We start from the raw sequence: 502936 nt of genomic DNA, 5'->3' as shown, positions 1-502936 counted from the left end.
CCCATTTTTTTTTTACAGTGTTTACTGAAGGGGTTAACTAGTGGGACAGTTTTATGGGGCGGGTCATCACAGACACAGCGACCAAACGTGTAAATTTTTTAACATTAAAATAGAAATGTATCAGTACAATAAATTTATATTTATATTTTTTGTAATTTTTTTCCTATTTTTTTCATATATTTGCAATTTTTTAAAACTTTTTCCTTTGTCCCACTATGGGACTTTCAGCAGCCTGGCTGCGGTTATAATCCAGTGCAATGCACAAGCATTGTTACACATGCTAGTCCTCTTTCGGGCACAGGACTGTCCCTATCCGACTCCTTCGGGCACAGGACATGCACCTCCGGGCACAGGACTGTCCACATCCGAGACCAGTACCATGGACGACTTGCATGACTGTATACGCTGCGGGTGCCAGGCTATTCAGCTTCCCTGGTTGCTGGCTCCGCTGGCATGTGCCTCCATGCACTCAGCCAGTGCTCTGCAGGCCTCTGCTCTGCACACCAGCACTCACCAGACTGACACTGACGGCACCTGACACACCATACTTCTTACTGCAGGGCTTTTCACACACAAACCTGTGGCCTTCAGCAACATGGAAAACCTGGATCGGAAATACGTGACTCTGTGACTCCCATGCACACCTATGGACTTCATCCATCTGCATTCACATTCTGGGGAGCACAGACAGCGCCCCCTAGCTGTAACAGAGGCCACAGCCTCACTATATATATATATATATATATATATATATATATATATATATATAGCGTAGCATAACTTTTTGTATAACTGTCTTGGGCTACTTCCACACATCAGGTTTTTTGCATCAGGCATACAGGTTATTTTCTCATAGTTGTATTAGCGCCGGATTGCGCCTGATGTCCCAACATTTCATCCGTTTTTTTTGCTGCATCCGTCAAATATTAGTTTTCTGGCGGACGGAGAAAACGTCCAGAGCAACGTTTTTTCTGTGCGGCGGAAAACCGCACGACTGATCCAGCCAAAAACGTATGAAATGCTGGTAAAAATAGTTTAACCAAAATCATGCATTTTACATTCTGGAAAATCTCTCTCTCTCTCCACCCCCCCCCCCCCCTCCAGAACAGGAAGTCTTTGTATTCGGGTGAAAATCAACAAAAAAGGATCCAGCTCAAAAACGGATCCGTCGCATCCGTTTTTTTATAAAAATTAGCCGGATTCCGCTGCGGAATATGTTGGCGCTATATAAATAAAAATGATTATTATTATTATTATGATTGTGCCTGAAAGAAAAAACCTCATGTGTGAAAGTAGCCTTACCTTTCCAATTTACCAGCCATATGTGCCACAATACCGCTATCTGTTTAAGGCTCTTCCTTTATATGATTGCACATACCTAGCAACGTAGCTTTTTATTAGTGTTATAGAATTTCTGTCAAGGATTATTGTGAAAACTTAAACAAATAAAAAATCTATACACAAAAAGCAAAAAAAGGTTAACATTTTACATACCTGTATTATTAGTCCAATTTCATAACCATATGCAACACAATAATGCTGCTGGGAACTAGCATATCAGAGTAATTAAAACTAATAAACTTTATTAGATACAATTAAAATGAAGAACAATAATTATAAAGGTGCACGGTCAAAGACAAACAACACACTCAATGTACTACACATTCGGTTGAGAAAATCCAACCAGGACCCCCAGGACCCTCAGTCCTTATACATATTCTGGTACCTGTGCTTTTATTATCAGCTAGGATATATTGACGATATCACTACATACCTCACAATGAAATCACCATTGAAGTGTACTATCGCCTTGAATTATCAGCTTAATGCCTAAAGATGGAAGGTGCAATAATTACGATAAGTGGTTAATCACCACAACCGTTACTGCATGCTCTTTAATGGACCAAGAGAACAGGATGCATATTTTTCAAAATCTTTGCCATGGTTACAGCTCATGTCCTTCTACCATAGCGCAGCACATATATAGAAAGCAATGTTCATATGGCAAAGTGAATAGCAGAGGAATCATAGCTGGTTATCAATTACTTATACAGTATATTAGTACAACCATATTGCTATGTATACTTTTTGCCCTCCTATACTCATAAATGCGAGATAATATTAACCCTCCGTCACATACAATATTCGGACTAACGAGTTCACATACAATGTGCCTGTCAGGCGCCTGCTGGAAAAATACCTATAATATCTAATGTTTGCAATTTCAGTGCTCTAAAAGTGATCAGTGACCTTCATAGGGATGTAATAAAAGAGACTACACATAATCAGTTGCAAATAAAAACATTTACTTAACATAAAACTAATAACTATGAAATACAAACTTTTCAAAACTCCCGCCAAATAGTCCCCAGTTCGACTCTCAAAAAAACGTACAAAGAAAATTTTTGAACACAAACTTAATTTTAAGGTACCTTAAGTACTATTAAAAACATATTCAATCAGAAGTAGATGCTGAGGTTTCCCCAGAAAAGTCACACTTGCAGAGCAAATAGCAAGAATTACACACCATTTTTGCATGTGTCAGGCAAATTGCTTTATGACATTTGAGACATTCATAATTTGAAAGCCTTCTGGTTCCGCTTTCCGTTTGGCAGGTGGTGCATCTCCTTCTTTTGTGAGGTGGTACAGATGGTGACTTTTCACCATCATCTTCTGGGCGGAACCTTTTGAGCTGAACTTGAAGGCGAGAGGGGATACCGATTGTTTTCACGCTTCTCCTGCGTAGCTCTCCAAGTACTAGTTCATGGACCAATTTTTTCAGATACAATCGTCTACGGAGTGGTTCAAGCTTGTTTTCAAGATAAATTACTTGTGAATTTATACCACCCAAATTCAACATAGCAAAAAATATGACCATTGGCCAGCGTTTGATGTTTCTGCTGACGTTGAAAGTGGAGCACATCTGATCTGCTGTATCCACACCCCCTTTGGTGGCATTGTAAAATGTAATTATCTCCGGTTTTTTTCTGCCCCAGTCCCAGGATCGATGGCAGCATCATCATGAAGTGTTGATAGAAGTACGATTTTTTTGGCATGTGGTACATAGGAAACTAAAGCCTTTCCATTATGGAATGCAAACATACTGCTGTACTGTTGTCTCTCTTTCACACTTACAAACTGTGGCGGCAATTCCCTTTTGTTTTTTCTTACAGTTCCCACATATGACAGCTTCTGAATTTTCAGATAATCAATCAGATCACAACTTGTAAACCAATTGTCAGCTGTAATATTGCGACCCGATCCAAATAAGGGTTCAGCCAGTCTTTTTACAACATCAATGGGTTTGTTGCTCACACAGTAATGACCTTCTGGTTGTTTTCCTGCATAAACTTCCAGGTTGTAAGTGTAGGTCTTCCTGGCATCAACAAGGGCATACATTTTTATTCCATATTTGTTTGGCTTTGATGGAATATATTGACGAAAGGCACATCTACCACGAAAACCAGGGAGCATTTCGTCAATAGTGAGATTCTCTCCAGGGTAATAACTTTGTTTACAGTTTACAACAAATCTTTGAAATATATCACGAATTGGAGCAAGTCGGTCATGTGTTTTGCGTTCGGTTCGGGTAGTTCTGTCGTCAAACCGAAGGCAACGAATTAGAATCTTGAATCTGTTTATGGACATAACAAGGCTAAATTTTTCAACTCCATCCCCATCTTTACCCCAAAGTTCCTCCAAACTTTGTCTATTTGCCCTATAAGCTCCTGCAAGGTACAGTAATCCAAAAAAAGCACGCAGTTCTATTTCATCTGTGGGCTTGATGGTTCTGTTGCAGATGTACTTGTCCTTTATAATGTCTATGTATTGGTTGGTATATGTGACAATAGAGTCCAGAATGTCATCTGTAAATATACTGTTCCAGCATTCAACTGCAGTTTTTGCATTACGTGCAGTTCCTATTACTGCAGGAAGGTGAGTAATAATGTTTAAAGGTTCCCTACGTTTTTTTCTGGAATGGCTTCTTGTTCCATTTAGTATTTTTATCTTTTCCAATATAATATGATCCAACTTCTTCATCCTCACCACTGTCACCATCTTGCTCTGTTTCAGAATCCAGGACACATTCTTCCACCTCATCATGAGAATCAATCTCACTTTCCTCTCCTAAATCCTCATTCAGTGTGAGGTCTCTATCATCTAACAGCATGTTTGTTACTTCCTCAACATCAAGTTGTTTGGATAAATTGTACATTTTCCTCTCCATTTCAGCAGATAATCTGAAGCAAGAGAAGGAATATGTTAGGGAACTACTGTATATGCCTGAGCAGCACACTTTCTTTTATAAAATCTCCCTTATTTCTATGAAATATCCTCACATCTTGTGCTATACATTCATAAAACAAGCTAAATAAACTATTGTGATGAATAAAAACATAAAATACCATAAATAAAATACTTACTGAATGTGACGTATTCACATACAATGAGCCTGAGAGATCTGTGCAGCTATATCCTCTCCCCTGAAGCTCTGAAATCCAACTGTGATATCAGGTTTCACAGACCTTCAAGAGACAGGAGACTACCTGGAGGGAGGGGGTTTCCTCACAATCTGGTGAGGAAGGAGAAATGAAAGTAAAAGAGAAGCGCCTGTCAGATCAGTTGTATGTGACGGAGGGTTAAAGGGAACCTGTCACCTGAATTTGGAGGGAACGATTTTCAGCCATGGAGGCGGGGTTTTCGAGTGTTTGATTCACCCTTTCCTTACCCGCTGGCTGCATGCTGGCTGCAATATTGGATTGAAGTTCATTCTCTGTCCTCCGTAGTACACGCCTGCGCAAGGCAAGATTGCTTTGCGCAGGCGTGTACTATGGAGGACAGAGAATGAACTTCAATCCAATATTGCAGCCAGCATGCAGCCAGCGGGTAAGGAAAGGGTGAATCAAACACCTGAAAACTCCGCCCATATGACCCAAAACCAGTCCCGCCAAATTCAGGTGACAGAGTCCCTTTAAGGAACGGTCTCACCTATCTCTTGGGTATAATGAGAAGGTCCCCTCTTAATGCTCGATGACGGATTCCTACCCTTTGTTACCTCCCTTCTCCCGACACGTTTCGTCTCCACTCTTCAGGGGAGTGCATGGGGATACATGTAGTTGAGTTGCTGAATCGAGTTGATAGCATTATTCCGATATGCTAGTTCCCATTTAATCAGATTGGATTAGACCATATGCTAAACAAACAATAATGCTGCTGCCTGTTGTCACATCTTCCTTTCTGTGTGTGTACCTATCGAGCTTTTTGGGGAATTTTAGTACACGGTGGTAGACTTAACCCCTTAGTGACAGCCAATTTTGTGCTTAATGACCAAGCCAATTTTTACAATTCTGACCACTGTCAGTTTATGTGGTTATACAGTCATGGCCAAAAGTATTAACACCCCTGCAATTCTGTCAGATAATACTCAGTTTCTTCCTGAAAATGATTGCAATCACAAATTCTTTGGTATTATTATCTTCATTTAATTTGTCTTAAATGAAAAAACACAAAAAGAATTGTCCTAAAGCCAACTTGGATATAATTCCACACGAAACATAAAAAAGGGGGTGGACAAAAGTATTGGCACTGTTCGAAAAATCATGTGATGCTTCTCTAATTTGTGTAATTAACAGCACCTGTAACTTACCTGTGGCACCTAACAGGTATTGGCAATAACTAAATCACACTTGCAGCCAGTTGACATGGATTAAAGTTGACTCAACCTCTGTCCTGTGTCCTTGTGTGTACCACATTGAGCATGGAGAAAAGAAAGAAGACCAAAGAACTGTCTGAGGTCTTGAGAAACCAAATTGTGAGGAAGCATGAGCAATCTCAAGGCTATAAGTCCATCTCCAAAGACCTGAATATTCCTGTGTCTACCATTCGCAGTGTCATCAAGAAGTTTAAAGCCCATGGCACTGTGGCTAACCTCCCTAGATGTGGATGGAAAAGAAAAATTGACAAGAGATTTCAACGCAAGATTGTGCGGATGTTGGATAAAGAACTTCGACTAACATCCAAACAACATCAAACTGCCCTGCAGTCCGAGGGTACAACAGTGTCAACCCGTACTATCCATCGGCGTCTGAATGAAAGGGACTGTATGGTAGGAGACCCAGGAAGACACCACTTCTTACCCCGAGACATAAAAAAGCCAGGCTGGAGTTTGCCAAAACTTACCTGAAAAAGCCTAAAATGTTTTGGAAGAATGTTCTCTGGTCAGATGAGACAAAAGTAGAGCTTTTTGGGCAAAGGCATCAACATAGAGTTCAAATGAGAAAAAAAGAGGCATTCAAAGAAAAGAACACGGTCCCTACAGTCAAACATGGCGGAGGTTCCATGATGTTTTGGGGTTACTTTGCTGCCTCTGGCACTGAACTGCTTGACCGTCGTGTGTATGGCATTATGAAGTCTGAAGACTACCAACAAATTTTGCAGCATAATGTAGGGCCCAGTGTGAGAAAGCTGGGTCTCCCTCAGAGGTCATGGGTCTTCCAGCAGGATGACCCAAAACACACTTCAAAAGGCACTAGAAAATTGTTTGAGAGAAAGCACTGGAGACTTCTAAGGTGGCCAGCAATGAGTCCAGACCTGAATCCCATAGAACACCTGTGGAGAGATCTAAAAATGGCAGTTTGGAGAAGGCACCCTTCAAATATCAGGGACCTGGAGCAGTTTGCCAAAGAAGAATGGTCTAAAATTCCAGCAGAGCATTGTAAGAAACTCATTGATGGTTACCGGAAGCGGTTGGTCGCAGTTATTTTGGCTAAAGGTTGTGCAACCAAGCATTAGGCTGAGGGTGCCAATACTTTTGTCTGGCCCATTTTTGGAGTTGTGTGTGAAATGATCAATGTTTTGCTTTTTGCTTCATTCTCTTTTGTGTTTTTTGATTTAAGACAACTTAAATGAAGATAATAATACCAAAGAATTTGTGATTGCAATCATTTTCAGGAAGAAACTGAGTATTATCTGACAGAATTGCAGGAGTGTTAAAACTTTTGGCCAGGACTGTAACTCTGGAACGCTTCAATGGATCCCACTGATTCTGAGACTGTTTTTTTTCATGATATTATACTTCATGTTGGTGGTAACATTTCTTCGATATGACTTGCGTTTATTTATGAAAAAAAATGGAAATATGATGAAAATTTAGCAATTTTCAAACTTTGAATTTTTATGCCCTTAAATCAGAGAGTGGTGTCACACAAAATACTTAATAAATGACATTTCCCACAGGTCTACTTTACATCAGCACAATTTTGGAAACAACATTTTTTTTTTGTTAGGAAGGTATTAGGGTTAAAATTTGACCAGCGATTTCTCATTTTTCCAACAAAATTTACAAAACCATTTTCATTAGGGACCACCTTGCATATAAAGTGACTTTGGGGGGGTCAATATAACAGAAAATAGCAAAATGTGACACCATTCTAAAACTGCACCCCTCAAGGTACGCAAAACCATATTCGAGAAGTTTATTCAGGTGCTTCATGAGAACTAGAGCAATGTGGAAGGAAAAAAATGAACATTTTACTTTGTTCACTGAAAATTTATTTTGGAACCAATTTTTTTTATTTTCACAAGAGTATCAGGAGAAAATGGACCACAAAATTTGTTGTGCAATTTCTCCTGAGTACACCGATATCCCATATGTCGGGAAAGCCACTGTTTGGGCGCACGGCAGAGCTCAGAAGGGAGGGAGCACTGCTTGACTTTTTGAACGCAAAATTGTCTGGAATCAATGGTGGCTCCATGTCGCGTTTGGAGACCCCCTGATATACGTAAACAGTGGAAATCCCCCAATTCTAACTCCAATCCTAACCCCAACATACCCTTAACCCTAATCCCAACCCTAACCCAAACCTAACCCCAACACACCCCTAACCCTAATCCCAACCATAACCCTAACCTAAACCTAACCATAACACACCCCTAACCCTAATCTCAACACTAACCGTAATCCCAACCCTAACCCTAGCCTTAACCCTAACTTTAGCCTAACTCACTTTAGCCCAAACCTAACTTTAGCCCAACTCTAGCCCTAATGGAAATAAATGCATTTTTTTATTTTAAGCTAACTAAGGGGGGTGATAAAGGGGGATTTTACTTTTTCTTTATTTTTATCACTGTGATAGACCCTATCACAGTGATCAAAATGAACCAATTGTAAAAATTTCCTATTGTTGCCTGGCGCATGCACTGTGCATGCACCCACCATTTTCTCCCAGAAGACGACGGTGGCCCGGGGGACTTCACAGGGGAAAGCAGGGGCACCAGAAGTAACAGTGGGGGGTGGGGGGGGGAACAGGGGACTATTTCTCTCTCCTCTGTGCGATCACATCAGAGGGAAAACTAAAATGGAAAATTGGACCTTTTTTTGCGGTCACCGTTATATCATTAATAACGGCGATCGCAACACCGGGGTCGGTAAAAACTGGCCCGAATCATGTTCACTGGGGTCTCAGCTACCCCCAGTAGCCGAGACCCCGGAGAAATTCCAACCCTGGGGCGCGCTATACACTTAAACATCAGTGCCGTACCCCAAGTACCTTTAACTGCCGCTGTTAAAAGGCGTATCGGCGGTCGTTATAGGGTTAAACAAAAATATATGTATACAGTCAACTATGATATTGTATTACTATGAATAAAAAGGAATGGAATCATAGAAATCACAGGATGGATAGACATGTTTATGATATGCAAATGATGGATAAATGGAAATATTTTCAAAACGTGGATTTATTCAGAGTTGAGTATGAGTGCTACCTGCAGAAATACACGCACTTATCCACCTTGGCTGCTATATATGTGGTTATTAATGGTTGTCTGAGGAATGTTCTGCCACACTGGATGCACTTGGCATGCAAATCATCAAGCTGGAATCTCTTTGCAACTGCTGACCAATGTTGCCCCAGATTTGGTCAATGAGGAAGAAGTCCAGGGTCAATGCAGGCAATGGTAGCACGTTTAGGTCACACAGGCTGCTCACAGAACGATCAACGTATGGACTGGCGATGTCCTGGGACACTTTGTTGTAATGCCCGTGCCACTGACTTTATGACCAAATCACTAACACCAAACTGTTAGCGTACATGGAATGAAGACTGTACATTATGCAACCCAATACCAAAAATCCGAGAGTTAGGCCTGGTGCGATGTTCCTTCATGAACAACTTTTCATTAACCCCTCTCCACTGGTCTCAAAGGTGATCATGGTACAGAAAAAGATGGCAATGAAGGATGGAATAGAGATATATCCTCTTCAGTAAGTCCTACTTTTCACTTGGATGCAATAACGCCCGAATATTGGCCTGGAGACCATGTGGGTAACCCAACGAAGAGGTCTCAATTAGAGTATGTCTCATCTGTCCTACTCCGGGGATTATGGAGTAGAGTGTCATACTCCTGAGTAGCTGGATCTCCCTATTTTTCATTCCAGTACACTAACAGCTCAGTGATATATTGATTTTATCATGGAACCAGTGGTACAGCCATTTCTCCAGAGTGTTCTAGGCTGTTGATAATGCAAAAGTGAGCAGCCTGCATGGACTAAATGCGCGAGCAAGGCCTGTGACGTCTCTAGACGTCAAGCAAATCTGAGACTTTATTGGTTGTCAATTCCATAGTGAGCTTCCTTTAATGGCAGGGTTAAAAAGTGCATCCTTTATAGTATTCAATTTATTTAAATGTTTGTGAAGCCTTCAGGTGCTGCACATGAACTAGCAAAGTGGAATGAAGAAATGAAAAATTCAATATTTTACATTACAATGCAGTATTAGTCCCCAAATGTTTCATCTTCACATGGAGTACTCAGAGAGTTAAAAACCTCCCACAATTTGTTACCTAATTTCTACCTTTTATCCCACATTCTCCTCTTTTGGCTCCCGGGCCAAGCTCAGAAGAGAAGAAATGTCATTTGGTTTATGGAGTGCAACTTGTGCTGTATTGGTTATTCTTTGCCTATTTGCAGTTTCATAGCCCGTGATGTACAGAAGAAATTGACGCTGAATTGACCCCATTTTGGAATCAAAATCCTTCAAGGAATTTATCTAGGGCGAAGTTAACATTTTTACCCCACAGGTTTTTCACAGATTTCTTTACCATTAACCTGTGAAAATTCAATTTCTTCCATGTTCACCGATACCGTACACATGGTTGTACACAACTGTTTAGGTGCACAGCGAGGCTCTGAAGGGAAGGGCGGCCATTTAGAGAGAAAATTTTGGTAAATTTCTTGTCTGTTGCCAAGCTGCCATCCCATGCCAAGCTGCAGATCCCATGAGATATTAGTACAGGGGAAAGTCTTAAGAACTGACTTTTTTGGAAACTGCATTTTAAAGGGAACCCGTCACCCCGTTTTTTCAGATTGAGCTATAAATACTGTTAAATAGGGCCTGCGCTGTGCGTTACTATAGTGTATGTAGTGTACCCTGATTCCCCATGTATGCTGAGAAATACATTACCAAAGTCGCTGTTTTCGCCTGTCAATCAGGCTGGTCTGGTCAGGTGGGCGTGTTCACAGCGCTCTTTTCTTCTCCAGCTTTCCGTTGGTGGCGTAGTGGTGTGCGCATGTCCAAGGTCCGAATTCCCTGCGCCCACGTGAAGACACAGCGCGCGATCTGCGCTGTAATCCCTTGCATCGGTGGGGGCGGCCATCTTCCTGGGGCCGCGCGTGCGCAGATGGAGTGCTCTGCTGCACGGGGCTTCAGGAAAATGGCCGCGGGATGCCGCGCGTGCGCATTAGAGATCGCGGCGGCCATTTTCCCAAAGCCGAGTTTGCATCTCGGCTTTGGAAAAATGGCCGCCGCGATCTCTAATGCGCACGCGCGGCATCCCGCGGCCATTTTCCTGAAGCCCCGTGCAGCAGAGCACTCCATCTGCGCACGCGCGGCCCCAGGAAGATGGCCGCCCCCACCGATGCAAGGGATTACAGCGCAGATCGCGCGCTGTGTCTTCACGTGGGCGCAGGGAATTCGGACCTTGGACATGCGCACACCACTACGCCACCAACGGAAAGCTGGAGAAGAAAAGAGCGCTGTGAACACGCCCACCTGACCAGACCAGCCTGATTGACAGGCGAAAACGGCGACTTTGGTAATGTATTTCTCAGCATACATGGGGAATCAGGGTACACTACATACACTATAGTAACGCACAGCGCAGGCCCTATTTAACAGTATTTATAGCTCAATCTGAAAAAACGGGGTGACAGGTTCCCTTTAAGGCTTGTAAGTTACCACTTTGACACCAAAAGAGTCTTCAACAATTTTCGCACTGCGGATGGCAAAAAGTGAACATTTCAAACACTTTTCCTCTATTAGGTTTTTTCCACATAATGCTACATTCCCACAATGAGATTTTGGTTAGTTTTTGATGTTGCAGATTTTCTGTACATATTAAGTAAATTAGGTATTTGATTTTTATTGAGCGTGTTTTTAAACCATGCATCTTTATCGCATTTTTAACTGGTTTTTTTGTCTTTTCGGTGTGTCATGCTTTAAAACTACATTGTTTTTGATACTTCCTGGTATTTGGCTTTGTCAAAACTTTACTGATATCGTCATGTGCGGAAACGCTGCAGCTACATACAAAACATGCACTTTTTTTTTTGTTGTTTTTTTTTTACCTGTGGATTTTTCGCATCTAATTGCAAGTCTATAGGAAAAATCTGCACATAAATCTCGCAAGAGGAATTCACATGCTGCAGATTGGACACATGCACCGCAGGTCTGTTTACGATGAGTAAAGAAAAAAAAAAATAGCGCAATGCACGAGTTTTCTATAAATGCCATCCACTTTGCTGGAACTGTAAGAAGCTGCGTATTTGACACAGCCTAAATAAGCAACATCAAAAACTCATTGGGGGCACACAGCCTAAGTGATAAATTAACTTTTAATCTGTGGATCGGTATGATTAATCGGATATCAAATTTATATCACTATTTTACTATGCTAGCACAATATACTTTGTAAAAAAAAAATAATAAATTTAAATAATGTGTGTTTTATTCTAGGTGATAATCGTTAGTGATGAGAGGACGTGCTCGGATAAAGTGTTATCAGAGCATGCCAGTGTGCTAACCGAGTGACTTCGGCATGCCCGCGTCCCCGCGGCTGCACGTCTCGCGGCTGTTAAACAGCCATAACACATGCAGGGTTCCTGTTTTTTAGGCAATCCCTGCATGTGCTGTGGCTATCGAACAGCTGCGAGACAAGCAGCACGCTGAGCAAGTTCAGATCATGCCTCATCCGAGCACGTTTGCTCAACACTAATAACGGTTTTATTTTTTTCGGGTGATCAATTAGCATGAGGACTTCTTTGAAGGACAAGTTGTAGTTTTAATTGGTAATTTGGGGCATGTGTCACAACTTCAGAACATGTTATTCCAACCTTTGTGAGACAGCAGGACATAAAAACAGCAATTATGACTTTTTTTGGGGTGTTCACCGAGTGGTTAATAAACAAGGTTCTAATTTTACAATTAGGGTCTTTATGAACACAATTATTCCAAAGATGTATTGTTTACTTATATTTTACAATAAAATCCCCAAAAACTCCAAGTAAAGAAAAGTTTTTGTATGTCTCCATATTGAAAAAGCTGTAACTTTGTCGACGAAGCTCTATGAGGGCTTATATTTGTTCAGTGTTTTATTGGTTTCTCTCTATATCTATAGATAAGCTGTGGTACCGGCTCAATATCTAGATTCACCTTATAATGGCTGCTGCATTCCCTGCTTTGACTTTTACACTATGTTATGTGATAGTTGTACAGCATTATCAAGTCTTCTCAGGATGATGTAATCTTCTGGAATGTACAAAAAGGTGGCAATCGTTCAAGACCATTTGTTTGAAGCAAATCACAAATTGCTCGAATTGTTAAAAATTCAAGACAAATTTTCTCATCTCTACTTTCAGTATAGATGTTAGCCACTAGTTAGCCACATAGTGACCGCTAATTGCTTGCAGTTTACAGAGGTGAAGGCAGGTTTCATTATGTGTCCTCTATGCAGAAACAAATGTATGTACCATATGTGATAACCGACCAGTCTGTTCAATGACATAACGGGTATATGACCCTTTTGTTAAAGGGGTTGTATGACTTCCTAAACAGGTGGACCAGAAAGAATGGTATGAAACAACAAAAGAACTTGTATCTTATAGTTATCAACAAGACAAGAAAGCTTGCTGTCAGCTTGGCGCTGGCTAAACCCTTTCATCCATATCTAGGGATCTAACATTCATTGCATGTACTCCCCTAAGTCACAAATCCCAGAAGAGCTTATGAACAAGATGCAGTTAAAGATGGATACAGATTAGGCAGGTAGTTGAGGTCAGGAACAAGCATAAATCATCATACAGCAACAGTATATATCTATTTAGCCTGCCATTCTGGGAAGTTAAACAGTCCTAAACTCGGCAATACGAATCCAGGCAGAGATGGGGAGAATTAGAAATCAAGGTGATTTAAGTTGGGTCACAACGGAGAAACAGTTGTGCCAAATTTACGCAATTATTGACAACAGTGACATTAGAACTGGATAACCCTCAAAAATGGATAAAGACAAGAAAATTGGTCAAGGAGGCAGCTAAGAAACTTAACAGCAACATTAAAGGAGCTGCAGGAGTTTCTGACAAATAATGGTTGTGTATTGCATGTGACAACAATCTCCTGTATTCTTCAAGTCTGGCCTTTGGTGTAGGGTGCGAGGATGGAAGCTTTTTCACACAAAGAAAGACATCCAAGCCAGACATAAAATCTGCCAAAAGAATGTCAGATAACGTATTACGGTCTGATGTTATATTGCCCGTCAGCTTTTGCTTACTTTGCTGCAATTTTTCAATTTGGTTGCTTTTCAAATGCAATAAGTGATTGTGGTTTTTTTTTTGTTTTTAAGTTTAATCACTTAAAGGGGTATTCCCATCTCCAAGATTTCTTCCCAGTATGAAGCAGTTGTAATAATATTAGCAAATACCTCCATTTAGAAAAGTAGTATAGTTCTTCTGATTTGCTATATTGCTTATTCCATGTGCAGAATATGGCAGTAGCTCAGATATCCATGGTTAAAAATCACTAACAACTGTCATTATAGGAGTGGTTGTAACCATGGACACCTAAGCTACTGCAATGCCGTGAGCATGGGGGAAGTGACATAGTGAATCAGAGGAACTACACTTTTAATTGGATGCTAGTGCTGCATATTGGGATAGGATCTTGGAGATGGGAATACTCCATTAAATTAAACAATCTGATCCTTCAACAGGTTATCCAGTCCAAACAAGATCCAGAAACACAGCAATAGTAGGTGAGGTCAAAGTGTAGTTCAATGGGCACAGTAATAGAGTGGATCGGAAGCCCCTTCCTCAGTTGCATGCATTCACTTTATTAGTATTTTATTAGAGAGGCTGTCAGCACTAAAATCACTGTTGAAACCTTCTCACCTACTTGATTTCCATCTATTGTATCTGCACTTCTAAGCACAGTTGTGAATTTACAGGAGGTGGAGGAGTGCAGAAATAGATGTATATTGAGATGGGAAGGTGCACTGAGCTGCCTGACCACGCCAAGGATGCATCAAGCTCCTGTTCTTCACCTGAACATTCATTTGGTGTCGACACTTATGCATAAATAGCTTTAAACACAAGAAAAAAAATATAATTAGTTTTTTTAAGGAATTTATATTAATGGTCTACTTTTAGGGGAGGACCACGGAGCATAAGAGACTACTGTTTTGAAGCGCTGTGTGTCTGACATGTGGTTATGCCTGGCACAGAGGACGTGCTGCTCTGTTGAATATTGGTCAGTGACCGCTTGGTGCCAGCAGAAAATTGCGCCAAGCACAACAGGCAGGTAGGTCGCAACTACCTACCTGTTAGCGCTTAGGCACTAGGCCACGATATCCTTTTTTTAATCTGTGGGGGGGGGTCTGACAATCACACACAGTAGCAACACAGACAGCGCCTTTCCAAACACAGCCCTCTAAAATGAAATGAAACCAGCGATCTAGATGCTGCTGGTAACAGCAATATGTGTCCCGAAACCTCCAAGGCTGACCTGGTTTGCATAGAAATAAGAAGATTTACCGTATCTGTAATGCAATTACCGTATATACTCGAGTATAAGCCGACCCGAGTATAAGCCGACCCCCCTAATTTTGCCACAAAAAACTGGGAAAACTTATTGACTCAAGTATAAGCCTAGGGTAGGAAATGCAGCAGCTACCGGTGAATTTGAAAAATAAAAATAGATACTCCACACCGTTCATTATTGCCTCATAGATGCTCCATATAAAGCTGTGCCATATATAATGCTCTGCACCGTTCATTATGGCCCCATAGATGCTCCATATAAAGCTGTGCCATATAGAATGCTCTGCACCGTTCAGTATGGCCCCATAGATGCTCCACATAAAGCTGTGCCATATAAAATGCTCTGCACCGTTCATTATGGCCCCATAGATGCTCCACATAAAGCTGTGCCACATATAATGCTCTGCACCGTTCATTATGACCCCATAGATGCTCCATATAAAGCTGTGCCCCACATATAATGCTCTGCACCGTTCATTATGGCCCCATATAAAGCTGTGCCCCATATAGAATGCTCTGCACCGTTGATTATGGCCCCATAGATGCTCCACATAAAGCTGTGCCCCATATAGAATGCTCTGCACCGTTGATTATTGCCCCATAGATGCTCCATATAAAGCTGTGCCATATAGAATGCTGCTGCTGCAATAAAAAAAAAAAAATTCACATACTCACCTCTCTTGCTCAAGACGCCGGCGCTTTCAATATTTACCTGCTCCTCGTACGGCTCTGTCTCCAGCACTGACGCTCAGCAGAGGGCGCGCACTGACTACGTCACCGTGCCCTCTAACCTGAGCGTCACTGCCAGAGGACGCTAGAGACGGAGCAGCACCGGAGCGAGGAGCAGGTAAATATCGCGCAGCGCTCCCCTCCCGTATACTTACCTGCTCCGGCGCAGTCCCTGCTTCTCCCAGCGCTGCATCTTCTTGCTGTATTGAGCGGTCACAGTTACCGCTCATTTTCAGTCATGAATATGCGGCTCCACCTCTACGGGAGGTAGAGCCGCATATTCATTTCTGTAATGAGCGGTACCATGTGACTGCTCAATACAGGAAGAAGATGCAGCACTGGGAGAAGCAGGGACTGCAGGGACTGCGCCGGGAGTAGGTAAGTATAACTAGACAGCAACCGCCCCCCCCTCCCCTGCCGACCCCTGGGTATGACTCGAGTATAAGCCGAGAGGGGCACTTGAAAATCTCGGCTTATACTCGAGTATTTATACGGTAAGTGTTTGACAATAGCAGCAAAATGAAAGATTCCTAAACGATCAATCACACAATGCGTTTTTTTTACATTTTTTTCTGTTGAAACCTTTCTATAGAACAAAGCCTCACCCACTAGTAATGCTACTGATATAATGGCCACAAAGCAACCCGCATCACTGTAGGCTACTTTGTACTTCTCCATTTTCTAAAAAAAATTAACTCCTCATTCGGCATAGTCAGCGCATCACACAATTAATCAAACCTAAATTATAAGTATATAAAATGTTCCAATCAATCATTTATTTTGCCCTTGCTAAAATACGACAAGTGTCTCAGTGGTAAGATTTGAAGAAAGCTTTATAGTGGCACTTTCAGGTTGTAGCACCTTAAATTACAGAAAGTTTTAATACATGAATAGAAACTAAAGTGTTCTGAAAATAAGATACTTAGTGAATTAAAGTAAAAGAAGAAAAAAAAAAAGAAATCAAACAATACATTTTAAAGTGTGTACAAAGCAAAATACATATAGAATGATAAAACGTTTTAAAGGACAGAAACAAAAAAGAAAATGGTTAAATAGCAAGTCCAAAGGCACTGACTATACAATACATAGTCTTGTTCTCCCATCGAACAGTACAGCTTCCTGCAAAGACACAAAAAGGAGAATAACTATTGTATAATGCACTCAATGAGCACAGGTACGTACAGGAACAGTCACTGATCACAAGGACAACTAGGAAACGGCTAAGTGCTTGCTACCAATGTATAAATGCTACGTCCAGCAATAGTGTAAGCCATTCTCCTGATCCTTACAGCACATTATCCCTCTCCTGGGCCACCGTGCATGTAAAGGGTTATTGGAAAGTAGTCTCTTAAGCAACTCAAAGCTAGGTAGACTCTCTCACTTCTTTGTTTCTGGCATGGTGGGCTCTCCTCCTTGAGCACCAGCTCTGGTAAATAGTAGAACTATAAAGTCCAGCACAAGTTCTGCTGTAACACGTTCAGCTATCAGTGGCTGCTAATTCTGGAGCGCATTTTTATGTCCTTAAATCAGATACTTCTACCAAACAAAATAATTCATAAATAACTTTTCCCAGAAGTCAACTTTACATCAGCACAATTTTTGAAACATAATTTTTTCTGTTGGAAAATGCAACTCTTACAACTTCCTAACAATATTTTTATAAGCATTTATTCTATTTTTTTCTCAGGTCCACATCACATTTGACAGAAAATACCCAAAAGTGACACCATTCTAAAAACTGCAACCCTCAAGGTGCTCAAACACATTCAAGAAGTTTATCAACCCTCCAGGTGCGTTCATAAGGATAACAGGAGAAAATGGACCAAAAAAAAAAAAAAAAGTGTTGTGTTAAATTTCTCCTGAGTACGCCGACACCAGATACGTGGGGGAAAACTACTGTTTGGACGCACGGCAGGGCTCAGAAGAGAAGGAGCACAGTTTGACTTTTGAACGCAAAAATGGCTGGAATCGATAACCGATGCCATGTCGTATTTAGAGAACCACCGATGTGCCTAAATAGTGTAAACCCCCGTTTTAAAGTGCATAGGCGATCGTTAAAGGGTTAGAAAAATGTTATCACAGCAGTTTGTCAGGAGCTGAGCAGTTAACTGCTGTATATAAATCAATGGCTGGAGAGAGGTGACTGCGAGTTAGGCGTTCACAGATTTCCTGGAAGGTAACTGCTCAGCACATTTGGCCAGCATCTGGGAAAGCAATAGTGGCAGAGCTCCATGGAAATCAGCTGTACTCCAATGAAAGATACAAGGTCTCATTGCAGGAAAATTACAGCAGAAAGAAAAAGCAAGTTCATTGCAAACTTGCTTATTTTCATGCCATCTAATTAAAGCAATTTAATAACTTGAGATTATCCTTTTAAAGTTAATTCCATTTTCACAGATGAGTTTTGTTGGATAGCGCTTGTTAAAACAATCACTTTTGCAATTCAATGTTTAAAAAAAATTATTTTGTTTTCAGTTTGTTGTTTAGAAAATCAACCACCACACTGGAGCTGGCTGGGATTAGGAGACAGTAAAGCTCTCCAGCGATCCAACCAACTTTAAAGCAGTGCTTACGAGTTCAATAGCAAAGAGCTTGTAAGCACCGATAAAAGTATACAAATGAAAAAAGTTCTCAAGAATGTCTAAAAAAATTTCACTATGAAACCATAACTCTTTGGAAACAACCCTTTAAAATGGGCTTTGGGCTCTTATTTTGATAACCTATCATTAGAATAGTCCTCACATTAGTGAGTACTCATTGCTCGGGTTTTCCCGAGCACACTTGGGTGACCTCCGAGTATTTGTTAGTGTTCGGAAATTTAGTTTTCATCGTGGCAGCTGAATGATTTACAGCTATTAGCCAGGCCGAGTACATGTGGGGGTTGCCTGGTTGCTAGGGAATCCCCACATGTAATCAAGCTGGCTAGTAGCTGTAAATCATTCAGCTGCCGCGCTGAAAACTTAATCTCCGAGCAGTCATGAATACTCGGAGCATGCTCGGGAAAACCCGATCAACAAGTATACTCACTCATCACTAGTCCTCATACATAAGATCAGTAGAGGCTGAACGCTCAGTCAGCTCCCTGACAACCACCTGATTGAAGGGGCAGCTATGCGCATTCTGAAAACCCCTTTGTACATTTAGTCACTGGATCGTACAGGAGATATTGGAGTTGCCTGGAGCAGGTTTTTAAGAACTGATGACTACGTAGAGTTACTGCAAAATGTCTGAGTAAGCTTTCCACAGATGCTGCACATACTACTGGGAAATACAAGCTGAGCACTGCAGGACTGTTGAATTACAATCTAAACTCACTAAAAACTCAAATTAGTTTACAATGACGACAAGAAAGGAAACTTGAGTATCAGCAGACAATAATAAAAGCGACTGGTGAAACAGGCAGGTATAATGTAAGTAACATCCAGGCCCCTAATCATCTATAATATAACGCTGGGAGCGTCACTCTGTCCGAAGCCTTTATAGACTGCGCAGGCGCGACGCTCCTAGCGTTACATTACAGAGTGTCAGGAAAAAAAAAAAATGGCGCCGGAAGGCGCGGACTGCCGGGAGCAGGGGGACACCGTGCACATATTTGCGCCCTGATTATGCTGTGGCACTTCATGCCACAGCAATTTGTTACTTACGCCATTCCTTTCCGCCCATTTTCTTCGTCCTCCTGCTGCCGGAATCGGCGCCTGCGCAGTCCGCGCTTTCCGGCGCAATTTTCTTGAAGACACACAGTCACACAGTGTGTCTTCAAGAAAATGGCGCCAGAAAGCGCGGACTGCGCAGGCGCCGATTCCGGCAGCAGGAGCACGAAGAAAATGGGCGGAAAGGAATGGCGTAAGTAACAAATTGCTGTGGCATGAAGCTGTGGCACTTCATGCCACAGCAATTTGTTACTTACGCCACCTGATTCCTTTGTCCTGCTGCCGGAATCGGCGCCTGCGCACTGCAGTGTGTCTTCAAGAAAATGCCTGCGCAGTCCGCGCTTTCCGGAGCCGCCGATTCCGCCAGCAGGAGGACCAAGAAAATGGCGGCGGAAAGGAATCAGGTGGCGCAAGTAACAAATTGCTGTGGCATGAGGCTGTGGCACTTCATGCCACAGCTATTTGTTACTTACGCCACCTGATACGGGGCATATACTATGGAGCAGCGTATGGGGCATATGGATGGGAGCAGCAAATTAAAGAATGGTGGCGCAGGATGGGAGCAGCAAATTAAAGAACGGTGGCGCAGGATGGGAGCAGCACATGACAGAATAGGGCAGCACATGACAGAACGGGGGCGCAGGATGGCAGCAGCACATGACAGAAGGGGGGCGCAGGATCGCAGCAGCACATGACAGGATGGGGGCGCAGGATGGGAGCAGCACATGACAGGATGGGGGCGCAGGATGGGAGCAGCACATGACAGGATGGGGGCGCAGGATGGGAGCAGCACATGACAGGATGGGGCGCAGGATGGGAGCAGCACATGACAGGATGGGGGCGCAGGATGGGAGCAGCACATGACAGGATGGGGGCGCAGGATGGGAGCAGCACATGACAGGATGGGGGCGCAAGATGGGAGCAGCACATGACAGGATGGGGGCGCAGGATGGGAGCAGCACATGACAGGATGGGGACGCAGGATGGGAGCAGCACATGACAGGATGGGGACGCAGGATGGGAGCAGCACATGACAGGATGGGGGCACAGGATGGAGCAGCACATGACAGGATGGGGATGCAGGATGGAGCAGCACATGACAGGATGGGGACGCAGGATGGGAGCAGCACATACCAGGATGGAGACCATATACCAATATAAATGCTCGCCACCCGGGCGTAGAACGGGTTCAATAGCTAGTTTTTTATAATGAACTCTACCCTTGAGAACCCTACAAAAGGTGGACAAGCAATTGTAGAAGGGTTCAATTACACTTACCATCGGTCGAATTATCCCAAAAGCAGGAACTCGCTGTATGAAGACCTGCACCATTCTTTTGCATAATCACACAGGTAACTGGGGGAAAAAAATAAAACATTATAGGCTTTTCAGACCTGAAATGTTCTATGGACACAAGTCAAGTTCAGTACCCTATGCTGTGAGAAGTTTCACACAACAGGCAAAATTTGGGGGAGCTAGGGGTGGAACTGAGTAATTAAAGGTGGTCTTGGACCCTACCTCAACTTTAGCTACCTGGGTGTTGGGATGTTACATCATACCTATGTATTTAAATGGCTTTCCCAGCTTTGTAAGTTGGCTCAGAGTCTGCTCCACGACGTTAGTGGTCCACTGATTGACTTTGTTGTGTTGGTATGCATTCCCACCGATGGCACTTTCTATTGACTAAACACAAAGAACATTCTAGTATTGCGAGACAGTATAAAATAAGTAATTCTAACAGAACACAAGCATCTCTTCTGAACATTTTATACAATATATAGAGCTACACTGTATTACTCAACGATGTGAACTGACCTCTTTAATGATGTTGCTCACTTCATCTACAACAAATGAGGACTGAAAAACAGACACAAAAAGAACAGTTAAAACGAAGCTTTACATGAGAACGTGTACAACAAGTGGCCAATCCAATCCAGTTTAATAACCACCATCATTTCCAAGGCTCCACCCAATAAAGAGAAAATAATTGATATAGGGTATGCATATCCCCATTACGCTCAGCTTTTTCCTAAGATCATCCAGACTTTCGCCCACAGTCAAATCAAGACTTGTTTGCTTTCTAACTTCTATGAAGTTGACTTGACCTCGTGCCTAGTAAACCTGGGAGACTCTTTAGGTGCTCATACAGGAAAGATATATATCTTGGTACCGTGCTAGCCAGTAGATAGAAAAATATTTAGAATTGAGAGTCCTCAGCGGTTGATACCTTTTAATGGCTAACTGAAAAGATGGTAAATTGCAAGCTTTCGAGACTACACAGGCTTTGCCTGATGAAGAGACCTGAGTAGTCTCGAAAGCTTGCAATTTGTTACCATCTTTTCAGTTAGCCATTAAAAGGTATCAACCACTGAGGACTCTCAATTCTAAATATTTTTCTAGGTGCTCATACACATTACAGTAAAGTAGGCTAAATTTGCAGATCTTCGCTGGACCAGGGACCAACAAATGATGGCAGGGCAGAGAAGGGCACGTGGATTAGGAATACCTGATCCGGTTCTCAGGAAATAAGCTGCAGTCAGAGGCGTCCGGCACTCTTGTCCTTATTAAGACCTGATGCCAGCTTGGCTACATGCACGTGTGTATGGGATATCAGGAGAAATAGGGGTCAGCCAAATGAAAGCTTGGCAAACAGCTCTTGGAGATGGAGATTAGCTCAGCCTAATGATATACTTATAAGCAGAAGATTGTTGTCGAGCCTTAGTTTTCTGGTCTGCAGTCACATTCTGAATCCTCACAGTCCGCAGTATGAACGCTGTCAGGATTCTCTGATGTCAGCACTGGGTGGGCGCATGACCGCAAGTATGTGATCTGCATACATGCAGTCATGTGCATGCTAGACCTCCACAGCCTCGTTCAATACAAGTGAGTTGAGCAATGTCTGACAAGTCTAGTCAGAATGTGGCAGTCAACCACCCACCTGAGGTCAGAGAATCCTGATAGTGAGTGGTATGTGCATACTGTGAGGATTCACAAATCTACAGTCATACAGAGTGACTGCAGACTTGAACCCCCAAGCCTGGACAACCTCTTTAAAAACATTCATTCTGTTGTACAGATAGATGTAGGTCTAGATGGTGGCATGGGATGTGATGGCACATAGCAACGGCAATTCTGTCAGAATTATACACTACATATTACAAAATCACAGGTACAGATATGGACTTATAAAGTTCTCATTCAAGTCAAATACGGTAAATATTTGATGCCAACAATACATATTACCTTACAGAAAAACATCAAGATACCCCTTTACAAGGAGGCGCATCCTGTATAACTTAGTATGCAGTCTTTAGATACTGCAGACATCTGATCGATACTACAAATGTACATATACATACACGATGCAGCAGCACACTGCGACTAATGAATACATGATCAATATTGCTTTACATGTTAACATAAGGTACTTAGGACTCACCGAAAAACTAATACCACTAAAAATTATATTTTATTAAGAATGAATAAAAACCATCAAACCAAGTGAAACATAACCAAGCTGCTGACCTACAACCAGGCGCTATACACATCTCTGATGTCTTGAATGAACACAAATTACCACGTGCCTCCTGACGAACTTTTATCATGGGAGGGAAACGCGTCGAGGCTGAATTTATACATTTAAGCCAAGTCTAGCAATATTATCTTGGTTTCAAAGTTTATTTGACGATTTACTCTGGGCACGGTGCATTTAGTGTTAAGTCTATGAATACGGCCTCTTGTAGGTTTTGTATTATGACATCCCCTTGTGGTTAATGACATGATAGTGTGCGGTGGAACTAAATCCTAGGTTTGTCTGTGTCTGTTGGAAAGTGATGACAGTGTGAACTGGTGCTGAGCCTTTTAGGGTATATCTCGTATATATCTCTCTGCACTCGGTCTAATCAGTCTGCACTTTGCCCCTTTAACTGAATAAAATAAGGCTGGTTACAGAACTTTGGGCAGGTTGCAGTAGCGGATTACTGGGTATCTCGGAGCATTTTGGAGGGCAACTGGTAGTTTATACCCTTAAATACCTCTCCCTCTCCGATAATTAACTAAATGTATAACGTAACTTATTTTTTAGTTGTCTATTGTATTTATAATGCTGTGATTATTGTTGCTGTTGGTATCCTACTCGGACTGCTGGCAATTTTTTGAGCGTTGGTTGCCCCAATCTAATCTCCTATCCCTCTCCCAGGTATGTTGGACTGCTCATTCGGTTTCAGTCTGATGAATCTGGTTTGGAAATAGGAGCCTTTTCCATTTGAGCAATTCGGTGCCCAACTTGGGGTGGTTTTCTTCTCTGTGACCTGTCGAGTAGGGACATCCAGGGACATCAGGGTGCGCCGACGTGGAGCTTTTGCATTCAAGATAGTGTGCCAACCTCCGCTGATAGGCACGGTTCTAGCAGGGGTTAATGGCGTGAACTAGGTACACCCAGCACCCCTGATTTGTGATATTCAATGTTTGTAGGTCAGCAATTTAGTTGCTTGGTTATGTTTCACTTGGTTTCATGGTTTTTAATCATTCTTCTAAAAATATAATTTTTAGTGGTATTAGGCTAGCTTCACACCAGCGTTTAGCCGGCTGCGGAGGGATGCGGACTTTCTCCGTGAAGCTCCACCCACTGCCACGCCTCTTCATTCAGCTCCGCCTACGGCTGCATGCGCACCCTATCTTTAACATTGGGTACGCAGGCCATGCCGCTGTATGCGGATGCCGCCGCATGCGAATGCCGCCGCATGCGAATGCCGCCGCATGCGAATGCCGCCGCATGCGTCATTTTGATGGTGCGACGCGGCATGGCCTGCGGACCCAATGTTAAAGATAGGGTGCGCACGCCACATGAAGACGTAGGCAGAGCTGAATGAAGAGGCGCGGCAGTGGGCGGGGCTTCATGGAGAAAGTCCGCATCCCTCCGCAGCCGGCTAAACGCTAGTGTGAAACTAGCCTTAGTTTTTCAGTGAGCACTTTCTACAACCAATTTCGTGAATCAAATTTGTAATTTTCTGTAACATAAGGAAGCCAGCATTTTTTGATCAAACAGCATAAAAGCCATCCAAACATGTCAAGGTGACCTTTTAAATATGAATGCTCCCTAACCACTATATGCCCTACCTTACCATGTGCCAAACAGGGCCTCATCCTAATGGATGGTTTTATTTGTGAGCTATGCCTGGTTTCCTTTTCACTCCTCATTCAGACCGGGCACTGTTTGGCACATGGAGAGGAACGACCATCCATATTAAAAAGGTCACCTTGACGTGGTTGGAAGGTTTTTGCGCTTTGACCAAAAAACGCTAACTTAGTACCTTATGTTATTAACGATTATAGCAATATTGGAGTTCATGTATTCATTAGTCACAATCTGCTGACAAATAGTGTAGGTATATGTTTGTATATTGGCCACAGTGTATTTGTGAACCTGTGAATTAATTTAATAATAAAAGTGTGTGAGCCCTAGGTTTTATTTTTTTATAGTACAAATATGGGGGAGTGTGGCCATCGCCTCATAACGTTACAATTGTGAGCTATACCTGATTTCCTTTTCACTCCTCATTCAGATGAGGCTGGTTTGGAACATGGAGAGGTAGGACATATAGTGATTAAGGACCAGCCATATTAAATTGCACACTTTGATGTGGTTGGATGGCTTTTGCAAGCTTTATATAAAAAAAAAAAAAAGCTAACAAAGTACGGCACCTTACATTATTAACGTTTATTATATTAGACTTCATGTACTCAGTCGCACTGTGACGACGCATCATGTATGTACAGTGAAGGAAATAAGTATTTGATCCTTTGCTGATTTTGTAAGTTTGCCCACTGACAAAGACATGAACAGTTTATAATTTTAAGTATAGGTTAATTTTAACATTGAGAGATCGCTGAAAAGGAGGATTTGTGGATTTTGATCCGCGCTACCAGCACATCCAAAAACAGGCCAATTGTATAGTTGAACAGTTGTTTATTCTATGCGTTTCGGAGTACACATGACTCCTTCCTCAGGAAATACCACAAGTCTTGTGGTATTTTCAGCGATCTAACTATAGCAGCACGCCGACCAGTGGATCTGCAGCAGCCGGCAATATATGCTTGTGAATATTCTACATCAGGTGAGAAGTTAATTTTACAGATATATCTGCTATAATTTGTGAGATAAGACACTATTTGCACTTCTTCCCTGCAAGTTATTTTATTAAACATCGAGAGATAGAATGTCAAAAATAAAATCCAGAAAATCACATTGTATAAATTACATAATTTGCATTTTGCAGTGAGAAATAAGTATGGGATTCCTCTGGAAAACAAGACTTAATACTTGATGGCAAAACCCTTGTTGGCAAGCACAGCAGTCAGATGTATTTTGTAGTTGATGATGAGGTCTGTGCACATGTCAGGAGGAATTTTGGTCCACTCCTCTTTGCAGATTTTCTGTAAATCATTAACGTTTTGAGGCTATCGCTTGGCAACTTGGATCTTCAACTCCCACCATTCGTTTTCTATGGGATTAAGGTCTGGAGAGTGGCTAGGCCGCTCCATGACCTTAATGTGCTTTTTTTTTAGCCACTCCTTTGTTGCCTTGTATGTATGTTTTGGGTCATTGTCCTGTAGTAAGACCCAGCCACGACCCATTTTTAATGTCCTGGCGGAGTGAAGGAGGTTGTCACTCAGGATTACGGTACATGGCTCCATCCATTCTCCCATTGATGTGGTGAAGTAGTCCTGTGCTCTTAGCAGAGAAACACCCCCAACACAATGTTTCCACCTCCATGCTTGACAGTGGGGACGGTATTCTTTGGGTCATAGGCAACATTTCTCTTCCTCCAAACACAGCGAGTTGAGTTAATGCCAAAGACCTCAAGTTTGTCTCATTTGACCACAGCACCTTCTCCCAATCACTCACAGAATCATCCCAACTGCCTTGAGATCATTAACAAGTTTTCCCCGTGTAGTTTTAGGCTGATCTCTCACCTTCCTCATGATCAAGGATACCCCACGAGGTGAGATTTTGCATGATGCCCCAAATCGTTGTCGATTGACAGTCATTTTGTATTTCTTCCATTTTCTTACTATTTCACCAACTGTTGTCTCCTTCTCACCCAGCATCTTACTTATGGTTTTGTAGCCCATTCCAGCTTTGTGCAGGTCTATGATCTTGTCCCTGACATCCTTAGAAAGCTCTTTGATCTTGCCCATGTTGTAGAGGTTATAGTCTGACTGATTAACCCCTTCATGACCCAGCCTATTTTGACCTTAATGCCCTGGCCATTTTTGGCAATTCTGACCAGTGTCCATTTATGAGGTAATAACTCAGGAACACTTCAACGGATCCTAGCGATTCTGAGAATGTTTTTTCGTGACATATTGGGCTTCATGTTAGTAGTAAATTTAGGTCGATAATTTTTGCGTTTATTTGTGAAAAAAAATCGGAAATTTGGTGAAAATTTTGAAAATTTCGCAATTTCCAAATTTTGAATTTTTATTCTATTAAACCAGAGAGTTATGTGACACAAAATAGTTAATAAATAACATTACCCACATGTCTACTTTACATCAGCACAATTTTGGAAACAAAATTTTTTTTGGCTAGGAAGTTATAAGGGTTAAAATTTGACCCACGATTTCTCATTTTTACAACAAAATTTACAAAACCATTTTTTTTAGGGACCACCTCACATTTGAAGTTAGTTTGAGGGGTCTATATGGCTGAAAATACCCAAAAGTGACAATTCTAAAAACTGCACCCCACAAGGTGCTCAAAACCACATTCAAGAAGTTTAATAACCCTTCAGATGCGTCACAGCTGCAGAAGCAACATAGAAGGAAAAAATGAACATTTCACTTTTTAGTCACAAAAATTATCTTTTAGCAACAATTTTTTTTATTTTCCCAAGGGTAAAAGGAGAAACTGGACCCCGAAAGTTATTGTACAATTTGTTCCGAGCACAACGATACCCATATGTGGGGGTAGACTACTGTTTGGGCGCACGGCAGGGCTCGGAAGGGAAGGAGCGCCATTTAACTTTTTGAATTAAAAATTGGCTCCAATCTTTAAGGCCGGTTTCACACGTCAGTGGCTCCGGTACGTGAGGTGACAGTTTCCTCACGTACCGGAGACACTGACTCACGTAGACACATTGAAAGCAATGTGTCACTGCACATGTCAGCGTGTTTTCACGGGCCGTGTATCCGTGTGCAAAACACGGAGACATGTCAGTGTTCATGGGAGCGCACGGATTACACGGACCCATTAAAGTCAATGGGTCCGTGTAAAACATGTACCGCACACGGACGCTGTCCGTGTGCAGTCCGTGTGCCGTGCAGGAGACAGCACTACTGTAAGCGCTGTCTCCCCCACGTGGTGCTGAAGTGGCCATTCATATCTTCTTTCCAGCAGCGTTCGCTGGAAAGAAGGTATGAAAAATCCTTTTTTTTTTTGTCCTCGTGTTTAAAATAAAGATCCCTGTCGCCACCCCCCCTCCCACCCCCTGTGCGCCCCCCGCTATTACTAAAATACTCACCCGCTCCCTCGCAGCGTCCTCTCCTGGCCGCACCTTCTGCTGTATGAGCGGTCACGTGGGGCCGCAGATTACAGTCATGAATATGCGGCTCCACCTCCCATAGGGGTGGAGCCGCATGTTCATTACTGTAATAAGCGGCCCCACGTGACCGCTCATACAGGAGAAGGTGCGGCGAGGACAGGACGCTGCGAGGGAGCAGGTGAGTATTTTAGTAATAGCGGGGGGCGCACAGGGGGTGGGAGGGGGGGTGGCGACAGGGATCTTTATTTTAAACACGAGGACAAAAAAAAAAAGGATTTTTCATACCTTCTTTCCAGCGAACGCTGCTGGAAAGAAGATATGAATGGCGGCTTCAGCAGCAGATGCAGGGGACAGTGCTTATCTCTAGCGCTGTCTCCTGCACGCTCCGTGTGGTACCCAGTCGGCACACGTGTGCTGCACGTGTTCCACACTGATGTACTACGGGAGCTCACGGAGACACGGATAATTCCGGTACCAGAATTATCTGGACGTGTGAGACTGGCCTAACGGACACCATGTCGCATTTGGAGAGCCCCTGTGTGCCCAAGTATTGGAGCTCCCCCACAAATGACCCCATTTTGGAAACTAGACCCCCCCAATGAACTTATCTAGATGCACAGTGAGCACTTTGAACCTCCAGGTCCTTCACAAATTGATCCGTAAAAATGAAAAAGTACTTTTTTTTCACCAAAAATTTCTTTTAGGTTATGTGCACACGTCAGGATTTCTTGCAGAAATTTTCCTGACAAAAAAACAGACATTTCTGGCAGAAATCCGCAGACGTTTTTTCATGCGTTTTTTTCCAAATGCATAGAATAGCGGGAAAAACGCAGAAAATCCACAAAATTAATGAACTTGCTGCTTTTTTACAGCAATGCTTTTTTTCATGTGCACAAAACATGCAGAATGCAGTCTAAATGATAGGATGCATAATGTATGCCTTTTTAATGAGTTTTTATAGCGAAAAAACGCAAAAAAAACTGAACGTGTGCACATACCCTAAAAGCCTTAATTTTTTCATTTTCACATGGGCAACAAGATAAAATGGATCCTAAAATTTGTTGGGCAATTTCTCCTGAGTACACCGATACCTCACATGTGGGGGTAAACCACTGTTTGGGTACAGGGCAAGGAGCGCCATTTGACTTTTGAATGAAAAATTAGCTCCAATCGTTAGCGGACACCATGTCGCGTTTGGAGAGTCCCCGTGTGCCTAAACATTGGAGCTCCCCAACATGTGACCCAATTTTGGAAACTAGACCTCCCAAGGAACTAATCTAGATGTGCGGTGACCACTTTAAACCCCCAAGTGCTTCACAGAAGTTTATAACGCAGAGCCGTGAAAAAAAAAAAATTTTTCCCCCAAAAAATAAGTTTTTAGCCCCCATTTTGTTATTTTTCCAAGGGTAACAGGAGAAATTAGACCCCCAAAGTTGTTGTGCAATTTTTCCTGAGTACGCTTATGCCCCATATGTTTGGGTACACCACTGTTTGGGCTCGGAAGGGAGGGAGCACCATTTGACTTTTGGAACGCAAGAATGGCTGGAATCAATGGTGGCGCCATGTCGCGTTTGGAGTCCCCTGATGTGCCTAAACAGTGGAAACCCCTCAATTATAACTCCAACACACCCCTACCCTAATCCCAACTCTAGCCATAACCCTAATCACATCCTTAACCCCAACACAACCCGAACCCTAATTCCAACCCTAACACTAACCCCAACACACCCCTAACCCTAATCTTAACCCTATTTCCAACCCTAACCCTATGTGCCCACGTTGCGGATTCCTGTGAGGATTTTTCCGCACAGTTTTTGAAAAATCCGCAGGTAAAACACACTGTGTTTTACCTGCGGATTTACAGTGTTTTTTATGCAGATTTCACCTGCAGATTCCTATTGAGGAACAGGTGTAAAACGCTGCGGAATCCGCACAAAGAATTGACATGCTGCGGAAAATACAACGCAGCGTTTCCGCGCTGTATTTTCCGCACCATGGGCACAGCGGATTTGGTTTTCCATAGGTTTACATGGTACTGTAAACCTGATGGAGCACTGCTGCGAATCCGCAGCAGCCAATCCGCTACGGATCTGCAGCTAAATCCGCACCGTGTGCACATAGCCTAATTCTGACTCTAACCCCTAACCTAGTGGAAAAATAAAAGTAAATATATTTTCTTTATTTTAACATTGTCCCTACCAATGGGGGTGATAAAGGGGAGGGTTTGTTTACTATTTTTTTTATTTTGATCGCTGTGATAGAACCTATCACAGCGATCAAGATGTACCTGGAGCGAATCTGCCGGCCATTTTGGAAGATGGCGGTGCCAATCCAGAAGACGTATGGACACCGGAGGTCGGTAAGTATGCGGGGGTGGGATTAGACAGTGGGGGGGTGAGATCGGACTGCAGGGGGAGCAGACAGGAGGACGGAGGGGAGCGGAGCACAGGACAGGACGGGGGCGGTGGATCGATGGCAGATCGCGGTCTACAGCCATGGCCGATGATATTGCAGCATCGGCCATGGCTGGATTGTAATATTTCACCAATTTTCATTGGTGAAATATTACGATTGCTCTGATTGAAAGTGAAACGTCACTTTCAACCGCCAATCAGAGCGATCGTAGCCACGCGGGGGCGAAGCCACAACCTCCACCCCCCCCCCCCCCCCAGACTGAAGTACCACTCCCCCTGTCCCTGCAGGTTGGATGAAATTACAGTTAACCCTTTCACCCGGCCTGCAGGGACGCAATCATTCTGTGACACAGCATATGCGTCACAGGTCGGATTGGCACTGACTTTAATGACACGTACGCTGTCACAGGTCGGGAAGGGGTTAATTGAGTCTGTGGACAGGAGTCTTTCATAAAGGTGACTATGTAAGACAGCGGTCTTTAATGCAGGTAACGAATTAGGAGCCTGTAACTGGTCTGTAGTAGCCAGAACTCTTAATGGTTGGTAGGGGATCAAATACTTATTTCTCACTGCAAAATGCAAATAAATTTATACAATGTGGTTTTCTTTTTGATATTCTATCGGTCAATGTTAAAATTAACCTTCCCTTCAAATTATAGACTGTTCATGTCCTTGTCAGTGGGCAAACTTACAAAATCAGAAAGGGATCAAATACTTATTTCCTTCACTGTACATACATGGTGCGCCGGCACAGTGTGACTAATGAGAACATGAAGTCTAATATTGCTATAAACGTTAATAACGTAAGGTACCATACTTAGTTAGCTTTTTTTTTTTTTTTTTTTTATAAAGCTTGCAAAAGCCATCCAACCACATCAAAGTGTGCAATTTATTATGAATGGTCCTTAACCACTATGTGTCCTACCTCTCCATGGCCAGATAAAAATTATAGTTCAGCAATACATCTTCTCATGGCTGAGGAAAAGCTGCCGGTGTGGGAAGAAATAGGTGTAGGAGTTAGACTTAAAATCCCCATTCGTACTCTTACAGCAGCGACGACTTCCAATCTTAGGACACCTTGGAGATGTCTAGCACCAATAACAGGGATCACTGCAGCTCCATAGCAACTGTAAACAAAGCACACTGCACACAAAGGTTGCCATGGTAACACAAATACAGCCAGGGCTAATAAAATCCACGGCGCGTACCTCTCGGGCAGAGCATCTTGTGTGGGATGCCCACAGTGCCAATCTTTGCTGACAAAGACATCAATTAAAAGCAGGAGGATGCGATTAGGAGCAAAGAGGAGGGTCAGACATGGCTGCGAGGACGCCCATAGGACCGGACCACCCTGTATGTAAATACAGTGGGCGATCAGAGCTGACAGACAGCACAGGTGGTGCCATCTGATCATAGGCTCACAAACTGGTGACAGGTTCCCTTTAAAGGGGTTGTCCGGTCTAAATCTACAAGGTCAGCAGTTTCTCAATGACTGCAGACTTGTAAGTCCTCACATTGCAGATACTGCACCTGTGGGATTCTCCGCTGCTGGGGGAGCGATGTGCATACTCGCGGTCATGTGCGCCGGTACCTGGCGTCCTTCAATGCCAATGTATAGAGCGAGGCCGGATACAGTCTAGTTGGAATGTGGCCGGAAGTGTGCAGATCACATGACCACTTGATGGCAGCACCGTGTGCGGAGCCACAAGTCTGCAGTCACAGAGGACTAGACAGTCCCTTTAAGGGGTTTTTGTTCTATATAACCTGACACGTAGGGTGAGTTTCTTACACTACGCTTTTCTCCCTTCCTCAGGTTCAACGCAGAGTATCCACCGCTGCTGACAGTGGCGGTTATCGTCCGTAGTGCTGATGTCACGTGGACAGCGCTGCAGCCAATCACCTGAATGCAATGCGGAGCTCACTGATTGGGTGCAGAAAATAAGGCAGACTGGAAGCAGCACATACTGGGCGCTGGATCCGGGAATACTGCAGAGGGGCGCAGGTATACCCACCGAACATGGAACACCCCTTTAAGGATGATCCATGGCTGGAAACGGCTCACTGCGCCCCCAGAATAAGGAGGAGGTCTCAGCAGGGAAGGAAGCCTGGGACATACTGAGAAGATGGTGAGTGGCACAACGAGGGCCCCTGGCATGTGCCTGCACCACAGCCTCTGCCCCCGCACGCACCGGCTGTCAGGGCCGCCGCCTCACCTCCTCCGCTGTCTGAAACTCGTCCATTCCGGCCGCCCCGCGCTCTCTCACACCGGCAGCTGGAGACACAGCCCACCCCGCCTACCGCCGGTTGCCACAGACGCGCAGGACAACCACGCCCAATGAGACGCTGGATCGTCGTCACGTGGTTCTCCCCTCCCCCTGCTGCGGCAACTTGAGAGTAGTGGGAGGGGCAGTGTGAGACCCGCTGGATAAATAGCATTAAACGGCTGGATTGTGACCAGGTCGCTTCCTCAGAAGTGCGGGAATAGCCGCTCAGCCCATAATACGCGGTCCCGTATTGTTATTCTACCGGGAGCCGGCACCGGAAAACACGGAACATGCTCCCAGAATGCTCTGCGGTGGTGACGCCGTCTGACCAGCACTAGGCCTGTTCTACCGCGCCCCCAATCCCAGTGCGTTCAGGCATACTGTGGTGCCTTGTGCGCAGGCGCGTCCTGCCGCTGTATGAGGATTGCAGCTGAACATAAGCTAAATGCTGATTTATGGCGCCTAATCCTGCAAAGCGTAATCCGGGGAGGGACACAGCAGGTCACAGCTGCAGATTATACTGTATGTGCAGGAAGGTATACGGGGTGACAACTGCAGATTATAATCTACAACCATCAGTCTATAGCAGGGTGGTGTATATAGGATATATCTGCAATATACAATAGGGTGGGATACAGGAGGTCATAGCTGCAGATTATAATCCACCATCAGTCTATAGCAGGGTGGTGTATATAGGATATATTAGCAATATACAATAGGGTGGGATACAGGAGGTCACAGCTGCAGATTATAATCCACAACCATCAGTTTATAGCAGGGTAGGATACAGGAGGTCATAGCTGCAGATTATAATCCACCATCAGTCTATAGCAGGGTGGGATACAGGAGGTCATAGCTGCAGATTATAATCAACCATCAGTCTATAGCAGGGTGGGATACAGGAGGTCATAGCTGCAGATTACAATCCACCATCAGTCTATAGCAGGGTGGGATACAGGAGGTCACAGCTGCAGATTATAATCCACAACCATCAGTCTATAGCAGGGTGGGATACAGGAGGTCACAGCTGCAGATTATAATCCACAACCATCAGTCTATAGCAGGGTGGGATACAGGAGGTCACAGCTGCAGATTATAATCCACCATCAATCTATAGCAGGGTGGTGTATATAGGATATATCTGCAAGATACAATAGGGTGGGATACAGGAGGTCACAGCTGCAGATTATAATCCACCATCAGTCTATAGCAGGGTGGTGTATATAGGATATATCTGCAAGATACAATAGGGTGGGATACAAGAGGTCATAGCTGCAGATTATAATCCACCATCAGTCTATAGCAGGGTGGTGTATATAGGATATATCTGCAAGATACAATAGGGTGGGATACAGGAGGTCATAGCTGCAGATTATAATCCACCATCAGTCTATAGCAGGGTGGTGTATATAGGATATATCTGCAAGACAAAATAGGGTGGGATACAGGGGGTCACAGCTGCAGATTATAATCCACCATCAGTCTATAGCAGGGTGGGATACAGGAGATCATAGCTGCAGATTATAATCCACCATCAGTCTATAGCAGGGTGGGATACAGGGGGTCATAGCTGCAGATTATAATCCACCATCAGTCTATAGCAGGGTGGGATACAGGAGGTCATAGCTGCAGATTATAATGTATCTGCAGGATGGTATTCAGGGGGTCACAGCTGTAGATTATAAACCACCATCATCTGTAAATAGCAGGGTGAGATACGGAAGGTAACAGCTGCAGACTATAATCTACCACATTTAGTTTATTGCAGGGCAGTATACCAGAGGTCATGTATGCAGCCATATCCTCATCGTGTTTCCTAAAGCTCAATGTGGGAAAAACTGTACTCGTCATCCTTCCATCGCGGCCAACTCCATACCTGATCTATCTATCTCAATAAATAATATCACACTTTCCCCTGTAACGCACGTCCACTGCCTTGGAGTCCTTCACTCTGCCCTGTCCTTCCAATTGCTCATCCAAGCTCTTACCACCTCCTGCCTTCTCCAACTAAAAAATATTTCCAGAATCCGTCCTTTCCTCACTGCTAGGCCGGCGTCACACTAGCGAGTTTTACGGACGTATGAGTGCATAAAATACGTCCGTAAAACACGCATTACACACGGCCCAATTATTCTCTATGCCCCAGCTCCTATCTGCCGTATTTTACTGATCCGTATTATACGGCTTTCTACGGCCGTAGAAAATCGCAGCATGCTGCGTTTGTCACCGTATTGCGCAAAAAAATCGCCAATGAAAGTCTATGGAAGCCAGAAAAATACGGATTACACACGGACCAGCAGTGTGACTTGTGAGAAATACGCAGCGGTGTTAGAAAAGCCGGCAATTCAGGGCGGTGTACAGTAACATCACACTGACAGCTTACAATAGAATAGGTAGAATAAATGTGTACACATAGAATCTATAATATAACGCTGGGAGTATCACTCTGTCCGAAGCCTTTATAGACTGCGCAAGCGCCGGTGCAGTCTGGGCCTCACAGAGTGACGCTCCCGGGAGATCGCGGTATGCGTTAACACTGAACGCACACCGCGATCTCCACTGGAGAGTCAGGGACCGCCAGGAGGGTGAGTATCGGCTATATTCACCTGTCCTCCGTTCCACCGCTGCGTGCCGCCATCTTCCCGGTCCTCGGCCTGTGACCTTCAGTTCAGAGGGCGTGATGACGCGCTTAATGTGCGCCGGCGCCGCCCTCTGACTGACCAGTCACAGCCAGAGGACCGGGAAGATGGCGGCGCACAGTGGTGGAACGGAGGACAGGTGAATATAGTAAGTGCTGGGGGGCCTGAGCTGGCACCTGACCCCCACAGCGCGCCGGTGTCCCCGCCTGCTCAGGCCCCCCAGCACTCGGCGCCCAGCGACGATAGGTGAGTATGTTTTTTTTTTTTTATATATTGCAGCAGCATACGGGGGCATATAGAATGGAGCATGTTAAGGGGGCCATCAACCATAATGGAGCAGTGTACGGGGGCATATAGAATGGAGCATGTTAAGGGGGCCATCAACCATAATGGAGCAGTGTACGGGGGCATATAGAATGGAGCATGTTAAGGGGGCCATCAACCATAATGGAGCAGTGTACGGGGGCATATAGAATGGAGCATGTTAAGGGGGCCATCAACCATAATGGAGCAGTGTACGGGGGCATAGAGTATGGAGCATCTTATGGGGGCCATCAACCATAATGGAGCAGTGTACGGGGGCATATAGAATGGAGCATGTTAAGGGGGCCATCAACCATAATGGAGCAGTGTACGGGGGCATATAGAATGGAGCATGTTAAGGGGGCCATCAACCATAATGGAGCAGTTTACGGGGGCATATAGAATGGAGCATGTTAAGGGGGCCATCAACCATAATGGAGCAGTGTACAGGGGCATATAAAATGGAGCATGTTAAGGGGGCCATCAACCATAATGGAGCAGTGTACGGGGGCATATAGGATGGAGCATGTTAAGGGGGCCATCAACCATAATGGAGCAGTGTACGGGGGCATAGAGTATGGAGCATCTTATGAGGCCATAAACCATAATGGAGCAGTGTATGGGGGCATATAGTATGGAGCATCTTATGGGGGCCATAAACCTTTATGGAACAGCGTACGGGGCATACACTATGGAGCATCTTATGGGGGCCATAAACCATAATCGAGCAGTGTACGGGGGCATATACCATGGAGCATCTTATGGGGGCCATAAACCTTTATGGAACAGCGTACGGGGCATACACTATGGAGCATCTTATGGGGGCCATAAACCTTTATGGAGCAGTGCACGGGGGCATATACTATGGAGCATCTTATGGGGGCCATCAACCTTTATGGAGCAGTGTACGGGACATATACTATGGAGCATTTTATGGGGGCCATAAACCTTTATGGAGCAGCGTATGGGGCATATGGATGGGAGCAGCAAATTAAAGAACGGTGGCGCAGGATGGGAGCAGCACATGACAGAACGGGGGCGCAGGATGGGAGCAGCACATGACAGAATGGGGGTGCAGGATGGGAGCAGCACATGACAGAACGGGGGCGCAGGATGGGAGCAGCACATGACAGAACGGGGGCGCAGGATGGGAGCAGCACATGACAGAACGGGGGCGCAGGATGGCAGCAGCACATGACAGAACGGGGGCGCAGGATGGAAGCAGCACATGACAGAATGGGGGCGCAGGATGGGAGCAGCAAATGACAGGATGGGGACGCAGGATGGGTGCAGCACATGACAGGATGGGGACGCAGGATGGGTGCAGCACATGACAGGATGGGGACGCAGGATGGGTGCAGCACATGACAGGATGGGGACGCAGGATGGGTGCAGCACATGACAGGATGGGGATGCAGGATGGGTGCAGCTCATGACAGGATAGGGACGCAGGATGGAGCAGCTCATGACAGGATGGGGGACGCAGGATGCAGCAACACATGACAGGATGGGGACGCAGGATGGGTGCAGCACATGACAGGATGGGGACGCAGGATGGGTGCAGCACATGACAGGATGGGGACGCAGGATGGAGCAGCACATGACAGGATGGGGACGCAGGATGGAGCAGCACATACCAGGATGGAGACCATATACCAATATAAATGCTCGCCACCCGGGTGTAGAATGGGTTCAATAGCTAGTAGGTACAGTGGGGCAAAAAAGTATTTAGTCAGTCAGCAATAGTGCAAGTTCCACCACTTAAAAAGATGAGAGGCGTCTGTAATTTACATCATAGTTAGACCTCAACTATGGGAGACAAACTGAGAAAAAAAAATCCAGAAAATCACATTGTCTGTTTTTTTATAATTTTTTTTGCATATTATGGTGGAAAATAAGTATATGGTCAGAAACAAACAATCAAGATTTCTAGCTCTCACAGACCTGTAACTTCTTCTTTAAGAGTCTCCTCTTTCCTCCACTCATTACCTGTAGTAATGGCACCTGTTTAAACTTGTTATCAGTATAAAAAGACACCTGTGCACACCCTCAAACAGTCTGACTCCAAACACCACTATGGTGAAGACCAAAGAGCTGTCAAAGGACACCAGAAACAAAATTGTAGCCCTGCACCAGGCTGGGAAGACTGAATCTGCAATAGCCAACCATCTTGGAGTGAATAAATCAACAGTGGGAGCAATAATTAGAAAATGGAAGACATACAAGACCACTGATAATCTCCCTTGATCTGGGGCTCCACGCAAAATCCCACCCCGTGGGGTCAGAATGATCACAAGAACGGTGAGCAAAAATCCCAGAACCACGCGGGGGGACCTAGTGAATGAACTGCAGAGAGCTGGGACCAATGTAACAAGGCCTACCATAAGTAACACACTACGCCACCATGGACTCAGATCCTGCAGTGCCAGACGTGTCCCACTGCTTAAGCCAGTACATGTCCGGGCCCGTCTGAAGTTTGCTAGAGAGCATTTGGATAATCCAGAGGAGTTTTGGGAGAATGTCCTATGGTCTGATGAAACCAAACTGGAACTGTTTGGTAGAAACACAACTTGTCGTGTTTGGAGGAAAAAGAATACTGAGTTGCATCCATCAAACACCATACCTACTGTAAAGCATGGTGGTGGAAACATCATGCTTTGGGGCTGTTTCTCTGCAAAGGGGCCAGGACGACTGATCCGGGTACATGAAAGAATTAATGGGGCCATGTATCGTGCGATTTTGAGTGCAAACCTCCTTCCATCAGCAAGGGCATTGAAGATGAAACGTGGCTGGATCTTTCAACATGACAATGATCCAAAGCACACCGCCAGGGCAACGAAGGAGTGGCTTCGTAAGAAGCATTTCAAGGTCCTGGAGTGGCCTAGCCAGTCTCCAGATCTCAACCCTATAGAAAACCTTTGGAGGGAGTTGAAAGTCCGTGTTGCCAAGCGAAAAGCCAAAAACATCACTGCTCTAGAGGAGATCTGCATGGAGGAATGAGCCAACATACCAACAACAGTGTGTGGCAACCTTGTGAAGACTTACAGAAAACGTTTGACCGCTGTCATTGCCAACAAAGGATATATTACAAAGTATTGAGATGAAATTTTGTTTCTGACCAAATACTTATTTTCCACCATAATATGCAAATAAAATGTTAAAAAAACAGACAATGTGATTTTCTGGATTTTTTTTTCTCAGTTTGTCTCCCATAGTTGAGGTCTACCTATGATGTAAATTACAGACGCCTCTTATCTTTTTAAGTGGTGGAACTTGCACTATTGCTGACTGACTAAATACTTTTTTGCCCCACTGTATATATATATGTCAGTGAGACACATATATGTATATATACATATATATATGTATATATATTAATATTTCATACAGCGCTAGATAGCTTAAAAGCCGGTAATTCAATTGCCGGCTTTTGCTATCTCCTTCCTAAACCCGACATGATATGAGACATGGTTTACATACAGTAAACCATGTCATATCCCCATTTTTTTTTGCATATTCCACACTACTAATGTTAGTAGTGTGTATGTGCAAATTTAAATGGGTTAAATGGCGGAAAAAATTGGCGTGGGCTCCCGCGCAATTTTCTCCGCCAGAGTAGTAAAGCCAGTGACTGAGGGCAGATATTAATAGCCTGGAGAGGGTCCACGGTTATTGGCCCCCCCTGGCTATAAACATCTGCCCCCAGCCACCCCAGAAAAGGCACATCTGGAAGATGCGCCTATTCTGGCACTTGGCCACTCTCTTCCCATTCCCGTGTAGCGGTGAGATATGGGGTAATGAAGGGTTAATGTCACCTTGCTATTGTAAGGTGACATTAAGCCAGATTAATAATGGAGAGGCGTCAATTATGACACCTATCCATTATTAATCCAATTGTCTGAAATGGTTAAAAAAACACAAACACATTATTAAAAAGTCTTTTAATGAAATAAAAACACATGTTGTTTTAATATTTTATTATTCTGGTAATCCACCTGAAGACCCTCGCTCTGTGACAAAGAAAAAATAATAAACCAACAAAATCCATACCTTCCGGGGATCTGTCACGTCCCACGATGTAAATCCATCTGAAGGGGTTAATTTTTTTTTACAGCCAGGAGCTCTGCTATAATGCAGCTATGCTCCTGACTGTAAAACCCCAGCGAATGAATGGAAACTAGGTCAATGACCTGTAGTTACCTTCATTCGTGGTGATGTGCCCTCTGCTGGTTGTCCTCATATGAACTCGAGCCTGGGAACTTTTCAGATTTTTTCCCACGCTCGAAGGACATCCAGCAGAGGGCGCCTCACCGCGAATGAAGGTAACTACAGGTCATTGACCTAGTTTCCATTCATTCGCTGGGGTTTTACAGTCAGGAGCATAGCTGCATTATAGCAGAGCTCCTGGCTGTAAAAAAAATAACCCCTTCAGATGGATTTACATTGTGACAGATCCTCGGAAGGTATGGATATTGTTGGTTTATTATTTTTTCTTTGTCACAGAGCGAGGGTCTTCAGGTGGATTACCAGAATAATAAAATATTAAAACAACATGTGTTTTTATTTCATTAAAAGACTTTTTAATAATGTGTTTGTGTTTTTTTTAACCATTTCAGACAATTGGATTAATACTGGATAGGTGTCATAATTGACGCCTCTCCATTATTAATCTGGCTTAATGTCACCTTACAATAGCAAGGTGACATTAACCCTTCATTACCCCATATCCCACCGCTACACGGGAATGGGAAGAGAGTGGCCAAGTGCCAGAATAGGCGCATCTTCCAGATGTGCCTTTTCTGGGGTGGCTGGGGGAAGATGTTTTTAGCCGGGGGGGGCCAATAACCGTGGACCCTCTCCAGGCTATTAATATCTGCCCTCAGTCACTGGCTTTACTACTCTGGCGGAGAAAATTGCGCGGGAGCCCACGTCAATTTTTTCCGCCATTTAACCCTTTAATTTAATAACTAGAACGACCAAATTTTGCACATACACACTACTAATATTAGTAGTGTGGAATATGCAAAAAAAATGGGAATATGACATGGTTTACTGTATATAAACCATGTCTCATATCATGTCGGGTTTAGGAAGAAGATAGCAAAAGCTGGCAATTGAATTACCGGCTTCTAAGCTATCTCGCGCTGGATGAAATATTAATATATATATATATATATATGTCTCACTAACATATATGTATATATATATATATATATATATATATAGACAGTACATATGTTTTTATTATTTTTTGAGCACATGGATCCCTTGTATGTCCGTATGTCGGTTTTGCAAGCCTGCGAGAAAATCTCGCAGTACGGATGCCATACGGATTACATACGGAGGATGCCATGCGCAAAATACGCTGACACACCCTGCCTACGGAGGAGATACGGACCACTATTTTGGGGACTTTTCTGCGTATTACGGCCATAAATTACGGACCGTATTTTTATACACTGAGTGTGACGCCGGCCTTAGCGCATGCCCTCATTATCTCCCTCCTTGACTTAGGCCGGTTTCACACGTCAGTGGCTCCGGTACGTGTGGTGACAGTTTCCTCACGTACCGGAGACACTGACTCACGTAGATACATTAAAATAAATGTGTCCCTGCAGATGTCAGTGTGATTTCACGCACCGTGTGTCCGTTTGCAAAACACGGAGACATGTCAGTGTTCGTGGGAGCGCACGAATCACACGGACCCATTAAAGTCAATGGGTCCGTGTAAACACGTACCACACACGGATGCTGTCCGTGTGCCATCCGTGTGCTGTCCGTGTGTGTTTTTCCTGTCATAGGGTTAAAATTGTAAAAATTGTTGCAATACACAGACACGGACACACGTACAGCAAACGGACAGCACACGTACAGCACACGGAGCCTAAAAACGTTCTCACGGACATCACACGGATCCCACACGGATGGCCTACGTGAGCACACGGACACGGATAACTCCGGTACCGGAATTATCTGGACGTGTGAGACTGGCCTAATGCAATATTCCTCTGTGGCCTCCCTGCTAACGCTCGCACCTTTCCTTAGCTTTGCCTGATTAACCCACCTCTCCACTTTGCAAATTCCTTCATTGGCTCCCAATTTTCCAAAGGATAAAGTTTAACCCTTAATGAACACCGATATGCCTTTTAACAGCAGCAGTTAAGGGTAACACGAATAACACGAATTATGACATATTTAATATAACAAGCTAATGTTAGCAAATTCGGTGTCGTACCTGTGAGTTCAGAATGCTCGCTACACCCCTGGATAAAATCCGTGCGGGGTGTGGTTTCCAAAATGGGGTTTCCACTGTTTAGACATATCGGGCTCTCCAAACACGACGTGGTGTCCGATCTCGATTCCAGCCAATTATTCATTCAAAAAGTCAAACAGTGCTGCTTCCATTCTGAGCCCTGCTGTACGCCCAAACAGTGGTCTTCCCCCACATACGGGGTATCGGCATACTCAGGAGAAATTGAACAACATAATTTCCGGTCCATTTTCTCCTTCTATCCTTGTGAAAATAAAAAAGTTTGGGTCTAAAGTAATTTTTTTGTGAAAAAAGTTAAATGTTCATTTTTTCCTTCCACATTGCTTTAGTTCTCGTGAAACAACTGAAGAGTTAATAAGCTTCTTGAATGTGGTGTTGAGCACCTTGACTGGTGAATATTTTAGAACGGTGTCACTTTTGGGTATCTTCTATCATATTGACCCTCCAAAGTCACTTCAAATGTGATGTGGTCTCTAAAAAATGGTTTTGTAAATGTTGTTAGAAAAATCACTGGTCAACTTTTAACCCTTCTAACTTCTTAACAAAAAAAAAAATTCCAAAATTGTGCTAATGTAAAGAAGACATGTTGAAAATGTTATTTATTAACTATTTTGTGTGACATAGCTCTCAGGTTTAACCCCTTTCCAACATGGGGCGTAATAGTATGCTGATGTCAGGCTCCCTCCCTTTGATGTGGATCCAGAGTATGGTCCCACAGGATAAATACACTACACATTTTCGGTTGCAGATTTGCGTGTGGTAATTCTGCTTCAGATTACAGTGCTATCAAGGTGGATTGCTCTAACTTGAATTAACGATAATACAAAGTTACCATTTGTAATTACTAGTGATGAGTGAGCATACTCAGTAATGCTCGTTACTCGCCCGAGCATCGCTGTACTCGCGGTACTCGGCAAGCACCGAGCATTTCCGGGTTTGCTTGGACGGAAGCTTGGGCCTCCGCCCTGCATGATTGGCATTCTTTACAGAGCCAATCAACATGCAGGGATTGTGTGACACACACTGTAATGCTGCAGCCATCTTTGTTGTGGTATTACAGGGATTGGCTGGCCGCACAACGTCATCAGGTCTTTAACCCCTTCATGACCGGGGGATTTTTCGTTTTTCCGTGTTCGTTTTTCGCTCCCCTCCTTCCCAGAGCCATAACTTTTTTATTTTTCCATCAATTTGGCCATGTGAGGGCTTATTTTTTGCGGGACGAGTTGTACTTTTGAACGACATCATTGGTTTTAGCATGTCGTGTACTAGAAAACGGGAAAAAAATTCCAAGTGCGGTGAAATTGCAAAAAAAGTGCAATCCCACATTGGTTTTTTGTTTGGCTTTTTTGCTAGGTTCACTAAATGCTAAAAATGACCTGCCATTATGATTCTCCAGGTCATTACGAGTTCATAGACACCAAACATGACTAGGTTATTTTTTATCTAAGTGGTGAAAAAAAATTCCAAACTTTGCTAAAAAAAAAAAAAAAAAATTGCGCCATTTTCCGATACTCGTAGCGTCTCCATTTTTCATCATCTGGGGTCGGTTGAGGGCTTATTTTTTGCGTGCCGAGATGACGTTTTTAATGATAGCATTTAGGTGCAGATACGTTCTTTTGATCGCCCGTTATTGCATTTTAATGCAATGTCGCGGCGACCAAAAAAACGTAATTCTGGCGTTTCGAATTCTTTTCCCGCTACGCTGTTTAGCGATCAGGTTAATACTTTTTTTTAATTGATAGATCGGGCGATTCTGAGGGCGGCGATACCAAATATGCGTAGATTTGATATTTTTTTTATTGATTTATTTTGATTGGGGCGAAAGGGGGGTGATTTAAACTTTTATGTTTTTTTTATTTTTTTCACATTTTTTTAAACTTTTTTTTTTAACTTTTGCCATGCTTCAATAGCCTCCATGAGAGGCTAGAAGCAGGCATAGCACGATCGGCTCTGCTACATAGCAGCGATCTGCTGATCGCTGCTATGTAGCAGAATTGCACGTGTGCTGTGAGCGCCGACCACAGGGTGGCGCTCACAGCGACGGGCAATCAGTAACCATAGAGGTCTCAAGGACCTCTATGGTTACCATTCACAAGCATCGCCGACCCCCGATCATGTGACGGGGGTCGGCGATGACGTCATTTCCGGCCGCCCGGCCGGAAGCGGTAGTTAAATGCCGCTGTCTGCGTTTGACAGCGGCATTTAACTAGTTAATAGGTGCGGGCAGATCGCGATTCTGCCCGCGCCTATTACGGGCACATGTCAGCTGTTCAAAACAGCTGACATGTCCCGGCTTTGGTGCGGGCTCACCGCGGAGCCCTGCATCAAAGCAGGGGAGCCGGCATCGGACGGTATAGTACGTCCGATGCCGGTAAGGGGTTAAGAGACCAGGCGCCACCTTGCTCTCCGCATTCTGCTTCGGACTCAGCTAGTGTAGGGAGAGCTGCTGCCGAGATAGGGTCAGATTTGTGCTTTTATTAGTTAGTGTGGGTCTACCATCACAGAATCCACATATCCAGATAAACCAACAGTCCTTCTAAGGCCTCTTTTCCACTTGCGAGATAAACATCCGTGTCTCGCATGTGAAAACCAAGCTGTGGCACTGGCACTCCAGAGCGGAGCGTGCGGCCGCATAGCAACACATTGAGCTGCACGCTCCGCTCTACAGTGCCGGCGCCACAGCTTGGTTTTCACATGCGAGACATGGACGTGTTTCTCGCAAATGGAAAAGAGGCCTAAGGACAAATTACGAGGTATATAGATTGCAGTGCTAGGTAGGCAGGGGAGTGTATGTGCGTATATACACATCAGTGCAAGGCATGCAGGCACTGTATGTGGCTATATAGATATTGCGTACATCAAGAGGGTCCATTACTGTCTGCTGCTGCCTATTACATATATATCTAGCTCCAGGTATCAGTGGCTAGCAATAATTTTTCTTTGCTCCTTAATTCTGATTATTTTATTCCAAAGCAATCCAGACCCCTTTTTTTTCTCCATTTGCTTGTTGACAATGCAGACTACAGCCAGATCATTTCAATGCTACAGTGTGAAAACCAAGCAATTTTAAAGGCCTCATATTGAACAGTCTGTATCTCCGTCAGATGCCTGATCTATCTGTGGGCTACAAGTTGAGGCATTTCAGGGATACATTGCCTTTTTTTTTGCTGTGTCTTACCCTAGCTCAATAGACTACTTTGGGGTAAAAAAATAAAATGTAAAAATACAGGCCACAGATTGAACAGTCTGGTATGTCCGTCAGATGCCTGATCTATCTGTGGGCTACAAATTGTGTCATTTCAGGGCTACATTGCCCTATTTTTCCTGTGACTTACCCTAGTTCAATAAACTACTTTGGGGTAACAAATTTAAAAATATAGGCCACATATTGAACAGTCTGGTATCTCCGTCAGACGCCTGATCTATCTGTGGCCTACATTCTACTTTTTTGCCTGTGTCTTACCGTAAGTCTATACAGTATTTTTTGGTAAAAACAAACAAACATACAGTCCACATATTGAACAGTCTGGTATCTCCGTCAGATGCCTGATCTATCTGTGGGCAACAAATTGTGGAATTCAGGGCTACATTGCCCTTTTTTTTTGCTGTGTCTTATCCTAGCTCAATAGACTACTTTGGGGTAAAAAAAATTAAAAATACAGGCCACATATCGAACAGTCTGGTATCTCCGTAAGACGCTTGAACTATTAGTGGGCTAAAAATAGTGGCATTTGAGTGCTCCTTTGAACTGGTTTTCTTGTGTCTTACCCTAGTTATTAACAACATTTAAAAAAGCTAACCTAAATTCCAGACAATTAAAACTGTGGTTTTTACGCACACTGATCACCTATAAGTTCGCTCTAAATTCAGCCATTTGTAGTGAATCTGGAAAATATTTTAGTAGTCCATTTAAAATGGGCAAGGTGCGTGGCTAGGGACATGGAAGTGGACGTGATGCTGATGGTGCATGCAGAGGCCGAGGCCGTGGGCAAGCTGAAAATGGGCCACAACAAACACCCACATCTTCTCACTTGACCTTCCTATCCCAAATACTAGGGAAGCGCAGCACACCACTATTGAACCCAGAGCTGTGTCAAAAGGTTGTTGGTTGGATTAGCTGATAATGCTTCCTTTCACTTTGCCACCACCACCAAGTCCTCTACACGGTCAAGTCTGAGTAGCCGTAAGTCTGGTCCGCATATTACTCACCCTAATCGTCCTTCCTCCCACAAGGCCGAGTGCCCTGAGACAACTGATCCCACACTTGGACTCTCCGAAGAGCTGTTCACTTTTCCATTTATAGATTTGGCATCTCGGCCGGTCCACTTGAAGCGGGGCAAGATGATATCGCATGTAGTGATGCCCAAATATTTGAGCAGCCAGGGTCACAAGAAGGCGACAGTGGGAAAGTGTCACAAGAGGTGAACGATGATGAGACAATTGCCAGAAAGTCAGCAGGAGGACCAGGGTGTGGATGTGGAATACGAGGTGGTGGATGATATAGTAACTGACCCAACCTGGCAGGAGGACATGCAGAGCAGCAGCACACATGGGGAAGGAGGCATAGCACCCCAACAGGCAGGAAGAAGCAGTATGTTTGCCGCCAACAGAAGGCGTGCATCCGTGCCCCGTAACACCAACATGATGGAAGTTGCCATTCCAATTTTTAGGTCTTCCCAAGTCTGGTTGTTTTTAAAAGACTGATGGTAACCCCAAACACGCCATTTGCTGGAAGCACTGCAGCACTGCCTCAGCCAAGCGGCAACAGGCTGTGCTGAAGCTAATAAGCTTAGTTGACAAACCGCACAATGCTGTAGAGTTGTGGACAGCTCTGAAAGAGCAGTGAGATTTGCGGCTGACACCACTGAACCTACAGGCAGGCATGGTTATGTGTGACAATGGCCGGAACCTGGTGGCAGTTCTGAGGCGAGGTGAGGTCACACACGTACCATGCCTGGTCCACGTGCTTAACCTCATCGTTCAACGGTTTCGCAAATCTACATTTTATAAAGTCAGCTACAGATTCAGCCACCCTTGCTATGCTTCAGCAGCGTTTGCAGCTTCCGGCTCACCGACTGGTGTGTGATGTCCCCTCGCATTGGAACTCTGCACTCCATATGTTGTAAAGGATTTGTAAGCTGAAGAGGGCAGTTGTTGACTACCAGCATCAACAATGCAGTCGTTATTCAGTTGAGACTCCACACATAAGACCTCAGGAGTGGGACATGGATGTCAGACATATGTACCATCCTACAAAACTTTGAGGACTCCACCAAGATGGTTATCAGAGATGGCACCATAATTAGCATCACCATCCCTCTTCTCTGCATTCTGAACAGCTCTCTGCTCACAATGAAAAAGGATGCATTGCAGGCGGAGCACGAGGACATGGAGCAAGGAACCATACAGGGTGATTACACACAGCCCAGCCTCATGTCGTCGCAACGTGGATTGGTAGACAATGACGAGGAAAAACAGCTACTTTCATGCGCTATGGACTGTACTATAAGCACAACTGTCATACTGTCTGTTCAGTGTGGATGGCCTGAGGACAGGGAGGAGGGCAGCATGGTCAGTTGTGTTATGATCTGGTGGTTAGGACAAATAGTGGACCTGGTAGTTAGAGCACCAGAAAAGACCTGATAGCACATTAATACAGGACAAGCTCTGGGAAGTGGAACCTCTGCTGACCGCAATCCCGAATCCTATCACGCACACTAGAAATAGCCGTGGAGCGCTCCTATCATGACTGTTGTGAATTCTGTGGCTGAATTCACTCCTGTGGTCACAAGTGGTACTGCAGCTTCTGAGCTTCCTCCCTCAGGTGTTCTGGTGAGCTCGTTAACTGCTTCATTACTTAACTCCGCCTGATGCTGCTATCCTTGCTCCTTGTCAATGTTTCAGTGTTGGATCTGAGCTTCTCCTGATTGTTCCTGTGACCTGCTGCTCTGTATAGCTAAGTGCTTTTTGCTTTTTTGTTGCTTTTTTTCTGTCCAGCTTGTCTTTTGTTTTGCTGGAAGCTCTGAGACGCAAAGGGTGTACCGCCGTGCCGTTAGTTCGGCACGGTGGGTTTTTTTTGCCCCCTTTGCGTGGTTTTGCTTTAGGGTTTTTTGTAGACTGCAAAGTTCGCTTTACTGTCCTCGCTCTGTCCTAGAATATCGGGCCCCACTTTGCTGAATCTATTTCATCCCTACGTTTTGTCTTTTCATCTTACTCACAGTCATTATATGTGGGGGGCTGCCTTTTCCTTTGGGGAATTTCTCTGGGGCAAGTCAGGCCTATTTTTCTATCTTCAGGCTAGCTAGTTTCTTAGGCTGTGCCGAGTTGCCTAGGTAGTTGTTAGGCGCAATCCACAGCCGCTTTTAGTTGTGTTTAGGATAGGATCAGGTGTGCAGTCTACAGAGTTTCCACGTCTCAGAGCTCGTTCTTGTATTTTTGGGTATTTGTCAGATCACTGTGTGCGCTCTGATCGCTAAGCACACTGTGTTTCTGGATTGCCTTCATAACACCTGTCATTTGCAAACATAACAGTACAAGGAGCCTAACTAATGATTCTCAATAGAGGGAAAGAGAAAGTTCTGACATCATTTTTTTTTTTTTTTTTCTGCTCTGTGTTCACTTTTTTTTTTTCCCCTAGACATTTGGTTGATTCTGGACATAGGTGTGGACATGGATATTCAGGGCCTGTGCTCTTCAATGGATAATCTCGTTATAAATGTACAAAAAATTCAAGATACTATTGATCAGAAATCTATGTTAGAACCAAGAATTCCTATTCCTGATTTGTTTTTTGGAGATAGAACTAAGTTTCTAAGTTTCAAAAATAATTGTAAGCTATTTCTGGCCTTGAAACCTCATTCTTCTGGTAATCCTATTCAACAGGTTTTGATTATTATTTCTTTTTTGCGCGGCGACCCTCAAGACTGGGCATTTTCTCTTGCGCCAGGAGACCCTGCATTGAGTAGTGTCGATGCGTTTTTCCTGGCGCTCGGATTGCTGTACGATGAGCCTAATTCAGTGGATCAGGCTGAGAAAAATTTGCTGGCTTTGTGCCAGGGTCAGGATGATATAGAAGTATATTGTCAGAAATTTAGGAAATGGTCAGTACTCACTCAGTGGAATGAATCTGCGCTGGCAGCTTTGTTCAGAAAGGGTCTCTCTGAGGCTCTTAAGGATGTCATGGTGGGATTTCCTATGCCTGCTGGTTTGAATGAGTCTTTGTCTTTGGCCATTCAGATCGGTCGACGCTTGCGCGAGCGTAAATCTGTGCACCATTTGGCGGTACTGCCTGAGGTTAAACCTGAGCCTATGCAGTGCGATAGGACTATGACTAGAGTTGAACGGCAGGAATACAGACGTCTGAATGGTCTGTGTTTCTACTGTGGTGATTCCACTCATGCTATTTCTGATTGTCCTAAGCGCACTAAGCGGTCCGCTAGGTCTGCCGTCATTGGTACTGTACAGTCCAAATTCCTTCTGTCCATTACCTTGATATGCTCTTTGTCGTCGTTTTCTGTCATGGCGTTTGTGGATTCGGGCGCTGCCCTGAATCTGATGGATTTGGATTATGCTAAACGTTGTGGGTTTTTCTTGGAGCCTTTGCGGTGTCCTATTCCATTGAGAGGAATTGATGCTACACCTTTGGCCAAGAATAAACCTCAATACTGGGCCCAGCTGACCATGTGCATGGCTCCTGCACATCAGGAAGTTATTCGCTTTCTGGTGTTGCATAATCTGCATGATGTGGTCGTGTTGGGGTTGCCATGGCTACAAACCCATAATCCAGTATTGGATTGGAATTCCATGTCGGTATCCAGCTGGGGTTGTCAGGGGGTACATGGTGATGTTCCATTTTTGTCGATTTCGTCATCCACCCCTTCTGAGGTCCCAGAGTTCTTGTCTGATTATCAGGATGTATTTGAAGAGCCCAAGTCCGATGCTCTACCTCCGCATAGGGATTGTGATTGTGCTATCAATTTGATTCCTGGTAGTAAATTCCCTAAAGGTCGATTATTTAATTTATCCGTGCCCGAACACGCCGCTATGCGCAGTTATGTGAAGGAATCCCTGGAGAAGGGACATATTCGCCCATCGTCTTCACCACTGGGAGCAGGGTTCTTCTTTGTAGCCAAGAAGGATGGTTCGCTGAGACCGTGTATTGATTACCGCCTTCTTAATAAGATCACTGTTAAATTTCAGTATCCCTTGCCATTGTTATCTGACTTGTTTGCTCGGATTAAGGGGGCTAGTTGGTTCACTAAGATAGATCTTCGTGGTGCGTATAATCTGGTGAGAATCAGGCAAGGAGATGAATGGAAAACTGCATTCAATACGCCCGAGGGTCATTTTGAGTATCTAGTGATGCCGTTCGGACTTGCCAATGCTCCATCTGTGTTTCAGTCTTTTATGCATGACATCTTCCGTGAGTATCTGGATAAATTCCTGATTGTTTACTTGGATGACATTTTGATCTTCTCAGATGATTGGGAGTCTCATGTGAAGCAGGTCAGAATGGTTTTTCAGGTCCTGCGTGCTAACTCTTTGTTTGTGAAGGGATCAAAGTGTCTCTTCGGTGTGCAGAAAGTTTCATTTTTAGGGTTCATCTTTACCCCTTCTACTATCGAGATGGATCCAGTTAAGGTCCAAGCCATCCAGGATTGGATTCAGCCGACATCTCTGAAAAGTCTGCAAAAGTTCCTGGGCTTTGCTAATTTTTATCGTCGCTTCATCTGTAATTTTTCTAGCATTGCCAAACCATTGACCGATTTGACCAAGAAGGGTGCTGATTTGGTTAATTGGTCTTCTGCTGCTGTGGAAGCTTTTCAGGAGTTGAAGCGTCGTTTTTGTTCTGCCCCTGTGTTGTGTCAGCCAGATGTTTCTCTTCCGTTCCAGGTCGAGGTTGATGCTTCTGAGATTGGAGCAGGGGCGGTTTTGTCACAGAGAGGTTCTGATTGCTCAGTGATGAAACCATGTGCTTTCTTTTCCAGGAAGTTTTCGCCCGCTGAGCGTAATTATGATGTGGGCAATCGAGAGTTGCTGGCCATGAAGTGGGCATTCGAGGAGTGGCGTCATTGGCTTGAAGGAGCTAAGCATCGCGTGGTGGTATTGACTGATCATAAGAACTTGACTTATCTCGAGTCTGCCAAGCGCTTGAATCCTAGACAGGCCCGTTGGTCGTTATTTTTTGCCCGCTTCGACTTTGTGATTTCGTACCTTCCGGGCTCTAAAAATGTGAAGGCGGATGCTCTGTCTAGGAGTTTTGTGCCCGACTCTCCGGGTTTATCTGAGCCAGCGGGTATCCTCAAGGAAGGAGTCATTGTGTCTGCCATCTCCCCTGATTTGCGGCGGGTGCTGCAAAAATTTCAGGCGAATAAACCTGATCGTTGTCCAGCAGAGAAACTGTTCGTCCCTGATAGGTGGACTAATAAACTTATCTCTGAACTTCATTGTTCGCTGTTGGCTGGTCATCCTGGAATCTTTGGTACCAGAGAGTTAGTGGCTAGATCCTTCTGGTGGCCATCTCTGTCACGGGATGTACGTACTTTTGTGCAGTCCTGTGGGATTTGTGCTAGGGCTAAGCCCTGCTGTTCTCGTGCCAGTGGGTTGCTTTTGCCCTTGCCGGTCCCAAAGAGGCCTTGGACACATATTTCGATGGATTTCATTTCTGACCTTCCCGTTTCTCAAAAGATGTCAGTCATTTGGGTGGTCTGTGATCGCTTTTCTAAAATGGTCCATCTGGTGCCCTTGGCTAAATTGCCTTCCTCCTCTGATTTGGTACCTTTGTTCTTTCAGCATGTGGTTCGGTTGCATGGCATTCCTGAGAATATTGTTTCTGAAAGAGGTTCCCAGTTTGTTTCAAGGTTTTGGCGAGCCTTTTGTGGTAGGATGGGCATTGACCTATCCTTTTCCTCGGCTTTCCATCCTCAGACTAATGGCCAGACCGAACGAACCAATCAGACCTTGGAAACATATCTGAGATGTTTTGTTTCTGCAGACCAGGATGATTGGGTGTCCTTTTTGCCGTTGGCTGAGTTCGCCCTTAATAATCGGGCCAGCTCGGCTACCTTGGTTTCTCCATTTTTTTGCAATTCTGGGTTCCATCCTCGTTTCTCTTCAGGACAGGTTGAGTCTTCGGACTGTCCTGGTGTGGATTCTGTGGTGGATAGGTTGCAGCAGATCTGGACTCAGGTAGTGGACAATTTGATCTTGTCCCAGGAGAAAGCTCAACTTTTCGCTAATCGCAGACGCCGTGTGGGTCCCCGACTTCGTGTTGGGGATCTGGTTTGGTTATCTTCTCGTCATATTCCTATGAAGGTTTCCTCTCCTAAATTTAAACCTCGTTTTATTGGTCCGTATAGGATTTCTGAGGTTCTCAATCCTGTGTCTTTTCGTTTGACCCTCCCAGACTCCTTTTCCATACATAATGTATTCCATAGGTCGTTGTTGCGGAGATACGTGGCACCTATGGTTCCATCTGTTGAGCCTCCTGCCCCGGTTTTGGTGGAGGGGGAATTGGAGTATATTGTGGAGAAGATTTTGGATTCTCGTGTTTCTAGACGGAAACTCCAGTATCTGGTTAAATGGAAGGGTTATGCTCAGGAAGATAATTCCTGGGTTTTTGCCTCTGATGTTCATGCTTCCGATCTTGTTCGTGCCTTTCATGCGGCTCATCCTGGTCGGCCTGGGGGCTCTGGTGAGGGTTCGGTGACCCCTCCTCAAGGGGGGGGTACTGTTGTGAATTCTGTGGCTGAATTCACTCCTGTGGTCACAAGTGGTACTGCAGCTTCTGAGCTTCCTCCCTCAGGTGTTCTGGTGAGCTCGTTAACTGCTTCATTACTTAACTCCGCCTGATGCTGCTATCCTTGCTCCTTGTCAATGTTTCAGTGTTGGATCTGAGCTTCTCCTGATTGTTCCTGTGACCTGCTGCTCTGTATAGCTAAGTGCTTTTTGCTTTTTTGTTGCTTTTTTTCTGTCCAGCTTGTCTTTTGTTTTGCTGGAAGCTCTGAGACGCAAAGGGTGTACCGCCGTGCCGTTAGTTCGGCACGGTGGGTTTTTTTTGCCCCCTTTGCGTGGTTTTGCTTTAGGGTTTTTTGTAGACTGCAAAGTTCGCTTTACTGTCCTCGCTCTGTCCTAGAATATCGGGCCCCACTTTGCTGAATCTATTTCATCCCTAAGTTTTGTCTTTTCATCTTACTCACAGTCATTATATGTGGGGGGCTGCCTTTTCCTTTGGGGAATTTCTCTGGGGCAAGTCAGGCCTATTTTTCTATCTTCAGGCTAGCTAGTTTCTTAGGCTGTGCCGAGTTGCCTAGGTAGTTGTTAGGCGCAATCCACAGCCGCTTTTAGTTGTGTTTAGGATAGGATCAGGTGTGCAGTCTACAGAGTTTCCACGTCTCAGAGCTCGTTCTTGTATTTTTGGGTATTTGTCAGATCACTGTGTGCGCTCTGATCGCTAAGCACACTGTGTTTCTGGATTGCCTTCATAACACCTGTCATTTGCAAACATAACACATGACCTAGGCGCCTCGTCACAGCCTCAGAACTAGCTAGCCCTAGAGATAGGAAAAATAAGCCTATCTTGCCTCAGAGAAAATTCCCCAAAGGAAAAGGCAGCCCCCCACATATATTGACTGTGAGTAAGATGAAATCACAAACACAGAGATGAAATAGATTTAGCAAAGAGAGGCCCGACTTACTAAACAGACAGAAGATAGGAAAGGTCACTTTGCAGTCAGAAAAAAACCCTACAAAAGCCACACAGAGAGTGCAGGGAAAAATACCGGAAGGCGCCCCTTGGGTGTCCCAGAGCTTCCAGCAAGCAAGGCAAAATTCACATAAGCATGCTGGACAGAAAAAAATAGCAAACAAGAAAAAAGCAAAGCAAAACTTAGCTTCTGCTGGAGGAAACAGGAAACCAGGAAGATCCAGGAGCGAACTAGACCAATGCTACAACATTGACAGCTGGCATCGGACAAGGATCGAAGTGGAGCTAAATAGAGCAGCCCACTAACGAATTAGCCTCGTCACCTGTAGAAGGAAACTCAGAAACACCCACAGGCATCAGAGAAAGTCCATGGTCAGAACCAGCCGAAGTACCATTCATGACCACAGGAGGGAGCCCGAAAAAAGAATTCACAACAGTACCCCCCCCCCCTTGAGGAGGGGTCACCGAACCCTCACGAGAGCCCCCAGGCCAACCAGGATGAGCCAAATGAAAGGCACGAACCAGATCGGCCGCATGAACATCAGAGGCAAAAACCCAGGAATTATCCTCCTGAGCATAACCCTTCCACTTGACCAAGTACTGGAGCTTCCGTCTCGAAATACGAGAATCCAAAATCTTCACCACATACTCCAACTCCCCCTCAACCAACACCGGAGCAGGAGGGTCAACGGATGGAACCACAGGCGCCACATATCTCCGCAACAACGACCTATGGAACACATTATGGATGGCAAAAGAATCTGGAAGGGCCAAACGAAATGACACAGGATTGATGACCTCAGAAATTTTATACGGACCAATGAAACGAGGCTTAAACTTAGGAGAGGAAACCTTCATAGGAACATAACGAGACGACAACCAAACTAAATCCCCAACACGAAGTCGGGGACCCACACAGCGCCGGCGGTTAGCGAAACGTTGAGCCTTCTCCTGGGACAATGTCAAATTGTCCACCACATGAGTCCAAATCTGCTGCAACCTATTCACCACAGTATCTACACCAGGACAGTCAGAAGACTCAACCTGCTCTGAAGAGAAACGAGGATGAAAACCAGAATTGCAGAAAAACGGCAAAACCAAAGTAGCCGAGCTGGCCCGATTATTAAGGGCAAACTCAGCCAACGGCAAAAAGGACACCCAATCATCCTGATCAGCAGAAACAAAGCATCTCAGATATGTTTCCAACGTCTGATTAGTTCGTTCAGTTTGGCCATTTGTCTGAGGATGGAAAGCCGAGGAAAAAGACAGATCAATGCCCATCCTAGCACAAAAGGATCGCCAAAACCTCGAAACAAACTGAGAACCTCTGTCCGAAACGATGTTCTCCGGAATGCCATGCAAACGAACCACATGCTGGAAAAACAATGGCACCAAATCAGAGGAGGAAGGCAATTTAGATAAGGGTACCAAATGGACCATCTTAGAAAAGCGATCACAAACCACCCAAATGACCGACATCTTTTGAGAGACGGGGAGATCCGAAATAAAATCCATAGAAATATGCGTCCAGGACCTCTTCGGGACCGGCAAGGGCAAAAGCAACCCACTAGCACGAGAACAGCAGGGCTTAGCCCGAGCACAAGTCCCACAGGACTGCACAAAAGAACGCACATCCCGTGACAAAGAAGGCCACCAAAAGGATCTAGCCACCAAATTTCTGGTACCAAAGATTCCAGGATGCCCAGCCAACACCGAACAATGAAGCTCAGAGATAACTCTGCTAGTCCATTTATCAGGGACAAACAGTTTCTCTTCTGGGCAACAGTCAGGTCTATCAGCCTGAAATTTTTGCAGCACCCGCCGCAAATCAGGGGAGATGGCAGACAAAATTATCCCCTCTTTAAGAATACCTGCCGGCTCAGAAACACCCGGAGAGTCAGGCACAAAACTTCTTGACAGGGAATCAGCCTTCACATTCTTAGAGCCCGGAAGGTACGAAACCACAAAATCAAAACGGGAGAAAAATAACGCCCATCGAGCCTGTCTCGGATTCAACCGTTTGGCAGACTCAAGATAAGTCAAATTCTTGTGATCTGTCAAGACCACCACGCGATGCTTGGCTCCTTCCAGCCAATGACGCCACTCCTCGAATGCCCACTTCATGGCCAACAATTCACGATTACCAACATCATAATTGCACTCAGCAGGCGAAAACTTTCTAGAAAAGAAAGCACATGGCTTCATTCCCAAGCCATCAGAACTTCTTTGCGACAAAACAGCCCCTGCTCCAATCTCAGAGACATCAACCTCAACCTGAAACGGGAGCGAAACATCTGGCTGGCACAACACAGGGGCAGAAGAAAAACGACGCTTCAATTCCTGAAACGCATCCACGGCCGCAGAAGACCAATTGACCACATCAGCACCCTTCTTGGTCAAATCGGTCAATGGTTTAGCAACACTAGAAAAATTAGCGATGAAGCGATGATAACAATTAGCAAAGCCCAGGAACTTTTGCAGGCTCTTCACAGATGTCGGCTGAGTCCAATCATGAATGGCCAGGACTTTAACAGGGTCCATCTCGACAGTAGAAGGGGAAAAAATGAACCCCAAAAATGAAACCTTCTGAACTCCAAAGAGACACTTTGACTCCTTCACAAACAAGGAATTAGCACGAAGGACCTGGAACACCATTCTGACCTGCTTCACATGAGACTCCCAATCATCCGAAAAGACCAAAATATCATCCAAATACACAATCAGGAATTTATCCAGGTACTCTTGGAAGATGTCATGCATAAAGGACTGAAATACTGATGGAGCATTGGAAAGCCCGAATGGCATCACCAGGTACTCAAAGTGGCCCTCGGGCGTATTAAATGCTGTTTTCTAGAGTTGAGCGACCTTGACCTTTTTAGAGTCGAGCCGGGTTTCGCGAAACCCGACTATCTCAAAAGTCGGGTCAAGTGAAATCGGCCGATTATGACGTAAAGTCGGGATCGACCGAAACACGAAACCCAATGCAAGTCAATGGGGCAGCATAGTCGGCAGTGAGTGGGGGCCAGGAAAACACCTAGAGTGCCCATTTTAATGTCAAAACCATCCATTCTTCTTAATGAAGCTTGTCAAGCGTAATTTACCTTATAATAATTGGAAGGCATTTGAAATTGGGGGTCATTTGGCTAAAGTTGTGGTGGGTAGGGCTGGTTCAAGTAATTAGTGGGCCCAGGAAATCTGGACCACGTCACGGCAGTGGAGCAGGGAGAGGTAAGTATTTCAACTTTGCAAGTGCTGTGAACCTGAGCAAGCAGGGGGGGCCCACTCGTTGGCATTGGCACTGGCACAGGGCCCCTCAAAGTACAGAGGTGTGTTTGCACGGCGGGGGCGCCTCCCACCGGCAGCAACACTTTTGCGTACCATGAGAGGCCCTGTGCCAGTGACGTCGCCAACTAGTATTCCTCCCCCCACCTGATGAAGGAACCTGCACTTTCATCTGCACCTTCCTGTTTGTCCCCGTGTAAGGTGGTATGGTATGCGGGAAGGGGGACCTGACTTTCAGCAGGGTCACAATCTTGCAGTGTAGCGTGCACGGGAAATGTTGCGTTATGGGTCAATGTACCAGCAGACTCATCTATCACTGGCTGGGCAATGGGCAGGATGAGGAGGAAACACAGATATAGGCCCAAAGAATAAAGTGGGCTAAATGCAGTTCAAAATTGGTAACACAGGACTAATCAGGGGGCATTGCAGTGGAGGACAACTGGAATGAGAGGCTGACACAGAGAGTAGGCCCAAATCAGTAAGTAGTCGAAATGCAGTTCAAAATTGGCAACAGTAGTAAACAGGCGGCACAGCTTTGTTCAGTGGAGGAGAACAGCAAGGAGTGGCAGACACCGATAGTAGGCCCCAACCCAACTAGTAGGCCAAATGCAGTCTAACATTAACAACTACTTAACGAGCGCCTGAAAACGGAATTTCAGGACAGGAAACCAGGAGAACAGCAAGGAGCGGCAGACACCGATAGTAGGCCCCAAACCAACTAGTACGCCAAATGCAGTTGTTCCGTTTAACCACAATTTAATGAGAGCCTGAAGATAGAAGTTCAGGAAAGGCAACCTGGAGAACACCTTGGAGTGGAACACACCATCTCTCTACACCCCATACCCAATTTGTAGGCCTAATGCAGCGTAGTTTCCAACAACTACTAAACGAGAGCATGATGATCGAAGCATTGGCGAGGAAACCTGGGGAACACCTTGGAGTGGAACACACCATCTCTCTACAGTGGAACACACCATCTCTCTACACCCCATACCCAATTTGTAGGCCTAATGCAGCGTAGTTTCCAACAACTACTAAACGAGAGCCGGAAGATCGAAGCAATGGAGAGGAAACCTGGGGAACACCTTGGAGTGTAACACACCATCTCTCTACACCCCATACCCAATTTGTAGGCCTAATGCAGCATAGTTTCCAACAACTACTAAACGAGAGCCAGAAGATCGAAGCTCAGGAAAGGCAACCTGGAGAACACCTTGGAGTGGAACACACCATCTCTCTACACCCCATACCCAATTTGTAGGCCCAATGCAGCGTAGTTTCCAACAACTACTAAACGAGAGCCGGAAGATCGAAGCAATGGAGAGGAAACCTGGGGAACACCTTGGAGTGTAACACACCATCTCTCTACACCCCATACCCAATTTGTAGGCCTAATGCAGCGTAGTTTCCAACAACTACTAAACGAGAGCCGGAAGATCGAAGCAATGGAGAGGAAACCTGGGGAACACCTTGGAGTGTAACACACCATCTCTCTACACCCCATACCCAATTTGTAGGCCTAATGCAGCGTAGTTTCCAACAACTACTAAACGAGAGCCGGAAGATCGAAGCAATGGAGAGGAAACCTGGGGAACACCTTGGAGTGGAACACACCATCTCTCTACAGTGGAACACACCATCTCTCTACACCCCATACCCAATTTGTAGGCCTAATGCAGCGTAGTTTCCAACAACTACTAAACGAGAGCCGGAAGATCGAAGCTCAGGAAAGGCAACCTGGGGAACACCTTGGAGTGGAACACACCATCTCTCTACACCCCATACCCAATTTGTAGGCCCAATGCAGCGTAGTTTCCAACAACTACTAAACGAGAGCCGGAAGATCGAAGCTCAGGAAAGGCAACCTGGGGAACACCTTGGAGTGTAACAAACCCTCTCTCTACACCACGGAAGGGCTGATTCTTAGGAAGGAAGGCTGTCGGAAAGAAGCAGGGCGCGTCCGAGGGTGATTATATTCTTATTAGGTATATACTCACCTTCGGACGCGCCCTGCTTCTTTATTTGTAATGAATGTTTATTTGCAATGTGGTTTTGACTTACTCTATTTTTTTGGTAAATAATAGAATAGAAAATAATGATTTTATTATTTTCATTGTTTTGCATCTTCTTGGCAATAATATAAAGAAGACGCGACAGGACAACACTCGGTGGATGCCATATCTGTGTTTAAAATTGAAAAAACCTTTCAGTTAACTACTTGCAGGAGAAAGTTATTGTAGCTGGTGGCCATTTTTAGTACTGTACCAGATTTTTGTTGTATGTGTTTGTTTTTAATGTTAAAATGTCTGCATTTGATATCTCTCCAGTATTTTCTTTTTTATAAGCAAAATACTTATTTTTATATTTTCTGATGTTGGTTCCAGGGGTACACGGGCAGCAGTGGTGTGGTCAGTGGAGGCCTAGTGGAAGGAGTGACCGCAGACAGGCATCGAAGGCCTAAAATAATAACACATGGCTGTAGGCAATTTTAAATTGGTTCCAGGGGTACACGGGCAGCAGTGGTGTGGTCAGTGGAGGCCTAGTGGAAGGAGTGACCGCAGACAGGCATCGAAGGCCTAAAATAATAACACATGGCTGTAGGCAATTTTAAATTGGTTCCAGGGGTACACGGGCAGCAGTGGTATGGTCAGTGGAGGCCTAGTGGAAGGAGTGACCGCAGACAGGCATCGAAGGCCTAAAATAATAACACATGGCTGTAGGCAATTTTAAATTGGTTCCAGGGGTACACGGGCAGCAGTGGTGTGGTCAGTGGAGGCCTAGTGGAAGGAGTGACCGCAGACAGGCATCGAAGGCCTAAAATAATAACACATGGCTGTAGGCAATTTTAAATTGGTTACAGGGGTACACGGGCAGCAGTGGTGTGGTCAGTGGAGGCCTAGTGGAAGGAGTGACCGCAGACAGGCATCGAAGGCCTAAAATAATAACACATGGCTGTAGGCAATTTTAAATTGGTTACAGGGGTACACGGGCAGCAGTGGTGTGGTCAGTGGAGGCCTAGTGGAAGGAGTGACCGCAGACAGGCATCGAAGGCCTAAAATAATAACACATGGCTGTAGGCAATTTTAAATTGGTTCCAGGGGTACACGGGCAGCAGTGGTGTGGTCAGTGGAGGCCTAGTGGAAGGAGTGACCGCAGACAGGCATCGAAGGCCTAAAATAATAACACATGGCTGTAGGCAATTTTAAATTGGTTCCAGGGGTACACGGGCAGCAGTGGTGTGGTCAGTGGAGGCCTAGTGGAAGGAGTGACCGCAGACAGGCATCGAAGGCCTAAAATAATAACACATGGCTGTAGGCAATTTTAAATTGGTTCCAGGGGTACACGGGCAGCAGTGGTGTGGTCAGTGGAGGCCTAGTGGAAGGAGTGACCGCAGACAGGCATCGAAGACCTAAAATAATAACACATGGCTGTAGGCAATTTTAAATTGGTTCCAGGGGTACACGGGCAGCAGTGGTGTGGTCAGTGGAGGCCTAGTGGAAGGAGTGACCGCAGACAGGCATCGAAGGCCTAAAATAATAACACATGGCTGTAGGCAATTTTAAATTGGTTACAGGGGTACACGGGCAGCAGTGGTGTGGTCAGTGGAGGCCTAGTGGAAGGAGTGACCGCAGACAGGCATCGAAGGCCTAAAATAATAACACATGGCTGTAGGCAATTTTAAATTGGTTACAGGGGTACACGGGCAGCAGTGGTGTGGTCAGTGGAGGCCTAGTGGAAGGAGTGACCGCAGACAGGCATCGAAGGCCTAAAATAATAACACATGGCTGTAGGCAATTTTAAATTGGTTACAGGGGTACACGGGCAGCAGTGGTGTTGTCAGTGGAGGCCTAGTGGAAGGAGTGACCGCAGACAGGCATCGAAGGCCTAAAATAATAACACATGGCTGTAGGCAATTTTAAATTGGTTACAGGGGTACACGGGCAGCAGTGGTGTGGTCAGTGGAGGCCTAGTGGAAGGAGTGACCGCAGACAGGCATCGAAGGCCTAAAATAATAACACATGGCTGTAGGCAATTTTAAATTGGTTCCAGGGGTACACGGGCAGCAGTGGTGTGGTCAGTGGAGGCCTAGTGGAAGGAGTGACCGCAGACAGGCATCGAAGGCCTAAAATAATAACACATGGCTGTAGGCAATTTTAAATTGGTTACAGGGGTACACGGGCAGCAGTGGTGTGGTCAGTGGAGGCCTAGTGGAAGGAGTGACTGCAGACAGGCATCGAAGGCCTAAAATAATAACAAATGGCTGTAGGCAATTTTAAATTGGTTACAGGGGTACACGGGCAGCAGTGGTGTGGTCAGTGGAGGCCTAGTGGAAGGAGTGACCGCAGACAGGCATCGAAGGCCTAAAATAATAACACATGGCTGTAGGCAATTTTAAATTGGTTCCAGGGGTACACGGGCAGCAGTGGTGTGGTCAGTGGAGGCCTAGTGGAAGGAGTCACCGCAGACAGGCATCGAAGGCCTAAAATAATAACACATGGCTGTAGGCAATTTTAAATTGGTTCCAGGGGTACACGGGCAGCAGTGGTGTGGTCAGTGGAGGCCTAGTGGAAGGAGTGACCGCAGACAGGCATCGAAGGCCTAAAATAATAACACATGGCTGTAGGCAATTTTAAATTGGTTACAGGGGTACACGGGCAGCAGTGGTGTGGTCAGTGGAGGCCTAGTGGAAGGAGTGACCGCAGAGAGGCATCGAAGGCCTAAAATAATAACACATGGCTGTAGGCAATTTTAAATTGGTTACAGGGGTACACGGGCAGCAGTGGTGTGGTCAGTGGAGGCCTAGTGGAAGGAGTGACCGCAGACAGGCATCGAAGGCCTAAAATAATAACACATGGATGTAGGCAATTTTAAATTGGTTACAGGGGTACACGGGCAGCAGTGGTGTGGTCAGTGGAGGCCTAGTGGAAGGAGTCACCGCAGACAGGCATCGAAGGCCTAAAATAATAACACATGGCTGTAGGCAATTTTAAATTGGTTCCAGGGGTACACGGGCAGCAGTGGTGTGGTCAGTGGAGGCCTAGTGGAAGGAGTCACCGCAGACAGGCATCGAAGGCCTAAAATAATAACACATGGCTGTAGGCAATTTTAAATTGGTTACAGGGGTACACGGGCAGCAGTGGTGTGGTCAGTGGAGGCCTAGTGGAAGGAGTCACCGCAGACAGGCATCGAAGGCCTAAAATAATAACACATGGCTGTAGGCAATTTTAAATTGGTTACAGGGGTACACGGGCAGCAGTGGTGTGGTCAGTGGAGGCCTAGTGGAAGGAGTGACCACAGACAGGCATCGAAGGCCTAACATAACAAAAATGTCAATACAATGATATTGTCAGTGGCAGGCATTGAAGGATGTCAGCGCATAGACTAAACATTGGTGGAGCTGTGAGATAATTTTGCAAGTGGTAGAGCACTGTTTGAGCTGGGGTGGGGGGAAACTGTCTTGTGGCCGGCGGTACAGGCCCAGGGCCCCTCATATTACAACGGTGTGTCTGACGTTGGGTGCGCACCACCACCGCCAGAGACACTTTATTGTACTAGGAGGGACCCAGTGGCAGTGCCGTCGACCAAAAGCGGGCTCACCCACCTCTTCAGACAAACTGCACTCTCACGGGTGCTGTCGCCAAGTGTCGATACCACGGCCCCGTGTGGGGAGTTTGGCCATTTAGTGAGGTGTAAACATGTCGTATGCTGGACAATCAGGTGCAGAAAATTACGAGATTGGAAAAGGCATTCAGAATAGTCCACAGGCAAGACCTTTTCATAGGAAAGCTAGGTGTCAGCCAGGCAAGGTGGGGCAAAAGATTTCGAAATCCAATTGTGGTTCATTTTAATGAAGGTTAGATCATCTACATTTTGGGTAGCCAGACGAGTCCTTTTTTCTGTTAGTATTGAACCTGCAGCACTGAATACTCTTTCTGATAGGACACTAGCTGCCGGGCAAGCAAGCTCCTGCAATGCATATTCTGCCAATTCTGGCCAGGTGTCTAATTTTGATGCCCAGTAATCAAATGGGAATGACGGTTGAGGGAGAACATCGATAAGGGATGAAAAATAGTTTGTAACCATACTGGACAAATGTTGTCTCCTGTCACTTTGAATTGATGCTGCAGTACCTGTCCTGTCTGCGGTCATAGCAAAATCACTCCACAACCTGGTCAGAAAACCCCTCTGGCCAACGCCACTTCTGATTTCTGCCCCTCTAACTCCTCTGGTCTGCTGGCCCCTGCAGCTCGTGTGAGAACGATCACGGGCGCTGTGTGCAGGGAATGCCAGAAGCAAACGGTCAACAAGAGTTGATTGTTTGGTTGCTAATATTAGTTCCAAGTTCTCATGTGGCATTATATTTTGCAATTTGCCTTTATAGCGAGGATCAAGGAGGCAGGCCAACCAGTAATCGTCATCATTCATCATTTTAGTTATGCGTGTGTCCCTTTTGAGGATACGTAAGGCATAATCCGCCATGTGGGCCAAAGTTCCAGTTCTCAAATCTGCGGTTGTGCTTGGTTGAGGGGCAGTTTCAGGCAAATCCACGTCACTTGTGTCCCTCAAAAAACCAGAACCCGGCCTTGCCGCGCCACCAATTTCCAGTGGCCCCGGAAAAGCTTCCTCATTAAAAATATAATCATCCCCATCATCCTCCTCGTCCTCCTCCTCCTCTTCGCCCGCTACCTCGTCCTGTACACTGCCCTGGCCAGACAATGGCTGACTGTCATCAAGGCTTTCCTCTTCCTCAGCTGCAGACGCCTGATCCTTTATGTGCGTCAAACTTTGCATCAGCAGACGCATTAGGGGGATGCTCATGCTTATTATGGCGTTGTCTGCACTAACCAGCCGTGTGCATTCCTCAAAACACTGAAGGACTTGACACATGTCTTGAATCTTCGACCACTGCACACCTGACAACTCCATGTCTCCCATCCTACTGCCTGCCCGTGTATGTGTATCCTCCCACAAAAACATAACAGCCCGCCTCTGTTCACACAGTCTCTGAAGCATGTGCAGTGTTGAGTTCCACCTTGTTGCAACGTCTATGATTAGGCGATGCTGGGGAAGGTTCAAAGAACGCTGATAGGTCTGCATACGGCTGGAGTGTACGGGCGAACGGCGGATATGTGAGCAAAGTCCACGCACTTTGAGGAGCAGGTCGGATAACCCCGGATAACTTTTCAGGAAGCACTGCACCACCAGGTTTAAGGTGTGAGCCAGGCAAGGAATGTGTTTCAGTTGGGAAAGGGAGATGGCAGCCATGAAATTCCTTCCGTTATCACTCACTACCTTGCCTGCCTCAAGATCTACAGTGCCCAGCCACGACTGCGTTTCTTTCTGCAAGAACTCGGACAGAACTTCCGCGGTGTGTCTGTTGTCGCCCAAACACTTCATAGCCAATACAGCCTGCTGACGTTTGCCAGTAGCTGCCCCATAATGGGAGACCTGGTGTGCAACAGTGGCAGCTGCGGATGGAGTGGTTGTGCGACTGCGGTCTGTGGACGAGCTCTCGCTTCTGCAGGAGGACGAAGAGGAGGAGGAGGGGGTGCGAACGGCTACAGCCAATTGTTTCCTAGACCGTGGGCTAGGCAGAACTGTCCCAAACTTGCTGTCCCCTGTGGACCCTGCATCCACCACATTTACCCAGTGTGCCGTGATGGACACGTAACGTCCCTGGCCATGCCTACTGGTCCATGCATCTGTTGTCAGGTGCACCTTTGTGCTCACAGATTGCCTGAGTGCATGGACGATGCGCTCTTTAACATGCTGGTGGAGGGCTGGGATGGCTTTTCTGGAAAAAAAGTGTCGACTGGGTAGCTCGTAGCGTGGTACAGCGTAGTCCATCAGGGCTTTGAAAGCTTCGCTTTCAACTAACCGGTAGGGCATCATCTCTAACGAGATTAGTCTAGCTATGTGTGCGTTCAAACCCTGTGTACGCGGATGCGAGGCTAAGTACTTCCTTTTTCTAACCATAGTCTCATGTAGGGTGAGCTGGACTGGAGAGCTGGAGATCGTGGAACTAGCGGGGGTGCCGGTGCACATGGCAGACTGAGAGACGGTGGGAGATGGTATTGTTGCCACCGGTGCCCTAGATGCAGTGTTTCCTACTACGAAACTGGTGATTCCCTGACCCTGACTGCTTTGGCCTGGCAAAGAAACCTGCACAGATACTGCAGGTGGTGCGGAAAATGGTGGCCCTACACTGCCGGAAGGGATGTTGCGTTGCTGACTAGCTTCATTGGCCGAGGGTGCTACAACCTTAAGGGACGTTTGGTAGTTAGTCCAGGCTTGCAAATGCATGGTGGTTAAATGTCTATGCATGCAACTTGTATTGAGACTTTTCAGATTCTGTCCTCTGCTTAAGGTAGTTGAACATTTTTGACAGATGACTTTGCGCTGATCAATTGGATGTTGTTTAAAAAAATGCCAGACTGCACTCTTTCTAGCATCGGATACCTTTTCAGGCATTGCAGACTGAGCTTTAACCGGATGGCCACGCTGTCCTCCAACAGGTTTTGGCTTTGCCACGCGTTTTGGGCAAGATACGGGCCCGGCAGATGGAACCTGTTGCGATGTTGATGCCTGCTGCGGCCCCTCCTCCTCCGCTTCAGAACTGCTGCCGCCTGCACCCTGTTCCCCCAATGGCTGCCAATCGGGGTCAAGAACTGGGTCATCTATTACCTCTTCGTGTAGCTCGTGTGCAACTTCGTCTGTGTCACCGTGTCGGTCGGTGGTATAGCGTTCGTGATGGGGCAACATAGTCTCATCAGGGTCTGATTCTTGATCAGCACCCTGCGAGGGCAATGTTGTGGTCTGAGTCAAAGGACCAGCATAGTAGTCTGGCTGTGGCTGTGCATCAGTGCACTCCATGTCAGATTCAACTTGTAATGGGCATGGACTGTTAACTGCTTCACTTTCTAAGCCAGGGACGGTATGTGTAAAGAGCTCCATGGAGTAACCCGTTGTGTCGCCTGCTGCATTCTTCTCTGTTGTTGTTTTTGCTGAAGAGGACAAGGAAGCGACTTGTCCCTGACCGTGAACATCCACTAACGACGCGCTGCTTTGACATTTACCAGTTTCACGAGAGGAGGCAAAAGAGCTAGAGGCTGAGTCAGCAAGATAAGCCAAAACTTGCTCTTGCTGCTCCGGCTTTAAAAGCGGTTTTCCTACTCCCAGAAAAGGGAGCGTTCGAGGCCTTGTGTAGCCAGACGACGAACCTGGCTCCACAGCTCCAGACTTAGGTGCAATATTTTTTTTCCCACGACCAGCTGATGCTCCACCACTACCACTACCCTCATTACCAGCTGACAATGAACGCCCCCGGCCACGACCTCTTCCACCATACTTCCTCATTGTTTTAAAAACGTAAACAAACTAACGGTATTTGTTGCTGTCACACAAATTATACGGTGAGCTATAACTTCAGTATGATTTAGCTACCCCTTTACAGGTGAGTGAGACCACAACGAAAATCAGGCACAATGTTACACACTCTGTTGTTGGTGGCAACAAATGAGAGAGATGCCACACACGCAGGACTGTCACTGAAGCACAAATGTAAATATTAATCTCCCACTGATTTGATTTTTTTTTTTTTTTAAGGGAGACTTTAGGAAAAAAAAATAATAGAATAAAATGATTTTTTCAGGAAGAATTTAGAAACCAAATAAAATAAAATGATTTTTTCAGGGAGAATTTAGAAACCAAATAAAATAAAATGATTTTTTCAGGGAGAATTTAGAAAACAAATAAAACAAAAAAAGGCTTTCTATGGCCCACTGAGTGAGAGATGACGCACACAGGAGTCAGGAGTGGCACACAAGCCCAGAGGCCAATATTTATCTCCCACTGATTGATGTAGTGATTTTTTCAGGTAGATTTTGGAACCCAAATCAAGCTAAAAAAAATAATAGGCTTTCTATGGCCCACAATTGGAGAGAGAGAGAGAGATGGCACACCCAGGAGTTACGACTGGCACACAAGCAGAAAGGGCAATATTAATCTCCCACTGATTTGTTTTTTTTTTTTTTTTTCAGGGAGACTTTAGGAAAAAAAAATAGAATAAAATGATTTTTTCAGGAAGAATTTAGAAACCAAATAAAATAAAATGATTTTTTCAGGGAGAATTTAGAAAACAAATAAAACAAAAAAAGGCTTTCTATGGCCCACTGAGTGAGAGATGACGCACACAGGAGTCAGGAGTGGCACACAAGCCCAGAGGCCAATATTTATCTCCCACTGATTGATGTAGTGATTTTTTCAGGTAGATTTTGGAACCCAAATCAAGCTAAAAAAATAATAGGCTTTCTATGGCCCACAATTGGAGAGAGAGAGAGAGATGGCACACCCAGGAGTCAAGACTGGCACACAAGCAGAAAGGGCAATATTAATCTCCCACTGATTTGTTGTTTTTTGTTTTTTTTTCAGGGAGACTTTAGGAAAAAAAAAAATAGAATAAAATGATTTTTTCAGGAAGAATTTAGAAACCAAAGAAAATAAAATGATTTTTTCAGGGAGAATTTAGAAAACAAATAAAACAAAAAAAGGCTTTCTATGGCCCACTGAGTGAGAGATGACGCACACAGGAGTCAGGAGTGGCACACAAGCCCAGAGGCCAATATTTATCTCCCACTTTTTTTTTTTTGTTCCAGGGAAAATTTATAAACCCAATAAAAAAAATAATAAATAGGCTTTCTATGGCCCACTATCTGAGAGACAGAGAGAGATGGCACGCTTAGGACTGGCACACAAGCCCAAAGGCCAATATTAATCTCCCTTTTTTTTTTAAGAGAGAATTTATAAAACCAAAAAAAAATAAATAAATAGGCTTTTTATGGCCCACTATTTGTGAGAGAGATGGCACGCTCAGGACTGGCACACAAGCCCAGAGGCCAATATTAATCTCCCACTTTTTTTTTTTTTTCCAGGGAAAATTTATAAACCCAATAAAAAAAAATAAAAATAAATAGGCTTTCTATGGCCCACTATCTGAGAGAGAGAGATGGCACGCTTAGGACTGGCACACAAGCCCAAAGGCCAATATTAATCTCCCACTGATTGATTTATTGATTTTTTCAGGTAAAATTTAGAACCCAAATAAAGCAAAAAAAAAAAAAAATGGGCTTTCTATGGCCCACTGAGTGAGTGATGATGCACACAGGAGTCAGGAGTGGCACACAAGCCCTGAGGCCAATATTTTTCTCCCACTGATTGATGTAGTGATTTTTTCAGGTAGATTTTAGAACCAAAATCAAGCAAAAAAATAAATAGGCTTTCTATGACCCACTGAGTGAGTGAAGATGCACACAGGAGTCAAGAGTGGCACACAAGCCCTGAGGCCAATATTTTTCTCCCACTGATTGATGTAGTGATTTTTTCAGGTAGATTTTATAACCCAAATCAAGCAAAAAAATAAATAGGCTTTCTATGGCCCACTGAGTGAGAGATGACACAGACAGGGATGGCACTCTAGCAGAAATGTCAATCTTAATCTCCCACAAAAAAAACAAAAAAAACAGGGAGTGTCCTTCAATTACTATCTCCCTGCAGTAATCTCAGCCAGGTATGGCAGGCAGCAATAAGGAGTGGACTGATGCACAAATTAAATAAAAAGTGTGTACAAACCAAAAAGATAGCTGTGCAGAAAGGAAGGAACAAGAGGATTTGTGCTTTGAAAAAAGCAGTTGGTTTGCACAGCGGCGTACACACAGCAATGCAGCTATCAGGGAGCCTTCTAGGGCAGCCCAATGAGCTACAGCGCTGAGGGGGAAAAAAAAAAAATGTAGCTTCCACTGTCCCTGCACACCGAAGGTGGTGTTGGGCAGTGGAAATCGCTACAGCACAAGCGGTTTGGTGGTTAATGGACCCTGCCTAACGCTATCCCTGCTTCTGACGAAGCGGCAGCAACCTCTCCCTAAGCTCAGATCAGCAGCAGTAACATGGCGGTCGGCGGGAACTCCCCTTTATAGCCCCTGTGACGCCGCAGACAGCAAGCCAATCACTGCAATGCCCTTCTCTAAGATGGTGGGGACCAGGACCTATGTCATCACGCTGCCCACACTCTGCGTTTACCTTCATTGGCTGAGAAATGGCGCTTTTCGCGTCATTGAAACGCGACTTTGGCGCGAAAGTCGCGTACCGCATGGCCGACCCCGCACAGGGGTCGGATCGGGTTTCATGAAACCCGACTTTGCCAAAAGTCAGCGACTTTTGAAAATGAACGACCCGTTTCGCTCAACCCTACTGTTTTCCATTCATCGCCCCGTTTAATACGCACAAGATTATACGCCCCTCGAAGGTCTATCTTGGTAAACCAACTAGCCCCTTTAATACGAGCAAACAAGTCAGACAGCAACGGCAAAGGATACTGAAATTTGACAGTAATTTTATTAAGAAGGCGGTAATCAATACAAGGTCTCAAAGAACCATCCTTCTTGGCCACAAAAAAAGAACCCTGCTCCCAACGGTGATGACGATGGGCGAATATGGCCTTTCTCCAAGGATTCCTTTATATAACTCTGCATAGCGGCGTGCTCTGGCACAGACAAATTGAATAATCGGCCCTTAGGAAACTTACTAGCAGGAATATAATTAATTGCACAATCGCAATCCCATGAGGAGGTAGGGCACTGGCTTTGGGCTCATCAAATACATCCTGATAATCCGACAAAAACTCCGGAACCTCAGAAGGAGTAGAAGACGAAATTGACAAAAATGGAACATCACCATGTACCCCCTGGCAACCCCAGCTGGACACAGACATAGATTTCCAGTCCAATACTGGATTATGGACCTGTAGTCATGGTAACCCTAAAACGACCACATCATGCAGATTATGTAACACCAAAAAACGGATATCCTCCTGATGTGCAGGAGCCATGCACATGGTCAATTGGGTCCAGTACTGAGGCTTATTCTTGGCCAAAGGCGTAGCATCAATTCCTCTCAATGGAATAGGATGCTGCAAGGGCTCCAAGAAAAAACCACAGCGCCTAGCATACTCCAAGTCCATCAAATTAAGGGCAGCGCCTGAATCCACAAATGCCATAACAGAGTAGGAAGACAAAGAACAAATCAGAGTAACGGACAATAGAAATTTTGACTGTACCGTACCAATGGTGGCAGACCTAGCGAACCGCTTAGTGCGCTTAGGACAATCGGAGATAGCATGAGTGGAATCACCACAGTAAAAACACAGCCCATTCCGACGTCTGTGTTCCTGCCGTTCAGCTCTGGTCAAAGTCCTATCACACTGCATAGGCTCAGGCCCATGTTCAGATAGTACCGCCAAATGGTGCACAGTTTTACGCTCACGCAAGCGCCGATCGATCTGAATAGCCAAAGACATAGACTCATTCAGACCAGCAGGCATAGGAAATCCCACCATGACATTTTTAAGGGCTTCAGAGAGACCCTTTCTGAAGATTGCTGCCAGGGCACATTCATTCCACTGAGTGAGCACAGACCACTTTCTAAACTTCTGACAATATATCTCTGCTTCATCCTGACCCTGACACAGAGCCAGCAAGATTTTCTCTGCCTGATCCACTGAATTAGGTTCGTCAAAAAGCAATCCGAGCGCCAGGAAAAACGCATCCACATCACGCAATGCCGGATCTCCTGGCGCAAGGGAAAATGCCCAGTCTTGAGGGTCACTACGTAACAAAGAAATAATGATCCTTACTTGTTGAGCAGGATCACCTGAGGAGCGAGGTTTCAAAGCTAGAAACAATTTACAATTATTTTTAAAATTCAAAAACTTAGATCTATCACCAAAAAATAAATCAGAAATTGGAATCTTAGGCTCTGACATCGGATTCTGAACCACAAAATCTTGGATGTTTTGTACCCTTGTAGTGAGATTATCCATCCAAGAGGACAGACCTTGAATGTCCATGTCCACACCTGTGTTCTGAACCACCCAGAGGTAAAGGGGATAAGTGAGACAGAACACGCTGCAAAGAAAAAAAATGGTCTCAGAGCTTCACTTATCCCTCTATTGAGATGCATCAATACTTTTGGCCAGCTGTACTGTTATGATCTGGTGGTTAGGACAAATAGTGGACCTGGTAGTTAGAGCACCAGAAAAGACCTGATAGCACATTAATACAGGACAAGCTCTAGGAAGTGGAACCTCTGCTGACCGCAATCCCTAATCCTATCACGCACACTAGAAATAGCCGTGGAGCGCTCCTATCATGACCTAGGCCCCTCGTCACAGCCTCAGAACTAGCTAGCCCTAGAGATAGGAAAAATAAGCCTATCTTGCCTCAGAGAAAATTCCCCAAAGGAAAAGGCAGCCCCCCACATATATTGACTGTGAGTAAGATGAAATCACAAACACAGAGATGAAATAGATTTAGCAAAGAGAGGCCCGACTTACTAAACAGACAGAAGATAGGAAAGGTCACTTTGCAGTCAGCAAAAAACCCTACAAAAGCCACACAGAGAGTGCAGGGAAAAATACCTTCCGCACCGACTAACGGAGCGGAAGGCGCCCCTTGGGCGTCCCAGAGCTTCCAGCAAGCAAGGCAAAATTCACATAAGCATGCTGGACAGAAAAAAATAGCAAACAAGAAAAACGCAAAGCAAAACTTAGCTTCTGCTGGAGGAAACAGGAAACCAGGAAGATCCAGGAGCGAACTAGACCAATGCTACAACATTGACAGCTGGCATCGGACAAGGATCCAAGTGGAGTCAATTAGAGCAGCCCACTAACGAATTAGCCTCGTCACCTGTAGAAGGAAACTCAGAAACACCCACAGGCATCAGAGAAAGTCCATGGACAGAACCAGCCGAAGTACCATTCATGACCACAGGAGGGAGCCCGAAAACAGAATTCACAACACAGTTGTCCTGTTGGTGGGGACACAGAAGTCTTTCCTGTTAGCTGTCTGGCATGCATGGCTGAGTTTATGTTGCGCTTACTTTCCCGTGACCCTCGCATTATGAAAATTTTCATTGACGCTCATTATTGGTTGGTGACACTTCTAGACCCACGTTACAAGGAGAACTTTCAATCTCTTCTTCCAGAGGCAGACAGGTCTACTAAAATGGTGCAGTACCAGAGGGCCCTTGTTGCGGAATTACTAAAAAAATTCCCATCTGAGAACGCTGGCAGCAGACGTCATAGTTCTTTGGACAACCAAGGAGTACAGGCGAGAGAGACACAACTCCAATCCAGCAGAGGCAGGGGAACAATGGCAAAGTTCTAGGAGAGTTTTCTCTGACCCTCCCATCGTCCTGGCACAGAGCCAAGGGGTACTGTCACAAGGAGTGCAATGTTTTGGAAGATGCTGAGGGAGTACCTTGCTGACCGTACCAAAGTCCTCCATGATTCCTCTGTGCCTTTTAATTATTAGGTGTCCAAGCTGGACACCTGGCATGAACTGACTCTCTACGCCTTGGAGGTCCTGACCTGCCCTGCTGCTAGCATTTTGTCAGAGCGGGTTTTTAGTGCCGCTGGTGGAATTATAACTGATAAGCACATCCGCCTGTCAACTGAAAATGCTGACAGGCTGACTCTTATAAAAATGAACAAGGGCTTGATTGAGCCAGACTTCTATACACCACCGAATGATAGCAGCGAAAAATAAACTCCAATACAGTGTCTTTTTTTGGGAGGTGTATTCCCATGCACCTATTCACACCCACACATGGGTATATGCTTCCTGATTTTGGCTATTTGGGGTTATCCTCTTCCTTCTCCTCATCCTCATCATCCACCACCAATAGAACACCAGGGTCAATGTGTTCCGTGATGCTACAGCCACTCTTTTTTTGCAAGGGTGTTTATGATGCCTGTAACTAATTAAATAAAAAAAAGTACCTCCAGGGGGAAATGTATGTCAGCCCATACAATTAGTGTATGGGCATTACAAGTATAGGAGATCCGCTCCTTTATAATAGGAACATTTTATTATTAGACCCTCCTCCACATCTCTTTCACAGGACAATGAAGTGCCTCCTAATTTTTTGCAGACCTTGTATTCATTGCATAGGCAAACACTATGGGAGACACACTTCCTAATAATGAGAACATTGTGTCAAGGCTCCCGGGTGTAGCTACTGCCTGGTGGCTACTCGCCGCAGTAAAGGAGCCCACAGCAGAATGGCAGAGAACTCACCGGGTAGCGAGCAGGCCCTGAACCATGTGACAGAGGGGGAGTGGCCAGTGGTGGAGCCAGGCGCTGTGTGCAAAGGAGGCAAATGGCGCCGGAGAGAAGTCAAATGTGCCAAGGTCAATAACAAGAGAACAAGCGAAGTACTGGAGGGTGAGACAGAAGTATAGTCAGGTGGAAGCCAGAGATCAGAAAGCCGAGTGGATGAAACATACCAGATCAAGGACGGAGAGCAAGCAAGCAACAAAGTATCCACACACACTCCAGGGGGCCAGGCACACAGACAAAACAAAAGTGTAACTGACAGAGAATCCTAGTCCAGTGTGAGTATAAATATCCCTCCCAGATCCAAAAGGAGGCCACAACAATTAACCCTGAGAGGACAGGGCATTAACCCTGTCCAAACCATGACATTGTTTTCAGGAGGCCCACCTCAACGTCTGTTCCAAGGCTTATTGGGGTGCGTGTTTCTTTGGTGCAGGGCAGGCCTTGCATTCAATGCATAAGCAAACAGTATGGCAGTACCAAATTCATAATATTGATAACTTTGATTTCATGTGGCCATCCAGGACGTCTGTTCAATGGGTTGTTGGGGTGTGTGTAACTTTGGTGCGGGGCAGGCCTTGCATTCAGTGCATAAGCAAACAGTTTGGAAGTACCAAATTCATAATAATGGGAACTTTGGTTTCATGTGGCCATCCAGTACGTGGGCTCAAAGGCTTACTGGGGTGCGTGTTACTTTGGTGCAGGGCAGGCCTTGCATTCAATGCATAGGCAAACACTATGGGAGACCCACTTTCTTATAATGAGAACATTTTTTCAGGAGGCACTCCTGTACGTCTTGTGAAAGAGGTATTGGGGGGCACCTTAATTTTTGGCAGCCCAGCCACTCAATGCATAGGCAATAACAGTATAGGAGACCCAGTGTATAATAATGGCCCTTTAAGAATATTAATGCCGCCTGATGGCCCTATAAAAATAGGCTGTGACGTTAAGAGTCCCTCCTTCATAAATGAAACAAGATGTGTCTGATGAATGTCACACACCACATGGCCACCTAAGGTTGTTCAATGTTACAATGACATTTCCCAGTGAATGCATTTGTATTGGTTGAAAGCAATGTTAAAGTTGAAAAATGTATCAAAAACGCTACGTGTGAACAAGGCCAAAGTGGTGCAGGAACATTTTTGTTTTTGGTTAATTATTTTGCCTTATATACAGTCATGGCCAAAAGTATTGACACCCCTGCAATTCTGTCAAATAATACTCAGTTTCTTCCTGAAAATGATTGCAATCACAAATTCTTTGGTATTATTATCTTCATTTAATTTGTCTTAAATGAAAAAAACACAAAAGAGAATGAAGCAAAAAGCAAAACATTGATCACTTCACACAAAACTCCAAAAATGGGCCAGCCAAAAGTATTGGCACCCTTAGCCTAATACTTGATTGCACAACCTTTAGCCAAAATAACTGCGACCAACCGCTTACGGTAACCATTAATGAGTTTCTTACAATGCTCTGCTGGAATTTTAGACCATTTTTCTTTGGCAAACTGCTCCAGGTCCCTAATATTTGAAGGGTGCCTTCTCCAAACTGCCATTTTTAGATATCTCCACAAGTGTTCTATGGGATTCAGGTCTGGACTCATTGCTGGCCACCTTAGAAGTCTCCAGTGCATTCTCTCAAACCATTTTCTAGTGCTTTTTGAAGTGTGTTTTGGGTCATTGTCCTGCTGGAAGACCCATGACCTCTGAGGGAGACCCAGCTTTCTCACACTGGGCCCTACATTATGCTGCAAAATTTGTTGGTAGTCTTTAGACTTCATAATGCCATGCACACAGTCAAGCAGTCCAGTGCCAGAGGCAGCAAAGCAACCCCAAAACATCAGGGAACCTCCGCCATGTTTGACTGTAGGGACTGTGTTCTTTTCTTTGAATGCCTCTTTTTTTCTCCTGTAAACTCTATGTTGATGCCTTTGCCCAAAAAGCTCTACTTTTGTCTCATCTGACCAGAGAACATTCTTCCAAAACGGTTTAGGCTTTTTCTGGTAAGTTTTGGCAAACTCCAGCCTGGCTTTTTTATGTCTCGGTGTAAGAAGTGGGGTCTTCCTGGGTCTCCTACCATACAGTCCCTTTTCATTCAGACGCCGACGGATAGTACGGGTTGACACTGTTGTACCCTCGGACTGCAGGGCAGTTTGATCTTGTTTGGATGTTAGTCGAGGTTCTTTATCCAACATCCACACAATCTTGTGTTGAAATCTCTTGTCAATTTTTCTTTTCCGTCCACATCTAGGGAGGTTAGCCACAGTGCCATGGGCTTTAAACTTCTTGATGACACTGCGCACGGTAGACACAGGAACATTTAGGTCTTTGGAGATGGACTTGTAGCCTTGAGATTGCTCATGCTTCCTCACAATTTGGTTTCTCAAGTCCTGAGACAGTTCTTTGGTCTTCTTTCTTTTCTCCATGCTCAATGTGGTACACACAAGGACACAGGACAGAGGTTGAGTCAACTTTAATCCATGTCAACTGGCTGCAAGTGTGATTTAGTTATTGCCAACACCTGTTAGGTGCCACAGGTAAGTTACAGGTGCTGTTAATTACACAAATTAGAGAAGCATCACATGATTTTTCAAACGGTGCCAATACTTTTGTCCACCCCCTTTTTATGTTTGGTGTGGAATTATATCCAATTTGGCTTTAGGACAATTCTTTTTGTATTTTTTCATTTAAGACAAATTAAATGAAGATAATAATACCAAATAATTTGTGTTTGCAATCATTTTCAAGAAGAAAATGAGTATTATCTGACAGAATTGCAGGGGTGTCAATATTTTTGGCCATGACTGTATAATTCATTACCTTGGAAAGGATGTACCTTAACATATTTCCCATGAAAATCCATTTTGGTTTCATTTTTGTATGTTTTTTGGTATGTTTAAAAATGGCGGAAGACTCTGACAACATTGATCAAAGCTGTGACCTGGGAGTCAGAAATGCTTCCAGGGGCGATCCCCATGATGTTCCCATGTCATTAGAGCAGTGTTTCCATTATTTTCAGATGTTTTTAGACCTTAAAAAGGCCCCTAGGGGGGATCGCGGTAAAAATACTTGGGTTTCCCATAGATTTACATTGGGCTCGTTGTTTTGGCCGAGTACCCGAATATTACAAATTGCTGGACCCGAGCAGCGAGCACCCGAGCATTTTAGTGCTCGCTCATCACTAGTAATTACTAACTATACACTGTATTAGCTTTGTGGAAAAATAAGTCCTGGAAAACATACATGTACATATGCATCAAGCGGTTCAGTACTGTAGCTGGAACTTTACATCATAATACGTGTCATTAACAAGAAGAAGTCATGATAATATCAAATAATTTTTTAATTAAGTTATAGGATTTCAACAATACAAATATTTAACCCCTTCCTGACATGCACCGTACTAGTACTGCTCTGCGGGAACTGAGTTCCCGCAAACCGCAGTACTAGTACGGCGGCACGATCGTGCGGCCCCCCTCTGAGTGCCCCGGTGATTGCGTGCAGGTGTTAGCTGTATATGACCCCTCTGATGCCGCTGTCAGTAGTGACAGCGACATAGAGGGGCATCGCGCAGGGACAGGGGCTCCCTGCGCTCTCCCACCGGAACAACGTAAAGCGATCGCGTTGTTCCGGTGTCCTGGAAGGAGTCCCTGGATCCAAGATGGCCGCGGGGCTCCTTCCGGGTCCTGAAGTGAGGTGGCTAGCCGGCGCCTGCTCAGGGCCTCCTGCACTGCCTGTCAGATCCCTGATCTGACACAGTGCTATGCAAAGTGTCAGATCACGATCTGATCTAATATAGTGATGTCCCACCCTGGGACAATGTTAGAAAGTAAAAAAATAAAAATAAAATGTATTAAAAAAAAATTAAAAAAAAAGGTCCCCAAATAAGGAAAAAAAAAATTTCCCAATAAATCCATTTATTTATGTAAATTTAAAAAAAAACAGTAAAAGTACACATATTTGGTATCGCCGCATCCAAAATGACCCGCACTATAAAACTACCCCACTAGTTAACCCCTTCAGTGAACACCACAAAAAAAAAAAAAAAAAAAAAAACGAGTCAAAAAACAACGCTTTATTATTATACCGGCGAACAAAAAGTGGAATAACACGCGATCAAAAATACGGATATAAATAAACATGGTACCACTGAAAACATCATCTTGTACCGCAAAAAAAAGCAGAAAAATAAAAAAGTTATAGCTCTCAGAATAAAGCGATGCAAGAGCAATTATTTTTTATATAAAATAGTTTTTATTGTGTAAAAGCGCCAAAACAGAAAAAAATGATATAAATGAGGTATCGCTGTAATCGTACTGACCTGAAGAATGAAGCTGCTTTATCAATTTTACCACACGTGGAACGGTATAAACGCGCCCCCTAAAAGAAATTCAGGAAATGCTGGTTTTTGTTCATTCTGCCTCCCAAAAATCGGAATAAAAAGCGATCCAAAAATGTCATGTGCCCGAAAATGGTACCAATAAAAAGTTCAACTCGACCCACAAAAAACAAGACCTCACATGACTCTGGGGGCCAAAATATGGATAAATTATAGCTCTCAAAATGTGGTGATGCAAAAACAATTTTTTGCAATAAAAAGCGTCTTTTAGTGTGTGACGGCTGCCAATCATAAAAATCCACCCAAAAAAACGATACAAAAGTAAATCAAACCCCCCTTCATCACCCCCTTAGTTAGGGAAAAATAATAAAATATAAAAAAAATTTATTTATTTCCATTTTCCCATTGGGGTTAGGGCTAGGGTTGGGGTTAGGGTTAGGGCTAGGGTTAGGGTTGGGGCTAAAGTTAGGGTTTGGATTACATTTACGGTTGGGATTAGGGTTAGGAGTGTGGTTAGGGTTGTGGTTGGGATTAGGGTTATGGGTGTGTTTGGGTTAGGGTTTCAGTTAGAATTGGGGGTTTCCACTGCTTAGGCACATCAGGGGCTCTCCAAACGCGACATGGCGTCCGATCTCAATTCCAGCCAATTCTGCTTTGAAAACCTAAAACAGTGCTCCTTCCATTCCGAGCTCTCCCTTGCGCCCAAACAGGGATTTACCCCAACATATTGAGTATCAGCGTACTCAGGACAAATTGGACAACAACTTTTGGGGTCCAATTTGTCCTATTACCCTTGGGAAAATAAAAATTTGGGGGCTAAAATATCATTTTTGTGGAAAAAAAATATTTTTTATTTTCACGGCTCTGCGTTATAAACTTTAGCGAAACACTTGGGGCTTCAAAGTTCTCATAACACATCTAAATAAGTTCCTTGGGGGGTCTAGTTACCAATATGGGGTCACTTGTGGGGGGTTTCTACTGTTTAGGTACATCAGGGGCTCTGCAAATGCAACATGACGCCTGCAGGCCAATTCATCTAAGTCTGCATTCCAAGCGGCGCTCCTTCCCTTCCGAGCTCTGCCGTGCGCCCAAACGGTGGTCCCCCCACATATGGGGTATCAGCATACTCAGGACAAATTGGACAACAACTTTTGGGGTCCAATTTCTCCTGTTACCCTTGGGAAAAAATTGCGGGCTAAAATCATTTTGTGGAAAGAAAAAATGATTAAAAAATTTTCACTGCTCTGCATTCTAAACTTTAGTGAAACAATTGGGGGTTAAAAGTGCTCACCACACATCTAGATAAGTTCCTTAGGGGGTCTTCTTTCCAAAATGGGTCACTTGTGGGGGGTTTCCACTGTTTAGGCACATTAAGGGCTCTCCAAACCCGACATGGGTTCCGATCTCAATTCCAGCCAATTTTGCATGAAAACCAAACGTCGCTCCTTCCCTTCCGAGCTCTGCCATGCGCTCAAACAGTGGTTTACCCCCATATATGGGGTATCAGCGTACTCAGGACAAATTGTACAACAACTTTTGAGGTCTAATTTGTCCTGTTAACCTTGGGAAAATAAAAAATATGGGGCGAAAAGATCATTTTTGTGAAAAAAATGATTTTTTTTTACGGCTCTACATTATAAACTTCTGTGAAGTACTTTGGGGTTCAAAGTGCTCAACACACATCTAGATAAGTTCCCTAGGTGGTCTACTTTCCAAGATAGTGTCACGTGAGGGGGGTTTCCACTGTTTAGGCACATAAGGGGCTCTCCAAACGCAACATGGTGTCCGATCTCAATTCCAGCCAATGTTGCATTGAAATGTCAAACAGCGCTCTTTCTCTTCCGAGCTCTGCCATGCGCCCAAACAGTGGTTTATCCCCACACATGGGGTATCAGAGTACTCAGGACAAATTACACAACAATGTTTGGGATCCAATTTGTCCTGTTACCCTTGGGAAAATAAAAAATTTGGGGCAAAAAGATCATTTTTTGTGAAAAAAATATGATTTTTTTTTATGGCTCCACATTATAAACTTCTGTGAAGCACTTGGAGGTTCAAAGTGCTCACCACACATCTAAATTAGTTCCTTAGGGGGTCTACTTTCCAAAATGGTGTCACTTGTGGGGGGGTTCCACTGTTTAGGCACATCAGAGGCTCTCCAAATGCGACATGGTGTCCGATCTCAATTCCAGCAAATTTTACATTGAAAAGTCAAATGGCGCTCCTTCCCTTCCAAGCTCTGCCATGCGCCCAAACAGTGGTTTACCCCCACATGTGGAGTATCGGCGTACTCAGGATAAATTGTACAACGACTTTTGTGGTCCAATTTCTCCTGTTACCCTTGGTAAAATAAAACAAATTGGATGTTAAGTAAAAATTTTGTGAAAAAAAGTTAAATGTTCAATTTTTTTATGCAAATTGCCTCTTCTGAGAAAAAGAGGACTTAAACTCTATAGCGCCACCTGTTGGAAGTAGCGATCCTACAAGTCACAATCAACCCTTTAACGAGTCGTGCAATATGACTTAGGATAAAAGCCAAATCAGTATCTCAATTCGCAGACACGGTGTTTCGGGCTGTTGGCCCTCGTCAGTGCGAAGCATGAGAACTGATTTGGCTAGGTGAGAGATTCTGGACTGGGGTCTAAGGGGTATTGTTTCTCCTTATGTAGAGTGACATACCATGTCTGGATTGTCTAGGTAAGGAGGCTTATTCGCCGTGCAATGCTCCTCTGGGAAAACATTCCAAAAATTCCTGTGAAGCACCTGCAGGGTTAATAAACTTTTTGAATGTGGTTTTGAGTACCTTGAGGGGTAAAAGAACTGTGCTCCAATCACAGCCAGAACCAAAGCTATCACAGCAGGAGATATTTTAAAATATATATATTTATTTAGTGACAATTAGAAAACCATTAAAATGTACAAGAATTAAAAATAAGAGTTTTTTATATGAATATGTATATACATAATATATTTGGCGAAGAGCGGACGCGTCCGAGTAACGATTAGCCAGATGGGCAACCCTGGCTGCTGCATTAAGGATGGACTGGAAAGTCAAGTGAGGGGGAGGTCAATTAATAGAGCATTGCATTAGTCCAGGCAGCACCGCCTCCAGCGCCTAGAACCCTGGGACCAGGCCACGGGCATGGAGCAATTCCTGAAGACCCCAATTTCGCCCACCACCCTGCCGGGTGAGGTCTATGCAGAGCGGACTGTGTACCGCTGGGTGAATCCCGGACGAGCCTCTCACGTAGCACCTGGTAGCCGCCAGTATCCGGCTGGGCTACCTCGACCATTGCTACCACCAGAACTCGAATAAACCTCGGAAAACCGCAAACTGTATATAGTTCCTTTAAACTGTTCTTTCTCTGCTTTAAACCCGTCCAGGATTAATCCTTAAAGGGATCCCTTAGTTTACCTGGGATCCCTATTTGTTCCAGTTTTGCACAAGTTATCAGGGTTTTAAAGAACTGCGGAATCATGAACTGAGCATGGTTACAAACTGTTCCTGTATATAGTTTGCACCTTCTTAAAGGTGCTCTCTACTGGTTTTACAAGAAGGGAGACTTTGCGAAGAAACTGTTCCTGATGATGACGTGAAAGTTTCTCTTGTCTTACAGTTGATTACTGACTTGTTGATTGTTTGCATTACCTCAGAAAAGACTAGTTTCCCTCTTAAAGGGAATGTTCGGTTGTTGCATCTTAATAATGTTTACATAGCTGATAGTATGTAGCTAGATAGTGATAGAAAACTGATGACGTACTCTAAATAAAAGTGAGGTTTTAGGCAGAAAGATGCTGTAGGCCCGTGGGGTAGACAGATAGTCCTGCATGTGAAGAAGAAGAATAAAGAAAATGTTAAATTGCACATTAAGGGTTAATGATAATATACCCTTAGAGGGTAATTGCACTTAGTAGATAGAATACCTGTATGGGTAATTGTATGCCATAGTAAGTTAGTAATTGTTCTTTTTCTACTTTTGCCTTAAAGGGTAATACGCACAATGTAAATATGTTCATGTTTGCAATGTTCAAGTGCTCTCACCTCCCATAAAGGGAAGCACTGTCAAAATTTATTTGTTTAAAAGCATTTCAAAATTTTGCATGTATTCTGTTTGCTAACCTGTAATTGTTGTGTTCTTTTCCCAGCCCGGGAGTGCTGGATTTAACGGGGGGGGAGAGGGGGGAGGGAAGCAGCGCCCCAGAGTCCTGGTCGTTGCAGTAATGTCGTACTTCCACCAGGGTGAGCGATGTTACGTCTGATGGCACCAAAGGAGTTCACCCTGCCAGGTATCACAGCCACACACACACTTCACACGCTGGCCACCAGGGGGAGCAAAAGGTTCTATCTATTAGGTCACTCCTCACATTTGGGTAAAACTGGGGGTTGGTTAGGAAGTTAGGAGTAAGAGAAAGGAGTAAGAGGAGGAGAGGAGAGCTCCTGGCTGGGGACCGACGAGGAAAGGTTTCCAGGTCGAGCTGGCTGGGGTGATCCCTGGTCAGATCCAGACTGTAGTCTGAGGAGGAAGGAAAGAAGGACACGGAGCTGCGCCTGCAACCCATGCAGCAGCCTCCTAAGAAAGGACACGAAAGGAAGTGTGCCGTAGTGAGTGAGCACAGAAGTCATAGCAACAGGAGTGAAACAATAGCGGGAGACCAGCTAGAAGCAGGCTGCCTCCCTCTGAGCGCAGATCCGGTGGCCGGAACACCGAGGGAGTAATAGACTCTACGCTTTACTTCAGAGACCGGCAGGGCAGTTGATTCCAAGTTGGCTGTCCGACCTAAACACCTAAGCAGACAAGGTGGCAACGCGGAGGAGGGGCGTCTCTGGGGTCCCTATAAAATAGCCTCAGGCCACCACTGTCATACGGGTGATGTCCTATCCATCTGGGGGACAGAGAGAGAGAGAGAAGTAACAAGAGTGAGGACCTTATGGTAGCTAATGCAAGTAGGGACCTACTACGTTACTGTGCATAAGGGGAAGGCTACTGATTTCCACCTGGATAAGGGGACTCTGGAATTGCCATCAGACCGGCCGGACCCTGCTACCCTGTCATCCGGCACTCTGGACTGTGGATGCTGAAGCCTTCAGTAAAGGTAAAGAGACTGCACCCATTGTGTCCTCGTTGTTTGCCGCGTCTTACATCATCCACCATCACCATCTACACTTCTGGGAAGCCCTGGGGACACACTTCACCTGTGGGACGGTACACCATCTAGCTGCCATTCCATCACCCCAGCGGACCCCAAAGCAGCATCGGTCACCCTGACCGAATACCACAGGTGGAGTCACGAACACTACCGTTATCTACAAACTCTACCCTTTTATTGGGCGCCCCTCATAGGGCCACGGTCCGGGTCGGGCCACCGTGACATCCCCGCCGAGGGAACTGAAGGACCCGGTACCGAGTACCCCATTGCCCTTACGTGGGGGCGATCCATTACCCCACCACCAACACAACATAGACTTGAGCCTCATGGAAGTGCCCAACACATGAGCACCTTCTTGCTGTACTATCTTCAACATAATGCCCGTATTCTTAGAGTTAAAAATAGTGCTGACAACTGTGTTACCACTCTGTTAGATCTATGGTACAAGAGTAAATTTAGATGCTTTCCTCCTAAAAAGGGACTAGCTTATGCTGGAATATCAAAACACACTTGTAGAGAATCTTAGGAGTGATTTCCCCAATATAGCAGTTAAGCACACAGTGAGCATCCCAGTTTTAGACATTCAACCTGGGAACGTCAAGGCATCATTGCAAAAACATTAGCAGCAGCAGTGTTGGTGGCATAAGCAATTTCTGTGAGTCGTTTCACACATTTTTTAGACCAACCCATGCACCAGCAGAAAATAGTACAAGTCAGACAAGTTGTGAAAGACTGGAGAGGATGGCGCAGGAGTATCTGGAGCTCAATATCAATGCCATCAGAGGGGGTTTGGAACCTTTTGCATTTTGGTCTTTAAAAATGGAAGAGTGGTGTCACGACTCAGCTGTCGGGTGACCCAGGACCAGGGGCTCCTTCCTTTTTCCTAACACTAGGGGGTGCCCTAGCTAGCCCTATTCCCTGGGATACTTCTGAAGTGAAAATGCCGTGGCCGCCACCCTTGACTTATCTCCTGAATCAGCTCTCTGTAAGTTCTCTTCCTCCACCCAGGGAAGAAGAGCACTGTCGTGCACCGCAGTACACCAACCCGACAAACAAGGCAACACGAATAAGGAGTCACAGAAAATACCAAGCATACAAATAATTACATATAACAGAGGAATGCACTGGGGAGTGGAGGACGGGGCAAAACCAAAGTAAGAAGAGGGACGGGAATTATCACACTTACAAACCCATGCAACAGTCACAGATAACTCCTTCAAACTCCTTCTCACATAAACACCTGTCCTCCAAGCCATGTAGCACAAGCTAGCTCTGACATGTGTTTGAATCATAACCCAAATGATATAGGGGATGAGAGTGGCTAACCAAGCTCAAGAGAGAGCTCAGACTCCTAGAGCTTCCAACATGGCCGATTAACCCATGTTCTGCCAAAAGAAATAAACACCATTTAAAAAGAAGATGAAGTGTTTCTTTTCAGTGCAGGAGTTGGAGCAATCAGACGTTGTGGTCTTTTGGCTCCTCTCTGTTGCGGTGATCCCGTGATAAGTGGCCTGAGCTCACCTGTCACGCCTTGGACGTTTTGTCATGCCCAGCACCCAGCGTTCTCTCAGAATGTGTTTTCAGCGCTGCTGGTAATGTAGACCACCTAACTTTCACCAAAAGAAAAAACAAGTCATGGATCTCTAATGATTTCTGCACCCCAGTTGCAGACTGGGTAGACTAGAGATGGTGTAGCTTTTAGTATCATGCATTGATCTCACATTAGTGTAGTCTGTGCCACCTTTGTGGTGGCTTCTGGGACTGCTGTTGGTACTGCTGCTGATATTACAAAAAAAAGTTTGAAATATGGAGGATCCTAGTTGGGTCTCCATCTGGTGGGTTGCCTACATCAGAAGGTGTGTTTAGGGCCTATTATACTGTTTTTGCTCTGTGTAAATTGATGCCTCTCTAGCGGTGTGCGACAATAATTTTTTAAAATGTGGAGACTCCAAGTTGGGTCTCCATCTGGTGGGTTACCTGTGTAAGTAGGTCTCCCAGACCAGCAGGCCTCCACTGACTTTCAGTCAACTACCTGTGTTACTTTCCTTACATTTATTTTATCAATATTACTGTATGAAACTGATGTTTGTGCCATCTGAGTGTGGCTGGAAAAAAATAAAAAAAATTGGGAGTGTTGCATGAGGTATCAGGACTCCCACTAGGTCCTCATTGAAACTTCAATTCCAAGTTGTAAATGCTGGGCGAGGCCCTGATACCTCATGTATGGCCCATGTATAAGAGTTGCTATGCCATTTGCAGATTTCTACTGTGGGTCAATTGATTCCACTTTTTATGGTGTCTGCCACTAATTTTAGCTGTTTGGGAAGTTTTTTGTCACCCCTTAAGGTGTTGTGTATATGTTTGGTTTGGTCCACCATTGAATCTAATGGGTACGTTCGTCGAACTGTTTGGCGAACATTGAAAGGTTCGCTCATCTCTGATTAAGAGCCCCACATAACCCTTTGAATAGCAAGATGAAAGATCCTCCTACTGTTTTTTGAACATATTGCCATCAATTGTGAAGGAGGAAAAAACCTGATTGCGAAGACCTCTAGGAATGAATCCTTTTGCCACAAAACATTCCAAAAAGGCTTGTTCCACAATAATCGAGTTTTCTTATTCAATACGTTTTTTAATTTATTAACATAGTCCTCAGTATCATTGGAATTTAAAACCACACTTAGGTCCTCACTAAAGACCTCATCGAGTTTAATGAGCCATATTTTTTCACGTGGTTTATGAGCCATTCGTTTTTATGAATGAGCTGTGAAAATACCCAGTAATATAAGTACATTATATTGAAAAGCACCAAAGCTACCATAATCCCAACAGGGAAGGGCAACTCCCAAATAAATGAATCCTACAAAACAATGAAGTGATAATCCCCAGAAATGAGCAGCACTAAGATATCAATCACTGTAGAATTTTTAAAAAGTATACATTTTATTTCTCAAAAACATAAAAAGTATAGATATACCAAGGACAAACAGTACATTACATAAAAAATTAGTAGATCAACGGTGAAGACACAAACATATAGGGTGTCACCATGGACAGAAATATGTGCAAGCAAAATCATGTAGGGATAGCTGACAATACCTCCATACACATTGGTTAGTAGAAAAATTATACATATAGAACAAAACCTGACACAAAGAAAAGCAGTGCTAGGCGATAATACATAATGGCCACTAGATGGCACCAGAGTACAGAAAAAGTGTTCACATAGTATTGCCAAACACCAGAGTCAGGATGTAAGTAACTGCAAGTAAACTGACTATTAAAATGATGAGTGGTCACATAACATGATGTAGTGCAAAGCTTACCCATGTAGTGGAGAACCCAGGTGTACGTCCGTAGTTTCGACGTACACCCTTGGTTTCTCACCCTTTGGAATAAATAACTGCAATCAGTTGCTTCCTATAACCATCAACAAGCTTCTTACACCTCTCAACCGGAGCACTCTTTTTTTGCAAACTGCTTCAAATCTATCACATTTGAAGGGTGCCTTCTCCCAACAGCAATTTTAAGATGTCTCTGCAGTTGTTCAATGGGATTTAGATCTGGACTCGTTGCCGGCCACTTTAGAACCCTCCAGCTTTTTGTTTCCATCCATTTCTGGGTGCTTCTTGAAGTATGCTTGAGGTTATTGTCCTGCTTTCTGACATTGACACTCTACATTGTGATCCAAAATCCATTGGTAATCTTCAGATTTCATCATGCTTTGCACAAAGTCAAGGCACCCAGTGCAAGAGGCAGCAAAACAACTCAATACATCTTTGAACCTCCACCATATCTGACTGTAGGTGCTGCATTCTTTTTTTTGTAGGCCTCATGTCTCTGCGTCAGCAGATGGTGTCTTCTTGGGTCTCCTGTCATAGTGTTTAATTTAATTGAAATATTGATGGATAGTTCGTGCTGACAATAATCCTGTGACCTATTGTCTTCAACTGCCTGCGAATATGTAAGGTGCATATGGTGGTAGTCATGGGCAAGGGGCTGTTGTGTTTCCACACCCTGATAAAGATAAAAGGAGTGACCACCTTACCCTTTGAAAGAGTCAGCCTGACTTGTTACCAGAGATATTGAAGTCCCCAAGTAAAGTCAGTAAGTGTAGACATAGCTAATAGGCAATAGTATTTACCAGCCAGGGGGCACATGCATATTTACCCCTATGTTACCTCCTTTAGTAAGGGCTCTCCTGCACCCTGTTTGTGAATTTACCTTTGTGACATTGGTTGGTAAATATTATTGCCCTTTTGCTATGTCAATAATTGAATTATTTTGTGAATTTTTAAAGTTGCTTTTATTGTTTTGGCTGTGCTTTTTTTGGTTGCACTAAGTGGTTTATGCAGAGATGCCACAATTCTCCACTAGTAGTGAATCCAACATATTCACGTACATGATATAGTTTCATAGTTTTACGGTTGATGGCAGACATAAAGGTGTATTCCTATCTTCAAGATCCTATCCCAATATGTAGGTGTAATAATACTAATATTAGCAAATCCCTCCAATTAGAAATGTAGTATGGTCTTTCTGATTCCTCGGTGCAGGCATTGCAGGACATTAGGTATCCATGGTTACGTCCAATAGCCACTAGCTGTCACTATATCAGTGGTCGTAACCATGGATACCTAAGGTCCTGCAATGCCTGCACATGAGGAAAGAGACATAGCAAAACAGAAAAACTATACTATATTTCTAATTGGAGGGATTTGCTAACATTATTATAACTACACAAACTACATATCGGGGTAGAATGTTGTAGATGGGAGTCCCCCTTTAATTCCATTGAGTTCAGTCTTTAGCCTAACATGTTGATCCAGAGGAAAGCAAAACCCGAATGAGGCAGACACTAATAGCTCCATATTAGGGGAAATTCCTTCCTGACTCCACATGCGCCAATCAGACCAGTTACATAGATCAATGTCCTATCTTCAAATCTATTGCCCATATCCAGTAATATTACATTTTCAAGAAAGGCATCCAGGTTTTTTTTACCTTGCATTATATTGTATTTATCTTTTTCTTTTTTATATGTTTCTATGGCATTGGTAGAGGCAGTATAAAGAGAGCTTAAAATATTTATACACTCGCAATGCAGCTGAAAGATACAACAATTACATGGATGCAAGGGCTTAAAACAGTCGACCGCTAATAAAAAGATGAGATTTATATAGGATAATCGGCTGCCACAATAGAGCATGTATCTGTCAAAATATATTAAAAAAACTTCTGGAAACCAGGGACGCACTTCCACTGCTGAGGCTATGACACTTTCCCATACAAGAACAGATTCAGGCAAACTGTGTGCACAAGGAGCAAAGAGTTGTGTTATGCGACCCCTAGTGGTAAAAGAAAGAAATGACAAACAAAATACACAAGGAACATTGGATTAAATTCACCATCATATCCAAGATGACAAAACGCAGCTATCATGCAACCAGTCACCTGTGCAAAGATCATTTTACTTTGATTGGATCCTTTAGTCTTCTTTCTACAGATTCACTGACCCACTTGTTAGTCTTATTATTCATAAGTTGCAGGGTATTGTGACATATGTACAGTGGGGAAAACAAGTATTTGATATATTGCCGATTTTGCAAGTTTTCCCACCTACAAAGAATGGAGAGGTCTGTAATTTTTATCGCAGGTACACTTCAACTGAGAAACAAAATCTAAAAAGAAAATCACATTGAATGATTTTTACATAATTAAATTGCATTTTATTACATGAAATAAGTATTTTATCACCCACGAACCAGCAAGAATTCTGGCTCTCACAGACCTGTTAGTTTTTTTTAAGAATCCCTCCGAATCTGCACTCATTACCTGTATTAATTGCACCTGTTTGAACTTGTTACCTGTATAAAAGACACCTGTTCACGCATTCAATCAATCACACTCCAACCTCTCCACCATGGCCAAGACCAAAGAGCAGCACCAGGGTCAAAATTGTAGACCTGTACAAGGCTGGGATGGACTACAGGACAATAGGCAAGCAGCTTGGCAAGAAGGCAACAACTGTTGGCCCAATTATTAGAAAATGGAAGAAACACAAGATGACTGTCAATCCTCCTTGATCTGGGGCTCCATGAAAGATACCATCTCTTGGGGTTAGGATGATACTGAGAAAGGAATCAGAACTACATGGTAGGACACTGGTCAACGACCTGAAGAGGGCTGTGACCACAATTTCAAACATTATCATTAGTAACACAATATGCCGTCATGGATTACATTCCTGCAGGGCACGCACATGTCCAGGTCCGTTTGAAGTTCACCAGTGACCATCTGTTTGATCCAGAGGAGGCATGGGAGAATGTCAAGTGGTCAGATTAAACTTTTAGAAAATAGAACTTTTTGATATCAACTCCACTCGCCGTCTTTGGAGTAAGAAGAAGGATGAGTACAACCCCAAAAACACCATCCCAACCTTGAAGCATGGTGGGGGATAACATCTTACTTTGGGGGTGCTTTTCTGCAAATGGGGTCATGTATCACGAGATTTTGGCCAACAACCTCCTTCCCTCAGTAAGAGCATTGTCATGCTGTAAGACCCAGCCATGGCCCATCTTCAATAACCCCAAACACACAGCAAGAGCAACTTAGGAGTGGCTCCATAAGAAGCATTTCAAGGTCCTTAAGTTGCACCAATTGTTTTAATGATGCATATGATTAGTCATAGAGTATGACAAGGCACAACTCGCAATTGTGATTACCCTATATATGATCTTAATATGTTATTATAAATGGCCACATATGGTGAGAGGGAAGTAAAAGAGGACCAAAATATTCACCCATAGTCATAGATAAATGAGCATGCACTTATAATTAGGCCATTAGTGAATATATAGTATACAGTGTAAATGTCCAAATAAATTATGGCCAGAACCTCTTAGGCTACTTTCACACATCAGGTTTTTGCTGTCAGCAGGGCCGGCTCCAGGTTTTTGAGGGCCCCGGGCGAAAGAGTCTCAGTGGGCCCCCCCTTTAACACATACCATGATTCATGATCGCATATAAACACAGCCATGAAGTATATATAACAGCCCACGTAGCATATAACACAGCCCACGTATCCTATAACAGCCCATATAGTATATAACACGGCCCACATAGTTTATACAACAGACATGTAGTATACAGCACTGCCCACACAGTAGTATACAGCACAGCCCACACAGTAGTATACAGCACAGCCCACACAGTAGTATACAGCACAGCCCACACAGTAGTATACAGCACAGCCACACAGTAGTATATAGCAGCCCACATAGTATATAACACAGCCAACGTAGTATATAACACAGCCCACGTAGTATATAACAGCCCACGTAGTATATAGCAGCCCACGTAGTATATAGCAGCCCACGTAGTATATAGCAGCACAGCCCATGTAGTATATAGCAGCGCAGCCCATGTAGTATATAGCAGCGCAGCCCATGTATTATATAGCAGCGCAGCCCGTGTAGTATATAGCAGCGCAGCCCACGTAGTATATAGCAGCCCAGCCCACGTAGTATATAGCAGCCCAGCCCACGTAGTATATAGCAGCCCAGCCCACGTAGTATATAGCAGCCAAGCCCACATAGTATATAGCAGCCCAGCCCACGTAGTATATAGCAGCCCAGCCCACGTAGTATATAGCAGCCCAGCCCACGTAGTATATAGCAGCCCAGCCCACGTAGTATATAGCAGCCCAGCCCCGGTAGTATATAGCAGCCCATGTAGTATATAGCAGCCTAGCCCACGTAGTATATAGCAGCCCAGCTGCCCATGTAGTATATAGCAGTGCCACTCACTCAGGCACTGATAGGAGCTCCTCCGGAATCTGCCTGATAAGTTCAGCAGCACTGCAGCCAGCCAGGGGCGGAGATCAGAGCAGGAGAACGTGCTCTCTCCGCCCACAAACAATGTCACACTGGCTGCCTTCTCTTAACCCCTATGTGTGCCTGCCTGGCTGCACTGACTGAGTGAGAAGATGCTTGTGTCAGAGCTGGCACATAGGGGTTAAGAGAACGCAGCCAGCAGTGACTTTGTGGGCGGAGAGAGCATGTTCTCCTGCTCTGCTCTCCCAGCTGTATCTATGACAGCGTGAGTGGGCCCCCCTCTCTCTCTAGGGCCCCGGCATTTGCCCAGGTGCGCCGGGTGCTGACGCCAGCCCTGGCTGTCAGGCACAATCCGTCGAATGTTGAAAAAACTTGATCCGTCGCAGTTAGTGAAAAACTGATGCGTTTTTTCGACGGATCCGACTAGCATATCCTGATAATTGGTTTAAAAAAAAAAATTGGAGCATGCTCAGTTTAAACAAGCGGAATCCGGGCGCCGGGACCTGTCATTTTCCGGATCCAAAACATTCCGGCTCCCATAGGCTTCCATTCTAGCAAAAAGCCGGAAGCGCCGGAGACTAAAAACATTACTGTGTACGTATTTTCCAGAAGCCGGAATTGAAATTTTAGCCAGATCCGGAAAAAAACGGAAGGAACTGTAGGCCATGCAGCGCAATCCGGTGCTAATACAAGTCAGTGAGATAAAACGGATCCGGCTTTTGATTTCGCAGGTTCCGGTTTTTCAAAAAAGCTGGATTGGGACGGAGGGAAAACACCTGATGTGTGAAAGTAGCCTTAGGGTCAATGGGCCATTTGACAGAATTTTACTTCGGAGACTCAGAGATCCAGTGCGTTTAAATGCATCATAGATTATTACAGCAGCTAAGAGGTTAAGGAGGGCGCATCATGTGGAGGAGGCAGAGGATGTAGAGGAGGATTCAATAGCCTAGATGAAACAGCCAAATTGTAATTGATCATTTAGGCCATCTGGTTTGTTGCTTTTCATGCGGTAAAGCCATCTAGCCTCTTTTTGTAAAATTGTTTGATCCCAATCCCCACCTCTATTGTTTGGTTTGATCACCTCAATTACCGAGAAATTTATACTTTCTAAATTACCTCCATGTTTCTCTCTCACATGGTTGGAGATCGGGGTGTCAATGGCATTCAAAATGTCACCTATATGTTCTTCCACCCTCCTACGCAGTACCCACCTCACCTTCTCCACCTAGTCCTTGGGGCAGGTGCATTGACATTGACGTTGTTCTACAGTTCGCAAAGTGCCTACGCTGGTATATTTTCCAGTAATTGCACTAGAAAAACTCTTTGATTTGCAAATATATTTGCAAAATTAGCATTTCCCACATCTGAAAATGTCATACTTTCTATACTCCAGCCATGTGGGCATTCGTTTTAGCGGGGAATAGTTGCTATGTACCAATTGGTCTCGGATTGATCTGTCCCTTCAGTACATTATAGGTGGAAAATTGGGGGCCAGGTTACAAATGTCCAGATGAGTCTCCAGTACACTCCAATATTTTTGGATAATCTTCCTGATTTCCCTCACCTGATCATCAAAAGTACCAATGATTCTCATTTCGGACTCTGAGTCAGTATCATTTTTCTTTGTAAGCAGAGTAGTTCTCTCTCTAGCACTTGATGTCTTAAAAGGCTCATTGAGAACATTCTGTGGGTATCACCTATCCAAAAATATATTTTTGAGGTCCCGAGTATACTGATGAAATCTGGAGGTTGAAGAACAGTTCCTCCTAATATGAAGGTACTGCCCCTTCTGTATCCCCCTTCTCAAGATCGAGGGTGATGTCTGTCCCAACGTAGTGGATCATTGGTGGCAGTAGGTTTTCGAAAAGTCTCAGTATTAATATGCCCTGTATGCCCTACAGTATCCCTGCCATTCCTAATGTCCAAGAAGTTGATTGAATCATAATTGATTTCATGTGTCTAAGACCCACATTGTTTTTATTAAGAGCACTAACAAAATTTGCAAAGGATGGGGCATCTCCCAACCATAGGTTATTTTATTTTGTACTTTTGGTCGCTCATCTTTTTTCTTTCTCTTTCCCTTCACCTTTCATGGCCTAATAGGGTCAATTAGGGTGGGTCGACGTTTGAACGAGGGCGCCACTACACAGTTGAAGGGTGCCAGCCTCCGCAGTGAGGTAGGGTCACATCAAACCGAAAATAGGGTATATTCTCTTTCTCTCCAATTTAGCTTGTTTTGTATAGGCTCACACACTATGAGGTACTATACAAGGCACATGTGTCAATGTTTTTGCTGCCTGTGTTGGGATTACATCAAAATCTCATTTGGGTCGACTGACCGTATTATTCTTGTCTTTTGATACAGTTAACTATTTTTCTAAGACAATTCTTGTCCTATTTCCTGGAATTAGTCATATAATATTACGTATCAATACTGAGGTGTGCTCTCACTTACACTGGTTCCTTTATAGGGTCAGGGATAGTTGATGTACAAGCAGGGGGCACCATTGTGCAGGTAGAGAGTGCCAATCTCCGCAGCAAGGTAAGGACAAGATAGACCCAACACTAGGGCATATCCCATACATTGCCAGATATAAGTGGCATTTGTTTGGCCATAAATATATATTAAATGTATCTTTTATTGATTTTTCTTTTAATTATATTAAATAAAAGTGATGTTTTAACAAAATATTTGTAATTAGTGGTAAGCAAGCTCTCAATCAGCATGACACCAGTAATATCGCAATGTCAACAGGAAGACAAACTGTCGCTCTGTTGACGTGACATTAGCGGAAGTCTGTGACCGCTCTGTGCTGGCGGAGAACGTCACTGGGCACAACAGGCAGGTAGGTAGGAACTATGCTTAGGCATATTTATTTTTTTGACAGTCCCAAATATCCCCTTTAACTTCCAGCGCTGGCCTGATCATAAGCGAATGTCAGTGTTAATTGACAGTTGACACACTATGGCAATGCCCATGATCGGAGATAGTTCCTATTATGGGCACTTAACCTCTCTAATTCCACTGTCAATAATGACAGCAACATCGATTGACTTGCAGAGCTCCTTCTCTGCTCTGATCGACACGACGTGATTGCAATTGCATTGTGCCGATGGGCTCCATGATGATCCCGTGCCGAAAGATGACCGTGGGTGTCACCAAGGCACGGTGGCCAGTAAGTTCCTGCTGGTAGCAGGAGCTGATACGCCTCTTCCATGTGTGCGATGCACAGATCTAATACCCTGCAATCCAAAAGCATTGCATAGTATTAGATGAGCAACCAGGGCAGGGAAAATTGATGTCACATCCTGGGACACGGTAAAAAAACAAGTTTGACAAATTGTAAAAATATTTAAGAAAAATCACAATATAAATAACAAAAAAAAAGAAAAAAAAATACTAGACCACTAGATGCATATATTTATGTAAAACCAAAAACAAATAAAGCATACATATTTGGTATTGCCACATCCAGAACAATCCAAATGATAAAAACTGTTTCACTAATTAACCCCTTCAGTGAATGCCTTAAAAAAAAAATTGCAAGAAACTATGCTTTTTTATCATACCGCCGAAAACAAAGTGGAATAAAACGCAAGCAAAAAGTTGAATGTGAATAAAAATAGTATGGATAAAAACAAAATATTGCCCCACAAAAAACAATGCTGCTATACAGCTCCATCAGTGTAAAAATAAAATACTATAGCTATGGCTCTCAGAATGTAGCGATGCAAACAATTCTTTTTTTATCAAATAGTTTTTACTATGTAAAAGCAGCAAAACATTAAAAAAATTACATAAATGTCGTTTCACTGTTACTGACCCGAAGAATAAAGCTGCTTTATCACTTTTACCACAAGAGGAGTAGCAACAACAAAACAATCCCTGAATTGCTGCCGCCCAAAAATTGGAATAGAAAGTGATCAAAAAATGTTATGTGACCGAAAATGGTACCAATAAAAACTTCAAATTGGCAGGCAAAAAACAAGCCCTCACATGACACTGAAAAGCGTTTTAAAGTGTGTAATAGCTAAAGATAAAAAACAATAAACCTAGTATCGCTGTAATCGCACCGAGCAAGACAATAAAGTAATCTAATCACTTATACCTCATGGTGAATGGCATAAAAAATAAAAAAGCTAATTCTTCACCTGCTGTTGATTTGTTCATTCTGCCTCCCAATTAACACAGTAAGACTCGGCGCACATTCATCATGCGTTCTACGCCTCTCCCTAGCGGGTTTCATCTGAATCACGTCATTTGGAGATTTAGATGGAAACTCAGATGTAAGTGCTCAACGTAGAGTACTGGATAAATGTAATTCAAAATGTTATGTAAAATGTTCCCAATAACAGCTTATACTCAATCCACTGAAAAGCAAGTTCCTACTCAGGTTCGCCATCCGTTAATGAAAGTAAAGGGGGTTTCCATGATACTGGTAGCACAAAGGCTCTGGAAAAGTGCTATGGCAAAGGATCACAGGGTGGTAGTCATGGGCCAGTGTTGCTTCTTCGCACCCCAGCCTGCTACAGCAATTAGAGGACCTTTAGGCCCATGTGGTTTTACTTTGCGGTTTGTGTTACTATTTTGGACTTCTCCCATTCATGGACATTCAGCTCCCAGAGATTTCACAATAAGGAGACCAGACCAGTTCCATACAACAAAGTCCTTTTTTACTAATAGTTAAACTTGCTCCCAAGAAGTGGCAAGAGAGGACATCATGAAGGATCTTTACATGAAGCAGTGGTGCATTTCTTATGGTTAGGAACAGCATTACAGTTGTCGAAATAGGGACTATTACTGTACTGTAGGTTGAGTACGGGTACCTCCATACTTCAGCCAGCTTCCTGGGAATTGAGTAACAATACGCCTCTTGTTGTAGCTCACTCTATATGTTCTCTGTCTCGCTGACTCTGTCTTCCTGACTTCAGCATTCCAGTCTCGGCCGACACAAGTACGTTTCCCCAGAGTTCCTTAATGATCTCTCAGAGGCCTCCCTGCTTAACACTTGCCTGCCTCGCCTTTCTACAGATGAATGCTGTCTCTATTAAGTTCCCTTCTCTTTTACTTGTTGTTCCTGCTGTCTTCTTCCCACACTACTGGGTAAATAGTACTTCATCAAGAGGGTGTCCTGTCCTCTTACCCTGCCAACACACATCACCTGTTCCTTTCTTCTTTACCCCAACACTAATTGACATGGATACCCTTTTCCCAGATATCGCACAGAACTCCTTCCCCTCTAAGGGCCAGCCTCTAAAGTTAGCCCTGTATTAAGACTAAGTGGTATTTAATTGTCTACAATTACCACTGACATCTAGTGGCCAGTAATCATATCAAAACCTTACACATTAAATTACATTAAAGTACATGTATAAATACATTCAACCCATTGAAGTAGTCAGATGCCTCACACTCCAAATTATAGTCATCCTCGACCATATGCAGGACATTAAAAGAAGGGTTATCACACAATAAAAACATTTTACAATGCTCAGACTGAAGTCTTGACCATGACATCTTTACACTAACGTCGACCTTTCTAAGTTAAGGGCCCAGAAACATGGAACAGTACAGTACATTTATCTCTAGTTGTTAGCTCCTGCAGTCCTTTTAATCAAACTGGAACCAATTTATTTTCCTCCTTCAATCTAATCCAGGCCTTTTCTGAACCTCTATGGTTGCTCCAGTAGTACATGCGGTATTCGCAGACCACACCCACCGCTCCATGACCTCATCCCACAGCACTTCCGTGACCCCTCCTTGACTCCATGGGTTTCAAGGTAGATCATGTCCTCCTGGTCTGCAGTTGTGGCCACACACTCTGGGGCTGCCGGTCTAATTGCCACATATTTTCATTTTTGGCTTGAACTCACAATGACATTTTCAGTCTGCAGTTGCAGAGCCCCATCTCAAACTGAGTCACTTTGCTGAGCTCCTTTCTCCTCACATGCTGCATTGAAAATGGCTCAGTGTCTCGCTCACTACGCATTTCCTGTGGTCTTCATCCTGCCTCTTTCTGGCCCTTCATCTTTCACTTTCGACGACTCTGATCCTGCCACGTCATCTTTAGCTCTCGGCAACTCTGCCTCCTTCCATGCTTCTTCCACTTGTCGTCCCTTCCCAGGTGGGTCGTACTTCATTATGAACTGCTCCCTCCTCCGGACGCAACTCCCTTTCTGGGCCAAACCCTGGATATTCTGCACATTCCTTCTTCTAGGCCGAACCTCCAACTGGCAGAATATTATTGGTTCAAAAAAATTATCAACATTGCAAACACTAAACTGGTTTGTGTCGCCAATTTTTGAGAACCATATCTGCAAGCAGTGATGGACGTCGCACGTTCCACAGAGCTGTTTAGATTTCTATCTATTTACCTTATGAAATCCTTGTTATTTTGATGACGGTCCAAATACCGGACTGTATAAATAAATATCTTCAGTTCATTTCATCAATCTGATTGCAAAATTTTAATCTACATACTGCTACAGATTGGATCCCTACTCTGGCACCTACCAATACTAAAAGAGTGCCATATACTATCAGCTACTAGAAAGTTCACGAAGGCGTTACAGATAGAAAAACTCACACAAAGTATGTATTACAGGCACATTACACTGTAGAATGCTCAGCACCAGGACATTGTCTGCAGTGTCAACCAGTACAGGTCTGGTTTGTCAAGCAGTGTCTGGTTTGAGTTATGTAAGCAATCATAATCACATTTCTTAAATGCCATAAAGCAAGGCACAAGAACCTTAAAAGAGAACTAAACTTTTGAAATGTCTTTTCACATCTCATTACCTTAATAATTACAAGCAGATCGGTGAAGGTCTAGGTCCTGATACCCCTCAATTTGCACCAAAATACCCCCAAGAGGTGTGCAGCTCTGTGCATGAGCATGCAGAGAGCCCAGAGTATGGATTCAGTATGTTTTCCATTGAGTATCTTTTGTATTGAATCCTTACCCAGTCTACAGTATGTGCACATTCAACCAGGAGCGGTGCACTCCTGTCTCCTAAGCTTCGGACCTCTTCAGGACGTAGGGGAAGTTTGGGTGATCAATTGGAGGTCTCAGGACTTGGACCTCAACCAATGCTTGGAATTATTAGGATAATGAAATGTGAATAAAACCATTTTAAAGGTTTAGTTACTCATAAACTTTGTTTATAAATTATCCAAATTATTGCAAGAACGTGGGTAAGTTTTAAAGCCATTTCAAAGATTTAACATTGACCACCATGGTCCTCATTTCTCTTCTATAAGAGCATAAACACTAAATACAAGGGTGATCCGAGGTTTTTATACTGGGGTACTGCTCTGAGCTGTGTACTAGGGAAGTTTTGGAGTCTATATCCTTTTTTACACTCTCTCTTCCATGGACGCCACTGGTGAATCATGGTTACTTAGGACAACCCTATAATCTGCAGCTTCTGCAAGACAGACGTTGCATGATAACCCTGTAAGCATGATGCAGCTACTGCTCAGCAAGGCTGTGGTTTGGTTTTCAGACATAGTACTTTCAGAATCTAAAGAGGGGCTATGAGGAAGAATCAGCTTTATAGGAAAGACTGACATTGACTAATAATGTATCTTGCCGTCCTTGCGGCGTATGCTGACAGGAACACCCTTTCCATGTGATAAGACTTCTCAGTTCTTGCTGAGACTTCATTACCAGAAGAGTTAATGAGGGCTTCCAGGGTCGCACTGACTGAGCAGGAAGGAAAGGCAATGACGTATTTGTTTCCACAGTAAGAAAAAAGTTGTCTTGTTCTTAATATCTTTGCTTTCTCTTAATACTACTGCTGAGAAGGTAAGAACTATCCAAGTCTCCATTCTCTAATGGTTACAGCATTAGAGTAGGGTGGGATACATGAGCATCACTTTAATCTAAGACGTGAATGGGTAGGACGGGCTTGTAAATGCCCTAGTTCTTAGAATGGACTACCAAAGGCAAAAATAATTCTAAAATTCAGATATTGTATATATCAGTGACCAGATGAGTTTTCATATACTGGTAACGGGTTGTTCGTAGCACTTTCCCCAATATCAAAATATACTTTCTATGTTTTCTTCTGCTACAATGGAAAAGTCTTGTGTCATTGATCTTTCTCAGACTTTGGCTGTAATATCAACCTCTCTTGTGCTGTTTTACCCCTTTACTAGTTCTGAATTAAAAGATCTTAGCGCAGAAGAGAAGCTTGGCGCTTTACAAGTTCTATTTGGATTTTCAATTACCGTACATGTTTTATGTGGGATGCTGCTCTGTGCATTGATTCCCAGCCCTGTACTGCTTTATAGATTTATCCTAGTTCGATATTTTATTGTTTCTTTTAGATCAGGCAGAGAAAGAGCTGAAAGGAGAAGCTGATTATAGGTTGTTTTTTTTTCTTGTATCCGATATATGGTACCTACAAATGTCTATTTAGAGTAGTTTAAAGCTTTTGGCTTGCTTTGGTCAAATAAAAAAAAAATTCTTTATTGTACTTAAAGAGGCTGTCCACCACTAGACTACTAGACTAGCCCTTAAAGGTCCAGAGAGTAGTATGAAATAAAACCTCTAGACCTACCTCCCAAATTGACACCATTCCTCCAAATGCTGTGACAACCTCTAGTCAGCTGACATAAACAGCCTTCACCGCACCATAAGAGCTGAACAACCCGGGCACAATAGTGAGCACAACAAATAAGGAACTGCTGATTGGCTGCAGTGGTCACGCGATATTGTCACATTACCGCTGGGAGACACCTGAGATCAGAGGAAGAGCACTGGTCTGGGAGGAAAGTGTAATCTTTTTAATTTTATACCCTAAGGCTATTAACAAGGAATTAGATAAACATACCGGAACCCACAATACGAAAAGACCATATTCATGGGAGATACTCTTCAAAGAGCCATATAGAAATCATATGAAAAAACATAAGAGCCTAAACTCCCGAATGTAACCATATCGTACTCAAATAACCACTATTGCCATGCGATTAGTTTTTAGAAAAATATATATACAACTTTATTGGTAATATAATACAAAACACAGGCAATCAATAGGTGCGAGAATAAAAACAAGATCGCTGGACAGGTTAAACTATAATGATGCATACAGGTAATGACCGGTTATCCATATAGCTCAGGCTATATCATAAATGTAACAAGAAGTCCACACATTAATAATAATGGATAGCCAGAGTAAAGATTTTAGAAGTGGGTAAGATAAGCATAATGTACACCTTCCCAAGGGATGTACCATATCATAGCAAAATAAGTTACCGAATACAGGCTCAATCAGTACATATACCCATAGGGGAAGGGGTTAAAGTAACGAGCATGTGCAACCTGAATATATCTTACCCATAGGATGGCACCGGTCACCACACAGATACACCAATGCGCGTTTTGCTGCTGCTTCTTCCTTTTTGGATGCTGCCCTTCCCGTGGTTGTTCCTTCCTGGTGAAAGACCTGGCTATTTATTGCTTGCGTTGAGAAACACGTAATGGTGTCTCCGCGGCTTTTCTACGAGTCCTTTTACTAGGCACTGCTCCTAATAGCCAGTTTCCTACTCCACACTGATGAGGGGCAAATACCCCGAAACAGCTGTCTGTGGATGGATACCATGTTTTGGCATAGGTGATTTTCCTTTTTGGATGCTGCCCTTCCCGTGGTTGTACCTTCCCGGTGAAAGACCTGGCTATTTATTGCTTGCATTGAGAAACACGTGATGGTGTCTCCGCAACTTTTCTACATGCATTTGCATATTTCCCATAAGGGATGGGGGCAGTGTTCTGGATCACTGTGTTGAGAAACACGTGATGGTGTCTCCGCGGTGTTAGATGTTTTGATCTCCCCGAGGTCATTCATCCTTATGTTTATATTTTTGCGCTTCAGCCTGGAGCGCACGGAAGTGCTCATGACATTTTCCAGCTAGATAGCAGACCCCCATAGCGCATGCCTGATGTGGATCACACGGAAGTATATGGATTTGCCTTCCGGTTCAAGGTATCTCGGGCCGTGGCCAACTGCGCAGGATCAAGGAGCGACACAAAACAGCAGCGCTTGAATGATGGGCGCCGCAGAAAGGGGTCATGAAGAACAGACAGGACATATTCCCAATAAATGGCCAGTTCTCATTTTCCCTATATATTAAAGGGAATCTGTCACCTCATTTTTCGCATATAAGCTGCGGACACTGCCATTAGGGGCTTATCTACAGCATTCTGTAATGCTGTAGATAAGCCCCCAATGTAACCTGAAAGATAAGAAAAACAACTTAGATTATACTCATCCAGGGGCGGTCTGGGTCTGATAGGCGTCACAGGTCTGAGTCCGGTGCCTCCCATTTTCATGCGATCATGTCCTCTTCCTTGCTTCTGTCATGACTCCTACGCAGGCATACTGATTTGACCTGTTGAGGGCAGCGTAAAGTACTGCAGTGCGCAGGCATCGGGCCTTGCTAACCTTTCCCGACACCCGCGCACTGCAGTACTTTGCTCTGCCCTCAACAGGGCTGAGAATTACGCCTGCACAGGAGCCGTGACAGAAGCAAGGAAGAGGACATCATTGCATGAAGATGAGAGGCGCCGGACCCGGACCTGTGATGCCCATCGGACCCGGAACGCAAAGACCGCCCCTGGGTGAGCAAAATCTAACTTGTTTTTCTTATGTTTCAGGTTACATCGGGGGCTTATCTACAGCATTACAGAATGCTGTAGATAAGCCCCTAATGGCGGTGGCCGCAGCTTATATGCGAAAAATGAAGTGACAGATTCCCTTTAAGTCTATTTTCAAATAAAAGTATGATAACCTAAAATCACTGGTAATCTATTCTCATTAAATAAGTTGAAAAAAATTATTGAATAATATAGATAAATCCAATCAATTTAATTCATGTGGATATATTAAAATGACCCTTCGAAAGGCAAACAGGCCATTTATAGAGTAGATCAACAATATAAAAATCACAGAGATCTGTATATCCCTAATACGGAAAGAGTTTTCCGCTAGTCTATTAATAAAACAGTGTGAGTCGCCCGCCAGGGCCTAGGGGTACTCGGTACCGGGTCTGGTCGCAATTAAAGAGGTAGTCAGGGTGGCTGCGACCCGGTCCGTGGCTCTGGGCGCCCAAGTAAAAGGGATAGTTTTAAAAGGGAGTCTGTAAAGCAATAAAAGTTTGTGACACCACCTGTGGTACTCAGTCAGGGGTGACCGACACTGCTAAAAGGGGTCCTCTGGGGGTGATGGTATGGCAGCAAGATGGTATCGCTTCCCACAGGTGAAGCTGGGTCTCCCAGGGCTCACGGTGTGCTGGGCAGGGATGGTGTTGTGGATTCCGGCAAATAAATGGAGGACACAGGGTTGTAATGCCTTTACCTGGTTTACTCATTGAATTAGGCCACAGTCCAGGGTACTAGCAATAGGTGGTCCGACTGGCCTAGAGGCAATGGTGGAAACCTCTCCCAGGTGAGGTCCATAAGCCTTCCTGCTCACGCTCGTATGCGAGATCCTTGCTGCCTGTGGCTCCCTGACAAAGTCCTCTCTCTCCTGTCCTGGAACAGTTACCATTATGTTGGGCAGTGCAAGCCTTTTTATAGGGTCTCTATCACGACCTGGGCTCTTCATGTACTGCTGCACCTTCAGGTGTGGGTGCGGGCAAATTACATAAAGTCCTTTGCCCTCCAGTTCTGATGTGCGACCTAGAGTTCAACACAACCCCGGGTTCCCGATGTCCAGTCTCTGCGCTTCGGCTCAGATGGTGCCCAGTCACAGTTCCCCTCTAAGCCCTTTCCTTCTCCTTTGCTCCTTTCCTCAGATGCTCACTACATACCAACCCTTCAGGTTATGTGCTGTTCCTAGAGCTGCAGCTCACACGTGGCTGCACGGCCCCACTCTCTTCTCTCACTCCTCTCTCTTTCACTGTCTCTGAACAAATGACTAACTCCTCCTCCAGACCAGAATACTTAAAGCTGGGGAAGCTCCCCTGAATCAGGGTTCAGAGCTCCTCCATCTGGCCTGGATTCAGAATGTTTTGCATGTAGGTGCTTACCTGGTAAAGGAAATCCTCCTTGCCTCCAAGCATGACATCACACTCCCCGAAATGAATGCAATATCACTGTAACAATCGGTTACCTGGGGTGTTACAAGTGTCCAACCAAAAAGTCAGGTAGATTTTAAACAAAACAGGTAAGCGACAATTGCTCATTTATTCCTTTGGGTTGAAGGGAATCCAGCCTGAATATCTATTCACACTCCTTTCTTAGAATGGACCTATCATGATCACCTCCTCTGGGACTCAGTTTCACTACCTCATAGTAAAATAGTAACATAGTAACATAGTTAGTAAAGCCGAAAAAAGACATTTGTCCATCCAGTTCAGCCTATATTCCATCATAATAAATCCCCAGATCTACGTCCTTCTACAGAACCTAATTGTATGATACAATATTGTTCTGCTCCAGGAAGACATCCAGGCCTCTCTTGAACCCCTCGACTGAGTTCGCCATCACCACCTCCTCAGGCAAGCAATTCCAGATTCTCACTGCCCTAACAGTAAAGAATCCTCTTCTATGTTGGTGGAAAAACCTTCTCTCCTCCAGACGCAAAGAATGCCCCCTTGTGCCCGTCACCTTCCTTGGTATAAACAGATCCTCAGCGAGATATTTGTATTGTCCCCTTATATACTTATACATGGTTATTAGATCGCCCCTCAGTCGTCTTTTTTCTAGACTAAATAATCCTAATTTCGCTAATCTATCTGGGTATTGTAGTTCTCCCATCCCCTTTATTAATTTTGTTGCCCTCCTTTGTACTCTCTCTAGTTCCATTATATCCTTCCTGAGCACCGGTGCCCAAAACTGGACACAGTACTCCATGTGCGGTCTAACTAGGGATTTGTACAGAGGCAGTATAATGCTCTCATCATGTGTATCCAGACCTCTTTTAATGCACCCCATGATCCTGTTTGCCTTGGCAGCTGCTGCCTGGCACTGGCTGCTCCAGGTAAGTTTATCATTAACTAGGATCCCCAAGTCCTTCTCCCTGTCAGATTTACCCAGTGGTTTCCCATTCAGTGTGTAATGGTGATATTGATTCCTTCTTCCCATGTGTATAACCTTACATTTATCATTGTTAAACCTCATCTGCCACCTTTCAGCCCAAGTTTCCAACTTATCCAGATCCATCTGTAGCAGTATACTATCTTCTCTTGTATTAACTGCTTTACATAGTTTTGTATCATCTGCAAATATCGATATTTTACTGTGTAAACCTTCTACCAGATCATTAATGAATATGTTGAAAAGAACAGGTCCCAATACTGACCCCTGCGGTACCCCACTGGTCACAGCGACCCAGTTAGAGACTATACCATTTATAACCACCCTCTGCTTTCTATCACTAAGCCAGTTACTAACCCATTTACACACATTTTCCCCCAGACCAAGCATTCTCATTTTGTGTACCAACCTCTTGTGCGGCACGGTATCAAACGCTTTGGAAAAATCGAGATATACCTCGTCCAATGACTCACCATGGTCCAGCCTATAGCTTACCTCTTCATAAAAACTGATTAGATTGGTTTGACAGGAGCGATTTCTCATAAACCCATGCTGATATGGAGTTAAACAGTTATTCTCATTGAGATAATCCAGAATAACATTCCTCAGAAACCCTTCAAATATTTTACCAACAATAGAGGTTAGACTTACTGGCCTATAATTTCCAGGTTCACTTTTAGAGCCCTTTTTGAATATTGGCACCACATTTGCTATGCGCCAGTCCTGCGGAACAGACCCTGTCGCTATAGAGTCCCTAAAAATAAGAAATAGTGGTTTATCTATTACATTACTTAGTTCTCTTAGTACTCGTGGGTGTATGCCATCCGGACCCGGAGATTTATCTATTTTAATCTTATTTAGCCGGTTTCGCACCTCTTCTTGGGTTAGATTGGTGACCCTTAATATAGGGTTTTCATTGTTTCTTGGGATTTCACCTAGCATTTCATTTTCCACCGTGAATACCGTGGAAAAGAAGGTGTTTAATATGTTAGCTTTTTCCTCGTCATCTACAACCATTCTTTCCTCACTATTTTTTAAGGGGCCTACATTTTCAGTTTTTATTCTTTTACTATTGATATAGTTGAAGAACAGTTTGGGATTAGTTTTACTCTCCTTAGCAATGTGCTTCTCTGTTTCCTTTTTGGCAGCTTTAATTAGTTTTTTAGATAAAGTATTTTTCTCCCTATAGTTTTTTAGAGCTTCAATGGTGCCATCCTGCTTTAGTAGTGCAAATGCTTTCTTTTTACTGTTAATTGCCTGTCTTACTTCTTTGTTTAGCCACATTGGGTTTGTCCTATTTCTAGTCCTTTTATTCCCACAAGGTATAAACCGCTTACACTGCCTATTTAGGATGTTCTTAAACATTTCCCATTTATTATCTGTATTCTTATTTCTGAGGATATTGTCCCAGTCTACCAGATTAAGGGCATCTCTAAGCTGGTCAAACTTTGCCTTCCTAAAGTTCAGTGTTTTTGTGACTCCCTGACAAGTCCCCTTAGTGAAAGACAGGTGAAACTGTACAATATTGTCAACATCCCCCTGATAAACCAACCTCATGTGTTTGGCTAGGAGTGTATCCCTATCATTTCTTACATCCCCCAGATGTTCACCAACTCTCCAGAATTCCCTTTTTGTTTTTCCTACATAATCTCTCGGGCAGGGACAAGTAGCCATATTTACAACCCCTGAGGTTTTGCAATTTGAAAAATCCCTCGGAAAAAATTACTTTCCCGTTGAGGGACTCCTGAAAGACTTGTTGGGTTTCATCCATTTACAAAACTGCAATTCCCACATTTCAAGAACCCACATGGTTTTCTATCAATCCACGTCTCCCTGTCTGTGGGTTTCTTATAGTGGCTGTGTACCAGCATATCTTTTATAGATTTTTCCTTTCTATAGGTGATAGTTGGATACACATACACCCCGACAATATCATTCAAGTCTGGATCCATTTTCAAGATATCCCAATGTCTACTGGTAACATCACTGACCCTCCAGTACTGTTTATCAAAAGTACCAATGATTCTAGTTATCTCACTTGGGGCATCACCATCTCCCTTTCGTTTTTGCAACAAGGATTGCCTATCCTCCTCCGCACAATCATAAGCCTGGAACAGGATATGATCTGGGCAACCCTTTTCCTTAAATCTCCTAAACATGTACACTGCCTGATTTTGGAACGTCCTAACGTCAGAACAGTTCCTCTGTAGTCTAAAAATTCGCCCTTTAGGATGCCTTTCCTGAGAGGGGCTGGATAATGACTGTTCCAGTGCAAGATGCTATTAGGTCTTGTAGGTTTATGGTAAATATTTGTTGTTAAGCTACCATTGGGATCTTTTTTAATGATGATATCAAGGAATGGTAATTCATTATAATGAAATTCTGATGTAAAAGCATGACCAATGTTATTGATATTGAGTTCCATAACAAAACTATTGAACTGAACTGAATGTGGATCAATTGGAACTAATTCCCTTGCTCAAAGCAGTATAGGGGACTATCATTAGATACCACCTAAATTTTTTGCATTGTCTTATACTGTATTTTTTGTTATTTTTCTTGTTATTTGTGTTACAAATGTTTTAAAAAATAAGATGATGACAACTCGCTGCACGACTTTACTAACTCCGCTCTCCCGCTCTCGGACCACAACCTTCTTTCCTTCTGTCAAGAATTGTCTCCTCACCCGGGACACCCCCACTTACCACACTTATCGGAATACGTGTACCATTAATACCCAGCAGCTTATGGACAATCTCCACACATCTTTAGCCCCCATCTCCTCCCTCTCCTGTCCAAACTTAGCATTGTCACACTTCAATAATACACTGAAGAATGCCCTAGATGAAGCAGCACCTTCTACACGCAGAAACACCAGACACAGACAACGGCAGCCCTGGCACACTATGCAAACACGCTTTCTTCAGCGTTGCTCAAGGTGTGCAGAGTGGCAGTGGAGAAAATCTCTCTTAGCAGAAGACTTCATCCACTATAAGTTCATGCTCAAAACCTATAATTCGACCCTTCATCTGGCAAAACAATCCTACTTCACCACTCTCATCACCTCACTATCCAACAACCCAAAATGACTTTTTGAAACCTTAAACTACCTCCTGAAACCTAAAGTACAGGCCCCCATCACCAACCTCAGTGGTGAGGATCTGGCCACTTATTTCCTAGAAAAAATCAACCACATCCATCAGGATATCTCAGCCCAATCTCCTCAGTTCCTGGATCCCCTTCCCTGCCGCACATCAAGCTCACTAAACATCTTTGAGCCTGTTTCAAAAGAAGAAGTTTCCAAGCTCCTCGCTTCTGCTCGGCCTACCACCTGCAACAGTGACCCCATTCCTTCACATCTCCTGCAGTCTCTCTCACCAGTGGTCACCACTCACCTGACTAAAATATTTAACCTCTCTCTTTCTTCGGGTATCTTTCCCTCCTCATTTAAACACGCAATCATAACCCCTTTACTTAAAAAGCCATCCCTGGACCAGAGCTGCACTGCTTACTACAGCCCCTTTGGTATCTGTTGTGAATTCTGTGGTCAAGCTCCCTCCTGTGGTCATGAGTGGTACTTCGGCTGGTTCTGTCTGTGAGCTTCCTCTGGTGGATGTGAGTGGGGCTGCAGCTTCTGAGTTTCCTTCCTCAGGTGACATGGTTAAGTCGTTAGGTGCTGCTCTATTTAACTCCACCTAGTTCTTTGTTCCTGGCCTCCAGTCAATGTTCCAGTATTGGTCTTGCTTTCTCCTGGATCGTTCTTGTGGCCTGTCTGCCCTGCATAAGCTAAGTTTTGCTTGTGTTACTTTTGTTTGCTATATTTTCTGTCCAGCTTGCTATATTGGTTTTCCTTGCTTGCTGGAAGCTCTGAGACGCAGAGGGAGCACCTCCGTACCGTTAGTCGGTGCGGAGGGTCTTTTTGCCCCTCTGCGTGGTTGTTTGTAGGTTTTTGTGCTGGCCGCAAAGCTATCTTTCCTATCCTCGGTCTGTTCAGTAAGTCGGGCCTCACTTTGCTAAAATCTATTTCATCTCTGTGTTTGTATTTTCATCTTAACTCACAGTCATTATATGTGGGGGGCTGCCTTTTCCTTTGGGGAATTTCTCTGAGGCAAGGTAGGCTTATTTTTCTATCTTCAGGGCTAGCTAGTTTCTCAGGCTGTGCCGAGTTGCATAGGGAGCGTTAGGCGCAATCCACGGCTACCTCTAGTGTGGTATGATAGGATTAGGGATTGCGGTCAGCAGAGTTCCCACGTCTCAGAGCTCGTTCTATGTTAGTAACTATCAGGTCACTTTGTGTGCTCTTAACCACTAGGTCCATTGTGGTTCTGAATCACCTGTTCATAACAGTACTGGAGGCCCAAAGTACTAATGCTTCTCAATAGAGGGAAAAGAGAAGTTCTGAGACCATTTTTTTTTTCTCTGTACTGTGTTTTGCCTTTCTTTTCCCCTAGACATTTGGGTGGTTCAGGACACAGGTGTAGTGATGGACATTAAAGATCTGTCTTCTTGTGTGGATCATCTCACTGCAAGAGTACAAAATATTCAAGACTTTGTGGTTCAGAATTCTATGTTAGAGCCAAGAATTCTTATTCCTGATTTGTTTTCTGGAGATAGAGCTAAGTTTCTGAGTTTTAAGAATAATTGTAAACTGTTTCTGGCTTTGAAACCCCGCTCCTCTGGTGACCCAGTTCAACAAGTTAAGATCATTATTTCTTTATTACGTGGCGACCCTCAAGACTGGGCATTTTCCCTTGCGCCAGGAGATCCTGCATTATGTAATATTGATGCATTTTTTCTGGCGCTCGGATTGCTGTATGATGAACCTAATTCAGTGGATCAGGCAGAGAAAAATTTGCTGGCTCTGTCTCAGGGTCAGGATGAGGTAGAGATATATTGTCAGAAGTTTAGGAAGTGGTCTGTGCTCACTCAATGGAATGAATGTGCGCTGGCAGCAATTTTCAGAAAAGGTCTCTCTGAAGCCCTTAAGGATGTCATGGTGGGATTTCCTATGCCTGCTGGTCTGAATGAGTCTATGTCTTTGGCCATTCAGATCGGTCGACGCTTGCGTGAGCGTAAAACTGTGCACCATTTGGCGGTATTATCTGAGCATGGACCTGAGCCTATGCAGTGCGATAGGACTTTGACCAGAGCTGAACGGCAAGAACACAGACGTCAGAATGGGCTGTGTTTTTACTGTGGTGATTCCACTCATGCTATCTCCGATTGTCCTAAGCGCACTAAGCGGTTCGCTAGGTCTGCCACCATTGGTACGGTACAGTCGAAATTTCTTTTGTCCGTTACTTTGATCTGCTCTTTGTCATCCTATTCTGTCATGGCATTTGTGGATTCAGGCGCTGCCCTGAATTTGATGGACTTGGAGTATGCTAGGCGCTGTGGGTTTTTCTTGGAGCCCTTGCAGTATCCTATTCCATTGAGAGGAATTGATGCTACGCCTTTGGCCAAGAATAAGCCTCAGTACTGGACCCAGCTGACCATGTGCATGGCTCCTGCGCATCAGGAGGATATTCGCTTTTTGGTGTTGCATAATCTGCATGATGTGGTCGTGTTGGGGTTGCCATGGCTACAAGTCCATAACCCAGTATTGGATTGGAAATCAATGTCTGTGTCCAGCTGGGGTTGTCAGGGGGTACATGGTGATGTTCCTTTTCTGTCTATTTCATCATCCACCCCTTCTGAGGTCCCAGAGTTCTTGTCGGATTACCGGGATGTATTTAATGAGCCCAAGTCCAGTGCCCTACCTCCGCATAGGGATTGTGATTGTGCTATCGATTTGATTCCTGGTAGTAAATTTCCTAAAGGTCGACTGTTTAATTTGTCTGTGCCTGAACACGCCGCTATGCGGAGTTACGTAAAGGAATCCTTGGAGAAAGGTCATATTCGCCCGTCGTCGTCGCCATTGGGAGCAGGGTTCTTTTTTGTGGCCAAGAAGGATGGTTCGCTGAGACCTTGTATTGATTAGCGCCTTCTAAATAAAATCACGGTCAAATTTCAGTACCCCTTGCCGCTGCTGTCTGATTTGTTTGCTCGGATTAAGGGGGCTAGTTGGTTCACCAAGATAGATCTTCGTGGTGCGTATAATCTTGTGCGTATTAAACAGGGCGATGAATGGAAAACAGCATTTAATACGCCCGAGGGCCATTTTGAGTACCTGGTTATGCCATTCGGGCTTTCTAATGCTCCATCAGTGTTTCAGTCCTTTATGCATGACATCTTCCGAGAGTACCTGGATAAATTCCTGATTGTATACTTGGATGATATTTTGGTCTTCTCGGATGATTGGGAGTCTCACGTGAAGCAGGTCAGAATGGTGTTCCAGGTTCTGCGTGCAAATTCTTTGTTTGTGAAGGCGTCAAAGTGTCTCTTTGGTGTTCAGAAGGTTTCATTTTTGGGGTTCATTTTTTCCCCTTCTACTATCGAGATGGACCCTGTTAAAGTTCAGGCCATTTATGATTGGACTCAGCCGACATCTCTGAAGAGTCTTCAAAAGTTCCTCGGCATTGCTAATTTTTATCGTCGCTTCATCAATAATTTTTCTAGTATTGCTAAACCGTTGACTGAGTTAACTAAGAAGGGTGCTGATGTGGTCAATTGGTCTTCTGCTGCTGTGGAAGCTTTTCAAGAGTTGAAGCGTCGTTTTTCTTCTGCCCCTGTGTTGTGCCAACCAGATGTTTCGCTCCTGTTCCAGGTCGAGGTTGATCCTTCTGAGATTGGAGCAGGGGCTGTTTTGTCGCAAAGAAGTTCTGATGGCTCGGTGATGAAACCATGCGCCTTCTTTTCCAGGAAGTTTTCGCCTGCTGAGCGTAATTATGATGTTGGCAATCGAGAGTTGCTGGCCATGAAGTGGGCATTCGAGGAGTGGCGTCATTGGCTTGAAGGAGCTAAGCATCGCGTGGTGGTCTTGACTGATCACAAGAACTTGACTTATCTCGAGTCTGCCAAATGGTTGAATCCTAGACAGGCTCGTTGGTCGCTGTTTTTCTCCCGTTTTGACTTTGTGGTTTCGTACCTTCCGGGCTCTAAATATGTGAAGGCAGATGCCCTGTCTAGGAGTTTTGTGCCCGACTCTCCGGGTTTGTCTGAGCCGGCGGGTATTCTCAAAGAGGGAGTCATTTTGTCTGCCATCTCCCCTGATTTGCGGCGGGTGCTGCAAAAATTTCAGGCTAATAGACCTGACCGTTGCCCAGCGGAGAAACTGTTTGTCCCGGATAAATGGACGAGTAGAGTTATCTCTGAGGTTCATTGTTCGGTGTTGGCTGGTCATCCTGGAATCTTTGGTACCAGAGATTTGGTGGCTAGATCCTTTTGGTGGCCATCTCTGTCGCGGGATGTGCGTTCGTTTGTGCAGTCCTGTGGGATTTGTGCTCGGGCTAAGCCCTGCTGTTCTCGTGCCAGTGGGTTGCTTTTGCCCTTGCCAGTCCCGAAGAGGCCCTGGACACATATCTCTATGGATTTTATTTCGGATCTCCCCGTCTCTCAAAAAATGTCGGTCATTTGGGTGGTTTGTGATCGCTTCTCTAAGATGGTCCATTTGGTACCCTTGTCTAAATTGCCTTCCTCCTCTGATTTGGTGCCATTGTTCTTCCAGCATGTGGTCCGTTTACATGTCATTCCGGAGAACATTGTTTCTGACAGAGGTTCCCAGTTTGTTTCGAGGTTTTGGCGAGCCTTTTGTGCTAGGATGGGCATTGATTTGTCTTTTTCCTCGACTTTCCATCCTCAGACAAATGGCCAGACTGAACGAACCAATCAGACCTTGGAAACATATCTGAGATGTTTTGTTTCTGCCGATCAGGATGATTGGGTGTCCTTTTTGCCTTTGGCTGAGTTCGCCCTTAATAATCGGGTTGAGTCTTCTGACTGTCCTGGTATGGATACTGTGGTGGATAGGTTGCAGCAGATTTGGACTCATGTGGTGGACAATTTGACATTGTCTCAGGAGAAGGCTCAACGTTTCGCTAACCGCAGGCGCTGTGTGGGTCCCCGACTTCGTGTTGGGGATTTGGTTTGGTTGTCATCTCGTTATATTCCTATGAAAGTTTCCTCTCCTAAGTTTAAGCCTCATTTCATTGGTCTGTATAGGATTTCTGAGGATCTTAATCCTGTGTCTTTTCGTTTGACCCTTCCAGCTTCTTTTTCCATCCATAACGTATTCCATAGGTCATTGTTGCGGAGATATGTGGCACCTGTGGTTCCATCCGTTGATCCTCCTGCCCCGGTTTTGGTTGAGGGGGAGTTGGAGTATATAGTGGAGAAGATTTTAGATTCTCGTATTTCGAGACGGAAACTCCAGTACCTGGTTAAGTGGAAGGGTTATGGTCAGGAAGATAATTCCTGGGTCTTTGCCTCTGATGTTCATGCTGCCGATCTGGTTCGTGCCTTTCATTTGGCTCATCCTGGTCGGCCTGGGGGCACTGGTGAGGGTTCGGTGACCCCTCCTCAAGGGGGGGGTACTGTTGTGAATTCTGTGGTCAAGCTCCCTCCTGTGGTCATGAGTGGTACTTCGGCTGGTTCTGTCTATGAGCTTCCTCTGGTGGATGTGAGTGGGGCTGCGGCTTCTGAGTTTCCTTCCTCAGGTGACGAGGTTAAGTCGTTAGGTGCTGCTCTATTTAACTCCACCTAGTTCTTTGTTCCTGGCCTCCAGTCAATGTTCCAGTATTGGTCTTGCTTTCTCCTGGATCGTTCTTGTGGCCTGTCTGCCCTGCATAAGCTAAGTTTTGCTTGTGTTACTTTTGTTTGCTATATTTTCTGTCCAGCTTGCTATATTGGTTTTCCTTGCTTGCTGGAAGCTCTGAGACGCAGAGGGAGCACCTCTGTACCGTTAGTCGGTGCGGAGGGTCTTTTTGCCCCTCTGCGTGGTTGTTTGTAGGTTTTTGTGCTGGCCGCAAAGCTATCTTTCCTATCCTCGGTCTGTTCAGTAAGTCGGGCCTCACTTTGCTAAAATCTATTTCATCTCTGTGTTTGTATTTTCATCTTAACTCACAGTCATTATATGTGGGGGGCTGCCTTTTCCTTTGGGGAATTTCTCTGAGGCAAGGTAGGCTTATTTTTCTATCTTCAGGGCTAGCTAGTTTCTCAGGCTGTGCCGAGTTGCATAGGGAGCGTTAGGCGCAATCCACAGCTACCTCTAGTGTGGTATGATAGGATTAGGGATTGCGGTCAGCAGAGTTCCCACGTCTCAGAGCTCGTTCTATGTTAGTAACTATCAGGTCACTTTGTGTGCTCTTAACCACTAGGTCCATTGTGGTTCTGAATCACCTGTTCATAACAGGTATCCTTTGGACGCGTAGATATTTGGCCATAGTGACGGAGTGAAGTTTCAAGTTCAGTGACCTTCTAGTTTCCCTCTCCAGAGCCCTGAATCTCAATTCCTGTGTTGGGACTTGGGAGGAAGTTACTAGAAGTTTGTAATGAAACCTTTCTAGGAAAGATGCTTGGAATAGGGTATATAACGTTTTGTTGTATGTAGCAATAGAGGAAATCTTGTATTCATTAATTGCAGTAGGCTAATGCACAGTGTATGCACATATGTTTGAATATTTGTGCATCTTCTTAATAAATTAATACTAAAAGTATTTGTATTTTGTATTGAGGTCTGTGCAGCCTTATCCATCCATCTTTCTCAAGAAGGTTTCATAACAAGCTAAGCAATTGTCAAGGCAGTAGTAGTAGTATTAAGTCAGCAAAAAAATGGCAGCAGTGTTTACCTGCCCAGGTCTCAGAACAAATGCACTCTCAGGATGCAGCAAACCCATGTAGTAACGATGGCTGCAACACAGGTGCAAAATACTGATTAGGCAACCACTCACAGCCTACTAGCATATGGAGGGGGTGATTGCTTAGCATTAAATTGCACAAAGCGGCTTGTATAGGGTGCTGGTCACACACAGGTAATGCACAGTACCTGGTTTACAGCCTGATAGTTACACCTATACTTTTAGATTACATGGGCTCCCCAGCACTATATAAGCGTACCCAATAGAAAACAGACATCCTGGTTTACAAGGCCAAAATGATGGGCCCGGCTGCACCATGAAAATTAAAGTGCAAAAAATATATACCGTATTTTTGGGATTATAAATTATAAGACGCACTTTTTTTCTCCCAAATTTTTTTTTTGGGGGAAATGGGTGTGTATCTTATAATTCGAATATACCTTACCAGCCGCGGTGGAGCAGGGTCCCAGGGTCGCTGCTGGAGGAGGTAAGAGTGGCGTGTTGCTGCACGCCACAGGCTGGGATGAGGGGATGTTTGGAGGTGCGACACTGTGGGTGTTCAGTGAGCGGGGGCCCCGCCAACATTTTGTGAAAGCCCGGGAGACCCGCACGTCCATGGTTTACATTGCTGTGGACTCTGGAAAAATGGCTGCCGGGGGCAGTGCATGCAGAGATGGAGATCTCGGCACCAAGATCTCAGGAGATGAGATCTCAGAGCCAAGATCTCCATATGCGCATGCGTCCCCGGCAGCCATTTTCCCGGAGTCCATCCCAAAGTAAACCATCAAAGTGCGGGTGCTCCGGGCTTTCACAAAAAGCCCTTTCTCCCAGTCTGGGGTCAGCAGCATCCCCCCACTCCTGCCTCTGCCAGCAGAGACCCTAGGACACCGGTTCACTGAAGCCACCACCCCCGGTAAGCAATAAGACACATGGATTGTAAAAAGCACCACCATTTTCTTAAAAAAACAAGTTTTTTTTTTATTTTTCGCCTCAAAATTTAGGGTGCGTCTTATAATCTGGTGCATCTTATGAACCGCAAACTACGGTATACATAATATATGAGATATTGGTCGATATTATGGCCAAGATATGCAAGTTCGCAACCTGCGACAAGGGTCCTCACACTTGCGAATCCTAACACTAAACTAAATACCAAAGCCACAAAAAGAGGACCAAAAATCCTGCAATAATGCAAGAATTAAGGCCGGCTTCACACTTGCGAGTTTTACGGACATAAGAGCGCAGAAACTACGTCCGTAAAACTCGCAAAAAATACGGCACAATTATTCTCTATGCCCCTGCTCCTATCTGCCGTATTTTACTGATCAGTATTATACGGCTTTCTACGGCCGTACAAAATCGCAGCATGCTGCGTTTGTCACCGTACTGCGCAAGAAATACGCCAATGAAAGTCTATGGAAGCGTGAAAAATACGGATTACACACGGACAAGCAGTGTGACTTGCGAGAAATACGCAGCTCTGTTAGAGAGAAAAGCCGGTAATTCAGTGCGGTGTACAGTAAAATCACACTGACAGCTTACAATCCAATAGGTAGAATAAATGTGTACACATAGAATAGGTATATATATATATATATATGTCAGTAGACACATATATGTATATATATTAATATTTATTCCAGCGCTATACAGCTTGAAAGCCGGTAATTCAATTACCGGCTTTTTCTTTCTCCTTCCTAAACCCGACATGATTTGAGACATAGTTTACATACAGTAAACCATGTCTTCTCTCCATTATTTTTGCAGATTCCACACTACTAATGTCAGTAGTGTGTATCTGCAAAATTTGGCCGTTCTAGCTCTTAAAAGAAAGGGTTAAATGGCGGAAAAAATTGGCGTGGGCTCCCGCGCAATTTTCTCCGCCAGAGTAGTAAAGCCAGTGACTGAGGGCAGATATTAATAGCCTGGAGAGGGTCCACGGTTATTGGCCCCCCCCCTGGCTAAAAACACCTGCCCCCAGCCACCCCAGAAAAGGCACATCTGGAAGATGCGCCTATTCTGGCACTTGGCCACTCTCTTCCCATTCCCGTGTAGCGGTGGGATATGGGGTAATGAAGGGTTAATGCCACCTTGCTATTGTAAGGTGACATTAAGCCTAATTAATAATGGAGAGGCGTCAATTATGACACCTATCCATTATTAATCCAATACTAGTAAAGGGTTAAATAAAACACAAACACATTATTTAAAATTATTTTAATGAAATAAAAACAATGGTTGTTGGAGTATTTTATTCTACGCCCAATCCAGTCACTGAAGACCCTCGTTCTGTAAGTAAAAAAACATAATAAACCAACAATATCCTTACCCTCCGCAGATCTGTAACGTCCAACGATGTAAATCCTTCTGAAGGGGTTAAAACATTTTGCAGCAAGGAGTTCCGCTAATGCAGGCTGCTCCTTGCTGCAAAACCCCGGGGAATGAGGCTAAATATAGATCAATGATCTATATTTAGCTTCATTTGCGGTGAGGCGCCCTCTGCTGGCTGTTCATAGATCGTGGGAACTTACCTAGAAAGCTCCCATGTGAAGACATGTGGGTCTGAATAAACTCTGCACAGATAACCAGGATAATATGGAGTGCTGCCTGCTTTTTACTTGAATATATATAGAGAGAGAGAGAGAGAGAGAGAGAGAGACAGTGTATATATATTTTTTTTTCTTTTTGGGACACATGGATCACTTCTATAGCGGTATGTTGGTTTTGCAAGCCTGCGAGAAAACCACGCAGTACGGATGCCATACGGATTACATACGGAGGATGCCATGCGCAAAAAACGCTGACACACCCTGCCTACGGAGGAGCTACGGACCACTATTTTCGGGACTTTTCAGCGTATTACGGCCGTAATATACGGACCGTATTTTCATACGCTGAGTGTGAAGCCGGCCTAATACAGCAAAAAAGGGGGCAGCAGTATTTACCTTCCCAGGTCTCAAAACTAATGCACTCTCAGGATGCAGCAGACTCATGTAGTTAAGATGGTGGCAACACTGGTGCAAAATACTGAGGAGACAACCACTCACAGTCTACCAATACATGGAGTAGTAACAAATGCAGGACAGACTTGGTCTCCTTTCCTTCTGTCAAGCATGCCAGTGAGGACAAACCGACAGGTATCATGGAATATATGTTACATCATTCGTCACAACATATGTCACGTTTGTGCCATTCACAACAGGATGATGCAGCCTCTGACAATGACAATATCAGCTTGAGTCAGTGGTATGCCCAGTCCACTCCTCCACTGCTACAACACTTAATGTTGTACATAGCAGAATTCCCATTCCTCCAAAGTCACCAAATCACTGAATCCTGAGGGCGAAGGAACAAACAACAATTTCTTTCAGTTGATTTAAGGAAGAGATGAACACTTTGTCTTTGTACTCAAATGACATGGGACAGAAGGAGATGGAGGACACAATTCCGTTGTTGGCAAGCGGTGTTGCCGGCTCTACAAGCCATAGTGGTAGGGTCATTGGCAGTGGTAGTAGCACTCTGAGTCAGGGCAAATCTAGAGGTGCGAATCAGGCAGAGGGGCAAGAAGTTCATACAATTTCCCACACAGGTGGAACTGTGAGCCAAATTAGTGATGAAGATGATGTTTTTGTTAAACAAGACCTGGGGACCAGACAGGTGTCGAAGAAGTGATGTCATCAGAGGAGAAAGGTGTTGGCAATATACAGAACAGGAGATGTGCTGCTAAAAGATAATCTGCAGCAAAATGAGCTTTTCTGCTGTCAGCTCTCAAGCAGGTTATACCACATACAGTCATGGCCAAAAGTATTAACACCCCTGCAATTCTGTCAGATAATACTAAGTTTCTTCCTGAAAATGATTGCAATCACAAATTATTTGGTATTATTATCTTCATTTAATTTGTCTTAAATGAAAAAACACAAAAGAGAATGAAGCAAAAAGCAAAACATTGATCATTTCACACAAAACTCCAAAAATGGGCCAGACAAAAGTATTTGCACCCTCAGCCTAATACTTGGTTGCACAACCTTTAGCCAAAATAAACTGCGACCAACCACTTCCGGTAACCATCAATGAGTTTGTTACAATGCTCTGCTGGAATTTTAGACCATTCTTCATTGGCAAACTGCTCCAGGTCCCTGATATTTGAAGGGTGCCTTCTCCAAACTGCCATTTTTAGATCTCTCCACAGGTGTTCTATGGGATTCAGGTCTGGACTCATTGCTGGCCACCTTAGAAGTCTCCAGTGCTTTCTCTCAAACCATTTTCTAGTGCTTTTTGAAGTGTGTTTTGGGTCATTGTCCTGCTAGGAGACCCATGACCTTTGAGGTAGACCCAGCTTTCTCACACTGGGCCCTACATTATGCTGCAAAATTTGATGGTAGTCTTCAGACTTCATAATACCATGCACATGGTCAAGCAGTCCAGTGCCAGAGGCAGCAAAGCAACCCCAAAACATCAGGGAACCTCCGCCATGTTTGACTGTAGGGACCGTGTTCTTTTCTTTGAATGCCTCTTTTTTTCTCCTGTAAACTCTATGTTGATGCCTTTGCCCAAAAAGCTCTACTTTTGTCTCATCTGACCAGAGAACATTCTTCCAAAACGTTTTAGGCATTTTCAGGTAAGTTTTGGCAAACTCCAGCCTGGCATTTTTATGTCTCGGGGTAAGAAGTGGGGTCTTCCTGGGTCTCCTACCATACAATCCCTTTTCATTCAGACGCCGACGGATAGTACGGGTTGACACTGTTGTACCCTTGGACTGAAGGGCAGCTTGAACTTGTTTGGATGTTAGTCGAGGTTCTTTATCCAACATCCGCACAATCTTGCGTTGAAATCTCTTGTCAATTTTTCTTTTCCGTCCACATCTAGGGAGGTTAGTCACAATGCCATGGGCTTTAAACTTCTTGATGACACTGCGCACGGTAGACGCAGGAACATTCAAGTCTTTGGAGATGGACTTGTAGCCTTGAGATTGCTCATGCTTCCTCACAATTTGGTTTCTCAAGTCCTCAGACAGTTCTTTGGTCTTCTTTCTTTTCTCCATGCTCAATGTGGTACACACAAGGACACAGGACAGAGGTTGAGTCAAATTTAATCCATGTCAACTGGCTGCAAGTGTGATTTAGTTATTGCCAACACCTGTTAGGTGCCACAGGTAAGTTACAGGTGCTGTTAATTACACAAATTAGGGAAGCATCACATGATTTTTCAAACGGTGCCAATACTTTTGTCCACCCCCTTTTTATGTTTGGTGTGGAATTATATCCAATTTGGCTTTATGACAATTCTTTTTGTGTTTTTTTATTTAAGACAAATTAAATGAAGATAATAATACCAAAGAATTTGTGATTGCAATCATTTTCAGGAAGAAACTGAGTATTATCTGACAGAATTGCAGGGGTGTCAATACTTTTGGCCATGACTGTATGCCGTTGGTGGAGTAGACTCAATATCTAAAATCTCTAGTCGTGGTAGGATGAGTCATACTGTGAGCATCTTGTGTGTACGGTTTTTTAATGTAGCCTCTATATGATTTTTTGGCAAGCTCTGCCAGAGAAAAGTAAACTGTGGCTGTCCCCGCTTATGTACACTAGGAACCACTGCTCTCCTTCACAACACGAAGCAACATTACCTGCTCCTTTGCCTGCTAGTAATCTGAGTAAGCATCAATTTGTTCCTTTTCTCCTACTCGTTACGCTCATCTTTCAGCAAGCAAACCCATATCCTCAAGTAGTATCTAGTTAATTTTATTATCTCCATCATCATCCACCACTACTGCTTGTCGTACTCCATGTAATTCTCAGTCGCATCAGAAAATGTCCATACCTGACTGTGTGTAGATTTTTTACAATTTTTAAGTTTCCCTACTTTACCTGATTGATGCCTTCCTTATAGAATGTCTTTGAAAATTATTTGTTCTCTAACAACTAAATATTATAATTATAGAATCAGGTTTATGCTTGCTATAGACACTTTTACCATGTGAGGCTACAGCTCCAAATATGACATAAACAATGGTAAGGACATGCTGATAAGGACAAGTAAAACACAGTCATAGGCTACTTTCACACTTGCGCTTTTAGCAATCCATCACAATCCGTCGTTTTGGGCAAAAAACGGATCCTGCAAATGTGCCCGCAGGATGCGTTTTTTGCCCATAGACTTGTATTAGCGACGGATCGCGACGGATGGCCACACGTCGCAACCGTCGTGCAACAGATCCATCGTGTGTTGCCGGACCGTCGGCACGAAAAAAAGTTCAATGTAACGTTTTTTCATACGTCGGATCCGCTATTGTCTACGTTCAAATGAACTTTTTTTTGTCCGTCGCGTCCGCCATTTTCGACCGCACATGTGCAGCCGAAACTCCACCCCCTCCTCCCCGGACTGCAGAATGGGCAGCGGATGCGTCAAAAAACTGCATCCACTGCCCACGTCGTGCAAAACTTTCACAACGTGCGTCGGTACGTCGGCCCAACGCATTGCGACGGACCTGTACCGACGGAAGAGTGAAAGAGGCCTAACCTGTTTTTCTTATCTTTCAGGTTACATCGGGGGCTTATCTACAGCATTACAGAATGCTGTAGATAAGCCCCTGATGGCGGTGGCCACTGCTTGTAGGGCCAAAATTAGGTGACAGATTCCCTTTAAGCATACCCCCAAATCAGCAAAAGAATGGCTTTGCCAGAAGAAAATCAAAGTTTGGGAATGGCCCAGCCAAAGCCCAGACCAGAATTCAATTGAAATTCTGTGGGTTGACCTAAAGAGGGCGCTGTACACAGGAGATTCCCTCACAAGCTGACAGATTTGGGGCACTACAGTAAGGCAGAGTTGGCAATGATTGCCAATTATAGATGTGCCATTCTGATAGACTCCTTCCCAAAAAGGGTGAATGCTGGCATAAAACTATTATTGTAAAGGTGTGCATATTTATGCAACCACATGGTTTTACATATTTACTTTTCTTTTTCCACTGAAAAAGATTTGTTTATTGTTCAATGGATTTGTACAGATTATAGGTGATTATAGGTGACATTAAGGCTACGTCCACACATTCAGTATTTGGTCAGTATTTTTCATCAAGAAATAACGGGTAAAGTCAGCTTACCGAGCCTTCTGATGATTCTCATATATCACCCAGTGCCTTGCACGGATCTGGAGGAGCAGTCCAATGTAGCAGTAATGAAAAAAGAGGGATAATCCAGCAATAGGGCGTGGGTGAACTAAAAAATATTTGTCATTATTCCATACTTAAAATATCAATCCATATATGAAATATATATATATTTGATCTGTACACAGTGGTTGCGTGCCTGACAATTGACATATATGGATTGATATTTTAAGTATAGAATAATAAAAAATATTTTTTAGTTCACCCACGCCCTATTGCTGGATTATCCCTCTTTTTTCGTGTCTAGTATTTTTCATCAGTATGTGTAAGACAAAACCAGGAGTGGGTGATAAATGCAGAAGATTTAATTATAATTGTAGGGACACACTGTGTTATATTTTATTCTGAGGGTATTTTGTAGTCCTCCAAATATATTATAACTAGATGGCAGCCCGATTCTAAAGAATCGGGAGTCTAGAATCCATATATACTTTATTTTTTCAAATGTAAGAATAATACAATTAATAAATAATAGTAAGAAAGAACAAAAAATGGCTGCACTTACCAGCTCTTGACAATTCTTGTTATTTAAGAAATTGCTGGGCAATAATGGACAATGTCCTTATGTGGCAAATAATAGAGCAATATACCCAATGTGGCAAAGAAGAGGTTAATAAACGGCAGTCTCTCAGTATAACAGTCAGTGAATAATAGGCAGTATATGGAGAAAACACCAAACAAAAGTTCAAAATTGGTGTGAAAATGTCACTGAACCACTTCACAACTAAATATATATAGTTTTGGTAAATGGTATTATCATTTTTTTGACGAAATTCGGCAGGAGCTTGAAGAGCAACGTCACTGGGCCCGCCTCCACGCAGTAGAAACTTGCTGTGAGGTAAAAATTCAAAAATCACACCAAAATGGCGGGCGGAGTGTGTCACAGTACGGCACGTTTCTGATTGGTCGCTCGCAGCAGGCGGCAACCAATCAGACACTGGACACTGTTGACGTCACTTATCTCCGGACATTAGCTCCGGACATTAGCTCCGGACAGGAAGTTGGCACAAATTGCAGGAAGTAGTATTCTAGGCAATTATATATTAGATATGCTGTATCCCCAGAATTTCATTATATTCCACTGTGCCCTAAGAAAAAGTAATATGCTGTGCCCCAAAATAAATTATTTTACATATTTTCTTAATAATTCATGTTCCACATAATTTAATTATAATACACTATGGCCCCAGAGAAAAATTATAATGTATTGTGCCCCCTAAAATGAATGATAATGACCACTGTGGTCTTGGTGCGATACTCACCTGCCCCACATTGGCATCCAGCAATGCAGATCTGTGCCTCCACTGTTCTGGCAGTAGCAGAGCTGAAGCATGGCTGTACGGAAAGTCCTTCTTAAGGACTCATATTGGTTTCTCCTCTCCTCGGTTACATATCACCTTGATATTTTAACTGGTTGGAAAGAACTAGAGCATGGATGTGAAATTCAAATACACAGTGGCCCAAAATTAAAAACTTGGCCAAGGTTGTGGGCCAACTCACGGGCCAACCTTGATATTTATTAAAATAAATGTCTACAAAAAATAAATATACGATAAATTTAAAGAATGAATTCATATAGAAATGTTCATATAGAATGTACCCAAGAGCAAGTAATGGTATATGGATGAGTAATTGAATCCAGAAATATTTTTCAACCTTTGTTTGGAGTGTTAGACACCACTGCAATTTACCCCAGAGCATGTAATGCCCTATGGATGAGTAATTGAATCCAGAAATATTTTTCAACACTCTTTTGTAGTTTTACATACAACCGTAATGTAACAATAACTGTGTTCAACTGCATAGATGACTAGTTGAATCCAGAAAAATGTATTTAACCTAAATATTTTGAAAGTGTAGTTGATGTACTTCTATATTAATAAAGGCTTTCCAGAAAGTAAAAAGCCAGGAAAAAATTGTAAGTTAGGTCATGCATTGACCCATGAAAGGCAACAACTGGCAGACCTCATTCAAATATTTTCAAAGTGTAGTTGATGCACTTTTACACTTATAAAGGCTTTGGATAAAGTACAAATCCAGGAAAAATTTATAACCTGGGTAATACAGTAATCTTATTCAGGTGTCCGCTTCTTCTTCTCCTTCCTTGGGAGGCTGGGGTGACTGCTTCCACCTGCTTCCTTGAGCCTAATTCCCAGGTGCCTGGGCTGTAAGTGACCCGGCTTCTGGAAGTCACTTAAAATGTATTTTAGAGTGTTGTGTATCACAGAAATATACCCCCAACCACGTACTACTATATGGTGAGTAAATGAACACTAAACTCTTATTGGAAGTGTTTTATAACATTGAAATGTAACCCAGACCACTGTATGGTACTCTATGGATGAAGAATTGAAGACAGAAAACATTTTCAAGGCTTTTTTTGTGGTGTTAGATATTACAGAAATGTAACCTACACCATTGAATATTGTAAGGCTGAGTAATTTAACCCAGAACATTTTTTAAATGCTTTTTGGAAGTGTTTTGTAACAATGAAATGTATAACAGACCACGTAATACTGTATGGATGAGAAATTGAAAGCAGAAAAATTTTTAAACACTTTTTGGAAGTGTTTTAGAACACCGAAATGTACAACAGCCCATGTAATACTGTATGGATGAGAATTTTTTAAATTCTTTTTGGAAGTGTTTTATAACACTGAAATATACAACAGGCCATATAATACTATATGGGTGAGTAATTGAATTTTAATTGTAATTGAATGTATAAACTAGAGGGACTCAGACACATCCCATCCCTGTGATTAGTGTTGTTAAGTTGGCAAACGTGGATTTCTACAAGATTTAGATTATTGTTACTGGTGCAGAATTTTTTGTGAATTTGTGTAAAAACAATTGAAAGTAATATTATTGTGTTTACATCAGTAGCATAGCTACCGGGGGGCAGAGGGTGCGGGCGCCCCGGGCCCGGTGCTCAGAGGGGGCCCACCCAGAGCTACGCTACGGTAAGTATACAGTTACCTTCTGCGGCAAAGCAGAGAGAATCGATCTCCCTGCTCTGCCGCCGGCTGCTAAGGGGCCCCTGAGCAGGTGGGGGGGCCCGGTGCCAGCAGTGGCCCCCCGTCTGTCATCGCAGGGTCAGCTGTACCGGCATTTAGCTTATACCGCTGACCGCAATGATGAGGGAAGGAGCGCTGCGCTCCTTCCCCCATCATCCCCCTGTCAGCATCTGACGCCGGCGATGCTGACAGGGGGCGCAATGATGTCACTGCCCGGCGCCCACTGTCAGGAGACAAGCGGGAGCACAGAGCAGCGTAGGAACCAGGAAAAAGAGAGGTGAGTATTTTTTTTTAAGGGGTGCTGCCTTATAATACAGGATCTGCCTATGGGGGGGTCTGCCTAATACTACAGGGTCTGCCTAATAGTACAGGGTCTGCCTATGGGGGGTCTGCCTAATACTACAGGATCTGCCTATGGGGGGTCTGCTTAATGCTGCAGGGTCTGCCTATGGGGGGGAGGTCTGCCTAATACTACAGGGTCTGCCTATGGGGGTCTGCCTAATACTATGGTGTCTGCCTGTAGGGGGGTCTGCCTTATTCTACAGGGTCTGCCTATGGGGGTCTGCCTAATACTACAGGGTCTGCCTATGGGGGGTCCGCCTAATACTGCAGGGTCTGCCTATGGGGGGTCTGCCTAATGCTACAGGGTCTGCCTATGGGGGGTCTGCCTAATGCTACAGGGTCTGCCTATGGGGGGTCTGCCTAATACTACAGGGTCTGCCTTTGGGGGGGTCTGCCTTATACTACTGGGTCTGCCTATGGGGGGGTCTGCCTAATACTACAGGGTCTGCCTAATACTACAGGGTTTGCCTATGGGGGTCTGCCTTATACTACAGGGTCTGCCTATGGGGGTCTACCTAATACTACAGGATCTGCCTATGGGGGTTCGGCCTTATACTACAGGGTCTGCCTATGGGGGGTCTGCCTTATACTGCAGGGTCTGCCTATGGGGGTGCTGTCTTATACTACAGGATCTGCCTATGTGCTGACTTATAGTACCAGGTCTGCCTATGGGGGTGCTGCCTTATAGTACAGGGTTCTGCCTATGGGGGTGCCACCTTATAGTACAGCGTCTGCCATAGGGGTGCTACCTTATACTACAAGGTCTGCCTATAGGGGTGCTGCTTTATACTACAGAGTATGCCTATGGGGAGTGCATTATACTATATTGAGGACTATCTGGTACATTATACTATATTGAGGACTATCTGGTACATTATACAATATTGAGGACTATCTGGTACATTATAATATTTTGAGGACTATCTGGTGCATTATACTATAAAGGGGCTATCTAGAGGGGCATCATACAGTGGGGATTACAGTGTTGGAGCCATCAAACAGTTTGGAGGCTACTAAGGGGTCAGTATACTGTGTATAAGAGAGCATCATACTGTGTATAGGGGAGCTGTACAGAGGGAGACTTGGAACATTATTAAATGTAAAGTGGGCACTTATTGTTATAGGGGAACTCTACTGTGACTGTCAAAGGAGCACACATGGCAATATTACTTTCTATTGGACAAAATATGGGCACGGTTTTCTAGGGCACTTGTGCCCAGCATTACTATATTATAGAGGGGTGCTCTAGAATTTAGAGGGCACACAGAACCACACAGCACGTGCAGTAATAGGGACATATATGGCAGCAGCGGCTCAGTATTGGGGTATCAGGTGCAGTAATAGGGACACACGGCAGCACCGGCCAGTATTGGGGTATCAGGGGCTGTAATAGGGACACATACGGCAGCAGCGGCTCAGTATTGGGGTATCAGGTGCAGTAATAGGGACACATGGTATCAGTGACTCAGTATTGGGGTATCAGGTGCAGTAATAGGGACACATACGGTAGCAGTGGCTCAGTATTGGGGTATCAGGTGCAGTAATAGGGACACATGGCAGCAGCGGCTCAGTATTGGGGTATCAGGGGCAGTAATAGGCAGGAAAAGTGAACGATTCCATCATAAAGAACGTCAGCGGTAAGTCCTTATCTGTAACTGTGCAGTGATCTCTTATATATTCTGTAGGGCTGGCATCTACCACTGACCATATGGCGGTAATATCCATGTTGGTCATTATATAGAGATTATCTTCAGTAATAGCGCGGTCATCTGCTGAGGTTCTCCACTATTAGGGCGCATCACCCAGCTGTAATCAAGGTTACCTGGTTAGGGGCCCACTCAGAAGCTTCGCCCCTCCTGAACCAAAACCCTAGCTACGCCTCTGGTTTACATAGAATGGTTTTCCTGTCTAACTGGCTCACTGTTTTTTGTAACAGATAGTTAAATCTATCACAAGCGCATGAGTACACTGCAATGATGATAATGTAATGACTAGTGTTGAGCGATACTGTCCGATACTTGAAAGTATCGGTATCGGATAGTATCGGCTGATACCCGAAAAATATCGGATATCGCCGATACCGATATCCGATACCAATACAAGTCAATGGGACATCAAGTTTCGGAAGGTATTCTCATGGTTCCCAGGGTCTGAAGGAGAGGAAACTCTCCTTCAGGCCCTGGGATCCATAGTGAGGTGTAAAATAAAGAATTAAAATAAAAAATATTGATATGCTCACCTCTCCGGCGGCCCCTGGACATCACGCTGGTAACCGGCCGGCTTCTTTGTTTAAAATGAGCGCCTTTAGGACCTGCGAATGACGTCGCGGCTTCTGATTGGTCGCGTGCCGCCCATGTGACCGGCACGCGACCAATCAGAAGCCGCGACGTCATTCGCAGGTCCTTAATTCCTAGAATTAGGAGTTTTGTGAATGAGAATGACGTCGCGGCTTCTGATTGGTCGCGTGCCGGTCACATGGGCGGCACGCGACCAATCAGAAGCCGCGACGTCATTCGCAGGTCCTAAAGGCGCTCATTTTAAACAAAGAAGCCGGCCGGTTACCAGCGTGATGTCCAGGGGCCGCCGGAGAGGTGAGCATATCAATATTTTTTATTTTAATTCTTTATTTTACACATTCCTATTGATCCGATACCGATACCCAATACCACAAAAGTATCGGATCTCGGTATCGGAATTCCGATACAGCAAGTATCGGCCGATACCCGATACTTGCGGTATCGGAATGCTCAACACTAGTAATGACTAAAAATGGCTGCACTGTCTAAAAAATGTATATATGTGTAAAACCAACCTTCTTCAACTTGTTTTCAAACTAATTCCAATTTTAAAAAATATATATGTTATCAGCTCACTCTTTTCATCTGGTCTTAAAAAATGAAGGCTGACGTGATCTGTTTTCTTGTGCAGATAGGAAAGCTTGCCAGATTTTTATAGAACATAGCAACATCCTACCACATTCAACTGATTATTATTTATGTATGTGATCCCATCTCACAGGATATCAAACAGCAGAGCCATCATTTACAGCCTCTTATCTCTAGATTACAGAATGCAGATTGCTCTAGATTATGCTGGGCATAGAGCCCATTAACAAGAACTAGTCTGAATAATTAATGTAACTTTTTGCTGCTGTAATCTTATGCCAAGAAACATGTATTAAGTGATTCATCAATGTCTTCTAGTTAAAAGGCAGAAGGTCCTTAAAGTTTGCATGTGGTGTACATCATCTTTATATACAGGTATCAGCATTCAGCATAGGCAGTATTCAGTAAAATTGACTGTTGTGGCTACCACAAGCCATTTGTGCCAATGGAAATATGTTAGACTCGCGAAACGTGTGTTATGAGGTTATCAAGTTCCAGTGAAACAGCTAAACAGCAGATTGGATTGAAAATGACTGTTTTGGTTGTCGATAATTATTTATTTATTCCATAGTAAATTTATTGTGTCTGCTATCAGGTCACACACATTATCTCTTAGGTGGAACAGAAAGTGCTACTGTCATGGCTTATAATGTTCTAGCAATAATAAACAGGCTAATTTTATCAAGTCAGTCGTGTCTTACCCTGGATACTCTGTTGACCAATTTCCGCTATTCGTCTCTGTTTTCCACAACTTCTAGAAAATGCTAGACGTTCATTTCCATGTCATTCCTGATGGTATCCAGCTAAAAGGAATTTGGTCTCCTATTTTTTTTTACCACTTACTTTTACGAGTAGCACTTCCATTTTGTTTTCATGACATATACAAAATAGGTCAGTTTCTGTCGGGTGAACTTGCCTTCCAGGGACAACTCTGGGTTGATATTATTATCAACATCTTTGTTGGTGATCCTATTTCTAACTATCCATGGGATTCGTGCAAGTCTTCTCCAGCACCACAGGTCAAAGACATCAATTTTTCTTCTGTCTGCTTTTGCATGTCCTCATTTCACAGCCATATGTCGCAATTGGGAACACAATCGTAGTGATTAGTCTTTGACAATTGATCTCCTTGACTTTCCATGTTTGGTCCATGCTTATGCGATGCCCACCAGGTCCGTGGGGTACTCGGAACTGGGTCGGAGAGTTCTTTGGGGAAGTCACGGGTGTTAGGTGCACAGGCGGAATCTCGAACCATCTCCGCTGCAGTCTCCCATTCTTCTCCAGCCGCAGCGGAGCCTGCTCAGCGGAGACGTCGGTCCCAGCGTCTAGCTCAGGCTGATACTGGGCGACTGGTTACTACTGTCCTTCCAGGCTCTGCCTTTGTAGCCAGCACTGATCGGCAGCGAGCAGATCTTTCTGGGACTAAGTCCTGCTTTTCCCATACTGAGCATGCCCACGGGATGACCTCCCATTGGAGGTCGAGGGTCACATGCTCAGGTCCTGTTACGGCTCCTATTGGACCATCTGGAAGGTCTTGTAGCACTGCCGCTATAAAAGGTTCGCATGGCCGCTCGGCCATGCACTAGTGTACACTTGTAAACGTGTGTGTTGACGTATGAAAGTCGCTCATTAATTATCCCCTCCCTTGTGTATAACTGCTTGCGTAAGGTGGATGATTGCTATCTAGCGCCCGACTTAGCTATGAGCACGTGACACACAAAGCAGCTTCAAATTGCTGTGAAAGCCAGTGCGGCACCGTGTGCATTCACAGTGCTTTCCTTGCCCAAGCCTGGGTGGTTAGTGGTGTCCGCCAGTGCAGCACCGCACGCACTCTCGTGCATCTAAATATTTTTTATTTCATTCATTCTGACACCCCAATTGCGGTGTCGAGCGCAAGAGGTCTAGATGAACTCTAATCCAGAGTCTTGGGATTGCGTTCTGTGACTCCTTGCTTGCGCTCTTTTGTGCAGAATCGGGGCCCTGTGATGCAACAGGGTTCGCTTTTCCTTCATACAGGGTGAAGTTAACCCACTTGTGAATCCATTTTGTACCGCCATATAATCCGTCATTACTCAGCAGCAGGTTCCATCTCTGCACGGTGGACCCCGGGCTGCGAACGCACCTTATTCTATCTATCTAATTATTTGGTGCATTCCGCTAGCCCTAACACACGGGGCCATGACCCGACTCTGTGGCCCTGGGCGTGCAATAAAAAATGTGCAAGGGGAAAAGTTATATTGGATTGATTTATGACGCCACCTGTGGTGTTCGGCTAGGGATGGACGACGCTGCGGTTCAGGTCCACTTTGGCCGATGGTGACGCAGCAAAGATGGTACAGCTCCCCACCGGTAGAGCGGGGTCCCATGGAAGATATAGGGTGAATTTTACGATGCGTACTGTTGCAGTACTGGGCAGGTGAGGCAGTAAATAATTCTGAGGACCCAGCAGGGTGCAGCCTTCACACTTTACTCACAGTTTCTTAGCTGACAATCACCAGCCACGTGCTGTGTCCTCCGGGTCGGTGCTCCAGCCAGCTCTCGGGTAGTTTGGGGTGCACTTTTCCAGGACCCTCTTCTTGTGTACCTTTCCGGGTTGTCTCTCCCTGCGCTGGCTCATGCTCTCCTGCCCTGCGCCTTACACACAGTGTCCCAAGCCAGCAGCCTCAGGTCCTGTCGGGCGACGTCCTCCTGGTCACCTTGGCCCTATGTGGCTGCCTTTTTTAGCAAATGTGTGTAGATTTGGCTGTGGCACATACAGACACCACAGCCTCCGGTTTGCTAGCTGAGTCCTACAGTCTCCCCACTGCAACCTGGTCCCTCCACCTGACTACAGTCGGCGTGGATTCGGAGGCCATGGGTGGATTCTTCACTTCCCTGGCCCCTACAACCCCTTCTCTCTCGAGCACCTCTCTGTTACTTCTTATCTCCTTCCTCACACTTCTCAGACTCACTAACTCCTCCTCCCTCCTGTTTCCATAACAACACTTCACTCCCAACTGTCAATCTACCTTCCACCCACACCCTCTGCCTAGTTCCCCCTCCAGCCTGAGATGGGTCCCTCCCTAAATAAGGTCCGCCCAGATCCCCTGGCCTGGAGTGGTGTGGTGTTGGATGCTAGTATGCGGGTACCTGGTAGTGCCCCCTCCTTACCAAAGAGTGGGATACCACACTTCTGGCTGACGTGCAGTACCTCTGTGGTGACTGGACCCTCAGGGGCGCCACACTTACCATAACTGCACTGCCTATTATTAATTAATGTGCGATCTCTGCTGTCGAATCACCACTGTAAATTATTAGGACCAAAACAAAACAGGCTACCACTTCTATTTATTCCCTTTTGATCTCTATGTTGACTTCCTCATTGGTAGTAATCGTGATTTTGGTATTGATCGTGATTTTGGTATTGATTAGAGATGAGTGAACCTGTAGATGTTCGGGTTCACCGAACATACAGTATAAAGTTTGCTTCGGGTATGAACTTGACCCTAGATCCGAACCCAATAGAAATTAATAAGCACCCAAATTTTGGTGCTTTAAAATGGCTGTAAAATGTTCATAGTCAGGGCTATGTGGCTACAGAAGGAAGCTAAATGGGGGAAAGAGCATGACATAATGGGTATTCATGATTCAGTTCTTACCCTTTTAACCACCTAATCCCCTCCTAGTCTTTTATAATAAAAGAACCAATAAACACACTATACTTAGATTGGATTAATTGGCCACAGAAGCCTTTAGAATACAAAACAGTTTAAACAACAACCTCCCAGAAGGGATGGTCCTCCAAGCCCCAAAACTATAAATCGCAGGTTTAATAATCTCACTTTGGGCCCAGGTCGAGTCTTACCTCTAGCCGCTATGCACCAGCTCAGAGGCAGCTATTAACCAATCTGGCAAATATCCAAAACCATTAACCGCAGGGTCCTCTTTTAATCCCTTCCACGGGATTATTTAAACACCCGTCCACTTGAATCCACCCAGGGGGAGCCCGGGACCTCTTGAGACCCCTCCTCCAATCCACCATTAACCAATTCCACCAACTTTGAGGACCTCCCCCATGCCATACTGCCATGACATACATTTAGTTATATTAATAATAAAGAACCCGTAATCATTGTAAATCACATTGATCCCAGCACTAAAAAGAACTGAAACAAACTAAAAACACCTCCATAAACCACAGCACCAATTAAGGGAGGGTGGGTGGGAGCTTCTTAAAACTGTCAGGGGGTACCTAAAATTGCTACCACCATGGAGATGGCTGGCCCTTTTATATTGCTGCCTCATAACCTCCCCTCTGACCCCTCCTCCCCCAAGACCTAACGCCAGCTCCACCTCTGTACCAGTCTGTTAAACCCAATCTACCAAATGTCCCTCCAGCTCACTATATTCCCACATCAACACTGTCATGTCGGCCTCCCTTCAAGGCCAGGGGCCCAGTATGGCCTCTCTGGACAATTGCCCTCCAAATAAATATGAATAGGAAAAGGACTAAAATGGGTTTTGTCACCATAGCAATCATGGTAAAATAGGCAATAAATGAATAACATAAAAATTTTAACAGTGCCATCATAGAGTCTAAGGCTATCTACTTCCAGTCCAGTTAAAAATTTAATCCACAGAGCATGGAGCAGAGTACCCCTACATTAGCACCTTACAAATTTCACTCAATGAGCTAAATTTTTTACACTATATTCTGTATACATATAGCGGTTTGCTGCGAGGCTTGCTACCGCTAGTGCCAGCCACTTTGCCTTTCGAACGCCTCTTCAATGCTGTTGCCTTAGGGTCCTGGGGGCCAAAGGTGTTTCCTTTGAAAAATTATTATTCAAAGCAGGCAGCCACAAATAAATACTTCAGCTAGGGATATTGGAATTGTACTCAATTTCTAGTTTTTGTTTGTTGGAACTGGAGCCATGATTGAGAGGGAACCCGGTTGAACACAAAGTGAAGGACCTGGAGGCACTCTGCTATCCAATCTCAAACCACCCGAAGGTGGGGTTGCAGAGTACACACATGTAATCAGGAATCAGATTTCTATTCTGGAGAGGCAACCTGATAAATGTGTACCACATACAAGGAAGGCAGCAGTCAGGCAAATTAACCACTTCTCAAGTGAGTCAGCAGCTGATATTGCAAGACAGAAGAGCCATCCAGTACAATTTAGAGAATCTGTAATTAGAATGATAAGTTTAATCTTTTAATGAGCTTTAGACCCAGCCACAGAGGTAGAGTATAATTATTTTTAGGCACACTATTTGCACAGACAGAGTATACAGAATCTTAGAGGCACAGTACCCCCACAGAAGCTAATAAATTTCACCCACAGAGCATGTGTCCACATTTGTCCTACAAAAGCTGTTAGCAAATTTCACATACCAAGCACGTTTCCACATTTATCCTTTAGAAGATAACAAATTTCACCCTCAGAGCATGGGGAACAGTACCCCCACAGCTCCAAAATGTCTGCTCCAGTGGTGTACGTTCCAAATTCTGCCTATGAAAAGTTTGTAGTATGATCTTGAATTGAGCTTGTAGTCCACAGCGAGGTTTGCTACTGGCAGTCCACTTAAAAATGTAACCCACAGAGCATGTTTCCACATTTCTCCCACAGAAGCTGATAACAAATTTCACACCCAGACAATGGCCCACAGTAGCCCCATAGACAGGGTTGCACAGTACGCACAGTGGCTTAAAGGCAGATTTCTCACACAGATATGGGTTAAATAATACACACAGTGGCTTTTGGCAAAGTACTCCAACAGACATGGGTTAAAGAATACACACAGCAGCTTTTGGCAAAGTACTCCAACAGACATGGGTTAAAGAATACACACAGCAGCTTTTGGCAAAGTACTCCAACAGATATGGGTTAAAGAATACACACAGCAGCTTTTGGCAAAGTACTCCAACAGATATGGGTTAAAGAATACACACAGCAGCTTTTGGCAAAAAAAACTCCTACAGATATGGGTTAAAGAATACAGATAGCGGCTTTTGGCACAGCACTATCACTGACATGGTTGCATGAGAGTAGGAAAATATGTTTGCACACACATCACTCCCAGCAATTCAATTGAAAATTATAAAAACTTTTGATTATGCATGGTACTATCACAGACACGTTGCAATTTACACAGAGTGTTTTTGTAAAACTGCGCACACACAAAACCTAATACTGTCCCTCAGTACAGCTGTGTTCTGTCCCTACGCTAAGCAGAGGAGAAATAAAAAGTAAGAATCTTGAACCAGGAAGAACAGGTCCAAGTGGAGGAGGAGATGAACACATGACAGTATAGGTGAAAGAGGCGCAGGAGGTAGCCAACACAGTTTGTTTTTTTTATTTGGGGAGGAGGCTCCCAAATGAAACGAATGACAAATAGAGTTGAAGACTGGCTAGGAACAGCTGTTATAGTTGTCTAGTCATCCAACGGTCCTGTGGGATCCATGCCTGGTTCATTTTAAGGAATGTTAGCTTCCCCACATTGGATGTTGACAGGCGGATGTGCCTGTCTATGATGACACCCCCTGCCGTTCTAAACACACGTTCTGACAGTACACTTGTCGCAGTTCAGGCTAGCACCTCTAAGGCATAAAGGGCAAGCTCAGGCTATGTGTCCAATTTGGAGACCCAAAAGTTGGGGGAGACCCATTTATTAGTACGTGGAGACGTGTGGACACATACGCTTTCACCATGTTGTTGTATCGCTGCTTCCTTCTAATATAGACCTTATAAGATGGGTGGATGTTGTGAGGTGCTCAGAAAGTTTTGTCACATTTCGACCATGATAACCATGTCTTCCGAGGTGCTGGTAGTGCCCAAGCTATGTTGTCGACTTCCTTCTCCCTTTGCCTCATTGTTCCACTGAGCCCCTGCTGTCAGTTTGGAAAGCCAATAGTGGTTTTTCTACCAAAGTGTGCTTGTATTCACGCATTTTGTGATCCCTCTCCAGTGACCAAAATAATGATGGTACGTTGTCCTTGTAGTGGTGATCCATCAGTATGACAACCGAGTAATATGCACTGGTGACAATACGGGTAACTCGGTGGTCATTCCACAGGCACTGCAGCGTGTATTGACTCATGTGTGCAAGCTGCCCAAACACAACAACAATCTGTCCTTGGTGGGAGGTATATCATCTGGGTACTCTGTATCCCCCCAGCCATGCTCCACTGATGCTCTTGAGCTGATCTGAGTGCCATCCTGTTGTGAACACGGTTGTTTTTCCTTCATCGCCTCATCATCATCATCATCAACCCAAACTGTCCCCTGGCATACAGTTGGGTACCTGGCCGATGTTGGAACAGTAACCCACCCTACGAGCCATGTGTGGGCAACAGGTCTGATAACGATGTGAATTGGTTCTGCTCTTCTTTCCCATGTGTCACCACCTTATCCATCATGGCCTGAACTGTTTTTTCCAGCAGGCATAAAAGTGGTATAGTAACGCTGATGATGCCATCAGCGCTGGCAATATTGGCAGAAAATTCAAAGAAGCGCAACACTGTACACAAGTTCCGCATGCCCAGTCAGGGTGAGGGGATCCTCAGACTTGGGCATGATCTGTGATGAACCTGAGAGGTTGCAGAGGCAAAGATCACGAATCTGACCAAGGGGGGCCACACTGCAGAGGAGTATATTTCTGAGTTCTGGCAATTGTCCTTTGAGGGTCACTGTTGCCTTTGGATACTCTTAATGACTGACAGAAAAATCTAGCTCACAGATGAAGTCCAAAAAAGTGTATTTTATTTTCCAAGTTACATGAAGCAAAGATTAAAATTGTGTGTTCACAAAAAAGAGAGTACAGGCATCTTTTGATGCTTTTCGAGCGACATGCGCTCTTTGCTCCAGAAGTGTGGAATTGCAAGTGGTGAGCTGGATTTTCTTTTGTGGTTGTACTCTTAAGGGCTCTTTGGCTCTGAATACTCCACTTTATTCCCTGGGGGAAGCCATGACTAAAGCCATTCAAATGGATTGCAGAATTCAAGAGAGATGTGATGAACAACCGGGGGTTTCAGTAATGCTTCCTGAGTCTATTCACATGCTAGAGACGGAACAAATGGAGATTGGAGCAGCCCACTCTCAGGTCGTGGAGAGGAGGCATCGGCATGATCTTGGACTATGCCTTTATTGTGGTCATGCTGGCCTTTTTGTCAAAGACTGCTCGATACGTCCTCAAGCCAACAAGATGTTGGGAAACGTATAAGTCTGGGTGATATTCGAGGAGTTCACCCAGACTTCCAGGTACCATTTTACTCCTCAGATAAAGTACTGCTGAACATGGAACTTTGTTTTCAGAGCCTATGGTTATCTGCTCTTGCTTTCATTGACTGTGGGTCTGCCACCACAGTCACATTCTGGACTGGTTCTTAAATTAAGATTAGTGACTGTTAGATTGGATAGACCCATTCAAATTTTTGGAATTGACAGGACACTCTGAGTTCATCTCCTGCTATGTGTTGTAATTTACCTGCTGGGTTGGTGTTGGGATTTCCATGGCTCTGTATCCATAATCCTGTTATTGATTGGGGTTGGAATTATATTGTTAAATGGAGTTCCCACCTTCATAAGAAATATCTTAGTTTTGTACAAATTTGCTCCACTAGTCTGGAGGGTCTGCCGGTGTACCTGAAAGACTTTGGAGATGTGTTCTCGGAGAAAAAGGCAGATATACTGTACTACCTCCCAATCGTCCTTATAATTGTGCTATAAATCTTTTTCCTAATGCCAAATTGCCTAAAACTCGTCTGTATAATTTGTCAGGACCTGAAGAGCACTATGAAAAAAATATGTAAGCAAAAGTTTATGGAAGGGTCATATCCGTCCTTCCTTCTCGCCTGTAGCTGCGGGGGTTTTTTTTGCCTGAATTTTCATGAACTAAGCCAAATTACAGTTAAGAATACTTACCCATTTCCACTCATCCCCGACCAATATAATTAGCTTACTGAGGCTATACAGTATGGTTTTCTAAATTTGAAAGTTGCTTATGATTTGATACACATTTGGGAAAGCGATAAGTGGAAAAGATCATATTTAACATCGGGAAGTTTATTTGAAAAGCTTGTCATGCCTTTTGGATTAACAAATGCACCTGCAGTCTTTCAAAACTTTATGAATGACATTTTGTTTCTGATATTATTGGAAGGTTTATTGTGGCATACCTTGATGATATTCTAATTTTTTCACCTGATCTGAATTCACACTACGATCACGTTCGGTTTGTTTTACAAAAACTCAGGGAAAATTTTTTGTTTGCTAAATTGGAAAAATATTATTTTTCTGTTCAGGAAATATCGTTCATGGGGTTCATTATATCGGCTGAAGGGTTTAAGATGGATCCTGGGAAGGTGCAGGCTATAATTGATTGGGTTCAACCTTGTGAAATGAAAGCATTGCAATGATTTTTAGGATTCGCTAATTGAAACCTGACGGTTGAAGCCACCGTGAGTGGCGACACGCGTCGGGTCTCTACTGCCTAACCTGACTTCATGTACGTTGAGCTTACCGACGCTTTGGTTGCTCCATGATATTTTTCATGGACATCTCATAGGTGAATATCTCTTATGGGCACTTTTCTTTCAACCGCCAGGTTTCAATTACCGAGTTTTTACCCCTTATGATTTTTTCATTCAAGTTTATATTTTTCTCATTGGGTCCGGTAATTTGTGGCATCAACATTTTATATCCACAGCTTACATTTGGTAAAGCTGTTCGGAGTTTATGTATCTGCATATGGTGTAACTGTGGTTGTTTGGGCTAACACTCAAGAGCTCACTATACATATATCTTTGATCAAGTTAGGGATTTGCTTACATAGTATGTGTTGGTATGCTGTTTATTAACTTTTATATATATGTATGTAGACACTGAAAGTCGGGTTTGAAGTGCTAAGCTTTATTGTGAGCTCAAGTTCTGTATTGGTATGTCACATGAGTGACTATTTTAATGTTTTTAATGTTTTCTAAGTGTTCTTTGTGTGTCCAATAAATTTCAATTAAGTGTCCATGTCTCTTGGTGATCCCTTCTATATGACCTATACCTTTTTCTTGGATTAATTGGTTGAGCACAAACTAAAGGTACCGTCACACTGAACGATATCGTTAACGATATTGTTGCTTTTTGTGACGTAGCAACGATATCGTTAACGAAATCGTTATGTGTGACAGTGACCAACGATCAGGCCCCTGCTGGGAGATCGTTGGTCGCTGGGGAAAGTCCAGCACTTTATTTTGTCGCTGGATCTCCCACTGACATCGCTGAATCGGCATGTGTGACGCCGATCCAGCGATGTCTTCACTGGTAACTAGGGTAAATATCGGGTTACTAAGTGCAGGGCCACACTTAGTAACCCGATGTTTACCCTGGTTACCGTTGTAAATGTAAAAAAAAAACACTACATACTTACATTCCGGTGTCTGGTCAGGTCCCCCGCCTTCAGCTTCCCGCACTGACTGGTGAGCGCCGGCCGGCCGTAAAGCACAGCAGTGACGTCACCGCTGTACTTTACGGTCGGCGCTCAGTCAGTGCGGGAAGCTGAAGGCAGGGGACCTGACCAGACACCGGGAATGTAAGTATGTAGTGTTTTTTTACATTTACAACGGTAACCAGGGTAAACATCGGGTTACTAAGCGCGGCGCTGCGCTTAGTAACCCGATATTTACCCTGGTTACCAGTGAAGACATCGCTGGATCGGCGTCACACATGCTGGTTACCCGGGGACTTCGGGATCATTGGTCGCTGGAGAGCTGTCTGTGTGACAGCTCTCCAGCGACCAAACAGCGACACTGCAGCGATCGGCATCGTTGTCGGTATCGCTGCAGCATCGCTTAGTGTGACGGTACCTTTAGGTCGAGGTTGGATCCCAGTAAGGATTTCCTGTGGTGACCCCACAACTCTTGTTACTGTCTATTGCAGGAGTTTCACGATTCCATGTTAAGTGGTCACCCAGGGGTTACTGCTACTTAGAAAGATGTTGGTAAACTCTTTTGGTGGCCATCTATGCTTAACACAGTATTAAGGATTTTATATCTGCTTATGAGATTTGCGCATGTGTTAAGGTGTGTCATAACCAGCCAGCTGGGGAATTGGCTCTATTGCTTATTCGAGAAAGACTGTGAAAGACTCATTTGTCCATGGATTTCATTACTGATTTGCCTTTCTCTAGTGGAAAAACTGTTACTTGATTGGTAATTGACCGATTCAGTAAATAATCTCACTTTGTTCCGTTATCTAGGTCAGAGGTCCCCAACCGCCGGTCCGCGGACCAGGACCGGGCCGTTGAGGTTTTTCAGCCGGTCCGCGGCACCGCTGACAGCTAGCTTCGCGGCCCTGCGCCTGGTCAGAGCATGCTCTGTGACAGCTCGCAGCTCCCGGCAGAGAACATTATGCAGGACGAGGGGGCAGCCCTCCTGCGCAGCATGGTGTGTTCCTGATGGGGTGGGGCGGCTGGCTCTCCTCACTGACACGCCCAGTGGCGTATCTAGGGGGGGGGCAGCCGGGGCATTTGCCCCGGGTGCAGCCGGCAGGGAGGGGCGCAGTCGGGCCGCCTCATTCGGCGGTCCGCAGTGTCTCCCCCCGGCGGCTGCATTCTGCCGTCCCCGGTCAGGGAGTCAGCTGTTCTCTGTGCCGACTGTCAAGCTGACAGCCGGCACAGAGAAGCTGCAGAGCGCCGGATCCCAATGTGTGCAGAGGTGGAGGGGAGCCCCTGCAGGGTGGCTGCGGCAGGCAGGGAGAAATCCGTGCAGCTCCGCTGCCCAGCGATCTGTCTTCCTGCTTCCTCTCACACAGACGCGCCGCTGGATGACTGGATGACGTCATCATTCAGCGGCCGGCTGTGTCAGAGGAAGGCAATGAGATGCTGTGGTAGAGTGCGAGGAGAGGTGAGAGGGGGGTGTGAATGTGTGTGTGTGAATGTGTGTGTGAATGTGTGTGTGTGAGAATGTGTGTGTGTGTGTATGTGAGAATGTGAATGTGTGTGTGTGAATGTGTGTGTGAGAATGTGTGTGTGTGTGTGTGTGTGTGTGAGAATGTGTGTGTGAGAATGTGTGTGTGTGTGTGTGTGAGAATGTGTGTGTGAATGTGTGTGTGAATGTGTGTGTGTGTGAATGTGTGTGTGAGAATGTGTGTGTGTGAATGTGTGAATCACATTCTCATTATAAATGTCATAATTACATGATAAGTATGCACTAAGCTCCACCCCTCCATAACTCCACCCCCATATGACCAGAGCCCCACCCCTGCCCCACCGCCACCCCACCGGGCCATGGAAAACTGGTCTTGCTTAAAGCCGGTCCCTGGGGCAAAAAAGGTTGGGGACCTCTGATCTAGGTTACCTAATGGTGAAACACTTTCCAGTTTATATTTCACTCGTGAGATTGAATGACATTCCTTTGAACAATGCATTTGATACGGGGGTGCAGTTTGTCTCTAAATTCTGGAGGGCTTATTGTTGGAAATTGGGGATTGATTTGTTATTTTAATTTTGCTTACCACCCTGAAATCAATGACAGAGAAGACGAATCAATCATTTGAACAAATTTTAAGATGTTTTGTTGTGGCTCAGCAGGAGGACTGGTCCTCATTTTTGCCTCTTGCTGAGTTCCCCTTTAACAGTCGAGTCAATCAGTCCACTGAAACCTCCCCTTTCTTTTGTAATTTTGGTTTTCATCTTCATTTTGGTGAATTTTCTAGGATAAGTTTGGGTGTCCTGGAGTAGAGGTGACCATTCAGAAACTTGGGGATGTTTGGAGACAGATTCAGGGGAATATTGGTGTTGCTCAGTTTGGTCTAAAACATAAGGCCGATACATTTCCATGTTCCACTGGAAAGTTGATGATAAAGTTTAGTTATTAGCAGAGGCGTAGCTAGGGGTTCAGCTTGGGGGGGGGACGGGGAGAAACATATGTGTTGGCCTCTAACAGGCGGACATATCATTAGTGCAACCTATGTGGCAGCACATGGGCCCAAGAGATAAGGGGGCCCATATGTACCTCTAAATAAGGTGCAATTTTGTATTTTTAGGAGCTCTTGGGCTGCAAAGGGCCCATATATTATTCTTGCACATAGGCCCTTTTTTGTCTGTGTCTGCCTGTGGCCCTTAACCAGGTAACTATGATTATAACTACAGTGGGTATAGGGGAACCTCAGGAGATGACCGCATTGTTATTGAAAATAAATCTCTGTACAATGACCAAACTGATATTACCGCCATACGGTGACATATAGTGCTAGATACCAGTCCTGCATGACATATAGAGATCACAGTACAGTTATAGATGGTGACATACAGAGGATGTTCTTTCTGATGGAGTCATTCACTAATCGCATCTTTTCCATCTGACCCAGACCGACATGTTGACTTTTCCATCCAGGACTCATCTGCAGATATCACAGCAAAGACACATTTAATTTCACACATTTCCAGCACTGTTCACATCTATCTCCAACCTGCACAAACTCCTCATCCTGCTGATTAAAATACTGAGACGCTGCTGCCGTATGTGGCCCTATTACTGCACCTTCTGTGTGGCACAATAATGGCTCCTCTCAGTGCTCTACATAGTAATAATCCCACTTTTGTGCTCTCTAGATGGTAAAATTGCCCCTAGAAAATATTCATTTCCTGTGCATGTACCCTCCACATTTTGCCCCTAGAAAGTAATAATACTCCATATGCAACTTTCATGGTCACATTACTGAGTACCCCTCTTTATAATAATGTTTAAGTGCCCACTTAACATTTAATAATGTTCCCCATGTACAACTCCTCTATACATAGTATGGTGGACCCACAGATCCCCTATGCACCGTATGGTGATCCCACAGTTCCCCTACACACTGTATAATGCTGGCAGAGCTCCACTATACACAGTATGAGACAACTGCTCCCCTATACACAGTATAATGCCCCCACAGCTTTCTTATGCACAGTATGATATGATGGGTCCACAGCTCTCCTATACACAGCATTATAGGCTCACAACTGCCCTATACACAGTATAATGCTCCCACAGCTATCTCATACACAGTATGGTGGGCCCACAGCTCCCCCATGTGCCGTATGATGATCCCACAGCTCCCCTATACATAGTATGATAGGCCCACAGCTTCCCTATACATAGTATGATGGGCCCACAGCTTCCCTATACACAGTATAATCCCCTATACACTGTATGATGATCCCACAGCTCCCCTATACATAGTATGATAGGCTCACAGCTTCCCTATACACAGTATGATGGACCCACAACTCCCCTATACACAGTATGATGGGCCCATAGCTCCCCTATACACAGTATAATGCTGACAGAGCTCCACTTTACACAGTATAATTCCCACACAGCTTCCTTTTACACAGTATGATGGGCCACAGCTCCCCTACATATAGTAAGATGTCCCCCAGAGTTACCCTTTACATTAGAATTATGTCCTTACTGTTGTCCCAAACACAGTAGAATGACTCCCACAGTAGTCCTCACACTTTATATTGTCCCCCACACAGTATATTCGCCCCCCACAGTAGCCTCGACTATGTTTATTGGTCCTCACAGTAGCCCCCATACTGCATAATGTCCCTCACACTTCAAAATAGCTGCCACAGTAGTCTCCACATATTTTGAGGGCCATGCACAGTAATCCACACTGTATAATGGCCCTCTCATTAGCTCCCACTCTGTATAATGGCCCCCACTGTAGTCCGCACACTTTATGGTTGCCCTCTACAGTGGTCCCCACACTGTATATGGGCTCCCACATTGTATGATGGCCACCAAACTGTATAGTGACTCTCGTTAGCTAGCATTCTGACATTTTGTGCATGCACTGGTGACTCAGCCAGTGCATCACTCTGCCGTTCTGTATACGACAGGCTTAAAGTGACCTGTGGTCTACAAAATGGAGAGCAGTAGTGCAGGGAGATCGTTCTTAAAGGGAACCTATCATGTAAATAATGCTATTAACCTGCAGATATAGTGTTATTCTGCAGGTTAATAGCGTTTTGACACCGTATGGCGCCCGCACTGAGAGTCTCGCTGCCTGGAGGAAATCAACTTTATTCCTCCCAGCAGCCTTGCTCTTCCAGTCAAAGGGGCGGCGCCGGCGCTTTTTAAGTCACCGCTCTGTGTATAAACAGCGGCGGCTGTAACAGATGCCCCGGGACAGACTGACAGCCGGTTCAGCACCGTCTGCCACCCAGTAGCTAGGCTTCAATGCTTCGTAAGTGCCTACTTAATATTTACGAGTCCCCCTATGTACAGTAATAATGGCTCCAGCATCGCTAATGAGTAGGGTTGAGCGACTTTTACTTTTATAGGATCGGGTCGGGTTTCACGAAACCCGACTTTTTCAAAAGTCGGGTCGAGTGAAATCGGCCGATCCTATAAAAAAGTCGGGGTCGGCCGAAACACGAAACCCAATGCAGTGCATTGGGTTTCCAATGGTTCCCAGGGTCTGAAGGAGAGGAAACTCTCCTTCAGGCCCTGGGATCCATATTTAAGTGTAAAATAAAGAATTAAAATAAAAAATATTGCTATACTCACCCTCTGACGCGCCCTGGTACTGATCGGCAGCCTTCCTTCCTTAGAGTCAGCGCGTGAAGGGCCTTAGATGACGTCGCGGCTTGTGATTGGTCGCGCGACCGCCCATGTGACCACTCGCGCGACCAATCACAAGCCGCGACGTCACCGAAGGTCCTTCAAGCGCTGATTCTTAGGAAGGAAGGCTGCCGGAAAGAAGCAGGGCGCGTCCGAGGGTGAGTATATTCCTATATTCACCCTCGGACGCGCCCTTCTTCTTTCCGGCAGCCTTCCTTCCTAAGAATCAGCGCTTGAAGGACCTTCGGTGACGTCGCGGCTTGTGATTGGTCGCGCGAGCGGTCACATGGGCGGTCGCGCGACCAATCACAAGCCGCGACGTCATCTAAGGCCCTTCACGCGCTGATTCTAAGGAAGGAAGGCTGCCGGTCAGTACCAGGGCGCGTCAGAGGGTGAGTATAGCAATATTTTTTATTTAAATTTTTTATTTTACACTTAAATATGGATTCCGATACCGATTTCCGATATTGCAAACATATCGGAACTCGGTATCGGAATTCCGATACCAGATTCAAAAGATCGCCGACCTCATGGCCGACCCCACACAGGGGTCGGGCCGGGTTTCATGAATCCCGACTTTGCCAAAAGTCGGCGACTTCTGAAAATGGCCGACCCGTTTCGCTCAACCCTACTAATGAGAGCAGAAGGCCATGTGACGATTTTCTTCTATTGAGAGAAGTCAAACTTGTCTAGTCAACACGTGCAAATAGCAAACGTGGTCGCATGACCGCCTGATCACACCAATTTTCTTGGGGTCTCATGACGGTAGGCGCACCCCATCATGCTCATGACAGGAGTGGTACCAGCCAGTCCGAGGATTGCAATGTGATCCTTGCTTGAGTTATACGGCCGTCTGTCTGCACCCTTATGCTAATACTTATCCTTGTTATACTAATACTGAAATATTAACCTATTAGTAACGTATTAACGCTATTAACCTGCATTGCTATGCTTGTTTACTAATACTTATAAAAGACCCAGCTCGCAAGTATTAAAAGCCCCCAAATTCCCCATCTCCAGCCCCCAAGACAGCAACTATTACATATGATGGAGTGCACATAAACTCCATTAAACAGTATAATAATAATCAGCCCCTCAATGCCCTGTGCCCCCTCACCCACCTCAGCCCTCACAATACTCTGAAACTCCCACATTCACTCCCCTGTACCCTGTCCCCCTACCACAATACCACCATCATATCTCACATTTACCCCACAGTGCCCTGTCCCCCATGCACACCCCAACACCCACAATAACCCCCATCCTCTCACATTTACCACACAGTGCCCTGTCCTCCTCTCCCACTTCAGCTCCCACAATACCCCATCCTCTCACAATTACCCCACAGTGCCCTGTCCCCCTTGCTCACCCCAACACCCACAATAACCCCCATCCTCTCACATTTACACCACAGTGCCCTCTCCCCCTCCCCCACTTCAGCCCCCACAATATCACAATCCTCTCACATTCACCCCACTGTGACCATGATATTCCTAAATTGAATTAATCTAATAAATTCCATTGCCCCTTACTGATGAAGTTTTCAGGCAGTGAGGGAGACCAGGAAGTGTCCAGATAGATGCAAGGAGGGCACTAGGACCCAGCATGCCTCAGCCAATCCAAGCCTGCACAGCCAGAAAGTAACTGCAGCTGCATCCAGCCCAGCCAGGAAGAGACTCCTCGGATGAGACCACATCGCACACTGCACAGACGGATGGAGGCTCTGCAGCCTGCCACTGTGCAGGGTTTATCAGAGAGGGGATCCGGCATTGTGCAGCTCCCTCCGACACCTCAGACGTAGCAGTGGATCTCCCGGTGGGCCCCTTCAGGTGACGGGCCCCGGGGCAATGGCCCCCTCTGCCCCCCAGTAGCTACGCTACTGGTTATTATCCAAATTGCTTCTGCAAAGTTGGGTCCTAAATTTATTGGCGCGTTTGAGATTTTGGAGGTAGTCAATCCAGTTACCTTTAGATTAAAGATTCTGCAATCCCTTCATGTCCCCAATGCTTTCCACAGATCCCTGTTAAAGAAGTTTTTCCCTTCCATGATTTTTGTCTCTTCCCCACCTCCTCCAGTCTCTGTTGATGGAGGTTTGAAGTATGAGGTGCAGAGGATCGTGAATTCTCGGAGGATCTGAAATTCCCTCCAATATCTTGTTCATTGGATGGGATAAGGAGCTGAAGAGAGATCCTAGGTTTTGGCTTGTTTGATGAAGGCTGATCGTTTGGTCGGAGCATTTCTTCGTAGGTTTCCTGGGAAATCTGGTGGCCTCGTGGCCCCAAAGAAGAGGGGAGTACAGTTACAATTTCACCGCTCAGAGTATCTGGGACTGAGTGATAGACAGCTCTGTCGTCCTATCCTGTGCTGGGGAGTGCAGAGCTGTCAATAATTTGATTGACAGCTCAGTTGACCTATCTGAGACTGGGAGGTGCAGAGATTTTTCCATGCGCTCCTTGTTCTAGGTAATAGCCCTGCTATTTAGCTGAGTTGTCTAGTCCAAACCACTGCCAGTCAAAAGCTTATGCTCTCTGGTGTGTGTTTGCCTGATTCCTTTGCTGTGAGTTCTGATTTACTGCTGCCTGACCTTTGAACCGTGTACTGGCTACCCCTTTGTTATTGCCTCTTTGCTTATCATCTACTTCTCTGGTATTCTGACCCTGGACTGTGACTTGACTTACCCCTTCATCTTTTTCCTTAGTTTACCACATGCTCTCTTGGTCCTGACCCCAGAACGTTTGACTTCTGTGCATTATGTCCTGTCCGTGAGTTGTGACTAGTGTCACAACCTGGTAATGTAGTTGGAGGTGTTGTTCGTGGTTGGAGGTGGTGTTTGGAGATTGTTCAGGAGATTGATGCTTGGAGTTTTGTCTGTGTGCACATCCTCATCCTCTCCTACTTCGTTTCTCCTTTTTTAACTGCCATATGTGTTATGAACAGGTAATTCAGAACCACAATGGACCTTGAAGTTCAGAGCACACAAAGTGACCTGACATTTATCAAAAACATCGGACGAGCTCTGAGACGTGGGAACTCTGCTGACTGCAATCCCTAATCCTATCACACCACACTAGAGGTAGCCGTGGATTGCGCCTAACGCTCCCTATGCAACTCAGCACAGCCTGAGAAACTAACTAGCCCTGAAGATAGAAAAATAAGCCTACCTTGCCTCAGAGAAATTCCCCAAAGGAAAAGGCAGCCCCCCACATATAATGACTGTGAGTAAAGATGAAAATACAAACACAGAGATGAAATAGATTTAGCAAAGTGAGGCCCGACTTACTGAATAGACCAAGGATAGGAAAGATAGCTTTGCGGTCAACACAAAACCCTACAAACCACCACGCAGAGGGGCAAAAAGACCCTCCGCGCCGACTAACGGTACGGAGGTGCTCCCTCTACGTCTCAGAGCTTCCAGCAAGCAAGAAAAACCAATATAGCAAGCTGGACAGAAAATATAGCAAACAAAAGTAACACAAGCAGAACTTAGCTTATGCAGGATAGACAGGCCACAGGAACGATCCAGGAGGAAGCAAGACCAATACTAGAACATTGACTGGAGGCCAGGATCAAAGCACCAGGTGGAGTTAAATAGAGCAGCACCTAACGACTTAACCTCATCACCTGAGGAAGGAAACTCAGAAGCCGCAGTACCACTCTCATCCACCAAAGGAAGCTCATAGACAGAACCAGCCGAAGTACCACTCACGACCACAGGAGGGAGCCTGGCTACAGAATTCACAACACATATGTCCCGCTCTTTTGTTTTGTGTGAGTATTTGGTATGGTTGGTATTTTTATTTATGCCTATCCATTCTCCCTTGTTTGTCTGGTTAGTGTAATCCTATACAGTTCAGCTTCCCACTACCCTGGGTGGTGGAGGGGACAAACCAGGGTAGATATAGGAGCCTAGGAAGGCACGGGAATTTGGCATCGCCACATTCAGGAGTAATCCAGGAGAAAGAGCACCCTGGTTCTAAGGACCTGGTTAGCACGCAAAAGTCCCAAGCCTTTTTGTGACATATTGGTTTAATTTGGGCCTACTCCTGGCACTTTTCCATGACTGCATCTTTGGCTCTTCGGCAAGCATTCATTAGCTGCTAAAAATGTGGAGTTGTGAGGCATTTTATAGCCCTTCAAATTGATGACCTGTATGTAGAGGGTTTTAAGAGTATTGGCTATGAAATTTAAAGAGCATAATATTGAATACCTTTTCTTAAGCTAAAATCAGGAAGAGTTAAAGAAAGAAAATTATAAATTTGTTATCTATGGTTCTTTTTTCTTCTCTTTCCAGTCCTGATTACATGTTAGACATAATTCATTCAGATAAGTTTTATCTTTTGTCATATGAAAAAGCATCTGACTGTACAGTGTACGGTGCCTTTTCAGTGATGTTAATCACTACACGTGGACAAGCCATGAGGCAGGGTAGTAAAACATTCCAGGGTCAGATACCAAGAAAGCATATTGTAACTTAAAGGGGAAAGACAAAGGCATAAGTCAAGTCATGGTCCAAGGTTAGAATACCAAGAATAGTGGGGCGTGGTTTGCAAGGGGAAAGGAGCAGACCTGTTTCACAGGATCTCCTGAGAATGCCCTTAAATAAGCAACTAGCTTACTTTAAAGAGGACTTTTATGAGCTTATTGAAGCTGAAGACCTGTGGGAACATACCTGGAACATTAATTAAGAACCAAAACATGGTCTTAACTAAGAAAAAACCCTTCCAGAGCAGAAATCGTTTCCTGCCTTGTCTATAGGGAAGAAGACAACTAAAATGGCCGCCGATGCAGGACCAAAGATGAATGCCCACACAAGACTCATCACCTCAAGCATGACTGGACGTAAGACGCCCGGAGCGATACCGACTGAGCCAGCAGGGAGAGAGAAGAAATCCGACTTACAAGCGGCTCACACATTAGTCACTGAGAAGGTGCCAGACAACCGACAGACGGCAGTGTTTCCCGGGACGATGAGGAGGAGCGACACAACATCGTTGAGGAAAGACACCGGGACCTGCGGAGTGGAAAGAAGAATACTCCGACATCCTCTCTGCCAGTTGCCAGAAAGGAGGACAGACGCAAGGAAATAGCCGGGACGACGAAGCAGGAAATGAAGATGGCACCGCTGCTGAAAAGACAAGGAGAATCACTGCGGTCTCCGACAGAGGCGAATCTCCCCGGATCCTTGCTATACTGCCGGGGGATAAGGACTATCCAGTGCCACCAGAGAGCAGCTTAATGGATGCAAGAGATTTATTTGAAAGCTATAGCAGCTCTAAACTAGAGTCAAATAGCAAAAGGGGTCTATATGATGTCTCAGTAAATGTCACTGCCGAGAAGTATGACAAAAAAAGATTATGTAATGTCTCCATAGATGACACTGCTGAAGAAACACAGCTGATTGACACCATGTGTCCTTCTGCAGAGACCAGTGAGATTGCTGACAAAAATGCGGTATTATCTCTTGATAATTCCCCTTGCCCTAATGGGTCAAACACCAATGATTTCTTAAAGCCTCTATTGGACGCACAGAGAGAATGGCTGGATTCTTTGAACGATCTTAATAAACTTTCTATTATACCATTCCATAACATAAATATAAAATGTACCTCTACTATACATAACAATAGTGACATAGAGGATCATTCAGAACCAGCAGTTTCCCTCCATGTCTCAAATTCTGAATCAGATGCCTTTTTTGGCTCGCATGAGGAACTAAAGAGGGTCCACTCGAAAGACTTTACTGAATCTTCCTCTCTTGGGAGGAGGGACTCTCTCTATGAAGGAGATTCTTCTGATACCTCATCTCTCATCTCTCCATTCCTATTCAGAAGATTCTAGTGATCCCAGTGAGGCCGCTCTCCCAGAACATTTTTCATACCCCTTAAATACAGACGACTCTAATTTGAAGCAAATTCTCATGGAGTCTGAGATATGCCTCTCCAACCTTACCTTAGTGGACAATATTCCCGCCTCTGAAGATTCTCCATCTGAAGGATTTAGAATCAAAATTTGTAAAGCCTTTCTAACATCAGCGGACATTTCAGGAAGGGGATTAGATTCTGATGTTGATTTGACAGTTTTATCTGGGACTAATACAAAGATTTCCGACTCCCAACAAACAGATGAAACAAAGGCCTCTGAATCCTTTATCAAAAGGACTTAGGCTACGTTCACATTAGCGTTTTGCGTGTTTGCGTCGGGAGACGCAGCGGCGACGCATGCGTCATGTGCCCCTACATTTAACATGGGGGACGCATGCGTCGGGCGCAGAAAACGCAACAAGTTGCATTTTTCTTGCGTCCAAATTTCGGCAAAAAAGGACGCATGCGTCGCAAAACGCAGCGTTTTTGCGTGCATTTTGGTGCGTTTTTATTTGCGTTGTGCGTTGCGTCGCCGACGCAGCGGCGCACAACGCAAATGTGAATGTAGCCTTATAGACACTCTATCACATATTCTTAAAATTCTCAAACTGAATTCTATTAAGGCCCCTAACAGTTCGCTACCCTTCTCAAAAACAGAGGATAAGACAATCAAAAATTCAATAGCTACACCTTCAAATGACGTTAAAAATTATTCTCTGATCTCAGATTCCCTGGAAAAGATCAAAAAAGATATTCGCTCTTTTAAGGACTGCTTAGCTAACTACGAAGATTTTAAAAGAATAACCTAAAAATTAGAAGAATTCCGGAATCGGTCCAGCCATCTCAATTAAAAGATTATATCTCTACAATGATATCTAATCTCTTACCTAATACTAAAGTAAAGAATTTGGTTGAGAGGGCTTTTAGAATTCCCAGACCACTCTCTCTCCCTCCAAATATAGCAAGAGATGTTATTGTGTCCTTTTACCATGGGTGGGTGAGGAATGATCTGACTAGAAATTAAAAAATTCTCGCATCTCCATACGACAAAATAACTCTGTTCAAAGACTTGTCCAAGGCCACAATTCAAAAAAGGAAATCATTCCAATACACGGCTCGAGAACTCCTACAAGCAGAAATACCCTATCATTGGACCCAGACTTCCACCATACATATAAAATATGCGATGAAACTAATAGTTATCTCTTCACCAGAGGAAGGAATTGTCTTTTTGGAAAAAATGGAATAATACCTACATCGATCTCGCATAGACTCTCCTCTTCGTCCTCATCAGACTTATATTCTACTTGATAGAACGGGTTGCTAATTTAGTATATTTCTCACGGGGTCTTCTTATTCCAGACTACAAAGTACAGCGGACTTCATTGAAGCAAATAGTAAAATCTTATACCACTTGCTACTGTTTTAATTGAACCGAACTTTCCCTCCACAGAGTCTCAGGGCCACCCGTAGGTGTTCCCGGACGCGACAAGCTCTCATATGTTACATATATTACTTAAAGTATATGTATGATTAATACTTTTGATTTTCTGGTGCTGTAATAATGAGCAACAGTTAGGCTACGTTCACATTAGCGTCATGCGACGCAGCGTCGCCGACGCAACGCACGACGGATCGGAAACGCACGCAAAAACGCACCATTTTTGACGCATGCGTCGAACGGATGCGTCGTAAAACGCAGCGTTTTTTGTGCGTTTTTGTTGCGTTTTCCCAAAAAACGCAGCGTTTTACGACGCATGCGTTGTCAAACAATGATGTTATCTTTCCACACAATTTAGTGTCTAGACACTAGATAACACCACCAATGAATAGAAGAGGGTGGGTCTAGTGTCTAAACACTAGATAATGCCACCAATGGGTAGATGAGGGTGGGTATTAATGTAATAGTGGTATATATACCCCGGCATAGATTATTTCCAACCATACAGCATCAGGATGGAGCGTACCATGGAGAGTATCTACCTCAATATTGAGCTGGAATTAGCACTTGCTATTGCTTATGCTATTGCCTGTCATGAACAGAGGAAAAGAGACAAACTTCGGAGAAGGAGTCGTCAGCGTTTTTGGCTACACCCTATAGTGGAAGTCCGAGAGAGTCGTGGAGCCTACCATTGTCTGTTTGGCGAATTAAATGAGAACCAGGAGAAATACTTTGAATACACCAGGATGTCACAAAACAGCTTCCGATATCTGCTGCGTCTGGTGGAAGGAACCATTTCCAGGCAGGACACGCAGCTCCGTAAATCGATTTCCCCCGAAGAACGTCTGCTGGTGACTCTACGGTACGTAATGCAATGTGAAGGATTTATATGTTCTTGCCATTTTTTAAAGTAACGTGTTTTGGTTTTGTGGGGTGGGGGATTGTAATTAAGAATGAAAAATTCTTTCATAACAATTTAATTAATTACATTTATTTCTTTTTCTTCTTGTCAGTTTCCTTGCTACCGGAGAGACCTTGAGATCACTGCATTTCCAGTTTCGGATTGGAGTCTCCACACTGTCTGGTTTTATTGCCGACACATGCCGCACATTGTGGGACAACCTCCGTGAGGAATTTTTACCCATCCCTACAACAGAATTATGGCAGGCCAAAACCCAAAAATTCGAACAAGTGTGTTCTTTCCCTAACTGTATTGGAGCCGTGGATGGGAAGCACATTAGGATTACCAAGCCTTCCAGAAGTGGATCTCTGTTTTTTAATTATAAAAAATACTTTTCCACCGTGCTCATGGCAATTGCAGCTGCGGACTGCAGGTTTCTCGCTGTGGACATTGGAGCGTTTGGCCGTGCAAATGATTCACGGACATTTAAGGAGTCTGATATGGGCCGAAGATTGTACGATAACAATTTTAATTTCCCCCAGCCACGACCTCTTCCCAACACCGAAGGCCCGGCCCTGCCATTTGTTGTGGTTGGGGATGAGGCTTTTCAAATGAGTGGCAACCTACTTAAACCGTACTCCAGTCGGGGGTTGGACCGCACCAAAAGTATATTTAATTATAGACTGTCCAGGGCCAGAAGAACTGTGGAGTGCGCCTTTGGAATCCTTGTCTCCAAATGGCGTATCTTAGGATCCGCTATAAATTTGAAAATTGAGACAGTGGATGAGGTGGTGAAGGCGTGTGTGGTTCTCCACAATTTTATTATTGATAAAGAGAGAGTCAACGTGGAACTCGATGAACCCATACCAAATCCATTGCCTGATTATCAAGATCATCCTCTGTGGACAACTGTGGAGATTGCTCATATGAGGGACCAATTTGCTGCATACTTTGTTTCAGATGTTGGCCGTGTTTCATGGCAAGATCAAATGGTTTAATTCATCTTGGTATTATGATGTCATGTAAACACTGTGGAGTCCATGTCATTTTACCATCCTATGTAAGGTTATTGTTATAATGTCCCCTGATTGTCTAATGCGTTGTGTTTTGAAATAAAGTTCTTGTGCCTTTCCGTTTTCACAAAACAAATCTCCCATATGTTTTTCCATAATAATCAAATTGTAAAATCCAATGTTATGTAAAGTAATGTGTGTCCCACAAAATTTATGTGAGCACCAGTACCCAAATGGACTGTGACAAAACAAAAAAATATTTCAGCCGTGTTTTCCATAGTTTTGACATAAACATGATCGGCTCCCACCTTGTCAACCATTTTTAATCCTGCAGACTATTTGCATAATGAACCTGGCTTGACAAGGAGGGAGACGATCATGTTTGCAAAACTCTACAGAGTTAACACTATTGGACTCAGGATGCTAGAATTCGTCCAGAGTCAAATAGTGGCGACACTGTGAACATTGCTACCACCTCACCTGACCAATATTCTTAAGGTACCGTAATAAAACTATTATCCAACGATACCGACCAGTGATACGACCGGACCATGATCGTTGTTTAGTCGTCGCGTGGTTGCTGGAGAGCTGTCACACAGACAGCTCTCCAGCGACCAAAAAAGAGCAAGTCCCCGTGTAATATGGGTAATGTTATGAAGCGCATGGACGCACTCACGATGTTTTCCCTGTTAATGTAATTTAAAAAAATTAAAAAAAACCTTACATTCCGGTGCGTGACACGTCCATCGCCGTCATCTTTCCGTACTGTGCCAGCCCTAAAGCACAGCGTTTATTAAGTCAACGGTGTGCTCTGCTTTACGGGCAGGAATCACAGTGTCAGTCACTGCGGAAAGATGACGGCGAGGGACGTTGTTGACACCTTTTTTTTTTGGGGGGGGGTATTGTTCACTTATATTTGAGTGTTAAAAACACTGCGCTAGTAACCCAATATTCCCTTGTGTAAAACAAAGACATCGCTGGATCGGTATCAAACACGCAGATCCAACAATGACAGCGTGTGATCAGCTACCCCAAAAAATTCCTAATCATTCGCTGACACCAATAATCTCACAGCAGGGGTCTAATCGTTGTACGATTTCAGAAAAGATAACGTTGGTTACACACAAAAACCAACTATATCGTTACTGAAATCGTGGTGTGATGGTACATTTTAAACTTGATATATTGAGCAATGCTGTTTGTGTTTGTAACATCTCATAGTACAATGAGCGACAGCCCTTTAAAAAAAAGAAAAAAAAAAATTATAAAATATTGTCAGACATTGCACATCAGGTGTTACAAACACAATATTTGTGTATACGGCGCACGGTGTGATTTGGTGCAAACTTTATTTGAGACAATAAAAACTCAGTATTTTAAAAAAAAATAATAATTTATTAGGGACACAAAATAAAAGAAAAGGGAAATGTTAAGGGGTATCTATGTCAGCAATTAAGGGGGATTGATATACCCCACTTTTGGGGGGTGTTGAGGAGACCGAGGAGGAGGACGAGGGGGAGGAAGCAGCATAGTCTATGACACTAGACGGGATGCCGACATCAATCCAGCCAGTTGACGGTGGCGAGACTGCCAAAACAGGAGGTGAGGGAGGAGGAGGGACGACCAGTGTCCTTGGCTGGCTACTCCGGCTCCGGGTAGACCCAGGCTGTGTACTAGGTGTACTCCTTGTAGACCCAGGCTGGGTACTGGGTGTACTCCGTGTTGACCCAGGCTGGGTACTTGGTGTGCTCCGGGTCAACCCAGGCTGTGTACTTTTGGTTGTTTTGGGAGCAGCCATAGCCAAGGTTGTAGTGCTTGTCGTCGTCTTCTTCTTTTTTTTCCTCCTCTCTCCCTCTGGGTGTGGGTCGGCTTCCCGTCTGTGTGCCCTTGAAGGCCTGGCATGATCAGAACTTTGGGGCTGTGTTCTGTGGTGGCGGTGGCGGTGGCCCTCGGCACGCGGAGCTCTGTGGTGGTGCTCTGCAGCAGGAGTCGGAGTCATGGCAGCCAGCGATGGTACAGCGGGCACTGTAGTTGCTGACTGCATGACCCGAGCCTGCTGCAGAGCAGTGACATATGCGTTGTTGCAGCCCTGCATGACCGAAATCTGGAGTTCCGGCGTAAGATGTTCAACCATGCCCTTGTGAATGGCACTAAAAAAATGTTTGGCCGGCCTCGAGAGCTCCGATTCGATGTTTTCAAGACGCCGGTCGATATTGGACATTTTATCGCACAGCGCCTTGAAACCATTCTGAAATACGGTGCTCAAATGTAAAAATTCGGGCATGACCGCCCTGTCCGAGGCCCGCTGACACTGTCGGGAAGACCCGAAGGAAGGAGCGACAGAGGCCTCGGCCAGGGGAACATCTGATGGACCGGCTGCCGGTTCGCCAGATTGTGGTGGTGCAGACCTGCTCTCGCTGTGGGATGGCTGCGACGGTTCAGATGGCGCTTCACGAAGGACCGCTCCAGAGGGTCGGACAGTCTCGCGGGTGCTGCTGTGTGTTCTGTGAAAACATAAGGAAACCATTAGTATACTAAATATAACATTTCACATGCGTCATTAATTAACTTTACCGGCGGTATCCATTGCCGCCGTTAATATTAACCTATTTTTAATATTGACACTGCATATGCCGCATCAATCTTAAAATAAAAAATGCATTTATTGATTCCAAAATAGTCACCCATGGTTGCGGTTTGTAACGCCCGACAGTTACGCTTACCGTTGGAACTGCCATGACGTCACGGTCATGTGACCGAGACGTCATCACAGGTCCTGCGAGCTGAGCAACCATGGGAACATAACCTGCCTTGCAGTAGAAGGTATGCCGTGTCTATTATATTTTAAGTTTTTGTGTGTAAAAAAACTGGGATACACCTGGATGGGCACTATACTACTCCACTATGAAATATTGCCCGGGCATGGCCAATCTACTATCTTTCTGTGTTCTGTATACTTCTGATTTCAGGGAAAGAAATAGTAAGTCAAGCTCACCATTGTAGTAATCCCAGAAGGCTCAGAGCACGGAGCCGCTGTGTCAAGCGTGAGAAGACCAGAAATGAATAAAAAATACGAGGTCACCGAGGCGTGAAAAGTAAAAACTAAATACTTTATTCACTTCAATCAGAAACAGAGGATGAAACATCAGCACAATACAATAAAAACACTACGCGTTTCAGGTCTGATGTTCCCTGTCACCTGAAACGCGTAGATAGTGTATATTGTATTGTGCTGATGTTTCATCCTCTGCTTATGATTGAAGTGGATAAAAGTATGTATTTTTTACTTTTCACGCCTCTGCGAGCTTGCATTTTTTTCTTCATTTCTATACTTCGTACTTGCCAAAATAAATGGCTGGGCAATAAGCTACGTGGCTGGAATATAGTACGTGAATATGCATGTTGTAAAAACTAGGTGTGTGCGTAGGTACTATACTTACTCTCTGCTTTCAAGGACCGGTCGCAAGAACTGCAATATATGGTTGTATTTGTACACAGAGGTCCTTGACGCTGCAGCAGCACTACGGATTTGTCCCTCCTTTTTCAGGCCCCTCCTGAAACGGTCCTTCATGGAGCGCCATCTGGTCTTCAATTGTTTAACTGTGTATAAAAAAATAAGTTTTAGAGAATATATTGAAAACGATTACGCAACCGTGTGCAATCCCAATAGAAGACATCACAGACGGTTGTGTAATCCTGGCCTGATGGGTCACAGCAGCATTTTGGAAATACTTACGAAATTTAGCTTTGGCCACGGGGGAAGCGCTGTCGAAGCCATCCCACAGCAATTGTGCCACCTCTATCCACAAACGGCGCAATATGCCCTGGTCCGCGTGCCGGGGGTCACGGCTGTCCCACAACGGGCCCCGTTCCTCTATGGCTGCTACCATCATGTCAATATCGAGTTGGTCATCATGGGCCCGTTGTGAAACCTAGAATAAATGTAAAATATTAATGTTTGCAAGATAAACAATGTTGTCCCTATCTCCTCCACCTCCACCTACCACCTCCACCACCACCCCCTCCCACCACCCCCCATACCCGCAAAAACAAAAAAATGTAAGAAAAAAAAGGAATAGGTTTGACATAAAAACTTACTCGCCGTCCTGCAACCACAGCTTGGCCCCGTGGTCTCTGCTCCTGCTCCCTCTGTTCCTCCTGGCTCTCCTCCTCACTTGAAGAAGCCTGCAAAATAGTTTACCAAAAAGTTGAGTGACCCATCTACAAATGACAGCGAATAGTAAGCAATAGTTGATCATGTACTCACCGGACTCCTCAGCGGTGGGGTGTTGCTGGAATCGCTGGCCATAATGCAATTCTGAAATAAAGAACAAAATAACATTTATCCTATGCTCCTTGGCACAATACAGCAATTTAAAAAAAAAAAAAAACATTTACATTTCAACCACAAAGAACATTGCACTCCAACTGAACTAACGCTGTGGAAACAACACTGCCACATTGATTAAAAGAAACAATGGCAGAGACAACCCAATGCCAGAGTAAACAAAAGCCTAAAGATAACAAAACAAATATACAACAGACCCAAGTGGTAATCACAATAGAGAGGTTTTTTTTTTAAAAAAGGACAGTATGCATGGAGCAACCCAAAAAACACAATAGATTTTTGAAAGGAAAAAATTAACAACCCCCAAAAATTAAGGGCAGAAACGTTAATAACACACCATACTTTACAATAAAACCGACAGGGCCGGAGACAATAAAAGGCCATACAACGCCATACATCACAACCAGAAACATACAACAATGTCTTTACACAACCACAGTGCAGAAAAAAAAATACACAACTTGCAATATAAATTATTACATTTAATAAAAGTGCGCAGAATCATTCTATACTACCATACTTTACATTAAAACCGACAGGGCCGGAGACAATAAAAGGCCACACAACGCCATACATCACAACCACAAACATACAACAATGTCTTTACATAACCACAGTGCAGAACATAATACACAACTTGCAATAAAAAATATTACATTTAATAACAGGGCGCAGAATCATTCTATACTACCATACTTTACAATAAAACCAACATGGCCGGAGACAATAAAATTCATATAACGCAAGAATAAAACATCACAACTGAATCCAAAAAACACCACCAAACCAATAAATGGAAAAGAAAAATCTATCCTGGAAAGAACAATAATCAAGGCCGCAGACAATGAAACGCCATCCTATACAACGCCATAAATCAGAACCAGACTAAAAATAAATATATCTTTAAACAACCACAGTGCAGAATATAATACACAACTTGCAAAAACAATTTTAAAAAACATGTAGAAAATGCAGAGAATCATTCTATACTTACATCTCTGGACAGCGGATGAAAAGACAGTCTGGTCAAATGTGTAGCCTGATGTGTAGCCTGCAGCAGAAGTGACAAACAATCCAACATTTTCTTTATATATGGGGGATGTTTTTATCACTGTTTGCACTGTCTAGACACTGTCTAGACACTTTTTTGTTTAATTTTATTTAACGACGCATGCGTTGCACAACGCACGCACGACGCACACACGTGACGCAAGTGCGTTGTCAATAGGTTTCAATGGGAAATTGTAACGCAATGACGACGCACGAGCGACGCAAGTGCGACGCATGCGTTTTTTTGACGCTACAAAAATGCAACATGTAGCGTCTCCGACGCCACCCAGGTGCGGTGAAACGACGCATGCGTCGTGCGTTTTTCCGAAAACGCACGACAACGCAACGCATGCGTCCCCAATGATAAAGATAGGGGCGCATGACGCATGCGTTGTCGTGCGTCGACGACGCTGCGTCGCATGACGCTAATGTGAACGTAGCCTTAACTATGTATATATCTACAGAAATGTATGATTGCTTGTCTCTCCCCTATTTTCATAGGAGTATTTCCTTTTATCCCTCCTTTCCTTCATTCCCTACCCTTCCCTTCCCTGTCTTCCCCCCCCCATTTCCCTCCCTCCCAAGAGTTATTAAAAAAAAACTTTCAATACAAATTATTTGAAAAAGAATACCAAGAATATAGTGGATCAGAGCAAAAGGGATAGGCAAAGTATATTCAGAACAAAGTCAAAGGTTAAGCAGCAATAGATCAACAAATAGAGCACAGAAATACAAGGCAACGTGTACCGAGAAGCTAATGCTATGACTGGCAGAGATCTGGGACTGACAGCTTAGCTAAGTAGCTGGTTAATCACTAAGAACAGGAAACACCTGAAGGAAACTCAGCACCTCGCCGCCTCAGATTGGACGACAGCTACACTTGCCCCTTCACTGGACGGACAACTGAGCTGTCACTCACTGCACCCCACCCAGACACATTGAGCAGAGGAATCGTGACATGCTGTCTTTCCAGTGCTGCCTGCTAGTCTTTGTTGACATAGATGTAGCAGTTACATCATGAATGTACAGCCAATCACTGTGATCAGCAGTCTTGCCAAGATAGATGGTGCAGAATAGCTAAGCCAGTGACTGAAGTCAGTGGTTAAATGCTTTCAACATTTAAGGGAATGTCCAGGCTGCATATTGTTAGGATTGCCCAGTGATGGCGCTGTGAGTGGCACTCCTCAAAATTTGGGGTGCGTTTTATAATCCAAAAAATAAGGTATATAGCTGTCAAAAATATTACAATACATATTCAGATTCCCAAAGATCTATAAAGAACGAGTATTAATTTAGATACAGTTTCTTAGGGCCATAAGAAAATTGGTGTCATAACCACATACAATAATAAGACAATAATCAGACAATAATAAGTAATGCATCAAAATATCCTGTTTTCTGTCCAGTCCTTGAGGAACTTAGTAGCCATTTTAAAAATCCAATACCTAGTGATCTTCTCCTCTAGGATATTGATTGACTCTTTCAGTGCCAATCATAGTAAAACTTGATAGATTGCCTTTGTGTAGTATTGTAAATTGTAATGATATAGCTGATACATTTTGTGCCGATATCGTGGTCCAATAGTGCAACCAATTTCCAGATGGTTCAAACTGAACGATGTTTAACAAAAGAAGTATTGCAATTAATATACTGTTGAATAGAGTATGTATTGTTATTGAAAAAGGATTTGAATGTCTTAGTGTTGCATATGAATATACAACATGTACAGATCTTATGTCTGCATTTAAATGTTGCATTTGTTGAAGCCATGCAGATTTATTTTTAGAATGGTCAGTGAAAAATATAGGGGAAAGGATATTTCCGAAAGCCTAAGGCCGGAGTCACACCGTATGGAAAATCGGTCCGAGTCTCCCAGCCGAGAGTTGCACAAGTGTTCTCCGTATGGTCATCCGTGTGTAATGCATTTGCAAAGGGATGATTGGATTTTCTCGCACCTATGTATCGATATGGCATCTGTATGACATCCGTATGGCTTTACATTTCTTGCTGCTTTTCCCCAATGATTGTAATGGTTCAATGGGCTGAAATGAGGAAAATGTGTGCATATTTCCCGCAAGTCACACGGATGGTCCGTGTAGTGTCCGATTTTTTCTCTCGCATCCATAAACTTGCATTGGCGAAACTCTACCAATATACGCGTACAACCGCAGCATGCTGCGATTTCACTCGCATGCTGAATACGCCCCCCCCCCAAAAAAAACGGTGATGGGAGCTGCACCAAAGATTAACAATGGTCCGAGGGCTATGCGCTGTTTTCTCACATAGCACTCGTCCGTATTCTACGCTAATGTGACCCCGGTCTTACAATGAGAATAGAGCTATGAATGGGTTGTTAATTTAAAAGGCTATAGTCTGTTCAGGAAAGACCGTAAAAATAAGCGAGGGGAAGGGGATTGTTTATATGTAAAATTATCCCTAAAACCCATCCTACGTGATAATATATTTGAGGCTAATGAAAGTATACAGTCACTGTGGATGGAGATAAATGGAGAGAGAAAGAATAATACAATACTGATAGGGGTTTATTATACATTTCCAAATACAATGGAAAAAGCAGAAAATATCCTCATACAACAAATAGATGAGGCAGCAAATCAGTAAGAAGTAATTATTATGGGGGACTTCAACTACATTGACATAAATTAGGGAGCAGAATTCAGCAGGTTTTTGACAACAATGAAAGATATTTACCTTTCACAATTGGTTCAGAACCCAACAAGAAGAGGGGCCCTTCTTGACCTAAAATTGACCGATAGGCCAGATCACAACTCAACTATACCAGTTGGGGGTCACTTGAGTAATAGTGATCACAAAATAATAAGTCTTCATGTATCCTTTAATAAGATGCTTACTACAGGGGCTGCAAGGGCACTAAACTTCAGAAAGGCGAATTTCCAATAACTGAGAGATCATAGAATCATAGAATGTTAGAGTTGGAAGGGACCTCCTGGGTCATCTGGTCCAACCCCCTGCTAAAAGCAGGATTCACTAAATCATCCCAAACAGGTGTCTGTTCAGCCTCTGTTTGAAGACTTCCATTGAAGGAGAACTCACCACCTCTTGTGGCAGCCGGTTCCACTCATTGATCACCCTTACTATCAAAAAGTTTTTTCTAATACCTAATCTGTGTCTCCTCCCATTCAGTTTCATCCCATTGATGAACTTTGTGCCATAATCTGGGTCAATGTTCTGAGGAAAAAAAGTACACAAAGCAAATGGGACACTTTTGTAAGCATCTTGAATATAATCTGTGCACAATATATACCCTATGGAAATAAACAAGCTAGAAATAGGAGGAAGCCACTATGGTTAAATAGAGTTTTAAAAGGTGCAATTAATAACAAAAAAGCATTTCAAGAATTAAAGTTAGACGGCAGTGACGATGCATTAAATAATTATAGAAAAAAAACTATTGTGTAAAAATCAAATCAAGACAGCAAAGATTGAGACAGTGAGACTCATTACCAAAGAAAATAAAAATAATCCCCAAATATTTTTAAACTATATAAACAGTAAGAAACTGCAAAATGTTGCCCCCCGCAAATATAGTCTTTGTGAAATAGTGGAAGAGGATGAGGGAAAAGCCAATCTGTTAAACTCCTTTTTCTCTTCAGAACTTAATACAAGAAAATCCCATGACAGATTACATAATTAAGGATACTAGATATTCTCCACTAAATGACGCCTGTTTAAACAAGCAGCAAGTATGGCATTGCCTCAAAATCACTAAAGTATACAAATCCCCGGGCCCAGATGACATACATCTCCATGTACTGTAGGAATTAAGTTCTGTGATAGACAGACTGTCATTTTTAATAATCACAGATTCAAAAAGGGGACAAAATCTGAGACTGGATATTATAGGTCCATAGGTTTAACCTCTACTGTGGGTAAAATCCTTGAGGTTTTCTCTTGAGATGCTATCCTGGAGTATCTCAATAAGAATAATCTAATGACCCAGCGTCAACATGGTTTTATGGGGGATCAGTCCTGTCAAACTAATCTGATCAACTATAAGGAGGTAAGTTTCAGACTGAGCCAGGTTAACGCAGTGGGTGTTGTCTATATGCACTTTTCAAAAGGCGTTTGATACAGTGCTACAAAGGGGAAAAAAGGGTGGTTATTAATGGAACACACTTGGATGGGATCACAGTTATCAGTGGAGTACCACAGGGGTCAGCACTGGGCCCTCTTCTTTTTAACATTTTTATTAATGACCTTGTTGGAGGCATAAAGAATAGAATTACAATATTTGCAGGTGATACTAAACTCTGCAGAGTATTCAACACAGAGGAGCATAATTAAATATTACAGGATTTATACTAACAAGCGAAAGGCTAACAATGTTTTGAACGTTCCATATGTCACCATTCACTACTGCTCGAAACGTAAGACTACCATCATTTTATAGACAGTCATCTTGGCTAACTCATATAAAAATTGGACTGCCAACTGTTTAGCATATGATTAGTTGTGCAGATTCTTGTCATGTCACTGCATTGATACTGTTTTGCTCCTGGTGGTGGAAAAAAAAATCTTGTATACTACAAATTACAACCTGTTCTCACTTTCCCTAATAACTCAGTATGTTATTAGTTTGATTCCTAAGTCAAAGGTCACTGGTTCACATCAAGGAGCAGCCATGAACAGTTTTCCCAAGAAAAGAGAAACAGCATTATCCAGCTAATGTATAGCGGTCTCTCGGCTAAGAAAATTGCCAAACTGCATCATCTGAATGCCATGACAGTTGGAAGAATATAAAATGAAGTTCATCCATTCAAAGCCAAGAGGTGTCCTTCCATGCAAAATATTGGAATCAACAAGTCAGCTTATCACAAGGTCTATCAGTTCTGGAGCGACAAACACAGCAGTAGAGGTGGCTTGATTTTCTTCATAATAGTGAGATCACAAATGTCCATGCTAGCACTGTGCAATGCATGTTACATAAGTCTGGAATGGTAGCAAGAAAAAAGGTAAAGAAGCCTCGACTGCATTATCGTCATAAGAAACGTTGGCTCGAGTTTGTAGAAAAATATGAAAAGTAGACAATATAAGATTGGAAACTAGTGACTTGGAGCGATGAGATGAAAGTCAATAGACCAGGCTCTGATGGGTGCAAATGTGTGTGGAAGAAACAAGGGAAAAATGACTAACAGATCAATTGAAGAAACTGTCAAGTTTGGTGGAGGAAGCCTGATGATATGGGGTTGTTTCATAGCCAAAGGCATTGGACACTTGACCAAGATCATTGGTGGTCTCAATGCTGATCTATATGTGAGTATCCTACAAGACAAGATACTTTGTACACTCGAGTACTATGGGTATGAAAAGGATGACATAGTGTTCCAGCAGGACCTGAAGCATATGATGAGATTGGTGAAGAAATAATTCAATAACAATGAAGCAGGGGAGCTGGATTGGCCCCCACAGTCCCCAGACCTCAACCCAATCAAACACTTGTGGGTAGAGTTGAAGAAAAAGCTGTATACATTCCGAAGGGAGTCAACCAGTATGCACCAACTTTGGGAAGGTGTTGAAAGACCTGGGAACAGATTTCCTTTGAGACATGCTTGAATCTGACTGAGAGCATGTCCAGAAGGATTCAGGCAGTGTTGAAAATCAAAATACAAAATATTTACAAAATAATAAAATTTTAAATTTTGATTTTTAGGAAAAAAACAGTAACATGACAAGAATCTGCATACCTAATCATGTGTAAAATAGATGCAAGTCAAATTTATGTATAAAATAGCCAAGATGATTGTTTATGTTTAGATGGTAGTCTCAAATTCAAAGCAGATGGGAATGGTGAGATATGGAGCCTGAAAGTCAAAAGTTCAAAACATTGTTACCCTTTTGCTTGTCAGTGTACATAAGCTGGGGGCTTGGGCTGAGAAATGGCAATTGAAATTTAATCAAAAAACATATTCTAATATGGTGGGTGCCATACAAGAAAGAAGTGAATTTAACCCCTTAGTGACAAAGCCAATTTGGTACTTAGTGACCGAGCCAATGTTTGCAATTCTGACCACTGTCACTTTATGAGGTTATAACTCTGGAACACTTCAACGGATCCCACTGATTCTGACATTGTTTTTTCGTGACATATTGTACTTCATGTTAGTGGTAACATTTCTTCGATATTACTTGCGATTATTTATGAAAAAAATGGAAATATGGCGAAAATTTTTAAAATTTTGCAATTTTCAAACTTTGTATTTTTATGCCCTTAAATCAGAGAGATATGTCACGAAAAATAGTTAATAAATAACATTTCCCACATGTCTACTTTACATCAGCACAATTTTGGAAACAAAATTTTTTTGTTAGGGAGTTATAAGGGTTAAAAGTTCACCAGCAATTTCTCATTTTTACAACACTTTTTTTTTTAGGGACCACATCACATTTGAAGTCATTTTGAGGGGTCTATATGATAGAAAATAATGAAGTGTGACACCATTCTAAAAACTACACCCCTCAAGGTGCTCAAAACCACATTCAAGAAGTTTATTAACCCTTTACGTGCTTCACAGGAACTGAAACAATGTGGAAGGAAAAAATGAACATTTAACTTTTTTTTGCAAACATTTTAATTCAGAACCATTTTTTTTATTTTCACAAGTGTAAAAACAGAAATGTAACCATAAATTTTGTTATGCAGTTTCTCCTGAATACGCCAATACCCCATATGTGGGGGTAAACCACTGTTTGGGCGCACCGCAGAACTTGGAAGTGAAGGAGCGCCGCTTGACTTTTTCAATGCAGAATTGGCTGGAATTGAGATCGGACGCCATGTCACGTTTAGAGAGCCCCTGATGTGCCTAAACAGTAGAAACCCCCCACAAGTGACACCATTTTGTAAACTAGACCCCTTAAGGAACTTATCTAGATGTGTGGTGAGCACTTTGAACCCCCAAGAGCTTCACAGAAGTTTATAACGTAGAGCCGTGAAAATAAAAAATCGCATTTGTTTACACAAAAATGATCTTTTCGCCCACAAATTCTTATTTTCACAAGGGTAACAGGAGAAATTAAACCACAAAAGTTGTTGTGAGATTTCTCCTGAATACGCCAATACCCCATATGTGGGGGTAAACCACTGTTTGGGCGCACCGCAGAGCTTGGAAGTGAAGGAGCGCCGTTTGACTTTTTCAATGTAGAATTGGCAGGAATTGAGATTGGACGCCATGTGGCGTTTGGAGAGCCCCTGATGTGCTTAAACAGTGGAAACCCCCCACAAGTGACACCATTTTGGAAACTAGACCCCTTAAGTAACTTATCTAGATGTGTGGTGAGCACTTTGAACCCCCATGTGCTTCACAGAAGTTTATAACGTTGAGCCGTGAAAATAAAAAATCGCATTTTTTCTACAAAAATTATCTTTTTTCCCCCAATTTTTATTTTCACAAGAGTAACAGGAGAAATGAGACCACAAAAGTTGTAGTGCAATTTCTCCTGAGTACGTCGATACCCAATATGTGGGGGTAAACCACTGTTTGGGCGCACCGCAGAGCTTGGAAGAGAAGGAGTGCCGTTTTACTTTTTCAATGTGGAATTGTCTGGAATTGAGATCGGACGCCATGTCGCGTTTGGAGAGCCCCTGATGTGCCTAAACAGTAGAAACCCTCCACAAGTGACCCCATTTTGGAAACTAGACCCCCCAAGGAACTTATCTAGATGTGTGGTGAGAACTTTGAATGCCCAAGTGCTTCACAGAAGTTTAGAATGCAGAGTCGTGAAAATAAAAAATATTTTTTTTTCCACAAAAAAGATATTGTAGCCCCCAAGTTTTTATTTTCACAAGGGTAACAAGAGAAATTGGACCGCAATAGTTGTTGTCAATTTATCCCGAGTACACTGATGTGCCATATGTGGGGGTAAACCACTGTTTGGACACACGGCAGAGCTCGGAAGGGAAGGAGCGCCGTTTTGGAATGCAGACTTTGATAGAATGGTCTGTGGGCGTTATGTTGCGATTGCAGAGCCCCTGATGTACCTAAACAGTAGTAACCCCCCACGAGTGACCCCATTTTGGAAACTAGACACCCCAAGGAACTTATCTAGATGTGTGGTGAGAACTTTGAATGCCCAAGTGCTCCACAGAAGTTTAGAATGCAGAGTCGTGAAAATAAAAAAATATTTTTTTTCCACAAAAAAGATTTTGTAGCCCCCAAGTTTTTATTTTCACAAGGGTAACAAGAGAAATTGGACCCCAGAAGTTGTTGTCCAATTTATCCCGAGTACGCTGATGCCCCATATGTGGGGGTAAACCACTGTTTGGGCGCACGGCAGAGCTCAGAAGGGAGGGAGCACCGTTTGACTTTTTGAGCGCAAAATTGGCTGTCGTGTTTGGAGACCCCCTGATGTACCTAAACAGTGGAAACCCCCCAATTCTAGCTCCAACCCTAACCCCAACACACCCTTAACCCTAATCCCAACCCGATCCATAATCCTAATCACTAACCCTAACGATAATCACAACCCTTACCCCAAAACAACCCTAATGTCAACCCTAACCATAACCCTGATCAAAACCCTAAATCCAACACACCCCTAATCCTAATCTCAACCCTAACCTCAAACCTAACCCTAATCCCAATACACCCCTAATCACAACCCTAACCTTAACCCTAATCCCAAACCTAACCCTAATCCCAAGCGTAACCCTAATGCCAACCCTAACCCTAATACCAACCCTAATCCAAACCCTAACCCTAATCCCAACTCTAACCCTAACTTTAGCCCCAACCGTAGCCCTAACTTTAGCCCCAACCCTAGCCCTAAGGCTACTTTCACACTTGCGTCGTCTAGCATCCGTCGCAATCCATCGTTTTGGACAAAAAACGGATTCTGCAAATGTGCCCGCAGGATGCGTTTTTTGCCCATAGACCTGTATTGCCGACGGATCGTGACGAATGGCCACACGTCGCGTCCGTCGTGCACTGGATCAGTTGTGTTTTGGCGGACCATCGGCACAAAAAACGTTCAATGTAACATTTTTTTCTACGTTGCGTCCGCCGTTTCTGACCGTGCATGCGTGGCCGTAACTCCGCCCCCTCCTCCCCAGGACATAGATTGGGCAGCGGATGCGTTGAAAAACTACATCCGCTGCCCACGTTGTGCACAATTTTCACAACGTGCGTTGGTATGTCGGGCCGACGCATTGCGACGGCCCCGTACCGACATAAGTGTGAAAGAAGCCTAACCCTAAATTTAGCCCCAACCCTAACCCTAAATTTAGCCACAACCCTAACCCTAAATTTAGCCCCAACCCTAACCCTGAATTTAGCCCCAACCCTAACCCTAAATTTAGCCCGAACCCTAACCCTAGCCCTAACCCTACCCCTAACCCTAGCCCTAACCCTAGCCCTAACCCTAGCCCTAACCCTAGCCCTAACCCTAGCCCTAGCCCTAACCTTAGCCCTAACCCTAACCCTAACCCTAGCCCTAACCCTAACCCTAATTTTAGCCCCAACTGCTCTTCTACTGCCGGCCGGCAGATGGCGATAGATGGCGGGCAAATGTGCCCGCAGGATGCGTTTTTTGCCCATAGACCTGTATTGCCGACGGATCGTGACGAATGGCCACACGTCGCGTCCGTCGTGCACTGGATCAGTTGTGTTTTGGCGGACCATCGGCACAAAAAACGTTCAATGTAACATTTTTTTCTACGTTGCGTCCGCCGTTTCTGACCGTGCATGCGTGGCCGTAACTCCGCCCCCTCCTGCCCAGGACATAGATTGGGCAGCGGATGCGTTGAAAAACTACATCCGCTGCCCACGTTGTGCACAATTTTCACAACGTGCGTCGGTATGTCGGGCCGACGCATTGCGACGGCCCCGTACCGACATAAGTGTGAAAGAAGCCTAACCCTAAATTTAGCCCCAACCCTAACCCTAAATTTAGCCACAACCCTAACCCTAAATTTAGCCCCAACCCTAACCCTGAATTTAGCCCCAACCCTAACCCTAAATTTAGCCCGAACCCTAACCCTAGCCCTAACCCTACCCCTAGCCCTAACCCTAGCCCTAACCCTAGCCCTAACCCTAACCCTAGACCTAACCCTAACCCTAGCCCTAGCCCTAACCTTAGCCCTAACCCTAACCCTAACCCTAGCCCTAACCCTAACCCTAATTTTAGCCCCAACTGCTCTTCTACTGCCGGCCGGCAGATGGCGATAGATGGCGGGCGCACTGCGCATGCGCCCACCATTTTCTTTTCCCCGGCAGCCAGGAGGAGCAGCAGGAGGACCCAGGGACACCGGTGAGTATGATAGGGTCCCTGAATCCCCCTATTTCTCTGTCCTCTGATGTGCGATCACATCAGATCGCAAAACAGGGGTCGGTAAAACCGACCCCGATCATGTTCTTTGGGGTCTCGGCTACCCCCGGCAGCCGAGACCCCAAAGATTCTCCTGGGGCCGGCCGGCGGGCGCACTGCGCATGCGCCCGCCATTTTGAAGATGGCGGCGCCCATTGGGAGCCACGAGGAGCACCGGGGGAGATAGGTAAGTATTGGGGGGGCTACCTGGGACCCCATTTCTCTGTCCTCTGATGTGCGATCACATCGGAGGACAGAGAAATTAAAAAGAAATAGAGTTGTTTTTTTTTTTGCGATCGCCGGTAAAAGGTTAATTACCGGCAATCGCAAATGCGGGGTCGGTAAAAACCCCCCCGAATCATGTTCTCTGGGGTCTCGGCTACCCCCGGCAGCCGAGACCCCAGAGAAAATCCGACTCTGGGGGGCGCTATTTACTTTTTCCACAGCGCCGTTAATTAACGGCGCTGCGGTTTAAGTACCCTTAGCGGCCGCCGTTAAAAGGCGTATCGGCGGTCGTTAAGGGGTTAAAATATAATATTTACAAGTACAATTTAAAAATTAATATTTATTTATGAATAATTAGATAAAATATGGATAGATATATGTAGACAATAAACGGGGGAACGGAACCTCCAAATACTGGGGGAGATTTTATACAGCACAAACCAGCAACATGCTGAGACCTAGAAATATGCAGATCTTAATACAGCTATAATTAATGGTTACAGCACGGAAGATTTTAAGTGCACAGTCACAGTATATATAGCAAGGTAATGTGCATATAATATTTAAAATGCTATATTCCCCATATTAGAAAAGGCGGATAGAAGTGTGTCCAGTCAGGCAAAAGTAGTTGCTAATGAAACTGGGAGGCAAAAAATCACGTACACTAACTATATACAACCAAATAAAGAGGGGAGGAAAGGCAACTACCTGCAGTTGTAATTAATAGTGTTGGGAATCTGTGCGCTGTATTAGGAGTGCTGTTGAAAGTTCCCCCGCGCCCAACGAGCGCCATTTCGCAATAGCTTCTTCCAAGGGGCGAGGACAAAATGGAAAGGTATTGAAGGTGTTTATATAGTAACCAATGAGGTGCTGAATGAGGGAAGGAGGTCTGGGAGATTCATATTTGCGCGTGCATACAGGGCCGTCCCACCTTACCAAAGGGACTTCCGGAATAGTGCAACGTGACACGCAGTGGAACGCACTGTGGTCACATGTACCTGCGATTTCGGAAGTCAGAGGGGGTTACGGAACCTGTGCGTGCGCAATGAATTCTCAGGACCCGGTCGAAAAAGGCAGAAGGCGCCGCCGGGTCCTAGGAATTCATTGCGCGCGTGCGAGTGTGTACAAATACTCAGAGACCCCCCCGAGCAACGAGTATACTCGCTCATCACTAGATACAACTACATGTAGCTAGAGAGCTCACTGAAATCTATGCCTGCATTTCTTCAGAGTCTTCTGTGGTTGTGTGCACTTTCAAACTTTTCACCTAGACATTGCCAATCACAGCTCGGCTGTGATTGTGATTTCTTTGTCACTTAGAGAAGACATACTCTACTCATCAAGCACCAAACAAGAATATCACAGCAATGGAGCTATGCAGCGCAAAATGGGAAAAAACAGCAGAATTAGGGGAGCTCAGGGCCTTTTACAAGGAATTTGAGTCAATTTTTGGACAATGTGCCAGGTACTATTTAACAATATATATCATCTAAAAGTTCATGATAGAGTTAAGGTTCAGCATATGATTATGCAGCGCCCCAGAGACCTGGTCGTTACAGTATGACGCTCTGCCACTAAGGGGAGTGATGGTACGTCTGATGGCACTGAAGGAGTTCTCCTGACCAGGTATCACCAGAACACTTTACACTTCACACTCCGGCCACTAGGGGGAGCAAAAGGCTTTATTTATTGGGCCACTTCTCACACTGGTAAAACTAGGGGTCGGGGAGGAAGTTAGTTAGAAGCTGACTGGGTTGGATTCAGGCAACATCCCGTGGCAGGGGGTGTTGCAGGGAGAAGACACAGGGGGTCCCTGTCAGGCGTGGGAACCTGGCAGGTGCCTAGCGAACAGAGCAGAACATAACGGAACCGCGCCTGCACACCCCGCGGCGGTATCCAAGAGAGAGACACGAGAGGAAGGATATTGTGGAACAGTGTAAACGAGATCAAGCATAAAGGAGTACCAGTAGGAGTCGTGCCGTGAGACCGAGGCAACATCCTACTGAGGCGCGTAGCCGGTGGCCAGAACACCGCGGGAGTAACTGACTCTAGGCCTTACTTCGAACTCCGCAGGACAGTTAATTATAGGTTGGCTGTCTCACCTAAACACCTACGAAGACATAGGGGGCAACGCATGGAGAGGGGCGTCTCTAGGGTCCCGGAAGAGCTCCGAGCCTTCCCGTCATACGGGTGCGTCCTAGCCATAACATACCTGGGGGACGTTGAACTAGAAAGATCTGGAACCAAAGCGAGAGAGAGCTGTAGAGAACGAACAAACGAGAACAGCAGTTGTGAGGACTATTCCGAATGCTCAGCAGGGTAGGACTACAACACACAGGCGCTAGTGGTAGGCAACGATTTCCATCTGCGAAGGAAACTCTGGATGTGCCCATCGGACCGGCCGGTCTCAGATAGCCCTGTTAAACGTGCTCTGGATTGTGGATCCTGAAGCCTTCAGTAAAGAGGTAAAGAGACTGCAACCCTGTGTCCTCGTTATTGACTGCACCCTAACACCATTACCATCTACCTTACTGGGAAGCCCTGGGGACATTCTTCACCTGTGGGAAGGTATACCACCCAGCTGCCATTCCATCACCCCAGTGGACCCCACAGCAGCGTCGGTCACCCTGACCGAACACCACAGGTGGCATCACGAACCCCTGACAGACTGCACCACCTTTATTGGACGCCCCTTAGCAGGGTCGCGGACCGGAACTAGCCACCGTGACAGCCTCAGAACCGAACCAGAGAGGCCCAGTACCGAGAACTCATGGCCCTGTGTCTGGGGGCACTCCAATTACATAACCCATTGTACAAAATTGAGCCTTAGTTCTGTATAAAATTTACCACATTTAGGATGGGTAGTCTATCATGGTAGTCACTGTTGATATCATTAAATCGTAGGCAAATGACAGGTCCCCTTTAAGATCAAAAAAGTTCTATGTAAAAAGAATTCTGAAGCGATCCTGATTGTATGAATTGATGAAAACATTATCATTTTGGCATGCGAACAAATATATTGCAGATTGTTTCATATACAATGCAGTGCTACACAACAATATATTTGCTTGTTTTGTATAGTAGAATCAATAACACCAGACGCTGAACAGTCCTGGATCTGCACAGTCAGTAGAGACTGATGAAAGCAAATCCTTTTCAGTTGGTCTGCAAGCTGTGTCTAGTGAATGGCTCCACTTAGCTGCTACACATTATATCATTATATTCTTGGCATATTATCAGGAATAAGTGGTTATGTTTCCCACAGCTCCATTATGTAGCTCAATTTAAGACCAGAAATACATTCAAGTTAACAACATGAAACTACTGAGCTTTCTTCTCTGCTCTGAAAAGCTCATCAACATATTTTTTTTAATTTAACGAGTATGCTTCGTTTTTGGCTGAAAACACCTGCTTCAGCTCATATTATTTAAAGATAAGACTAGTACAAACAAAGATAATTCTGTAGACCACTCCAGTGTCATCCCATGTGACTGAGTTGTTAGAATAATTTATCTTGCCTGTAATGAAGGTGTTTTGTATCTCAGTCTACCCAGCAGATATGCTCCTCTGTCCAAATTCAATGAACCTTTAGACGAGAAGTCAATCCAAGCAAGTCCTGCAGTCCTGGTGATCGGTGGCAGAAGGAGAAAATTCAGGGCTTCTGAGAAGATGGCTGATGATTTCAATCTAAGCTATCTCAAGGAGCTTGAGAGAGAAAGGGTTCTGGAAGTCCTATATCGAGACCAGACTCTTCAGAAAGCAGAGGAAGAAAGAATAAGGTACAGTGAATGCTTCTATTTGCATGTCTAATGTCCATGTGGTGTAGTAGGCAAAGCTCTATAAAGAGTAAAGGAACGTTAGTCATTTTCCTAAACTCGTAAATTATTGATTTTTCAAAAATTGTAAAGAAGCAGTGGCTATTGTCAAGTATTATTAAACAGCTAATTGTGCATCAGCCATCTATTGTCTATTGCAATTTGAAAAAGCAAAGATTCATTTGATAGATTATAATTTTGCAAGAGCTGTAACCACTGGTTAAAGGTGAATGGTCTTGGTGACCACTTAATCAGCAAAGACAGCCACTGGAAATTGTAAAACCTGAACAGATATTCTTTTCTAACAAGTATAAAAGCAGGAGCTACTATATACAGTAAATTCGGACTAAGAATGTATTGACCGATTTAAGGATCGAATGTTGCTAACACAAACTAATTTTGCAATACCGAAAAACCAAACTACAATAAATCGGAATCCTAGAGAAATATATAAACCAAAGAGAAGGAACAAGGATCCCTAAAATATAACTTTTATTAAGGCAGTTAAAAAGACTCTATTTATCAAAATAAAAAAAGAAGTAAGAAAGTATTCAATGTACCTAAACAACCCTATGTCACACTATAATGAGTCCTGCCTGACAGTGGAGGTTGGCACCCTAATTTTCTGCGGTAGGCGCCCCCACTCCTCGACGGCTCACCCTTTATCTCCCTAGAGAATACCTACAATCAAGGAAAAACTGGTGAACCCTAAGGTGCAATACCTATGATACCAACTGCCTGACAGTGGAGGTAGACACCCTAATTTGCTGCGGTAGGCGCCCCCACTCAACGGTGGCTGACCCTAGAGAAAATAGAGTAAAGGACTATACATATGTCCAGATGAACCACTAATACCCGTTTAGAAAAACGAAAAAAAAAGGAAAAAATAGAAAAAATAGAAAAAATCAATAAAACAAAAACAAATAGTGTGAATTTAATTCATCAGTACCCAGAGGGAGTAATGCAAAGCACAATGGCTCAACCCACAGATATATAAACGGGAAAATAGAGTAAAGGACTATACATATGTCTAGATGAACCACTAATACCTGTTTAGAAAAAACGAAAAAAAAGAAAAAAATAAACAGAAAAAATAAATAAAACAAAAACAATTGGTATGAATCTTACTTCTAAGAATTAGTACTCCCTAAGGGTAATGCAAAGTCAAATGACTTGACCCACAAGGATATATGGGTAAACAGAGTGCAAAAATATATGTTTGTCCAAATGAATTTTATATATACATACACAGCACAAGAGTGCCCTTAAAGGTCAAATATAGAACATTGAATATTTTATTTTACATGCACTCCTCTATCTGCTGAAAAAGTCCCATCTTGCCTTGCTATATATATATATGTATATGTATATATATATATATATATATATATATATATATATATCTTAACAGCAGCTTAACAATTGTTGTGGTGGCTTATTTATTGTATGCCGCGTCTGGTTGAGTAATGTCTACTAACCTTTGCACTCTGTTTACCCGTATATCCCTGTGGGTCATGTCATTTGACTTTGCATTACCCTTAGGGGGTACTAATTCTTAGAAATAAGATTCATACTAATTGTTTTTGTTTTATTTATTTTTTCTGTTTATTTTTTTCTTTTTTTTCGTTTTTCTAAACAGGTATTAGTGGTTCATCTAGACATATGTATAGTCCTTTACTCTATTTTCCCGTTTATATATCTGTGGGTTGAGCCATTGTGCTTTGCATTACTCCCTCTGGGTACTGATGAATTAAATTCACACTATTTGTTTTTGTTTTATTGATTTTTTCTGGTTATTTTTCCATTTTTTTTCTTTTTCTTACGGGTATCAGGGGTGTATCTGGGACACTATCTTTTGTCTATCCTGAATTGCAGGGATTGTGAGGGACCCTAGGGTCAGCCATAATTGAGTGGGGGCGCCTACCGCAGCAAATTAGGGTGTCTACCTCCACTGTCAGGCAGTTGGTATCATAGGTATTGCACCTTAGGGTTCACCAGTTTTTCCTTGATTGTAGGTATTCTCTAGGGAGATAAAGGGTGAGCCGTCGAGGAGTGGGGGCGCCTACCGCAGAAAATTAGGGTGCCAACCTCCACTGTCAGGCAGGACTCATTATAGTGTGACATAGGGTTGTTTAGGTACATTGAATACTTTCTTACCTCTTTTTTTATTTTGATAAATAGAGTCTTTTTAACTGCCTTAATAAAAGTTATATTTTAGGGATCCTTGTTCTTTCCCTTTGGTTTATATAATTTTGCAATACACGTGTAAAATGATAATCAGGAGAATGGCACTTTTACATTTTTCATTTTAAATGAAAAATGATATACTGAGAAAACCAGTCTTTTTTTTGTTCCAAAATTCTATAACGTCTACATATTAATGATGCAAAATGTAGGAATTACATCCATCAATTGGAAATTAGGTCATGCTTTTGTTTATTGCTCCCCTCATTATTTGAACCATTAAGTATGAAGAACAGTAAATCTGGGCCAACCTCTAGAATTATTAAACTGCCGGTAGCTTAAATGGAGCAATTTATTGTGTGCTGCAACTATTTTCAATCATAATCTGCTTTTCTAACTTGTGAATATAGCTACGATTTCGGCTGTAGCTAAATTGACTTCTTTGATTGGACATTTTTTATATGTAAACTTTTTTTAAATACTTGAAAAAGTTTAGTTCAATGCAACAAATTATTATTATTGATCTAAAAATTGTTTTCAAGCCTAATCTAAATTTATATAAAATTGACATTAAACTTCAGAACATAACATATAAGTTTTTACAGAGGGCAGTCAGACAGCTAGGACCTCCAGCAATCTTGAAAACGGAGTCCAGCAAAACCCCCATTGGAATAGAGAAGGGGTCTCTCTTTATTCTCTTTGTAACTGCCATAAATAGATTAAGGGTGCAATAAATGTCTTGAGTCCTGGCATTCTATTTAAGTGAATGAGGACCTATCAGTTCTCAGAATAGACTCAAAAAGTATAATTATAAGACTTTTCTCAAATATATGTCTTAGGCTTATACGGAGAGTAATTGGATTTGCTATGTTCACACTTTGTTCTTTTGCAGAATTTTTTTAGGAGCCAAAATCTGCTGTCTTGGCATTATGAATGCTGCCTTCGTAATTCTCATTTTTCAGTGTTATTGCAGTTTTTGTATTGTTTTGTTGCCGCAATTTTCTTATGCGGATTACTTTTGTGTTTTACACCAAAAACGCTGCAAAACGTTTAATGGTATTTTTGCACTTTCTCATTACTTTCTATGGGTGAAAACTGCCGAAAAAAACACTGAAAGAATTGGCATGCTGAAGTTTTAAAGAGCTCTGCAGTTTTACAATTCGGTCAGGAAAAAAAAGAACAAGCGTGTTAATGAGATTTCTGGAGTATCACATAGCTTTTGCTGGTACTGTGAAACTCAGCTTTTAATTTGCATAAACAAGGTGCAAAACAATGCAGAAAAATGCAAACTGTGAACTTAGCCTTAGGGCTTTTATCCACGTGTGAAAAAAAGTTCCAATATCAGGAATGAAAAAACGGACGAGTGTCATGCAAGTGCTGTGCGATTTTCACACCTAGCATCCAATTTACAGCCGAGTGCAGTGCGATTGCTATCTGATTGCAATGCGATTTTAACATGAGCTTTTACATAAAGCAATTCTCTGTCACGATAAATATTATTATTTATTTATATAGCACCATTGATTCCATGGTGCTTTACATGAGAAGGGGTTACATACAAATTACAGATATCACTTACAGTAAACAAACTAACAATGACAGACTGATACAGAGGGGCGAGGACCCTGCCCTTGCGGGCTTAAGGTACCTTTACACTAAACGACTTACCAACGATCACGACCAGCGATACGAGCTGGCCGTGATCGTTGGTAAGTCGTTGTGTGGTCGCTGGGGAGCTGTCACACAGACAGCTCTCTCCAGCGACCAACGATCCGGGGAAAGACTTCGGCATCGTTGAAACGGTCTTCAACGATGCCGAAGTCCCCCTGCAGCACCCAGGTAACCAGGGTAAACATTGGGTTACTAAGTGCAGGGCCGCGCTTAGTAACCCGATATTTACCCTGGTTACCATTGTAAAAGTAAAAAAAAACACTACATACTCACATTCTGATGTCTGATGTGTAGCTTCGGTAGTGATGAGGCGGCAGCGGGGTCAGTGCAGGTTGTAAGCTTTCCTGAAGAGATGGGTTTTCAGGTTCCATCTGAAGGATCCGAATGTGGTTGATAGTCGGACGTGTTGGGGCAAAGAATTCCAGAGGATGGGGGATATTCGGGAAAAGTCTTGGAGGCGGTTGGATGAGGAGCGAATAAGTGTGGAGGAGAGAAGGAGGTCTTGGTAATACCGGAGATCACGTGAGGGAAGATATCGGGAGATTAGTTCAGAGATGTATGGAGGAGATAGTTTGTGGATGGCTCTGTAGGTCAGTATTAGTAATTTGAACTGGATACGCTGAAGGAATGGGAGCCAGTGAAGAGATTTGCAGAGGGGGGAAGCAGAGGGGTAGCGAGGAGAGAGATGAATTAGTTGGGCAGCAGAGTTAAGAATGGACTGGAGAGGTAAAAGGGTGTTAGCAGGGAGGCCGCAGAAAAGGATGTTAGTCAAGGCGGGAGATGATGAGGGCGTGCACAAGCATTTTAGTAGATTGACGGTTGAGGAAAGGACTGATTCTGGAGATATTTTTGAGCTGGAGGCGACAGGAGGTGGAAAGAGCTTGGATGTGCAGTTTGAAGGACAGGGCAGAGTCGAAGGTTACTCCGAGGCAGCGGACTTCCGGTACGGGGGAAAGCATGATGTCATTGATTGCGATAGATAGGTCAGGTAAGGAAGATCTATGGGATGGAGGAAAGATGATGAGTTCAGATTTGTCCATATTGAGTTTGAGGAAGCAAGAGGAGAAGAAGGAGGATATGGCTGATAGGCACTCTGGGATTCTGGACAGCAGAGCGGTGACGTGTGGGCCAGAGAGGTAGATCTGAGTGTCATCAGCATAGAGGTGGTACTGGAATCCATGGGACTTTATGAGTTGTCCCAAGCCAAGTGTATAGATTGAGAAGAGTAGGGGTCCTAGAACAGAGCCTTGGCGGACTCCAACAGAGAGAGGGTGGGATGAGGAGGTAGTGTGGGAGTGGGAGACACTGAATGTGCGGTTGTAAAGGTACGAGGAGATTCAGGATAGGGCAAGGTCTTTCATGCCAAAGGACGCCAACTATATAGCGACATCGCGGGGGGGTCGATAGTGGACCGCACAACAAACTCACAATGGGATGAAAAAGGGGGAAGAAGGCCCTATCAATAGGGAAATTAAGAAATGGTCACCTCCTGCTCAAACCTGAGCCTGTCCCTGCACTCCCCTAATGCACTAAGTGGGTCATTCCCCCCACCACTGTCAGGCACCTCATCCCTAATTGTCACCTCACACTGCCCTGGCCGGCAAGAGCGCTAGCCTCTCCACTGCAGATGGTACCACACACGGGATAGTGACAAACACAAAAGAGATGAGGAAAAAACACCACACTTAGCTTCCAGACTCAGCTGCCCAGCTCCACACCACAGGTGACACTGAAGCCAGACTCCAAACTCCACTCAGCATAGGATACGACACCAAGACCTCAAACAGCTGAAATGTGTTGTTGGCACCAGAGAGCTCCTCACACATTGGCTGGTCTCCAGAGAAACGCTATCACCATCAGTCAGCGGATGCATCAGGTGACCATTTAAAGGATGGTGGGAGTGGTTACCACCCACATCAGCTGACCCAGCAACACTGCAGTTACACCAGATTGACAGCTGAGGAGAAACTGACATTAACCCCCGATGGTCCAGAATGGAAAAAAGCTACTTTTAAAAAAGAGTGGAGCCAGAGCTGCCACAAATCCAAAAATGGATCGTGACATTCTCTATGTCATTTACATATCATTTTCAAAGGAAATATTCATCAAAACACACACATACATATATAGATATATATCTATATATAGATATATATATATATGAATATGATTGATAGATAGAAGAAAAGCCAGCAATTTGTTTGCACTTACAGTAAAATCACACTAACAGATTAGAATACAATAGATAGAATAGATATATACACATACAATACATATATATATACTAGATTGTGGCCCGATTCTAACGCATCGGGTATTCTAGAATATGCATGTCCCCGTAGTATATGGACAATGATGATTCCAGAATTCGCGGCACACTGTGCCCGTCGCTGATTGGTCGAGGCAACCTTTATGACATCATCGTCGCCATGGCAACCATTATGACATCTACGTCGATACTGTGCCCGTTGCTGAATCAGAAACGTGAGATGTCTACGTCCTTTATGACATCATCATCGCTGTGCCCGTTGCTGATTGGTCGAGGCCTGGAGGCCTCGAGCAATCAGACGCGGGATTTCTACGTCCTTTATGACATCATCGTCGCTGTGCCCGTTGCTGATTGGTCGAGGCCGCCAGAGACGCGGGATTTCTACGTCGATGCTGTGCCGGTCTCTGATTGGTCGAGGCCTGGCGGCCTCGACCAATCAGAGAGCCGGGATTTCCAGGACAGACAGACAGACAGAAAGACAGACAGACAGACAGACGGAAAAACCCTTAGACAATTATATATATATAGATATGTCAGGGACACACACATATATACAGTACAGACCAAAAGTTTGGACACACCTAACTATGTTTGGACACACACTAACTATGTTACTATGAACTCAGTCGAGGGGTTCAAGAGAGGCCTGGATGTCTTCCTGGAGCAGAACAATATTGTATCATACAATTATTAGGTTCTGTAGAAGGACGTAGATCTGGGGATTTATTATGATGGAATATAGGCTGAACTGGATGGACAGATGTCTTTTTTCGGCCTTACTAACTATGTTACTATGTTACCTTCTCATTTAAAGATTTTTCTGTGTTTTCATGACTATGAAAATTGTACATTCACACTGAAGGCATCAAAACTATGAATTAACACATGTGGAATTATATAGTAAACAAAAAAGTGTGAAACAACTGAAATTATGTCTCTGGGAAAATGTGGCTACTTTGAAGAACCTAGAATATAAGACATAATTTCAGTTGTTTCCCCGAGGTGCCATCACTCGTTTTATTGTCTAAGGTGCCAACCTCTGCTGGTAGGTAGGCTTTGGATGTAGGATAAATTGGTGCAGTGCAGGATGAAGCACAGTTGCTTGCATGGTGATTTCTAATGTTCTTCCTGACTCTTTTTTAGAGTAATTTAATAAAAGTTAAATTTTATCGGATATATCGTCCAGTTATAGAAGGTTAATTTTGTTAGTTTTTTTTATAGAGGAATGAGCCAAAAACACTGCTGCAGTGTGTGCAAACTTGGTATAGAATTACAGAAAATGTTTGACCTCTGTAATTGCGAACAAAGGTTTCTGTACCAAATATTAATTTCTGTTTTAATTTCTGTTTTTCCATTGTATCAATTACTTATTTCATGCAATAAAATGCTAATTAATTATGTAAAGCTCATACAACGTGATTTTAAGGATTGTTTTAAGATTCTGTCTCTCACATTTGAAGTGTACCTATAATAAAAATTACAGCCCTCTCCATTCTTTGTACGTGGGAAAACGTGCAAAATCAGCAACGTACTGTACTTCACAAAGTGTGGGAAAGACTACCTAGAAGAACAGATGTTGTTTTGAAGGCAAAGAGAGGTCACGCCAAACATTGATCTGATTTAGATTTCTCCTTCGTTCATTCATTTTCCATTTTGTTAACTGATAAAAAATAATCTATCGACACTTCAATTTTTGAAAATATTCTTATTTTGCAACATTTTTGAGAAACCTGCCTAAAAGATTTGCACTGTAGTATACACTGGAGAAAGATTTTCAATTTTTGCATTCTTCTACATCAGGAAGTTTTTCAAATGATAGGTCCTATTTAAATTGAAATAGCATACACAACCCATAGATAGGTGAAATGCTGTTTTTTTGAAGAATCAGTCATGTTTTTAATCCTTTTAATTTTCTACCACATTTAGGCTATGCGCACACCACGTAGGAAAAGAGGTGCAGAATTTTCTGCACAAAATCTGCATCTCCTGGCCGTGGTTTTTATGCGGATTTTGTGCGGTTTTTATGCGGAATTGATGTGGATTTTGTGCGGATTTTCTGCAGTTTTACCACTGCGGATTTTTAAAATGGAGGGGTGCAGAAACGCTGCAGATCCGCACAAAAGAAGTGACATGCACTGCTTTGAAATCCGCAGCAATTCCGCACTGAATTTTCTGCACCATCTGCACAGCTATTTTTTTTATCCCATTGATTTACATTGTACTGTACATCACAGTGCGGATCTGCAGCGTTTCTGCGCGGAAAAATCCGCTGCGGATCCGCAGCAAATCCGCATCGTGTGCACACAGCCTTATAGTGTTTAGTTACATCTTTTTCTGTTATTTAATGCAGAAAGCTGAAAACACACTTGCAGCAGCTTCGATGGAAAGGGGCAAAGAGTGCAAGCAGAGAATACGAAGAGCGATCATGTGCTCGATGCCAAAAAGCTCTCGGAAGATTGCTGAACAGAGGTGCTGTCTGCCATGGCTGCAGTCACAGAGTGTGCGAGGAATGCCAAATTTACCGCTGCAGTATTGTATGGAAGTGCACTGTGTGCAACGCTCATGGGTAACAAACAGAGCAATTCTTGCATTCAGCTATGTAAACATTTTAACATAAAGTTGAAAATTATCTGTAATGAGTTTATTAAATGCATGCAGATTTAGTTGTATCTTTTAGTTTATGTCTGTGACCCAACGTAACTTATGATTTTATGACTCAAATCTTGTTAAAAAAATATATGTTCTGCTAGTGCAGACTTTACTGTGTATTATATATTTCACAATCTAACAAAAGTTTTTGGGTATAGAAGTGGACCCTGTCTTATAACTATGCAGTACTGTACAAGTTACACAGTAAAAAATAGTCCCCATTGTCATGATCTTCAGCCTTTTCCGACTTAGTGCTGCTCCCTAGTAAGAAGCACTCTATCATGTCACTTGAAAAGTGTGTTCCTCTCAAAAACACCGGATCGTTTCAGAGTTAAAAGTACTGTATATGGCTAAAATCCTACAGCAAGTGACTGATATATGCTGCCCGTGTCCTCTGTCAGGTTCCTTTTAATACTAGAATTCTTACCTATAGACCTTTAATTTTGGTTTTCCAATGTGTCTGTAAAATTGTTGGCTGTCTGTAATTTTTAGATAAAGGTACCTTCACACATAACGATTTCGTTAACGATATCGTTGCAACATCACGCTTTTTGTGACGTAGCAACGATCCCGGTAACGATCTCGTTATGTGTGACAGCGACCAACGATCAGGCCCCTGCTGGGAGATCGTTGGTTGCTGGGGAATGATCAGGACCTTTTTTTGGTCGCTGATCACCCGCTGTCATCACTGGATCGGTGTGTGTGTGACGCCAATCCAGCGATGTGTTCACTTGTAACTAGGGTAAACATCGGGTTACTAAGCGCAGGGCCACGCTTAGTAACCCGATATTTACCCTGGTTACCATTGTAAAAGTTAAAAAAAAAAACACTACATACTCACATTCCGATGTCTGTCACGTCCCCCGCCGTCAGCTTCCTTGCACTGACTGTCAGCACCGGCCGTAAAGCAGAGCACAGCGGTGATGTCACCACTGTGCTATGCTTTACGGCCGGCGCTGACACAGTCAGTGCGGGAAGCTGACGGCAGGGGACGTGACAGACATCGGAATGTGAGTATGTACTGTTTTTTTTTTTTAACTTTTACAATGGTAACCAGGGTAAATATCGGGTTACTAAGCGCGGCCCTGCGCTTAGTAATCCGATATTTACCCTGGTTACCCGGGGACTTCGGCATCGTTGAAGACAGTTTCAATGATGCCGAAGTCTTTTCCCTGATCGTTGGTCGCTGGAGAGAGCTGTCTGTGTGACAGCTCCCCAGCGACCACACAACGACTTACCAACGATCACGGCCAGGTCGTATCGCTGGTCGTGATCGTTGGTAAGTCGTTTAGTGTAACGGTACCTTAAGTTCTAAAAAAATAATAAATTAAAAATCAGTTTGGCAATTTTTAATGTTTCACAAAGCAGCCACATTCGATACTTACTAAATCATTCACACTTCAGTATTGTGGACTGGCAGCCACCTTCCCCGGGGCTTTGCAGGAGGAATAGAAGTTCTGGTTTCCATATTCTCCTCCGGTGTATCTGCTCTATAGTGAGCGACACCTATGGATCCCAATAGCAGCGCAGATGAGTGCCAGTTTCACCTAGTTCTTGTACCTCTAATTTGATTGACAGCTTCCTTATATGTTCACATGTGGTAGACTTGTTGAAGAAATTTCAGTGACCGTCCTATTTATCTGAATGGATCTTGCAGAAATCCATGCCGCCATCTACAAGCTGTCGATACAACCCAATTCAGATGTAAGGAGCTGAGAAATTTCTACACAAAAATGTCACATGTTCAAGAGAGGCCTGGATGTCTTCCTGGAGCAGAACAATATTGTATCATACAATTAGGTTCTGTAGAAGGACGTAGATCTGGGGATTTATTATGATGGAATATAGGCTGAACTGGATGGACAAATGTCTTTTTTCGGCCTTACTAACTATGTTACTATGTTACTATGTGTGAACGTGCAATAATTGTGATTGTGTGGTTTTCTGACTTTTTTTGCTATTATTTTCTATGACTATACTTGGAGCAAATTAAAAGTGTTTGATAAAGCACCACAATTAGGCATGTGATAAAGTAAATTTGATGAATTTACAGATACTAACATTGATGTTGTTTCCTCTATGCATAACAGGGAAGTAAAGATAAAGACTGGCGAATGGTTTCATGATGAAAGAGAAAAAAAGTTTCCCTCTGCAGGTAATATTTTTTCTGAAACATAAGTTGCACAACATTGTTACAGGTAACAATACTTGTTATTGTGTAGAAAAATTTGATTTGCTAATAGGTACATCAGACCACTACATTTGCTAGAATTATGACATATGTGGAGCAAGGCAGCCATGCTTAATGGCTCATTAATATTGAGGTTTTCTCTAAATGATCGCTTAGCTTAAATGATGCCACAAGACTGTGAAGACATAACAGCAAAATAACAATTTCACTCCCTTCCCATAATAACCATAAAAGAGACATAGATTATCATGTGGCGTGGGAATAAGTCACAGTTTTTTTAATAAAATGTATATGCTAATCATTATTAAACAACACAACTGGCCATAAGGGATATGCCGACACTGTTCCAGGTGTGGAATTCTGCACTAACTTCGGATTCTCATAATTATGAACGCCAAAGAGCTGCCCGGTCAATTAGACTGGGCTCCTACTTCCCCTCAACAAAAAGAGAGTCTGTTCCAAACAATCTTGGATGCCTGACAAGAATACAGTATGTCCAAACCAATATGCATAAGGTGTACTCCGTCTTGCATCATTAAACGTCTTGTGTCCCCCTCCAATTGGTAGTGTCTGATCGCTACACCACCATGTAAGTAAATATGTCTAGCTGTATGGGCATTTACGGTTCAACGAGTCAACTCTTTCGCATCTGCATCACATGTTCCATCAAAATTCCCAACTGAACCGTTGCCCACAAATTTCTTCCAATGTTCCCATGTCTTACCGTATAATTGCCAAGTGGAAGGGTAAACTGAAGCTCCCAGTAGTGACAATAACTAGTCTCTACTCAGTCCCACATAACCTTTGGGCATTGACAACCCACTGAGTTACCTGTGAGCAAAAGAAACCGGAATTCCTGAAAATGGTAACGAGATTCAATGATGGGATTTTTACCTGTGGAAACATGGCCAGCCTTAAACCAAATGGTATTTTCAAGGCAACAAAGAACTAGGTGGCATAAAACACTTCAGACCTGCGAAGATGACAAGCACAGGTGGTTAATGCAATGGACTACATTTGGGTTATCTGTCCAAAAAAAAGATTTTATTAGAAAATTCCTCTCTCCAGATGTCTATGGCTTCAACAATGGGGGATAGTTTGAGGAAAGTAATATTTTTACAGATTACAAATAACTTCCATGACTGGGGCCATAAACTGTGGCACCATTTGGATCCATATGTTGCACCAAAACCCATAGAACCAGACAAATCAGTAAATAATTAAATATCCTGGCTGAACACCTTGGTGCCCAGGTAACAAGTATGACCATGAAATGTAGATAGGACTTGCCTCCAAATAAGGAAGTCCTCTTGAGGAGGGCGAGTGATTCTAGTTCTTTGATCAGGCTGATTAGCTCTAAAGCTGTAAAAGGTCCTGTCCATGGTGTTAACTCTACAAGCGAAAGATAACAGACCCAGAAGGGATGGCATTTGTCAAAGGGTGACTTTTTAATGGAACAAAAACCATCAATTAGGTATTAGAGATGTTGATTTTTTTCCAGAGGGAGCCTAAAAATAATGCATGTGTCAATTTTGATGCGAAAAAAGGATAATATGCACATGGGACCTTCGGTTTTACCATTAGAAAAGGGGACCCCAAGGTTTTACTTCAATGTTTTCAGTGTGTCTAATAGTTGTTGACATTGCAGCTGAGCCAATGAAAAATAAATCATCCAAGTAGGGTCTAACTCTCCTTGACCGAGCTTCATATTGTACCATCCATTCAAACAATGAACTAAATAGCTCGAAGTAGTGGAATGAGATGGAGCATCCCATGGGATGGTAAGAGTCATAATACTAGTTTCCTTTATAAAAAAAAACAGCCCAACAGATGATAACACTCTGAGTGAACCAGGAGGGGGGTCGAAATGCTAATTCAATGTCGGATTTTGCTCCGGGTCTTGCCTCATGAACAAGTTCAACTGACCTGTCAAAAAAAGAGACGCAAGACACACAGACATCCTCAAATGGTGTATTAGAAAGAATTTTCCAGGCTCATTTTTGGGAACTACTCTGAGAGGTGAAACCCGCAAATTTGGAAAAGGAGGGAAATCAAAGGAACTGATTCTGCCCAGGCAGACCTCCTTGGATATTTTAACTTTTACGGCCTTGGGGGTGAACTCTAGCGGAAAGAAGATTTGGGAAATATGAAGGGAATGAAGAACCCAAAGGAGAAACCAAATATGATCTGTCTGGCCACTTCTTTATTGAGTTAAAGGTCTTACCATGGCTCGATCTCAACCATGTTCAACAGAGTCCTTAGTCTCACCCTGGTGGGAGGTTTTGTATGTAACTTTGAGGTTGGGTGATAACATCTGATGACTGAATCCACACTGCCGCGAGAGGCGCATTCATGTTTATATTTGCAAAGGTCATAGAAATGACAATGGCCTTCATTGAATAATCAACAGGAGCCAAGTCGATGGATGGCCACTGTCCCCTGAATTAGTGGGATTCCTAAGGCAGTGACTGGCCTGAGAAAGGGATTTTGTTTTTTGGAACGCAATAAGTCTTAGCCAAACATCAGTAGCCCTAACACCCCAACCAATGTGAGGTTGTAGGGGACTTCTTCCAGGTTCTGAAGCAGCAAAACAGCCACAGACCATCACACTACCACCACCATATTTTACTCTTGGTATGATATTCCTTTTCTGAAATGCTGTGTTACTATGCAAGATGTAATGGGACATACACCTTCCAAAAAGTTCAAATTTTGTCTAGTCCAGTCCACAAAGTATTCTTGCAAATGATGTTTCCTGACAAAACTGAGATGAGTTTTTATGGTCTTATTGCTCAGTTGTGGTTTACATCTTGGAACTCTGCCATGCAGACATTTTTTGCACAATTTATTCCTTATGGTGGCGTCATGAACACTGACCTTAACCCCTTCATGACCATGGGATTTTTCGTTTTTCCGTGTTCGTTTTTCACTCCCCTCCTTCCCAGAGCCATAACATTTTTATTTTTCCGTCAATTTGGCCATGCGAGGGCTTATTTTTTGAGGGACGAGTTGTACTTTTGAACGACATCATTGGTTTTAGCATGTCGTGTACTAGAAAACGGGAAAAAAATTCCAAGTTTGGCTTTTTTGCTAGGTTCACTAAATGCTAAAACTGACTTGACATTATGATTCTCCAGGTCAGTACGAGTTCATAGACACCTAACATGACTAGGTTATTTTTTATCTAAGTGGTGAAAAAAAATTCCAAACTTTGCTAAAAAATAAATAAAATTGCGCCATTTTCCGATACTCGTAGCGTCTCCATTTTTTGTGATCTGGGGTCGGTTGAGGGCTTATTTTTTGCGTGCCGAGATGACGTTTTTTAATGATAGCATTTCGGTGCAGATACGTTCTTTTGATCGCCCATTATTGCATTTTAATGCAATGTCGCGGCGACCAAAAAAACGTAATTCTGGTGTTTCGAATTTTTTTCCCGCTACGCTGTTTAGCGATCAGGTTAATGCTTTTTTTTAATTGATAGATCGGGCGATTCTGAGCGCGGTGATACCAAATATGTGTAGATTTGATATTTCTTTTATTGATTTATTTTGATTGGGGCGAAAGGGGGGTGATTTAAACTTTTATATTTTTTTTATTTTTTTAACATTTTTTTCAACTTTTTTTTTTAACTTTTGCCATGCTTCAATAGCCTCCATGGGAGGCTAGAAGCAGGCACAACGCGATCGCCTCTGCTACATAGCAGCGATCTGCTGATCGCTGCTATGTAGCAGAAATGCAGGTGTGCTGTGAGCGCCGACCACAGGGTGGCGCTCACAGCCACCGGCGATCAGTAACCATAGAGGTCTCAAGGACCTCTATGGTTACAATGGAGACGCATCGCCGACCCCCGATCATGTGACGGGGGTCGGCGATGCCGTCATTTCCGGCCGCCCGGCCGGAAGCGGTATTTAAATGCCGCTGTCTGCGTTTGACAGCGGCATTTAACTAGTTAATAGGTGCGGGCAGATCGCGATTCTGCCCGCGCCTGTTACGGGCACATGTCAGCTGTTCAAAACAGCTGACATGTCCCGGCTTTGATGCGGGCTCACCGCGGAGCCATGCATCAAAGCAGGGGATCTGACCTTGGACGTACTATCCCGTCCAAGGTCAGATAGGGGTTAACTATAGCAAGTGAGGCCTGAATTTATTTCGATGTTGTTGTGGGGTATTTTGTGACCTCTTGGATGGCTCTCACTATGGTTTGCTGGTGTCTCAAAGCTTTAGTAATGGCTTTATAACCTTTTCCAGACTAATAGATCTCAGTTACTTTGTTTCCCATTTGTTCCAGAATGTCTTTGTATTGCGACATGTTATCTAGCTTTTGAGGATCTTTTGGTCTACTTCACTTTGTGAGGCAGGTCCTATTTAAGTGATTTCTTGATTGAAAACAGGTGTGGCAGTAGTCAGGCCTGGCTGTGGATAGGGATTTGAACGCAGATTTCCAAAGATGTGATAAACCACTTTTTCATACAGGGCACTGTAAGTTTGGATTCTTATTCCCTTAATAATGAAGACTTTCATTTAAAAACTGCATTTTGTGTTTACATGTGTTATCTTTGTTGAATATTTAAATTTGTTTGGTGATCTAAAATATTTAAGTATGACAAAAATGTAAAGGAATAGGAAATCAGGAAGGGGGCAAACACTTTTTCTCACCACTGTACATGCCTATATAGATGGCTTAGAAGGGTTGACCTTACTGACAGATTCCCTTTAAAGGCATCCAAAGGGATAATGGAAAAAATAAGAAACACAAGCAATGTCAGAACAGTAAGAATGAATCTCAATGACACACACCAGGAGAAGAAAACATTGCAATTGCAGGCAAGAGCAGGATGACACCAGGGAATTGAAATAGAGCACCGACCCATCTCTACAATGGTAACAGTGAGCGGCAATAGCCATTAGACAGTCAGTAAACACTTTTTCACACCACTGTTGATCATAGGAAGCCGAATAGTGTGATGCCTTGATATTTGCCATCCAATGTCTTATTTCAGAAAAATCCACATTTTCCTTATATGTAAATGAGCTGTTCAGGACTGTAGGACAGACACTAAATTCCTTTTAAGAACTTGATTTTGGATTGTTTTTTTGTCTGTCTCTAATCTGCCTAATCCCCTAGCAGTCTCGGACTGGCCCATAGGGGAACAAGGGAATTCCCTGGTGGGCCCCTGTGGTGATCTGGGCCTCCAACCCCACTATATGGGCAGTACTTGGCATAATTCACTTGATTCACTCTGTACAGAAAAAGACAGCATCTCATCATTCATTAAGCAAACCACCCAGTTTAGAGATATAGGTAAATTTGTGAAAGAGGGTGGTGTAATATTTGTATGCCTGTGAGAAGTGGGCACCCTAAAATCAATATAACTGGTGGGCCCTTGGCACCCCAGTCCGACACTGCTGCCTAGTCATTCTGACATTTGCTCCGCCTCATTGCTATTTACTGTTTGAGAGAGAGGGAGAGATTTTTTCATATGCCAGAATGGAAAACGCTACTGCGGATCTGCAAGGAGAATTGACATGCTGCGGAAAATAAAGTAATGCGATTCTGCGCGGAATTTTCCACAGCATGTGCACAGCGTTTTTGCATTTCCCATTTATTAACATTGTGTGCACTCTGTATTGCGGATTTGAGGCAATTCCGCACGTCCAAAAACGCTGCGGTAACACATCAAAATCCGCAACGTGTGCACATACCCTTAGGCCGGCTTCACACTTGCGAGTTTTACGGACGTAAGAGCGCAGAAACTACGTCCGTAAAACTCGCAAAAAATACGGCACAATTATTCTCTATGCCCCTGCTCCTATCTGCCGTATTTTACTGATCAGTATTATACGGCTTTCTACGGCCGTACAAAATTGCAGCATGCTGCGTTTGTCACCGTACTGCGCAAGAAATACGCCAATGAAAGTCTATGGAAGCGTGAAAAATACGGATTTCACACGGACAAGCAGTGTGACTTGCGAGAAATACGCAGCGCTGTTAGAGAGAAAAGCCGGTAATTCAGTGCGGTGTACAGTAAAATCACACTGACAGCTTACAGTCCAATAGGTAGAATAAATGTGTACACATAGAATAGGTATATATATATATATATATGTCAGTGAGACACATATATGTATATATATTAATATTTATTCCAGCGCTATACAGCTTGAAAGCCGGTAATTCAATTACCGGCTTTTTCTTTCTCCTTCCTAAAAGCCGACATGATTTGAGACATGGTTTACATACAGTAAACCATGTCTTCTCTCCATTTTTTTTGCAGATTCCACACTACTAATGTCAGTAGAGTGTATCTGCAAAATTTGGCCGTTCTAGCTCTTAAAATAAAGGGTTAAATGGCGGAAAAAATTGGCGTGGGCTCCCGCGCAATTTTCTCCGCCAGAGTAGTAAAGCCAGTGACTGAGGGCAGATATTAATAGCCTGGAGAGGGTCCATGGTTATTGGCCCCCCCCCTGGCTAAAAATATCTGCCCCCAGCCACCCCAGAAAAGGCACATCTGGAAGATGCGCCTATTCTGGCACTTGGCCACTCTCTTCCCATTCCCGTGTAGCGGTGGGATATGGGGTAATGAAGGGTTAATGCCACCTTGCTATTGTAAGGTGACATTAAGCCTAATTAATAATGGAGAGGCGTCAATTATGACACCTATCCATTATTAATCCAATTGAATGAAAGGGTTAAATAAAACACAAACACATTATTTAAAATTATTTTAATGAAATAAAAACAATGGTTGTTGGAGTATTTTATTCTACGCCCAATCCAATCACTGAAGACCCTCGTTCTGTGAAAGAAAAAACATAATAAACCAACAATATACTTACCCTCCGCAGATCTGTAACGTCCAACGATGTAAATCCTTCTGAAGGGGTTAAAACATTTTGCAGCAAGGAGCTTTGCTAATGCAGGCTGCTCCTCACTGCAAAACCCCGGGGAATGAGTCTAAATATAGATCAATGAGCTATATTTAGCTTCATTTGCGGTGAGGCGCCCTCTGCTGGCTGTTTATAGATCGTGGGAACTTGCCTAGAAAGCCTGGGAGCTTTCTAGGAAATTTCCCACGATCTATGAACATCCAGCAGAGGGCGCCTCACCGCAAATGAAGCTAAATATAGCTCATTGATCTATTTTTAGACTCATTCCCCGGGGTTTTGCAGCGAGGAGCAGCCTGCATTAGCAAAGCTCCTTGCTGCAAAATGTTTTAACCCCTTCAGAAGGATTTACATCGTTGGACGTTACAGATCTGCGGAGGGTAAGTATATTGTTGGTTTATTATGTTTTTTCTTTCACAGAACGAGGGTCTTCAGTGATTGGATTGGGCGTAGAATAAAATACTCCAACAACCATTGTTTTTATTTCATTAAAATAATTTTAAATAATGTGTTTGTGTTTTATTTAACCCTTTCATTCAATTGGATTAATAATGGATAGGTGTCATAATTGACGCCTCTCCATTATTAATTAGGCTTAATGTCACCTTACAATAGCAAGGTGGCATTAACCCTTCATTACCCCATATCCCACCGCTACACGGGAATGGGAAGAGAGTGGCCAAGTGCCAGAATAGGCGCATCTTCCAGATGTGCCTTTTCTGGGGTGGCTGGGGGCAGATATTTTTAGCCAGGGGGGGCCAATAACCATGGACCTTCTCCAGGCTATTAATATCTGCCCTCAGTCACTGGCTTTACTACTCTGGCGGAGAAAATTGCGCGGGAGCCCACGCCAATTTTTTCCGCCATTTAACCCTTTATTTTAAGAGCTAGAACGGCCAAATTTTGCAGATACACTCTACTGACATTAGTAGTGTGGAATCTGCAAAAAAAATGGAGAGAAGACATGGTTTACTGTATGTAAACCATGTCTCAAATCATGTCGGCTTTTAGGAAGGAGAAAGAAAAAGCCGGTAATTGAATTACCGGCTTTCAAGCTGTATAGCGCTGGAATAAATATTAATATATATACATATATGTGTCTAATGACATATATATATATATATATATATAGACAGTATATATATATATTTTTTTCTTTTTGGGACACATGGATCATTTCTATAGCGGTATGTTGGTTTTACAAGCCTGCGAGAAAACCACGCAGTACGGATGCCATACGGATTACATACGGAGGATGCCATGCGCAAAAAACGCTGACACACCCTGCCTACGGAGGAGCTACGGACCACTATTTTCGGGACATTTCAGCGTATTACGGCCGTAATATACGACCGTATTTTCATACGCTGAGTGTGAAGCCGGCCTTAGCCAGCAGCTATGGCTGTTTTGGAGACCTGATACTGACTGTCTTCTTATAGTGGGAATAAAATAAAATGTGTGGTAAAATAAATCTGGTAAAAAGAGTTAAAAGGCTTTAAGTATCACTATGAGGCCACATTCACACATTCAGTATTCGGTCAGTATTTTACCTCAGTATCTGTAAGCCAAAACCAGGAGTGGAACAATCAGTGGAAAAGTATAATAGAAACATATGCACCACTTCTGTATTTATCACCCACTACTGGTTTTGGCTTACAAATACTGAGGTAAAATACTGACCAAATTCTGAATAGCATATCATGTGTACATATGCAGGGCTGCCATCATGGCATTACTGCCCTTACTGGCGTATGGGGCCTGAAGAGCAGAGAGGGCCCGCAGCGAGCCCCCTCTGTTCTGCTCATCGGGCCCAAGCGGCAGGATCACTTCAGTAACTGACCATGCGTCCTCCGATGCACGATCAGGTAAAATCTGTTGCCGTACAGGAGATTCCTCCTGCACGGCAACAGTTAACAGCTGCCAGCCAATCATAGGCCAGCAGTTGATGTCAGCTCGTACTTCGCTGACGTATGATGTGACTGTCATATGCCGGAATGATGCTGCACACAGCCTCAGTCGAATCCTAGGTGAGGACATCGCTGGAGCTCGGCCAGGTAAGGAAAAACATTTTTTTTATTAAGGTGCGGTATGGGGCATATTTGTTAGGAGTCGAGTTCCCGCCTCTGCACTGGGGGAATCTCGAACCATCTCCGCCGCGGTCTGCCATTCCTCTCCAGCCGCAATGGAGCCTGGTCAGCGGAGACATCGGTCCCAGCGTCTGGCTCAGCCTGATACTGTGTGGATGGTTTCTGCTGCTTTCCCAGGCTCAGCCAATGTAGCCAGTTGTTAAGGACTGGCGGAACGCACCAAGTACAAGATGAAATGGAACTAGGTGCGTTCGCAGTCCGAGGTCCACCGTGCAGATAAAAACCCTGCTGCTAGTAAGACGGACTATATGGCGGTACTATAAGTATACACGCATGAGTTAACTTCACCCTGCGTGAAGGAAGCGATCCTGTTGCGTCACAGGACCGTGGTTCCGCACATAGAGCGCGAGCAAGAAGTCAGCGAACTCAACCCCAACTAGGATTGAAGTCCGATTAGACACTTGCTGGCACAACACCGCAACTGGGTGTGTAAGGAAACTAAATAATAATATAAAGGCACAAGAGTGCGTGCGGTGCCGCACTGACGGACGCCACTAACCACCCAGGCTTGGGTCAGGAAAGCGCAGAGCAAGCGCACGGCGCCGTACAGGCGGACACAGCAATTTGTAGCTGTAATGTGTGTTACGTGCTGTTGGATAAGTCGGGCGCTAGATAGCAAACATACACCTTCCGCGAACAATCATTCACTAGGGAGGGTTATTTAAAGAGCGACTTTCACTCACAACACACACACATATTTACAAGACAATACTAGCGCATGGCCGTGCGGTCATGCGCAGTTTATATAGCTGCAGCACAGGAAACAGCTACAGAAGTTTTGCCCTTTCAGGACCTGCCAAAAGGACCAATGGGATGTGCTGCAGTACCTGAGCATGTGACCCTCGATCTCCAACGGGAGATCCTGCCCTAGGCATGCTCAGACAGAGAAAAGCAGGACTTAGATCCAGAAACGTCCACTCGCCGCTGCCCAGCACTGGCTTCAATGGCAGAAGCAGGAAAAGCAGCAGTAACTCTTCGCACAGAGTCAGACTGAGCGAGACGCTGGGATCGACGTCCCTGCTGAGCAGACTCCACTGCGGCTGGAGAAGAATGGGAGACCGCAGCGGAGACGGATCGAGATTCCCCCTGTGCAGCAGAGGAAACTCGACTCCTAACATTACCCCCCCTCCTAGGGCCCCCCCTCCTTGGGCCTTGCTACGTTCGAAGGCAGCAATGAGCTGCGGGGCCCGAATGTGCTCAACAGGCTCCCAGGACCTGTCCTCGGGGCCATAACCCTTCCAGTCTACCAAATAAAATTTTTTGCCACGTACCACCTTGAACCCCAAAATAACGTTCACCTCATAATCGTCCGTAGACGAACCCGATGTCCCAGCAGATGACTCGGAAAACCGGGACATATACACGGGTTTCAAGAGGGACACATGAAAGGTGTCGGTGATGCCCAGGCGTGGCGGAAGGGCCAGACGGTAGACCACAAGATTAACCTGTTCGAGGACCTTGAAGGGACCCAAGTAGCGAGGTGCAAACTTAGTGGACTCTACACGCAGCCTGATGTTACGGGCGGAGAGCCACACTAAATCGCCAGGAGCAAAGGTCGGGGCAGGGCGCCGATGTGCATCGGCGGAGGACCTCATTCTCTCCTTCGAGGCCCGAATGGCATCCTGAGTGCGGTCCCAAATGTCCCGTGCCTCCACTGCCCAGTCTGCCACCCTGGAGTCAGCAGAGGACACGGGCATAGGCACAGGAACCCGCGGATGCTGGCCGTAATTAAGGAGGAAAGGAGTCTGACCGGTGGAGTCAGCTACAGCGTTATTAAGGGCGAACTCTGCCCATGGTAATAAAGATGCCCAGTCATCCTGCCTGGCAGAAACAAAATGTCGCAGATATGTGACCAGAGTCTGATTGGCCCTCTCCACCAACCCATTCGTCTCGGGATGATATGCGGAAGAGAGATTTAACTCAATGCTGAGAAGACGACAAAGCTCTCTCCAAAACCGAGACGCAAACTGGGGACCCCGGTCACTGACAATTTTGTCTGGCATGCCGTGTAGGCAGAAGACGTGTCTTATGAACAACGCTGCCAAGGCCCGTGCAGAAGGTAACCGTGGGAGCGGCACCAAATGCACCATTTTCGAGAAATGATCGGTAACGACCCAAATGACGGTACAGCCGCGAGACTTGGGCAAACCCACTACAAAGTCCATCCCGACCATCTCCCAGGGCCTGTCTGCGACCGGCAAGGGATAGAGTAACCCAGACGGCCGTTGTCGAGGAGACTTATTTTTGGCGCATGAGACACACGCCAGAACGTAATCTCTGACATCTCGGAGCATATGCGGCCACCAGTACGTCCTCGCCAGCAGCTCAGATGTCCTTTTTGTCCCAAAGTGTCCACCCACCCTGGAGGAATGAGCCCAAGAGAGAACCTCCGGTCGCAAATTTATGGGCACAAAAGTCTTGCCCGGAGGCACAGACTCAAGCGACATCGGAGCCATGGTTCTCAAGCTCTCAGAAGGAACAATAAGCCGAGGCTCTCCTTCCTCCTCCTCAGATGACACAACAGAGCGAGAAAGAGCATCAGCTCGAATGTTCTTCTCCCCAGCGAGATAATGGAGGGTGAAGTGGAAACGGGAGAAGAATAAGGACCATCTGGCCTGGCGAGAATTTAGCCGCTGGGCTGTTTGCAAATATAGCAAATTTTTGTGGTCAGTAAAAACTTGAAAGGGAAAACGTGCCCCCTCCAAGAGATGTCTCCACTCTGAGAAAGCCAATTTCATCGTTAGCAACTCCCTGTCCCCGATGGAATAATTCCTCTCCGCTGGTGTGAAGGTCTTGGAGAAGAAGAAGCACGGATGCTTCCGACCTTGAGCATCCTTTTGGAAGAGGACTGCTCCAGCACCAACGGAAGAGGCATCCACCTCCATTATAAACGGCTTATTGACATCGGGACAATGTAGGATGGGAGCGCTAGCAAAATGAGACTTAGTAGAAGAAAAGGCCCTGGAGACCTCTTCAGACCACACTTTGGGATTTGCTCCCTTCTTGGTGAGGGCTACCAAGGGAGCTACCAAAGTTGAGAAATGGGGAATGAACTGGCGGTAATAATTAATGAACCCCATAAAGCGCTGCACCGCTTTAAGTGAATGGGGTTCTTGCCAGTCCATCACAGCCTGTAGTTTGGCAGGATCCATAGCCAATCCCTGGGCGGAGATGATATAGCCCAGGAAAGGTAAGGACTCCTGCTCAAACACACACTTCTCCAACTTCGCATAAAGAGAGTTTGCCCGTAGGAGGTCGAAGACTCTGCCAACATCTCTCCGGTGGGAGTCAATATCTGGAGAAAAGATGAGAATATCATCCAGATAGACTACAACCGAGGTGGAAAGCATATCCCGGAAGATGTCGTTGACAAAGTCTTGGAAAACGGCAGGTGCGTTACAGAGCCCGAAGGGCATCACCAGATACTCATAGTGCCCATCTCTGGTGTTAAATGCCGTTTTCCATTCGTCCCCCTCACGGATGCGAATCAGGTTATAAGCACCCCGCAGATCTAGTTTAGTAAACACTCTAGCTCCCCGAAGCCTATTGAAAAGCTCAGATATCAAAGGCAAAGGGTACTTGTTCTTAACTGTGATAGCATTAAGACCCCTGTAGTCTATGCATGGACGTAGTTCTCCATTCTTCTTCTGCACGAAAAAGAACCCTGCCCCAGCAGGTGACACTGACTTCCTGATGAACCCTCTTGCCAGATTCTCTTTAATGTACTGAGACATTGCCTCCGTTTCCGGGAGAGATAATGGATAGACTCGACCCCGGGGAGGCTCAGCACCAGGCAAGAGATCAATAGGACAGTCATAGGGGCGATGGGGCGGAAGGGTCTCCGCTGCCTTTTTGGAGAACACGTCTGCATAAGACCAATATTGCTTGGGGAGAGAGGAAAGATCTGCGGGTACCTCTGTAGTAGCAACCTGAACGCACTCTCGATGACACCTGTTCCCACAAGATTCACCCCATCCCAGAATTCTGCCTGAGGACCACTCGATGTGAGGAGAGTGGTACCGTAACCAAGGTATCCCCAAGAGAACCTCATCAATTCCCTCAGGAATGACGAGTAGAGATATAATCTCCTGATGAGATGGTGACATGGACAGAGTAAAAGGGATAGTTTGATGTGTAATCTGTGTGGGCAGTGTCGACCCATTCACCACTCGTACCGTTACTGGTTGAGATAGCATGACCAGAGGAATTGCGTGACGTTGGGCGAAGGCTGAAGACATAAAATTGCCCTCCGCCCCAGAATCCACGCAGAGTTCTACCGAGTGAGAGGATGAGCCCAATGTTATTGTGCCCTTAAAGGACAATTTGGAGGCAAACGTCGCCGTGTCTAGTGCACCTCCACCAACTACCACTAGACGCTGACGTTTCCTCGACCGCTGGAGACATCTGGAGGCAAGATGTCCTGACTGTTGGCAAAGATGACAAATCTGGAGTGCACGAGCGGTCCGGGACTTAGATCCCGCTCGTGACTCTACCACAGGCTCATGGGGCTCAGGAGCCTGGTCTGGAGATTCCAAAGGTTTGGCGAAGGTGGGAGCCAGCCGAAACCTCTGCCTACACTGGGCTCGCTCTAACCTCCGCTCGTGAAAACGGAGATCAATACAAGTGGATAGAGTTATTAATTCCTCCAGTGTGGCGGGAATCTCCCCAGTGGCCAGGGCGTCCTTAACGTGGTCAGCCAGCCCCCTCCAAAATATTGGAATGAGGGCTTTATCCGACCACTCCAGCTCAGATGCTAAGGTGCGGAAGTGGACGGCAAAATGACTGACCAAGGACGAGCCCTGAGTCAATGCCAACAATTGGAGCGCCGTATCATGGGTGACACGAGGTCCTAAAAAGACCTGTTTCAGAGTGCTCAGAGCACTCTGCACCACATGATCGCTACGCTCCCATAGCGGCGTAGCCCACTGCAACGCCCTGTCCGATAGAAGAGACACTATAAATCCCACCTTAGCCCGCTCTGTAGGGAAACGAGAGGCCAGAAGCTCGAGATGGATAGAGCACTGACTCACGAAACCCCTACAAGACTTACTGTCACCAGAGAATTTCTCTGGAAGCGGGAGGCGAGTTAGAGTCGGGACAGGAGCGGCAGTGGACAAGGTGACTGCAGCAACACTAGCAGCCTGAACAGCGACAGCAGTGACATCCACAGCTGAGGTTGAACGCTCAAGAGCTGCCAACCTTCCCTCCAGCTGCTGGATGTACCGCTGTGAACGCTGATCGTCCATCATTTACTAGCCAGACCTTGGCGCTAGTATTATGTTAAGGACTGGCGGAACGCACCAAGTACAAGATGAAATGGAACTAGGTGCGTTCGCAGTCCGAGGTCCACCGTGCAGGTAGAAACCCTGCTGCTAGTAAGACGGACTATATGGCAGTACTATAAGTATACACGCACGAGTTAACTTCACCCTGCGTGAAGGAAGCGATCCTGTTGCGTCACAGGACCGCGGTACCGCACATAGAGCGCGAGCAAGAAGTCAGCGAACTCAACCCCAACTAGGATTGAAGTCCGATTAGACACTTGCTGGCACAACACCGCAACTGGGTGTGTAAGGAAACTAAATAATAATATAAAGGCACAAGAGTGCGTGCGGTGCCGCACTGACGGACGCCACTAACCACCCAGGCTTGGGTCAGGAAAGCGCAGAGCAAGCGCACGGCACCGTACAGGCGGACACAGCAATTGGTAGCTGTAATGTGTGTTACGTGCTGTTGGATAAGTCGGGCGCTAGATAGCAAACATACACCTTCCGCGAACAATCATTCAATAGGGAGGGTTATTTAAAGAGCGACTTTCACTCACAACACACACACATATTTACAAGACAATACTAGCGCATGGCCGTGCGGTCATGCGCAGTTTATATAGCTGCAGCACAGGAAACAGCTACAGAAGTTTTGCCCTTTCAGGACCTGCCAAAAGGACCAATGGGATGTGCTGCAGTACCTGAGCATGTGACCCTCGATCTCCAACGGGAGATCCTGCCCTGGGCATGCTCAGACAGAGAAAAGCAGGACTTAGATCCAGAAACGTCCACTCGCCGCTGCCCAGCACTGGCTTCAATGGCAGAAGCAGGAAAAGCAGCAGTAATTCTTCGCACAGAGTCAGACTGAGCGAGACGCTGGGATCGACGTCCCTGCTGAGCAGACTCCACTGCGGCTGGAGAAGAATGGGAGACCGCAGCGGAGACGGATCGAGATTCCCCCTGTGCAGCAGAGGAAACTCGACTCCTAACAGCCAGTACTGGTTAGCAGCGAGCAGACGTCTCTTGAACTAAGTCCTGCTTTTTCCCTTCTAAGCATGCCCAAGGTAAGACCTCTCATTGGAGGTCAGGAGTCACATGCTCAGGTACTGCTGCAGCTTCCATTGGTCCTCTAGAAAGGTCCTGAAGTTGCTCTGGTATTGTAGCAGCATCCATTGGTACTCTAGGAAGGTCCTGAAGCTGCTGCAGCTATAAAAGGTTTGCATGGCCGCACGGCCATGCGCTAGTATCACTGCACGTTATGAGCTTTCTATTTGTGGTCGTGCCTGTATGTGGATAGGGTTTGGCTGAAATAAGCCCCTAGAATACCGGCACCTCCGGTGAGGAGTTTGTATGTATGTATTCAGGGCTGGCTAATAGCCACTAGAATTCCAGTTCCACTGGTGAGGAGTTTTTGTGTGCTTCTCTGTGTGCGTGACCACTGACTGCCATCAGCTCCGCAGTTAGCTGTGTTCCTCTGTGATGCTAACAAGGCACAGAGTGTTCTTTTCATTGAGACTCAGTGAAGTAACTGAGTTCACTTATACCGCCGTATAGTGCTGTCATCTTCTAGCAGCAGGTTCTCTCCTGGGCTGCGAACACACCAATTATAATATCTATATTAACTCGATGCGCTCCGCCAGTCCTTACAATATTATTCCGGTATTGGGGAGCATTATACTACTATGAGGGGAAGGGAAAGGGGATGCATTATACTATGGGGCTGCTGAATTATACTATGGATGCATTATACCCCTATGGGTGCATTATACTCCTATGGGTGCATTATATTATGGGGCTGCTGCATTATACTATGGGGCTGCTGCATTATACTATTGGGGTGCATTATAGTACTATAGGGTGCAATATAGTACTATAGGGTATTCAGGTGACAGTGTCCCTTTAAAGTCAAGTCATCGAAACCTTCAAAAAGAATCTGAAGACCCACCTCTTCCGACAAGCCTACAACCTGCAGTAACCACCAATCGACCAAACCGCTACATGACCAGCTCTATCCTCGCCTACTGTATCCTCACCCATCCCTTGTAGATTGTGAGCCTTCGCGGGCAGGGTCCTCACTCCTCCTGTACCAGTTATGACTTGTATTGATTAAGATTATTGTACTTGTTTTTATTATGTATACCCCTCCTCACATGTAAAGCGCCATGGAATAAATGACGCTATAACAATAAATAATAATAAATAATAATAATAATATAGGGTGCATTATACTTCTATGTGGTTGCAGTATACTGCTTTAGGGGGTGCCTTATACTACTATGGGGGTGCATTATACTGCTATATATGACTTTGAGGTACATTATACTATTATGAATGACTATGGGGGGCAATATGGAGAGACATGAGGCAGAATGGGAGGACACGTGGGGTCCAGAATGTGGGATATTATTACTGTAGTGGATAATTAAAGGATATTATTTTTGAGGATACTGTTTTCAGTGTGGAGGAGGAGATGTCCTGCTACTGTGCAGGGCGACACGTTCTCTATTTTCTTCATCTGGCATAGTATAGAGGTTGGGGAAAAATTGGGGAATGTGCTCTAGATAAAGAGATGAGATGAATCCTGGCTGGAAGAAGTGATGGCAGTGTGTGCTGGATGAAGATGAAGGACTTCAACTAGCGACGTCACCGGTGAGTCAGTGTGTTACCGGTACACTGACACTAAACGCTGTATTCTATATACAGAGCTCCTGTGTATAATGTCACCGGTAATCACTGTATAACCTGTACACTGACACTACAGTATATACAGAGCTCCTATGTATAATGTCACCGGTGATCACAGTATATTGCCTGTACACTGACACTGTATACGAAGTACAGATCTCCTATGTATAATGGCACTTATGGTGATATTAGTATTGTGTTTTTTCTTTATTAATGATCAGTATTGTAGTATTCAGTCACTATGTTGTGGTAATATGTGATCTGGTCATGGTGTGGCGGTATTTGTTCCTTGTATGTGCTATTATATGGTCACTGTGGTTGTAATATGTGATCTGGTCATGGTGTGGCGGTATTTGTTCCTTGTATGTGCTATTATTCGGTAACTATGTGGTGTGTTATGATCTGGTGGCCTTGGAGCAGCATGAAAAGACCTTCGCTGGAGCAGTGGTAACTTTACTGACCGCAAACCCTGATCCTATCACCGCACTAGAAGTAGCCGTGGGGTGTGCCTAACCAGACCTAGACACCTCGACACAGCCTAAGGACTAAATATTCCTAAAGATGGAAATAGGAAAACTCTCTTGCCTCAGAGTAGACCCCCAAAGGATAGGTAGCCCCCCACAAATAATGACTGTGAGTAGGAGAGGAAAAGACACGCAGACAGAAAACAGGGATAAGCAAAGGAGGCCACTTCTACCTAGATAGGAAAGGAAAGTTCAGGATACTATGCGGTCAGCATAAAACACTACAAAATATCCACAGCAGAAAAATACAAAAACTCCACCACCTAACTAAAGATGTGGAGAGTATATCTGCGACTCCAGCGAGTCCAACTAGACTGAGAAAAACATCAGGCACAGTCTAGCAGGAACAAAATAGAAACAAGATAAGCACAGAAAATAAACACACAGCAGTGTGTCTAAATAGATGAAGCAAACACTTATCTTAGCTGAATTGGCAGCAAGCAGGAGAGGCCAGGCAGAGGACCAACACTTCCAAAGGAACATTGATTACTGGCAAGGACTAATGAGTCCTGCACAGCTAAATACCCCAGTCAGAATTGCAATTAGCAGAAACACCTGTCCAAGACTGCTGCTCAGGAATAACTGCATTACCATCAACAACCACCGGAGGGAGCCCAAGAGCAGAATTCACAACAGTGGTGGTAATATGTGATCTGGTCATAGTGTAGCGGTTTTTGTTACTTGTATGTGGTATTATTTGATCACTATATGGTGGTAATATGTGGTCTGGGCATGGTAAGGTGACATTTGTTCCTTGTTTGTGTGATATTGTTGGCTATTTTAAAAATTGAATGATAAATAAAAATATACCTAAATTGTATTGGGCATTTCAACAAATGTTTAGTAAGTTACAGTAGAGTATTGCCCGGCCAAAGAAGTCTACCTTGTCATAGTGGCGGAGTTAAAAAATCTTTTGGCCAAAACAAAAGCTGCAGGTTATGTATGTGGTGATGGGAGCTATAAATGTGTGATTGGTGAGGACGTGGTACAGAAGTTGAGTTTTTCCAAGAGAGGGTGTTGGGACTGTGGACGGTTCAAGGGGTGGAGGCGGGGCTGGGATGGAGCCTGGCTGGACTCTCAAGAGGGCCCCCGAAAATTTTGCCAGTATGGGGCCCCACAATTCCTAGTGGCAGCTCTGTAATGTAATATAGCTGTAATAGAGTTGGCACTGTATGTTATGAAGTACTTTCTGTAATTCTGTATACAATTGCAAGAAAACGTACTGCATCATTTGAAGTAAAATGCCCAATACATATTAGAATCAATTAGACCTTTATTTTTCCATTCACATAGCCATATTAGGGAATGTTTTTTACGGAACGAGTTTTACTTTTCAATGACACCATTCATTTTAATGTACTGGAAAGTGGGGAACAATTTCCAAAATTGTAAAAAGTTCCACAATTTTTGGGGAGGTTTTTTATTTACCTTGCTCACTATATGGTAAAATTAACCTGGCAATATGTTTCTTCAGGTCAGTACGATTATGCCAAACATGTATAGTTTTTCTTTTTTTCATTAAAGTGTCAAAAAAATCGTACATTTGAGAACAAAAAAAACAAGTTTGCTTTTGTCGCCATTTCTCCAAACCCATAATGTGTTCAATTTTTGGGATGTGTACGGGCTTATTTTTTGCATCCTGAGCTGGCAGATTAACTAATGCCATTTTGGGGTTAGATATGTTGTTTATATCATCTCTTGTTGCATTTTATTCCATATGTTGCAGCGGCCATTGGGCATACATTTATTTCGTTATCGGAATAGCTGCGGGTAGAATCGCAATCCACCCTTGGTATTAACCTGTTAAATGCTGGTCATACGCTGGCAGCGGCATTTAACAAGCGCTTTCGGCAATGACGCCGGAAATCCGCCCACTGGTGACCCCCTGTCACGTGATCGCGGATCACCGGTGTGTTGGCATGACACCCGGAGGTCTCCTGGAGTGGTCGTCGCTCATAGCAAGTGAGTCATTCTGTTATATAGAGGCTATCTGATCATCGCCTCTATGTAGCAGAGCCGATCGGGTCATGGCACCTTCTAGTCTCCCATGGAGACTATTGAACCATGCCAAAAGTTAAAATAAAAATGTTTGTAAAAATATTAAAAAAGTAATCTCCCTTTCGCCCCTTTCAAAATAAAACAATAAAAACACAAACATACACATATTTGGTATCCCCGCATTCAGAATCGCCAGATCTATCAATAAAAAACGGATTAACCTGATTGCTAAACGGCGTAGAGAGAAAAAAAGTCAAAACGCCAGAATTACTTTTTTTGGTCACCGCGACATTACACTAATGCATTGCATTAAAAACGTTTCATTACTCTAACAGATACTGACTTTTAAAAGAAATACATTTGTGAGTCAGACAACTTTGCAACATTTAGCAGAAAGGAGGAATTATACTTTAATTCTTTTTCCCAGTACAGCATATTATTGTATTGAATAGTTCTATATAGCTTAAATAAAATGTAATATTATGTATATTACAGGAAATCATGACACAGTTGGGGCAAAGCTGTTAAAATCCTATCAAAAAATGAGGTAAGTAATTAGAAAGTTAAAGTGTAACCAACATTTAAGTTCCCAGAGGAACATTGACCCATAAGTCTCCTTATGACGTCTTGGCATTTTCCACAAGGGGAAGACCTCTCCCCTAGTCAAATCAGATCTTCTGCTTTGCACTGAGGAGAGGCAACCCCCAAAACATGTCTGCAATGTAGTGTCTGTTTTTTCTGTGGCAATCCTGAGTAAACGGTGGACATTGACTCTAAAGATACCGTCACATTCAGCGACGCTGCAGCGATATAGACAACGATCCAATCGCTGGAGCGTCGCTGTTTAGGTCGCTGTAGAGACGTCAAACACAGTTACTCCAGAATGATGCAGGAGCGATCCAGTGACGTACTTATCGTTCTCCCTGATTGTTAGCTCCATGTAAAACATTGCAGGCATCGTTGCTTTTGAGGTCAAACATGACGATACATGCCGACCTGACTACCAAATAAAGTGCTGGCCTTCTAGCTCCGACCAGCGATGGCACAGCGGGATCCAAATCGCTGCTGCGTGTCAAACACAACGAGATCGCTATCCAGGACGCTGCAACGTCACGGATCGTTGTCGTTCTCGTTGTAAAGTTGCTAAGTGTGAAGGTACCTTTAGGATTGCTACAGCCATAGGTGGAACTAGACTTCCTGTCCTCTTTTTTTTTTTTTGAAGAGACTATTTGCACATCATTTAAATGTGATAGGTAAACTTTAAGCCTGTATAACATATCACTAGTGTGAGGCTGCCCTTTTTATTCAATAAAACAATGGGCAAATTAAATAAAATGCTGTTGGCTGTCCCTAATGCCTCCCTCAAGGACCCAACTTTCTAGAAAAAGTCAGAACCAAGTTTTTTGGTGGTTTTGATGTTATTTAGTAAAAATATTGACTTGTGGCTCACTGTTTTCTTAATTTAAAAAAGGCAGCCACAGACTGGATAGAGGTACTCTTTTAGCATGCTGCCAATCTGTGTGGGTCTGTGTTCTGAGGCCCCTACGATATGAGTCACTCGAAACACATCTCTGCAAGCAGCTCTTAGCACCTGTATGAGTGAGCCCACACACTCATCAAACAGTTTTCACCAAAACATTGGCATTAAATGCTTTAAAATTTTGCTAATATTTTTTTGCAACTCATACTTGAGTAAAAAAGTTGTGACTTTTTGTCATTTTTATTTCTGTCCCAGCCAGCATCACCTACTTGGGCGAACTTGGGCGCCCAATAAAAGTCGGTGAAGGTTAGCTAGGAAGGGACGTGGCTAAATGTGACCGACAAATTCATCAGAATGGACACCACAAAAATGGCATGAATTATGACAAAAATGTCCAATACTGAAGTTCATTTCTTGCAGTGACACATGGTTACTGAAAGTTGCACCAAATTCGTAAAAAGACATTTGTCCCATCTAAGGACACGATCCTATAAGGTCGGCATACAAATGTCAGTCTTGATGAATCAGGGCCATTTGAGTCCGTGCACCACTTTTTTGCCTACTCATGTCAGGGACTGAACACTGATGCTTGCAGAAGTAAGGACTTCGGTGCAATGCGTTAAGTGTTCAGCAGGGACCTCAAAACCCAGACACCCACCAATCACCAGCACACTTCAGTCTCTAATTTCAAATAATAAGCACAATTTAAGAAATAAACAAAACAAATGCTTCAATAAAATCGAAACAATATACGGTCATTTTGTATAGCTTCAGGTAACTGTCTTTAGCTTTAAAAATAATCTGTGTCTAGCCTCTGATTGACAGCTCTCTCATTATGCTGTGGATATGTGCTGCTAAAGGGATTGTCCAGGCTTGGGGTACAAGTCTGCAGTCACTCTGTGTGGACTTGTGAGTCCTCATAGCATGCTCACTGTGTGCTGTAAGGATTCTCTGCTGCCGGTAGTCATGTGACCTCAAGAATGCAATTCGCATACACCCGGCCACATTCCGACTAGACATGTCCAATCTTGCTCAATACACTTACATTGAGAAGGGCAGTGCACGTCTAGTTGGCATGTTACCACATATATGCATATTGTCTAAATGCTGGCCCATGATCGCCTGCTCATGGTGCCAGAGAATACTCACAGCGTGCACATGCAAGCTCACTCTTTGTAAAGGTAATCATGTAATCATTCAGTGCCTAACTCACAAGTCAACATGACTGTATCTGTGAGAAATCAGTCACCAAGCATGATTTCAATACTGAAGAGTCCACACATTGATCAGTTCTTCGTTACTTTCATCATTTACAGTCATTTCATTGTCTGCTAACGACAATAAAATGTCTAGAAAATTCCTTGGAGAAGGGAATGGCACTAGGATATCAATTGCAGCTTTATATTCCTCGCACTCATTACATGGATCGCTCACACATGCGGTATGCAAAAAGCCACTGAGATGCGGTGCTCAGCTAATGAGGTAATACCAATCTTCATAAACAAAAGTTGAAAAAGTAGCGGCACTCACCAGTCTGCTCAAAATTATGTCTTTAATGTGTCTTCAATCCATAGTACAGATTATGCGGACACAATGCAGGTAGTTACGAGGGTGCCCTCGTAACTACCTGCATTGTGTCCGCATAATCTGTACTATGGATTGAAGACACATTAAAGACATAATTTTGAGCAGACTGGTGAGTGCCGCTACTTTTTCAACTTTTGTTTATAACGACAATAAAAGTAGTAAGCGGAGCCTCTTCAATATAATAATGTACATATGTTTCTTCTGTCATACTATATATCGTAACAATTGTGTTTTGTTTTGCTCCATTAGCCAGTATATCTGTATTTCTAAATTGTTGAATTCTCTGTGTCCTTTCATGTTTTAGCAAGATCTCCGTTGTTCCACCTACTCCTCCTCCTTTCTCTGAAGTAACTCCTGTGTATAACTCGGGGGTAATGTACAAGATTTACTTTATTTTTGTCAGTGATTTAGGATTGTGTATTTACAGCATAAACCACAACCAAAGACAAACATACAGCTCTGGCAAAAATTAAGAGACCACTGCAAAATGTTCATTTTGTCTGATTTTTCTCTTTATAGGTATATTTTGGAGTAAAATGTAAATTATTCTTTTACTCTATAAACTTCTGACAACACGTCTCCGAATTTCCAAGCAATAACTTTTGTATTTCTTTCTGAAAAGGAGAAATGGTCAAAATTAAAAAAACAAACAGTGCTTTCAGACCTCAAATAATGCAAAGAAAACAAGTTCATAATCATTTAGAAACAACAATACTAATGTTTTAACTCGGGAAGAGTTCAGAAATTAATATTTTGTGGAATAACCATAATTTTTAATCACAGTTTTCATGCATCTTGGCATTCTTTCCACCAGTCTTTCACACTGCTTCTGGAGCAAAAATGTAAGCAGTTCTTCTTTGTTTGATGGCTTGTGACTATCCATCATCCTCTTGATTACATTCCAGAGGTTTTCAATGGGGTTCAGGTCTGGAGATTGGACTGCCCATGACAGGGATTTGATGTGGTGGTCTCTTAATTTTTGCCAGAGCTGTATCTCTGCAAATCACTTTAAGGTGGCCATACGCATTCGACCAAATCTCCTGAAACATTTGGGCAAGCTGAAAGTCAACATGGCGGATCCTTTCTTTTTAAGGGAGATAAGCCATTGTCGGACATGTACAGTGTGCTCAGACAAACCCAACTTGCATACACTGGATATAAGGAATTCTTAGGAATAGCAGTGTGCAGAATGAGAATTTGAACGACAACTAATGAAAGTGTATAGCCAATTTTAGAGAAGTGAATAATCTACAAAAATAGTGTTTATTCCATTATTTTTCTTGGTAGAATCAAAATATTTTCAAGCTAAATTACATGAAATCTGAAGAGCTTTTTGATATAACTTCAGTTATCTGTAATGCCAATAAAATGCCAGGCATTATTCTCATTGTATAGTTATATAGCTTGAGTATGGTTTTTCCACTCAACCCCATTCAATGAAGCAGACCTGCAATACTAGACCCAACCTATGAACAGGTGTGGTGCTGTTACTGAGTGACAGCAGGTATATTTTCCTAATACTGTACAGACACTTGAAACCCTTCCTGACGTGTTATTCATGTATACTATGAGTGAAAAAAACCTAATAATCTTGTAGGTATGATTGTTCATGTATGTCATGTCAGGAGTAGTGATGAGGTGTTATCTGAGTACGCTCATATCTTAATTGAGTATTTTCAGCATACTAGAAAAAAATGCTCAAGTCCTTGTGGGTGCATGTGTGGTCGCCTTTTGACAGCCGCAATACATGCAGGGTTTGAATAACAAACAGGCAATCCTTGCATGTGTTGCGGCTGTCGAAAGGCCGTGAGACATGCAGTCATGTAGACTCAAGCATTTTCTCCTAGCACGCCGAAGATGCTCTATTGGGGCATGAACATGCTCAGAAAACACCTTACTAGTCAGGAGCAATGTATAGACATGGCTGTGCTACACAGTGTGCACCTGCTGTGACAGCAGCGATCAGAGCCAGCTTCATTTGCTTCAGTTTAACGTCTCAATTGATGAAGACAATAGTAACTACAGCATTAAAGTGACTATTTAGAAGGCTCCCATGTATGTCATCTTTGTGCTCTTAATAAGGCTTGCTTGTGCAACTTAAGTTCCCATAGGGATGGGTGCTAGGGAAACTAAACAATGTAAAAAAATTATAAAAATGCACTTTACCTTATTGTCATGCAGTGACCCCTGTGGCAGCTAGGGGGCGCTGTGTGTGCCCCTCGGGATATGCATGGAGGCGTATCTGTTGTTATAATGGTAGTGAAACAGTGACTGGCAGAATTGTAAGTGGCCGATATGTGTCGCAGAGGGAGTCTGCGTGTAATGTTGTTGTTCTGGGACCTGTAGTCCCACAAGTGTTTGTATAGTTGTGAAGGGAGACTTACTAGGTTAGTTATGAGAGATGGGCAGGTCAAACTAGCCACACACACACACACTCCCACCTGTGGGAGTGGTTTCAGCTTCATAATGTGACCAGGGTGTGGGTCACATGGTCGCAGAGTGTGGACCTGAATGGTCTATGCTTGAAGGTCCTGGAGAGCCTATGTGTTGGGAGTGTCTTCTCCCTGAAGAGCACATGGTGGGGCTTTGGACCTGGTGGCCTGGGGTGTTGGACAGATGTCCTGAATAGCACCCAGACAGGTCACATGCCTGTGTGTTGGACAGTCCCCAGTAGGGACAGACATCCTGAATAGCGCACTGAGCAACCTGTGTTGGAAGACCTGGGAGTAGGCTTCCTGAAGAGCACAACCTGTGTTGGATGTCCTGGGAGTAGGAATCCTGAAGAGCACATGCCAGTGTGTTGGACGGTCCCAGGTGGGATGGACATCCTGAATAGCGCACTGTGAAACTGTGGTCCTGGATGGTCTGTGTTGGAAGCTCCTGTGAGTGGAGTCTTCCTGGAGCACCTGGGAGACTGTGGACCTCAATGGTCTGTGTTGGGGAAGCTACCGTCCTTCGGTGGCTCTGGACTGACTGATGTGTGCCGGCCAGGCAAGTTGGTGAACCCTGTAAGGCAGTTTCCCCAGGAGAGAGGACTGACGAGGAGTCAGAAGGGGGAGCAGGAGCTCCCATAAGGTACCATTGACTGTTGGTGCTTGTGTTATTCTATGAACTGTACGGACACCCATGGTAACTGGACGAAGTGAGAGGTCCAGCATGTTTAGTGTCTGTGAGATAAAGCTGCAAGTTAATATCACCGGTTGGTGCCTATTGTGTTCTATGAAATGTATATAATGAACTGTGCATAACCCGGTTTATGACATTTTAATAAACCACATAGACTGTGTTTAAGCGAAAAATCGTGCCCGTGTGCCCAACACATGCGGTAAGCACAATCTTACATTATTTTAAGTAAAATAATGTAAAATGTAAAAAAAATAATATGAGTATAACCAGTTTTGCAACAACTATACATGTAATTCCTGTCTGGTAAACACAATATTTTTAAATGCCAGAATTGCTGTTTTTTTTCTTTGTGTCCTCAAAAGAATAGAATGAAAAGCAAATCGGGGGCGAGTCAAAAATGTACCGCAGTCCAGTTATATAAAAACCTCTGATTGCCGCAATGTGTTATTAGCACTTTCCGTAGGAGGTCAATGTTGCCCCAGTCACTGCTGTGCAGGTTTGAACATATTACATCAGCTCTGTTGTGATTGCAGTGTAAGGATTTCTGACTAACCCTCATAAAGTCAAATTCATCCCAGAAAGGTGCCAATAAAAACAACAGCTCTTCATGCAAAAAACAGCTTTCACACAGCTTCATATGAGGGAAAATAAAAAGGTTATAGGTCTCAAAATACAGAAAAACTTTACGTAAAACAAAAGTTATTATTGCTTGCTTGCATTTTATGGTGTGTAGTTTTTTTTTGGTATTTTTATTCACTGAGAGTCAAGAGACTTTTTTTTTCGAATAGGCATCCAAAAATGGTGTGTATATAAAAATACCATAAAATTGCATGAGAATTATATTTTTTCAACGCCAGAAAAAAAGCTACAAACAACCATGTAGGATGGAAGATCTATGGTGTTCATTAGGGTATGTGCACATGATGCGGAAAACGCTGCAGGTCCGCAGCAGTTTCCCATGAATTTACATTACAATGTAAACCTATGGGAAACAAAAAACGCTGTGCAGATGCTGCGGAAAAAAACCGCACGGAAACGCAGCGGTTTACATTCTGCAGCATGTCACTTCTTTCTGCGGATTCCACAGCGGTTTTACAGCTTCTCCTATAGAAAACTGCAGTTGTAAAATCACAGTGAAATCCGCGGTAAATCCACGATAAATCTGCAGCAAAAACACAGCGTTTTTGCCCTGCAGATTTATCAAATCCGCTGCGGAAAAATCCGCAGTGGACCATTATACGTGTGCACATAGCCTAATACCTTCAGTAGTATGACCTACAATGGCATTTATGCATTTATTAGATAATAGAGCATTGTTGGCCAAAATGTAATAACATGAATTTGTGAAAATTGATTAGAAAAGTTGAATGAAAATTTAAGATTCCCTTGTGTGTTCATTCTGTTTTGCAGGAGCTCACTAAAACAAAAGGTTTTAATAAATCTGTGGAAAATATCTTCCTTTCCCTCACAACCCAAGTTAAGAGTAAGTATGGGAATATATTAAAAGTAGTAGGTTTCCCATTATAGAGGTTGTCCAGTTTAGTCATTGGCATTCAGTTAGCAGCAAGGTGACGAGACAGAAATGTGTTGGGTTAACGTTCAGGACACATCCATGGGATGGCTAAGTAGGATGGTGGACTAGGGGTTTTATTGTGGCTTCTTATAAAATCATTACACCCAGACTCACACATTAATGTGTAGATTAAGGTAAGCAATGAATATCTAGGGATCTAGCTGGGAAAGAGAATCAAAAGCATAAAATGGCTATGGATGGTTTAACGTGGCCATGAAATAGGGTCCATGCTCGGGTCAGAATATCCTACACGACTGCCAGGTTCCCTGACCTGAGCTATGTATACACCTATAAGAACGTTTGTCTCAGGTAAGGAATTCCGGAAGTTGTGCCGTATATTCTGATCCAATCAGTGTCTTTGTTTCACAAATATGTGTAATCCAGCTAATGCTAAGTGCACACAGACGTTTTAGCTCATAAAGTACGGTATATATGGGCTGTATTGTACAAAAAAAAATACAATTATTATTGCTAGTTAATGTTATGACCTAACAGGTATGTAACAGCAACGTCATACAAATACACAGTATGTCAGTGTTTTATTGTGTAGGGTGATGCAATAAATTTGCCACCTGTATGAAGGATGCACCATGGTAGAAGGAATCTATCGGTAGGATTAACCCTCCTAAACCATCTAGATGGGCACGCAGGTCATAGGAAGCTGAACAAAGTGATACCTTGATATTTGTGATTCGATGGTTTAGTTCAAAGAAATCCATATTTTTTCTTATATGTAAATGAGCTGTAAGAATCCATGGGCCGGACAGAGATCTGAATGAGAATCTGAATCCAGATGTTATTTTAAGCCAAAAGGGGCATTACCAGTGTGAAACATGTGGATCAGAGGGGCAGACTGTCAGTCACCACATGGTTCACACGAGTAAAGTCTCCTTTCATTTAAAATTAGATCTGGACGCAGATTCTCGGGGACATCTATGCCTGGCTCCTTAACATATAAGACAAGTGAATTTTTTTGGAATAAGACATCAGATTGCAGATATCAATATATAATTTTATTCACCTTGGACATGACCATATAAACGGCGTAGGAGGGTTGAGCGTACTGTGTCCATAATGGTAGTTCCCTTTGCACCACTCCACAGGCTCCGAGCTTCCTTGGGTCAACTTCCCACCAAGCTACCAACAGCAAATTCAGAGACAAATAGTATCCAAGGCACCAGAGAGATGATTCTATTTCCTTTATTTATCCAAAATGTATCATAAAAGCAAAGTTTTGCCAGAAAACGACCTTTTTCAAGCAAAAACATACAGCTATGGCAAAAATTAAGAGACCACCACATCAAAACCCTGTCATGGGCAGCCCAATCTCCAGACCTGAACCCCATTGAAAACCTCTGGAATGTAATCAAGAGAATGATAGTCACAAGCCATCAAACAAAGAAGAACTGCTTACATTTTTGCTCCAGAAGCAGAGAGTGAAAGACTGGTGGAAAGCAGTTAAAGCATTACGGTAGTATTGTTGTTTCTAAATGAATTATGAACTTGTTTTTTTTTTTTTATTTTGACCATGTCTCCTTTTCAGAGAAAAATGCAAAATTTATTGCTTGGAAATTCGGAGATGTTGTCAGAATTTTATAGAATAAAGAACAATTTACATTTTACTAAAAATATACCTATAAAGAGAAAAATGAGCCAAAGTGAACATTTTGCAGTGGTCTCTTAATTTTTGCCAAAGCTGTATAGCTATATTAATACTATGTCTTTCAATTGTATACAGTCTCCATGGTAACATGGGAGGGACCTGTGGGAGGAGTCGGAAGGAGTGGCCCAAATGTTCTCAGATATAAAATGGTTCTGGGTACTGCATGTAGGATGTAATGCAGCCAGCCCCCATAGAATGTAATGCAGCCAACCCCCATAGAATGTAATGCAGCCATGTGTATGTGGGGGGCTGAATATACTTTAAAGGGTTGAGGTTAGGGTTAGGGTTGGGGTTAGGTTAGGGTTTGAGTTGTCTTAGGCTACTTTCACACATCAGGTTTTTTTGTTTCAGGCAGAATCCGGCTAATGCTTGAAAAAATGGATCCGTTGCAAATAGTGAAAAAACTGATGCAACGGATCCGTTTTTCTGCCGGATCCGGTTTTTATTTTAGAGAGAGAGATATGATTTCAATGGAAAATGGTTTGAAAAACGGATCCGGCATAAAAAAAACAAAAAAACGGATCTGTATTTTTCAAAACTTGCCGGATTATGCCTGAAACAAAAAACCTGATGTGTGAAAGTAGCCTTACGGTTAGGATTGTGTTAGGGTTGGAGATAGAATTGGGGGTTTTCAAAAATTAAAAAAATCATGACGATATGACAGCTAGTTTTGAGCTCAAGTGCTTGCTACTCAAGTTTGCATCGGGTGGTCGGGTATGCACGGAGTATCACAGATCCCCACATGTTTAGGGGCATATAACAGCCACGAAACATGCGGAGCGTGGACTCAAGCAAGTCACTCGAGCACCCCCGATATTTTGTGCATACCCGAGCACCTGATGCAAACTGGAGTAGTGAGTAGTGATGAGCGAGTATACTCGTTGCTCGGGTTTTTCTGAGCACGCTCAGGTGGTCTCCGAGTATTTGTTAGTGCTCGAAGATTTCGTTTTTGTCGATGCAGCTGCATAATTTACGGCTGCTAGAAAGCTTGAATACATGTGGGGATTCCCTAGCAACCAGGCATCCCTCACATGTACTCAGGCTGGCTAGCAGCCGTAAATCATGCAGCTGCATCGACAAAAACTAAATCTCCGAGCACTAACAAATACTCGGAGACCACCTGAGCGTGCTCGGGAAAACCGGAGCAACGTGTATACTCGCTCATCACTAGTAGTTAGCACTTGTGCTCAACACTAATGACGACATATTCAATATGACAACCTAATGCTATCAAATTCTGTGTCACAGCTGTACGTTCAAAATGCTCACTATACCACTGGATAAATCCTTGAGGGGTGTGATTTCCAATATTGGATCGCTTATGGGGGGTTTCCACTGTTTAGGCACATCAGGGGCTCTCAAAACATGACATAGCGGCCACTCTCCATTCCAGCCAATTTTGCGTTCAAAAAGTCAAACGGTGCTCCTTCTCTTCCGAGTCCAGTTGTGAGCCAAACAGTAGACTTCCTCCACATATCAGGGGAATCAGGGTACTCAGGACAAATTGCACAACAATTGTTGTGGTCCATTTTCTCTTGTTACCCTTGTGAAAATAAAAAGTTTGGTTCTAAATTAATTTTTGTGGAAAAAACTGAAATGTTAATTTTTCCTTCCACATTGCTTCGGTTCTAATAAAGCAACTGAAGGGTTAAAAAACTTCTTGAATGTGGTTTGAGAACCTTGAGGGTTATAGATTTTATAATGTGTCACTTCTGGGTACTTTCTGTCATACAGGCCCCTTGGAGTCACTTCAAATGTGAGGTTGTCCCTAACAAAAATGGCTTTGTAAATGTTGTTGAAAAAATGAGAATTGGCTGGTCAACTTTTAAACCTTATAACGTCTTACCAAAAAAAAAAAAAAATTTTGTTTTAAAAAGTGTGCTGATATTAAGTAGACATGTGGGAAATGCTATTTATTACGGTAACTATTTTGTGTGACATAACTCTCTGATTTAAATGCACAAAAATTCAAAGTTTGACATTTGCAAAATTTTAAATTTTTTTGCCAAATGTATGTTTTTTTTTAATAAATAAACACAAGTCATATCGAAGAAATTTTACCACTAGCATGAAGTACAATATGTCATGAAAAAATAATGTCAGAATCAATGGGATCCATTGAAGCGTTCCAGAGCTATTACCTCATAAAATGACAGTGGTCAGAATTGTAAAAATTGGCATGGTCATTAAGGTAAAAAATTGGCTTGTTCACTAAGGGGTTAAAGGGCTATAGTCTTTTCAGGTATGACTGTAAAAATAAGGGAGGGGTTTGTTTATATGTAAAACTGTCCCTAAAACCCATCCCATGTAATAATATATGTGAAGCTGATGGAAATGTAGAGTCTCTGTGGGTGGAGATAAGGGGAGGAAGAAAGAATAATAAAATACTGATAGCAGGGGTGCACGGTCCATAGTGGCAGACCACGCTGCTCTGCCAGTGGCTAAGGTCCATAATGGCAGACCATGCTGCGCCATGGGTGTACGGTCCATAGTGGCAGACCATGCTGCTCTGCCAGGGGTGTACAGTCCATAGTGACAGACCACGCTGTGCCAGGGGCGTATGGTGCATAGTGGCAGACCATGCTGCTCTGCCAGGGGCATACGGTCCATAGTGGCAGACCACACTGCTCTGCCAGGGACGTAAGATCCATAGTGACAGACCACGCTGCACCAAGGGCGTACAGTCCATAGTGGCAGACCACGCTACGCCAGGGGTGTATGGTTCATAGTGGCTGACCACGCTGTGCCAGGAGTATACAGTCCAGTCTACAGTGGCAGACCACACTGCGCCAGAGGCGTACAGTCCATAGTGGAAGACCACACTGTGCCAGGGGCATACTGTCCATAGTGGCAAACCACATGCTGCTATGGGTCCCAGGAGTCTAGAGAAGCATCCACCTCTGCAAAAGTTGTGTGTTGTTCCACACAGAGGATGCCTCAATGTCTGCTGTTACATAGGAGCAGGGCTGGCGCTAGGGGCAGGCAGACCAGGCAGCTGCCTAGGGTCCCTACTCCTCCAGGTGCCCCCAGCCAGTGGCATGTACGAGGTCACTATGGGGTCCAGTGCCTCCCCCCAAATCACACCTTTAACTTATCGGCATCAAAGATGCCGATACAGTTGAAAGCAGTGATGAAGGAGAGAGCGCCAGATGATGCTCCTTGTCCAATCACTCCCCCTCTGCTTGTGACTCAGCGGTTGCGCAATAATGTCACTTCATCATGCGCCACACTGTGCCAGCAGTGGAGCCAATGAGATGCACTGCAGAAGCCAGAGAACGAGGAGGAAAGGTGAGTATTGTGTATGTTTATATATGTATGCATTATACTGTTTGTGTGTGTGGACTGCACTATACTGTGTGTGTGGACTGCACTATACTGTGTGTGAGTGGGGGGCTCCATTATACTGTGTGAGTGGGGGAGATGCATTATACTATGTGTGGGGGGCTGCATCATACTGTGTGTGGGGGCTGCAGTATACTATGTGTGTGTGGCTGTATTATACTGTGTGTGGTGGCTACACTATACTGTGTGAGTAGGGGGCTGCATTATAATGTGAGTGGGGGATGCATTATACTGCATGTGGGGCTACATTATACTGTGTGTGGGGTGTTGCACTATACTGTGTGAGTAGGGAGGCTGCATTATACTGTATGTGTGTGGGGGGCTGTATTATACTGTGTAGGGGCTGGACTATACTGTATGTGTGGGGGTTGCATTATACGGTGAGTGAGGGGGCTATATTATACTGTGTGGGGGGACTGCCTGCATTATACTATGTGTGGGGCTGTGTTATTCTGTGTGTGGGGGGTTTCACTATACTGTATGGGGAGGCTGCATTATACTGTGAGTGGAGAGCTGCATTATACTGTGTGTGGGGCTGCGTTATACTGTGTGTGGGGGTTTCACTATACTGTATGGGGGGCTTCATTATACTTTGAGTAGGAGCTGCATTATACTGTATGTGGGAGGCTGCACTATACTGTGTGAGTGGGGGGCTGCACTATACTGTGAGTGGAGGGGCTGCATTATACTGTGTGTGGGGGCTGCATTATACTGTGGGGGTGCTGCATTATACTGTGTGTGGGGGCTGCATTATACTGTGAGTGGGGGCTGCATTATACTGTGTGTGAGGGGGGTGGCATAATACTGTGTGTGGCGACTGCACTATACTGTGTGTGGCTGTATTATACTGTGTGTATGGGGGGCTGTATTATTCTGTGTGTGTGTGGAGGGCTGCATTATACTCTGAGGGGACTGCATTATACTCTGAGGAGGCTGCATTTTACTCTGAGGGGCTTGCATCATACTCTGAGGGGAGCTGCAGTATTCTCTGAGGGGGCTGCAGTATACTCTATGAGGGGGCTGCAGTATTCTCTATGAGGGGGGCTGCATTATACTCTGAGGAGGGGTGCATTAAACTCTGAGGGGGAGTGGACTGCATTATACTCTGACGGGAGCTGCGGTATACTCTGAGGATGATGCCTTATACTCTAAGGGGCTGCATTAACCTCTCTGAGGGGACTACATTATAGTCTTTGAGGGGGCTACATTATACTATGTGTGTGGCTGCATTATACTCTGTGAGGGGACTGCATTATACTCTGAGGGGGGTTGCAGTATACTCTGAGGGGGGCTGAAGAATACTCTATGAGGGGGACTGCATTATCCTCTGACAGGGCTGCATTATACTCTATCAATGACCATGAGGAGTACTATATGTACTACATGGGACCTGCATTATACTGTATCGAGGACTGTCTGTCCCCATTATTTTTCCTCTGCCTGTGTAAAGAAACTCGGCAACAAGCGTCGAATGACTTCAGTATTGTTGATCACTCGTTTAACGGTCTGAACTCAGCGCATGTAAATACAACTGAAATTTTTTTGTGTGATGGTGCAATATGTAAGCATTTGGGGCCCCACTTTAAACATTTGCTCAGGGCCCTACTTTGTCTAAAACTGGCCCCCCCTGCACAGGTCTTCAGCAAAGTCTCCTCATTCTCGACCGCTCTGTGTATTAGTGTGCCACTCTCATCCTCCAGCAGTCGGGCCTCAGGAGGAGTGGAGGCAGCAGCAGCAGCACAGAGAACATGGAAGGACAGTCTTCAGAGACCTGCTGAATGTATCATGTGCAATCATCTGCAGGGAGCATAAGTCCAGTCTCCAGACCTCAACCCCATAGAAAACCTTTGGATGGAGTTGAAAGTCCGTGTTGCCCAGCGACAGGCCCAAAACATCACTGCTCCATTCCTCCATGCAGGAGATCTGCATGGAGGAATGGGCCAACATACCACCAACAGTGTGTGCCAACCCTGTGAATACTTACAGAAAACGTTTGACCTCTATCATTGCCATCAAAGGATATATAACAAAATATTGAGATGAACTTTTGTTAATGACCAAATACTTATTTTCCACCATAATTTGCTAAATAAATCTTGCCACATCAGACAAGGTGATTTTCTGGATTGGTTTTCTCATTTTTACTCTCATAGTTGTGGTCTACCTATGATGTCAATTACAGGCCTCTCTCATCTTTTTAAGTGGGAGAACTTTTCCCCGTTGTATACCCCAAGGCGAATAAACAGGCTAGAACTAAGAGGAAACCACTATGGCTAAATAAAGTTGTAGAAAATAGAAATAATCCAAAAATATTATTCAGCTATATGTACAGTAAGAAACTGAAAAATGGTAGTGTTGATCCCCTCAAAAATAGTCTGCGTGAAATGGTGGAAGAAGATGATGGAAGGGCCAATCTGCTAACCTTCCTTTTCTCTTCAATATTTATATATAAGAAAATCCCATGACAGATGACATTATCAGGGATACTAGATATTCTCCACTAAATGTCACCTCTGGTTAACCTAGCATGAAGTACGGAACCGCCTCAAAATCACTAAAGTAGACTAATCACTGTGCCCGTATAGCATAAACCCCCGAGTACTGCAAGAATTAAGTACAGTGATAAGATGTTGTTTTTAATATTCACAGAATTCATAAAAATAGTGTCTGTACCTCAGGACTGGCGAATAGCAAATGTGGTGACAATATCCAAAAAGGGTACAAAATCTGAGCCTGGAAATTACAGGCCGGTAAATTTAACTTCTACTGTGGGTAAAATACTGTATTTTCTGGCGTATAAGACTACTTTTTAACCACTGAAAATCTTCTCAAAAGTCGGGTATCGTCTTATACGCCATGTGTCGTCTTATAGGGCAGATGCGGAGTAATCTGCGGTCGCCGCATATTGTGGGGGGAGCGACCCCAATGACAAGGAGAGGGGGCACCTCACCGGGAAGGTGTAAGTGAAGCAGAGAAGGAGATAATAGGATACAAGGGTGAGCCAGATGAGTGAAAGAGGAGTTTTTCTAGGCACAGCATCGCTCTCTCTCTTTTTTGCATACCCCTGGCATCCCAGACGCTGACAGTTTGCTTCACTTACACCTTCCTGGTGAGGCGCTCCCTCACCTCGTCATCGGGACCACTCCCCCCACTATATACGTCGACCGCAGATTGCTTCGCACCCACCCTATAAGACGACACCCGGCATTAAAGACAACCCCCGACTTTTGAGAAGATTGTATATTTTAACTGGAAAAGTAGGGGGTCGTCTCATACACTGGAAAATACGGTACTTGAAAGTTTCCTAAGAGATGCTATGCTGGAGTATCTCAATAAGAATAACCTCATTACCCAACATCAGCATGGTTTTATGAGGGATCAGTCCTGTTTAACTAATCTGCTCAACTTCTATGAGGAGGTAAATTCCAGACTGAACCAGGCAAAAGCAGTGGATCTTGTCTATATGGTCTTTTCAATGGCGTTTGATACAGTGCCACACAAAATGTTAGTGTGTAAAATGAGAAAATATGGGACTAGGGAAAAGATGTGTAACTGGGTTAACAACTGGCTTAGTTATAGGAAACAAAGGGTGTTTGTTCATGGAACACACTTGGATTGCGTCACAGTTAGCAGTGGGGTACCACAGGGGTCAGTATTGTGCCCTCTTCTTATTAATATATTTATTAATGACCTTCTAGGGGGCATACAGAGTACTGTAGAATTATACTATTTGCAGCTGATACTAAATGCAGGGTAGTTAGCACAGAGGAGGATATTTTAATATTACAGAAGGATTTATGTAAGTTGCAGTCTTGGGCTGAGAAATGGCAAATTAAATTTAGTGTATATAAATGTAAGGTTATGGACCTGAGCAGAGGAAATAAAATGTATAGGGTCTGGCTGTGGGGACATTATGAGGGATGGCTGTGGGGGCATTATGAGAGCTGGATGTGGAAACATTATGAGGGGCTGGATGTGAGAACAATATGAGGGACTGAATGTGGTGGCATTATGAGGAACTGGATATGGGGACATTGAGATGCTGACTGTGGACATTATGGGGGCTGGATGTGGAGGCATTAAGAGATCTGGATGTGGGGTTATTATGAAGGGCTGGCTGTATGGACATTATGAAGGGCTGGCTGTGTGGACATTATGGAGGGCTGAATGTGGGGTCATTAGGAGGGGGTTGCTGTGCTGGCATTATGAGGGGCTGGCTGTGGGGATCATATGAGGACCTGGATGTGAGAACATTATAAGGGGCTGGCTGTGTGGACATTATGGGGGGCTGGATGTGTGGACATTAGGGGGGCTTGATGTGTTGCCATTATGAGGAGCTGATGTGGGGATCATTTGAGGGATTGGCTGTGGGGACATTATGAGAGGCTGAATGTGGGGGCATTATGAGATCTGGCGGTAGGTATGTTATGAGGGACTGGCTGTAGAGACGTTATGAGGGTCTGGATATGGGGCATGATGAAGGACTGGATGTGGGGACATTATGAGATGTGGTTGTAGGTACGTTATGAGGGACTTTCTGTAGAGATGTTATGAGTTGCTGGATATGGGGGCATTACGAGGTGCTGGCTGTGTGGACGTTATGAGGGGCTGGGTGTGGGTATGTTATGAGGGGCTGGGTGTGGTGACGTTATGAGGGGCTGGGTGTGTTGGCATTAGTTGGGCTGGATGTGAGGTTGTTATGAGGGGCTTGCTTTGGTGGCATTATGAGGGGCTGGCTGTGGGGACCATATGAGGAGCTGGATGTGAGGACATTATAAGGGGCTGGCTGTGTGGACATTAGGGGGGTTGGATGTGGGGTCATTATGAGGGGCTGATGTGGGGAGCACATGAGGGATTGGCTGTGGGGACATTATGAGGGGCTGGATGTGGGGGCGTTATGAGATCTGGTTGTAGGTATGTTATGAGGTACTGGCTGTAGAGATGTTATGAGGGGTTGGATGTGAGGGCATCATGAAGGACTGGATGTAGGGACATTATGAGATGTGGTTGTAGGTACGTTATGAGGGACTTTCTGTAGTTGCTGGATATGGGAACATTATGAGGGTCTGGCTGTGTGGACGTTATGAGGGGCTGGATGTGGTGGCATTATGAGGGGCTAGACGTGGGAGCATTCTGAGGGGTTGGCTGTAGGGACCATATGAGGGGCTGGGTGGAGGGACATTATGAGGGCTGGGTGTGGGGGCAATATGAGGGGCTGGCAGTGGAAACATTGTGAGGAGCAAGCTGTGGGGACATTATGAGGAACTGGCTCTGGGGAGATGAGGGGCTGGAAGTGGGGGCATTATGAGATCTGTCTGTGGGGGCATTTTGAGGGGCTGGCTGTAGGTACATTATGAGGGGCTGACTGTAGGGACGTTATGAGGGGCTGGATGTGGGGACGTAATGATCGGCTGGCTTTGTGAACATTATGAGAGGCTAAATGTGAGGGCATTATGAGGGGCTGGCAGTGGGGATGTTATGAAGGAATGGTTGTAGGGACATTATGAGGGTCTGGATGTGGAGATATTATGAGGGGCTGGCTGTGTGGACGTTATGAGGGGCTGCCTGTTGGGATATTATTAGGGGTTGAATGTGGAGGCATTATGAGGGGCTGGATGTGGGGACATTGAGAGACACTGCTCCACTCCTCCACTTGGACCTTCGACTCCTGGTTCAAGAGTTTTACTTTTTATTTTTTTTATTCTATGTTATTTTAAGTTATTTTACTATCCACAATTGTTTGCAGGGCAATTGTCCTGCTCTTACCCCCATTTTGCTTTGTTTTTCCACCCCCTATCCCATTTTACAGCCATTTTACAGCACCAAAGTTCAGGTCCCTATTGACTTATATGGGGTTCTGGTCTGGGGTCGACTTTGGATACCCGAACCTAAATTTGGACTCATGTTCGTCTGAACTCGAACTTCCAAAGGTCTGTTCATCCCTACAAAGCACCCTACATTATTTTTATGCACTATTGCTTGTTATTTATTTACTGGCAGGATATTTGCTTATTATGTTTTTATCTTGGGTTTTGACTGTTTAGTGGCCAGTGTGAACATGCACACCAACTTATATTCCAGTTTATCGCTTTAGGTTTTTATATTTCACAACTGCAGAACCTATAAAAATGTTTAATACCAAAATGTGCATGGATTATTATTGACTAATTTATTTTCTTCCATTAGAAATTTCTAAGTCACAGAATGATATGACTGATAAATGTTACTTAAGCACAGATTATGGGAAGAGTGCAGAAAGAAGAAAGGAAAGGAGAAGTCATTCAGATACGGCTATCCATATTGCTAGTGAGGTATTAATTAAAGGACATATTTAAACTTGAATTATGAAAGCAACATGTATTCTTTGGCCACTTTACACGTGTTAAAAGGGAATTTGCCACATTGAATATTCTGCTGTACTGATGAGCAGAAGACACTGATCAGATTTATAGTTTTGTTGGAACAGATTCCATAAGGTTGCATGCAGTACTGTTTTTTCTAACGACACAAGGAACATAGATGGGCCTCAATATAAGAAAATGGGATCTACAGTTGTGTTCAAAAGTTTACATACCACTGCCGAATTTTTGCTTTCTTGGCCTTTTTTCAGAGAATATGAATTATAACACCAAAACTTTTTCTCCATTCATGGTCAGTGATTGGGTGAAGCTATTTATTGTCAAACTACTGTGTTTTCTCTTTTTAAATCATAATGACAACCCAAAACTTCCAAATGACCCTGATCAAAAGTTCACATACCCCATTTCTTAATACCGTGTATTGCCCCCTCTAACATCAATGGCAGCTTGAAGCCTTTTGTGGTAGTTGTGGATGATGTTCTTTATTTTCTTAGATGGGAAAGCTGCCCACTCTTTTTGGCAAAAAGCCTACAGTTCCGGTAAATTCCTGGGCTGTCTAGCATGAACTGCGCGCTTGAGATCTCCCCAGAGTGTCTCAATGATATTGAGGTCAGGAGACCGAGATGCCCACTCCAGAACCTTCACTTTGTTCTGCTGTAGCCAATGACATGGACTTGTATTTTGGATCGTTGTCATGTTGGAATGTCCAAATACATCTCATGCGCAGCTTCCGGGCTGATGAGTGCAAATTTGCCTCCAGTATTTGCTGATAACGTGCTGCATTCATCTTTCCTTCAACTTTAACCAAGTTTTCTGTGCCTTTGTAGCTCACACATCCCCAAAACATCAGCGATCCACCTCTGTGCTTTACAGTAGGAATGGTGTTCCTTTCATTATAGGCCTTGTTGACTTCTCTCCAAATGTAACGTGTATGGTTGTGGCCAAAAAGTTCAATTTTGGTCTCATCACTCCAAATTATCTCGTTCCAGAAGTTTTGAGGCTTGTCTCTGTGCTGTTTTGCATATTACAGGAGAGATAATTTGTGGCATTTGCACAGTAATAGCTTTCTTCTGGCGACTCGACCATGCAGTCCATTTTTCTTCAAGTGCCTCCTTTTTGAAGCAGCCACACAACTAGTTTTTATAGAGTCCTGTATTTCAGCTGATGTTATTTGAGGGTTTTTCTTTGCATCTCGAACAATTTTCCTGGCAGTTCTGGGCGACATTTTTGTTTGTCTACCTGACCGTGGTTTTGTTTTTTACAGAGCCCCTGATTTTCCATATGTAAATCACAGTTTGAACGCTGCTGACTGGCATTATCAATTCCTTGGATATCCTTTTGTATCCCTTTCCTGTTTTATACAGTTCAACTACCTTTTCCCATAGATCCATTTACAATTCCTTTGCTTTCCCCATGATTCACAATCCAGAAATGTCAATGGCTGGATGCAAGATGCAAGAGTCTGTCTGGATCCTAGAAACTCACACACACTGATTACAAGCAAACAGGTCACAGGTGAGGATATTACCTTTAGTAGCCATTCAAACCCATTTTTGTCAACTGCTGTTCATGTTATCAGGCCAAAATCACCAGGGTATGTGAACTTTTGATCAGGGTAATTTGAATGTGTGGGGCTGTCATTATGATTTAAAAAGAGAAAACACAGTAGTATGACAATAAATTGCATCACCCAACCACTAACCATGAGTGGAGAAAAATAGTTTTGGTGTTATCATTCATATTCTCTGAAAAAAAGGCCAAGAAAGCAAAACTTCTACCGGGGTATGTAAACTTTTTAGCACAACTGTATTGATGGCCATCGTCTGTCAGATGCAGCAGAGAGCTTTACTTGTATTTTTTTTATATAAATTGATATAAATCCTTGATTTACAGCCTTTTCTGTATTAATGTGCATATAGAGATAACTGTCGATCACTGTGAATGACTGCCTACTAGACTTATAAGCGCAGAGGAGCAATTACCTAAAGAGAATCTGCACGATTTTGCAAGTTAACGTAAATATATGGCAATAATGGCGCTGTAATACAGATTAAATAGATACATTTGGTGAAGAAATCTGCTTTGTTGCCAGTAAATCAACATGCGTACTAGCCACCAACCGCAATGACGGCATTTGTGCGAAATTTCCAACACCGGAGGCAGGCAGAGGGGTCGAGGCAGGTGCAGAAGACCCAAAGCACAGTCCTAACCCTGGGCACCTAAATCTCACTACTAGAATATTTGAAATGCAGATTTAAGAAGAACCACAAAGAGGATTTCTTCACATAATGTATTGATTTAATCTGTATAACAGCGCCATTGCTGCCAAGTCTTTGCTTTAACTTGCAAAATCGTGCTAATTTAATCTAATTTATTCTTTCCACAAAAATATTTTTCAATATTTAGCTACTTTTGTTCCATAACATGCTACCGACAGCAAATTTATTATTTTTATTAGTATTATTATTAAAACATTTTTTTTTTTAATCACAGCTAGAAAAGTCTAAAAGTCTTCACGAGCTTATTCACAAAGTCAGAAAGGAAGTACAAGAAATAAAAAATTATCCAAGTCAAAAGTCAAAGGAGACCGATGACCCAAACAAGACAATGTTCTTTGGGAGTTTGAAAAGGGTATTGTATATGTAAAAATCTAAAATGCAATGTAATAAATTATAAATCAATGTAAACCATTATACCGTACTTAACAAGTATTTAGGAAAGTATGTTTATGATATGACTCTTCAGGCCATGGTAGCACATTTAGGCCATGTAGACTGCTCACAATAACATAAGAAATATGTGGCCTGCCGTTATTGTGTTCAAAAGGGCTCCTGAGACACTTTAGAGAAATGGCCGTACCAATGTTTCTACCACCAAATCAATGTACTGTAACACTGAACTGTTTGTGTACCTGGAATGAAGAATTGAGGCATCCGGTTACATTGCATTATGCACTTCACAACGTCATAAATAGATTGCACTACATTGGGATTTGAACCAGACATGCAGCTACAGGTGTCCCATTGACCTCACACCACCGGTTTCAAAGGCTAAGATGGTGAAAAGAGAATAATCCTTAAAAAGTTAGATTTTTATTCCATAATCTTAAAAAAAAACGAAAAAAAAACAGAATAATAGGAAGACAAAGCAATGTTTCGACCATATCTGGCCTTTCTCAAGTGTAAAAATACAGCTATGATGCACAGGTAACATGGCAATGCTTTATATGTAGCTGGTGAAATAAGCATTGAACACGTCGCCAATTTTCTAACTAAATGTATTTCTAAAGGTGCTATTGACTTGAAATTCTTACCAGATGTTACCAACAGAGGCATAGCTAGGGTTTTGGTTCGGGGGGGGCGAAGCTTCTGAGTGGGCCCCTAACCATGTAACCTTCATTAAAATTCGGTGACGCACCCTAATAGTGGATGAGAACCTCAGCAGCCATATGGTCAGTGGTAGATACCAGCCCTACAAAACATGTAAGAGATCATACCATAGTTACAGATACTGTCTTACCGCTGATGTTCTCTGATGGAATCATTCACTTTTCCCATCTTTTCCATCTGGCCCAGACCGACATGACAACTTCTCCCAGCCACGACTCGTCTGCAGAGAATGCAACAAAGATACATTTCACTTCTCATATTCCAGCCCCATCACCATCTATTCCCAACCTGCACAAACTCCTCATCCTACTGATACCCCAATACTGAGCCTCTGTTGCCATATGTGTCCCTATTACTGCCCCTGATACCCCAATACTGAGCCACTGCTGCCGTACGTGTCCCTATTAGTGCCCCTGATACCCCAATACTGAGCCACTGCTGCCGTATGTGTCCCTATTACTGTACCTGATACCCCAATACTGAGCCGCTGCTGCCGTATGTGTACCTATTACTGCACCTGCTGTGCGGTTCTCTGTGCCTTCTAAATTCTAAAGCAACCCTCTAGAATATAGTAATGCTGGGTGCAAGTGCCCTAGAAAACACTGTCCACATTTTGCTCCCTAGAAAGTAATATTGCCATGTGTGCCCCTTTGTTAGTCACAGTAACCTGAGATCCCCTATAACAAGAAGTGCCCACTTTACATTTCATAATGTCCCGAGTCTGCCCCCCTGTACAGCTCCCCTAAACAGTATAATGCCCCTCACTGTATAGTACCATCCACACAGTATACTGACCCCTTATTTGCCCCCAACTATTTGATGGCTCCAACACTGTATGATGGCCCCTTCACTGTAATCTCCACACTGTATGATGGCCCACTAGATGGCCTCCATATAGTATAATGCACCAGATCATCCTAAATATAGTATAATGCACTCCCCATAGGTCTTCATATAGTATAATGCACTCTCCATAAGCCTCCATATAGTATAATGCACTCCCCATAAGCCTCCATATAGTATAATGCACTCCCCATAAGCCTCCATATAGTATAATGAACTCCCCATAGGACTCCATATAGTATAATGCACTCCCAATAGGACTCCATATAGTATAATGCACTCCCCATAAGACTCCATATGGTATAATGCACTCCCCATAGGCCTACTCTATAGCACAAGGCAGTACCCATAGGCAGACTTTATAGCACAAGACAGCACCCCCATAGGCAGACCCTGTAGTATAAGAAAGCACCCCATAGGCAGATCCAGTAGTAAAAGGCAGTACCCCCATAGGCAGATTCTGAAGTATAAGGCAGCACCCATATAGGCAGATCCTGAAGTATAAGACAGCCTCCCTATGGGCAGATCCTGAAGTATAAGGCAGTCCCCCTATAGGCAGATCCTGAAGTATAAGGCAACCCCTATAGGCAGATCCTGAAGTATAAGGCAACCCCTATAGGCAGATCCTGAAGTATAAGGCAGCACCCCTATAGGCAGATCCTGAAGTATAAGGCAGCCCCCTATAGGCAGATCCTGAAGTACAGTACAGACCTAAAGTTTGGACACACCTTCTCATTTAAAGATTTTTCTGTATTTTCATGACTATAAAAATTGTACATTCCCACTGAAGGCATCAAAACTATGAATTAACACATGTGGAATTATATACTTTCAGTGTGAAACAACTGAAAATATGTCTTATATTCTAGGTTCTTCAAAGTAGCCATCTTTTGCTTTGATGACTGCTTTGCACACTCTTGGCATTCTCTTGATGAGCTTCAAGAGGTAGTCACCGGGAATGGTTTTCACTTCACAGGTGTTCCCTGTCAAGTTTAATAAGTGGGATTTCTTGCCTTATAAATGGGGTTGGGACCATCAGTTGTGTTGTGCAGAAGTCTGGTGGATACACAGCTGATAGTCCTACTGAATAGACTGTTAGAATTGTATTATGGGAAGAAAAAGCAGCGAAGTAAAGAAAAACGAGTGGCCATCATTACTTTAAGAAATGAAGATCAATCAGTCAGAAAAATTGGGAAAACTTTGAAAGTGTCCCCAAGTGCAGTGGCAAAAACCATCAAGCACTACAAAGAAACTGGCTCACATGAGGACCGCCCCAGGAAATGAAAACCAAGAATCACCTCTGCTTCTGAGGATGAGTTTATCCGAGTCACCAGCCTTAGAAATCGCAGGTTAACAGATTAGAGACCAGGTCAATGCCACACAGAGTTCTAGCAGCAGACACATCTCTACAACAACTGTTAAGAGGAGACTTTGTGCAGCAGGCCTTCATGGTAAAATAGCTGCTAGGAAACCACTGCTAAGGACAGGCAACAAGCAGAAGAGACTTGTTTGGGCTAAAGAACACAAGGAATGGACATTAGACCAATGGAAATCTGTGCTTTGGTCTGATGAGTCCAAATTTGAGATATTTGGTTCCAACCACCATGTCTTTGTGCGACGCAGAAAAGATGAACGGATGGACTCTACATGCCTGGTTCCCACCATGAAGCATGGAGGAGGAGGTGTGATGGTGTGCTTTGCTGGTGACACTGTTGGGGATTTATTCAAAATTGAAGGCATACTGAACCAGCATGGCTACCACAGCATCTTGCAGCGGCATGCTATTCCATCATTTATTTTTCAACAGGACAATGACCCCAAACACACCTCCAGGCTGTGTAAGGGCTATTTGACCAAGAAGGAGAGTGATGGGGTGCTACACCAGATGACCTGGCCTCCACAGTCACCAGACCTGAACCCAATCAAGATGGTTTGGGGTGAGCTGGACTGCAGAGTGAAGGCAAAAGGGCCAACAAGTGCTAAGCATCTCTGGGAACTCCTTCAAGATTGTTGGACGACCATTCCTGGTGACTACCTCTTGAAGCTCATCAAGAGAATGCCAAGAGTGTGCAAAGCAGTCATCAAAGCAAAGGGTGGCTACTTTGAAGAACCTAGAATATAAGACAATTTCAGTTGTTTCATACTTTTTTGTGAAGTATATAATTCCACATGTGTTAATTCATAGTTTTGATGCCTTCAGTGTGAATGTACAATTTTCATAGTCATGAAAATACAGAAAATCTTTAAATGAGGTGTGTCCAAACTTTTAGTCTGTACTGTATAAGGCAGCCCCTATAGGCAGATCCTGAAGTATAAGGCAGCCCCTCTATAGGCAGATCCTGAAGTATAAGGCAGCCCCCTATAGGCAGATCCTGAAGTATAAGGCAGCCCCCTATAGGCAGATCCTGAAGTATAAGGCAGCCCCCATAAAAAATAAAATACTCCCCTCTCTTCCTCCTTGTTCCAGCGGTGCTCCGACCTCCCGCTCATCTTCTGACAGTGGGCACTGGGTGGTGACATCATCGCGCCCACTGTCAGTGTCGATGACGCCAGACGCTGACAGGGGGATGATGGGAGAAGGAGCTCAGCGCTCCTTCCCTCATCAGTGCGGTGATGCGCGGGGGGCCCACTACTGGCACCGGCCCCCCCTAGCCTGCTCAGGGGCCCCATAGCTGGTGGCAGAGCAGGGAGATCGATTCTCCCTGCTCTGCCGCAGAAGGTAACTGTATCGGCGTGCGCACAGTTACAGTGGCGTAGCTCTGGGTGAGCCCCCTCTGAGCACCGGGCCTGGGGCGATTGCCCCCTCTGCCCCCCCGGTAGCTACGCTACTGGTTGTCAACAACCCATCCAATCCACAGAGGCAAAGAAATCAAACCATAGATGTCCATAAATTAAGTTATGTGCAATAATGAGAAATGACACAGGGAGAAAGAATTGAACTCATGCATAAAGAGAAGAGCAAAAAACATAGAATGTACTGACACCAACTGAAATCTATCAGAAATTAGAAAGCAATTTTACCACTTAGTGAAAAATAATATCAGCTGGTTCAACTGATGGCCTATAAATTGTCTCATTAAATGTCTCATTACCAAGATGACACACAAACATCTCATGATGGGTAAAACCAGTGAGTTGTCTCAAGACCTTTGCAACCTTTTTGTTGCAAAACATACTGATGGCATTGGTTACTGAAGAATTCTAAATTACTGAAGGCTCCAGTGAGAACTGTTGAGGAAATAATACAAAAGTGGAAAAAACTTCATTTCACCATAATCCGGCTGCAAACAGGTACTCCCCACAAGAACTCACAGATGAGTGAAAAGGATTAGCAGAAGAGTTGTCCAAGAGCCAAAGACCACCTGTGGAGAACAACAGAAACACCTGGAATGAACAGGTACTATTGTTTCAAAGAAAACTATAAATAATGCGCTCAACCTCCATGGTTTGTATGCACGCTTACCACGCAATACTCCATTGCTAAACAAAAGCATGTTCAAGCTCGTTTAACGTTTTCTCAACAACGTTTAGACAAGCCTGTGAAATACTGAGAGAATATAGCTTGGTCAGATTAGACTTTGGATGCCATAATACACACCATGTTTGGAGGTCAAAAGGCACTGAATATCACCCCAAAAACACCATACCAACTGTGAAGTTTGGAGGTGGGAACATCATGATGTGGGGCTGTTTTTCACGATATGGTACCAGCAATCTTCATGCAATTGAAGGAAGGATGAATGGGCAAATATACCAAAATATTCTTGATAAAAAAATCTGCTGCCATCTACCAGGATGATGAAGATGAAATGAGGGTAGACATTTCAGAAATACTCCCAATAATAATAATTATAAGCACACAGCCAAGGAAACTCTCAAATGGTTTTAGATAGAGAAAATAAAGCTGTTAGATTCAGGTGAAGTGATTGGCTGAGCCATTCTAATAGAGCATTTGTGGGAGGAACTAAAACTCAGAGTTCATAGAAGGAGCCCACAAAACTTTCAGTATTTGAAGAGTGTTAATTCACACCTGAGCAATGAATGAAACTAGTTTCTCCATACAGGAGGCTTTCTTGATGTCATCATTAACAAAGGCTTTTGAAGTATGAAGTATTAAATACATTTCAGTAAGCGTGTTCAATACTTTTTCCTTGTGACATTTCTCATTATTACACATAGCTTACAACTTAATTTATGGACATCTATGATCTGATTTATTTGCCTGTGGGGATGGATTGGGTTGTTACCAACATCTGTTGAGAATTTCATGCCAATAGCACCTTTAGAAATATATATTACTTAAAATGTTGCTGATGTGTTCAATACTTATTTCACCCGGTGTATGTGTCTCCTTTTTAGTGAGCCCTACCTCTTCCTCCCCCCCCCAAAGCCCATCTCAGTTGTCATGATAGCAGTCTAATACACCAAGTACACAACAATGTTAAAATCACGATAAAATCATATGTACAAGCAGTCACTGTTTCAGAAAAGAAAAAGAAAGAACAAGAGAAAGAAAAAAGGAAAGGTGAAAAAAAGGAGCATAGTATGCAAAAATGCCACAGATCCAATATACTGTGCTTTTTAAACAAATCTGCATTGGTGGCATAGACAAAGCTGTAAGTGTCCAATGTGTGCTGTATTGTTCATTCAGATCAATTATATAATACTTTTTTGCATGCATTCATCACAGTAAGTATAATGGGATTAGAAACAACCATGTAAGGCAAATCGCAAGGCTGTTAACCCACTGTCACTCATTAAAAGTGGGAGGCCCTACCGATGAAGCACACAATTTATCAATGGTGCATGACATTTGGAGATTGGATTAACCTAGTAGACAAAAATTAGGCTGTAAGTTTGATCGGGAGACTTGCTACCAGACAGGGCATTGCGGCCGGATTACGCACCATGGACTACGCTGGTGTGAACCCAGCCTTATGTAAGATGATTCCACAGGGACTATCAGCAGCAAACTACAATGCAATTCATGTGAATTAATTTTTCAAAATTTCAATCACACTTTGCTGAAAATAAATAGAAATCTGTCCCATGCTCTATTCTGCTTCAGAAAATGTTACAGATTTTATAGCGTGTGATATATTGTCCAGTCATCCTAAGGCTGCACTTACACATTATGTTTTTGCTACAATTTTCAAAACTTGCAGCAAATGTATTGAGGCCACGACCTGTGAGCGCAGCTAAAAATTCGCATCACAATCTGATGAAAATAATACAACTGGGAAACATATTTTCATGATATTACCGTACATGGTCTGGGAGTATTGGTTTTCAAAATCAATGCCTTCATCAATATATCACAAGGTATAGAGGATCCAAATTTTTTAATATCATTATAACTGTCAATTTACTCTAATCAACTTGATGATAACACATTTAATGGATTATAATTTATTAAACATACCGTAATTACTACTAAATCTTAATTGTTATTTTTCATTATTATAGCACAATTTATTCCATTGCTAAAGGATCTCATAACCTTGTCGTACCTAGTGTAAATGCAGCCCCAGAAATTTCCCAATGCCTAAATTCATGAGGTCCACTCTTCTGTATTTCTCCCACAAGCTGCCTAACCAATGATTAATATGTTAGACAATGTACTTGAACAACATGGAAGTTCTGAATTCTGGATCTTTTTCAGGCTAGCATGACCAGCATCAACAGTGTTGGCACTGATGTGGGCAGTGTTGACAATGGCAGCGTAACTGGAGAAATCGAACTTGCAATTTCCTATAACCTGAAGACCTGCACACTGGAGATCTCAATCAAAGCATGTAAAAACTTAGCTCATGGGGAAGAGAAGAAAAAGAAATGTAATCCGTAAGAAGCATCCTTACACTCTGCGTACTGCTGGATGTTCCCTCGCTGAATATTTCTATATATGAACTGAATTAGTAATGAGGTCAACGAGCAAAAAATAGGGTTACAATTAGGGCTTTTCTAGAGCTGAGTGAATCGATTTGATGCAAATTTACTTTGAACAAATTACCTTAAATGGTTCTGCCCTATTACACATTTTATGGTGAATCTGGACAGTGAGAGGACTTCACAACTCACAGCTGAGCCATAAAGATACAGAGTAGAAGCCATAAAACACCAAAGAAACTGTACGGTGTGTGAAAAACAGGGTGTTAGTTACCATCCATTTAACCAGATTATGTTTAAAGCACCAATCCAGCAGGTTTTTTTCAGAGCTGGAGTGGCGCTTTAAATGTGAGCCCCCTGTCCCCGGTCATATACTCTGGTGTCTTTATCATTTTTTGGCCCTGCTCCGGTCCTATGATGCCATCTTGTGAGCGCAGCTTCTGACTGGCCAGAAGTAAGAAGCTACATCACAGAACGAGGCTCTCATAGACTTATATTGAAAAATGACCTTTGCGCCGCTCCATGGAACACTGGAGCTGTCCAGCAGGTGACTTTCACCAGAAACTGATGGGAGCAACGCTGGAAAATGATGAAAGCGGCGGTAAGTGAGGTTCAGACATGGGGTAGGGGACTTACATTTAAAACACCACTCTAGCGGTGCAAGGTAGGAAACTTAACATTTAATAATTTATTAAAAGTCAGAGATACAACAAACATAGAATTCAGAACCCTCAAAGACCTGCAAGACAGCAAGTCAGCTCAGTCAGGGCACTGTTGGTCTGTCAAGTGCTATCTGTGCCAGTACCACAATAGACAGGCCTGATAAAAGGCCTGATAAAAGAAAGCACGCATATAACCGTGCCAGTACCACTGACACATTGCCATTGCCAATTAGGCCACACTAATGTATTAACCCCTTCATGACCTTGGGATTTTTCGTTTTTCCGTGTTCGTTTTTCACTCCCCTCCTTCCCAGAGCCATAACTTTTTTATTTTTCCGTCAATTTGGCCATGTGAGGGCTTATTTATTGCGGGACGAGTTGTACTTTTGAACGACATCATTGGTTTTAGCATGTCGTGTACTAGAAAACAGGAAAAAAATGTGCCATCCCACACTGGTTTTTTGTTTGGCTTTCTTGCTAGGTTCACTAAATGCTAAAACTGACCTGCCATTATGATTCTCCAGGTCAGTACAAGTTCATAGACACCTAACATGACTAGGTTATTTTATCTAAGTGGTGAAAAAAAATTCCAAACTTTGCTAAAAAATTGTGCCATTTTCCGATACCCGTAGCGTCTCCATTTTTCGTGATCTGGGGTCGGTTGAGAGCTTGTTTTTTGCATGCCGAGATGACATTTTTAATGATAGCATTTCGGTGCAGATACGTTCTTTTGATCGCCCGTTATTGCATTTTAATGCAATGTCGCGGCGACCAAAAAAACGTAATTCTGGCGTTTTGAATTTTTTTCCCGCTACGCTGTTTAGCAATCAGGTTAATGCTTTTTTTTAGTTGATAGATCGGGCGATTCTGAGCGCGGCGATACCAAATATGCGTAGATTTTATATTTTTTTTATTGATTTATTTTGATTGGGGCGAAAGGGGGGTGATTTAAACTTTTATATTTTTTTTTTTTTAACATTTTTTTCAACTTTTGTTTTTTTACTTTTTACTTTTTTTTTACTTTTGCCATGCTTCAATAGCCTCCATGGGAGGCTAGAAGCAGGTACAGCACGATCGCCTCTGCTACATAGCAGCGATCTGCTGTTCGCTGCTATGTAGCTGAAAATCAGGTGTGCTGTGAGCGCCGACCACAGGGTGGCGCTCACAGCCACCGGCGATCAGTAACCATAGAGGTCTCAAGGACCTCTATGGTTACAATGGAGACGCATCGCCGACCCCCGATCATGTGACGGGGGTCGGCGATGACTTCATTTCCAGCCGCCCGGCCGGAAGCGGTAGTTAAATGCCGCTGTCTGCGTTTGACAGCGGCATTTAACTAGTTAATAGGTGCGGGCAGATCGTGATTCTGCCCGCGCCTATTACGGGCACATGTCAGCTGTTCAAAACAGCTGACATGTCCCGGCTTTGATGCGGGCTCACCGCGGAGCCCTGCATCAAAGCAGGGGATCTGACCTCGGACGTACTATCCCGTCCGAGGTCAGATAGGGGTTAAAGGTCCATAGAAGAAATAACCTAGAATGGTCTCACCCAATTCAGATAGTTGCTTGGACCTTCAGTTTGTAGTTAACAAACCTCCCAAGGTTTGTCTCATTCTTTCTACCTATAGAGAACAAGGCCAGCACATCCAAGCTAGTGTGAACGGGCACCAACCAAAAAAACATATAAGTTGAAAAACGATAAAAGGTTGCACCATTGTTTACCAAGAATGATTACTCCAGAACATTGAAAATGCATTACGGCCATAGAAAATAGGAAAAAAAGCGCTATGTAATGTACACTACACATGAATTATTTATCTGCAAAAATTGTTATGAAAAAAAGGAAGGTACTTTGCGCATAAATTGGCCAATGTATGTGAGCCCAATTGCCACGTCAAGGCGTTCTTCGTAATTTGTTTCCTGTCCTGTTTTGTCACCTCTCCTGGGCAAAAATGCCTTCAATTTATGGGTCAGGACTCAGTGGACCAGCTAACTACTTAAAATCACCTGTGGCTATTGGGAGTGGGAGTGCACATGTCCAAAAAGGCTTAATACAAATAGAGAACAAGACCAGCACATCCAAGCATCTTTCTTTCTTACTATCATTTTCTCCCCACAGTATTCGGATAAATGTGGGCACAGGGCAGGTTAATAACGCTATTAACTTGCAGATTAACCCCATATGTGCAAGTTAATAGCGTTTTTTCTGCTGACAGGTTTCCCTTTAAGCGTCATAGTATGAAAGTATAAATGTGCTTTTATAGTGTTTTCTTTTAATTTTAGGTATGTGAAGACATATTTACTTCCTGATAAATCTCCAATCAGTAAAATGAAAACTAGTATTAAGAAAAATACAGTTGATCCATCATTCAATGAATGTTTAAAGGTAAACTGCACTATATGAGAAATAACAATGTTTGACTCTTCCATAATGTTTATACCATCCAGTATTTATCGTAGTGTTAGTCAGCTGTAAGACCAGTGTATGTTGTTGTGTGATGTCAATGTTATGAATGAGTAGATAAAGGATGCAAACTTTCAATTTATCCTAGGACGTTTCCTCAGGCATACTAATTATGTAAGAACGAAGAAGTAATATATCCTTTCAATACTCCTGAATTCTAAATGTGTAAGGTTTAATCATCCTTGAAATTAGAAAAGGAATCTGGCACTTCACACCTTGTATATAAGAAGGAACAAATAGTGGCTACTGGAGACTAAAATCTTCCTTGAGATTTTGGCCAGGATTCATCAGGACTGGAGTTGTTCACACCAGTCTTGATGAGGTGGCGTGGTGGAATCAGAGGTATAAATTAACTAACTCTTTGACGTACATCAAAATCCACGCCTTCCCTCCCGAACCTTTTCAGGCATAGGATAGCTAAAGCAGACCTCTGGGGGCTGGTTTTCAGGCACCCCCCAAGCCTAAAAACATCAGCGCTCAGCCTCCCCGGAAAAAGCGCAAGGCCAATTCTGGCGCTTTTCTGGCTCTTCCCTCTTGCCCTGGTGTGGTGGCAAATGGAGTAATAGTTGAGGAGTTGATGTCACCTTTGTATTGTAAGGTGACATCAAATCGAGAGATTAGTAATGGAGAGGCATCTATAAGACGCCCCCATTACTAACCCTATAGTCATATTGTATAAAAAAGCAAACACCACCAGAATAAAGTCCTTTAATTGAACGAATGACACAAACTCCTTTAATGAGTCTAAATTAAACCATACTCACGTCTTCGCACAGTCCACAGAAACCATGGTCTCCTGTAACAGAATTAGAATAATAAATCACAATATTCCTTACCTGTCACACGAGAAGATAATAATCCATTTGTTCCACGAAGGGGCTAGCTCTGCTACATCTAGATGGCAGTTGCATTGTTGCATGATGCGACTATACAGCTGGCCATCCAGCAGAGACACTGAGCAGCATTTGCTACCGCTGCTCAGTATTTCGTGGTGAACTCCTATGACCTGACTGACGTCACAGTGAGCGTGAGAAAGTTCTCACGCTCGCGGTGCCATTAGAAGGGTCGTGGGAGTTCACAACTGATGAACTCTGTTGAACTCACTGATGTCAGTGCGTGTGCCATGGGAAAAGCTGTAACGGAGCTCATGCTGACATCAGTGAGTTGAACTGAATTAATTGGCTGTGAACTCTCGGGAACTTTTTGACAGCACTGCGATCTTGAGAACTTTCTCACTCTCGCAGTGATGTCAGTCAGGTCATACTTTTGAGTATGTCAAACGTTATTAGAATATAAGACCAATAAAATTGTAAAAGGAGACTGGACACCAGAAAATCCTTTTATTCCAGAACCTCATTGCATAAATAAGTTATAGCAGTAGTATCTACAGTTGAAACTAGAAGATTACATACACTATTTTTTCTCAATATCTGACCTGAAATCAGAGTAAACCTTTCCTGTTTAAGGTCCATTAGGATTTCGATAATTATTAATATTTGCCAAATGCCAGAATAATGAGAGAGACAATGTTTCAAGGCATTTTTATTACTTACTGTGAAGTCAAAGGTTTACATACACTAAGATTACTATGCCTTTAAACAATTCTGGACTGCCAGTGCCCATGTGTCATGTGTTTGGAAGCTTCTGAGTTTTTTTTGGCAACATCTGAGTTAATTAGAGTCACACATGTGGATGTATTTTAATGCACACCTGAAAGACACTGCTTCTTTGTGTAGCGTCATGGGAAAGTCTCAAGATATCTGTCATGATCCCAGTGCTGGGTTTCACCTGCACGCCAGGGGTTAATGTGTTGATCAGTGCAGGCTCTGACCTGCACACCTGGGGCTTGTTATTGGCCTCTCTTTGGTTCGGGGTGAGCTTCTTATAGTCCTGGGAAGCTTCAATCTCTGTCAGTTATACTTTTGCTATTGGCTGAGTGTGTTGACCTCTGTTTGCTTGTGCCTTGTGCCAGTATTGTAGCTTGCTTGTATGGTTCTGACTCGGTTCTGTTCCCTGGTGTGATTTTGCCTTCTGATTCTGTACTGTGTATCTGCTTCTCTGGTTTTCTGACTCCTGCCACGTCCCTGACTATTCTTTATTTCCTTGCTCCTTGTGTACTGCGTTTCCATTCCCGTTTATTGACCTCGGCTTGTCTTGGATTGCGCCTCCCTCTGCCTCATCCTTTCCCTGGTGTCCGGTGACTCCCTTTCCCTTCTCCTGTACCCTTTGTTCCTATAGTATCCTGCATTCTCCTGCTACAGGACACTAAGCCCCGCCCCCTGTTGTCACGTGACCACAGGTCCTTTCAGTACATTCACTACCTGGCGTTCTGCTCACTCCAGCTCAGCTGTTACGGTGTTTTCTTGCCCAGCTCTCGGGCGCTGTGAGTATAGCTGTCACAGGCTGTCTGAGACTCTGGGTTCTCACTGTCAGGGCAGCATAAACCACTGGGGAGTGCCACCTGGTAGTTTCTCCTGATAATATCAAGAAGAGAATTGTGGACTTGCACAAGTCTGGATCATCTTTGGGCACAATTTCAAGATACCCGAAGGTGTCTCGGTCATCTATACAAACAATTATATGCAAGTACAAACAAGATGGACTGTCCAGCCATCATACCGCTAAGGAAGAAGATGGGTTCGGTGTCCCAGAGATGTACGTGCTTTGGTCCGATATGTGCATATCAACCCAAGGACAAAAGCAAAAGACCTTGTAAAGATTATGGCGGAAACTGGTAAGATTGTGTCAATATCCACAGTGAAAAGAGTACTGTATCAACATGGGCTGAAAGGTCACTTTGCCAAGAAGAAGCCACTGCTCCAAAAGAAACATAAAAAAGTCAGATTAATGTTTGCAAATGCACTTAGGAACAAATACCTACACTTTTGAAGACATGTCATTTGGTCTGATGAAACAGAAATTGAACTTTTTGGGTATAATGACCATCATTACGTTTGTAGGAAAAAGGGAGAAGCTTGGAAGCCGAAGAACCCCATACCAACTGTGAAACACGGAGGTGGCAGTATCATGTTGCGGGGTTATTTTGCTGCAGGAGGGACTGGTGAATTTAAAAAAATCATGAGAAAAGAAGATCATGTGTCAATACTGAAGCAACATCTCAAGAACATCAGCCAGGAAGTTAAAGCTTGGGAGGAAATGGGTCTTCCAAATGGACAATGACCAGAAGCATACTGCCGAAATGGTAACAAAGTGGCTTAAGGATAACAAAGTCAATGTTTTGGAGTGGCCATCACAAAGCCCTGATCTCAATCCTATTGAAAATGTATGGGCAAAGCTGAAAAGGTAGGTGCGAGCAAGGCGACCTGCAAACCTGGATCAGTTACACCAGTTTTGTCAGGAGGAATGGGCCCAAATTCCAACCAACTGTTGTGAGACGATTGTGGAAGGATTTCCCAAACTTTTGACCTGAGTCATTTAATTTAAGTGCAATGGTACCAAATACTTATGAAATGGATGTAAACCTTTGACTTTGCAGTAAGAAATAAAAATGTCTTAAAACATTCTCTCTCATTCATTATTCTGGCATTTGGAAAATATTAATAACTAGCTGAAGAGCCCGGCGTTGCCTTGGCATAGTAAATATCTGTGGTTAGTTATAGCACCTCACTTCTCTTATTTTCCCATCACGCCTCATTTTCCCAATCACATCTTTCATTTTCCCCCTCACATCTCTCATTTTCTCCCTCACACCTCTCATTCCCCCCTAACACTTGTCATTTCGACCTCACGTCATTTTCCAATCACTCCACTATTTTCCCTCACTCCTCTCATTTTGCACTCACACCTTTTCATTTTCACCTCACACCTCTCATTTTCACCTCAGTATATACGTTTGTCATCTCCCTTATATATAGTATACACCTGTATGTCATCTCCTGTATATAGTATATACCTGTATGTCATCTCCCCTGTATATAGTATATACCTGCTGTGTGTCATCTCCCCTGTATATAGTATATACCTGTATGTCATCTCCTCCTATATATAGTATATACCTGTGTGTCATCTCCCCTGCATATAGTATATATCTGTGTGTAATCTCCTCCTGTATATAGTATATACCTGTATGTCATCTTCTATATATAGCATATACCTGTATGTCATCTCCTCCTGTATATAGTATATACCTGTGTGTCATCTCCTCCTGTATATATTATATACCTGTATGTCATCTCCTCCTGTAGATAGTATGTACCTGTATGTCATCTCCTCCTCTATATACTATATACCTGTGTGTCATCTCCCCTGTATATAGTATATACCTGTGTGTCATCTCCTCCTGTATTAGACCTCGTTCACACGTTATTTGCTCAGTATTTTTACCTCAGTATTTGTAAGCTAAATTGGCAGCCTGATAAATCCCCAGCCAACAGGAAGCCCTCCCCCTGGCAGTATATATTAGCTCACACATACAGTACACATAATAGACAGGTCATGTGACTGACAGCTGCCGTATTTCCTATATGGTACATTTGTTGCTCTTGTAGTTTGTCTGCTTATTAATCAGATTTTTATTTTTGAAGGATAATACCAGACTTGTGTGTGTTTTAGGGCGAGTTTCGTTTGTCAAGTTGTGTGTGTTGAATTGCGTGTGGCGACATGCATGTAGCGACTTTTGTGAGATGAGTTTTGTGTGGCAACATGCGTGTAGCAACTTTTTGTGTGTCGAGTTGCATGTGACAGGTTAGTGTAGCAAGTTGTGTGCAGCAAGTTTTGCGCATGGCGAGTTTTGCACGTGGCGAGTTTTATGTGTGGTGCCTTCTGAGTATGTGCAAGTTTTGTGTGAGACAACTTTTGCATGTGTTGCAACTTTTGTGCATGTGGCAATTTTTGCGCGTGTGCAAGTTTTGCGTGTGGCGAGTTTTCCATGAGGTGAGTTTTGCACTTGTGGCGATTTTTGCGTGAGCCTAGTTTTTGCATGTGGCGAGTTTTGCGCGTGGCGAGTTTTGAGCGGCGACTTTTGTGTTTCGACTTTAATGTGGCGAGGTTGGTGTATGTGTGGTGAAATGTGTGCTGAGGGTGGTATATGTGTTCAAGCACGTGGTAGTGTGTGGCGCATTTTGTGTGTGTTCATATCCCCATGTGTGGTGAGTATCTCATGTCGGGGCCCCACCTTAGCAACTAATCGGTATATACTCTTTTGCGCCATCGCTCTCATTCTTTAAGTCCCCCTTGTTCACATCTGGCAGCTGTCAATTTGCCTCCAACACTTTTCCTTTCACTTTTCCCCGTTATGTAGATAGGGGAAAAATAGTTTGGTGAATTGGAAAGCGCGGAGTTAAAATTTCACCTCACAACATAGCCTATGACGCTCTCAGGGTCCAGACCTGTGACTGTGCAAAATTTTGTTTCTGTAGCTGCGACGCCTCCAACACTTTTCCTTTCACTTTTTTCCCCATTATGTAGATAGGGGCAAAATTGTTTGGTGAATTGGAATGCACGGGGTTAAAATTTCGCCTCACAACATAGCCTATGACGCTCTCGGGGTCCAGACGTGTGACTGTGCAAAATTTTGTGGCTGTAGCTGCGACGGTGCAGATGCCAATCCCGGACATACATACACACATACACACATACACACACACATACAGCTTTATATATTAGATTATGATAATCCTAATTGACCTAAATCTGGGAAAAGTTTTTTCGGATTTCATGTCAATATTGCGAAAAACATGCATATGTGTCTTTTTATATAGTATATGTAAACTTCTAGTTTCAGTTGTATGTGCAATGCGAAGAGAACAAGCAGTATCTCTAGAAAGAAAGTACACTGAGCACAAAAAGAATATAATGGTTTAGTCAATATAAGTGCAAGTGCACACTCAAACCTAATGGTCTAAAGGGACCAGGGATTGACTCAATTTATGACCCAGATAAAATATATGTAGTAAGCATAGTGTGCCCATGAAATAGTACGTATCACAGCCAAATCACTGTATATTCTAAAGTGCAAATGCATAAATAAATGATCCAAGTGGACCAAGAATAAACAGGTAAATTACAAAAATAAGACTAATAATAGATATGGGGTCTTTGCCCCCTAGTCTCCAGACCATATTGCAGGTTATTATCGTTATATTTTTCATGCATGGTTACTTTGCACATTGACCACTAGAGGACATTCAACTCACACTGTCTGTGACTGATTCATTATTTTTTGTCTTTGTACTGGAATATATTACCCTCAATTTTGTCATTTACTAGCTTCACTGGCAAACTATGCTTACTATGTGTATATATATATATATATATATATATATATATATATATATACATATATACAGAGAGAGAGAGAGAGAGAAAATTTCCATCAGAAATTGGGTCAATCGCTGGTCCTTTTAGACCATTAGGTTTGAGTATGCACTTGTACTTATGTTGACTTAACTTTTACATTCTTTAAGTGGCCACCGTATTTTATAGATATACTGATAGTTATCTCCTCTGTGCATAGAGATACTGCTATCATGACTTATCTATGTACCCTGTGCTACTGTTCGGGTTCAACAGGTGAATAAGGCTTGTTGAAAAGCTTAAGCGCAGCCAATCAGCAAGCTTTAAGTCTGTGGGCACTTCCGGTCCCATCACAGCCATGCCATATGTGACCCAACCCGTATAAATGCCGGATCATTGGTGCAGTGAGGGACAGTGTAAAAGAAATAATTAACAAAAAAATACTTGGGGGTTTTGATAACCAGCCCAGGTAAAGCAGACAGCTGCAGGCTTATATTATCAGGCTGGCAAGGTCCCTTGTTATTGGGCCTGTCAATTAAGTCAATTGATGCTTAATTTCTGGCATTTTGCTCAGCTTCCATAACACTTCAGCAGTGTCACAGGCTTATCGCCTCCATGCCACACCGCACTGATGCAGTAATTGAAGCAGAATGAGCCCCGACCAAGTATGGAGTGCATTTACTGAATATACATTTCAGTAGGCCAACATTTCGAATTTTAAAATCAATTTTTCAAGCTGGTGTTATAAAGTATTCTAATTTACTGAGATAATGACTTTTGGGTTTTCATTTAAGCCATAATCATCAACATTAACAGAAATAAACACTTGAAATAGATTTCTCTGTTTGTAATTAATCTATATAATATATGAGTTTCACTTTTTGGACTGAAGAACTGAAATAAGGTAACTTTTTGATGATATTCTAACTTGTGAGATGCACCTGTGTATTGATTATTCTAAATATTTTCAGAAGCGCCATGAATTATTAAGTGGCAATGCATAGATTTATATTGATAAGATTCTATGTAAAGGGAAGGAGAGGAGAGGGATGAGAGGGAAGAGCTACTGACAGACCTCGTCTCCCTCTGGTCTACATAGAATCTTATCAGTAGGAACTGCATCTCCTATCTCAGTAATGTAGCAAACTGTTTTCAATGAATACAGATTTTTACCCAGGATTTGAGAATTTTGAAAAAGATCATTTCTGGCAGAGATTTCTTTGATAGGCTATATTACAAAATTGGTTATTTTCATGTACTGATTATCAATGGCTACCTACCATATCTATGTCTTTAGTCAAAGTATATGTCATGCAATACTCATTATCAATTTGCTAAAAATACTTGTTAAATACTTTTTTCCTTTGCAGTATACCATTGAACGCTCCCAAATGGAGAAACGAACCCTTCAAATTTCAGTGTGGCATGCAGGTAGGCTGAAGAGAAAGGTCTTTCTAGGAGAAGTGCTCATTCCACTGGAATTCTGGGACTTTGATGACAACTCAACTAAATCATTTACCTGGTACCAGCTGAAAGCAAAGGTAAAGTACAGTTCATTAAAAAGAATCTCTCACTCCCCGGGACGTATGTGACCTATTAATATGGGCATACAGGTAATAGAAACGTTAAGTTAGTCCTGCCTGTATGCCTCATACTAATGGTCTTGTTGTTGAGAAATGTTATATTCTTTTCTTATGCTAATGATTGCTTCCAGGATCAGGAGCTTGCGGTGCCTCAAAGAAACCCCTGCCTCATGTCTTCATTGTAATACTTATCCCCCCCCCATGCACACCGATAACCTGCTCTCTTCACTTCGTCCCTGCATAGTCATCACTATGTACACATGGTTCCTAGTGATGACTATGCAACCCCTTTTTTACCCCCCAAGGTGGTTTGCACGTTAATGACCAGGCCAATTTTTACAATTCTGACCAGTGTCACTTTATGGGGTAATAACTCTGGAACACTTCAACAGATCCCATTAATTCTGAGACTGTTTTTGTGGCATATTGTACTTCATGATAGTGGTAAAATTTCTTCAATTTAACTTGCGTTTATTTGTGAAAAAAACAGAAATTTGATGAAAATGTTTAAAATTTTGCGATTTTAAAACTTAGAATTCTTATGCCCTTAATACATCACTAGTGTTGAGCGATACCTTCCGATATCAGAAAGTATCGGTATCGGATAGGATAGGCCGATATTCAAAAAATATCGGATATCGCCGATACCGATACCCGATCCCAATGCAAGTCAATGGGACCAAAATATCGGAATTAAAATAAACCCTTTCTTTCCTTGTAGGTTCATTCTACATGAAGGAAAACAACTAAGAATAATGCAGGATGTATTTGGGGAGGTGGCGGAGACATTAAAGTCATAGAGGTTTAGCCCAATCAAATAGAATAGCATGTTTTTTGTTTTTTTTTAAAGACGTTCGGAGTGACAAAGATATTGACTATGTAAATTTTTTTTTTTATTTTGTCAGATATTGATGTTTCACTATTCCACGCCCTTCCCCTTCTTTTTTTTTTACTTTTCCCACACTTTCATCTTCATCATCATCAGCATCTTTGACATCAACTTCTTCTTCACCTTATTCATCTTCTTCTTCATCCTTTACCTTTTTTTTTTTTTAATTACATTCTTCATATTCATTTTATTCAACTGTTATTATTCTTCCTATTCTACTTCTTCATCATATTCTCATTTGTGACAGGCATTCCCGTAGTTGTTATCTATAAAAGTTGGAAGATTACACCTTCCGTTCTGCCAGTCACAAAAGTTACATTTGTCCGCGTTCAGTTTGGCCTGCAGCATCAGGCTTTATCCAGGGGCACCACGAGGAGGAACGGACTCACCCCCATACACTGCTTAGTCTTCTTCTGCATATAATTTAGATAATATCTTTTGCTCTGATATTAAGTGTTATGCTTAATGTTGTTCTGCTCTTTGTTCTGCAGCCTCTTGTTCTTCTGCTTCTCGGTCTTCCATGTCGTCGTCTCCAGTGTCGTCGTCTCCGCCGTCGTCGTCTCCGCCGTCGTCGTCTCCGCCGTCGTCGTCATCGGGGTGGTCTTCCGGGTCGTCGACGTTAGGGTCTTCAACTTGGAAATGTAGCAGAAGGTACAAGAAGGCTGAGAAAATGCCAAGAACCAGCTGATGGAACTGGAACTCGGATGGCTACCCGAAGGTTCAAGAGCCTATGGAACTACCGAGGACCAGCTGACGTTACTGGAACCCGGTTACTAAGCAGGAGGTACCCGTGCTAAAAAGCACTACCAAGGACCGCCTGACGTTGGCGGAACTTGGATACCCAGAAGGAGGCACCTAAGCCAAAGGCTCTGCCTGGAACCAGCTGACGGTACTGGAACCAGGATGGGGAGCAGAAGGTACAAGAGCAAAAGACACTGCCGAGAACCGGCTGACGGTACTGGAACCCGGATGGGTAGCCGAAGGTCCAAGAGCCAATGGAACTACCGAGGACCAGCTGATGTTACTGGAACCCGGTTACTAAGCAGGAGGTACCCGTGCCTGAAAGCACTACCAAGGACCACCTGACGTTGGTGGAACTTGGATACCCAGAAGGAGGCACCTAAGCCAAAGGCTCTGCCCGGAACCAGCTGACGGTACTGGAACCAGGATGGGGAGCAGAAGGTACAAGAGCAAAAGACACTGCCGAGAACCAGCTGACGGTGCTGGAACCAGGTGGTGGACCCGAAGGTCCACAGGAGAGGAGAGAACAGCTAGGCCGCGAGGCAGCCGCAGTTACCGAACCCCAACAGTCCTACAGCGGGAGCTTGGCCTACTGGCACTACAGAACCAGCCTTGACTACCAATTCACGCAGCCCACATAGGAAGCTCCTAAACTGGAGGCACCCTGGAGTTGGCTAACTCGACCACAACACGACGGGGCAAGCATAGGCGTCTCAGTGAGCTTGACACTACAGCTGACGGTGCTGGAACCAGGCTGGGCACGAGGGAGTACCCGTGACAAAAACACTGCCGAGAACCAGCTGGCGGTGCTGGAACCCAGATGCGTTGCCTATTAAAGATTGTCTTCCTAGAGCCCCAACTAGCGGTGTTGGAGCAAAGGGTAAGCAGGGGGAGCAGAGTGTAGGCCGAAGCCTGCACTGGAGGCAGCTTTGTGTCTGCGTTGCGTTTGCAGGACACTTTGCCGGCTACACAGTGGGGGAACAGCTGGCGTTGCTGAACCCCACTAACACAATGGCAGGTGTTTCTCTCTGTGCAGCTAGCACTTGCGGGCAAAAACTAGCGATGTTAGAGCCCGTGGTGAAGCAGGAGGAGGAGGAGAGGAGCAGAGTGTAGGCCGAAGCCTAGTTGAACCAATTTCAAAGGAAACCTTTAACCCCCCCTCAGGTGTTACAAAGTACAAGAGACACACCTTGTGCAGTATTAATGCTGCACAAGTGAAAGGTTGCTCTATTAATTTGTCTACTTGCACACGCTGAATGAAAGACGTACACAATTTAGCCCATTCTACAGTCAAACTGTAGTGGATGCGTGACTTGGCTTTTTAAGGAAACGCAGCACAGGTGTCCCAAATAACGCCTTGGTGCTTGGCGCAGCTTCCTGAGCGTTGTTATTTGCTGTACAGGAGTCTGCGCTCTTGTGTTATCCCTTGGCAATGCCCTGTTAGCGCTGCCCGTCTTATGACCTCATTTCATGTTGGCCGGTGCGGTTAACGATGGCCATAAATCCCAGACCCACAGTGCCTTTTCATAAAGTCACACTGCGGTGCTGGGATTCGTGGCCTTGAGCAGTAAATATTTTTGCCGCTCACACACGTCCTTACACCTGCTTCAGACTGGGCGGCCTCTGCTGATCCCTTCTCGCATGCCACGGCCATGAGGCTGCACAGTCTGAAGAAGGCGGAAGGAGATGAGTGACGACAGGCGAACATATGCACTGCTCATGCCCATAAACCACACCCTCGCTGACAAAATAAATAAGAAACCGAGGGGCGTTGTTTGGAGCAGGGCGGACGCACAGGCGCAGCCAGCTAACCAATGATGTCAAAAGACGGGAAGCGCTACCAAGGCTGGTGCTGCGTATCATTAGAAAGGAAAGTCACACCTCAGGGACAGTGGAATGGTCTCAATGAGACACATTTTGTACGTGTTGAGTTCCACGTGGGCAAGTAGAAAAAGTCAGCCACCTTGTACAAATGCAGCAGTACTGCTGTACAAGGTGGCTGTTTTACATAGAAACACCTGGGGGTGGGGGGCAGGCTTCCTTCAATTTCAGTTCATGTGCCTGCGTGGCGTTTGCAGGTCACGTTGCCAGCTACACAGCAGGGGAACAGCTGGCGTTGCTGAACCCCACTAACACATTGGCTGGTGTTTTTCTCTGTGCAGCTAGCACTTCTTGGCAAAAACTAGCGGTGTTTGAGCCCGGGGGCAGCAGCAGGAGGAGAGGAGCAGAGTGTAGGCCGAAGCCTGCACTGGTGGCAGCTTTTGGTCGGTTGTGCCAGCGTGGCTTGTGCTGGACACGATGCCGGCTACATAGCAGGGGAACAGCTGGCGGTGCTGAACCCCACTAACACATTGGCTGGTGTTTTTCTCTGTGCAGCTAGCACTTCAGGGCAAAAACTAGCGGTGTTAGAGCCCAGGGTCAGCAGGAGGAGGAGAGGAGCAGAGTGTAGGCCGAAGCCTAGTTAAACCAATTTCAAAGGTAACCTTTAACCCCCCCTCAGGTGTTGCAAGGTACAAGAGCCACACCTTGAACAGCATTAATGCTGCACAAGTCAAAGGTTGCTCTCTTAATTTTGCTCCTTGCACACGCTGAATAAAACACGTACACTATTTAGCCCATTATACTGTCAAACAGTAGTGGAGGCGTGACTTGTCTTTTTAAGGAGACGCAGCACAGGTGTCAAAATTTACACCTAGGTGCTGGGCGCTGATTCCTGAGCGTTGTTATTTGCTGTACAGGAGTCTGCGCTATTTTGATCCCTTGGCCATGCGCTGTGAGCGCTGCCTGTCTTCTGACCTCATTTCATGTTGGCCGGTGCGGTTAGCAATGGCCATGAATCCCAGGCCCGCAGTGTGTTTTCAACAAATCACACTGCGTGGCTGGGATTCGTGGCCTTGTGCAGTAAATATGTTTGTCGCTCACACATGTCCTTACACCTGCTTCAGACTGGGCGGCCTCAGCTCATCCCTTATCGCCTACCACGGCCATGAGGCCGCACAGTCTGAAGAAGGCGGAAGGAGATGAGTTAAGACAGGCGAACATATGCACTGCACATGCCCATCAATCACACCCTCGCAGCCAAAATATATGAGACAACGAGGGGGGTTGTGTCGGGCAGGGCGGACGCCCAGGCACAGGCAGCCAACCAATGATGTCAGAAGACGGGCAGCGCTACCAAGGGGGGTGGTGCGTGTCATTAGAAAGGAAAGTCACACCTCAGGGACAGTGGAATGGTCTCAATGAGACACATTTTGTACGTGTTGAGTTCCACGTTGGCAAGGATAAAAAGTCAGCCACCTTGTACAAATGCAGCATTACTGCTGTACAAGGTAGCTGTTATACATAGAAACACCTTGGGGTGGGTGGCAGGGTCCCTTTAATTTCAGTTCATGTGCCTGCGTGGCGTTTGCAGGTCACGTTGCCGGCTACACAGCAGGGGAACAGCTGGCGGTGCTGAACCCCACTAACACATTGGCTGGTGTTTTTCTCTGTGCAGCTAGCACTTCCGGGCAATAACTAGCGGTGTTTGAGCCCAGGGGCAGCAGCAGGAGGAGAGGAGCAGAGTGTAGGCCGAAGCCTGCACTGGTGGCAGCTTTTGTTCTGTTGTGCCAGCGTGGCTTGTGCTGGACACGTTGCCGACTACACAGCAGGGGAGCAGCTGGCGGTGCTGAACCCCACTGACACATCAGCTAGTGTTTTTTCTGTGTAGACAACACTTCCAGGTGGCAACTGACAGTGTTGAAACCCAGGGAATCAAAGAGGAGCAGAGTGTAAGCCGAAGCCTGCAGTGGAGCAAGTTGAAAGGGAACCTTTAACCCCCCCCCCCCCAGGCATTTGTTGCTGAAAGAGCCATCTTGTACAGCAGTAATACTGCACATGGAAAATGGTGGCTCCGAAAATTATGCTCCTTGCAAACGCTGAAGTACACACTCATATAATGTGTCACCTCACACCGTCAAACCGTCCCGGAAGTGGTACTTTCCTTTGTAATGTGACACAGCACAGCCGTCATTCCAACCCCCTTGGTGCCGTGCGCCACCTCCTCAACGTTGTTTGGTTCTGTCACGGAGCCCGCACTGTTATGTTATCCCTTGGCCATGCACAGTTAGCGGTGCCCGTCTTCTGACATCATTTAGGGCTGGCAGTGCCTGTGCGTCCAAGCTGCCCGAGATCCAACCTCGCAGTGTCATCTAATGTAATCCCACTGCGGGCCAGGGATCCATGGGCATGCGCAGTGCATATCATCGCCTCTCACTCACCTCCTTCCTGCTTCTTCAGACTGTGCGGCGTCACGGCCGTGGCATGCTATTAGGGATCAGCTGACGCCGCCTAGTCTGAAGAAGGGGAGTGAGAGGCTAATATATGCACTGCGCATGGCCATGGATACCAGGCCCACTGTGGGATCACATTAGACGACACTGCGAGGTGGGATTTCGGGCAGCGTGGACGCACAGGCGCAGCCAGGACGACAACAAATGATGTCAGAGGACGGGCAGCGCAAACTGTGCATGGCCAAGGGATAACATAACAGCGCAGGGTCCATGACGGAATCAAACAGCGCTAAGGAGGCAGCGCACGGTGCCAAGGGGGTAGCAATGACCGCTGTGCTGCGTCACATTACAAAGGAAAGTCCCACCTCCGGGACGGTGTGAGGGGACACATTACATGAGTGTGTAGTTCAGCGTTTGCAAGGAGCATAATTTCAAGAGCGACCTTTTCCTTGTGCAGTATTAGTGCTGCACAAGGTGGCTCTTTCAGTAACAAACGCCTAGGGGGGGGGGGGACAGGTCCCCTTACATTTTAGTTGTGCCAGCGTGGCGGTCGCATGACACGTTGCCGGATACACAGCTGGGGATCAGCTGACGTTACTGAACCCCAATAACAGAGGAGCGACTGTTGACTGTGCACACAGCACTTCCAGGCACCAACTGGCGGTGTTAGAGCCCAGGGACAGCAGGAGGAGCAGATTGGAGGTATTGCCGCACACACAGCTGGGGATCAGCTGACGTTACTGAACCCCAATAACAGAGGAGCGACTGTTGACTGTGCAGACAGCACTTCCAGGCACCAACTGGCAGTGTTAGAGCCCAGGGACAGCAGGAGGAGCAGATTGGAGGTATTGCCGCACACACAGCTGGGGATCAGCTGACGTTACTGAACCCCAATAACAGAGGAGCGACTGTTGACTGTGCAGACAGCACTTCCAGGCACCAACTGGCGGTGTTAGAGCCCAGGGACAGCAGGAGGAGCAGAGGAACAGAGTGTAGGCCGAAGCCTGATTGGAGCAAGTTGAAAGGGAACCTTTAACCCCCCCAAGACGTTTGTAGCTGAAAGAGCCATCTTGTGCAGCACTAAGGATGCAAAAGGAAAAGGTTGCTCTTTTAATTATGCTCCTTGCAAACACAGAAGTAAACACTAAAAATGTGTCCCCTTATACCGTAAAACCGTCCCGGAGGTGCGAATTTCCTTCGTAATGGGACACAGCACGGCTGTCATTCCTATCCCCTTGGTGCCGTGCGCTGCCTCCTCAGCGTTGTTTTAAGCTGTCACGGAGCCTGCGCTGTTCTGTTATCCCTTGGCCATGCCCAATTAGCGCTGCCTGTCTTCTGACATAATTTGGTGTCAGGCTGTCAGTGCCTGTGCGTCCACGCTGCTCCAGATCCCACCTCGCAGTGTCGTCTAACGTAATCCCACTGCGGGCCTTGGATCAATGGGCATGCACAGTGCATATCCTCGACTCTCACTCCCCTCCTTCCCTCTTCTTCAGACTGTGCGGTGTCACGGCCGTGGCATGCTATTAGGGATCAGCTGATCGCGCACAGTATAAAGAAGGCGGAGGGAGATGAGCGAGAGCCCGAGGGGAAGATATGCACTGCGCATGCCCATGGATCCCAGGCCCGCAGTGTGATTCAATCAGAAGACAATGCGAGGCGGGATCCCGGGCAGCGCGGCCGCACAGGCGCAGCCAGCCTGACACCAAATTATGTCAGAAGACAGGCAGCGCAAATAGGGCATGGCCAAGGGATAACAGAACAGCACAGGCTCCGTGACAGCTTAAAACAACGCTGAGGAGGCAGCGCATGGCACCAAGGAGGTAGGAATGACGGCTGTGCTGCGTCACATTACGAAGGAAAGTCCCAGCTCCGGGACGGTATAACGGTATCAGTGAACACATTTTATAAGTGTTAAGTTCTGCGTGTGCAAGGAGCTAAACTAAAAGAGCTACCTTTTCCTTGTGCAGCATTACTGCTGCACAAGATGGCTCTTTCAGTAACAAACGACGGGGGGGGGGACAGGTTCCCTTACATTTAGGTTGTTGTGCCAGCGTGGCGGTCGCAGGACACATTGCCGGCTACACAGCTGGGGATCAGCTGACGTTACTGAAACCCAATAACACTGGGTCGTATGTTTTTACTGTGCAGCCTGCACTTCTGAGCCGCAACTGGCGGTGTTGGAGCCCAGGAATAGCAGTTCAGGTGGTAGAAAGATGAACACAGCAGGAGACCTGGATGACACCCAATTACTTAAAGGGACTCTGTCACCTGAATTTGGCGGGACTGGTTTTGGGTCATATGGGCGGAGTTTTCGGGTGTTTGATTCACCCTTTCCTTACCCGCTGGCTGCATGCTGGCTGCAATATTGGATTGAAGTTCATTCTCTGTCCTCCATAGTAAACGATTGCGCAAAGCAATCTTGCCTTGTGCAGGCGTGTACTATGGAGGACAGAGAATGAACTTCAATCCAATATTGCAGCCAGCATGCAGCCAGCGGGTAAGGAAAGGGTGAATCAAACACCCGAAAACTCCGCCCATATGACCCAAAACCAGTCCCGCCAAATTCAGGTGACAGGTTCCCTTTAATCAGGCAGAGGAGTGGCAAATTCCTGCGAGATCCAGGCCTGGTTCATTTTCAGGAAAGTAAGCCGGTCAACGTTATCGGAGGATAGTCGCATGCGACGGTCTGTTAGTACACCACCTGCGGCACTAAAGACACGTTCCGATAAGACACTAGCCGCAGGGCAAGCCAGCACCTCCAATGCATACTGGCTTAGCTCTGGCCATGTATCCAGCTTAGAGACCCAAAACTTGAACGGGGAAGAGCCGTCTGGGAGTACAGTAAGAGGGCAAGCCATGTAGTCTGTCACCATCTGACGGAACCGTTGCCTCCTGCTGACTGGAGCCGCCGGTGATGGTGTAGACATTTGGGGCGGGCACACAAAAGTGTGCCACAGTTGTGCCATACTGGGCTTGCCTTGGGCAGAGGCACTGCTTCTGCTCCCTCTTTGGGCAGAGCCTCCCCCACTGCCTCGACGCACTGAGCTGCTTAGTAAAGCACTAGCAGCACTCCTCTCAGTTGGACTGGAGAAGATGATGGAATTCACCAGTGTGTCGTGGTACTCCCGCAATTTACGCTCCCGGGTCAACGCTGGGATGAGGTTTTGGACGTTGTCCTGGTAGCGAGGATCGAGGAGGGTGAACACCCAATAATCAGGCATGTTGAGAATGTGGTCGATGCGGCGGTCGTTTCTCAGGCACTGCAGCATGAAATCCACCATGTGCTGCAGACTGCCAACTGGCCCAGAAACGCTGTCCCCTGCTTGAGACATGATCTCTGCCCGCTCGTCATCACCCCACCCTCGCTGTACACACTGACCACTGGACAATTGTGTCGTTCCCTCCTCTGGACGGAGCTCTTCCTCCTCCATTGACTCCTCCTCATCCTCCTCACAAAGTGGCCCCTGCGTACCCCTTTGTGAGGAACCACGTGGCGCTGACTCTCCAGAAGCTGATGGAAAAGGTGACTCCTCATCCTCCACCTCTTCCACAACATCATCCCTTAACCCTTGCAAAGTTTGCTGAAGCAGGCAGATAAGGGGGACAGTCATGCTGACTAGTGCATCATCTGCACTTGCCATCCGCGTGGAATAATCAAAAGGACGCAAAACCTGGCAGACGTCCTTCATAGTGGCCCACTCTGTGGTTGTGAAGTCTGATCGGCGCTGACTGCGACTTCTTTGCGCCTGATGCAGCTGTTAAAAATCATTATTGAGCAAAAATATCTAATCAAGACTTAACCAGGTGCGTTATTCTTAAAAGAAAAATGTCATGATTTTCTGAAGAAAGTATAGTGGTTTATTGACTAGTCCACAGAAAAACCAAATTGCAGAAAACATAAAAGGTAGATGAAACAATTACAAACAGAGTGTCCATGTGTAGATATCAGCGCTTTTCTTGTTACTCATCTTCAAAAGGTAGAAGTCATCTGTCTGTGTGAAGTCATCATGGCATGGAGTAGCTAACAGCTGTTGTTCCTCGTGTCTTGTCTCATGTTCATGGAGAATGATGGTGAAGGAAGGGAGGTGACCGTCCCACGTGACAAAAAGCCCCCACACCCTCCTAAGAGACGTTTATATATGTTCAACACTGATCACGTGTCTTCTGTATATGGAGTTAACTTATACTCTGAGCTACATACACAGAAATAGCTTTTGATAGTGTCAGCAAGAAACCATGTGCTCGGTACAGAATAAAAATAAGAATAATTAATATTTAACAATTCCCCCTTTTGAGGGTGACAGACATTGATTGGAACCCTCAAATTAAAATATTAATAAAATCTACTTTCTTCTTTGGCAAAATGATGTAATAAATAATATTATTAATAATAATATCGTTATATGTTCTCAATAATATAATGATATGTAAATTCATGTTATGGTAATTCATGTTATGGTAATTCATGTTATGGTAATTCATGTTATGGTAAGCCGTGACTAATATTCATATAAAATATATATTATACTTCCCTATATCTACTTGAAGCATCTCAGGTGTGATGTCATCTGATGTCATCTGGTCTTCATCTTGGTTCTTCTTCTTGGTTCTTTCAAACAATCTTTAATATGTCTTTTGCAATAGATGATAGCATGTAGATATGTAGAGACCGTGTGTCATGTGTCAATCAAAGTCCATAAATTCAAATGTTGATAAGAAAACAAAGTCCATAGATGAAATGTAGCTTTAATATCTGTGCAGTGTCACTTTTAGAGACCTGGACTTACATTGGCTCGCCTTGGAAATCATCTGTAATCCTCATATCATCCGCACTGGTCTTGGGACAGGTGTGACGTCTTTGGTCAGCACAGCAAGGGTTACATTGACTCTTCCTTGCCAAACATAGCACCATAACCAGTCCTTAGTGCACAGGACACATGTCAGGGTTGTAGCGTCCTGACAATTACCTGAGTGTTCACCAGCTTTCATGGAAGTCTTATAGGTGATAGGAAACCACTGGAACGTAATAACACTGTTCATCTTTGATACTGTACTCAGTTGTCAGTGATGGATGCTGTAGTTGTGAATGGTGACATGAATTGTATTTGACACAGTCTATTATTACTCAGAAATCATAGCATTGTTACCTTGTGGAACTTCTGGATAACGGCTTTCCTTTTTGTAACTTTTAAGAATCAATTGAATTTAGAAAAATACAAAATCTTTATTAACGTCTTTAGTATCTTGATTGAAGTCTTCATTCCCTATTCTATACCAAATCTGGTAATTTCCCTAACTTATAATATCACAGCGTACCATAGCAATCAATATTATCCATATAATTATTAAATGATATTAAAATGGAGTTTATATTTGGAAAAATAAAATAATAATAATAAATGATAAATGATAGTATATTATTAACCATATTCTTCATGTGATTGGACATTTTTATGTCATAGGTGTAATTTCTTTTTTGAACCCATAGATGTCAGTGTGACTTTTATGTAACAAGTGCTGATATTTATTATTAAAACTTTATTAATTTATGTTCAGTAAACCAATAATATGTAAGTATGTATAGTCATGAACCAAAATAAGAATATATATGAATAAATAAATGAATGAATGAATGAATGAATGAATTGTTGTATTTAACTCAGAATTGAAACATTTCTTATATAATGAAACCATATGATCACTATATTTGATCAAGCAATATTCTTGTATTAGACATTACTTTATGAAATATAGATTTTTTCTTGAGATAAAAAAATAAAAATGAAAAATAGAAAAATAAAAATGAGAATAAAAAATAAGAATAAGGCCTTTATATGTTGATGACAAATGCTGAGATTATGTCTCAGTAACACATTCCCTTAATATTTTCCTCATGTAGATGTTGTCATAACCTTGGATCACCAAAATATTGAAATTATACAACTTTGCATATAATACCCTTCATTAGAGGAAAAAATTATATTTATAATATTTATTGTTATTGTACCCAATAATACCTTATTAATATTTCTTCTTTATTAAAATGTGTGAAGAAGAGGTATTGATGAAATGTGATGATGTGATCAGGATCAAAAACACATTTCCCCCTTAATATCAAAAAATATTATTTTATGAAAAAATTAATTTGTAAAAACCCAAGTGAAAAATCATTATTTTTATAACTGTCATATCAACTTGTGCCATATATTTGTTTGAAGATGTGTACTCATCTATGTAACTATAAAAAAACACTGAATATCATAAAATTATAATTTGGTATGTTTTAAACTATAGAAAGGACTGGACTCATTTACAAGAAACTTGAGTTGAATGTTCTAACGCTATTTCGGTACAAGTCTGTAACTAAGACCCTTTGAATGTAAGGCTGAGGAAAATTCCTAAAATTAAAAAACAAGGCTATATGATATTCCTTAACTCACATATGTCACACCATGCAGTGGGAGGAAAAAAAAAAAAACACGTTTTAGATTATTACAGAAAGAAAATTTACATGTAGTACACACATTTTTAGGTTGTTAGATATATTATTTATTTTTAAGTGTTAAATATATAAAAATCATGCAGTTAATATAACTTCACATCTTTCTCACTCTTCTCATTACAGTCAATCTTGGGAACATCATTCGTTTCCTTAGAAATTCTTTCTACACTGTCTTTTTTGGACTTCTCTGTCACAAACTCGTTAAATACATAAACCATATGTAAAATATTTTTAAGTTGCTCTTTTTCTTTTTTCTTAGACATTAGCTTAGAATCTAAATTCGAATTCGCTATTCTGCATTCTGCAAATAAATTAGACCAAAATATTTCTAAGCTAGATCCATACAAACTTACAAATTCTATCTGACTTGATTTAGCATATGAATTTATCAAATCCATTTGTCTTACCTTGAAATCTCAGCTTGTAATCCCTTTGCTTTTACAACGCTGAGCTCCGGACTTCAGCACGGCTATTTTTAGCACATCTATCTTCAGCACTACCAGTGCTTGCTGTCAATCCGTCTGACACCTGTTAAAGTCTTCGTAATTCGTAGGTTCTTGTATGAGTTCTTTGTGACTTGAAGTTTTGAAGTGGAATTCCTGAATACTTGCACAATCTAGCGGAACTCTTCTGTCTTCCCCCGTGTGCAAGAAGAAGGAAATTCACGCAAAAATAGCACAAAAAATCAAAACTGGCTGGCTAGGCCAAATGTTAAAAATCGTTATTGAGCAAAAATATCTAATCAAGACTTAACCAGGTGCGTTATTCTTAAAAGAAAAATGTCATGATTTTCTGAAGAAAGTATAGTGGTTTATTGACTAGTCCACAGAAAAACCAAATTGCAGAAAACATAAAAGGTAGATGAAACAATTACAAACAGAGTGTCCATGTGTAGATATCAGCGCTTTTCTTGTTACTCATCTTTAAAAGGTAGAAGTCATCTGTCTGTGTGAAGTCATCATGGCATGGAGTAGCTAACAGCTGTTGTTCCTCGTGTCTTGTCTCATGTTCATGGAGAATGATGGTGAAGGAAGGGAGGTGACCGTCCCACGTGACAAAAAGCCCCCACACCCTCCTAAGAGACGTTTATATATGTTCAACACTGATCACGTGTCTTCTGTATATGGAGTTAACTTATACTCTGAGCTACATACACAGAAATAGCTTTTGATAGTGTCAGCAAGAAACCATGTGCTCGGTACAGAATAAAAATAAGAATAATTAAGTACTCCATAACTGCTTGCTGCTGCTCACACAACCGCTCCAACATATGTAACGTGGAATTCCACCGGGTAGGTAGGTCACATATGATGCGGTGTTCCGGAAGGCGGAATCGGCGCTGCAGAGCAGCAATGCGGGATCTTGCCAAGCTGGAACGCCGCAAGTGAGCACACTCTAGGCGGACCTTGTGCAGCAGGGCATCAAGATCCGGATAGTCCCTCAGAAAACTCTGCACAACCAAATTGAGCACATGTGCCAGACATGGGATGTGAGTGAGGTTGCCAAGGGCCAAAGCTGCCACCAGATTTCGGCCATTGTCACACACTACCATGCCTGGCTGGAGATTCGCTGGCAGTAACCACACATCGCTCTCCTGCTTGATGGCATTCCAGAGCTCCTGCGCTGTGTGGCTTCGATTCCCCAATGAAACTAGTTTCAAGACGGCCTGCTGACGTTTGGCAACGGCTGTGCTCATGTCGGTCATAGGTAAACGTTCACGGGTCCATGTGGAGGTGGACTGTGACGGCTCCTGCAGAGATGATTCTGAGGAACTTGTGTAAGAGGAGGAGTCAATGCGTACAGACTGGATTCCTGCAATCCTTGGAGTGGGCAGGACACGTCCTGCGCCACTCGCACGATCTGTACCTGGCTCAACAACATTAACCCAATGGGCAGTGAGGGAAACGTATCGCCCCTGTCCATGCTGACTGGTCCACGCATCGGTGGTGAGGTGGACCTTGCTACTGACGGCGTTCAGTAGCGCATGTTTTATGTTTCCCTCAACATGCCTGTGCAGGGCAGGGACAGCTTGCCTGCTGAAGTAAAAGCGGCTGGGCACATTGTACTGTGGGACTGCCAATGCCATCAAGTCACGGAAGCTGTCAGTCTCCACCAGCCTGAATGAGAGCATTTCCAGGGACAACAGTTTGGCAATGCCTGCATTCAGAGCCTGTGCCGGGGGTGGTTGGCCGAGAATGCCCGCCTTTTCTCCCATGCCTGTACTACCGATGGCTGTAGAGTAGACTGGGAGTGTGAGGATGACTGGGAAGGTGGTGCTGTGGGTGGAATTACACAAGGTCTCTGGACAACAGTGCCAGAGGTTCTTCCATGGCGATCCTGGGAGGAAGCCGAACCAGCTGTGCGTGAGCTGGAGGAAGAGGCAACACGAGCTGAAGAGGTGGTAGCTGCCGCTGTTGGTTGGCCTACATCTTCAGTGTGTTTCTGTAACTCCACCGCGTGCCTGGTCCGCACATGTTTCCACATATTTGTGGTATTGAGGTTGCTGACATTTTTCCGTCTTTTTACTTTCTGATGACACAGCTTGCATTTGACAAAACAAATGTCATCTGCAACTGTGTCAAAAAAGGACCAGGCACTGCAAGTCTTGGGAGCGCCCTTTTTGGCTTTGGAAAGAGACAGGCTCCTAACGGGTGCCAAAGTGGAGGCTACAGGCTCCGCAGTCTTCCCCCTCCCTCTCCCTCTTTGGCCCGTAAGGGGAATCTCTTCCTCAGAGCTGCTCCCACCACCTTCCTGTTCCTCACGCCACGATGGGTCAACGACCTCATCATCTCCACTACCCTCTGCCACCAACTGCTCCTCCTGGGTAGTCTCGGCAGCACAGTACGCACCAGAAAGCGGCACCTGAGTTTCATCATCAGATGCGTACTGCGCTGTGGTCACCGGAGGCACTGGCCCACCCGCCTCTTCAGAGTCAGAGAGACAAAGCTGTTGGGCATCACTGCACACTGCCTCTTCTTCCATTTCTCCAATGCTGCTTGGCTGGCCCCCTGTTTCCAAGCCAAGAGATTCAGAGAACAGAAGTAGAGACGGCTCCTGTCCTGGGCTCTCTGACTGCCTGGCCAATTTGGCAGGTGGTGAAGAGACAGATGGCTGCTCTCCAGTGCTCTGTGCCTGAGAGGATGTGGCACTAACTGAAGTCGATGCCGAGGCGTTAGCTGCCATCCACCTGACAACGGCTTCAATTTGGTCATCACGCAGCAGCGGTGCACGGCGCTCTCCGACAAAGCTGCGCATGAAGGACTGTTCCCTGCTGAAACTGAGTGACGACGAGTCACCGGTGCCCGCAGCAGGCACAGAATCACCACGTCCTCTCCCTGCTCCTCTCCCTGCTCCGCGCCCACGCCCACGTGCCTTACTCCCTGCCCTCTTCATCTTGGTTGACAGATAAAGATAAGCAGAAAAGTACTAAGGCCTTAGTGTGCTTATTCCTGAAATGCTCCTCCTAACAGGTGTAAGAAACACTAATGTTGTAAAGTGTGGACTAAACTTTATTATTTTTCAAATGTGGCCTACACAAGTGTTAAGATGTGTTTGGTGAACTTTCCTTTTTTTTTTTTTGCAGGTCGGGCTACAGAGCTAGTTTAAATCACACGGAGACCGTGCAGACAGCCGTAAACGGCGCTGCAAGGCCCAAAAACCCTCCTCTAGGTTATCCTATGTAGTGTTTTTCCACTATTTAGCTGGAGACGGGTGGAAAAACACTAATAGGAAATTTGAGAAAAAATGTGCAGCAGGCTGCACTATGAGCAAAAAAGGACAACTGTGTGAGGCAGTGTGAACCCCCCCTGAGCTGAATACAACCGGGTATATGGCTGCACACAGACTACAGAGTGAGCTGCACACACACACACACACAGAGACCTTGCAGAACGCTGTTAAAACAGCGCTGCAAGGCAAGAGCAAGGTGAACAGTGAAGAACACACAGCGTTTTGCTAAATTAGCCTTGGGAAAGGAAAATAAAGCAATTAGCTATCTCAACTGGCCCTCAGTTAGAACACAGCGTCCTGTCCCTAACTGAAATCACAGCAGAGTGAGCGCAAAATGGCGGCAGCGTTTTTTATAGTGCAGAGTGACATCATTTCAGCAGCCAATCACAGTCTTGCCAGTACTTACATGCCCACCATGCTAAACAGGATGTGCCCACACTTCCAATCATTCCTCATTGGCTGCTGCGTTCAGTTTGAATTCTGGGAACTTCCGATTCCGGTATCTGATACGCGGGAAGTATCGGAATTCGGTATCGGAATTCCGATACCGCAAATATCGGCCGATACCCAATACTTGCGGTATCGGAATGCTCAACACTATACATCACACAAAATAGTTAATAAATAACATTTCCCACATGTCTACTTTACATCAGCACAATTTTTGAAACAATTTTTTTTTGCTTGGAAGTTATAAGGGTTAAAAGTTGACCAGCAATTTCTCCTTTTTTCCACAAAATTTACAAAACCATTTTTTAGGGACCACCTCACATTTGAGAGGTCTATAAGACGGAAAATACCCAAAAGTGACACCATTCTAAAATTTGCACCCCTCAAGATGCTCAAAACCACATTCAAGAAGTGTATTAACCCTTCAGGTGCTTCACAGGAATTTTTGGAATGTGAGGGGGAGGGGAAATGAACATTTAACTTTTTTCACAAAAAACTTACTTGAGATCCAATTTTTTTTTATTTCGACAAGGGTGACAGGAAGAAATGGACCCCAAAATTTGTTGTGCAATTTCTCCTGAGCATGCCAATACCAGATATGAGGGAGAACACTACTTTTTGGGAACACGGCAGGGCTCGGAAAGGAAGGAGCATAATTTGACTTTTTGAATTAAAATTTCCTGGAATCATCGCTATCCAATTATCATTGGAGTTCAGATTTTGACAATGAATTCATCTAAGGATGCAGTGATCATATTGACACCACATGTGCATCACAGAATATTACACCATTGAGCGGTGAAGAAAGAACAAATTACAATTTTACCACTAAAATCTTGTTTTAGCACCAAGTTTTTAATTTTTCAAAGGGCGAATAGGAAACTTTTTAACAACAAACTGAAGTCTATCTTTTCCTGAGTGCGCCAATGCCCTACATGTAATTAGGAAATAGTTTTCAGGCACAGTGCAAAGCTCAAAAGGTAAGGAGTGCCATACTATAGGGCAGATTTTACTGTTATAGTGTGCAGGTGCCAAGACCCAATGGGAGAGCCTATGAGGTGCCAGAACAGCAGAACTCACTCATAAGTGACCCTATTTTACAAACTACACCTCTCAATGAATTCATCTAGGGGTGTAGTGATTACTTTGACACCACGTGTGTGTCACTGAATTTTATACCATTGGACAGTGAAGAAAAAATAACTACATTTTTACCACCAACATTTTGTTTTAGCCTCAGATTTGACATTTTCATAAAATGGCACTATTATTTGTCCCACAATTTCTACTGAACGTGGCAATACCCCATATGTGGCTGTACAGTACTACTTAGCCATACAGAGAGACTCGGGAGGAATGGAGCGTTATTAGTCTCCTTTAGCGCAGACTTTCCTAGAACAGTTTGCAGACTCCATATACAGAGGCCATAATTGCTAGAGGAGCAGAATCCCCCTAAAGTGACCACATTTTGGAAATTATACCCCTTTAGGAATTAATGTACAGGTGTAGATTTTGACTCCATGGGTATTTTCCAGAAACAAGCAGCAACGAATGTTGCCGAGTTAAAAACTGCCGTTGTGACCAGTACGCTGTAGTGACCAGTGCATTGTAGTGACCAGTACGCTGCAGTCTCCATTACGTTATGTCCAGCCTGTGCTTCAGCAGATATGCACCTGTAAGATAGGTGGGCTCTCATCGCTTCAGAAATGCCAAATATGTGAACGATGTATGTGGTTTAGGTGTAGCAAGGTGGCACAGGGTGGCAGTCTTGACTGAGTCCATTTAAAGCAACAGTCCACGAACACCCTGGCCCCTTGCACATAGAACAGACAGATATGGTCCCCAGGCAATTACCTTTCCGTCACAGTCTCTGCTGTCACTGGTGAAGAGGGTCCAGGGAAACACTCTGGCTCGGTTTTAATCCAACAGGGAAAACCTTTTAATGAAGATGCAATGAACAAGCTATAAAGTCCACTACAGCAGCAGCAATTCAAAAGCTGGTATCTGGACGCTTATAGTCCTCGACGGGGCACTTATGCAGTCCTGGTGGCCACTTCCACTGCCCGGAGGTCCAGGGCAACACACTCTCCCCTCCAGGGAAGTCTTCAGCTCCAGAGGCTGCTAAAGCACCACCTCTGGGTAAGCCTGCTTGGGCACTGACTGGGGACAGGAACTTCCTGCTCCTTTTGAGGCTGCTAGCTCAACCTCCTGGGTTAACCCCTTCTGTCCCTGTCTCTAATATGTACATAGCAGGTACAACACATTTCACAGTACATACATTACCAGACAGTACACATCAACTGGTTACATACAGGGAAACCACAACACAGTCAAAGAGAGAGAGGGGAGGCCACAAGGTCCTCTGCCACCTCCTTACATAGGCACACTGTGGGTTTCAGAAGGGAAGGGGCATTTGAATTTGGGAGTGCAGAATTTGATGAATTTCTTTTGAGTGATGAGCCATTTCTCTTTTCCAGAGCTTTTGTGCTATCAGTAACGTGGAAGCCCCTTTTATTTCCATTAACAGATGACAGAACTGAGTGCGGACTTGCTTGTGTGTGTATTGAGTTGAAGCTTTTACTGGGAACATTTTGCATAATGTTTTGGGATCACATTTATCTGGCGCTCTACGCTCTGAGCACTTACTTTGGGGTTTCCATCTACGTCTCTGAGAGACGAAATTCTGATGGAACCCCCGAGGTTTTCACTATAATGAGGCAGCAGATTTACGCTGGACTCCATGTGGCCTGTGTTCAGCTGTATCTTTCTTTTCAGAAGTGCACAAAACTGTTGTCGACAGCGCTTTTATGCTATCTTAACCCCTTTCTGCCAGCTGACGGAATAGTATGTCAGCTGGCAATATCCCCCCTTTGAGGTGGGTTTCGGCGGTGAGCCAACCTCAAAGCTGCAACACGTCAGCTGTTTTCAATAGCTGACATGTGCCCACAATGGGCGCAAGCGGAATCGTGATCCACAGGCACCCATTAACTAGTTAAATACCGCTGTCAAACTCTGACAGCGGCATTTAACAAGTGCTGCTAGCCGAGCATCGGTGGTCATCGGTGCGTTGCCATCACAACCAGAGGTTTCCTCGAGACCTCTATGGTTGTTGATGGCAGATTGCTATGAGAGCCACCCTGTGGTCGGCACACATAGCAAGCCTGTAATTCTGCTGCATACAGGTGATCTGTGCAATAGTTCAAATCACCCCCTTTTCGCCCCAATCAAAATAAAACAATAAAAAAATCAAACCTACACTTATTTGGTATCGCCGCGTTCAGAATCGCCCGATCTATCAATAAAAAAAGGATTAACCTGATCGCTTAACGGTGTAGTGACAAAGAAGTCAAAACGCCAAAAATATGTTTTTTTGGTTGCTGCGACATTGCATTAAAATGCAATAACGGGTGACTAAAAGAACATATCTACAAAAACGTGGTATAATTAAAAATGTCAGCTTGGCATGCAAAAAAATAAGCCCTCACCCGACCCCAGGTCACGAAAAATGGAGACACTACCGGTATTGGAAAATTGCGCACTTTTTAAATTTTTTTTAGCAAACTTTGGAAATTTTTTTTACCACTTAGATAAAAGAGAACCTAGACATGTTTGGTGTCTGTGAACTCGAAATGACCTGGAGATATAATGGCAGTTTTAGCATTTAGTGAATCTAGCACAAAAAGCCGAGTGTGGGATTGCACTTTTTTTTTGCAATTTCATCGCACTTGGAATTTTTTTCCCATTTTCTGTTAGATGACATTGTAAAACCAATGGTATTGTTCAAAATTACAACTCGTCCCACAAGAAATAAGCCATCACATGTCCATATTGACGGAAAAATAAAAAAGTTATGGCTCTGGTAAGAAGGGGAGCGAAAAATGAAAACGAAAAAAGCTCCGGGGGGTTCAGGGGTTAAAAAGACTGACACCGCCGGATCACAGGTCAGACGGCATTCACAGTGACTGCGTTCTGTCTGAATCATGTATTTTAGAGATAAATGTGCGCCAAGTCTTACTGTGATACACAAACAAGAACTGGAGGGCACCTCTAATGGGGATCTCTCGTTATATGCCAGGGTAATACATGACCAAGAAAGAAGAAAAGTAGCATGCCAATCACAAGGATCACCAAATAGATAATAACACAGTCTTTTTTAAAGTGACAACACAACAACACTGCAAAGTTAAAAACATTTAAAAATGCATATTGCAAATAGAGAAAAACACAAAATGACCCACAATAGGGCCGTGCCCTTGCCAGACCCCAAATGTAACGCAGTCCTTCCTAGCTACACCATGAACATATCATTTTATCCAAGAAATAGTCAATCAAATACAGCACATATATGAAATAAAAGTGTGAAAGTGTGCCAACTGATACCATACAAATAAAGCTGTACAGTTGAGTATGTACTGCATAGGAAACAAATGAAATAAACAGAACAAAGTGGCCAATTAGGGTCAACTATCAAAAAGCCTATTATAGCAATAACCTCTCCCAGGAACCAGGATGAGCTTTTACAAAGTAATACATATGGCCCGAATCAAGGGGATAACAAGTCTCATACCTGGGAAGAGTATCACCCACGTGGAAGAAATCCTGCCTGGGGTACAAATAGTACTGTGGGTGAAAGGAGTGGAGGAGGCAAGGGCACAGGTGGTGCACAAATATGGCCGCCAAAAGTCACAATGCGCACGTGCGAATCAGTGCGTGCGCAGTTAATGTGAAAATGTCTCTCATGCCAGTAGTGTTATAGTGACGGCGGGGAAATTGCGCTCCATGGCGATAGTGACCAAAGATGCCTAAGATTCAAAGTGGGGCCAGAAATAGCGCTAGCTCAATGCTCAGAAAAGAATCTGGCAAAGTTGCTAAGTGAATCTAAATTGGCACCCCACATTTCTAAGACGTCAAGCATGATAGCTGGACGAGCAAAAAACCTCAAGGACCTGCTATGTCGTAGTCACTATGTTCGTCCAACAACTAAATTAAATAGAGGTATGAGGATTTTTGGCACCTATTGGTGTGGGAGCTGCAACATATGGATTCACAACCTGAATAGCCTTGCACCCCAAGGCTTTAACGAGGAGCTCCTTTTTCATGTGGTGTAATTGATTGACTTTGTCTTGCATAAAATGATATGTTCATGGTGTAGCTAGGAATGACCACGTTACATTTGGGCTCTGGCAAGGGCACGGCCCTATTGTGGGTCATTCTGTGTTTCTTCTCTTTTTGCAATATGCATTTTATAAATGTTTTTAACTTTGCAGTGTTGTTGTGTTGTCACTTTAATAAAGACTGTGATATTATCTATTTGTGATCCCTGTGATTTGCATGCTACTTTTCTTCCTTTTTGGTCGAGACTTACTGTGATCTTTGGGAGGAAGAATGAAAAATTCAATAGCAGGTGAAGAATTTGTGTTATTTATTTTTTACCTTGTTCCTCGTGCGGTATAAGTGATTAGGCGAGTTTATTCTCTGGGTCGGTGCGATTACATCAATACCAGATTTATATTGGGTTTTTATGTTTGGCTGCTGTCACCCACTAAGGCTGGTTTCACACTTGCGTTTTGATCTGCAGCATTTTAAACGCAAACGCATTTAAACGCATTTGGTGCAAAAACGCATTTAAACGCGTTTAAATGCTGAGTTTTTTAGGTGCATGCGTTTTTGCATGTTTTAACGCAAACACAGCGTTTTGACGCATTTACAAGCGTTTATTCCTGCGTTTGCGTTTTTGAAACGCATGATGAGAAGTGTGTGACAGCTGCCAATCATCAAAATCAACTAGAAAACCCACTATAAACAGAAATACCTAGGGTTAGGGTTAGGATCCCTAGTAACCCTAGGGATCCTAACCCTAAAACACAAACTCTAACCTTAACCCTAAAACACAAACTCTAACCCTAACCCAAACTCTAACCCTAACCCAAACTCTAACCCTAACAAACTCTAACACAAACTCTAACCCTAACCCTAAAACACAAACTCTAACCCTAACCCAAACTCTAACCCTAACCCTAACACAAACTCTAACAAACTCTAACACAAACAATAAACCCTAACCCTAAAACACAAACTCTAACTCTAACCCTAACCCAAACTCTAACCCAAACACAAACTCTAACAAACTATAACACAAACTCTAACCCTAACCCTAAAACACAAACTCTAACCCTAACCCTAAAACACAAACGCTAACCCTAACCCAAACTCTACCCCTAACACAAACTCTAACACAAACTCTAACCCTAACCCTAAAACACAAACTCTAACCCTAACCCAAACTCTAACCCTAACACAAACTCTAACAAACTCTAACACAAACTCTAACCCTAACCCTAAAACACAAACTCTAACCCTAACCCACAAACTCTAACCCTAACCCTAACCCACAAACTCTAACCCTAACCCTAAAACACAAACCCTAACACAAACCCTAACACAAACCCTAACACAAACCCTAACACAAACCCGAACACAAGCCCTAACACAAGCCCTAACACAAGCCCTAACACAAGCCCTAACACAAGCCCTAACACAAACCCTAACACAAGCCCTAACACAAACCCTAACCCTTAAGGTTTAGGGTTAGGATCCCTTAGGGTTTGTGTTAGGGTTTGTGTTAGGGTTTGGGTTAGGGTGTTTTCTTGTGTTTTTCTATAAAAACGCACGCAAACGCATGTGCTTAAAAACGCATGCGTTTACATAGACATCAATACGTTTTTTTTGCCGCGAAAAAACGCATGCGTTTTTTTGCGGCAAAAAAAACGCCACAAAAATTACTACATGTTGCATTTCTGCAACACAACGCATGCAGAGAAAAAACGCATGCGTTGCAAAAACGCATCAAAACGCATGCAAAAAAAGCATGCGTTTTTAATGTTAAATATAGGGAAAAAAACACATGCTTTTATTGCGTTATTTATCGCACCATTTATTGACACCATTCCTTACCCCTGATGAAGCCACGGCTGTGGCGACACGCGTCGGGTTCTTAACCCCCCCTTGACCTCCCCTTGGGTCTGGCACACCTTTTGCTTGGACACGAGTGATGGGACTTTGAGCGTGACTATTTGGTCGGCAGGGGTTACTGGCCATCTCTCGTTTTCCTGCCACATTTTTATGGGCCATGTATCCACCATTGCTCCAGGTATATGTGCTGTAGATTGCAGCTGCATTCTTTGTTATTTATTGCCTATATATTTTTAGATATTTTTTCCCAGCACACAGATTTTCCATGGATTGTTTTGGTGGGTACGTGTACCTATTTCCCCTGCGATTCTGACACTGTACACCTTATCGTGCCAGGTGTATTTTGCATTTATTTAGCAGCGGGCTCTGGTCTCACACACTATACAGTTAGGTCCATATATATTTGGACAGAGACAACATTTTTCTAATTTTGGTTATAGATATTACCACAATGAATTTTAAACAAAACAATTCAGATGCACTTGAAGTTCAGACGTTCAGCTTTCATTTGAGGGTATCTACATTAAAATTGGATGAAGGGTTTAGGAGTTTCAGCTCCTTCACATGTGCCACCCGGTTTTTAAAAAGACCAAAATTAATTGGACAGATTCAATAATTTTAAATAAAATGTTCATTTTTAGTAGTTGGTTGAAAACCCTTTGTTGGCAATGACTGCCTGAAGTCTTGAACTCATGGACATCACCTGACGCTGTGTTTCCTCCTTTTTGATCCTCTGACAGACCTTCATGGGAGTGGTTTTCAGTTGCTGTTTGTTTGTGGGCCTTTCTGTCTGAAGTTTAGTCTTTAACAAGTGAAATGCATGCTCAAATGGGTTGAGATCAGGTGACTGACTTGGCCATTCAAGAATATTCCACTTCTTTGCTTTAATAAACTCCTGGGTTGCTTTGGCTTTATGTTTTGGGTCATTGTCCATCTGTAGTATGAAATGACAACCAATCAGTTTTGCTGCATTTAGCTGGATCTGAGCACACAGTATGGCTCTGAATACCTTAGAATTCATTCGGCTGCTTCTGTCCTATGTCACATCATTAATAAACACTAGTGACCCAGTGCCACTGACAGCCATGCATGCCCAAGCCATCACACTGCCTCCGCCGTGTTTTACAGATGATGTGGTATGCTTTGGACCATGAGCTGTACCACGTCTTCGCCATACTTTTCTCTTTCCATCATTCTGGCAGAGGTTGATCTTGGTTTCATCTGTCCAAAGAATGTTCTTCCAGAACTGTGCTGGCTTTTTTAGATGTTTTTTAGCAAAGTCCAGTCTAGCCTTTTTATTCTTGATTCTTATGAGTGGCTTGCACCGTGCAGTGATCCCTCTGTATTTACTTTCATGCAGTCTTCTCTTTATGGTAGATTTGGATATTGATATGCCTACCTCCTGGAGAGTGTTGTTCACTGGGTTGGCTGCTGTGAAGGGGTTTCTCTTCACCATGGAGATTATTCTGCGATCATCCACCACTGTTGTCTTCCGTGGGCGCCCAGGTCTTTTTGCATTGATGAATTCACCAGTGCTTTCTTTCTTTCTCAGGATGTACCAAACTGTAGATTTTGCCACTCCTAATATTGTAGCAATTTCTCAGATGGTTTTTTTCTGTTTTTGCAGCTTAAGGATGGCTTGTTTCACCTGGATGGAGAGCTCCTTTGACCCCATGTTTACTTCACAGCAAAACCTTCCAAATGCAAGCACTACACCTCAAATCAACTCCAGGCCTTTTATCTGCTTAATTGAGAATGACATAGCGAAGGGATTGCCCACACCTGTCTATGAAATAGCCTTGGAGTCAATTGTCCAATTACTTTTGGTCCCTTTAAAAACAGGGTGGCACATGTTAAGGAGCTGAAACTCCTAAACCCTTCATCCAATTTTAATGTGGATACCCTCAAATGAAAGCTGAAAGTCTGAACTTCAACTGCATCTGAATTGTTTTGTTTAAAATTCATTGTGGTAATGTCTATAACAAAAATTAGAAAAATGTTGTCTCTGTCCAAATATATATGGACCTAACTGTATATATCCCAGCTAATTGCTTGGGGTCTATATGTGTTTTCTGGTTGCTGGACATTAGGGTCTATTTTTTTGCCAACACCTGGGTACTGTATGGCTATTATGCAGTTTGGCTGGTTATATAGGGTCTACTTATTTTTGGTGGACTTTCTACATATGTATTTATGGTGATATCACATTACTGTTTATAACCAGTCACTTGTTACCCTGGCCCGTATTTGTCTTGTGGGTATAATATTGTCTTTTTCCCACACCAGCACTACCAGCATTTGCTATCATGTCCCAGTGTAACTTGTTGTATTTGTATTGAATTTTACGGTATAACATTTGTATTGTATATACTTGACCCACTGTTTGGGGTCCAGGGGGTCTTTATTTCCCCTTTTTTCTTTGGGGTGGTTTCTATTACCAGTGTTTTTAATACTTATGTTTTTATTTATCTATTTTCTATGTGGTATGTGCTGTTTGGACTTCAATATAAATCAATATAATCAATTTCTACATTTATCCTTATTCAGGGTGTTCCCCAGGTTTTGGTATGTCTCTTTTTTCTTCGTGTTTTTGATTTATCGCAAAAACGCAAAAAAAAAAAAGCAAATGTGAAACCAGCCTTAAAGACGCTTTTTATTGGAAAAAATAGTTTTTGCATCACCATATTTTGAGTGCTATAATTTTTCCAAATTTTGGCCCACAGAGTTATGTGAGTGCTTGCTTTTGCTGGACGAGTTGACGTTTTTATTGGTACCATTTTCAGACATATATTTTTTTATCACTTTCTATTCCGATTTTTTGGTTGGCCAAATGAACAAAAACCAGCAATTCAGAAATTTTTTGGGAGAGGTGAGGGGTTTATGTTGTTCCATATGTGATGAAATTGATAAGGCTATTTTATTTTTCTGGTCAGTACGATTACAGCGATCCACAGTTATATCTGTTTTTTAATTTTTAGAACTTTTACACAATAAAAACTATTTTCTAGAAAATATTATTATATTTGCATCATTTTATTCTGAGAGCTATAACTTTTTAGTTTTCCGCTGATGGAGCTGTATGACAACTTATTTTTTGTGGGATAAGATGATGTTTTCAGTGAATCAATGTTTATTTATATCCGTCTTTTTTATTGCGTTTTATTCCACTTTTTGTTTGGCAGTATGATGATTAAGCTTTGTTTTTTGCTTTGTTTTTTATTTATTTTTTATGGTGTTCACCAAAGGGGTTAATTAGTGGGACAGTTTTATAGGTCAGGTCGTTCTGGACACGGCAATGCCAAATATGTGTACTTTTATTGTTTATATTTTATTTTCTTACAAATATTTATTTATGGGTACAATATCTTTTAATTTTTTTATTATTCTTTTTTATATTTTTACAATTATTTTATTTACTTTTTTACTTTGTCCCACTATGGGACTATCATTTTTTACATGCTGATCGCAGCAGCATCACTATGCTCTGCAAATTCAGCTCTGCACTGACAGATAAATTTGAGCATGTCGACATTGTGTCACCGTGGCAACAATTACACCTCTGCACCTCTCCAGAATAGTTACTCCAGTCGGGGACTAAAGTAACATTTTTGGAGTAAAAACAGGGTGGGGACCCCTCTATTCTTAATAACCAGCCTTGCTGAAGCTGACAGCTGAGGGTTGCAGCCCCCAGCTGTGAGTTTTGCCTGGCTTGTTATCAAAATAGGGGGGAATCCATGCCGGGTTTTTCATTCATTTATTTAGTTATAGCGCAGGTGGCGGGTGAGGAATAACCCCATCATCCACTCCTGTTGTCACTGTTATTAGAGGCAGCAGGTGTCGGATGATGGGAGTAATAGTACCAAAAGCCCCCACCTGCTGTCATGTTCTGGCTTGAATATAACCCTCATCATTCTCCTCTGCTCGCACCGATCGCTGGCAGATCAGGGGAGAATGATGAGAGCAGTCTTCAGCACCTGCCGCCGGGGAACAGCGCTTTCTGTAGCTTTTCTTCCCTGGTGACCGTCCGTGTGATACTGATGTGGCACACGGCTGTATTACACACGGACACGGATATCTCCGGTACCGGTGTTTCCAGTACCGGAAATAAATGGACATGTGACAGAGTCCTAAATGTAACCTTTAATATTACCATGAAATTGTTTCAGCTGCAATTGGTCCTTAACGCCCTAGTGACCACCGATATGCCTTTTAATGGCGCTATTTAATGGTGCTGAGAAATAAGAGTATAGCTAGTATATGACAGGTGACACCCTGCAGTATCGAACCCGGACAGTTTTGCGATCAATCAATCCCTTAAATACCGTTGTCAATCGCGACGATATTTAAATTGTTGCAAGGGGATCAAAAGACCCCCTTAGTAACCATCGGACCCCCACAATGAAAATTGCAGGTCCCGATGGTTACCATGGTACCCTGAGGTCATGTGGTGACCCCAGGGTAAGGTGGCCTGTGAGATCCAGCTCTAAGCTGGGTCTCACAGGCTGTGTCAGTGAGACCCTGACAGTCTCATACACTGTAGTACACAACTACTGCAGTGTATGAGACCAGCAATCAAATGAAAAATTATTCTGTAAAGCGCTGTGAAATATGTTAGCGCTATATAAAAATAAAGATTATTATTTATTCACATCTCACTGTGGGACTAAGGGAAAAAGTAAAAAAAAGTTACCTAAGACATGTAAAAAAGTTTAAAACACACAGACAAAAGTACATATAAATCACGAAAAGTCGTTTTACCACTCAAAACGTAGCATTTGCGATAAGATAAAAATAAAAAAAATATTCATAATTGATATTTGCGAATCTGGAACCACCCACTCTATAAAACTGGCATGTTAATTATTCAGTATGGCGAATGCTGTAAAAAAAAAAAAAAACGCCAAAAATATCACTTTTTCATCATCGTGGCTCACAAAAAAAGTTAATAAAAAGCGACCAAAAAGTTGTATGTGAAGTGATGGAGCGTTCACTGGCGGTTTGGGGAATACTCGCTTGGCAGCGATAAAACACAAACCAAGACTATTTTCTTTAGAAAGTTCAACTGGGTTTATTACTCTACAAAACCCCAGCGGCACAAACACAAAGTAACAGCCTTCAGATCTGGCAAAACAAAGTAACAGTGTTCATGACAGGGCTCTGCTCCATCAGGATTGTGACCATACTTGGTAGAGTCCAATATTCAGGCTTGTTCTGGAGCCAAGCACACACAGTATGGGTTACCTGCTTGACAGCACCTCTGGTTTTCCCAGCCTGGCTTCATATGATTTCTGTCAGACATCCAGTTCCTGAACTTTCCAGAGCTCCAGCCAGCTCCCATCTCATACATGAGCAGCTCCATGTGCCCCTTTGGAGTCCAATCCACTCGCAGGACCTCTCATCACAGACCATTCAGGTCCACACACTCTCCACCCTGTGACTAGACCTCAGTCACATTCTATCCCTGTAACCACTCCCATATGTGGGAGGTGTGTGTGGTTAGTCAGACCCACCCAGCTCTCTGACTAACCCTGTAAGCCTCCCTTTAAGTAACACTTGTGGTCCCAGAACAACATTACTTCAGGCTTACAGCGCAGAGTATCTCCTCTGCGACACATTCCGGCCATTTACAATAATGCCAGACGTCTCATCATCACAGTTATGCCTGCGACTGCCATGCATTCCCATGGCCTCAATACGCCTCTGTGCTCATTCTGAGGAGAACATACAGCGGCCCCTAGCTGTAACAGGGGTCACTGCATCACAGTAAAAATAATGCCATAAAAGAAAATTCCAAATCGTCTCACAAAAAACAAGCCCTATTTATAGCCCATTTGGCAAAAAATAAAAAAGTTACAGCTCTCAGAATATGACAATGAAAAAACAAATTCATTTTTGTAAAATATTGTTTTTAGTCTGTAAACATAGCAAAGCATAATAAAACTATAAATTTGGTATTTTGGATTCATACCAATCCGGCGAACAAATGGGCCTTATCACTTTTACCACACGGTGAATGGCGCAATAAGTACAAAATAAGAACCATAACTGAATTGCTGGATTTTGTTCATTCTGTGTTTGAAAAATCTGAATAAAAAGTAATCAAAAATATTATTGTGAGGAGCTGGCCACTTACTAAAGACTATTGGATGAATGGACGTAGAGCTGAGTAAGAGATGCATACTTTTTCCAGCATGGAGCACCAGTTGTGTCAAAATTATTGTTGTGCTTTATTAGAGATTTGCTTGCTCGTGAGTTCAGCCTTAGGAATCAATGTTTTTATTCAGACCGTAAGCAGAGGAAGAAGTGCAGGCTAGATCTTATGCATACATAAGGCAAGACCTAATATTAGTAATCAAGGAAGTCAATCATTCCATTTTTCTTCCAGTCACTAATCCCATTGTGTGGATGGGGATTGTAGACACAGTGGAGCCATCCCTACAGGGAGTTTCACATGCAGTCCCAGGTGACGGGCTTCTGGAATATTCTTCATTCTTTGAGCTAAAAGCAAATGTTTAAGAGGGATGGTGTGAACATTTCTGCCCTTTAAGTGGGCTGATCTGTTATGACCTGGTGGTCAGGACAACAATGGACCTGGAGGTTAAGAGCACACGGAATGACCTGATAGTTACTGATAATAAGGACGAGCTCTGGGACGTGGGAACTCTGCTGACCGCAATCCCTAATCCTATCAGACACACTAGAAATAGCTGTGGATTGCGCCTAACGCTCCCTATGCAACTCGGCACAGCCTAAGGAACTAGCTAGCCCTAAAGACAGAAAAATAAAGCCTACCTTGCCTCAGAGAAATTCCCCAAAGGAATAGGCAGCCCCCCACATATAATGACTGTGAGTAAAGATGAAAATACAAACACAGAGATGAAATAGATTTAGCAAAGTGAGGCCCGACTAACTGAACAGACCGAGAATAGGAAAGGTTGCTGTGCGGTCAGCACAAAAACCTACAAAAAGACCACGCAGAGGGCGCAAAAAGACCCTCCGCACCGACTCACGGTGCGGAGGCGCTCCCTCTGCGTCCCAGAGCTTCCAGCAAGCAAGACAGCAATAAAAATAGCAAGCTGGACAGAAAAATAGCAAACCAAAGAAAAACAAACAGGAACTTAGCTTCTGTTGGGAAGACAGGTCACAAGAACGATCCAGGAGTGAACTAGACCAATACTGGAACATTGACAGGTGGCATGGAGCAAGGATCTAAGTGGAGTTAAATAGAGCAGCCAGCTAACGACTTAACCTCGTCACCTGAGAAAGGAAACTCAGAAACACCCACCAGAGAAAGTCCATGGACAGAACCAGCCGAAGTACCATTCATGACCACAGGAGGGAGCCCGACAACAGAATTCACAACAGTACCCCCCCCTTGAGGAGGGGTCACCGAACCCTCACCAGAGCCCCCAGGCCGACCAGGATGAGCCAAATGAAAGGCATGAACAAGATCGGCAGCATGAACATCAGAGGCAAAAACCCAGGAATTATCTTCCTGACCATAACCCTTCCACTTGACCAGGTACTGGAGTTTCCGTCTCGAAATACAAGAATCCAAAATCTTCTCCACCACATACTCCAACTCCCCCTCAACCAATACCGGGGCAGGAGGATCAACGGATGGAACCACAGGCGCCACGTATCTCCGCAATAACGACCTATGGAACACATTATGGATGGCAAAAGAAGCAGGAAGGGCCAAACGAAATGACACAGGATTGATAACCTCAGAAATCTTATACGGACCAATGAAACGAGGCTTAAACTTAGGAGAGGAAACCTTCATAGGAACATAACGAGACGACAACCAAACCAAATCCCCAACACGAAGTTGGGGACCCACACAGCGCCGGCGGTTAGCGAAACATTGAGCCTTCTCCTGGGACAATGTCAAATTGTCCACCACATGAGTCCAAATCTGCTGCAACCTATCCACCACAGTATCTACACCAGGACAGTCCGAAGACTCAACCTGCCCTGAAGAGAAACGAGGATGGAAACCAGAATTGCAGAAAAACGGCGAAACCAAAGTAGCCGAGCTGGCCCGATTATTAAGGGCGAACTCAGCCAACGGCAAAAAGGACACCCAATCATCCTGATCAGCAGAAACAAAGCATCTCAGATATGTTTCCAAAGTCTGATTAGTTCGTTCGGTTTGGCCATTTGTCTGAGGATGGAAAGCCGAAGAAAAAGACAAATCAATACCCATTCTAGCACAAAAGGATCGCCAAAACCTCGAAACAAACTGGGAACCTCTGTCAGAAACGATGTTCTCCGGGATACAATGTAAACGAACCACATGCTGGAAAAATAATGGCACCAAATCAAAGGAGGAAGGCAATTTAGACAAAGGTACCAAATGGACCATTTCAGAAAAGCGATCACAAACCACCCAAATGACCGACATGTTTTGAGAGACGGGGAGATCCAAAATAAAATCCATAGAAATATGCGTCCAGGGCCTCTTCGGGACCGGCAAGGGCAAAAGCAACCCACTGGCACGAGAACAGCAGGGCTTAGCCCGAGCACAAGTCCCACAGGACTGCACAAAAGAACGCACATCCCGTGACAAAGACGGCCACCAAAAGGATCTAGCCACCAAATCTCTGGTACCAAAGATTCCAGGATGTCCAGCCAACACTGAACAATGAATCTCAGAGATAACTCTACTAGTCCATCTATCGGGGACAAACAGTTTCTCCGCTGGGCAACGATCAGGTCTATCAGCCTGAAATTTTTGCAGCACCCGCCGCAAATCAGGGGAGATGGCAGACAAAATTACCCCCTCTTTGAGAATACCCGCCGGCTCAGGAACACCCGGAGAGTCAGGCACAAAACTCCTTGACAGGGCATCAGACTTCACATATTTAGAGCCCGGAAGGTACGAAACCACAAAATCAAAACGGGAGAAAAATAACGACCATCGAGCCTGTCTCGGATTCAACCGTTTGGCAGACTCAAGATAAGTCAAATTCTTGTGATCTGTCAAGACCACCACGCGATGCTTGGCTCCTTCAAGCCAATGACGACACTCCTCGAATGCCCACTTCATGGCCAACAACTCACGATTACCAACATCATAATTACGCTCAGCAGGCGAAAACTTTCTAGAAAAGAAAGCACATGGCTTCATCACCGAGCCATCAGAACTTCTTTGCGACAAAACAGCCCCTGCTCCAATCTCAGAAGCATCAACCTCAACCTGAAACGGGAGCGAAACATCTGGCTGGCACAACACAGGGGCAGAAGAAAAACGACGCTTCAACTCCTGAAAAGCCTCCACAGCTGCAGAAGACCAATTGACCACATCAGCACCCTTCTTGGTCAAATCAGTCAACGGTTTAGCAACACTAGAAAAATTAGCGATGAAGCGCCGATAAAAATTAGCAAAGCCCAGGAACTTTTGCAGGTTCTTCACAGATGTCGGCTGAGTCCAATTGTAAATGGCCTGGACTTTAACAGGGTCCATCTCGATAGTAGAAGGGGAAAAAATGAACCCCAAAAATGAAACCTTCTGAACTCCAAAGAGACACTTTGACCCCTTCACAAACAAGGAATTCGCACGAAGGACCTGGAACACCATTCTGACCTGCTTCACATGAGACTCCCAATCATCCGAAAAGACCAAAATATCATCCAAATACACAATCAGAAATTTATCCAGGTACTCTCGAAAGATGTCATGCATAAAGGACTGAAATACTGATGGAGCATTGGAAAGTCCGAATGGCATAACCAGGTACTCAAAATGGCCCTCGGGCGTATTAAATGCTGTTTTCCATTCATCGCCTTGTTTTTATACGCACAAGATTATACGCCCCTCGAAGATCTATCTTGGTGAACCAACTAGCCCCTTTAATACGAGCAAACAAATCAGACAGCAACGGCAAAGGATACTGAAATTTTACTGTAATTTTATTAAGAAGGCGGAAATCAATACAAGGTCTCAAAGAACCATCCTTCTTGGCCACAAAAAAGAACCCTGCTCCTAACGGTGATGACGACGGGCGAATATGGCCTTTCTCCAAGGATTCCTTTATATAACTCCGCATAGCGGCGTGTTCTGGCACAGATAAATTGAACAATCGACCCTTAGGAAACTTACTACCAGGAATCAAATTAATTGCACAATCGCAATCCCTATGAGGAGGTAGGGCACTGGCTTTGGGCTCATCAAATACATCCCGATAATCCGACAAAAACTCTGGAACTTCAGAAGGAGTGGAAGACGAAATTGACAAAAATGGAACATCACCATGTACTCCCTGGCAACCCCAGCTGGACACAGACATTGATTTCCAGTCCAATACTGGATTATGAACCTGTAGCCATGGCAACCCCAAAACGACCACATCATGCAGATTATGCAACACCAGAAAGCGGATATCCTCCTGATGTGCAGGAGCCATGCACATGGTCAATTGGGTCCAGTACTGAGGCTTATTCTTGGCCAAAGGCGTAGCATCAATTCCTCTCAATGGAATAGGATACTGCAAGGGCTCCAAGAAAAAACCACAGCGCCTGGCAAACTCCAAGTCCATCAAATTCAGGGCAGCGCCTGAATCCACAAATGCCATAACAGAATAGGATGACAAAGAGCAAATCAGAGTAACGGACAATAGAAATTTAGACTGTACCGTACCAATGGTGGCAGACCTAGCGAACCGCTTAGTGCGCTAAGGACAATCGGAGATAGCATGAGTGGAATCACCACAGTAAAAATATAGCCCATTCCGACATCTGTGTTCTTGCCGTTCAGCTCTGGTCAAAGTCCTATCACATTGCATAGGCTCTTGCCCATGCTCAGATAGTACCGCCAAATGGTGCACAGCTTTACGCTCACGCAAGCATCGATCGATCTGAATGGCCAAAGACATAGACTCATTCAGACCAGCAGGCATGGGAAATCCCACCATGACATCCTTAAGGGCTTCAGAGAGACCCTTTCTGAAGATTGCTGCCAGGGCACATTCATTCCACTGAGTGAGCACAGACCACTTTCTAAACTTCTGACAATATATCTCCGCTTCATCCTGACCCTAACACAGAGCCAGCAAGATTTTCTCTGCCTGATCCACTGAATTAGGTTCGTCATAAAGCAATCCAAGCGCCAGGAAAAACGCATCAACATCACGCAATGCCGGATCTCCTGGCGCAAGGGAAAATGCCCAGTCTTGAGGGTCACCACGTAACAAAGAAATAATGATCCTTACTTGTTGAACAGGGTCACCTGAGGAGCAAGGTTTCAAGGCAAGAAACAATTTACAATTATTTTTGAAATTCAAGAACTTAGATCTATCACCAAAAAACAAATCAGGAATAGGAATCCTAGGCTCTAACATCGGATTCTGAACCACAAAATCTTGAATGTTTTGTACCCTTGTAGTGAGATTATCCATCCAAGCGGACAGACCTTGAATGTCCATGTTTACACCTGTGTCCTGAACCACCCAGAGGTAAAGGGGAAAAGAGAGACAAAACACAGTGCAAAGAAAAAAAATGGTCTCAGAACTTCTCTTATCCCTCTATTGAGATGCATTAGTACTTTGGGCCACCTGTACTGTTATGACCTGGTGGTCAGGACAACAATGGACCTGGAGGTTAAGAGCACACGGAATGACCTGATAGTTACTGATAATAAGGACGAGCTCTGGGACGTGGGAACTCTGCTGACCGCAATCCCTAATCCTATCACACACACTAGAAATAGCTGTGGATTGCGCCTAACGCTCCCTATGCAACTCGGCACAGCCTAAGGATTTAGCTAGCCCTAAAGATAGAAAAATAAAGCCTACATTGCCTCAGAGAAATCCCCCAAAGGAATAGGCAGCCCCGCACATATAATGACTGTGAGTAAAGATGAAAATACAAACACAGAGATGAAATAGATTTAGCAAAGTGAGGCCCGACTAACTGAACAGACCGAGGATAGGAAAGGTTGCTGTGCGGTCAGCACAAAAACCTACAAAAAGACCACGCAGAGGGCGCAAAAAGACCATCCGCACCGACTCACGGTGCGGAGGCGCTCCCTCTGCGTCCCAGAGCTTCCAGCAAGCAAGACAGCAATAAAAATAGCAAGCTGGACAGAAAAATAGCAAACCAAAGAAAAACAAACAGGAACTTAGCTTCTGTTGGGAAGACAGGTCACAAGAACGATCCAGGAGTGAACTAGACCAATACTGGAACATTGACAGGTGGCATGGAGCAAGGATCTAAGTGGAGTTAAATAGAGCAGCCAGCTAACGAATTAACCTCGTCACCTGAGGAAGGAAACTCAGAAACACCCACCAGAGAAAGTCCATGGACAGAACCAGCCGAAGTACCATTCATGACCACAGGAGGGAGCCCGACAACAGAATTCACAACACTGATCCCATGGAGGGAGGAAAAGAAGCCACATGTTTAGTCAAGAAGCTGATGTTGAGGGGAGAGTGATGTTGAAGGGAGAGGATCTAGGCTGAGGTCCTGGAGACATGGATGGATGGCCTGTGGAGTTTTAGAAATCAGCTGCCAGTTGGGCTGGATCCCACTGCTATGCTTGAGGGATCTGTGGTCTGGATTTCAGGAACTTTGTTAAGGACTGTTGCTGCTGGATAAATTGGCTTTGGTTGTGTTACCTAGTCATCTGGAGGAGAATGGACTGTAACTACAGACTATACTGGTGGGAGTTACAAAATCTGCTGGCCAATCAAAAGCAGGGAGACAGTGAATATTACCTGGTACGAAGGCAGTGCGACTACTGGCCTCGGGAAAAGGTTCTTGAGGACTGGGGGCAATGTATTTTGGCCATCTACCCAGAGTTGTTGTAAAACCATGAATATAAGGAATAAAAAATAGTTAACCTGCCTAGGTGATTATTACAACCCACAACCTCAGATCTTCACAATTATGAACACCAAAATGGTACCAAAAAATCTGCAACTCCTCCCACAAAATATAAGCTCTCATACAGCTCTGTTTACCAAAATATAGAAGTTACAGCTCTCAGAATGTGGCAATGAAAAAAACTTCTTTTTATAAACAAGCAGTTTTACTGTGTGGTAGCAGCAAAACCTAAAAAAAAAGTTTATAAATCTGGTATCTCTGTAATCGCACCGACCCAAAGAATAAATCAGCCTGATCAGTTATACTGCATGGTGAACCAAGCAAAAATAAAAATAATAATTATTCTTGTTCTGCTGTCAATTTGTTCATTTTGCCTCCCAAAATTGGAATAAGGATCTGCTCAGATTTATCCTGTGCTTTCCACTGAGCATTTATATCTGGGTTTTCGTGTAAATTCCCCAAAACCGCAATTCAGACAAAACCCAGTGGGAACAACTCACTTAGGAGTCAGATGGAGTCACTTTGGACTCCTCTCTATCCCGGCGGTGTCCCATCATTTTTGGCGTCTTTTTAGATGGATACCACCAGAGCACACGCCAAATGGAGTACTAAGTGTCTCCATCTGCCTCATTACAGTGGGTGGTTCTGTTAGGGGTCGTCTAAATCGCATTTTTGTGGGATTTACACGGAAACCAGACGAAAGTGCTCAGCATAGGACACAAGAATGTGATCCCACCCTTATACTAGAAGTGAACAAAAAATATTATGTGCCCCAAAATATTACCAATAAAAACCCTAATTTATCCCTCACAAAACCAGCCCCCACTCAGGTTCGGCATCTGTCAATGGAACTATAGGGGGTTCCCAAGTTACTCGTAGAAAACATTTTTTGTGGGATTTACACGGAAACCAGACGAAAGTGCTCCGCATAGGACACAAGAATGTGATCCCACCCTTCTACTAGAAGTGAACAAAAAATATTATGTGCCCCAAAATATTACCAATAAAAACCCTAATTTATCCCTTACAAAACCAGCCCACACTCAGGTTCGGCATCTGTCAATGGAACTATAGGTTCCCAAGTTACTCGTAGAAAAAAGACTTTGGAAAAGTGACATGGCTCCCACTCCCTTAAATAAAATCCAGTAAATTCTGTGCTCTCAAATCCTTTTGAGCCCTACTGTGCCAAAACTACAGTAAGCGGCCACATGTTTGGCATTATTGTAATAGAGAGAAGGAACTTAACAATTTAAGAGTGCATATCGTGAGAAGCACAGATGGGCGCAATGTATGAGGGCACGACAATATATGGGGACTCTACACTGTATGGGCACACAATGTATTGGTACTAGACTAGCAATTCTCCAGAAAAAAAGCCTGGGGTGGATGTTACAAAATAGTCACTGCAGTCGTAGAAGAATTCATTGAGAGCTGCAATTTCTAGAATGAGGTCACTTTTGGGATTTTTCTGGCACCTTTGTCACTTGCAAACTATTCTAGCAAAATCCGTGCTCTAAAAGCCAAATAGCGCTCTTTCCTTCTCAGCCCTGACGTGTGCCCAAGCAGAAGTTTTTGAGCACATATGGACTATCGTCACGTTCGGGACAAATTGCACAACAAATTATGGGGTCCATTTTAACTTATTATCCATTGTAAAAATTGCAAATTTTGGGCTAAAACAAAATTTTTGTGAACAAAAAATGAAAATTTTCAATAAGACATCTTAATGTTATCAAATTCTTTGTATTACCTGTGGGTTACAAATGCTCACTATACCCATGGATAAAATCCTTGAGGGGTGTAGTTTCCAAAATTGGCTAGCTTATGCTTTTTTTTTTTTTTACTGTTTAGGTACATCAGAGGCTCTCCAAATGCGACATGATGCCTGAAGACTAGTGATGAGCTAGTGTACTCGTTGCTCTTGTTTTCCCGAGCTCACTCGGGTGGTCTCCGAGTATTTATGACTGCTCGGAGATTAAGTTTTCATCGCCTTAGCAGCATTATTTACAGGTATTAGCCAGCTTGATTACATGTGGAGATTACCTAGCAACCAGGCAACCCCCACATGTACTCAGCCTGGCTAATAGCTGTAAATCATTCAGCTGCCGTGATGAAAACGAAGTCTCCGAACACTAACAAATACTCGGAGGTCACCCGAGCAACGAGTACACTCGCTCATCACTACTGAAGACCACTCCATCAAAGTCTGCAATCCAAAACATCGCTTCTTCCTTTCCAAGCCCTGCCGTGCGCCCAAACAGTAGTTTTCCTCCACATATGGGGTCACTTGTGGGGGATTTTCATTGTTTAGGCACATAAAGGTCTCTCCAAACGCAACATGGTGTCTGTTCTCAATTCCAACCATTTTTGTGTTCAAAACGTCAAATGGTGCTCCTTCCCTTCTGAGCTCTGTGCCCAAGTAGTAATATTCCCCCACATATGGGGTATCAGCGGACACAGTAGAAATTGCACAACAAATTTTGGGATCCATTTTCTCCTGTTGCCCTTGTGAAAATAAAAAAATGGAGATAAAAGTACATTTTTCTGGGTAAAATGTGAATTTTTACTTTTACAGCTCTACGATATATACATCTGTGATGCACCTGGGGGTTCAGGGTGCGCACCACACATATAGATACATTCCTTGAGTGCTCTAGTTTCCAAAATGGGGTCAGTTGTGGAGGTTTCCACTGTCTAGGCACATCAACTGTTCTCAAAATGCAACATGGCATCTGCTCTCAATTCTAGCCATTTTTTTCGTTCAAAAGGTCAAACGGTGCTCCTCACCTTTTGAGACTTGCCATGTGCCTAAACAGTGAATTTCCCCCACATGTAGGGTATTGGCATACTCAAGAAAAATTGCACAACAAATTTCGGGTTCACTTTCTTCTGTTACTCTTATGAAAATAAACAATTTGGGTCTAAAGTAAAATTTTTGTGAAAAAAAGTTAAAGGTTCATTTTTTCCCTTCCACATTTCTTTAGTTCCTGTGAAGCACCTAAAGGGTTAATAAACTTCTTGAATGTGGTTTTGAGTACTTTGAGGGGTGCAGTTTTTAAAATGGTGTCACTTTTGGGTATTTTCTGTCACATTTGCTCCTCAAACTCACTTCTAATGTGATGTGGTCTCTATAAATGGTTTTGTAAATTTTGTTGCAAAAATGAGAAATTGCTCATTTTTAACCCTTCTAACTTTCTCAAAAAAATATGTTTCCAGATTGATGCAGATGTAAAGTAGACATGTGGAAAATGTTATTTATTAACTATTTTGTGTAACATAACTTTAGAATTTAAGGGCTTAAGAATTAAACATTTGAAAATAGCAAAACTGTTGCCAAATTTCTGATATTTTCAGAAATAAACGCAAGTCATAGTTAACAAATTTTACCACTATTATGAAGTACAATATGTCACAAAAAACAGTCTCAGAATCAGTGGAATCCGTTTAAGCATTCCAGAGTTATTATCTAATACTAGATGGCAGCCCGATTCTAAAGAATCGGGAGTCTAGAATCCATATATACTTTATTTATTCAAATGTAAGAATAATACAATTAATAAATAATAGTAAGAAAGAACAAAAAATGGCTGCACTCACCAGCTCTTGACAATTCTTGTTATTTAAGGTACAGTTACACAGGATCCATGAACATGCTGATGAGGGGAGGGATGAAAGACATCAGACGACAACTTTGCGTGTTGTGGCAAATGCCACAACAACGGTTCTTTGCTTAAGAACAATAATGTAAATAATAAATAATATATATCAATAACTATGTATATTGGTATGTTCTATGACATTTTAAAATATTTCATTATTATGTGGAAAGGCTCTTAGTACCCATACTGGCGCATACTTGTGTGCCCATCAGGTATTTTCACAGTAATTTTACATCTGATGGGTTGGTATGAAACGTTTTTAATCATCTCTTGGGCTTAGCTAAGCCTTCATTTTAAATAATTCTAATAGGTACAACAGAAATAAAAGCCTTTTTGTGTACCCAAATTTTTTGTGTTTATTTTTACAGAAGTGTAAAATTTAAGAAATCAACGTTCATAGTACACCGATGGGCTAATATAAGCATGCCCATCAACCACATCACGGTAGCCTTTGAACTGATGGGTCCTAACTAACTGATTCCTATTTCTTAATACTCAGACCTCTTTCACATCTGCATGTTTCTGATATTTGCAGAAGTAATGTTAAAAACAATACAACTTCCACACTTGGCACCAAAGAACTGACCTACAACACACTTTCAGCAAGTGCCATGCAATGTAGATGAAGCTTGGAGTTAACTTGCAGTAAATGCAGCAAACGCGGCTTCGGCAATTGCATTAAATGCAGCCACAACAAAAACACTGGTAAGTGGAGATTTTGTGGCGAAAACAGCAGAAACCACATGTGCCGCACCTGCCGCAAGTGAAGTACAAATTCCGTATACATTGCATGCAACTTACAGCAAGAGTGGCGTGGGTCAGCCCTTAGGCAGGAAGTGCAGAAATAGCCTTTTTTCCACCATAAATTCTCCAAATAGCAGAAAAATGTTGATGTGAAAGCAAAATCTCTATTCTTTCCCTATCTATCTAAAAATGTACCTATCTATATATCTATTTCTATGTACAGAACACACCTGAAGATAGAGATGTGTGTGAACAGCCATCCCACCCGTCTCTTACCTGTTCACAAAAACCTCACCCTTTTTAAAAACAAAATGAAATCTCTCAGCAGCTATACTGCTGGAGCTTCAAATACAGGTTCCTATCACCAAATACAGGCATTTGAATGATACACATCTTACATCTTGTACTTAATGTGTGTTCTACTTACCTATAAAAATATGTATTGACATAGACAATACAGTGTGGGCTGAAATTCCCAATTCTACCCACTACCCTCAGCTCCATAAAATTGTTCTCCAACATATGATTCATGATTGGTCGAGGCCTGGCGGCTCGACCAATCAGAGACGCGGGATTTCCAGGACAGACAGACAGACAGACAGACAGACGGAAAAACCCTTAGACAATTATATATATAGATATATATATATATATGTATATGATGTATATATATATATATATATATATATATATATATATATATACGTGCGCCATCAGCAGCTTTGGGCTCTGTGTCATTAGTATCCTTACTATTAGAGCTCATGTTGGCTAAGCTAAACAGCTTTAAGCGTGGTGGTGGCAAACAACAGGTTAATAAGAGGCAGTGTCAGGTAGTAGGAAAATAGCCAGTTAATAATAGGCAATAGTTCTTTGCAGGAATGCAGATATTAATAAATAGGCAGTTTATATTGCAGAGAAATTGCTGGGCAATAATGGACAATGTCCTTATGTGGCAAATAATAGAGCAATATACCCAATGTGGCAAAGAAGAGGTTAATAAACGGCAGTCTCTCAGTATAACAGTCAGTGAATAATAGGCAGTATATGGAGAAAACACCAAACAAAAGTTCAAAATTGGTGTGAAAATGTCACTGAACCACTTCACAACTAAATATATATAGTTTTGGTAAATGGTATTATCATTTTTTTGACGAAATTCGGCAGGAGCTTGAAGAGCAACGTCACTGGGCCCGCCTCCACGCAGTAGAAACTTGCTGTGAGGTAAAAATTCAAAAATCACACCAAAATGGCGGGCGGAGTGTGTCACAGTACGGCACGTTTCTGATTGGTTGCCGCCTGCTGCGAGCGACCAATCAGACACTGGACACTGTTGACGTCACTTATCTCCGGACATTAGCTCCGGACATTAGCTCCGGACATTAGCTCCGGACAAAGCCACGGAAGTTGGCACAAATTGCAGGAAGTAGTATTCTAGGCAATTATATATTAGATAGTGACAATGGTCAGATTTCAGACATTTAGCCTGGTCATTAATGTCAAAATTGGCTCGGTCTCTAAGAAGTTGAACAGTTCTGCAAAAAAATTAGTCGAAAACATTAAGATCAGCCTATTATGATACAAGCATGCAGTGAAACAGGAAGGAAAAAACTGTCCACCTGTAGAAATGAATGAGAAATTAGGAAATATTCATTCAAAGTTGTATATGGATTTCACATTACAATAACAGTGGTCAGTTTTAGACAGATGGCGATGATAATATTTTTAAAACTGAACCAGAATATGGAATAACACCCACTTACTGCTCTAAGTGCTCCAGTGTCTGCTGTGGGATATGTGTCTTATAAGATTAAGAGATGCATATTCCACAACGGACAGTGTTGTAGTACTTTTGCCCAAGTTAAATGGGTTGCTGGTCTTGGGGTACAAGTCTGCAGCCATTCTGTGTGACTGCAGACTTGTAAATTTTCATAGTGTGCTCACTGTTCGCTGCAATGCCACGTTTACACATTCAGTATTTGGTCAGTATTTTACATCAGTATTTGCAAGTCAAAAACACGAGTGGGTGAAAAATGCAGAAGTGGCTTTCCGACATTGACCCTAGGCGAAGATGGCTTCTGCAAAGAAAGGAGGTGAGAAGAAGAAGGGGCACTCCGCCATCAATTAGGTGGTCACTAGTGAAATACACTAACAACATTCACAAGTGGATCCATGGCATTGACTTCAAAAAGCGTGCTCCCTGGCTCTGAAAGAAATCCGTAAATTTGCAGAGAAAGAGATATGTACTCATGACTTATGTATTGACACAAGACTGAACAAAGATTTGTTGGCCAATGGCATCAGGTACCTTTACCATGTACTGTATATGTACATTTATCCAGGAAGCACAATGAGGATGAAGATTCTCCCAACAAACTGTACATAATAGTCACATATGCGCCAGTTATGACATGCAACGTTCTTCAGAAAGTTAATGTGGATGAAAACTAATTTGTCACCATTGCTGAAATACAAAAAAAATAAAGCAAAACAAAATGCAGAAGTAGTGCATGTGTTTCTATTATACTTTTCCTCTGACTGTTTCACTACTGATTTTGGCTTACAGATACTCATGTAAAATACTGACCAAATACTGAACGTGTGAGTGTGGCCTTAGGATGCACCAGTGTAGGCAGCAGGTGGTCATATTATCACAATAAGGCAATTTGCCTACTTTCGGCCACATTTCAACAAGATGTGTCTAACCTCGGTCAATAGACTTGCATTGAGCAAGGCCACACACATCTAGTTGGCACGTGCCCACATTTATGCAAATTGCATACTTGCAGTCACATGCCCCCCGTTTTGCAGCGCTGGAACCGGAGAATTTTCACAGTACACAGTGCTCGCAATGTGAGGATTCACAAGTTTGTAGTTACATAGCGTGAGTGCAGACTTGTAGCCTAAGGCCAAACAACCCCTTTACCCTATTGACATATACAGGTGAATCTCATAAAATTAGAATATCATCAAAAAGTTAATTTATATCAGTTCTTCAATTCAAAAAGTGAAACTCATATATTATATAGAGTCATTACAAACAGAGTGATATATTTCAAGTGTTTATTTCTGTTAATGTTGATGATTATTGCTTACAGCCAATGAAAACCCAAACGTCATTATCTCAGTAAATTAGAATACTTTATAACACCAGCTTGAAAAAATTATTTTAAAATTCGAAATGTTGTCCTACTGAAAATGTATGTTCAGTAAATGCACTCAATACTTGGTTGGGGCTCCTTTGGCATCAATTACTGCATCAACGTGGCATGGCATGTATGTGCAATATGAATCCCCTGGTGAACCTGAATGTTGGAAACGTGTTAAGGCAAAATCAATGTTGGAAACGTGTTAAGGCAAGAGTCTTTGGGGAAACCGGAGCCTGCAAAGTGCCAACAGGACTTAATAGGGCATATATCACCAAACAAATTTAAATAGTAGACAAAGATAACACAATTAAGCACAAAATGTGACAAACCACAGTTAATTTATGTTTTAAGGGGTGGAGGCAATCACTTTTTCACACAGGGCCCTGTAGGTTTGGATTTCCTTTCCCTTGATAATAAAGACCTTCATTTAAAAACTGCATATTGTGTTAACTTGTGTTATCTTTGCCTACTATTTACGTTTGTTTGGTGACAAACATGCAAAAGAATAAGTAATCATGAAGAGGGCAAACACTTTTTCACACAACTGTATGACTGTTGCTCTGCCATGAAAGGGAGCCATTGAAATGTTGAGCAGTACCCAATGATTATCACTAGTCAGCAAAATTTGTTCAGACATGAAAACAGTTTAATTTAACTAATTTCGGGGTGCTGAAAACAAAAATGATGCTTACATTTTCATATTGGTTCTAGTTTTTATGATACAGGGGTGTGTCGATATTTCTCACAGCCTTTGATATGCTAGGCAAGGGATACATCATCAGTCTTGCGTCATCAGTTTTGCACCATCCAACTGACTCATGGATTGCTTCATCAATATTGCATCATCTCCAAATGACTAATGAATTGAGTCATCACTCAGTATTTCATCATCTCTAAATGACGAATGATAGATGCCAAAGAAAGAAAGATGATGAAATCCTAATTAAACTTGCATCATGCAACTCTATAAAAGGCGCATGTTCTCCCTCTATCAGTCGCAATTTCAGCAGTCGACGGATATTATTATTCAGCTATTCAATGAAGCCTCGGACTTGCATTAATAAAGCAGATAATTTCTGCTATATCTGTGTTGAGGTGACTTTTGAGTCACAAAAGCGAAACTAGACTCATATGGTTAAGAAAGCCTACAATCTGTATTTTGGCTGCAAAATAGGAGATCAGGACAAGAGTTGGGCTCCACATACATGATGTAATCGATTTTCATCACACCTCACACAGTGGTTGAATGGGAAAAGACAATCAATTCCTTTTGCAGTGCCAATGTTATGGAGAGAGCCAACTGACCATACTACCAATTGTTACTTCTGCATGGTGCCTCCAATTGCGAAAGGAATTTCTAAAAAAAGAAGTGTACTATACATCCAGCACTTGTCGAAAGACAGAAAATTCTGTTACCTCCATTGCATATCAAGTTGGGTCTCATGAAGAACTTCGTAAAGGCAATGGACAAAAATGCAGAAGCATTCAAGTATCTCATTAGTAAATTTCCAAGGTTGAGCGAAGCAAAGATAAAGGAAGAAGTCTTCATTGGTCCTCAAATTCGTGTGCTTCTGCAAAATGAGGAGTTTCACCATTTACTGCGTGGCAAGAAAAAGGCTGCATGGGTAGCATTCCAGTTAGTGGCTTTGGGCTCACTCAGTGGTCCTCCACAGCCACCCACACAGACGGATATATACTAGACCTCATCTTCACCCGCCTCTGTTCCTTATCTAATCTCACAACCTCTCCCTTCCCCCATCTGATTACCATCTACTCACCTTCTCATCCTTGTCCTCCTCACCTGCCCCCCAAGTCCAGCCATTACCACATCCTCGCAGAAACCTCGCACATCTAGACATTCACAGACTCTCAGGCTCTCTCCTACCCCTGTCCTCCATATCTTCACTCCACGACATGGAAAGCACCACTGCTTTGTATAACTCCACCCTCACATCAGCCATAGACTCAGTCGTCCCCCTCATGCATGGCACAGTGCAACGAACCAACAGGCAACCTTGGCATAACAATCTCACAAAAAAACTTCAACAAGCATCCAGGGTTGCAGAGCAACATTGGAAGAAAACATGCCTGCCAGACAACTTCACTGCTTTCAAACAAGCTACATTTGACTTCAAATTAGCCCTCACCTTCGCTAAACAGACCTATTTCACTAACTTTGTATCTTCACTATCCTACAACCCAAAACAATTGTTCAGCACATTTAACTCTCTCCTCCGCCCACCACTGCCACATCCAACTCCCCTCATCTCTTCCAAGGACTTTGCCACCTACTTCAAAAACAAGATCGACCAAACAAGGCAAACCTTTACTGTTCCACCCCAGCCGCTCCATATACCAGACCTCTGCCCTTTCCTAATAACCTCCCTCTCCAACATCACTGAAGGAGAGCTTACTCGTCTCTTTTCCAAATCACACCTCACCACCTGTGCACTTGACCCCATCCCCTCCCACCTGCTCCCCAACCTCACTAACATGCTCATTCCAGCCCTAACCCATCTCTTCAACCTATCGCTATCTTCTGGTACCTTCCCCTCTGCCTTCAAACATGCCACCATCACACCCATCCTCAAAAAAACTAACCTTGACCCAACTGCTATGCCCAGCTACCGCTACATATCACTGCTCCCGTTTGCTTCAAAACTCCTTGAGCAGCATGTCCATGCTCAAATTTCCTCCCACCTTTCATCTAACTCTCTCCTGACAACCTCCAATCTGGTTTTCACCCCCACCACTCCACCGAAACTGCCCTGACAAAAATTACTAATGACTTACTCACTGCCAAAGCTAACAGACAGTTCTCCATCCTCCTCCTTCTTGACCTGTCCTCTGCTTTCAACACAGTCTATCACTGCCTACTGCTACAGATTCTTTCTTCCCCTGGCATCAAAGACCTTGCCCTGTCCTGGATTGCCTCATACTTTTCCGACCGCACATTTAGCGTTTCCCACTCCCACACCACCTCCTCATCCCGCCCTCTCTCTGTTGGAGTCCCTCAAGGCTCTGTCCTAGGGCCCCTACTTTTTTCCATCTATACCCTTGGCCTAGGACAACTCATAAAGTCCCATGGCTTCCAGTACCACCTGTATGCGGACGACACTCAGATCTACCTCTCTGGCCCAGATGTCACCTCTCTGCTGTCCAGAATCCCGAAGTGTCTGTCAGCCATATCCTCCTTCTTCAACTCTCACTTCCTAAAACTCAATGTAGACAAAACCGAACTCATCATCTTTCCCCCATCTCATGTATCCCCCCTACCTGATCTATCTATTTTGGTAAACGGCATCACGCTCTCTCCCGCACCTGAAATCCGCTGCCTCGGGGTAACTCTCGACTCTGCCCTGTCCTTCAAACCGCGCGTCCAAACTCTTGCCACCTCCTGTCGCCTCCATCTCAAAAATATTGCCAGAATCCATTCCTTTCTCAGCCCACAATCTACCAAAACTCTTGTGCATGCCCTCATCATCTTCCACATCGATTACTGCAACACCCTCCTCTCTGGCCTCCCTGCTAACTCTCTTGCACCACTCCAGTCTGTCCTCAACTCTGCTGCCTGGCTAATCCACCTCTCTCCTCGCTACTCCCCTGCTTCTCCCCTCTGCAAATCCCTCCACTGGCTCCCAATTCCCCAATGAATCCAGTTCAAACTACTAACACTGATCTACAAAGCCATTCACAACCTGTACCCTCCTTATATCTCTGAACTAATCTCCCAATATCTTCCCTCACGTAATCCTCCCAAGACCTCCTACTCTCCTCCATACTTATTTGTTCCTCACACAACCGCCTACAAAATTTCTTCCGAATGTCCCCCATCCTCTGGAATTCCATGCCTCAACACGTCCGCTTATCCACCACCCTCTGATCCTTCAGACGGAACCTGAAAACCCATCTCTTCAAGAAAGCCTACAGCCTGCAATAACCATTCTGCCGCCTCGCCATCGCCAGAGCCGCCGCCTCACCATCGCTGGAGCCGCCGCCTCGCCATCACCGGGGCCGCCGCCTTGCCATTGCTGGGGTCGCCGCCTCGCCATCGCCGCCGCCTCACCCCTACCTTCTTCCTCTTCTCCACTATCCCATAGAATGTAAGTCCGCAAGGACAGGGTCCTCTCCCCTCTGTACCAGTCTGTCACTGTAAACTTGTTTACTGTAAACAATATCTATAACTCTGTATGTAACCCCTTTCTCATGTACAGCACCATGGAATTAATGGTGCTATATAAATGAATAATAAAAATAATAATAATAAATAGTGGTAACAAATTTCCTTGGAAACACCAAGTCAGACAACTATAAAGAGCTGGTGGAAAATCTTCAGGCGTATCATAATCTTGGCTGCAACGTGTCATTAAAGATTCATCTCTTGCATTCGCATCTAAACTTCTGTGCACCAAACTGCGGAGCGGTGAGTGAAGAGCACGGTGAGCAATTTCACCAGGAAATTGCGACTATGGAAAAAGATATCAGGGTAATTTGAACCCTTCTATGCTTGTAGTCTACTGTTGGACAATCACCAGAGATCATCCAATGCTTGAATACAAGAGACAAGTAAAAAGGAGCCGAGTATCCAGTGAATAAGGACATATTTTGTACTGTGCAATAACGTATAATAATAGTTAAAATTAAAATTGTTCAAAATGCTTAGACATGTGAATTAATTAATTATATAGTAGATTTAAATACCCTTGAGTTTCCTCTGAATACATCTAATAAAATTTGTTTGACAATCCATGCAGTTTTATAATTGTAGAAGTAAAAACTACATGTTATAATTATTAATTTACGTAACAGTAAAATGCAAACGCTTCGATTTTATGGAAACTATAGCCAAATAACAGTTTTCCTAGTCATATTTGAATTCAGCACATCAAAATCATTAAGAAATGGCTAATTTGATTTCTGAACCAGACAACTTTTGAAATTTTGTTGCCTATTCATTTTGGACCTACAAGTTGGGTGACATTGGTTCTTTTTACATTTTAAGCTGATATCAAATATGAATATGTGTATGAATATATGATTATATTATTGACAAGTTCTTTTATACAGTTAGGGCCAGAAATATTTGGACAGTGACACAATTTTCGCGAGTTGGGCTCTGCATGCCACCACATTGGATTTGAAATGAAACCTCTACAACAGAATTCAAGTGCAGATTGTAACGTTTAATTTGAAGGGTTGAACAAAAATATCTGATAGAAAATGTAGGAATTGTACACATTTCTTTACAAACACTCCACATTTTATTTTCAATATTTTGTTGCAAATCCTTTGGAGGCAATCACTGCCTTAAGTCTGGAACCCATGGACATCACCAAACGCTGGGTTTCCTCCTTCTTAATGCTTTGCTAGGCCTTTACAGCCGCAGCCTTCAGGTCTTGCTTGTTTGTGGGTCTTTCCGTCTTAAGTCTGGATTTGAGCAAGTGAAATGCATGCTCAATTGGGTTTAGATCTGGAGATTGACTTGGCCATTGCAGAATGTTCCACTTTTTGGCACTCATGAACTCCTGGGTAGCTTTGGATGTATGCTTGGGGTCATTGTCCATCTGTACTATGAAGCGCCGTCCAATCAACTTTGCAGCATTTGGCTGAATCTGGGCTGAAAGTATATCCCGGTACACTTCAGAATTCATCCGGCTACTCTTGTCTGCTCTTATGTCATCAATAAACACAAGTGACCCAGTGCCATTGAAAGCCATGCATGCCCATGCCATCACGTTGCCTCCACCATGTTTTACAGAGGATGTGGTGTGCCTTGGATCATGTGCCGTTCCCTTTCTTCTCCAAACTTTTTTCTTCCCATCATTCTGGTACAGGTTGATCTTTGTCTCATCTGTCCATAGAATACTTTTCCAGAACTGAGCTGGCTTCTTGAGGTGTTTTTCTGCAAATTTAACTCTGGCCTGTCTATTTTTGGTATTGATGAATGGTTTGCATCTAGATGTGAACCCTTTGTATTTACTGTCATGGAGTCTTCTCTTTACTGTTGACTTAGAGACAGATACACCTACTTCACTGAGAGTGTTCTGGACTTCAGTTGATGTTGTGAACGGGTTCTTCTTCACCAAATTAAGTATGCGGTGATCATCCACCACTGTTGTCATCCGTGGACGCCCAGGCCTTTTTGAGTTCCCAAGCTCACCAGTCAATTCCTTTTTTCTCAGAATGTACCCAACTGTTGATTTTGCTACTCCAAGCATGTCTGCTATCTCTCTGATGGATTTTTTCTTTTTTTTCAGCCTCAGGATGTTCTGCTTCACCTCAATTGAGAGTTCCTTTGACCGCATGTTGTCTGCTCACAGCAACAGCTTCCAAATGCAAAACCACACACCTGGAATCCACCCCTGACCTTTTAACTACTTCATTGATTACAGGTTAACGAGGGAGACGCCTTCAGAGTTAATTGCAGCCCTTAGAGTCCATTGTCCAATTACTTTTGGTCCCTTGAAAAAGAGGACGCTATGCATTACAGAGCTATGATTCCTAAACCCTTTCTCCGATTTGGATGTGGAAACTATCATATTGCAGCTGGGAGTGTGCACTTTCAGCCCATATTATATATATAATTGTATTTCTGAACATGTTTTTGTAAACAGCTAAAATAACAAAACTTGTCACTGTCCAAATATTTCTGGCCCTAACTGTATAAGAAACACCAAACAATAAATGGGTGTTATCCATTTTTCATTATATTCATTGCCACCTGGTTAGAACTAACCACTGTCATTTGTGCCTGTCATCAGAATACAATACTAGAGGTCTATTTTCTTATTTCTCAATCATTTCTATGGGCGGACAGTTTTTCCTTCTGTTTTACTGCCCACTTGTATCATAGTAGGCTGACATTATTGTTTTTTGCAGTAATTTTTTGCAGAACCGTGTAAGGACCATTTTCCGATGGTTATATTAACCCCTTCATGACCCAGCCTATTTTGACCTTAATGACCTGGCCGTTTTTTGCAATTCTGACCAGTGTCCCTTTATGAGGTAATAACTCGGGCACGCTTCAACGGATCGTAACGGTTCTGAGACTGTTTTTTCGTGACATATTGGGCTTCATGTTAGTGGTAAATTTAGGTCAATAAATTCTGCGTTTATTTGTGATAAAAACGGAAATTTGGTGAAAATTTTGAAAATTTCGCAATTTTTACATTTAGAATTTTTATTCTGTTAAACCAGAGAGTTATGTGACACAAAATAGTTAATAAATAACATTTCCCACACGTCTACTTTACATCAGCACAATTTTGGAAACAAAATTTTTTTTTGCTAGGAAGTTATAACGGTTAAAATTTGACCAGCGATTTCTCATTTTTACAACAAAATTTACAAAACCATTTTTTTTAGGGACCACCTCACATTTGAAGTCAGTTTGAGGGGTCTGTATGGCTGAAAATACCCCAAAATGACACCATTCTAAAAACTGCACCCCTCAAGGTACTCAAAACCACATTCAAGAAGTTTATTAACCCTTCAGGTACTTCACAGCAGCAGAAGCAACATGGAAGGAAAAAATGAACATTTAACTTTTTAGTCACAAAAATGATGTTTTAGCAACATTTTTTTTATTTTCCCAAGGGTAAAAAGAGAAACTGGACCGCAAACGTTATTGTACAATTTGTCCTGAGTACGCCGATACCTCATATGTGGGGGGGAACCACTGTCGGGGCACACGACAGGGCTCTGAAGGGAAGGAGCACCATTTGACTTTTTCAATGAAAAATTGGCTCCAATCTTTAGCGGACACCATGTCGCGTTTGGAGAGCCCCTGTGTGCCTAAACATTGGACCTCCCCCACAAGTGACCCCATTTTGGAAACTAGACCCCCCAAGGAGCTTATCTAGATGCATAGTGAGCACTTTGAATCCCCAGGTGCTTCACAAATTGATCCGTAAAAATGAAAAAGTACTTTTTTTCACAAAAAATTTATTTTAGCCTGTTTTTTCATTTTCACATGGGCAACAGGATAAAATGGATCCTACAATGTGTTGGGCAATTTCTCCTGAGTACACCAATACCTCATATGTGGTCACAAACCACTGTTTGTACACATGGCAAGGCTCGGAAGGGAAGGAGCGCCATTTGACTTTTGAATGAAAAATTAGCTCCAATCGTTAGCGGACACAATGTCGCGTTTGGAGAGCCCCTGTGTGCCTAAACATTGGAGCTCCCCCACATGTGACCCCATTTTCGAAACTAGACCCCCCCAAGGAACTTATCTAGATGCATAGTGAATACTTTGAACCCCCAAGTGCTTCACAAATTGATCCGAAAAAATGAAAAAGTACTTTTTTTTCACAAAAAATTTCATTTAGCCTCAATTTGTTCATTTCCACATGGACAACAGGATAAAATGGATCCTAAAATTTATTGGGCAATTTCTCCTGAGTACACTGATACCTCACATGTGGGGGTAAACCACTGTTTGGGCCTTTTGAATGCAAAAATTAGCTCCAATCGTTAGCGGACACCATGTCGCATTTGGAGAGCCCCTGTGTGCCTAAACATTGGAGCTCCCCCACATGTGACCCCATTTTGGAAACTAGACCTCCCATGGAACTAATCTAGATGTGCAGTGACCACTTTAAACCCCCAAGTGCTTCATGAAAGTTTATAACGCAGAGCCGTGAAAATAAAAAAATCATTTTTCTTTCCTCAAAAATTATATTTTAGTCTGCAATTTTTTATTTTCACAAGAGTAACAGGAGAAATTGGACCCCAAGAGTTGTTGTCCAGTTTGTCCTGAGTACGCTCATGTCCCATATGTGGGGGGGAACCACTGTTTGGGCACACGTCGGGGCTCAGAAGGGAAGTAGTGACTTTTGAAATGCAGACTTTGATGGAATGGTCTGCGGGCATCACGTTGCGTTTGCAGAGCCTCTGATGTGCCTAAACAGTAAAAAAAAACCACAAGTGACCCCATTTTGGAAACTAGGCCCCCAAAGGAACTTATCTAGATATGTGGTGAGCACTTTGAACCCCCAAGTGCTTCATAGAAGTTTACAACGCAGAGCCGTGAAAATAAAAAAATCATTTTTCTTTCCTCAAAAAAGATGTTTTAGCAAGCAATTTTTTATTTTCACAAGGGTAACAGGAGAAATTGGACCCCAATATTTGTTTCCCAGTTTGTCGTGAGTACGATGATACCCCATATGTGGGGGTAAACCACTGTTTGGGTACACGTCGGGGCTCGAAAAGGAAGTAGTGATGTTTTGAAATGCAGACTTTGATGGAATGGTCTGCGGGCGTCACGTTGCATTTGCAGAGCCCCTGATGTGCCTATACAGTAGAAACCCCCCACAAGTGACCCCATTTTGGAAAATAGACCCCCCAAAGAACTTATCTAGATGTGTGGTGAGCACTTTCAACCCCCAAGTGCTTCACAGAAGTTTATAACGCAGAGCCGTGAAAATGAAAAATAATTTTTCTTTCCTTAAAAATTATGTTTTAGCAAGCAATTTTTTTATTTTTGCAAGGGTAACAGGAGAAATTGGACCCCAATAGTTGTTGCCCAGTTTGTTCTGAGTACGCTGGTACCCCATATGTGGGGTAAACCACTGTTTGGGCGCACGTCAGGGCTCGGAAGGGAGGGAGCACCATTTGACTTTTTGAACGCAAGATTGGCTAGAATCAATGGTGGCGCCATGTTGCGTTTGGAGACCCCTGATGTGCCTAAAAAGTGGAAACCCCTCAATTCTAACTTCCACACTAACCCCAAAACACCCCTAACCCTTATCCCAACTGTAGCCATAACCCTAATCACAACCCTAACCCCAACACACCCCTAACCACAACCCTAACCCCAACACATCCCTAACCCTAATCCCAACCCTAACCCTAACCCTAATCCCAACCCTAACCCTAATCCCAACCCTAACCATAACTTTAACCCCAAAACACCCCTAACCCTATCCATAACCCTAACCACAAGCTTAATCTTAACCTTATTTCCAACCCTAGCCCTAATTCCAACCCTAACCCTAAGGCTATGTGCCCACGTTGCGGATTCGTGTGAGATTTTTCCGCACGATTTTTAAAAAATCCACAGGTAAAAGGCACTGCGTTTTACCTGCGGATTTACAGTGGATTTCCAGTGTTTTTTTGTGCGGATTTCACCTGCGGATTCCTATTGAGGAACAGGTGTAAAACGCTGCGGAATCCGCAGAAAATTGACATGCTGTGAAAAATACAACGCGTTTTCGCACGGTATTTTCCGCACTATGGGCACAGCGGATTTGGTTTTCCATAGGTTTACATGGTAACATAGTAACATAGTAACATAGTTAGTAAGGCCGAAAAAAGACATTTGTCCATCCAGTTCAGCCTATATTCCATCATAATAAATACCCAGATCTACGTCCTTCTACAGAACCTAATAATTGTATGATACAATATTGTTCTGCTCCAGGAAGACATCCAGGCCTCTCTTGAACCCCTCGACTGAGTTCGTCATCACCACCTCCTCAGGCAAGCAATTCCAGATTCTCACTGCCCTAACAGTAAAGAATCCTCTTCTATGTTGGTGGAAAAACCTTCTCTCCTCCAGACGCAAAGAATGCCCCCTTGTGCCCGTCACCTTCCTTGGTATAAACAGATCCTCAGCGAGATATTTGTATTGTCCCCTTATATACTTATACATGGTTATTAGATCGCCCCTCAGTCGTCTTTTTTCTAGACTAAATAATCCTAATTTCGCTAATCTATGTGGGTATTGTAGTTCTCCCATCCCCTTTATTAATTTTGTTGCCCTCCTTTGTACTCTCTCTAGTTCCATTATATCCTTCCTGAGCACCGGTGCCCAAAACTGGACACAGTACTCCATGTGCGGTCTAACTAGGGATTTGTACAGAGGCAGTATAATGCTCTCATCATGTGTATCCAGACCTCTTTTAATGCACCCCATGATCCTGTTTGCCTTGGCAGCTGCTGCCTGGCACTGGCTGCTCCAGGTAAGTTTATCATTAACTAGGATCCCCAAGTCCTTCTCCCTGTCAGATTTACCCAGTGGTTTCCCGTTCAGTGTGTAATGGTGATATTGATTCCTTCTTCCCATGTGTATAACCTTACATTTATCATTGTTAAACCTCATCTGCCACCTTTCAGCCCAAGTTTCCAACTTATCCAGATCCATCTGTAGCAGAATACTATCTTCTCTTGTATTAACTGCTTTACATAGTTTTGTATCATCTGCAAATATCGATATTTTACTGTGTAAACCTTCTACCAGATCATTAATGAATATGTTGAAGAGAACAGGTCCCAATACTGACCCCTGCGGTACCCCACTGGTCACAGCGACCCAGTTAGAGACTATACCATTTATAACCACCCTCTGCTTTCTATCACTAAGCCAGTTACTAACCCATTTACACACATTTTCCCCCAGACCAAGCATTCTCATTTTGTGTACCAACCTCTTGTGCGGCACGGTATCAAACGCTTTGGAAAAATCGAGATATACCACGTCCAATGACTCACCGTGGTCCAGTCTATAGCTTACCTCTTCATAAAAACTGATTAGATTGGTTTGACAGGAGCGATTTCTCATAAACCCATGCTGATATGGAGTTAAACAGTTATTCTCATTGAGATAATCCAGAATAACATCCCTCAGAAACCCTTCAAATATTTTACCAACAATAGAGGTTAGACTTACTGGCCTATAATTTCCAGGTTCACTTTTAGAGCCCTTTTTGAATATTGGCACCACATTTGCTATGCGCCAGTCCTGCGGAACAGACCCTGTCGCTATAGAGTCACTAAAAATAAGAAATAATGGTTTATCTATTACGTTACTTAGTTCTCTTAGTACTCGTGGGTGTATGCCATCCGGACCCGGAGATTTATCTATTTTAATCTTATTTAGCCGGTTTCGCACCTCTTCTTGGGTTAGATTGGTGACCCTTAATATAGGGTTTTCATTGTTTCTTGGGATTTCACCTAGCATTTCATTTTCCACCGTGAATACCGTGGAGAAGAAGGTGTTTAATATGTTAGCTTTTTCCTCGTCATCTACAACCATTCTTTCCTCACTATTTTTTAAGGGGCCTACATTTTCAGTTTTTATTCTTTTACTATTGATATAGTTGAAGAACAGTTTGGGATTAGTTTTACTCTCCTTAGCAATGTGCTTCTCTGTTTCCTTTTTGGCAGCTTTAATTAGTTTTTTAGATAAAGTATTTTTCTCCCTATAGTTTTTTAGAGCTTCAATGGTGCCATCCTGCTTTAGTAGTGCAAATGCTTTCTTTTTACTGTTAATTGCCTGTCTTACTTCTTTGTTTAGCCACATTGGGTTTTTCCTATTTCTAGTCCTTTTATTCCCACAAGGTATAAACCGCTTACACTGCCTATTTAGGATGTTCTTAAACATTTCCCATTTATTATCTGTATTCTCATTTCTGAGGATATTGTCCCAGTCTACCAGATTAAGGGCATCTCTAAGCTGTTCAAACTTTGCCTTCCTAAAGTTCAATGTTTTTGTGACTCCCTGACAAGTCCCCCTAGTGAAAGACAGGTGAAACTGCACAATATTGTGGTCGCTATTTCCTAAATGCCCAACCACCTGCAGATTTGTTATTCTGTCAGGTCTATTGGTACTGTAAATCTGATGGAAAACTGCTAAGAATTCGCAGCGGACAATCCGCTGCGGATCCGCGGCCAATCCGTTGCGGATCCGCAGCCAAATCCGCACCGTGTGCACATACCCTAACCCTAGCCCTAACCCCAACCCTAGCCCTCTCCCTAACCCTAGCCCTCACCCTAGATCTAACCCTAACCCTAGTGGAAAAAAAAAATATTTTCTTTATTTTATTATTGTCCCTACCTATGGGGGTGATAAAGGGGGGGGGGGGTCATTTACTATTTTTTTTATTTTGATCACTGTGATAGGTTATATCACAGTGATCAAAATATACCTGGAACGAATCTGCTGGCCGGCAGATTCGGCGGGCACACTGCGCATGCGCCCACCATTTTGGAAGATGGCGGCGCCCATGGAAAAGACGGACGGACACCAGGAGTCTCGGTATGAGGTGGGAGAAAGGAGCATGGGGGTGGATCGGAGGACAGGGGCTGGCATTGGAGCACGGGGGAGTGGGCAGGAGGACAGGGGAGCAGATAGGACGACGGAGGGGAGCGGAGCACAGGACGGAGGACTGTGGAGGAGATCGGTGGCGTTGGGGGGGGGGGCACATCAAGGTTTCCAGCCATGGCCGATGATATTGCAGCATCGGCTATGGCTGGATTGTAATATTTCACCAGTTTTTTTAGGTGAAATATTACAAATCGCTCTGATTGGCAGTTTCACTTTCAACAGCCAATCAGAGCGATCGTAGCCACGGGGGGGATGAAGCCACTCCCCCTGTCCCTGCAGATCAGGTGAAATTGGAGTTAACCCTTTCACCCGATCTGCAGGGACGCAATCCCTCTATAGGCGTCACAGGTCAAATTGGCACCGACTTTCATGACGCCTACGTGGCGTCAAAGGTCGGGAAGGGGTTAAAGGTTATGTGTTATAAAATTTCTCACAGTTTGCTAGTTACACTGAACATAGTATGTCTTTATTCCTACTGGAATTGGAGATTAATTTTCTACTCTGCCCCTCCCCCATTTTGCTTGATACTATTTATTATACGTAAAACCAAAATAAATGAACTGGAGTATAAATTGATATACATGCAACTTGAAGTAGCATGTTCACACTGGCCATTAAACAAACAAAGCCTAAACTAAAAATGAAATGAACATATACCCTGCTGTAAGTAAGAAAAAGCATTGGTGCATATAAATAACATAGGGTACTAAGTAAATGCTGTTTTTGATCAAAGCACAGCGTAAAAGCCATTTCACCAGCGCCAAGGTGTACCCAGTCGGGACGGTTCTAACCTCTAGTATTAAAATTTTACCATGAGTCTAAACTTACCTCAATGTGAATAAGAGCCGAGCAGGACTGAGCATAGTTAAACCCCGATCCTACTCGGCCACTATTCACATTGAGGTCACTTTGACACGTGGTAAGATTTTATTACTAGAGGTTAAGACCATCCTGATTGGGGCCACCTTGTTGCTGGTGGGATGGCTTTTAGTAAACCAGTGTTTACTATGTACCCTATGTTATTTATATGCATTATTGCTTTTTACTTATGTGTATGTTCATTTTGGTTCCATATTAGGTGGTGTTTTTTTTAATTATATGTAGTAAAGGCTCATTCACACGACAGTATGTTAGTATCAGTGTATGCCAAAGCCAGAAGTGGAATTTACAGAGAAAAACTATAATTAAAAGATTGATACCTGTTCTTTTTTTTGGAGACACTCCTGTTTTTGTCATAAAAATACTGATCCTGAACATTGTGTGAATGAGGCCTAATACATACACTGCTCCAGGTTTGGCTTTTTTTTCTGAAGATTGTTTACTCATCTTGTAATCATTATTATTAGGAAAAGAAGGAATATATCACAAAAAAATTTATATTACAATTTCCATACTGATTTTTTTTCTCTGTCCCCACATAACACCTTCTAATAATATGATATTTTATTCAGTGACCAAATTTCACATGAGACCACATCATCAACTACTTCAGGCCAGTCTCACACGTCCAGATAATTCCGGTACCGGAAAAATCGGTACCGGAATTATCCGTGTCCGTGTCTCCGTGTGCTTACCGTGAACATCAGTGTGGCACACGTGCGGCAGCCATGTGCCGCCCGTGTGCCGACTGGGTACCACACGGAGCGTGCAGGAGACAGCGCTAGAGATAAGCGCTGTCCCCTGCATCTGGTGCTGAAGCCGCCATTCATATCTTCTCTCCAGCAGCATTCGCTAGAGAGAAGATATGAAAAATCCTTTTTTTTTTTTTCCGTGTTTAAAATAAAGATCCCTGTCCCCTCCCCCCCTCTGGGCGCCCACCCGCTGTTACTAAAATACTCCCCCGGCTCCCTCGAAGCATCCTCTCCGCGCCGCACCTTCTCCTGTATGAGTGGTCACGTGGTGCCGCCCATTACAGTCCCCCTATGGGAGGTTGAGCCGCATATTCATGACTGTAATCGGCGGCACCACGTAACCGCTCATACAGGAGAAGCTGGCGCTGAGAGGAAGCTGCGAGGGAGCACCACGCTGGGGGGACAGCGCTTACTGTAGCACTGTCTCCTGCACGGCACACGGACTGCACACGGACAGCGTCCGGGTGCGGTACGTGTTTTACACGGACCCATTAACCTTAATGGGTCCGTGTAATCCGTGTGCTCCCACGAACACTGACATGTCTCCGTGTTTTGCACACGGACACACGGTTGTGTCCACGTGAGTCAGTGTCTCCGGTACGTGAGGAAACTGTCACCTCACGTACCGGAGCCACTGACGTGTGAAACCGGTCATATTCATACTATACCGTGTTAGCCAGTAGATAGAAAAACATTAAAATTTGAGAGTTCAGGGTGGGGGATTAGACAGTGTTTTTTTAAAATTGTAAATAACTGTCAAAGTATTGTGAAATCTCACTTATCAGATGTTTTTCTGATGTTTCTTTACAATCTGCGTAATCTATGTCTATTGTTCAATAAAGACAGTTTAAAAAAATAATTTGAGAGTCCTCAGTGGTTGATGCCTTTTAATGGCTAACTGAAAAGATGGTAACTAATTGCAAGCTTTCGAGACTGCTCAGGTCTCTTCATCAGGCTCAGTAAAACACAAAATCTGAAGTCACATATTTAATCCACAAACATTATCAATATCCTGCCAACAGGGGGAGCCCCAATAACGAGATTTATTATTGCCTTTAATGGGTGCTATACAGTATACTGCTTGTATGTTTAGGTTCAAATTGTACTTATTTGTAATAAAAAAAAACATAGAAGCAAAAAAAAAAAAAATCTCAATCACAGGTTCCTTTTGACATTTCCACTGCACCAGTCCTAATGAATCTCTCAATTGTCTCTATAGCCAAAAAAGACTGAAGCGCTGTTATTGCAATATCATGGGGAGTTATGTATGAGAATCAGGCTTGAGATACCTCCAGTTTCCAGAACATTTCTGTATGAGCATATGTCAGATGGTAAGAAGCTTAGTTCTTTAATGACCAGTAATTATTTCATTTTTGCGTTTTCATTCATTTCTTCACTTTCAGCCACGAGCCATAACTTTATTTTTCCATCAACATAGCCATATGAGAGCTTTTTTTTTGAAGGACAAGTTGTAGCTTTGAATAACACCATTTATTTTACCATATGACATACTAAAAAAATGGGAACAAAATTTCCAAAAATAAAATGGTGAAACAACCCTGATTACGTCTTTATTTTTTGGGTTTTGTTTTTATAGTCTTCATTGCTCAGCTAGAATGACCTTGAAACATGATTCTCCATGTCACTATGGCTATGTTGATACCAAATATTTTAAATTTAAATTATGAAAAATTCAGAACTTTGTAAAAATAAAAAGGCTTTGGTTTTGTGTAGCCAGATTTCGAGACCTGTAGCAGTTTTATTTTTCTGTTGATGGAAGGGTTGAGTTACGATTTTTTTTTTCCTTAATGAGCCAACATTTTTATTGATACCAATATGGAGTACACATACCACTTTGATCACTTTTTATTGCATTTTTTTGGGAAGGTGATGTGGTCTAAAAAATGTATAGTAATTCTCACGTTTTTTGTTTTTTCCACTCTTTACGATATGAGTTTATCAACCCCTGTCCAGGACGTTTTGTGACATTTCAGTTTGGGAACGGGTAGAGAATATGATTCACTAGTATAATAGAATATACTACTTTTATTTCCTTTTTCAATGGAACAGGCTCAGATGTAAAACAATATGAAGTGGTCCAGCTCCATATTATCATTAAAAGTGCCAGAAATTTGGCATTGAGACCAGATGGGTTTCTGAGTCCTTTTGTTAAGAGGCAAGTAAGTTAGCAGATCTTTATGTTCAACTTTTTTTATTCCAGATGGGTAGAAAAAATTACATACTTTTGTCTGTTTATTGATTTGACTAGTTGTCTGGTCCTTCCAAATAAACAAGACATAAAGCAAAGGACTCCGGTATTGAGAAGACAACCTTGCCCAGAATGGAATCACACAATCATCTACAACTTAGAAAATCCAAGTGATCTCAGGATGTCTCGACTGGATCTAACTGTATGGGATCAAGGATTGAATGAGCGATTTCTTGGTGGAAGCAGATTGAGCACAGGTGGAGTATAATCATTTCACATATACCCCAAAATGTGGAGAAAAACAAGGTGTGTACATGGTCTTTGACATTAAACGGGTTGCTTAGGTTTATCGTGAAAAATCTGCAATCATTCTCTGTGACGTCAGACTTGTTAATCCTCACATTGCACACAGCATGTGCTGTCAGGATTCTCTGAGGCCTCCCATGTCTAGTCGGAATGTGGTCAGCTGGATCTAATTTTCATCCTTTCTTGGTCTGTGTGTTCATTATTGCCATCATTGTCATATTATTATTATTATTATTTATTGTTATAGCGCCATTTATTCCATGGCGCTTTACATGTAAGGAGGGGTATACATAATAAAAGCAAGTACAATAATCTTAAACAATACAAGTCATAACTGGTACACGAGGAGAGAGGACCCTGCCCGCGAGGGCTCACAATCTACAAGGGATGGGTGAGGATACAGTATGTGAGGATAGAGCTGGTCATGCAGCGGTTTGGTCGATCGGTGGTTACTGCAGGTTATAGGCTTGTCGGAAGAGGTGGGTCTTCAGGCTCTTTTTGAAGGTTTCGATGGTAGGTGAGAGTCTGATATGTTGTGGTAGAGAGTTCCAGAGTAGGGGTGATGCGCGAGAGAAATGTTGTATGCAATTGTGGGAAGAGGAGATAAGAGGGGAATAGAGAAGGAGATCTTGTGAGGATCAGAGGTTGCGTGCAGGAAAGTACCGGGAGACGAGGTCACAGATGTATGGAGGAGACAGGTTGTGGATGGCTTTGTATGTCATGGTTAGGCTTTTGTACTGGAGTCTCTGGGCAATCGGGAGCCAGTGAAGGGATTGACAGAGGGGAGAAGCTGGGGAATAGCGGGGGGATAGGTGGATTAGTCGGGCAGCAGATTTTAGAATAGATTGGAGGGGTGCAAGAGTATCTGTTATTTTATGCAAAAAAAATAAATTCAAGCTTCTCATTAAACAGAATAAAAATAATAGGACAGCACACGGATGGAATCCATAACTTGTATTGGTGAGTTTGATCTGTGACCAAGATCAAAAACAGACAAGTCTCTATTTTTGCTAGGATATTCAATGTCCACAAAAAACTCAACAGATGTGAACATCCACGTAGATAATAAAGTATATGTTATATCTGTAAAAAACATAGATAAAACATGTGTCTGAATGACACCTGAGCTGTACAGTGATTTGTGCAGAAGCGTTATTGGGGTTGTGTAATCTTGTTACAAGGGTAATATTGCAAAGTGCAAAAAAGAAAATCGAGGAGTTTTTAATTTTATAATCTTCAACTTTTTGCCAAGGTTGCCGGCCATCTTTACAATCTATAAGAGGTGGCCGGTTTCCTAAGTAAAGAGTGCAAGCTTGTTACACAGCTTGCAAGCACTGCTCGATTGCTGGTTCTGGCTAGCATTAATGTCACTACTCTACACTCAGGAATATTCACAAAATATAATAAAATATAACTTTTATTAATCAATCTAAAAATACCAAAAGTGCAAATGACCAAAAACCACAAGCAAGGGTATAAAAAAAAAGTTGTAATCAAAGACAAGACAGAGGAGCCAGGGGGTGGTGCCTAGCCCTGTTCTACTGCTGAACAACCCTACCTACCAGTGGAGGTTGGCACCCTAGTACTGCACAAGTGGGGCCCCTGATCAATGGCGGCTCTCCCTTCTAACCCTAACAGGCCCTATATAGGATTTGTGGACAGAAAGACCTATCAGTGTGTAAGCAGGATGTAGCTAAGTGTAGCTATGGGAAGCCAGTCCATCAAAAAAACAATTGACTGATACCAACCAGTAGGTTAGTCAATTACAATACAGACGTGATCAAAATTGTTGGTACCCCTTGTTTAATAACAGAAAAACCCACAATGGTCACAGAAATAACTTGAATCTGACAAAAGAAAAGATCTATGAAAATGAACAAATGAAAGTCAGACAATTTTGATCACGTGTGTATATAATCAGTACTGGATTTTCACATACTAATGAGGAGGGAGGAAATTTGCTATAGTCTGTCCCTGTGGAATCCCTACCTGGTTGTGGAGGTTGGCACTCTACCAGAAACGAATTTGACACCCCCACTCATCAACGTCTGTCCCTCCTAGCGCTGCCAAATACTAGGAAAACAAAAAGGAGGGGATGATGGCCAATATAAAGTGCAAACAAGTGAAGATACGGATAATGTATACTGTATATCATATATAATGGACCATTAGTTTGTAAAGATACAGCATTTGTAGAAAAAAAGAGATAATTGGTAAATGAAGACTAAATTCCCATAGGGCTATAAGATAGAAACATTACGTGGCTCATAATCTACAAGAGGACTATGATGAATCCTTCTATGTAGTCACCATACAGTATCGTCCATAGAAGAATACCTCAGATTTATGGTTATTAATCCATGTATAGATATTTTCAATGATAACTGTGCTTTTACTTTTATATAGAATACAAAACCACTGTTCAGGGGTTTACATTGTTACTCATTTGTGAATAATCATAGGATTGCTTGAGTGTGGAATATTAAATGCAAGACACTGTTCCAAGTGTATATATCTTTAACATCATTCCATTGTTAACTACCACATAGCTTAGTCCAGGGAAAAAAAAAAAAAAAATATATATATATATATATATATATATATATATATATATATATATAGCTAGGAGCATCACTCTGTCTGAAGCCTTTATAGACTGTACAAGCGCAACGCGCCTGCGCAGTCTGGACCCCACAGGGTTACGTATCTGGGGATGAGGATTGTGGCCCAGGAGATCGCGGTATGCGTAAGCACTGAACGCATGTGGTAACGCTCATTAAAGTAATGAATATGGATGCGACTCCACTCCCATAAGCGTGGCTCGCATATTCATTACTTTCATGAGCGGTACCATGTGACCGCTCTGCACTGGAAGGAGCTGCCGGCCCGGGACGACGGAGAAGCAGGGACGTGCCAGGAGGGTGAGTATGACGCGGGAGGGTGAGCCATGCTATATTCACCTGTCCCCGTTCCACCACCGCGCTGTGTCTTCCGCTTCCTCTGACTGTGATGTTCAGGTCAGAGGGCGCGATGATTTGTTTAGTGCGCACCCTTTGCCTGAAAAGTCACAGCCAGAAGACCCGAAAGACACAGCGGCGTGCGGCGGTGGAAAGGGGACAGGTGAATATCGCAAGTGCCGGGGGCCTGAGCCAACGGAGACTCTGGCACCTGACCCCCATAGCACGCCGGTGTCCTTGCCTGCTCAGGCCCCTGACACTTGGCTCCCAGCGATGAGAAGTATGTCATTTTTTTTTTAATCGCAGCAGCATACGGGGCATATTATGCTATGGAGCTTCTTGTGGGGGCCATCAACCTTTATGGAGCAGCATATGGGGCATATTAGGCTATGGAGCATCTTATGGGGCCATCAACCTTTATGGAGCAGCATATTGAGCATATAATGCTATGGAGCTTCTTATGGGGCCATCAACCTTTATGGAGCAGCATATGGGGCATATTATGCTATGGAGCATCTTATGGGGCCATCAACTTTTATGGAGCAGCATATGGGGCATATTATGCTATGGAGCATCTTATGGGGCCATCAACCTTTATGGAGCAGCATATGGGGCCATCAACCTTTATGGAGCAGCATATGAGGCATATTATGCTATAGAGCATCTTATTGAGCCATCAACCTTTATAGAGCAGCATCTGGGGCATATTATGCTATGGAGCATCTTTTGGGGCCATCAACCTTTATGGAGCAGCATACGGGGCATATTATGCTATGGAGCATCTTATGGGGCCATCAACCTTTATGGAGCAGCATACGGGGCATATTATGCTCTGGAGCATCTTATGGGGGCCATCAACCTTTATGGAGCAGCATGTGGGGCATATTATGCTATGGAGCATCTTATGGGGCCATCAACCTTTATGGAGCAGCATGTGGGGCATATTATGCTATGGAGCATCTAACGAGGCCATGAACCTTTATGGAGCAGCATACGGGGCATATTATGCTATGGAGCCTCTTACGAGGCCATCAACCTTTATGGAGCAGCATATGAGGCATATTATGCTATAGAGCATCTTATGGGGCCATCAACCTTTATGGAGCAGCATCTGGGGAATATTATGCTATGGAGCATCTTATGGGGCCATCAACCTTTATGGAGCAGCATATGGGGCATATTATGCTATGGAGCATCTTATGGGGCCATCAACCTTTATAGAGCAGCATACGAGGCATATTATGCTATAGAGCATCTTATTGGGCCATCAACCTTTATGGAGCAGCATCTGAGGCATATTATGCTATAGAGCTTCTTATGGGGGCCATCAACCTTTATGGAGCAGCATACGGGGCATATTATGCTATGGAGCATTTTATGGGGCCATCAACCTTTATGGAGCAGCATACGGGGCATATTAAGCTATGGAACATCTTATGGGGGTCATGAACCTTTATGGAGCAGCATGTGGGGCATATTATGCTATGGAGCATCTTATGGGGCCATCAACCTTTATGGAGCAGCATATGGGGCATATTATCCAATGGAGCTTCTTATGGGGGCCATCAACCTTTATGGAGCAGCATACTGGGCATATTATGCTATGGAGCATTTTATGGGGCCATCAATCTTTAAGGAGCAGCATATGGGGCATATTAAGCTATGGAGCATCTTATGGGGGCCATGAACCTTTATGGAGCAGCATGTGGGGCATATTATGCTATGGAGCATCTTATGGGGCCATCAACCTTTATGGAGCAGCATAAGGGGCATATTATTCTATGGAGCATCTTATGGGGCCATGAACCTTTATGGAGCAGCATGTGGGGCATATTATGCTATGGAGCATCTTATGGGGCCATCAACCTTTATGGAGCAGCATCTGGGGAATATTATGCTATGGAGCATCTTATGGGGCCATCAACCTTTATGGAGCAGCATATGGGGCATATTATGCTATGGAGCATCTTATGGGGCCATCAACCTTTATAGAGCAGCATACGAGGCATATTATGCTATAGAGCATCTTATTGGGCCATCAACCTTTATGGAGCAGCATCTGAGGCATATTATGCTATAGAGCTTCTTATGGGGGCCATCAACCTTTATGGAGCAGCATACGGGGCATATTATGCTATGGAGCATTTTATGGGGCCATCAACCTTTATGGAGCAGCATACGGGGCATATTAAGCTATGGAACATCTTATGGGGGTCATGAACCTTTATGGAGCAGCATGTGGGGCATATTATGCTATGGAGCATCTTATGGGGCCATCAACCTTTATGGAGCAGCATATGGGGCATATTATCCAATGGAGCTTCTTATGGGGGCCATCAACCTTTATGGAGCAGCATACTGGGCATATTATGCTATGGAGCATTTTATGGGGCCATCAATCTTTAAGGAGCAGCATATGGGGCATATTAAGCTATGGAGCATCTTATGGGGGCCATGAACCTTTATGGAGCAGCATGTGGGGCATATTATGCTATGGAGCATCTTATGGGGCCATCAACCTTTATGGAGCAGCATAAGGGGCATATTATTCTATGGAGCATCTTATGGGGCCATGAACCTTTATGGAGCAGCATGTGGGGCATATTATGCTATGGAGCATCTTATGGGGCCATCAACCTTTATGGAGCAGCATATGGGGCATATTATCCAATGGAGCATTTTATGGGGCCATCAACCTTTATGGAGCAGCATATGGGGCATATTAAGCTATGGAGCATCTTATGGGGGCCATGAACCTTTATGGAGCAGCATAAGGGGCATATTATTCTATGGAGCATCTTATGGGGCCATTAACCTTTGTGCAGCATTATATGGGGCATATTTTTGTATGGAGCATCTTATGGGACCCATCATGAACTTTATGGAGCATTATATGGGGCTCCTGATTCAATATGGATATTCAAAAACATTTACCGTATATACCCGAGTATAAGCTGACCCGAGTATAAGCTGACCCCCCTAATTTTGCCACAAAAAAATGGGAAAACTTATTGACTCGAGTATAAGCCTAGGGTAGAAAATGCAGCAGCTACCAGTAAATATCAAAAATAAAAATAGATACCAATAAAAGTAAAATTGAGACATCAGTATATTAAGTGTTTTTGAATATCCATATTGAATCAGGAGCCCCATATAATGCTCCATACAGTTCATGATGGGCCCCATAAGATGCTCCATACAAAATACACCCCATATAATGCTCCATATTAAAATATTCCCCATATAATGCTGCACAAAGGTTAATAATGGCCCCATAAGATGCTCCATAGAAACATTTGCCCCATACAATGCTGCATAAAGGTTGATGGCCCATAAGATGCTCCACACATTATGGCCCCATAAGATGCTCCATACATTATGCCCCATAAGATGCTCCACACATTATGCCCCATAAGATGCTCCACACATTATGGCCCCATAAGATGCTCCATACATTATGACCCCATAAGATGCTCCATACATTATGACCCCATAAGATGCTCCATACATTATGGCCCCATAAGATGCTCCATACATTGTGGCCCCATAAGATGCTCCATACATTGTGGCCCCATAAGATGCACCACACATTTGCCCCATATGCTGTTGCTGCGATTAAAATAAAAAAAAAAAATCACATACTCCCCTCTCTTCGCTCAGGCCCCCGGCACTTGCGATAGTCACCTTCCTCGTTCCACGCACTGCTCTGTCTTCCATCCTCTGCACTGACTGTTCAGGCAGAGGGCGGGGTGCACACTAATCACGTCATCGCGCCCTCTGACCTGAACAGTAAGTGCAGAGGATGGAAGACAGCAGCGCGCAGCGGTGGAACGAGGAAGGTGATTATCGCGCAATGCTCACATCCCCGTAATACTCACCTGCTCCCGGCGTGGTCCCTGGCAGCGTCTCACTGTCAGATGGTCTCCGGGAGCTGGCGGCATCTTACTCTGTTCAGCTGTCACATACCGCTCATTACAGTAATGAATATGCGTCCATATTCATTACTTTAATAAGCGGTACCACGTGACCGCTGAACACAGGAAGATGCCGCCGGCTCCCGGAGACCATGGGACATGCAGGGACAGCACCAGGAGCAGGGGAGTATGTCACCGCGCTGCTCCCCCGCCAACCCCCCGGCTGACAATAACTCGAGTATAAGCCGAGAGGGTCACTTTCAGCCCAAAAAAGTGGGCTGAAAATTTCGGCTTATACTTGAGTATATATGGTAACCTACTGATGTCTCAATCAATTTTACTTTTATTGGTATCTATTTTAATTTTTTAAATTTACCAGTGGCTGCTGCATTTCCCACCCTAGGCTTATATTCGAGTCAATAAGTTTTCCTAGTTTTTTTGTGGCAGAATTAGGGGTCTCGGCTTATACTCTGGTCGGCTTATACTTGAGTATATACAGTACCTATCCGGTATTGCCGCGGGGTCTCTTCGGGCCGGAGGCCGGGACATGAATCCTCTGTCGGAAATGGCGCATGTGTATTGGTGTATTGCACACTTTAGGCACCATTTTGTAAGTTATGCATCCGGGAATGAGGATTGTGGCCCAGGAGGGTTGTGGCGCCAGAATCGGCACCTGCGCAGTCTGGGCTTTCCGGCACCATTTTTGTACTGAATCTATATATAAAGTACGTCAGCAGAGCAATCCAGCCACTTTCTACTGTATATATATAGAAAATACGTCAGCGCAGCAAGCCAGTGACTTTTTACTGCGCAGGATGGGAGCAGCACATGACAGAATGGGGGCGCAGAATGGGTGCAGCACATGACAGAATGGGGTTGCAGGATGGGAGCAGCGAATTACAGAATGGAGACGCAGGATGGGAACAGCACATGACAGAATAGAGGCACAGGATGGGAGCAGCACATAACAGAATGGGGGCACAGGATGTGAGCAGCACATGACAGAATGGAGGTGCAGGATGAGCGCACCACATGACAGGATGGGGATACAGAATTGGGGTAGCACATACCAGAATGGGTGCGCAGGATGGGGGCAGCACATACCAGAATGGGGGCTCGGGATGGCAGCAGCACATGACAGCATGGGGGTGCAGGATGGGAGCACCACATGACAGGATGGGGGCGCAGGATGGAAGCACCACATGACAGGATTGGTGTGCAGGATGGGAGCACATGACAGCATTGGTGCGCAGGATGGGAGCACATGATAGGATGAGGGCACAGGAAGAGAGTAGCACATGACAAGATGGAGGCGCACAAAACAGGATGAGGACACAGGATGAGGGCTGCAAATGACCAGGATGGGGGCACAAGATGGTAGCAGCACATGACAAGATTAGAGCTCGGGATGGAAACAGCGCATACCAGGATGGAGACCATATACCAATATAAATGCTGGCCACCTGGGTGTAGAGCGGGTTCAATAGCTAGTATATAATATACACTCACAAATACCACTATAGAAACCACTCAACGGGTTTCCCCTCACACAGGAGGTTCATCAGGAGTAAGATAATGAAAAGCAGCAAATGTAACGAGGAAAGGACTACTTAGCTGTCTGTTGTAAATGCAGCAGTGCTAGATATCTTAAGGATGGAATCCTGAGCACGCAGGGAAGATCCCCTTTCGATACAAGCATCTTTTTGTATTTTATAGAACAATCCACATGGATGAAATATATTGTCTCTATACTTACCAGACTAATTGTATCTTATTACACTTAAATATAACTGAATAAGCAGAAAAGCATCTGTTATGTTGTACCTGTTAGTGCTTAGGCACATTTCTTGTTTATCAGAAAGTTCTGGATAACCCCTTTAGGCCACATTCACACAGTCAGTGTTTTGTGATTTTTTTACCTCAGTATTTGTAAGCCAAAACCAGAAATGGAACACTCAGAGGAAAAGTATAACAGAAACATGTCACCACTAGTGATGAGCGAACGTGCTCGCCACTACTCGTTACTCGCCGAGCACCGAGCATTTCTGGGATTAATCGGCGGGAGCTCGGGTCTCCGCCCTGCAATTTTGGCACTCTTTAGAGCACCAATGAACATGCAGGGATTGTCTGCCATGCACTGTAATTTCGCAGCCATCTTTGTTGTGGTACAGCGACATCAGGTCTATAAGAGACCAGACACTGCCCTGCTCGGCACATTCAGCTCCGGACTCAGCTAGCGTAAGGAGAGCTGCTTCTGAGATAGGGTCAGATTTGGGGATTTATTAGTTAGTGTGGGTCTACCATCATAGAATCCACAAATCCCGATAAACCAACAGTGCTTTAGTAACTTTTTTTTATAGTGTCATAGCCTAATTATTGACACAATTTTGGTGGGCCCAAAAAAATCCAGGCCAAATATTTAACAGTGTTCTATTTCCGTCATACGCCAGATCTATCTGTGCTCTAAAAATAGTTGCTTTTCAGGTCTACAATCCACTTTTTGTTGTCTGCTACCCTAGGTCTATACAGTATTTTGGGGTAAAAAATACAAAAAATACAGGCCACGTATTGAACAGGCTGTTATCTCCGTCAGACTCCTGGTTTATCTGTGCTCTACAAATAGTTGCTTTTCAGGCCTACATTCAACTTTTTTTACTGTCTGCTACCCTAGGTCTATACAGTATTTTGGGCTAAATAAAATAACAAAAACTCCAGGCCACATATTGAAGAGTGTGATATCTCCGTCAGCCTCCTGGTCTATCTGTGCTCTACAAATAGTTGCTTCTCAGTCCTACTTTCCACTTTTTTGGCTGTCTGCTACCCTAGATCTATACACTATTTTGGGGTAAAAAATAAAAACATACAGACCACGTATTGAACAGTCTGTTATCTCCGTCAGACTCCTCATCTAGCTGTGCTCTACAAATAGTTGCTTTTCAGGCCTACATTCCATTTTTTTGACTATCTGCTACTCTAGGTCTATACACTATTTTGGGGTAAAAATAAAAAAAATACTGGCCACGTATTTAACAGTCTGTTATCTCCGTCAGACTCCTAGTCTATCTGTGCTCTACAAATAGTTGCTTTTCAGGCCTACATTCCACTTTTTTGGCTGTGCACTACCCTAAGTCTATACAGTATTTTGGGGTAAAAAAAATAAATAAAACTCCAGGCCACATATTGAAGAGTGTGAAATCTCTGTCAGACTCCTGGTCTATCTGTGCTCTCCAAATAGTTGCATTTCAGGCCTACATTCCACTTTTTTTGTTCTCTGCTACCCTAGGTCTATACACTATTTTGGGGTAAAAAATAAAACAAAAAAAATACAGGCCATGTATTGAACAGTCTGGTATCTCTGTGACACTCCTCATCTATCTGTGGCCTACAAATTGTGTCATTAGATTAGAATCAAGGCTTGCATTCACCTTTTTATTAAAATGGGCAAGGCGCGTGGCAAGGGACAGGGAAGTGGACATGATGGTGATGGTGCATGCAGAGGTCGAGGCCGTGGGCAAGCTAAAAGTGGGCCACAACAAACACCCACATCTTCTCGCAACAGATTCCTGTCAGAATTCATAGGGCATGGCAGAACAGCACTCTTGACACCAGAGCAGCATGAAAAGGTAGTTCGTTGGATGACAGATAATGCTTCCAGTCATTTTGCCACCACCCCCAGCACTGTGTCTTCCACACGGTCAAGTCAGAGTAGCCGTGACTCTAGACTGCATATTCCTAACCCTAATCCTCCTTCCTCCCACCATGTTTAGTGCTCTGAGACAACTGATCCAACACTTGGACACTCCGAAGAGTTGTTCACTTTTCCATTTATCGATTCTGGCCTCTCTCCCGGTCCAATTGAAGTGAGGCAAGATGAGATTCCATGTAGCGATGCCCAAACATTTGAGCAGCCATGGTCACATGAAGGCGACAGTGTTAACGTGTCACAAGAGGTGGACGATGATGAGACACAATTGCCCAAAAATCAGGAGGAGGACCAGGGTGCGGAAGTGGAAGAAGAGGTGGTGGATGATACCTGCAGTTACCCAGACTCAACTAGCACCATCATCAAGCATGTCCACATCCTTGTCCCAGCGCAGCCTTCAGTTGTCCAAACCACAGTCATTGGAATGCAAGCAGAAGTATGCCTCCAACGCCCCACAGGCCACAGTACTAAACTCACAAATCTCTCATCTGCTTGTGCTCGAAATGTTGCCTTTTAGCCTCGTGGAGACAGAATCTTTCCGCAACCTGATGGTGGCGGCCGTCCCAAGGTATTCGGTCCCCAGCCGCCACTATTTCTCCTGGTGTGCCATCCCGGCATTACGCAAGCACATGTCCCACAACATTAGCCGTGCCCTCAACAATGCTGTTACTGGGAAAGTCCACCTAACAACGGACACGTGGACAAGTGCTTGTGGGCAGGCACAGTACATCTCGCTGACGGCATACTGGGTTAACATAGTGGAAGCTGGGACCCAGTCAGACCTTGGGATGGTGCAAGTCCTCCACACCCCGAGGATTGCGGGCCCTACGTCAATCTGGGTTGCCCCCACAGTCTACAGCTCCTGCACCTCCTCCTCCTCTTCAGCCTCCATCTCCAAAAGTAGCACATCAGTCACAAGCTGGAAGCACTGCAGCACTGCCTCAGCCAAGCGCCAACAGGCTGTGCTGAAGCTAATCTGCTTAGGTGACAAACAGCACAATGCTGAAAAGTTGTCGACAGCTCTGAAAGAGAATTTAGATCTGTGGCTGACACCGCTGAACCTACAGCCAGGCATGGTCGTGTGTGACAATGGCCAGAACCTAGTGGTGGCTTTGAGGTGATGCAAGCTCACACACGTGCCATGCCTGGCCCATGTGCTTAACCTCGTGGTTCAGCGTTTTCTCAAAACCTACCCGGAGCTGCTGGATCTGCTTATGAAAGTAAGCAGACTGTGTGCCCATTTTCGAAAGTTAGTTACCGCTTCAGCTGCCCTTGACGTGCTTCAGCAGCGTTTGCAGCTTCCGGCTCACCGACTGATGTGTGATGTCCCCATGCGTTGGAACTCTACACTGCATATGTTGGAAAGGATTTGACAGCAGAAGAGGGCAGTTGTTGACTATCAACATCAACAAGGCCATCATTATTCAATTCAGACTCCACACATAAGACCTCAGGAGTGGACATGGATGTCAGGACATCTGTGCCATCCTGCAAAACCAAGATGGTGACCAGCGATGATGCCATAATTAGCGTCACCATTCCGCTTCTCTGCATTCTGAAAAGCTCCCTTCTCACAATTAAAGAGGATGGATTGCAGACAGAGCACGAGGACATGGAACAATGAACCATGCAGGGTGATTACACACAGCCCAGCCTCATGTCATCCCACCATGGATTTGTTGACAAAGAGGAGGAGGAGAAAGAGCTATAGCTACTGTTAAAGAAATAGTTAATCTTCATTTTGTTAAATATCAGAAAATAGCCGAAAAACAAAGTCTTGCACAATGTCTTGCATAAGATGTTATCATCTGTCTCTCCTTGTGAACAGTTTCCCGGGACATTCCACATAGTAGCGGCCAGAGTTTCTCAAAATCCAGAATGTTCAGCCAAAATCCAATAAAACCGCAGATATGCACAACAACTCCCCGCATCCTTTCACCTCATCCATCTTATATCCCAGGATGTTTTTTCAACTTATTGTATAAGACATTCATTTATGCCAATTTATTATGTAACTCTACATTTCCTTTTGATCTTGGGCCTTTATAAGCCCAGCCCTAAAAATAAAGGACCAGAGACTATTCTGACAGACAACGAGCGTGTGTCTCTCTGATTATTGCTTCATTGCGTAGGTACCTAAAGACAGAACACCTGAGTAGGTTGGAAATCCCTTCTCTAACACTACTTTCATGCGGTATAGACGGTACTACAAGCACAATTGTCATACCTATGTCTGTTCAGCGTGGATAGCCTGAGGACAAGGAGGAGGACACCTTGGTCACTTAACCTGTTGTTGAGGACATGGAAGGCTTTCCTGTTACCAGTCTGGCACGCGTGGCTGACTTTATGTTGCGCTGCCTTTCCCGTGACCCTCATATTGTAAAAATGTTGGGTGACAGTCATTACTGGGTAGTGACACTTTTAGACCCACGCTACAAGAAGAACTTTCAATCTCTTGTTCCAGAGGCAGACATGTATACTAAATGGTTCAGTACCAGAGGGCCATTGTTGCAGAATTATTAAAAAAATTCCCATCTAAAAACACTGGTGGCAGACGTCAGAGTGCGTTGGACAACCAAGGAGTACACCTGAAAGAGACACAACTCCAATCCAGCAGTGGCAAGGCAACACTGGCAAAGTTCTGAGACAGTTTTCTCATACCCTCCCATCGCTCTGGCCCAGAGCCGCGGTGTAAAGTCACAAGGAATGGAATGTTAGAGAAGATGGTGAGGGAGTACCTTGCTGACCGTACAAACCTCTTCCGTGATTCCTCTGTGCCTTTTAATTATTGGGTATCAAAGCTGGACACGTGGCATGAACTGGCTCTCTACGCTTTGGAGGTCCTGCCCTGCTGCTAGCGTTTTGTCAGAGCGGGTTTTTAGTGCCGCTGGTGGAATTATAACAGATAAGCGCATCCGCCTGTCAACTCAAAATGCTGACAGGCTGACTCTTATAAAAATGAACAAGGGTTGGATTGGGCCAGACTTCTCTACACTACTAAATGATAACAGCAAAATATAACCTCCAATACAGTGTCTATTTGGAGGTGTATTTCCATGCACCTCTTCACACCCCCACATGGGTATACGCTTCCTAATTTTGGCTATTTGCTGTCCTCCTCCTTCTCCTCATGCACCAATAGTCGAACGCCAGGGTGAACGTGTTCTGTATTGCTACAGCCAGTTTTTTTCTTGCAAGTGTGTCTGAGGCCCGTAAAAAAATGTTTAAAAAATGTACCCCACATGGGGAAATGTTTGTCAGCCCATGCACTTAGTGTATGGGCATTCCAAGTATAGGAGACCCGCTCCTTTACATAGGGAAAACATTCATAGGACATATGGAACGCCCACCAGGGCCATGGGGTACCGGGTCTGGTAATTAAAGGGATGTGTCACGGCGGCAGTGACCCGTTTTGTGGCCCTAGGTGCCCATGTAAAAGGGAAGGTCTTTAAAGCAGTTTGTAAGATAATAAATGTTCGTGATGCCACCTGTGGTATTTGGTCAGGGATGACCGACGCTGCATAAAGGGGTCCACTGGGGTGATGTTATGGCAGCAGGGATGGTATGGCTTTCCACGGGTGAAGCTGGGTCCCCAGGGCACCCGGTGTAGTAGGGACAGGTGGTAAGTGGTGTAGAAAGAAACAGAGGACACAAGTTGCAGTCTCTTTACCTCTTTACTGTGGAATTCAGGCAGCCGCAGTCCAGGGTATCGGATCACAGGTGCTGGTATGGTCCGGCCGGCTTGGAAGCGACTCAGGAATCCTCTTAACCAGGTGGGGTTGGAAGCCTTCCACTATGCGCTGTGTTGTAGTTCCTTGCTGCCTTAAGCCTCACACAAGGTCCTCACGTTCTCTCTGTCCCCCAGGTTGGTAGGACACTAACCCGCATGACACGTAACTCGAGCCTTTTACAGGGTCTCTCAGGATGACGCCAGGCTCTGTTACTATGCCTTCAGGTGCTAATGGTGGACAGGTGACTTGAAATCTAGCTGTCCCGCTGGTTTCTTTACCCCCACAACCTCACACAAGGTCCTCACGTTCACTCTGTCCCCCAGGTTGGTAGGACACTAACCCGCATGACACATAACTCGAGCCTTTTTACAGGGTCTTTTAAAAAAGTAGACCCCCAGGGGGAAATATTTGTCAGCCCTTACACTTAGTGGATGGGCATTACAAGTATAGGAGACCCGCTCCTTTAAATTGGGAAAACATTCATAGGAGGACACCCTCCACGTCTCTTCAGACACCACCACTAGAACACGAGGGTGAACGTATTCCGTGATGCTACAGCAACTCTAGTTTTTTGCAAGGGTGTAAGATAGCCGTAAACAAATTTAAAAAAAAAAAATGTATCCCCCCATGAGGAAATGTTTGTCAGCCCATGCACTTAGTGTATTGGCATTCCAAGTATAGGTGAAGCGCTCCTTTGTAATGTGAACATTTTTTTGAGACCCTCCTACACGTTTCTTCCAAGGGGGATTGTGGTGCGTGCAAATTACGGCCAGGCCTTGCATTCACTTTATGCACAAAATTAATGGTAATAAAAAAAATAAAAAATAATGTGAACTTTTGTTTCATGTGGCCATCTAGTACGTAGCTTCAAAGGGTTATTGGAGTGCATGTAACATTGGTGCAGGGCAGGCCTTGCATTCACTGCATAAGCAAACTGTATGGGAGACACACTTTTTCTAATGGGAAAAATGTTGTCCTGAGGCCCTCAAGTACGTCTGCTGAAACAGTTATTGGGGTGCATGTAACATTGGTGCAGGGCAGGCCTTGCATTCAGGGGCTGGCTGGCACTTTTCAGCATGGGGGGCAATCACAAGGCAGTGGCCCTCGAGTTGCGGTGGACCTCCTTTTTCCTGCTTATCTCTGGCCATTGCCTTAAAGGGGTTGTCCACTACTTTCAGTTACCCACCAATGTATCCCCCCGGGGCCCCTAATGAATTTTCTAAATACCTTCAGTTGCCGTTTTCGCCTGTGAGCGGCGCTATGGCGGCGGATGAGTCCGGGTCCCCCAGGCTGAAGCCGCCGCTAATTTCCGCGGACGTCACGTCAATTTCCAGACTCTGGAAATTCACGTGACGTCAGCAGGAGGCGTGACCCAGCCTCACTGTCAGCGGTCACTCATCAAGAGTGACTGGGACTGGGCTGTGGGCGGGGCTGGGGTCAGCCTGCGGGGCTGTGCTGGGATCTGCGGGCCGGCAGGGATCTGTGGACGGGGCTAGGATCTGCGGCCGGGGCTGGGGGCTGCTGGTCGTTCCCATGTGCTGGGGTCTGCTGGCCGGCCACGCTCATTTGCTGAGATGTGCGGCGGCGGGAGTTGTGTGCGGTGAATCTGCCGTCAGTGGATCTGCTGGCAGGGGGGGTTCTGCGCGGTGTGTCTGCGGAAGGTGCTAGAGTATGCGGGCGGGGGATCTGCGGGGCTGTGCGGTGGGGTCATTGATGTGTGTGTCTCTGTGTGCAGGCATCGTCCGATGGGACTACAAGTCCCATAAGGCTCTGCCTGCTACAGTGACAGTGAGAGACACATTAGCCAATGATGGGACAGTAGTAGTCCCATTATCCGGCTAATGTGTTGAATGTAAAAAGAAACAAACACATACACACATATACAGTAAATACATATAACATACTGTACATTACACACATACAGAACATACAACATGCACCATACATCATACGACATGTGACATATGACATGCGACATGCACCATGCGACATGTGACATGCAACATCCACCATGCGACATGCACCATGGGACATGCAACATGAGACATGCAACATGCACCATACGACATACACCATGCCACATAGACATACAGTACATTAAACATAGAGTACATACTCACCATCACTTGTCACCTTGTTCCCCGAAGCCAGTATCACCTGTAAAAAATATTAAAATAATAAAAAAAACTCTATACTCCCTGATCCGCAGAAATCCAATTAAAACGAGTGTCCCTCAACGATCTCCCATGGAGAGCAGCATCATCAGCTGATGCGACCGATCTCCAAGGGCTCCAGGAATACAATGATGGAAGGTATCCTTCCACAATGTATTCCCCACAATGTATTCCTACGCCCCTGTGAGAAAATAGTCCCTAGTCTCACTTCTGGCACTGCTGTGTGAGAAAGTTCCCACGCAGCAATTGCCATAAAGTGAGACCAGTGAACTACAGTAACCTCTGTGATGCACTGCAGGAGCCATTGTCTCCTGTCAGTGTGTCACTGAAGGTCTATAGAGCAGTGACATCAACCGATGTCACTGTTCTATAGGGGAGATCGTCGTGGGACCCTGGTTATTAATTGGACTGCGTCGGACAGGTAGTATACGGTTTATTATTTTACGTTTTTTGCAGGCGCTGAAGTATGGTAAGTATGGTTAAATTAAGAATATTAAAATACTTTTTTCTGGCTGTGTATTTTTTTTTTTTTTTTTTAACTCTTTCACTATTATAGGATTAATAATGGATAGGCGTCATATTGAGGCCTCTCCATTATTAACCCGGCTTAATGTCACCTTACAATAGCAAGGTGACATTAACCCCTTATTACCCCATATCCCACCACTACACGGGAGTGGGAGGAGAGGGGCTAAGTGCCGGAATTGGCGCATCCCACAGATGCGCCATTTCTGGGGCGGCTGCAGGCTGGTATTTGTAGCCGGGGGGGGGGAAGGGGCGCTGTCTGCATAGCCTTTGTGGCTATAAAATATAGGAGGACCCCACGTCATTTTTTGGGGGGGTCCCCCTATTTTAATAGCCAGCAATGGCTACGCAGACAGCTGCGGGCTGATATTCATAGCCTGGGAGGGGGCCATGGGTATTAACTAGGGTTGAGCAACTTTTAGTTTTTTAGGGTCGAGTCGGGTTTCGCAAAACCCGACTATCTCAAAAGTCGAGTCGAGTGAAATCGGCCAATTATCACGAAAAGTCAGGGGATCGACCGAAACACGAAGCCCAATGCAAGTCAATGGTCGGCTGTGAGTGGAGGCCAGGAAAACACCTACAGTGCCCATTTTAATGGCAAAAACATCCATTCTTGGTACTGAAGTTTGTCAATCTTAATTTACCTTATAATAATAGTTAGGCATTGGACATTGGGGGTCATTTGGCTAAAGTTGTGGGGGGTATGGCTGTTTCAAGTATTTAGTGGGCCCAGGAAACGTGGACCACGTCACGGCAGCGGAGCAGGGAGAGGTAAGTATTTTAACTTTGCAAGTGCTGTGATCCTGAGCAAGCAGGGGGGGGCCAGTCGTTCGCATTGGCACTGGCACAGGGCCCCTCAAAGTACGGCGGTGTGTTTGCATGGCGGGGGCGCCTCCCACCGGCAGCGACACTTTTGCGTACTATGAGGGGCCCTGTGCCAGTGACATCGCCAACGAGCATTCCCCTCCACCTAATGAAGGAACCTGCACTTTCATCTGCACCTTCCTCTTTGTCCCCGTGTAAGGTGGTATAGTATGCGGGAAGGGGAACCTCACTTTCAGCAGGGTCAGAATCTGGCTGTGTAGCGTGCAAGGGGAATGTAGCGGTCTGGGTCAATGTACCAGCAGAGTCATCTAGCACTGGCTGGGCAACGGGCAGGATGAGAAGTAAACACAGATATAGTTCCAAATACAAAAGTAGGCTAAAAGCAGTTCAAAATTGGTAACAGGACTAAACAGGCGGCATTGCTTTGTTCAGTGGAGGACAACTGTAATGAGAGGCTGACACAGTGAGTAGGCCCAAATCAGTAAGTAGTCTAAATGCAGTTCAAAATTGGTAACAGTAGTAAACAGGCGGCACTGCTTTGTTCAGTGGAGGAGAACAGCAAAGAGCGGCAGACACTGTTAGTAGGCCCCAACCAAACTAGTAGCCCCACTGCATTTGTTCCATTTAACAACTAACAAGAGCCTGAAGATAGAAGCTCAGGAAAGGCAACCAGGAGAACACCTTGGAGCAGCAGACACTGTTAGTAGGCCCCAACCAAACTAGTAGCCCCACTGCAGTTTTAAAATTCCGATAGGCTGAAAACCTGACAATTGCAGGTAATTTTTTTTTAAGAGGACAGCTGTATTGAGTGGCATAGACAGACACTGCTAGTAGGCCTTACACCACAAAGTTGTCTCGAAGCAGGTTTAAAAAAGGTTACATGGGTACACAGGCAGCATTGGTGTGGTCAGCGGAGGACAATTGGAAGGAGGGACCGCAGACAGACTTACTAGGCCTAAATTAAAAAAAGTAGGCTCTATGCACTTTTAATTAGGTTCCAGGGGTACACAGGCAGCATTGGTGTGGTCAGCGGAGGACAATTGGAAGGAGGGACCGCAGACAGACTTACTAGGCCTAAATTAAAAAAAGTAGGCTCTATGCACTTTTAATTAGGTTCCAGGGGTACACAGGCAGCATTGGTGTGGTCAGCAGAGGACAATTGGAAGGAGGGACCGCAGACAGACTTACTAGGCCTAAATTAAAAAAAGTAGGCTCTATGCACTTTTAATTAGGTTCCAGGGGTACACAGGCAGCATTGGTGTGGTCAGCGGAGGACAATTGGAAGGAGGGACCGCAGACAGACTTACTAGGCCTAAATTAAAAAAAGTAGGCTCTATGCACTTTTAATTAGGTTCCAGGGGTACACAGGCAGCATTGGTGTGGCCAGCGGAGGACTATTGGAAGGAGTGTCTAACAGAGTTAGTACTCCAAAATAATACATAGATGTTAATGTCTTGCAAAAAAAAAAAAAAAAGGGTGGCATACCTAGGTACAGGGGTGGGCTCCTCTGCTGACTTTCAGACATTGTTATTTGGCGCAAATTATTTACTGGTGTAAATGTAGGACACTGCCCCTGACTATTTTAAGTAGCATCATACATGTCAACACATTGGTATTGTCAGTGCCAGGCATTGAAGGATTTCACCGCATAGACTAAACAGCGGTGGAGCAGTGACAGATAATTTTGCAAGTGGTAGAGCACAGTTTGAGGTGGAGGGCACTCTCTCGTGCCCGGCGGTACTGGCCCAAGGCCCATCATGTTACAACGGTGTGTCTGACGTTGGGTGCGCGCCACCACCGCCAGAGACACTTCATTGTACTATGAGGGACCCGGTGCCAGTGCCGTCGGCCAAAAGTGGGCACACCCACCTCTTCAGACAAACGGCAATCTCACGGGTGCTTTGTCATGATCCCAATGGCAGGGGATCACAAAAATGACAAGCACAGATACAAACAAGCTCTAGGGCGATGGAACCTGAGCTGACCGCGACCCTAAACCCAACACACAAATAAAAGCAGCCGGGGAACGTGCCTACGATGATCCCAGACGTCTCGCTCCAGCCGAAGATCCAACTTCCCCTATCAGAAGAAACACAGACCTCTCTTGCCTCCAGAGAAACACCCCACAGCAAACAGCAGCCCCCCACATATAATGACGGTGAAATGAGAGGAAAGCACATACGTAGTATGAAAACAGTTTCAGCAAAATGAGGCCCGCTAAAGCTAGATAGCAGAGGATACAAAAGTGAACTGCGCGGTCAGCGAAAAACCCCTCAAAAAACCATCCTGAAATTACTTGAACTCATGTGCCAACTCATGGTACATGAAAAGCAATTTCAGCCCACTAGAGCAACCAGCAGCAGAGAATCACATATCTGCAGGCTGGACTAAAAACCAAATCAAGCAAAACACAAAACAGGAAAATCCAAACTTAGCTTGTCCAGAAGGTTCTAGGAGCAGGGAGCAGAGGTAACAAGACACACTGGATACATTGATAACCGGCGAGGAAATGCCAGCAAAGCCAGGTTAAATAGGAAACTCCCATATGCTGATGGAACAGGTGGAACCCAGAAACCCAGGAAAGACAAGTCACCCAGTACCATCAGTAACCACCAGAGGGAGCCCAAAAACAGAACTCACAACAGTACCCCCCCCTTGAGGAGGGGTCACCGAACCCTCACGAGAACCACCAGGGCGACCAGGATGAGCCCTATGAAAAGCGCGAACCAAATCATCAGCATGAACATCCGAGGCAACCACCCAAGAATTATCCTCCTGACCATAACCCTTCCACTTGACCAAATACTGGAGTTTCCGTCTGGAAACACGAGAATCCAAGATCTTCTCCACAACATACTCCAATTCTCCCTCCACCAGCACTGGAGCAGGAGGCTCAAGCGAAGGAACAACAGGTACCTCATACTTCCGCAACAACGACCGATTGAACACATTATGAATAGCAAACGATGCCGGGAGATCCAAACGAAACGACACAGGGTTAAGAATTTCCAAGATCCTATAGGGACCGATGAACCGAGGCTTGAACTTAGGAGAAGAGACCTTCATAGGAACAAAACGAGAAGACAACCACACCAAGTCACCAACAAGAAGTCGAGGACCCACGCGGCGACGGCGATTAGCAAACTGCTGAGCCTTCTCCTGGAACAACTTCAAATTGTCCACCACATGACTCCAAATCCGATGCAACCTATCCACCACCATGTCCACTCCAGGACAATCAGAAGGTTCCACCTGACCAGAGGAAAAACGAGGATGAAACCCCGAATTACAAAAGAAAGGAGAAACCAAGGTAGCAGAACTAGCCCGATTATTAAGGGCAAACTCGGCCAGCGGCAAAAAGGTAACCCAGTCATCCTGATCAGCAGAAACAAAACACCTTAAATAAGTTTCCAAGGTCTGATTAGTTCGTTCAGTCTGGCCATTCGTCTGAGGATGGAATGCAGACGAAAAGGACAAATCAATGCCCATCTTAGCACAGAACGTCCGCCAAAATCTAGACACAAACTGGGATCCCCTGTCAGAAACGATGTTCTCAGGAATCCCATGCAAACGAACCACATTCTGAAAAAACAGAGGGACCAACTCAGAGGAGGAAGGCAACTTAGGCAAGGGTACCAGATGAACCATTTTAGAAAAGCGATCACACACAACCCAGATGACGGACATTTTTTGAGAGACAGGGAGATCCGAAATAAAGTCCATGGAAATGTGCGTCCAAGGCCTCTTCGGGATAGGCAAAGGTGACAACAATCCACTGGCCCGAGAACAGCAAGGCTTAGCCCGAGCGCAAACCTCACAAGACTGCACAAAAGAACGCACATCCCTCGACAAGGAAGGCCACCAAAAAGACCTGGCCACCAAGTCTCTAGTACCAAATATTCCAGGATGACCTGCCAACGCAGAAGAATGGACCTCGGAGATGACTCTACTGGTCCAATTATCCGGAACAAACAGTCTCTCAGGCGGACAACGATCAGGTTTACCCGCCTGAAACTCCTGCAAAGCACGTCGCAAGTCTGGGGAGACAGCAGACAAAATCACCCCATCCCTAAGGATACCAGAGGGCTCAGAACTTCCAAGGGAGTCAGGCACAAAACTCCTAGAAAGAGCATCCGCCTTCACATTCTTTGAACCTGGCAGGTATGAAACCACAAAATTGAAACGAGAGAAAAACAGTGACCAACGAGCCTGTCTAGGATTCAGACGCCTGGCAGACTCAAGGTAAATCAAATTTTTGTGATCAGTCAAGACCACCACACGATGTCTAGCACCCTCTAGCCAATGACGCCACTCCTCAAATGCCCACTTCATGGCCAAAAGTTCCCGATTACCAACATCATAATTCCGCTCAGCCGGCGAAAACTTTCTAGAAAAAAACGCGCATGGCTTCATCACTGAGCCATCGGAGCTTCTCTGTGACAAAACCGCCCCCGCTCCAATCTCGGAGGCATCAACCTCAACCTGAAAAGGGAGCGAAACATCTGGCTGACGCAACACAGGAGCAGAAGAAAACCGGCGCTTAAGTTCCTGAAAGGCCTCCACAGCCGCAGGAGACCAATCAGCAACATCAGCACCCTTCTTAGTCAAATCCGTCAAAGGCTTAACAACACTAGAAAAATTAGTTATAAAACGACGATAGAAATTAGCAAAACCCAAGAACTTCTGTAGACTCTTAAGAGATGTAGGCTGCGTCCAGTCACAAATAGCCTGAACCTTGACGGGATCCATCTCAATAGTAGAAGGGGAAAAAATATACCCCAAGAAAGAAATCTTCTGGACTCCAAAGAGACACTTTGAGCCTTTTACAAACAAGGAATTGGCCCGCAGGACCTGAAACACCTTCCTGACCTGCTGAACATGAGACTCCCAGTCATCAGAAAAAAACAAAATATCATCCAAATACACAATCATAAATTTATCCAGATATTCACGGAAAATATCGTGCATAAAGGACTGGAAGACTGAAGGAGCATTAGAAAGTCCAAAAGGCATTACCAAATACTCAAAATGGCCCTCAGGCGTATTAAATGCGGTTTTCCACTCATCACCTTGCTTTATTCGTATAAGATTATACGCACCCCGAAGATCAATCTTAGTGAACCATTTAGCCCCCTTAATGCGAGCAAACAAATCAGTCAACAATGGCAAAGGATACTGATATTTTACGGTAATCTTATTCAAAAGACGATAATCTATACAAGGCCTCAAGGAACCATCTTTTTTGGCCACGAAAAAAAAACCTGCTCCCAAAGGGGACAAAGATGGACGGATATGTCCCTTTTCCAAGGACTCCTTAACATAATCCCGCATAGCAGTATGCTCTGGCACTGACAGATTGAACAAACGACCTTTAGGAAATTTACTGCCTGGAATTAAATTTATAGCACAATCGCAATCCCTGTGAGGAGGAAGCGAACTGAGCTTAGGCTCCTCAAAAACATCCCGATAGTCAGACAAAAACACAGGAATCTCAGAAGGAGTAGATGAAACGATAGAAATCGGAGGTGCATCATCATGAACCCCCTGACAACCCCAGCTTAACACAGACATTGATTTCCAGTCAAGGACTGGATTATGAGTTTGTAACCATGGCAGACCAAGTACTAGAACATCATGCAAATTATACAGTACCAGGAAGCGAATCACCTCCTGATGAACGGGAGTCATACGCATGGTCACTTGTGTCCAGTACTGAGGTTTATTTATAGCCAAAGGTGTAGAGTCAATTCCCTTCAAAGGAATAGGGACTTCCAGAGGCTCCAGACTAAACCCACAGCGATTGGCAAATGACCAATCCATAAGACTCAGGGCAGCGCCTGAATCCACATAGGCATCGACGGAAATGGATGATAATGAACAAATCAGAGTCACAGACAGAATGAACTTAGACTGTAAAGTACTAATGGCAACAGACTTATCAACCTTTTTTGTGCGTTTAGAGCATGCTGATATAACATGAGCTGAATCACCACAATAAAAGCACAACCCTTTTTTCCGCCTATACTTTTGCCGTTCACTTCTGGACTGAATTCTATCACATTGCATTATCTCAGGTGACGGTTCAGACGACACCGCCAAATGATGCACAGGTTTGCGCTCCCATAAACGCCGATCAATCTGAACAGCCATAGTCATAGACTCATTCAGACCAGCAGGCGCAGGGAACCCCACCATAACATCTTTAATGGCCTCAGAAAGGCCATCTCTAAACTTTGCAGCCAGAGCGCACTCATTCCACTGAGTAAGTACCGACCACTTCCGAAATTTTTGACAATAAATTTCTGCTTCATCTTGCCCCTGAGAGAGGGCCAACAAAGCTTTTTCAGCCTGAATCTCTTGGTTAGGTTCCTCATAGAGCAAACCCAATGCCAGAAAAAACGCATCCGCATTAAGCAACGCAGGGTCCCCTGGTGCCAATGCAAATGCCCAATCCTGAGGGTCACCCCGCAGGAAAGATATAATTATCTTGACTTGCTGAGCAGGGTCTCCAGAGGAGTGAGATTTCAAAGAAAGAAACAACTTGCAATTGTTCCTAAAATTCAGAAAACGAGATCTATCTCCAGAAAAAAAACTTTGGGACAGGAATTCTAGGTTCAGACATAGGAGCATGTACAACAAAATCCTGTATATCTTGAACCTTAGCGGCAAGATTAATCAGGCTGGAAGCCAAACTCTGGACGTCCATGATAAACAGCTGAGATCAGAGCCATTCAAAGATTAAGAGGAGGAGGAAGTAGCCAGGCTGCAATAAGGCTAGGCAGCAAACTCTGAGGGAAAGGGGAAGAAAAAAAAAAAAAAAAAAACTTCCTCAGACTACTTATCCTCCTACTTCAGCCAATACAATTAACACTTTGTGGGCCGGTTATACTGTCATGATCCCAATGGCAGGGGATCACAAAAATGACAAGCACAGATACAAACAAGCTCTAGGGCGATGGAACCTGAGCTGACCGCGACCCTAAACCCAACACACAAATAAAAGCAGCCGGGGAACGTGCCTACGATGATCCCAGACGTCTCGCTCCAGCCGAAGATCCAAATTCCCCTATCAGAAGAAACACAGACCTCTCTTGCCTCCAGAGAAACACCCCACAGCAAACAGCAGCCCCCCACATATAATGACGGTGAAATGAGAGGAAAGCACATACGTAGTATGAAAACAGTTTCAGCAAAATGAGGCCCGCTAAAGCTAGATAGCAGAGGATACAAAAGTGAACTGCGCGGTCAGCGAAAAACCCCTCAAAAAACCATCCTGAAATTACTTGAACTCATGTGCCAACTCATGGTACATGAAAAGCAATTTCAGCCCACTAGAGCAACCAGCAGCAGAGAATCAAATATCTGCAGGCTGGACTAAAAACCAAATCAAGCAAAACACAAAACAGGAAAATCCAAACTTAGCTTGTCCAGAAGGTTCTAGGAGCAGGGAGCAGAGGTAACAAGACACACTGGATACATTGATAACCGGCGAGGAAATGCCAGCAAAGCCAGGTTAAATAGGAAACTCCCATATGCTGATGGAACAGGTGGAACCCAGAAACCCAGGAAAGACAAGTCACCCAGTACCATCAGTAACCACCAGAGGGAGCCCAAAAACAGAACTCACAACAGTGCTTGCGCCAAGTGGCGAGACCACGGCCCCGTGGGGGGAGTCAGCCCATTTAGGGAGGTGTAAACATGTCGTATGCTGGACATCCAGCAGCTGCAAATGGAGAAATTGGAACACTCAGTAAGACCAGTCCAAAAGCAAGACCTTTTTAAAGGAAAGCTAGGTGTCAGCCGGGAAAGGTGGGGCAAAATAATTAGAAATCCATGAGTGGTTCATTTTAATGAAGGTTAGATCATCAACATTTTGGGTAGCCAGACGAGTCGTTTTTTCGGTCAGTATTGAACCAGCAGCACTGAATACTCTTTCTGATAGCACACTAGCTGCTGGGCAAGCGAGCTCCTGCAATGCATATTCGGACAATTCAGGCCAGGTGTCTATTTTGGATGCCCAGTAATCAAATGGGAATGACGGGTGAGGGAGAACATCGATAGGGGAGGAAAAATAGTAACCATACTGGACAAATGTTGTCTCCTGTCACTTTGAATTGATGCTGCAGTACCTGTCCTGTCTGCGGTCATTGCAAAATCACTCCACAACCTGGTCAGAAAACCCCTCTGTCCAACGCCACTTCTGATTTGTGCACCTCTAACTAGTGTTGAGCATTCCGATACCGCAAGTATCGGGTATCGGCCGATATTTGCGGTATCGGAATTCCGATACCGAGTTCCGATATTTTTGCGATATCGGGAATTGGTATCGGGATGAAGATTGATGTGTAAAATAAATAAAAATAAAAAATATTGATATACTCACCCTCGGACGCGCCCTGGTTGAAACCGCTGCAACCGCCATGCTTCCCTTCCTAAGAATGAGCGGTGAAGGACCTTCGATGACGTCGCGGCTTGTGTTTGGTCGCGTGAGCGGTCACATGAGCGGTCACGCGACCAATCACAAGCCGCGACGTCATCGAAGGTCCTTCACGTGCTCATTCTTAGGAAGGGAATCATGGCGGTTGGAGCAGTTACAACCAGGGCGCGTCCGAGGGTGAGTATAGCCATATTTTTTATTTTTATTCTTTATTTTACACATGAATATGGATCCCAGGGCCTTAAGGAGAGTTTCCTCTCCTTCAGACCCTGGGATCCATTACAGGATACATTCCGATATTTGTGTCCCATTGACTTGTATTGGTATCGGATATCGGTATCGGCGATATCTGATATTTTTCGGATATCGGCCGATACCATCCGATACCGATACTTTCAAATATCGGACGGTATTGCTCAACACTACCTCTAACACATCTGCCCTGTTGCCCCCTGCAGCTCGTGTGAGAACCATCACCAGCGCTGTGTGCTGGGAATGCCTGAATCAAACGGTCAACCAGAGTTGCTTGTTTGGTTGCCAATATTTGTTCAAGGTTCTCATGTGGCATGATGTTTTGCAGTTTCCCCTTATAGCGTGGATCCAGGAGGCAGGCCAACCAGTAATCGTCATCGGTCATCATTTTTATAATGCGGGGGTCCCTTTTTAGGATACGCAAGGCATAATCCGCCATGTGGGCCAATGTTCCAGTTGTCAATTCACTGCTTGTGCTGGGTTGAGGAGCACTTTCGGGCAAATCAACGTCACTTGCCTCCCTCAAAAACCCTGAACCTGGCCTTGCAACGCCACCAGTTTCTATTGCCCCCTGAGAAGCTTCCTCATCCAAAAAATGCTCATCCCCATCATCCTCCTCGTCCTCCTCCTCTTCGCCCGCCACCTCGTCCAGTAGACTTCCCTGACCAGACAATGGCTGACTGTCATCAAGGCTTCCCTTGTCCTCGGCTGCAGACGCCTGCTCCTTTATGTGCGTCAAACTTTGCATCAGCAGATGCATTAGGGGGATGCTCATGCTTAGTATGGCATTGTCTGCACTAACCAGCCGTGTGCATTCCTCAAAACACTGAAGGACTTGACAGAGGTCTTGTAGCTTCGACCACTGCACACCTGACAACTCCATGTCTGCCATCCAACTGCCTGCCCGTGTATGTATATCCTCCCACAAATACATAACAGCACGCCTCTGTTCGCACAGTTTCTGAAGCATGTGCAGTGTGGAGTTCCAACTTGTTGCAATGTCGATGTTTAAGCGATGCTGGGGAAGGTTCAAAGATTGCTGATGGTTCTACATACGGCTGGAGTGTATGGGTGAACGGCGGATGTGCGAGCAAAGTCTGCGCACCTTCAGGAGCAGGTCGGGTAACCCCGGATAACTTTTCAGGAAGCACTGCACCACCAGGTTTAAGGTGTGAGCCAGGCAAGGAATGTGTTTCAGTTGGGAAAGGGCTATGGCAGCCATAAAATTCCTTCCGTTATCACTCACTACCTTGCCTGCTTCAAGATGTACACTGCCCAGCCATGACGGAGTTTCTTGTTGCAAGAACTCGGACAGAACTTCCGCGGTGTGTCTCTTGTTGCCCAAACACTTCATTGCCAATACAGCCTGCTGACGCTTGCCACTAGCTGTTCCATAATGGGACACCTCGTGTGCAACAGTGGCAGCTGCGGATGGAGAGGTCGTGCGACTGCGGTCTGTGGACAAGCTCTCGCTTCTGCTGGAGGACGAGGAGGAGGAGGGGGGGCAAACGCCTACAGCCAACTGTTTCCTATACCGTGGGCTAGGCAGAACTGTCCCAATATTGCTGTCCCCTGTGGACCCTGCATCCCCATTAAGCCAGTGTGCCATGATGGACACGTAACGCCCCTGGCCATGCCTACTGGTCCATGCATCTGTTGTCAGATGCACCTTTCTACTCACAGATTGCCTGAGTGCATGGACAATGCGGTCTTTAACATGCTGGTGGAGGGCTGGGATGGCTTTTCTCGAAAAGAAGTGTCGACTGGGTAGCTCATAGCGTGGTACAGCGTAGTCCATCAGGGCTTTGAAAGCTTCGCTTTCACCTAAGCGGTAGGGCATCATCTCTAACGAGATTAGTCTAGCAGTGTGGGCGTTCAAACCCTGAGTACGCGGATGAGAGGATGAGTACTTCCTTTTCCTAACGAGAGTCTCTTGTAGGGTGAGCTGGACTGGAGTGCTGCATATGGTGGAACTAGCAGGGGTGATGGTGGACATGGCAGACAGAGAGGGTTGGTGATGGTATTCTTGCTGTTGGCCTACATACAGTGTTTCCTACCAAGAACCTGGTGATTCCTTGACTGCTTTGGCCTTGCGACAAAACCTCCACATTTGCTGCAGGTGGTGTGGTAAACGGTGGGCTTACAGTGAGGGAAGGGATGTCGCAATGCTGACTATCTTCATTGTGAGAGGGTGTAACAACGTTAAGGGACGTTTGGTAGTTAGTCCAGGCTTGCAAGTGCATGGTGGTTAAATGACTACGCATGCAACTTGTATTTAGATTTTTAACATTCTGACCTCTGCTGAAGGTCCTTGAGCATTTCTTACAGGTGACTTTGCACTGATCATTTGGATCTTGGTTAAAAAAATGCCAGACTGCACTCTTCCTACTATCGGATACCTTTTCAGGCATTGCACACTGAGCTACTTTGACTGGATGGCCACGCTGTCCTACAACTGGTTTTGGTTTTGCCACACGTTATTGGCCAGATACGGGCCCGCCAGATGGAACCCGTTGCGATGTTGATGCCTGCTGCGGCTCCTCCTCCGCTTCAGAGCTACTGCCGGCTGCACCCTGTTCTCCAAATGGCTGCCAATCGGGGTCAACAACTGTGTCATCTATGACCTCCTCTTCTATGTCCTGTGCACCTTCCTCTGTGTCACCGTGTAAGCCGCTGCTATAGCGTTCGTGACAGGGCTCCATAGTCTCATCTGGGTCAATTTCTGGCTCAGTACACTGCGAGGGCAATGTTGTGATCTGAGTCAAAGGAACAGCATAATAATCTGGCTGTGGCTGTGCATCTGTGCACTCCATGTCCGATTCATCTTGTAATGGGCATGGCCTGTTAACAATTTCCCTTTCTAATCCAGGAACGGTATGTGTAAAGAGCTCCATGGAGTAACCCGTTGCGTCGCCTGACGCATCCTTCTCTGTTGTTCTGGGTGAAGAACGCAAGGAAGTGACTAGTCCCTGACCGGGAACAGAGGAGGCAAAAGAGCTAGAGGCAGAGTCAGCAAGAAAAGCCAAAACTTGTTCCTGCTGCTCCGGCTTTAAAAGCGGTTTTCCTACTCCCAGAAAAGGGAGCGTTCGAGGCCTTGTGTAGCCAGACGATGACGGTGGCTCAACAACTCGAGACTTAGGTGCTATATTGCTTTTCCCACGACCACCTGATGCTCCACCACCACTACCATCATTACCAGCTGGCAATGACCGCCCACGGCCACGACCTCTTCCACCAGACTTCCTCATTCTTGGAAATATGTAACCAAACTAACAAACGGTATTTGATACTGTAAAACCAGTTACAAGGTGGACACAAAATTGTTGTGAATTTAAATCTCCCTTTATTAGTGTGTGAGACTGCAGGGAAAATCAGGCCCACTGTATTACAGTACACAGTTTCAGTGGCAGACAGTGGCTGACAGATATGCCACTAACAGGACTGACGCAGATGCACACACTGGAAATAACAATCTCCCCTTCTTTTTTTTTTTTCTATGGAAGACTAGTGAATAAATCTGGCCCACTGTTTTACAGTATTGTTTCTGTGGCAGAAAATGACAGACAGATACCACAGACTGGACTGGCAGAGATGCACAGATTTGCCAATATTAATCTCCCCTTTTTTTTTTTATGGGAGACTAGTGAATAAATCTGGCCCACTGTATTACAGTATAGTTTCTGTGGCAGAAAATGACTGACAGACAGATACCACAGACTGGACTGGCACAGATGCACTGATTGGCAATATAAATCTCCCTTTTTTGGTGTGGGACAGTGCAGAAAAATACAGGTCCACTGCTTCACACTACACAGTTTCAGGGGCAGAAAGTGGCTTGAAGATATATATACATAAAAAAGGGACTGTACTACAATTACTATCTCCCTACAGTAATCTCAGAAAAGTATGGCAGGCACCAATAAAAAGGACTGCTGCATACAAAAGTGTGGACAAACAAACAAGATAGCTGTGCAGAAAGGAAGGCGCAACAGGGTTTGTGCTTTGAAAAAAGCAGTTGGTTTGCACAGTGGCGTACAAACAGCAATGCAGCTATCAGGGAGCCTTATAAGGCAGCCCAATGAGCTACAGAGCGGATGCACAGAAATCTAGCCTCCACTGTCCCTTGGTGTTGGACAGTGGAAATCGCTACAGCACAAGCTGTTTGGGGGTTTATATTCCCTGCCTAACCCTATCCCTTCTTCTGATGAAGCTGCAGCAACCTCTCCCTATACTCAGATCAGCAGCAGTAAGATGGCGTGCACGCCCCTTTATAGCCCCTGTGACGCCGCAGAAAGCAAGCCAATCACTGCCATGCCCTTCTCTAAGATGGTGGGGACCGAGAACTATGTCATCACGCTGCCCACACTCTGCGTCCTCCTTCATTGGTTGAGAAATGGCGCTGAACGCGTCATATGAAACGCGACTTTGGCACGAAGGTCACGTACCGCATGGCCGATCCCACGCTGGGATCGGATCGTGTTTCATGAAACCTGACTTTGCCAAAAGTTGGCGACTTATGAAAATGACCGATCCGTTTCGCTCAACCCTAGTATTAACCCCAGGGAGGCTACAAATATTGGCCCCGGCCGTCGGCTTTCCCCCTCTGGCGCAGAAAATTGTGCGGGAGCCCACGCCATTTTTTTCTTCTTTTTGTTTTAACTGAAACTTATTGTTCATTACCCCCTTTCTGCCAGCTGACAAAATAGTACGTAAGCTGGCAGTATCCCCTGCTTTGAGGTGGGCTCCAGCGGTGAGTCCACTTCAAAGCCGCTACATGTCAGCTGTTTTCAATTAAAAAAAAATGTACATGACCGCTAAATGGCGTAGCGAGAAAAAAAATATCAAAAGCCAAAATTATGTTTTTTTGGTCGCTGCGACATTCCATTAAAATGCAATAACGGGCGAGCAAAAGAACGCATCTGCACAAAAGTGGTATCATTAAAAATGCCAGCTCGGCACGCAAAAAATTAGCCCTCACCCGACCCAATATCTCAGAAAATATAGACGCTACGGGTATCGTAAAATGGCGCAATTATTTATTTATTTTTTTAAGCAAAGTTTGGCATTCTTTTTTCACCACTTAGATAAAAAAGAACCTAGACGTGTTTGGTGTCTATAAACTCGTAATGACCTGGAGAATCATAATGGCAGCTCAGTTTTAGGCTGTGTGCACACGTTGCAGATTTGGGTGCAGAATTTTCTGCACAAAACCTGCATCTCCTTGCAGAAAACGCAGCTGCGTTTTTTCACGGTTTTGTTTTGGTTTTTGTGCGGTTTTGAATAAGTATTTGCTGCAGTATTTGGTGTGGTTTTTTGCGCGGTTTTGATGCAATTTTGGTGCAGTTTTGATGTTTTTGGTGCGTTTTTTGAGCGCTTTTGGTGCGGATTTGATGCAGGTTTTATGCGTTTTTATGCAGTTTTTGGTGTGGTTTTGATGAAGCTTTTGGTGCGTTTTTGAGCGGTTTTGATGCAGTTCTTGGTGCAGTTTTGATGCAATTCTTGGTGCAGTTTTGATGCAGATTTTGGTGCACTTTTTATGCAGTTTTGATGCAGCTTTTGGTGCAGTTTTGATGCAGTTTTTGATGCAGCTTTTGGTGCAGTTTTGATGCAGTTTTTGGTGCAGTTTTGATGCAGCTTTTGGTGCGGGTTTGATGCAGTTTTTTTATGCAGTTTTGATGCGTTTTTAGTGCGGTTTTGAAGCAGGTTTGATGAAGTTTTTGGTGCATTTTTTGAGCGGTTTGATGCAGTTTTTGGTGCAGTTTTGATGCAGTTTCTGGTGCAGTCTTGATGCAATTTTGGTGCGGCTTTGATGCATTTTTTGGTGCGGTTTTGAGCGGTTTTGATGCAGTTCTTGGTGCAGTTTTGATGCAATTCTTGGTGCAGTTTTGATGCAGATTTTGGTGCACTTTTTATGCAGTTTTGATGCAGCTTTTGGTGCAGTTTTGATGCAGTTTTTGATGCAGCTTTTGGTGCGGTTTTGATGCAGTTTTTGGTGCAGTTTTGATGCAGCTTTTGGTGCGGGTTTGATGCAGTTTTTTATGCAGTTTTGATGCGTTTTTAGTGCGGTTTTGAAGCAGGTTTGATGAAGTTTTTGGTGCATTTTTTGAGCGGTTTGATGCAGTTTTTGGTGCAGTTTTGATGCAGTTTCTGGTGCAGTCTTGATGCAATTTTGGTGCGGCATTGATGCATTTTTTGGTGCGGTTTTGATGCACTTTTTGGTGCGGTCTTGATGCAATTTTGGTGCGGTTTTGATGCGTTTTTATGCAGTTTTTGGTGCGGTTTTAATGCATTTTTAAATTAGTTTTTGGTGCATTTTTTGCACGGTTTTTATACGTTTTTGAAAGCTAAATAAAGATGTTTTATTGAACAAAAAAAATTGTGATGTCAGTATTGTTCAACCTCCTCTTTTACATTTGTCTAACCCACACTCAATTACAGACACAGATAGACAGATAGATGAAATGGATAGACAGATCTACATATAGATAGATCTATAGATGCATACATCTATTCATATATCTATCTATAGATATATCTGGATAGATATATCTAGAGATAGATGTATAGATAGTGTAGGGTGTGTGTCCACTGTCTGGATTACATCCGAATTAGCTGCAGATTGGATGCTGCGTACTTGTAGTTCCATCAGATGATGCCTGCACACACACCCCAAAAGACCACCGCAAAGCCCCGCACAAACCCGGACAGTTCCGCACACACCTGAACAGTCCTGCACAGCGCTGCACACGTTCGAACAGCCCGCAGACCCCGCCCGCACACACCCGAACAGTCAGGCACACACCTGAACAACCCCGTACACACCTGAACAGCCCAGCACACACCCGAATAGCCCCGCACACACCCGAACAGCCAGGCACACACCCGCACACATCCGAACAGTCCCGCACACACCCAAACAGCCCCGCACACACCTGAACAGTCCCGCACACATCCGGACAGCCCGCAGACCCCGCCCGCACACACATATATGCACACAGTCACCACCCACACACTTCCCTCCTCTCGAACTGCAGCGTTTCTCGGACCCACATCCGCAGAAAAACTGGAGATCTTTTTTAAATCTGCGGTTTTTCTGCGGATGTGCCCGACTCAATGAAAGTCTAAGGGTGCAGAAACGCTGCAGTTCGGCACAAAAGAAGTGACATGCTGTGGAAATAAGAAGCTGCATTTTGGTGCAGGTTTTTCCACAGCATGTGCACAAGTCTGCGGCTCTCATAGACTTACATTGGTTGTGCACTACACTGCGGATTTGATGCAATTCTGTGCGGCAAAAATAGCTGCGGATCTGGAATCAAATCCGCAACGGGTGCACACAGCCTTAGCATTTAGTGAACCTAGCAAAAAAGCCAAGCAAAAAAAACAGTGTGGGATTGCCCTTTTTTTGCAATTTCATCGCACTTTGAATTTTTTTCACATTTTCTGTTACACGACATGGTAAAACCAATGGTGTCGTTCAAAAGTAGAACTTGTCCCGCAAAAGATAAGCCCTCACATGTAATTGAGTATGATATTGTAATGATTGGTCCAACAACATAAAATTGAATTTTGAATATATATTTTTACTTATGTCAAAAGCCTTTTTTTTTTTTACAAACACCATATTGATATCATATGGTTTTATATCTAAATGTAAGCATCCAAAAACCATTTGAAAAAAAACATACCAAAGTGCTATCACAGCGGAATAAAATAAACAATTTTCTTACAGTAAAGTATAAAACCAAGGCTTAAAAAAAAACAAAATACATTACAGATTTCTGTAAGTTGGTGGAGGTGATGGCGGAAGCTCAGGGTCCTGGTCAGGTGGCCTTTGTTGCGCCAATTGTACAACATCCTGGGAGTATGATGTCTGACCCTGCTCTAAATGATGGCCTTGCTCATATTGGCCAATTGTGTGTTCGCTCAAATAATAAGGGTTTTGACTATGGCCCTCATGATGTTGTAAATAAGGCCTTGCCTCATAACCCCCACCAATATGGCCATGTCATCCAAACCCAGGTTGGGACCAGCCTCCAGCACTGGGTCTGGACAAGTGGCCATATTGGGAAGGTTGATGGTATGATGGCATATGATAATGTGCTGGCCTTGGTGGGTTTTGGGTGGGAAGGGGTAGAGGTGTAGGCACACGTGGAGGGGGTGCTTCAAATACTTGTTGAGCATGCACCTGTTGAGGTGATGGAAGGCGCAGGACGTTACGTGCTGACAGCTGCCATCTCTCAATGAACTCAAACAAATCATAAGGTTCATTTGGTGTGGTACATGCATCAATAAGTATTTGAAAACACCCTCTCACGTAGCCTCACCTCACGGGGTATGGTACGGTGGTAGCGGGCCAGGCTCCTCGCATAGGCCCCCTCACCATCATCCTGTGCAGCCCTGGCCAAATAATTGAGGGCCCCAATGTCCAAATTCCTGCGATAGTCTTGCAGCTCTCTCCTTCTGCGGCCACGGCGGGAAATGACAGCAGGCTGTGGGGATGTCTCCAGTGGAACAGTAGGGCTGCTACTGTTTCTAGGATCATCCTGGCTTACTGGAACTGGTGCTGCTGTGGGTGGTGGTGCAGCTTCTTGGCCAGTTGTTGCCGGATCTTGTGGTGCAAATGAAGAAGTTCCATGAGGGATGTCCCTGTGAGGATCTGAAGATGGGTCAGCCACCTCTTCTCCTTCCCCAACTGGATCTATCAGGGCCTCCGAGTCTGAGCCGGTCTCCCTCTCAGTGAGGTTGGACTGTGTTCTGTTTGTAAAGTTTAGGAATATTTTTTCACAATTTACAATTTTACCTTTATTAAAGATATGTGTTATGTTTTATGTTTTTACTTACGGTCTCAGATCCATACTGGGGTCCAAAAAGGAAAGTTGGTCATAATAGATATATTTTCGCTTTTTGGAAGGCGCTGCTGACCCACTCCTGGCCCTCTGCTGTCTTTCACGCCCATATTGGTCGTGTATGCTGCGCCATCATCTCATAACATCTTCCACTGCAATGAAAGGACCAAAAAAAATGTATAAGGCCATTGTGCACAGTGGTACCACAATGTGTCATTGATTTTACAGATTTTAATGTGGCCTAGTAACCTGCATTTTTCAAAAAAGATCAACATAAATATTGTAACTTCCAACAGCACAATATGATATAATGCAAAAGACATAGATTTTACTCCCATAAGGACAGGGTCCTCTCCCCTCTGTAGCAGTATGTGATTGTAAATTTGTAAAATGTAAATGGCATGTCAACAAATCTGAGCAGAACCCCTTTCTCATGTCCAGAACCATGTAATTAATGGTGCTATATAAATGAGATTAATCTTAATTTAAAGAACATTCTGACCACATTCCTGTTGGTAATGCAGTTTGCAATTATATTCAGAGTGTGAGAAACATGAGTGTACTTACTTATCTGCCTCTGGACCTCATATGGCCGCTGCTCATATTCTGGAAAAAGGATCCCACATATGCTCCTCCATGCCGCCTCTTTTCTGGCCCGGTTGGAGTAAAGGGTATCTCTCTGATCCCAAAATTTGGGCCTCTCTTGCACCAGGACCAGCAGCATTTCCACATTTATAATATTGGCCATGATGCTGAAGACTCCGTGGAAGCGTGCGGCAGACTTCTGGGATATCTGTCTGGGTTTTTCAGCTAATTAGCATGTCTGAGCTTCCTGATTGAGGGCTTGACACATTTCCTGTCACCTGCGGTATTCTTGCGTATTTTACGCAAGTCACACTGTTGGTCCGTATGTGATCCGTATTTTTCTCGCCTCCATAGACTTTCATTGGCGTATTTTTTGCGCAATACTCTGACAAACGCAGCATGCTGCGATTTTGTATGGCCGTAAAATACGGCAGCGTAATATACGCCAGATAGAAGCTGCCCCATAGAGAGTCATTGGTCCGTGTGCAATGCGTTGTTGTTGCGCCTCTCATACGTCCGTAAAACTCTCTAGTGTGACCCTGGCCTAAGAGCCCCTCCTTCATAAATGAAACAAGATGTGTCTCCTTATGTAATAATAATAATCTTTATTTTTATATAGCGCTAACATATTCCGCAGTGTTTTAATATGTGTCACACATCACATGGCCAGCTAGGGTTGCTAAATGTTACAATGACATTACCCAGTGAATGCATTTGTAGTGGTTGAAAGCAATGCTAAAGATGAAAAACACTTCAAAAAACGCTGCGTGTGAACCTAGCCAAAGTGGTGGAGGAACATTTTTGTTTGGAGTTAATTATTTTGCCTTATATACAAGTCATTACCTTGGAAAGGGTGTAACTTAACATATTTCCCAGAAAAATCCGTTTGGGTTTCGGTTTTGTATGTTTTTCGATGCACCTGTAAAAATTGCATGAAACTCTGACAACATTGCTTACAGCTGTGACCTAGGAGTCAGAAATGCTTCCAGAGACATTTGTCATGATGTTCCCATGTCATTTGAGCAGTGTTTCCATCATTTCCAGATGTTTTTAGCCCTTAAAAGGACCGCCGGGGGGGGGGGGAATCGCGGTAAAAATGATTGGGTCCCCCATACACTTACATTGGGCTCGTTTTTCTGTCAGAGTACCCGAGTATTACAAATTGCTTGACCCGAGCATTTTAGTGCTCGCCATCACTAGTAGTCACTACTTCTGCATTTATCACCCCCTCCTGGTTTTGGCTTACAAATGCTGATGTGAAATCCTGACTAAATACTGAACGCGTGAACGTGACCTTAAGAGAATAAAAATGTATTCATATCCCTATATCTTTAATGGGGTCTGTGGTGAAATGTGTGTATATACTGTATATTATATATATCTATATGTGTGTAGTGACCTCTGACATCTGTCTAGTGATAATGTAGCATCTGTCCTGAAGGCCAGTGGCACCTAGAGCCCCCGTCACACAAAGCGAGATCGCTAGCGAGATCGCTGCTGAGTCACAAGTTTTGTGACGCAACAGCGATCTCAGTAGCGATCTCGCTTTGTGTGACACGTAGCAGCGACCAGGCCCCTGCTGTGAGATCGCTGATATTTGTCGGAATGGCCTGGGCCGTTTTTTGATCGTTGAGGTCCCGCTGGGTAGCACACATCGCTGTGTTTGACACCTTACCAACGACCTCTTTGACAGGACGTCCCATTGAATCGTCATGAAATAGCATCGTTGTACAGGTCGCTGCATCGCTACTGCGTCGTCGGGAGATCGCACTGTTTGACATCTCACCAGCGATCACAAAGCGACGCAGCAGCGATCCCTGACAGGTCGTATCGTTGTCGGGATCGCTGCTGTGTCGCTAAGTGTGACGGGGCCTTAGGTGTTAATATGTACTTCCTTGGGAAGAGTTGGAATTCTGTCTCCATATTTCACCAGGGGGTCTAGCTAGAGCCAAGAACAAAGGGACACTTGACACCTCTGAGGTCTTGGAGGGAAGATGCTAAATGCTGCTTGAGGGAAGGTATCCCTGGGAACCATTTCACACATGTCTCCAGAGGAAAATAATATATATTCATTAGTAGCGCGGCCGTGGCCCAATCAGACAGGCAGCAGTTATGATATTGGCCTGAGGGGCCGGTCTAGAAACCTGCCCTCAGACCAAAGTTATAAATTTAGGCTGCAGACAGAGAATGGGGTTCACATGATGAGGGCAGCCTGAAAAGCTGATGTGTTCCACAACTACATTCACCCCCCCTCAGGGAGCAGAAAGCAGACTACAAGTTAGATGATTTCTGTAAGTTTCCTCCTCTTTATTTTATACTGTTTTGCATAAGTTGTATGTCTTTTTATTATCATATTTTTATACCTTTTTCTTGTAAGCATTGAACCTTTTTCTATTAAAGTATAAACCTTTAATAAGTTGAACCTTGAATGTTCAAAAGAATCCATAGCCTAGAGGTGTGTGAGCCTTATGTGTGATAAACATATTTTGATTAGTTATTTCTGGGACTCATCGACCATGTATTCGATGAGTGGTGGCAGCGCGTATGAGCGGGTGTGTGGACTGGGTCGGTGTGTGATTTATGCTCCCATTACAGCATAAGACAGAGGTTGAATGCTGGACAGAGTGGGGAGATAGATTAACCCTTGCAGGCACAACCCAAAGTCACGTGTGAGAGCAGACACGTGACGAATAAGTGACACCACGGAGCAGCGATCCGTGACAATTGGTGGCAGAGCGGTGGGATAGAATTATTTCTATTAGAGCATTAGTGCATGGTTTAAGCAATTATTGCCTGTACTAAAGAATTGGTATCCTTGCGAGGAGTGCACCAGTTCTTCAAGGTTCAACTCAGTGCTTACTTAGACATACTTGCAAACAGTTTCCCCTCCCCGTTTTTCTTTTCTATCTTTTATTTGGCAAAGGCTGTTCATCGATATGGCAGCCCAGTACAAGAAGCTGAGCAAAGAAGCTCTGACCGACCTCTGTGAGCAGAGAGGAATAGAGACAGCCGACAGATCCAAGGAACTGCTGATACGCGCCTTGGTCGAGCAGGACATAGAGCAAAGTGCTGGAACATCAGGGCAAGGAGAGAGCCCACCTCAGAGAGACCCAGCAATGCCAGCTCTTGCACCGGAGATGCCTGATGGAAATGTCAGCAATGCCAGTGCTGAGGAGCCTATGGACTGTACTTTGCAAATGGACTTACAACGGCTGGGAACAAGTGATCCCAATCTGCGCAAGCAGCTGATTCTACAGTACCGACAGGCTGCAGACCGACAGGCTGAGAGAGAGGCTGCGGAACGCCGGGAGGAGAGAGCTTTCCAGCTTCAGATGGCTCAACTAGAGCGGGGTATCAGTCCTCAGATAACCCCCTCCCAGGACATAAATCCAAGGAGGCCACGTCTTGAAAACTTCCCTGTGATGGAGAAGGATACAGACTCAGATACTTTCCTGCGGGGATTTGAAAAAACCTGCAGGCAGTACCATCTACCCCGTGAGCAGTGGGCACAGTATCTAACCCCAGGGTTGAGAGGCAAAGCCCTGGAAGTTTTTGCTGACCTCCCACCAGAGCTAGATGCGAATTATCAGGCCATAAAGGAGGCCCTGATCAGGAAATACAACCTGACACCAGAAGTGTATCGTAGAAAGTTCCGGAACCTACAACGTGGATCAACTGACAGCTATGCGGATGTTGTGGGCACCTTGAGAACCACGTTCCACCAATGGATTAGGGGACTTTTCTGTCAACAGTTTTGAGGACTTAACAGATCTTATGGTGAAGGATCAATTTCTTCACATGTGCCCCACGGATGTACAACAATTTGTGTCTGATCGGGAGCCACAAACTGCGGATCAGGCTGCAAGGATTGCGGACTGCTATGTGGCTAACAGGATGCCTGAGGTGCGGAAGCCATCGGGATTCAGCTGGAGGGGAGGTAAGCCAAACGGGGACCTTATCCCTCTGCCGGCCGATCACCAGTGCTGTCCAAGCCCACCTCCTATGGGGCCCCGGGAAATAGACATTCTCTAGGTGATGCACGCCGGTGCTTCTCCTGCAACAAAGTGGGACATGTTAGCACTGTCTGCCCTGATAGGGAGAAACGCCCAACTACCACCACAAAGCCGACTGTGCCCCCATCGTCTGTCCTCTTTGTAGCCGGCTCTGATGTGAGGGCTAATGAGAACTGTCAATCTGTCACTGTTGGCAATAAAGTCACCATTGGTCTCAGAGACACTGGGGCAGAGGTGACCCTGGTGCATCCAGCCATGATAACCCCTGCCGATATCATACCAGGAAAGACGATGTCTATAACCGGGATTGGAGGGGTCAGCCCCGCCGTGCCCATGGCCCGTGTGTACCTGGACTGGGGAGCAGGGAAAGGACTGAGAGAAGTGGGAGTATCAGAGGCTATTCCCACCACTGTGTTGCTAGGCACGGACCTGGGGAGGATGGTGTCCCACTATGTTCCTCCCTTGCAAGTGAATGATGCAGAGAAGGTGGAAGAAAGTGACCCACCTGAGATCCCGTACGAGGAGGGAAAATGTCCCAATGCACAGGACTGTAAATATGTGGCAGCTGTGACCCGGAGTCAGGCTGCCGCTCAGACTCAGGCCCAGAGATTAGAGGATGAGTCTCAGACAGAACTGCCAGAACAGGAGGCCCATACTGTGGTCCCGGAGCCTCCATACATGGCAGACCCACCACGGTCCCTGATAACAGACACTGGAAACTCAGCTTCAGACCAGGGCCTGGCAGTCACACTAGGCCGGGGCCTGCAGGCTGACTGTCAGAGCTTCCAGGAGGCCCTGCAGACAGATGCCAGTCTGGAGGAGCTCAGATGTCTTGCAGACCAACCCCCTGCTGCTTCTGGCAAAGAGAGAGTATACTGGGACCAGGGCAGACTGTATACAGAGACTATCCCCACGGATACTACAGAATCTTGGGACAATGAACGGCGGCTGATTGTCCCTTATCCATTTAGGGAACAATTATTGAGGATTGCCCATGAAATTCCTTTGGCCGGACACCTTGGAATCCAAAAGACTAAAGCTCGCCTGACACATAACTTCTATTGGCCCAAGATGGGGACAGATATTGCCAATTACTGCCGATCGTGCGTAGTTTGTCAGCGAGTTGGAAAGTCCGGGAATATACAGAAAGCTCCATTGATACCACTGCCTGTGATCGATGAACCTTTCCAGCGAGTGGCTGTGGATATCATAGGGCCACTTGCAATCCCTAGCAGCTCTGGCAAAAAGTACATCCTCACAGTGGTGGACTATGCTACACGATACCCGGAAGCTGTGGCACTATCCTCCATCCGAGCAGACAAAGTGGCGGATGCTTTACTGACTGTGTCCTCTCGTGTGGGTTTCCCCAGGGAAATGTTGACCGATCAGGGAACCCAGTTCATGTCTGATCTGATGGAAAGCCTATGTGAAAGAATACAAGCACAGCATTTTGTGGCCAGCGCCTATCATCCCAAACCAACGGACTCTGCGAGCGCTTCAATGGAACATTAAAGCAAATGCTCAAAATGTTGGTGGAGACTGAAGGGAGAGACTGGCAGCGGTACCTTCCCCATCTGCTGTTTGCCTACAGAGGTACCCCAGGCGTCTACTGGATTCTCCCCCTTTGAACTGGTCTATGGGAGGAGGGTCAGGGGGCCACTTGATTTGATTAAGGACTGTTGGGAGGACGACCCCAGCACTACTGGAGTCTCAGTGGTCGAATATGTACTGCGGCTCTGAGAGAGAATGCAAAAACTGAGCAACCTGGCCCATGAGAATGTGGCCCATGCCCAAACCAACCAGAAGGTCTGGTACGACCGTAATGCCAGACTTAGGGCCTACGAGGAAGGGCAGAAGGTTTGGGTGCTGGTCCCTATGTTACAGAACAAATTGCAGGCCGCATGGGAGGGACCATATACTGTACATAAGCGGCTGAATGATGTTAATTATGTGGTGACACTAGATGAGCATGCAAAGCGTCAGAAAGTGTTTCATGTAAATATGTTGAAGGCTCATCATGGCAGGGAGGCCTGTGTCTTACCTGTCTGTAGCCTGCCTGAAGAGGGGGAGGCTGATCTGCTATTAGATATGGGGACTGGGACTCAGTGCATGGAGTCCCTGGAGTCAGCAGAGTTTAACCCTGAGCTATCCCACAGTCAGAGGTCAGAGCTGATGGGGGCGGTCAGCGAGTTCAACGAAGTCTTCACAGGGGAGCCTGGGAGGACACACTTAAGGTACCTTCACACATAACGATATCGTTAACGATATCGTTGCTTTTTGTGACGTTGCAACGATATCGTTAAGGAAATCGTTATGTGTGACAGCGACCAACGATCAGGCCCCTGCTGGGAGATCGTTGGTCGCTGAACAAAGTCCAGAACTTTATTTCGTCGCTGGACTCCTGCTGATATCGCTGGATCGGCGTGTGTGACACCGATCCAGCGATGTCTTCACTGGTAACCAGGGTAAACATCGGGTAACTAAGCGCAGGGCCGCGCTTAATAACCCGATGTTTACCCTGGTTACCATCCTAAAAGTAAAAAAAACAAACATTACATACTTACCTACAGCTGTCTGTCCCCGGCGCTGTGCTCTGCACTCCTCCTGTACTGGCTGTGAGCGTCGGTCAGCCGGAAAGCAGAGCGGTGACGTCACCGCTCTGCTTTCCGGCCGCTGTGCTCACAGTCAGTACAGGAGGAGTGCAGAGCACAGCGCTGGAGGACAGACAGCTGTAGGTAAGTATGTAGTGTTTGTTTTTTTTACTTTTAGGATGGTAGCCAGGGTAAACATCGGGTTACTAAGCGCGGCCCTGCGCTTAGTTACCCGATGTTTACCCTGGTTACAGGCATCGTTGGTCGCTGGAGAGCGGTCTGTGTGACAGCTCTCCAGCGACCAAACAGCGACGCTGCAGCGATCCGGATCGTTGTCGGTATCGCTGCAGCGTCGCTTAATGTGAAGGGGCCTTTAGCAGTTCACCATGTGGACACTGGTACTAATCCCCCAATACGGCAGTCTGCATACCGTGTGTCAGCAGAGGTGAAGGCACACATGAGGGAACAGGTAGAGGAGATGCTGAAACTCAAGGTGATACAAAAATCCCAGAGTGCCTGGGCCTCGCCTGTGGTTCTTGTCCCAAAATAGGACCGTACTACCCGGTTCTGTGTAGACTACAGGAAATTAAATGTATTGACTACATGTGAGGTCTACCCCATGCCGAGGATAGATGAGCTGTTAGAGCAGCTAGCTAAAGCATCGTACCTTACCATCATGGACCTGAGTAGGGGATACTGGCAGATACCCCTGACCAGAGAAGCTCAGGAGAGGTCTGCCTTTATAACGCCATTCGGGCTGTTTCTGGTGATGCCCTTTGGTATGAAGAATGCCCCTGCCACCTTCCAGAGGTTGGTCAATCACTTATTGGAAGGATGTGATGGTTTTGCCGTTGCTTATCTTGATGATATAGCCATCTTTAGTGATTCTTGGGAGGAACACCTCGTACATCTTTCGCAGGTGTTGCAAAAGCTTAAAACTGCAGGTCTTACTGTTAAGCCAGGGAAGTGTCAGGTAGCCATGCGGGAAGTTCAATACCTGGGACACCGGGTGGGGGGAGGACTGCTAAAACCTGAGCCAGGAAAGGTAGAAGCCATTACAGCCTGGGCCACCCCACGAACCAAGAAGCAGGTACTGTCCTTCCTGGGTACGGCTGGCTACTATAGGAGGTTTGTACCAAACTACAGTGCTCTGGCCAAACCGTTAACTGATCTGACCAGGAAGAGGCTTCCTAAAATTGTCTCCTGGAGTCCTCAGTGTGAGGAATCATTTTCTGCCCTAAAGTCGGCATTGGTTAGTTAACCCGTCCTGCAGGCTCCAGATTACACTCGCCGGTTTGTAGTGCAGACAGATGCCAGCACCTATGGGCTAGGTGCAGTTCTCAGCCAGGTGAACCAACAAGGAGAGGAACACCCAATTCTGTACCTAAGCAGGAAACTCCTGCCCAGAGAAGTGGCTTATGCCACCATTGAAAAAGGATGTTTGGCAATTGTGTGGGCTCTGCAGAAGCTGCAACCATACCTTTATGGGCGCAACTTCACCGTGATCACGGATCATAACCCACTGAGTTGGCTCAACCGAGTAGTTGGGGACAATGGGAAATTGCTTAGATGGAGTTTGATACTTCAGCAATATGATTTCACAATTCAGCACAAGAAGGGAGTTGATCATGGCAATGCCGATGGCCTTTCTCGCCAAGATGGCACAGAACCAGATACATGCTCGGGAGCTGACCTGTAAGTCAACCCCCATGCACGTTCATAATGAGGGAGGTGTGGTGGAATATGTGTGTATATATATTATATATATCTATATGTGTGTAGTGACCTCTGACATCTGTCTAGTGATAAAGTAGCACCTGTCCTGAAGGCCAGTGGCACCTAGGTGTTAATATGTACTTCCTTGGGAAGAGTAGGAATTCTGTCTCCATATCTCACCAGGGGGTCTAGCTAGAACAAAGGGACACTTGACACCTCTGAGGTCTTGGAGGGAAGATGCTAAATGCTGCTTGAGGGAAGGTATTCCTGGGAACCATTTCACACATGTCTCCAGAGGAAAATAATATATATTCATTAGTAGCGCGGCCGTGGCCCAATCAGACAGGCAGCAGTTATGATATTGGCCTGAGGGGCCGGTCTAGAAACCTGACCTCAGACCAAAGTTATAAATTTAGGCTGCAGACAGAGAATGGGGTTCACATGATGAGGGCAGCCTGAAAAGCTGATGTGTTCCACAACTACATTCACCCCCCCTCAGGGAGCAGAAAGCAGACTACAAGTTAGATAATTTCTGTAAGTTTCCTCCTCTTTATTTTATACTGTTTTGCATAAGTTGTATGTCTTTTTATTATCATATTTTTATACCTTTTTCTTGTAAGCATTGAACCTTTTTCTATTAAAGTATAAACCTTTAATAAGTTGAACCTTGAATGTTCTAAAGAATCCATAGCCTAGAGGTGTATGAGCCTTATGTGTGATAAATATATTTTGATTAGTTATTTCTGGGACTCATCGCCCGTGTATTCGATGAGTGGTGGCAGCGCGTATGAGCGGGTGTGTGGCCTGGGTCGGTGTGTGATTTATGCTCCCATTACAGCATAGGACAGAGGTTGAATGCTGGACAGAGAGTGGGTAGATAGATTAACCCTTGCAGGCACAACCCAAAGTCACGTGTGAGAGCAGACACGTGACGAATAAGTGACACCACGGGAGCAGCGATCCGTGACAGGGTCTATTTAGATTCCATTAGGGCATCTGCCAAATGGTGGACATTTTATTTGAAATCAACAGCCCCCATTATACCTAAGCTATAATAGTTTCCGTCATTGGATCTGACATATAAAATATACAGTAGGATGTCAGGGAGGAATATCGCTATTTATCCCATGTATTGTGTAAATGGTCCACATTGACTGATTCCATATCTAACTTTGAAAACACACTCTCTGTTGAGCCTTACCCCTAAAGTACATAACTTTTTTTTTACTTTTACATCTGCCTGTAGAGAAATAACAGTGGGCTGAGGATCTGCTCATCTGCCTGGGGCACCAGAATACCATTGCAATTCTGGTGCATTGCCATGCATTATACCTGCGATCAAAGTATGGTAAAATAAGTGAAAATCCCAGTCTTTAGTGGGACTAAGTAAAAAAATATATATATATTGTAAAAGTATATTTAAAAAAAAATTACAAAAGAATAATATACTGTATATTTTACCAATAAATACATATTTTACTTCAAAAGAATAAACCAAAAAAGCACGCATACAGTATGTCGCAAAAGTGAATATACCTCTCACATGCTTGTCCAGTTCCTTTGACCTCATGATTCTCATTTGGTCTGACATGCACTGTGAGCTGTGAGGTCTTATATAGACAGGTGTGTGCTTTTCCAAATCAAGTCCTATCAGTTTAATTAAACACAGCTGGACTCCAATGAAGGCGTAGAACCATTCTTAATGAGGATCACAAGGAAACGGTCAGCATGTGACTTAAATATGAGTGTCGGAGCAAAGGGTATAAATACATTTCAGTTTTTCTTTTTTAATAAATTTGCAAACATTTCTACATTGCTGTTTATTTTTCAGTCAAGATGGGGTGCTGGGTGTACATTAATGAGAAAAAAATGAACTTTTTTGAATTTACCAAATGGCTGCAATGAAACAAAGAGTGAAAAATGTAAAGGGTCTGAATACTTTCTGTACCCACTATATTTCACCACATCTTGACAGCAACTATGAGGCATACAGTTATGACTAGGTTAACATTTCTATTACCTGTATGCGCGTAGTAATAGCTTAAAAGTGTCCAAGGGGGTGACAGATTCCATTTAAGAGCATAATAATCAGAAGTTTGAAAATTGTGAAATTTTTGACACATTTCTGATATTTTCACCAATAAACACAAGTCATATCAAATAAATTTTATCACTATCGTGAAGTACAATATGTCACGAAAAAACATTCTCAGAATCAATGGGATCTGTTGAAGTGAAGCGCCTGCCAGGGCCGTGGAATACCCGAGCCGGGCCTTAAGGTGATGTTTTTTACGGCAGCAGTGACTCAGTCCGTGGCCCTGGGCGTCCAGTAAGTGTGATGATGAAAAGGGGAATAAAGTTTATGGAAAAAGGGGAATTGTTCGTGACGCCACCCGTGGTATTCGGCAATGAGATGGTGTCCGATGCTGCAGGTCCTCTGGGGTAGATGGTCATGCAGCAAATTTGATACAGTTCTCCATGGGTAGAGCTAGGCCCCAAGGCAGTTATGGTGTTAAATGTGATGATGGTGGTTGTAGTGCAGGGCAAGTGACTCAGGAATAATTCAGAGAACACAGCTGGGTGCAGTTTTCAACGCTTTACTCACAGTTCTTTGGCTACGTTCACATTTGCGTTCTGCCGGGCTGCGTCGGGCGCAGCCGTGGCGACGCATGCGCCCCTATATTTAACATGGGGGCGCATGGACATGCATGCGTTTTGTGATGCATGCGTCTTTTTTGCCGCAAGCTTTAGGGCGCAGAGGACGCAGCAAGATGCTTTTTTTGTGTCCAAAATCTGGCAAAAAAAGGACGCATGCGTCGCAAAACTATGCGTTTTGCATGCGTTCATGTTTGCGTTGTGCGTTGCGTCGCCGACGCAGACCCGCGCAACGCAAATGTGAATGTAGCCTTAGATGTAGTCCCCAGCCGGAGTGCTGTGTTCTCCAGGTCTGTGGTCCAGCCAGCTCTCAAGTAAATTGGGTGCACCTTCCAGAACACCCTTTCTCTGTTTCTTTTCTGTTCGTCTCGCTGCGCTGGCTCTCACCCTCCTGCCCTGCGCCTTCACACATTGTGTCCCAATCCAGCAGCCTCAGGTCTTGTTGGGCGATACTCTCTGTTGGTCCCCTGGATCCTATGTGGCTGCCTTTTCAGTGAATGTGTTGGATGTGGCTGCAGCCCATGCAGATGCTGCAGCCTCCGGCTTGCTAGCTGAGTCTTGTAGTCCTCCACTAGTCTTGAAGGGCCGGTTCCCCCACTGCGATGTGATCCTCCACCTGGCGATGGTCAGCGTGGATGCGGGCACCACGGGTGGATTGCTCACGATCCATGCCCCTAGGACCCCTTCTCTCTCTTCTTATTAGGAGCTTCTCTCTCTTTCTCTAGCTCCCTCTGACAGGGATCTCCTTTCTGCACGTCTCAAACCATCTCTTTCCTCTCACATACTGGCTAACTTTCTAGACCTTTCCTAACTCCTCCTACTGTTTCCATGATATTGCTACTCTCTCCACCCACACCCTCTACCTAGTAACCCTCTCCAGACTGGGATGAGGCCATCCTCCCTAAGTTTTGTGGTGTTGGATGCTGATGTGGAGTCCCGGTTAGTGCTCCCTCGAGTCCCACACCTCTGGATGAGGTACAGTACCTCTGTGGCGACCAGACATCAGGGGCGCCACAGAAGCATTCCAGAGTTATTACAACCTAAAGGAACAATGGTCATATCTGATAATGAGGCCCAGTCATTAACATACAAAGTGGCTCGGTCCTTAAGGAGTTAATCTAGAAGTACGGTGTGTATTCTGTGCAATTTATTTATCAACTATAGCGCCATTTATAAATTCTTGTCTCCTTACAGATTTCAGAGGGAGGGATAATAGATAGTGGTTGATTTGCTAAAGTTACATTGCAGAGATGCATATGATGTTAATGACGACTTCTCTTATAGGTGACGATGAGAGTGCCAGTTACTGCCACCAATCGGCACGTCTTTGGGATCAGCTCCTCAGTACGCCAAATGAATGGATGGAAGAGACTCTTTTGTTACAAGCCAACAAGGGGACTTTTTATTTTTAACCTTCACACCCAAGCACCACATGTTGATTTGCCATATTTCAACTTTCACACTGATTCAAGGAAACGATATTAAACTCTTATTGTTCTGATTTTTTTTATCCTGCTACAAATCAGGAAAAAAAGAGAATTTAACCTAAAGTGCCATTAAAATATTAGTGATAATAAAGTTACAAACATTTGTGGATTACAAATCATTGAAGCTTTTCTAGGGAAGCTAAAGTGTGAGCAACAATCGATCCAGTGGCTAACGGCCAATGATAGTCCATACATCTTTTGGTAAAGCATTGATGAAATCTAAACTCTGATTGTATAGCTTGTACATATGGATATGTTTAACTGATATCTCATCAATGTTTGTTTCTTTTAATTGATTTAGGTGACATTTCAATGCTGATATGCAACTTTACATGTTAGGCCGGTTTCACACGTCAGTGGCTCAGGTACGTGTGGTGACAGTTTCCTCACGTACCGGAGACACTGACTCACGTAGACACATTAAAATAAATGTGTCTCTGCACATGTCAGCGTGTTTTCATGGACCGTGTGTCCATTTCTAAAACACGGAGACATGTCAGTGTTCGTGGGAGAGCACGGATCACACGGACCCATTAAAGTCAATGGGTCCGTGTAAACACGTACCGCACACGGATGCTGTCCGTGTGCTGTCCGTGTGCGTTTTTCCTGTCATAGGGTTAAAATTGTAAAAATTGTTGCAATACACGGACACACGTACAGCACACGGACCCTAAAAACGTACTCACAGACATCACACGGATCCCACACGGATGGCCTACGTGAGCACACGGACACGGATAACTCTGGTACCAGAATTATCTGGACGTGTGAGACTGACGTTAGGTTTATCTTACTCTTACTGATTTTTAGGTATGAGTTGCTTATTGTCTTAGGGTGTGTACACACGGTGCAGATTTTGCTGCGGATCTGCAGCAGTTTTGACACTGCGGATCTGCAGCTGTTTTCCGTGAGTTTACAGTACCATGTAAACCTATGGAAAACAAAATCCGCAGTGCACATGCCGTTTACATTCCGCAGCATGTCAATTTTTTGTACGGATTCCGCTGCGGTGTACACCTGCTCCATAATAGGAATCCGCAGGTGTAAAACCGCAGGTGGAATCCGCACAAAAAAAGCGGTTATTCGCAGTGTATCCGCAGGTATACTTTAGTTGTTTGTTATGCAGAAAAAAAAGTTGCAACCTGCCTTACAACTACAGCAAAATGTCTGACAATTTTTTTTCAAAATATCTGACAATTTTTGCTCTATAGTAATAACTCGAAGCTAAGTGCCTGTATATTACCACTTCTGGATGACATTGTTTTGCCGTGAGACCTAACTGCATTGTTGAGGTGACACACAGATACATTAAAGGGTATCCTTTCTTACATGTAAAATTAATTTGTGAAGTGTTATTGTTATTAGGAGATTTATTGTGGGGAATACGGATCATAAACCTAAAGAATATATTTATCACGTGTTCTTTAACAGTATGGCTGTAGCTATCATCAAGAGGTTTCCAGAATATAGGCTTCTGAAATATATTTTTTCATGAAGCATCTGCTTAAGGTTGTGATAAGGAATTTGATATACCCTTATTGGAATATTTTCCACTACTGAAAGAAGCGATTATATCATGTTGTTTTATTACATTTGCTTCATATATACAGCTCAAATTATGAGACCACCACATCAAAACCCTGTCATGGGCAGCCCAATCTCCAGACCTGAACCCCATTGAAAATCTCTGGAATAAAATCAAGAGGATGATGGATAGTCACAAGCCATTAAACAAAGAAGAACTGCATAAATTTTTGCGCCAGACACAGTGTGAAATATTGGTGGAAAGCATGCCAAGACGCATGAAAGCTGTGATTAAAAATCATGGTTATTCCACAAAATATTGATTTCTGAACTCTTCCCGAGTTAAAACATTAGTATTGTTGTTTCTAAATGATTATGAACTTGTTTTCTTTGCATTATTTGAGGTCTGAAAGCACTGTTTAAAAAAAAAAAAATTTGACCATCTCTTCTTTTCAGAAAAAAAATACAAAATTGCTTGGAAATTCGGGGACATGTTGTCAGAAGTTTATAGAATAAAATTTACATTTTACTCAAAAATATACCCATAAAGAGAAAAATCAGACAAACTGAACATTTTGCAGTGGTCTCTTGATTTTTGCCAGAGCTCCAATTTCTCCTGTTACGCTTGGGAACATAAATAATGGGGGGGAGGAATATTTTTGTGGAAAAAAAATAAGATTTTTTATTTTCATGGCTCTACATTATAAACTTCTGTTGTAAAGTACTTGTGGGTTCAAAGTGCTCACCACACATCTAAATAAGTTCCATGGGGGTCTAGTTTCCAAAATGGTGTCACTTGTGGGGGTTTCCTCTGTTTAGGCACATCAGGGGCTCTCCAAATGCGACATGGCGTCCAATCTTAACTCCGGCCAATTCTGCATTGAAAAGTAAATCATCGCTCCTTCTCTTCCGAGCTCTGCCATGCGCCCAAACAGTGGTTTACCCCCACATATGGGGTATCAGCGTACTCAGGACAAATTGCAAAATAGGGATTTTTGTGTGTACTCACCGTAAAATCCTATTCTCCGAGCCACTCATTGGGGGACACAGGACCATGGGTTATGCTGCTGTCACTAGGAGGCTGACACTAAGCTGAGACAAAAAAGGGTTAGCTCCTCCCCTGCAGTATACACCCTCATGCTGGCATGCAGAGACCCAGTTAAGTGCAAAAGCAGTAGGATAATGAGAACAATATATCAAAAAACATTGGAACATAACATGTCAAACAACAGTCAAAGACTAAAAAAGATAACTAGCCGTAAGGCTACCAGGGTGGGTGCTGTGTCCCCCAATGAGTGGCTCGGAGAAAAGGATTTTACGGTGAGTACACACAAAAATCCCTATTTCTCCTTCGCCTCATTGGGGGACACAGGACCATGGGACGTCCCAAAGCAGTCCCTGGGAGGGAAACAATACAACCACGTAACTTCATGTACCATCTGACTACCAATGCGCAACGGCCGCCTGCAGGATACGCCTGCCAAGGGCCGCGTCCGCAGAGGATTGGATATGCACATTGTAATGCTTTGTGAAGGTATGCAGGCTGGACCACGTTGCGGCCTTGCAAACCTGCTCCGCTGATGCCTGGTGCCGGATGGCCCAGGAAGCACCCATCGACCGAGTGGAGTGAGCTCTAATCCCCGCCGGGATAGGACTGCCCCTGACCCGATAGGATTCCTGGATAGCAGATCGGATCCATCTAGCTATCGTGGATTTAGACGCCGCCAAACCCTTTCTGTGACCCTCCGGGAGCACGAAAAGGGCGTCCGATTTTCTGAAGTGTGCCGTTCTGGAAATGTACCTCCTGAGAGCCCGTACCACGTCCAGAGTATGGAGAGCCTTCTCGACCCTATGTTTAGGCTGCGGACAAAAGGAGGGAAGGATGATGTCCTCGTTAAGGTGGAAAGATGAGACCACCTTTGGAAGAAACGCGGGAGAAGGACGTAGGACTACCTTGTCCTGATGAAAGGCAAGGAAAGGTGCCCGACAGGATAGAGCGGCGAGCTCTGAAACCCTTCTGATGGACGTCACCGCTACCAGGAAGGCAACCTTCCAAGAGAGAACAGAGAGCGGAACGTCTTGAAGGGGTTCGAACGGCGGTTCCTGGAGAGCCCCCAGGACCAAATTGAGATCCCAGGTCTCCAAAGGCATCCTGTAAGGAGGAACAACATGGGAGACTCCCTGAATGAAAGTCTTGACCTGAAGGTTGGTGGCGATCCTACGCTGGAACAGCACGGATAAGGCTGAGATCTGACCTTTAAGAGAGCTCAGGGCCAAACCGGAATCCAGACCGGACTGAAGGAAATTCAGGATACAAGGGATGGAGAAGCTGAGCGGAGGGAGCCCTCGGAGCCTGCACCAAGAAAAGAAGGTCTTCCAGACGCGGTGGTAGATAGAGGCAGAGGACGCCTTGCGAGCACTTAGCATGGTAGGAATGACCTGCTGAGAGAAACCAGCACGAGCTAGAATCCAGGTTTCAACAGCCACGCCGTCAAACGTAGGGTGAGCTCTGATGGTAGATCGGTCCTTGGCGAAGTAGGTCTGGGCGGTCTGGCAACCGCAAGGGGACGTCGGCTACGAGCTGAACGAGCTCCGCGTACCAAGCGCGACGAGGCCAGTCTGGGGCGACCAGAATGACCGGTCCTCCCTCCGTCCTGATCTTTCGGATGACCTTCGGCAGTAAGGGAAGAGGAGGAAACACGTATGGGAGTTGAAAATGATGCCACGGAGAAATTAGCGCGTCCACTCCAATGGCCTGGGGATCCCGAGATCGAGCGATGAAGTTGTGGACCTTGGCGTTCCATCTGGATGCCATCAGATCCACGTCCGGGGTCCCCCAGCGAAGACAGATCTGGTGAAAAACTTCTGGGTGAAGTTCCCATTCCCCCGAGGCAAGGCCCTGGCGGCTCAGGAAGTCCGCTGCCCAGTTCTCGACTCCCGGAATGTGCACCGCCGAGATGATGGAGTGGTTGGTCTCGGCCCAATGAAGGATGAGAGAGACTTCCCTCATCGCCGCCCTGCTGCGGGTACCCCCCTGGTGGTTGATGTAAGCCACCGCCGTGACGTTGTCCGATTGGACTCTTATTGGGTGACCCGCAAGCAGAGCGTGGAAGTGAATCAGAGCAAGTCTGATAGCACGAATCTCCAGAATGTTGATGGGGAGGCTGGATTCCCGAGCAGTCCAACGACCCTGGGCCGAGTGGTGAAGAAACACCGCCCCCCAGCCAAGAAGACTGGCGTCGGTGGTTACCACTAACCAGCGGAACGGGAGGAAGGACTTCCCCTGGAGAAGAGATGGTCCCAGGGTCCACCAAATGAGAGAATGTCTGACCCGAGGAGACAGGGGACAAGGGAGGTCGAGAGAAAAGAGACTCCTGTCCCAGTTGTCCAGCAGAGCCTGTTGTAAGGGGCGGAGATGGAGTTGAGCGAAGGGAACAGCTTCGATTGCCGCAAGCATCTTTCCCAGGATCTTCATGGCGAACCGAATGGTTCGCGGGCGAGGATGGCAGAGTGTACGGACTCCCTGCTGGAGCGCTTGGACCTTGGACCGAGGAAGCAAAACCAGCCCCCTTGAAGTGTCCAGGATCATTCCCAGAAAGGAGATCCGACGGGAAGGAACGGGAGATGACTTGTCTAAGTTGATCAGCCAGCCCAGGCGAGAAAGCGAATCCAGGGTAATGTGGACGCTTGACTCGCAGGCCTGAAACGACGGGCCCTTTATGAGGAGATCGTCTAAGTAAGGTAATACGACGACTCCTCGAGAGTGAAGAATGGCCATGACAGCCGCCATGACCTTGGTGAACACCCTGGGTGCCGTGGCGAGACCGAAGGGCAAGGCTGTGAACTGAAAATGGTCCTCTCGAATGGCAAAGTGAAGGAACCTCTGATGAGGCGGGAAGATCGGGATGTGAAGATAGGCATCCTTGATGTCTATCGAGGCCAAAAATTCCCCTCTTTCCATGGAGGAGATGACTGATCTGAGCGATTCCATCCTGAAGTGCCGGACTCTCACGCACCTGTTCAGAAGCTTCAGATCCAAAATGGGACGAACGGTCCCGTCCTTCTTTGGCACGACGAAGAGGTTTGAGTAGAAGCCTCTGAACCTCTCGTGTTCCGGGACCGGCACGATGACCCCGCTCTGGCGGAGGGAGTGGATGGCGCAAAGAAGGGCGCGAGACTGAGCTCCCGAACTGGGAAGACGAGAGGGGAAGAACCGAGTGGGAGGGGGAGAGGAGAACTCTATCTTGTAGCCAGACGATACCAGATCTCTGACCCATTCGTCGTGAACGACGGAGAGCCAGGCTTGTTGAAAAAGGAGTAGACGACCGCCTACTCTTCTGGGATCGACTGGCGCTGTTCCCGAGTCATTGAGAAGGGAATCTGGGAGGTCTGGAACCTCTGGTTCGGGGCTGCCTCGGTTTCCCGCGCCAGGAGGGATTAGGTCTGAAGGATGGACGAACGTCTGTCTGCGCGGGCGGAGCGGTCCGATCTGGGAAGGCCAGAGGGATTGGACCAGGCAGAGTTGGTACGAAAAGGCCGAAAACGAAAGTAAGGCTGGCGCTGGAAAGCCGCCTTGGGCCTCTGTTGGGGAAGAAACTTGCTCTTTCCCCCTGTGGCGTCGGAAATAAGCTGGTCAAGCTTTTCGCCGAAAAGACGCCCGCTTTGAAAAGGGAGAGAAATCAGGGATTTTTTAGAGGAAGAGTCTGCGCGCCAATCTCTGAGCCAAAGGGCCCTTCTAATAGCGATGGCGTTGGAAGCCGCCGAAGCAGCGCAATTTGCCGCGTCGAGAGATGCGAACATAACATAATCGCTGGCCATGGCTAGCTGCTTAGCCAGGTCCGCCATCTCCGAGGGGAGGTCCTGCTCATTAATGGATTTCGCTAGGGCATCCGCCCAGGAAACCATAGCCTTGGACACCCAGGCCGCGGCGAAGGAGGGAGACAGGGACGAGCCAGAGGCTTCGTACACCGAGCGAGCTAGAGAGTCTATCTGGCGTTCGGTGGGACTCTTAATTGAAGCGCCCTCCGGGACTGAGAGAAGAGTCTTAGAAGCCAGGCGCGAGACCGGCGGATCTACCGTGGGGGGATCCGTCCAGTCTTTCACGAGATCAGCTGAGAAGGGATACTTGGAAACCAAGACCTTCTTACCCGTGAAGCGCTTGTCTGGGTGTTCCCTGTGACGCCTGACTATGTCCAGGAAGGCTGGATGAGAGGCAAAAGCTTTGTGAGAACGCTTGGTTCTGGAAAAGGAGACCGCATGTTCCGGAGCGGAATTAGAATCGTCATCCACCTTTAGTGCGTGATTGACTGCTACGATGAGGGAGTCAACCGTGGCTCTGAACTCCGGAGCCTCCGGATCCAAAGAAATTTCAGACTCATGTTCAGAGTCCTGAACGCTTCGAGCCCCCAAAGAGGGTGAGCGAGAGGTGGAGCTGCCAGAGTCTGAGTGACGAGGAGAACGCTCCGGAGAGGTAGTACGGGTCCGTTTTCTGGACGACCGTGCCTCTTTAAGAGGCGAGCGGCCCCTGCTGGCCGACGATTCCCCTGCTATGGAGGGATCCCTTAGCACCTGTAGCGGATTGCCCCGTTCCCCGGGAGGATTTTGAATGGACTTGATGGCGTTAGCTAAAAAATCCACGGACTGAGAAAGCGAGGCGACCCACGGGGGGGGGCTAGGTACTCCAGGGTCGGCGGCAGTGGAGGGCTCCTGGGCACACGGGGCATCGCAGGCAGAGCAGAGGGGAGAGCTTTGAGGCCTGGGAAGAGGGGCCTGGCAGGTGGTACACGCAGAAAAGAAGGTTGTATGCACCTTAGAAGATTTTTTAGACCTTGACTGCGACATGATGCTAATGCAGACAAAATTACAGGGTCTATATAGAGGTGACCAGTGACTGAGAGGGCGCTGCAGAGGGGAGCTAACGATGTCTCCTTACCCCGGTCCTGTGTCCCGCTATCCAGGAGAGACGAACTGCTGGGGTGTTCACTCTGAGAGGAGGAAGCCGGCTGCACGTGGGCCACTGACGCGCCAGAGATGCGACAGGCAGGAGCTGCGGCGCTGAGGAGAGGGACCAAGATGGCCGCCGAGATCAGGAAGAGAAATCTCGGCGGCTGTGAGAAGCGCCAGGAGCGGGGGGCGGCGCCACAGACACTGGCTGGAGTGGGCGGAGCTTAGCGGCGGCGACCAGCGGCTAGGCCGAAGCCGGGGACTAAATTTGCGGCCTCGGCCCGGCGCGCGGTCGCGAGCGCCGGAAAGGGACAGGGACCGCCCAAAAAGCCTGCAGATGGAGCCCAGGGATGAGGAGCCCTCCTGACCGCCGGCGACACCCCCCCCCAGTCCCCCCACCGGGCACTTACCCTGAAGATGGAGGTGAGAGGGAACCATGGTGCCATATATAGGAACGGTGCAGGGGTTGGGAAGCCTTCTATCCACCTACCCCACATGGGGGGTGGAGAGGAACCGTCCACCACCTGAGTCACAAGTCACATTGGTGATGCAGTGTGGTCTGCACGGACGCCACTGGGATAAAGCCACTGTACAGCCGAGGGTAGAACCTGGTGGACAGGGCAGATGTCCGGCAATAAAAAGGCCTGGCTGCAGAGGAGGATACTGGAGGTAGGAACACCAGTGCTCGTCTGTATAAGGGGAGATCGGGGCCCATTAGGGGAGAAACCGTCGCCCAAAAAAAGGACAGCTCAGGCAGTGGCTCCCACGTCGCAGGAGAGGATACGGTGAGGTGAAACTCCCGTGCTCGCCTGTTGTTGGTTCGGGGGAGATCGGACCTTAGAAGAATCCGTCGCCCCCTTCGTCCGGAATAGATGAAAAAAGAGAGAAAAAAATCAGTGTGCCTCCTACGGACACTAAGCTTAAACTGGGTCTCTGCATGCCAGCATGAGGGTGTATACTGCAGGGGAGGAGCTAACCCTTTTTTGTCTCAGCTTAGTGTCAGCCTCCTAGTGACAGCAGCATAACCCATGGTCCTGTGTCCCCCAATGAGGCGAAGGAGAAATAACTTTTTGGGTCCAATTTCTCCTGTTACCCTTGGTAAAATAATAAAGATAAGAACTAAATTAAATTTTTTGTGAAAAAAGTTAAATGGTCATTTTTTTTAAACATTCCAAAAATTCCTGTGAAGCACCTGAAGGGTTAATAAACTTCTTGAATGTGGTTTTGAGCACCTTGAGGGGTGCAGTTTTTAGAATGGTGTAACTTATGGGTATTTTCTATCATATAGACCCCTCAAAGTGACTTCAAATGTGATGTGGTCCCTAAAAAAAAAATGGTGTTGTAAAAATGAGAATTCGCTGTTATAACTTCCTAACAAAAAAAAATGTTTTTTCCAAAATTGTGCTGATATAAAGTAGACATGTAGGAAATGTTACTTATTAAGTATTTTGTGTGACACATGTCTGTGATTTAAAAGAATGAAGATTCAAAGTTGGAAAATTGCTAAATTTTCAAAATTGTCGCCAATTTTTCATTTTTCTTATCAAATTTTACCACTATCATGAAGTACAATATGTCATGAGAAAATTTTCTCTAAATCACCCGGATCCAAGGAAGCGTTCCAGAGTTATTACCTCATAAACAGACAGTGGTCAGAATTGCAAAAATTGGCCCGGTCATTAACATGCAAACCACCCTTGGGGGTAAAGGGGCTAAATAAGTAGATAAAATCAATCAATTCTTTGAGGAAAATTAAAACCTCTGGGCCACTACCCACTGTGCCCCACTTAATCTAACATTGGTAAAAAGAATTAATCAAGTTAACATGAAAATGCTTCCAAATTTTCTATATATTTTTCATTCTCCAGTTTTGCCATTTTAAGAGCTTCTTTGCAGCTTTTCATAAAAAACATCTCAAAATATTATTGTCGATTCCCATCCGTAGTGCATTTCCCTTCCAAAAGTTTACTACTAACATTCATTCAACCAACTAGTCTATTCGCATTGATGGCTGACTTCATCTGAGTATAACCTAAGGGTTTGCCTAGAAATTATATAATAGGTCTAGAAAAAACACTGAGGGTATTTCTATTGAGAGGCGCTATGTCTACTATCCTGGATAACCCTCATCCCATGTCTGGATGGCACACTGCTCTCTGCCTTACACCCGGAAAGGAAGCTAAACAGTCGCCCCATACAAAATTGTGGCTAAACCCACATGTTCCTATTCATTGAATGACATTCAGTTCAGGAAAACACATGGGATTTTTTTTTCTTTGCGACATCAAAAATGATGGTGTGCTCTTTATATTTCAGAAATTACAATTGTAATCTGGTCTTCTAGACCATTCATTCCTCTGATATTATGAAGTTAGAAATAAAATTGGGACACTGTTTGAAGGGCTCATCATCACCCTGGACCTTACTCTTCTGGAGGATCTAGTTCATGATGCAAATCTTACAAAACCACTGTCTAGTTTCTATGGCCATCTAAGAAGGTTTGGTAGAAGTGGAATGATGATATTCCTGATATTATGAAAATAGTAGTATTATTCTTGCTGGTTTGGGTTCTCCACTTGTAGGTTGCCTGATATACCATATTTTTCAGATTATAAGAAGCACTTTTATGATCCCCAAATCTAGGGGGACAATGGGGGTGTGTCTTATAAACTGAACATTGATCTTACCGATGCTGCGGGCCCGCAGCTGGAGGTATTGCAGGGGTGGTGCGGCAGTTCTGCGGTGGGGATACGGCAGCAAGCGGTGGTGGTACGGCGGTATATGGTGATCACCATTCTTTCAGGGTCCGGCGTCTCAGTCGGCGCAGATGGAAGAAAGCCGAGATCTCCATCCGCGCCTGCCTCTACGCCATGTCTCCAGGAAAATGGCCGCGGATGATGTCACTGCTGGAGAATGATGCTGCGCTCTTAGCAGCTCATTCACCAGTGGTTTTCAGCCTGGACAGTCGCATCTTGGCACCGTCCAGGTTGAAAACTAATTATCCCCCAGACATGAATTACGGCGTGGGACCGAACGATGGACAGGTATGGTATATTGCTTTTTTATTTTACTTTTATTACAGGAGAACGAGGGCTTTGGTGGAATTAAGTGAGGTCGTAAGTATGGTTTAATTGAGAATATTAAAGGAGTCTGTGTCATTTTTTCAATTATAGGCGTTTTCTAGCAGTGTCTATATTTACAATCCAACTATGGGATTTGTATAGATGCCTCTCCATTACTAAGCCGTGGGCATGATGTCATCTGACAATACAAAGGTGACATCAACCCCACAAATATAAACCCCACTTTCCACTGCTACATGGCAATTGGGAAGAGTCGGGCAAAGCGCATCTAATAGATTCACCTTTTCTGGGCAGCTACGGGCTGCTATTTTTAGGCTGGGCGGGCCAATATCCATGGCCCCTTACCAGCCTGAGAATACCAGCCCCCAGCTGTGAGCTATAGCAAGGCTGGTTGTCAAGAATGGGGGGGGGGGGGGACCTCAAGTTGTTTTTTAAAAATATTTAAATAATTAAAAATAAGGCGTGGAGACCCCTCTATTCTTGATAGCTGTCAGCTTCAGCAAGGTTGGTTAAGGGTTGCAGCCCCCAGATGTAAGTTTTGCCTGGCTGGTTATAAAGAACACGGGGAAACCCGCACCTGGTTTTTCATTCATTTAGTTACCGTATATCGCAGGCGGCAGGTGAGGAATACCCCCATCATCTCCTCCTGCTGTCACTTTTATTGGTGGCAGCAGGTGTAGGTTGATGGGAGTAATAGTCCAAAAAGCCCCCGCCCTTGTCAATGTTCTGACTTGAATATAACTCATCATTCTCCTCTGCGCCTACTGATCGCTGACAGAGCAGAGGAGAATGATGAGAGCCGGCTTCAGCACCCAGCTCCGGGGAACAGCGCTTTCTGTAGTGCTTCTGCCCCGACACCCATGTGTGTCACACAGATGACATCAATGTGTTTTCTGTGTGCGGGACACTTTGCCACCCATGTTGACAGTAAAAAAACAGACATGTCTACATGTGGGGCACATGGTCCGTGAAAACACACTGACATGTGCACAGACTCATTTGGATGAGTGTAAGTGTGTCAGTATCTCCGGTACGTGTGAAAACTGTCACCACACGTACCAGAGACACGGATGTGTGAAAGAGGCCTAAAGCGGAGGAGGGAGAGAAGAGCGATTCTGCAGGGATGGATAGTGATTGGTGGAGGGGTGTTGCTGAGCTGCCTCCACCAATCGCATAACCGTCTCTGCACACTATTTAATGTTGCAACTACAGTACTTAAAGTTCGAGATCCTTTTAGGAAAGATGAGCAAACTCCCATCATCCTTCAGAATATACTGTATCAATGGGTATATTCTGAAGGATGATAGGGGTTCTAGCCATATTTAGTCTAAATATACAATGTAATGTAGTATCCAAAGTGTTTATTGCAAATGTGACTACCACCACCCTCATACGTGTATTCAGTAAGTGGATGTATCCCTGAGGATGAGGGGGGTGGTAGTCACAATATACGGTACTGCAGGCACTGTACTGTAATTCACAGATCCCCCATAACAGAGCGTCATCCACAGATATTTTTGTATTTTATTAAAGGTTTTTTCACACTATTTGGCTCAAAATATTTTTTTTCTTACTTTCCTCTCTAAAATCTAGGTGCGTCTTATAAAGAGAAAAATATAGTAAGTTGGTGCAGATATATATATATATTTTTACAGCGGATACATTATACTCGTTTTGCTCCTTCAAACACGTAGAAAATGGGTATTTTCAGATTGACAAAACGTCTGAGGAGTCTATTAGCAACTGGACAATGCTACACATATTCTAGGAATGTAGAATAATTGAATACTGGTGTCATGGGGGTACAGCAACAGCGTGACCAGAAGATTGCAGCTTTTGGTTAACCAAACCCCTGCACTGTTTACATCTGCTTCACCTTTCTTTTAGCAGTGCAGATCTTCCTTGCTCTGTTGCTGCAAGGGTTAATCTGTTCTGTCCATCTTCTGGAGCTTTCCATCCAGAACTGTCTCAGCTTTTCTGTGTTGGCCACGCCTCATCCTGTCAGGTATATACTGTATGCTCACATCTTGCACTAGGGGGATATTGGTGATAGCTTTCAACTTCCTGGTTTAGTGTTGAAGGAGTAGTCTGAATTAGCAGAAGTCAGATGGTGTTGTTCTCAGGAGATATCGGTGTGGATTTGGTACTGTGTTTTTATCCTAAACTTTTTTCCATTTAATTTTTCCCTCCTACTTTTCCATTGATTTAGTTGTTTAGTGAGTGTATTTTTATGATAGTAGTTTTCTTTTAACCCCACCTGTCAGGTTTGTGTTACCTCTTCACTGCTGTACCATACCTCACTGCGTGGGGAGGAAACAGATCATCATGCATTTAGGAAGTATGAGGCCCCAGCATCTCCACCTTCAGGAGTAATCCGGTGAACTGGGATAGCCTAGGGTTCCTCTAGCCTGAGGGACAGGAAATATGCCCCTTGCCCCAGGAAATTCTGCAGCAGTACTACACTCCTTTCATAAAGTATTATATCATGCCAAAAAGGTTATTAGAAACATACAAAGTAGCTTTCTAAGGGGTGCATGGATTGGAGAGGTAAATAATGTGCTCACAATATGTGAACAAACATTCTTGAATTAATACCAAAAACATAACTGGTTCTTAAGATCTGTCATGTGTCCTGGTGTTTGCTATGGGGCTTATCACCCATCTATGAAGTACTGTTTAGAGCACTGTGCAATCCCACCTTTGCCCCCTTTTTATTGCCAATTGTTTATTATTTGTACTTCAGTACTCAGTTTGCTCCCCCCCGTTGACATTTGCTTTCTTTCACCTAATAAAGACAGGGGTATAGCGATAAAATGCGTTGTGATAAAAAAACCTTATTCTCAATTTCTGAAGAATTTACTTCAACAGCACAGACTACCTTACATGTTATATGTTTTGTGGCCAATGTGCACATGCGTTTAAGATCTGCTTGTGTACCAACTCAGGTCAAGCTCAATTTTTGTGTTTTTTTTTCTCTGTATTATTGCATTCTTTGCAAGGCGGGGTGTGGCCTCCCCTCTCCTGAGCTGGAAATTGTATATAAGGCCGGCGTCACACTTGCGAGTTTTACGGACGTAAGAGCGCAGAAACTACATCCGTAAAACTCGCAAAAAATACGGCACAATTATTCTCTATGCCCCTGCTCCTATCTGCCGTATTAAACTGATCCGTATTATACGGCTTTCTACGGCCGTAGAAAATCGCAGCATGCTGCGTTTGTCACCGTACTACGCAAGAAATACGCCAATGAAAGTCTATGGAAGCATGAAAAATACGGATTACACACGGACAAGCAGTGTGACTTGCGAGAAATACGCAGCGGTGTTAGAGAGAAAAGCCGGCAATTCAGTGCGGTGTACAGTAAAATCACACTGACAGCTTACAGTCCAATAGGTAGAATAAATGTCCACACATATATATATATATATATATATATATATATATATATATATATATATATATATATATATATATATATATATATATATATATATATATATATATACATATACACCTATTCTATGTCAGTGAGACACATGTATGTATATATATGAATATTTATTCCAGCGCTATACAGCTTGAAAGCCGGTAATTCAATTACCGGCTTTTTCTTTCTCCTTCCTAAACCCGACATGATATGAGACCTGGTTTACATACAGTAAACCATGTCTTCTCTCCATTTTTTTTGCAGATTCCACACTACTAATGTTAGTAGTGTGTATCTGCAAAATTTGGCCGTTCTAGCTAGTAAATTAAAGGGTTAAATGGCGGAAAAAATTGGCGTGGGCTCCCGCGCAATTTTCTCCGCCAGAGTAGTAAAGCCAGTGACTGAGGGCAGATATTAATAGCCTGGAGAGGGTCCACGATCATTGCCCCCCCCTGGCTAAAAACATCTGCCCCCAGCCACCCCAGAAAAGGCACATCTGGAAGATGCGCCTATTCTGGCACTTGGCCACTCTCTTCCCATTCCCGTGTAGCGGTGGGATATGGGGTAATGAAGGGTTAATGCCACCTTGCTATTGTAAGGTGACATTAAACCTAATTAATAATGGAGAGGCGTCAATTATGACACCTATCCATTATTAATCCAATTGTAGTAAAGGGTTAAATAAAACACAAACATTATTTGAAATTATTTTAATGAAATAAAAACAATGGTTGTTGGAGTATTTTATTCTACGCCCAATCCAGTCACTGAAGACCCTCGTTCTGTAAGAAAAAAAACATAATAAACCAACAATATCCTTACCCTCCGCAGATCTGTAACGTCCAACGATGTAAATCCATCTGAAGTGGTTAAAATATTTTGCAGCCACGAGCTTTGCTAATGCAATGATGCTCATGGCTGCAAAACCCCAGGAAATGAAGCTAAATATAGGTCAATGATCTATATTTAGCTTCATTTGCGGTGAAGCGCCCTCTGCTGGATGTTCCTAGATCGTGGGAACTTTCCTAGAAAGACTGGGAGCTTTCAAGGAAAGCTCCCACGATCTAGAAACATCCAGCAGAGGGCGCCTCACCGCAAATGAAGCTAAATATAGATCATTGACCTATATTTAGCTTCATTTCCTGGGGTTTTGCAGCCATGAGCATCATTGCATTAGCAAAGCTCGTGGCTGCAAAATATTTTAACCCCTTCAGATGGATTTACATCGTTGGACGTTACAGATCTGCGGAGGGTAAGGATATTGTTGGTTTATTATGTTTTTTTTCTTACAGAACGAGGGTCTTCAGTGACTGGATTGGGCGTAGAATAAAATACTCCAACAACCATTGTTTTTATTGCATTAAAATAATTTCAAATAATGTGTTTGTGTTTTATTTAACCCTTTACTACAATTGGATTAATAATGGATAGGTGTCATAATTGACGCCTCTCCATTACTAATTAGGCTTAATGTCACCTTACAATAGCAAGGTGGCATTAACCCTTCATTACCCCATATCCCACCGCTACACGGGAATGGGAAGAGAGTGGCCAAGTGCCAGAATGGGCGCATCTTACAGATGTGCCTTTTCTGGGGTGGCTGGGGGCAGATGTTTTTAGCCGGGGGGGGGGGGGGGGGAGGTGGGGGCAATAATCGTGGACCCTCTCCGGGCTATTAATATCTGCCCTCAGTCACTGGCTTTACTACTCTGGCGGAGAAAATTGCGCGGGAGCCCACGCCAATTTTTTCCGCCATTTAACCCTTTAATTTAGTATATAGAACGGCCAAATTTTGCAGATACACACCACTGACATTAGTAGTGTGGAATCTGCAAAAAAAAAGAGAAGACATGGTTTACTGTATGTAAACCATGTCTCAAATCATGTCGGGTTTTAGGAAGGAGAAAGAAAAAGCCGATATATATATATATATATATATATATATATATATACATATACACACACACATATACATACACATACATATACATATATTTTTTTATTTTTGGGACACATGGATCACTTCTATAGCGGTATGTTGGTTTTGCAAGCCTGCGACAAAACCACGCAGTACGGATGCCATACGGATTACATACGGAGGATGCCATGCGCAAAAAACGCTGACACACCCTGCCTGCGGAGGAGCTACGGACCACTATTTTCGGGACTTTTCAGCGTATTACGGCCGTAATATACGGACCGTATTGTTTTACGCTGTGTGTGACGCCGGCCTAAGGCTTCCCCAGACTGGTGTTCCACTGTTTGGGCCCAGTCCTTTTGTCTGTCCTTATTCACACTGAGGTCAACATTGACACATGGTAAGGTTTTAATATTAGACAGTGTAGAACAGTCCCGATCAGAGTTACCTTGTCGTGGTGGGATGGCTTTTGTGCTATTTTTTTTTTTTACCAAAAAAGTATTACTAAAAACTCTGCTATTCAAATGCACTTTTTTGTTTTTTATTTACTTAAGTTACAGCAGGGTTTTTGCTCACTTTTTCTCCTGTAGGTTTTATATGTTTTGTGGCCAATGTGAACATGCATTTAAGTTCTGCATGTGTACCGACTCAAGTCGAGCTCAATTTTTGAGTTTTTTTTTTACCTTACATGTTTATCCAACTGGATCCAATATCTCTGAGCATTTATCCACTAGACACGAGGCAGCAGTTTTTCGAAATAGATGTTGTGGCATTCAACAAGTAAACATATAACCAGCACACTCTACTTTAGAGTATCACCCTGTTGTTTCCCACATCTAGATTTATTCATTTATCTTACTAATTGCACATAATGTACATAGTCAATCTTTATTGGTTTGTTACTACATATATAATCTTTGATGTATTTTCATGCAATATATTGTATCTTGTACATTTTGCTTTCATCAATTCAATAAAATGTTTCTTAAAGTTGGTAAAACAGATTTAATGTTTATTACAAAACCAATTAACACAGATAAGTGCAAACAATTCCAAAATGTAAATTAAAGGGAACCTGTCACCCCGTTTTTTGAGATTGAGATATAAATACTGTTAAATAGGGCCTGTGCTGTGCGTTACTATGGTGTATGTAGTGTACCCTGATTCCCCATGTATGCCGAGAAATACATTACCAAAGTCGGCGTTTTCGCCTGTCAATCAGGCTGGTCTGGTCAGGTGGGCGTGTTCACAGCGTTCTTTTCTTCCCCAGGTTTCCGTTGGTGGCGTAGTGGTGTGCGCATGTCCAAGGTCCGGATTCCCTGTGCCCACGTGAAGACACAGCGCGCGATCTGCGCTGTCATTCCTTTCATCGGTGCGGGCGGCCATCTTCCTGGGGCCGCGCGTGCGCAGATGTAGTGCTCTGCTGCACGGGGCTTCAGGAAAATGGCCGCGGGCAGCCGCGCATGCGCATTAGAGATCGCGGCGGCCATTTTCCCAAAGCCGAGTTTGCATCTCGGCTTTGGGAAAATGGCCGCCGCGATCTCTTCTGCGCACGCGCGGCATCCCGCGGCAATTTTCCTGAAGCCCCGTGCAGCAGAGCACTACATCTGCGCACGCGCGGCCCCAGGAAGATGGCCGCCCGCACCGATGAAAGGAATGACAGCGCAGATCGCGCGCTGTGTCTTCACGTGGGCACAGGGAATCCGGACCTTGGACATGCGCACACCACTACGCCACCAACGGAAACCTGGGGAAGAAAAGAACGCTGTGAACACGCCCACCTGACCAGACCAGCCTGATTGACAGGCGAAAACGCCGACTTTGGTAATGTATTTCTCGGCATACATGGGGAATCAGGGTACACTACATACACTATAGTAACGCACAGCGCAGGACCTATTTAACAGTATTTATATCTCAATCTCAAAAAACGGGGTGACAGGTTCCCTTTAATGATAAAAAAAATCCAACATTCATAGAGATCCTAGTCACAAATACTAGAGTTTATGAAGAGTATTATGAACTTGACAATCCAATGTACTGTTTTATCTAGTGTAAGTAAGCCATTCTTGTACAGTCAAAGCAATCGTTCTTCTAACCATTGTGTAAAAAGCTTAACTTAATGTACCTGTCTAGAAAGTATTTTTTAATCACAGTACGATAGAGTAACAAAATGGTTTTCAACATTTTTACAATTATAATTTCAGTCAACAGAAGGCACCTTAAGTAGTGACACTGCAGCAAGCTGCTGCTTGTTGAAACTATAGCACCTACTGAATTATTGGGCAGTTAGTGGCTTGACAGAGCATGAAAGATTAAATTTGAAAAGTTAGACTTCCTTTTTCTCTTAAATTATCTAAATGTAATGAACATTGGAATTATATTTAAAATAACTGACCAGACTGCCCTACTGCAAGTGGAAAATTACATAGTTATAGATATACTGTATATCCAGCTTGAAATACTGAATTTCCTCATGCATTCCCCTATGGCTCTTTCATAAATGGATGTCCACTGATTCATTCATGAAGAAAACCTTAAATGGCTTCGGTTTAAATTGTACCCCATAACCAGCACTCTGGTTAAAAATTACGTATAGAAGTACGCCAGAAATAAAATGAGTGACTTAAAGGCTCATTCATGAATTGATGCCTACTGATTCATTTGTAAATAAAAGCATAGGAATCGGGAATCATGGTGTTCCTTGCCGATTTAAGAATACCTATGCAGTCAATATACAGTACTCTACGGATTAACTACAGATACCAACTATTGAGTCATAAATTATGCCAAAATTACTGAAATATAAAACCTTTATTGAACACATGGTTTGGAAAAATGATGGCACCGTAGAGACAAGTGCACACACATAATAGTAAATATCAAAAATCTTAAAATAGCGTATAATACCTCTGCCATGTTGCCCCCTACGGCTCGTGTGAGAACCATCACCGCCGCTGTGTGCTGGGAATGCCTGAACCAAACGGTCTACAAGAGTTGCTTGTTTGGTAGCCAACATTTGCTCAAGGTTCTCATGTGACATGATATTTAGTAATTTTCCTCTATATCGTGGATTCAGGAGGCAGGCCAACCTGTAATCGTCATCGGTCATAATTTTGATAATGCGGGGGTCCCTTTTTAGGATACGCAAGGCATACTCTGCCATGTGGGCCAATGTTCCAGGTGTCAATTCACTGCTTGTGCTGGGTTGAGGAGCACTTTCTTGCAAATCAAAATCACTTGTGTCCCGCAAAAACCCTGTACCCGACCTTGCAATGCCACCAGTTTCTATTGCCCCTGAGAAGCGTCCTCCTCCCATAAATATTCATCCCCATCCTCCTCTTCGTCCGCCACCTCGTCCAGGAGAGTTCCCTGAGCAGTCAATGGCTGACTGCATTCAAGGCTTCCCTCCTCCTCGGCTGCAGATGCCAGCTCCTTAATGTGCGTCAAACTTTGCATCAGCAGACGCATTAGTGGGATGCTCATGCTTATGATGGCGTCGTCTGCACTTACCAGCCGTGTGCATTCCTCAAAACACTGAAGGACTTGACAGAGGTCTTGGAGCTTCGACCACTGCACACCAGACAACTCCATGTCTGTCATCCAAGTGCCTGCCCTTGTATGTGTATCCTCCCACAAATTAATTACAGCACGCCTCTGTTCGCACAGCCTCTGAACCATGTGCAGTGTGGAGTTCCACCTTGTTGCAACGTCAATTATTAGGCGGTGCTGGGGAAGATTCAGCGATTGCTGATGGTTCAGCATATGGCTGGAGTGTACGGGCGACCGGCGGATGTGCGAGCAAAGTCTTCGCACCTTCAGGAGCAGGGCTGGTAACTCCGGATAATTTTTGAGGAAGCACTGCACCACCAGGTTCAAGGTGTGAGCCAGGCAAGGTATGTGTTTCAGTTGTGAAAGGGCTATGGCAGCCATAAAATTCCTTCCGTTATCACTCACTACCTTGCCTGCCTCAAGATGTACAGTGCCCAGCCATGACGGAGTTTGTTGTTGCAAGTACTTGGCCAGTACTTCCGCGGTGTCTGTTGTCGCCCAAACACTTCACTTGTAACACAACCTGCTGACGCTTACCACTAGCTGTTCGATAATGGGACACCGTGTGCAACACTGGCAGCTGCGCTCTGTGAACGAGCTTTCGCTTCTGGAGGAGAGGTGGCGAACGCCTACAGCCAACTGTTTCCTAGACCGTGGGCTAGGCAGAACTGTCCCACTATGGCTTTCCCCTGTGGACCCTGCATCCACCACATTAACCCAGTGCGCCGTGATAGACACGTAACGTCCCTGGCCATGCCTACTGGTCCATGCATCTGTTGTGAGGTGCACCTTTCCACTGACCGATTGCCTCAGTGCATGGACAAGGCAGTCTTTGACATGCTGGTGGAGGGTTGGGATGGCTTTTCATGCAAAGAAGTGCCAACTGGGTAGGTCATAGCGTCTTTGAAAGCTTCGCTTTCAACCAACCGGTAGGGCATCATCTCTAACGAGATTAGTCTAGCAATGTGGGCGTTCAAACCCTGTGTACGCGGATGAGTACTTTCTTTTCCTAACGAGAGTCTCTTGTAGGGTGAGCTGGACTGAAGAACTGCATATGGTGGAACAAGCGGTGGTGGTGGTGGTGGACATGGCGGATTGAGAGAGGGTTGGAGATGGTATTCTTGACATTGGCCTACATACAGTGTTTCCTACCAATAACCTTGTGATTCCCTGACTGCTTTGGCCTTGCGACGATACCTCCACATTTGCTGCGTGGTGTGGTGCTGTGGTGTCCTAACCGGTGGGCTTACAGTGAGGGAAGCAATGTAGCGTTGCTGACTACCTTCAATCTGAGCAGGTGCACCAACGGTACGGGACGTTTTGTAGATAGTCCAGGCTTGGACGTTGTATTTAAAATTTTGAAGATTCTTCCCTCTGCTAAAGGTCTTTGAGAATTTCTTACAGATAACTTTTGACTGATCATTCTGACCTTGGTTAAAAAATTGCCACACTACACTCTTCCTACTATGGAATACCTTTTCAGGCATTGCACGCTGTGCTACTTTCACCGGATGGCCACACTGTCCTAAAACGGTTTTTGTTTTTGACAAACGTTTTTGGCCTGATACAGGCCTTCCAGATGACAGCTGTTGCGATGTAGATGGCTGCTGCGGATCATCGTCCTCCGCTTCTGAGCTACTGGCAGCGGCACCCTCTTCCCCCAATGGCTGCTATCTGGGTCAACAACTGGGTCATCTATCACCTCCTCTTCAATGTCATGTGCACCTTCCTCTGTGTCACCGTGTAAGGTGCTATAGCGTTTGGGACAGGGCACCATAGTTTCATCAGGGTCAGATTCTGGCTCAGTACACTGCGAGGGCAATGTAGCGATCTGAGTCAATGGAACAGCATAATAATCTAGCTGTGGCTGTACATCAGTGCACTCCATGTCCGATTCATCTTATAATGGGCACTTAACTTCCCTTTCTAACCCAGGCACGGTATGTGTGAAGAGCTCCATGGAGTAACCTGTAGTGTCGCCTGACACATCCTTCACTTTTGGTTTGGGTGAAGGACACAAGGAAACCTCTTGTTCCTGACCGGGAGCATACACTGACGACTCGTAGCTTTTATATTTGGAACTTTCTGAAGAGGAGGCGAAAGAGCTAGAGGCTGAGTCAGCAAGGAAAGCCAAAACTTTTTCCTGCTGCTCCGGCTTTAAAAGCTGTTTTCCTACTCCTAGATAAGGGAGCCTTCGAGGCCTTGTGTAGCCAGACGATGATGCTGGCTCAACACCTCCAGCCTTAGGTGCTATTGTGCTTTTGCCACTACCACCAGATGCACCACCATCAGTACCAGCTGGCAACCACCGCCCACGGGCTCTTCCACCAGACTTCCTCATTTTTTGGAAAATCTAACCAAAATAACAACCATTATATGGTACTGTAAAACAAGGTAGAAGGTGTATATAAACTTGTTGAGAATTTAAATCTCCCTTTTTTGGGGGGAGACTGAACCAAAACTCAGGCCCAGTGTATAAAACAACACAATGTAAGTGGCAGAAAGTGGCTGGGAGATACAGTTAGGGCCAGAAATATTTGGACAGTGACACAATTTTCGCGAGTTGGGCTCTGCATGCCACCACATTGGATTTGAAATGAAACCTCTACAACAGAATTCAAGTGCAGATTGTAACGTTTAATTTGAAGGGTTGAACAAAAATATCTGATAGAAAATGTAGGAATTGTACACATTTCTTTACAAACACTCCACATTTTAGGAGGTCAAAAGTAATTGGACAAATAAACATAACCCAAACAAAATATTTTTATTTTCAATATTTTGTTGCAAATCCTTTGGAGGCAATCACTGCCTTAAGTCTGGAACCCATGGACATCACCAAACGCTGGGTTTCCTCCTTCTTAATGCTTTGCCAGGCCTTTACAGCCGCAGCCTTCAGGTCTTGCTTGTTTGTGGGTCTTTCCGTCTTAAGTCTGGATTTGAGCAAGTGAAATGCATGCTCAATTGGGTTTAGATCTGGAGATTGACTTGGCCATTGCAGAATGTTCCACTTTTTGGCACTCATGAACTCCTGGGTAGCTTTGGATGTATGCTTGGGGTCATTGTCCATCTGTACTATGAAGCGCCGTCCAATCAACTTTGCAGCATTTGGCTGAATCTGGGCTGAAAGTATATCCCGGTACACTTCAGAATTCATCCGGCTACTCTTGTCTGCTCTTATGTCATCAATAAACAAAAGTGACCCAGTGCCATTGAAAGCCATGCATGCCCATGCAATCACGTTGCCTCCAACATGTTTTACAGAGGATGTGGTGTGCCTTGGATCATGTGCCGTTCCCTTTCTTCTCCAAACTTTTTTCTTCCCATCATTCTGGTACAGGTTGATCTTTGTCTCATCTGTCCATAGAATACTTTTCCAGAACTGAGCTGGCTTCTTGAGGTGTTTTTCTGCAAATTTAACTCTGGCCTGTCTATTTTTGGTATTGATGAATGGTTTGCATCTAGATGTGAACCCTTTGTATTTACTGTCATGGAGTCTTCTCTTTACTGTTGACTTAGAGACAGATACACCTACTTCACTGAGAGTGTTCTGGACTTCAGTTGATGTTGTGAACGGGTTCTTCTTCACCAAATTAAGTATGCGGCGATCATCCACCACTGTTGTCATCCGTGGACGCCCAGGCCTTTTTGAGTTCCCAAGCTCACCAGTCAATTCCTTTTTTCTCAGAATGTACCCAACTGTTGATTTTGCTACTCCAAGCATGTCTGCTATCTCTCTGATGGATTTTTTCTTTTTTTTCAGCCTCAGGATGTTCTGCTTCACCTCAATTGAGAGTTCCTTTGACCGCATGTTGTCTGCTCACAGCAACAGCTTCCAAATGCAAAACCACACACCTGGAATCCACCCCTGACCTTTTAACTACTTCATTGATTACAGGTTAACGAGGGAGACGCCTTCAGAGTTAATTGCAGCCCTTAGAGTCCATTGTCCAATTACTTTTGGTCCCTTGAAAAAGAGGCCGCTATGCATTACAGAGCTATGATTCCTAAACCCTCTCTCAGATTTGGATGTGGAAACTATCATATTGCAGCTGGGAGTGTGCACTTTCAGCCCATATTATATATATTATTGTATTTCTGAACATGTTTTTGTAAACAGCTAAAATAACAAAACTTGTGTCACTGTCCAAATATTTCTGGCCCTAACTGTATATGAAAAAACACAAGGAATGTAATACAATTTCCATCTCCCTACAATGATCTCAGGATAAGTATGGCAGCAATAAAAAGGACTGCTGCACACAAAAGTGTGGACAAATAAACAAGATAACTGTGCAGATAGGAGCAACAGGATGTTTGCACAGTTGGTTTGCACAGCAGCGTGCAAACAGCAATGCAGCTATCAGGGAGCTTTATAAGGCAGCCTAATAAGCTACAGAGCTGATGCACAAAAATATAGCCTCCGCTGTCCCTACAAAAAAATGGTGGTGTTGGACAGTGGAAATCGCTACAGCACAAGCAGTTTGGGGGTTAATGTTCCCTCCCTAACTATATCCCTTCTTCTGATGAAGCTGCAGCAACCTCTCCCTATGCGAAGATCGGCAGAAGTAAGATGGTGGTCGGCGTGCACGCCCCTTTATAGCCCCTGTGACGCCGCAGAAAGCAAGCCAATCACTGTCATGCCCTTCTCTAAGATGGTGGGGACCGAGACCTATGTCATCATGCTGCCCACACTCTGCGTCCTCCTTCATTGGCTGAAAAATGGCGCTGAAAGCATCATATGAAACGTGACTTTTGCGCGCAGATCAGCGACCTGATGGCTGATCCCACACTAGGATCTGGTCGGGTTTCATGAAACCCGAATTTACCGAAAGTCGGCGATTTTTGAATTTGTCCGATCCGTTTCGCTCAACCCTACCTCCCAGAGATTATTTATGCTTCCTAGTGATGTCTCTGCCCCTCAGTTCAGTGACGTCTATGCCCCAGCCCTCTTCTGTTATGTACAGTGGGGCAAAAAAGTATTTAGTCAGTCAGCAATAGTGCAAGTTCCACCACTTAAAAAGATGAGAGGCGTCTGTAATTTACATCATAGGTAGACCTCAACTATGGGAGACAAACTGAGAAAAAAAAATCCAGAAAATCACATTGTCTGTTTTTTTAACATTTTATTTGCATATTATGGTGGAAAATAAGTATTTGGTCAGAAACAAAATTTCATCTCAATACTTTGTAATATATCCTTTGTTGGCAATGACAGAGGTCAAACGTTTTCTGTAAGTCTTCACAAGGTTGCCACACACTGTTGTTGGTATGTTGGCCCATTCCTCCATGCAGATCTCCTCTAGAGCAGTGATGTTTTTGGCTTTTCGCTTGGCAACACGGACTTTCAACTCCCTCCAAAGGTTTTCTATAGGGTTGAGATCTGGAGACTGGCTAGGCCACTCCAGGACCTTGAAATGCTTCTTACGAAGCCACTCCTTCGTTGCCCTGGCGGTGTGCTTTGGATCATTGTCATGTTGAAAGACCCAGCCACGTTTCATCTTCAATGCCCTTGCTGATGGAAGGAGGTTTGCACTCAAAATCTCACGATACATGGCCCCATTCATTCTTTCATGTACCCGGATCAGTCGTCCTGGCCCCTTTGCAGAGAAACAGCCCCAAAGCATGATGTTTCCACCACCATGCTTTACAGTAGGTATGGTGTTTGATGGATGCAACTCAGTATTCTTTTTCCTCCAAACACGACAAGTTGTGTTTCTACCAAACAGTTCCAGTTTGGTTTCATCAGACCATAGGACATTCTCCCAAAACTCCTCTGGATCATCCAAATGCTCTCTAGCAAACTTCAGACGGGCCCGGACATGTACTGGCTTAAGCAGTGGGACACGTCTGGCACTGCAGGATCTGAGTCCATGGTGGCGTAGTGTGTTACTTATGGTAGGCCTTGTTACATTGGTCCCAGCTCTCTGCAGTTCATTCACTAGGTCCCCCCCGCATGGTTCTGGGATTTTTGCTCACCGTTCTTGTGATCATTCTGAACCCACGGGGTGGGATTTTGCGTGGAGCCCCAGATCGAGGGAGATTATCAGTGGTCTTGTATGTCTTCCATTTTCTAATTATTGCTCCCACTGTTGATTTCTTCACTCCAAGCTGGTTGGCTATTGCAGATTCAGTCTTCCCAGCCTGGTGCAGGGCTACAGTTTTGTTTCTGGTGTCCTTTGACAGCTCTTTAGGCCATGTTCACACAGTGCGTTTTTTACCGCGGAACCGCGGCGGTTTTGCCGCTGCGGTTCCGCAGCTGTTTTCCATGCAGGGTACAGTACACTGTACCCTATGGAAAACAGGACACACTGTGCACATGGTCCGGAAATTGTTAAAAAAAAGACGCGCTGAATAGCTCCCGGAAAAAAGAAGGAGCATGTCAATTCTTTTTCCGGAGCCGCAGCGGTTCTGCACCCATAGACCTCCATTGTGAGGTCCAAACCGCAGTAAAACCCGCAGATCAAAAATATATCTGCGGGTTTTACTGCGATTTGATGTGCAGAACCGCTGCAGCAGGAAGTGCGGGGAGCGGGCGGAAGTGCGTGGGCGGAGTGTGGCTGCCCCCCCCCCGTGTTCCGATCCCGCCCCCCCGTGCTCCGATGCCCCCCCCCCAGTGCTCCGATGCCCCCCCCCAGTGCTCTGATGCCCCCCCGTGCCCTAATCTCCCCCCCTTATACTCACCCGGCGTCCCGGTGTCCGTCCGGCCGTCTTCTCCCTGGGCGCCGCCATCTTGCAAAATGGCGGGCGCATGCGCAGTGCGCCCGCCGAATCTGCCGGCCGGCAGATTCGTTCCAAAGTGCATTTTGATCACTGAGATATAACCTATCTCAGTGATCAAAATAAAAAAATAGTAAATGACACCCCCCCCCCTTTGTCACCCCCATAGGTAGGGACAATAAAAAAAATAAAGAATTTTTTTTTTTTTTTTTTCACTAAGGTTAGAATAGGGGTAGGGGTAGGGTTAGGGGTAGGGTTAGGGGTAGGGTTAGGGGTAGGGTTAGGGGTAGGGTTAGGGGTAGGGTTAGGGGTAGGGTTAGGGTTAGGGGTAGGGTTAGGGGTAGGGTTAGGGTTAGGGGTAGGGTTAGGGGTAGGGTTAGGGTTAGGGGTAGGGTTAGGGGTAGGGTTAGGGTATTTTCAGCCATTTTAACCCTAAAAAAATTCCTAGAAAACACACAGACTCTGGCTAGAAAACTGCATAAAAAAAACGCATCAAAAAACGCATCAAAAAACGCATCAAAAACGGACCAAAAAAGGACCAAAAAAAGGACCTGCGTTTTCTGCCAAGAGCTGCAGTTTTTTAAAAAACAGTCAGGAAAAAAAAAGGATGGAAATCCTGAACGTGTGAACATACCCTTAGTCTTCACCATAGTGGAGTTTGGAGTCAGACTGTTTGAGGGTGTGCACAGGTGTCTTTTTATACTGATAACAAGTTTAAACAGGTGCCATTACTACAGGTAATGAGTGGAGGAAAGAGGAGACTCATAAAGAAGAAGTTACAGGTCTGTGAGAGCCAGAAATCTTGATTGTTTGTTTCTGACCAAATACTTATTTTCCACCATAATATGCAAATAAAATGTTAAAAAAACAGACAATGTGATTTTCTGGATTTTTTTTTCTCAGTTTGTCTCCCATAGTTGAGGTCTACCTATGATGTAAATTACAGACGCCTCTCATCTTTTTAAGTGGTGGAACTTGCACTATTGCTGACTGACTAAATACTTTTTTGCCCCACTGTATATGCCTCCCAGTGATGTCCATGTCCCCCAGCCCTCCTCAATGATATCTATGCTCTCCAGTTTTCCCCAATGATATATGCCCTCCAGCCTACCCCATAGTGATATTTATGCTGCCCAGTACTCTCCAGTGATGTCAACAGGAGATTCTACTGTAATACAGTACTTTGTTTTGCAAATGTCAAAGTCTCTCTCTACTTCCTCGTGGCTTTTTATTTTTGTAAATCACTTTCTCAACTAGCCTCTTAGTTTATTTTTTTTAAAGAACATGAATGGCATTGTGTGGAGGAGAAGGGAATATGATAGAATATTAAGAAACAAATTCTTAATTTTTCATGGTCACCTGGCAACAGCTGTTCAAACTTCACCCAGTTCCCACAGTCATGTGGTGTATGGGCAAGTTATTCTAGTTGGCACGATCAGGTGGCATATAACTAATTGTAAGATAAAGTTTTGGGAATGGGTTTGACACAAGCAGATTTTACTGGTACACTATACTTTACACTATAAAAGAGAACAGTTCTAATTGCAGGAGAATGCCAGAAGATAGAACCAGCAATTCAAATACAAACTTGCTTATTTTCATGAATTACAAATAAAGCAATTTAAGAACTTGACACCTTATTAAATAAGAGTGGACAAACATCATAGTTGCTTTATACAGTAATGTATGTAGACTGCATGGGAATCATTAAAGGGAACTAGTTAACTAATTTGTGCTGCCTAAATCATGGGCAGCACGAATCAGAGCCTGGCAGCACGATTAAAACCAGGTGTATTTTTTTATGGAACGCCGGTGACTACCAACCGTTTTTTCCCAGTGATGCTGCAGGGAATTGAATGGACTCTCCCTATGTATACACACGGAGACCTGCCATTCAAGTAGGTTGAAGGATGCAGTGCAGATCAAAGCCAATCAAGAGTTTCTTTAGGAGTGAATCAGTCAACATATGTATATGGTTATAATACAAAGATGTATATGCAATATAACAATCACTGGACACAACAGGTAGACCGATGTGTGAAAACACGATGTCCACAGGGGCTAAAGGTGTTGCAAAAATATAGACACTAATATATAAGTAGATATAGTACAGTGCAGGGACAGGAAGCCGAGACAATAGGGGAAGAGACCAACAAGCTATGGGCAGTGCTTGCAGATCCCAATGGCTAAAAATCACGTCAGTGTATATCATAAGTAATAGTTATACATGTGAAGGGCTGCATGCCTAAAGTACATACTAATCTAAGATACAGTAGATAGGTATGGCCTCCAAGTAACCAAACGGCACAATACCTGTGTGGTCTGAAGAATATGAGTCATTGTCATTGCATTGCTTTTACTGCACTATAATTCCATTAAATTTTCTATGCGTGAATCAGTAAACATATGTATATTAGTATAGTTACAAATAAATATATTTACATATATACACACACACACACACACACACACACACACAACAAAGCAATATAATCACTGATACAACAGGTAGATATCTCTCTCTCTCTATATATATATTTTACCACTTACATTAGGGCAGCCTGATGACCAGTTATGAGACAAGAATCGCAAATAAAATAATACTGGACAGGTGCTGTATAACCACTTGTGAATTAATCATAATTTGTTGAAGACTGGCACAGCTTTCTTGTCCTTGAAATTTGTTTTACAGGCACTGTTGTTAGAAAAATAAAGATGTTTCAATAAATGAAATACTCTTAGCTCTTGATATCAAGTCTTTACAAGTCTGGTAATTTATCATAGACTAGATGGTGGCCCGATTCTAACGCATCGGGTATTCTAGAATATGTATGTAGTATATAGCACAGCCCACGCAGTGTATAACAGCCCACGCAGTATATAACACAGCCCACGCAGTATATAGCAATGTGAGCACCATATCCCTGTTAAAAAAAAGAATTAAAATAAAAAATAGTTATATACTCACCTTCCGGCGGCCCCCGGATCCAGGCCAGGCCTTTACCGATGCTCATCGCGACGCTCCGTTCCCATTAATGCCTTGCAGCAATAACACGTGATGATGTAGCGGTCTCACGAGACCGCTACGCCATCTCTGGTCATTGCCGCAATGCATTCTTGGGACCAGAGCGTCGTGAGGACCGGGAAAGGCTGGCGCGGACGGAGGAAGGTGAGAATATAATGGGGGTTTATTATTATTATTTTTAACATTATATGTTTTTACTATTGATGCTGCATAGGCAGCATCAATAGTAAAAAGTTGGGCACACTTACACGGTTAATGGCAGCGTTAACGGACTGCGTTATGCCGCGGTGTAACAGTCCTAAAACGCTATGTGGGCGCTGACTGGAGGGGAGTATGGAGGGGGCACTGACTGGACGGAAGTAGGGAGGGGCCAATTCGCGGCCGGACAGTGCCTATCGCTGATTGGTCGCGTCCAGCCGGCCACGACCCATCAGCGACCCTGGATTTCCGTTACAGACAAACAGACGGAAGTACCCATTAGACAATTATATATATAGATCATGTTTTTTGAAGAGAATTAATAGAGTCCAAAAAGCTTTTCTCACCACATTGCTAATGAAACTAAGGCTGCCGTCACACTAGCAGTATTTGGTCAGTATTTTCCATCAGTATTTGTAAGCCAAAACCAGGAGTGGGTGATAAATACAGAAGTGGTGCATATGTTTCTATTATACTTTTCCTCTAATTGTTCCACTCCTGGTTTTGGCGTACAAATACTGATTTAAAATACTGACCAAATACTGCGAGTGTGACGGCAGCCTTAGAGGTTACATGGACAGCTTGGTGAACATCAAGCAACAGGAAAACTCAATGCGACATGGTAAAAAAAGGATCCAGCACTTTATGCAAGTCCACTCCTTTCTCTACCTATAATCAGCAATGACATTCCAAACTCAGGCATGTGCCTGCTGTAGGCCAACACAGTGGGGTGGGTACAGTAGGGGATCGGTGAGGTATTGTTTTTACTTTTTGATGTATCCCCCTAACAACTCTTAACATGTGTAATAAAGGAGAGGGCTGGCGATAACATTTTTCGACAAGACTGAATTTGAATGTTCCAATTAGGCTATGTGCACACGTTGCAGATTATTTGCGTTTTTTTCGCTTTTTTTTGCACTATAAAAACGCAAATAATCTGCATACATTAAGCATCCCATCATTTGTAATGGAATCCGCAATTTCTGTGCACATGATATGCGCTTTTCCGCATGAAAAATGCATTGCGGAAAAATAATGAACCTGTTCATTAATTTTGCGTTTTTTTCGCGGATTTCCCACTATCTAATGCATTGGGAAATGTCCGGGAAAAAACGTGCAAAAACCGTGCAAAAACCGCGCAAAAAAAACGCATGCGGAAATCTGGTAGAAATGTCCGGATTTTCACAGGAATTTTCTGCATGAATTCCTGAACGTGTGCACATAGCCTTAATAAAGATATTTCAACCAGGAGCCAATTGTAAGGGTATGTGCACACGTTGCGGTTTTTGCTGCGGATCCGCAGCGGTTTTGACGCTGCGGATCCGCAGCAGTTTTTCATGCGGTGTACAGTACAATGTTAACCTACGGAAAACAAAAACCACTGTGCACATGCTGCGGAAAAAAATGCGCGGAAACGCTGCGGTTTATTTTCCGCAGCATGTCAATTCTTTGTGCGGAATCCGCAGCGGTTAGGCACCTGCTCCATATTGAAAATCCGCAGGTGTCTAAAACCGCAGTGGAAACCGCACAAAAAACCGTGATAAATCCACAGTACTTTTTGCACTGCGGATTTAATCAAATCCGCTGCGGAAAATTCCGCAACGGAATCCACAGCGTGTGCACATGGCCTAAATGTCAACTTCTAGATCATTATTACAATAAGGGTAAGATAAATCATTACTGACACAAACAAAAAATGATTTTCTTTAAATGGTTTTTAAAATTTTCCATATTACAATCTTTATAAAAAGAAAAAAAAAAATCAGAAATATTGCAATTTTTACATTTCACTAAGCATAAAACTGGATTTCCTGTTATGTAGAGATTACTTTCCAGCAGTCTCATTATTATCATTATATTCAGAACTACAAGACCTTTATATACAATCACCATTCACAGCAGAATATGGCCACAGCTCACCTCCTTGCACCAGCTTCACCGAGAGCTTTTCCCGGATAGTTGCACGCTCAAAAATTACTTTTTTTTTTTTTCTTTAAAAGATTGAATGAGTCAGTCTACGGCTGCCTATGTTGATGTGGCTCCTGAAAAATACAGGAAGTGTACGCCTGATATCAGTTCTAGTGGCCAGCATGAAAATTGCACAAGTTCTCCTTTTCTTATACAATGATAAGAAAAATTTCAAAACAAAGCAAAAGAAAAAACACATCATAAAACTTTAAAAATACATTTAATATAAAAACATTTAAATAATATGATATTTTCTGAAGATGCATACCCAAAATCCATAAATTGCTCGATTGTCTTACAAGGTCATGTAAGTACATTTTCATCACAGGTAGTTAAAGGAAACCGAACAAAAAAAACTGAGCAAACTGACTAGTGTGAATAGGTGCATACCAGGAGCAGCTACCTCCATATACAATATACAAAATATTGCTATTCATATTTCACATTGACATGCATTAGCACGATAGAGTGCAACCTTTTTTTGTATATTGTATATGGAGGTAGCTGCTCCTAATACGCACCTATTCAGACTACTTTGATAATGTTAAAGGGAACTTGTCACCACTTTTCTGTTCTACCAGCTAAAAATATCATTTTATTCAGTGTCAGCTATGCATTTCCTAAATACTTATGCAACCCCCTGACTCCCCATGTATCACCCCTAAAAACCTTCATATTTCTCCCGTGATGTATGCAAATAGGGTCAGTCTGGTCAGATAGGCATGGCTTCGGTTCACTCACTCCACCCCTCTCCTCGGCAGCTTCATGCAGCCTATAACGTGGATGACGCAGATCGTTGTAAAACATCGCACCTGCGCAGTGAAATGATTTCTCGCATATGCGCACTTCTGCTTTTTGGCTTTGCCCACAGTTGGGCAAAGAATACTGCGCACGCGCGAGAAACCATTTGACTACGCGGGTGCGATCTCAGTGATTTGGTTCATCCATGGCAAGGACTGCGTGCAGCAGCCGAGGAGAGGGGTGGAGTGACTGAACTTAAGCCAAGCCCATTGGCATACACTGCAGGAGAAATATAAAAGGTTTTTTTTAATGGGTGATACATGGGGAGTCAGGGGGTTACACAAGTTTAAGGGAATGCATAGCTCACACTGAATAAAATTTTATTTTTAGCTGGTAGGACAGAAAAGTGGGGACAGGTTCCATTTAACTCCTTACCGGCATCGGACGTACTATACCGTCCGATGCCGGCTCCCCTGCTTTGATGCAGGGCTCCGCGGTGAGCCCGCATCAAAGCCGGGACAGGTCAGCTGTTTTGAACAGCTGACATGTGCCCGTAATAGGCGCGGGCAGAATTGCGATCTGCCCGCACCTATTAACTAGTTAAATGCCGCTGTCAAACGCAGACAGCGGCATTTAACTACCGCTTCCGGCCGGGCGGCCGGAAATGACGTCATCGCCGACCCCCGTCACATGATCGGGGGTCGGCGATGCTTGTATATTGTAACCATAGAGGTCCTAGAGACCTCTATGGTTACTGATGACCGGTGGCTGTGAGCGCCACCCTGTGGTCGGCGCTCACAGCACACCTGCAATTCTGCTACATAGCAGCGATCAGCAGATCGCTGCTATGTAGCAGAGCCGATCGTGCTATGCCTGCTTCTAGCCTCCCATGGAGGCTATTGAAGCATGGCAAAAGGTAAAAAAAAAAAAGTTTAAAAAAATGTGAAAAAAATAAAAAAAAAACATAAAAGTTTAAATCACCCCCCTTTCGCCCCAATCAAAATAAATCAATAAAAAAAATATCAAATCTACGCATATTTGGTATCGCCACGCTCCGAATCGCCCGATCTATCAATTAAAAAAAAGTATTAACCTGATCGCTAAACAGCGTAGCGGGAAAAAAATTTGAAACGCCAGAATTACGTTTTTTTGGTCGCCGCGACATTGAATTAAAATGCAATAACGGGCGATCAAAAGAAAGTATCTGCACCAAAATGCTATCATTAAAAACCCCAGCTCGGCACGCAAAAAATAAGCCCTCAACCGACCCCAGATCCCGAAAAATGGAGACGCTACGAGTATCGGAAAATGGCGCAATTTTTTTTTTTTTTTTTTTTTTTAGCAAAGTTTGGAATTTTTTTTCACCATTTAGATAAAAAATAACCTAGTTATGTCAGGTGTCTATGAACTCGTACTGACCTGGAGAATCATAATGGCAGGTCAGTTTTAGCATTTAGTGAACCTAGCAAAAAAGCCAAACAAAAAACCAGTGTGGGATTGCACTTTTTTTGCAATTTCACCGCACTTGGAATTTTTTTCCCGTTTTCTAGTACACGACATGCTAAAACCAATGATGTCGTTCAAAAGTACAACTCGTCCCGCAAAAAATAAGCCCTCACATGGCCAAATTGACGGAAAAATAAAAAAGTTATGGCTCTGGGAAGGAGGGGAGCGAAAAACGAACACTGAAAAACGAAAAATCCCCCGGTCATGAAGGGGTTAAGTAAAGATTGATGAAAGCTCAGCAGCTGAGCCTGCTTCATAAGTGCCAAATTACATAGCCAATATCTACCTGTAACTACAACAACAAAAACAGTGTGCTTCAAGTAATATAGTTTAACCTCTTCAATGTCATGGTCACACTGACAGACGCAATTAAAAATTGCCACACTGGCTCCCATCGAGCCCCCACAACTATGGGAATAGATGGGTTTGCTTGGCACATGGAGGCCTGATGAAGGTCTTTGTAACTCCCATGTTTTCCTGTGACGCTGAGCCAAATTTTACCATGTACTGAAATAATCTTATTAAAGGGAACTGGTCACCCCAAAAATCAAAGATGAGCTGCGGCCACCGGCTTCAGGGGCTTATCTACAGCATTCTGTAATGCAATTTTACGCAAAACTTTATAATCTAAACCCCAAACAAGGCGATCTCACACGAAAAGGGGAAAAAATTGGTAAAATCGATATTTCTGTCACAGATTAAATTACCCTCCTTGTCCCCAGACGAACTTTTATCCCTTAAATCACCGATAACATCAGATGAAATAGAAAATATTATCAAAAAACTTGAAATCCACAAATCCCTGGGCCCAGATGGGTTCACAAATGCTTATTTCAAATCCTTCTCCAATATTCTCTCTCCGCATCTAGCCGAAGTTTTCAACCACATCTTTCAAGGAGGTACCTTCCCCCCAGAGATGCTGATGGCATCAATCTCAGTCATACCCAAAGCAAAGGGTGACCCGGAAGCCATGGAAAACTTTAGGCCAATATCACTCAAATACTGATATAAAAATATACTCCAAAATTTTGGCAGATAGAATTAGTTTATTCCTACCAAATCTCATCAAAAACGATCAGATGGGTTTCATAAAGGGAAGACAGCCAGCAGATGCAACTAGAAGGATCATCGATGTTATAAAATGGGCAAATCAAAGCAAAACCCCATTAGCCTTACTATCTTTAGATGCCGAAAAGGCGTTTGATAGAATTGACTGGGACTTTTTGAGATCAACCCTTAAGAAGTTTGGTTTTGATGATACCCTGGTTGCCCACATCATGGCGCTATACTCAGAATCCAAGGCAAGCGTCTGCTGTAACAACCAAATATCAAATCCTTTTAATATCAGCAACGGCAGCAGGCAAGGGTGTCCTCTGTCCCCTATTTTATTTAATCTAGTTATGGAACCCCTAGCAGAGTCAATCAGGTTTAACACCAAAATTACAGGGATTATTACTAAAACACGCCAACACAAAATAACCCTCTTTGCCGATGATATCATTTTAACACTTTCTAACCCGGAAAAATCAATTCCCATAACACTCCTTGAAATAAAAAAATTCTCTTTACTCTCAAACTACAAGATTAATGAAACCAAATCAAATATTTTACCAATAGAGCCAAGTAAAAAATCAAACTCGATTCATTAAAACCACAACATCATTCAAATGGTGCGAGAGAGAATTTCCCTATCTAGGAATCATAACAAATAGGACCTTACAAGGAACAATGAAGTCAAACCTCAAATTCTTACATGAGATCGTGAACAAAGATTGCTCGACTCACAAAGATAAATCTTTATCGTGGTGGGGCAAATCCCTCACAGTGGGGATGTTCACACTCCCAAAAATCTTATACATCCTTAGATGCATCCCCTTACTAATACCTGCCATACATATTTCCAAACTTCAAACCCAGATCAACTCCTTCATTTGGAACTATAAGAGACCGAGAACAGCCACACAAACCCTCTTTAAAAGGAGAATCAATGGAGGGATTAACATTCCCAATCTCAAAGCCTATTATGACTCCTTACTATTAAAGCAAAGCATTCATTGGCTCAAGGATACGGATCCACCAGTATGGTTTGACCTGGAAACAGCAATAAACAACAATTCCCATCCTAAACTAATCATTTATAAGGCTTTATGCGATAATCCACCTAATTCCGTCGCTCACCCAGTGTTTCAAGCGGTAGCCAAGGCATGGTATAAAATATCACACCCTAAAAGAGGTTCAAACCACTCAGAAATTTTCAAAGAAATCCCCCTATCTCTCACGTACTCCATAATCAACGAGACCTTGCCTAGTATATGGCCCAACTCAAAAATAACAAAAATAGGAAACGTTTTCAATGGACAAAAGTTCTTAGATTTCCAAACATTAAAAAATAAATTTGGTATTCAGCCATCTCTTTTCATAGAATATTTGATTCTTAAAAAGAACATCAAAACATTCCTTGAGAAAAAAACAAAATTCTCGGAAGAATCGATTAAGATACTGAGCAATGTCGGGCACCGCATCTTTTGGAGTCACAAATTTGTTTATAACTGTTTTAATTCTGACCATAACTTCACTAAAAGCCCACCAACTAAAAAATGGGAAAAAGACCCAAATTCTACCTATAGCACTGAAGACTGGGAAGAGGCCATATCCATCTCTTATCAGTCTACCATTTCAATGTCTCTACAAGAGACCCACTTTAAAGTCATGTCACGCTGGTATTACACACCAAGCAGATTGGCCCATATGGGGTCCACTGGCTCCCCCCTTTGCTGGAGAGGTTGCGGACAAAAAGGAGACATGCCGCACGTCTTCTGGTACTGTCCAACTATAAATTCCCTATGGGTACAGATCTCCAAAAAAATATTTAATAAAATCCTTAAAGGGAACCTGTCACCCCGTTTTTTCAGATTGAGATAAAAATACTGTTAAATAGGGCCTGCGCTGTGTGTTACTATAGTGTATGTAGTGTACCCTGATTCCCCACCTATGCTGCGAAATACATTACCAAAGTCGCCGTTTTCTCCTGTCAATCAGGCTGGTCAGGTCGGGTGGGCGTGGTCACAGCGCTGTTTCTTCCCCAGCTTTACGTTGGTGGCGTAGTGGTGTGCGCATGTCCAAGGGCCGAATCCACTGCGCGCACGTGAAGAAACAGCGCGCGATCTGCGCTATTACTGGCATCGGTGGGGGCGGCCATCTTCCTGGGGCCGCGCGTGCGCAGATGGAGTGCTCCGCTGCACGGGGCTTCAGGAAAATGGCCGCGACATGTGACTATCACATGATTGCTAATTAACGATACTGATGTAAGCAACAATGTCAGGCATTTCTGACGTCACGCCCCTATGCCAGACTAAAAACATCCTGGGTCAGACTGCATCAGGCGATGTCTACCTTGTGACGTTGGATTATATCATTCGGTCACATGGTATTTCCCCTCCCCTGTGCAACCAGGAAGTATCTTGTGTGTTCCAGGTAACATCTTCCGGCTGGACATGTGACCGTGTCACAAGATTTTTTCATAATGTCGGATCACATAATCTGGTCACATGCCACCTTTTCTCTGCGTAATCAGGAAGTATTTCGCACGGGACCATACATACCCGTTAAAGAATCATGAGCGACATTTTGCCTCTCTGTCATTGGGCAATGACTATTTAAAGGGAACCTGTCCTCCCAAAATCGAAGGTGAGCTAAGCCCACCGGCATCAGGGGCTTATCTACAGCATTCTGTAATGCTGTAGATAAGCCCCCAATGTATCCTCAAAGATAAGAAAAAGAGGTTAGATTATACTCACCCAGGGGCGGTCCCGCTGCGGTTGTAGTCCGATGGGCGTCACGGTCCAGGGCCTCCCATCTTCTTATAAGATGGCAAGATATAAGCAGGATGGCACCATTGAAGCTCTAAAAAACTATAGGGAGAAAAATACTTTATCTAAAAAACTAATTAAAGCTGCCAAAAAGGAAACAGAGAAGCACATTGCTAAGGAGAGTAAAACTAATCCCAAACTGTTCTTCAACTATATCAATAGTAAAAGAATAAAAACTGAAAATGTAGGCCCCTTAAAAAATAGTGAGGAAAGAATGGTTGTAGATGACGAGGAAAAAGCTAACATATTAAACACCTTCTTCTCCACGGTATTCACGGTGGAAAATGAAATGCTAGGTGAAATCCCAAGAAACAATGAAAACCCTATATTAAGGGTCACCAATCTAACCCAAGAAGAGGTGCGAAACCGGCTAAATAAGATTAAAATAGATAAATCTCCGGGTCCGGATGGCATACACCCACGAGTACTAAGAGAACTAAGTAACGTAATAGATAAACCATTATTTCTTATTTTTAGTGACTCTATAGCGACAGGGTCTGTTCTGCAGGACTGGCGCATAGCAAATGTGGTGCCAATATTCAAAAAGGGCTCTAAAAGTGAACCTGGAAATTATAGGCCAGTAAGTCTAACCTCTATTGTTGGTAAAATATTTGAAGGGTTTCTGAGGGATGTTATTCTGGATTATCTCAATGAGAATAACTGTTTAACTCCATATCAGCATGGGTTTATGAGAAATCGCTCCTGTCAAACCAATCTAATCAGTTTTTATGAAGAGGTAAGCTATAGGCTGGACGTGGTATATCTCGATTTTTCCAAAGCGTTTGATACCGTGCCGCACAAGAGGTTGGTACACAAAATGAGAATGCTTGGTCTGGGGGAAAATGTGTGTAAATGGGTTAGTAACTGGCTTAGGCTACGTTCAGACTAGCGTTGTGCTAGTGTGCGTCGGGCGACGCAGCGGCGACGCACGCGTCATGCGCCCCTATGTTTAACATGGGGGACGCATGCGTTTTTGTTTGTTGCGTTTTGCGACACATGCGTCTTTTTTGCCGCAAGCGTCGGACCAAGAAAACGCAACAAGTTGCATTTTTCTTGCGTCCGATTTTCTGCAAAAAAACGACGCACGCGTCGCAAAATGCAGCGTTTTTGCATGCGTTTTGCCGCGTTTTTGCGTGCGTTGTGCGTTGCGTCGCCGACGCAGCGGCGCACAACGCTAGTCTGAACGTAGTCTTAGTGATAGAAAGCAGAGGGTGGTTATAAATGGTATAGTCTCTAACTGGGTTGCTGTGACCAGTGAGGTACCGCAGGGGTCGGTATTGGGACCTGTTCTCTTCAACATATTCATTAATGATCTGGTAGAAGGTTTACACAGTAAAATATCAATATTTGCAGATGATGCAGAACTATGTAAAGCAGTTAATACAAGATAGTATTCTGCTACAGATGGATCTGGATAAGTTGGAAACTTGGGCTGAAAGGTGGCAGATGAGGTTTAACAATGATAAATGTAAGGTTATACACATGGGAAGAAGGAATCAATATCACCATTACACACTGAACGGGAAACCACTGGGTAAATCTGACAGGGAGAAGGACTTGGGGATCCTAGTTAATGATAAACTTACCTGGAGCAGCCAGTGCCAGGCAGCAGCTGCCAAGGCAAACAGGATCATGGGATGCATTAAAAGAGGTCTGGATACACATGATGAGAGCATTATACTGCCTCTGTACAAATCCCTAGTTAGACCGCACATGGACTACTGTGTCCAGTTTTGGGCACCTGTGCTCAGAAAGGATATAATGGAACTAGAGAGAGTACAAAGGAGGGCAACAAAATTAATAAAGGGGATGGGAGAACTACAATACCCAGATAGATTAGCGAAATTAGGATTATTTAGTCTAGAAAAAAGACGACTGAGGGGCGATCTAATAACCATGTATAAGTATATAAGGGGACAATACAAATATCTCGCTGAGGAACTGTTTATACCAAGGAAGGTGACGGGCACAAGGGGGCATTCTTTGCGTCTGGAAGAGAGAAGGTTTTTCCACCAACATAGAAGAGGATTCTTTACTGTTAGGACAGTGAGAATCTGGAATTGCTTGCCTGAGGAGGTGGTGATGGCGAACTCAGTCGAGGGGTTCAAGAGAGGCCTGGATGTCTTCCTGGAGCAGAACAATATTGTATCATACAATTATTAGGTTCTGTAGAAGGACGTAGATCTGGGGATTTATTATGATGGAATATAGGCTGAACTGGATGGACAAATGTCTTTTTTCGGCCTAACTATGTTACTATGTTATGTTCTTACGATGGCGTCCTCTTCTTGTCTTCATGCTGCGGCTCCGGCGCAGGCGTACTTTGTCTGCCCTTTTGAGGGCAGGGCAAAGTACTGCAGTGCGCAGACGCCGGGCCTCTCTGACCTTTCCTGGCACCTGTAGTACTTTGCTCTGCCCTCAACAGGGCAAAGTAAGCCTGCACCGGAGCCGCAGCATGAAGACAAGAGGACGTCATCGTAAGAAGATGGGAGGCCCCGGACCGTGACGCCCATCGAACCAGAACTGCAGCGGGACCGCCCCTGGGTGAGTATAATCTAACCTCTTTTTCTCATCTTTCAGGATACATCGGGGGCTTATCTAGAGCAGGGGTGTCAAATTGCATTCCTCGAGGGCTGCAAACAGGTCATGTTTTCAGGATTTCCTTGTACTGCACAGGTGATAATTTAATCACCTACACACATAATGATTGCAGCACCTTGTGCAATGCTAAGGAAATCTTGAAAACATGCATGGTTTGCGGCCCTCGAGGAATGCAGTTTGACACCCCTGATCTACAGCATTCCAGAATGCTGTAGATAAGTCCCTGATGCCGGTGGGCAGTGGCGTAACTACAAAGTAATGGGCCCCGGTTCTAACTTTCAAATGCCCCCCCGCCCAAATATTTCCACCCAAATTCACATTTTCCCTATTCATTTCGCACACTATAGCTTTGTTGCAATGTTGCACTCACCTCAGTGGCGTAACTATCCAATGCCCCATTCTGGTATATATTTGTCCCTCGTTCTGCCGTTGTTCTGTAATGTATGAAAGAAAATAAACCATTATAATCATCAGGGGCTTACATAGAAGTCATGAGGATCCATATAAGAAGTATAATGCACCCCCCATAGTCCTCTATATAATATACTGCACAGTTCATAGTCATCCATGTATACATTTTAGTCCATTAAATTTATGATAGCAAAGAAACACATTCAATTACAATCTATATACCAAACCTCCCACAATAATGGACAGGCAAAAGAATGTATTGTTAAAATATAAACTTTATTTCTGTATTTTTTCTTAATAAGAGTCACACTTGTCTGCAGTGTTTATTAAAACAAATAAAAACTTAGAGTAAACTTAGGTAATTGGTTTATCCTTACCTCAAGAATTATGACCAAAGTAATCTTAGCAAGGCTACTCTTTAGAGAGTTGATGTGATTATTGGTGTGAGTTTCCTGTGTATTGTGTGTGTTCTGTGTCGTTGCTCGTGTCCCGCTGCCCTGGGTGCCGTCATGAGGTCCTGGTTGGCGCAGCTTGCGATTTGTGTCTGTGCCGTGGTGGTCATCTGTTTTGGTGTGGGCCGTGGTGCCTTGTGGAGGGATTCTGGTCTGTGGTGGTGTCTTGAGTGACTCCGTGGTGGGTGTTCTCTTGGTGGCGTGTGGTTTGTGTTTGTCTCGAGTTTTTGGTCAGAGGGTGGTTGGTGTTGGGTTGGTTTTCCTCCTGTTGGATTGTGTGGGCGGGGCTTGTGTGGTTTTCCTGGATTGGGATGGTGTTGTGGGCTGTGGTGCTGTTGATCTGGTGGCGGTTTGGGATTTTGGGGCTCGTCTGTGGGGATCGGATGTTGGGGTCGGAGTTGCGGGCTGATATTTCAAGCTCTCGGGAAGTTGCAGCATTACTTTGTCCAACCGTCCTGCTGGCCATTTCCATCCTCGGGAAGTTGCAGCATTACTTTGTCCAATCGTCCTGCTGGCCATTTCCATCCCCAACTTGTAGTACTCGTGTTCACACATGTAGCTTCCCCCGACATACCCTGCCATTGATGGTAAAACAGCTGTTGCAAAGCCAACAGCATATGAATGAAGGAATTCGAATGTCTGAGGATTAAATCTGTTGCCAATAGGATGACTAAGGAATTTTATGTAGGGAGCATCCTCGCCTAGTGATTTATAGATCCTCATTAGGTGGACAAATTGACTAACTTGTGCACGACACGTCCTGTTGCTATCTATGATGGGGGATTTGGCTTGCACCACAAATTTGCAAACCATCTGAAATCCTGTCAAACCTGCCATTTTCAGGTAAGTGCCTGCATGGGCAACGGCAGCTGGAATTCCTGAGGCAGCATGGGTTGATGACTCACACGCAACAATCAGGTCTACTATTGCTCTCCTGAGCGGGATATATGATCGTATCATCTCAACTATGAACCCAGCAGATTCATCAGACAAGAACCAGTCTGGATTGATACGGAGAGTTGAGGTCAAGGCTGCCATTCTCTTTCTAGCTCCTTCAACACACCTCCCTGATGCTGTTACAGCCTTAGATGCTATCAATATAATATGAGTCAAGACTGTAACATAAGCGGATTTTGAGCAGTGTCTCGCAAGTACAACAGGGACTCCTGACAAAGTTGTTACTTGCCCCAGTTCCGTCATACTCCATGATAGAGATCAATTCTAGAGTTTCATCGTCTTCTGCCTTCAAGATTCCATCTGGAGCATGGATTTGAACTCTAGTAATTGGAAGGCCTCTTTGTTTGGTGTATGCTTCAAGAACTACATCCATTTCAGGAATTGAGCCGAAGAGGAATGAGAAGAGGAACCCACATCTAACTTCTTCATCCAAGTCATCATGGTACAAAGCACTGTCACAAAGTTGAAGAAGGATCTTCCAAAGGTGCTTATCTCTTGTTCCTGAGAAGACTGGACACTTTAAGACGGAAGTTGCTCCTCTTAGACCGCCTACAATTGCAGAAGAAACTGGATTTACAGATCGTGCCTCACAAGCGGAAACAGCATCAGCCAATTCGTAGATCTGTGCGAGAGAGGTCGCCATCGCGTGTCCGGGAACTTCCAGATAGGCTAAATAGACAAAAATAAAAGCATTAATCTTCAATATATACTTTATTTCTATCATAAAAATCTAACAGTATTTCACAAAAAAAAATTAATGATGATGCTTCCTGTCAAATACAGATCAAAAATGGTCCCCAAAATACGAGTGACATATATTAGTTTACAGATAGCAATAATGCCTTGGTAATTCCACTCATAAAATTATTCATAAGTCAAAAAACAATTTTAATTCACAAATATAAAATGCTTAAGTGCAGCTACTATAATACTGTCCCTATGTGCAAAAATATAACTACTATAATACTGGCACTATGTACAGGAATATAACTACTATAATACTGCTCCTATGTACAAGAATATAACTACTATAGAGGTGGAGCCGCATATTCATTGCTGTAATGATCGGTAACTGACCGCTCAATACAGGAAGAAGATGCAGCGGTGGAAGAAGCAGGGACCGCGCCGGGAGCAGGTAAGTATACGGGGAGGGGAGCGCTGCGTGATATTTACCTGCTCCTCGCTCCGGTGCGGCTCCGTCTCCAGCGTCCTCTGGCAGAGACGCTCAGGTCGGAGGGCGCGATGACGTAGGCAGTGCGCGCCCTCTGCTGAGCGTCAGTGCTGGAGAAGGAGCCGCACGAGGAGCAGGTAAATATTGAAAGCGTATCAGCAGGGTGAATAATCCAAAAAGTAACACTATCGATAATAGCAATTGGATACAATAAAACTTGACTTTTATTAAAATTATGTTAAAAAATTCTAAAGAAATGCGACATATGCACCGAAACAAAAAATATGTACACGGGGGAAGGCGACCCTAGTGAGGAAGTGCCCTATAACCTAACACAGAAGGGAAGACAAACACAAATACATATATAAAATGACAGTACTGATTCTAAGTTAGACTGGTGATATACCAGCAACGAAGGTGATGCAAGAATCTACACTACAAATATGGACGCTGTCCATAGCCGGGGCTTCTAGTTTGCTTCACCATTACGGGAGAACTCCAGACAGTGAGGAATTTCTCCAATATCTTTGGTGAGATCTACCCATAACTTGGGAATGTTTTGTGTATATGTTGGTTGTATGTTTTGACCAACGTCAACGAGTTATACACATTTAAGCTAACTCTAGCATTTGTAGATCAATTGTAAGGGAACGCCCATCAATATTGCAGGGGCAAGCTGGTTCCATATTTACAAGAATGTGGACTGCAGTGCATTTGTTATAATGTTGGCTTTGAAGCCCCTTTGCTATGCTGCTACTAATTGACAGTACTGTGTTGTATGGTTCAATAATTGGGATGCAAACAAGCACAATACAGCGGTTCAGCCCCCAAGTGTAACATTACAGGTTATGGACCTGCATGGTGACTAATGCAAGTCCACATATTTTTCCTATAAAAGCCTCCTGATATAACACTGTGGGCTGCAACTTTGACTTCAATCAAGTATCCTCTATGATTGGTTCTGATATATGCATGTCTGGATACTAGTCTGCATAGATGGAAATAAGTAGATATCAGTCCATATCTTTTTGCCCCTTATGGTAGATGATTCTGTGATGCAATATCTTTTGATTGAAATATGCATTTTTCCAGAGGGCTTAGGAGGAATGGTGCTTCCCTACTGCACATTTGTAGTGTAGATTCTTGCATCACCTTTGTTGCTGGTATATCACCAGTCTAACTTAGAATCAGTACTGTCATTTTATATATGTATTTGTGTTTGTCTTCCCTTCTGTGTTAGGCTGGGTTCACATTGCGCTAGGTGTGTCCGTCTAACGGACTCGTTTTTAAGTAGTAAAAACGCAATGTAACGCACATACTAACGCGCCCATAGACTTGCATTGTCTAACGCATCGTGACGCATCCCTAAATTGGTATGCGTTTGTCACATAGCGTTTTTTTTCTGACGGACCTTCAACGCGGCTTGCAGCGTTTTCGGGTCCGGCCAAGCTAACGCAATACTAACGGAAGCGTTCATTCTGCCATAGAAGGCTATGGCAAACGCAGTCAGACGCAAATCATGAAAAATTTCCAAATAGGACCACACGTTTTAATAGCGTTTGAGGGTGGTCACATGTGGTCATGTGACAGGAAATGTGATTTCGGCCATTAAAGGAGGAAAATACCACCCACACATTTAGGTCTACTGCACGTGACAGAGTGTTGCAATAGCTCTCCTGAAATGTAAGTACATTTCTATATATATATATATATATATATATATATATATATATATATATATACAGTGGGGAAAAAAAGTATTTAGTCAGTCAGCAATAGTGCAAGTTCCACTACTTAAAAAGATGAGAGGCGTCTGTAATTTACATCATAGGTAGACCTCAACTATGGGAGACAAACTGAGAAAAAAAAATCCAGAAAATCACATTGTCTGTTTTTTTAACATTTTATTTGCATATTATGGTGGAAAATAAGTATTTGTTCAGAAACAAAATTTCATCTCAATACTTTGTAATATATCCTTTGTTGGCAATGACAGAGGTCAAACGTTTTCTGTAAGTCTTCACAAGGTTGCCACACACTGTTGTTGGTATGTTGGCCCATTCCTCCATGCAGATCTCCTCTAGAGCAGTGATGTTTTTGGCTTTTCGCTTGGCAAAACGGACTTTCAACTCCCTTCAAAGGTTTTCTATAGGGTTGAGATCTGGAGACTGGCTAGGCCACTCCAGGACCTTGAAATGCTTCTTACGAAGCCACTCCTTCTTTGCCCTGGCAGTGTGCTTTGGATCATTGTCATGTTGAAAGACCCAGCCACTTTTCATCTTCAATGCCCTTGCTGATGGAAGGAGGTTTGCACTCAAAATCTCACGATACATGGCCCCATTCATTCTTTCATGTACCCGGATCAGTCGTCCTGGCCCCTTTGCAGAGAAACAGCCCCAAAGCATGATGTTTCCACCACCATGCTTTACAGTAGGTATGGTGTTTGATGGATGCAACTCAGTATTCTTTTTCCTCCAAACACGACAAGTTGTGTTTCTACCAAACAGTTCCAGTTTGGTTTCAGCAGACCATAGGACATTCTCCCAAAACTCCTCTGGATCATCTAAATGCTTTCTAGCAAACTTCAGACCGGCCCAGACATGTACTGGCTTAAGCAGTGGGACACGTCTGGCACTGCAGGATCTGAGTCCATGGTGGCGTAGTGTGTTACTTATGGTAGGCCTTGTTACATTGGTCCCAGCTCTCTGCAGTTCATTCACTAGGTCCCCCCGCGTGGTTCTGGGATTTTTGCTCACCGTTCTTGTGATCATTCTGACCCCACGGGGTGGGATTTTGCGTGGAGCCCCAGATCGAGGGAGATTATCAGTGGTCTTGTATGTCTTCCATTTTCTAATTATTGCTCCCACTGTTGATTTCTTCACTCCAAGCTGGTTGGCTATTGCAGATTCAGTCTTCCCAGCCTGGTGCAGGGCTACAATTTTGTTTCTGGTGTCCTTTGACAGCTCTTTGGTCTTCACCATAGTGGAGTTTGGAGTCAGACTGTTTGAGGGTGTGCACAGGTGTCTTTTTATACTGATAACAAGTTTAAACAGGTGCCATTACTACAGGTAATGAGTGGAGGAAAGAGGAGACTCTTAAAGAAGAAGTTACAGGTCTGTGAGAGCAAGAAATCTTGATTGTTTGTTTCTGACCAAATACTTATTTTCCACCATAATATGCAAATAAAATGTTAAAAAAACAGACAATGTGATTTTCTGGATTTTTTTTTCTCAGTTTGTCTCCCATAGTTGCGGTCTACCTATTATGTAAATTACAGACGCCTCTCATCTTTTTAAGTGGTGGAACTTGCACTATTGCTGACTGACTAAATACTTTTTTGCCCCACTGTATATATATATATATATATCTCAGTATACATCATGGGAGTCTGTAATGTCCGTCGGATGTGTGTGTGTACTAAACATGTATTGCTTTGTTGCACACAGATGTCGGATACAGATGTCAGCAGCAGCAGCAGCGTGTCTGCGATTTTTTCGTCTCAGTCGGTAGGCTTGCACTTTAAAAAACCACTATAATGTTGTATGAAACTCCATTGTATTGAGCTAGGCATAACAATCCTGTTTATTGTTTTATTGTGAATAGGAGTCTTCTGAGCCCGAGGCTGCTAGACCACCCCCCAAAAAACATGCTAAAACAACAAAGGTACATAGCACACATGTTGAATTTTTCAGGCATAAATTTATTGATCCAATGAATGACATTTTTTTTTTTCATTTTACATACACAAAAGGTTGTGGCACACGGAGAACACAAAAGAAAGAAGGTCCCTAGCCGTCTGTCGTCGCCACAACTGCCAGTGGTAAATATAAAACTAGAAATATTCTATCCAATATTTATCAACAATCTATCTATTCACTTTCTATCTACTATATCTATAAACTATCTATCAACTATCGCTCCATCTATTTGTCTATCTATATCTATGTATCTATCTATCTATATCTATTTATCTATCTATATCTATGTATCTATCTATCTATATCTATATTTATGTATCTATCAATCTATCTATATCTATCCATCTATATTTATGTATCTATCTATCTATGTATCTATCTATCTATATCTATGTATCTATCTATATCTATGTATCTATATATCTATATCTATGTATCTATCTATTGCTATATCTATGTATCTATCTCTGTATATATGAATATGGCCATCCAGTGAAATTGACACTATCAACATAACTTTTTGTGTTTACATAGTCCAAGTCAGCAGCCAAAAAAAAAAAGGATTGTCGTTGACGAAGAGCCATTGACTATCCACAACGAGACACTGATCAACCTTGTGGAAGCCAACCCCTCCATATGGGACCAGAGCGACAGCTCCCACCATCACATCGTGAAGAACCGGAAGTTGTGGGATCAAATAATCTGTCACTTTGATCCCCGATACATGGAGAAGTCGACAACCTCAAAGAAAAAAATTGGTAAATATTGGTGACGTAACATCGGAAATTGTAAAAAAAATAAAATAAAAAATATTCTATCATATCAACCTATCCACTTGTTGTCTATCTCTCAATTATCAACTATCTGTACACTATATCTATCTATCTATCTATACACTATTTCTAAACTATTTCTTATTTAACAACTATCTATCTACTATTTATATATCAACTATCCTAGCAAACTATGAAAAATTTGTTCCTATATCTTAAAACTATCTATCTATCTATATATATATATTTTTTTTTTTTAATTAAAAAAGCCGATGCTGTCCATACCCGTTGGAAGTCCATCCGCGATCGCTTTGTCCGTGACTACCGGAACAGTCAGAATGCACCAAGCGGATCCAGTGGTAAACGGGTGACCCCGTATGTGCATTACGACCAACTGCTCTTTCTTCAAAAAACATTGTCTCAGCGCTCGTAAGTACAAATAGGTCTGTGTGCGAGACAAAATTGTTTAACCCTGCTGTTCTGTTGGTCAAAAATGACCGACTTTGAACTTCAATATTCTTTAAAATATTCAAGATGCGGTTCTGAAACCCGTGGCCGACCGACCCATCCTCATTTAAGTCAATCAACCACAAGTTTCAGAACCGCATCTTGAACACCCCAAAAAATACCAAAGTTCAAAATAGGTCTCCCCAGACCGAACAGAACAGCAGGGTTAAAGGAAAATAATTTACTTTTTTTTTTTTTTTTTTTTTTTTTTGCGTTACAGTACGATATGCAGTACCACTGCTCCTAGACCGACAGAGGAACTGGAGCCTTCTCCAGTGGAACCAACGCAACCTGAAGATGTGTCTGGCATCAGCGAGCCACGATCTGCGGATAGAAGCACTGTTGCTGCAGGTGTGAGTGCCCGATTGCAATCACAGCGTGGACGCAAGCGAGCATCACAAAAAGATGAAGCTGATGCAATTATCGTGGATGGACTCCAACGGGTAGAGGACATGTGTCGCAGTGAGCTCAAAGACCTGAGGCGAGAAATTACCGAGCTGCAAGCACGCGAGTCTGTATACTCTGCTAATGAGTGGAAGCTACTTTTCTTATTCTATGTGCCTGTAGCACAAAATATCCCGGCACATAGAAACCTTATGTTTAGACAAAGACTGAACGAGCTTTTAGAGGAATTTGTGGGCCCCCAGGAACCCGCTCCATCGGGAACAAGAAGAATGGACATGCCGGCCTACAACCCTCAATATAGAGGCCGGGGTGAACCTCATAGACAATGTAGCAGTCCATCATACAGTTGGGCAGACAATACGCCCGTGCAGTACCAAAGTCTTTAGTACGTTCACTGTCCCCAGCCAGGTGCAATTACCGCAATGCAATTTTTTTTTTATTTATGTTTTTGTTGTGATTTTCTATTTTCCTTTTTTTTCATCCCTATGGGATATCATATGTTAAACCTGTGTACCAACAGTTTGTTGGAAAAATCCATAAACATTTAGTAAACGGTTTCAAATTTAAGATTCTTGTATGACTAACTTTTAACACAACATAACTTTTTACACGACATCAGGAAGAATTTACAATAATTTTCACACGTATCTGTCTTGCCATGGAACATGGCCTTCATGTGTGAAGTAATGTGCAAATTGATCACGAATCCTCATTATTTGTGCTGTTGACCGAACTGCATTCGATTCAATGCTACTGAGGTTCGACTCACAATCATCGGGGTCTACCACCTGGGGTTCATGTCTCGCCACAAAATTATGCAGACAGATGCACGCCTTCACAACACGGTCCACAATTTCTGGTTGCAGTTGCATGCAGGTTAGTAAAATCCGCCATTTTAATGTCAAAATCCCAAAGGCACACTCCACATAACGTCTAGCCCGGCTCAAGCGATAATTAAAAATGCGCCTGCTGGAGTCTAGACTACGGCTTGAGTAGGGCTTGAGGAGATTTTGTCCTAGTTGGAAGGCCTCGTCACCAACTAAAACATAGGGCAAACTTGGGCCTTCGGTCCCCGGAAGAGGTCGTGATGAGGGTATGTTTAACCCCTTAGTGACGGAGCCAAATTTTTGAAATCTGACCAGTGTCACTTTATGTGGTAATAACTCTGCAACGCTTCAACAAAGCCCATTGATTTTGAGATTGTTTTTTCATGACACATTATACTTTATGATAATGGTAAATTTAGGTTGATATGCTTTGTGTTTATTTATTAAAAATATCAGAAATTTGAAAAAAATGTTAAAAAATTAGCAATTTTCAAACTTTGAATGATTATCCCTTTAATCCCGATAGTCATACCACAGCAAAACATTAATAAATAATATTTCCCACATGTCTGCTTTACATCAGCACCATTTACAAAATGTTATTTTATTTTGTTAGCATTTTAGGAGGTTTAAAAATGTAGCAGCAATTTACATTTTTTTCAATGAAATTTGCAAAATGTATTTTTTTAGGGACCTATCCATGTTTGAAGTGAATTTGGGGGTCCTATATATAGGGAAATCCCCACAAGTGATACCATTTTAAAAACAGCACCCCCTGACATATTGAAAACTGCAGTCAGGTAGTTTGTTAACCCTTTGGGTGATTTTCAGGAATTAATGCAAAGTGGCATGAGAAATATGAAAATGTGTATTTTTACCACCTAAATGTCACTAACTTCTGAACAGATTACTACAGCCGTCAGACTCTAAAACCGCTATTTGGTCGTGAATTGCCATGACATACATCAGGACCACACAATCATGATCTGAGACCACCAATTGGGATAAAGAGGAAGCCCCCACACTGTTAACCATTTATAATGATGTAGTCACTACTGACAGCAGCATCTAAGGGGTTAAATAGATTTGGATGGTGCAAACACTGATCATGGCTGATGCAGAAAGTTGTCAGCTATAGTGTACAGCCGACAGCTGCTGGATTGTTACCTGTATGGGAATATAAGTCTCTTATATCTCAGGTCAGTTAAAAGGCGTATTGGCGGTCACTAAGGGGTTAAACTTTGGCTGTACAAACATCGGCCCATGTTGGAGTCTCTGAATACTCTGGAATCGTTAGTCCGGCCATAAGCACCAATATCCACAGCAACAAAACGGTACCTGGCATCCGCAATCGCCATCAATACTATAGAAAAGTATTTCTTATAGTTATAGTAGAGGGAACCACTATGCGCAGGTTTCTGAATCCGAATGTGCTTTCCGTCCACGGCACCAATACAATTGGGGAAATTAGCCACATCCTCAAACTGTTGGGAAATCGCTAGCCACATTTCTGATGTTGGTGTTGGTAGCACAAGTGGTTGCAAGTTGTTCCAAATGGCATCACAAGTTTCCCGAACCAGTTGACAAATTGTTGACTTCCCAAGTCTAAACTGATAATGCAGTGACGCAAAAGTTTCTCCGGTAGCCAGATATCTGTCGACATTCAAAAACAAAAAGCAAAAAAAAATTAGGATTTTAATGATCATCTAAAGGCTAGTTACAATAGAATATACAATTGCTAAATGAACATTAGGCCACACGATACAGAGATCTAGTCTTTGTCAATAGAATGATAAAAAAAAATGTATAATTACCTCACAGTCACTACTAAACGTTGCTCCGCACTGATGCTTTCACGAAAAGTGCTGCGATGATGATGTATCTCATCCTTCACATGTGAGAGCAGAACATCAAAGGTCTCAATGGACATCCGTAGATAGCGTTGGAATTTGAAGGGATGATCCCGAAGCTGCATATACAGGGTGTGAAAGGCACCATATGTACTCCGCAAGAAATTCACTTCGTGGATCCAATATCTCCTTTGCGAACTACGCTTTCTCTGCCGAAGTCGCAACCGCATCAAGCGAAATCTGACGAGCTCAGACACAAACATCTTGCTAGCAGAAGTTAACTCAATGCTTTCAAAATGGAGAATGAGTCTGTGCCCACACCCGACAATGACAAAAGGGAAAAAAAAAAAAAACCCGAACAACTTTATTGACAGTGACAAACACAGACAAACGGATACTTCGTTAACGGACATCAAAATGAAAAAACGCGATCACATGCGTTAACGCTAGCGTTACCGTGACGACGAATTTCACATTTTTGCTCCTTTTCTGTACATGCGTTTAACGCCATGTACTTGACGCAATGTGAACCTAGCCTTAGGGTATAGGGCACTTCCTCACTAGGGTCCCCTTCACCCGTGTACATATTTTTTGTTTCGGTGCATATGTCGCATTTCTTTAGAATTTTTTAACATAATTTAATAAAAGTCAAGTTTTATTGTGTCCAATTGCTATTATCGATAAATATTGAAAGCGCCGGCGTCCTGAGCGAAGAGAGGTGAGTATGTGATTTTTTTTTTATTGCAGCAGCATTATATATGGCACAGCTTTATATGGAGCATCTATGGGGTCATAATGAACGGTGCAGAGCGTTCTATATGGCACAACTTTATATGGAGCATATATGGGGCCATAATGAACGGTATAGAGCATTCTATATGGCACAGCTTTATATGGGGCCATAATGAACTATGCAGAGCATTATATATGGCACAGCTTTATATGGAGCATCTATGGGGCCATAATGAACGGTGCAGAGCATTATATATGGCACAGCTTTATATGGACATCTATGGGGTCATAATGAACGGTGCAGAGCATTATATATGGCACAGCTTTATATGGAGCATCTATGGGGCCATAATGAACGGTGCAGAGCATTATATATGGCACAGCTTTATATGGACATCTATGGGGTCATAATGAACGGTGCAGAGCATTATATATGGCACAGCTTTATATGGAGCATCTATGGGGCCATAATGAACGGTATAGAGCATTCTATATGGCACAGCTTTATATGGGGCCATAATGAACGATACAGGGCATTATATATGGCACAGCTTTATATGGAGCATCTATGGGGCCATAATGAACGGTGCAGAGCATTATATATGGCACAGCTTTATGTGGAGCATCTATGGGGCCATAATGAACGGTATAGAGCATTCTATATGGCACAGCTTTATATGGGGCCATAATGAACGATGCAGAGCACTATATATGGCACAGCTTTATATGGAGCATCTATGGGGCCATAATGAACAGTGCAGAGCATTATATATGGCACAGCTTTATATGGAGCATCTATGGGGCCATAATGAACGGTGCAGAGCATTATATATGGCACAGCTTTATATGGAGCATCTATGGGGCCATAATGAACGGTGCAGAGCATTCTATATGGCACTGCTTTATGTGGAGCATCTATGGGGCCATAATGAACGGTATAGAGCATTCTATATGGCACAGATTTATATGGGGCCATAATGAACGATGCAGGGCATTATATATGGCACAGCTTTATATGGAGCATCTATGGGGCCATAATGAACGGTGCAGAGCATTATATATGGCACAGCTTTATGTGGAGCATCTATGGGGCCATAATGAACGGTGCAGAGCATTATATGTGACACAGCTTTATATGGAGCATCTATGGGGCAATAATGAATAGTATGGAGCATATGTTTTTATTTTTGAAATTCACCGGTAGCTACTGCATTTCCTACCCTAGGCTTATACTCGAGTCAATAAGTGTTCCCAGTTTTTTGTGGCAAAATTAGGGGGGGGGGGTCGGCTTATATTTGAGTATATACAAAAACGAACATTGACTTTACTGCCATATTGTGACCATATGCAACTTTGATGGTCACAATACTCTGAGTGCCCCTATAACAATGATGCTTAAGTGCCCACTTAACATTTAATAATGTCCTCTAAGTTCCCCCATGTACTGCTCCATTATACACAGTATGGTGAGCTTAAAGCTTCCCTATACACAGTCCAAGGCCCCCACAGCTCCCCTATACACAGTATGATGATTCTATAACTCCCCTATACACCGTATGATGTTCCCACTGCTCCCCTCTACACAGTATGATCCCACTGCTCCCCTATAGATAGTATGAGCCCAATGCTCCCCTATAGATAGTATGAGCCCAATGCTCCCCTATACACAGTATAATGCTGACAGAACACTATAGAAAGTATAATGCCCCCCCAGAGCTCCCCTATATACAGTGTAATGGGACAACAGCTCCCATATGCACAATATGCCTTCACAGTTCCCTATACACAGTATGATGGGCCTGCAGCTCCTGTCAAACAGTATGATGTCCCCCACAGTTCCCCTGTACACAGTATGATGGGCCCACAGCTTCCTTATACACAGTATGATGGGCCCACAGCTCCCTTATACACAGTATGATGGGCTTGCAGCTCCCTTATACACAGTATGAGGGGCCCGCAGCTCCCTTCTACACAGTATGATGTGTGCACAGCTTCCTTATACATAGTATGTTGGACTCATAGCTCCCTTATACACAGTATGATGGGCCCACAGCTCCCTTATACACAGTATGATGGGCCCACAGCTCCCTCATACACAGTATGATGGGCCCACAGCTCCATTATACACAGTATGATGGGCCCACAGCTCCCTTCTACACAGTATGATGGGCCCACAGCTCCCTTCTACACAGTATGATGGGCCCACAGCTCCCTTCTACACAGTATGATGTCCCCACAGCTCCCTTATACACAGTATGATGGACTCGCAGCTCCCTTATACACAGTATGATGGGCCCACAGATCCCTTATACACAGTATGATGGGCCCACAGATCCCTTATACACAGTATGATGGGCCCACAGATCCCTTATACACAGTATGATGGGCCCACAGCTCCCTGTCATGATCTGGATGTCCCAGTCATTTACTCATCCTCCGGCATATTCACTATTTTGTGGCACTGCTGCAGTGCCGCTGCTCAAACTTATGAGCGCAGCTTCTCACAGGCCAGAAGTTAGAAGCTATGTCACAAGCGCTCAATGTAAAACTATGAGGCTATGTGAATTTAAATTTAAAAAAACTGACCGTCACATCCAAACATAGACTAAGTGTGAACAGGTGCTGAACCTAGAGTCACCAACTCATATACAGTCAAATAAATAAGGCAGCACACTGCAGCGCTAAAACATGCAAATATGAAACATGAAAATCGAACTGCATTACTGCACTAGAAATATGAAAAAATGAGAGCGTTTAGCGCATAAATTGGCCAATTCATGTGTACCTGGTAGCCACATGAATTGGCCAATTTATGCGCTAAACGCTCTCATTTTTTTCATATTTCTAGTGCAGTGATGCAGTTCAATGTTCATGTTTGCATGTTTTGGCACCGCAGTGTGCTGCCTTATTTATTTGACTATGAGGCTATGTGCACTTGTTGCGGATTCGTGAGCGGAATTTACCGCGGATTTCCTGCGTTTTTTGTGCAGATTTTACCTGCGTTTTACCACCTGTGGATTCCTATACAGGAGCAAATGTAAAATGCTGCAGAATCCGAAAAAGAATTGACATGCTACAGAAAATACAACGCAGCGTTTCCGCAAAGTATTTTCCGCACCATGGGGACTGCGGATTTGGTTTTCCATAGGTGTACATTGTACTGTAAACCAGATGGAAAACTGCTGCGAATCCGCAGTGGCTAATCCGCAACGTGTGCACATAGCCTAAGGGTATGTGTCCACGTTCAGGATTGCATCAGGATTTGGTCAGGATTATATGCAGGTAAAATCCTGACCAAATCTGCACCTGAGGTCACTGGCAGGCCACCTGCGTTGTCCTTGTGTTGTTTCTGCACTGCAAGGACATGCTGCGTTCTTAAAAGACGCGCCGCATGTGCGTTTTCGCGGGTATGACGCATGCGTCTTTTAATGCATAGTGGAGACGGGATTTCATGAAATCCCCTCCACTATGCTGTAACATCTGGACGCTGCATTTTTTACGCTGCGGCTCAACGCAGCGTAAAAAACGCAGCGTTTCCTGAACGTGGAAACATACCCCAAGAATGAGAAAGAGGCCAGAACGAGGCTCCCATAGACTCACATTGATTAGTGACCTCTGCGCTGCTCTATGAAACACTGGAGCCGCGGACAGGTCACAAACTGCAGGAGACAGAGCAGAGCAGAGACAAAACAGATGAAAACGCCAGAAGGCGAGTATCAGACTGGGGGTAGGGGACGTGGATTTTCAGCACCACTCCAGCCATGAAATAAAAAATAATGCTGAGTGGTGCTGTAAATGTGATGCAGCTCTTGGTTACTGTATGCGGGCTCCTTATACTAATACTCATAAAAGACCCAGGTGGTATGTTTCAATAGCCCCCTAACCCCCCCACCCCCCCCAGACAGCAAATATTACATGTGATGGAGTACATATATCATTACAAAACATTATAATATTCAGCCCCCAGTGACCTGTCCCCCCTCCCCCACTTCAGCCCCAATACCCCCATCATCTCACATCCACCCCTCAGTGCCCTGTCCCACCTCACCCACCTTCTGCTCTCACAACCCCCAAATGGTCTCACATTCACCCTCCAGTACCCTGTCCCCCCTCACTCACTTTCAGTCCCCACAATACCCCAACGGTCTCAGTGACATACCTGAATTTAATAAACCTAATAAGCTCCATCCCCACTTACTGATAAAAGTTTGCACTGCAGGCAGGACCAGGAAGTAAGTGAAATGCAAGGTGGGCACTAGGACCCAGCGTGCCTGAGCCAATCCCAGCCTGCACAGAGTGAAGAAAAACTGCAGCCAGGAAAAGCTTCATCATCAGGTCAGAGGGGCGAAACCATTCACTGCAGGAGGGAGACTGCAGCCGCCACTGTGCTAGCAGCGTGCAGAGTCTCCATCAGATGGGAGCAGTCATTATATTGCTCTGCTCCTATGCGGTGTTCTGCCTCCTCGCAGTAGTGGCCCTGCCCTGGCTCCCAGTGGGCCCTTCATGTGACAGGGCCCGGGGCGATGGCCCCCTCTGCCCCCCCAGTAGCCACGCTACTGACGTGACCACATTCAATCCATTTTCCCCCATGTTAGGGTATGTTTCCATGTGCAGTAAACGCTGCGTGTTTGACGCTGCAGAGACGCAGCGTCAAACACGCAGCGTCCAGATGTTACAGCATAGTGGAGGGGATTTAATGAAATCCCATCTCCACTATGCGTGGTAACACGCACGCGGTGGCCTGCGACTCTGGATATGCGGCGCGTCTTAAGATTGCGTCGTCGCAATGTATAACAGGGCCCTATGTGTGGGGTGCGATGATCCCGAATGTGTGCTATGAACACATCCGGCATCATCGCGTCCCAGAAGGGGGCGGAGCTTAGCGCGGAGCGGGTTTGCCGCTCCGACTAAACCGCCGGCCATCCTGAAGGTGGACACGTACCCTAACTAGAGGACCTGCGGTGACGCCTCTCTGCTGCTGGCCACAATGGTTCGGTCCTTCTCCTTCACTATTGCTAGACAGGTGGACGCTATAGTTACGCCCTTGCCAGTGGGCTTAGCTCACCTTCGATTTTGGGGGTGACAGGTTCCCTTTAAATAGCTCCTTCTCCAGCTGCCCATTACCCCTGGATGAAGCTTTCCAGAGCGAAATGTGCGTCGGTGTGGTGGGTCCCTCGTCCCTTGCCCTACTGGTAATGTTATTTTCAATATTATTGATGTTTGTATACCTTTGCTAATATATATACATGCTCTACTCTGGTCTCCTATTTGGATGTTCAATACCATTAACCCCTTGGTGACCACCAATACGTCTTTTTACTGACCTGAAATATAAGGGACTAGCATCCCTACACTGAAGACAATACAGCAGCTGTCAGCTGTACACTATAGCTGACAATTTGCTGCATCAGCCACAATGTTGGTACTGACTACAAGTCATTTAGCATTATTTACAAAAACGTATAACCAAGGAAATTGAAACAAATGTGTAACCATAAATTCCCTTTAAAACAGGTCTTTCAATAGTATAAATATTAAAAAACACCTACCCAGTGAAAAAGGTTTGATACCCAAATAAACGTACCAACAAATTTGCCTAAAGATTCCCTGTATTAGGCCTAAATATGTCCCTACCTGGCTGTGGAGGTTGGCACCCTAAAGAAACGAACTGGTGCCCCCACTCAACGTGGTCTATCCCCCTCACTCTCCTATCACAACCCTCATAATAAAAGGTAGGAAAACAAGGTCTCAGAGTAAAGATGAAGAGAGCCTTTTTGATGAAATCTTTTTTACAGGCATCTTATATGACAAATAGATAATACTAAAACATACGTAGTCATAACTCATACTCCACAACACATCAGTATAGTCCAACTGGCACCTACAATATCTCAATCGGGTATATACCTGAATTGGCAATAATTAACAATAAATATTAAGGTGATAAAAAGAAATTTGCATAGATTAGATATCCTCTGGTAATAGTCCATTATTCTATACCTCATGTACCATGCTACACACATGGATTAGATATAAAGACTATATGCAAGCCAAGAGAACATAATGATTATTAGATATTTGGGAGTGAACTTAGCTGAATCGGATGCACCCAGACGCATTTCCCCGTACACACTGTTCATCAGGAGGCACTGTAGAGGCCGGATGTCATGATAGTTAGCGACCATGTTTTAGTAACATCCATTTGTCATATAAGATACCAGTAAAAAAGATTTTGTTATCAAAAAGGCTCTCTCTGTCCCTAGGGGAGTGAGGGATAGACCACATTGAGTGGGGGCACCAGAACGTTTCTTTAGGGTGCCAACCTCCACAGCTAGGTAGTGACATATTTAGGTCTAATACAGGGAATCTTTAGGCAAATTTGTTGGTCATTTTATTTGGGTATCAAACCTTTTTCACTGGTAGGTGTTTTTAATATTTATACTATTAAAGATCTGTTTTAGAGGGAATTTATGTTTACACATACAAGTCGTTTAGCCCCTTAAAAGCTGCTGTCAATTACTACAGCATCTACCGTATATACTCGAGTATAAGCCAAGATTTTCAGCCCATTTTTTTGGGCTGAAAGTCCCCCTCTCGGCTTATACTCGAGTCATATACCGGGAGGTCGGCAGGTGAGGGGGATCGGGGGCTGTGTAGTTATACTTACCTGCTCCCAGCACGGTCCCTGTAGTCCCTGGCTTCCCCGGCGCTGCAGATTCTCCCTGTACTGAGCGGTCACATGGCACCGCTCATTACAGAAATGAATAGGCAGCTCCACCCCCATAGGGGAGGAGCCGCATATTCATTGCTGTAAATGATCGGTAACTGTGACCGCTCAATTACAGGAAGAAGCTGCAGCGCCGGGGAAGCCAGGGACTGCAGGGACCGCGCCGCAGCAGGTAAGGGGAGCGCAGCGCTGCGCGATATTTACCTGCTCCTCGCTCCGGTGCGGCTCCGTCTGCAGCGTCCTCTAGCAGTGACGCTCAGGTTAGAGGGCGCTGTGACGTAGTCAGTGCGCGCCCTCTGCTGAGCGTCAGTGCTGGAGACGGAGACGCACGAGGAGCAGGTAATTATTGAAAGCGCCGACGTCCTGAGCAAGAGAGGTGAGTATGTGATTTTTTTTTTTTATTGCAGCACAAGCAGCAGCATTATATATGGAGCATCTATGGGGCCATAATCAACGGTGCAGAGCAATCTATATGGCACCGCACAGCGTGATAAGGAGCATCTATGGGGCCATAATCAAAGGTGCAGAGCAATAAATACATGGGGCACAGCTTTATAAGGAGCATCTATGGGGCCATAATCAACGAGTCAGAGCAATATATACGGCACAGCTTTATAAGGAGAATCTATGGGGCCATAATGAACAGTGCAGAGCATATATGGCACAGCTTTATAAGGAGCATCTATGGGGCCATAATCAAAGGTGCAGAGCGATATATATATGGCACAGATTTCTATGGAGCATCTATGGGGCCATAATGAACGGTATAGAGCATTGTATATAGCACAGTTGTATAGGGAGCATCTATGGGGCAATAATGAACGGTATGGAGCATCTACTTTTATTTTTGAAATTTACCAGTAGCTGCTGCATTTTTCACCCAAGGCTTATACTCGAGTCAATAAGTTTTCCCAGTTTTTTGTGGCAAAATTAGGGGGTCGGCTTATACTCGAGTATATACGGTAAATGGTTAACAGTGTGGGGCTCCCTCTTTAACCCCATCGATACCATGAGATCTTGACTGTGGTCCTGATGGTTACCATGGCAATAATCGGCCAAATAATGGCCAAAAACTGCAGGCTGTGTACAGTGGCCTGTTCAGAAGTTATCAACATTTAGATAGTAAAAATAAACTTCATTCCAGTTATGCCACTTTGCATTAAATTTCTGACATTTTTGATAAATGCAGAACATTTTGACAAATTTACCATTATCAAAGTATAATATGTTATGAAAAAAACAGTCTCAAAATCAACGGGATATGTTGAAGCATTCCAGAGTTATTACTAGAGAATGTGTTCGGAAAACGTTACCAATCTCAAAATCTGCACAAATGTAGCACAATCGGATTCGTGTTCGCTTTCACGAGCATTTTTATTCAAAGCCGGTCACAGTTCAGCAAATTATCGTGTTTCCACTAATGCATTTGTATTACTTTGGCTAGCATAGAGCAGCTGTATGATGAGCGGAAGGGACAGGGGTACGTGTTTACTGAGGGGACGGGGTGTGGAGAGGTTAGAGGAGCATCTGAAGATATTACAGGAGCGGCGCACGCTTTTTTTCCCCACTTGAAGTTATGCGTGGTGAATCTGGCAACCAATCAGGGAGTAGAAACCATCCACAACTTCGTGATACAAGGTCTTCTGTGATTTGCTGCCGAAGTGACATGTCTCTGGCCATATAAAAAGCTTGTTTTGCTGGCGCCATTTGCTCAGTGTCAGAGTGCAGAGAAGCAACTCCTGCGCTAGTGCTGGAAGTGAACTTGTCAGTGAAATAAATAGGATCTTGTCCGTGTCAAATCAATCTTTCGGCATCAAAGTAGACTGTGTAAAAACTGTGTGGCAGTCTCTAGCAGCCCCATTTGCTACTCCAAATCATTTGTGCTAAAACGGTTTCAGTGGCAAATTGAAAAGCTAGATTTCTACTTAAAAATTGTTAAGCCTAATATAATTGTGCAGTCACAAGGCCCAATTACCTACTCGAAATCATCTCGTCATCATCTCGCGAGACCGCAATGCATGGAGCGGTCACCGGGGCGTCGCAAGGAGCATCGGTAACAGGCCGCTTCGATCCGGGGGCTCCGGAAGGTGAGTATGTAACTATTTTTTTTTATTAATATTAACATTAGATCTTTTCACTATTCATGCTGCATAGGACCGCCCTAACAACGCCTCTTCATCTAGAATGCAGGTAATTAATTTGTCTAATATTACCCTTACTCCACCTCAAATTGAGGTTCTTAGTCTGGGCCTTTCCTTTTCACCCTCAAATTCCTTTGACTCCTTTTTAGCCACCAAAGACCTCCAGCTCTTTGCCCGCAAGCTTGTCTTGAAAAAATTGCATGACAAGCCTCATTCCGGGGAGACCTGGACTGAAGATGAACTACGAGCTATAGCTATTCTTGAGGAGCTCAGAGACGAATCACCAGATCCAAAACCTACAGGTAAATTTACACCACCTATCCCTAAAAAATTTCCCCCTATCAACCTATACCCTAATATCGAGTTATTCGTTAAGCTTGTTACCCAGGAATTTGAGCGGATAAAAAATTCTAAACCTAAGCAGAATCTCACCCCCACCCCCCCCCCACAAAAAACAGCTTTAATTGAATTGAAAAATCTTAAGGGGGCAGTGGTCAAACAAGCCGATAAGGGGGGCAATGTGGTGGTGTGGCCTACACATATGTATGAAAAGGAGGCCTTCAGGCAGTTGAGGGATACAACCTGCTACAAAAAACTCACTTTCAACCCCTCAATCAAATTTAAGGGGGAATTGCAGGACATCCTGGATAACGCCTTTGACCAGGGACTTATAACAGTAGACCTTAAAAACCATCTAATCCCCCTGTATCCCAAAACGGCTTGCATATACTTTATTCCTAAAGTACACAAAAATGCCAATAATCCTCCGGGACGCCCCATTGTTTCCGGCAATGGGAGTTTATCTGAAACAATCTGTAAATATTTGGATTTCCATCTTAAGCCATTGGTCGCTGATCTCCCCTCATATGTCAAGGATACGGGGGATGTCCTCAGGAAAATCCTTATATACCTCTATCCAACACCAAGACGGTATCCGGGCCTCTAAAACTTTTCTAGGGATGTCAGACTTTCAGCCTGATTTCACAGAGTTCCTCCTCACTCTACTTCAATTTGACCTTGAACACAATTTTTTCATCTTTAAACAAAGCATTTACTTACAACAGCAAGGGACCGCAATGGGGGCGGCCTTCGCATCTTCATACGCGAATTTGTTTATGGGCATGTGGGAGAGGGACATCATCTTTTCTAAACCAGTGGCTCATATTGAGCGGGTCCTGTTCTGGGCCCGCTACATAGATGATATCTTGATGATATGGCAGGGCCCAGAGCAGGACCCCCTCGACTTCATTGGACTTCTAAATCATAATCCTTACAATATAAAATTATCTCACAAATACAGCCAAACATCAATTGACTTTCTTGACATCGAAATCTCAGGCTTTCCCGGCGGCTGTCTGGAAACCAATGTATACCGCAAAGACACTGCGGTGAATTCTTTTCTCCACGCCTCCTCTTCTCACCCACAGCCCCTTATTTCCAGCATACCAGTTGGGCAATTTCTTAGAGCAAACCGTATTTGTTCAAGTGAAGAGAACTTCAAAGAGCAGGCTAACATTTTAACCACTCGATTTCAAGAAAGAGGCTATTCCAATAGGAGCATTAAAAGGGGCTTGAAAAGGGCCGAGAAAGCAAACCGGACGGAATTGTTAAAACAACGCACTAAGACCACCCATGACGCACCAGTGCGGTTTATCACCACTTATAACAACGGTTGGCGGGACATGAAAACAGCTTTAACAAAGTATTGGCCGCTACTGAAGATAGACAAGACTCTCTCTAAGCATCTGTTCGACCACCCCTCCATCACATACAAAAAGTCACCTAACCTCAAAGATCAATTGGTTAGGAGTTACTATCCTGGCCCTTCCTTGGAAAAGGCTTTTTCCGCGAGGGGACCAAAATGGGGTTTTTACCCATGCGGTGACTGCATTGCCTGTCCCAACATGCTCCGATCCACCACTTTTCAATCTTGCGATGGCAAAACAACATTCTCCATCACACAGCACATCACATGCAATACTGTTGGGGTGGTATATTACATCTCTTGTCCCTGCCCTAAGGTCTATGTAGGCCTTACGTCCAGACCCCTCAAAACTAGAATCAGAGAGCACTACCGAGACATTATTAATGCTCGGGAAATTGACGACCCTTTGCTTCTCAAATCAGTGCCCAAACATTTTAAGTTGGCTCACAACTGCAATGCCTCCCTCCTGAAAGCCATAGGCATAAATAAAATACACATAGATGCCAGGGGGGGGAACTGGAGAAAATCGCTTGCACAATTGGAGGCCCGCTGGATTTACAGGGTGGGATCAGTTCAACCAGTTGGTCTTAACGAAGTACTCAGTTTTGCCCCATTTCTTTAGTTTCATATAATTTTTTACCTGTTTTATCATGTTTTTAACATTTTTTATTTTCCTTCTCTATAGATTGGATTTGTATCCTTTATTTATACTAATCTTCCATTTATATCATCAATTACCCGGACATTGCTGGCGGCTCATCATTGCTCTGCAACACTCCTGGAGTTATATAATATGAACCATCACCTTGTAATTATTTTTATTATTTCTTTATTATTTTTTATTTCTTTTGTTTTTTTTACATTTCTTTACCTTTTTATTACTTACTTCTTTGTTCACATTTTGTACATATATATGTTTTGTATCTTTTGTTATTTGCATATTTATATTTGTAATATTTCTTTGCTTTTTGTGTGTGTGTGTGTATATATATATATATATATATATATATATATATATATATATATATATATATATATATATATATATACTTCTTTGTGTTTCATTCATATGTCATATTCTTATGTCCCTTTCATCACTTTAAACCTAGGGAATTACACCCTTATTAATGGTTCCTTGATACAGTTCCATTCACTGGTTTATATTATTCACTTCATTATATTTTACGCCCACTTGGACACATTTTAGTATCCATATTAGCCCCACACAGCCTAAACTTATAGGCTTGGCACATTTCAACCCCACGATTCCTAATTGCATTTATTTCTATGAAAAAATATATTTTCTTCTCCCCAATAGCATATACGTAGCAAGGCCCATTGTCCCATAGCATGATTTTTTCATACTAATGCTCACTACCAGGGACACTCCTCTTTTTCTATTCAGTCCATCGCAATGAAGTCACTCGTCCCGCAGCATACTTAACTGCATCAGCGGTGAGCGCTCCTTCCGGGTTGTCCTGCCTCGGCGTCGCCGGGGCGACGCGTCTGTAGCGGCCTGGTTCTCTCCCCCCCCCCCGCTCTGACGCGTCGGGCGGGGAGGAGTCCCGGCGCCGCGTGACGCCGAGTCCCGATGACGTCGGCGGATCTTCCTCGTTGGAGCGCCCTCACAACCGCTGCCACCAATGTCCGCCTCCTTCATGATATAAAAGCTCCTTACACGCAGCACACTCCACACTAACCCCTTGATAAAGCCACACGCGAAACGCGCGTTGGGGAACCGGTCCACGCCAACAGAGGTAATGTGCCTACGCCACTGTGCGATTTAACCGTTAGGTTTCTATTTGATTGGGCAATTTAACCCTTTGTATTTTCATTAAGCTGCACCTGCACTTGCACCTTATAAATCACTAATCTCACCTCTGTGAGTATAGTTACTACACTCGGCCATAATTTTATTCAGGCCTCTTTACCATCTTTACTTAAGCCATATAGGTACAGATATATTAACTTAAGGAGGGTTTTTTTTCCCACCGTAGATTTACTACTTTTTTCTGAATACCTTTATGTCCCCTTTTTTTCACATAAAGCCCAATAGTGCCATTTACCCGTAGGCTGGTCCGCATATGGTTTACACTAGGTCTTCGCAATTTCTTATCTTTTGTCTTATTTAAAATGTTGATTTTAACTATTGATTGAAATAAAACGTTTTGTATTTTAAGGCTATAGCTTTTTTTCGCTTTCTTGGATGTATATATTTTTCATGAGCTGCCTGAAACCTAGGCATGATATAATTCTGAGGTTATGAATAGTAAAATGTTGGTTACACTGGGTTAATAGCAGCGTTAACCGAGTGCGTTACACCGCGGTCAATGCTGCCATTAACCCTGTGTGAGCGCTGACTGGAGGGGAGTACAGAGCGGTCACTGACTGCGGGGAGGAAGGAGTGGCCATTTTTCCGCCGGACTGTGCCCGTCGCTGATTGGTCGCGGCAGCCATGACAGGCAGCTGGCGACACCAATCAGCGACTTAGATTCCATGACAGAGGCCGCGACCAATGAATATCCGTGACAGACAGACAGAAAGACGGAAGTGACCCTTAGACAATTATATAGTAGACTTGTGCCAATAGCATGTTCCTAAAACAAGGCCACATTTAAATTATATAAATGTTTAGTGTTACTAGTTTTTCTCCAGCCAGAAGTCCACATTTCTGAATCTAAATTGTTTTGACTAATAGCGTGCTACAGAAAGCAGGCTACATTTCAGTATATAAAATCATTGTGCTAATTGTGTGGTCCACCCAGCAGACCACAATTCACATTTCAGCATGGGGCAGGGCCTGGGAAAGAGCTTGGAGCAGCATTTCCAGCTTAAACATTGACCAGTAACAGGTGGATGTGTGACAGGCGTAGGTGGTCTGAGAGCCCTGCCAAATTCAGACAAGACACATGAAGGAGACTCAACTTGGAGTCCAAACATTTTAAAAAATTAGGGGCAGACACCACTAAAGTGGCAATTTATTTTACTCACTTATATAGTTTCATTAATTCCACAGTGCTTTACGGACATCATCAGGTTCCCCAGTGTAGAAATAGTATAATGACACCGATTCCACTACAGGTAGCCCAGCAGAATGAGACCCAAAATTGTAACAACAGCAGCAGTAGCAACAGCAGGCACAAAAGCCACGACAAAGGTGTCACAGATTGCAGTAACATGAGATCAATGCAGCACACTAAATAAAAAAAAAAAAAAGACACCATCGCCTAGTCTGCAACTGGGGTGCAAAAGTTTATAAGAAATGCGGAGGGCACCACACACTGATAAGCCAGCCAGAGAGTTCACCATGGGCTTGGAAGCAACATGAAAACACATAGAAAAAAAGATCATGCCCATATACTGGCAACACCTCAGATAATATAAAAGTCAAAAAAGCTTTATTGGTGGGATTACACAGCACAAACTACAATTAAAAACACTAAAATACAAACCGATACCTATACAAGAAACCATACCCTAGTATAGGGGCAATGATGAATAGCACCCATGGCCCCCCCCTTTTTTGACACAGAAAACAATATGCATATGATGTGCAAAAAATGCAAACCTGCAAAATATGTGGAAGATGCAAAGACTGGCTCCTAAGTAATGTACCATACAGATCTCAATATGCATATATCCAGACACAGTGTGCGGATGGAAAATCTATATGCCTAGGCAGATGTCACAGTACCGTATGGGTGAAGAAAGATATTAAATAACATCCTTGTAAGGAAAATGCAATGCACAATGAACGATAGGAAAGCAGATGGAGACAGCAGAAATAAAGCATGCCAAAATCGACTGAAATAAACCCAGATACCCAGAGTCCAGATACTGGAGACAGAGCCAGCATGAGCAAAGGGGGGGGGAACAGGTGCAGGATCTCACGCGTATTGCCGCAAAACAGGCGGCTTCTTCAGGGAGAAATAGCTAAAGTTATTGGAGATCCATGACTCGTTCATTTTGATGAAAGGCAGTCTACACTTTCAGGGAGCACGCGAATGCGCTTATCTCTCAGGACACCACTAGCAGCGCTGAAGACACATTCTGAGAGAACGCCGACTGCTGGGCATGACAAATCCTCCAAGGGATGACAGGCAAACTCAGGCCACTATTCCATTTTTGAAGAACAAAGTGCAAAGGGTCCAAAGCCCCATCTCGAAAAACTCCTTTACCATCTTTTCCAGTTGTTCATTACATGTCAGGCTTGTACTCTTCTGCTGGTGAACTGGCTGGTTTAAAAAAAAAACGTGTGAAATGGTTCACAGAAATTGCTTATTTTAATTTTAGCTTTTTTTACTCACTTATATAACACCATTAATTTCACGGTACTTCACAGACATTTTTGGCACGGTCCCCATTGAGGCTCACAATCTAAATTTCCTATCAGTATATCTTTGCAGTGTGGGAAAAATCAACAGTAACCAGATGAAACCCACACAAATACGGGGAGAACATAAAAAGTCCTTGCAGATGTTGTCCTTGATGGGGTTTTAACCCAGGATCCCAGTGCTGCAAGGCTGCAGTGCTAACCACCAAGCCACCGTGCTGCCACTGATGCTGCTAATGTTTTTGCGTTGACTTGCTGTTATTTGGGTTGGAAGTATATAACTGTTATGCACACTATGTGCCTCACTACTGTCTTGTGAAAAATCACTCTTCAGATTGTCTACAAGTGTGTTTCCATAATTCAGCATGTGCACGTCCCTTTCAAAAGGGTGGAGCATCTGGCAAAATTTACTCTTATCGCGGATAAACAGAGTGACAACCCAGTAAATAGCACTATTTCTAACAATACGGCCAACACTCATGTTGCAGATAGTGTAGAAAGAAGGCGTACATGTGTCAGCCACTTTCAAGTACATGGCGTGTTGGTGGTGGGGAAATACTTAAGCTTGCTGCCTCTATCCTCTCCCGCCAACCACGGACAATAGAGAGGGAATCATTATCCTCTTCATCTCCTGACGGCTATGTGCCCATCACCTCTTCCTCCTCATCGTCCTCCATTTGTTCCTCGGCTCCTGCATCTTTACTAACAGTTTGTCTAGTACCTTGAACTCCCTCGATGACTGTAATGCACCCTCCCATGGCAGATGCCTGTGCGATGACAGTCCAAAAATTAGAGATATTGTTATCACTTCCGCATCCTCCTCTGCGAGCACCACCTCATCATGCAGACTATTCAAAGTATGCTCCAGCATGTAGATGACCGTAATAGTGATGCGGATGATGACATCAGTGCTAACCATCTTAGTAGTTATTTTGAAACTGCGCAAAAGAGTGCAGAGGTCTTTCATCTGTGCTCACTCCGCAAGCATGATTTGTTACACGTTCGTACTGTGTTGGGCCAGACTATGCCAAATGTCATAGTTTACCAGGTGTCATCGCTGCTGCCAGAGTCTTTGCAATATGTGCATGTAAGAGTGTAATTCCACGGTGTCAGCACAGCGCATATCAATTGGTTAACCGGTAGCCCGAAAAATCTCTGTAGCAATGCAAGTCAATGACCACGAGAGGTGTAGAAGCCAGAAATTTGCACACAGTGGCTGGGCTTTCTGCAGCAGCGCATCCAGGCTGGGATAGTCGTGCAGAAATTGCTGTACCACCAGGTTGAGCATGTGAGCCATGCAAGGCAAGTGTGTGAGGTTGCCCGAGGTAGGTCCGCCACCAGGTTTGAACAGTTATCTCACACGGCCTTCACTGACTTCAAGTTCAGGGGAGACAACCATCGACCTGGATAGCTGTCCACAAAGCTTGAGCAGTGTAACCATTTTCCCTGGCTGTACATTGCAGAGGTGGGTGGATATTCTGTGCACTGTTGGAAAGTGTGTCTCATTAAGAGAGAGGATGTTGGCATAGGTGGAGGCCCTACAGGAGATGGAGGAGGCAGAAGCAATGGAGGAAGGACTACACACAGAGGTTTGTCCCGCAAGCTTTGGGGATTTCAAGATTTGCTGTCTTGATGTGTAGTGGTTTAGTTCTCAAATACTAGGTGTTTAGTAGTTTAGTTCTCCTTCTTATGGTGTGCACTGGTTTAGTTCTCCATCCCTAAGCGCCACGCAAGCCTTGGGGATTCGAAGGCTTGTGTAGCAGCCCCTTCCCCGCCTACCCCCACAGCCATTAGAGTCACCCAGTTCCCAGTCAGCAAGATGCAAGCCCTTTTCCATACTTCTTGTCCAGGTGTCAGTGTCGAAATGCATGGTGTCAGACAGATTCTTTCAAGGAACGGGTGATGTTGACTGCGACATGCTGGTTTAGCGCATGCACATCTTTCCTAGAGAAGCAATGGCAACTAGTTACTGGGGGACGGCAACGGCCATCAGCTTCCGGAAACCACCTGTATCAACAAGGAGTAAAGACTGCATTTCCATGGCCAACAGATTAGATTGGCCATTCAATTCTAACAGATCATAGGCCGCTGTAATCTTTGGAGCGAAGAGTTCTATAGTTGCCCCTATCGTCCAGATAATTACACGACTGGGCGACGATCACCCGAAGAGGCTAAGCAGGGTGTTCGCAATAATTAGCTATTGGAAAACTAACAGTGAGCATACGGTATATACACCTTCTGATTACAACACATGGAATAGGTGTACCTAACGCTGTACAATCACTGCTAACTCCACAATAACCCCACACTCCTTTCTGCCACCAACAATCCTGTTTTTCAAAAAAATAAAATACAGACCGATTGGATGCCATTCTTCTTTTGAGATTCACACCATCAGGGTCTTCCATCCCCTTTCCCTCAGAGTAGTCATATACCAATCCCCAGGCTCACCCACCCATTTGCTTAACCACTTTATGTCCTCACAATTGCCAATCCTTATCCTGGGAGACTTCAACAACCCCTCCTCCCCAACTGTGTCCCAGCTTCTATCTTTACCCAGTTCTCGTGGCCTCTCACAACTTTCAACCTCAGACACACAAAGATGGTAGCATCCCTGATCTGGTCTTCATCCGGCTCTGTTCAATCTCCCACCTAGATAACTCACCTATTTTATTATTATTATAGAGCAATTTATTCCACGGCGCTTTACATGTGAGGAGGGATATACATAATAAGAAGTACAATAATCTTACCAATACAAGTCATGACTGGTACAGGAGGAGAGACGACCCTGCCCGTGAGGGCTCACAATCTACAAGGGATGGGTGAGGATACAATAGGTGAGGGTAGAGCAGGTCGTGCAACGGTTTGGTCGATCGGTGATTACTGCAGGTTGTAGGCTTGTCAGAAGAGGTAGGTCGTCAGGTCCTTTTTCAAGGTTTTGATGGTAGGCGAGGGTCTGATATGTTGTGATAGAGAGTTACAGAGTAGGGGGGATGCGCGAGAGAAATCTTGTATGCGATTGTGGGAAGAGGAGATAAGAGGGGAGTAGAGGAGATCTTGTGAGGATCGGAGGTTGCGTGCAGGTAAGTACCGGGAGATGAGGTCACAGATGTATGGAGGAGACAGGTTGTGGATGGCTTTGTATGTGTACTGGAGTCTCTGGGCAATGGAGAGACAGTGAAGGGATTGACGGAGGGGAGAGGCCGGGGAATAGCAGGGGGATAGGTGGATTAGTCGGGCAGCAGAGTTTAGAATAAATTGGAGGGGTGCAAGAGAGTTCGAGGAGAGGCCACAGAGAAGGAGGTTGCAGTAGTCAAGGCAGGAGATGATGAGGGCATGGACTAAGGCTTTTGCAGATTCTTGGTTTAGGATAGGTTGAAGAGATGGGTTAGGGTTGGGATGAAGACTGTGGCGAGGTTTGGGATGAAATGGGAAGGGATTGGACCAAGTGCACAAGTGGTGAGATGCGATCTTGAGAGTAGAGTGGAGAGTCGATCTTCTATAATGGTGGAGAAGTTGGTTTTGGAGGTGGAGGGCTGGGCAGTTGGGAGGAAGGGCTCTGGGGGTTGTCGACCAAAACGGTCTCTGATGTTACCAATCTTTTGGAGTGGGATCTTTTCCATCTCCGCTCAGCAGCCCTGGAAGCTCGCCTCAGTTCTTTGGTCAGACTGGTGTGCCAGGGCTGTCTGTTGATTTTGCGAGCTTTGGTATGTGTGAGAGGGGCAACAGATTTTGTAGGGAACTTATTTCTGTAAGAGGAAGAAGGGATTCAGAGAGTGAGTGTAGATCGAGGTGTTTAAGATTTCTGCGAGGGTGTACAAGTTTGTGGGTTGAGGGTTGCAGACAAGGAGTGGAGAGGGAAGAGAATGTGAGTAGGTTGTGGTCAGAAAGAGGAAGAGGCGAGTTAGAGGTTGGATAGGGAGCAGAGGCGGGTGATTCTTTGTGGGTGGTTGTAGAAGACCACTGAGTGAGGCTGAATGAGGAAGTGAGAGATAAAAGCTTAGTGGCAGCTGAGAGGGAAGTGTCAATGGGGATGTTTAAGTCACCCAAGATGATAGTGGGGATGTCAGCAGAGAGGAAATGAAGTGGCCAGGTGGTGAAGTGGTCAAAGAAGGTGGTGGCTGTACCCTTTTCCCATGAAACCACAATTTACCCATTTTTAGGCACTCCCTAAAAACACATCTATTTAGGGTGGCCTATCACATTCCCTAATCAAAGTCATTTTTAAATATAGCCTATTCTCCACTTCACTTCTCTTAGAATAATTAGCCATCAAACTAAACCACACCTAAAAGCACTACAACTATTTGCTGGTGACTACCTCATGCAGCCTTTACCTATCCCCTCATTTCCTCAAGATGGCTGGCCCATCATTGTAGATTGTAAGCTCTTACAAGCAGGGTCGTCATTATTTTGGCTTGATTATTGTTAACTTTAAAATTTATGATTGTTTTATATAAACTGCTGACTTGCAAAGCTCTGCGGAATAGGTTTGCGCTTTATAATGGCTATTAGTAGATTAAAGATGGTGAAGTTCAAGCTCTTAGCTTTACCATGTGTACTGTAGGAGGAAAGAATTGTTTATGTGAGCACAACTGAACAAACAGGGGCAGGCTGACAGAGGGTGGAGTAGGGTGAACATGACAAACTGCTGGACTGCGAGTGAGGTGCAGGTGCGGATGTTCTGGTGGATTGAGAAAGATGTGATGTGCTCAGTGTTTGAGATCATTCAAAAACTGTAGGTATGTGCACTTCCGTAACAGCTGACGGGCCCTCACTCATCACAACTGCAGTGGGTAAACAAGTGGAGGTTCTGGGGACAGAGAACTGTGCGAGAACACTTGACATGTTGACAGAGGAAAAAGAAGATGTGGTTAATGGGGTGGCCTGTGGTTGGAAAGTCCCGTTAGTCTGCATGTTAGGGCAGTGAGATTCTCGGACTGACGCATGTTGATCTCGCATGTTCCAGTTTACGCATGTAATGGGCAAATTATTGGATTTTTTGCCTCTATTCAGTAGTTTGTGGTCTCAAAAATGGCCAGGCTAGCCAACCCTTGCCACCCCTGAGAATTTCAGAACCTCGACCTGCCACAGCCAGAGTTGTGACTAAAGCTTGGTTCATATTGCGTTAGAGCAATCCGTTTAGCGCCTAGCGCTAGCGGATTGCGCTAACGCAATGTTGTTTTATGGGGTCGCGTTAAACGTCCCCGCTCTCGCAGATCTCCGATCTGCGAGAGCGGGGAACGGACCTTGGGCGCGAGGGAACGGACCTCGGGCGCGCCGCGGACACTGCAAGCAGCGTCCGCGGCGCGCCACAAAACACCGGCACATCGCTAGCGCGTGCCGAAAATGGCACGCGCTAGTGATGCGCGTCACCATTGCTGTTAATGGGCGCGCTAACGGACGCGTTGCACGGCGTTAATTTCGCCTTGCAACGCTGTCCGTTAGCGCGGTCACATTAACGCAATATGAACCTAGCCTAAGGATGCAGTGCCTGTCGGGGTTGCATCACTCACTGTGTGGGAAGTCGCAACGTGACCTATTCGACTTTCCTCTCCTCCATCTCCTCTGATGAGCAACTCAGCTGGATGCCTCTGGGTTCACACCAAGTGGGATCTACAACCTAATCATCATCATCCTCTCTGTCCTCCCATACTTTGCCATGAGAATCACCATACTCTTCTTCCTGTCCTGATAGCACAGTACAATCCACGTGTGCCTCGGGTACCTGAGTATCATCAAGATCACCTCCACACCTGGGGGTCAACTTCTGGTAACGAGGGTCTGGATTCTGCTCGGACCTTACTTCGCCCAGCCTTGGATCAAACTGCAAAAACTGTTGCCCATCGTGCAGATGATTTCCTCCTCTTGAGTCTGTGAATCTTAGAACAGAATTGTGAAGCCCATGGAATACAATGTGCAAACAGCTCTGAAGACTATTAATAACCGATGAGGTTCAGATCGCCAGCGTAGGGTAATATATTTATTACCAAAGGCAAATAAACCCTATCTAAAGACCATAAAGATACACTTTTAATTAGACCATTTAAAGGAAAACTCTTAAAACCTGCTTAGTCAGTATATGTCTCAGGATATTGGTATACTGCTTATTAAAATGAAGTCATAATTTTGTTTATTATCCCAACAACAATGTATTCTTTTAGGGTATATTGATGTGGCCGTTACCTACAGGTGCTGCTCACAAAGATAGAATATCATCAAAAAGTTAATTTATTTCAGTTTCTTAATACAAAAAGTGAAAATCATATAGAGTCATTCCAAACAGAGTGATCTATTTCAAGTGTTTATTTCTGTTAATGTTGATGATTATGGCTTACAGCCAATGAAAACCTAAAAGTCATTATCACAGTAAATTAGAATACTTTATAACACTAGCTTGAAATAGGATTTTAAAATCCAAAATGTTGGCCTACTGAAATGTATGTTCAGTAAATGCACTCTATACTTGGTAAAGGCTCCTTTTGCATCAATTACTACATCAATGCGGCATATCATGAAGGTTATCAGCCTGTGGCACTACTGAGGTGCTATGGAAGCCCAGGTTGCTTTGATAGCAGCCCTCAGCTCGTCTGCATTATTGGGTCTGGTGTCTCATATCTTCCTCTTGACAATACCCGATCTATGGGGTTAAGGTCAGGCGAATTTGCTGGTCAATCAAGCAGAATGATACTGTTATTTTTAAACCAAGTATTGGTACTTTTGGCAGTGTGGACAGGTGCCAAGTCCTGCTGGAGAATGAAATTTCCATCTTCAAAAAGCTTGTCGGTAGAGGGAAGCATGAAGTGCTCTAAAATTTCCTGGTAGACGGCTGTGCTGACTTTGGTCTTGATAAAACACAGTGGACCTACACCAGCAGATGGCATAGCTCCCCAAACCATCACTCATTGTGGAAACTTCACACTAGACCTCAAACAGCTTGGATTGGGTTCCTCTCCACTCTTGATCTCCAAATGAAATGCAAAATTTACATTCATTTGAGAAAAACACCTTGGACTACTGAGCAATTCTTTTTCTCCTTGGCCCAGGTAAGACGCTTCTGGCATTGTCTATTGGTCGTGAGTGGCCCATGTCCTGGATACGTCTATGTGTGGTGGCTCTTGACGCAATGACTCCAGCAGCATTCAACTCCTTGTGAATCTCCTTTTGGGTTTTCATTGGCTGTAAGCCATAATCATCAACATTAACGGAAATAAACACTTGAAATTGACCACTGTTTATAATGACTATATGAGTTTCACTTTTTGTATTGAAGAATTGAAATAAATTAACTTTTTGATGATATTCTAATTTTGTGAGAAGGACCTGTAAGTCTCCTCTTCAACTTATTTTTTTTTAAAGCTAAACCTTCCCAGATCCTTTAATTGTTTCTCATAGGACATACTTTGCAGCCACTGACCATCCTAGTAGCTCTTCTCTGAACTTGCTCCAGTTTTTCAATGTCTTTTTTTAAAATGTGATGCCCAAAACTGGACACAGTATTCCAGATGAGGCCTGGAGGAGGAGCAGAGGGGGATAATTACTTTGTTATCTAGACTACACTTCCTTCTCTTAAGGTACCTTCACACTCAGCAACTTTACAACGAGAACGACAGCGATCCGTGACGCTGCAGCGTCCTGGATAGCGATCTCGTTGTGTTTGACACGCAGCAGCGATCTGGATCCTGCTGTGATATCGCTGGTCGGAGCTAGAAGTCCAGAACTTTATTTGGTCGTCAGATCGGCGTGTATCATCGTGTTTGACCGCAAAAGCAACAATGCCTGCAATGATTTACATGGAGCCAACGACCTGTGACGACCTGTGAGAACGATAAGTGAGTAACCCTTACTCACTGGATCGCTCCTGCATCATTCTGGAGCTGCTGTGTTTGACATCTCTACAGCGACCTAAACAGCGACGTTCCAGCGATCTGCTCGTTGTCTATATCGCTGCAGCGTCGCTGAGTGTGAAAGTACCTTTTGTACATCCTAGAACTGTGTTCACCTTTCTTTACTGCTGAATCACACTGCTGATCCATGTGGAGTCTGTGATCTATTAGTATACCCAAGTGTTTCACAGGTGCTGTTGCTTACTTCTATTCCTCAGATTATGTAAATGTAATTGTATTAAGTGAGGCCACGCTCCTCTAGTCCTAATGTGGCTGCTAGTATGCAAATCGTATATGTGGGATCACAAGCTACCCTCTCCCAGAGCAAGAGAATCCGGACAGCTTGTGATGCGTTTAGAGTAATTGCAAATTTTAACTTGAAACCTGGACAACCCCTTTAATGATCAGTTTGTTGGCATTACTATTGTATATGCTGGTAATATTTGTCTGTCATAGTACAATATTATTATTGTGATATTATTAAAAAGGGATGTGCAATGACACTTTGCTGGTAACTGTTTCAGAATATGAAATAGTTTACAATGGATAATATGAATAAAAAATTCCTTTTTATATGTTTGCTTCTTCCTCCTCTCTGCCATTATGAATAGGACACATTACATAGTATACATACATAGTTATTAAGGATGAAGGAAGACTTTAAGTCCATCTAGTTCAACCCACAGCCTATCCTAACATGCCCTAACATGTTGATCCAGAGGAAGGCAAAAAAAACCATGTGGCAAAGAGTAAGCTCCACATTGGGGAAAAAAATTCCTTCCCGACTCCACATACGGCAATCAGACTAATTCTCTGGATCAAAGCCCTATCAAGGAATCTAGTGTATATACCCTGTAACATTATACTTTTCCAGAAAGGCATCCAGTCCCCTCTTAAATTTAAGTAAAAAATCACTCATTACAACATCATATGGCAGAGAGTTCCATAGTCTCACTGCTCTTACAGTAAAGAATCCGCGTCTGTTATTATGCTTAACCCCTTAGTGACGGAGCCAAATTTTTGAAATCTGACCAATGTCACTTTATGAGGTAATAACTCTGCAACGCTTCAACAAATCCCAGTGATTGAGACTTTTTTCGTGACACATTATACTTTATGATAATGGTAAATTTAGGTCAATATGTTTTGTGTTTATTTATAAAAAAAAATATCAAAAATTTGAGAAAAATGTTAAAAAATTAGCAATTTTCAAAATTTGAATGATTATCCCTTTAATCCAGATGGTCATACCACAGCAAACCATTAATAAATAACATTTCCCACATGTCTGCTTCACATCAGCACCATTTGTAAAATGTTATTTTATTTTTTTAGCATTATAGGAGGTTTAAAAATGTAGCAGCAATTTTTCATTTTTTCAAGGAAATTTACTAAATTTATTTTTTTAGGGACCTATCCATGTTTGAAGTGACTTTAGGGGTCTCATATATTGGGAAACCCCCAAACGTGATACCATTTTAAAAACAGCACCCCCAGACATATCAAAAACTGCTGTCAGGTAGTTTATTAACCCTTAAGGTGCTTTACAGGAATTAATGCAAAGTGGTATGACAGAAATGAAAATGTGTATTTTTACCACCTAAATGCCTCTAACTTCTGAACAGGTTACTACAGCCGTCAGACTCTAAGGCCGCTATTTGGTCAAGAATTGCAACGGCAAACATCAGGACCACACAATCATGATCTGAGGGCACCAATTGGGATAAAGAGGAAGCCCCCACACTCTGTTAACCAAATATAATGATGTAGTCACTATTTACAGCAGCATCTAAGGGGTTAAACAGATTTGGATGGTGCAAACACTGATCGTGGCTGATGCAGAAAGCTGTCAGCTATAGTGTACAGCCGACAGCTGCTGGATTGTTACCTGTATGGGGAGGTTATTCTCTTATATCTCAGGTCAGTTAAAAGGCGTATTGGCTGCCATTAAGGGGTTAAACCATCTTTCCTCCAGACGTAGAGGATGCCCCCTTGTCCCTGTCTCAGGTCTATGATTAAAAAGATCATCAGAAAGGTCTTTGTACTGTCCCCTCATATATTTATACATTAAAATAAGATCACCCCTTAGTCTTCGTTTTTCCAAACTAAATAGCCCCAAGTGTAATAACCTATCTTGGTATTGCAGACCCCCCCAGTCCTCTAATAACCTTGGTCGCTCTTCTCTGCACCCGCTCCAGTTCAGCCATGTCTTTCTTATACACCGGAGACCAGAACTGTGCACAGTATTCTAAGTGTGGTCGAACTAGTGACTTGTATAGAGGTAAAATTATGTTCTCCACATGAGCATCTATGGCTCTTTTAATGCATCCCATTATTTTATTTGCCTTAGTAGCAGCTGCCTGACACTGGCCACTGAATATGAGTTTGTCATCCACCCATACACTGTAGCATGGATTCAAAAAAAGCCAATGTGAATGCAACTGCCACACTCTTGCCTTCACAGTCTCCCTCACCAAGGGCATACCTAATGGTTGCGCAAGCAGGGCATTTACCCTGCCTAATGCAGCGGTGTCTCCATGGCGGCTGCATTTTGCCTCCCCGTAGTGGGAGTCTGAAAGCTCCCCGAGCCAGCTGTCTAGCAGCGCGCAAGCTTTCAGCAATAAATTGAAGCCTTGACATCAAGGTCAAGGCGACCCCAGCATCACGATCAGAAGAGCTGATCACGCTACTGACATCACTCACCGACACCGCAGAGGCGTTTACAACATTGGTGGTAAGTGCTCCAGCTGAGCTGAAGAGACCGAAGATTTATTGTAATAGGATGAGGAGGGATTTCATTACAAAGTAAGAGGAGCAAGCAAAATGATGGGTGCAGACACTGTATGAGGAGCAATGTGAGGATGGGTAACAACTGTATCATGTGAGTGCAATAACAGTTGGAAGAATACGAAATGAAGTCCACATATACATTCAAAAAGCAAAGAGGTGGACATCTAGGCAAAATATCAACACGTCGACTCATCACAAGATTTACCAGTTCTGACGCGACAAACATGGCAGTGGAGGTGGTTTATATGCTTTGTAATAGTGAGATCACAGACGTCCATGCAAGCACCGTGAGACATGTTACTCAAGTATGGAATGAAGGCCTGAAAAAAAAAAAAAAAAAAAAAAGAAGAAGCCTTGACTTTAATATCTTCATAGGAAGCGTTGGCTCGAATTTACGAAAAATTATGAAAAGTATACAGTAGAAGATTGGAAACAGGTGTTTTGGAGCAAAGAGAGAAAAGCAATAGAATAGGCTCAGTTTAAATGCATGAGGGACATAGCACGTCACGGTGTGGGAGCTGTCACCCTGCAGCAAAGCCCTCGAATCGTCCAACGTCCCTGGGCAGTGTGGTGGCGAAATACCGCTCCCCAACCAAGGAGACTGGCGTCGGTAGTTACCACCAGCCAGTGAATTGGGAGAAAAGACCTTCCCTGGCTGAGAGATGACCCCAAAGTCCACCATTTGAGCACTTGCCTGATCTCCGGGGACAGGGGACATGGCCGATCGAGAGATAAGGGACTCCTGTCCCAATTGTCCAGTAGAGCCTGTTGTAAGGGACGAAGATGCAGTTGGGCGAAGGGAAACGCTTCCATTGCGGCCACCATTTTCCCCCCAAGATCCTCATGGCAAAACGAATGGAATGAGGAAGGGACGACAAAGTGTCCGGGTTCCTTAATGAAGCGCTTGGGCCTTGGACCGAGGAAGTAGGAACAGCCCCCTGGACGTGTCCAGGATCATGCCTAGGAAGGAGATTTGTCGCGATGGAACGGGGGAGGACTTGTCTAAGTTGATTAGCCAGCCCTGGCATGAAAGGGTATCCAAGGTAAAGTGGACGCTTGCTTTGCAGGCCTGATAGACGACCTCCTGATCAAAGGTCCATCCTAAGTATGGCAACATGACCACTCCTCGGGAATGGAGAATGGCCATGACCTTTGTGAATACCCTGGGCGCGGTGGCAAGGTTGAAGGGTAAGGCCATGAATTGAAAATGGTCCTCTTGGATGGCAAAACGCAGGAACCTTTGATGTGGCGGGAAGATTGGGATATGGAGATAAGCATCTTTGTTGTCTATTGATGCTAAAAATTCTCCTCTCTTCATTGAGGAGATGACTGACCGGAGGGATTCCATCCTGAAATGCCGGACCTTTACGTATTTGTTTAGGAGCTTTAGATCCAAAATAGCGTGTACCGTCCCGTCCTTTTTTGTAACGACGAAGAGGTTTTAGTAAAAACCTCTGAACTTCTCGTGTTCTGGAACCGAAACAATGACCCCGTTTTGGCGGAGAGACTCGATGGGGCGGTGAAGCACGCGAGACTGAGCTCCTAAACTTGGAAGACGAGAGGGAAAAAACCAAGCTGGAGGGGAGGCGATGAATTCTATTTTTTTTTTTTTTTTTTTAACCATTCAATTTTTATTGAGAAAAAGTACATTTAAAATGCAACAAGGAAAGGAAAAGGGGGGAGGAAGGGGGAGGGGAAGAGGCAGACATAAATGTAAATATCCACGATCAAGAATGAAACAAAAAAAATTACAATACATGGCTGCATACATAGCTATGATATCAAACAATTGAGTCAGCTGGCAGAAGAAGGGGGATGGTGGTCAGGCGAGGAAATAAAGGGTGAGGAGACCCAAGGGTCCCACCACGTAAGGACCTTATTCTTTTTTGCAAGACAGTCCGCAGTAATCGACTCATAACTAAAGTGCAGATTAATTTTGGATATCAATTCAGGTCTGGAGGGAATATTAGAAGATTTCCAATGCTTTGCAATACATTGTCGGGCCGCCACAAGAATATTAGAAATAATGGGTTGAAGGGCAGAAGGGAAGTCCAAGAGAGATATACCCAATACTGCTAGAGGGCCAGTTAGGTTGATAGGAAGATGGGTCACCTCTGAAAGAATCGCTTCAACCTGACGCCAAAATATATGCACACGAGGGCAACTCCACCATACATGAGCCAGCGAACCAGAAACACCACAATTTTTCCAGCATAATGGAGAAGAGGAGGGATAAAATTTAGCTAATTTAACCGGAGTGAAATACCATAGGAGCTGAATTTTTTTGCTTTGTTCGAGGTGACCAAGACACGAAGAGAATTTGGAAGGATGCAGCATAGCCATGCTCCAATCCTCCGGGGAAGCCTCGAATGCAAGGGCACCCTCCCAAGTGGACATAAATGGGAGTCTCTCAGAGAAATCATGGGAGAGGAGGGATTTATAAATGATGGAAATGCCATGATCAATCCACGTGTTTGGTCTGAAAAATCTGTGGATTGGGGTCTCCATACCCAGGGGGGACACGGCCACACCGAAGGAGTTACAATGTTTAAGGAGGCTACGAATTTGGAAATACTGAAAAAAAGCCCTAGGAGGCAAGTTATAGCGAGCAGTGAGGCCCGCAAATGATCTCAGGCCCGACTCATTATAGAGATCATTCACTCGGTGTATTCCGCAGTCCCCCCAGGCAGGGAGAGACAAACCATCTATTGCGTATTCTAATGCTTGAATAGAGACGTAGTCAAATATAAAAGGGAGGTAAGTAGGGCAGAGACCTGTCCAGACCTTAGTGGCGGAGCAAATTGTTTTAAGAGGGGAGCTCCGACTGGGCGGCTGGAGCAAACAGATCTCCAGCAAAAGTTTGAGAGAACCCCTAGGGGCAAAGCACGACTCGATATGGAACCACTGGAGGGAGGAGTTCCCCTCCCACCAAATCTTAAGGGGGTCTAGGAGAGCAGCTTTGTGGTAAAGGTGGATATTAGGGGCACCAAGACCTCCCCTGGCATATGGGAGAGACATTAGGGAGCGTTTTATTCTATGTGGCTTGTTATTCCAAATAAAACGGTCAATAATTGCTTGAAAAGCAGAGAGGTACTTAGAGGGGATAGCGAAGGGGAGGCATCTAAAAAGATATATACCGTATATACTCGAGTATAAGCCGACCCGAGTATAAGCCGACCCCCCTAATTTTGCCACAAAAAACTGGGAAAACTTATTGACTCGAGTATAAGCCTAGGGTAGAAAATGCAGCAGCTACCGGTGAATTTCAAAAATAAAAATAGATGCTCCATACCGTTCATTATTGCCCCATAGATGCTCCATATACAACTGTGCTATATAAAATGCTCTGCACCGTTCATTATTGCCCCATAGATGCTCCATAGAAAGCTGTGCTATATAGAATGCTCTGCACCATTCATTATTGCCCCATAGATGCTCCTTATAAAGCTGTGCCATATATAATGCTCTGCACCGTTGATTATGGCCCCATAGATGCTCCTTATAATGCTGTGCCATATATGCTCTGCACCTTTGATTATGGCCCCATAGGTGCTCCTTATAATGCTGTGCCATATATGCTCTGCACCTTTGATTATGGCCCCATAGGTGCTCCTTATAATGCTGTGCCACATATGCTCTGCACCTTTGATTATGGCCCCATATATGCTCTGCACCTTTGATTATGGCCCCATATATGCTCTGCACCTTTGATTATGGCCCCATATATGCTCTGCACCTTTGATTATGGCCCCATATATGCTCTGCACCTTTGATTATGGCCCCATATATGCTCTGCACCTTTGATTATGGCCCCATATATGCTCTGCACCTTTGATTATGGCCCCATATATGCTCTGCACCTTTGATTATGGCCCCATATATGCTCTGCACCATTGATTATGGCCCCATATATGCTCTGCACCATTGATTATGGCCCCATATATGCTCTGCACCATTGATTATGGCCCCATATATGCTCTGCACCTTTGATTATGGCCCCATATATGCTCTGCACCATTGATTATGGCCCCATATATGCTCTGCACCATTGATTATGGCCCCATATATGCTCTGCACCATTGATTATGGCCCCATATATGCTCTGCACCTTTGATTATGGCCCCATAGGTGCTCCTTATAATGCTGTGCCATATATAATGCTCTGCACCGTTGATTATGGCCCCATAGATGCTCCTTATAATGCTGTGCCATATATGCTCTGCACCTTTGATTATGGCCCCATAGGTGCTCCTTATAATGCTGTGCCATATATAATGCTCTGCACCGTTGATTATGGCCCCATAGATGCTCCTTATAATGCTGTGCCATATATGCTCTGCACCTTTGATTATGGCCCCATAGGTGCTCCTTATAATGCTGTGCCATATATGCTCTGCACCTTTGATTATGGCCCCATAGGTGCTCCTTATAATGCTGTGCCACATATGCTCTGCACCTTTGATTATGGCCCCATATATGCTCTGCACCTTTGATTATGGCCCCATATATGCTCTGCACCTTTGATTATGGCCCCATATATGCTCTGCACCTTTGATTATGGCCCCATATATGCTCTGCACCTTTGATTATGGCCCCATATATGCTCTGCACCTTTGATTATGGCCCCATATATGCTCTGCACCTTTGATTATGGCCCCATATATGCTCTGCACCATTGATTATGGCCCCATATATGCTCTGCACCTTTGATTATGGCCCCATATATGCTCTGCACCTTTGATTATGGCCCCATATATGCTCTGCACCTTTGATTATGGCCCCATATATGCTCTGCACCATTGATTATGGCCCCATATATGCTCTGCACCATTGATTATGGCCCCATATATGCTCTGCACCATTGATTATGGCCCCATATATGCTCTGCACCTTTGATTATGGCCCCATAGGTGCTCCTTATAATGCTGTGCCATATATAATGCTGCTGCAACAAAAAAAAAAAAAAATCACATACTCACCTCTCTTCTCAGGACGCCGGCGCTTTCAATAATTACCTGCTCCTCGTGTGGCTCAGTCTCCAGCGCTGACGCTCAGCAGAGGGCGCGCACTGACTACGTCACAGCGCCCTCTAACCTGAGCGTCACTGCTGGAGGACGCTGCAGACGGAGCCGCACCGGAGCGAGGAGCAGGTAATTATCGCGCTGCGCTCCCCTTACCTGCTGCGGCGTGGTCCCTGCAGTCCCTGGCTTCTCCGGCGCTGCAGCTTCTTCCTGTAATTGAGCGGTCACATGGCACCGATCATTACAGCAATGAATATGCGGCTCCTCCCCTATGGGGGTGGAGCTGCCTATTCATTGCTGTAATGAGCGGTGCCATGTGACCGCTCAGTACAGGAAGAATCTGCAGAGGCGGGGAAGCCAGGGACTGCAGGGACCGCGCCGCAGCAGGTAAGTATGATTACACAGCCCCCGCTCCCCCTCACCTGCCGACCTCCGGGTATATGACTCGAGTATAAGCCGAGAGGGGGACTTTCAGCCCAAAAAATGGGCTGAAAATCTCGGCTTATACTCGAGTATATACAGTAAGTTTAGGGAGAATTAACATCTTAGACGTTTGTATCCTAGCCATCCAGGATAGATGAGAGCAGGCAAGCTGGTCAATTTCTTTTTTAATTTCGTGGAGGGTTGAATCACAGTTAAGGCGAACAATGTTTTTAATATGGGTAATTTGAATACCTAGATAAGTGAATCCGAGCGGAGACCATATAAAAGGGTAAATATTTTGGATTTGAAGTTGGAGAGAGGAAGAGATAAATAGGGGAAAAATTGTGGACTTGGACAGATTTAGCTTATAATAGGAGGCTTCAGCAAATTGGGTAAGAATGGAAGACACTGCAGATAGTGACTGTAGAGGAGCAGAGCAAGACAACACCACATCGTCGGCGTAGAGGCCAATTTTGTGTTCCTGACTTCCCACCATTACCCCCCTAATGTCAGGGCATTGCCTCACCGCAGCCGCCAGGGGCTCCATGACTAAAGCAAAGATGATGGGGGAGAGGGGGCAACCCTGCCGGGTCCCATTTGAAATAGAAAATATATGGGATTTAAAGCCGGCTGAGCGAACTGAGGCACAAGGATTGGAATACAAAGCCATAATAGCTGAAAAAATCTGGCCAGTAAGACCAAATTTGTGCAAAGTAGATGCTATATAGCCCCAGTGCACCCTGTCGAACGCTTTTTCCGCGTCGAGAGACAGGAACACACTGGGGAGGCTCCCCCTCTCCACCACATCCAGCAGGTCGATCAAGCGTCTCGTACCATCTCTAGTTTGCCTACCCGGGACAAACCCAACCTGGTCCGAATGAACCAAGGATGGGAGCACCGACAATAACCTACTGGCCCAGACCTTAGCATATATTTTTACATCGCAATTTAGAAGGGCGATGGGACGAAAATTGCCAGGAGAGGTCATAGGTTTCCCAGGTTTAGGAAGTGTCGAAATACAAGCCTCCAAACCCTCTCTCTCAATAGTACCCATAGAGCGCCAGTAGTTAAATAAACGAATGAGAAAAGGAGAGAGGATAGTGAGAAAATGAGAGTAGTATGAGAAGGAAAAGCCATCTGGACCTGGGGCAGAGCGTTTTTTGGCCTCTTTGATTATTTGGGAGATTTCAATCGCTTCTATAGGACCGTTAAGGAGCGACAACTGCTCCGGATTAACAGAGGGGAGATTCGCTTTATTCAAAAAAGCGTTAATTGAGTCCTGAGAAGGTTGAGGAGTATTTACGTCAGAATCTAGGTTATATAATGAGGAGTAGTATGAGGCAAATTCTTCAGCGATATGGATAGGGTTGTAAATCCGAGAACCATCCGACTTAAGAAGATAAGCAATTTTGGTTTGGGCTTCTTTTTTTTTTTAACGCGTTTAGCTAGTAAGGCGCCTGCCCTGTCACCCATGGAGTAGAATTTGGCTTTCGATTTCCTGAGCGAATTTTCTGCTCTATGGAGGAGGAGCTGGCGAAGGCGCAGGCGTGCATCAGAAAGATTGGAAAATAATTGAGGGGAGGGGCAGGCCTTGTGGCAAGACTCCAGCCGGGCCACTTCAGCCAAGGCAGATTGAAGATTTAAGTTATACTTGCGTTTCGCTGTCGCAGCCATCTTAATGAAAAGGCCACGAGCCACTGCCTTGTGAGCGAACCAGAGGGAGTCCTCACGCACATCCGCCGAGTCATTAAAGGCAAAGAATTCCTGCAAAGAGTTTTCAATTAGTGTAGAGTTCGCTTGCTCAGAGAGAAGGTGGTCATTAAGGCGCCAGTGTGAAGGCGGTCTGATTGCAAGAGGGCCTTCTAGGGAGACTGACACAGGAGCATGATCAGACCAGGTGATATTACCTATATTTGCAGACATGCAGTGAGGGAGAGCGACATCAATGTGTAGTCTCTCTCATTACAATGGAGATATCTCCAGATATCGTGTAAATTGTAGGAGCTAATCAGCTGGGCCGCATCACCCCTAGCCACAGCAGCTGACGAACAGTCCAGATTCTTGGATATTGGAATGTTGAAGTCTCCGGCAACTAATTTATGACCATGCTGATAATTAACTAAGATTTGAAATAAATTATTTAGAAATTTAACCTGACCAAAATTTGGGCCATACACAGAGGCAATGGTGTAAGGGGTATTGTTGATTAAACATAAAATTATAATGTATCTGCCCGCGGGGTCGGCTGTAGAACTAATTAGCTGGAAAGAGTTAGCCTTGCTAAAAAAAATTGCCACCCCAGCCTTTTTGGTTTTACCATTCGCAAAAAATTGGTGGGGGTATAGATTCGAATACATTCTTATATTGTCCCGTTCTAGTAAATGAGTCTCCTGTAAGCATATAATATCGTGTTTGGATTTAGCGAGCTGACGCCAGACAATCGATCTCTTACCAGGGGAGTTGAGGCCGTTAACATTAATAGAATATAAAGAAATACTCATTGTAATATGTTACACAATTTGCTGAAGAAGATACGCAAACCTATTACCCACAAAAAAAAAGCATAAACATGTCGTGGGATACCTCGCAAACTGCATCTGCGACGAGGGGGGGGGGAGAGGGAAAGGAGGGGGGGAGAGGGAGGGAAGGGGGGGGGAAGGGAAAAACAAACATACAAAATCCAAACATTTAAACAAGGGAACATCCAGGGAAATCCTGAGTCTGAGGTGAAAATAGAAAACAGTTCACCAATGGGGCAATATGCTGAGCGGAGTCCTGCCAGGAACCAGCCTCAGCAAAAAACTCAGCAAGCAAAAAAAAAAAAAAAAGAAGAGAAAAAAGAAAAAGAGGACTAGAACTGAGCGGGAAAAAGGATAAAAAAAAAAAAATTCTTCCAGCCAGGAAATGGTTAAAATAGACACTTCAGGCGACCTTCCAGTCAGGGGTAATACGGCGTCTCCGGGGACCAGATCCTCCAGGTTTGGTGGAAGCAGAGGCAGGAGTGGGCGCAGGAGGGTCAAAACCCCATTGGGACAGGGTCTTGGCTGCTTGCGACGGGGATAGGCACGTGGTAAATGAACCGTCTTTACGAATGCAAAGTTTGGTGGGGAAACCCCAGCGGTATAATATACCCTTTTCCCTCAGGATTGAGGTGTATGGTGCAAAAGCCCTGCGGAGGGCTAGAGTTACTGGAGACAGATCAGGGAAAACTGCAATGGTAGCAAATCGTTCAGGTAGCGACGGCTTCGATCTTAGTGCTTGCAGAAATTCCTCCTTCATAACAAAAAAATGGATGCGAGCTAGTACATCTCTGGGTACCGCAGGGTCAAGGCCTGAGGGTTTAGAGATCCGATGAATACGGTCAATCACAACGTCATCTTTGGAATAAAGTGGGAGAACAGATATGACAAAGTCTTGTAGAAAGGCTCTGAGATCATCAGCCCCAATTGATTCAGCAATGCCTCTTAGTTTCACATTATTTCTCCTGGATCTGTCTTCCAAATCCAGGGTTTTAGCATGAGTTTTGGTAACAAGCAGCTGCAGGTTATCATGAGCTTCCCACAAATCATTGTGAGAAGCTACCAGTTCGGACATTTTATTTTCAAAATGATCCGTGCGGCCTCCCAGCTCCTCCACCTCCCCCCTGAGCTCTGCCATCATGGAACGCATATCCTCCTGCAGGGAGGTACGGAGGTCACCAAGCATGTCTCTGAGCAGCGCTGCTGTAACTGGAGCCTCTGAGAGATCAGCGGCTGCTGTGCTTGAGGCAGAAGACTGAGAGCCTCGGCGTGCAGCTCTGGAGGATCTAGGAGAAAGCGGTGCCATCTTGGATCTCTGAAGCTGCTGAGGGGTGGCTGCAAAGAAGTCCACAATGCGCCTGGAAGGGTCCCCTGCGCCGGCTTTAGATTTCCCCATACACTCACCGAACGGTAAGGAGCAGGAGTGGGAAGTTCTGGAGGAGAAAGCACCGTCTGTGCACTGCTGTGTGCCGCTTTATGAGTCCTGGGAATGGAGCTCCCACACTATGCAACCTGCACCATCAGAAGTCAGGCCACGCCCCCCGATGAATTCTATTTTGTAACCGGAAGACACCAGGTCTCTGACCCATTCGTCGTGAATGACGGAAAGCCAGACATGTTGAAAGAGAAGCAGGTGTCCGCCTACTTTGGTGGTGTCGACCGGAAGACTCCCCGAGTCATTGTGAAGAAAATCTGGAGGGCCGGGATCCCCTAGTTCTGGATTGCCTAGGCTTACTTCGCCAGGACTGATTTGGCCTGTATGAGGGACCGAGAGTCCCTGTCTGTACGTGGAGATCGTTCTGATCTGGACGAGGCTGTGGAGGAGGACCAGAAGGGGCTACTGCGAAAGGGCCGAAAACGAAAATGCTGCTGACGATGAAAAGCTTTTCCCTCCTGCAGCATCGGAAATAAGCTGGTCTAATTTTTCTCCAAACAGACGTCTGCTCTAAAAAGGCAGAGAAATCAGACTTTTTAGAAAAATCCGCGCGCCACTCTCTAAGCCATAGAGCTCTCCTAATGGTGACGGCGCTTGAGGCAGCATTTGCCGCATCTGCTGCGTCTAAAGACGCGTACATCACAGTCTCCAGCCATAGCGATTTGCTTGGCGAGATCCGCCGCCTCAGACGGAAGAGCCTGGTCCTGAATGGATTTTGCAAGGGCATCTGCCCAGAAAACTATTGCTTTTACGACACATGCCGCAGTGAAGGAAGGGAATAGCGAGGAACCTGAGGCCTCATACACTGAGCGAGCCATGGACTCTATTTGGCGTTCTGTGGGATTTTTAATTGAAGCACCATCAGGTACAGACAAAAGCGTTTTGGTAGAGAAACGTGATATCGGAGGATCTACTAGTGGAGGGTCCGTCCAATCTTTGACAAGATCTGCAGAAAAGGGATACTTCATTCCCAGGTTCTTTTTACCCGTAAACCGCTTATCTGGTCACTCCCTGTGTCGCCTATCTCCAAAAAGTCCGGATGAGAGGCGAACACCCTATGGGATCGTTTGGTTCTTGTAAAAGAAACCGCATGATCCGGAACCGAATTAGGGTCATCATCGACCTTTAGCGCATGATTGACAGCTTCAATGAGAGAATCCACAGTAGCTTGAAACTCCAGAGAATCCGGGTCCAAGGATGCCTCAGACTCATACTCCGAATCATGATCGCTGCGAACCCCTGGAGAGGGTGAGCGAGAAGTGGAGCTACCAGAGGCGGAATGGCGTGGTGAATACTCAGGAGAGATAGTGCGGATCGTGTTTTGGATGTCCGTACCTCCTTCAGGTGAGAGCGGCCCCGGCTAGCCAATGATTCCCCTGTAAGGGAGAGGTCTCTTAACTCAGTTAGACGAGTGCCCCGCTCCCTAGAGGGGGTCATGGAGGGACTCAATCGCTTTAGCCAGCGAAGCCATGGATTGTGACAGTGACGTGGCCCACTCAGGTGGGCTAGGTACACTGGGGTCGGTAGCGGTGGAGGGCTCCTGGGCACATTGGGCATCACAGGCTGGGCAGAGAGGGGAGCTTTGAGGCCGAGGAGCGTGGCAGGTGGTGCACGCAGTGAAAAAGGTAGTATGTACCTTTGTAGTCTTCTAAGACATTGACTGCGACATGATGTACTCCAATATAAGTGAAAACAACACTGCTAGTGGAAGCGATGTGGGTAAAGCTGCAGGGAAGAACCTAGTGCCATCTCCTTACCCAGGTCCTGTGTCCCGCAATACGAAGAAGATGATGGCGCTGAATAAACCGGCATTCAGGGCGACACATGCAGAGGGCGGCAGAGCTGCTTGTAGTGGGAAAAAGATGGCTGCCGAGAGCTGGGAGGTAGTCTCGCAAGGAGCGAGAAGCTCCAGTACTGGGGGCGGAGCTTACCGGGATGCGGCCTACACAAGGCCGAAGCCGGGGACTAAATTTATGGCTTCGGCCGGCACGCAACCGCGGACCGCCATGAAAAATGCCGCGGAGCTCTGTGGGGACCCTGCTGGGCAATTTGGACGGTGCAGGGTTGGGGTAACCTCCATCCACTGAAAGGGGGGTGGAGAGGAACCGTACGACTCCATCATTTGCTTTCAGTGGTGATGCAGTGGGGGCTGCACGGACGCCACAATGGAAAAGTGCCTCTGAACAGCTGAGGGTAAAACCTGGTGGGCAGGGCGAGATGTCCGGCAATATGGCCTGGCTGCAGAAGAGGATACTGGAGGTACCACTCCAGTGCTCGTCTGATAGAGAGAGGGGCGGGGGGGGGGGGGAAGAGATCGGTGCCCTTGAAGGGGCCCGTCACCCCTAAAATCAGCCCAGGTAATACTCCCGTGCTCACCTGTTGTTGGTTCGGGGAGATCGGAGCCTTGAAAGGTGTGCCTCCTACGGACACTAAGCTTGAACTGGGTCTCTGAAAGCCAGCATGAGGGTGTATACTGAAGGGGAGGAGCTAACTTTTTTTGTCTCCACTTAGTGTCAGCCTCCTTGTGACAGCAGCATAACACCCATGGTTCTGTGTCCCCCAATGTGGTGAAGGAGAAAACTAGTTTTTGCAATGAAAGTGGTTTTTTTAGTGTGCGACATTAGCTAAACATAAAAACCCGATATAAATCTGGTATAGTTGAAATCGCACCGACCCAAAGAATAAAATCGTTTAATCACTTATACAGCACGAGGAATGGGGTAAAGATAAATAAAACCAATTCTTCACCTGTTGTTGATTTGTTTATTCTGCTTCACCAAGATCGCAGTAAGGCTCAGATCACATTTATCCTGCGCTCTGCGCTGAGGGCTTACACCGGGGTTTCCGTGTAAATCTCTGAAATATGTGATTCAGACGAAACCCCTGACAGATCATTCAATATAATGAGGCAGATGGAGGCACTGTGAACGCCAAAAGACCTGTGATCCGACGCTGTCCATCTTTATAGGTGAGCATAAAGTGCGGTCGACCACAATTTTGTGCAGTTCTGAACAGAAAGACACTGCTGAACAGAGGTCAGACTTAATTCAGCTGGAACCACCGATGGAACATTCTACACAATGAGGCAGATGGAGGCATGGTAGATGCAGTCTGGCGGCCTATGATCCCAGCAGTGTCCATCCTTTTAGGTGTGTGTGTGTGTGTTTGTGTGTGTATGTGGTGTGGCACAATCTACCACAGTTTTGTGCAACTCTGGAAAAAAGGACACCACAGAACAGAGACCAGACGGAGTCCAGAATAGCTCTGCAGCCTCGTTATAGTGAATGGATTTAGATGGAAACTCCAAAGGAAGTGCTCAGCGTAGAACGCATAATAAATGTGATCCTGATGTTATGTGAAATGTTCCCAATAAAAGCGTCAACTCAGTCCACAAAAGAAAGCCCCCACTCGGGTCCGTCACCTGTTAACCTCTTCATGACCCAGCCTATTTTGACCTTAATGACCTGGCCGTTTTTTTGCAATTCTGACCAGTGTCCCTTTATGAAGTAATAACTCAGGAACGCTTCAACGGATCCTAGCGAGATTGTTTTTTCGTGACATATTGGGCTTCATGTTAGTGGTAAATTTAGGCCGATAATTTTTGCGTTTATTTGTGGAAAAAAATGGAAATTTGGCGAAAATTTTGAAAATTTCACAATTTTGAATTTTTATACTGCTAAACGAAAGTTATGTGACAAAATACCGTATATACTCGAGTATAAGCCGACCCCCCTAATTTTGCCACAAAAAAACTGGGAAAACTTATTGACTCGAGTATAAGTTTAGGGTGGAAAATGCAGCAGCTACCGGTGAATTTCAAAAATAAAAATAGATGCTCCATACCGTTCATTATGGCCCCATAGATGCTCCATATAAAGCTGTGCCACATATAATGCTCTGCACCGTTCATTATGGCCCTATAGATGCTCCATATAAAGCTGTGCCACATATAATGCTCTGCACCGTTCTGTATGGCCCCATAGATGCTCCACATAAAGCTGTGCCATATAGAATGCATATATAATGCTCTGCGCCGTTCAGTATGGCCCCATAGATGCTCCATATATAATGCTCTGCACCGTTCATTATGGCCCCATAGATGCTCCATATAAAGCTGTGCCACATATAATGCTCTGCACCGTTCAGTATGAGTATAAGCTTAGGGTGGAAAATGCAGCAGCTACCGGTGAATTTCAAAAATAAAAATAGATGCTCCATACCGTTCATTATGGCCCCATAGATGCTCCACATAAAGCTGCCCCATATAGAATGCTCTGCACCGTTCATTATGGCCCAATAGATGCTCCATAGAAATCTGTGCAATATATAATGCTGCTGCAACGAAAAAAAAAAAAAAAAAAAGACATACTCACCTCTCTTGCTTGCAGCTCCTCAGCGTCCCATCTCGGCATCTCTCCGCACTGACTGTTCAGGCAGAGGGCGGCGCGCACACTATACGTCATCACGCCCTCTGACCTGAACAGTCACTGCAAGAGGACGCGATGACGAAGCGGCGCCCGGCGGGTGGAACGGGGACAGGTAACTATGAGAAACTTACCTGCTCTCGGCGTCCCTGGTTCCTTCCCCTGGACAGCTGGTCTCCGGGTGCCGCAGCCTCTTCCTTTGTCAGCGGTCACCATTACCGCTCATTAGAGAAATGAATATGCGGCTCCACCCCTATGGGAATGGAGTCCATATTCATAACTTTAATGAGCGGTACCATGTGACCGCTGAACAGGGGAAGAGCTGCGGCACCGAAGACCGTGGGACAGGCAGGAGGAGCGCCGGGACTAGGCGAGTATGCAACATGCTCTCCCCCTCACCTGCCGACCCCACCGCCGACTGTGACTCGAGTATAAGCCGAGAGGGGCACTTTCAGTCCAAAAATTTGGGCTGAAAATCTCAGCTTATACTCGAGTATATACGGTAGTTAATAAACAACATTACCCACATGTCTACTTTTCATCAGCACAATTTTGGAAACAAAACTTTTGCTAGGAAGTTATAAGTGTTAAAATTTGACCAGCGATTTCTCATTTTTACAACGAAATTTACAAAACCTTTTTTTTTTTAGGCACCACCTTATATTTGAAGTCAGTTTGAGGGGTCTATATGGCTGAAAATACCCAAAAGTGACATCATTCTAAAAACTGCACCCCTCAAGGTACTCAAAACCACATTCAAGAAGTTTACTAACCCTTCAGGTGCTTCACAGCAGCAGAAGCAGCATGGAAGGGAAAAAATGAACATTTAACTTTTTAGTCACAAAAATGATGTTTTAGCAACGATTTTTTTTACTTGGGCTGATAAATGGCAAATGAGCTTTAATGGGGATAAATGTAAGGTCATGCACTTGGGTAGAAGTAATAAGATGAATAACTATGTGCTTAATTCCAAAACCATCAATGAAAAAGACCTGGGTGTATGGGTGGATAACAAACTCATTCAGTGGCCAGTGTCAGGCAGCTGCTACAAAGGCAAATAAAATAATGGGATGCATTAAAAGAGGCATAGATGCACATGAGGAGAACATAATTTTACCTCTATACAAGTCAATAGTTCGGCCACACTTAGAATACTGTGCACAGTTCTGGTCTCCGGTGTATAAGACACATAGCTGAACTAGAGCGGGTGCAGAGAAGAGCGACCAAGGTTATTAGAGGACTGGGGGGTCTGCAATACCAAGATAGGTTATTACACTTGGGGCTATTTAGTTTGGAAAAACGAAGACTAAGGGGTGATCTTATTTTAATGTATAAATATATGAGGGGACAGTACAAAGACCTTTCTGATGATCTTTTTAATCATAGACCTGAGACAGGGACAAGGGGGCATCCTCTACGTCTGGAGGAAAGAAGGTTTAAGCATAATAACAGACGCGGGTTCTTTACTGTAAGAGCAGTAAACCACTGTTTGGGCACACGGCAGGGCTCAGAAGGAAAGGAGCGCCATTTGACTTTTTAAATGAAAAATTAGCTCCAATCGTTAGCGGACACCATGTCGTGTTTGGAGAGCCCCTGTGTGCCTAAACATTGGAGCTCCCCCACATGCGACCCCATTTTGGAAACTAGATCTCCCATGGAACTAATCTAGATGTGCGGTGACCACTTTAAACCCCCAAGTGCTTCACAGAAGTTTATAATGGACCCCAATATTTGTTGCCCAATTTGTCCTGAGTACGCAGATACCCCATATGTGGGGGTAAACCACTGAATGGGCACACGTCGGGGTTCGGAAGGGAAGTAGTGACTTTTTGAAATGCAGACTTTGATGGAATAGTCTGCGGCCGTCACGTTGCATTTGCAGAGACCCCATTTTGGAAACTAGACCCCCCAAGGAACTTATCTAGATATGTGGTGAGCACTTTGAACCCCCAAGTGCTTCACAGAAGTTTACAATGCAGAGCCTTGAAAATAAAAATCATTTTTCTTTCCTCAAAAATTACATTTTAGTAAGCAATTTTTTTTATTTTCACAAGGGTAACAGGAGAAGTGGACCCCAATATTTGTTGCCCAGTTTGTCCTGAGTATGCTGGTAGCCCAAATGTGGGGGTAAACCACTGTTTTGGCGCACGTCAGGGCTCGAAAGGGAGGGAGCACCATTTGACTTTTTGAACGCAAGAATGGCTGGAATCAATGGTGGCGCCATGTTGCGTTTGGAGACCCCTGATGTGCCTAAACAGTGGAAACCCCTCAATTCTAACTCCAACACTAACCCCCCCACACCCCTAACCCTAATCCCAACTCTAGCCATAACCCTAATCACACCCCTAACCCCAACACACCCCTAACCCTAATTCCAACCCTAACCCTAATCCCAACACACCCCTAACCCTAACCACAAGCCTAATCTTAACCCTATTTCCAACCCTAACCCTAAGGCTATGTGCCCACATTATGGACTCGTGAGATTTTTTGGCACCATTTTTGAAAAATCCGCAGGTAAAAAGCACTGCAGCGAGCGCTGCCCGTCTGTCCTCATATGCAGTATAGCTGACTGCGCCTGTGCGGACTCCCTGCCTGTGAATCCCAGCCCCGCAGTGTCTTATTTATTCATACTACGGGGCTGGGATTCACAGGCAGGGCGTCCGCACAGGCGCAGTCAGCTGGACTGCATATGGAGGACAGACGGGCAGCGCTCACTGCGCCTGCCCAAGGCAGGAGAAAAGAGCGCAGGCTCATTTCAAAACAGCGGCGAGGAGGCAGCGCCCGGCGCCAAGGAGATTCGAGTTGACGGCTGTGTGGCATCTGCAGCAGGAGGGAAAGGCCTGTCTCCTTGACTGAAGAAAAGGTATTTAGGACTAATTACAAAACTGATTATTTCGGCAGTTACAGCACCCAGAACTAAAAGAGCCACCTTGTCAGAATGCAGCATTACTGCTGCACAAAGTGTTTCTTTTAGTTAAAAACGTGGGGGAGGGGGGGGGGGGGGGGAGGATGACCGGTTCCCTTTAACTTTAGCCCCAACCCTAACTGTAGCCAACCCTAATGGGAAAATGGAAATAAATACATTTTTTTTAATGTTATAATTTTTCCCTAACTAAGGAGGTGATGAAGGGGGGTTTGATTTACTTTTATAGCGGGTTTTTTAGTGGATTTTTATAATTGGCAGCCATCGCACAATAAGGCTATGTGCACACATCAGGATTTCTGGCAGAAATTTTCCTGACAAAAACCTGACAATTCTCCCAGAAATCCACATGCATTTTTTTTGCACGTTTTTTCTTGCGTTTTTTCAAATTGCATAGAATAGCTGGAAAAACGCGGAAAAAAAAATGCAAAATTAATGAACATGCTGCTTTTTTTTACCGCGATGCATTTTTTTTTTTTGCGGAAAAAAAACGCATCATGTGCACAAAAATTTCAGAATGCATTCTAAATGATAGGAAGCATATGTCTGCAGTTTCTAATGCGGTTTTATCGCGTTTTTATCACGAAAAAACCTGAACGTGTGCACATACCCCAAAAGATGCTTTTTATTGCAAAAAATGGGTATTAGACCTACCGGTAATTCGGTTTCCAGCAGACCATCCTGACAGCACCCTGGAGGACGTCATCCTCCTCCTTGCAGGGACAGGAAAAACACTAGAGAGGTTAAAAGGTCCCACTCCACCCCCTTTCCTTTAGTGTTTTGACAAGTACCACACCATGGATAGATGCATGGGGGGACTAACGGTGCTGTCAAGATGGACTCCTGGAAACCGAACTATCGGTTGGTCTAATACTAGACCCATTTTCCAGGACGTCCCCCTGACAGCAACCAGGAGAATACCAGAGAAAACTCCCTTAGGGTGGGATTACTGCTTGGAGAGCTTTTCCCCTAAATGAAAACACGTCAAGTTTATAATGTTTACAGAATGTATTTACCCTGACCCAGGTCACGGCCTTGCATATCTGTTCTAAGGAAGCTCCTGCACGTTCAGCCCATGATGTTGACATGGCCCTAGTAGAATGAGCATTTATCCCTACTGGGCAGTCTACCCCTTCAGATGAATAGGCTTTAGAAATTACCATTGTAATCCATCTAGCAATAGATGTTTTGCAAGCTTTTTTACCTCTAGTTTTTACCCCTAAATTGGATAAATAGGTTAGGGTCCCTCCTCCAGGTACTAGTGGCCTTTAGATAGTCTATTACAGCTCGTCTAACCTCCAAGAAGTGTAACGACTGCTCTTTTGCATTTGAGGCGTTTTTGCAAGAGTAGGGTAAAACTATTTCCTGGTTCCGATTTTGTACTGATACTATCTTGGGGATAAAAGTTGGGCATACGGAGCAACGGATACACTTTGCCAAGGCCTTGCCTGGCTTTTTTTGCCATTAGAGGGGGTGCCTGTGGGATCTCCTTATCCTAATTGACACAAGAATAGGGATAATCAGGACTAGGGTGAGCGTCTAAGTGCGTGTCCATGTGTCAAGGATCTGCGCTATGCGCACATACCCCAGCTTCCTCACTTCTGTCCTCCATATCTTCCTTCGTTTCGGGCATCAGAACATTGCAGGACGCACTCTGCTGCGTAGTATGTCGCTCTGATGTCAGCAACGCTCACCTCCTGATGCAGAGTACTCTCTCCACAATGTGGAAAGTGCACTGAATCGAACGCTCGCCTTACCATAAGTGGCGCTCGTCTTGTTTCTCCAGCTACTTCCGCGTTCCACGATGTGAAACGCAGGCCGGATCCAGGTGCCGACATCACCGGAAGTGACGCTTACTGCTTCCGCCGACCCCTCCGCGTTCCTGTGTTGAACGCATGGTTCCGGGCGCCTCTTCTCTCCAGACATGGCGCTCGAGCCGAGAGCCTCCCACTGGGAGGAGCGGCTTTTACCCAGGAGCCCGTCTGCTCACTGGTCTGTGGGGCAGAGGGACTCCCCACTGGGAAGTTTCGGCCCTGGGCCACTTGACAGGGGGAAGGATAATGGACCAGCTGCACGATCCCCCTGAGCCCTCCGGTTAGCTGTCCACTCGCTGCGCTCTTGTGTGTCCCTCCATGCAGGGACAGGAAAAACACTAAAGGGGGCGGAGTGGGACCTTTTAACCTCAAGTGTTTTTCCTGTCCCTGCAAGGAGGAGGAGGACGTCCTCCAGGGTGCTGTCAGGGAGACGTCCTGGAAAATAGTTTTTGCGTCTCCACATTTTGAGAGCTATAATTTTTCCATATTTTGGTGCACAGTGCACAGAGGCGGGACAAGTTGACATTTTTATTGGTACCATTTTCGGGCATGTGACATTTTTCGATCCCTTTTTATTCAGATTTTTGTGAGGTAGAATGAACAAAAACCAGCAATTCATGAATTTTGGGGGGGGGGCGCTTATACCGTTCCATGTTTGATAATATTGGTAAAGCAGTTTTATTCTTCGGGTCAGAACGATTACAGCAATACCTCATTTTTTTTATGTTTTGGCGCTTTTATACGATAAAAACTATTTTATATAAAAAAAATTATTATTTTAGCGTCGCTTTATTCGGAGGACCATATCTTTTTTATTTTTTCGTTCATGACGCCGTATGGCGGCTCGTTTTTTTGCAGGACAAGATGACGTTTTCAGCGGTACCATGGTCATTTACATCCATCTTTTTGATCGCGTGTTATTCCACTTTCTGTTTGGTGCTATGATAATAAAGCATCGTTTTTTTCCTCTTTTTTTTACGGCGTTCACTGAATGGATTAACTAGTGGGACAGTTTTATAGGTCGGGTCGTTACGGACGGGGCGATACTAAATATGTGTACTTCAAAAAAATATATATATATAGATAAAGAAATGTATTTATTGGAATATATTTTTTCTTTATTTAGGAATTTATTTATTTTATTTATTTATTTTTTTTACACATGTAAATATTTTTTTTTTACATTGCCCCAGGGGGGGAACATCTATAATATAACGCTGGGAGCGTCACTCTGTCCGAAGCCTTTATAGACTGCGCAAGCGCAGTCTAGCCCCCACAGAGTGACGCTTCCGGTAGATCGCGGTATGCGTTCACACTGAACGCACACCGCGATCTCCAACAGAGAAGCAGGGACCGCCAGGAGGGTGAGTATCGGCCATATTCACCTGTCCCCGTTCCACCGCTGAGCGCCGCCATCTTCCCGGTTCTCGGGATAGGTGCTGACGATCTGGCCAATTACTTCAAAGAAAAAATTGACCACATTCGACAGGAAATCATCTCCCAATCGCTTCATACCATGCACTGTCCTCCCTCCCCCACTGCATCTAGTTCACTCTCTGACTTTGAAGCAGTTACAGAAGAAGAAGTAAGCAGGCTCCTTGCATCTTCTTGCCCGACCACTTGCACCAGTGACCCCATTCCGTCACATCTCCTCCAGTCCCTTTCCCCGGCTGTCACCTCTCACCTAACAAAAATATTCAACCTTTCCCTCACTTCCGGTATTTTTCCCTCCTCATTTAAGCATGCCATCATACATCCAATACTTAAAAAACCATCCCTCGACCAAAACTGTGCCGCTAATTATAGACCTGTCTCTAATCTTCCCTTCATCTCTAAACTCCTCGAACGCCTGGTCCACTCCCGTCTTACGCGCTATCTCTCAGATAACTCTCTTCTCGACCCTCTTCAATCTGGCTTCCGCTCTTTACACTCTACTGAAACTGCCCTCACTAAAGTCTCTAATGACCTACTAACAGCTAAATCTAATGGTCACTACTCCATGCTAATTCTCTTGGATCTCTCTGCAGCATTCGATACTGTGGATCATCAGCTCCTCCTCACTATGCTCCGCTCCATCGGCCTCAAGGACACCGTTCTCTCCTGGTTCTCCTCCTATCTCTCTGACCGATCCTTCACTGTATGTTTTGCTGGTTCCTCCTCCTCTCACCTTCCCCTTACTGTTGGGGTTCCTCAAGGATCTGTCCTAGGCCCCCTCCTCTTCTCGTTGTATACTGCCCCTATGGGACAAACAATCAGTAGATTTGGTTTCCAGTACCATCTCTATGCTGACGACACCCAATTATACACTTCTTCTCCTGATCTCACGCCTGCCTTATTAGAAAACACCAGTGATTGTCTTACCGCTGTCTCTAACATCATGTCCTCCCTCTATCTGAAACTAAACCTGTCAAAAACTGAACTCCTCGTGTTCTCTCCCTCTACTAACCTACCTTTGCCTGACATTGACATCTCCGCGTGCGGTTCCACCATTACTCCAAAGCAACATGCCCGCTGCCTTGGGGTCATCCTTGATTCTGACCTTTCATTCACCCCCCACATCCGATCACTGGCTCGCTCTTCTTACCTGCATCTCAAAAACATTTCTAGAATTCGCCCTTTTCTTACTTTCGACTCTGCAAAAACTCTTACTGTTTCACTTATTCATTCTCGTCTGGACTATTGTAACTCTCTACTAATCGGCCTCCCTCTTACCAAACTTTCCCCGCTCCAATCTGTCCTGAATGCTGCTGCCAGGATTATATTCCTCACCAACCGTTACACCGATGCCTCTACCTTGTGCCAGTCATTACACTGGTTACCCATCCACTCCAGAATCCAGTACAAAACTACTACCCTCGTCCACAAAGGACTCCATGGCTCAGCACCACCCTACATCTCCTCCCTCGTCTCAGTCTACCACCCTACCCGTGCCCTCCGCTAATGACCTTAGGTTAGCATCCTCAATAATCAGAACCTCCCACTCCCGTCTCCAAGACTTTGCACGTGCTGCGCCGATTCTTTGGAATGCACTACCTAGGTTAATACGATTAATCCCCACAATTTTAAGCGTGCCCTAAAAACTCATTTGTTCAGACTGGCCTACCGCCTCAATGCATTAACCTAACGATCCCTGTGTGGCCTATCATAAAAAATAATCCCTGTGTGGCCTATTTAGGTTCCTCACATTATGTTCTCATTCACTTTATGCAGTTAATAACACTCTGTGTCTGTACTGCTACATACTTAGGCAGTTAACTGGTTCATGCAGCTTTACATGAACACCCGAGCCTTACACTATGGCTGGTCCGAATAACTATAGCAATTGTTACCATTCACCTCTCGTGTCTCCCCTTTTCCTCATAGTTTGTAAGCTTGCGAGCAGGGCCCTCATTCCTCCTGGTATCTGTTTTGAATTGTATTTCTGTTATGCTGTAATGTCTATTGTCTGTACAAGTCCCCTCTATAATTTGTAAAGCGCTGCGGAATATGTTGGCGCTATATAAATAAAAATTATTATTATTATTATTATTATTCTTCTCGGCCTGTGACCTTCAGTTCAGAGGGCGCGATGACGCGCTTAATGCGCGCCGGCGCCGCCCTCTGACTGAACAGTCACAGCCAGGAGACCGGGAAGATGGCGGCGCCCAGCGGCGGAACGGAGGACAGGTGAATATAATAAGTGTTGGGGGGCCTGAGCTGGCGGCGATACCGGCACCTGACCCCCACAGCGGGCCGGTGTCCCCGCCTGCTCAGGCCCCCAGCACTCGGCGCCCAGCGACCATAGGTGAGTATGTTTTTTTTTTTTTATTATATTGCAGCAGCAGCATATGGGGCATATAGAATGGAGCATGTTAAGGGGGCCATCAACCATAATGGAGCAGTGTGGGAGCAGCACATGACAGGATGGGGACGCAGGATGGGAGCAGCACATGACAGGATGGGGACGCAGGATGGGTGCAGCACATGACAGGATGGGGACGCAGGATGGGTGCAGCACATGACAGGATGGGGACGCAGGATGGGTGCAGCACATGACAGGATGGGGACGCAGGATGGGTGCAGCACATGACAGGATGGGGACGCAGGATGGGTGCAGCACATGACAGGATGGGGACGCAGGATGGGTGCAGCACATGACAGGATGGGGACGCAGGATGGGTGCAGCACATGACAGGATGGGGACGCAGGATGGGTGCAGCACATGACAGGATGGGGACGCAGGATGGGTGCAGCACATGACAGGATGGGGACGCAGGATGGGTGCAGCACATGACAGGATGGGGACGCAGGATGGGTGCAGCACATGACAGGATGGGGACGCAGGATGGGTGCAGCACATGACAGGATGGGGACGCAGGATGGGTGCAGCACATGACAGGATGGGGACGCAGGATGGGTGCAGCACATGACAGGATGGGGACGCAGGATGGGTGCAGCACATGACAGGATGGGGACGCAGGATGGGTGCAGCACATGACAGGATGGGGACGCAGGATGGGTGCAGCACATGACAGGATGGGGACGCACGATGGGTGCAGCACATGACAGGATGGGGACGCAGGATGGGTGCAGCACATGACAGGATGGGGACGCAGGATGGGTGCAGCACATGACAGGATGGGGACGCAGGATGGGTGCAGCACATGACAGGATGGGGACGCAGGATGGGTGCAGCACATGACAGGATGGGGACGCAGGATGGGTGCAGCACATGACAGGATGGGGACGCAGGATGGGTACAGCACATGACAGGATGGGGACGCAGGATGGGTGCAGCACATGACAGGATGGGGACGCAGGATGGGTGCAGCACATGACAGGATGGGGACGCAGGATGGGTGCAGCACATGACAGGATGGGGACGCAGGATGGGTGCAGCACATGACAGGATGGGGACGCAGGATGGGTGCAGCACATGACAGGATGGAGACCATATACCAATATAAATGCTCGCCACCCGGGCGTAGAACGGGTTCAATAGCTAGTCACAGTATAGTGACAGATCGCTGATCTGACACTTTGCAATGCACTGTGTCAGATCAGCGATATGACAGGCACTGCAGGGAGGCTTCCCGACGCCTGCTCTGAGCAGGCGCTTGAAAGCCACCTCCCTGCAGGACCCAGAAGGCCCCCGCGACCATTTTGGATCAGGGCCTGCAGGGAGGAGGAGGTAGGAAACCCTCAGTGAAACGCGATCACATCGAGTTGCTTCGATGTCTCAGGGAAGCACGCAGGGAGCCCCCTCCCTGCGCGATGCTTCCCTATGCCGCCGGAACGCTGCAATCATCTTTGATCGCAGTGTTCCGGGGGTTAATGTGACAGGAGCGGTCCGTGACCGCTCTTGGCATAGTGCCGGATGTCAGCTGCGATAGTCAGCTGACAAATGGCCGTGATCGGCCGTGCTCCCCCCGTGCGCGGCTGATCGCGCTGGACGATCACTATCCCGTCACTGGGAATTAAGTCCCAGGTCACTTCGACGGGATAGTACATCCAATGGGATTAAGGGTATACAATTAAGTTTAAAAATTGCACATTTTTCAAAATGTTCTGAATTTTGAATATTTTCATGAATGAAGACAAAACATAATGTAAATTTACCAGTAACAACAGGTGCAATGTTTCACAAAAAGAAAATCACAATCTCAGAATCACTGGCATTACAAAAAGTGACGTGTCAGACTTGAAAAATTGTGCTGTCAGGAAGGTTAATACTGATTACCACGAGACTGGACTAAGAAATATGGAATGCTAATGTGCAGTACATACCAAAGGGTGACAGAGCAGGCTAGTCAGACAGGGTCCTCTAACTCACTTTTCCTTTCTGTATAGCAATTAAAGGAAATACTGGTTAGTCAGGGTGATAAAATAATGTACCGTTTTTAACATGTCTGTGTGTGATATATTTACACCAGTATAAGTATAATTTGTTTTTCACTGCTCAGCATAAAAGCACTGCAACCCCTTCAAAAAGTTGGATTTTAATTAATACCTCACTGACCACAAAAACTATTTCTAAAATGTTGATGAGGGAGTTTCACACTTTTTTTGACCCATAGCATGAAAGGTATATATTATAACTTGCATTACAAAATCTTCAATTTTACTCAAATTAGTTGATGGAAAAAAAAGAGTACACCCCATATCAAAACTACTACATCTAGTATTTTGTATGACCTATATGATTGCTAAGGACAGCATTAAAGTTAACCTGTCACCCCCAAAATCGATGATGAGCTAAGCCCACCGGCATCAGTGGCTTATCTACAGCATTCTGGAATGCTGTAGATAAGCCCCCGATGTATCCTGAAAGATAAAAAGAGGTTAGATTATACCCTCCCAGGGGCGGTCCCGCTGCGGTGTGCGTCGCGGTCCAGGGTCCCCCATCTTCTTACGAAGACGTCCTCTTCTTGTCTTCACGCTGCGGCTCTGGCGCAGGTATACTTTGTCTGCCCTGTTAAGGTCAGAGCAAAGTACTGCAGTGCGCAGGGAAAGGTCAGAGAGACCCGGCGCCTGTGCACTATAGTACTTTGCTATGCCCTCAACAGGGCAGACAAAGTACGCCTGCGCCGGAGCCACAGCATGAAGACAAGAAGAGGACGTCATCATAAGATGGAAGGCCCCGGACCGCACCGCGACACCCATCGGACCGGACCGCAGCAGGACTGCCCCTGGGTGAGTATAATCTAACCTCTTTTCTCATCTTTCAGGATACATCGGGGGCTTATCTACAGCATTACAGAATGCTGTAGATAAGTCCCTAATGCTGGTGGGCTTAGCTCATCATCAATTTTGGGGTTGACAGGTTCCCTTTAAGTCTTCTAGATATGGAATTAATAAGTTGGTGAAATATTGTAACATTATGTTTTTCTATACTTCCAGAATAACCTTTTTAGAGCCTGGATGTAGAGCGAATCTCAACTTGTCTCTTCAGAATTCCCCTACAGGTGTTTCCGTTAGGCTATGTGCACACATTGCGGAATTGCAGCGGAAATTTCCGCAACTCCCCGCTGCAGGAAATACGCATGCGGAATTGGCATGCGTATTCCTGCTAAACACTAGCGTTCTGCAAGCGTAATTAGCTTGCAGAACGCTAGCGTTTCCCAAGCGATCAGTAGCGTCGCTTGGAAAAATGATTGACAGGTTAGTCATATTTGTCAAACATAGTGTTTGACAAGTGTGACCAACTTTTTACTATTGATGCGGTCTATTCTGAATCCAAAAGCTTTGATTGTGTCAGAACTGTTGCAACCAGTAATTAATACATGGTGGGATTCAACTTCTCTTTACCTACATTACGCTGCTCTCAAATGAGGTAGCAAAAACATGCTGACAGATTCCCTTTAAGATTTTATTGCCGGTATAAAGCCATTGTTTATGTGCACCTTTTATAAAACCTGTAAAAAGTTTGGAATAAAAATATAAAGTAACATATTTCATCATACCTTCTGAAATTTCGTTGAATGTAAGTCTTCTAGCATTTATACAATCTAAAGATGATCCACTGGCGCTACAGATTTAAGAAGGAAAAAAAAAAAAAAAAAAAAGCACATTACTAGATACCTGTAAGGCCATGTTCACACAGTGCGTTTTTTTCTGCGGAACCGCAGCGTTTTTGCCGCTGCGGTTCCGCAGCTGTTTTCCATGCAGGGTACAGTACAATGTACCCTATGGAAAACAGGAACCACTGTGCACACGACCCTGAAATTCAGAAAAAAAGCCGCGCTGAATAGCTGCGGGAAAAAAGAAGTACCATGTCACTTCTTTTTTCGGAGCCGCAGCGGTTCTGCACCCATAGACCTCCATTGTGAGGTCAAACCCGCAGTAAAACCCGCAGATCAAAAATATATCTGCGGGTTTTATTGCGGTTTGTGGTGCCGAACCGCTGCAGCAGGAAGTGCGGGGAAGCGGGCGGAAGTGCGTGGGCGGAGTGTGGCTGCCCCGATCCCACCCCCCCATGCTCCGATGCCCCCCCCCCCCCCCCCGTGCTCCGATGCCCCCCCGTGCGCCGATGCCCCCCCCGTGCCCTAATCTCCCCCCCTTATACTTACCGGGACTCCTGGTGTCCGTCCGGCCGTCTTCTCCCTGGGCGCCGCCGCCATCTTGCAAAATGGCGGGCGCATGCGCAGTGCGCCCGCCGAATCTGCCGGTCGGCAGATTCGTTCCAAAGTGCATTTTGATCACTGAGATATAACCTATCTCAATGATCAAAATAAAAAAAAATAGTAAATGACACCCCCCTTTGTCACCCCCATAGGTAGGGACAATAAAAAAATTAAGAATTTTTTTTTTTTTCCCCACTAAGGTTAGAATAGGGTTAGGGTTAGGGGTAGGGTTAGGGGTAGGGTTAGGGGTAGGGTATTTTCAGCCATTTTAACCCTAAAAAACTTCCTAGAAAACACAGACTCTGCATAGAAAACTGCATAAAAAAACGCATCAAAAACGCATCAAAAAACGCACCTGCGTTTTCTGCAAAGAGCTGCGGTTTTTAGTCCTGAAAAAAAGGATGGAAATCAGGAACGTGTGAACATACCCTAAGAAATATTAACTACAATAAAAAAAAGGTTTCTTTCCTTAACCCTTTCCTGACATATGACGTACTATCCCGTCGAGTTAGTCACGGATGGCTCCTGGCACATTAATCCCCGAAACACTGCGATCAAATATGATCGCTGCGTTCCGGCGGTATAGGGAAGCATCGCGCAGGGAGGGGGCTCGCTGAATGCTTCCCTGAGACCCTCGGAGCAACGCGATGTGATTGCGTTGCTCTGAGGGTTTCCTACTTCCTCCTGCCTGCAGGCCCCGGATCCAATATGGCCGCGGGGCTGCTTCCGGGTCCTGCAGGGAGATGGCTTGCAAGCGCCTGCTCAGAGCAAGCACTTGCAAGCATCCCTGCACTGCCTGTCAGATCGCTGATCTGACACAGTGCTCTGCAAAGTGTCAGATCAGTGATCTGTCACTATAATATGATGTCCCCCCTGGGGCAATGTGATAAAGTTAAAAAAAAAAAAAAAATCCTAAATAAAGAAAAAAATATATACAATAAAAGTACACATTTAGTATCGTCGTGTCCGTAACGACCAGACCTATAAAACTGTCCCACTGGTTAACCCCTTCAGTGATAGTAAAAAAAAAACAAAAAAAAAACAAAAACACAACAACACTATTATCATACTGCCGAACAAAAAGTGGAATAACATGCTATCAAAAATACGGATATAAATAACCATGGTACTGCTGAAAACGTCATTTTGTCCGGCAAAAAACCAACCGCCATACAGTATATGGTGAAAAAAATAAAAAAGTCATAGTCCTCAGAATAAAGCGTTGCAAAAATAATTATTTTTTCTCTAAAATAGTTTTTATCGTATAAAAGCGCCAAAGCATAAAAAAAAAATATAAATGAGGTATCGCTGTAATCGTACTGACCCGAAGAATAAAAATGCTTTATCAATTTTACCAAGCGTGGAATGGTATAAGCGCTCCTTCAAAAAGAAATTCATGAGTAGCTGGTTTTTGGCCATTCTGCCTCACAAAAATCGGAATAAAAAGAGATCAAAAAATGTCACGTGCCCGAAAAGGTTACCAATAAAAACGTCAACTCGTCCTGCAAAAAACACCTCACATGACTCTGTGGACCAAAATATGGAAAAATTACAGCTCTCAAAATGTGGAGACGCAAAAACTAGTTTTTGCAATAAAAAAAAAAAATCATCTTTCAGTGTGTGACAGCTGCCAATCTCAAAAATCTGCTAAAAAACCCACTATAAAAGTAAATTAAACCCCCCTTCATCACCTTCTTAGTTAGGGAAGTATAATAAAATTTAAAAAATGTATTTATTTCCATTTTCCCATTAGGGTTAGGACTAGGGTTTGCATTACATTTACGGTTGGGATTAGGGGTGTGTCAGGGTTAGGGGTGTGGTTAGGGTTATGGTTGGGATTAGGGTTAGGGGTGTGGTTAAGGTTGGGATGAGGGGTGTGTTGGGGTTAGGGGTGTGGTTAGGGTTATGGGTAGAGTTGGGATTAGGGTTAGGGATGTGTTTGGGTTAAGGTTTCAGTTACAATTGGGGGTTTTCCACTGTTTAGGCACATCAAGGGCTCTCCAAACGCGACATAGCGCCCGATCTCAATTCCAGCCAATTCTGCGTTGAAAAAGTAAACCAGTGCTCCTTCCCTTCAAAGCTCTCCCGAGCACCCAAACAGGGTTTTTTTTTATATATATATATATATATATATATATATATATATATATATATATATATATATATATATATATATATATATATATATATATATATATATATGCGCTCAGCGCAGGATAAATGCAGAGATCTTTGGGAGGCAGAATGAAAAAAAAAATAAAAAAGATCAACAGCAGGTGAAGAATTGGTTTTATTTACAGTCATGGCCAAAAGTATTGACACCCCTGCAATTCTGACAGATAATACTAATTTTCTTCCTGAAAATTATTGCAAACAAAAATTATTTGGTATTATTGTCTTCATTTAATTTGTCTTAAATGAAAAAACACAAAAAGAATTGTCCTAAAGCCAAATTGGATATAATTCCACATCAAACAAAAAGGGGGTGGACAAAAGTATTGGCACTGTTCGAAAAATCATGTGATGCTTCTCTAATTTGTGTAATTAACAGCACCTGTAACTTACCTGTGGCACCTAACAGGTGTTGCCAATAACTAAATCACACTTGCAGCCAGTTGACATGGATTAAAGTTGACTCGACCTCTGTCCTGTGTCCTTGTGTGTACCACATTGAGCATGGAGAAAAGAAAAAAGACCAAAGAACTGTCTGAGGACTTGTCAAACCAAATTGTGAGGAAGCATGAGCAATCTCAAGGCTACAAGTCCATCTCCAAACACCTGAATGTTCCTGTGTCTACCGTGCGCAGTGTCATCAAGAAGTTTAAAGCCCATGTCACTGTGGCTAACCTCCCTAGATGTGGACGGAAAAGAAAAATTGACAAGAGATTTCAACACAAGATTGTGCGGATGTTGGATAAAGAACCTCGACCAACATCCAAACAAGTTCAAGCTGCCCTGCAGTCTGAGGTTACAACAGTGTCAACCCGTACTATCCGTCGGCGTCTGAATTAAAAGGGACTGTATGGTAGGAGACCCAGGAAGACCCCACTTCTTACCCCGAGACATAAAAAAGCCAGGCTGGAGTTTGCCAAAACTTACCTGAAAAAGCCTAAATCCTTTTGGAAGAATGTTCTCTGGTCAGATGAGACAAAAGTAAAGCTTTTTGGGCAAAGGCACCAACATAGAGTTTACAGGAGAAAAAAAAAAAAAAAGGCATTCAAAGAAAAGAACACGGTCCCTACAGTCAAACATGGCGGAGGTTCCCTGATGTTTTGGGGTTGCTTTGCTGCCTCTGGCACTGGACTGCTTGACCGTGTGCATGGCATTACGAAGTCTGAAGACTACCAACAAATTTTGCAGCATAATATAGGGCCCAGTGTGAGAAAGCTGGGTCTCCCTCAGAGGTCATGGGTCTTCCAGCAGGACAATGACTCAAAACACACTTCATAAAGAACTAGAAAATGGTTTGAGAGAAAGCACTGGAGACTTCTAAGGTGGCCAGCAAGGAGTCAAGACCTGAATCCCATAGAACACCTGTGGAGAGATCTAAAAATGGCAGTTTGGAGAAGACACCCTTTAAATATCAGGTACCTGGAGCAGTTTGCCAAAGAAGAATGGTCTAAAATTCCAGCAGAGCATTGTAAGAAACTCATTGATGGTTACCGGAAGCGGTTGGTCGCAGTTATTTTGGCTAAGGCTAGGGTCACATTGCATTATGTGACCGCGTTTAACGGACTACGTTACACCGCGGCATAACGCGGTGTAACGTAGTCCGTTAACGCCACCATTGCCTGTAATGGCGAACGCATCGCTAGCGCACGCCCACACTGGGCGTGCGCTAGCGATGTGCCGTCATTTGAGTGACGGACTGCGAACGCTGCTTGCAGATCCCCGATCTGCGCTAGCGGGAATCGGCAAACGCGATCTCTTTTGGGACATTGCGTTAGCGCAGTCCGTAGCGCTATGCGCTAAACGGACTGCCCTAATGCAATGTGACCCTAGCCTAAAGGTTGTGCAACCAAGTATTAGGCTGAGGGTGCCAATACTTTTGTCTGGCCCATTTTTGGAGTTTTGTGTGAAATGTTTTGTTTTTGATTCATTTTCTTTTGTGTTTTTTTCATTTAAGACAAATTAAATGAAGATAATACCAAAGAATTTGTGATTGCAATCATTTTCAGGAAGAAACTAAGTATTATCTGACAGAATTGCAGGGGTGTCAATACTTTTGGCCACAACTGTAAGTCTGATGTCAGAAAGGGGTTAATAGCCTGGAAACATTTAGGGCTATTGGCCTGTTTCCCTGGCAATTAATATCAGCCCACAGTCGCCGGCTTTCTCTCTGCTGGTTCTGAAGAGTCAGCCCATACAATTTTTTTTTTTTTTTTAATTTAATTCTTCATTTTACACACAATGTACAGTGCGGGTGCTGACTATAACTCCCATCATTGTCGCCATGTGGAACTAATCTCAGGGAGACCAGGTGATAATGATGTGATCAGCGTTCAGCACCCAACACCTGTGAACCACGCGAAACATGCCAGATTTTCTCAGGTGCCGATCAGTGTCATACTGGTGCGGCACAGAGATGCCCCACGTATGAAATACACAGATCTCTCAGTTACTGGTTTTTCTAGTACCGGAAATATCAGGCCGTGTGAAAGAGCCCGTAGGTAAACTATTTCAGGTCAGTTCACCTCCCCGCTGTTACATTTGTAACGTGCATTTTATCATGAACATATCTCTTGCATTGTTGACCTCTGTTCATGCTTCTGTGGTCGACTCAAAAATGAATTTTGGGATCCTGAAAACGCAAAAACAAAAAAAACAAAGCAAAACTTGTTTTTTTTTTTGTAAGCAGCTTCTTTACTTTCAAGAGAGCAGGTTTTTGCCTTTAGAAAAAAAAACGCATTGTGTGAACATAGCATAAGGGTAAGTGCACACTGAGTGCAATTTCTGCAGCTCATGGCAGGAAAAAGGAAAATACTAAAACCCTATGTGTCATATTTGTCTATACCTATGCCTATGGTAGATTTTGCCTATGGTAGATTTTTTTAGTCATATTTGTCTATACCTATGGTAGATTTTTTACAGTGTGCGGGAAATCAGCGATTCCGCAGAATTAATGAACATGTTGCTTTTTTTTCCGCGGGAAAAAAAAAAATCGCAACATTTGCACAAGTTTTGCGGATTACATTGAAATGATTGGGAACCATATGTAAGCGTTTTTTTCACGTTTTTATCGCATTTTTATAGAAAAAAACCGCGAAAAATACTGAACGTGTGCACATAGCCTTACAACTCCCTTCTCTGTGTACCTGAATTGAGAGAGGGAGGGGGATGTTTTGAGTGAGATAATATTAAGGCTAGGTTCTCATTTCGTTTTCGGGTGAGCGCTAACAGACAGCGCTGCACGGCGAAATTAACGCCGTGCAACGTGTCCGTTAGCGCTCCCATTGCCAGCAATGTTAAAGCGCATTGCTAGTGCGTGCCATTTTCGGCACGTGCTAGCGATGTGCCGTTCTTTTGTGGCGCGCCTCGGACGCTGCTTGCAGCTAGCGGGGACATTTAACGTGACCCCTAAAAAGGCATTGCGTTAGCGCAATCCACTAGCGCTTAGCGCTAAACGGATTGCCCTAACGCAATGAGAACCTAGCCTAATATTGTCTACCTTGAGATAGTTTATAAACCCTCCTCTCACACATCCAGTACCCTAGCAACCACAGAATGCAGAGTAAGTGGACATGCTAGCTGGGGCATATCTTAAGGTACCGTCACACTCAGCAACTTTGCAACGAGAACGACAGCGATCCGTGACGTTGCAGCGTCCTGGTTAGCGATCTCGTTGTGTTTGACACGCAGCAGCGATCAGGATCCCGCTGTGACATCGCTGGTCGGAGCTAGAAGTCCAGAACTTTATTTGGTCGTCAGGTCGGCGTGTATCGTCATGTTTGACATCAAAAACAACTACGCCAGCAATGTTTTACATGGAGCGAGAACAATAAGCGAGTCGCCGTTACGTCACTGGATCGCTCCTGCGTTCTGTTTGACGTCTCTACAGCGACATAAACAGCGACGCTCCATTGATCGGCTCGTTGTCTATATCGCTGCAGCGTCGCTATGTGTGACTGTACCTTACTGAAGTCAAGCTGCAACACCAGGCTCTCCCATCATCACTTTGGTAAGAATCACGAATAACGGTTTTAAGCTCCGTTTTTTTTATTGGAATAAGTTCATATTAGTACAACAACGTTATCTTCCAAGTTTCATTAGGATCTTTTTAGGGATTCAGTCTTTATGCGCCATATTCTGCCATACCTATGCCTAGTGTGTTATCACGGTTGGAAACGGAATAAAGGTTTTGAGCTCCGTTTTTTTTATTGGAATATGTTCATATTAGTACAACAACGTTATCTTCCAAGTTTCATTAGGATCTTTTTAGGGATTCAGTCTTTTTGCGCCATATTCTGCCATACCTATGCCTAGTGTGTTATCACGGTTGGAAACGGAAAAACGCTTTTGAGCTCCGTTTTTTTTATTGGAATTAGTTCATATTAGTACAACAACGTTATCTTCCAAGTTTCATTAGGAGCTTTTTAGGGATTCAGTCTTTATGCGCCATATTCTGCCATACCTATGTCTATGGTAGTTTTTTTTCTAAAGTTGAATGTTTTTAATCTATTTTTCCTTTCCACTTCACTCTATTTAAAAATAAATTAGCGGAGGTTAAACTTTAATTGCGTTTTCAACAAGGCAAACCCATACATTTCTATATAGTAACTTTACATTTGAAATAAACAGTGAATCCCTAAGTATATCTTTATCGAAAATTTTTGCCTTAGGCCGACCTCACACTAGCGAGTTTTACGGACGTATGAGCGGTTCATAAAATACGGATTGCATACGGTACAATGCTTCTCTATGGCCAAGCTCCTATCAGCCGTATTTTACTGATCCGTATTATACGGTCTTCTACGGCCATAGAAAATCGCAGCATGCTGCGTTTGTCACCGTATTGCGCAAAAAATACGCCAATGAAAGTCTATGGGGGCCAGAAAAATACGGGTTACACACGGACCAACAGTGTGACTTGCGAGAAATACGCAGCGGTGTTAGAGAGAAAAGCTGGAAATTCAGTGCAGTGTACAGTAAAATCACACTGACAGTTTACAGTAGAATAGGTACAATAAACGTGTACACATAGAATAGATATGTATAGATGTAGATATACTAGATGGTGGCCCGATTCTAACGCATCGGGTATTCTAGAATATGCATGTCCACGTAGTATATTGCCCAGCCCACGTAGTATATTGCCCAGCCCACGTAGTATACTGCCCAGCCCACGTAGTATACTGCCCAGCCCACGTAGTATACTGCCCAGCCCACGTAGTATACTGCCCAGCCGCGTAGTATATTGCCCAGCCCACGTAGTATACTGCCCAGCCGCGTAGTATATTGCCCAGCCGCGTAGTATATTGCCCAGCCCACGTACTATATTGCCCAGCCACGTACTATATTGCCCAGCCACGTACTATATTGCCCAGCCACGTACTATATTGCCTGTGACCGCAACGTCATCACAGGTCCTGCGCTCATACCAACCCTGGGACCGGAAGCTGCCGTGGACTACAAGGGGCCCTCAGAAAGGTGAGTATATTTTTATTTTTTAAAATGTGACAAACCTGGCTGGGCAATATACTACGTGGCTGGGCAATATACTACATGGCTGGGCAATATACTACGTGGCTGGCCAATATACTACGTGGCTGGGCAATATACTACGCGACTGGGCAATATACTACGCGACTGGGCAATATACTACGTGGCTCTGTGCTGTATACTACGTCGCTGTGCAATATACTACGTGACTGGGCAATATACTACGTGGCTGGGCAATATACTACGTGACTGGCCAATATACTACGTGGGCTGGGCAATATACTACGTGGCTGGGCAATATACTACGTGGCTGGGCAATATACTACGTGGCTGGGCAATATACTACGTGGCTGGGCAATATACTACGTGGCTGGGCAATATACTACGTGGCTGGGCAATATACTACGTGGCTGGGCAATATACTACGTGGCTGGGCAATATACTACGTGGCTGGGCAATATACTACGTGGCTGGGCAATATACTACGTGGCTGGGCAATATACTACGTGGCTGGGCAATATACTACGTGGCTGGGCAATATACTACGTGGCTGGGCAATATACTACGTGGCTGGGCAATATACTACGTGGCTGGGCAATATACTACGTGGCTGGGCAATATACTACGTGGCTGGGCAATATACTACGTGGCTGGGCAATATATTCTAACCTGTCAGTGTGATTTTACTGTACACTGCACTTAATTTCCGGCTTTTCGATAGAACACCGCTGCGTATTTCTCGCAAGTCACACTGCTGGTCCGTGTGTAATCCGTATTTTTCTGGCCCCCATAGCGGCCCTGCGCTTAGTAACCCGATATTTACCCTGGTTACAGGTGAACACATCGCTAGATCGGCGTCACACACGCCGATCCAGCGATGACAGCGGGTGATCAGCAACCAAAAAAAGGTCCTGATCATTCCCCAACGACCAACGATCTCCCAGCAGGGGCCTGATCGTTGGTCGCTGTCACACATAACGAGATCGTTAGCGGGATCGTTGTTACGTCACAAAAAGCGTGACGTTGCAACGATATCCTTAATGATATCGTTGTGTGTGAAGGTACCTTAAGGCAAACATTTTCGATAAAGATATACTTAGGGATTCACTGTTTATTTGAAATGTAAAGTTATTATATAGGAATGTATGAATTAACATTGTTGAAAACAGAATTACATTTTTAAGCTCTGTTTTTCTTGCTGGAAAAAGTTCATATTAATGACAAACTTATTTTCAAAGTTTCATCAAGATCTTCTTAGGGATTCAGTGTTTATTTCAAATTTTAAGTTACTATATAGAAATGTATGGGTTTGCCTTGTTGAAAACGCAATTAAAGTTTAACCTCCGCTAATTTATTTTTAAATAGAGTGAAGTGGAAAGGAAAAAAAGATTCAAAAAATTCAACTTTAGAAAAAAAACTACCACAGGCATAGGTATAGCAGAATATGGCGCATAAAGACTGAATCCCTAAAAAGATCCTAATGAAACTTGGAAGATAACGTTGTTGTACTAATATGAACATATTCCAATAAAAAAAACGGAGCTCAAAACCGTTTTTCCGTTTCCAACCATGATAACACTGTAGGCATAGGTATGGCAGAAAATGGCGCATAACGACTGAATCCCTAAAAAGATCTTAATGAAACTTGGAAGATAACGTTGTTGTACTAATATGAACATATTCCAATAAAAAAAACGGAGCTCAAAACCGTTTTTCCGTTTCCAACCATTCTAACACTGTACGCATAGGTATGGCAGAAAATGGCGCATAACGACTGAATCCCTAAAAAGATCTTAATGAAACTTGGAAGATAACGTTGTTGTACTAATATGAACATATTCCAATAAAAAAAACGGAGCTCAAAACCGTTATTCCGTTTCCAAAAAATTTGACCCCTACATTCATGTATTGCAACTTTATGTCAAATAAATACATATGTAAATAAATTGGTTACTCTGCTTCAAATGGAGTGAAGTGGAAAGGAAAACTAAATTAAGAAAATGAAACGGTAAAAAAAAATCTAAAATAGCCATATGTATAGATGAATACGACTAAAATATCTACCATAGGCATAGGTAAATTTGCCACATAGGGTTTTAGTATGCACCCAGGAAAAACGCACGTTTTGGTGCGTTTTTGACCAATTTGAGTTAAGTTAATGTGAAAAACAGTGGCGACATGCCGCAGATTATTTCATGCACCAAATCTGCAAGTCAAAATATACTCAACGTGGGCATGACAACTTCAGGTTTCTCATTCACTTTGCTGGCATCAGGATCGCTTCAGGCTTTGCTAGCAAATCTGCATAGAAAAAAGCACCAGATCTGCAATGTTTGCGTGCACAAACCCTATGGCTGCATTTTATAGTACTAGCAAAGACTATGATTGTTTTTTTTCCTGACCGATTTGGCAAACTGCTGCATGTCACTTCTTTCAGAAAGCAGTAAGGCTATGTTCACACGTTCCTGATTTCCCTCCTTTTTTTCAGGACTAAAAACCGCAGCTCTTGGCAGAAAACGCAGGTCCTTTTTTTGGTCCTTTTTTGGTGCGTTTTTTGATGCAGTTTTTTATGCAGAGTCTGTGTTTTCTAGGAAGTTTTTTAGGGTTAAAATGGCTGAAAATACCCTAACCCTACCCCTAACCTTAGTGGGGGAAAAAAAAAATTCTTAATTTTTTTATTGTCCCTACCTATGGGGGTGACAAAGGGGGGGGGGTTTCATTTACTATTTTTTTTATTTTGATCACTGAGATATGTTATATCTCAGTGATCAAAATGCACTTTGGAACGAATCTGCCGGCCGATTCGGCGGGCGCACTGCGCATGCGCCCGCCATTTTGCAAGATGGCGGCGCCCAGGGAGAAGACGGCCGGACGGACACCGGGAGGCCGGGTAAGTATAAGGGGGGGGAGATGAGGGCACGGGGGGGGCGTCGGAGCACGGGGGTGGGGGTGGGATTGGGGCACGGGGGGCAGCCATACTGCAGCGGTTCTGCACCACAAACCGCAGTAAAACCCGCAGATATATTTTTCATCTGCGGGTTTTACTGCGGGTTTGACCTCACAATGGAGGTCTATGGGTGCAGAACCGCTGTAGTTCCACAAAAAGAAGTGACATGGTACTTCTTTTTTACCGCGGCTATTCAGCGCGGCTTTTTTCGCGATTTTCCGCAATGTGGGCACAGCAGTTCCTGTTTTCCATAGGGTACATTGTAATGTACCCTGCATGGGAAACAGCTGCGGACCCGCAGCGGGAAAATCGCGGCGATTCCGCATTAAAAAAAGGATGGTGTGAACATGGCCTAAGTGGGAAAACGCAGGTATTAGGATTTACAGCGTTCTTGGTGCAAAAACCTGAGAAAGTTGAAGCATTTCTTTTTATTAGCATGCAAAAGAGAAAAAAAAAAAAAGTAGCAAAAACTGCTTTCGGTAAGTAGCTTCTATACTGCCAAGAGAGCAGGTTTTGCCTGCAGAAAAAACGCAATGTGTGACCATAACCTGGCCTAAATCGAGAAGTCTGCACTCCCCCCCCCCCCATCGCAAGCACTGTGCGCTGCAAGGATTCTGGTACGTATGCGTTTGGCTACGTTCAGACTAGCGTTGTGCGCCGCTGCGTCGGCGACGCAACGCACAACGCACGCAAAAACGCGGCAAAACGCACGCAAAAACGCTGCGTTTTGCGACGCGTGCGTCGTTTTTTGCCGAAAATTGGACGCAAGAAAAATGCAACTTGTTGCGTTTTCTTGGTCCGACGCTTGCGGCAAAAAAGACGCAAGTGTCGCAAAACGCAACAAACAAAAACGCATGCGTCCCCCATGTTAAACATAGGGGCGCATGACGCGTGCGTCGCCCGACGCTAACCCGACGCACACTAGCACAACGCTAGTCTGAACGTAGCCTTATACATACTCCTGGCCAGGCCCGGCTAGTGGGTGCTGCCTCGCTCCATACACTGGTATAGACCAAGGCCGTGCCCATCTAGTTACACAACTGGCCAGTAGGCATGGCGGTCCCATAGGTGCAGACTCGCTCTATACACGTGTGCGCAGCGAGGCCATGCCCACCGGATGGGCCCTGGCTGGGAGGATGTATAATGCATACCTACCAGAAGCTGGCCATGCTTGCGCTGGGGGTCTATAAGTCTGCAGACTGAATAATGTAGAGAGGGCAGCCCCTGTAACAAGGCCCAAGATCTATACTGAGTATGCACAGCATACACAGACCGCCACATGGCTGACAGAGTGTGGCCGCGGTTTATCGCACTGTGTGTACACCTCTCTGAGGTAACAGCCATCCTGGCAGCCTCTCACACAGGAGGGAAGCAAGCTAGGAAGAGATTATTATCGCCTCCATCTTGTAACTTACCATGCTGCACTGACTCAGCGGCCATGTTAGATAGCTCCAGAGAGCCTTCCCATTTCTGGAGCCCACACTGCTGGCGGCTCACAGACCTGTGCCTGTATGAGACAAGCTCACAGGGTCTCCGTTCCTGACAGGATCACTGCTCTGAGGAGGAGACTCGTCCCCTGCGGTAATGGAGACAGTGGAAGTAACTGCTCAGTCTGGGCTGACGTCACCGGGAAAGGCGGAGCCTCCCTCATCACGTGACACAGTCATGCAGGCCAGGCTGCCAAGTGCCAAGGAGGTGTGTGTGGAACGGCTACAACTCGAGTGCTTTCACACTGGCGTTTTTTTTTAATACGTCAGGGGCAAAAACGCATCCTGCAAACTTGTTTGCAGGATGCGTTTTTGCCCCATAGAGTTACATTACCGACGCATTGCGACATTTTGACACGTCGCAACCGTTGTGGCGGACCGCCGGGAGCAAAAAACGTTAAATGTAACGTTTTTTGCTGCCGACGGACCGCTTTTTCCGACCGCGCATGCGTGGCCAGAATTCCGCCCCCACCTCCCCGCACCTCACAATGGGGCAGCGGATGCGCCGGAGAAATGCATCCGCTGCACCCGTTGTGCGGCGCAACAAACGCTAGCGTCGGAATCTCGGCCCGACGCAATGCGACAGGCCGAATCCGACGCTAGTGTGAAAGTAGCCTTAGTTCAGCTTCTGCATTCTGCACAGAGCAGTGGTGCGGTGACGAGCGTGGAGCCGCTGAGGGGAGAATGTGGTGACGAGCGTGGAGCTGATGAGGGGAGAATGTGGTGACGAGCGTGGAGCTACTGAGGGGAGAATGTGCTGACGAGCGTGGAGCTACTGAGAGGAGAATGTGGTGACGAGCATGGAGATGCTGAGGGGAGAATGTGGTGACGAGCGTGGAGCTGCTGAGGGGAGAATGTGGTGACGAGCGTGGAGCTGGTGACGAGCGTGGAGCTACTGAGGGGAGAATGTGGTGACGAGCGTGGAGCTGCTGAGGGGAGAATGTGGTGACGAGCGTGGAGCCGCTGAGGGGAGAATGTGGTGACGAGCGTGGAGCTTCTGAGGGGAGAATGTGGTGACGAGCGTGGAGCCGCTGAGGGGAGAATGTGGTGACGAGTGTGGAGCCACTGAGGGGAGAATATGGTGACGAGTGTGGAGCCACTGAGGGGAGAATATGGTGACGAGCGTGGAGTTGCTGAGGGGAGAATGTGGTGACGAGCGTGGAGCTGGTGACGAGCGTGGAGCTACTGAGGGGAGAATGTGGTAACGAGCGTGGAGCTACTGAGGGGAGAATGTGGTGACGAGCGTGGAGCTTCTGAGGGGAGAATGTGGTGACGAGCGTGGAGCCGCTGAGGGGAGAATGTGGTGACGAGCGTGGAGCTGCTGAGGGGAGAATGTGGTGACGAGCGTGGAGCTGGTGACGAGCGTGGAGCTACTGAGGGGAGAATGTGGTAACGAGCGTGGAGCTACTGAGGGGAGAATGTGGTGACGAGCGTGGAGCCACTGAGGGGAGAATGTGGTGACGAGCGTGGAGCTTCTGAGGGGAGAATGTGGTGACGAGCGTGGAGCTGCTGTGGGGAGAATGTGGTGACGAGCGTGGAGCTGCTGAGGGGAGAATGTGGTGACTGTCACGCACGCGCCCAGACTGGTTGGCGCGGGCATACGGGGGTGTGGCCCCACTGGACCACAGAGCAAACTTCCCTGGAAGGGGCGTAACTAAGTAGCTTCCTAGGTGTTCGCTGGAGCCTCTGATGGTGAGGTCAGACTTGTGCAATAGGAAGCAACCAGGTGCCACTCCAGGGTGATGTCTGGCTGTGGCTGCTGATCCCACTAAGAACGGAGCGGGCACGGCTGGCACTCTGGCTGACAGGCGGACACGGCTGGGACACAGGCAGGCAGACGGGTACAACAGACACTGGCGGGCAGGCGGACACGGCTGACTCTCTGGTAGGCAGGCGGGGACGGCTGGAACATAAGAAGAACCGGTAGGGACCGGTCTGCAGGCAGGTATGTGAAACAGGTTGGAACCTGTTCAGACAGGAGGACTAAGTAACAAGTAGAGAAAGACCGCAAGAGCGGATGCAGAGCGAAAGCATAAGAGCTAGAACCAAGAACAGAAATGCAGGAGGCTGAGAACGAGTAGAAGGAGGAGCAAAGAGAAGAGAAGAAGGCAGAGCCAAGGGCGGAGCCGCTGGAGGCGGAGCCAAGAGCGGAGACGCTGGAGGCGGAGCCAAGAGCGGAGACGCTGGAGGCGGAGCCAAGAGCGGAGACGCTGGAGGCGGAGCCAAGAGCGGAGACGCTGGAGGCGGAGCCAAGAGCGGAGACGCTGGAGGCGGAGCCAATAGCGGAGACGCTGGAGGCGGAGCCAATAGCGGAGACGCTGGAGGCGGAGACGCTGGAGGCGGAGCCAAGAGCGGAGACGCTGGAGGTAACGCCAAGAGCGGAGATGCTGGAGGCGGAGCCAAGAGCGGAGCCACAGAGCAAAGCCAGAGAGTGCGAAGCAAGGTCTGAGTGCAGAGCCGCAAGAGTGCGGAGTGTAAGCAGACTGAGAACACAAGGAAAGACAAAGCAGGGAAGGAAGCCACAGACAAGGAGACCGAGAAAAGACAAAGCACAGACAAGGCAATGGAACAAGACACAGGGACAAAGACACAGGGACCAGGATATTCTGCCTCCTGGAGGGCGGACTACAAGATCAAGGCAATAGCACAGAGAAAAGCCTCCAGTGAGGGAGTAACTCAGAGCAAGACCTGGCAAACTCAGAAGCAAGAAACAAACTGAGCTAACACATTGCACAGGCCCAGACCACAGGGTGGAGCTGCACTATATACAGGAGGCCTCTTGGTAATTGGTCAGGAACTGATTAGACAGATGCACCTGATTCCTATAAGAACCAGAGAGTTCAGGCGCCGGCCCCCTATACACATAGCCATGAAGCTTGCAGAGAGCAGAGACACAGAACATGGAGCTGGCATAAAACAGAAACCACATCATGGCCTGGAGCAGTGGGTAAGATTGTGTGAGAGATGGGAGGCCATGCCGTGATGCCAGCAGAGTTGTTACAGTGACGAGCATGGAGCTGCTGAGGGGAGAACGCGGATACCCTAAGAAAATCATCTCAGATGCCTTTGAATTTTCAAGAACAAGGACCAGGGAAGAGGCCCTTCAACCCAGGGTAAGAACAGAGACAAACAGGATCAATTTAATTACAAAGTTTAACAACCAATGGAATGATATTTACCACATTTTAAAAAACAACTGGGGGATCCTAAGGAGTGAGCCAAAATTAAGACCGTTTATTGGAGATAGACCGCAAATGGTGGCAAGAAGGGCAAGGAACCTTAAAGACCACTTAACGAACAGTCATTTTAGATGCCCTGCCACTAAAATTAAATCAGGTCACTCAATCAATGGCTCTTTCCCTTGTGGAAGTTGTTCCATCTGCCCACGGATGATCACAGGAGAAGGGGTTAAGGTCCACAATCTCTCTGCGCGGGTGCAGTCAAGAGCATACTTCAATTGCCATACAAGCAATTTGATTTATGCCCTGATCTGCGGCTGCGACAAAGTATACGTAGGGCAAACCACGCAAGAGCTCCGACGCAGGGCCCAGCAGCACCTGTCAAATATGGCCACTGCCAGGACAGATAAGTCCAGAGGGAAGATCATTTCTTCAGTGGCAAAACACTTCTTAGAGGTACATGCAGGGTCAGGAGACTCCCTGAGAATCATGGGTTTAGAGAAGGTCAATACCAACATCAGGGGGGGGGATCCAGTGGAGGACCTTCTTTGCCGTGAGGCAAGATGGATCTATGAACTGGATTGCCTGGTACCGCAGGGCCTCAATGAGGAGTTGCTGTACTCAGGCTTCTATAAGAAAAAATAGTCTAGGGGGGAACTGGGTGTATACGTACAGTATACTCAGGGGTAGGAATATATATGGGGAGTGTATTGTTTACTCATTCCCCCTTTTTTTTTTTTTATTTATATGTTTTTATTTTTCATTTTTTACTTAGTTATTTATTTATTACTTTTTCTCCTCTCTTTATTTCTTCTTTTCCTCCCTGTTTTATATCCCTCCCTTTTAGCTCAAACCATGATCATGGCCCATGGAAGGGAGAAGAAAGAAAAGCAACAACCAACATTGCAATACAACTCGGATCTTGCAAGAATGTGGTGGAAGCACTTATGGACTTTATGCCCAATGGGCCCGGATGGCACTTGTATACTGGACGAGCACTTCTCTGTTTGATTATGTTATATATATTTCTTATAACACCCTGAGGGGGAGGTATGTAACAATAACCCTACTGTGGGGTTCTCCCTGGTACCCCCATGTCTAGGATCCGCATATGGATAGACTAGATTTGGAGGTTGGGGGCAAGGCTTTCGTGGTTAAACATGTAGAAGTGGTGGTTACCGGGGGATTGCAAGTATGATACTATTATCTATATGGTCACACATGATTGATATACTAGTTCTTTATCTCATGAAAAGGATAGGATTTGGGTATTGAAACTCCTTTATGTAGAATGGTTTCTGGACACAAACAAAGAGTGTGCTTGCGCAACTAGGGTAAAGGGGTATCTCCGTTATAAGCATCTTGATGTCAGTACCTGTGCCACATGTCCCCATACAGTTTAAAGACGCAAATATAAGATACTTTATTTAGTGGCCTCAGGGCGCCCCCATGGACCCACAGGTACGTACATCTACATGATATAAGGGGAAACCCGACAGTCTGTATTAAACGTTAGCATCGACGATATTGGTGCTCATATATATGCCTCAGGAGACCAGATATGTGCACTAACTAACTACTACGGATATAACAGCCCAAGCGCCCCCAACAGATATATGTATACAGAAAAAGCGCTTGCGTATATATAGCAAGGGGATAATGCGACCACACATACCCAGCGCTCGGATTCACATCTCTTGTGTTCACATGAATTTACAAGGGATCACGCATGCGCATTGCACTAATGTGGGAAATGCATGGCGCTTATGCATAAATGTCTGAGAGGTAACACTGTGGTGTTTATATATATATATATATATACTGTTAGGACGTGCGCCATCTGCGCCCATTTAGATCTATTGTGTCAGTGTGTGCACAAGATATACTGCAGATACTGGAGCTGTAGTGACCATAGGGAACATATGGCGTATGTGCTCACATGATAAAAGGGAGAAACCCCTTTGTACGTTTTTTACGTTGGCATTTATGCCATTTGCGCCCGTATGGGCCCTAAGTAACTACGCAGGCGCACTATGTACGACAGGGATCATACCTTAGTACCTCTATTAGATCTAAGGCGCCTGCGGGTTCATGACAATAGGGGACGCTCGGCTCTAACGTACGTTGATAGCGCAGGCACTAGTCTTGAAAATCGGCGCGTGCGCATTATGGAATCTGGTGTAGATCGTACCTTAAATACCATGAATGGAGTAATAATAGTGGAGGGAAATGCCGACAGTGTAGGCACACGAGTACTGGTGGGAATGGTGACAACCTCTGTGTAAAAAACTGTAAAAAGCTGAGTGTTAGGACTGCGGCTGAATCCATGTGGAATTAAGGTTGCCGCGCATGCGCAGTTCATGACACTGTGATTCTGTGTGGAACGCCCCCAACAATACTGGTCTCGGCATTAGTGAGGTAAATCATGTGACCGGGGAACTTTACTTCCGGGGTGATAGAGGTCGGATCTATCTGCTCCAACTACAAGCCGCCTTTCACAGCTGAAATGCAAATATGAATCAAGGTATTTATAAATAGACACAACCGGGAAAACTCAGGCATTACCACCTTGAGAAAGACACAGGGTGTGTCGGAACGCGTGGGTCCAGTAATCCTGCCCGGACTGTAGTACTGCACCTAGGACCATAAGGACGATAGTGGACTGTGAGACGATATAGGGTGAAGTATTACCATATATTAGCCAGGCTATGCACTAGCAGTCTGTGACTTATGGGTCAAGGAGAAATATTTGTGTGCTAGCCTGTGCCCTAGGATTTCCTTTACATCAGGAAGCACTGCTTCCAACATCAGGGTGCAATTTATACATCAGGGCATTGGGCTCTAGCACTGCAAGAGTTTAACCCCTGAAAGAGGGCCCTATTATATACCCTATAAACCTATCTAGTCCACCGCAAGTGACTTATATTAAAAAAATTATTTTTTTTGGTGCATTTGTATTAATAGGAAATACGATTATGTTTTCTTCCTGTATATATGTATAACATTACACAGCCGGGCAGTGTTGTTGCTATTTGACTTATATCAATATACAATATCTGTAATTGACTTGGATCTATTCTTGGTTCTATGTGGAACAAGTTTTAAATGTTTTTAACCGTGTGTATTGTCTGTTTTTCTGTGGTGTGTTTAATAATAAAAATCTAAATTCTTTTTGAAAATTATCCTTTTGTCTTGTGGTGATCCTACAAATATATGCATGTACCTGTTTCTTTTATGGTTTCTGTAGCATATTTCTACATGCATGGTAGTGATCCCAGACAAGTATTTATAGACTATTGTGTGATGGTGCCCACTTAAATAGCTTTTCCAGCACTGAGGGGAGAACGTGGTGACGAGCGTGGAGCTGCTGAGGGGAGAATGTGGTGACGAGCGTGGAGCCGCTGAGGGGAGAATGGTGACGAGTGTGGAGCTGCTGAGGGGAGAATGTGGTGACGAGCGTGGAGCCGCTGAGGGGAGAATGTGGTGACGAGCGTGGAGCTGATGAGGGGAGAATGTGGTGACGAGCGTGGAGCCGCTGAGGGGAGAATGGTGACGAGTGTGGAGCTGCTGAGGGGAGAATGTGGTGACGAGCGTGGAGCCGCTGAGGGGAGAATGTGGTGACGAGCGTGGAGCTGATGAGGGGAGAATGTGGTGACGAGCGTGGAGCTACTGAGGGGAGAATGTGCTGACGAGCATGGAGCTACTGAGAGGAGAATGTGGTGACGAGCGTGGAGCCACTGAGGGGAGAATGTGGTGACGAGTGTGGAGCTGCTGGGGGGAGAATGTGGTGACGAGCGTGGAGCCGCTGAGGGGAGAATGTGGTGACGAGCGTGGAGCTTCTGAGGGGAGAATGTGGTGACGAGCGTGGTGCCACTGAGGGGAGAATGTGGTGACGAGTGTGGAGCTGCTGAGGGGAGAATGTGGTGACGAGCGTGGAGCCGCTGAGGGGAGAATGTGGTGACGAGCGTGGAGCTGATGAGGGGAGAATGTGGTGACGTGCGTGGAGCTCATGAGGGTAGAATGTGCTGACGAGCGTGGAGCTACTGAGAGGAGAATGTGGTGACGAGCGTGGAGCTGCTGAGGGGAGAATGTGGTGATGAGCGTGGAGCTACTGAGAGGAGAATGTGGTGACGAGCGTGGAGCCGCTGAGGGGAGAATGTGGCGACGAGCGTGGAGCCGCTGAGGGGAGAATGTGGTGATGAGCGTGGAGCCGCTGAGGGGAGAATGTGGTGACGAGTGTGGAGCCGCTGAGGGGAGAATGTGGTGACGAGCGTGGAGTTGCTGAGGGGAGAATGTGGTGACGAGCGTGGAGCCGCTGAGGGGAGAATGTGGTGACGAGCGTGGAGCCGCTGAGGGGAGAATGTGGTGACGAACGTGGAGCTGGTGACGAGCGTGGAGCTACTGAGGGGAGAATGTGGTGATGAGCGAGGAGCCACTGAGGGGAGAATGTGGTGACGAGCGTGGAGCTTCTGAGGGGAGAATGTGGTGATGAGCGTGGAGCTGCTGAGGGGAGAATGTGGTGACGAGCGTGGAGCCGCTGAGGGGAGAATGTGGTGATGTGTGTGGAGCCGCTGAGGGGAGAATGTGGTGACGAGCGTGGAGCTGCTGAGGGGAGAATGTGGTGACGAGCGTGGAGCCGCTGAGGGGAGAATGTGGTGACGAGCGTGGAGCTGCTGAGGGGAGAATGTGGTGACGAGCGTGGAGCTGCTGAGGGGAGAATGTGGTGACGAGTGTGGAGCTGCTGAGGGGAGAATGTGGTGACGAGCGTGGAGCTGCTGAGGGGAGAATGTGGTGACGAGTGTGGAGCCGCTGAGGGGAGAATGTGGTGACGAGCGTGGAGCTGATGAGGGGAGAATGTGGTGACGTGCGTGGAGCTCATGAGGGTAGAATGTGCTGACGAGCGTGGAGCTACTGAGAGGAGAATGTGGTGACGAGCGTGGAGCTGCTGAGGGGAGAATGTGGTGATGAGCGTGGAGCTACTGAGAGGAGAATGTGGTGACGAGCGTGGAGCCGCTGAGGGGAGAATGTGGCGACGAGCGTGGAGCCGCTGAGGGGAGAATGTGGTGACGAGCGTGGAGCCGCTGAGGGGAGAATGTGGTGACGAGTGTGGAGCCGCTGAGGGGAGAATGTGGTGACGAGCGTGGAGTTGCTGAGGGGAGAATGTGGTGACGAGCGTGGAGCCGCTGAGGGGAGAATGTGGTGACGAGCGTGGAGCCGCTGAGGGGAGAATGTGGTGACGAACGTGGAGCTGGTGACGAGCGTGGAGCTACTGAGGGGAGAATGTGGTGATGAGCGAGGAGCCACTGAGGGGAGAATGTGGTGACGAGCGTGGAGCTTCTGAGGGGAGAATGTGGTGATGAGCGTGGAGCTGCTGAGGGGAGAATGTGGTGACGAGCGTGGAGCCGCTGAGGGGAGAATGTGGTGATGTGTGTGGAGCCGCTGAGGGGAGAATGTGGTGACTAGCGTGGAGCCGCTGAGGGGAGAATGTGGTGACGAGCGTGGAGCTGCTGAGGGGAGAATGTGGTGACGAGCGTGGAGCTGCTGAGGGGAGAATGTGGTGACGAGTGTGGAGCTGCTGAGGGGAGAATGTGGTGACGAGCGTGGAGCTTCTGAGGGGAGAATGTGGTGACGAGCGTGGAGCCACTGAGGGGAGAATGTGGTGATGTGTGTAGAGCTGCTGAGGGGAGAATGTGGTGACTAGCGTGGAGCCGCTGAGGGGAGAATGTGGTGACGAGCGTGGAGCTACTGAGGGGAGAATGTGGTGACGAGCGTGGAGCCACTGAGGGGAGAATGTGGTGATGAGCGTAGAGCCGCTGAAGGGAGAATGTGGTGACGAGCGTGGAGCCGCTGAGGGGAGAATGTGGTGACGAGCGTGGAGCCGCTGAGGGGAGAATGTGGTGACGAGCGTGGAGCCGCTGAGGGGAGAATGTGGTGACGAGCGTGGAGCCGCTGAGGGGAGAATGTGGTGACGAGCGTGGAGCCGCTGAGGGGAGAATGTGGTGACGAGCGTGGAGCCGCTGAGGGGAGAATGTGGTGACTAGCGTGGAGCCGCTGAGGGGAGAATGTGGTGACGAGCGTGGAGCTGCTGAGGGGAGAATGTGGTGACGAGCGTGGAGCTGCTGAGGGGAGAATGTGGTGACGAGTGTGGAGCTGCTGAGGGGAGAATGTGGTGACGAGCGTGGAGCTTCTGAGGGGAGAATGTGGTGACGAGCGTGGAGCCACTGAGGGGAGAATGTGGTGATGTGTGTAGAGCTGCTGAGGGGAGAATGTGGTGACTAGCGTGGAGCCGCTGAGGGGAGAATGTGGTGACGAGCGTGGAGCTACTGAGGGGAGAATGTGGTGACGAGCGTGGAGCCACTGAGGGGAGAATGTGGTGATGAGCGTAGAGCCGCTGAAGGGAGAATGTGGTGACGAGCGTGGAGCCGCTGAGGGGAGAATGTGGTGACGAGCGTGGAGCCGCTGAGGGGAGAATGTGGTGACGAGCGTGGAGCCGCTGAGGGGAGAATGTGGTGACGAGCGTGGAGCCGCTGAGGGGAGAATGTGGTGACGAGCGTGGAGCCGCTGAGGGGAGAATGTGGTGACGAGCGTGGAGCCGCTGAGGGGAGAATGTGGTGACTAGCGTGGAGCCGCTGAGGGGAGAATGTGGTGACGAGCGTGGAGCTGCTGAGGGGAGAATGTGGTGACGAGCGTGGAGCTGCTGAGGGGAGAATGTGGTGACGAGTGTGGAGCTGCTGAGGGGAGAATGTGGTGACGAGCGTGGAGCTTCTGAGGGGAGAATGTGGTGACGAGCGTGGAGCCACTGAGGGGAGAATGTGGTGATGTGTGTAGAGCTGCTGAGGGGAGAATGTGGTGACTAGCGTGGAGCCGCTGAGGGGAGAATGTGGTGACGAGCGTGGAGCTACTGAGGGGAGAATGTGGTGACGAGCGTGGAGCCACTGAGGGGAGAATGTGGTGATGAGCGTAGAGCCGCTGAAGGGAGAATGTGGTGACGAGCGTGGAGCCGCTGAGGGGAGAATGTGGTGACGAGCGTGGAGCCGCTGAGGGGAGAATGTGGTGACGAGCGTGGAGCCGCTGAGGGGAGAATGTGGTGACGAGCGTGGAGCCGCTGAGGGGAGAATGTGGTGACGAGCGTGGAGCCGCTGAGGGGAGAATGTGGTGACTAGCGTGGAGCCGCTGAGGGGAGAATGTGGTGACGAGCGTGGAGCTGCTGAGGGGAGAATGTGGTGACGAGCGTGGAGATGCTGAGGGGAGAATGTGGTGATGAGCGTGGAGATGCTGAGGGGAGAATGTGGTGAGGAGCGTGGAGATGCTGAGGGGAGAATGTGGTGAGGAGCGTGGAGCTGCTGAGGGGAGATTGTGGTGACGATCGTGGAGCTGCTGAGGGGAGAATGTGGTGACGAGCGTGGAGCCGCTGAGGGGAGAATGTGGTGACGAGCGTGGAGCCGCTGAGGGGAGAATGTGGTGACGAGCGTGGAGCCGCTGAGGGGAGAATGTGGTGACTAGCGTGGAGCCGCTGAGGGGAGAATGTGGTGACGAGCGTGGAGCTGCTGAGGGGAGAATGTGGTGACGAGCGTGGAGCTGCTGAGGGGAGAATGTGGTGACGAGTGTGGAGCTGCTGAGGGGAGAATGTGGTGACGAGCGTGGAGCTTCTGAGGGGAGAATGTGGTGACGAGCGTGGAGCCACTGAGGGGAGAATGTGGTGATGTGTGTAGAGCTGCTGAGGGGAGAATGTGGTGACTAGCGTGGAGCCGCTGAGGGGAGAATGTGGTGACGAGCGTGGAGCTACTGAGGGGAGAATGTGGTGACGAGCGTGGAGCCGCTGAGGGGAGAATGTGGTGATGAGCGTAGAGCCGCTGAAGGGAGAATGTGGTGACGAGCGTGGAGCCGCTGAGGGGAGAATGTGGTGACGAGCGTGGAGCCGCTGAGGGGAGAATGTGGTGACGAGCGTGGAGCCGCTGAGGGGAGAATGTGGTGACGAGCGTGGAGCCGCTGAGGGGAGAATGTGGTGACGAGCGTGGAGCCGCTGAGGGGAGAATGTGGTGACGAGCGTGGAGCCGCTGAGGGGAGAATGTGGTGACGAGCGTGGAGCTGCTGAGGGGAGAATGTGGTGACGAGCGTGGAGATGCTGAGGGGAGAATGTGGTGACGAGCGTGGAGCTTCTGAGGGGAGAATGTGGTGACGAGCGTGGAGCTGCTGAGGGGAGAATGTGGTGACGAGCGTGGAGCCGCTGAGGGGAGAATGTGGTGACGAGCGTGGAGCTGCTGAGGGGAGAATGTGGTGACGAGCGTGGAGATGCTGAGGGGAGAATGTGGTGATGAGCGTGGAGATGCTGAGGGGAGAATGTGGTGAGGAGCGTGGAGCTGCTGAGGGGAGATTGTGGTGACGATCGTGGAGCTGCTGAGGGGAGAATGTGGTGACGAGCGTGGAGCTGCTGAGGGGAGAATGTGGTGACGAGCGTGGAGCTGCTGAGGGGAGAATGTGGTGACGAGCGTGGAGCTGCTGAGGGGAGAATGTCACAGCAGTCACCCAATGCAGCAAGTTGGCTTTATGTACCACTACAACGATGAGACCTAAAAGGGATAAAGGAATGCTATAAAAGTAATGTAATCAAGTGAAAAGGGTGTGTTAATAATTGTGAGAGAACATACATACCCTATATTATTTCATATATTGCTCGGATCAAGGTGCTGGACCAATATGGTATCGTTACTGTCTGTTTGCAGAATATGGTGCATGTCACAGAAAAAGTAATTGCTCTATCATGAGAAAAAGCCTAATGAGTGTCTCTTAGGCTATGTGCACACGTTTAGGAATTTTCACTTTTTTTAGCTATAAAAACGCAATAAAATAGCGAAAAAAAACTCTGCATACATTGAGCGTCCTATTATTAGAATGCAATCCGCAATTCTTGTGATCATGTTGCGATTTTTTCCGCGGCGGAATCACATTCCTGAAAAAAAACGCAGCATGTTCATTAAAGTGCGGAATCATGGCGATTTCGCACACATAGGAATGCATTAATCCGCTTACTTTCCGCATGTGGCTATGCCCACCATGCGGCAAGTAAGCGGATCATGTGGGGATGGTACCCAGGGTGGAGGAGAGGAGACTCCTCCAGGTCCTGTGTAAAATAAAAAATAGTGATATTCTCACCTTCTGGCGACCCGTGCAGCGTTTCTGCTCCTCGTGACGCTCCCGTTCCCAATAATGCTTTGTGGCAATGACCTGTGATGACGTGCAGTCTCGCGTCATGCTACGTCATCTGGGGTCATGCCGCAAAGCATTACTGGGACCGGAGCATAGCGAGGAGCGGGAAAAGCTGTCGGGGATGCCGGAAGGTGAGAATATCATGATTTATTATTTTTTTCTATTATTTTTAACATTCTATCTTTTTACTATTGATGCTGCATAGGCAGCATCAATAGTAAAAAGTTGGTCACACTTGTCAAACACTATGTTTGACAAGTGTGACCAACCTGTCAACCAGTTTTCCAAGTGATGCTACAGATCGCTTGGAAAACGCTAGCATTCTGCAAGCTAATTACGCTTGCAAAATGCTAGTGTTTAGCGGGAATATGCATGCCAATTCCGCATGCGATATACCCGCGGCAGGAGTTGCGGAATTGCCCCCGTGGTGGATAGCGGTGTCACCTGCCAGACGGGAACGTGGTGTCCGCCGCTTGTTCCAGGGTAGCAGGACTGCATGTCGGCATGTTTTATGGGCTGGGGTCGGGAACAAGGTCCCACCCTTGAACCAGAAATGTGTCACGCCTAGTCCATGAGGGACAGAAAGTGGCATGGCGGTGCGTTCCACCGCTGTACCACGTTATGATCTCAATGTGATTAGCTAGAATGAGTGAAAGTCGTGTGTCTGCGAAATATCGCCATTACAATGCAATGTTTGTTACACTTGGAAAAATGTATGGGCCAAAATTAACAGGAAAAGCAAAGCAGTGGGAAAAAATATACAAGAGAGGTAGGGATGGGGGATCCAGGAGGAAGAAGGGTCAGGAGGTGAAAAATTGTGTGACGTCAATTCAATATAGGTGATTCTATAAAGACAAAATAACGTGTCAATATATATACATACATATATACATTGGAATTACTACATATTGCATAAACCAATCCTTACTTCCTTATGTATGAATAAAGACAAATCTAATATATAAAGGTGTGTGTGTGTGTGTGTGTGTGTGTGTGTGTGTGTGTGTGTGTGTGTGTGTGTGTGTGTGTGTGTGTGTGTGTGTGTGTGTGTGTGTGTGTGTGTGTGTGTGTCCGGGATTGGCATCTGAACCGTCGAAGCTACAGCCACAAAATTTTGCAAAGTCACACGTCTGGACCCCGAGAGCGTCATAGGCTATGTTGTGAGGTGAAATTTTAACCCCGCGCTTTCCAATTCACCAAACAATTTTGCCTCTATCTACATAATGGGGAAAAAGTGAAAGGAAAAGTGTTGGAGGCGTCGCAGCTACAGCCACAAAATTTTGCACAGTCACACGTCTGGACCCCGAGAGCATCATAGGCTATGTTGCGAGGTGAAATTTTAACCCCGCGCTTTCCAATTCACCAAACAATTTTGCCCCTATCTACATAATGGGGAAAAAGTGAAAGGAAAAGTGTTGGAGGCAAATTGACAGCTGCCAGATGTGAACAAGGGGGACTTAAAGAATGAGAACGATGGCGCCAAAGAGTATATACTGTACAGTTGCTAAGGTGGGGCCCCAGCATGGGATACTCACCACACACGGGGATATGAACACGCACACAAAATGCGCCACACACTACCACGTGCTTGAACACATATACCACCCTCAGCACACATTTCACCACAAATACACCAACCTCGCCACATAAAAGTCGAAACACAAAAGTCGCCGCTCAAAACTCGCCACGCGTAATACTCGCCACATGCAAAAGTAAGCTCACGCAAAACTCGCCACACGTGCAAAACTCACCTCATGGGAAAACTCACCACACGCAAAACTTGCACACGCGGAAAAATTGCCACATGCACAAAAGTTGCAACACATGCAAAAGTTGCCTCACACAAAACTTGCACATACTCAAAAGGCACCACACATAAAACTCGCCACCCGCAAAACTCGCCATGCGCAAAACTTGCTGCACACAACTTGCTACACTAACCTGTCACATGCAACTCGACACACAAAAAGTTGCTACACGCATGTCGCCACACAAAACTCATCTCACAAAAGTCGCTACATGCATGTCACCACACGCAACTCAACACACACAACTTGACACACGAAACTCGCCCTAAAACACACACAAGTCTGGTATTATTCTTCAAAGATAAAAATCTGATTAATAAGCAGACACACTACAAGAGCCACAAATGTACCATATAGGAAATACGCCAGCTGTCAGTCACATGACCTGTCTATTATGTGTATGTGTGAGCTAATATATACTGCCAGGGGGAGGGCTTCCTGTTGGCTGGGGATTTATCAGGCTGCCAATTTAGCTTACAAATACTGAGGTAAAAATACTGACCAAATAACGTGTGAACGAGGTCTAATACAGGAGGAGATGACATACAGATATATACTATGTACAGGGGAGATAACACACAGGTATATACTATATATATGGACCCGTCGAAGTGCTGATTGCACGAAACGGCCGTCGTCCTCCTTCACTCCCCGCACCCTCACAATCACCTGCAGCGTGTCTGAATAGCCTGTAAGCATGGATTAAGGCTGCATTAAAGACACTTTTTTCAGCAAACTGGTGAGTGCCGCTTCTTTTATTATCCTTTGATGAGATATGAAGATATACTATATACAGGAGCAGATGATCTACAGGTATATACTATATACAGGAGGAGATGACATACAGGTATATGCTATATATAGGAGGAGATGACATACAGGTATATACTATATACAGGAGGACATGACACACAGATATATACGATATACAGGGGAGATGACACACAGGTATATACTATATAGAGGAGGAGATGATATACAGGTACATACTATATACAGGAGGAGATGACATACAGGTATATACTATATACAGGTGGAGATGACACACAGGTATATACTATATACAGGAGCAGATGATCTACAGGTATATACTATATACAGGAGGAGATGACATACAGGTATATGCTATATATAGGAGGAGATGACATACAGCTATATACTATATACAGGAGGACATGACACACAGATATATACGATATACAGGGGAGATGACACACAGGTATATACTATATACAGGAGGAGATGACATACAGGTATATACTATATATAGGAGGAGATGACACACAGGTATATACTATATACAGGGGAGATGACATACAGGTATATACTATATACAGGAGATGACATACAGGTGTATACTATATATAAGGGAGATGACAAACATGTATATACTGAGGTGAAAATGAGAGGTGTGAGGTGAAAATGAAAAGGTGTGAGTGCAAAATGAGAGGAGTGAGGGAAAATAGTGGAGTGATCGGAAAATGACAGATGTGAGGTCGAAATGACAAGTGTTAGGGGGAATGAGAGGAGTGAGGGGGAAAATAAGAGGAGTGAGGGGAAAATGAGAGGTGTGAGGGAGAAAATGAGAGATGTGAGAGGGAAAATGAAAGATGTAATGGGGAAAATGAGAGGCGTGATGGGAAAATAAGAGAAGTGAGGTGCTATAACTAACCACGGATATTTACTATGCCCAGGCAACGCCGGGCTCTTCAGCTAGTCCCTTGTTAATTAACTTATACATTACAATAGATAGATCAACATGGTACAGTATTATATTCAAAGAAAGATAAAGCGATCGCATTCCCTGTTGAGGCCCCTAGGGGATACGGTCTTTAATTCATGTATCCAGAATGCTTCCCTTCTTTTGAGGGTATGGATACGGTTACCTCCCCGTCTGGGTAGCGGAATATGCTCTATCACTTGAAATTTTAATTGGGGTATGGAGTGGCCCGCATTAATAAAATGGTGGGGTAAAGGTAATAATGTGTTCTTACATCTTATGGTAGATTTGTGTTTACTTATACGATCCTTGATGGGTTGTGAGGTCTCCCCAATATAGAGGAGACCACAAGGGCACTTTATTGAATAAATCATGTGTGATGTGTCATGTTGTTTCATGTTTTATGTTGTTAGTTCTAGGATCGTTATCCTCAGGAGTTTTGATTGTACATTTATTTGTTATTCAAATTTTTGCAGTGTACTGAGGAAGGTCAGCTGTATTTACTGAAACGTTTACTACCAGTGACTGCCAATAAAATTCATTCATTCTACAAGTTGAGTGCCAAAATTTATTATATCATTACTCTGGTGTGGGAACCTTCTTTTGAGCACCACTACAGCTGTGCCACGATATACGTTTATACTGTATATATATGCTCACCTCTACGTGTACACGCTGGCTACTATGACTTCTTTGACATTTTCTTATAAACAAGAGGAAACTAATGCTATATTGTCTAATTCCAATCTCTCTAGTGAATTCCTCAAAGCTCCACCGAGGGAGGCGAGAGGAAGGGATCTGGAACGCGAATCACGACACTTGATTAATCTGGAACTACATTGTGCTACGTTATCCGAGTACCTTCCTGTCAATTGCATACCAAGAGGACTAAGGGTCCCATGACGACCGACACTCTTCAGCGACTCTTCGGCATTCTGCCGGAAATTTGAGCAGATCTTGAACAAATGCTCATTTGACTTAAAGGGAACCTGTCACCCCCAAAATGTAAGATGAGCTAAGCCCACTGGCATCAAGGGCTTATCTACAGCATTCTGCAATGCTGTAGTTAAACCCCCGATGTATCCTGAAGGATGAGAAAACCCAATTAGATTATACTCGCCTGGGCGGGCGGTCCGATCCGATGGGCGTCGCTGTCCGGGACCTCCCATCTTCATAGCATGACGTCCTCTTCTTGTCTTCATGCTCTGGCGCAGGCGTATTTTGTCTGCCTTGTTGAAGGCAGAGCAAAGTACTGCAGTGCGCAGGCGCCGGGCCTCTCTGACTTTTCCCTGCGCCGCGCACTGCAGTACTTTGCTCTGCCCTCAACAGGGCAGACAAAGTACGCCTGTGCCGGAGCCGCAGCTTGAAGACAAGGAGAAGACATCATCGTAAGAAGTTGGGAGGCCCCGGACCGCGAAGCCCATCTGATCGGACCGCCCCTGAGTGAGTATAATCGAACCTCTTTTTCTCATCTTTCAGGATACATCGGGGGCTTATCTACAGCATTACAGAACGCTGTAGATAAGCCCCTGATGCCGGTGGGCTTAGGTCACCTTCCATTTTGGGGGTGACAGGTTCCCTTTAATGACATTGACTGTAGAGCACCTACAAGGTGCCATTGCTTCTTCCAGTGACACAATTAAGAATATCGAATCACAATTAAAATAATAAATACCGCGCTACAAGGGTTAAGGGCTGGTTTAGAACACAGATAACTTGTTGCTGCACCTGCGTGCAACAAGCTTGGCAAAATAAAGTGAACAAACTATACTAGTGTTCACACAATCGTCAGCTCACACTGGTACAGCCCGCAGTGGGAGTCCTTAGTGATTTGGATGTGCACTATATGCAATATGATAGAAATAAATAAATAAATAATAGAGCACATACCATGATGGTGTAACTAGTAGCTAGTATAGTTTGTTCACTTTATTTTGCCAAGCTTGTTGCACGCAGGTGCAGCAACAAGTTATCTGTGTTCTAAACCAGCCCTTAACCCTTGTAGCGCGGTATTTATTATTTTAATTGGTCTATTTGTTTTACTGGTAGAGTGTGCACGGATCTGCCTGAATACCTGCAGCACTTGGGTTATCGAATCACAATTAGCTTCTTCTAGCACAGTGGAGGACTTGAGCACCCTTAAGACAAGGATTAAGACTGCAATCGATCAGCACAAGAGGGACACAGAGAATAGGAAAAGAATTAAATCCCAAAGAGATCTTGAGGATTACGATAATAACCGAGTATACCACTGGCGCAATAACCCATTTCCCCGCTCTGATTCTTCGAGGTTTGATTACCATTCATCTAATAATCCCTCCACTTCAGGTTCTGATACAGACAGAAGGAACACCCGCACAGGTACAACACAATTAACACAAACGGCACCCAAAAAGAAGAGGCCCCGTCGGAACCAACGAAGGAAGAGGTCCAGACTTTTACAGAGTGACACGCTCACAGGTACAAACTCGTTAGTCATTAACATTTCCTCAAGATCTCTCAGCATTGCAGAACATAATCTCCTTCAGAAGGGATTGTCCTTCTGTCCCTCCTTCAAGTTCAGTACTTTTGGACTCGATATGGAACTACAAAAATTCTTCCGCCGCATAAGGTTGTTAACTAATTTTGCTAGAAAGGACCGGTCACAGGACCCTACCCTATCTATGTGCCAATCCTTAATCTCTATTGGTACCATTCCCAAGGATTCGCTTTTTGTTTCCTTTGATGTTAAGGATCTACTGTATATACATCCATCCCACACAATCAGGGGATTGAGTGCATGATCAGACTTGGATCCCAACATAACATATACTTACTGTGGTCCTGACTCAAAATTACTTCTTATTTGAAGACACATATTACTTACAGGCACAAGGGACCGCAATTGGCTCGAATGTGGGGCCCCCATATGCAATTACTTATATGGCATCCTTTGAGGATGACATAGTGTATCCTAATTCCCTCTTCAGAACTTATTGCACTGTATGGAAAAGATTCATTGATGATATTTTTGCATATGGACAGGTCCCTCTGATACCCTTGATGAGTTTTTCAATATACTTAATCATGCCTGGCCGGGTCTTCACGTTACCATCACAAGGGACACACACCAAATCAGTTGTTTAGACACTATGGTGTTGAAAGATGATAATGGCGTCCTTAGCACACATCTCTATGTAAAACCCACAGACCGCAATAATCTGCTTCACTATCAGAGCCTTCATCCCGATTCTACAAAGAAGTCCATACCCCGCTCTCAATTCCAGGGGGTCGAACACATAGTCACAGACCCTATCAAAAATGAAGAGAGAAAGAGTGATATGTATCATAAATTCAGAGAACGGGGTTACCCCTCTGAATAATTATATGATGCTCTACAACCACCCACATCTCCCAAACAACGTCTTACGGGACAGGTACCTTTTGTTCACACTTTTTCACCCGTATGTGCATATTATCAGGAAATTGTCATACTATCAGGAAACATTGGAACCTCTTGAAAGAAGCACACCCTGAAATACAGTAATTCCAACAGACTTTTTTGCCCTGTTACAAACGTCCTCGTAATATCCGAGATACTCTCATCAGAACAGACATCGGCTTGGGACAACGACTCTCCACACAGAGATTCTTATCTGTCCCTAAGACGGGTACCTTACCTTGCTTGCATTGCAAGCAATGTGGCAATGTTCTGAAGGGTGATCATTTCTACCATCCACATTCAGGGAAACAGTACAAGATAAGAGATTACAGTACCTGCGTGACACATCACACGTGATTTATTCAATAAAGTGCCCTTGTGGTCTCCTCTATATTGGGGAGACATCACATTCACAACCCATCAAGGATCATATAAGTAAACACAAATCTATCATAAGATGTAAGAACACATTATTACCTTTACCCCACCATTTTATTAATGCGGACCACTCCATACCCCAATAAAAATTTCAAGTGATAGAGCATATTCCGCTACCCAGACGGGGAGGTACCGTATCCAGACCCTCAAAAGAAGGGAAGCATTCTGGATACATGAATTAGAGACCCTATCCCCTAGGGGCCTCAACAGGGAAAATTATCTCTTTTCTTTGAATATAATACTGTATCATGTTGATCTATCTATTGTAATGTATAAGTTAATGAACAAGGGATTTGTCTTTATTCATACATAAGGAAGTAAGGATTGGTTTATGCAATATGTAGTAATTCCAATGTATATATGTATGTATATATATATTGACACGTTATTTTGTCTTTACAGAGTCACCTATATTGAATTGACGTCACGCAATTATTCACCTCCTGATCCATCCCTACCTCTCTTATATTTTTTTTCCCACTGCTTTGCTTTTCCTGTTCATTTTGGCCCATACATTTTTCCAAGTGTAACAAACATTGCATTGTAATGGCGATATTTCGCAGACACACGACTTTCACTCATTCTAGCTAATCACATTGCGTTCATAACGTGGTACAGCGGTGGAACGCACCGCCATGCCACTTCCTGCCCCTTATGGAACGCAAACAGCAGCACGGACTAGGCGTCGCGCATTTCCGGTTTATGCCTGGGACCTTGTTCCCACCCCCAGCCCATAAAACATACGCCGACATGCAGTCCTGCTGCCCTGGAACAAGCGGTGGACACCGCGTTCCCGGCTGGCAGGCGACACCGCTATCCACCACAGGTAAGAGATACTCATTAGACTTTTTCTCATGATAGAGCGATTACTTTTTCCGTGACATGCACCATATTTTGCACACAGTGACGATACCATATTGATCCGAGCAATATATGAGATAATATAGGGTATGTGTGTTCTCTCACAATTATTAACACACCCTTTTCACTTGATTACATTATTTTGATTACATTATAGCATTCCTTTATCCCTTTTAGGTCTCATCGTTGTAGTGGTACATAAAGCCAACTTGCCTTCAACTAAAACATTCTAGTAGGATGTACACCTAAATGGTACATTATCTATTATACATATTGCCTTTCTATGTGACCCATTTATTTTTTATTTTTCATCATAGATTTCAATCCTTGCATTCTATAGAGGATCAAGACTGAACCATTACATTGAGTTACCTCTATTCAATACTAAGCTATAGGTTAATCTTTTCACCCCCACAAAACCGTTTGATACCTCTTTAATACTTATTAGTAACTTTACGATTCTACTACTCCTTTGGATCCATTTAGGAGCTTCTTCAGTCCATGGTGTGAGCCACATACTTTCGGCCCCATTTTTTCATGCACTGCAGTGAGGTATGACTTTATTTTCCATTTTTCCCCTTGTTTTTTCTCCAATGCGTTCCTTTTTCCCATTTTCCTTTTCCCATTTCCTCACCATTTCTGCACGATTGTGTTGCATTAGTTTCGTGTTGTTAGATCTAGGATCGTTATTCTCAGGAGTTTTGATTGTACATTTATTTGTTATTCAAATTTTCACCATGTACTGAGGAAGGTCAGCTGTATTGAACGAAACGTTTACTACCAGTGACTGCCAATAAAATTCATTCATTCTACAAGTTGAGTGCCAAAATTTATTATATCAGAGTTAAGAAGTAGGCCCAATCTAATGTAATGCCCAATTCCCCAATGTGGGGTTCTTTTTTTTACTAAATAAAATAATGCCATCACAGCCCCCTTGCCCAAAATACACCTTACCGAGCACATTCACCCTGGTGATCCAGTGGCAGGTAAAGGACACATTGCAGGAGACAGAGTTAAGAAGTAGGCCAAATGTAATGTAATGCCCAATTCCCCAATGTGGGGTCCTTTTTTTACTAAATAAAATAGTGCCATCCCAGCCCCCTTGCCCAAAATTCACCGTACAGAGCACGTTCACCCTGGTGATCTAGTGGCAGTTAAAGGACACATTGCAGGAGACAGAGTTAAGAAGTAGGCCCAATGTAGGGGTGTGGGTCTCTGACACTTGTAATGGAGTGCCTGGCCTGACAAGCATTTGCTTATGGGGGTACATTTTTTAAAAATATTTCATGTGGATCATAGACACCCTTGCCAAAAAATTGACTGTCTGTAGCAGCACAGAACACGTGAACCTTGGTGATCTAGTGGTGGAGAATGAGGAGACATTGCTGAAGGCATCATTAAAACCTGTTAAAAATCGTTATTGCGCAAAAATATCTAATCAAGACTTAACCAGATGCGTTATTCTTAAAAGAAAAATGTCATGATATTCTGACGAAAGTATAGTGGTTTATTGAGTTATCCACCATCGCAGCAAAAACATAAAAGGTAGATGAAACAATTACAAACAGAGTGTCCATGTGTAGATATCAGCGCTTCTCCTGTTACTCATCTTTAAAAGGTAGAATGGTAGAAGTCATCTGTCTGTGTGAAAGTCTGAAGTCATCATGACATGGAGTAGCTAACAGCTGTTGTTCCTCGTGTCTTGTCCCATGTCCATGGAGAATGATGGTGAAGGAAGGGAGGTGACCGTCCCACGTGACAAAAAGCCCCACACCCCCTCCTAAGAGACGTTTATATATGGTTTCTACAGATCACGTGTCTTCTGTATATGGAGTTAACTTATACTCTGAGCTACATACACAGAAATAGCTTTTGATAGTGTCAGCAAGAAACCATGTGCTCGGTACAGAATAAAAATAAGAATAATTAATATTTAACAATTCCCCCTTTTGAGGGTGACAGACATTGATTGGAACCCTCAAATTAAAATATTAATAAAATCTTCTTTCTTCTTTGACAAAATGATGTAATAAATAGTAATATCAATAATAATATTGCTATATGTTCTCAATAATATAATGATATGTAAATTCATGTTATGGTAATTCATGTTATGGTAAGCCGTGACTAATATTCATATAAAATATATATTATACTTCCCTATATCTACTTGAAGCATCTCAGGTCTGATGTCATCTGATCTTCATATTGATGTCTTCTTGGTTCTTTTAAACAATCTTTAATATAAGTCTTTTGTAATAGATGATAGCATGTAGATATGTAGAGACCGTGTGTCATGTGTCAATCAAAGTCCATAAATTCAAATGTTGATAAGAAAACAAAGTTCATAGATGAAATGTCGCTTTAATATCTGTGCAGTGTCACCTTTAGAGACCTGGACTTACATTGGCTCGCCTTGGAAATCATCTGGAATCCTCATATCATCCGTGCTGGTCTTGGGACACGTGTGACGTCTTTGGTCGGCACAGCAAGGGTTACATTGACTCTTCCTTGCCAAACATAGCACCATAACCAGTCCTTAGTGCACAGGACACATGTCAGGGTTGTAGCGTCCTGACAATTACCTGAGTGTTCACCAGCTTTCATGGAAGTCTTATAGGTGATAGGAAACCACTGGATCGTGATAAGAACGTAATAACACAGTTCATCTTTGATACTGTACTCAGTTGTCAGTGATGGATGCTGTAGTTGTGAATGGTGACATGAATTGTATTTGACACAGTCTATTACTCCTCAGAAATCATAGCATTGTTACCTTGTGGAACTTCTGGATAACGGCTTTTCTTCTTGCAACTTTTAAGAATCAATTGAATTTAGAAAAATGAAAAGTCTTTATTAACGTATCTCCGGTATCTTGATTGAAGTCTTCATTCCCTATTCTATACCAAATCTGGTAATTTCCCTAACTTATAATATCACAGCGTACCATAGCAATCAGTAATATTCATATAATTATTTTATCAGAATATTAATATGAAATTTATATTTGGAAAAATAAAATAATAATAATAATAATAATAATAAATGATAAATGATAGTATATTATTAACCATATTCTTCATGTGATTGGACATTTTTATGTCATAGGTGTAATTTCTTTTTGAACCCATAGATGTCAGTGTGTCTTTTATGTAACAAGTGCTGATATTTAGTATTAAAACTTTATTAACTTATGTTCAGTAGACCAATAATATATAAGTATGTATAGCCATGAACCAAAATAAGTATATATATGAATAAATGAATGAATGAGTGAAAGAATTGTTGTATTTAACTCAGAATTGAAATTTTCTTATATAATGAAACCATATGATCACTATATTTAATAAAGCAATATGCTTGTAGACATTATTCTATTAAATATTGATTTTTTTCTTGAGATGAAAAATAAAAATGAAAAATAAAAATTGAAAGAAAAGTGGAAAAAAATGAAAAATAAAAATGAGAATAAAAATAAAAATAAGGCCTTTATATGTTGATGACAAATGCTGAGATTATGTCTCAGTAACACATTCCCTTAATATTTTCCTCATGTAGATGTTGTCATAACCTTGGATCACCAAAATATTGAAATTATGCAGCTTTGCATATAATACCCTTCATAAGAGAAAAAAATGATATTTATAATATGTATTGTTATTATACCCAATAATACCTTATTAATATTTCTTCTTTATTAAAATGTGAGAAAAAGAGGTATTAATGAAATGTGATGATGTGATCAGGATCAAAAACACATTTCCCCCTTAATATCAAAAAATATTATTTTATGAAAAAATTAATTTGTAAAAACCCAAGTGAAAAATCATTATTTTTATAACTGTCATATCAACTTGTGCCATATATTTGTTTGAAGATGTGTACTCATCTATGTAACTATAAAAAAAAACACTGAATATCATAAAATTATAATTTGGAAAAATTATTCTAAATGTAGGTTTTCTAGAAAAATCATATTGATGTATTATTGTACTTATTAAATAATAATCACTAAAGAAATATATGTTGAATAATAATATTTAAATATATCTTAATATTCTAATAATTTAACTGAATCTTATTATTTATTAAACACAAAGTTGTTGGTTTTTTTTTTTTTCTTTTCTCTCAAACATACCATAAATCATGAGGCCTCAGTCAAACTGTGCATACACATTCCACATTCCACATACCACGCTCTGGTCACTCTTACATCACATCTCATGTCAAATTCACTCAGCAGCTGCTCATATGTTCTCTCACCTGTCACATGTGACTCACATAGACGTTCACAATACATTTCACATACAAAGAATAAAAAACATGTATATTAACCCAAAATATTGTATCCTAATTATCAATCAATGCGCATTGTAATCTATTAAATTTAGTATTCTAATATTCCTTTGAATATTCCCCAAATATTATCTAACACTATGTTTTAACCTATAGAAAGGACTCCTCCATTTACAAGAAACCCGAGTTGAATGTTTCACAGCTAATCCTGAAACAAGCCTGTAACTGAATCCGGTTGAATGCAAGTAAAGGCTGAGGAAAATTCCTAAAGTTAAAAATCAAGGCTATATGATATTCCTTAAACTCACAGCTGTCACGTCATGCACCATGCAGTGGGAGGAAGAAAAAAACACGTTTTAGATTATTACAGAAAGAAAATTTACATGTAGTACACACATTTTTAGGTTGTTAGATATATTATTTATTTTGTTAGTGTTAAATATATATATAAAAATCATGCAGTTAATATAGCTTCCTGTGTGAATAAGACATAAATTCATGAAACAGGTATTTTTTGTTCAATCCTCGCTTTGAAAGTAAAATTCTAAGGGAAAATAAAAGATAAAGGTTATTTTCATATTTATTTAAAAACAAAATAATTTAAATATCTTATACATATGTATATATTTAATAAATGTATTTAGTTGTAATTCTAAATATTTTTTTCTGGAGTAAATTTTAAATAATTTCACTATATATATAAAAATACAGTTAATATAATCTCTATTTATACAAATATGCTACAGTATTTACTGTATACTATATTAATATATATAACTGCAGAATTATATTGACTTAGAATAATTACATATTAATAAATAATACATTGTATAACTCATCATATAATATAATTACATATTTAGCCAATTCCTATCCCAAAATGTAACTCTCTGTCGATTATCTGAAATGCTTTATTTAGTAAGGTCAGATTTAACCCTATGGACTCTTTGAAGAGCTGCTGTGATAATGGAGTGTTCAGCTGAGCTCCCCCTGGGATACTCACCTGCTGCCGTCTGTCAGTCTCCGCCATCTTTAGAGACAGATCTGAGCCTTCAGATTTTAAATCTTTCAGAGAAATTTCTTTAATAGACTCCTGAATCTTTTCATACGGTTTATAGCAAATATGTAATTTTCTTCGTACTTCATAGATTTGATTTTGGATCAGATTTGAAGATTTTGATTTTGGCTTTTGATAAGATTGAATTCTGACTGGTTTCAAAAACTTAGTAAAATGTGTTTTCCTTTCAAGATTCTCGTGTTTTCTAGAAAAATCAAGGGATTGGGCGCATTCGTATAAAGAATTTTTCTGTGTAGCAATTATACGAGATACAGGATTTAAGAATTTAAACTTGTTTACAAAACAATTTATCATGGATTGTTGATTCAAATTCGTACAGACCAATTTATAAATCCTTTCAAAAATGGCCATAAAAGTAAACGTACATTCTTCCCGGCCAATCTTCAATTTTAGAAGAATATCAAGATCTGGATAATTTTCTTTCAATCCACAGAAAATCAAAATTCTTAATCTTTCTACATCAGTCATCTTTTCGTAGAACTCATCAGTCTGCATTTTTAGTGAGAGTCTTCTGGAGAAGATTACCGGAAGCCAAATTTTAAACAAATTATTTCTCTGCACATTAGTCAAATCAAACTTATCAGCAAAACTCTCAAATATCTCTGAATTTCTGCACACATGGATTTTGTCATCATATGCAGGAATGATTTTGCATAATTTTAGCAGGATTTTCCTAGATTTAAGTTGGAGTTGGGCCTCTGAGTCGTCTATTTTTAGTGGCCCTTGTACATCTGTCCCTCGTAGATCATCTTTGTCAATTGTCATGTCTCCTTCACTTCCTCCATCTTGTTTTTCATCTTGTGTCACGTCAATGTCACTTTGGGTGGCCACACACACGTATGTCACATCTTCCTCACTCTTCTCATTACAGTCAATCTTGGGAACATCATTAGTTTCCTTAGAAATTCTTTCTACACTGTCTTTTTTGGACTTCTCTGTCACAAACTCGTTAAATACATAAACCATATGTAAGATATTTTTAAGTTGCTCTTTTTCTTTTTTCTTAGACATTAGCTTAGAATCTAAATTCAAATTCGAATTCGCTATTCTGCATTCTGCAAATAAATTAGACCAAAATATTTCTAAGCTAGATCGGTACAAACTTACAAATTCTATCTGACTTGATTTAGCATATGAATTTATCAAATCCATTTGTCTTACCTTGAAATCTCAGCTTGTAATCCCTTTGCTTTTACAACGCTGGGCTCCGGACATCAGCACGGCTATTTTTAGCACATCTATCTTCAGCACTACCAGTGCTTGCTGTCAATCCGTCTGACACCTGTTAAAGTCTTCGTAATTCGTAGGTTCTTGTATGAGTTCTTTGTGACTTGAAATTTTGAAGTGGAATTCCTGAATACTTGCACAATCTAGCGGAACTCTTCTGTCTTCCCCCGTGTGCAAGAAGAAGGAAATTCACGCAAAAATAGCACAAAAAATCAAAACTGGCTGGCTAGGCCAAATGTTAAAAATCGTTATTGCGCAAAAATATCTAATCAAGACTTAACCAGATGCGTTATTCTTAAAAGAAAAATGTCATGATATTCTGACGAAAGTATAGTGGTTTATTGAGTTATCCACCATCGCAGCAAAAACATAAAAGGTAGATGAAACAATTACAAACAGAGTGTCCATGTGTAGATATCAGCGCTTCTCCTGTTACTCATCTTTAAAAGGTAGAATGGTAGAAGTCATCTGTCTGTGTGAAAGTCTGAAGTCATCATGACATGGAGTAGCTAACAGCTGTTGTTCCTCGTGTCTTGTCCCATGTCCATGGAGAATGATGGTGAAGGAAGGGAGGTGACCGTCCCACGTGACAAAAAGCCCCCCACCCCCTCCTAAGAGACGTTTATATATGGTTTCTACAGATCACGTGTCTTCTGTATATGGAGTTAACTTATACTCTGAGCTACATACACAGAAATAGCTTTTGATAGTGTCAGCAAGAAACCATGTGCTCGGTACAGAATAAAAATAAGAATAATTAATATTTAACAAAACCTAGGCCCAATGTAAAGGATTGTGTCTCCTACACTTGTAATGCCCATACACTAAGTGCCTATGGGCTGACAAACATTTCCCCAAGGGGGATACATTTATTAAAAACATACTATGGGCATCCGAGACACCTTTGCCAAAAAATTGACTGTAGCAGCACAGGACACGTGTACCATGGTGATCTAGTGGTGGAGAATGAGGAGACATTGCTGAAGGCCTCATTAACCCTTTCATGACCTTGGGATTTTCCGTTTTTTTGTGTTCGTTTTTTGCTCCCCTTCTTCCCAGAGCCATAGCTTTTTTATTTTTCCGTCAATATGGCCATATGAGGGCTTACTTTTTGTGAAACAAGTTGTACTTTTGAACGACATCATTGGCTTTAGCATGTCGTGTACTAAAAAACGGGAAAAAAATTCCAAGTGCGGTGAAATTGCAAAGAAAGTGCAATCCCACACTTGTTTTTTGTTTGGCTTTTTTAGTAGGTTCACTAAATGCTAAAACTGACCTGCCATTATGATTCTCCAGGTCAGTACGAGTTCATAGTGAAGTATATCGTGGCACAACTGTGTCGGTGCTCAAGAAAGGTTTCCCACACCAGTTATCATATAGTAAGTAAATAACTTGGCACTCAACTTAGTGGATAGTGATAATAGAGAAAATAATTTTATTACTTGAATAGCAGCCCAGCATAAACATTTCGGTCAAACATTTAGACCTTCTTCAGTAAACCGACTGCTGGTAAAATGGTGAGTATGGGGCACTGATACAGTATATGTAGATAGGGTCCTATGGTGAGGTTTCTGCTGGACCTCTAAGATGGAAGCAAATATCCGAGTAAATGGAACGTGTATGTGTTTTCGTTCCAAATAGGCTTGTAGGATAACTGGCTAGTATGAATCACTTGACTATAAGAGGTGCTGGAATTATGCCAAAAAGCACAGTATATAGAGTGATGTCCAATTTAATAGCCTGGAGCAATATGATCCCGGCCGTAAAAGAGGTATAGGCATAGGGTACCGGAGAAGCGGTAAACAATCTAATGCACAGGGCTTTAGAGGAAGGCTTCATAAGGAGGGTATCATAGGAAGAGTGCGCTAAAGGTCCGCACCGGTATGGGATAAGCAGGTGGTGTACATCAACGCGGTGTCCCATACCGGAGCGGACCGTTAGCGCACTCTTCCTATGATACCCTCCTTATGAAGCCTTCCTCTAAAGCCCTGTGCATTAGATTGTTTACCGCTTCTCCGGTACCCTATGCCTATACCTCTTTTACGGCCGGGATCATATTGCTCCAGGCTATTAAATTGGACATCACTCTATATACTGTGCTTTTTGGCATAATTTCAGCACCTCTTATAGTCAAGTGATTCATACTAGCCAGTTATCCTACAAGCCTATTTGGAACGAAAACACATACACGTTCCATTTACTCGGATATTTGCTTCCATCTTAGAGGTCGAGCAGAAACCCCACCATAGGACCCTATCTACATATATCAGTGCCCCATACTCACCATTCTACCAGCAGTCGGTTTACTGAAGGTCTAAATGTTTGACCGAAACATTTATGCTGGGCTGCTATTCAAGTAATAAAATTATTTTCTTTATTATCACTATCCACTAAGTTGAGTGACAAGTTATTTACTTACAGTACGAGTTCATAGACACCAAATATGTCTAGGTTCTCTTTTATCTAAGTGGCGAAGAAAAATTCCAAACTTTGCTAAAAAAAAAAAAATAATTGTGCCATTTTCCGATACCCATAGCTTCTCCATTTTTCATGATCTGGGGTCAGGTGAAGGCCTATTTTTTGCGTGCTGAGCTGGCGTTTTTAATGATAGCATTTTGGTGCAGATACGTTCTTTTGATCGCCTGTTATTGCATTTTAATGCAATGTCGCGGCGGCCAAAAAAACATAATTCTGGCGTTTTGAATTTTTTTTCTCGCTACGCCGTTTAGCGATCAGGTTAATCCTTTTTTTTTATTGATAGATCGGGCGATTCTGAACGCGGCGGTACCAAATATGTGTAGGTTTGATTTTTTTTTTTATTGATTTATTTTGAATGGGGCGAAAGGGGGGTGATTTAAACTTTTTTATTTTTTTATTTTTTTCACATTTTTTTTAACTTTTTTTTTACTTTTGCCATGCTTTAATAGCCTCCATGGGAGGCTAGAAGCTGGCACCACTTGATCGGCTCTCCTTCATAGCAGCGATCCTCAGATCGCTGCTATGCAGCAGAAATGCAGGTGTGCTATGAGCGCCGACCACAGGGGGGCACTCACAGCAGGCCAGCATCAGTAACCATAGATGTCTCAAGGACCTCTATGGTTACAATGCAGAAGCATCGCTGACCCCCGATCATGTGACGGGGGTCGGCGATGCGCTCATTTCCGGTCGCCCGGCCTGAAGCGTCGGTTAAATGCCGCTGTCAGCGTTTGACAGTGGCATTTAACTAGTTAATAGCGGCGGGTGAATCGCGATTTCACACGCCGCTATTGCGGCCACATGTCAGCTGTTCAAAACAGCTGACATGTCCTGGCTTTGATGCGGGCTCACCACCGGAGCCCTGCATTAAAGTGCGGTATCTGACCTTGGACGCACTATCCCGTCCGAGGTCAGAAAGAGGCTAAAGGGAACCTGTCACCCCAAAAATCGAAGATGAGCTGCGGCCATCAGCATCAGGGGCTTATCTACAGCATTCTGTAATGCTGTAGATAAACCCCCGATGTATCCTGAAAGATGAGAAAAAGAGGTTATATTATACTCAGCCAGGGGCGGTCCCGCTCGGTCCGATGGGTGTCGCGGTCCAGTCCGGGGCCTCCTATCTTCTTACAATGACGTCCTCTTCTTGTCTTCGCGCCGCAGCTCCGGTGCAGGCGTACTTTGTCTGCCCTGTTGAGGGCAGAGCAAAGTACTGCAGTGCGCAGGCGCTGGGCCTCTCTGACTTTTCTGGGTGCCTGCGCACTGCAGTACTTTGCTCTGCTCTCAATACAGCATACAAAGTACACCTGCGCCGGGGCTGCGGCGTGAAGACAGGAAGAGGACATCATCGTATGAAGATTGGAGGCCCCGGACCAGACCGCGAGGCCCATCGGACCCAGATGTAGATAAGCCCTGATGCTGGTGGCCGCAGCCCACCTTCGATTTTTGGGGTGACAGGTTCCCTTTAACCCCTTAGTGACAGAGCCAATTTGGTACTTAATGACCGAGCCAATTTTTACAATTCTGACCACTGTCACTTTATGAGGTTATAACTCTGGAACGCTTTAACGGATCCCGCTGATTCTGAGAAAGTTTTTTCGTGACATATAGTACTTCATGATAGTGGTAACATTTCTTCGATATTGCTTGCGATTATTTATGGAAAAAAATGGAAATATGGTGAAAATTTTTAAAATTTTGCAATTTTCAAACTTTGTATTTTTATGCCCTTAAATCAGAGAGATATGTCACACAAAATAGTTAATAAATAAAATTTCCCACATGTCTACTTTACATCAGCACAATTTTGGAAACAAAATTTTTTTTCGTTAGGGAGTTATAAGGGTTAAAATTTGACCAGCAATTTCTCATTTTTACAACACCATTTTTTTTTAGGGACCACATCACATTTGAAGTCATTTGAGGGGTCTATATGATAGAAAATAACCAAGTCTGATACCATTCTAAAAACTGCACCCCTCAAGGTTCTCAAAACCACATTCAAGAAGTTTATTAACCCTTTACGTGCTTCACAGAAACTGAAACAATGTGGAAGGAAAAAATGAACATTTAACTTTTTTTTGCAAACATTTTACTTAAGAACCATTTTTTTTTATTTTCACAAGTGTAAAAACAGAAATTAAATCATCAATTTTGTTGTGCAATTTCTCCTGAATACGCCGATAACACAAATGTGGAGGTAAACCACTGTTTCGGCGCACAGCAGAGCTTGGAATTGAAGGAGCGCCGTTGGACTTTTTCAATGCAGAATTGGCTGGAATGGAGATTGGTTGCCATGTCACGTTTAGAGAGTCCCTGATGTGCCTAAACAGTGGAAACCCCCCACAAGTGACACCATTTTGGAAACTAGACCCCTTAAGGAACTTATCTAGATGTGTGGTGAGCACTTTGAGCCCCCAAGTGCTTCACAGAAGTTTATAACGTAGAGCCGTGAAAATAAAAAATTGCATTTGTTTACACAAAAATGATCTTTTCGCCCACAAATTCTTATTTTCACAAGGGTAACAGGAGAAATTAGACCACAAAAGTTGTTGTGCAATTTCTCCTGAGTACGTCGATACCCCATATGTGGGGGTAAACCACTGTTTGGGCGAACCGCAGAGCTTGGAAGAGAAGGAGTGCCGTTGTACTTTTTCAATGTAGAATTGGCTGTAATTGAGATTGGACATCATGTTGCGTTTGGAGAGCCCCTGATGTGCCTAAACAGTGGAAACCCCCCACAAGTGACACCATTTTGGAAAATAGACCCCTTAAGGAACTTATCTAGATGTGTGTTGAGCACTTTAAACCCCCAGGTGCTTCACAGAAGTTTATAACATAGAACCGTGAAAATAAAAAATAGCATTTTTTCTACAAAAATGATTTTTGCCCCCAAATTTTTATTTTCACAAGGGTAAAAGGAGAAATTAGACCACAAAAGTTGTTTTGCAATTTCTCCTGAGTACGTCAATACCCCATATGTGGGTGTAAACCACTGTTTGGGTGCACCGCAGAGCTTGGAAGAGAAGGAGTGTCGTTTTACTTTTTCAATGTAGAATTGGCTGGAATTGAGATCGGACGCCATGTCGCGTTTGGAGAACCCCTGATGTGCCTAAACAGTGGAAACCCCCCCACAAGTGACACCATTTTGGAAACTAGACCCCTTAAGGAACTTATCTAGATGTGTGGTGAGCACTTTAAACCCCGAGGTGCTTCACAGAAGTTTATAACGTAGAGCCGTGAAAATAAATAATCGCATTTTTTCTACAAAAATGATCTTTTTGCCCCTAATTTTTTATTTTCACAAGAGTAACAGGAGAAATTAGATCACAAAAGTTGTTGTGCAATTTCTCCTGAGTACGTCAATACCCCATATGTGGGGGTAAACCACTGTTTGGGCACACCACAGAGCTTGGAAGAGAAGGAGTGCCGTTTTACTTTTTCAATGTAGAATTGGCTGAAATTGATATAGGACGCCATGTCGCGTTTGGAGAGCCCCTGATGTGCCTAAACAGTAGAAACCCCCCACAAGTGACCCCATTTTGGAAACTAGACCCCCATGGAACTTATCTAGATGTGTGGTGAGAACTTTGAATGCCCAAGTGCTTCACAGAGCTTTAGAATGTAGAGTCGTGAAAATAAAAAATATTTTTTTTCCACAAAAAAGATTTTGTAGCCCCCAAGTTTTTATTTTCACAAGGGTAGCAGGAGAAATTGGACCACTTAAGTTGTTGGCCAATTTATCCCGAGTACGCTGATGCCCCATATGTGGGGGTAAACCACTGTTTGGGTGCACGGCAGAGCTAGGAAGGGAAGGAGCGCCGCTTTGGAATGCAGACTTTGATAGAATGTTCTGTGGGCGTTATGTTGCGTTTGCAAAGCCCCTGATGTACCTAAACAGTAGAAACCCCACACAAGTGAACCCATTTTGGAAACTAGACCCCCAAGGAACTTATATAGATGTGTGGTGAGAACTTTGAATGCCCAAGTGCTTCACAGAAGTTTATAATGCAGAGTCGTGAAAATAAAAAATATTTTTTTTTCCACAAAAAAGCTTTTGTAGCCCCCAAGTTTTTATTTTCACAAGGGTAACAGGAGGAATTGGACCCCAAAAGTTGTTGTGCAATTTATCCCGAGTACGCTGATGCCCGATATGTGGGGGTAACCCACTGTTTGGGCGCACGGCAGAGCTCAGAAGGGAGGGAACACCATTTGACTTTTTGAGCGCAAAATTGGCTGTCGTGTTTGGAGACCCCCTGATGTACCTAAACAGTGGACACCCCCCAATTCTAACTCCAACCCTAACCCCAACACACCCCTAACCCTAATCCAACCCGATCCATAATCCTAATCACAACCCTAACGATAATCGTAACTCTAACCCAAAAACAACCCTAATGTCAACCCTAACTATAACCCTAATCAAAACCCTAAATCCAACACACCCCTAATCCTAATCTCAACCCTAACCTCAATCCTAACCCTAATCCCAATACACCCCTAATCCCAACCCTAACCCTAATCCCAAACCTAACGCTAATCCCAAGCGTAACCCTTATGCCAACCCTAACCCTAATACCAACCCTAATCCAAACACTAATCCCAACTCTAACCCTAACTTTAGCCGCAACACTAGCCCTAACTTTAGCCCCAACCCTAGCCCTAACCCTAACCCTAAATTTAGCCCCAACCATAACCCTGGCTCTAACTTTAGCTCCAACCCTAACCCTAGCCCTAACTTTAGCCCCAACCCTAACCCTAGCCCTAAGGCTACTTTCACACTTGCGTCGTTTGGCATCCGTCGCAATCCATCGTTTTGGACAAAAAACGGATCTTGCAAATGTGCCCGCAGGATGCGTTTTTTGCCCATAGATTTGTATTGCCGACGGATCGCGACGGATGGCCACACGTCGCGTCCGTCGTGCACTGGATCAGTTGTGTTTTGGCGGACCGTCAGCACAAAAAAGCGTTCAATATAACGATTTTTTGTACGTCGCGTCTGCCATTTCCGACCACGCATGCGTGGCCGTAACTCCGCCCTCTCCTCCCCAGGACATAGACTGGGCAGCGGATGCATTGAAAAACTGTATCCGCTGCCCACGTTGTGCACAATTTTCACAAGGTGCGTCGGTATGTCGGGCCTACGCATTGTGACGGCCCCGTACCGACGCAAGTGTGAAAGAAGCCTAACCCTAAATTTAGCCCCAACCCTATCCCTATATTTAGCCCCAACCCTAACCCTAACCCTAAATTTAACCCCAACCCTAACCCTAAATTTAGCCCCAACCCTAACCCTAACCCTAAATTTAGCCCCAACCCTAACCCTAAATTTAGCCCCAACCCTAACCCTAATTTTAGCCCCAACTACTCTTCTCCTGCCGGCCGGCAGATGGCGACAGATGGCAGGCGCACTGCGCATGCTCCCGCCATTTTCTTTCAAGATGAAGACACCGGCGGGCAGGAGAGGACGCAGAAAGACCCAGGGACACCGGTAAGTATAATAGGGTCCCCGAATCCCCCTATTTCTCTGTCCTCTGATGTGCGATCACATCAGAGGACAGAGAATTACACATCGCTTTTTTTTTTTT

At 44.3% G+C, this 502936-nt stretch overlaps 3 protein-coding genes, 2 long non-coding RNA genes, 2 other non-coding genes and 1 pseudogene across 8 annotated transcripts; 4 read left to right on the top strand and 4 right to left on the bottom strand.

The window, feature by feature from the left end:
- Window positions 1-16632: 16632 nt before the first annotated feature.
- On the bottom strand, window positions 16633-32788 carry DYNLT1 (dynein light chain Tctex-type 1). Its single transcript, XM_069725925.1, has 5 exons — window positions 32641-32788; window positions 21283-21324; window positions 21027-21150; window positions 20746-20823; window positions 16633-16936 (listed from the first exon to the last, which is right to left on the bottom strand). Exons 1-5 carry the CDS (start codon window positions 32665-32667, stop codon window positions 16866-16868), a joined length of 342 nt encoding a protein of 113 aa, XP_069582026.1. The 5' UTR covers window positions 32668-32788; the 3' UTR covers window positions 16633-16865.
- On the top strand, window positions 32373-353386 carry SYTL3 (synaptotagmin like 3). Of its 2 annotated transcripts, none has more exons than XM_069725923.1 (16): window positions 32373-32553; window positions 170892-171125; window positions 179636-179851; window positions 182025-182089; window positions 202127-202178; window positions 205003-205069; window positions 209235-209307; window positions 220589-220713; window positions 223255-223392; window positions 230656-230834; window positions 233824-233926; window positions 241630-241800; window positions 301735-301846; window positions 302586-302691; window positions 302785-302981; window positions 351239-353386. In XM_069725923.1, exons 1-16 carry the CDS (start codon window positions 32471-32473, stop codon window positions 351364-351366), a joined length of 2049 nt encoding a protein of 682 aa, XP_069582024.1. In that variant the 5' UTR covers window positions 32373-32470; the 3' UTR covers window positions 351367-353386. The 2 variants fall into 2 exon arrangements, with proteins under 2 accessions (XP_069582024.1, XP_069582025.1); XM_069725924.1 differs by lacking the exon at window positions 32373-32553 and adding an exon at window positions 98067-98191 and having other exon boundaries at window positions 351239-351554.
- On the bottom strand, window positions 146558-155739 carry LOC138680742 (uncharacterized). Its single transcript, XM_069768017.1, has 7 exons — window positions 155650-155739; window positions 155481-155567; window positions 155119-155314; window positions 154908-154982; window positions 148116-148255; window positions 147077-147177; window positions 146558-146636 (listed from the first exon to the last, which is right to left on the bottom strand). The coding sequence occupies exons 1-7, from the start codon at window positions 155722-155724 to the stop codon at window positions 146558-146560; spliced, it is 753 nt and encodes a 250-aa protein (XP_069624118.1). The 5' UTR covers window positions 155725-155739.
- LOC138639859 (small nucleolar RNA SNORD90) lies at window positions 204654-204790 on the top strand. The gene has a single exon (XR_011313387.1). It is a non-coding gene; the product is annotated as a small nucleolar RNA SNORD90 (small nucleolar RNA).
- Window positions 204659-204795, bottom strand: LOC138639860 (small nucleolar RNA SNORD90). Its single transcript, XR_011313388.1, has one exon. It is a non-coding gene; the product is annotated as a small nucleolar RNA SNORD90 (small nucleolar RNA).
- Window positions 284696-285075, top strand: LOC138637341 (large ribosomal subunit protein eL31-like; annotated as a pseudogene).
- A 38817-nt stretch (window positions 353387-392203) lies between the features above and the next one.
- LOC138680635 (uncharacterized) lies at window positions 392204-467771 on the bottom strand. The gene is made up of 3 exons (XR_011321704.1): window positions 467570-467771; window positions 453213-453267; window positions 392204-394005 (listed from the first exon to the last, which is right to left on the bottom strand). It is a non-coding gene; the product is annotated as an uncharacterized lncRNA (long non-coding RNA).
- Window positions 397962-399437, top strand: LOC138680634 (uncharacterized). The gene is made up of 3 exons (XR_011321703.1): window positions 397962-398327; window positions 398740-398963; window positions 399248-399437. It is a non-coding gene; the product is annotated as an uncharacterized lncRNA (long non-coding RNA).
- Window positions 467772-502936: the final 35165 nt, after the last annotated feature.

This window comes from Ranitomeya imitator, chromosome 5, assembly GCF_032444005.1.
Source record: "Ranitomeya imitator isolate aRanImi1 chromosome 5, aRanImi1.pri, whole genome shotgun sequence".
NCBI classification, from domain to species: domain Eukaryota; kingdom Metazoa; phylum Chordata; class Amphibia; order Anura; family Dendrobatidae; genus Ranitomeya; species Ranitomeya imitator.
The sequence above is the reverse complement of the archived record's forward strand: the minus strand, read 5'-3'. Positions and strand labels throughout refer to the sequence as shown.

Coding starts and splice junctions, on each gene's coding strand:
- SYTL3 (XM_069725923.1), top strand. CDS start 32,471: ATGGCTGGAAACGGCTCACTGCGCCCCCAGAATAAGGAGGAGGTCTCA. Junction 202,179..205,002: donor AAATCCTATCAAAAAATGAG/GTAAGTAATTAG, acceptor TTCATGTTTTAG/CAAGATCTCCGTTGTTCCAC. Junction 223,393..230,655: donor TCTTTGGGAGTTTGAAAAGG/GTATTGTATATG, acceptor GATCTTTTTCAG/GCTAGCATGACCAGCATCAA.
- DYNLT1 (XM_069725925.1), bottom strand. CDS start 32,667: ATGGACGAGTTTCAGACAGCGGAGGAG. Junction 21,151..21,282: donor TGAGCAACATCATTAAAGAG/GTCAGTTCACAT, acceptor CTTTGTGTTTAG/TCAATAGAAAGTGCCATCGG. Junction 16,937..20,745: donor TTGGGATAATTCGACCGATG/GTAAGTGTAATT, acceptor GTGTCTTTGCAG/GAAGCTGTACTGTTCGATGG.
- LOC138680742 (XM_069768017.1), bottom strand. CDS start 155,724: ATGTTATTTTGTTCTTTATTTCAGAATTGCATTATGGCCAGCGATTCC. Junction 148,256..154,907: donor GAAAAAGGAGGGACAAATCC/GTAGTGCTGCTG, acceptor TCTTTGTATTAG/TCCCAGATAAAACTGTCAAA. Junction 146,637..147,076: donor ACCTTCTCAGTGACTAATGT/GTGAGCCGCTTG, acceptor TTCCCCTTTAAG/TTACAATATGCTTTCTTGGT.